Source organism: Eulemur rufifrons, chromosome 4, assembly GCF_041146395.1.
Source record: "Eulemur rufifrons isolate Redbay chromosome 4, OSU_ERuf_1, whole genome shotgun sequence".
Lineage (NCBI taxonomy): Eukaryota > Metazoa > Chordata > Mammalia > Primates > Lemuridae > Eulemur > Eulemur rufifrons.
The window spans coordinates 20,309,526-20,857,990 of NC_090986.1; the positions used below are offsets into that span (position 1 = coordinate 20,309,526).

The 548,465-nt window shown below is 42.9% G+C and overlaps 4 protein-coding genes across 7 annotated transcripts; 3 read left to right on the top strand and 1 right to left on the bottom strand.

Annotated features, from left to right (window-relative positions):
* Positions 1–81,647: 81,647 nt before the first annotated feature.
* On the top strand, positions 81,648–140,738 carry TM9SF2 (transmembrane 9 superfamily member 2). The gene is made up of 17 exons (XM_069467058.1): positions 81,648–81,955; positions 97,119–97,186; positions 98,902–98,995; positions 106,679–106,806; positions 110,412–110,541; positions 111,729–111,853; positions 112,777–112,888; positions 114,528–114,607; positions 115,393–115,501; positions 119,485–119,617; positions 121,897–122,016; positions 124,203–124,260; positions 127,595–127,754; positions 129,402–129,553; positions 130,967–131,078; positions 135,844–136,015; positions 139,373–140,738. Exons 1-17 carry the CDS (start codon positions 81,785–81,787, stop codon positions 139,438–139,440), a joined length of 1,992 nt encoding a protein of 663 aa, XP_069323159.1. The 5' UTR covers positions 81,648–81,784; the 3' UTR covers positions 139,441–140,738.
* A 35,538-nt stretch (positions 140,739–176,276) lies between these two features.
* CLYBL (citramalyl-CoA lyase) lies at positions 176,277–412,204 on the top strand. Of its 3 annotated transcripts, none has more exons than XM_069467062.1 (9): positions 176,277–176,349; positions 315,206–315,392; positions 380,655–380,843; positions 384,781–384,882; positions 386,625–386,718; positions 388,012–388,179; positions 392,769–392,893; positions 410,954–411,073; positions 412,058–412,204. In XM_069467062.1, the coding sequence occupies exons 1-8, from the start codon at positions 176,285–176,287 to the stop codon at positions 411,047–411,049; spliced, it is 1,026 nt and encodes a 341-aa protein (XP_069323163.1). In that variant the 5' UTR covers positions 176,277–176,284; the 3' UTR covers positions 411,050–411,073; positions 412,058–412,204. The 3 variants fall into 3 exon arrangements, with proteins under 3 accessions (XP_069323163.1, XP_069323162.1, XP_069323161.1); XM_069467061.1 differs by having other exon boundaries at positions 412,078–412,204; XM_069467060.1 differs by having other exon boundaries at positions 410,954–411,053; positions 412,078–412,198.
* Positions 412,205–469,464: 57,260 nt separating this feature from the next.
* Positions 469,465–478,197, bottom strand: ZIC5 (Zic family member 5). Its single transcript, XM_069467063.1, has 2 exons — positions 476,554–478,197; positions 469,465–472,304 (listed from the first exon to the last, which is right to left on the bottom strand). Exons 1-2 carry the CDS (start codon positions 478,103–478,105, stop codon positions 471,862–471,864), a joined length of 1,995 nt encoding a protein of 664 aa, XP_069323164.1. The 5' UTR covers positions 478,106–478,197; the 3' UTR covers positions 469,465–471,861.
* A 10,055-nt stretch (positions 478,198–488,252) lies between these two features.
* On the top strand, positions 488,253–493,188 carry ZIC2 (Zic family member 2). 2 transcript variants are annotated; one of them, XM_069467065.1, is made up of 4 exons: positions 488,543–489,614; positions 491,398–491,561; positions 491,773–491,897; positions 492,054–492,129. In XM_069467065.1, the coding sequence occupies exons 1-4, from the start codon at positions 488,543–488,545 to the stop codon at positions 492,127–492,129; spliced, it is 1,437 nt and encodes a 478-aa protein (XP_069323166.1). The 2 variants fall into 2 exon arrangements, with proteins under 2 accessions (XP_069323165.1, XP_069323166.1); XM_069467064.1 differs by having other exon boundaries at positions 488,253–489,614; positions 491,773–493,188.
* Positions 493,189–548,465: the final 55,277 nt, after the last annotated feature.

Below are 548,465 nucleotides of genomic sequence, written 5' to 3' on the forward strand. Positions count from 1 at the left end.
CCCGTGCTGGTGATGCATGCCAGAGGAGGGCATCAGCGAGCCATTTGATTTGGTTTCCTGAGGTTCAGAAAAGGTCGTTCAGGCTTTTGATTTCGTGCAAACGGTAACAGATTGGACTTAATTTTCAAGCAAGCAGAATTCTGGATTGTGAAATGAGAAAAGATGGAAAAAACTTGTCTATAGTGAACCCTCCTTCTGAAACTAGGGAAACCCTGCCTTTAAAGTCCTGATTCATAAACCTAGGCTGAGTTTGGGATTAGAAAGGTAAAAATTTTAGGGAAATTGAGCACAAAATTGTGCATGCATTCCAGTGTCACTTAGAATGTTTTCTGGGTCCCTGAGTTTATGTTCCTACAATTGTTCTTGAATGGAAAAGGAAGTATCTAAAACTATAAACTTGAGTTTTATCTTAACCAAAGTTTGTGATATTTAACTTGTAAGAATCAGAAGAAGGTTATTTTCCTCACAGTTCCTCTAACTGATAGTGTGTTTTCATAAAGGAATGGGTCAAGAAGACCAAAATCGGCTTTCTGGCTCAGACTAAAATTTCATTTCTGAAACTCAAATCTTACACGTGAGAAAAATTGCCACAGTCCTGCAGATTTACTAACCTGCTTGATACAGCCCTGTCTCATAGAGAAACAACCCTAATAGCTGGATTTTGATGGTGCCACTAATGGAGTGGGGACGTCAGGCAGAGGGGGGAGCTAGGGAGAGGTGTCACTAGATGTTGGAAATCAGTCTGAACAGAGGCAGGGGTTAGACAGCCAGGTTGGGGGTCCTGCTACGTGATAACAGAGAAAGTCGGATGACTGGGAACGTGGACGGAGGAGAGAGGAGGGCTAAGGATGGAAGCTTGTGGAATTCCAGCATCACGTGGAGAAAGGCAGAGCCGAGCAGGAGACCTAGGAGCGCACCAGGGAGGCGTGGGTGCTGTGGGGCTCCAGGGGACAACAGCGGGAACGTGAGGCCCAGTGAGGAAGCAGAGGTGGGAGGAAGAAGAGTGCCCAGAACAGCCTGAGACCCAGGCCCAGAAAGGGGGCACTCAGGGGTCCAGAAGAGGGGTCGACACTTCAGTCCTTTAGAACTAGAGGAAGGACAAGATGAGGGTGAAACAGGAGGGAAGAGGAATAAGCGCATGTCTTAGAGTTTCCAGCTTCTCACTAGAGAAGGAAGGAGGAGGAATCTAGGTATGGCTGGGAACCTAGGGCGCGTGGATGAAGGTCTCCAAACAGGAGGAAGACGCAAGGGATATATGTGAGCCAGAAAAGGCTTTGGCTGCAGTATTGTGGTCTGGTGAGCCCCTGCCCGGTGGGAATGATACTGAACGGAACTTGGGCTCGCTTGCCCAGCTCCACAAAGCCAAGCACTGACACCAGGATTTGCAGCAAGAGAGAGAAAGGCATTTATCGCATGGCACCAAGCAAGGAGAACCAGCAGCTAATGCTTAAGACCCAAACTCCCCAGTGGCTTAGAAGCAGGGGTTTTTTAATTCAGGGGTATATTTCAGGAAAGCAGAAGTTACAGGCAAAATCATAAATCAGTGTGTGGAGGTTATACATTGGTTTGACCCAAAAAGGTGCGATATATTGAGGCAGGGGCGTAGAGGTCATAGGTAGATTAAGAGAGTCTTTGATTAGCAGTTGGTTGTGGAAGCAAGGCCTGGTCTAAACACTTGAGGTCAGCAGAAAGGCATGTTAAGGTTTGGCCTGTGGGCAGGACTCTCCAGGCCCTTGGGAAGAAATTTAGAACAAAGAATGGTGGTCAGAGTTCAGTCCTCAGTTCCTCCTATCTGAGGCCTACATGATAGTGGTTGGCATTTTCCATCAGTTGGGGGGCTGGGTTTCTGAAATACAGCTCAAGAACATATTTTAAGATGTTATCTTTTAGTTTCTGTAGGGAACCAAAACACCTTTTAACTCCGGCTTGCTTGGGAGACTATTGATTTAAGTTACTGCTGTCTTCTGCCGGTCAGGTTGCTCACCCACTGTGTCAAGGCTAGCTAAGTACCTGGAGTTTCCCTCAAAAGGACTCAAGATTTTTCCATTATTTCCATGCTTGGGGTTGTGGGTGCCTGGCAGGCCCCTAAGAGGGGTCCCTGCTCTGTCTCAGGGATGTCAAAGATCCTAGAGATTTAGACAGGAATTAGACGTCCCAAGAACCTATTAATAGCTGGAGCGCACAGGTCCTTCGTGATGTTCTCAGGCCAGCCCACACCTTCCAGGGAAGCCAGTTGGTTCTGTGACCTTTCTAGAATATTCTATCTGCGCTAACCTGGGAGTTTGTGTAGGCTTGAAGTGGGAGGGAAGAAAGAGAAACCCAGGTCCCTGGGGGAGGAGTGAGGGAGAGAGATCTTCAGTAGAAATCTACCCGGGCTGAAGCCAGCACGTCTACTTACCTGCAGACCCACTCTGGTTCCCACCCAAACACAGAAGGACCTTAGGGACCCTGGGAGGCTGTCCCTGAATGGCCAGACCCAGACATTCCAGGGTCTCTGTCCACAGCAAAATGAAAGAAGCAGCAAACATATGTGACCTACAGTCAGTGAAACTGGAGAAAACCCCAGAATCCCACTCGGCCCCGGCGGTGGAGAACTCTCTTCAGTCTGACCTCTGTCTTGCACACTGTGTAGTGTCCCTGCTGACACGCTTCTACAGGCCAAGCTGAGACCCTGTGCCCTGAGTGTTCTATCTGGTCTTAAATTTACGTGGCTCGCAGGGTCGTAGAGCGTTGGAACTAGAAAAGAACATTCATCTGGTCCGAGCCCACATTTTCAGGTAAGGAGACAGGGTCAGAGAGAGCCGAGGGGACTTGGCAGGAGCCACAGCGGGGACGAGAGCCGAGGGGACTTGGCAGGAGCCACAGCGGGGACGTGACAGGCTTGAGGGCCTCCCTGCAACAGGGCAGTGGGAGAAGAGAAGGCAAGTCCCCCAGGGGCAACCTTCAGACTCCCCTTGGGATTGTCCTGGTTCCTTACTCCTGCCCACGCCATGCCGGGGGCACCATGCCCAGGCTGCTCCCCGCTGTGTGCAGGAAGAGCACAGCCCCCTGGGATGCTGCGGGGGAAACAGGACAGGGTTCCTGCCGTGGGGCCAGAGTTTTATTCCAAACCCACTACAGCTGCTGAAGCCATGTCCAACCGGCTGTCCCCAGTGCTGCTGTCACTCACACGTGCTCATGAGCCACCGCACACAGGTGGAAAACTAGGAGCCTCGAAATCCAAGGTGCTCTCCCAGCACTGAGGATGGTGTCCGGGAAAACTTTCTTAACTGGGTTGGTGATGATACGGTGTCTCCTCCTGAGATTAAATTGGCATTAAGAACAATTAAGGTGGCCAGTTGGAACCTGAACAGAAGACTGATTTGATGTCAGGGTCTTTAACTGGACAACGTACAGCCCATGGGGACTTTGTGAAGCCCTTGTTCATTGGCCAAAGACAGACCCCAGGCTCGGTGACCTACAGAAGACCGCAGATGTCAGGGAAGCCCTGGGTAATTTCCCCTAGCTTCCACCCAGTGTGTTTGCTGTCCCAGCTGCAGAGAGGGGAGCGTCCCTGGAGGGGGTGGCTCCTTTTTCCTTGGGGTCCGGCAAAGCCACTTCCTTTTCTTCTGATCTGCTCTGCGCCATAGAGACGGCCCAATCCCAGGCGGGAGAAGCTCCGGCCATCCCCCGGCCCGAAGCGGTCAGATCAGAGCCCACGTGACAGAGTTTTCTGTTTGACAAGATTTTCATGTCATTTCTTCACAGGGGCCCATGGCCAGTGTTGCTCTTTTGCTGTCTTGACAGTTCTGTGTACGGAGATTTTATTGTAAGGTTATAATATGATGTTAAACAGAAGTACCATATTGTTATCTGAAAGTTGAGTAACCCAGAACTATCTGTGCAGATTTTATAAAACCCACATTTGTGTAACCTGGGGCTGACCCCAGCGTTTCATGTGAATAAAGCTGTCAGTACCACAGAGTCGCTTGTGAAACAGACAAAGCCTCTTTGGTGGTAAGTTCTTGCCTCCTTGCGCAGGCGGAGCCCTGTCATCTCCAACACGCACAAATATGACTGATATTAACACTGTTAGGCCTGTTTAAGGGAGGGGGGTGCAATTATTTTGTTTAAGCACAAAAAAGTCAAGCAAATAAATGAAAAAGCCAAGCCCCTTGGAAAAGCAGAGTGTGAACAGCCAAGACCTGGCCCTTCTCCTACCTGGGAGATATGATGATGCTCCTGCTTAGAAACAACCCAGTGTGAACAGAACAATGGTTTGGCTGTTAAAGACAATTTTTTTTTTTTTTTTTTTTTTTTGAGACAGAATCTCGCTCTGTTGCCCGGGCTAGAGTGCTGTGGCGTCAGCCTAGCTCACAGCAACCTCAAACTCCTGGGTTCAAGCGATCTTCCTGCCTCAGCCTCCCAAGTAGCTGGGACTACAGGCATGCACCACCATGCCCGGCTAATTTTTTCTATATATATTTTTAGTTGTCCAGCTAATTTCTTTCTATTTTTAGTAGAGACGGGGTCTTGCTCTTGCTCAGGCTGGTCTCAAACTCCTGACCTTGAGCGATCCTCCCACCTCGGCCTCCCAGAGTGCTAGGATTACAGGCGAGAGCCACCGTACCCGCCCCAAAGACAAAATTTAAAAAGAATAAAGTCAAATACCGATTCCCAGACTTGTCTTATGCAATATTCAGTCAGAAGTTGAAACTCTCCAAAGAAATATCACTTCCCCTCTTTTGGGCATTTGCAGGCTTCTTCCAGAGATTCGTTGGGACCCCCCACACACCTTTGCCTTGAAAAAGCTGCAGAAACCCACCAGGCAGCCCGGGCAGCATGTCAGGACAAGCCTGAGCAGCTAGGGGATGCTCCGGAGCCTTGGCGAGGCGATGGTGACCCTGAGGCCTGGCAGGCAGCTGGCACTGCCACTAACGCCTGCAGCAAGCTCTGCGTGGCCGGCGCTGATGCTGCCGTTCCCCAGCTCCCAGCACCGGCCGAACCCCTGGGGCCTGGAGAGTGTTTGGCAGTGAGCGAGCGAGCGAGGCACAGACGGTAACAAAATGTGGCCCCGCCCTCCAGGGGGAACTGCCACTATTTTAATACACATGGTACCTGCCAGAAGCTCTCTTGTCCAGAGCTGGAGACTGGTCGTTAGTCAATATTTTAAAAGTAAAGTGTGGATACATCCATATGTACACATACACATATTAAATACTTTAATTTAAAACATGTCAATGTAATTCATTCAATCTTCTGGTGTTGATGTGGCTAAGGCCTTTTCAAAAAAATATACAGTTCTACTGATTAGAAATTATCTAATATAATAGTTTAGTTTATAATAATTTATAACAGGTTTCACAATAGTTAAATGATTCAATTTCAATAGCACTTGACACAGGAGGTCTGGGAACAAGCACCTCTTCCTCGTGGGAGATGAGGCGTGTGCCCCGGTGGCCTGAGCCTGCAGAGCGGGGCTCAGGGAATGTCCGTAGCCGAGAGAATCTCTCCACGAGCAGAGTGGAGAAGGTCACTCAGACTGGGAGAATCAGGAGAGAGGCCTACAAAAGGGCAGCATCTAGAAAGTGGAGGGGCCTCTGCCCTCATTTCTTATTCTGCTTCCCAGATGGGCCCCCAGACCTCACTGAGCTTGACCAGATGAACTCCGGCACTTCACTGGCTCCCGGGCCGCCAGCTGGGGGTCAAGGGGGAGCTTCCTGCTCTGCGCCCACCAGTGGGAGCCTCTCGCCACCCCCACCCCTGCCGTCTGCACACAGCCAGGGTCAGGGAAGGGCACTGGCATTTGATGTTTAGCACCTAACCCAGGTATCCTCAGTCTTGCTCTCCCTGGCTCTAACCCCCACCCTTTTTCGGAGGGGTTCTACAGGGCCCACCACCAGCCACTGTCGTCCTACGTGACAGTGTGGACACCAGCAAGAGGCCACCCCCAAAGAATACAGAAAGAAAACCACTAGGATGGACTGCAACACACACATGGCCAAACCCACGAACTCACTCAGGCTACAGACACGCTGGTCTGCAGTTCTCAGAGCTGGAAGGGACATCCATAGAGGTCTTCCTGACTAACGTCCTTGCTCGCTGAGGAAGGCAGCTTCCGGGGCTGCCATCACTCACCGAGGCCACCCGGGCCCAAGCAGGCCTAGACCCCACATTGTGGGAGGTCCCAGCCAGAGGAGTCCCCTCTGCCGACCCTCGGGGTGGACTTACTTGGTGAGGGTGGGCGGTGAGGGCAGAACTCTCAAGCCGGTTCTTCCCGGGAAGGCGTTTTCAGGACCTTCACCCCAGTGGACACGCGTCGGAGTCTGCAGTTCGCGCCGGCCTTCTCCGTAACACCCCTCACACACACCAGAACTCTCTGTATAAAACACGAACATATGGATGAAACAAGAGATAAGATAACAGGTTTTTGCAGAAGTGCTTAACAGAGCAGGCCAGGTGAGCAAGCAAGAAACATAATCTTTCAGTTGCGGCACAAGCTCTACAAGAAAGTTGGTCGATCTGTGCGCATCATCAGCTTAATCTAGGAAGCACAGCACAGCCAGGCGGTACCACGTGTGTGGCCCCATGGCCGTGGAACACCCCGGGGTGCCGCCTGCCCCTCCTGGCAGTCCAACGCCACCACTGTTAGCCTTCCACTGGGGTCACTGGGAAGTCTAGAGGACAGGCCACAGGCCCTTACTCCACTCACTGTGGATGGGACAGTTTTAGCTCTTGGAGATGCCTAAGGGGAAAAAGTGGAAAACATTGGCTTTATTCTGGTTTCTATAGTCTTTCAACAGCTGGCAGGAGGTGCAAAGTTTGAAAGACGAGAGCAAGATCCATTTATTTTCCTTAAATAGGGTAGAAAGATTAAGAGTACCGTGTCAGCTCGGGCCACCTAGCAAAGCACCACGGAGCGAGGGGCCTAAGGATAGAAAGGTATTTCCTCAGCGCTCTGGAGGCTGCACGTCACCCACCAAGGTGTCAGGAGGGCCGGTTTCTGCGTAAGCCTCTCTCCTTGGCGCGTAGGTGGCCACCTTCTCCCTGTGTCCTCACACGGTCTCCCCTCTGTGCAGCGTCTGTGTCCAAATCTCTTCTTTATTATGGACGCCAGTCACACTGGACCAAGGCCCACCCCAATAACCTGTCTCCAAACACAGCCACACTCTGAGGGACTGGTGGTTAGGACTTCAACATGTGAATTTGAGGGGACACAACTCAGGCCGTAGTGAATGCCGTGGGCATAGAAGTAAGGACACTGACACTGACAAAGTGACCCAACACTCCACGATGACCAGCGATCGCTGGAACAGAAAGGAGGCAGCTTTTGCTTTCCAGGCTGCTTGTAACCGGGGCATCACACAGCCGGGACTCCGGGCAGAGCCCCTCACGTCCCACCCGCTGTGGGACTCGGGGTGTCAGGGGCTTCCCTGTGACATGAGAAGACTTCCTGCCCAGGAAGAGGGCTCCCCTGGGGAGGGGGACGGGTGCGTGACTGTGTTTCCTAAACTGCTGGGCGCTGGCTCATGGCACGTCCTTAATACTATTGAACATCCAGCTAATAACCCATGACGTGACTTTGAAAATGAATAATAAAGATTTCAAAATATCGTCATCGTGCGGCTGCACTGCGTGGCCTTAGGAAACGCTCCCACCTCACTGGGGAAGCGTCAGGGGAGGACGGAGGTGCCCCCTGGGGTGCTGGGCCCCCACGGCCTCCTGCCCCTGAAAAAATGTTCGTTTTTAAAAGGGGTGCTCACCAGAGACCTGCCTCCGTCCTCCCCTCCGTCCTCTTCCGAATCCTCACCTCTGCCCTCTTCATCCACCCTTCCCTTCCGGCTCTAAACCGCCACAATTTCTCTCTAGTGAAACAAGCGAAGGCCCCGGCTCCAGCCTCCCCTCTGATTCCTCCTTAAAGACGAATTTCGTGAAACGAGTTCTGACCCTGCTGTCCCCAGCCCCCCGGCTCCCTGGCACCTGGCCCCTTTGCCCCATGCTGTGGTCCCTCGGGGCTGCCAGCCACGTCTTCAGGGCCCGTGGCTGTCGCAGCAGAGCCTGTTCTGCCTCTTCTCAGCTTCTCCCGGAGGGGGTTTCTCAGCCTCTTCCTGCCACCTAAATGTTGGTGCGACTCGAGGGTCCCACCCGGGCACCTGTGAACCAGGCCTTCCTGTCCTCTGCGCTCCGATGCTTTGCCATCCTGGGCTCTCCATCTGGCCCTGGAGAGACCGCCGCCCAACCCCAGGGTTAGCCAGTTCCTCCAGGCAGGAAAAGTCACCCAGGGCCGGGTCCCAGACAATCAGGGGCAGCCCCCCTATGCCAGACCTGCTGAGATGACCCAAACTAGCCAACCACTAGCCTGCGCCAGGCCCGCTGGTTCCTTCCCACGGAAACCACAGCAAAGGCCCACGCTCTGCCTGGCCCTGGTGCCACCTGGTGGCCCTGCGGGGGTGGCGGGGGGGCCCCCCCCTTGGGAACTGTGAGTAACAGCCTACCTTAAAGCCTACATCTCCAAACAGCCTCCCTCACCTCTCCCCAGGAAATCTATTATCTCAGGGCTCTCCCATCTGTACCCCACCCCCAGTCTGTCTTCTAGGCTTGCAGCCTCATGTGTCTTGCTTTACACTGGACACCTCCACACGCCCGTCCCAGGGGCACCCAAGCCCGCTTCTTCCACCCCCAAACTACATCTGACCCTGTATTCCCTGTCTCAGGAAATGACACCATCAATCCAGTCACCCAGTCCCAAACTGGGAGGGGACCCACCCTAGATTTTCCCTAACCTCTTCTACGTCAATCGATCAGCACTTACACACTTTGCACGGTACATCGTGACTGTCCGATTACAATTCCGTGTGTCCCTCGCTGGTCTACGTGAGCCACAAGGCTAAAGGGGATGCCTGCCTGACTCCCACCGTATCCCCCACACCCAGGACCACACCTGGAGAAGGTACGCGTGCGTGTGGAAGGTGAGGATTGGCCCAGAGACAAAATTGTACGTTATTGGAGACAAGAAGTGTCCCCAGCCCACCCTTTCCGCATGTGTCCTGTCCCTTCTTTCTGAGCCACCTCCTGTTTCAGGGAGAGCAGCCCTGTGCACGTGGGGACTGAGCTGACAAGTGGGGCCGGGACTGAATCTCTCGCCACGTCCTGCCTCATCAGTTTCCAGCATTTTACACCTAATGTGCCACCTACCAAAGGGAATCGTGTCAGGCACCGGCAAGCACACAGGCACACGCACCAGGGCTCCTCGCTCCCCTGGGACCACCCACGCCTGCTGCCTGTGCCCACACAGGGCTGCAAGAGGCAACAGGGCATGTGCCGGGGCACCTTGGGATCCAGGGATCTGAGCCCCTGAAGGTGTAGTAGGCCTTCGGCATTAGGAAGTGGAACTTCCCAGATTTCGACAGTTACGGAGGAACCCGGGCATCCGCGTCAGGAGGTACTGGCGCTGCCTGCAGTGTGACCTGACCCGTGCACGTGGGCTGCCTGAGGGCGTGAGGTCTGTCCCCCCGCCTGGCTGCCCACAGCCATCACACGCCAGAGGAACTGCTTGGTCTCCGTGCCTGTCCAGTACGCCGTCACCTGGTGAAGTGAGAAAAATAACCGTAGTGAAAGCTGGACAGTGGTTAGCCCGTGGTTTCCAGCAGTGTCCAGGAAACGGTGACTCTCGGTGCAAATGTGCTTTCTGGAGAAAGCCAAGAGCCCGTAGAAACATCTGTGTGACTATGAACTTGATTTATGAAACTCTCTGTTCTTCCTCCTTAAAATGTCAAATGATTAAAATTCTTAGATGTCATCATGCGACCCTCCAGCCAAGCAAAACCCCCAGGCACCTCTGCTGGTCGGGGGCCATTGTCCACCCCAGGGAAGGGGATTCAGGGCTTACTGCTGGGGGGCCCTGCCCTTCGGGGGCGCCCCTTGGCCTCCACCCTCTCTCTGCACTGAGCTCGCACAGGCAGGATGAGCAGACCCTTAGAAGTGGTCACTCTGACGCCTCCATTTTGACATGGGATTGTTTTTATCGGGCCTGAAAAACAAACCATGCAAGTTAAACTTTTTTCAAACCAGTGTGTTCAAAACACACTCTCTTACTTCTCTTCCCAGCCTCACTTTTGCAGTGTGCCCGAGGCAGTGTGGGGGCTTGGAGCTTGGTCTGGGATCAGAAGAGACTCAGAGGAGGATGCCTAGAAAGAGGGGGTGTTTTTCATAAATGAATGACCAGTTTTAGTTATTCTATGCTAATCCTAAGAAGGTCAGGTTGCCATAATCTACAAACAAAAAAAATTTCATTGAAAAGTAATTTTCCAAGGAAGCATGCAGATAACTAATTAATTTGAGTAATTAGGTGCAATATGATGAATGTTTGAAGTGAGCAAAGGAAAACTCACCACCCCACGCCACACTGTTCTTGTTAATTGTGGCATCTCCCCCACTCCCCAGCCCCCAAAACCAAGCTCACTGACAGTCTCCCCCGAGCCCACTTCCCTGCTGATAATTCCTATTTCTATCATGTTCCCATAGACGGTTGACCTTGAAGTCACCTGTGATGATGAATTTTATCTGCCCATTTGGCTGGGCTGTGGTGCCCTGTTGTTTGGTCAGACACCAGTGTAGACATCGTGGTGAGGGTGTTCTTTAAATGAATGTAACATTTAGATCAGTAGCCTTTGAGTACAGCACCCTCCATAAGTGGGGAAAGGGGGGGGCCTCATCCCATTGGTTAAATTTAGGCACTAAGAGCAAAGACTGAGGTTTCCCGAGGAAGAATCAATCCTGCCTGCAACATGGAAATCCCGCCCAGGTTTCCAGAGAGCTTTGCCAGTAGCCAGTAATGTGGTCACTACCCAGTGCTGGATATAATCCCTCACTTCAGTTTCCCTAAACAACCCCACAACTCTTAATTTCACCTTCAAAATGTCTCTTAAGGCCAGGTGCAGTGGCTCACGCCTGTAATCCCAACACTTTGGGAGGCCTAGGTGGGAGGATCGCATGAGGCCAGGAGTTGGAGACCAGCCTGAGCAACATAGCGAGACCCCATCTCTACTAAAAATAGAAAAAGTAGCCGGGCATCGTGGCACACACCTGTAGTCCCAGCTACTCGGGAGGCTGAGGCAGGAGGATAGCTTGAGCCCGAGTTGGAGGTTGCAGTGAGCTACGATGATGCCACTGCACTCCAGCCATTATTTTCTCTAGAAAATATCTCGAATCTCCTCCTTTTTTTAGCGCTATGGTTCTCAAAATGTGCTGCACATCAGAATCTCTGGGGACTTTTGGGAAATCCCCATGCCCAGGCCACACCACAGACCAATTACATTGAAACTTCTGGGATTCAGCCTAGGCAGGCGTTGGGATTTTAGAAAGTTCCCCAGATGACTCCAATGTGCAACCAAATTCGAGGCCGAGAGGTTTAACGGGACGATGAAGCCAGGAAGGACACGAGCCTGCCACACCTGGCCTTCGTGTTTCCCGCAGCCTGGCTCCTGGCCAGGGGCCAGCGGCCAGCGGCGTCGGCATCCCTGGCGCCTCTTACAAATGCAGACCCTCAGGCCCCACCCCAGACCACCTGGAGTGGACTCTGCCTGGAGTAGACCCCAGGAGAAGCCTGCGTGTGCACATGACAGCCGAGAGATTTTCAAGGGCAAACCACGAATGACAAATGCCCCAAGGTGAGCGAGCTCTGTGGAAACCAGGGGGCCAGTGAGTGGGCTGGCCCTGGGTCACACTGCCCAGCTCTGCTGTCTCCTCCCTGGGTGACTTTGGTGTCTCAGTTTCATCATCTGTTGAGTAGCAATAATAGTGGTGCCTACACACGAGACATACAGAAATGTATTCCTGCGAATGGCTCAGCACGGGGCCTGGAAAATCGAAAGCGCTCGTCGGTAAACGGGCGTGCTGTCCCCAGCAGCAGCTGCAGCAGACCCGTGCGACCAGGCACATGGTAGGTTCTCCTCAGACAGGGGCATCGGGACGTCCTGACGGGCTTAGTTCAGCCAAACCTTCCCCTCAGCCTGACGAAGCTTCAGACAGGCGTAGCCCTGACTCTCGGCCCTCACCTCCCGTTTCTTGACGCATTTGCTTTGGGAAACCTGCAATTGTAAACTCTTTCTTTGCCACTTTGAGACCTAAATCTTCTCCCAGCTTCCTACCCGTTGTACAAAACAGGAGTGTCCTTCTCAAGCACCTGGGGAGCCACCCCTTTGAAATGTACTCAGCACGGAAGACAGCACCCCAAAATCCGGCCGCTGCAGCAGGGTAGGCACCTGGCTCCACGCTGCAAAACTACCTCATGTCATAAAGATTTGGGAAGTTCATTTCGCCAGTTGGCAAACACAGACGGCCTCGGCCTTCCCTCGCATCACCCAGGACGTTCCCACTGGCCCACTCGCAGCACTTAGAGACCCCCGCCTGCTTCGGCAGAAGTGAGTTCCCACTGAGTTCTGGCCCCTCACCCCTTCGCCCCTCCTGCTGACCCCGCCCAGCGGCTGCAGCCACCCCTGTGCGAGCACAGCCAGGGACCTGGGACCACGCCCAGGGCCACCCCTGCCCCACCTGTGCCGACCAGCCCCTTCTGTGATGGGGCCGGCCCTGAGCCCGTCTCCAGCGCTGTGGACTTACAGGGAAGATTTAGGGGTGACAGTGGGAGGGGGCACAGCCACCTCATTCGAGGAAAAGCTACAATTCGTCTTTGACGAGCCTCTTCACAGTTTCTGCCAGCTGGTTCCAGCCCCTCTCCCTGCTCCCCAGCGACTCCCCCAAACCCTGCTGCTTCCGGCAGAGAGACGCAGCCCCCCGGCCGGCCCCCACGCCCCAGCTCAACCAGCCCCCTCTGCACACCTCGGCCTCCCTGAGACCTTCTCAGACCTTCTCCCTCAGCCCCACGGTCGGCCCCACAGGCACCGGTCCCCACCTCGCTGCTCCGTGGGAGTCTGTGAGGAGCTTTCAAACATGCCTGCTCCCGAGTCCCTCTCCTAGAGACTCTGATGGAATCAGCCTCTGCCAGCGGCTCTCAAACTTAAGCACAAAGCTGGATCCCGCAGAGGGCTTGTCAGAGCCCCCGGCTGGCTGAGCAGGCCTGGGGGGGCCTCAAAGTCTGTGTTCCTCACAAGCCCCCAGGGCGCTGCTCCAGGCCTGGGAGTGGCCTGGGCTTTGGCACCTTCTAGCCCTAGTAATAAAAATAATGTGCAGTCTCCCCACGGTGTGAGCTGGGCCAGCTCCCTGGAAACATCAGTGGCCACAGTCTGTTTTGTTTTCAATGATTTCTTTGGTTATAAATGATTATGCCACACACAGGGATCTCCACAATAATCCCACGCATGATGGTCCCCCGTACAGATAAGGTGGTTTCCTTTTGCAGGTAAGGAGTGAGGCATGGGTGTGGGTGCAAGTCCCCAGTGAGGCAGGTGTCCACCCAGGCCGAGCCCTGAGTCCTCGCTCAGAGCCAGCCTCGGAGCCTCCCTGATGGATGGTCATCCCCCGGACCCGCCTGCCCTTCCTGCAGGCCCGGCCGACACCCCCGCCTGACAGGAAAGCCGCCCCTCCGCCTGGGCTGTGCTCTCTCTTCCGGCCAGACCTCAGCTCTCAGGCCTCCTTCCTGCTCCTGTTTTCTTCCCTAATGCCCTCCGGATACAACTCCCTCCTTCCTGCTTCCCCACCTCCTAACACCAGCCGGAGCTGCAGAGCAGCTTTGCAGCTGGGCTGCTGTGAGAAATGCTTGAGAGGTTGGTCCAGAAGGGTCTGTAACCTCCCGAGGTAGCCAGAGCTGGTGGCCCTGCTGGTGGCACTGGCTGGGAAAGCAGCATCTGGGCCCCTCCTCCTCCTCTCGCCTTCCTGCCCTTTGTAAGTGCTCGGCTAGTGCAAGTGTGTTAGGAGCGTGACCTCTGCCTTTAACCCCAGTCAGGTGTGGAAAGCAACTGTCGGGCACCTGTAAGATTTGCTCAACATGGCCCCCACAGGGACCTTCCAGCTGAGGTCCTTCACACTTGAATTCACAAGGCCCCAAAAGCAGGGTTCCAAATTCTTTGAGCCTTCCACCCGCTGACCTCCAAGCAGGAAGTGCCGCCACAGTGGGCTCTGCGCATCGCATCCCTGGGCCCGAAGTTCAAGGTTAGGACCTGTTCGACCACAGGGACCCACGGCCATGGGTCTGTAGGTAACTTTGAGGCTGCGTGTCCTCTCCCACCCTGAGCCCAGTGAAGCCAGAGACCAGAGGCCACATGGCGGAGAAGTGTGCCCAGACCTCAATGCGAGGTCCTAAAGGTTTTCTGTAGGATGCAGCAGATCTGACTTCATGGGAGAAACCAGCCCCATCAGTTCAAACCAGCGAGAGCACCTTCAGCAGCAACTCCCTGCCTGGGAAGTGCAAGATGTCGAGGGGGGCCAAGAAGAGGCAGACCTCCCTTTAGAACCTGCAGTCTAGTTGTTGGGATGTAAGTGGAAAAAAAACTGTTCTTTATACACCAACAACCAATTCTATGTGGACACCAACTGGGTGTCCTATAATTTAATTCAGTTCTCACACTAACTACCGAGAGTTAGCACAGACCCCACAGGGTTGGGGGTCTGACTGTCCCCATTCAGATGGGTCCCCTGGTTACCCATGACTTCTGTCCAAAGTGGCTACACGTCGAGGGTTCCCACCATCCCCCCTCGGGTCCGATGATTTGCGGTAACAGCTCACAGAGCTCAGGGAACGCTTTACTTCCTGTTGCCAATTTATTATAAGGGACATTATAAAGGATGCAGATGAACAACAAGATGAAGAGGCAGGTAGGTCCGGAAGGTCCCAATCACAGGGGCTTCTGTCCCCGCGGAGTTTGGGGTGCGTCATCACCCAGGCACATAGAGCTCACCAATCCAGAAGCCTTTAGAACTGCATCATTTAGGGTTCTTGTGGCGGTTCCATCGCAGAGGCATGACTGATCAAATCACTGGCCACTGGTGACAGAACTCTGTCCTCAGCCCATCTCCCCTCCCCAGAAATCAGGGAGTTGGGCCAAAAGTTCCAACCCTCTAATCACAGGGCTGGGTCCTCCACCAAGGTCCGGGCAAGAGTCACCTCGTTGGCATAAACTCAGGTATGGCTGGAGGGGCTTATGATGAATAACAGCTGCTCCTCTCACCCCTGACACGCGGAGAATCCCAAGGGTTTAGGAGCTCTCTGCCAGGCCTGGGGACAAAGACCAAACATCTCTCTCTTATTATATCACAACATCACAGGATGAGACGTTCCCCACTCAAAAGAGTGTAATGTGGAGTTTTACCCTGCAGAGAATCAAATGTCCAAAATGCAGCCAGAAATTTCGAGATGCAAGAAGCAGACCATGAAGGCTGGGACCAGGACCAGAAGGGGGTCACCGTGGGACAGTGGCCAGAGAAGTTGGAGGGAAGAGTGAAGGATGTTCCGAGGAGGGGACTCTATGCTGGAGGGCCGGGACATGTGGCCAAGAGAGACATTGGCACCGGCCAGGGTGTCTCCTGCTCTTTGATGGGGGAGGCACACTTGTTATTTCACAAAACACATCACCCAAGTCAAAATGCTCCATAAATTGCTTCAGACTCAAGACGTTCTAGCACTCTGGGAGGCTGAGGAGGGAGGATTGCTCTAGATCAGGAGTTTGAGACCAGCCTGAACAAGAGCAAGACCCCGTCTCTACTAAAAATAGAAAAAATTAGCCAGGCATGGTGGCGCATGCCTGTAGTCCCAGCTACTCAGGAGCCTGAGGCAGGAGGATCACTGGAGCCCAGGAGTTTGAGGTTGCTGTGAGCTAGGCTGATGCCACGGCACTGTAGCCTGGGTGACAGAGACTCTGTCTCAAAACAAAAACAAGAAGTTTCCATGAAAAGTTTGTTTCGATCTAATGTGAATGACACTTAAATGGACATGCCCTTTCTGACAGGCACAAAACAAATGAAAACAATATTGACTGCTTTTCTGCCTTTTTCCCTTTCCCCTCGCACCTGAGTGAATGCTTCCTGCCGCATGGGGTCTGAACTACATTCCTAAACGAGGGGTGACACAGCGGCCCTTCCCGCCACCATCACTGCCTCTGCAGAGGTGTCAGGGCACCAATTCGATGTGCAAACTCCCCATGTTTTCTGACCTTTTCAGAGAAACCTTGGCATTTTAGTCCATGTTAACTCGAAGAATTTACAAGTTATTTGGGCAGAGAGAAGTGTATTTGCTTTTTGCAACATTTCACCTTCCCAAATTTGAAACACACTCTAAATTGTTGAGCTAGTGTTCAGCCAATTCTTTCAGTCTTGTCTGCAGTCACTGTGGAAATATTCTTGTCCTAGGAAAAACCGCCCCGTGCCCCTTCAGGGGCCGAGGAGCACCACTGCTGTTTGTCATGAAACATCAGAGGTGCTCGGTCACGAACCCAAGGCCCTCTCTCTAACTTTCTTAGAGTGTTTCCTAGTTTGTGTTGTTTCCTAAGAGAGCCCACATCCCCAAAACTGTATAAGCTTCAGGTCCCCCACGCCGGCCCCCTCCCTGCATACAGTCGTCAGACAAGTGACACATCAGACTGCGTTCTCCACCAAGGACGCACAGCCTCTGGCCTGGGTGATACTTGGCATTCCCGAGGAAGCTCTTCCTGAGGAGGAGGAGGCGGCTCTGGGTTTTAAAACACTGAGGAGCAATTTCCTGTAACGTGTGGACGCAAAGAAGTAAATGACGGGGTCAATGCCTCAGTTCATGTTCATGAGGGACACCGTGACCTGAAGGGACAGCTCGAAAGCCCTCTGCTCGGCACAGGACGGCCGGCGGGGCGCCTCTCTCGCCATGAACTGGATGGGGCTGAGATGGCAGGGGCCGAAGCACGCCACCCCGGCCGCCAGCACCGCCAGCGTGAGCAGGCAGGCCCTCGGGGAAGGCCTTTGTCGCCCGTCAGAGGGTTTTCCCGGCCCGTCCGGCACAGCTTCAGGGTGATCGGCACGTAGCAAAACAGTGTGGTCCCCACGGGCCCACAGAAGCTCATGGCACAGGCCACCAGGACCGCAAGGGGCAGCCCAAGGATGGGCCGGACGCTGACGTACTCCATGCAGGTCACCCTGCCCGCCGTGGCCGTGGTCATGGGGGCCCAGAGCAAGGGCGCCGTCTGCGGCAGCGCCAGGCTCAGACGGCCGCGCAGACCAGCCGCGCTCGGCCAGCGCTCGGGGCTGGCGGCCCCGGTGGGCGCGGACCACCGCCAGGCAGCGGTCCACGCTCACGCAGGCCATGAGGTAGGGCCCCCCGTACGTGTTCGTGCAGAACGTGAGCGCCGTGAGCCGGCAGGCGCCCTCCCCGACAGGCCAGCCGGAGTCCGGGGCGTAATAGACGATCCTTCCAGGCAAGGCCACGGTGAACAGCAGGTCGGACACGGCCAGGTGGACCAGGGAGACAGCCGCTGAGTTCACCTTCCTGCCCTTTTGACAGGCGAGGCGAAGGGCGAGGCTGTTCCCCAGGGCGCTGACGACCAGGAGGGCCCCCTAGAAGACGGCGAGTGCCACGCTGGCCGCGGGCCGGGAGCTGTGGGGGCAGGAGCTGGCGTTGCAGGGGGCGCTGCTCGGGTCAGCCGAGCCCGACGCCACCTCACGCAGGCCCGAGGGGAGACAAAACACAACGGTGTGATATTGCATCTGTGGGGTTACGCCTCTGCCATGGCAATAATCAATAATGCTGCTGAGGCAACATGCACAGGAAAACCATCTCTCTTTTAAAAAGCAAGCTTTTTGTTGAAGTGTAACATACTATACCCGTTACTATTGCTGTGTAACAAATTACCCCAAAACGAAGCAACTTAAAACCCATTTGATTATGTTCGTGGATTCTGTGGGTCGGGATATGGAAGAGGGCAAGTGGGAATGGCTTTGCGCTGCTCCCTGCTGCTGGGGCCTCAGCCGGGAGGAATCGACAGCCAGGGCTACCCGGGGGCAGAGGCTGGAATCGTCTGGAAGTGTAGACGTCACCCACATGTGTGGTGGTTGATTCCAACTGTGGGCTGGAACCTCGGCTGGGGCTGGTGACTGGATGTGGCTTTTCCAGTGACCTGGGCTTCCTCCCAGCATGGCTGCCTCGGAGTAATTAGGCTTCTTACCTGGCAGCTTGAGGCACCAAAGGAAAGCGTCCCAGCCAGCAAGACAGAAGCCTCATGTATTAACCATGTCTTTTTATTTTCTATATTCTTTTTTACTTTTCTTTTCTTTTTTTCTTTCTTTCCTTTTTTTTTTTTTTTTTTTTTTTTTTTTTTGGTACAAGATCATGCTCTGTCACCCAGGTTGGAGTGCAGTGGCTCAATCATAGCTTACTGCAACCTTGAACTCTTGGGCTCAAGCAATCCTACCACCTCATCCTCCCGAGGAGCTGGGAGTGCCACCACACCCGGATGATTTTTCTGTAGAGGCAGGATCTCACTGTGTTGCTCAGGCTGTTCTCAAACTCCTGGCCTCAAATGATCCTTCCACCTCAGCTTCCCAAAGTGCTGGGATTACAGGTGTGAGCCACTACGCCCAGCCTAGTTGCCATGTTCTGATGCTTTGATATCTTGGGGCCTTGCTGACAGAAGTGGCTACTCCCTCTACTGGCCCAGCCTACAGATGGAAGGGGCTGGTGAAGAAAGGTGGGCACAGGCCAGCTCGCTCCTCCGTCTGGGCCGGCCCCACACTTCAATGTCTCTCTCTCTCTCTCACACACACACACACTCTTGCACGTACACAGACAAAGACATTCTTTCTGACATACTTGAGTCAGGCTCCTCCCAGCCCTCTCCCCAGCTGGGCCCCGCACTGTCCTCACAGGGCCTGCTTCACCCAGCCTCGGAGAGAGGCCCCTGCCGTGGACATCTGATCTCCCCTAATATCTGGTCAAACTACATCTGATCCCCCCCGGCCTGCCTTCCACAGGAAACCTGGTGGGCCATTTTAACAAGAAACCACACTCCATGTTTCCTTGCTGTAATTTTCCATCCACCCAACACCTGTCCGTGGCCATAAATCCCAGCTTTTCCTTGTATTCAGAATGGAGCCAGTTCTAGCCTGAGGTCTCCTCCCAGGTGGCAATAACTGCCGAATAAAATCTGTTTTTACACTGTAACTGCTGTGCAGCTCTGGTTTTCTTTAGCAACATTCACACTCACACTCACACATACAAACTCGGACACTCTCAGACTCGCATTCGCCCACAGGCACCCGTGCAGATGTGCACGTGGAGCCCCCGTGGAAGGGACCACCCTTTGGAGGAAGCTCTTCCCAGGAAGAGAGTTGCACCAGCTCCAAACCGAGACAGAGGCTCTTCTCTTCCCTTCCTTCCCTGAACAATTTGGTGGCTGAGCAAGGCTGGGGGCTGTGGGGAGGGGGCTTCAGGGCTGAGCAGGGCGAGGAGAACCGCCTCAAGGGGCAAGGTTAGCTCAGGAGGGTTCCAGCCCCAGGTCAGTGCACCTTCTAGAACCAGCTTGACCGGTCACAGAGCCACTATCTGGCGCCTGTTGGAAAGTTGTTTGTCTGTTTCTCAATTGGTTCAGGACTCACAGGACAAAGGGATGGGATTGGTACCTAAAGCACCCCCAGCCCTTGGCAATGGTCCTCGCTTCCTGAATTCCAGAACACATCACCTCCCAGCCTCAGCTCTGCCGGACCCTCAGGAACGCTGAGCGGGGGGCTCGCTCTGCACATCGCTGGCTTTGTCAGCCTGTGGTGCCTCGTGCCCCTGCGCTGCCGGGACACTGCACCCCCCTCGAGGCCCAGCTAAGGGCCCCTCTCTCTGAAGCCCCCCAGCCTCTGCAGAAATTGTGAGTCCCTTCCCCTTGGCACTTGCTGAGCACTTGGGACTGGCAGCCACAGTGACTCACATGCCATTCACACTCTGTGTCTTCAGCAAACCATGGCCCCTGAGGCCTCTTCCTTGGTAGCTGGCACAAAGCAAATGCTCAGGATATTGTGACCTGCAGGGAGCCACAAAAATATCACATCCATACCTGAAGGGGGTGGCAGGTGCTGTCACAGCAGCTGTGCTGTCTAGGAAGGTCAGCATGGGTTGGACAGCCACAAGGACCCAGACAGGAGCTGCTGAGAGAGCGTCCAGCCCTTGGGCCCTGGAGCTCTCACACCTTGGACCTGGGCCACCCACCCTCCCAGCTGCTGTGTCCCATCCCCTTGCTTCTGAAATTTCTCCCCAGAGATGACCCAGCGATGCCAGCCCTGTCCTACCAGGGACTGGAGGCTGACTCTTGGCTTTGGTCCTCTGCCCAGGCAGGAATGGCTGGGGTCCTGGAGGAGGCTGGGGGCTCCCCCCACCCCACAGCAGGAGCAGAGCAGTGGGAAAGGGCAGCTGCAGCCTGAGCCGTCCCCACGCCCTGAGAAGCTCCCCTGGCCCACCTACCTCGCTTCCCCAGGGAGGAGGCCTGTCAGCAGCCAGCTGCCTTCCAGCACCCGAGCATCGAGCATCAGTGCCCTCCTCTGCAGCAGCTGAATCCGTTCACGGCACTAACACTCTTCCTCCCTTTACCCCCTGCTCAAAAAAAAAAAAAAAGAAAACACCCGGGGTATCAGCCAAGGTGATCTCCCCGACACAGGATGCCCGTGCACGGCGGCCCCCACGGCCCCCACTGAGGGGAGGAGCAGGAGAGTCGCTCCAGGAGGCCAGTTTCCTGCGGGCTCCATTTCTGGGCCCCCCACAGGCTGCGACTCAGACCAGAAATATGACAGTCAAGCCCCCACCAGAGTCAGGACATTCAAAAGCAGCCACCAAGCTTCCCTGGTGGTCTAGTGGCTAGGATTCGGCGTGCTCTCTCTCTCTCAAAAGCAGCCACCATTCTGCCCCTGGCTGGGAGCGATGAGCTGGGGAAGCACGAAGTGCCACCTGGGGACCCAGACGTGCTCGGCTCCCCGCACGCAGGTGGAGGGGAGACTTGCCCTGGCCCAGAGTCTCCCGGGTTTTGTAATCTGCGCAAGGTGGCTTAATGGAGCCTGAAAGGCGCTTTGCAGCCCAGATAGGCAGCGCTCCTGCTCCGCGCCCGCTCCCGAGGTTAAACCCGGCTGGTCTCCAGCAGAGACGGGCCAGGGACGAGGCCACCCCTGGCCACTGCTCCTTTCCTCCTTCATTCCCCAGGGGCTGGTTTTCCCTACCACACCCCGCCTGCTAGTAAATGTGGCATCAGACACGTCCTTTGGTTAAGGTCACACTACTGTAAGTGGCCGTCACTGGAAGGGTGAGTGCGCCTGTTCTTCCTGAGGCTTTCTCTGAACCCCACATGAAGCCCACTTCAGTCAGCAACCGGCTGTCCAGCCTGGCCGGGACATTTGCCCGCAGTGCCCTGTGTCTCTGCATGTCACCCCTTGTTCATCGGGCTCCCCCAGGCTAGAACGTGGTCAGCACCCTCGCCTATCTGGCCTCCCGCTGACACGGGCTATGGGACTCAATTTTTCCTGTATGTAAATTGGGCCCTCAAAGATGTCCCCCAAAACTCCAGGTCTGTTGGAGATAACTTAGATAAAAAAGCCCTATCTTACCATGAACTTTTACCAAAAACTTCCCCTCCTGCCGCCCCCAGAAGGAAGAGCTGACGCCATTCCCAGAAGTGCCTGACTTACACACAGACCACAAGCCCCAGAAGAAATGTCCTGCGTGTCCTGAAGACATATAGGACTCTCCTGTTAAAAGGAAAGCTCTAGAAGGACCCAAAAGGGCAAGTAATTATAGAATTTCCTCCCACACCATGTTTACTCCTGAGTCATTCAATACGCATTTACTGAGCCGGCCACACACTCCTAGTTCCCGTGCGTGCATGTGACTGGCACATGTACAGGCCAATCCTAGCCACAAGCTGGCCTGGCGTCTGACCCGACCCACGTCAAGACACCGTCCCTCCTGCCCATCAGTAACTTTGTCACTTAGACGAGGCCGCAGACCCCACGGGCTGAGCCAACGTCAGAGCAAGCCCCTGCCCCAAGCTCGGGAGCTCCCCCCCGACCCCCGCCCCCGCCACTCCTTTGTGTCCTTCATCCTGTGCTCATCGCCTGTTATCTTGGGTTATTCTCTACTTGTTCTGTGCAGAGAGGGTTCATTTCAATCGGGTGGTGAGTTCCTCGGGGGTAGGAACTACAGCAGGTTCTTCTAGATAAATGGATGCTGGGGTGGAAGGGATCGGAGAGATTAGCCAGCCCATGGGGGGCCGGAATTTAGGAGGTCTGTGAGCCTGGATGGGAAAACAATGCCATCTTTCTTGTCACTGGGCTCCAACTAAAATGCGACATTTCAATTACGGAAGGGCGCGGGCAGCCGGCCACAGTGGTGTGGAGAGTCCCCGTGACTTTGACGCTGTTGGAAACCACAGACCTTTTCACAGCCCACTGCAGGTGACACAGGCACCTTCACATACTACTTACGCTCGTTGCCACTTTGAAATTACAGTCATTATTAGACATGTCAGTAGTGAATAAAGACGCATATAGAATGTTACAGCAAAAGTCTGCTTTTTAACATTTTGATAACTGTAATTTAATAGGAGACATTTTCTGGTTATCTTTTGTGTTTTACTTTATGCATTTAAAAACCATTACTGGCCGGGCATGGTGGCTCATCCCTGTAATTCTAACACTCTGGGAGGCTGAGGCGGGTGGATCGTTTGAGCTCAAGAGTTCGAGACCAGCCTGAGCAAGAGCAAGACCCCATCTCTACTAAAAATAGAAAGAAATTAGCTGGACAACTAAAAATATATAGAAAAAATTGGCTGGGCATGATGGTGAATGCCTGTAGTCCCAGCTACTCAGGAGGCTGAGGCAGAAGGATCACTTGAGCCCAGGAGTTTGAGGCTGCTGTGAGCTAGGCTGACGCCACAACACTCTAGCCCAGGCAACAGAGTGAGACTCTGTCTCAAAAAATAAAAAATAAAAAAATAAAAGCCATTACTCTGGGAAAGGGTCCACAGGTTTCAGCTGAGGTGTCTGTGCCACAAGAAAAAGTGGAGGATCCTTGATCTAGTCTAAAAATGCTGTCGTATAAGTGGGGAAACTGAGGCACAAGATGTTCCCAAAGGCTCCCAGCTTATCCATCAGACAGAATGGGAGCCTTGGCTGCCTGAAACTCTCCTCCATGTCAGGGCTCCCCTGGCATGCAGCAGCCCCTAATGCCCCTCCCCACCTCCTTGCAGCACTGAACTCACGGTGATGACAAAGCAAATACTGTTCCTCAAACACTGGGATTTGGCCAGTGTGTGACTTCCTGACCCACTGATGGTGCTGCCTCCTCTCCCAGTGGCTTCATAAGCCTCCTTCATCTCGATCCATCTGCCATCTTCCCCCGGCCCTGAAAAAGTGTCAATAGAGCCAGAGGTTCCCTATTCACTCAGGCCCAAGAAACCAATAGCAATGACAGTAACAATGATGACACCGTAACCGAGGACCTACTCTGTGTCAGACACTCCTAGCTATACTTACTTACACCTACTTCCTCCACAAAGAGGCATTAATGTCCCCATTTTATAGATGAGTAAAATGAGGCTCAGAGAAGTTATGTGATCTATCCAAGACCACACAGCATCAAAGACCCAGGTACTTCTGATGGGTTCGATTACAATGAAGTAGCAGCGGGGGCTGCAGGTAGAGAGGTGGCCAAGAAATATTGTCTCCCAGATCTGAAGGACATGAAGACTCTGGGCTGCTGGTCTGGGGGACGAGTGGAGCCCTGACTTGTGCTGACGGTGCAGCCGCAGCTGGCGATGTCTGAGCCTGGCACCCCCCAGCTGTTGCACTTGCAGCAGCCTCACAGGCACTGATTTCTGCCTCGATCTGTGCCAGCCCCGGAGAAGCAGAGACGGCAGCTCTATCTCGTCTGTGTGGTTTGCACGTCTCTGTTCCGTGAGCCGCCCCGGCCCCGCCCAGGAGCAGAGCAGCACGGTGTGGGCGCGCTCAGGCAGAGCTGCTGTCCTGCAGGGCCAGGAAAGGTGTCCTGTTTTGTTTTCTTCCTTTCCTTTTTAATGATGAGGGGGAAGAGGATGGGATGTGGGTGCTGATGTGTTTGTTTCTCTGGTTTTCCATTTAATCATTGATAGGACTTCTGAGGGCGTGAATAACATCCTTATTCACTCACCCCTTTAACACTCTCCGAGTGTCTGTGCTCAGCACTGAGCTTCCAGCACCCGCCAGTGACAAGCCCTTCCTTGTGGTGAGCAGGCAGGTGAGATCTCTGTGGAGAGACAGGCCCGCGGCACAGACAGTGACTTCGGGGTGCTCAGGGACACACAGAAGGAGGCTCTTCCTGGGCCTGGGCAGTCGGGGAGGCTTCCCAGAGATCAAGCATGAGGATGAGACAATTGGCCAAACACTTCCAGTGATGAAGCAGATGGAGAGAGACAGTGGTGAACTAGATCTTTAACCGCCCCCCAGAAGTGTCCACGTCACTTTGTCTCATATTTCATCGACCAACACAAGTCATGTGGCCACACCTAACTTCAAGAGATGGACTCCCGCCACGTGCTGGGGAGACACTGGAACCCAGCCAGTGGCCACCACACTCCCAACGCTGTCTCTCTCCAGCCCAGGACTCGGGTCTCGCTGGACACGCTGGGATCAGAGCAGCACGACCCTAGCTGTGGCATCCTCCCCGCCGCCCCCCAGGCCCTCTCTACCTCCTGGGCTAGCCTGTCCCCACAAGCGCCTCTCCATGGCCACCCCGCACGCCTTCCTCCTCCCCCTCAGTGTGCCATGTTTCTCCTCCCCCTCCATGTGCCATCCCCCCACCCCCCGGCCACCTCGTCACCTTGATTTTGCATTCCCATCCATCTCCCCGCTGCATTCTATGGCTGTGGCCTTAACCAGAGGGACAGCCCTGGCTTCTGGCTTCCCAGTCTCCCCAGTCTTGACTCTCCCACCCAGCTTTCATTCTACATTCCGAGGAGCATTGCAAAATCAGTCTGCTAAATGCACATCTGCTTGTGTTATTCGCTACCTAAAATCCTTTGACAGCACCAATTCTTCTTTAGGACGAGACCCTAATTCCATGACCCGGCGTTTGCTGCTCTCTCTGCCTGGAACACTTTTCCCCTTCCTGTGAATCCCGATCAACTCTGTTTACCTCCCGCTTACTCCAGACTCACCCCTTCTCCAGGCAGTCTTCCTGACTGCCTCCCACCTAATTTAGATCCCTTACACTTCTCTGTAGTAGTGTGCACTGTACATGACGAGGGGCTGTCAGCGTAGGGGCTGTTTAGGGAAGTGATGGGCTCTCACTCATCTCTGTCTTCCAGGGCCTGGCACAGGGCTCGGTACGGGAGACGCCTGGGCATTGACCACTGAATGCAGGAGCAGTGGTGGCTGCTGTTCCGCACCCGCCTTCCACGGCTCCTGCTGGCTTGTCTGCCCACCTCATCCAAAGCCACCCTCCTGCAAGGTTCATCGACATCTGCTTCGTGCCCCGTGCTGGCCTCTGGGGAGGGACGGGATGTGGTCTAAGACACGTCCACGGCCTGCAAGGAGCTTTCGGGTTGAGAGGGAAGTTGAGAGACCCCCAAGTCACTGAGCACCACGTGGCGCCCTCCATGGTGACGACAGCTGGGGGTGAGGATCCAAGTCTCACGTCTGCCTTGGTATTCCGGAGTCACCGCAGAGAGGAAGCAGCCTGAGGCGCCTGCCCAGCCCTCTCGGGTTGCAGATGAGGAAGCTGAGGCCCAGAGGGGCGAAGGAGTCACCCGCAGTCGCCCACGTGGCTCCCAGCATCACTGAAACCTGGAGCTGCCCAAGACCTCCGAAGCGAATGCTCTTCAGGAAAAATAAAATAAATAAATCTTCCACTTCCACACAGCACGCCGAGAGCATAAGAAAACCTTCGAACAGTTACAACCAACTGTATTTTTTCTTCCTTCAAGAGAAAGTTGCCATTTAGTTATGTCTTCTTCCTCTCTTTTAGTCCGCAATGGTGACTGAAGCGCCGTTCATGTTCAAGGCACCTGGTGGGCGCCGGCTGACGATCCAAGAAAAAAACCCACCCTGGCTTCGGGCTGTGGGGACAAGACCATGTGCCCGTCAGTTAACCGAGAACTCGGGGGAAATGCCAAAGGAGGGGTTCAGGCCATGAAGACAGCCGGCAAACATTTCACAAGAAAATGCCCCAAGGAGAGACTTAGTCAGAACAGCAGCTGGTGAGAGCCCTGGCTCAGCTCAGGCCTCAGCCGCGATCCCGCCTGGCCTGTCATCCCGCTGTGAGGTGCCACTTCAGGTGCTGGGCCCACAGTCCTGAAAGGTGCAGAACCGGCAAAATTAGATGCAACGATCACCGCTGGGCCAGACTCTCTGTGAGGCCCACACTCCTCCATCAGGAAGGGGACGCTGGCCTTCCCCAGGGCTCACACAGCTCCCGACTCAGTCACCAGGCCCCAACGTGCATGTGGGATGAACACACCCACTGTTTTCTCTGAAGTTTTCCCACTACAAGGGTTCAAGACCAAAGGAATGCATGATGGGGTTCAAGCCACACTACCCCAAAATACAGCGCCTCAGCATTTGGAAAACAGCCCAAGCAGGAAGGTCGCTCTCACCTTCCCCTCACCCCTTCGCCCCGGAAGCAGATCGTAAGACCCTCATTTGAGAGGTGCCCTCCCTGTACCCGGAGGAAAGGAACAGCCTTATCTCTGAAGACACGGGGACACAGAGAGGAACCTGAGCGAACAAGCCTTGCTAAATTCCCTGCAGTTTATTACCCTTAGATCAGACCCTTTTGTCCTCCAATCATGTTTCTCCAGACCGTCCACTCTGCATCAAACCAGGCATAAAAATACACGCTTCCTTGTTTCTTTGGGTCTTCATTTCTTTGTGAAGACTCTCCACAAACTTATATTAACTGCATTTGCATACTTTTCTCTTGTTCATCCATCTTTTGTTACCGGAGCCTCAGCCATAAGCCCAGCGAAGGGTGAGGAAAGATGTTTCTCTTTCCCTGTTCAAGTATCTCCTTAACTGTAGCTGCTCTTTTGGCAAGCTTTTTTATTGACGTGTAACGTACTGCAAGGGAGAAAAAGTAACATCTTTCCCTCGCCCACTGAAAAGTTCATGCTGACACTCCCATAACTAAAGACAGATTAACAAGAGAAAAGCACAATAAACCTATTTAACGTAAGTTTTACATGATACTGGAGCCTTCAGAAATGAAGACCCAGAGAAACAGGAAAAACCATGTATTTTCAAGCTCAGTTTTGATGCAGAGGAAACAGTCGTGCAAAAGCAATCTGTCCAGGTTCTTCTTGGCCTCCGGGCATAGGGCAGGCTGGCTGCAGAACAAGGGTCTTGTGACCTACTTTCCGGGGCAGGTGGGTCAGAGAATTCCTTTCTGGCCACGCTTCAGGGGAGAAACGAGGGAGAAGACCCGAGAGTGACCTTGCTTCTGCTTTTCTCAGTTTCTTTAAGCATAAATTACTCAGTATGCCAAGGTGTGTGTTCTGGAGAATCGAGTTCTGAGCCCCAGCGATATTTACAGAAAGGGCACTAATGTGGTTTGACTGTTCCCTCCAAACCTCACGTTGAAACTTAGTACCCAATGAGGCAGTATTGAGAGGTGGGGCCTTAAAGAGCTGATTGGATTGAATGGATGAATCCCTTCGTGGATTAATGGGTTATCTTGGGAATGGCACTGGTGGCTTTGTAAGAAGAGGAAGAGCCACCTGAGCAGGCGTGTTAGCACGCTTAGCCCTCACCATGTGATGCCCTGTGCCACCTCCAGACTCTGCAGAGAATCCCCACCAGCTAGAAGACTCTCACTAGATGTGGCCACTTGACGTTGGACTTCCCAGCCTTCATAAGAAATAAATTCCTTTTCTTCATAAATTACCCAGTTTCAGGAATTGTTACAAGCAACTGAAAACAGACTAAGATAAGCACAAATTATAAATTTGATGAATTTTCAGAAAGTCAACCTACGCATGTAACTAGCACCCTAATCAAAGAGCAGAACATTTTCCTACAAGCCCTTCCCATCTCCACCCCAAGGTCAGCACTAGCCCAGGTGAGTTTTGCCCGGGTTTGAACTTTAAATAAATGGAGTCACACAGGGCATGTTCTTCCAACTCTGGCTTCTTTTGCTCAACATCGTCGAGCAACATTATTGCTTAACATTATCATTGAGGAGGGAAAAAATAACACCTTTTCCTCAGCTGTAGAAAGGGTCACAGCTGACACCTCTATAATGAAAGACAGATTAACAACAGAAAAGCCTAACAAATGTATTTAATCGAAGTGTTATGTGACCCAAAACTCCAGGGAAAACTGTATTGTTTTGCTTAGGTTTGATGAAGAACAGACAGTGTGTAGAAGTGCGATCGGACAGAAAAGGTATGATCTCATGGTGATAACTGGGTGGGCATGGGAAAACCCAGCAAGGCGTGTCCAGATTTTTCTTGGCCTCTGGGTATAGGGCAGGACCCCTCTGGAATGAGGGTTTTATGACTACTTTCAGGGGAGGCAGGTCAGAGGATTCCTTTACGGCCACTGTGACACTGAAAGACAGGAGGAAGGTGAGAGTGACCTTGCTTCTATGGTTTAATACAAGGCCAAGGTGCTATATTTTGGGGATATGGGGCTCTGAGCCCCTACGGGTGCAACTGGTCCATATTGTTAACAGTTATGGTCCGTTTGCTCTGACCACTATATCATATTCATCTGTTTGGATGCACCAGCTCTTATTTATCCATTCATTCTCCTTTTGATAAACATCTGAGTTGTATCTCACCCAGGTTATTACAAATAATGCTGCTGGGAACATCTCTGAAGATACAAGACACAGAGAACTTCACGTTTGGTGAACTTACATACTCATTTTCACTGGGATGTGCCCAGAGTGGGAATTGCTGGGCCACAGGGTAAGTCCACGGTCAGCTTTGGTTGATACTGACCTTGTTTGATTTTTAAAAGATAAAGGAAGAGCAAGAGAGAAAACATTTTTGAAAAAACTGAAAATAAAATGTAAACTTAATGCTTTGTCCAAGAGGTACTTTTCCTCTGTGATTGAACAATTGGAATTTTTAAATTAATTGGAGGAGCACTTAAGCATGTGTAGTCAGCATTTTTTCAACGTTTGTGTTGAAATCCACAATGAGTTGGTTTTATTAAAACAATTTTTATTGTGCTAAAATATACATAACAAAATTTACCATTTTAGCCATTTATAGGGGGTTGTGAGATCGTTTTAGTGGGCCATGATCAGAATTTTTAATGAAACAGAATGGAACATGCATCACAGAACATGCACCACAATACGCACAAATACTGTTTATGGAACTTCTGTCTCGGTTGTGTGTGCTTTGGGTTAAAAACGCTTGCAAAACACCGGTCTAGTCCACCTCGATTCACAGAGCGGGAAATAGACTCTGACGGGTGAAGTTCCCACGCAGAGAACTAGAACTAGAACGTGGCATCCGGCTTCCAATTCAGGGCACAGCGGTTCCCAGCTCCATCCCACTGTCTTCGCTGTTGACCTCGTCACACCGACGGGCCAGCCGGGTGCGCGTCTTCGCTGCCCCCTATTTCATCGGTGACCGGGGGTCTCCTCTCCCGGCCGAGTCGGTCCCCACGGGCGGCCGAGGGGACTCACACCGGCACCTGCTTCCCCTGCGCTGCGACACCCGAGGGCGCCCCGGTTGACCTTGTGTGCCTTGGGGTCAACCAGGAACAGTACAAACCTAGAAACTTAAAAGCAGAGTGGGGAAAGGACCTGTGGTTTGACATCTTTCAGAAGCTTGTTCTCTGCGTGCGTTTCCAGAGCGCGGAGCGGGGGAGGAAGCGCCGTAAATAGCAGCGGGCGGGAGGGCGGCACCTGCGGGGGTCGCGGGCCCAGTTCCCGGGCGGATCCCGCCGCGGCGCGGCCCGAACTTTCCCGGGCTCTGCTCGGGCCCCGCCCAGGCCTCGGGCCGGTCCCAGGTCCGCCCACGGGCACCGCAGGCGACCTCGCCGCCGGGGACTGCCCGAGCCGGGTCAGCGCGCGGCCACCTCGGACCTCGGCGCCGCAGACCTCGCACCCGAGAGTGACAGCCCGGCCGCCCGCCCACCCGTCACCTGCCGACCCGGAGCACACCGGTCCCACTGGGAGCGCACGTTCCTTGGGTCTGGCTTCCGTGGGACCAGGAGCAACGGCCGTGGACCCTGTGGGGGAGGGGCCAGGACCCCCCTGCTCCCCGCCCCCCCACCCTCCTCACCGAGCGCCAGCGCCCCTCGTGGGGGGGTCCTTTCGTGGCTCCGCTGCCTTCTCCCTGCTCCTCTCTCTTCTCACTCGGTGGCTCCTCTCACCTCCAAGGCTCCACCTCGCTATCACCTTGGCCGAGAGGGATTCAAGGACCCCACCCAAATTAGAACACCCTGTTACATGACACACCTCCTGTGCCTTCAGTCCGGTTTTGTTTGTATATTTACTAAGTTAGTAGCTCTCTCCCGCAACCGTGAACTCTGAAGACAGGTCCCAGTTGGTTCTGCTCCGTGCTGTCCACCCACCTCCCCAAATCCCTGTCTGCTGGGAGGGTGCACAGCACATTCTTCCGCCAGCAGGAGGGGACAGGGAAGGGAGGAGAAAAGGGGGATGCAGGGCAGAAGGGAGGAGGGGGGTGTGGGGGGAGCCAGTTAGCAGGGACAGAGCTGCTCTCTCCCTCCTGGTCACTCCATGGGAGCTGGTTTCAGAGTTTTCCCCTGTTCTAACGCATCAAGTAGCTGCTTTAGCATGGTCCCCGTTTCCTTCTAGCGCACACCCCTTCTTCTTGTAGGCAGCAGGGAGCTAGTGTGCCTCCTGCTCCCGGGTTCTCTGCAGGGAGTCAGTGTCACAGGTTCCACAGCCACCCCTCACCCTGCGCAGCCTTGGGGGAGGTGGACCCCTCAGGCAGAGTCCTGTCCAGGTGACAAGGAGCCCCTGCCGAGGTGATGGGTGCAGAGAGACACCCAGCCTGAATGTAAATAGATGGGGGTGGGGTTACTACCGACCCCGGGCTTTGGTTCTGCTGAGTAAATGTGCAGTTTGGGGGCCAAAGCTGAGTTGTTTGCGACTATCAACTGCACTCCTCACCTTCGCCCAAGCTGCATTCAACCCCATTTTTCTAATATTCTGAAAGAATATCTGACAGAGGGCCCAATCCTAGTCTGCCTGGTGCACTTTATGTTGGTATAATTTACATACATAGCAGTCACCCTTTCCAAGTACGATTCAAGGATTTTTAGTCAATTTTGTGCGATATCACCACAATCCAATTCTAGAACATTTCCAGTCACCCCAGAAAGATCCCTTGTGTCCATGTAAGTTACTCCCTGTTCCATCCCAGCCCCAAACAACCTCTGAGCCACCTTCTCTATACATTTGCCCTTTGGGGCATTTCATGTACATGGGATCATCCAGTCCTTGGTGTCTGGCTCCTTTCACTGAGCGTAATGTTTTCGAGGTTCATTTTGTAGCATGCACGTATCAGTAGTTCATTTCTTTTTATTGCTGAATAGTATTCCCAGGCCTTGGTTTTTCATCAACAGAAGGGGAAAGTAGTTTTAGTCATGTAGAAACCATTTCTTCCTTCAAGGACACGGCTGAATGGGAGCTTGGCCCCAGGGGAGGCTTCCGTGTCTGGGAGACCAAGAGATGGCGCCCCACAGCAGATGGGAAACTACATCAGAAAGCGTACTGTCCTAGCCCAAATACACTGGATAGCAAAAGTTCAAAAAGATCTCAATGGGATAGCATGATGAGCAGAAACCAGTTAGGTCAAATGTAAAAAAACCTCTTATTTAGTTTCAAATATCATTCACATAAGTTGGGAGTGGCTAGACGGGACAGCACTTTGGGATGGGCAATGAAGTAACAGAAGAACCTGAATTCAGGAGAGATGTCCTTAGAGCTATATGACAGCATCACCCAGGGAAGTTTTAAGAATTCCAATGCCAGGGCCACCCCTGGAGCAAATAAATGAGAATCTCCATGGGCAGATTAAGTATTAGTAGTTTTTAATCCTCCCAGGTGATTCTAGTGTGCAGCCAAAGTCAAAGTCTACGACGACTGCCCCAAATGTTTACAAGGCTCCCACAGTGACTGGACTCTACCAAGAGGGAGATTCTGTGCCTTCTTTTCTGAGGAGTGGAATCTCTTGTCCTCCCCCAACAGCCCCATGCAGACCTCCTGTTCCAGAAGGTCACCTGGGAGATCACAGCTATTGTCCCTCACCCTAAAGCTGATCCCATGGAGAAGGGCTGGAGCAAACACCACGGTGCTGCCCCACCTGAGGCCCTGAGCCAACAACCACACCTTCCCTGATGGAGACATAGACAAAGCTTGTCACAGCACTAAGAAGCCTGGGTCTTTTTATTTCATTTAAAAAGAAAATAATTGACAAGAACTGTAATCTCACCAGACTGATCTGACTCAATGTTTATGTTACAAAATTGTGAGCTGCTTTTCAGTTGCCATGGACCCCCAGATTGGGCATGTAACCCGTGTGTGCCCAGATGAACCAAGCATGCAACCACGGGTGGAACCTAAGTGCTTAGCCCGAGGAGCGGGCACTAAATTAGAAGTGGACATTGCATGGCAGGATCTGGGAGCCAGTCATATTGAGCCCTAGTGTTACCCTGTTGCAGGATCCAATCAGACTATGATTCCTGGCATCAACCCAACTAAAGACCCTGTCATTACCCTCATTACCCTGTGACTGAAAAACCATCCCAACCCCTTGTTCTGGGACGCACTGCTTTGGGAACCATCCCCAGGGTGCTCCTTACTGTGCCAAGTATTAACACCCCCTGCACCCCCCCCACACCCAACTTGGCTGATACCTGCCAAGTGAACGAACCCTTGCATTTGGGAGGTAACAGGACTACATGAAAACATTCTCACAGAAAATCATGTTTTAAAATGTCCCTCAGAACTAATCACAGTAATGATTTGATGTGTCCACTTCATTCACCTCTGTACATAAATGAGTACATATAGTTTTGTTTTGTTTATAAATAAATGAGATATTTGAGGAATTACGTCAGAACTTGCTTTTCAATGTATAACCAAGATCACTCCATGTCAGAACTCACAGCTCTGCTTTCTTCCTTAGACAACTGCAAAATGTGCTCTAACGTTATTCATTTAACCATTCACCTACTGATGAAAACGTTGGTCTTACATTTTTTGCTCTTGTAAATATTATTTCTATGAGCCTCCTTGTACATAAACCTTTGTGCACATGTCCATTTTTTTGTCAATAGAGTTGATTTGATTCTTAGAAGTGGAATGGCTGGGAATTCTGGACCCTGAATCAGCTTTGTTCATTTATTTGCCTGCTCCTGTGTCTGTTATAATCACTTAAACGCTATAGTCTGGTTTCATTCTTGGTTATATTATTGATTTTGTTGCTCTTGTGTGTAGCTTCCTTTTCCCCTTATATTTTCTAATTGGTTATAGTGAGTGATTTAAAAAAAAAACACATTGATTTTTTGATTGTGGTAAAATACACATAACATAAACTTTACCATTTTTAAATCATTTTAAAATGACTAAATGGCATTAAGTACATTTACACGATTGTGTAACCATCGCCACTAGCCATCTCCAGAGCTTTTTCATCTTCCCAAATGGAAACCGTACTCATTAAACAACTCCTCATTTCCCCTCTCCCCTGGCCTCTGGCAACCACCATTCCACTTTCTCTATGAATTTGACTGCTCTAGCTTTTCATATAAGTGGAAGCACACAGTATTTGTCCTTTCATAATGGCTTATTTCACTTAGTATAATGTCTTCAAGGTTCATCCTATTGCAGCAAAAGATAGGATTTCCTCCCCACCCTTTCTTTGTTTTTTTTTTTGTTTGTTTGTTTTGTTTTGTTTTGTTTTGAGACAGAGTCTCACTCTGTTGCTCAGGCTAGAGTGAGTGCCGTGGCGTCAGCCTAGCTCACAGCAACCTCAAACTCCTGAGCTCAAGCGATCCTCCTGTCTCAGCCTCCCGAGTAGCTGGGACTACAGGCATGCACCACCATGCCCGGCTAATTTTTTCTATATATATTTTTAGCTGTCCATATAATTTCTTTCTATTTTTGGTAGAGATGGGGTCTCGCTCTTGCTCAGGCTGGTCTCGAACTCCTGAGCTCAAACGATCCGCCCACCTCGGCCTCCCAGAGTGCTAGGATTACAGGCGTGAGCCACCGTGCCCGGCCTCTTTGTTTTCTTTTTTAAAGATAGGGTCTTGCTCAGTTGCCCAGACTAGAGTGCAGTGGTGTCATCATAGCTCACTGCAACCTTCTCAAACCCCTGATCTCCAGTGATCCTCCTGCCTTGGCCTCCCAAAGTGCTAGGATTACAGGCATGAGCCACAAGCCCAGCCAGATTTCTCTCTTTTTAAATGCTTGCTGAATAATATTTTGTTGTATGTATATACCATATTTTGTTTATCCATTTATCTGTCAATGAACACATGGGTTGCTTCCACCTTTGGCTGTTATGACTAATGCCACTATAAACATGTATACAAATGTATACAAATACCTCTCCAAGTCCTTGCTTTTAGTTCTTTTTATGTAGGATTGCTGGATCATATGGTAATTCTCTGTTTAATTTTCTGAGGAACCACCACATTGTTTTTCACAGTGGCTGCACCATTTTGCATTCCCACTGACAATGTGGAAGGGTTCCAATTCCTCCATATCTTTTCTGTTTTGTTTTGTTTTATAACAGCCATCCTAAAGGGTATGAAAGCCATTGATTTTTATGGTCATCTTGTATCCAACCACCTTACCAAACTCTCACATTAGGTTTTCATTTGATGTCTTGGATTTTCTAGGTATATCATCACACCATCTGCAATGGTGACAATTTTGTCTTTTCTCACTTTAGTATCCATGCCATTTTTTTCTTATTTTACTATATTGGCCAGGACTCACAAGGTGGGAGAGAAGCAGTGATGTCAGGTATCTCTGCTCCCTTATGTTTTACAATTATAGCCATGATTTGGACAAGTCTCTGCAGACACCCTTACCAAGTTAGAAATGTCACCTTCTGTGCCTGCATTGCTAGGAGTTTTATCAACAAGATTCAATTCTGTCAAGTGCTTTTTTTTAGGTGTCTATTCCCATGACTACAGCTCAATGCAGTGAATTACACTGGTAGATTCTGTAAGAATAACTCGTTCTTGCATTTGCTGGATAAACCTACTTGTCATGAAGTACTTGTGCCCAGCCCAGAGTCCAGATGAGATAAGGACCCCACAGGGACTCTGAGCTGCACCGGATTTCCCCAAATGAACAAGTAGCCAGTGATTGAGGAAAAAGAGGAGATAATGACAGATATGGATCCTTGCCCCCAAAGAGGGGCACATCAATGGGGAAAAGTCCCAAAGGAGCAAGATTCTTCAACGAACCATTGACCCTGTTGTAATAAGATGGAGAAAATTGTGTTCATCACAGTTAACCTTGAGAAGAGTTCTGGGTGTGTCTGGAAGAAATACTTTGATAAATAGCTTGAAATGACTGAGCTGGCTACTCAAGGCTGGGGACGGGAGGAGCTGGGGGGCCCGGTTGTCTGTGCAGTGGGCAGGAGAGGGAGGAAGGAGGAAGGCGGGAAGCCCGAGAGGCCAGCAGTGTTTGAGAGAAGGGAGAAAGGAGAAAAAGAAGAGAGAGAAACGGGGGCATCAGGCTGCCAAGGAGGACCTCTGGGGGGGATGGGAAGTCTCTGCAGGTGGTAGGTTGCTTGCTCTGGTCTGTGCCACCAACTCCCTGCTTGCTGACGCTTGTGCACGGTGTCCCCTGGGGTACCAGTGGAAAGGGCCCAGTTCTGTCCCCAGAGGGAGGACACCGGGCAGGCAGAGGGGAGGAGCTGAGGGCACATGACTTGCGGTTACACCAAGGCTAAGGTGTGACCCGAGGCCCCTTACACCTGAGCCACCTGGGGTTGAAAGATGACAGGCCAACTTGGGAGATGACCAGTCTAGTTCAGAGATTCTAAACGGGGCATGAGTGGACCCTGGAGAGATCCATAAATAGAACTCAAGGAGTTTGTCAACTTAAAGGGGAAAAAAATTACATCTACTTTCCATAACCTCTGACTGAGCGGTTCCTTGCGTTATGAACAGAGGCTACATCACTTAGTATTAGCCGGCAGAAATAACAGATTTTCATTCCACACTTTAATCGTTGCCAATATCTCAAAGTATTGTTTATGATCATTGCTGCTTCAAAGTGCCTTGGTCAGAGACCCTGCCGTGGTCAGAGACCCCTCCTGCCGGATGTGCGGGTGGGGAGGAGCGTGGCCGTGTGGGACCCAGATGAGCAGGCTGAAGGCAGGGTGGAGATGGCCCCGCGGGGCCCTCAGTTTTGTCATTCGATCTAGCAAACATTTGTCGAGCACAGTCTCTGTGCTGGATGTCGGTGGCCCTAGGGCATGTCCAAGGATGAACAAGGCAGAGCCCTCAGCTGGGGGGTCCTCAGGGCACGGGGGAGCCGCTGGGCGAGACAACGCAAGGCCATGTGATTCGTGCGGGGAGTACACCCAGGGCTGGAAGGCAGGACAGGGTTTCTCACGGGAAGTGACATTTGAACTGACTTTTTCACACTTTCGAAAGTGTACCGAAGGACATAGGACTTTCCTTTAACCAGAAAAATCCCTCGTCAAGAGTGTGCGCATCTCAGCTTAGAGTTCAGAGCAGCCACGGCAGAAACTTCCCCCGCTGTGGGGCTGAAACAGGAAACCACCCGGGAGCCCCTGCCGGGGATTCCCAGCTCCCGCCACACCAGGCGGCCACGTGGCCCTTCTTGCCGGGAGGCCTGGGCGTCCATGCCCCTCCCCCTTGGAAGGGAAGCTCCGTGAGCTCCTGGCCTGCTGTCTGTTCTGTTTGCTAAAGAATCCCAAGCACCTGTGCCTGGCACAAATTTGCCTCCTACAAATATGTGTTAAGTGGATAAAGAAATGCAACTGGATCCTTTCAAAATTGATAGGGGCAGCGGGATGGGACAGGCCGTGGCTCTGTCTCTCTGCATGGCATTTTTATCTCCAAACTGCTATGGTGTCCTGCGTTCTAGGTGACCTGGAAAGACCCCCGCCCCCACAAATGCCCCCAATTCCAGTAGACACAGAACTGCTTCACAGCACTGAGCAGGTGGAGCACCAACACCTGGGCTGTTCAGGTGTAATTCTGCTCTCTCCCAAGAGTTCAAGCTGTTGTCACACAGATCTGGAGGGTCCCAGCAGGTGTCTGTGCTGCCTGGAATTAGGGATCCCTTTCCTCAGAGTGTGATCCGAGCTGGAAGGATGAATCCCAGGTGAGTGGGGGTGCAGGGCTGGGATCATCCTCCCGGGAACCTCCAGCCCCCAGTGGGTGGGGATGGTCCCTGGTCAGTAAGGAGTAAGGGAGAGTATTTCTACAGCATCACCTCTGTTATTTCCAGCAAAGTTATGAGCTGAACTGTGTCTCCCCAAAATTTATATGTTGAAACTTAACCCCCAGTACCTCAAATGTGGTTGTATTCAGGGCTAGGGCCTTTAAAGAGGTGATTAAGGTTAAACAAAGTCAGCTGGGCATGGTGGCTCACGCCTGTAATCCTAGCACTCTGGGAGGCTGAGGCGAGTGGACCTTTTGAGCTCAGGAGTTCGAGACCAGCCTGAGCAAGAGTGAGACGCCCCCCGCCCCCCGCCCCCAACCGCCCCGTCCCCATCTCTACTAAAAAAAAAAAATAGAAAGAAACTAGCTGGACAACTAAAAATATATAGAAAAAATTAGCCGGGCATGGTGGCAGATGCTTGTAGTCCCAGCTACTCGGGAGGCTGAGGCAGTAGGATTACTTGAGCCCAGGAGTTTGAGGTTGTTGTGAGCTAGGCTGACACTATGGCTCTCTAGCCTGGGCGACAGAGTGAGACTCTGTCTCAAAAAAAAAAACAAAGTTAAACAAAGTCATATGGGTGGGCCCTAATCCCATATGACTAGTGTCCTCTAAGCGGAGAAGAATACACAGACACCCACAGAGGGAAGACCAGAGAGAAGCCAAGGAGCCTCAGAAGAAACCAACCCTGCTGACATCTTGACCGGGGACTCCCAGCCTCCAGAACCGAGAGGAAGCACGTGTTGGTTGTTGAAGCCCCCCGGTCTGTGTACTTTGTCACGGCAGCCCGAGCAGCTCGTACAAGCCGTTGCACTCAATGAACTTTTTCAATGGGCTCCCTGAGGTATTAATGACACCCACACTCTGTCACCACAAAGAAGAAATAAACAGAAATGATCTCCAAAGACTCATAGGTCAGAAAGGCCTCGTGACTCAAGGATGGCTTGTTCGGTTATTGGGTGGCCCTTCTGCTTACTCAATTAAAAAAAAAAGAAAAGCAGGTTTCCGAGCTTGACTTTCCCAGCAGCACGACCTGCTCCTCGCTGACGTCGGAGGGCCCTAATTGCAGTAAGCCGACGTTTGCTAACGTCGTTTTACCTACGGAGAACCACAGGCCCTGAGCCAGGTTAAACGGCTGGTGTCTGCAGGGAGGTTAGTGAGGTTTTGATGTTTAAAAAAAGCCTCTCGTGCCATGCCTTCGTCTTCCTCCAGACTCATTAGAAATGCACCCGACTTTGTGGCACAAAGAGAATAATAAAAGTCAGTCCGACTTTGAAGTTCCATAAGGTACTTGGCAGCCGGCCTTTAAATTTTAAATGCATTTTACTTATTAACTGGAAACGCCTCAAAGTCAGAGGACTTTGGCAACACGTGCAGAGAGACCCCAACTCTCTCTCTGTCCCCTTCCTCTGCTCGCTCTGCCTTCGTTGCTGTGCACAGAACTGCCCCCCGCTGGGCCCCACTTTCCTAAGTCCCACCTCCCTCGGCCTCTGGAGAAAGTCCTGGCAATTTGTTGATTTCCAAAATAAGAATGACTAATGGCCAGAACTCCTTATGAACTTATGCTGGTTATCAACCGAGTCCTTGCTGTTGGGGTACAACACCCACCGCTGTCCACACTGCCTGACTTGTTCATTAACTCTTTGTGGGCCTGAGCTGGGCAGGGCAGGGCAGAGCTATCAGGAGGTGCAGGCTTTGCTGTCACCCAGCCAAGTTTCTTCTGTATCTGGGCTTCAGTTTCCTCCTCTGTAAGATGACGATGATGATAACAGTGCCCTTGGTGGACCTTTGTGGGAATTAGGAGAGTAAGGTACGTATGGACTGTGTCTGGGGTACAGTAAATACTAAAGGTTCCCTCCCTTTCTTCCCATCCCTCCTCTTGCTGTAGGACCACGGCTTCTCTTCTGTGTCCCCAACACCCGGACCCTGCTGGGAACTCACCGAGATCTGGATGAAAACGTGCTGATAGCCTGATTCCCTGGTCTCACCATGTCCACGTCACTCATCTGGATCTGTCTCAGTTGGGACTGTCCTTGGTGAATGTGAATTTTAAAACTAGTGTTTCTGATTATAAAAATAATTCATGCTCCTTTTAGAAAGCATGCAACATGTCTGAAAGCATAAAGCGGGATATAAATATTATAACCAATCCCAACATCCAGAGATAATCCTTGGTTAAAATTTCGCGATATTTCCTTCCAGTCTACTTTCTCCGTATATATGGACCCAACTCTGTTTCACTCAGCTGCCTGAGCATTCCGTGGTATTTGCCCCAGAGCAGCTTAGAGCAATCGTTCAGCTTCTGAGGCCTCCAAGAAAAAAGACCTTCCTTATAACAGAGCTAACTTTAATAGCTTTTTCTCTCTCAGTGGATGAAGTACCTGTCTAGACCAGTCCTGTCTCATGCTCCTGCCTTGCAGACAGTGCAAATCTCCTCATATATTAAAAGCACAATTGAGAAAGCTGCCCGGATACTTCAGGCTTCTCAGTCGGTAAATGAGTAGCTGTTCAACCCAGGTAAATACTTCAGAGGAAAAAATTGCTCTGGATTTCTTGACATCTTGTTCTATACTCTGCTGTTTGGATGAAGAAATATAGTAATACTGGTTTTAGAAAAAATAATGCCACATGTTCTCACTTATACGTGGGAGCTAAACTACGGCCACACAAGGGCGCTCAAGAGTGGTGTAATGGACGTGGGAGGCTCAAACGGGGGAAGGGTTGGGGTGGGGGATGAAAAATTTCCTGTGGGGCACGTTGTACAGACTTCACCACTATACAAGTTACACATGTAATGGAATTCAACTTGTAACCCCTAAATCTATAACATTTTTTAAAAATCAATATAGTAATATAAGCTGGGTCCTTTCCACATGTCCAGGTTCCACAGAGGAAATCTAAGGGCAGCCCGTCTGTGCCGGGCACCCATGCGCCTTGCAGTCCGGTAGCTGCTCGGCCCCCAGCCAGGAGGTTAAGTGGGTTTGCAAGGCTGGGCAAATCAACCTGGTCCAAAGCATTTTTAGAAAATAACAATGCAAAGATTGTTTTGATCAAGTATAAGACAGGTATGGAGCCCAGCAGGGCTAGAGGGCACCTTTTCTGATTTGGGGCAGTGTCTACAATTTTCACACCAGAAGTATAAACGAAGCCACAGCTCTGGTGAGTGGTTCCCTACCTACGGCTGCAGCTTTGCGTCACACGGTGGGTGCCCTTTGGAGTCCCGAAATCTCCCCTTGACAATTGTGCCCCTCCACCTCTGTGCCGATGAGCTCAGCTGTCCTGCAGAAATATTTAGAGGGTGTGTAGGTGTGTGTTTGTATATGGGTGTAATATGTGTGATTGTGCGTGCGTGTGTGTGTGTGTGTGTGTGTGTATAAAGGAAGGGAGAGGGAAACACTCCAATCTCAGACTTACACAATTGCTTTTGCTGTGGTCTAACTTTTAAAAATATTTTGGTCCTGAGAATATCCGCCTCTCTGTACAAATTTGCTTCATAGTTTTTATACTCTGCCCTTCACCCTGAAATATACTAAATACCTAGATATATTTATATGGGTGTGTACACACACACACACACACACACACCCCGCTTCACTCAGGGCCCAATAGGTATGCAGATAAGTTGCAGCTATTTTTAATACTGTTGCTTCAGATGAGAGTCTGGCCTTTCGAATCCAGTGTGAGCAAAATTGGGGTCTCCAGGAATACAGACCCTGCGACACCCAGGAGAGCAGCCTGCCTTTGTGTGCAAACCCGCCGCCCCAGGAGAGGAAAGCGCCTGTTCGCCTTCCTATAAAACTGCTTAAGCTCATGAGCGCCCTCTCGTGGTGGAAGAGCAGCATGACAGGGTGACTGGCTCGTGGCGCTGTGCCTTGGTGTCCAAGTCAGTTATCCCTAGTATTGTTGATGTTGTTACCACTACACTTTCTGCTGGCTGACTGTTTCTCATGAGGATAATATAATATTAGCCATATATCCTGGCACTGTGCTAAGGAAGCCCTTTACAACCTTATCTCATGAAATATTTATGACAACTCTATTGGGTAATTACTGTTAGCATTGCCATGTTTACAGCAGGAAGCTACAGCTCAGAGGGCTTGAGTCACCTGCCCAGAGTCACACAATTCTGAGGAAATGGGTCTAGGACTTCACCCCAGGCTACCCCGTGCTCTTCACGCTTACCCACTGCACGAGCCCCGCCAGGTGTGGTTAGAGTAGTGGGTCTTGATCACTCCATGCAGGGCTCTTTAAAAGAAAATGCTTTCTTGTGGATTAAAAAAAAAAAAAAAAGAGGAGACTTGAGTTTGAGAAACTGTATTAAAAGTAAAACCCTGTAAGGACAGGAGATCCCCAGGTGTGTCAAACCATCAACAAAGCACAAGGCAGGCCCTGCAAGGAGCCTGGGCCTTCCCTAGAGGGCACCACTCAGTTGGTCCGGGATAAACCTATTCATTTTTTTGGATTGTCACTGAAATGAAAACATAACTAAATTTCATTCTCAAGGGGCATGTGATAAGGCACCACCTTCCTCCATTAGCTCTGCCAAGCATTTTTAATGGATCCCAGTCTGAGAAGTACTGGTCTAGAACATCAGTAAAGAATGAAGCTGTTGAGCCCAGGAGTTTGAAGCCGTAGTGAGCTATGATCATGCCACTGCACTCTAACCTGGAAGACAGAGTGAGGCCCCATCTCTAAAAAAATAAAATAAAATAAAATTTTTTAAAAACAATAAAGCTATTCGTATCACTTTATCTGGTTAATAGTGATCATAATTGTGTTTCTAGTTGGCTGGCCCTTTCATATTCTATTTTTAAAAGTTCCCTAAATATCTACATGCAGAAGAATGAAATCAGACCCTTATCTCACACCGTATACAAAAGTCAACTCAAAATGAATGAAAACTTAAACATAAGACCTGGAAACTGTAAAAGTACTTGAAGAAAACATAGGGGAAAAGCTCCATGACAGTGGTCGGGCAATGATTTCTTGAACATGACGACAAAAGCACAGGCAACAAAAGTAAAAATAGACAAATGAAATTTCATCAAACTAAAAAGCTTCTGCACAGAAAACACAATCAACTGAGTAAAGAGACACCCTACAGAATGGGAAAAAATATTTACAAACCGTACGTCTGATAAGAGGCTAATATCCAAAATATATAAGGGACTCAAACAAGTCAATAGGAAGAAAACAAATAATCTGATTTAAAAATGGACAAAGGACCTGAATAGACATTTCTCAAAAGAAGACATAAATATGGCCAACAGGTACATGAAAGATGTTCAGTATCACTCATCATAAGGGAAATGCAAATCAAAACCACAGTGAGATATCACCTCACACCTGTTAGAATGGCCATTATCGAAAAGATAAGTGTTAGTAAGGATGTGGAATAAAAAGGAAACCTTGCATACTGTTGGTGGGAATGTAAATTAGTCCAGCTGTTATGGAAAACAGTATGGAGGTTCCTCAAAAAATTAAAAATAGAACTGCTGATATGATCCAGCAATCCCACTACTGGATATAAATCCAAAGGAAATGAAATCGGTATCTTAAAGAGATGTCTGCACTCCCGTGTTCACTGCAGCACTATTCACAACAGCCAAGACGTGAATCAACCTAAGTCCCTCAATGGATGAATGGATAAAGAAAATATGGTACATACATACAATGGAATATTATTGATATTTGACCTTGAAAAAGATAGAAATCCTGTCATTTGTGACAACATGGATGAACCTGGAGGACATTATGTTAAGTGAAATAAGCCAGACACAGAAAGACAAGTGCCACATGACCTCACTTCTATGTGGAATCTGAAAAGAACTCACAGAAGCAGGGAGTAGAATGGGGGGTCCCAGGTGCTGGGTTTGGGGAAATGTTGGTCAAAAGATACAAAATTTCAGTTAGAGAAGAGGAGTACGTTCAAGAGATCTGTTGTACAACATGGTGACTATGGTTCATAACCATGTATTCTTGGGAATTGCTGAGAGTAGATTTTGTGTCCTCACCACAAATACTGATAAGGATGTGAGGTGACATATATGTTAATTAGCTCAATTTAGCCATTCCACAAAGTATACATATTTCAAAACATCATGTCATACATGATAAATATATACAATTTTTGTCAATTTTAAAATAATTTTTTTAAAATTCCCTAAGTCTTCTCTTGGAAGGCACGTGGTTCTGAGCCTTGGAGATGCAGCGCTGTCTGAAGCAGTGCCCGAAGGCAAACAGGGGCGCAGGCTGGGGAAGAGACCCATGGGGGCTGGACAGGGGGACTGGGGGAGAGAGAGTAAGAAGGGAGAGAGAGCTCTGCAAGGGGCACCGTCAGGGTGACGGCCTTCTGCATTGAGTGCGCAATGACCTCAAGGCCACCTGCCTGCTCCGGAGGAACAGGAAAGCCTTCCCCTCTTGGCCCGTTACCCACCCCCAGTGGCTGAGGGCTCGGAGCCCCCTGCTGAGCACCAGGCTCTGAGAAGCCCTGGGGCACACTGCTCCTTCCCCGCGCAGCCGCTGTAGCAGATCCACACAAACCAGGTGCCTTGAACAGCAGCGACGTGTTCTCTCACAGTTCTGGAGGCCAGAAGCCAACACCGGTTCCCCTGGGGCCGTGCTCCCTCCCGGGGCTCCAGGGGAGAATCCTTCGTGGCCTATTCCCGGTGCCTGGGCTGTGGCCGCAGCACTCTAACCCAGCCTCATCTCCACCTGGCTGCTGCTCTGAGTCTACTCAGTCTCTCTCTTAAGCGGACACTGTGATGACATTCAGGGCCCATCTCCTCATCTGAAGAGCCTTAATCACATCTGCAAAGACCCTCCTCCCAGATAAGGTCACATTCACAGGCTCCAGGCAGTGTGACGTAGACACATCTTTGGGAGGGCCCAGTTTTCAGCCTCCCACAGGTGGGACACATCAGACGAGCTGCTCCCACCTGAGCTGAGACTTGTTGCAGCTCCTCCTCCTCCCCTGGGCTGGAATCGGAGGTGAGGCTGAGAGCGCGAGGACAAGAGGCGTCTGATGGAAGGACACCGTGGGACAGCCTGCCCACCGCTGGCCGGCAGACCAGGGCAGAGTGGCGACCGTGCAGGCAAGTCTCTGCAGTGCTTAAGAAGTGTGCAGTTATATATCTACTCAAGTGAGTATTTGCTGGGTATGGTGGCATTGACTTGATTTATTTCTGCAGGAGAGACGTGGGGACCACCTACCAGTTCTGTCCAGGGATGTGTAATAACAGAACTTGGGGACAATGCCTGGGATAAATTTTTCAGCACAGGTTTGCTTTTCCCTCACCTGCGATGTTACTGGAATCATTGCAGCAGGTGCCTGCCTGATCGTCCTGCCTCCATGTTCTCCATGCGAGGGAATCACACCTCCAAAGTGCAATCTGCCCGTGCTCCACGGCCCAAGGAGCTGCAGGGTGGCCCTGCTTTGCCCTGGCAACCCCTTGGGTTCTCGGTGCCCTGCTTATGGAGAGGAGGTGTTTGAAGACATGAGGGGCAGAGAGAGAGACTTTGATAGCACCATCACTCACTGAAGTGACGCTGCTGGGAGTCGGGCCGTATTAAAGGCAGAGAAGGGTTCATTGGTGGCAGCTTCTCCTCTCTGGGACTCCCAAGGCTCTGAGACTTCATACAGGAGCAGCCCTTCTGGGACAGCACCATGCTTGCCACTGGCTGAGTGAATACATGAATCAAAAATAAGTTAATAACAACATTCGTAATTCAAAAATACTACCAAATTGTGGTCGGCGTTTTGCATAGGTTATGCATTGATGTGGTTCAAAACTCAGAAGGTGCAGAAGGAGGCACGCCCCTCCCACCAGGTCTTGGTGGTGGCAACCGGTGTCATCAGCATTGTGTGTGTCCTTGCAGGCTATTTTATGCGTATATGAGCAAAAATGTGCGTGCACAACTGCTTTTTCCATTTTGCAGTATCTTAGAAATCATTCCATAGTAGCAATAGGGTTGAGGATGCTATTCCAAAATACACACCCTGGTATATTGAATATTTTCAGCTGAGGTAATTTGAGGAATGGCAGGTGCAGAAAGGACTCTGGCTTCCTCCTGAAGCAGGTCAGGAGACCCTCATGTGAGGGAAAGGGACACCTTATCTCCAAAGATGGGGGGACACGCAGAGGCTTCTGAGTGCACAGGCCTTGCTAACCTTCCCCAGGTTCCTACTCTGAGCTCACACCCCTTTTTGTCCTATCACATTTTTCTATAACTCTCCACTCTTCATCAAATCTATACAAAACCACTCCGGTTTAACCATTTCTTCGATTCTTCGTTTTCTTATAAAAGCTCCCACATCAGATAAAACTTACATTAAATACATTTGTATGTTCTTCTCTTATTCATCTCTCTTTGACAAGAGCCCCAGTCATGAACCTAGAAGGGTAGAAGGAAAATATCTTTCTCCTCCTTTACAGAAGTTTTTAGGGAATTCCTTCATCTTTCTTCTTTTACAGTTGCCTAGTGTTCCATTGTATAAATGTGCCGTGGGGACATTTCAATTGTTTCCAATCTTTTGCAAGCAATACAGTAATTAATTATGCCTCAAAAGTAATTTCCACGTGCGCAAGTATATCTGTAACAGAAAAAAGTGGATTTTCAAAAGGTTTCAAAAGGCATATGTTCTTGCAATTTTGATAAATATTGTCAAAATGACCTCCAAGGAGGTTATACCAATTTACACTCCCCCCAAGAATATATGAGTTGCCACACAGTATATTATAAAATCTTTTGATCTTTACCAATCTGAGAGATGAAAATGGCATCTCGGTATAATTTTAATTTGTACTTTTCATATGGGAGTAAGAGTGAACACTCTTTATATGTTTCAGAGCCTTTTCGTATTTCCTGTCTGTGAACAGTTAAGCCATCTCCTTTGACCATTTTGTTCTTTTTTTACTTACTAGTTTGTAGAGCTATTTATCTATTAGGGAAATTAGGCCTTTGCATGGGATAGTTGCATAAAGAAATAGAAATTACATATTATTTAAGCAGCACTTTTTTTCTTTCATTTTGTGAATAATTAATTGTAATTTTAAAGTACAATTGATTATGCAAGGCAATTTTCTTATTTATTTCTGGGAATTAGATTAATCCATTGATTTTAAATGTGGTTAGCTTTCCCAAGTATAATTTTTAGATTAGTTAAATAGTAAATCTTTTTGTGGTGCTTAACTTTCTTTCTCTTAGATTTTATTTCTGCTAATACTGTTTCCATCCCCTGAGGTCTGTCCTGATGGTTCACAAACTCCTGACAACCTAAACCCAAACGAAGCCCCACGTCTTCCACAAAGCATGGCCTACTGTCCCCAGCCACGTGGCCTCACCCTTCCCTCAGTCTCTGGAGGGGAAAAGAGTCTGAAATTCATCCCACAAGGTCTCACACTGCCTGGCAGTGTTCCTGGGTTGTTTTGCTCAGGTAGGTCTTATCTGCCTAAGATGGAAAACGCCTGCAAAGTAAGGGTGTCTTTTGTATCCTTCACACCGCTTAAGGGTCTCCTGGGAACCAAGTATGCACGTGATACTCATGAACTTGAAATAATCTTCAGAGGTTCTGAATCTATGTTCTATGGATAGAATTCGGGGTGTCCTGAATTATTTTATATATGTTGTATTATAATTTATATTACTATATTATATATTATATTTATTATATTATATTATATGATTGCTAGTGTCCTTATAAAAAGAGAGAGACGCACAGGCACAGAGAGAAGCTGATGGTGGGAAGACGAAGATTGGAGTGATGCAGCCTCAAGCCAAGGACCGTCTGGGGCCACCACAGGCTGGAAAAGGCAAGGAAGGACCCTCTTCTAGAAGGTTCGGAGGAAGAATGGCACTGCTGACACCTTGAGTTCAGACTTCAGCTTCCAGAACTGTGATAAAATAAATTTCTGTTATTTTAAGCCACCCAGTTTGTGGTACTATGTTATAGCAGCCTTAGGAAACTTATAGACACACTGTCTGTAACTTTGTCACCAATTGAAATCCCAGGTATTTTCATGCGAGATTATGGTTACTACAGATATCTGAAAACATTGTTCAACCTCTTCACTATTTGGAAATTATAATAGTTATACCCAAAGCTAGATCTTTTTATTTAATGAGGTAATAAATAACTTATAAATTTGTTTTAAAAATATTTTGATGTTATAATTGTATTTAAATATGACTATTTTCCTTATTATTCTTTTTATTTTATTTTGTGCATTTAAAAACCTTATTCTGGGAGGGAGTCCACAGGCTTCACAGGAATGCCAAGGGAGTCCAGTCAAGTTCTGCCCGAGCTGCAGTACTCAAACATGTCCAGAAGAGGGCACTAGAGCACCTAGGCAAAGTTTCATAGACATTAATACTGTACATTTTACCGAATCTCCCTCTGTTGCATATACAGAAATGTCCTTGAAATTCATATTATTTTTAGAATATTAATATTGTATGCACTGTGATAAGAATGTGGAAATACTTTCAGGCCTGTTTTACTATGTATTTGTTGACTTAAAATGTCCATACCGTTTTTTAAATGCTGACAAGAACAGCAGGTGCTGAAGTTATTTTAAGCTGTATCTTTTAGCTGGAATTACTTTGTCATTTCTATGTCCTATATGAAAGTATGAAATGAGCATAAAGTGGAAATTAATATAAAGAGAATAGCCTGACCACGTTACAAATAGACACAAAATACCGGATGGTGTAGTGATAGCGGCGGTGTGGGTGCCCGGCAGGAGAGAAAGACCATCCCAAATACGGCATTTCCCAAGGGCTCCTTTAGTGTATAATGTACTGTAGGCCTTTTTTTCTCTGCAAGAGAGACACTTTTAAATTGCATTTTCTGAGAGAGTCTGATCACTTTGATATTTGTCGAGTTATCTAAAAGAACCAGGAGCTAGGTCGTTCAACTGCCTGTTGTACGCAACAATTTTAACCTGGAGGCCAGTTTGAAGGCAAAACATTCTTTATCCTTCTCTTTCTCCCATCTACCCCACAGCCCGTGGCCCTCCACAGAGGCAAACTCACAGCTTTCTGCCTGACTTTTCTGGAAGAACAGGATCGGGAGCAGGAGGAAAATGCAATAATGGGTGAGTCCCACCTAATTCTTTTGAGATTGGGAACTTGCATTTATCTTGATGGGCAACACCTCTGAATTAACAACGTAACAGAAGTCTCCTAAGCGTCCCAGGCCTGTGTCTCAGCCCCATGTGCCCCCTGTGGCTCAGGACACAGGCGAGAAATAGTCCCCAAACCTGTACACTCTACATAGAGCAGGGCCACCTCGTCACCAAACTGGATGGCACCTGTACAGCATAATTTGAGTTTAGGTGGATTTGACTTCTAATGCCAGCTGCAAATCCTAAACGATGTTGGTGTTGCAGCTCAGAGAACCATTTGCCAAAGTCTGGTGCTTCGGTGTGCTGAGCACTTTGAAATAGAGGAGATTCGAAGGCCTCAGAAACAAAGTCTCTCTGTGTCCTTCTCCTGCCCTCCTGTCTCCTGCCCTCTCTTTCTCCCCCAAAGTGAGTCACAGAAACCAGAATTCCTCTTCCCCAAGGCAGGTCAAAGAAACTAGAGCCCTCTCCCCTAAAGGAAGCCATAAAATCTAGAAAGTTCACTCTCTCCTTTCCCTCTTCTCTCTTGAAGACCCTCATTCCAGAAGCGTCCTGCCCCACCCCCGGGAGGAAGGATACACAGAGAGGCCAAGAAGGATCTGAACACGCAGGCCCTGCGGGTTCCCCCCAGCGTGTTAGTGTCAGCGCACACGCTTGTGTCCAGTCACATTCCTACACGGCTGTCTACTCTTCATCAAACCTAAGCGTAAAAGCAGTTTCCCCCGGGTCTTGGGTCTGCATTTCTGAAGGCTGCTATGTCACGTAAAACTGATTAAATAAATCTGTAATGTTTTTCTCCCATTAACCTGTCTTGCTATAGGCACCTTGGCCATGACCTTCGTGATGGGATGGAGAGGGGTCACACTTTCCCACCCCTACAGTTGCTGGCACCCAACATGGGGCAGCCGAGACACCCGACTCGCTCCACGGCCTGCAGATGAGATCCTGGGACAACTGAAAAGAGGCCGGAAAAGAAACTGTAAGAACTTTTTACCAAGGTCAGCTCTCCCAGATTTCTGCCTGTAGTGCCCGGTCAAGAATGGAGGGTAAAAATTTCTCTTTACTCCTTCCTTCTCAGATTCAGCTTAGCAGGAGAAAAATCATTTGCATTGACTGGTTCTTAGGTAGAGCAATGCTGGTAATTTTATTAGTGTTATTATTTTTGGTATGAGTGTCCTTGTTTTTTGATGCCTTCCCTCCCAGAGATGGTCTTTGTTTTCCTTCATCTCTGTCTCTCGTGTCTTTGTCATCAGGAGGAATCGCAGGGCAAGAACGCAGCCCTAGGACCCCATGAGCCTGTTGTCTGATCAGCCTCACACACTGGTGAGTCCCACTTCTCACCACAGCGGCATCTGTGTAGATAAACTTTGCTGTGGTCCCTAAGACAAAACCCGGATGAGGTTCTCCTTTCATCTGGTTTTGTGTCCTGAGAGCTTGGCTTTGTGACCAGTGAGAATATTCTCTCTGGTCTCCGCCAGCCAGGCTGGGGGTGGGAGGAGGGACGAGTGTTGGCCGCCAGCTGCGAGCTGGGAGCCCAACATTCCCTGCGTCCCACGATGCCAGCTCTCAGGGGAGGTTGACTTTTAAGACGTCCCAGCCCATGAAGGGCTTTCGTTGTCTCTACCTGTGCTGCTTGGATTGGGGCTGGGAAACTCCCATTGCAGTACTGCTGGCGCAGTGTCACAGATTAGTAGATCTGTGACTGGCGGCATCCCACGTTCCGTGGGAGACCAGAGACACCCTTTACACAAACGCTATCTGTCCTTAACCGCCCGCAGCAATGAAGGTCTTTGCCTTCTTAGTCTATTCCTGGGAGTGAACGTTTTGGATCATGGGGGCTGAATCTCCTGTGCCCACTTTGAGAATGCCACTTGCACCCATGCTATCAAACGTGGGAAGTTACCTCTGGGTCTTTCCATGAAGAGGCCTTATTCGTTTGAATCACCTTTTGGAATAAATAAGAATTTTTAGAGAGCTCTCATCCTAAACAACTGCCTTAACATTTGTAAGAAGAAGAAGTTTGCGCTGTGACTCTTGGTCTTGGGGTACCTGTTTGTTATGACCCTTTCTTCCCTATGGATAGTTGTTGCTTTCCTGTTTGTCTTGTGTTGTGTCCTGAGAACTTGGCAGAGCTTTCCACCTGTTGGGGACACACAGTCAGGCCTGAGAATGTAGGCAGCCAGCCAAAAGGTTGGGGCCCCAAAGAAAATGGTCGGACAGAAATGTAGGGTGGACCCCATTTTCAGCTGGTACACCAACCCTTGCCAGCTCCCAGGGAGTCGTGTAAGTCTTTCTTCTTCCGGCTGTCTTTGCCAGTGGCTGTGGGTCTTGACAGGGCTGCATCTTTTTGCACCTCTTTGGAAACAATTTGTGTATCCTTGGTTAAGTCATAAAAGGCTATTGGCCAGGCACGGTGGCTCATGGCTGTAATCTCAACACTTTGGGAGGCTGAGGCAGGAGGATTGCTTGAGGCCAGGAGTTCCAGTCCAGCCCAGGCAACATAGTGAGACCCTGCCTCTACAAAAAATTTAAAAAACAATTATCCAGGCATGGTGGTGAGCACCTGTAGTCCCAGCTACTTGCTTGAGCCCAGGAGTTCCTCACCACACACAGAGGCTGGCACCACACTCCTTGTACAATCTGCAGAGCCATGAGCCAAATAAACTTCTTGTCCTTATGAATTACCCAACCTTAGGTATTTCCTTTGTAGCAATGCAAAATGGACTAACACACTGCCCAAAGCAATCTACAGATTCAATGCAATTTCTATCAAAATAGCAATGATATTCTTCACAGAAATAGAAGAAATAATCCTAAAATTTATATGGAACCACAAAGGACTCAGAATAGCCGATCTTGAGCAAAAAGAACAAAGCTGGAGACATCACACTACCTGGCTTCAAATTATACTACAAAACTACAGTAACCAAAACAGCATGACACTGGCCTAAAAACAGAGACCAGTGGAGACCAATGAAACAGAATAGAGAACAGAGAATCCAGAAATAAATCCACACACTTACAGTCAACTCATTTTTGATAAAGACACCAAGAATATACATTGAGGAAAGGGCAATCTCTTAGAGAAATGGTTCTGGGAAAATTGGACAACCATATGCAGAAGAATGAACCTAGACCCCTACCTCTCATCATACACAAAAATCAAATCAAAATAGATTAAAAGCTTAAATCTAAGGCCTGAAACCATGAAACTACTACAAGAAAACATTGGGGAAACCCTTCAGGACATTGGTCTGGGCAAAGATTTCTTGAGTAAGACCTCAAAAGCACCAGGAAACCAAAGCAAAAATGGACAAATAGAATCACATCAAGCTAAAAAGCTTCTGCAGCAAAGGAAACAATCCACGAAGGGAAGAAACAGCCTACAGAATGGGAGGAAATATTTGCAAACTACCCATCTGACAAGGGATTAATAACCAGAATTTATAAGGAGCTCAAACAACTCAATAGGGGAAAAAAATCCAATCTGATTAAAAGCATTAGCAAAAGATTTGAATGAATATTTCTCAAAAGAAGACATACAAATGGCCAACAGGTATATGGAAAAATGCTCAACATCACTAATCATCAGAGAAATGCAAATCAAAACCACATGCAGTAACATCTCACCCCAGTTATAATAACATGGCTTTTTTCCAAAAGACAGGCAATAACAAATGCTGGCAAGGATGTGGAGAAAGGAACTCTCACATGCTGTTGGTGGGAATGTACATTAGTACAGCCACTATGAAGAGCAGTATGGAGGCTCCTCAGAAAACTAAAAATAGAACTACCGTACGGTCCAGCAATCCCACTACTGGGTATATATCCAAAAGAAAGGAAATCAGTATATTGAAGAGATAACTGTACTCCCATGTTTACTGCAGCACTGGTCACAACAGCCAAAATATGGAATCAACCTAAGTGTCCATCAACGGGTGAATAAGGAAAATGTGATACGTATACACAATGGAATATTATTCAGCCATAAAAAAGAATGAAATCCTATCACTTGCAACAATGTGGATGGAACTGGAGGACATTAGGTTAAGTGAAATAAGCCAAGCACAGAAAGATAACTATCCCATGTTCTCACTCCTATATAGGAGCTAAGAGGAAACTGAACTCATGGAGATGGAGAGTAGAATGGTGGTTACCACGGGCTGGGAAGAGCAGTGGGGAGCAGGGGACAAAGAGGGGATGGGTAATGGGTACAAAAATGTAGTTAGATAGAAGCAGTGAGATCTAGTGTTCCTGTAGCACAATAGGGCAACTATAGTTAACTATAATTTATTGTATATTACAAAATAACTAAAAGAATGGAATTAGAATGCTCCAAACACAAAGGTATGATAAATGCTTGAGGGGATGGATACCCCAATTAACCTTATTTGATCATTAAAAATGTTTAATGTATACCTGAACCAAAATATTATCTGTATTCCATAAATATGTATAACTATTATGTATCTATAATAATTAAAAACAAAACATTTAAGAGATTAAATGAATAAATATTTTATCTAGCTCATTTGTTGATGAAATCAGTGATTTTATACGGGTTTGATATGGTTTGGATGTTTGTCCCCTCCAAATCGCATGTTGAAATCTGATCCCCAGTGTTGGGGGGTGGGACCTGGTGGGAGGTGTTTTGGCCATGGGGGTGGATCCCTCTAGAATGGTCTGGTGCCCTCCCCGTGTCCCTCTAAAAGTTCCCGCTGAGAGCTGGATGTTTAGAGGAGTCTGGCACCTCCTCCTCCCCATCCTGCTCCTTCTCCGGCCTGTGCCACGCCTCTCCCCCTTCGCCCTCTGCCTTGACTGGAAGCTCCCTGAAGCCGTCAGCTGGAGCGCGTGCTGGCGCCATGCTTGTACGGTCTGCAGAACCGTGAGCCAAACCAGCCTCTTTTCTTTGTACATTACCCAGCCTCGGGGATGCCTGTATAGCAAGGCAAAAAGGACTAGACATGTTTCAGAAAAGAAGCCAAGAAGCATAAATTTATGTGGAGTCATAGAACTATAGATATGAATTTTAAACGAGGCAAAACTGTTTTTTTCCACAAGTTGGGGAGGGACGTCTGCAGGACCTCTATCAGACAGGACAGAATTTCACATGGCTGTTCTCTTATCTACAGTTTGCTGAGTTGTAAAATAGCTCAGAATCTGACTCAGAATCAGAAGGGAAAAAAATCCAACTCTGATAAGGCAGCAGAGTGTGTTGTAGATGATGCACAGTTCTCTACTGAAATTACTTTTTTTTCCCCCCTATTACTGAAGGCATGTGCAGCAGTAATTTTCTGCTTTTTTATTTCCTACTTCCTAGAGTTAGATCACACGGAAACCACCCTGCTGCGGCCCAGGCCTGTTGTGAGTTCACTAAAAATTAAGGTCCTGGGTTCTGCAAAAAAGCTCCAGGCTCCAGAGACAAGCAAAGCTGTTCGCTAAGAGTCAATGTATCTCGCATCAAAGAAAGCCCCAGCCGTGCAGCCCGCTCTCCTCCTCCTGCCTCTGGAGCTCATTTTCCCAGGTCCAGGTTCACTGTCCCTGGCTTGGGCTGGCTTTAGGTCTGCAGCCCTGGACCTGCTGGGAGGGAAATTGGCCAGGGCAGTGGATCCGACTCAATTTCAGTCCCAGCAGGCTGCTCACGTAACACTCCCCGAACAGCAGAGCCGCGCCACCAGCTCCCGGTATCGAGCCCCGGTGCTCTGCTCAGTAACAAAGAACAAATTCTTTCCACAACATCTTCTCCAATTCTTGAGACTCACCAGAAGGCCGTGCACCCTAATTTGGGACCCCTCACCCTCACCCACTCCTGAGCTCATAAAGATGTTAGTCCTAAATGTTGCGCCTTCGTGTGGACCGTGGATGGGCATTTTGCCTGTGACGGTAATTGCCAGATAGCGTCTTGCTTCTCATTGAGGATCAGCAATTCAGTACACAAGGAAAGTAATTGGGAATCGTGATTTTTATTGACTGAACTGCCTGGCTTCCGTGGATTAGCGAGTGGATTCAGCTGCTCTTGTTGCTGCCTTCCAGCCTTTTGGAGGGGATCAGAATATGCTACCAAAAAATATGCCATTATGGCATAAGGATTATATTGTTCTGAGGCAATTAAGAAAGAGCAGACACTGGAGGAACTCTCTGCCCTCCCCCTGTCTAAAAGTAGGGCATAAATTTCCCTTTGTAAAGGTGGCCTCCTCTCCAGATGTCTCCCATACGGGGAGGAGACCAACTCCAGATGACCTCTGTCCGCAGAGCAAAGCCTATCTGCTCTACATTCCTAGTCACCTGCCCACAGTTTACCACCCCTAGAAGCCCAAAGCCTGCTCCCCTTTCTCTTTTGTCTAGTTACTTCTCCACAATTTATTTTCTCGTGTTAAAAATGGTATGTAAGCCCCTGGATTAAACTACTTCTTCGGGTTTTCACTTCATTTCTGTGTAGCCCCTGTGCATATAAAGTTAAAAATATCACACTTGTGTGCCTTTTTCTCCTGTTAATCTGTCTTTTGTCAGTTTAATTCACAGGCTCCAACCACAGAACCTAAGAGAGTACAGAAGTTGTTTTCTTCCCCTACACTTTACCTGTTCCAAATCAGTCCCCACCTTGGACTTCCTACTTAGCAGGGCCGAGGCAAGTGAAGCATTCTCACCCCTGCTACAAAATTTAAGTGGCACCAGGGAGCCAAAAAAAAAAAAAAATTCTATAATTAAAATACATAATATTTTAATATATTTTTAAAAATAAAAATCAATGCAAAAATTCACAATGAACAAAATACTAAAAATTTAAATAAAAAGAGGACCCATCCCTGCACATGCAGGACCCTGAGAGTGAGTCCCTCCCTGCCTCACCCGGGCCCTGGCCCTGCCGTGCAGCTCTGGTGAAAGCAGATCAGGCAGGTAGCACCTCCACCCTCACCCCATCAGTGCTGTTAGATAAAGTTTATGGGAGCCATTGTTTTGGACTAGCCTCCCGCACTAGGCCCCAGCAGACCAGACCAAACCAGAATGGAGTCACTCGTGCTAAGTGCCACATATTCAAGCTAAACTTTGAGATGGGCTTGTCTTCCAAAAAACCCCTGGAGTCAGTGTAATAACGAAGTCCCCTCTGTTTGATCCATGTGTTTGTGGATAGATATTTGGGTTGTTTCCACTCTTTGGCTACTATGAATACTGCTGCTAGGAACGTAGGTCTAGAAGTTTTTGTGCGGATGTGTGCTCTCAGTTCTCTTGGGTATATACCCTGCAGTGGAATGGCTGGGCCACGTGGGAACACTGCCTTTGACCTTTTCAGGATCTGCCAGACTGTTCTCCGGAACTGCCGAGATTGTAAATGGCTGCGCCGTTTTACGGTTCCACCAATGATGTACGAGCGTTCCAATTTCTCTACCTCCTCACCAGCTGTCTTTGTTTTACTCTAGCCACCCTACTGCTTTTGCGTGTCGGGGATGAACTGGTGAAAGCGGCAGGTTGCGAAGGTCGCAGGTGGGACCGACGGCTGCGTTAGGTTCACTGCGTACTGAGACCGTGGTGGGAGCGACTTCCTTAGGGTTCCCGCAGGTTCAGACCCCGAGACAAGGATTCCAGTGTAAGTCGTTTATCTTACAGATTGAAGGAAGCTACAAATGAGCACGAGGGATCTTTTGAGGCGATGGAAATGTTCTGAAATGTAGTAACAGCTACACAGCTCTGTAAGGGTAGTAAAAATCATTGAATTATACACTTAAAATGAGTGAATTTTATGACATGTAAATTATAGCTGAATAAAGCTGTTTTTAAAAAATGGCACAGAGAGACCTAAAACTGCCCCCAGGCAGGGATTCAGAGCCAGCCTCCCTCTTGGTCTAGTTGCATAACAGGCATTTATTGCCCCTAAATCAGAATCCACTCCGGTGCCGAGGGGAAATAACACCCACCCCCACTGCCAACCATGTTGCCCAGGCTGGCCTCAAGCTCCTGGGCTCAAGGGATCCTCCTCCCTCAGCCTCCCGAGTAGCTGAGATTCTAGACGGGGGCTGCACTCAGCTGAGAAACAGCCTTTGCTGTTGGAAATCCATCAGGCGTTGATGGCTATGAGCTGGACAAGTTACCTAACTGCCTTGGGCTTCTTTTCTCCATGTGGACAGCGCTGGGTGTTTTCTAAAGGTCACGGGAGAACCCAGCACCTCTAAATCTGATAGCATTATATTTGTTACATGGCGCCGTTGAGGAAGATTGCTTGGCACTATGAAGCATAAATGCAGTAATGAGATAGTCATCCAAACAACGGCGGATTGAAAAAGCCTTCTAGTCCCAGGACACTTTATAAAATGAATGTGACTTTTAAAATGAATAATATAACAGAGCTAATAAACAAGAGTGCAGCAGAGGGTGTGCGTAAGGAAAAGTGCATCAGGGAAGAAAGTGGCTTTCTGGGGGTGAGGCTTTTAACAATTTATATGGTTGGTACAAATTCTGGCTTCGGGAAACCTCTAACTCAGTTTGATAAAGAATGAAAGGAATTTCCATTAGTTATTCCAGCTCTCATTCAGTGCTTCTGATGACAAAAGAAAATGGAAACCATCGAAGCATGCTTTATATAACCAAGATTATTGATTTGACTTGAGCTGGTAATAAACTGCTGGAATGCCCCACGTGATTGGTTGAGTTAGGCCATACAGAGTCATCAGCTTTAGTCCAACTCTCTTTTAAACACCAGTCCAGAAATTTATCTTGCATTAAACACTTTTAGCAGCTCCATTTTCTATCATAATACTTTTGAAATCAGTTGCATTTACTATCAGTGTTTTGAGATGGTACTATATTGCTAATAATGTTAAGTTAACTTATTCAAGCTATTTAGTGATGAGTTTCATAAAATACCATCTTATGAGTACCTAATTTTCAGAATGAAGCTTATCAAAACAAGAATCCTGCCCACAATCAATCTTTCAAATGATTTTGCTTTAAGAATGTAATGACTCTACTGGAGAATTTTATGATCTTCTTTATTTTTCTGAATTTTACAAATATTCTAAAATAAATTGGTATTATTTTAGTTTAATTATGGCAAATTAATACCTGAATATATTCTAGGCACAAAAGATTCAGACAACCTGGAAGTATCTGGAGTAAAAAGTGAAGTCCTGCACCACTGTCACCACCAATCCCAACTTTCCTTGTGCTGAAGTTGTAACAACTCTAACAGTTTAACGTGCATCCTACTAGTACTTTATTTACACTCACAGGTAGTTTTCACTCCCAGAGTGCTAGGATTACAGGCATGAGCCACCATGCCTGTCCCCCCCCCCCCATGACTTTCATTGTAGTTTATATCATTTACTAAGTCAGACCGAAATCTTTCACTCTCAACAGACAAATCGGTTAACTTTTCCTTTATGACCTTTAAGTTTTTTGTTGTTTTTTTTTTTTTTCATCTCTGCCCTTGGGAGCTCACCATTTATTCAGGAGGAGACAGTGACAAGCCACACAGGCAGGAAACGACACAGAGAGGCCCGTGTGGAATGCCCACGCCCAGGGGCAGAGCCGCCCGGGAGGGTTAACAGAACACGGAGGTCTTGCAGAGCAGAGGCCCCGGAGAAGCCCCAGGCAGGAGGGAGACCCGGCGGCGACAGCTCTGCCCCAGCAGGAGGAGCGAGAAAAGCCGCGTGGAGACAGAGGGGCAGGATCAGACCAGGATAGCTGGTGACAGCGGTGCTGGGAGCAGAGAGCCCACGCGGGGAGACAGACCCAGGAACTCAGGGCCGTGGTAGGAAGCAAACACAAAGAGGGTCCTACTTGAGGTGCACACGGCTCCCGACCGGGATTTGGGCTGCGTGTGGAGGGTGGGAGTCGGATCGTTGGTTAGAACCCTCGGAGCGTACTGGGGAACCTGGGCCGGGTAGTACTGAGCCGGATACGCTGGGTAGATACTGGGAGCCACGGGGGGCTGGGGGGGCGTAGAGGTTTTCCGGTTGGTAGCCATGGTTTTCGTAGTAAGGTCCAGCACCTGGTGGTGACCCTGAGTTCAAAGCCATCCTGATTTTATCAACAGCATCGAGTAATGGGAGGTATTTGGAACGTTCAAGATGACCTGCGGCGCTCACGCTCCTCGCTTCGGCTTCGCCTCCAGCCACCCACGCCCGGAGCGGGGCCGGGACTTGGGTCGTTCCCAGTCGCCCAGGTCCACCTCCCAAGCCCGGAACCGCGCCCCGACCTTTAAGTTTTGATTCATGTTTAGAAAGTTCTTTCCCATACAATATCACAATACTATTTCTTGAATTTATTTCTAATTCTTTTATACTTTTATAAAATTAAAACTTTATTTCACTTGAGAATTTTTGTTTTATGTGTAGTGCCAGGTAGGGCTCTAACTTTACTTTTTTCCAAATAGCCACCTGCTCCAATCCCATTGTGGAATAATAAATCATCTCCCCATCGATTTGATATACCACTTTTTATCAAATCAGGACCTTTTTCCGTTGCATTTTCTACTTGATTATTGTTGATGTATAGGAAATATAACATTTGTTTGATTTATAATTTTAAAACATTTGCTATGGTTTGCATATTTGTCCAAAATTCATGTTGAAATTTAATCCTCAGTGTGGCAGAATTGAGAGGTTGGGCCTTTAGGAGGTGATTGGGTAATGAGGGTTCTGCTTCATGAACGGATTAATATAGCAATGGATTAATGGGTTGATGGATTAATGGAATATCATAGGAGTGGGACTGGTAGCTTTGTAAGGAAGAGAGACCTGAGGTTGCACGCTTGCCCCCTCACCACCGGAGGCTCTGTGCCACCTTGAGACTCTGCAGAGAGTCCCCACCAGCAACAAGGCTCTCACCAGATGCAGCCCCTGGACCTTGGACATCTCAGCCTGCATAACTATAACAAATAACTTCCTCTTCTTTATATATGACCCAGTTTGAGATATTCTGTTATAAGCAACAGAAAGCGAACTAAGACAACATTTTAAGAAAAAAGTCACTCCATTTTTGTGTGTGTATGAGATAAAAGAAAACTCTTTTCACAGTGTGGTCTTGGAATGACAGAAATTGTTTTCAGCAAAGTGCACACCATCTGAATGTACCAACAAAAAGAACGAGGTATGAGATGGTTGAAAGGCATTTTTCTTAAAGGAAAATGACGTGGTGCCTTGCTACTCAGAGTGTGGTAGCACTTCTGAGAAAACTATCACTTTTTGGAAACAGAAATGGGTTTTCGGGAGAACAGACAGGAGATAAGAGAGTTTGTGGTAATGTTTTTCTACATGGTTATGAGTGGTCTTTATGTCTCCTTCAGGGCCATAAAACTTCCCTGGGGAAAGGATTTGGTGTAAATTTATCCATGTTCTTCCTTCTTGAAGTAGATTTGCCTGAAGAGGAATTTATGCAGCCTGTATTCCAGAAAGTGCTGCCTTCAGTCAGATAAGAAAAGCTCTAAGACTTCAGCTTACAATAATCTTTATACCATCTCCAGGGTTCTGAGTGGGTTTCTACATTGCCAAATCTCAGTAGTTTATAACAATAACGATGTATTTCTCAATCATGTTACATGTCAGCTCTATACTGGTTACAACTCTGCTCCCTGTATCGTCTTCATTCCAGGATCCAGTCTGAAAGAGCAGCTCCTATCTGGGACATGCCGTTTTGTTGTGGCAGAAGGCAAAGAAGTGGCTGGGCCATGCACTGTTTCTGAGAGCGTCCATTTGGATGTGGAGTTTGTCACTTCTACTCACATTCCAATGGCCAAAGCAAGTCACATGGACACGCCTGATATTAATGGTGGCAGAGAAGTATACTCCTCCTACAGAGAGCTCACTGCAAGTCTCAGGGCAACTGGATTCTTACTGGTAAGGGCAACAAATAATTGGGAACAATTCCATTAATCTAATTTATCCGTTTCCAAAGATTTGCTCTTTCCACTCCACTCTGCTTAGAAAAGTTTCAAAGAGGAAGTAAGACTTGAGTTGGCTTTTCAAGGATGATTCTAGGCAGGGGTGAAGGACATGCTAATGCAGGAATATTTAGAACATGAGGAGGAATCCCAAGAATCCAGGTTACATGACATGTGCCTTTCTTCCCCTCCCCTATACCTACCAACATGGGGTATAAACCCCAAATTCTATCCACTCCTTTGATTTACTCATCACTGATTTCTGCATGTATAAATAAACTCTTGTTTTTTTCCTCTTTTTAATCTACCTTTGTCAGTTTAATTCACAGGTCTCAGGTACAGAACATAAGAGGATAGAGGAAAAGTTTTTCCTCCCCTACCAGGGCCACTGGTTACTACAGCAAAGCTGACTAATACAGAGACAAGTGGGCCTGAATTTCCAATTGCACCTGCCCCATTTGCTTGCTGAGAAGAAGGTTATGTTCTGGAAGACATTTGGTCAAATGCTCCTTTGTAGCTTATAAATTAAATATGGTTAATGATCTTTCCTTTCTGACCAGAAGAGGGAAGGCCCAAAGGCCATCTCGGCAGCACAGCCCACGGGCATCTGCATTGCTACATTGAAACTGCCGAGATCCACTGTTCAAGGCACTGTTCCTCTGCTGACCAGAGCAGGACAGATACGGGTTCCTTGAGGACTCTCCATCCCTCTCCACCGCCTGCATGCAGACAGACTTTTGCTATGATAATTAGTAGATGTAACCTTTTACTGCTGCCTTCGGCTAGAGATGAATTCTTCCCATTCTTTCCCACTGGGTCTTGGAAGGATGAAAGGCAATTTAGAGGGAAAAGAACCTGCTTCTAATTACACTTTGGAACTAGAAATGCATTTCTTAACTCAGACTAATGCAGATAAATTGGGAAAGAACCTGATGTTCCCAATCAATAATATTAGTTTTATTTCTCACTAAGTTTCCTCAGGTCTTTTGTTTAAGCATTTAGAATATGTAATATAACATTTATTTTCCCTATTTGACAGTGAATTCTTCTGTCATATGATAGATGGTCAATAAATACACATTTATTGGCTGGATGGCTGGCTGGATGGATGGATGGAAGGATGAGTATGTGGGTGAGTGAATGACCATATGAACCAATGGAAAGAGGGTGGATTGATGGATAAATGGTTAGAATCCGCTTGTTCTGTGTAGCTATCCCTCTATGATTTCTGCATAAGATCTGTGTTATGGGCTGAATGTTTGTGCCCCCCCAAAATTCATATGTTGATCCCCTAACCCCCAATGTGATGGTTTTTGGAGGTGGGGCTTTGGGAGGTGATTAGGTTTAGATTAGGTCATGAGGATGAGAGCCAGGTGATGGGATTAATGCCCTTGTAAGAAGAGGAGAAGGCGCCACAGGTTTCTCTCCCTCCATTTGCCTGCACTGTGGACAGACTCTGTGAGCCCCCAGCAAGAAGGCAGCTGTCTACAAGCCAGAAAAGAGCCCTCACAAAGAGCCAAATCTGCCGGCACCTTGATCTTGGACCTCCCAGGCTACAGAACTGTGAGAAGTAAATGTCTGTTGTTTAAGCCACCCAGTCTATGTTGTTACAGCAGCCCAAACTGACTGAGGCAATCTGCTTCTGCCTATAAGTACATTTCTGTGTCCAGCTATAAATCCACGTGTGTTTGCCTCTGTCCTTTGTGCATGGGTATCTACATGTGTTTCTCCTTCTGGATGTGGTCTCATTGAAAGATCCAGTAGTGCTTTAGGCATTTCTGTAAAGCAGAGATGATAATGGCACATATATTTTAAGATTGTTATAAATGTTTGGTATCATTATTATTATTTTACATTTATCACTTTTGATCCCTAGACTTGAATTAAAGAAGTCTGGATTTGTCTTGTTTTACAGTATTATTCATAAAAGTGGTTTTAATGGTTAAGACTGAATTTGGATCTCAGCTTTATGCACTATCCATCCATCCATTCATCCACTGATAGCCTCAGTTTCCTCATCTGCAAAATGGACACAATGAAAATGAAGTCATCCGAGTAATCTCCTTAGTACAATGTCTAGCACACAGTAAACACACACTGCATGTCAGCCGATAGAAATAGCACGGAGTTCTGGGGGAAATTACAGTCCTTGTAGGGAGGAATCTATAGATGCAGGTCATGATGAGGCTGCAGTGGTGACACCTCTGCAGGTACCTTCACAAGGCTCCTTTCTGTGGGAAGAGGGAAGACAGGCCCCACTGAGTCTGTAGTGGAAGACGTCCCCACCCTCCACCCCTGATTCATGAGATCAGTGGTCACAGATGACAAGTGTGGCCGTCTTCACCGAGGAACAACGTTGGCTGTAGCTGAGTCTGGGTTGCGTCCCTGTGTTGAACATTTCCCTCCAGAACTGGTTTGAACGCTATTCATTCTGTGATGACAGACCTCTGTGGATCCTTTTTTGTGCTTTTCAACTGAGTTCCTTAAAGCATTCTTAACCAAACTGCAGGCAGGTGTCTGTGTTTATAAAGTAAGACAAACTCGACACAGAAAACGTATTTACAAGAAAAGCTAACATCAAGTTGAGGAAGGTCCTTGTTCTCTTAGAGCTGAAGATTGCCTGTTTGTAAAAGGAGAAGGTTAGATCCGCTGTGGCACTGTGTATGGTTTTCTGGGGCGTACTTGGCACTCGTGTTGGGGTTCCCTGATTCCTGGATCCTGTTTCTAATTGTGCATGGACACGCATTTCTGTGAGTGTTACGTGGAAGAAAAGGCTGTTATTAAAAGGCAATTTGGCACCATCTCTCAGGTTCATGTACTTCCATTTTCCTTCTCTGTCCCCATTTCCACACCAAGGACCAGAAGGCTCCAGCTGATAGGCAGAAGTGGGGAGAAGGGTGAGGGAAACTAAGTGATACACAGCTGGGTCAGAATAAAGACGTGAAGCCTCTGTTTGGACAAACTCTTCCCACCACTGGGGCTGATGGCTACCCCCCATGTCCACCCTCCCCTCTAGGAATCTCAAGGAATCTCTAGGCTGCATACTGTTTGCTTATCAACAAGGCTAAAAGCGTAAGCAGGAATGCAACAGTATTGCAACCGCCAGCATTCATGGAGTATTTCCCACGTGCTAGGCATTATAGTAACTAAGACCGTACTAACTAAGCATTCTCTCATTGCCTGTCTTTCAAGATTGTTCTTAATCAGGGTTTCCTGTCAGCTCACTGGCACTGTTGCAGCTGGAGCACTTGTTAAAATATGAAAATGCTATAGCACTAGCTGGGGACTAGGTGATGCCCGATGGCACCAAGAGCTTCCCACCCACCCACTGCTCTGGCCCCAGGCAGGGTGTCCTGAGCAACCTGCTGAGATTCCAGCAGCTCCCTTCCCCCGCAAACAGATGGGGCCTGGACCCTGGAAGGGGAGATGTTACTCTGGAGCCCCAGTGGGAAAACACCCAGTGCCCACCTGACTGTCTAAGGCTGTATTTACCTGCCACCATCTGGTACCCTCTGTGTTTATTGCAGCTGCTTATTAGAGCAACCTCCACAGTATAGAACACAGCTTATTAAATATTTTGAATGCCACCCTGCCTCTTTTTTCCTTCTTTTTGCACCAACTACAAAAAGATTAAAGCAAAATCAACTGAAAGATTTTTTTAAATCTCACCTGAGCTCCAGGAGTGGTGGCTCATGCCTGTAATCCTAGCATTTTAGGAGGCCAAGGCAGGAGGATCTCTTGAGCCCAGGAGTTCAAGACCAGCCTGAGCAAGGGTGAGACCCTGTCACTATAAAAAATAGAAAAATTAGCCGAGCCTCGTGTTATATGCCTGTAGACCCAGCTACTTGGGAAGCTGAGGTGAGAGGATCACTTAAGCTTAGGAGTTCAAGGTTGCAGGGAGCTATGATCATGCCACTGCACTGTGGCCTGGAAGCAAAGCAAGACTCTGTCTCAAAAACAAAAAGAAAAAAAAATCTCACCACAAATCAAATATTTTTCATTTTCAGCTGTTGTCTTGGAGACCTTGTTTGTACATACCCATAATTATTTAATATCACAGCGATGTATCCCAGCAAATTTCATCTTTTTATCCTGCTTCTTTTGTGTAACATCATAAGTATTTTCTCAAATTATTATATGGTTCTCAAAATAATTATCTTAATGACTTACCAGATCCCACTCTGGCCACAAAAAACAATGGGATCTAGCATCTCTTGTATTATCCTGGATAAAGCTGGAACCCATTCTATTAAGTGAAGTATCCCAAGAATGGAAAAACAAGCACCACAGGTACTCACCATCAAATTGGTTTTAACTGATCAACACTTAAGTGCACATATAGTAGTAACATTCATCAGGTGTCGGGCAGGTGGGCAGGGGGAGGAAGGGATGGGTATATTCACACCTAGTGGGTGTGGTACGCACTGTCTGGGGAATGGACACCCTTGAAGCTCTGACTTGGGTGGGGCAAGGGCAATATACATAACCTAAACATTCGTACCCCCATAATATGCTGAAATTTTAAAAAATTTAAAAAAAAAGATCTCATTTTGATGGGATCTGATCCCATAAATGTCCCCAGCAGGTGTCAGATAGCTAGGCAAAGTTCTCCTAATGGGCTGAACTCACAGCCCTGAAGAAGAAATTCCTGTAGAACTTCACAAACAGCTGTAATGACAACATTGCCGAGATACCTGGGGCTTTGGTTCTACATTCCTTGCTTTACTGCCCTTTTCTTGGGGAAGTTCACTACCCATGATACCTCCAGAGCTTTGTGTGGAAGTACTAAGACTACAGTTAAAGTAGAGCAACTAGAACAAATGTTTAGTTTTAAAAACACAGTCTGTCCATTAGGCTCTAGAATAAGATCGCTAATTTTTCAAAATAATTTAATGATCTCAAAGTGACTACTTTGCTTGTTGATGAGAACTTTTTTTAAAAAACTGGATCACTCTTTCCCACATCCTAAATCGTCTCTATACTTTGCCATGTCTTCTTTCAAGCTGGAAAAGTAATAAAGAAAAATAAGAGAAGGCTTGAAAACACTAGGAATTCAGCACACTTTCCTGTTGCTAAGGTTTGAAGTTTTTCTTTCCCCCCAGTAGAACACTGTATTATCCCTTGCTTAGCTCGCTGGAGGCAATTTAGCAACAGGATTTACCTAACAGAGCAGTTTGGGCTTGATCTAAGTTTAGGTAATTACCTCTCTTTTCAATGCTTGTTTCTGTCCTGCTTCTGCGGGTCCTGGTTTGTCATGCAGCCACATTTATCCCCAGGATCTGCTGCTCATAAGGCAATAGAAAAAACAGCTCAATTTCCTTCATCAAATATCAAGCATGAAATATAAGTCAATGTGTATAATAAGGAATTCGACACCAGTCATAAAAATCTACCCACGAACAGATGGAGAATGAAAAAAAAAAAACAAAAAAAAAAACACCGAACCAGAATGCCCACGTCAATAAAAGATTTCATAAACCCAAGAAACACTAACATTACTGACAGCTGGGTATCTAATCTGAGTCATTATCCAAATAGGGCAACCCACGCTATGTTCACCCAATCCTGGGTATTTTCATTTGAAAGGCTATGCTCTCCTGGAACTGGGTTTGCTAATGCCTTTATAAAGTTAGTCACTGCAAGGGGAGAAGTCTGCCAGCCCCTCAGGAGCCTCTCTCATTTTTTGGATAAACACTTTTTTTTTTTCTGATAGAGCCTTTGATCTTTTTGCTTGAGCACATTTTAAAATGCTTTACTTCAAATAAGGGGGTGTGTTTTCAAATATCCATTGCAGGGAGAAAGGGAAAAATATCAATTTTTTTCAGGACTTCCTTTGTGCCAGGGGCTGAGATGGTATCTTTGGGGTGTTGTCTCATAGAAACTGACCAAGCCACGCCTGAGAACAGCTCCCAGAGGCTCCACAGCACTTAACCAAGACGCCCTTATGTTCTCTTGGCCCAGGAGTGGGCACACGGCCTTACACGGGCCAATCACATCCTCTCTCCCTGGAATTTGACTCTTGAGTAGAGCCTCGAAAACACTGGAAATGATGGCAGTGCCCTGAAGAGATTCTCCACTAGATCCCTGAAGTAGCTCTGATTCCTTTTAAGTGTTTTCTTGTCCTTTCAATTCTCTGGAGTTACCCCCATCCTTCTGACACATTTCTTTTTTCCTCCTCGAGTTAATCAGAGGCAGCTTCTGTGACTTGCGATCAAAGAACCCTACTTGCTCCCTCTACCACGCCGTCTCTGGCATCTCCACTCTCAGGGCCTGCCCACCGCACCGTCCCAGAAGGCACCGTTTGTACTGTATTCTGTCAAGTTGTGAATGGTGTCACTGTGCAAGCCATGGCTCTGTCACAACAGTCTGTTCTCTACACTGCTGCTAGAATTTTAAGAACACATCCGAATGTGTCGCTTCTTTCCTTGCAAACCTTCAGTGGCTCTCCATTACCATAAATAATAAAATCCAAAGGGGCTTCAGGACTCTCCATAATCTGGCTCCGCTGGTCTTGTCAACATTACCACCCACTACACGCCCCTCCCCTTCACACCATCTTGCACCGAGGCTGGGCCGATTAGACAAGCCATGTTTCAACACACCCTGCATTCTTCAGTTTCCTTGCCTGAGCCAGTGTGGGAATCTGTTCCCCCTTTTCTCTCAATACTTCGCCAGTCAACATTCCAACCACGTTTAAAGGCCCTGCCGCCACGCGACTGCCATTGACTTCCTTGGCCTTCCCAGTCAAAATGCACCGTAGTTCTTAATCATTGGTGGGTAAGTCATGCTTTGTTTGGGCCTCTGATTACCACACTACTCACAAAAGTCTCTTTTCCTCTGCTTTACTGTGAGCCCCCAGAGGACAAGGACCATATTACCTGCTTGCTGTCTCCCATAGCTCCCCCCGCAGAGCAACCGCACTCAGCGCACGTTTTCCATTCAGCAGAATGGAAACCTTTAAAATTGCACGGACAGCAGCTCGGGGGGCTGGAGAGAGTCAACCTGGGAAATCCTAGGGGAGTGATTTTTCTGAGCTGGCTTTGTCCTCTTATGTCCCCCCAACACACAAGTCTCTCTCGCACGCTGTGCCCACGGCTCCACTGGAGGCTCTGGGTCTCCGTTCGGTTTTGTCACGACCATGTCACTAGCAAGAAGCATCTTAATGTTCAGCTAAATTTCCTTCACTTTATTACTAGAGAGAACTATTCAAAAAACCTGAAAAAAATGAGTGGATTCAATCAATAAATGCATTCAGGGAAGAAAATTTTCTTAAAAACAGGTAAAACAGATGTGGTTTTTCAAACGTAGAATGACTCATCATCATTCTTGGAATTCTATTTTCTGAGAGACACTGAGGATGCATATCACTTTAATAATGTCTTTGACAATAATATGTTGCATTTTAATAAAGGGGAAATGCAATGAAGTATACAAAAAGAGGGTCACATGAATTATCTTATTACTTTTTTACTTATTAAAATATGTCAGATTGTACCTAGATAAAAACAATAATAGAATTTAAGGGCATCATCGAGGGATCTACATTTCTTACTTGGTAATTCTCCACAGTTAAAAGTTGGCTATATTTAAGAACAGTGGTGTTTTAGTGACTTGTTCCCTTCCTGTTGGAACATTAATCCCTGTGACTTTTGCAAGCTTCTATTAGCCTAACATGGTGACTCATTTTCCTGCACTGAATCACTGACTGTAACTTCCTAATAAAAGGTCATTATACTACCTGTCACGGCCTCTTTGAAACTTCCTCCTTCTTTTTTTTTTTTTTTTTTTTTTTTTTCCGAGACAGAGTCTGGCTCTGTTGCCTGGGCTAGAGTGCCGTGGTGTCAGCCTAGCTCACAGCAACCTCAAACTCCTGGGCTCAAGCAATCCTCCTGCTTCAGCCTCCCGAATAGCTGGGACTACAGGCATGTGCCACCATGCTCAGCTAATTTTTTTCTATATATATTTTTAGTTGTCCAGATAATTTCTTTCTATTTTTAGTAGAGACGGGGTCTCGCTCTTGCTCAGGTTGGTCTCGAACTCCTGAGCTTGAGCAATCCTCCCTCCTCAGCCTCCCAGAGTGCTGGCATTACAGGTGTGAGCCGCCGCGCATGGCAGAAACTTCCTCATTCTTGATTCTCCAGAAAAAGAATTCCTTAATGATGAAAAAACAAAGGAAAGAAGGAAAAAAGGAAGGAAGGGAGGGAGGGAGGGAGGGAAGAAGGAAAGAAAGAAGGAAGAAAGGAAGGAAAGAAAGAAGGGAGGGAGGAAGGAAGGAGAGAGAAAGCCTTTGGCTGCCTGTTTACTGTTACCTATCACCAAACCAGGGTCAGAAGCCCCAGCTTCTCAAAAAAACTTAAAGAACCCATGAGCTTTTTATTGAGATGAACTCTTTAATTCATTGTACTCTTTCCTATGGGCATTATTTATTTATTTATTTTTTTTTGAGACAGGGTCTCACTCTGTTGCCCAGGCTCGAGTGAGTGCCGTGGCATCAGCCTAGCTCACAGCAACCTCAAACTCCTGAGCTCAAGGGATCCTCCTGTCTCAGCCTCCCGAGTAGCTGGGACTACAGGCATGCGCCACCATGCCCGTCCTATGGGCATTACTAACATCATATACAACATTTCTTACCATGTTCTTCTTGGCATACTTCAGGCTGTTCTTTGCCTTAAAGTTCTTTGCAATTCTGTTTGCCTTCATCCTGCTGGACCTCTGACACCTTCTCTGCTACCAGACCTGAGTTTCTGGTCCCCTGTGGTCCTGGCTCTTCTCCTGCTCCAGCTGCATCTTCGCTGCCCACAGCCACTCTCATCCTTCAGGTATAGCCCAGTTATCCAGTCCTCTAAGACACTTCCCAGACACACCCAGATCATTTTGTCACAAGCTCCCCTCTGCTCACTTTGCACTTCTTTATCAACTTTGTCACCTACATCATTTGTCATTCTTTTTTCTGGCTTCCTCACCAAATAGTGAGCTCCTCGAGGACAGGAGCCCTGGCTTCACTTTTGTGAGTCACCACTCAGTGGGGAGTGAGCGCAGGCCTGACTGTGTCTTTGTTTTCTACTTTCTAACAGGGAAAATGCTGCCACCTTCTTTTGGAGCTGACATACAAATTGAGCCCTGTTCTTTCCCAAGAGGCCTCTCATGGTCCTTTGCATGAAATCTCAACTGTGGTAGGGAAGGTTCTGAACCTACCCACTACGGTGGCCACATGCTTGCCTACCTGTCCCTATCAACTGCCCTGCACATGCTCCTCCTAGGTCTCCTCCCTTTCCTTTCCCCTGTGCTCACGCTTTGCTTCTGGACATTCTTCCTCCTCACGTTCACTCAGCAGGAAGAACAGAGATAATCCCACCTGAGAACTCTTTTAGTATTGCTAGAGCATCAGCTGCTATTGCATCATTTCTCCAAGGTTCTTTCCCCAACTATCAAGCTACCTTCCCTGTTCAGTGCTATTGAAACCCCAATTTCTTCTTTAGCTGCTGTGTACCCCTCAAGACTGCCATAATTAAGGAAAGAATGGAAGACCCTTACTCTTCTCAATTCGTCTGTCTTTAACTCCTTCAGAACACTTAGGACAAAATGGTGGATTTAGCCATCTTTTCTTTAAAAAAAATCTTAAGATTTAAGTTAACTTCAAATTACATAAATAATATAAATTATATTTAAAAAGTTTATAGTTAAATTTAAAGTCTTTTCCAATCTTAAAAATATTTTTACGAAACTGGTATGTATCCTTCCAGAGCATTTTCTATGTGTGGACGTATACATTTGGGTAGCTGTGGAAATATATAGAATTATTTGGTTTTGTTTTGAATTCCAGAACTATTAATGGGAGTCAAGGCCAAACCTTCAAGAAATTAGAAATGTCTGTCATAGCCTTTTGTAATATCCTTGTCCTGTGTCGTGTAGTTATCAAAGGCAGACAAATTGCTCTACCAAACGGCCAAACTGAAGCATGTCTGATAATAGCTGTGGCTTTTTGAGAAATAGCATCAGCCTATAGGATGCCTGTGGCCTCACTTCCTTCTGTATTCACAGCAGGAATAGATGAGGGAGGCTGAAACCCCCAAAAGAGGGGTTGGAAGTGTTGACTGCATGTTCTAGCAGGGGTCTGCTTCTCAGGGCCGACCTTGCTATCAGAATCTCAGACTTCTGTCATGGATGCTGCAAATAATGACCAAGAAGGCCAAAATGCACTTGATTTCAGTCCTTCTCTCTGGATCGCTGGATAAAACAGTTTTAAAAGTTCACCTAACATAACTTTGGCTACTTTTGGAAAAGAAAATCAAATAAGCCAAGTGCCATTGGAGCCCCTGGCAGCTTCCTGATACTTAATACTTGAAGAGAGTCCTGATCTGTTTGTAAGACAAGCTAGAATCGTGGAGAAAGGGATGCCGATACTTAGTCTATGATTGCACCATCATTCCTGTGCTTTCTCGTTTCAGAAGGAATTCTGGCTGCATATCAAGAAACAAAAGTTGTTGGTTAATGGATGCTAATGGGAACCCTAATGGCGCAGCAAAAGGCCAGGACACTTTGCACTAGGGTCCCTGACAAAGCACAAAATTTATGGAGAGGTGATAGTACCGCCAGTTCTTTCATAAGCAAAAGAAGCATCTTATCTGAAAGATGTTTTTCCAGTAATTCGGTGAAGCCTCTTTACCCCCAGGAGGCTGAACCAATATGACATAATGCCAGGTGTCACTCAAGTTTTCCTAGAGCAAAATATATCTACATATGTAAATAAATATGTGCGTTACCTATCTATATAACATCTCTTTACAAAGGAAACATATGTTTATTATTTTTAAAAATAGGAATATTACATAATCAAAAATGGAGAATCACCTTTATTCAACTGAACAGAAATAATATACTGTTAGGATTTTCATGTGTGTCCTTCCATTCTTTTTAATGTTTATATATATATCAATTTTTAAAAACTTCTTTCTATGAATTTTAACATATGTATAGATCCATGTTACCCCCACCAAAATCAAGATACACAACAGTTCTATCACACCCTTAAAATTTCTTCTTGGATCCCTTGTAATCACACTCTTCCTTACCTCTGATCCCTGACACCTGTCAATCTGTTCCCAGTCACTATCATTTTGAGTTGTTGTAATGTCATATAAATGGAATTACAGAGTATATAACCTCCTGAGACTAGCTTCTTTCACTCAGCGTATCTGACATTCATGTAAGATATGGGTATCAATGGCTCATTCCTTTTGATTGCTGAGTAGTCTTCCATTGTGTGGATGTTGCATAGTTTGCTTATCCATTTACCAGTTGAAAGGCATTTGAGTTGTTTCCAATTTTGGTGATTGTAAATAAAGTTACTATAAATATTTGTGTACAAATTTTTCTGTGAACATGTTTTCATCTCTCCAGGGTTTAAATACCTAGGAGTAGGATTACTAGGTCATATGGTAAGTGTATGTTTAACTTTGGAAGAAACTGCCCAACTCTTTTCCAGAGTGGCTGTACTATTCTGTTAATACCTTCCCAACAGCAGTGTATGAGAGTTCCAGCTGTTGCACATCCTTGCCAGCACTTAGTATTTTCAGTATATTTAATCTTAGCCATTCTAATAGACACATAGAAGTACCTTATTGTGGTTTTAATTTGCATTGTCCAAATGGCTAATAACGTTGGACATCCCCTGTACTTATTTGCCATCCATATAGCCTCTTTGGTAAAGTGTCTGTTCTAGTCTTTGACCATTTTTTAAATTATTTGTTTTCTTACTCTGGAGTTTTGAGAGTTCTTTATATATTGGAATCAAGTCCTTTGTTGCCTAAGAAATTTACAAATATTTTCTCCCAGACAGTGGTTTCTCTTTTTATTCTCTTTACAGTGTGTATACATTTTTAAAAAACAAAACTGGAATCAGAATGTGCATGCTATTTTATAATGTGATGTTTTTCATTTAGCAACATTATCTTAAAAATCTTTCTATGTCATTAGTTCTTCTTCTTCTTTTTTTTTTTTTTTGAGGAAGACACAGAGTCTTGCTCTGTCGTCACCCAGGCTAGAGTGCAGTGGCACTAACATAGCTCACTGTAACCCCTAATTCCTGGGCTCAAGAAATCCTCCTGCTCAGCCTCCCAAGTAACTGGGACTACAGGCACATGCCACCATGCCCAGTTAATTCTTTAATTTTTTGTAGAGATGGGGTCTTGCTATGTTGCCCAGGTTGGTCTCAAACTCCTGGCCTCAAGCAATCGTCCCACCTCGGCCTCCCAAAGTGCTGGGAATATAGGAACGAGCCACTGCATTCCACCTCAACATACTTTTAATCGCTGCAGAGTATTCTATTGCATGGAAGTAGTACCATAATTCATTTAATAAATTCCTCTGTTGAACATTTAAGTTGTTTTCTAATTTTTACTGTTAAAAACCTTATATTGATAAGCATACTCACAGCTAATGTTTTTCAGATATTCTAAATATTTCCCTAGGAAAGATGCTGAGAAGTATAATTGTTCTTCCAGATTACACATTTTTAAGGCTTTTTAAAACTACATAATGCCAAATTCTCCTTCAGAAAGGCTTTTAAATACTCATCATCAGAGTATGAAATAAATTGGGTATTATTATTGCTTTCTAACTTTGTTTCCTTGGTAGCTTAAAAAAAGTATTTTATTGGGTCTTTTAAAAAATATGCCATTCTTTTAATACAATAAGGCTAAATATTTATTCAAATGCTTTTTATCGTTTGTATATCTTTTTTGTGTGTGTCAATTGTCTCTTTATGTCCTTTGTGCATTTTTATAGAGGCGTAGCTCATCTTTTCCTTATTGTCCTGTAACTGTTTTATTGCAAATGTTTTCCTGCTGGAGTTTTATTTCAGTACACCTAAATGGTGCAGGGGTCTGGATATATTGCCCAGACTGGTCTCAAACTCCTGGCCTCGAGCAGTTCCCCCACCTTGTCCTCCCAAAGCTCTGGGATTACAGGTATGAGCCACTGTGCCCAGCCTGAAATTTAAATGTAACTGAGAATGCTGTATTTTATCTGGCAACCCCAGCTAGGGACCACAAATACAGTGGAGTGTGCATGAATTGGGTATTAGGTTCTAAAGTCAGCACATCTGGCAAAAACTGTAAAGACCAAACGTCCCTTAGTTTTTAGTATTCATTCAGTATGCATGGAGATCTGCCTTCCATTCCATGTGGTAATTCTTATGCACAATGAAGAACCTCTCAAGGAATAAAAGTTCACTCAAACCATCTCATTCTTGTGACCACAGGTATGAGGAGGGAAAAAAACGGGGAAGTCAAAATGTTCTTGCTTACCTGCAGGCTTTATTCTGTTTTATATCAGGTGTCTAAAGTGTTTAAACAAGTATGTATTGGCAGTTGCAGTGGTTACACAAGTTAAAATAGTGAAATTCATCTCACATGTAAGTATATTCTACAATCAACTCTCAAGAAAAACATGACCACGTTGTGACTCCACCAAATTATTTTTATATAGTTACCCTTCAATCCATGCTCCCCAAATCCCTCAGTCTAAATTTTACTTTCGATAAACATCCCACCCCAAAATGACTCTTAAATATTTTGCTTTTGGGCCGGGCGCGGTGGCTCACGCCTGTAATCCTAGCACTCTGGGAGGCCGAGGTGGGCGGATCGTTTGAGCTCAGGAGTTCGAGACCAGCCTGAGCAAGAGCGAGACCCCACCTCTACCAAAAATAGAAAGAAATTATATGGACAGCTAAAAATATATATAGAAAAAATTAGCCGGGCATGGTGGCGCATGCCTGTAGTCCCAGCTACTCGGGAGGCTGAGACAGGAGGATCGCTTGAGCTCAGGAGTTTGAGGTTGCTGTGAGCTAGGCTGACGCCACGGCACTCACTCTAGCCTGGGCAACAGAGTGAGACTCTGTCTCAAAAAAAAAAAAAAAAAAAAAATATTTTGCTTTTGGAAGAACGTGTGTATTTTGGATCATTCAGCAGCTACTTAAGAGCAATCATGGTGAAGGGCCTCATATCTCTTGTTGTGCAACAATGTCCTGTTTCATGCACCCTTTGTTTCTTTTCATGGATGCTTTTCTAAAAACTGCCCAACATTTTATTTTGGTGAAATATATCTAGCAATACTCAGAAATTTCAAAGCAATCATTAGCCAGCGGTCCAAAGCAAAATGTACAGAATGATGTATTCATTTCTCTCAAACACAGTTCATGAATGATATTTAAATCCCATTTATTTCTATCATATTCAAAACATTTTCATGAAATAAAAAAGTTGTAATCCTAGCCAAAGTTCATTTTAATAGGATTTGGACTGTAGAAAAAGATACTTTTTCTTCAATATATTTATATCTATAGTATACATATAATATAAATTCAATATATTCGTATTAATACATGCATGAAAACATTCAGATTGTCATTTTACATATTAGATATATGGCTTTTGTTGCTTAATACTATCTAAGCACATTGACTTTACATGTTTATTTCCAAATCAACATGGTATAAAAGAATCACATGGCTCTATGGGTATTGCTATGATCTCTGAGAAATCTTGTTCACTTTCGAATAGATTGGGAGGACAAGGAGCAACTCAAACATTTACAAATAAATATACATATATATACTCATACCTACATATGTACACATATATGCATACAGATATACACAAACATATGTGTGTATATGTATTTAAAGTTTTTATTTATGATAGAAAATTTCAAATGCATGAAAGTAGAGATAATGGTATAAGCAACCTCCACGTATCCAACACCTAATTTCAATGATTATCAACCTGTTCACCATAATGATATATATTTTAAGAAATATTTTTGAAGTATAACATACAAATGGAAAAGTATGTGGATCAATCATAAGTGTACAGCTGTATGAATTGTTACACAGTGACTGCACCCAGATAACCACCACCCAGATCAAGATGCCAACATGCTAGCACTGCAGAAGCCACACCCTACGTCCTCCTAACTCCCACAAGGTAACTACTCTCTTGACTTCTCACATCCCAGGTTAGTTTTGCCTGTTTTTGAACTTTATATAAATGGAGTCATACATGTGTTCTTGTTGTGTAACTTCTTTTACTTAATATCATATTTGTGAGATTGATACATGTTGTGTTTAATAGTAATTTGTTTCCTTACTGTGTGGTGTTCTATTATAGTACTATACTCTAATTTCTTTATCCATTTTACTATAGATGGACATTGGAGTGCTGTTTTGGTTAACACATATTTTGGTGAATGTATGTTGGCATTTTGAGCTAGAAGTGAAATTTCTAGGTTACAGAATATGCATGCCAAACAATTTTCCACAAATTTACACTCCCTGGTTGTTCCACATCCTTGTCAGCACTTGGTATTGTCAGTTTTTAAAATGTTAGCCCTTCTGCTGCTTCTACAGATATATCTCATTGAGGTTTTAATTTTTAACTTCTTTATGAGTAATGAGATTGGACGTGTTTTCAATTTTTTTGATCACTGACCATCTACAGAGGGAGAATATTTGCCCACTGGATTCAAGCAACTGGTCTCCACTGGGATTATCATTGCAGTTTTAACAACTTTATTGAGGTATATGCCATGCAATTCACTCATTTTAAATGTTCATATCAGTGAGTTTAGTATATTTACTGAGTTGTGCAGCCATCACCACAGTTTTAGAACATTCCCATCAACCCAATAAGATCTCTCATGCCCTTTAACGTTTAATTCCCTTTTCCACACCCACACTCCAGAAAACCACTAATCTATTTTCTGGTTCTCTACATTTAGCCTTTCTGACTCTTTTGGGGTTTTCTTTCTTTTTATAAATTAATAAATTAGTAATTTTACTTTTCCATCAGTTTCTGTGTTAATATAAATTCACCACAGAGAAACAGGTCTAATTTAAGTGTCCTGACAAGTGAGTTGTGTCCAGCTGTTGATTTGTCCTGGATTCTCCAATGTCAATGCCCTTTAGCCAAAGACCAACAGGAACACACTTGTGGTTGGGTTTATTACTGGTTACAGCAAGGAAGAATGCATACCATAGGGAGCCATGGGGCGTCTTAGTAAGAGGGTATTAGAAAGGGATTTGCAGGATATGAGCTTGTGTTTCGTGGTTTGGGGGAGTGTTTTAAGGAAGGAGAGTTTTGCTCTGGATTGGATGCTGTCAGAAAGCAGGGGTGATTCTTAAAATTAGATATCTTAATAAGTCTTATTTAGAAGGAGGGCAGAGTAGACTGAGGCTAAAGCTGTAATCAGTAAAGAAGCAGCAGTCACTATTCTCAGCCAAAATGGGTGATGTTTAGTCGTTTTGTGGTTTGGACAACGTTCAGGTTTTTCTCAGCCAAGATCGGGGATGTTTGGTTGTTTTGTGGTTTGGACAATGTTCAGGTTTTTCTGTTGTTTAGACGTGATTACAGAGTGTTGTGCTTTTGTCTGGATCCATCAAGATCACAGTGGCCTTGTCTGATGTCCAAGTTCTGTGAAACTGTTTCTATTCAACAGGAGAAAGCCAAGTTCTACCTGTAAGGACCAGGCCAGCTCCTCGAATGAAGCGCTGCTTTTCTCATTCTCCCCAAGATAGTGCCGTCTGGTGGGTACCTTGCCTAAGTAGTCAGCCATTCACTCCTCTGTACCACTGTATAATTTTGCCTTTTTTGGACACTTTTACAAAAATATTAGACCACCGGGTAAATTCTAACATTCAACCTCAGATTGTAGGTTTTTATAGATTTTTAAATGGTACCTCCTTCATCTTATAAGTGAGGTAGTGAACGACAATATTAGCACTCTGTTTGCTTTTCTCCATGATCCTAGGAATCTTTTAAATGTAGCTTAGCAATATTTGCAGTACATAGAGCTAACAAAGAATTCCTATCCGGGATATAAAAACTCTTACAAATAAAAACTTTTTAAAAAGATAACTAGAAAAATGCATGAGAAAGTTAAAGTTATGCAAAAAGTGGACGGTGGGCATAAATTCAGAGCAAGAACTAGTTTTACATATCCAGCTACATCATAGAGTGACACCATTGTCTTTCCCGAGTACAGTTTGGTGTTTTCCTCTGTGGCTTTCATTTTTCCAGCTTCTGGCCAAAAAATCCCTCTCTGGTTGCAACTTCTATTAGCTTATAAATAGCTTTTATGTTAGGTAAGTTATGTCCTGGGACCCATTCTTTATCTTAAAATTTAATACGATTTCTCATTCCTCAGCTCTGATCTACCATGAGTTGCATTTGTAGCATATTGTTCAGGATGAGTTTTATTTTCAAGTTGCAGTACCTAGCCTAGAAAAGGGGATGTGGGAGAGGAAAAATTTTTCCTCTACTCTCTTATCTATGTACCTGGAGTCTGCAAATGAAACTGACAAAAGACATACAATTAATAGGAGAAAAGGCATATCAATTTTAATATTTTTACTTGCATAGGGGCTTCACAGAAAAGATGAAAAAACTCAAAAGAAGCAGATAGACTTGGGGGCTTATATATGATTTTAACAAAGGATGATAAATTGTGGAGAAGTGATTAGACAAGGAAAGGGACTTGGGCTCCTAAGGGCAGTACATTATGGGAAGGTGAATATGAAATGTATGGTAGATAAAGAGTTGTTTAGTAAGGTTTGCTATGCACATTTATCTTGGTTTCATCTCAGGTCTTCCTGGAACAGGAGCAGGGTACACCTTTATAAAGGGAAATTTATTCTTTGCTTTTAGGCAGAAAGGGGGAAGGCAGAAAGCTCTTCCTGTGTCTGCTGTTTCTCAATTGTCTTCACCTTGAAATAAAATAATCCTTATGCCAAAGTGGTATACTTTGATCCCCTCCAGGGGTTATCAGTGACTCACTTTTTGTCTCTTGGGCTGTCACAGTTTTATATCAGAAAATGAAAGACAACGAGGCGACCTTTTTCTTCTGGAATATCTGCAAAGCTCATTCATTTACAGGCATACAACTAGTACAGTACGCACTTTCTGCAAATGGAAGCAAATTTCAACTTGGCACAAAAGTAGAGTGGCCAGATAAAATACACATATGTCCCATGGAATACCGGGAACATACTTATACTAAAAAATTATTGATTATATGAAGTTAAAATTTACCTGGGCATCCTGTACTTTTTATATGTTCGCTCTGAAAATCTTATACAGAAGTTGTGGGAAACTTAGAAAAACAAGCTGTCCAAATTATTTTGGCAGAGGAGTGGAAGAAACAAATTCCAATTGTTTTTAATGGTGGTAAAATATACATAATATAAAATTTACCATTTAACTGTTTTTAAGTGTACAGTTCTGTGATATTAGTACATTCACTTTGTTGTGCAACCGTCACCACCATCCACCTCCAGAACTTTTTTGTCATACCATACTGAACCTCTGTACCCGTTAGACACTGACTACCCAATCCTTCCCCGGCCTCTCTGTACCACTGTTCTTCCGTCTCCATGAATATGATAACGCCATATTATCAGCCATAAATTGGAGTTGGTAAATGCAATCTGTAGCAGAGGAAAGGAGAAAATCATATCCCTCAAGTTTTACAGTCCGTCAGAGTATTAGTACTTCGAGAAAAGGAGCGTCACCCTCATGGGGAGAACGAAAGAAGAAATTCATTTCTACCCAGTTAGGAACTTGAATCGCCATTCTTCCTTTTGCCTTTCTGCACAGCAGCACGTACGGCACAACGGCCATCAGGCAGGGACTCCGTTTTGCGGCCGGCGTGAGGGGCGGGGAGATTTCTCTCGGTCACGCCCGGGCACCCCTCAGACACCACCAGCAGGTAAGCAGAGAAACCCCAGAGCCGGCGTTGCCCAAGAGAAGCCGGATGCGGAAGTAAGGGGTCCGCCCCGCCCCGCCCCGCGGCCGAGCCCCGCCCCGGCCCCTCCCACCGGGCCCTAGCCCAGCTGGATGACGTGTCCGAATGAGAGTTGGCGAGGTGCGGCCGGCTGGCCTTACGCATGCGCGCCTCGGTGTGCCGGTTGTGTTTAGAGTCCGGAGGTCGTTTTGATTGAGAAAAACTCCACTTCTCCGGGTTTTTGTTGATGCTGAGCTCGGGTTATTGAGGAGACAGCTGGGTTTGGCGGGAAGAAGGTTACGGACCTCTTAGACACACCTCTGCCCCTCACCTCCGATCGCTGCGGGCTCGGCCTCTAGGAGTAGCCGGGTCACTGCAGGAAGGTTATTCCCTTTAATTAGTGTTATCTTCGTTTGTGAAGTACCTCTGGAAAATCCCAGGTTTAGTTCAGAGCTGAAAGTCTGCGATTCTAAATTCAGATCTGGAACTTGTGTGGTCTGTCCAGTACCGGTCATGTAGCGCTTATTCGCTCCTCGTGTCTCTAGGCTCTGGATGGAGAGGTGTAGGATGTAGAGACCAGAAACTTTAGTGAATTTACATATAAGTAGGAGAATGAGTAAACAAATAAACGTGATCGGTCCAGATTGTAGTAAATACCATGCCGGGGTTTAAGCAGAGAAGTGTTATTAAGGGATTTCAAGATTTTATAACATCGCTCTTGGCAAGAGTGAAAGCTGAGAGATTATTGCGGTACAGAGTCCAGGGAAACTGAGATTTTATAATAGTTTAGGGTAGCTGTGGACATGGAAAGTACTGAAAGGATTTAATCCATAGTTCCACTGCCCAGCCAACAGGACTTGCTGAAGGACTGGAGGTAGGGAGTGAGGGAAGGAGAAATTTAGGTTATCTCTCAGGTTGGGGCCTGAGAAGCAGGTGAGCAGCGATGCTGCTTCCTGGAAAACTAGGGAGGAAAAGATTGGGGTGAGGGCAGTGAGATAATGAAGCACAAGTTTTAGTTGTGCCGGAAAAAGAAGATCGTGAACAAGTGTTAATTTTTCTCCTTTTTCCTTTTTATTTGGACAGAATGTCTGCTTCCTCTAGTTACATTAGAAGTCTCCATGACTTCCAAGTGCAGAATATAATAAGAAATTTTCCCTAGCCCAAAGTTCAACAAATACGTTGATTTATTTGAGAGAGAGGATGTGAAGGGGGAAGCCACCTAGACAGTTTTCTGCTCAGGCCCTACTAGATTGGCTTTTGATATAAAAATGGCTGCCATTCTTCTGGGCCAAGCAGATGTGCTCAGCACTTTCCATACATTTTTTAATCTTCACAACAACGTTAAGAAGATGAAACTGTTTTCTACTTCCCAGTTCTCTCTTGATTAATGCTTGATTTCACATAACTAGATAGTGGTGTTCCAAAGCAGGAGCTCTTAATCAGTGCAAAGTACCTTTGTAAGTAAGAATGTTACCTTTCATTGTTCTGGTTACCCCACAACATAGATCAGTTTGTAGGGTTCTAGGTCCCTTTGAAAATTTGATGAAAGTTGTAAACCTTACTGGGGAAAATGTGCAAACACCCACAAGAATTTAGATAGTTCATGCATTTCCAAACTTATCTGGACTTGCCTATTTTCCGAACTTGCCCATTCTTGAACTCTGAGCAGGAGGTATTCCGGGTTATGATTCCTTATTATGTATTCTTAAGATGATGCACTCTTCCGAAGAATTCGATTGAAGTGTAAAGCTCAGTAGAATTGACTTTTTCATGTCACTAAAAAGTAAGTTTCTCCTTGAAAAATACTCAGAAAATGCAACACACACAAATGTGCACACCATATCACATTATCAATGGGAAAAACGACAGGAATTTGCTCAAGGATAATCATACCATACTAATTCACTTCGCCAGAACTTTCTTTACTGAGCTTTCAGGTGTGCCCGTGTCTTCCTTTGCAAGGAAATGACACCACCACCTTCTATTCACCTACTCCCATTTTTCTCCCTGACTCATTGCCATTGCCACTAGTTTAAAGAGGTCTTAGTGTGTGTACACAATCACTACCCACGCAAGAACGCACCACCGCATGCAGTGCTTGGAAACTGTCCGTGCATATGCCTTGGAAGAGCCATTTGAGAATTTATGGCTAGTTCCTCCCCACTTTTTTTCCTTATCCTGCTCCCAACTAGGCGTCTCCCGAGCTTTTCCTCCCGTCAACAACTCCGCCTCCAACAGCAAGTGCTTTCTGGGGCACTAACTCTGTAATAGGGGTTGGCGTGCGGCTGGCATTGTGGCAAGGAAACCGTATGATGTTTATCATAAATTAATAAAACACAGCAGCAAACGAGTAGCGCCTGGTAAGCGCAACGCTCCACGGCGCCCCAAGGGGCTCTGGATTGGAATTTGGAATCGGAACGTGAGCGCTGGACCAGCCCTCCCAGCAATCACCCCAGCCCGCGCGCCGAAAACCCGGAAAGTGGATTTCCCCGCGCTTCCTCCCGGAAACTCCTCGGGGCGCTTGCGGTCGCTCTCACTGAGCATGTGCAGACAGCGTTGCGCATGCTCTGTCGCGGTCTGGTTCGGTTTCTGTTGCGGGACTGGCGGTGTCTCGTAGCGTAACCGGAACTAGCCGTCGCGGGGCCGGCCTCCCTCATCTCCGGCGGCCTTGTCGTCGTCTCCGAGCCTCCCCGTCCCGCCTTCCCTCTTCACCCCCTAGGCTCGGTAGCCCTTTTTCCTGAAACAGCCGTCATGAGCGCGAGGTTGCCGGCGTCGTCTCCGCTTAGGTGGCAGCGGCTGTTGCTGCTGTCGCTACTCCTACTGGGGGCGGCCCCTGGCCCGCGCCGGGGCGGCGCTTTCTACCTGCCCGGCCTGGCGCCCGTCAACTTTTGCGACGAAGAAAAAAAGAGCGACGAGTGCAAGGTGGGTGAGGCCTGGCGGGCCCCCAGGTGCACTATCTGAAGGGGAAGTCGCCCCTGTTGGGGGAAGCTGGGGTCCCCGGGTCAGAGCGAGGGGAAGGGGGCGTAGCAGTAGGTGGGGTCGAGTTTCTCCACAAGCGCCTGGGGTTGGCTCGGCTTTGGGTTGTAGCCTGTGGAACGGCCCTTCCTGGGATAGATTTTGGAGGACTCAGTGGGCCACAGACAGGCCCCCCGTCTTGCGGGCCGAGTAGCACGAGCAGCTGTACTCAGTATTCCTGGAACAGGGATCATGTGTGGAGCGCCCTTGGAGTTGGCTGTATGCAGGTCCGTGAGCGTTCCACGAGTGAATTAATGTTCACTCACAGCCCTGTGTCACGCACGCTAAGGAAGTGGGCGACCAGGTCCCTGCTTGTGGGCAACTCCCAGCGTAGTTTCAACTTACAGTAGCTTTGAACTATATTGCTTCCTGTTTTATTGCATTTTGCTGGAACTGCAGGTTGATTATGAGCGCTTGTTCTTTCTAGGACTTTGATATCTAACTTTACGGTTAGTAATTGGTTCCTTATTTGTAGAATACAACACCCAGAGTCGCATAAACTACGATAATAAAGAGTTGCTGTAATGGTTGAGATGTTTAATTTACGACTTTTAAGTGTAAAAAACATTTTTATATACTAAAAATATATAAGATCCCGCTATTTAGTTTCTCTAAGATTGTTTTAAACACGTAAAAGGGGCAAACGGTAGGAGAAAGTGGGCAGGTCTTGAAAACTTTGATCTTATACTCAAGGTTTTCAGTTTAACTGCTAGTAAAAGGCGTAAGTGAAGTAACCCGCTTTTAGGTTGTTCAGTGTAGGGCTATTCATGCACTACCATTTGGGGGATGAGGATCTCTTTGAAACTGTTAGTAATTTTAACAATTCAAATAATTGTTCAACAAACTTTTACAATCTGTAGTTTTCCTTTTTTTTTTTTTAAGCTAGTGTTTATTACTACTAGCTTTGCTGTAGCTGTGAATTTTGAGGTTATTTTAGGACATTAGAGAAGCTATTAAATTTTTCATAACGTTTTGCAGTTTCTGTTTAGGTTTGTCAGCTGCCCTGAATGACATGTGGATGTATCTGTTCAAAAATTGTATCTATCTAAAGATCTTTAAGGTTTAATCAAGTCAACAGCACTTTAGTACTTAACTCTCCTATTTTGCAGTGCAAGCAGCTTTCACTCCTTTTTGAAGGTCCTGAATGAAAGAATATAGTGCTTCCAAGGGAAAAGGAGAGCTAGTCTTGCAAGTACACTGGTTTTCCAGTAAATATTTTAGTAACCAGCCTTTGAAACTTAGTATTTGATCTTTAATTTAAATAGCAATTGTGTATTGTATTCCTAGTGCCTCAAAGATGATAAATATATTCTTTGCCCTCCAGAAGGGACAAGCTTATGAATAGATTATCAAAATCTGATATATTATATAAAATGTATGTCCAAAGTGCTCTAAAACACAACTGAGGAATATCTGTGGATTGGAGTCTTCAGGGAAAGCTACAGAGAGGAAGTGACATTTGATATGGACTTCAGAAAATGAATATGAGTGAAATTTCCAGGTGGTCTGCCAGTAGATTTTTTTCTCAACACGTCCTTCAAGTAGCTATGTTTTAGTTATTTTCTAGTTAATCTTGGGGGGGGGATGGGGCTTTTGGATTTTTAATTTTCGTAGGTATGGGGATAAAACAGTCAAGGCAGATCATTTTTCTGATATGTTTGGATTTTCATCTTTGTTGCCAGCTACTCTCACATCTTGGTAAATGGAAATAACTCTTCGAAGAGCAGGAGCATGTACTTTCAGCACTTTCTTGTACAATTTGGCTAACTGGTGTAGAGAATTTGAATTAAACTCTAATATTCTCTTTGCTTTTCAAAGGAAATGCTGTAAATAACAGTAAACAATTTAAGTTTTTATTATTTAATCAGCATGTTAGTAATAATTTATTCTCATCCATTCTGTATTTGTTAAGGAGGACAGTCTTGTATACATTATTCAGAAAAGTGGAAGGGATTTCTTTTAAAAATTAGAAATGAGAGTTGTAAAATTGAAATATTTCCAAAAGATCCTAGTAGGATAGTGAATCCAGAGTTGGATGAATTGGGCAGGTCCTGGATGGTTTCCATCAGTTTTTCCATCTGTAAAATAGGCATAGTCATTTTTGCTTTTATTATATATTTCCCTTGAAAGGTATTTTGCATTAGGGGAAAAGTATAATATTTATCATTGTTGTGATAGTGTAAAGATGAAACCGATATATTTTCAGCATAAGTATAATTTACATATAGTATAGTTTGGTTTGGGTGTTTTTTTTTTTTTTTTTTTTTGAGTCAGAGTCTTGCTCTGTGGCCCCGGTTAGAGTGCCATGATATCAGCCTAGCTCACAGCAATCTCAAACTCCTGGGCTACAGCGGTCCTCCTACCTCAGCCTCCTGAGTAGCTGGGACTACCAGCACGTACCACCATGCCTGGCTAATTTTTTCTATTTTTAATAGAGATGGGGTCTCGCTCTTGCTCAATCTGGTCTGGAACTCCTGACCTCAAGCAATCCTCTCACCTCAGCCTCCCAGAGTGCTAGGATTACAGGCATGAGCCACCATGCCCAGCCTTTGATAGTAGTATAGTCTTTCCATGTAATATAAAGTTCATGTCCTTCATTTAGCTCAGTATGTATGTTGAGAGAGAATTAGAAGAACCCTGACACTTTGGTCATTTTCTCCTTTTTTTTTTTTTGAGGCAGAGTCACGTTCTGTCACCCTGGCTAGAGTGCCGTGGTGTCAGCCTAGCTCACAGCAACCTCAAACTCCTGGGCTCGAGCAATCCTCCTGCCTCAGCCTCCCAAGTAGCTGGGACTACAGGCATGCGCCACCATGCCCAGCTAATTTTTTCTATATATTTTTAGTTGTCCAGCTAATTTCTTTCTATTTTTTAGTAGAGATGGGGTCTCGCTCTTGCTCAGGCTGGTTTCGAACTCTGGAGCTCAAACTATTCTCCTGCCTCGGCCTCCCAGAGTGCTAGGATTACAGGCGTGAGCCACCGCACCCAGCCCATTTTCTCCCTTTCAAAGTATTTTATGTTTAACTCACTGGTGGAGAAACAGTTCAGTGAACAAAAAATTCTATTTATATTGCTCTAACTTCTGATATATGATCTTAGACTTCATAGATACTGTGACTGTGTTTCTGTGGCTTACTTTTTTTTTTTCTTTTTTTGGCTTACTGTCATTACATGTGCATACATCTGAATATCTACATAGTGTACATTCTTACTGCTTTTTATAGACTATATAGTATTTCATTCTGTTACTATGCTACCTATGGTTTGTGTAAACATTTCTTTCTTGTAGAGTATTTAGGTTGGGCCCAGTTTTTCTCTATTATGAGTAGCTTTTCTAGAATGTATTTCACAGGAATTTGCATATTCCCAAATATAAAATTACTAGGTCAAAGACAAGAAGCAGTTTTACAGTTCTATTTAATGTTGCCAGATTTCTTCCAAGAAAGAGGTTTGATTTACAGTTCCCTTAGTGAAACGATTCCTTGTGTCTCTACAATATTTTAATTATGATTTAATAGCTATGTGATAGTACATAAAACAGTTTTTAATGCATTAGTTTTCATTGCTTTAGAGGTTTTTGTGTCTTTTTATTTTGTATTTGGCTTGTTTTGTTAGGTTTTAAAACCATAGTAATAACAGATTGAGCTATGATATTTCTTTCCTGTAGAATCTGCTTTACTTTCTTAAAATCAAGGGATGTCTGCAATAAGTAGAATAAAGCCCTGCTCATAAGTGGATAGATCTTCCAGGGTAGAATGTGCAGCTTTAATTTAATTTGTCACTTTTTGACTATTTCAGTTAGCTGCTACATGCTGTTTAGCTTTAGATCTGTGGTCCCCAGCCCCTGGGCCACAGACGGGTACCAATCTGTGGCCTGGTGGGAACTGGGCCGCACATAGCAGGAGGTGAACGAGTGAAGCTTCATCTGTATTTACAGCCACTCCCCATCACTCACATCACTGCATAAGCTCCGCCTCCTGTCAGATCAGCAGTGGCATTAGATTCTCATAGGAGTGTGAACCGTACTGTAAACTGCACACGTGATAGATCTAGATTGTGCACTCCTTATGAAAATGTAATGCCTGATGATCTGAGATGGAGCTGAGGCAGTGATGCTAGCACTGGGGAGCAGCTGCAAATACAGATTATCATTAGCAGAGAGGTTTGACTGCACAATAAATGTAATGTGCTTGATTCATCCCGAAACCATCCCAGCCCAATATCTGTGGAAAAATTGTCTTCCATGAAACTGGCCCCTGGTGCCAAAAAGTTTAGGACTGCTGCTTTAGATCAAGTCATAAGTGTGCTGAGTGGCATTTTGATGGCCAAGAGTTGAGGATTAGTAAGCAATTCACCTCTGCTGCTTTGAACTTTCAAGTAATTATTGGCTTGTCAACATGAATTCAGATCTAAGGACTAAAAGTAGTGTTAACTCTCCAAAGCATGTGCCACGTTTTTGCCATTTGATGTATAGATCGTGTTCTTAGATGAGCGATTAAGATTTTCTTTCCAGTGCTGTGTGGAAAAATGACCAGACCCCCTAGTGGTTAAAAAAAAGAATGTTTAAATGAATTAGTTTTAACAACTTTTTCAAAAAAGGGAAACTTAGAGTTATACTCTTAACTTTCCTTATTCAGTAGTTATTTTTAGAAACTTTTTATAAATTATGTTTGTTATTTTGGGGACAGTTGCCTATAAATATGGAATGAGTCAGATTTAAGAAAATAACCCAGGCCGGGCATGGTGGCTCAGGCCTGTAATCCTAGCACTCTAGCAGGCCGAGGCGGGTGGATCATTTGAGCCAGGAGTTCGAGACCAGCCTGAGCAAGAGCGAGACCCTGTCTCTACTAAAAAAATAGAAAGAAATTAACCCAACAACTAAAAATATAGAAAAAATTAGCTGGTCATGTTGGCGCATGCCTGTAGTCCCAGCTACTTGGGGGGCTGAGGCAGTAGGATTACTTGAGCCCAGGAGTTTGAGGTTGCTGTGAGGTAGGCTGACGCCACGGCACTCTAGCCCGGGCAACAGAGTGAGACTCTGTCTCAAAAAAAAAAAAAGAAAGAAAAAGAAAATAACCCATGTGTACTTGTTGGTATAAGTGATGACTGTTGATATTTAGTTTCACTTTTTCATAGTTCTCTTTGGGATAAGAGTATTCATTCTTATTATAGCTTTTGGGAATTAGTGTGTGGATGTTACTGATACTGTTTCAAATCTAAAATCTGGCATTGGAAACAGTCACTTTGACTATGATAAATGCACGTTCCAACAGTTGTTCTTTCTTCCTGTGAAAAAGTATGTGAAACTCAGAAAGTTTGTCTTTTGATTAAAATTATTTAAAACCAATGTTATTTCTCATTATGGTGGATCCGAGAGCTAGAATCAGGAAAGCAAGAAAAGTCAATATAAATAAAATAGTGTCCTGCCTTTGGCCCCTCACAGAAGGAAGCCCCTTCCAAAGGTGTAAACTTGAACATCTGAAACAAAATCACAGACATGCTCCACACTTCATATCCTCAGCACAAACACATAAGTGCTGCAGAGACGTAGAACCCAGTTCCCCAAACTTCTGCAATTTTCTGTCACCATGGTCTCTCAAGTTTTGTAATTAACTATAGCTATTTTATATGTGCTAAACAAGGTCATTCTATGTTGCCATTAGGATAAAGTATTTGGAGGAAATTTGTGATTTTTTTTCTCTTATTATTACTTTTAAAACCTACTTCTTATCCTTTACTAATAGTAATGATAAAAACTACAATTTTTATGTTTTGTTTGTGTGCCAGGTATACAGTACCTTAGCTAAACTTCATAATAACCATGTGAATTTTAGATGGGGAAATGGAAGCTCAGTAAGATTTAGTAACTGTCTCAAGCATACATAGCTAGTAAGTAGTGAAGCCAGGATGCAAACAAACCAACTGTTTGATTCCAAAGCCTGGGCTGTTCACATTGGGGTGCTGCTGTGTCTTCTACTCTGAACACTCTTCTACTTCTCTGCCTTCCCCCTGGGGAACTCTGACTGCATATAACCCTGGACTTCCACAGTTAATGCACTGATCAACAAAAGATTCTGTTATCTATGTAATTAATTTTTAAGTAGTTATGTTTTATGTGTATTCCTTTCTTTGATGCAGTCTAAAATTGAAATTTTATTTTTCGGGGCTGTGGGGAATCTCCTGGTTACCTAGGAGATCAACTTCTGGGCATTGCCTGTCAGATAACTCAGAGGTCATGAACATCCCTTTGTGAGTCCCAGCATTCTCTGTTGGGACTTTTTACTGTGTCCAAGTTAAGATTTCCGTTCTTCAGAATTTTCCTGCTGTGGACTTCTCTGATATTAAGCAGTTGGAGTTGCCATGGCTTTCCTTTTTTATGGCTGTGCTTCTGTATCTCAGACTCTTCTGTTACTTGTCATTTGCTTTGATCCTGCACAGTCACAATTCTTCATGGAGATCTCTTTCTCCCTTGAAAATCCAGTTGCAGGCGTAGGGTGGGACAGATGTGACGGCAGCCAGATAAGGTGGAGTAAAAGCAGAAACAAAGGAACTGGGAACCGGGAAAAAAATGCAGTCCTGTGGCATGGCCCATGTGCCTCAAAGCAGTGACATAGACTATAGTTGGGACCACAGCTGGAATCAGGCAAATTTGGATTAGAAATAAAATTATACATTTGGGAGAAGGATTTAGAAGGGAGACCATAGAACTCTAAATAAAACCATTTCCATTGTTAACTTAAAAATCACGAGACCTATAAATTTGTAAAGGAAACTTTCTTATGAAGTGTTACAGCTTGCAAGGTGGCCATTCACTCTTACCTGCTAGGAAGCGCAGCCTCAGCGAAGGCCAGCAGTTGGCGCTTCGAGGGAGGGAGGGGTTAGACAGGAATTGAAGCTGAGCCAGTTTGGCTAAGTACACGTATTCAACAGGTTACGGGAGGAGCTGTGAATATTCCTGAACAGTTTCCTGTTGCATGCAAATTGAACAAACATGCATGTTACATGCATACCGTGTTCACCTTGGAGTGGAGACTTAACATTTAAATGTATTACAGTTAGGTTCCATACAACAAAAGGTAGAGCAGGGATCCAAAGGCACTCAAGTGCTCAGCCTCTGTAAAGTGGCCAGAACCAGCACATGTCAGTGCTCACCTTATTAGGAGAAAGTGATTGAAATCTGTCTCTTTGATTGAAGTCAATCAAAGCTGTATTTGTGGCTTGTGAAACAGGGAATCAGTTAGTCAGCTTTTGGTGGTGAACTGTAATTCTTTTAATATTGTTTATGTCAAGGCCAGTGCTTGTTTGGCTGCTAGAGAAAAAGAAAATCCTGTGGCAGTTAGAACATAGTTTATTCTTTAATTGTAGGGGTACATGACTTAACTCTTGCCTGGCATGGCCTTAGGTCCTGTTTATAATTTGGTATCTTAATGCCATAAAGAGTCTATTCTGCCAGTCTTATGATCTCTATTTTAACACTAATGCTGGTCAGTTGTGTCTAGACCACAAAATGGTGGAGATATAATGAGGTGTGTCTGACCTCCTGTCCCATCACAGCCAATAACTTGGTTTTTAAGGTTTCTCTGGGGTCCCCTTGGGCAAGATGGGATCTATTCAGTCAGTTGAGGGACTTAGGATTTTATTTTTATTTTACACTATGAAAACTTTCTTAGTGTAAGATTTATAGTCAGTTTTGCTTTGTTTAAGTGATTAGGATTCTGTAACTTCTTTAAAATGCTTAATATTTTCAAAACTTTTCATGTTTGTACTAACCTAGGTAGGAACAGTTTGAAAGTAGGAATGTGAAGTAAGTGATCTTTAAGGCTCTTCTGGTCACATCGATGATAATTTAGAGTTGACTATCTCTATTTAAGACAAATTTCCAGAAGGAGAGGGGCTTGATTAACTTTTGGATGGAGAATAAAGCTGTTTAGAGTAGAAAATGACCTTAAATAAATCACATATTGCCCTCTTATAGCACATGCTATTTTACTTATGAGAAAACTAAATCTCATAGAGATTCAGTTGCTACTCCAAGAACGTACAAATAGTTCTGTCACTTTTTTCTTCTACATTCTTGAATCTCTCCATCTCGATTATAATTTTTTTTTTTTTAACAGAGTCTCACTCTGTTACCCAGGCTAGAGTGCAGTGGCGTGATCATAGCTCCCTGCAGCCTTGAACTCCTGGGCTGAAACTATCCTCCTGCCTCAGCCTCCCGAGCAGCGGGGACTACAGGCGAGCGCCACTGTGCCTGGCTGATTTTTCTATTTTTTGTAGAGATGGAGTCTCACTCTTGCTCAGGCTGGTTTTGAACTCCCCAGCTCAAGCAGTCTTCCCACCTCAGCCTCCCAGGGTGCTAGGATTACAGGTGTGAGCCACCAACCTCGCCTGGCCTCAATTATAATTCTTTGAAGGCTAAGTGTTCATGAATTTGTGTTACTTTATCACCCACAATGCCTAGTATAGGACATTGTGGGTATTAAATATATGTGTTGGCTGAATGAATTTCTCATGGTCTTCAGGATTTGTTGTTGTGAATGTTCTTCAGGTTTCACATTTATTGCAAATTCTACTATTTTGCCCTGTTTAGTAAACTGACTTCTGAGGTCATCATTCCTGCTTCTGAATATCTTTCCATCCTAAATTTTACTCTTTTATCTTTATTCCTTATTTTTTTCATTTGGATTCTATTGTTTCACAGTATGACTTAGGTCTACTTTCAACTTTAAAGACCTTTTTCCAACTTGTGACAATTTTCAAAATCAAAAAAGTTGAAAGAATAGTGCAATGATTACCATTTACTCACCTAGACCCCCTGGAGTCAATAATTGTTTACATTTTCCCATATTTATTGTATCTGTGTGTGTATTTATGTGTTTTAGGGATGGATGTCATGATGCCTGTGGCAAACTGTCACATGATTCAGGTTGAAGTCCTTTATTAAACTACATAAATTCTCCAGTAGTCTCATTTCCTTTCTTCCAGTTTTTAACACTTGTTCTACTGCCATATTGGGAGGATCTCAATCCTGTAATACTTTTGAAATTTCCTTGTCTTGCTGCAAGGGTCAATATTTAGAGTTACTGCAAATGTAGCATATTTACAAATGTACTGTAAATGGCTCTAATCCATCTTAAAGGTGTCTTTAATTTACGTTCATTAGTATGTTTTAAATGAGGCAATAATTCTTAAATTTTCAGATTCTCACAATTTAAAAAAGAAAGTGAATGAAAGTGCTATAAAAATAGCCACAGTGAACTGAGTACTCAAGGTGTGTTTGATTACTGCATTGAACAAGAGAAATAGGTCCATAATAGTGGTGGTAACTGTGATAGACTAACCTTCCTATGAAAGTGTCAGAAGAGACAAGAAGGAAAAAAAGTGGAGGAAGGAAAGCAGCAGAAATCAAAAGCTATGGTAGCAACAGTAGAGTTTACTCACTTTTTTTGTTTCTGCAGTCCAGTTTTTTAACTTGTTTCCTTATCTTAAAGTGGAGTGAGTAATCCCTGACCCATAAGGCTCTTGGGAGAATCGTGCTTGGTAATTGCTATGTTCCCCTTGCTTAGACTAGTAGCCAAGATGAGAATAATGGCGAAGCATAAACAGTGGCTCAGAAAACTTACCATCTTAGTGACCTTTGAAAACATTGGTATAGCATACTTGCACTACTTTGATGGGAGGGGAATGGAAGGGTCTCTCACAGAGGCCTTCAAAGTTATCCTTATACTCGTAAATCTTTATTCAGATTCAGGAATGTCCAGTTTCTTTAAGATAATAGATTATAACAGCTATGCTTATTTATTCATTTAACTTGTAGTTATTGTGTGCCAATTACGGACCAGCTTCTGCATGCAGTGTTTCCTATTTTATTATTACCTCATTCAGTCTTCACATTCAAAATTATTACTTGCCCAAGAGCACATATTTATTGAGAGTAGACCTAAGATTTGAATTGAACCCAGCAGTCTGATGCTATCCTGTCTCCAAACTGAAGTCATGTTCCCTATTTATGTGCTGTGTGTTAAAATTAACTTCGTGTTTAGGCGAAAGATTTGTGAGTAGTATTGTATTTTTGGATTTTGCTATCTTGGAAAAATTTGTGGACAGCCCTTGATAATTGTAGATATCCTTATAAACTACAAAACAAGGCTAAAACATATGCCTGTTAAATGGCATTGTTAACACCTTTATTATTTATTAGGAGGAGAATTCAAAGCTGCCTCACCAGATCAGGAAAAGTTGATAGATAAGATAAATTTAATGGGGATTAGATATTAGATGAAATGCCAAATGTAAGATGGATAAAAACAAATAAAGTACGAATTAAGAAAATTGGGAAGGAAGTGAAAACCCCCATTGGGCCATAGACTGAAATGGAATAAGTATGGTAAAAATTGGTTTAAATGACACTAGGTTATATAAACGGAAGATTAACATGGTTTCTGGAAGAGAAGTATTTCTAGCTTCTCGAGTTAGTCAAAGACTTACTGGAGCTTTAGAGGGAGCCAGTTAATTTGATTTCTAAGGTTTTGACAAGATTGTTTTTTAAAAAGGCTAAACTGGAATTTAAAGGAAGTGGTATGGGTCAGCTTAAGGCTGAGTGGGGTGGGGATGAAGCCATGGGGAGTGGTAACAGTGAAGACTTCCAGGAATGGTGCTTGAAGCTAATTTGGGTTTTAAATTTAGCGGAGTGTGCACACAAAATGTTTTAATTTGCCAGTAGTATCAATCTCTGTATGTAACACAGTGTAAAACTATTGGGAATATATTTTCAGAAGCTCTCTTGCTCATGGACAAGTTAAGAAAATATATTTGAGGAGAAGCAATTAATGTTGTGTTTTTGAGATGATGAGCTCTAAGCTATCAGTTGTAGAACATAGGAAAGAGGTGAAGAGTGTCCTTGAAGAATTTATGCTTATAGATAGAAAGGCTGGTGAAAAGCAACAGTATAATTTTATCCTTACATGAAACTTAGATGTCTAAGCCTTGAATTCTGCCATCATTCTCAATTACATACCTTTTTTAAGAAGGAAATGAGAATAGGGCAAGGCCCTGGGAAAAGCAGCTGACATGATCCAGGAGATGGGCAATTCAAAAGATTAAGATTCACAGGAGATATGAGAGAGGGCAGAAAGCAAGAATAGGGTTTTCCCTTGATCTTCAAATTCAAGAGCCAAAAGATGGACCGTGAAACTTCAGGGAGGACATCATAAACTAAGCAAAAACTCTTGCCTCATCAATTGGGTAGAAATGAAAGAAACTTCTACCTTAAATTTATATGCCTTTGAACGGTGTCTTAAAATTTTCACACAGCATCAGACTCTTGAACCTTGTACCTTGTGTTGGGCCCTCTGAGATTTGAATTTAAATAACTTTTAAAAATACCTAGAAAACAATGCTCAAGGATGGACTGACTAGGAGTCCAGTGCAGCTCACTCACTGACTTTTTGTAGGGCCCTTGAGCTAAGAATTGTTTTTACACTGTTAAGTGGTTGGAGAAAAAAAAATCAAGAATAATATTTAGTGATGAGTGAAAATTACAGGAAAATAAAATTTCAGTGCCCATTAATAAAGTTTTATTGGACTACAGCTATACTTGTTCATTTATGTATTATCTGTGGCTGATATCTCACACTTTCACACTCAGCAGAAGAGACTGAATATCTTGCAAAGCCTAAAATATTTATTCTGGCCCTTCATAGAAAACGCTTACCAACCCCTGGGGTAGACTAAAAAAATTAGACTTGATTTTCCAGGAAGAGAAAAGATTGTAGCAACTAGAGTAAAAATGTTAAATATATGAAGGGATTTTATATATATAGACATGTGCTGCATATTTAGATCAACAACAGAGTAGTGGTCCCATAAGGTTATAACGGAGCTGAAAGAAAATTTATATCACCTAGTGACATCATAACATCATGGTGCAATTACCTTATTTTTTTATAAATGTATTGTAGCCTAAGTGTACAGTATTTATAAAGTCTACAGTGATATACAGTAATGTCCTAGGCCTTCACATTCACTCACCAGTCACTCACTGTGACCCACCCATAGCAACTTCTAGTCCTGCAAGCTACATTCATGATAAGTGCTCTATGCAGGTATACCATTTTTTATCTTTCATACTATATTTTTACTGTACCTTTTTGATGTTTAGATATATTCAGATACACAATACTTACCACTGTGTTACAGTTCAGTCACATGGTATACAGGTTTATAGCCCAGGAGCAATAGGCTGTACCATGTAGCATAGATGTGTAGTTGTCTGTGCCGTGTAGGTTTGTGTAAATTCCCTCTATCATGTTCACTTTGTGGCAAACTCACCTAATGATGTATTTTTCAGAACATATCCTTATTATTGAAGCATGCCTATAAATGGTGCTAAGCAGCTTGATGTTTGTTCTGTTGCTATTCTTTCTATTGCTGTGCTAATACAGAAGTCATTAACTTCCTGTGACTAAATTTAATTAAAATGAAATAAAATTAAAAATTCAGTTCTTCAGCCACATTAACCACATTCTAAAGTGCCCAGTAGCCACGTGTGGCTAGTGGCTACCATATTTGACAGTGTAGATGAAGAACATTTCCATCATTGCTTAAAGTTCTGTTGGACATTGCTGCATAATAGTAAACACTAACAGTACTTTGTGCCAGGCACTGCTCTTGAATCTCCTCAAAAAACTCTTAAGGCAGATATTGTTATTAATCTGAGGCACCGGGAAGCGATAAAACCTGCCTGTGATCATGCAGCTAGTAAATGTCAGAGTCAGGACTTAAGCCCAGGCAGCCTAGCTTCAGAGTCCTGGTTCTTAATCATTTTGTGCTGAACAAAGTAAGAGTGAGGAATATGCTTAATTGTAGCCAGAGGGACTTAGCTTACGTGATGACAATGTGACTACAGATTTTGAAACTCAAAACTTAGTTGTGTAGAATATAATTGCTACATTCCTTCCTAGAAAGAAATCTAGAGATGTGAACTGGATTTGCTTTTTAGAGGCCTTTCAGTCTTCATTAAGATATTTTAAGTAGATTGTTTGAATTCTGATGTATCTTCATAGCAATGTTGACCCCTTCTAATTAGTGAATTTTGGCAGAGTAAGCCATCAAGTGGGAATTATGCCTTCAAAACAGTTGTATATATTGGCACTAATTATTCGAGTATGTCGTAATGCTGCAGCGTCATGTCCCATTATCTTTTTAGCTAAAATGACTGTTACAGCTTGACTATGTAGTGTTGACTATTTTGTGCAAAAAAACACAGTTCAATTTTTTTTTTTTTTTTTTTTTGAGACAGAGTCTCACTCTGTTGCCCAGGCTAGAGTGAGTGCCGTGGCGTCAGCTTAGCTCACAGCAACCTCAAACTCCTGGGCTCAAGCGATCCTACTGCCTCAGCCTCCCGAGTAGCTGGGACTACAGGCATGCGCCACTATGCCTGGCTAATTTTTTTTCTATATATATATTTAGCTGTCTATATAATTTCTTTCTATTTTTAGTAGAGATGGGGTCTCGCTCTTGCTCAGGCTGGTCTCGAACTTCTGAGCTCAAACGATCCGCCCACCTCGGCTTCCCAGAGTGCTAGGATTACAGGCGTGAGCCACCGCGCCCGGCCTGAGTTCAATTTTTTGTGTGTGTCAGAGGCAGGGTTGCTGCCGAGTTAACATTTCACTTGAATAGTGGTTACATACGGTACTGTTTTCAGTACCATTGAATATCCTGTTCTGAATATTATTAAATTTATTTGGTTTCACTTTAACAAATACATAGTATTTCATGTGTCAGATACTGTTTGAAGTACTTTATAGATAAATGTTAACTCATTTACTCTTCATATCCTCATGAGATAAATACTATTATCCCCATTTTGCAGGTAAGGAAACTGAAGCACCCATGAGGAAAGTGACATGTTAAATAATTTGACCAAAGTCACACAATTAGTACACTGGGATTTCAACCCAGGCGATCTGGCCCCAGAGTCTATACCCTTGTCTGCTGTGTTGCACTGCTTTCCCAGTGGCAGTGTACTACGAGTTTGTTTTAATTGTACACCAAACATCTCATCTTGTTTTTTTGGGATGCTAGCAAGGGTAGAGGACTATTGACAGCACTACTAGTAAGTGGCATCAAAACAAGTGTGGCTATATGCCATTCCAGGAAGCCTCATGATTGAAGTCCAAAGGCAGCCAGCCATAGGGGTCTGACTCTGTAAAAATACTTGTCCCAGGTAAATAGCTCTTAATGGTTTTTTGATTAGCACTAAAAGTACTTCAAGGCACAATTAACATGCTGGCTGCTTCAGCTAATGAATTCTGTCATGAATAACAGTGAGCTCATTTTGAGAGAGTGGGTAGGGGTCATGGGTCCTGTGACACTTCAGCTACACCTGGGAGAAATTTTGGAAGCTTCAGTAGGAAGGTGTGCCTTTAAGTTAGCCTATATTTCCTAGCTAGTTGGTATAGCTTTTCTCTCTCTTTCCCCATTGTTGAACTTGATCTGGTCATTGTGAACTTCTTTACTGTTACTACCTTGTAATTCAGTATTCTCAAGTTGACCAAAGCAGCCCTCCAAAGTTAGACAATATGGTCATTGTCTATCCCCTGTCTACTTAAGAGTATACCACATGCATGGAATTGTATTTCTAGTATAGTTGATCTACAAATTTCTAACCAACTTAGCATTTCTTGGTTGCTATGAGAACGTTTAAAAATAAAAATTATTTTTGTACTGCAGAATGAAATAGTGAATTCGGAAACCAGGTTTTTAAAATGACATCTAAATTGATGTGATGAATGCTTTTAGTTAAAATATTTTATTTAAGTCTTTAGAAAATTTAGGACTTAAAAGGCATTTTTTAAATATTGGAGACATTTCCAACTCTGAAAGTTATTTTGATGTATTTTAAATGCGTATAAATCTCAGTGAATGGATTTATAAGATAGTTGTTAAAAGTAGGTTGGATATTATAAGATTTCACATTTCAAACATGCCAAATTCTTTTTCAATACTAAGCATGACTCAAGTCTTTATGTCCAGTTGTTTATATTCTAATTCTGTGTTTCCTTATTTTCAGGCTGAAATAGAACTATTTGTGAACAGGCTTGACTCAGTGGAATCTGTTCTTCCTTATGAATATACAGCGTAAGTTTTTCGGCTTGGTTTTTAGATAAAATTTTATGTGACTCATAAGAATTTTGTGTATTTAGAATTTGTTTTCTCACATTTAGGACAAATTTATAGGCATTTAAAAAATGTATAGGGCCTGAAAATATTTTTTAAGGTGTACCCTTTACTTCCAGGATTTAGGGTTAAAATGTGATCTTCATTTTATGTTGCTTTGTAATACAGCAGAAGCACCAACTGAAACAGCAGATTTCCTTTTTTATCTGACTAGACAAAAAGCTATTTTATTTTCTCAAAATATTTTAATTATAAATAACCTCACACATTTTTAAGCAAAATTTTGTCCCACATAATCAGTCCCCCAAAATCACTACTTTGATGTCTACTCCACATTTTTTCTCTGAATATTTTAATGTATATAATCACACTTGCACATTTTTATTTTAAACAGAAGTAGGCTTATTCTTTTACATTTGATTTGTATCTTTTTTCTCACTGAATATATTGTGGGCGTCTTTCCATGTCAGTATATAGTTACCCAGTATTTTTAGTAGCTGTTTATTATTTCCATTGTAGTGATTGTAGAGATACCATGTAATGATTTGTTTCGCTGATTCCCTACTTATCAACATTTGATTATTTCTAGTTTTTTTATTGTGAAAATTGCTGCATGGATATCCTTTATTCATTTGTATACCATATAGAGTCTAAAATAGTTCCTAAATTTTAGTTGGCCTCTAATTCCTCTGCTACTTAAGAGTTTTGAAAGAAAATGTGTATTTGCTGTGGAGAAAAACATCCATAAAAAAGTAAGACTAAGAAGGAAGTAAAAAATTAATCATTGGATGGACCATATGTATATAACTCTTAGAGACTTAACAACTTTTTCCAGTTTTTGTTTTGTTAAGTAAACAAACATCTCTATTTAACTCTTCATGAATATTCTTAGGAAAACAGTGGATCTGTTATATCCAGTAGATGGAAAATGGTCATTTGGGACTTTGCAGCCCGTTTTTTAATCACCTGAGATTCATTCACCTTCCTTGGGAATCTCATTAATCTGTTGTCATTACTGTTCTGGTCTCAGGTACTCCTCATATCATTCTAGGGTAAACACAGAACTGCTCTTTAATTTTCTGTGGCAAAGCTGAAATTGTTTAAACAGAACTTTATTAAAGTTAGTAATACAAGAGAATTACCACAGAGAGAATCTTACAGATGACTGAATATGGCTTCTCCACATCTCTCTGTTCTCAGAGAGTTCGTTCAGCCGTGCTTCTTATACTGGGTTATGTTGTCCAGTGTATTGAGATGAGGTGGAACCCCGACTACACTTAACACATAATCCTGAAATGTCATTTTTAATTAAAGATTTGGATTAGAAGATTATTTAAAAAAAGGTGATAAGTTATGCAAAATTAGCTTGAAGAATAAGGATGTAAACAATTTTATCACTGGAATGAACAAAAATAAAATATGTGTCAATATAAAAATTCTGTAATTTACATTTTAATAAAAGTATTTAGAAAACAAACTATTCTAAGGCATAATTTTCAGGTGTCTTACTTTTGTTTGGGGGGATGTGGTACATAGGACTTGGAGTGTGAATATATTTCTTATTCATCTCTAGAGCTGCTTGAGTGAAAAGTACCTAATCTACTCTCAAGATTGGCTAGGCATTTGATATTTCATTGTTTCTTTTATGTTTGAAAACTTAAATACTTTTCCCCCAGATTTGATTTTTGCCAAGCGTCAGAAGGAAAACGCCCATCTGAAAATCTTGGTCAGGTATTATTCGGGGAAAGAATTGAACCTTCACCATATAAGGTTTGTATTTAGTGTTATATAAAAATTATTTAGTTACAGGTTTTGGTTGGTGGGGGGTTTTTTTTTGGTTCTTTTTGTTTATTTGTTTGTTTGAGAAAAGGTTGAGATAGCTCGGCTTTCATAGCTAAGAATTCATTTCTCTTTTGCATCCAGGAATCATTTCTTGAAATCACAGTTTAAAAGGATCCTCTCCTTCTCATAATATGTCATTGATAAGTCTGTCTTAATGAACATTCATGCAACTAGTATTTTAAAATGATGAGTCTGTGACCTAAAGGGCAGTGCTCAGACCCTCTGTCCTACAGAAGGACCTGAAACCCAGCCTCCAGACATGAAAAGTTGTCCCAGCAGCTCTGTGTCTCTTTCCCCCTCCTTTTGAGCAGTATCTACAGGCTTTCTCTGTTAGCAAATATAACGCTGGCTGGGCTCCCCCATTGGGTCTTTTGGAAGCTAACCTTTCTATTTTGATCATTGAAAGTGTATTTGGAACATCTTTGATACATTTTTAGTACACCAGTTAAACCTAACTAAGCACAATATAAGGTATTCTTTTCAATATATGTACTTCATCATCTTCCAGAATTACTTGAACTTTTAAGTCTATTATCTTTTCAGCCTATTATCCTTCCACATTGCACAGTCCCCTGATTTATATCTGCTCTCCTCCTGTACAAAGATCAATGGTCTTTCTCTTTTAGAAAAATTAAAGTTTATGATAATGTATCACCATATAAAAAGTTAAATGGTACAAAAGAATATAAAATGAAGTCTCTCCTCTCAGTTCCACTTCAGTTTCTTGTTAATCTCCCCTGAAAATTTTCATATACCAATAAGCTTATATAAGTAAATTACATCTACTTATTTATCTTTTAACATATTATTCTGCACTTTGCATTTTTCCTTTAGCTCTTTGTCATGGGCATTTGTCTTTATGAGAACTCTCATTCCAGTGGCTGTAACTTGATCCCAGGTTTTATTCCCCAGCCTGACAGCTGCGTTTCCTGGCTTCACATCCTTCTCTCATGGCTAGACCCCATGTTTAGCCACCATCCCTACTTTATCACTAACCACCCGTACCTCCCTTGGCACTTTATTAAGGTGGAGCATCTGTCCAGCAAGTTCCCAAGCCTAGGTTAGTCCCACCAGCCCTCTCACTCCCTCTAGCACATGGGCCTACACTGCAAAGCCCTGCCGGAAAAGACACATTGTACAAGCTTAATCCACTACAAGTTTATAGTTTTTAACCATAGATATATCTCTTCAAATATTCTACTCTGAAATTTTCTACCCTAAAAGTGCCAGTAATTTTAAAAGTTTTTCATAGACAATAGATTTGAAGGCCCAGTGGGGTGAATCCATTGGGGAAGAAGGAACTCAAAGTGTATGGACATGAGTAGCATTGAGCAGCGCAAGCGTGTCAATTGTAGAACATCTCCATGTTTTGATATTTTGGAAGATTACTTTGAAGTTATTGCTTTTTATAGCAATGGGTGATTCTCAGGCATATTTATTAAATTCTATAATCGGCTTAAATACTCCAGCGGACTCTCAGCCCCGTCTTTCTATTTACTTATGCCTTGGCCTTGAGAAATGATGGGCAGGAAGAACATCAGTAACTCTTTCAGTGAACTTGGACAGCAGAAATCCCTAGCAGTAAAGAGGGAAAGCCAGCAAAATACTCAAACCCACAGAGAGGTGTTACCCTTTTGCAGCAGACTTTAAAAGCACATTACTTCCCTTAGTATGATGTCATTCAGGTACATTCTATTTATGTATAAAGACAGTTCCTTGCTTATGCAGAGTTCTCTTCTTTTGGGTGTAGTACTTTTCAAATTTAATCCTTTGTCCTAAGAGTTGAGGTAAAATAGAACAGAAGGAATGGTTTAAAATGGAGAAAGATATGCACCTAACACGCCTTTCCCTGAGTCTCACAGAATTTTTTAGAATCAGGATTTGTGCTAAAACAAATTCTTTATACCCCAAGCTTAAAGGGAGAGCAGGCACTTTTTAAGACCAAGGCATAGGTAAACAGAAATATGAGGCTGAGAGATCAGACTTTTTCCAAGCCAGCCATAACTGTATTGGCCAATATTTTTAATTTAACCGTTGATGCTTACATCCTTTAATTTCAAAGATTTTTATCTTGTTTTAGATGTGCAATAAAAACAGTGGTAACAACCAGCAACAAAATAAAACCCCAGACATACTTTGCCATCTTTTATCTGTGACTTCTGTTTAGGTCAAGAAAACAATAGTGCAAGACATGTGTATTGAAGCTAGAGCCACATTTTGTAGGATCACATAACCTCATCTCAGGTCTAACCACTCATATTCATTCATTCACTTGATTAACACATTAGTCAAGTACCTTTTCTGTGCCAAGCATTATGGTAGGATACAGCAGTGAACAAGACAGAAATCTCTGCTCTTGTGGATCTTCTATGCTGATAGGGAGAGGGAGACAAAATAATATATAGTGTGTTAAGTTGCTAATGAAAGAACTATTGAAAACAAATCTGGGGAGGTGGATGGGGAATTTGTAATTTTAAATAGGCTTACTGAGAAGGTGAATTTAAAATTTTAAACTTAAAAATTTCTCTGAGGATGTGATACTTGAGTAAAAGACCTGAAACAAGTAAAGCAGTGAGCCATGTGAATATCTGGGGGAGATGTTCTAGGTGAAGAGAGCGGCAAATGCCAAGGTCCCGAGGTATGCAGTTCAAGCAGGTGAGCAGGATAGAGAATGGTAGGAAATGAGGGCAAAGAAGTAATGGGACCACATCCTAGAGTAACTCATAGGCCACTGTAAGGACTTCGGCCTTTACATCTGAGCAAAATGGTTAATGTTTTGGAGGGTTTTGAGTAGGCTTACCAGGATCATTGGCTGCCACACTGAGAATGGACCATGGGAGGGCAAAGAGAGAAGCCAGGAGACCAGTTAGGAGGCTTTTTGTAGTCATCAGATATGATCTGATGGTGGCTTAGAACATGAGGGTAGAGAGGAAGGGCTTGTGAAATTTTTGGGATCTCCAAATCTGGCTACATTTTAAAGGGTGGAGCCAAAAATATGCTGAGGAATGTGGTGTGGAGTGTGGAATTTCTGTTTTCTTAGGTGGGAAAGTCTGTGGTAAGAAAAAGCTTGGGGGAATGGGGAAGAGTTGGTTTGGGGCACGGTAATTATGTGATGTCTATTAGGCATCCAAGCAGAGATGTTGAGTAAACAGTTAAAATATAGGTGGAGTTTGGAGGAGGGCTTCAGCCTAGAGATATGCAGTATATATTTGAGAACCATCAGTGTAGAGATGGTATTTAAAGCCATGGAACTGATGAGATCCCCAAGGGGAGGGGTATAGATAAGACAAGAATTCCAGGGTCTGAGGGGCACTCGGTGTTCTAGGTCAGGAGAATGAGGAGGATCTAGTAAAGGAGACTGAGAAGGAGCCAGTAGCAAAAAAGAAAGATTACAAGAGAGTGTGGTTCCTGGAGCCAAGACAAGAAAGTGTTTCTGGGAGGAGGGACTGGCCACTCTGTCACTGATAGGTCAGGTAAGGTGAGAACAGAGGATTGACCTTGGGTTTAGCCTTCAATGTGGAGATCATTGAGAAAGCAGCTGTGGGCCAGGTGGCTCATGCCTATAATCCTAGCACTCTGAAAGGCTGAGGTAGGAGGTTCACTTGAGCTTAGGAGTTCGAGACCAGCCTGAGCAAGAGCAAGACCCCATCTCTACTAAAAATAGAAAAAAAATTAGCCGGGCATGGTGGCGCATGCCTGTAGTCCCAGCTACTCGGGAGGCTGAGGCAGGAGGATCGCTTGAGCCCAGGAGTGTGAGGTTGCTGTGAGCTAGGCTGATACCATGGCATTCTAGCCCAGGCGACAGAGTGAGACTCTGTCTCAAAAATAAAATAAAATAAAAAAGAGAAGGCAGCTGTGGTAGAATAGCCAGGTGGAGAGAGAATGGAAAGACTAATTGCAGATGGACATTATACAGCTCTCTCAAGGACTTTATTTTACAGGGAATGACATAAAAAGTAGTACTAGAGGGTGGCATGGTGTCAAAAAGGACTTGTATATCTTTAAACAAGGTGTGTCCATGAATAAGAATGATCCAGTAGAGATAGGAAAAGTGATGATTCAAGAGAGAGGGAAGAATTGCTGAGTGTGTCCTTGTATAGACAAGAATGGGTGGGATCTGGTATACCAGTGGAGAGAGGGTTGGCTTCAGTGTCATTCACCCATAGTAACTGGAGGGAAGGCAGAGAATTGGGACATGATGCTGGCAGGTAAATGTGGCACTTGTTTCTAATTTCTCAGTGAAATAGCACGGTCATAACCTTTGAGGAGGAAAGAGAGTGGATCAGAGGAGTGTGGAGTGATTGTTAGCATTAAGGACCCTCTATGGCTAGATGGTAATTTGAAGTAAGAGCAGCCAGTGTGCTTATTTGTGTTTCTCTGGCTATTTTTAGCTGTGCTGCTACAGAGTTGTGTTTAACCACGTTTGTGTTTTGACAAGTTAGTACAAAAAAGTGAAAGGAAAGCAAAGGATATGAGGACATATGAACGGTGGTGAGACCATTGACCTAGGAGCTTGCAAGGAGGGAAGCGAGGCCATGAAAGGAGTAAGGGATAGTAAAAAGACTGAAGGATCCATAGATGGTCAATTCAGGTGGCCTCCAGGGCTTATTGAGTTGAGCGTTTGAGCCAGGGAGCTGGAAGGATGAGAGGAGGTTCTTTGACCCTGGGACGCTTGAAGATAACAGCGGGATTGTTGTGATCAATGAGGCCAAGGCAGAGTGAGTACTTAAAGATATGATGAAGGCCAGAATTGCTGGAAAAGAGGTCAGAGAACCAAGAGGACGGTGTATGGGGAAGATCATTTATGTAAATGTGGCAGTCGCCAAAAATCAGGATTGAAAAAGAGCTAATATTTTCAAGAGATGAGGGCCAGTGACCTGGGGTTGGTAGTGACAGCAACAAGGAGTAGGGGGCAGGGTAGTCTGATCATAAGGGAGTCAACACTGGAGGTTTCAGGGTGAGGGAGAACAATCTGCCCATGGTGAGGGCCTGTGAAAGAAAACAGCCACCACTGGGGACGACTGCAGAGAGACAGCATCCCTCAAGGAGGGCCAGCTTTCCAGGTTTCTGTTAGAACAGGTTTTGGAGAACATACCAAGAAGAGGTTGAAGATAGAGAGGGTGTTCTGCTGGTGACATGAGTTCTCAAGAGCATAGTGGAAAGTCTGAGGAGTTGGGGAGGGGCGTGTATCCATCTTGGGATTCGAATGTGGGAAAGGGAGGATGACGTGGAAATCCTGGACTTCTGGTGGTGACTCACATTCAGAGGAGTAAGATGCAAATTGGGAATAGTCCTGATGGTGTCGAGGCAGCAAAGGCTGCATTGGTGAGAGGTCTTGCCAGGAAAGCACAACCTTACAGGTTTCCCTCAGATGTGAAGGACTTTGATGTAGTTTTTCTACCATTTGCTAAAAGCTGGTGGTGGGATACATAACCGTAACTGTCATTTGGGGAATACCTATTTTTGTCAGTCAACATGCTAGGCATTTTGCGCATACATTGCTACATTTAATCCAGCAGCCTTGCAAGGCAGATCTTATTAAACCCATTTCACACATAAGTTAATTGAAGCTAAGGTCGGCTTAAGCAGCTTTCCCTGATCTCACAACAAGATAGAGCTGATTTATACCAAGGTCTTACTGAAAGTATTTGATTTAATGACTTCCGCAGAATTATTCCAAAGAGAAAGTGAAATCCTCACTGAAATAATTCAAGAAAATTTATAATAGTGCATTTTCCTGAATAAAAAAATAGAACAATGATAAGCTTGAATAAGAAAGATTTAATTCCTTTGGGGGCCAAGAATATTTTAAAATCCTTAAAAAAACATAAATAAAATACTTTTAAATCCATAACCAAACATAGTTTAAAATATTATAAAATCCCCAACTAAACATATTACAGAGAGGCCGGACGTGGTGGCTAGCACTCTGGGAGGCCGAGGCAGGAGGATTGTTTGAGCTCAGGAGTTCAAGACCAGCCTGAGCAAGAGTGAGACCCCGTTTCTACTAAAAATAGAAAGAAATTAGCTGGACAACTAAAAATATATAGAAAAATGTAGCCAGGCATGGTGGTGCATGCCTGTAGTCCCAGCTACTCAGGAGGCTGAGGCAGAAGGATTGCTTGAGCCCACGAGTTTGAGGTTGCTGTGAGGCTGACGCCACGGCACTCTAGCCCAGGCAACAGAGCGAGACTCTGTCTCAAAAATAAATAAATAAATAAATAAAACCCCATATTCCAGAGAGAAGCAGTAAAGTTTAAGAGCATTTTTTCTAAAGCCCAACTCGCTTGGCTTAAATCCTGGCTCTGCCATTTGTTAATTGCATGACTTTTTGTGCTTCAGTTTTCTAATCTGTAAAATGTGGGTAAGAATACCTACCTCATACGGCTGTTGGAAGGATTACATGAGGCTTACTACATATAAAAAGATCATAAAAATAGCACTAAATAAGCATTAACTATTATTTAATGTCACCTTTAGATTTCCTATTTCCTTCACATACAAATTGACTCACCTAAACCCAATGAGCATTGGATAAGGTGTAAGATTTGCCATTTTAGTGTAACGAATTATGTCTCTCTGCTTAATTCATTTTAAGTTTGTCACCTATGCTTCTGATTCTTTAGTGTGTATACTTTTTCCATTTTCCATTTTTTAACAGTGAATCTTTAGGGTTCATATAAGGTTCAAAATATCACATAATGGTGCAAATATTGCTGTATTGACAGAAGTAGCCGTGTGGCCAAAATTAAACTGTTGGCTGACAGGTGGCAGCAGTGGGCTACACTTAAACTTTCACTTGTCAGCTGATGTACAGCAACTGGTTTAGGGAAGTTAGTAAGTAATATACAAAAAAGTGTAGTGCTTAGAAGTGAAACATCCAATTTTTTTAGCACCTGTAATAAAGTTTGAATTTATTAAAAGATATCTAATTGTGACTGTCATTGTTTTTATGCACATGGAATAAGTCCTAGACTTTAAAATTGGAGGAATCCTTAATTTTGAACTCAGTTTTTTAAAATTACCAATTGTCGTTTCAACTTTATTATTAAATAAGATCCTGAAAATTGAGAATATTTTCAAACATGAGTAAAAAGTTATGTCTACCCTGATTTTAGATATCCAAATTTGAGTTTTTCTTTTATCATCACATTCTGTCTTATTCACTGCTGAATCTCCATCACCTGGCATTTAAGAGGGGGCACTTAATAATGTCTGTTGAATGTTTGAACATAAAAATTTGCTTATTACTAGAAAGCCATCAACTCCAGAGCTTCTAAAACATGGCCATGGGATATTATCATGGAGAGACTGATGTTCCATTTGTTCTACATGTGGGTTGTTTTTTTTCTCTTCTAGGGCTCATTTACATTTAAAAGGTAGATAGATTGAAATTATCAAAAAGAAAAACTTAATAAAGGAAAAATTGATGACTTAATTATCGAGAAACAATGATTAAAATTTAAATCTGAGCTATGAGGAATTTTATAATACCAATATTAATGCACTTAAGTAATTTAATGAGACTAGTACTTTTACTCTATTTATGGTGTTGGTATGAAGGACGTGGATATATTTTCATAATTTCCTTTCCACTTTCTTTTGGTACAGTTTACGTTTAATAAGGAGGAGACCTGTAAGCTTGTTTGTACAAAAACATACCATACAGAGAAAGCTGAAGACAAACAAAAGTTAGAATTCTTGAAAAAAAGCATGTTGTTGAATTATCAACATCACTGGTAAGACATGGAGATTTTGGATTTTGGGCATTATCCTTTTCAAGATGAAACCTCTGTTTCACTGACTGTATAAATTATTTGATTGACTGTATAAAATATAGCAAATTAATTTGTTTCCTTTTTTTGTTACTCATGGAAGTAGTGTGAAGTAGTAACTTTTACTTGCCAGAGGATTATTAATTAAAGTTGGCAGCATCATTTAAAATATGTTTTAGCTGTATATAGAGTACTTCTTTCATTCACATACAAGCATACCTTGGAGATACTGCAGATTCAGTTCCAGACCACCACAGTAAAGGGAATATCACAGTAAAGCGAGTCACACAAATTTTTTGGTTTCCCAGTACATACAAAAGTTATGGTTACACTATACTGTAGTCCATTAAGTGTGCAATAGAATTATACCTGGAAAAAAATGTACATACCTTAATTAAAAAATACATTATTGCTAAAAAACGCTGACACAGAGACACGAAACGAGCACATCCTGTTGGAAAAATGGTGCTGATAGACTTGCTCAATGCAGGGTTGCCGTTAGCTTTCCATTTGTAAAAAAAAAAAAAAAAACAAAAAAACACAGTGTCTGTGAAACGCAATGGAGTGGCGCACAATAAAATGAGGTATAGTTAACAGTAGCATGTTTATGCTTTGGAGAAAGGACCTGGATCAGTCTTCTAGAGAAATACTGTTATTTTATACTTGGGAGCCATGAAAAAAATCACAGGAAAACAAAATTTAACTTTTCTTTGATGTTTGATAAATAGCATCTACTTCAAATAAAACAGTTTTTGCTTAACCTTTTTTTTTTTTTTTTTGTAAACATGATGTAACATTAACAAGCTCTGTACCAGTTTGTATCAAAATCAAAAAGCATTTAAAACTGTTTTGTTTTTGTTTCTGAAGTATTATATACTTATATAATATTCAAACATAGAATATTTTAGAATACTCCCCATATCCAGCCTTTGAAGTATAACTATTCTAAGTAATTTTGCTTGCAAATGCTACATTCTGTGTGGGGTCATAGTTCACATATGTTTTGACCTCTTCTAGAAAGTATAAGATGCTGGAGGTGGTGAATGGGAAGATTGCCTTCGTGTGTTTCCTTTTGGATGTTCATTCTATCAGTATATCAAATTGAACTCTTTGCCCGTCCCCAGTGAGGTTAAGAGCCATGGATTTCAGCTGAGACCTGACCAGGTTCTGTGGCCTCCTGTTGCCCCCTGCTCCTTATTTCAAATCTTTATGACATTTTATTTATAAAATTATAATTAGTTACCAAAATACTTAAAATTTTTTAGTATCATAGAACCACTGGACTGTAGCTTATTGGACAGAAAGGGATCTTGAAGATACTTCAGGCTAGTGAGTCCCAATCCTAGATCCCACCAATTTAGCAAAGGGGAATGATGTGCTATTTTCAAAAATTCAGAATTCTGGCTGAGTGTGGTAGCTTACACCTGGAATCCGAGCATATTGGGAGGCCAAGGCTAGAGGATCACTGGAGGCCAGGAGTTTGAGACCAGCCTGGGCAACATAGCAAGACCCCATCTCTAAAAAAATAAATAAATAAATAAATGAGAAACCTAATGAATGGTATAAATTTACTCATGTTAAAACTACACACGATGACGTAAATGCCAAGTTTCGTTGCTTTTGGCTGCAATTTTCTGAGTGTATTATGACAACATGGGTTATTGTATTCTGATCAGAAACTTTGGGAATGAATTTATTGGGAAAATCAGTTATTAATAAACGAAACATTTGTGGAAGTGTTTCACATGGAGTCCTTGGAGGGGGATAATAATGGAAAGGAGTTCCTTTTTTTTTTTTTTTAAATAAATTCATGGGGTACATGTATAACTTTGTTACATGGATATATTGCATATTGATGAAGTCAAGGCCTTTAGGGTATCCATCATTTGAATAATGTACATTGTATCTATTAAGTAATTCCTCTGAACAAAGTTCTTCATGGTAAAAAGTTGGGACTAGTCATTCAGCCTTTATCCTTTTGAGTCATCTTCTCTATCAGATTGGAAATATGATTTTTAAATTCTTTGGTGTTAGAAATTCAAATAAATACTACTGCTAACTTAGGAAGGCAGTAATTGAAAATGATACTTGAAATTTTCTTAAGTGTATTTAGAAGGGTTTGTTGGGTTTTTTTTTTTTTAATGCTTTCTACTACCAGAAAAAGGCAACTTTGTGAATGTAAATCATTATATAAATGACACATTTAGGATATTGGCTTTTAAAAAACCTAAATTGCCCCTTCATTCCTCATTTTGGTACTAGCACTATAATTTTTATGTAGTACTTTCTCTGAATGATAGCATAAAGGTACTATATATTGCCAGTATATATTCATTAATTGAACTTCATTCTCTAGCTAAAAAATTAAAGCAATTAACTGATTCTTTAGGCCTCTAGAAAATCTGAATTATTTATTTTATATTGCATTGTCTTTATGCCTCTAATATTTTATAGTCTTTTCATTGGAACTACTAGCCTGCTGGTTATAATAATAAAGTGGCTTAACAGTATAGGTGATTCTAAAACTTCGTACATTGGGTACTATTAAACAGCATTTAAATGTGACGAGGCATGTTTTATTGGGTCATTAATGTACACCTTGGGTGAATATAGAATCATAGTTTTACTTCCTAAGGCATACATTAATTAACAAATAAAACATGCCCTGGAGTGTTGTCTTATGACTGTAATATAGCCAGTATATTTTGAGTAATTTTTTTTATTTGTATCCTGCAGTGTGCTCTGGGCGTAGGGGACCACATACTTGGACTTTAATGTAGTTATACAATGCCACAGAACTTTTTTAGTTTTTTTTTTTTTCTTTTTTTTTTTTTAAAAAAAAGGGTTTTTCCACTGTAGAAATTGAAAGATTTGGCTCTCCAGCTTTATAGCAGTATTTCTTTTACAAATAACGTGGATTTACAATTTTTACAGATTTTTTGTACTACAATTTTCACTTTTTTGCTTGGCCCTGTATTTGAATATTTCCCTATATCTTGCAATTATATCCATTTGCTTTTTATTGAATTACCTGGGTAATAAAAGACATTTGTTTCTATATTCTTCAATAAACTGTTCCTGAGGAACTAGGCATATTGCTTTGTACCTGTTTAGAGCTTTGAGTGTTCTGCTAAAAGTAAATTATACTGAAGTGTCTAGATAATGTTGTTAAATTAGCAATTGCAGTAATTTAATTTATAAAACTCCCTTTTCCTGCATACATTTATAGTTTTAAAAAAGCTATACAGTTTTGTTGTTAAGGCTAATCAAATGAAGCAGTCGGAGTGGAGAAGGAACAAAGAAATCTGTAACTGGTTGTGATCAGCTGGTTGTAAACACTACTGCACTTGGACCAGCCTGTAAAGTGTTTTCCTCACTATAGTGGATCAGATACTAGCATAATGTCATTGCTTATGAAATGCCACATTTCATTAAATTCTTTGTGGTTTTTGGAATCTTAAAGCATTTATACATTTAAATTTTATAAAGTGATGACACTGATTTGGGCAGTAATTCTTAGACATGTTTGCTGGGTTCTCTTCTAACTTGGCTGTCATTTCTGTGCATAGGATTGTGGATAATATGCCTGTAACATGGTGTTACGATGTTGAAGATGGTCAAAGGTTTTGTAATCCTGGATTTCCTATTGGTTGTTACATTACAGATAAAGGCCATGCAAAAGATGCTTGTGTTATTAATGTAAGTTCACAATAAATTCTGTTGCTTTTTGAGACGACTTTTTGGTAGAATTCAGTTTTTTACATGGACAAAAATTATTATGTTTATTGAGTTAGTACAGGTCAGATGTTCTGAATACAACTAACTACTTGGATCTTAAACTTAAGCCAGATTAATAATGTTTAAATCAAACTCTAGAATTGAAAAATAAATCAGATTTGGTTCAACATTTACTGAGAGTGTCTGCTGTATGTTAAGTGCTATGCTAAGGGTTAGGACTTTGTTCTAACTCTACTAAGATAGATTCAGGCCAGGCGCCGTGACTTGTACCTGTAATCCTAGCACTGTGGGAGGCAGAGGCAGGAGGATTGTTTGAGCCCAGGAGTTTGAGGTTGCAATAAATTATGATGATGCCACTGCATTCTACCCAGGACGACAGAGCTAGGCTCTTGTCTCAAAAAAAAAAAAAAGTTAGATTCATAAATCTTATATGTAAAAAAATGTAGATAGTGGAGTGTCAGAAAGACTTCATCATAAGTTAATGAAATTTGTATTGCAAAAGTTCGGTATTATACCCTTTTTAAGTTCTATCTGTCTTTGAGCCAGTCTTTTATACTTAAAAATAGATTAATCAAATGGAGACATTAACATAGAAGGTAATTAGAAACTAAGTAGGGATAAAAATTTTGTGTAATCAGGTCAACCTGATTTAATCTCTTAGTGGGTATGTGGTCTGACAAAAGTTAGCATGAGCTTCTTCATGAAACTGATTCTATCAGTTGTTAATGCTTTTGTGAAAGTTGATCAGAGATACTTGAATAATTTAGGCTATTGGTTTAGTCCCACATTACAAACTTCCAGGGAAAAGAAAAACCTTTAAATGTATAAGATTTAGCATGTTCATAACACAATAACATAATATTTTAAATTTTATTTTATTTTAAGTGAAAAGCTAGAAAATATTATTAATGGTCTTTTGAAGGGGTACTTAATAAAATTTTATGTAAAAATTAAAACTTTTAGAAGTATATACCTTCTGCAATTAATTTTTGGCTTAAAGAGTTTAAGTTTAAAACTTAAACATGTTAATGGGGAAGGGTTAAAATTCAAATTTAAATTTTCTTATTTGTCGTAGCTCATTTAAAGTTTCATGTTTTGACTCTCTTATAGCCAGTTTTCTACCTTTAACTTTAAGTTCTGTTCCACAGTCAGAATTCCATGAAAGAGATACATTTTATATCTTCAACCATGTTGACATCAAAATACACTATCATGTTGTTGAAACTGGGTCCATGGGAGCAAGATTAGTGGCTGCTAAACTTGAACCAAAAAGGTAATCAATATTACTAGATAAAAAGTAAATAGATATAACTGAAGTTTGGGTCCAAAGCATAAGTGTTTGGAGCCCAGTTAACTTATTACTTAATCAGTATTCTGACATTTCAGGATTGATTTTACTAAAACTACCGTTAGCATGATTTGTTATTGAGTTATGGTTGTCCAGAGAAACCCTACAGATAATTATTTTCCTGTGATGGTAAGCAGTCAAGCCAAGGTGCCTTTTTGTTTTGTTTTTCAGTCAGGAAGTTTTGACAGCTTTTCCATTTGTCAGCGGGGAATGGAGAAGACGAGTGGTTGGGATAGTGGTCCTCTTCACAGTGGAGAGAGCATTGCCTCAGATGTTTGCAGCTTTCCTCTGCTCCAAGGCCCAAATGAGCTGATTAGTGCTGTAATTTCTAAAGCCTCCGTGCAGGGTTAGAAGCCAATATGTGGCAGGCCATTGAAAGAATGGCTCTTCAAGTTGTCTAGTTTTTTTTTTTTTAGCATGAAAGTACATATCAGTTATTAGTGAGATCTTTTTTTAATTGAATATTCCATTTTTTCCATGACTTTTCCTACCATTTGAATTAGCCATTTTCTGATGCACTGGTGGTAAAGAAATGCATGCCGTGATAAGATGGCAGTTAATTTAAACCCCCTCAGTGGTTTTTTCCCTTAAGATTATTTAAATGCTCTTCAAGTATAATGTTTTCAAAAGTTTGTTTATGATTGTAGTAATAACTTTGTATACATACTCATCACTAAGCCCATTATATTAAGTAAATATTTATGCTATTAAATGTGGCACGAATAATTTCACCTTTGTCGGCAGCATTGTGAAATATGTACAAAATCTCTATCTAACCTTTACTTCACCCCATTTTTTTTTTTAAACTGTACTTTATCAGCATCTTGCCAAAATGTTTCTTCCCACAGCTTCAAACATACCCATATAGATAAACCAGACTGCTCTGGACCTCCCATGGATATAAGTAACAAGGCTTCTGGGGAGATCAAAATTGCATATACTTACTCTGTTAGTTTCGAGGTGAGTTTGCTTTTATCTTTAGTATAACTTAGAAATTTATTTTAAATTTGTACTACTTAAACTAAAAATATTAATGATTAAGCTTGTCAAATAAATAAGTTATTAATGAGCTGAGTTTTAGAATTGTCAGTGTACCAAGCAACATAATCAGTTTCAAGACTAAGTCTTAGTTTAAATGAGAAGATACAGGAAATTGGAGACGTGAGCCTGATTTAGTGTTAAACATAAAAGATACATATAAAACAAAAGGTAGAAAATAGGCATAAAGGATACTATGGAAACTTCAGAGATATATTCAAAAAGCATTTGGGAAAACATCATTTTAAAAATCAGGATTTGAGTATGACTTAAATAGGGAGTTTTCTGTTGGTAGATTATCGTAGGAAGTTAAAGAGAATGTTTTTATTAGCAAAGGAGTTTCTTAGGAGGAAATTAAAAGTTCATTGTTCAGCCTGAGCAAGAGTGAGACCCCGTCTCTACTAAAAATAGAAAGAAATTATATGGACAACTAAAATATATATATACAAAAAATTAGCCGGGCATGGTGGCACATGCTTGTAGTCCCAGCCACTCGGGAGGCTGAGGCAGGAGGATCGCTTAAGCCCAGGAGTTTGAGGTTGCTGTGAGCTAGGCTGATGCCACGGCACTCACTCTAGCCCGGGCAACAGAGTGAGACTCTGTCTCAAAAAAAAAAAAAAAAAAATTCATTGTTAGAATCTTAGGCAGTTTTCCACCTCTATTTTTTAAAAACTCCTTTGGCAATCCAATATAGTTGTAATGTTTAATATCCCCATATGATGTTTCCTTTTGCAATCCTAGCACAGTAAACAGTATATATTTCTAGATATTAAGAGCTCAGTATGGGTGACAACTGCCAGATGCTCAGTGTACCTTGTATGACTTTGTGATCTGGCTAGCTGTCCCTAGGCATAAAGAGTAAACTATTCCATTCAATTATTTTCTAAAAAAAAAATTTAATATAGCTCTAAATTTTGACATCTAAAATAAACATTTACTAGTTAAAATTTAAAGACTTTTAAAAACATATGTGGGCATTATTGGGAATTCTTACGGGTTTTTTTTTTTTTATTTGTTGCTTAATCTCATTCTGATTTTCCCTAGACTTGAGTAAATCTGAAACTCCTGATTCTCAGGACTAACCAAAGTTATGATAATTAGAAATTGCAGGCCGGGCGCGGTGGCTCACGCCTGTAATCCTAGCACTCTGGGAGGCCGAGGCGGGTGGATCGCTCGAGGTCAGGAGTTTAAGACCAGCCTGAGCAAGAGTGAGACCCCGTCTCTACTAAAAATAGAAAGAAATTATATGGACAACTAAAATATATATATAGAAAAAATTAGCCGGGCATGGTGGTGCATGCCTGTAGTCCCAGCTACTCGGGAGGCTGAGGCAGGAGGATCGCTTAAGCCCAGGAGTTTGAGGTTGCTGTGAGCTAGACTGACGCCACGGCACTCACTCTAGCCCGGGCAACAGAGTGAGACTCTGTCTCAAAAAAAAAAAAAAAGAAATTGCAGTTGTTGACTGAATGTGGAGACAAGCTATGAATGAGAATTTTTGGATTTTTAATGTGTTTTGTCAGCAAATGCTTAAAGAGATTTTTTTTTCTCCCCTTCCCCCCAGGAAGATAAAAATATCAGATGGGCATCTAGATGGGACTATATTCTGGAGTCTATGCCTCATACTCACATTCAGTGGTTTAGGTAAGAGGGCAGAGTTAGTCTGCTTTTTGCTTTCTACTTTTTCTACCCTTTGTCCCTTTGAACATCTCATTTATTCTTCAGTCTTCTCTAGTTTATTCAAAAGTCTGAACTTGAGTTCAAATCCTGGCTTTAAGTTACTGGTTTTGAGTCAGGGCAGGTCACTCAATTTCTCACAGTCCATCTCTTGATCTAGAAATACTCACCTCATGGGATTGTTCTGAGCATTACAGGGCATAATGGAACAGAGCATTTGAGGACATTACCTGGCATGTAAGAGTGCTCGATAAATAGAAGCTTCTGTTGTTGTTATGACTATTTATTTATTATTTTCCTCTTCAAACCATGATTCAAAACTTTTATCTAGAAAGCTGTTCATGGTGCCATAACTCTCCTTTTCCTATTTTACTGACTAATGTTTTTGACACTCACTAATTTACTGAGTAAATTTGTTCTTCAGTAAATATCTTGAGGGTACAAGCCAGTTCTTCGTTGGTTCGTTACAGGTTGTGCTGCAATGTTTTGGACATAGTAGTTATTTAATAATGTTGACCATGGACAAAAAATTCTAGTTCTAAACAGACTATAAAATGATAAGTATATAAAATTATATATCTACTAGAATGAAACTTGAAAGAAATACAGTTCATTGAATTTGTTGGATTTCAGGTAGTTTTGATTTTGATTTTGATTAACAATGTGTTAATGTTTAATAAACAGTTTAAAAAAGAGTTGCACTGTTCCTAATATTAAGCTACAGATTAATCATGACATGCTTATTTTTACAGCATAATGAATTCTCTGGTCATTGTCCTCTTCTTATCTGGAATGGTAGCTATGATTATGTTACGGACACTGCACAAAGATATTGCCAGATATAATCAGATGGATTCTACGGTGAGTGGAAACATTTCAGCTAGTCTTTGGTCTGCCAAGGATAGTCGTTAAAGTTTCATCACAACATTCAAAGCTGAACTGTTCACAGCTACACCTGTCAGTAGACTGGTGCCGGTGGGTGATGGGCACACAGCTACAGCTTGTTGTCTTTCCTCACCATGTGCTGTCCCCCCTGCCAGATTCCGTAGCCTCAATGTATACCCACTTTGTGAAACAGAAAAACAGAATGGAAAACTCCCACACAATTTTTGTGTATGTGTGTTGATGTTTTTAAATTAATCCTAACTGAATTTTTATCATTTCAACCTTTTGTTGTATTCAAAGTAATTTAATGTCCCACCCTTATTTATTCTCAAGCATTTTAAGTTGCCTAATGTTATACATTTTCATTTCAGCAGCACAATGACAAAATTTTCATAAGAGTCACAGTAATTTGTATTAAATGCAAAAAATTCAGATTTTCATTGTTTTCTCTTCCCTAGCTTCTTCAGCCCTCCTCTCCACTGCCACCTTTCTATCTTGTTCTAATTGCAAAAAGAATATATCAATATTTATAAGCTCTTAACATTTCTACTCTACAGTCTTTTTTTAAAGTAATTTCAAAATACTCTGTTCATAATTGGCTTTTCCAAATAATTGCTTGTAGTGGAGTTTTTTCTTAACTTGCACAGTGTCACTGTATGGCATATGGGCCAGTGGCACCTCTGCCTCCACTCCTGCTCCTGGTCTTGTCCTCTCCTCAGTCTTTAGCACAGCAGTCAGAGTGAATCTGCTCAAACAGAAGTCAGATCATCTCACACCTCAGCACGGCCCTCCAGGGACTTCTCTTTCCCTCGGAGTGAAAGTTGGAGTCTTTACAATGGCCCGTAAGGCCCTGCATTGCCTCAGTGCTCTGCTCCAGCATGCACGCGTTCCCACATCGGAGCTTTCACGCTCACTGTTCTCTCTGCTTGGAGTGTTCATGCCTCAGAGGTTTACATGGCCAGCTCCTGTACCTCCTTCAGCTTTATTGAAATGTGAGCTTCCCGTTGAGAGCTTCCCCACCAGCCCACATAAAATTACATCCTCTCCTACACACACATTCATGCTTCCTATTTTTTCTCTATAGCACTTACTACTGTCTAACTTACTATAACTTTTCTCACTTATTTTAGTTTGCCTTCCCAATGAGAACATGTACTCATGAGAGCAGGGATTTTTTTGGTCACCCTCACTGTAGTATCTCTGGTGTTTTAAACATTGCCGAGCTTATGGCAATAAATGTTTGTTGAATGAATGAATAAGTCAGTCAGTTCTTAATGTACCAGACTTGGTGATACGTTGCTGGGTTTGCAGTAGGTAACAGAGGTATCCAAGGACTCCCCTGCTCTAACTCACCACCCAAAACAGTGAGCCAAGGCCAGAGCAGGAAATAGATGCAAGCCTGAAAGGTTGAGGTTCCCTGTGGGTCAATGCTGTTTTCAAGTCCTTAACCAGTTGGAACGCCAACCCTTGGGTCAGCAGCAAGGAGCTGAGCCTCAGTCTCGTCCTGAAGTAAGCCTGGCTTCTGAAAGTATGGCCAGAATGGTTCCAGGTTAGTGAGTGCTGCTTATTCTTGGCAGAATCAAGTAGAAATCCAATGAAAGGAAGTCTAGCACATTTAGATTCACAGGATTCTTCCAATTAAAGATCAATAAAATGTGAGCTATTAGAAATTTATAATAAACAACAGATTTAGGACTCCAAAGATTTGAGATACTGGAATTATTAGTCTCAGAGTATAAAATATATGAAAAAGTAACAGCTGAGAATTTTTCAGAACAGATGAAAGATAAGAATCCGTAGATAAAAGAAGCACAATATATCCCGAGCAGAATAAATAAGAAGAAATCCACATCTAGATCATTCATGGCAAAACCATAGAACCTGAGAGAAAGGAGAAGATCTTAGAATCACCCAGAGGAAAAAAAAAAGACTGAGCAACTGCAGAGGAAAAACAGTTAGACTGACAGTGTGGTCTCAAAGATGAAATATTATTAAATTGGTGAGAGAAATTAACTATTTACATAGAATTGGGTACCCAGAGAAGCTGTCTCTTGAAGGTGAAATACTTTTTACAGGTAGATAAAAACAGTTGATCACAAACAGATCTTCACTGAAGGAATTTATAGAAATATGTTAGCAGAAAATAGTCTTGATTTGCCCATGGGAACAAGACTGGGTGGTAGATGTGGGGCCGCTTAGTAAAATTAAAAAAAGAAATACTTTAGCAGAAAACACATTAAATAAGTGAAGCCAATCCTAAAGGGAAATTTAGAAGGATTGGTGAACTAAGAAATTCCAAGTAAACATTTTCCAAATGTAACAATGAGTCTAAATTTGGAAGTTAACAAAGGTATATCAATAGGGAAAAAACGAAAGCCAGGTGTGGTGGCCTGTAGTCGCAGCTACTATAAGGTAAAAAAGACAAATGTCAACCAGGGAAAAATATTAAAATCCTAAAATCAAGAAAACAGGCAACAGCCTAGTAAGAAACTGAGTAAAGTACATGAAAAGAGAGTCCATAAAAAAAAATACAAATGGTTCTTAAATATATAAAAAGGGACATCATTCATAATAAGAGAAATGCAAGTTAAAACTGCAGTGCAATATTATTTGCTCATCTGGTACTTTGGCAGAAATGAAAATGTTGGAGATAAGGCTGTTGGGAGATTGAGGACATGAGCACTTTGATGCCTAGTGTATGACACTGTAAAGTGCTATAACCTGTGGGGAGCAGTTTGGCTTTGGAGATTGTAGAAACTGAAGAGAAGTCAGTGAGTGACCCCAGGTTTCTGCTCCAAGCTGCCTGGCTGGTTAAAAGGATCCCTTTGGCTGCTGCTGTATTGAGGATCAGCTGAATGGGGCACAGATAGGAACAGACCCATTCAGTGCATACTGCAGTAGTCAGGTAAGGTGTGATGGTGGGTGGGTGCCCTGTGGATATGTTTTGGTGGTAGAGTATGTCTCTGTATAGAGTATAGATCTGTTAAAGGGTCGTATGTGAGGTATGAAAAGGGAAGAATCATGAGTGGCTCCAGGTTTTGGGGACTAAGCAGCTAAAAGGATGGAGTTCTTATCTACCGGCGGAGTCTGTAGGAAGAGCAGATTTAGGTGGGGAGAGAGAATCAAGAATTCAGTTGTGGATGATTCTGTTCAAGATGTCTGTTAAACAACCAAGTAGAGGTATTGATTGGGTACTTTGTATATATGTCTGGAGATCAGGGGTGCGATTTGGGCTGATGATGCAACTTTATTACTATGTTTACAGCTATGCTTACTGTACTAGCAAAGTAAGTATAATACCATTTGCTTATTTTGGAGATTGATAAATATAGATTGAAAGGAATGGCATGTGATAAAAATAGGTCATCAAGTTGTTTCACAAAATTTGACTTGGAGTAGAACTGTGTAGGGATCACATTATCTTTGTAGTTGCTCAGTAACTATATTTATAGACCTTAATACAATATTTTAAAAACAGTTCAAGAAAGCTGTAGAAAACTCTGTGAGTCAAGCTCTATTCTTCAAAATTGAAATATATATTAACATTTATAAGTTTTTTGGGTTTTGTTGTTTCTGAAAGAGGGTCTCACTCTGTCACCCGGGGCTGGAGTGCAGTGCAGCTCACTGCGGCCTCAAACTCCTGGGCTTTAGCGATCCTCCTGCCTCAGCCTCCTGAGTAGCTGGGGCTACAGGCATGCACCACCATGCCTGGCTGATTTTTCTATTTTTAGTAGAGATGGGGTCTTGCTCTTGCTCAGGCTGATCTCAAACTCCTAAACTCAAGCAGTCCGTCCACCTTGGCCTCCCAGAGTGCTAAGATTACAAGCGTGAGCCACTGCACCCAGCCTATGAGTTTTTTTTAATGTTTTTTCAAAAACTGCCAGCACATTCAACAGTGAACAAACTGGTTGTCTCGATGATGCCATATGACAACTGAATTAATTTCATTCTTTTTCTAGGAGGATGCCCAGGAAGAATTTGGCTGGAAACTAGTTCATGGTGATATATTCCGTCCTCCAAGAAAAGGGATGCTGCTGTCAGTCTTTCTAGGATCTGGGACGCAGATTTTAATTATGACTTTTGTGACATTATGTAAGTATTAAGGAAAATTGAAAAGTAGAAAATACTTTTTCTAAATATAGTAATTATTTGAAAACCAGTTTTCACAAGTGGGTAGCTAGGTAAGATCATTTCCAGGAGTCCTTTTGGCTCTCAGAATCTGGATGCTTTGGCCCTAACTGCCTTGGGGAAGGGTTAGCTGCACCCAAAGGCTGAAGCTTGGTCTCTCCTTTTGTCTCTGTGGAGACCAGGCTTTTCTTGTGGTGGCACTGGGCCAGAGGTGAGTAGGTCACTCAGGTTGACTCCTCTACCCAGCCTTCAGGGGAAGGAGCAGTCTGGTTAGGATTTGTAGACATTTTTGGCTTCTGCTGAGGGAGGAGAGAAGGGGAAGGGGGTAGGGCAGGAAGCTCTCTGTAGACCTTTCTCTTCTGGGGAGGATTCTAGCAGTGTTTAGGAAAGATCTTCCTAGACAAAAAGTGTCTCTTCTTTGTGCCACCTGAACATCTTCAGAAATTTTATTATGTAAGTTTTTGTCAGTTAGGACAATCTGGTTTTTTTGTTTTTTTTAAATTGACATTCCTTAGAGATACTGATCAGCCACAGGGGTGGTTCTAAGGCTACTCTCTAGGGATACATTAATTCCATAGTGTTCCAGTTTGCCTCATTGTAAGAGAAAAAAAAGTTTGTAAATAGAATTTGATAAATTTTATGTTTATTTTTCATATTTTCTTTTATTGATGTTTGCTACTGATAAGTGGTAGCAAATGAATATTATGGGAAAAATTCAGAAATAGCTGGCTGCCTTTTAATAATTTCCTTAGTGAACATTTGGTCTTATGTTTGATTGCACATTAAATACGTAACACTATAGTCAGGTACTGTTAGTAAAATTCTTCCAGATTTTTATGATAAAATTAACTATATAAATGCCTTGCAAAGAGCATTATTACTTCTAAACATCTAGCACCTGAATAAACTTGGGAACCACTGATTCACACATTTGGGCTCAATTTAAAGACTAATTAGAACATCTTTTTTCAATCTACTAATAAGGAGATACAGCTTTGATAGGTAGGGCTAGAATTTGTAAGTATGTCATACAGAGAGGGTAGGTCAGGAGAAGGTCTTATAGAAGAGGTTTGGGCAGAGGATAGTGTGAAGGCACTAGATGCTATAGAGCCATAGTGGACTCAGAGCAGGATGGAGACTTAAAGATAAATTTCTGCTTCAAAATTTTATCAGGAGCTGCTTTCTGCCTAAGTCTGGTTTTTGTTGGGGTCAGCTAGAAAGTGAACTTGTAAAGAGGGAAGTTTGAGAGAGCCTAGGACAGGAGATGATAGGAATGATTTTCCTTAAGTCCTCAAATATGAACTTCCTACTTAAGGGCAGTCCATTTCTCAGGCTGGGGGAGAAGGGGGTTGCATCTTAGCTGAAGTCCTGGTAGGTCTTGTAAAGCTACCGTGATGTGTTTCCTGCTGATCATGGTGCTAGTCAGAGGTGTGCGTCATGGGTGTGCTTGGTTGTGTGCGCTTTGGGGGAAACAATGGAGATTTTCTTGCTGCTGGGATTAGAAAGCCACTTGAAACTCTTCTTGGCACTGTCTTGCTTGCCTTGAGATTCTGAGCATGTCATAACTCTTGAGCCCCCAGCTGAAAGCTGGGAGTCTCTATAAACATAAGATGACATTTTTATTGTCATTAGTAGGAAGAGTTATATAGGGAAGAGCAAACAAAGCTAACCAACTGAATAAGGGTTGGGGCCAGAGTTACCCTGAGTCATTGACCAGGCCCTTCAGTAATTTGTTTTTGAAAAGCTAATGGTACTATGGATCTTTTCCCCCCTGTTTTGCTCTTTGATTAGATTCTGTCTTATTTCTTATGTTTGAGTGTTGTGAGTGTTTGGTTTTTTTTTTCAACCCCCAGAACCAGAGAACTCAGTATTTTAAAATGAAACAAAGGCAGGAATATTTCATAATGGGAATATTTTTATTTTTGTTCATTTTAAAAGCTGTACTTGAATCTCAGAAATGCTGAGTGCACTCTTGAGCATCCAGACAGCCTCCCTGATCATGGGAAAGATGAGGTCTTATGGATTCTAACAAGAAACTTCCAAAGTGGATTTTGCCTTATGTATGATCAATCATATTGATGCAGTATATCAAATATTACAAAGACACAGTATAGCTGCATGATAGGATAGTGCATGTTTTTTCAGGAAGTTATATTTGTCATCTTGTTTAAAAAACGAGAGTTCTTCTATCATTTCACAACAAAGGAAATAGGTAATAATATTTATAACCTTTCATGTTCTAGTTTTTGCTTGCCTGGGATTTTTGTCACCTGCCAACCGAGGAGCGCTAATGACATGTGCTGTGGTCCTGTGGGTGCTGCTGGGCACCCCTGCAGGCTATGTTGCTGCCAGATTCTATAAGTGTAAGTAAGGGCCACTGTGTCGGGGCATCAGATCACGAATCAACTGCCGCAGCAGTGGGTTTGAGCTGGGTGTCCGATAGGCTGCTCTGTGAGCAGCATGTCTTTAGGGTTCTGTGCCTAGTTAAAAGGAGCCTGGCTGGTGATTTCTTTTGTGATGTGAACGACTATCCCTAGGTTTATTTGCTCAAAAATGCGTAGACAGTGAAATAAGCAAATGAAGAGCCTCACCCACCACTCTCTCATTACTTTGTCTTTTAAGCTTTGTCTTAACAGATTGGGCTGAACAGCTTAGATTTGCTGCACTCAAAAAGCATATTCAGACTAATAAAGGGAAAAAGTATACAAATCTGGGTGTCCCTTTTCCTACATATGTTGTATCATATGTTGCCATACTTATGTTGTATCAATTTAATATTTATAAAAATAAAAAAAACTGTAAACTAAGATCTCACTATTTTAGAGAGCCCTGAAGTAAGTTACTTTTGTAATATCATTGGTATCAAAGTAATGTCTTGCTTTCTAGAAGTAAGATAAAGTTCAATGAAAGAATGGGTCAGGGCCACAGCATAAGGCTGAGATGTGACTAGATGACCTAGAAAGGAGCTCAGCAGAGTCAGCGAGTGCCAGAGTTGGCCTGCGTAGGAATGCTGAAGCCCTTCTGGGATTTACAGTGACTCTCCGATTCTATCTTCTGATAGGAAGGTTTGAGGTGAAACGCGGGCGGGTTACATGGGCAATGTTAAGGTGGGATTAGGTTGTCTCAACCCCGAGTAGAATATTAGCTGGACTTTGCCAGACACAATTCTCTTCTGAGTATGTGAAGTCCCATATGTCTATGTGTTTAAATGTGTTTTAATTTCTGTGAATTTTGTCAAGTTCTTTTTTTTCTTTCATCCTTTACTAAAGGGCATAGGTTTAGGGTGTCATATGTATTGTAATGCATATGGGATACCAGTCAGACCCTTGTCTGCCACGCCCGTCTTCCTCCAGATTTCAGCCACACTGGCTTTCTGTCAGTTCTTCAGCCAGGGTGTGTTCCTTCCCACCTGCCTCCCACGCCCCACGCCCTGTGCCCATACGCGCCCTGGGCCTCCTCCAGGTCACACCTCCCCATGCTTCAGGTCTTCCAGGCACAGATCAAGTAACGTGATCATTAGCTGAACATTACTGAGAGATGCTGCCACATGGCCCCATCACAAAAATATTTCATTTTGCAGAGTCATTTCTAATGTTTCAAAAAGTATTTTAATTTTGATTACAGTTGTATTAAACCCAGAATGAATCATTTCATAACAGTCACTTCATGAATAACACTGTGAAATCAAATCACATGTGTATAATTTTATATAAAATTTTGTCATTTTGTTTTAGGGCACGTGGCACTTAAACTTGCTTATAAAACTATGTTAAAATTTTTTTAAAAATCAAAGCTGTTCTCAGATCTCAGCCAGTTTTTTCTCCGACTTTTAAACTAGGAGCACAGGAATACTTTCATTTTTTACTCTAGATACTTCAGTATTTGATTTTTTTAAGTGAAAAAAAAAAAAAGCCAAATTGGAGAGGGGCAAAGGAGAGTGAAAGAACTATAAGCAAATATGTTCTGTCAAATGGCCATAATCCTTCTACTCTTCTTAGTTGCCTGATCTGACCACCTATCTTCCCAGTTCCCACCAGAAACCACAATGTTAGAGAAACCCTGAAGATTCAGGCTACCATAGTGGACATTTAAATGTGTTGCATGTCAGGCTTGAGGGTTCCCCATTTTATGACAAATTCTGAAACTGACCGAAAGGTAAACAAGAATCCTTAGTGTGCCCTTTCTCTATCCAGTCCCACTGATGGATACTGGCCTAGGATTTAAGGGTTTTGTTTTGTTTTGTGGTTAAAAAAGAAAAAAAAAAATAGAAAAGAAGAACTGGTGTGGATGACTCTCTTTGGTGTTGAACTTATTTTACGCTACAGCAAAAATCTTTAGAGCAGGACTTATCTAGGGCGATCCCATGCTGTATACCTTGGATTTGGTTCATTTGATGAGGACATGTCCTATCATATTTACTAGTACCATTTTCTAGGAATGGGCACCCAGAGCTCTCTGACAATTTGGCAGTACCAGACTTAGGGTATGTATATTTGATTTGCTTTAAAGAAAAGGTCTGTATTTGTACTACTTTTGTTTTCTTCTGTAGCCTTTGGAGGTGAGAAGTGGAAAACAAATGTTTTATTGACATCATTTCTTTGTCCTGGGTAAGTAATTTTTCAGTAATTATTTTCTTAATGTGGTTATATTTTAGTCCCAAATTTTCAGTCCCTTAAGTCTTTAATCCTCTCTGACTCTAAATCATGTGCCTAAGAAAACATTTAATTTTTGAAAAAGAGTAAAAAGTAAGTATTTAATAAACATTTGCCAAATAATTACTACCTGTCTTATTTAAGGAAAAGCACCTTTGACATGAGAAATGTTTTAATCCTTACTTAAAAGTCTTTTTATGTCTTAGTAATCAGTTTGACATGTTGTCATGAAAGGCTGCAATTAAAGCTTTGACCTAATCACAGGAAAGTATCCTCACCTGAAGATAGTTCAGGCAAGCATACATTTTCCGATTTTTATGCAAAGTATTGCCACTTTTTAAGAATTTATTCCATTAAGTGTAGAGTAACACATACCAAAAATAAAAAGTAAACAACCACCAAAAATCAAAACAAAACACAAAACCTTGACTTTCTGGAGGACCACTTCTGATCTCAAGTATCTGATATGCTTCTGGTCTTAGAAATAGAGGCTGCATCCTCCCCAACCCACAAATTTCTGGTGGGAAAGAACAGGCCAGTGAACAGGCAGCAGTGATAAAGAAAGCCAAAGATGACGAAGTCTAGAAACCAGGACTGTTTCATTTGTAGGCCGGAAATGAAAGTGTGATAGCAGTGCTATCTTTATACCTGTTTAGGATAAATATTCTCTCTATCACCTCCATTGAAGATTCACATCCTTCTCAGCCATTCATGTTCCATTCAGATTTTTGTGCTTTTCTCAAGCCATGTCCTTTCTCTTCTTTCCCTCTGTCAACTCAAGAAGTGCCTCTCTTTACCAAGACTCACCTGTGGTTTCCTTCAGAATCTTGCCTTTCAACCACCCCTCGCAGTCTCTCACATCTTCCCCTGCTCTCTTCCCATATGTTCTGTTCATGTGGTTCTTCTCTTACTCCCACAAATATGCTTAGATGTCCCCACATCCTACAAAGCGCTTCCCATAAGCATCTTCCTCTCATTTCTGTCTTCTTTTCCATTCCCAACAAAATGCCTTAAAAACATAGTCTGCACTCTTATTCTTATTTTCTCAGCATACATTTGCAGTGTAAACCCATGTAATTCATATTTTTCCCCGTCATTTTACTGAAACTTCTAAGTTTACCAATAATGTTCCCATTTTTAAATCTGGAGACCATGTTCTATGTCTCAGAGGCCTCTGTATATTGTCTAACATTAGATTACCTTCTCCTTGAAACATATTCCTTTTTTGGCTTCATAGAAATTATCCTATGCTGCTGCTTTTTACGTTTCTGATCAACCCTTCTGTGATTTATAGTCTTCATCCCACCCTTAAAAGTAGTTGTTTACCAGCAGGATGGTGAGGTACACAGCTCCAGAGCAAGTGCGTGTGTGCTAAGAACACAAGTATTCCTGGGACTAGGGGACTTGGTGTTCACCTGAGAATAGAAGGATCATTTAATAACAGGAAATCTAGTCATATAATTTTACATAACTAAACACCTGCATATAATTATTGCAACAGATGCAATAAAATGGCATTTGATAATATTGAGCATTGTTTCCAGGTTTTAAATTTCCTTACGTTAAAAAAATCTTATCTCCAATTCAAACCAACATCATTTAATGATAATAAAACACTAGAGACATTCCCATTAAATCACTTTTATGGCTTGTTACTTAAGTTCTACCCACAGTAAGGCAGGAAATAGAAATGAAAAGATATATTCCAAAAAGGTAGATTCATATTATTTATAGGTGACATGATTTGTATACAAAGAACACCAACAAATTTTAACTGTAAAAATTGTATAATGAAAAGATTTTGGCAAAATGGCTAGATATCAACTAATATTCCAAGATGATAAATACCAACAATAACCAATTAAATATTTTAATGATAGTGGTAGTTGTGTGGGAACGGGACTCTTATACACAATACCTGAAATAACCTCTCAAAGTTTGCACGGTACATATGATAAGTCTATAAGATTATTAACTAGTAAGAGACATAAATTCTTCACCTTGTCACTTGATGAAAAGATCAAATATTATGAAGGTATTTGAGGATGTCCGTGGCTGCTGGGACAGAGAATATAGAAACAGACCATATATACATGGAAGCATGCTAGACATGACATCAAAAGCCAGAGCTGTTAGGTAAATGATGCTGGGACAACTGGTTATCTTTATGAAGGGAGAAAAGCCTATTCTTAACTCATATACACAGAATCAGTTCTAGGCAAAGTTTAAAATGTAACAGGCATAACTCTTGAACAAAAATACAGAAGAACATCTTGATCCCAGGTTAAGAAAGACTTTCTTCTCTTAAAGTACACAAAAGATAAAGGGAAAACATTGATGCATTTAAAAACTGTGGAGGGGCTGGGCGCAGTGGCTCACGCCTGTAATCCTAGCACTCTGGGAAGCCGAGGCGGGCGGATTGTTTGAGCTCAGGAGTTCGAGACCAGCCTGAGCAAGAGCGAGACCCTGTCTTTACTAAAAAAAAATGGAAAGAAATTATATAGACAGCTAAAAATATATATAGAAAAAATTAGCCGGGCATGGTGGCACTGCCTGTAGTCCCAGCTACTTGGGAGGCTGAGACAGAAGGATTGCTTGAGTCCAGGAGTTTGAGGTTACTGTGAGCTAGGATGATGCCACGGCACTCACTCTAGCCCCCGGGCAACGGAGAGAGACTCTGTCTCAAAAAAATAAATAAATAAAAACTGTAGGGTAAGTAGAATGATTATTGTACAATTACAGCCAAGGTTTTTAAAATGTAATCAGAAGAAAGACTGAAAGGAAATTAGTTACACACGTTCAGACGTTTCAGTTCTGAAGAAGCTACAAACTGGGAGAACAAGATATTTAACAAGGAATTAGTAATACTAGAGTATATAAATAACTCATATATATGACTTGGCAAGACACACAACTCAAGTGAAAAATGAACAGTAAATGTAACCAGCACATCATAGAAGGTAAAACCTAAAAGCCAACAAACGTAAGATGCTCACTGCAGTTTTTGGTAGGAAATACAAGTTAAAACAACAGTTCTAAATATATTGAAAATATATGAGGAGCTAACTTTCGTAAACTGCTAGTATGAGTTTAAGTCAGGCAAAACCAATCTAAACAACAATCTGGCAGTTTCTAGTAAAGTTTTAAATTCACATATCCTGTGACTCAGCAATTCCACTTCTTTTTATATATCTTAGGAACATAGAAGTTGTAATATTAATTACATATTGTTAATATATGATTTTGCTTCTAACTCTGGTTTTACCCAAAAGCCTGTTCTGTCTTTCAGAATTGTATTTGCTGACTTCTTTATAATGAATCTGATCCTTTGGGGAGAAGGATCTTCAGCAGCTATTCCTTTTGGAACATTGGTTGCCATATTGGCCCTTTGGTTCTGCATATCTGTGCCTCTGACATTTATTGGTGCATACTTTGGTTTTAAGAAGAATGTAAGTTTATAGTTGTTAACTTATTCACATGAATTTTAGCTGTGGAAATTGGCTACCTTGAAATATATCATAAAAGTGTATAAAAGATACAGACTTGTCCTGTGGATCCATATTTCATAGAAAAATTCTTAAAATAATATTTAGAAATGTAGTAGAAAGGTGGTTACAGATGTAAACTTAGATTTCAAATTTTTGACATTAAATATAAATTATTTTATTACTTTTTTTTAACCTAAAAAAGTCTACATTTTTTTTCCTTAGCCATAAGTGTTTCTAGTACACAATGCTTAAGTAAGTAAGCAAAGAGGATGGGTTAGGAAATGAAGCTGTAAGAAAATCGAGTGCAGAGTAAGAGTAGCAAATGTTTTTGATACATAGCTTTGAAATAAATTTTATATGCTTCCCTGCTAATATTTGATTTCAGGGAAGATTATAATGAAGGTTCAGTCCTTCCTCCCTTTTTCTCTCCCACCCTCCAGTCTTTCTCCACTTCTGCCCCCAGGCTAAGAGGAAAATGAGAATTTATTCTTCTATCTCAACAGCATGCTTCTCTAACTCCACTTCGTAGCCCTGCTGCTCTGTGGAAGTGTCAAGTCCTCGGGGTTAAAAGAAATGCCATGTGCTAGCACACTGGTGAGCGGGACCTGGCATGCCCTGGCAGAGCTGGCACTGCGTCATTGTCACCTCTGTAATTTTGTATTCATGCCATGCTACGAAAGAATTTTTCACTTCTTTGGCATTTTGTTTAATTTATGATTTAAAATCTATTATGTCATAAATAGTAAGCTGACAGGGTTTGAGTTTTTTAATTACATAGATTAAATAAGTACTTAAAATTCCAAAAACATACTGGTTAAAAATATAAATATTGAAGAATGATATAATGATTATCTGCCTGTGTGCATATATATCAACATGTAAAATAATCTAGACCACAGAAATATGATCTAAATGAAAATACCAAGTTTTAAATTTTGATTTATTACAGAAATTATAGAAGGATGTTTTTGAATTTTTGTTGCAAGAAAATGAATTTCTACATCTGTACCCTTTTCCCCCTCATGAAGGTGTGTTTGGGGGCTTTAGGTTCCAGTTATTTTTATACCACCATGTAGTGTGTCATGAAAGGGAGAATTGAGGACATCACCAGCTCCTATGGTCATAAAGCTTTATATGGCCATTCATTGTCATCTTCGTGTTCTTAAATCTTAGTAAAATTGAGCAATTTTAATAAAAATGATATTGCCCACCTCCGAGTCAAAATACATAGGCAAAAATTTCAGAACCAGCTGATTTCTTACAGGAAGTATATAATTAGAATGAAGAGCCTAACTCTACCATTTTATTAACTGTTATTTTCCAAGTACTGTATTATCTCCTGTGTATTTCTTGGTTTGTCTAAAGCCATTAGTCAATGGATAGCTGCTGGAGGCAGTGTTGACTCATTCCAGTAGACAAACTGAGTATTGTACCTATAATATCTGTTTCATTGCCTCTAAATACAAATTTCAGTTTGATGACTTAAGTAGACTTTTGTTGCCATTAGTGTCAGCATGGAAGCTAAAAAAAGCAGGCTAATCTTGTGCAGAGAAGAATTTTAAAAATAGATAGATAATTATGAATCCTTTCTTTCTTTCTTTCCTAAAGGCCATTGAACACCCAGTTCGAACCAATCAGATTCCACGTCAGATTCCGGAACAGTCATTCTATACAAAGCCCTTGCCTGGTATTATCATGGGAGGGATTTTGCCCTTTGGCTGCATCTTTATACAGCTTTTCTTCATTCTGAATAGTATTTGGTAAGCTAAAGACAAAGTCCTCTTATTCTCATTACCACTCTATGTAATACTTGATTTATGTTTGTTGATATGGATTACTATGTATATCTTAAAAAATGTAAGCAGTTGTCCAGTAGCCAGAAATCTTAAGAGCCAAAGGTTATTTTATTTTTTTCTATGTGGGAAAAAGAATAATAGTGATAACCACAAATATTAAATGAAGGCTTATTCTTACTTTTACTCAATTCTCAGAACTTTATGAGGTGAGTATTATCCCCATTTTACAGAGACAAAGATGAGACTTTGGAGATTGAATAGTGTGCCTGAATTACACAGCTGCCATGCAACAGAAAGTAAACCTAAGTCTCTCCAACTCTATGTTCTTAACTAATTAATCTGAACTACTCCAGAGAGATTCTCTGATCACTTGTTGGAAAGGGGATTAGTTGGGGGTTGATCTAGATGACTTTTCAAAGTCCTTGCCGATCCCCAGATACCTTCATTATCTAATTTCTTGTTCTCGTATAAAAACTTTTAGTAATCATAATTTTGAGCCACACTGTAATAGTGTAATAGTAATAATAGCATATTATGATTGCTATTTGATCACATTGACATATGTCACAGAAGGTACCAAGATTAGAACTAAATATGAGCGTTTTAGTGATTAGAACATCTTTCCTTCCTGATTGTTATAGTAATTTTCCAAATTCATCTGATTTTATCATATGTGATAAGGACCCTTATGTACCAAATGTAATCTTTTCTTAGTTTGGCTCTGCCTTTTCATTAAGGTTTTTTGTTGTTTTTTTTTTTTGTGAGACAGAGTCTCACCCTGTTGCCCAGGCTAGAGTGAGTGCCATGGCGTCAGCCTAGCTCACAGCAACCTCAAACTCCTGGGCTTAAGCGATCCTACTGCCTCAGCCACCCGAGTAGCTGGGACTACAGGCATGCCACCATGCCCGGCTAATTTTTTCTATATATATTTTTAGTTGTCCATATAATTTCTTTCTATTTTTAGTAGAGACGAGGTCTCGCTCTTGCTCAGGCTGGTCTCGAACTCCTGACCTCGAGCGATCCACCCGCCTCGGCCTCCCAGAGTGCTAGGATTACAGGTGTGAGCCACCACGCCCGGCCTTCATTAAGTTTTTATCAAATATGTCTGGCTCACCTGTAGACAAGTAGCCTAACCATATTTGATTAAATAGAAGTTTCGGGTTTTGCTGAGCAGGAAGGTAATGCCCAATGACATTGCCATGTCCTTTCAGTCCTGTCCCCCACAACCACATCACCATCCACACCTCTGAAGTTTTGTCATTTGGTTAGTCGAGAGGAAAAACAAGCCTTTCAGTAAGAGAAAAATGAAAAGATTGTGTCATGTGTTGTGTCAAAGAGAAAATATTTACAGTTTCCTCTTGACATGTTTGATTATAGGTCACACCAGATGTATTACATGTTTGGCTTCCTATTTCTGGTATTTATAATTTTGGTTATTACATGTTCTGAAGCAACTATACTTCTTTGCTATTTCCACCTATGTGCGGAGGTATGTATTAATGTTCATTTATATTAATTTGTAGACAGTATTTATAACTTTGGCATATTGCAATTTAAATACTTTTAATTGAAATAATTTCTGTAGATATGTGTTTATTATGATAGAAATTGACCTGATTTCCTAAATCAAATGTAGCCCTCTTTAGGTTTGAATTAAGATATGGTCACTATTCATTATCTTTAGTTAGAGCTTACTGTCAGAAACTTTAAAATGTTAATTTCCCAAGAACAGCATATTGTGCTAAATTTTCACTGTTGAGTTTAACTGTCTGACTTAAAAATTAGTATTCTTTTTACAATATATTTCTAGACTGAAAATTTAATAAACTGATGAGAAAATTCATTTTTTGAAAGTTTCTGTAATTACATTGTGATGAGTTAATATTCATGACAGTGCCAAAATGATAGCCATCCTATGTGATAACTAGAATTGATCTTTAAAGATTTAGGTTGGCCGGGCGCGGTGGCTCACGCCTGTAATCCTAGCACTCTGGGAGGCCGAGGCGGGTGGATCGCTCGAGGTCAGGAGTTCGAGACCAGCCTGAGCAAGAGTGAGACCCCGTCTCTACTAAAAATAGAAAGAAATTATCTGGCCAACTAAAATATATATATACAAAAAATTAGCCGGGCATGGTGGCACATGCCTGTAGTCCCAGCTACTCGGGAGGCTGAGGCAGGAGGATCGCTTGAGCCCAGGAGTCTGAGGTTGCTGTGAGCTAGACTGACGCCACGGCACTCACTCTAGCCCGGGCAACAGAGCGAGACTCTGTCTCAAAAAAAAAAAAAAAAAAAAAAAAAAAAAGATTTAGGTTGTGTCATATGCTTTCTTTTATATTATTTTCTTCTGTATAGGAGATAAAATCTAACTATTAAACTTTGTATGATTTTTTTTTTAATTGAGTATAAATTTACAGAGCATAAAATGAACCATTTTAAAGTGAACAATTCAGTGGCACTTGGTACATTTGCAACGTTGTACTAACACCACTTCTGTCTAGTTCCAAAATATTTTCATCACCCTTAATTAAAACTCCATACTCATTAAGTAGTTACTCCCTATTTCGCTCTTCTCCCAGATTCTAGCAACCACCGCTCTGCTTTCTGTCTCTACAGATTTGCCTGTTTTGGACATTTTGTATAAATGGAATGCTGTAATATGTGACGTTTGTCTCTGGCTTCTTTCACTTAGCATAATGTTTTCAAGATTCATCCACGTTGTAACATGTATTAGTACTTCATTCCTTTTTATGGCAGAATAATATTCCATTGTATGGATATATCACAATTTATTTATTCATTTATCCATTGATGGACATTTGGGTTGTTTCCACTTTTTGGCTGTTGTGAACATTTGTGTACAAGTATTTTAGTACATGTTTTCAGTTCTTTTGGGTATACACCTAGGAGTGGAATCGCTGGATCATATGGTAGTTCTGTTTCATTTTTTGAGGAACCATCAAACTGTTTTCCACAGTGGCTGCGCCATTTTACATTTCCACCAGAAATATACAGAGGTTCCAGTTTCTCTACATCCTTGCCAACTCTTATTTTCCATTTTGTAAAATTATAGCTGTCTTGGTGGGTGTGAAGTGGTATCTTACTCTGATTTTGGTTTGCTTTCCCCAGTGACTAATGTTGAGCATCTTTATTTGTGTTTCTTGGCCATTTGCATATCTTCTTTAGAGAAATGTCTATTCAGGTCCTTTACCATTTTTAAATTAGGTTGTTTGTCTCTTTGTTGAGTTACAAGTTTTTTATATATTCTAGATACTAGACCTTTATCAGATTATGATGTGCAAGATATTTTCTCCTATTCTGTAAGTTCTTTTCACTTTCTTGATAATGTCCTTTGCACAAAGGTTTTAAATTTTGATGAAGTCAAATTTATCCATTTTTCTTCTTCTGTTACTTATGCTTTTGGTATCATATCTAAGAATCATTGCCAAATTCAAGGTTATGAAGATTTGCCCCTATTTTATTTTATTTTATTTATTTTATTTTTTTTTTTTGAGACAGAATCTCACCCTGTTGCCTGGGCTAGAGTGCTGTGGCGTCAGCCTAGCTCACAGCAACCTCAAACTCCTGGGCTCAAGCAATCCTTCTGCCTCAGCCTCCTGAGTAGCTGGGACTATAGGCATGCGCCACCATGCCCAGTTTTTTCTATATATGTTTTTAGTTGTCCAGCTAATTTCTTTCTATTTTTTTAGTAGAGACGGGGTCTCGCTCTTGCTCAGGCTGATCTCAAACTTCTGAGCTCAAACGATCCACCTGCCTCGGCCTCCTAGAGTGCTAGGATTACAGGCATGTGCCACTGTACCCGGCCTGCCCCACCGCACCCGGCCTGTCCCTATGTTTTCTTCTAAGTTTTATAGTTTTAGCTCATATTTTTAGGTTGTTGACAACATTTCGAGTTAATTTTTGTATATTGTGTGAGGTAGTGGTCCAGCTTTATTCTTTTACATATGAATATCCAGTTGTTCCAGCACCATTTGTTGAAGAAGCTATTCTTTCCTCACTTAATGGTCTTGGCAACCTTGTCAAAAATTAATTGACGGCTGGACACAGTGGCCCATGCCTGTAATCCTAGCACTCTGGGAGGCTGAGGCGAGAGGATTACTTGAGGTCAGGAGTTTGAGACCAGCCTGAGCAAGAGCAAGACCCTGTCTCTACCAAAAAAGAAAAAAAAATTAGTCAGGTGCGATGGCGCACACCTGTAGTCCCAGCTACTTGGGAGGCTGACACAGGAGGATTACTGGAGCCCAGGATTTGAGGTTGCAGTGAGCTATGATGACACTATTGCAGTCGATCCCAGGCAACAAAGCAAGACCCTGTCTCCAAAAAAAAATCAATTGACCATAGATGTGTGGGTATATTTCTGGATTCTCAATTCTGTTCCAGTGATCTGTATGCTACACTGTGCAATACCACGCTATTTTGATTACTGTAGCTTTGTAGTAAATTTTGAACTCAAGAAGTATGAGTCCTTCATTTTTGTTCTTTTTTTTTTTAAGATTGTTTTAGCGGCCGGGCGCGGTGGCTCACGCCTGTAATCCTAGCACTCTGGGAGGCCGAGGTGGGCGGATTGTTTGAGCTCAGGAGTTCGAGACCAGCCTGAGCAAGAGCGAGACCCCATCTCTACTAAAAATAGAAAGAAATTATATGGACAGCTAAAAATATATATAGAAAAAATTAGCCGGGCATGGTGGCACCTGCCTGTAGTCCCAGCTACTCGGGAGGCTGAGACAGGAGGATCGCTTGAGCTCAGGAGTTTGAGGTTGCTGTGAGCTAGGCTGACGCCACGGCACTCACTCTAGCCTGGGCAACAGAGTGAGACTCTGTCTCAAAAAAAAAAAAAAAAAAAAAAAAGATTGTTTTAGCTATTTGTGGCCCCTTGCACTTCCATGTAAATTTGTGGATTAACTTTTCCATTTCTGCAAAAGCCATCATTGGAATTTTTATACAGATTACACTGAATTTGTAAATCACTTTGAAGACTATTGCCATCTTAAGAGTATTAAGTTTTCCAATACATGAACATGGGGTATCTTTCCATTTGGTTAGGTCTTTTGTCATTTCTTTCAGCAACGTTTTATACTTTCCATTGTGTAAGTCTTCCATGAACTACTTGGTTGAATTTATTTTTAAGTATTTTATTCTTTTGGATGCTATTGTAAATGAAATTGTTTTTTAATTTCCTTCTCAGATTATTCATTGCTGGTGTGTAAACATACAACAGATTTTCTTTTTTTTTTTTTTTTTTTTTTTTTTTGTTGAGACAGAGTCTCACTTTGCTGCCCAGGCTAGAGTGAGTGCCGTGGCGTCAGCTTAGCTCACAGCAACCTCAGACTCCTGGGCTCAAGCGATCCTACTGCCTCAGCCTCCCGAGTAGCTGGGACTACAGGCATGCGCCACTATGCCCGGCTAATTTTTTCTATATATAGATTTTTAGTTGTCCATATAATGTCTTTCTATTTTTAGTAGAGACGGGGTCTCGCTCAGGCTGGTCTCGAACTCCTGACCTTGAGCGATCCACCCGCCTCGGCCTCCCAGAGTGCTAGGATTACAGGCGTGAGCCACCGCGCCCGGCCAACAACAGATTTTCTATGTTGATCTTGTACCCTGCAACTTCACTGAATTCACTGATTGGCTATTGTAGTTTTGTGTGTATGTGTGTGTGTATTCTAGAAGATTTTCTAATCTTGGTTTGTTTTTTAAATATATTTATTTTTCACATATTCCAAAGCGGAAGAGAAATAGTGAAATCTTTAAAACCTCTTTTCAATGATCTTTTGCTAAGCTATAAGCCACTTTACTTAAAAGAAAGAAGAGCTGCTTTAATAACCTGCCTTGTTTAAATTATGTTAGTAATAACTGAAAATGGATTTCAGCCAGGCCTTAATAGAATAATCTTCCTAATTTAGAGTTGACTGGACTTTAATATAAGTAATATTAATGTTGAACCATGTAAGTAAGGAGTAAGCCATTTGTACATTGCTTTTCTTTGGAAAGCATAAATTTTGAAATACAGTCTAATACTTTATTATTCATAAACAGTTTAAGCTTTCTCCACAACATTTTTAGCTAGTCTTTTAGTAGCTCTACCAAAGATAGAGGGTGCTTCTTAGCACTTTTAGTAAGGAGGGAAATGGGCAAAGGCTGTTTCACTTAATTATGTTTGCTTTGTAACTTTATTCAGCTATATGTTAACTATCAATTGGAAAGTAATTCTTGTTCTTTTTTTCTTTTCTGTGTAGGATTATCATTGGCAATGGCGTTCATTCCTTACCAGCGGCTTTACTGCAGTTTATTTCTTAATATATGCAATACATTATTTCTTTTCAAAACTGCAAATCACAGGAACAGCAAGTACAATTCTATACTTTGGTTATACCATGATAATGGTTTTGATCTTCTTTCTTTTTACAGGTAAAAATGGAATTAAAATGATTATTTTTAGTTAGTATGTCTTTAGACAAATAATGTATAAATATTTGCCTTTTGCTAACCCACAAAGCCTTCTACTGTTCAGTGCTCCTGTATTTAGTCCTCAGCATATCTAGGCATAGTTTGGTCTGCCCACCTGTGAGTTGCGTAAGGGTGATAAAACAGAAGCTAAGAGAACAAGCGTAAACAGGGTTCATGTTGTGCTAAAAGTACAGGTTCTTCTAGGCCAGTACATCTCATGGCTTTCCTCTGTTAACCTCTTAGAGGGAACATAGTCTTTCTTTCACCCACTTCAGAAATAGGGTAAAAAGCTATAGCTATGTAAGTTTAGGAGAAAGTAGAGATTCGGGAGGTAAAATCAAGATGAGGCTGAGGGTAGTTGATATCGAGAAAAGATAATAATAGGACACTTCTTATTCTGGAAGTTTTAAATTAGAAGTTTCTTTCTCTGCTTTAAAATCCAAATACCTAATGGAATATAGTATATATTGTATTGGTATTTATTTTATATATGTATGTATATCTTCTGCGTCAAACTAGATAAAAGTTTTCTGTATCTCAGAGCCCTGAGGGTGCTTGGTAAACATTTGTGGAGTGAGTGATTTAACTAAAAAAAGAAAATAGTGGGACCTTTCTTTGTCAAAAAAGTAATATTGCACAAAATATGCATCTAAAATTTTATCTGATTGTCCTGCATGTTATATGAGAAAATACAGGATCCAAAATGGAAAAAAAATTTTTTTGTAAATTAAAACTATTCTACTTTTTACTCATCTGTTAACATTTCAGAGTGTAAGCTAGGGTTTTGGAGTGCCCCTGCTGCTATCTCAGGGTATATATAGCAGGCTTCAGGCACTTACTTCAATCCTGTATTCCAGGTCATTGATCAGACATAGGGTGCATATCCTAGTACCATATGATAGATTTAGGGCCACAGCCATAAATCTTAATAAATGGTCTGTAAAACAACAGTGGCCTATGAGACAGGAACTGCTGTTTTTGTGCCTCCGTATCTGTGTCCATAAATGCATATGTAGAATAATTTATCCTGTGCTTACACACAAAAAATGATCATAATGAATATCTGTTGTTTTTCCAGACATATGATAAAATGATAGCTTAACCATCACCTAAATTTTATTGTTTTTGATTTTTAAAGTATTATATTTTCATTTATCCAGAGTTAAACAAATTTGCAGTCTGAATTCTGGAGCCGTATCAAATTGAATCAGCCAGTTAAGCCAATAACTTTTAGTGTATTTCACTTTGTGGATGGGATTCTGTATGAGGAAGTAGCGAGCCCTTTAAATGCCTTGCATTTTGCTAATATGGAGTATGTCTGTATGTGCTTCAGAACTCTGAACCAACACCATTTTATTTAAGTCAATCCATTTTACAAAACAAAAATAATTACTCTGTCACAGAAGAAAAGATGCCCTAATCCTATATTAACACCAACATAAAGTAATAAAGTTAGAGTTGCTGCCTGGATAGTGATAAAATGTTTTTCTAATCTTAAAATATTTCCTGTTATCTTGACATTCTTGCTAATAAGCAGGTTATTTAAATATACTTTTGTTTTTGTTATTGCTTTTCTGGAATTAACCCCAACCTCTTCCCAAGCCTTAAAAATGACCCCAGGCCAGGCGCAGTGGCTCACTTCTGTAATCCTAGCACTCTGGGAGGCTGAGGCGGGCGGATTGTTTGAGCTCAGGAGTTCGAGACCAGCCTGAGCAAGAGCGAGAGCAAGAGTGAGACCCCGTCTCTACTAAAAATAGAAAGAAATTATATGGATAGCTAAAAATATATATAGAAAAATTAGCTGGGCATGGTGGCGCTGGGTATAAAATTAGCTGGGTATAGTCCCAGCTACTCGGGAGGCTGAGGCAGGAGGATCGCTTGAGTCCAGGAGTTTGAGGTTGCTGTGAGCTAGGCTGACACCATGGCACTCTAGCCCAGGCAACAGAGTAAGACTCTGTCTCAAAAAAAAAAGACCCTTTTGAATATCTAAAAGGTGTATTTTTATGCCTTCCAGAATACACATAGTGCCTTGCTTGTAGTAGGTCCTCAGTACATGCGTTATAATACAAGAATAAATATAATAATGTTTATAACTTCTTATGATAATGTTGTACATATAGTCTCTGGATTTAAAAAAATCTCTTTTCATGCTTTTTCTGTCTATTGCATTTAAAACAATGGTGAAAACTGTTGGTACTTTAAACATAAAACTTATACAAGGGTATGTATATCCCCTTCTGTATGCATCTGCACCCCTACCCATTGAATATTTCTCAGGGGATAATCCTGAAAAAATGACATACCTCAATTTAAATATGTTAGGCAATTTCACAACTTAGTATATATTCTTTTGCAAAATAGCATCTCTGAATTTATGTTTAGTAAATCCTAAGCATGGTATAGTTTAAAGGAGTACTACATTGAAGTCAAAAAATGAATTTGAGTTCTGGCCTTACTTACCAGCTGTGTGACCATGAGATAGTCACTTAACCCCTTTGAGTGTCATTTTTGTCACATTGAAATAGTGTCCCCCATCTAGCATTCAAATTCTTTGGAATCTGGACTGGTGAAGATACCTGAAAATCAAGGGATACATTTTTTTTAATGAATTATTTCATTTACTGTACAAAACAGTTTATGGAGGCAACTAGGGCAGATAAATTTATTCCCGTGTAATAAGATAAAGGAATGGACTTGGAGATGTCAGCCTGTCCAAGGGTGATATGTAGACAGTTCGTGACAGAGCTGCTCTGTTCTCTGGTACTGTGCTGCCTCATTTTTAGCTGGGATGCATTTTTGTTATTATCCTAATTATGTCACTTTTAACATTTTGTAAAAATCTTGAATTATTTTGTTATAATTCTTTGAAAACTGATAACTTTCAATAACTCTACTTTAAAAAAATCCCCATTTAATTATTCTGCGTCTGATACTCAATTTAAAGTATTCATATCATACCTTGAAAAAATTTTAGTAGGCGTTTCCCATTTTGTTATAAAATACTGTTCAATAGGAAAGGACTATTGGCATCCTTTTCATTTTTTAATTTCAGTCTTTCCTATGTAGCAAGGAAAATATGTGTTACAAAAAGCTTAGGCTCATCCTATAGTATAAAAAAATTCTATCAGTTTCTGAAAAAACTTGATTTGAGGTGGTTGTGTATTTTTCAGAAGAGCTCATGGATCTCTAGTATATTCCTGGTAGATAATAGTTTATAATTCTGTGACTTTTTTAAGGAACCAGTCATTTTAAGTCTGTATTTTTGTGTAAATTATGAAACTTCCTTTGAAAAAGTGTTTTTTGTTTTTTCTTTTATAGGAACAATTGGCTTCTTTGCATGCTTTTGGTTTGTTACCAAAATATACAGTGTGGTGAAGGTTGACTGAAGAAGCCCAGTGTGTCCAGTTAAAACAGAAATAAATTAAATTCTTCATCAACAAAGACCTGTTTTTGTGACTACCTTGAGTTTTATGAGACTTATTGGCCTAGTAATCCTTCAGAAACAACATAATTCTAAATACACCTCTTCCCATGCACCTTTCCCCACAAAATGTCTTCAACACTATAAAGCATTTGTATTGTGATTTGATTAAGTATATATTCAGTTGTGCTCAGTGAAGAGCAAATTTAAATATTATGTGCATTTGTAAATACAATAGCTATAAAATTTTCCATACTTCTAATGGCAGAGTAGAAGAGGCCATGTTAAATAATACAGATGAAATGCAGGACAGTTCATTGTAAATAGGATTTTCTAGGCTCGGTAGGTGGAAAGAATTATTTTTCTTTGAAGGAAATAACTTTTTATCATGGTAATTTTGAAGGATGATTCCTATGATGTGTTCACTGGGGGAATGTGGCTTTTCAAAAAGATCTTGTATTGGTTGTAACTGTTCATATCTTCTTACTTTTCTGTGTTGACTTCATTATTCCCATGGTATTGGCCTTTTAAACTATGTGCCTCTGAGTCTTTCAATTTATAAATTTGTTATCTTAATAAATATTGTAAAAACGTCTTCATTGCATCATTACCTGTTATATATTCATGGAGATTCTGTAAATAGAAATCTATTTACCAAGGGTGTTTTCAAATGATTTATACTATTTTATCAGATTTTACTGAATTTTGTTAATGTAACACTTTCTGAGTTTCGATCTAAATGAAATTTCACTCTTTGGGATTTTGTCTAAAATGTTCACTGTGAGGCAATAATGAAAATTGTGGTCATGCATATCTAGTCAGATGAATCATGTATAAGTCTAGTATTTAAGGTGGGCCTTACTACATTGTCATTAAGAAGCTTCTATTTTTGACTTGTTTTTCAAAATATAGTATTTTTAATTTTTTTAAAAATCGAGTTTTATGATCTATACCTTAGCAGTGACTATCAAGTCATCTTTATGATTTCATTGTTTTAACTTAAGATTCACAAACAATTTTACTTCTTAGAGTTGAGAAATGCACTTTCTCCTTCACATTCATCTGACTAATGGAAATTCATTTATGTGGAATATAGAAATGTGGGATGATTTCAGAGGCGTCAATCTGTTTATGAGAATATTCATTTGTATTTTAGGGGCTCACTGCTTGCTGCTTATGAGAGCAAATCAGATACTGTCATTAAACTTACAACTAAAATTACTAGTTGTCACTTACATGATGTTGCTGGCTTCTTACTGAATAATTTCATGTTGTAATCCCTTTTTTAAAAAACTAGCCTATCGGTTTTGAAGAATGAAGGGGAGGAGCTGTAGTCATTTTTAACCCCTCAGAGCACTTATAGTAGATTTACTTCATATATCTCTTGTAGTGTATTTCGTTTTTATAGGTACAGTCATCCCTCGGTATCCATGGGAGATTGTTGGTTCCAGGACCCCTGCGGATACCAAAATCCATGGATGCCCAATTCCCTGACATAAAGTGGCAAAGTATTTGCGTATATCCCTCATGCATCTTCCCATATACATTTCTCTAGATGACTTATAATACCTAATACAATATGAATGCTATGTAAATAGTTATACTATACTTTTATTTGTATTATTTTTATTTACTTCTGAATATTTTTGGTGCGCTGTTGGTGAACTCTGCAGACGCAGAACCTGCAGTTGTGGAGGGCCGACTAATTCTCTGAAGGTGCTGTTGAAATAGGTGGTTAACTAAACAAAGAGGTTCGGTTTTTTTAATTCCTGCTTCAGACACCAGATTAGTTTTGTCGTCAAAGTTAAGTTTCTTTGATTTTATTTTCCCTTCAGTGAACAATTAGCTTAGTGATTGAAAACAGTCAACTAATTGTTTTGGTGTAACTTTTTCTTTGTACTTTGAAGTAACTATTTCACACTTAATGGAGACAAGAGGGAGGAAAGCAGAGGTAGGAGACAGGTGGCAAGGAGGGCAGTGGGGAAACAGCCCCCCTCCACGACTTTGATCACGACTGTCCCGAGGGCTCAGCTGCCGTGATTTGCTTAGGAGCCTCCGGGAAAGCAGCGCCCTGCTTACGGAACGTGCAGGTGCTTGATTAGAACCCAGGGATCCTTCTCCTTAGCTCGAGTGTAGCCCAGGACAAAAACAGTCTTGTTTCCTTGTGAAACCTGAGTGACCACGAGTCCCAGGGGGAAGCCTTGCTTGAGCTGTAATAGCTGGAAGCAGTCGTGAGGAAGGGAGCATGGAGCCGGTACCTGGAACAAGATAACTGCAGTATTTCCCCGCTGGAGAGATGTTAGATTCATTCCTTTTGTCCACCTGGGTCATTTCTAGAGATCTGGCCATGTTGCAGGACTGTCCTGAGCACTGTTTAAAGAGGGCGTTTTGTCTGAGCCCGTTTGCTTGCCTAGCGCGTCAGCAAGGTCACCCAGCTTCCGGGCAGCACCTGGCTGCCCTGGTCTCCCTTGCTCTCTCCGGCTGTGCCGTCATCTCAGACTTGGTTACGTCCTCACCCCCCTTCTCCCTGTCTGTTCAAGAATGGTTTCTCCGTGTTCCCTTCTCTGTGTTGAAACCTGCCTCTCCTTGCTTTGTGTGTAAATATATCCCAGCTCTCTGCTAGGTTTCAAAAACAAAACCTCTGACCCATTTCTGCCCCTTTTCCTCCTTCCCTCTGCCCAGCTTTGCCATCCTGGGTTCTCACTTGCCTCTCAGTCTACTGGAAATGTTGCTGACGTCTCCAGTGCCCACCTCACTAATCACCTTTTCCAGCCCTGATTTCACCAGGTCTTTGTTGACATGACACTCTGTCTCTTGGAAACCTTGTCCTGAAAGCAGTTCTCAAAGTCTGGGCTTGAACCCACCTGCATAAATCTCAAGGAGACTGTCGCAAACATGTGCCGGCCCTACACATAGTCTGGAGAGGTACATTGAAATAGGAGACACTGAACTTGTCCAGTTCTCTTCCTCCTAATTCTGCCCCTGTCCATCTGCTTTGGGGGCTTCCCTTCTGCCCACCCAAGAGTTGATGTATGTTCTGCCCTGTTCTCACTTGGTGTCCAGTTGCACTGTCGTCTCCAGCTGCAGCCCTGCTTGCTGGGCAACCGCTGTGTTCCTCAGGAAGCCCCAGCTCGCTAGGTACAAAAGTGAACTTCCCTCCATTCCCCAAACCTGCTGCTCAAGGTGTCAGCAGGGTTGGTTTCCCCTGAGGCCTGTCTCCTTGGCTTGTGGACGGCCACCTTCTCCCCGTGTCCTCACACAGCCCATCATCTGTGCGTCCACATCCCTCGTGTCTCTGTGTGTGTCCAAATTTCCTTCTCTGACAAGAATGCCAGTCAGACTAGATTAGGATCCACCCGCTTCATTTAACCTTAATCACCTCTTTAAAGCCCTGTCTTCAAACTCAATCCCATTTGGAAGTACTGGGAGTTAGGGCTCCAACATGTGAATTTTGGAGGGACACAATTCAGCCCACAAAACTACACTTCCTTTTAATGATGTTTCTAGTAAAAAAATGATCACTCTTTTTTTCTTTACCAGAATCCTTTCAGCACTAAAGTCAAAACCATCCATTGAACAAAATGTCACAGTGATCCCTTTGGGAAGAAAGTCAGTGTCTGGCGCCTGGGGTGGCAGTCCTCTGGCCAAGGCTCCCACACCCGCCAGAAGCCTGGGGATCAGCAAGGCAAGAAGGGAATCAGCACTGTGTCCAGGCTTCCCTGAGAACAACTGGGAAGAATTATACCCCACAGAGGATAAAGGGCTTTTTCTGGGCTGGGTTTGTATTCTATAGCCAGATAATTGTTTTGTTTCTGAAGTCCTGCTTTTGGTATAACCAAAATTGCTCAGAAAATGACAAATGACCCTCAGCTGTTTGTTCGGAAAGATATTTTTAAACCCCTCATTAATAAAGATCTCACTGTCTCTCTCTTTTTTTTTTTTTTTTTTTTTTTTGAGACAGTCTTGCTCTGTCGCCCAGGCTAGAGTGCAGTGGTGTCATAGCTCACTGCAACCTCAAGCTTCTGAGCTCAAGCAATCCTCCTGCGTCAGCCTCCTAAGTAGCTGGGACTACAGGTGCACACCGCCACACTCAGCTAAGTTTTCTATTTTTTGGTAGAGACGGGCTCTTGTTCTTGCTCAGGCTGGTCTCAAACTCCTGACCTCAAGCAATCCTCCTGCCTCAGCCTCTCAGAGTGCTAGGATCACAGGAGTGAGCCACCGTGCCTGGCCAAAACCGTCAATAAGGATCTTTTCTTTCGTACTCTACAATGCAGTATTTATTAGATATATCTCTCTTCAGTAAAATTACAAGTAAGCTCTTTGGGGCCAGGGGCCCTGTCTTACTCATCTTGGTTACTGTGGTGCCATGAACACAGCAGGCAGCCACGTGTTTTCTGAATTAAGAAATGAGTGCTTCTGATTCTTTTTTCCTTTTCCTGTCACTTCAGAATTTAGTTATGTCATTTTCTCCCAACTCTTGGCTATTTTGATAATCTAGGCAATGCCAATATATAGCATGGTCTTAATGTTATTTAGCTTTTGCATTTTATGTTGTGTAGTATGTTAGTCAGTACTTTAATTGAAAGGAGTGACTCTAAAAGAGTGACATTTAGGCTGAGTGCAGTGGCTTACACCTGTAATCCTAGCACTTTGGGAGGCTGAGGTGGGAGGATCATTTGAGGTCATGAGTTTAAAACCAGCCTGAGCAACATAGCAAGACCCCATCTCTCAGAAAAATAGAAAAATTAGCCAGGTGTGGTGGCACGAGTTTAAAACCAGCCTGGGCAACATAGCAAGACCCCATCTCTCAAAAAAAAAATAGAAAAATTAGCCAGGTGTGGTGGTGCACACCTGTAGACCTGTAGTCCCAGCTTGAGGCCAGGAGTTCAAGATCAGTCTCAGCAAGAACCAGACCCTGTCTCTACAAAAAATAGAAAAATTGGCTGGGTGAAATTAGCCAGCTATGGTGGCACGTCCCAGTTACTCGGGAGGCTGAGGCAGGAGGATCACATGAGCCCAGGAGTTTGAGGTTGCTGTGAGCTATGATGACATCCATTTCCTGGGCAACAGAGCAAAACTCTGTCTCAAAAAATAAATAAAAACAAAGAGTGATGCTTAAGTAATGGGACAATTTGGGGGAATAGGTGAACACGGATGTTTCTGTGCCCATCACCCCTTGTAAGGTGCAAAGCTTGGGCATAGATGTTGCTAAAATGGCCATAAATGGGTATCTAGTTACTTTGTTCAATTTTGTTTGACTTGAAAATTACCAATATCTTTAACATGTACAGTCAGTATCTTATACTTCTCGAAAACCTTTATGTATACTATCTAAGATTATATAATGCCAGAAATCACAAAACACTTTACAAAGCATTACAGGTCTTAAAGATTTTTTTTTAAATGATCAACTTTAGAAGGCTGTATAAAGGGCTGCTTTTTGTTTTTGGTGAACAGAATAAACAACTTCTGCTAACAGAAGGAATCCCTCACCTTCTGCCTACGGATAGCAGAACATGCTGGTACTTCACTATTATGTAAATTTATGTCATTAAGAAAATGTTTTTCCATATTCATACTTTTTCTCCTATAGCCTAAATAGATGGTGACCATATTTCTTTGCCTACAATAAGAGCTAGATGTAGGAAAAAATGCTTTTCTTTCTCAGATATTTCTCAGATACTTTGATGAAATCAAACATATTTCCTACTACTGATTTGTTCTCTCCTTAGCTATGTAGTTTGAAGACTAAACACTAAAAATCATTGTTTCTGTGCATTCCTCTAGCTTTGGGAATTACTGGGTTTCTTTAGCGTGCTCACTCGAACGTCATATCTGCTTTCTTGCCTTTGATTATCTTTTTTCCCCCTTCATTCCTGGACCCAGTGATTTGACATTCTCATTAATAATGAATTATTTTATTTTGTGAAAAAGAAAACATGGCTCTAAAAAGTCCTATTATTTCCTTTGGATATTTTTAGCAAAAAACAGTCTAGGCCACATGAATCATGTTGACCATGATAAATAAGTAGCACTATAATAGAACATAGTCATTAATTTCTCTGAAAAGAGTTAAAAATAACAGATGTAAGTTGAAAATGATATATTTAAGGATTAGTGTTCGCTTTTTAAAAGGTTTTTACTGATACCTTACAATCAATGACATTGTATACCTTAGAATTCAAATCTGATTTTCTACTGAAGGAGCTCAGGAAATTTCACCCCAAAATATGACCCCTTAGTATGAAGAATATTTTGAATTAAAGGCCTTTCAAAATAAGAAAGCACTGGAAGGGGCTTTCCCTCTATCTGCATAAACCTGACTGACCTGATCAAAAGATTAAAGGGGACAATTGACTTCTCTTTTTCTCCCTGTTATCTTTATATTGCAGAATGCAACCAGCCCTAGCGCAAATCAGTTAAAACGTAATACCGATCTCTCAGGTTAATTTACAAGTCAATCTGTTTGCCCCATCCATTCATCTTCGCTAGCAGCCATTTATAGCCCCTAAGCAGGACCACCTATACTCCTCACTTCCCCCCTCTCCTCTAAAAGGCATGTATAAAAATATCTGAATTTCACCGGGGATATTGGGTAATCACTATGTGATTCTTCCCATGTGCCTGGTATTGATAAATAAAACTTCCTCTTATTAATCTGCCTCAGTTTGTGAGTTGATCTTTTAGCAAACTTTTGGGAGAAAGGGCAAGTTTCCCCTCTCCCCTACACTACCTAAATATAATCTAAATGTTTTTTGGTTAGCATTATTATCAAAGAAAATCATAGTTCAGCAAGGTCAAGGTGACCAAGACTCTTCTGGCTAATGCTGAATAAAGCCAGGCAAAGTGTGCTGCAACATGTTGACTGGGACCGTCTCATAGACGGCAGAGGACTGAGTAATGCCAGGGTAGAAGGAGCTAGGGACTCGGAACCCATCCCATGACGCAGCCACTGGGCCACGGCCACACCCCAGGGTCCCCTTGTTACCAAAAGCTCAGCACTTGCATCAGAAGAATGAGGACAAGTGGTTGAGGAGAAGGAAAGAGAAGTTTATTACTTTATTGGCAATGGAGGAAAATGGCAGACTAACATCTCAAAGTCCAAATTCCTCTACATAAGTAGAAATACAGAGCTTTTAAAGGGAGGGCCCTCAGTCCTAGGCTGTTGTTTAACTACAGTTAATGATACTAATTGTCCCATCTCTGCCAAAGATAAAGCCGTGACCTCTGCCCACCTGGAAGGCCCACCCAGACCTCCCCGGCCAGGCTAGGGCCTGGGATGGAGCCAACAGTTCAGCTGAGCGATCTCCTGCAGCACAAATAACAAAAGACATCCCCCTGCCTCTCCTGACCACCTGCCCAAGGCAGGGATGCAGGTCTCAGTTCCCAAAAAGACTGGGGGAAGTTTTTAAAGAGACAGAAAACATCTTTTGCCCTTTTTTTTTTTTTTTTTTCCAGGCCTTTCCCTCTGTTACACCCTCTTGGGTGGCCACCACCACCACGACTCAGAGTCACCTTCCAGACTTACTACTGCTCTACACTGGATGATGTGACTTTGAAGAACTGTGCCAACCCCTTGAGGAGAGGGGACATGCTGGAAAACTGATGAAGCTACAGAATTAGGGTGGTAGAATCTTCTCTTCTTTCAGAACATCAACAAAACCAATGGTGAGGACTGGGAACACCTGAGTGCAATGGCCTTTGCTTTACTCTTGGGGGAAATACGAATCAGTTGTTACTGTTGTGCAAAGTAGTCACCATTAAAAATGACCCCTCACTTTGACAAACACAGGGAGACAGTGACAGCTAGTTGCAGGGATGCACATTTGGGTTACCTTTAATCATTCCAGACACTATCCACCCACCTTTGTAAACCACCTGTCCAATATGTGTGATGTGCGTGTGTGTATGTGCGTGTGTGTGTGTGTGTGTGTGTGTGTGTGTAAAATGTGAGTAGAGGTGATGTGAAAGAGACGCAGGCTGTAGAGTCACATGAGGATGTATTTCGGTCCTGCCTTAGCACTACTGAGCAAATTCCTCCCAATGGAAAGCCTTGGACCGGAGTAACCCGTTTCCATCCTCAGAACTCCATAATAATTAATAACAGGCTGACATTTGACAGCACTCCTATTATTGTCTTAAATATTATTCCTTACAGGGTGCATCTGTAGTCCCACCTACATGGGAGGCTGAGGCAGGAGGATCACTTGAGCCCAGGATTGGAGGTTGCAGGGAGCTACAGTGACACCACTGCACTCTACCCAGGGCCACAGAATAAGACTCTGTCTCAAAAAAAAAAAAAAAAAAAAAAACTATTCATATTATTTTTCTAACTTTGCAGGCTTATCCTCCAAAACAGATCACAAACTTCTCAAGGGCAGGAACTATCCATTCTATTCATCTTTGTTTCACGCCCAGGGCATAACAGTATTTTGCACACAGTAGGTGTGTATTTGACTGAAACTAGGAATTTAGATGATAAGTGGTATCCACTCTAAATATTTAAATTGTTTAATATAATGACTTAAAGACACCATTTCGATGTTTTGTTTAGCTCTCAGATTCCAGAACGTGCTATTTTGATTCTGTAAAATGATGCATTCTCATGTGCATCCAGCAACATTGTCTTGTACACTTGTTCCATGTTCGTTGACAGTTGTTACAACAAATCAGCACTGGCAGAACTTGGCCAGCTCCTCTCCGCACTTAGCTGAACTGTTACCCGTGGAACCAGCCCAAACAGAAAGCTACAAAGAGGCTAATTGAAATCAGAATGCTGGGTCACTTCTCATTCAAACAAAACAGATGGCCCTTCCTGCCACACTTCTGTCAAACTTGGGGGGGAAGTGATTAAAAGCATTCGTAACTCCCACACATGCTTACTGGGCTCCTTAAAGGAACTATACATAGCTATGGAAATGCGGGGGGAGGGAGTGGGAGGGCTCCTTTAAACAGCTCTTTCCCTTTATTTTGAAGGGTTAAGGAAAAGCGCTGTAACGGTGATATTCAGTATTCACAGTTTCAGCTTAGATTCTGAAAACTTATTTTAATTTTTATTTGTTGAAATTCGATTTTTCCTTGGGATAGGCAATTCATGCACATGGGACACAATTCGAAACGTACAAAAGAATATAGAGCAAAGTAAGACTCCGGGCATCCCCCGGTCACCGGGGCCTCTCCTCTGGAGACAACCACTGTTACCCATCTCCTGGGCATCCTTCTAGAAATTGAACCTTCCATTTTTAACTTAGGTACTTGAAACCTCTTATTTGGATACCTATCTAATGATAATATTAATGATATTTGGGTTCAAAATTGGTGTGAAGGTTTTAAAAAATATAACTATAGAGATTGTGGTTTTGTTGTGCAATGTGTTCAGTGTACTGATACAAAGCATCACTGAGGGTATTATTAAGTGACACCTTTTTGATATTTATTAAATATGTAAAGTCCTCGTAGGACTTATAGGAAATGAGTGTATTCAGAAATTTGAAGAAGAAACAATTGCTGCATATCTCAGCCACCCAGAGTCGGTACATGGTGACAAAATCACTAATAAAAGCGTTGCCAGATCCCAACTAATCGATGATGCGTTGTCTAATTCCACACATGGCTTCCCAGAAATGTGGCCCCTTATAAATGGTATCTGAAAAGCAGTGTAAAAGCAGCCTGGTGTCTGCCTGTAATGTGCAGGCGATGGTTTCGTTGGAGCTGCAGCCTCAGGTTTGGCTCCATTGTGGCACTGTCCTTGGCCATCCTCCCTGGTATAAACTAAAATAAAATCTTAAGCCCCCCAGCCAATTGAATGAACCCCCTCTTGGCCAAGGGACCCCAGAAAAACCTTAAAGCTGAGTTGCAAGCCATGGGAAGAAGGGAGGTCAGACATGCCTAGTTATCCTTGTCCCTTTTGGAGTTACTCTTTGTAACAATAAGACACTAAATCATTAACAGGCCTAAGGCTGTGCAAGACAAAGCCTGAATCACACCTGCAGGTCATCAATTTACCCAACAAATTACTTGAGTTTCAGTAAATGTCCAGTGGCTTGTCCGTGATTAGCAGATATCCTTATTGTAACTTAAAACATTCTAAGCCTTTAGACAAAGCTTCATTTCTTTAACCAGTTACAAATCAAAGAATTTTTAAACCTACCTGTAACCTGTAAGCCCCTGCTTCAAGATGTCCTGCCTTTTCAGGCCAAACCAATGTATGCCTTCCATGTATTGATTTATGGCTTTATGTGTGATTCTTGTCTCCCTAAAATGTATAAAACCAAACTATAACCCAACCAGGGTGGGACCCTTTGCTCAAGATTTCTTGGGTGTGGCTCTCTGGGCCATGGTCACACACATTCAGCTCAGAAGAAAACCTCTTTAAATTATTTTAAGGAGCTTGGGTTCTTTTGCATTGACACCAGTCTTATCAAAGCTCCATTTCGGGAGAAGTCACCCTGTGGTTTATTTCTACCTCTGTGAATTTTGTTTTTTTTCCCCAATCTCTGTCAGGGTGGTTTCATTTTTTAACTATGAGTAAGAGTGGAATGAGAAGCTTTGCTTCATGTAAAAAAAGAGCAATCCAAGAATCAGTGTGGGCAGGTGGGAGTACAGTTCCCTGTCGGCAGCCCTGACGTCGCTGCCCAGAGGTGGCTGCTTCCTCTCTGCCCCGGCTGTGGGCTGTGGGCTGGTCTGAGGGGCACCCCCGTCACTGTCTCCCTCACCTGCGCCCAGGTGTGGAGGGGCCAGGTGATCTGCAGTTTCAGCAGTTCCCCCAACGCATGCCCACCGGTGCCTCCCAGGATGGCCCAGGGTAGTGGGGAGCAGTGGCCCCCAATTCCTGGCTCCCATGTGGTGCGCGTGCAGGGTCCCCAGCGCGGGGTGCCCTCTGACACCGGGAGATGTAGCCACCTTTCAAAGCTCTGAAAAATCCACAAAGTCTACTTTTATCCTTTCTTACATTTACATTCAGATATTTAATCTTTGGGTTGCTATAGTTACATGTGAATAAATATATGTGAAATTCTCTCAGCAAGTGACAAGCGGCTGAAAGGGAATTGGGTAAAGATGCCATCTGACAGTCAGCCGTGACTACCACTGTCCCTCACAATGTTCTGGTTACACAGACACAGTGCTTTGGCATTTACAATATTTACCCTGATTTTACCAGATTTTCTAAAATGTTTCTGTTGTCTACACATTATATACATTATAAAGAGTAACATATTGTTCTTTATTTTCCGCAAAATCATAATGTGACCACTACGAGAAGGAGAGCAATTATTAGGGGATGTGACTCTGGCAGAGACCGGAGTGTCTTCGCCCTAATCCTGCTCCCAGCACCTCGGAGGGAACCGACCTGTAGTGCATTTTGAGGGTGCGAGTTGCTCACTGGGGGTTGGGCGGGGGACAAGCCTGAATCCCTTCCAGTCAGGAGAAGGGATGGTGGCAGAAACCAGTGTGGAGGTTGGCCAAGCAATCCCCGTAGCGTGGGACCTGCTGGTTGAGGAGCCCGAATCTAGTAGTTTTCTAGTGAGCAGAAAACACCAGTCAGACACAGGAGAGGATGTGGCAGTTGAATGGCAACCTGAGCCGGGGTGTGGAGTGGTCGGGGCGGCCAATGAGTCGGGCTCTGTTTATGGCGCCATCTGTCTGACTCCCTGCCACCATGCCACTTGCTCCCTGAAAAAGCCAGGTGGCCTCTTGATTGAAACGGATGGAGCTCAAGGCATGGCCCTCAGTTCATGCCATTGTTTCCATGTCTGCCCTGGGCAGGGTGGGAAGCCAAAGCTACCAAGGTCTGTGACTGCCTCGGGATCGCCGCAGGGCAGGGCTTCCAGGTGGGCAGGATGCTCAGTCGGTGCGAGCAGCCGTCCCTGGGGAGACAAGCTGTCTCTAGCAGGTCCCCACCAACTCCTTTCTGTCTCCAAATGGAGTTTGATGGGCTCCTCTGGCAAAGGCAGGTTTTAGAAGCTGCTTAGGGCCGGGGGTGCAAGGGGGACCTGAGCCAGGCCACGCCTCCTGGGGAAACATGGCTGAACAGACACCCCCACAGACATCTCCCACATGTGGAAACTGCAGATCTGAGCCTCTGCGTGGCCGAGGAGGAGGACATCCTGCTGACAACATAGACTTCAGACTTGGTGACCCCTTCGAGGGCAGGAGACTAACTGTAATTTCTTAAGTTTTCTGGAAGGTTCTGAGGGATTGCTCTCGGGCTTTGGTGACCAGTTAATTTCCTGAGGAATGAGGGTGCAGGTGGTTGTCTAGTTCACATAGAACTAGACGAGGACGGAGGGGAGGTGCCCGGGCTTTCTTTGGCACATTCTGCAGCACGGTGCCCTGGAGGGTGGCCATCGTTCGGCAGCAGGGGCCCTGGTTGCAGATTCTAGTTTCTGAGAAGATGAGGGAAGGACAAAGTAGAATTCTTTTTCTCCAAATTGTGCATGTTTTGGAGAACTATTTTTAAGCTCCTTCAAAAAGAAGAGAAAAAAATTCATAGCAGCATAGTCAAAAGGTGGAAATGGCCTAACAACCTGTGTGTCCATCAATGAATGAATGGATAAACAAAATATGGTGTATACACCTAGAAGGGAATATTGTTCAGCCATAAAAAGGAAGGATATTCTTTTTTTTTTTTTTTTTTTTTGAGACAGAGTCTCACTCTGTTGCCCCAGCTAGAGTGCCATGGCATCATCATAGTTCACAGCAACCTCAAATTCCTGGGCTCAAGCGATCCTCCTGCCTTAGTCTCCCGAATAGCTGGGACTATAGGCATGTGCCACCATGCTTGGCTAATTTTTTCTATTGTTAGTAGAGACAGGGTCTCGCTCTTGCTCAGGCTGGTCTTGAACTCCTACGCTCAAGCAGTCCTCCTGCCTCAGCCTCCCAGATTTCTAGGATAAAAGGCATGAGCCACCATGCTCAGCCTTGGAAGGAAATTCTGATACGTGCTACAACATGGATGAACCTTGAGGACATTATGTTAAATGAAATAAGCCGGACACAGAAGGACAAATACTGTATGATTCCACTTGTACGAGGTACCTAAAGTAGTCACATTCATAGAGATACAAAGTAGAATGGTGGTTGCCAGAAGTTAGGAAGAGGGGATATTGGGAAGTTCCTGTTTTATGGGTACAGAGTTTCAGTTTGGGATGATGGAAAAGTTGTGGGTACAGATAGTGGTTATGGTTACACAACATTGTGAACACATTTAATGCCACTGAACTGTGAAAGATTTTATTTAACTCATTCATTAATGAGAGAACCAGCAAGATGTTAAAACCAGGTCAAATGAGGTTTAGACTTATAGAGATTGATATTCTCTACTGGGCAAAATTCTTTTGCATTACTATGAACAAGATCATTTGCATTGCTGTGAACAGGAAATCTTTGCATGACTGTCAGTTTTCTACAAGTTTACTTTTATCTCTACAGTATTCTAAACTAGTTCAATTAAAGACCATCATGGGTGCACATGCAGCCCTATGGGAGCCAGTAATCCCAAAGTGTCTCAGGGAAACCCCCAGCATTTCAGTGAAAGGACACTAATAATCTCTTTTGCTCATATTTGGCTATTTTTCCCAGCATATCTATTTTGCAATATGTAAGTGAGTCCACGGAGCCCTCCTTGATTTCACACCCAACTTTGTGGGTCAGGAACGGATGGGAAGGAACTTGTCACTAAATCCCTGAACTATACAGGTCTTATTCAGCTCAGGCTGCCATAACAAAACATAGTCCGGATGGCTCAAACAACGGACATTTATTTCTCCCAGTTCTGGCAGCCAGAAGTCCAAGATCAAGGTGCCGGCAGACCTGGTGTCCGGCGAGCTTCTGCTTCCTGGTTCACAGACAGCTGTCTTCTCGGTGTTTCTTCAGGTGGCAAGGAGTGGGGAGAGATCATCTCTCTTGTGTCCTTTCTTGTAAGGGCTCTAATCCCATTCGCGAGGGCTCCACCTGCAAGACCTAACTGCCCTAACTCCTCCCCAAGGCCCCAACTTTAAATACCCTCACATTAGGGAGTTTGGCTTCAAAATGTAAATTTGTGGAGACACAAACATTCAGCCCAGAGCAGTAGCTGAACTCAAATCCCTGTGGGTCTGGTCCAGCCTGTCCTCCTCGGCTGAGCTGAAGTTGTGCCTTTAGCCCCATCCAAGCCACTCAAACCTCACCTGGTCCCCATTTGCATTCCTGGGGACTCACTGTCACTTGGTGCCCCAAGGGGAACACAGACCCTCTGCCAACAGTCTGGGATTCCCAGCTGGGTCACCCACGGCTGTCCGCCAAGCTCTGTATCCACTTCCTCAATACCCAGTTGGGGAAACTGGGTACAGCATAATCCTTCCCTGCTGGTCATTGTCTTAGTGCTTGTTCTATTGCAAGGGCAGATAACAGCTCAAGGGGTAGAAAACGGATTTAGCAAGATAAACATTATAAAAATGTTTGAAACATGTTTACTCAAGTGCCTGTTCTATGTTTCCTTACCGTGAGAGCTGAGATGGATAGATAGGCCAGTCTCACCCTAATGTGGAGAATAGGCGGGAACACAGGTGATTAGCATAGTAATTATCTGAGCAATGTCGTGGCTGTACGTGGCCTTCTGATAGCCCCAGCTTTTAAATGCTTGTTGCTTTGCCTGGATTCCCCATTGCTAGAAGCTCTTCAAGAAAGAGCACCTTCTGTGGGTTACCCAAGTACCTATTGTCATGCACAAGAATTTGACTTGTTGTACACAACAAGCTGTTGCCACATGGGCAGGGTCTTCCCAGTCTCTGTCTGGATATTTTTATTCACAGATGTATCAGTTAATATGCTTTTGGGAAAATCTGGGTTCTATTAGAAAAGAGAAAATGATAAAAGGTCTGGGGGTAGATGTTAACTGTGGGTTGTGTCCCCTCCAAAAAAGGTAGTAGGTAACCCCCTAGTACCTCAGCATGTGACCTCATTTGGGAATAGGGTGTTTGCAATGTAGTTGGTTAAGATGAGGCCCTGCTGGAGCCGGATGGGCCCCTGATGCAGTATGACTATGCCCCTGTAAGTACAGGACGTGCCACATGCAGACACAGAGACACACAGGACAAGGCCAGATGAGGACGGAGACAGAGATGGGCGCCACGGAGCTGCGAGCCAAGCCAGGCCGAGGGTCGCCAGCAAACCGTGAGAAGCTGGAAGGGGCTAGGAAGGACCCTCCCTGACGGATTTCACAGACAGCATGGCCTTTGATGTCACAACCTTGATTTCAGACGTGTGGCCCCCAGAAATGTGACAGAATCGATTTCTGTTGTTTAAGCTATCCAGTGCCTGTACTTTATATAGCAGCCCTAGGAAACGCATACAGCAGGCAACCAATAATGTCCCATAGCTAGTAAGTAATGAAATATGCTCTGAGGTGGGGACACAATTGAAATAAAAATGTCCATCTGAGGGAGCTCCAGAGCTTTCACTGCCTCAGTCCTAATTTGACGCTAACCTAGATGACTGGCAAAGAATAGCTGTGTTCAGGACATAACTCTCTCCACCTCCTTTCAAAGTGATTTCGATTATTTTTAGTTTCTGCTCCATTGAAATTCGGATTCCAAGCACACATGCCTCTATTGCATTGAACACCTTTGACCTGAGGTGGGTTGTAGCTGAAAGTGCAGGATTCTGAGGAAGACAGACACTCAATGACCCATTAACCAGCACAGACTGTCCTCCTAGTCGGGGCCCGGTGCTGGGGACAATGTGACAACAGCTTCAATGAAGAGGACTCACCCTCCCTACGGGCCAAGTTTGACAATGGGACAGGAATACCTATTTTGGTATTTTTTCAGGAGGCTGGAAACAGTGAAACCTGCTATCCTCTGGAAGTCACTCTCTGGACTGACAACACAGAAATCCCCTCAATCCGTTCATTACTTCCAGCCAGGCCTGTGAGGCGTTTGGCTTTCTTAGATATTCATTTCTTTTGGAAACACTGGCGTCTCTCAGTGGGGTTCCCAGACCAGCAGTGTCAGCTTCACCTGAGAACTTGTTAGAAATGCAGATTCTCAGGCCGGAACCAGACCTACTAGGTCAGAAGCTCCCAGGTGGGGCCCGGCAATCTGGGTTTTAAGAAGCCTTTGAGATCATTCTGCTGCTCTCTGATGTTTGAGAACCAAAGCTTGAATCTATTGCCATCTGCAGCAATGCATTGCCTTAATTCCTCTTATTTACTTAAGAGACAGGGTCTCGCTCTGTTGCCCAGGCTGGAGTGCACTGGCACGGTCACGGCTCACTGCAGCCCCCAACTTCTGGGCTCAAGTGATCCTCCTGCCTCAGCCTCCTGAGTAGCTGGGACCACAAGTGCATGCCACTGCGCTTGTGCACTGTCTTAATTTTTCCCTGCCTTTCCATCTGTTTCCTCACTATGTCGCGTCCTTGTTCATTCCTCCTTTAATCCCCCGCTTTTATGTGTGTATTATCCATTCATGCATTCACTCATTCACTCATTCATCAAGAAAAGGATATCTTTAGTCACCTATCTATAGTCAGTTTGGTGGATGAATCTAGATGGATCTGAAGCTCTGAAGGTGTGTTGGTTAAACTCCCTCAGGTTGTAAGGAGCAAAGACTCTTTCAGCTTTTCCAGATGACAGCATTTATTACAGAGAAACAATGGGCACGAGAATTTTTTACTGCAGGAAAAAAACGTATACAGGAAAATGTATAATTTTACTTTCTTCTTTTTTTTTTTTTGAGACAGAGTCTCACTCTGTCACCTGCGGTAGAGTGCGGTGACATCATTGTAACTCACCGCAACCTCAAACTCCTGGGCTTAAGCAATCCTCCTGCCTCATCCTCCCAACTAGCTGGGACTACAGGAGCGCACCACCACGCCCGGCTAATTTTTCTGTTTTTGGTAGAGACAGGGTCTCACTCTTGCTCAGGCTGGTCTCAAACTCCTGCACTCAAGCTATCCTCCCACCTCGGCCGCCCAGAGTGCTAGGATTACAGGCGTGAGCCACCGCGCCCAGCTAGGAAAATGTGTATTTTATATATATATATATATATATTTTTTTTTTTTTTTTCCTATGAAAGAGAGAAGAGAACCAAGGAGAAGTAAAAAGACAGGAAATTATCTCAACATCTAGGCTCCATGGCATCTTGGAATGTTCTCCATGACAAGCAGTAACTCCCAGGAACTCCCGCAGTCCAGTATCAGGTGTGCTTTGCTACTGGCTGTAGGACGCCAGCACGCGTGTCACGGAGCTTGGCTACATCTCTGCTTCTACTGTGCCTATTTGTTTCTCATCACTGCTACGCTTACCCCTAGGTTTCATTGCCACGAGGGACCTACGTACTGGATTTTCTTGTTTTCCTTCCGATCTGGCTGCCAATACCGAGTTCCTCTCCCGCTCACAGTCACAGGGGGGATCTGACCAGGTCTGCCGTGTCCTGTGTCAGCACAGCCCCCGTGTGGGCGGAGCCTCGGCGCGAGGCCTAAGATGGCGGCTCCCGCCCGCGCGCCGGCGCCTGGTCCCGTCGGCTGTGGCCGAAATACCCGGAGACACAGGCAAGGAACCCCTGAAGGTTCACAAGGGAGTTCTGGGGTACGATAGGCGCTCAGGCGACATTAGATCCCAATCTGGGTTAGACACAAGGTCTAGGAGGACGGTATAGACTCGAGAGTCATGCCTGGTGGTAGTTAAAGCCTCAGGTGTGGTAAGGTCGCTCAGGAAAGTGAGTCGAGAGAGGGAGAAGAGGGAGCCTAGCGTCACCGACACCTGCTAAGGGGTGGACCAGGGTCCTCAGGAGAACACAGCAGCTAACCTTTATTGAGCACCTACTATTTGCCCGGCGCTAGGCTTTGATGCTTTACATAAATTACCTTAATTATTCTTTAAAACAGCCCTGCAAGCTAGATGTTATTGTTACTACCCCAAATTTACAGATGAAAAGCCAGACCAAGGCTCACGAAGATCAAGGTAACGCCGCATGTGAATGTCAGAGTAAGGGTTTCCCTATGGTTTGCCCTAACTCCAGCGTTCTTGCTCTTGCTTCTGTGTAGGAACGATATTGGCTTCCGAAGGCATGGTCTGAAACGTGGTGGGGAAACCAGGGAGAAGGATGTTTTCAGAAGGAGGTGAGTAACAGAGAAAATTCTCTAAGGTGCCTCTTTGGACGATTAGGAATTTGCCGATGAAATGTCAAATTCAATGGGGAGAGTCGATGCAGTGAGTTGAGAAGATGACACAAGGGAGGCGATGCGTGTCAGCAGTGAAGGGTAAGAAAGAGGGAAGTTTTGCTCTGTGCTGTTGCTTGTTGTTTTACTGTGAGGATGGTGTGGCAGTCAGGGCCCAGTCAGGAGAAGAAACCACACCAGCAATTTCAACAGGGAAAATTTAATATAAAGAGTTATTAAATTAGTGGAAAGAGAATTAACCACTGTGTTAGTCTGGGTTCTCCAGAGAAACAGAACCAATAGGCTATATCTACATGTTACATATAACCATATATTTATGAAGGGTTATCTGTATATATACATAATATTATGTATTATATGTAGATTAGAAAGAGACTTATTACAAGAAATTGGCTCATGAGATAATGGAGGCCGGCAAGTCCCAATCTGGTGATAGATGCGGTGGTATAGTTCCAGTCTAAAGGCCAGTAGGCTCAAGAGACCCAGGAAGAGCCGATGTTTTGATGTTTCCATTTGAGTCTAAAGGCAGGAAGAATTCCCCCTTAATTGGGGGGAAGGTCAGACTTTTTGTTTTCTTCAGGCCTCTAGCTAATTGGAAGAGGCCCACCCACATTAGGGAGGGTGATCCCAGAAACACCCTCAAAAATGCACCAGAAAAACATTTGGCCAAATATCTGGGCACCCTGTCGAACTCAAGCTGACACGTAAAATGAACCATCACAACTACTAAGAGGAGTAAAGAGAACCCTAAAAATGCAGGAATAGAGGATCCAGTGGCAGCTGCAGTGGCTCACGTCTCCCTTTCACATCCAGAAACGTGGCCTCTGGTGCAGCTGTCTCCGATGGCAACGTGAAGGTGTCTGATGACACGAAGGTGCACAAATGGTTGATGTCAGAGGAGGTGAAGAAGTGGGAGAAGATGGTGCTCAAGAAGAACATCATCCTGGAAAGGGCACAGAGATCCCGGCAAGCAGTGCAGGCCAGACTGTCGATGACCCTATGCCACCTTTGTTAAGATGCTGCCAGACAAAGCCACCCTCTGTGACCAGCCTTTGTGACCAAGGACAGCAAGGAGGCAGACCTGCTGTTTACCTTCTGGGCCCCTGAGTCTATACCCCTTAAGAGCAAAATGACCTCTGCCAGCTGTAAAGACATCATCAAGGAGAAGCTGAAGAGGCTCAAGCATGAGTCACAAGCAAACTGCTACAAGGAGATCCAGGACCGCCTCGCCCTGGCAGAGAAGCTGCCTCATTCCCCGAGGGCAGGCCTTTGTGAGCCCCTTTGGCCCCCTGCCTGGAGCATTTGGCAGCCCCAGGCATGTCTGGGGGAATGCAAGCCGCCCCTTTCCTCCCAGACTGAAGGGCCTGGGGGGTCCCAGTGGGGGAGGGCAACCCCTTCACCCAGTTGCCAAATAGGTCCCACACCCTGGACCTTCCTTCTCCCTCCATCCCCAACTGTCTGGCCTTCCCAAACTGCTTTTTTTTTTTTTTTTTTTGAGACAGAGTCTCACTCTGTTGCCCGGGCTAGAGTGAGTGCCATGGCGTCAGTCTAGCTCACAGCAACCTCAAACTCCTGGGCTTAAGCGATCCTCCTGCCTCAGCCTCCCGAGTAGCTGGGACTACAGGCATGCGCCACCATGCCCAGCTAATTTTTTGTATATATATATTTTAGTTGTCCATATAATTTCTTTCTATTTTTAGTAGAGACGGGATCTCACTCTTGCTCAGGCTGGTCTCGAACTCCTGACCTCGAGCAATCCACCCGCCTCGGCCTCCCAGAGTGCTAGGATTACAGGCGTGAGCCACCGCGCCCGGCCCCCAAACTGCTTTTGATCTTTTGATTCCTCTTGGAGTGAAGCAGACCAAGTTGCCACCAGGCACCCCAGTTTGGGGGGGACTATTTTTTAGTGACATCCCAATTCCTCCCCATTCCTCCTTATCCCATGATGCCAACTTCTAACCACAACCATAACTCTATGCTTGTTCAGTTGTGTGTGTAAAAATGGAGTGTTGTGAAGTTGAGCCCACCCCATGCCACTGGTCCCTCTCCCTTTTTCCCCCTCCACCCCCGCCCCCGGTCACAGGCACTCATGGGAGCAGGACCAGTAAGAGACCTTCAATTAAAAACAAAACACAGGCCAGGCGTGGTGGCTCACGCCTGTAATCCTAGCACTCTGGGAGGCCAAGACTGGAGGATCGCTCGAGGTCAGGAGTTTGAGACCAGCCTGAGCAAGAGCGAGACCCCGTCTCTACTAAAAATAGAAAGAAATTATCTGGCCAACTAAAAATATATATAGAAAAAATTAGCCGGGCATGGTGGTGCATGCCTGTAGTCCCAGCTACTTGGGAGGCTGAGGCAGGAGGATCGCTTGAGCCCAGGAGTTTGAGGTTGCTGTGAGCTAGGCTGATGCCATGGCACTCTAGCCTGGGCGACAGAGTGAGACTCTGTCTAAAAAAAAAAAAAAAAAAAAAAAACCACAATACAGGAATAGCAGACGTAGGGAGAAACTGCCACCTCTAGGGCTAAGGCCAAACACTCAAGGAAGACAAACGTGGAAGACGGCGCCTCCAAGGCTGTGAGGAAGGATGCACTGATTAAGTGAAGTGGCCACAGGCCACACGGGCAAGCGGAAAACCACCCACTGGGTGCTGGTGAAACTTCCCGGAGCATTTGCGTCCCTGGGTCTCCCCCTGGCTGCTGTGCTGCAGCATCAAGAGGAAAAACACGGGGACCAAGGAGAAAGCCCCCGCCACCTGCAGGGGCTCTCCAGGGCCTGCTGCTGACAAAACCTAACACTGTGGCAGGTGGCACAAGAGGCACATTTACCGGATCCAGCTCCAGTGTCACATAGCAGGGCAAGGAAGGGTGATCTGGGGCTCAGAGGCCATAAAACAGTACCTGGTGCAAACGGGATCCCCTGCAATGGGAGAGCCAGTCAAGCTACACTCGTACCTGCGAACGTGCACTCACGTGCGGGCTCCAGTGACAGCACTCTGCAGCGAACGCTCAGATCTTCATCTCTAGTCAGTCCCATCTATTTGCCAAGTTCAATTCCAGTCTGGAAGCTACCGCCACTTCCTCTGATCCTCTGGCTCACAGCCACACGTGTGGACCTCAGGTTCACAGAGTTTAGCTCATTCCATTATCATCTGTGTATGGAAGGCCCTTCTCTTCTTTTACTTTAATTTTCTCTTAATTTCTAAACCCCACTCCCATTTCCACTATACCACGTCCCCTGTAATGTCTTTGGTGTGTGTTCTTGGACACGTACAGAATTTTGAAAAGCACATAGAATTGTTTGGTTGTATGTATTGTGTGTGTGTGTGTGTGTGTGTGTGTGTGCATCTCTGTATAGATAGATACATAGACAGACACACACACAGTGTCGGGCTATGGATCTCTTTGTCTGTCTTTTCTCCTCCACCGTATGTTTTCAGGTCTACCCACACAGCAGTATGTACCTCTTGTTCGTCGTTGCTAACTGCTGCCTGGCCCTGTCCGTGAGCACCAGGGATGCTTTATTTATCCTTTGCTCCACCTCACCTTGCTGGGCTGGCGCCAACTGGCTGCCGCAGACTGCAGGGACAAACATGCTTGTTCATGTTCTCTTACAGACCTGGGTATAAGTTTCTCATTGTTATACCCAGGGGTGGGCTTGCTGGGTCATGGGGTAACACACATGAATTTTACTGAGACCTTCTAGGCTGTTCTCCAGAAGACTACAGAGTCTGCACTCCCACTTGTAGCGTATAAAAATATCCATTTCCCTACAACCTTGTTAATAATTGCTATCATCTGACGTTCTAATTTTTCCTATGTCGAGGGTGTAAGGTGATATTTCATTGTTTTATATAATTTTAATTTCTCTTACTAATGTGAGGTTGAACATTTCTTCATATTTTTCTTTTTATATCCTTGGCCCATTTTTCTACTGGGCCTCAGACATTTTCCTTGTATTCTAGGGTTTCCTTGTATAGTCTAGATAAGGTACTGATAAGCTTTTCCTGTAAGGGCCCAGATAGTGGATATTTTAGGCCTTGCACACCAGATATTTTCTGCTGCACCAACTCAGCTCTGTAGCATGAAAATGGTCATAGACAATACAGAATGAATGGGTGGGGCTGTGAGCCAATAGAACTTTGGTTTTACTTACAAATGCAGACAGCAGAGCTGGCTTGGCCCCGTGGGGCATGATTTGCTGGCGTCTGTTCTAGATAGAATTCCTTATTGGATTTTGACATACAGCTACCTTCTCCCACTCTGTCTATGGTGTCCTTTGTTGACCAAAACAACTTAACTTTGATAGGTTCAAATACGTCAAATTTTTGCCTCATAGCTTATGCCTTTAGAATGTATGTAAGGAATTCTTCACAAACTCAAGATGACAAAGTTATTGGACATTTTTTTCTTATTGGTTTTATATTTTTACATTCACATTTAAATTTTGGATTATCCAAAATTGACCTTTGTATCTAGTGTTTATTTTCCTCGATAGAGTAAACCAGTTTTCCTAGCACCACCTAGTATATAATCTATCCTTCCCTTCAGGTTGGTGGTGTTGCCCACAACATGTCAACGGATCTGTGTTTGATCTCTTCATTCTGCTCCTCTGGTTTATTTGCTGATTCTTCTGCCAACAGCACACTGTTCTTATTACTACAGCTTTGTGCTATGTCTTCATATCTGGTGGTGTGAATCTCTTCACCTCACTTTCAAAGTCCCATGAATCCATGTCTGTTCCAAGGCTGCAGACTTCTCCGTACCTGTTCTGTTGCCATTTGGCTTCAAGCCACTTATAGGAAGGAAGCAGAAGGGGATAAAAAGTCAGGCAAGCTGTAAGTGGGCCATTCCCCACTGGATGTTGTTTAGCTACTGTTTCTGGAATACCTGCTGAATTAGGACTCTTGGTTTTAAGAGCCAAAACCCAACACAAACTACCTTAATTTAAAAATATATGCATATTAGTTCACGTAGTTGCAAAGTCCAATGAATGTCACTGTTCAGTCTAAGGGCTCAAACAATATCAATAAGGCACTCTCTCTTGGTTTCTATCTGTCTCCATCTCTCATCTTTGCTTTTCTCTGTGTAAGCTTCATTCCCAGGCAACCTCTCTCCCCAAAGCAGCCTAGATCGGCTGTCCCCAACCTTTTTGCCACCAGGGACTGGTTTCATGGAAGATAATTTTTCCACGGACCGGGGATGGGGTGTCGTGGGGTGGTAGTGGTGCGGAACTCAGGCAGTAATGCATGGCCCATTTCCTAACAGATCACGGACTGGTACCAGGCCACGGCCTGGGGGCTGGGGACCACAAGTCTAGATGATAATACTACCAGGCCTGCAGTGTCCTTACTGCTTTTGATATCAGAAGAAGAGACCTCTTTTCCCCCAAATATTTATATCATCCCCATAACGCAGACTCCGATTGCCTGGTTGGGTCATGTACCCATGCTGGCATCCCTCATGGTGGCAGAGGAGGTGGTCATGTGAATGACAGTCCCACCAGCCAGTGGAGGGCTGTTCCCAAAGGCAGAGATGCTGAGCAGATCAAACACCCAACGAGGTCCCCCTCACTGTCCACCTGCACAGTTGTCACCCTCAACAGTTGTTCCAGGAGAGGATGCTGAGGCTCAGAGACTAAGTTATTTGGAAAAGCCCCACACCCTGCAAGATGCCAAGCCAGAACCAGCAGCCCGGGCTATTTAAAGCCAGTGCTCTCTCCACTACGCCACACTGCCATCCGATTATATGCTGTCACTTCAAACCCACCATCTCCTGAGTAAGCTCAGTATTTTTCCTAAAATTGTTTCCAAATTTCAACATCTCTAGAAGTTATCACCATTTTCTTGGTCTCCCAAGTGTGAAAATTTAGCATTATCTTCCATTGACTCAGGCTTTTCTCTCATCGTTGCAGCCGGTCCTTTGTTGTTCTCCTTACTCTTCCTGTTCCTTCTCATCTCCACAGTGTCTGCACTTGTTCATGGGCTCATCGCCTGACATCTGGACCACTGCACTATCTGCCCCCGACCTCAGTGTATCCTATACGCAGCCACACGTTAAACTCCATACAGTATTTTTTTTTTTTTTTTTTGAGACAGAGTCTTGCTCTGTCACCTCAGCTAGAGTACAGTGGCACCATCATAGCTCACTGCAACCTCAAACTCCTGGGCTCAAGAGATCCTCTTTCGGCCGGGCGCGGTGGCTCACGCCTGTAATCCTAGCACTCTGGGAGGCCGAGGCGGGTGGATCGCTCAAGGTCAGGAGTTCGAGACCAGCCTGAGCAAGAGTGAGACCCCGTCTCTACTAAAAATAGAAAGAAATTATCTGGCCAACTAAAATATATATAGAAAAAATTAGCCGGGCATGGTGGCGCATGCCTGTAATCCCAGCTACTTGGGAGGCTGAGGCAGTAGGATTGCTTAAGCCCAGGAGTTTGAGGTTGCTGTGAGCTAGGCTGACGCCACGGCACTCACTCTAGCCCAGGCAACAAAGCGAGACTCTGTCTCAAAAAAAAAAAAAAAAAGAGATCCTCTTTCCTCAGCCTCCTTAACAGCTGGGACTACAGGCATGCACCACCATGTCTGGCTAATTTTTCTATTTTTTGTAGAGATGGGGTCTTGCTCTTGCTCAGGCTGGTCTTGAACTCCTGAGCTCAAGAGATCCTCCTGCCTCAGCCTCCCAGAGTGCTAGGATTATAGGCGTGAGCCACCGCGCCCGGCCCATACAGCATTTTTTTAATTGGTTCTTTTTGCTTAACAGTATGTATCAATTTGTATTACTGCACAGTGCAGCACAACGGAGTATTCCAAAACTCAAGGTCTTAACACTGTGGATATTTATTATTGTCGATGCATTCGTGTGTCTGGTGAGGTTCGGCCAATCTGGCTGGGCTGGGCGGCGGGCTCTGCTACAGGTGGGGCAGCTGGCAGCTCTGCTTCACAGTGGGGCCACCTCCTTGCCATAATGGGCTTTGCTAGGACATGCTCTTCTCATAGCGATGGCAGCAACACAGCACGGCAAAGCCTACAGCTGGAGCTGACACACAGTCATTGGCCAAGCTCAAAGGCAAGGGATGAGGAGGTATGCTCTACCCACACTGAGCCTAAGACAAAGGTGTGGATGCAGCAAAGAGGGAAGAATTGGCATCATCAACTCAATCCACCACAGAGAGAGAGTGAAGTCTAAACTCCCCTGCCTGGACCTCAAAGTCCTCCATTGTCTGGTCTCACCCCATGCATCCAACCCAACCTCTCACTTTGGGACTTTGAGTTATTCATATGGGACATAGTTCATGGACCTTGAGAATCCTACAGAAGTCGGACAAGATCGGGCAATTCCAGACAGCAAACTATTCCAACTGCAGGCCCAGCCTAGCCTGGCTCCTGCTTTCCCACCACACAAAGCGGAGGAGGAATTTTCTGGGCCCACTTGTTATTGGTATTTTTTACAAAACAAACAAATGTTAAACAATTTCTTCTCTAGGAAATAAACTGAGCCAGGGATTTCTTTGTGATTTTTTTTTTTTTTTTTTTTTTTTGGCTCTTTGGGGGAAAATATCTCCAGGAATTATTTTCTCAGTAAACAATGGCAACAGTTTATTTTTGTTGGCTTGACTTGGATCCTCCCCCACTTCCTTTTTTTGGATTGAGAGGTTGACTACAGAAATGAGAAAGAAATACTTTTTTATTCTTTTTTTGTGTGTGGTTTCTCTGGCTGGAAAAATAAAAGCTCTGCATTCTTTCTGTATTCAGTGCACTTCAAAGTTATAAAAATTTGGATAAAGTACATCAGGGTTATGGGTGTTCTAGATTTCAGTCTTTTTATAACTTCCTCATATTTCACATTCGTTTGACCTCAGGTTAAAGGAACGCTTTTGAAAAGTATAATGATTTGATCCTAGCAATGGATGTAGCAAAAATACTGGGGTCAATAAGTTAAATTAAAAGGCTTTTTAAAAAGAAGAAGAAGAAGAAAAAGAAGAAGCAAAAACTAGATTTTGCAAACTTTAAGCTTAAGACTGCATGGCAGTAGGAGAATTTCCCAGCTATATTCTTATGAAGAATTTATGGTATAACATATTTTTCAAAGTTTACCAAAGTAAAAAAGTTTGAATTAAAGGAAAGTAACTTCATAATACTCTGAACTTATTTTCTCAGCTTACATGGGCACATTCTCTGGATTTGTCTTTAGTATTTTTACATATGTATTTTGTTTCTTTTCTTTCCCACAAAAATCTGAATATTCTCATGTGTATTGGGGTTTTATCATATTACCTAAAATATATGTTTCAGTGGTTTATTGTGGGGAGAAAAATAAGTTTCAAAACAGTATATATTGGGGGGGGCGAGGGCAATATACGTAACCTAAGCTTTTGTACCCCCATAATATGCTGAAATAAAAAAAAAAACCAGTATATATTTGTGATGTTATTTTTGTTAAGGACTGACTATATGTGTGTATCTTCTATCTGTCATCTATCTATCTAGAGAGATATACACACGTGTTAAAAATACATAAGATGTGTGGCATCAGAATGGTAACAGTTACCTTTAGGTGTGTCTTAGTCCATTTTCTGTTGCTATAAGAGATTTCCACAGACTGGGTAATTTAAAAGAAAAGAAATCTATTTCTCACAGTTCTGGAGGCTGAGAAGTCCAAGAGCACAGCTCTGGCTTCTGGCAAGAGACTTAGAGCTGCAACATAACATGGCAGAAGGTGAGTGAGTACAAGCCACTCACTCGTGAGGGAATGGGGCTGGACTTCATCCTCTATCAGGAGCCCACTCCCACAATAGTGGCATTAATCCATCACCTCTTCAAGTTCCCACCTCTTAATACAATGGCAATTAAATTTCAACATGACTTTTGGAGGGGACATTCAAACCATAGCACATGTTAACTTTCTACCCACGCCCCTACTTACTTATTTTTGCATGTTTCAATTTGTCTATAATAAACATATATTATTACCTATGTAATACTAAATGGGTTTTTTTTAAAAAGGGAGAAACAGATGCTTAACAGTTTGTCCTTTTCACCTGAGAAATCCTAAAACTTTTTTAATTCTAAGGAAACTAATAACAAAACCTCCATTTGGGGCTTTGTTTGAATGCTGGAAATCATGTGGCTAGTGATATTGTTTCACTTGGTAGAAAATTAGAACAAAGAAGGAGGAGGTGAAAAAGGATGAGCTTAGATGCCAATAACTGGTCTTGTTCCTTATGCTAGTACTAATGGGCCCCAGAGGAGCAGGAGCAGTATAGGCACCTAGAGTTACCTGAGTTTGGGGCTTCTGTATCGAATTTCATCTGCAACTTACATATGGAAGTAGTCAAAAGACCTTTAAGGGTCAGGCAGATCCTGCTCAGGGAGACATTAACTTATGCTTAGAAATTTTTTCTTATGCAGACACTTTAAAAAATTATCACATTCATTGCAATATTATGGATAAATAGGATTAAATATTAGCAACATGCATAGGTTTAGAATTTGGCATACGACATTTTGTTTCTTATAAATCAAAAGGAATTACAGATCTAATTTAAATTAATTGTTATTCTGTTTCCCAAATATTGTCTACCAAAATTCAGATATTTGAAAACATTTCACTGGAGCAATTTATGATAGTTTATGAACAAGGCAATCCCATAAACATTTTTGAGAACATAGTATGTTGTTGACTAAGGAAAAAAAGTCAAGCTTCTATAGAATTAAAGTTAGTTTTATTTAGAAGTCTGCCTGAGGACTATAGACTGAGGCCTACAGCCCAGGAGCAGCCCTTTGGAGAGGTGCTATCGACTGCTCTGCACAGTACGTCAGTCTGCTGCTTATATACATGGGGTGGGGGTTCAGTATGCACAAAAGCACATCAGACTTGCTCAGAAGTTATATTAAAGTAGAATGACATCAAGGTTTGGGTGTAAGGGTACTTCTGGTTATAGACTATAGGGGTATCATCACTAACCCCAACATTATCTTACGTGTAGGAAAAGGCAGGGAGTGGGGTCATTTATCTTTTAAGGACCATAGTGACTCAGGCAAGGGACGTGGGGACCGTGTGCTCTGTCCTGTTTTGTCTTCAAAGCATCTTTCTGGAGAGCTACATATCATCATCACAGAGTCAGGGGCTTTGTGAGATTATATTGGCAAGCAGAAATGAGCAGACATGGCTTCATGTGTTTACTTTAAAAAAATAAACACACAGTGTTTGCCACTGTACCTGTTGCTATGAACACAAATGAATGCAGAAATGGACTTTGACTCCAGAGAGTTCACCTTATCACAGTGACAGGTTTAAGATTTGCTTTGCTCTTTTATTTAGATAGTTCTTAGAACAACAAACAAAAACAAGGAAGAGTACACTAGAGAATCTCAGGCAGATGAACAATTATGAGGCTCCTTTTTTGGATGGGCCAGTTTGCAATTCTGGATGGGGGAAGTTTATGCTGTTGTGGGCAGCAGTGCAAAGGGTTAGCAAATGGGGATTAAGGAATAGCTCAGAGCAATTAGATTATATAAAGTTCCAAATGTCTAGTTTATCAGGACGAATTCAAGTTTGACTCCTGTTGCTAACAAAAAAATAAATAAATAAAAAAAGCAACGTGCATATGCCTTACAAGCAAACCTGCGGGCATGCCATCTATTATCAGCAATAAACAGATTTGATTCTTTTCTAAATGAGATTGTCAGGCCCAGGGGATTTGTCAGCGTCTGGATAATCCTCAAATCATCTGCCTGCCCTACCGTGGTAATAGGAAATTGTTGGTAATAAGGCTGGTTAACAATCTTCTTGTCTGGCGCATTAAAGATAATTCCACACAACCCAGAGGGTCTTAACCAAACAGCCCTCGTTATATGGTTCAACATTACATATCTTACCAAGCGTCACCTCCTCAGAGGCTGCCGGTTCTCTTGGTCAATGGTGCAAGTCACTGGGCCCACGCTCTGTGTGAAACACAGGCTGGACTTCAGGAGTTCTTGATCTTGTATGGGATGTACAAACAACACAAAACTCAGCAGCCACAAAGATGCAAACATGGTATCACACTCATATACAAAGATGCTGCCTAGGGGGGCCCTGGGTCAGGTCTAGTTAGTGACCCACAGCTTCGGGAAGGTGAGACTGCAGTTTCTCTTTTCTTATTTTCACTTTATTGTTCAAATTGTTCAAAATTTAGCATTTTGAGCAAGTTAATTCAGTAGCTCAAAAATTTAAAAATTGCAAAAAGGAATATAGTGAAAACCTTTTCTATCCCTTATCTTTTCTTGCTCTATTCCGGCCTCCCCTGACAGGTAATTCCTGTCATAAGCACTATTTTATCCTTTCAGAGTTAAAAAAAAATGAATACAAGAAAATATAAATGAGCCTTGAAGACATTATGCTAAGTAAAATATATCAGTTACAAAAGAATATTCTCCACTTACATGAGCTCCCTACAGTAGTCACATTCGCAGGGACAGCATGAAGGATGGTGGTTGCCATTTAGATATTTTCCCAATATTTTGCTATGACAAATAATGATGCAATGAATCACCTTGCACACACAGTCTCTCCTGTGTTATGATTATTTATTTTTCAAAGGGTTGCCTGGTAGTGGCCAAGACAGGGGACTGTCCTACTGATTCTGTAAGCTAAAAACCAAAATTCTTGATAGATTCTTGTAGTAAGCCAATATCCTGTTTTATTTTCCCAGTACTTGAATTGCAGAGAGAGAGCCCAGGGATTATTTCTGAAGTTGGACGTAACTCCTGGGCCTCCACTGCCCTTGCATGTCTCCTTTGCAATTGCCCCCTCATACTTACGACTAACCTGGGACATCTGCGTTGTTTTTTCTGTTTATCTCATCATTTAAAACTGCATTTGGATTGCTATCCCTTCTTTCTTCTGAGAGGTAGGCCAAAGTGCTGCTGAACACTTTCTTGCATTTTCTTAGTCAACTTCTCAGTCATTCATTCAACGAACATCATTTTAGGCATTGAAAATAGAGCAGCAAACAAAGTAAACTCAGTTCCCACCCTCATGGAAAGTACCAAACCATAAACAAAGAAAAGACACTAAAGGCAGGCAATACATAAACGTAGAGTATAATTTCAGGCAGCGACATGTGCTTACGCACGTTAAATACATCTGTATGCCTTTTCCCCTATTACTCTGTCTGCTGTCGGTTCATTTTCAGTGAACCTTCAGAGGATGGAGGGAAAGCCTCCCCTTGGTCCCTACAAATACATTCTCACAAACTTAGTGGCTTAAAACAACATAACTTTCCTATTTACTGTTCTGAAGGCCAGAAGTCTGAAGTAGCCCTCACGAGGATAAAACCAAGGTGCTGCCAGGGCTGTGTTCTCTCTGGAGGCTCAAGGGAACAAGCCCTTGTCTTGCCTTTTCCAGCCTCTAGAGGCCACCTGCTTTCATTGGCTCGGGCCTTTTATCACTCTGACCTCTGCTCCCGCATGGCACATCTGTCCCTCTAACTGGACTCTCTTGCTTCCTTCTTGTGAGGAACCTGTGATCACGTTGGGCCCACTCAGATAATCCGGATAATCCCCTTCTCAAGATCCTTAATTTAATCACATCTACAAAGTGACATATTCACAGGTTCCAGGGAGTAGGACGTGGAGATCTTTGGGGACCATTATTTAGTCAATCACACTAGAATTAAATGTGGTTGGGAATTAAGAAGCAACAACTGGGGAACAGATAATGATCAACCTACAAAGTGATAACAGGGGAAGTTACAGAAGGACTAAGTGTGGCAAGAGATGCCACAAGATTCAACACTTCGAATTCAGCAAATACGTTTCAGGCGTCTGTCAGGTGCCAGGCACTGCTCCAGCTGCTTGAGATACACTGGTGAACGACATAGGCCCAAGCCCCTCCTCTCACGGGCTTGCATTCAACAATCATACACGAGTGCATTCTCTAGTAATTAGAAGTGAATAAGTTCTCCCGGGGAAAAAAAGAGGGGACCAGGGGAGGAGGGCTCTGGAGAGCCCCAAGGGTTTCAGGGCACCCTCTGCCTGTTGACAGTAGGGGGCGCTGCAGCGCAGTTGTGGCGGCTGAGATTAGAAAAGGCTTTAGAGGTCATCTAGTCTAACTGCCTCAGTTTATAGAGGGGAAGCTATGACCCTGGAAGACCCACAGTGCGGTCGTTAGTTATTCTGCATTTGGCCTAAATTTGAGAGACAGTCCCCTCCTCTCTCCCCAAGGAGGCCAGACAGAGTCATCACCGTTATCAAAGGCAGCTCTGCCAGGAGGTGAGGCTGGGAGGGTTTTGTATCATAGCAGCAGGAGGGATGGATGTTCTCAGAGTGTAGTTCTATCTGTGACACTGTTTAAAAATCATTCCACAGAACTTCTAATATGCCTCTTTCTAAGTGCAGTATTCTGAAGTCTTAAATCAGTGACACCGGCCCCGCTCAGCCTTTGAGACTCAACTTTGGTGAAAATAACCTACATTGGCCAGACACCAAAAGGAAGGAAAAAATGGATTCTGATAAAGAGCCTTTGGTGTTCATAACGAAAGAATAATGCGGCTTCATTTTCCTAATGGTTCCTGTTCTTTATGACTTGAAAGTTAAATGTTACAGTAAACTACGGATTGATTAGAGATTTTTATCTAATATCTTTTTGGGTGGAGCCAATACAAAAGCCAAATATTTCTAAGATTAACAGTGAGAGTTAAATTTCATTACAATTACAAGACCACGTGGTGAAAACATAACTCACTTCCATTCAGGAGACCTGATTTGTTGAGAGCAACACTAGCTAAGACTTGAGCATTCAGGTCATTTACAGTCTGGCCCTGGACTATCCCTCAGAGCCCCACTGTGTCCTCTCTGCCCGCTCTCTTCTTACCCTAAACGCTTTCACCGATTCAGTCTCCACGTTCCAGGTCGCTGTCCCCTTCTCTGTGAAGCCCCCGGTTCCCTGCCCCTCTCACGCAGAAGGGATTGCAGCATCCTTTCTGCTTCTGCACCCCTGTCTCCATATCACCAGCAAAACACAGACCCCATCATTTTCCCATTTACTGTCTGCCTCTTTCACTAGGCAGATGGCTTCTTTTAAAAGAAAAATTTTTTATTGTAGTTGGTAGGGTTCAGGACATACTTCCCCAAAACATAGCACCTTGGCATTTGAGAAAACTGCAGAAGCAGGAAAGTGTCTCTGACCTTCCTCTTGCCCTTCTTTTCTTAAGTAGGTTAAAAGATTCTCATTCAAGAAGTGCCCTCCCTGTCCCTGGAGGATAGGAACATTGTCTGTGAAGACACAGTGAAGCAATGGAGCAAAGAGGACTTGTTAAATTCCCCGTTTTTTACCCTTAGATCAGACCATTTTGTCCTCCAATCACTTTTCTCCAGACTATCCACTCTTCATCAAACCTAAATGTAAAAATACACAGGTTCCCTGTTTCTTTGGTTTGTCATTTTCTTGTGAAGGCTCCCATGCCAGGTAAAATTTATATTAGATAAATGTGTATGCTTTTCTTTTGTTAATCTGTCTTTTATGGCAGGGGTCCCAGCCATGAACCTAGGGATAGGTGAAGAAAAGAAATCTCTTCTCCTTTACGTGGTAAAATACATATAGCATATAATTACCATTTTTAGCTGTTCAGTTCAATGGCATTAGTACATTCACATTGTTGTGCAACCATCACCACCGTCCATCTCCTGAACTTTTCTTATCATCCCCAACTGACACTTTGTCCCCATTAAACACTAACTTCCTATTCCCCCTCCTGCCAGCCCCTAGCAAACCCCATTCTACTTTCTGCCTCTATGAGTGTGACTACTCTAGGTTCCTCATATAAGTGGAATCATACAGTATTTGTCCTGTGGTGTCTGGCTATTTCACTCAGCATAATGTCCTCAAGATTCATTCATGTTGCCACATGGGTCAGAATTTCTTTAAAATGCCTTCTAAGGTTAGGAATCATGTCAACAGATGTTAGTTTGAGTTGAAAAAAATGGGTAGATGTGAATGTAAAGTAGTGAGATCTGTAAACAGTCCTACAAGGGAGGAAGTTAATGTTGATTGCCTGGTGCCAACAGGGTGAGCCCACTGACCCCCAGTGGCTCACGTGGCCACAGTGCCTGGTGACCCACGTCAACCTGCACGACATCATGGCTGCTGCTTCATCTCCACCTTCCAGATCACAAGCAAATGTCCCTTGTGAACAACCCCAACCTGGAACCACACAGGCAAGGAAATCTGGGGAGATGTGGTTCCAGCTGAGCTAAGTTGACACTGTGTGAGCCACCACAATGCTATTGGAGTTTATTCCTCATGGGAGGGAACTTCCATGCTGACCAGACATAGACAAGAACCAAATTTGCTGTTCATGATTTTGTAACTGCATCAGATCAATCTGGTTTAACTTTTATGTAACGAAGTTGTGAGTTTTCCAGTTGCCATGGACTCCCAGGTTGAAGGTCACATTGTTATTGAACCAAAGGGGCTCAGTCAGAGCCTAGTTGTTCACTGCACAGAAAGCCAATCACTGAGACAACAAGTGTTTCCTGGGAAGAAGAGCAGATGATGTCAGCCTGGAGATGGGCGTTAAGTCTCAAATCCACCTCCTCAACTAACCGGGGATGGAGGTTTGTATAGAGGGGTAGAGAATGTGGCCATGTGCTGCAGCAGGGATTGTGCATAGGCTGTGTGTAGGTACAGGTCATGGGATCAGTAGGTGAACTAATTCAGATGTCAAATGCGTATGATGGATGGAGTGTCTTGGTGTCATGGAGTCTGTGGCCAAAGATCTGGAAATTTTTAACTCCTTGATGTTATCTTGAGAGACAGTAACTGTTTCCTAGGAAAGGAACTCAAAGATCATAGAGTTAGTAAAGTTTAATGGTCATTTGCAACATCTGGCCTCTAGCATGTCCTGTAACATATAATGTTGTCAGCATTGTGAAAGCACAAAGCCTAGTTTTTGCTATTTCAACATACTGCTCAGGGGTCAGATACCTAGGTGCTAGTTAGTCATTAAAGGGGCAAAAATTATCAAGTACAAAAAGAAGGGCTGTTGGTAGCATTGATATCAACATAACCTAAGCATGCCCAGATGAACCAGGCATGTGATCACAGACAGAACCTAAGTACTTGGACCAAGGAGTGGGGACTGAATTAAGAAGCAGACACCATATGGCAGGACCCAGGATCCAATAAGCCCTGACATCACCCCATGGCAGCATCCAGTCAGATCATGCCTCATTACCCTCTGACTATAAAACCTGCCCCAACCTCCCAGCTCAAGGAGACAGCTTTGAGTCTGACTCATGTCTCCTGTTTTAGCTGCCTGACAGTAAACTCAATGCTTCTGCAAAAACTCAGTGCTTCAGTGTTTGGCTTTCCATTATGCATGAGCAAATGAACCCAGTTTGGTTCAGTTACAATTTTACCTATCTGATGACTAGAAGTTTGCTACAAATGGTCTCTGGCTCCATACTTTTCAAACTTTGTTTCTCCTCCACTACCTGGCTTCTGGTGCAAGGTGCCCTAGGGGCACATTCTTATTGGGCTATGCCCACTGACCTTGCACTTTTATGCAGATGAGTCAACACAGTGGATAGTAGGCATATTCCTGGAAGCCATTCCTAACACAGGACTTGGAAGTGATTGCAAATCACATAAACAAATTCTACAAAATCTAAACCAGAGATATCCCACTCAACTTCCCTTTAGCTGGACCCCAAAAATGCCTGCAGCCACTACAACACCACTCAACACAAGAGAAGTCCCAGAGAGGGAAAGCCAGAGTAGACAGAGACAGCATCTTAACCAATTGTAGTTAAAATAGCTTACTTTTGTACATTTTTTAATATTTTTGATATGTCATAGTTGTATATTACTTTTGTACATTTTGCCAAACAAATGGCCTTGTGAACACACTGCTGGGGACTTGGAAAGGGTCTGTACAAGTCACCGGCCCATGAGGCTTAACCTCCATTGACTACAGGTAAATTCATCTTCTGGCTCTTTCTATGCAAAGCATTAGTTGAATTGACTTTTGTCCTTAACTTTTTATTAAGAAATTTTCCAACATACACAAAGTAGAGGAACGTATAATAAACTCCACTCCCACTCCGTGTACCTGTAGGGGCGGAAAGGTGGAAGACACTTCCTTGCCCATCATAAGGTTCACGGGCCGACACTCCTATAACAATAGACAAGTTAACAAGAGAAAAATATAACAAATTTATTATTTAATCAAAGTTTTACATGACACGGGAGCCTTCAAAAATGAAGACCCAAAGACCCAGGGAAGAATATCTGTTTTAATGGTTAGCTTTGATGAGGGATAGACAGCCATGTAGAAATGTGATTGAACCAAAAGGTATGATCTAATGGTAATAGGCCGGGGGGAGAAACCCAGCAAGGACTGTCTGTCCAGATTCTTCTTAGCCTCTCCGTGTAACATTCCTTCCTCCTGGGTATGGAGCAGGACCCCTCTGAAATGAGTGTCAAGAGAGAAGGGAGAAAGAAGATGGCTTGCTTTGGGGAAGAAGAATTCTGGTTTCTATGAATCACTTCAGAGGCAGAAAGAGGAGCAGGAGACAGGAGGGCAAAAGTACAGAAAGACTTGGCTTCTGAGGTCATTCCAATCTCCTTCAGTTCAAAGTACTCAGAATGCTCCTGTTGGTATCAGACATAATAATACTTCTGTCCAGCAAAAGTTCAGCATCCATGTTCCCAGTCATCTGGACTTTTCCAAAGATCTTGGAACCCACTCTGGCTGAACAGGTTTTTCTTTGTTTAAACTGTCACTTCTTGCAACCAAAAGCACAATTCACCTTCCACCAGAAGGTTCTGAGAAATGTTTTCAGGTGTAAATTCAGAACATGAACTGAACAAGTCACAGGTGAGAAAGAAAAATGCAGAGCGAGAAGGAAAAGACATGGTTAGGGGTAGTTGGGTAAGGCACTGGGCGGTAGGTGGGGGCAGAGTTGGATCAGGGAGGGAGGAGAAGGAAAGGCAGGTGATGTTCATCCAGGCAGGGCCCGGGCCCTGCTTCAATCCCTTGGCGTTCTCATCACTGTGGAACGACCGCAGGGGGCAGAGGAAACAGCCGCTTTTGCTGTCAGTCTCTTCAGCAAGACTTTCTCTGCCCAGAAAAGGGCCAACAGCTGTTCTGATCTATTCCAGGCATATTTGTTCCAGAATGGACTCTTCTGCATTTTCTTGGATCACTCCTGGATGAATTGTTAACCAAGATATGCACACGGTGAGGCTCACAAACTTTGTTAGGAGGTATTTTGACAGCAAAACAGCATAAACAAATCCCTAGAAAATTTGGCATCTCTGGCTGGGAAAACACAGTCTCCCAACAGTAGCCTCAACAAACTGAGAAGCTCAGGGAGGCTGGATTCGGTCACCAGAGAAACCGCTCAAAGAGGAGCCATCCATTCGGACCCTCTGCTCTGCCCCGCATGACAGCAGGCTGGAATGTCCTCGGTGCCTGGACAGCGTTGGCCGGCTAGGGCGGGTGACTTTGGCCTTGCAGACCAGGCCAGAGGCGACTCGCGCAGGGCGGGGCAAGTGCTCGGAGAATGGGGGGGAAGGGGGGGCGCGGCCACGTGGGGGCGTGGCTGGGGCGTGGCAAAGCGGGGCGGGCGTGGCTAAATGGGACGGGGCGGGGCACGCGCGGCGGGAAGATGGCGTTGCGTCTGCTGCGGAGGGCGGTGCACGGAGCGGCGGCGGCGGCGGCGCTGCTGAGGCTGTGAGTGCAGGTCCCCATTCCCCGCCGGCCGGGCCTGGCTCCTGGAGTAGCCTCGCGGGTCGGGCGCGGCGTCCCCGAGCCCTCGCGGGAACCAGGCCAGCCTGGAGCCCCGTGCGCCTTCCGCGCGCCGGCTTGACCGCTTTCCAAGGTCGCCTGCGGCCGGTGCCTCCCTGTGGGAGGGCGCTTGCTTGACCCGGAAAGTGGGTACACACGCTAGACCGAGTTACCCGCCCCTGAGAGGCGGCTCCCTCCCACTCGTTCGTTCAGCACAGCGCGTCCCCAACGGTTTGGTCTCAGCACCGCTTTACACGCTTAGAAATTATTGAGGACCCCAAAAGGTTTTACTTATATCTATTTTTATAGTGTTAGTGGTTAAAACAAATATTAAAAATATTTACTCATTTGAAAATAACAAATCCATTACATTTTAATACAAATGACATTTTTAATGAAAAATAACCATATTGTCCAGGAAAAAAAAGGAGGTGAGAAGAGTGGTGTGGTTTTAAATTTTTGGAAATTTCCTTGTTTAATAACGGTTAACTGGAGTCTCACATCAGCTGTTTTGGAGAAAGTATTTGAAAGAAATTCTAGGCTCTTGCAGATACGAGTTGGGAAAAGGGGGACGGAGCATTACCGTCCCAAAGGGTCCCAGGGACCCCCAGGTGGCCTTGGACCACACTTTGAGAACCCTAGTAGGGGTGGGGAACCTGCCGCCTGAGAGCCACATGTGGCTCTCCACATCCCCAAGTGCAGCCCCTCGACTGAATCCAAACTTCACAGAGCAAATCACTGTATTAAAAGGATTTGTTCTGTAAAATTTGGATTCAGTCAAAAGGCTGCACTCAAGGATCCAGAAGGCCACATGTGGCCCCAAGGCTACAGGTTCCCCACCCTCTAGCCCTTGCCCATTTGCTAGGTACATGCACATACGTGATGTCATTTGGTTCCCCTGACCACCATGTGAAGAAGTCCAGTGTCATGTTTATAACGATGAGGAAACTGAGGCTCAGTTTAAGTGATCCCCAAAGCCCTATAACCATTAGTGGCAGAGTTGGTTCAAAAACCAAATGCATGGCTCCTGGTCCTGAACTTTTTATATCTTCTTACTCTGTGCTTCTTCAATTACCTATGTCCCATGGGAGACCAACCTGGTCGTATGCATCCCTTTCCATTTCTTCCCCCACCCCTGGCACAGGGCCCTAGCCCCTGGCACAGGGCCCTAGCTCAGGGGATCACCCCTGGAACAACAGGAGTTGCTGAAGCAGTGTAGTCCATCTTGTCCAGAAGGTATCTTTTCTGACCTGTGAAGGGGTCAGTCTCTGTTCAGTGTTCAGTGACCACACACAGTCACCCACTTCCAACATGCTTGGGGCTTAACTCACGATGCTTTATACCTCTCTTAGCACGCTGGTTTGTTCTCAGCATGCCTCCACGCTTTCATCCGTGGGGCTTTAAGGAGCCTAACCAGGGGTTAAATATGTACAGGTGTTTTCAGAACACACCAGAATGGGAGAAGTAAAGGAGCCAAATGTCAATTTAGAAAACTCTACTTAACAATGCCTTGATTTCTACCTCAGTTGGGTTGCGCTTCAGGCCAGTGGGCTATTTTTGGTGGCTTTTTTCTTTTGTTTTTAGAGTGTCAGCACCATTGCTGGATAGGCAGGAGTCATTCTGGACTCCTCAACCTTCTGATATTTGCTTCTGTTGCAGTGCTGCCCCTGCTGCTTCCCTGCCTGTCTTGTCTGTCTGGTCTCATGTAAATGCCCTGCCCTCAAGGAGGGGGAGCATAACTCCTCAGCTGAGAGAACAAAGAAATAGATGTGTGAATACTAACCCATGTGTGTGTGTATATATATATATATGCATATCTATAAATATTTCTATATTTAACCATCTGTAGCTATATTAAATTAAACATGAATTTGTACTGATGTCTTCAACCAATCCATTACCAAGTAGATCATTCTATCCTCCTCCCTGTGCTTGTTTGTAAATACTCCAAGTGAGAAACCTGGCTCCCTCCATCTGCCATCATTTTACTTAATTGCTCAGTTCAGCATGCATATGTAGCAGTACCAGAATTGTTAACCTGTACTCCCATGCGAAAGAACTTTATCAACTAGCATACAGTGCTTATGTGCACTTCCTTTCCCTTTAGTCTTGCAGGCTGTACTCATTTCCAAAGTTACTTAAGTTAGCACCTTTTTCTGCCATCCCCTTCAGTGAGCTTGCTTCATACATTCATAATACGGTTAGATTGTCTTGTCACAGTCTGTATTCTTTCCTGGATTCCCCTACCTCTCAAATGATTTTTTTTTAAATTGCATATATTAAAGTTCACTCTTGGTGCTGTAAAGTTCTATCGGTTTTGATAAATGTATGATGTCACGTATCTATAATTACAGCATTACAGTATCATACAGAATAGTTTTCATTCCTAAAAATCCCCTGTCCTTAACCTGTGTATTCATCCCCCCTCCTCCTAAACTCTTGGCATGCACCTATCATTTTACCATCCCTATAGCTTTGCCTTTTCCAGAATGTCATTGGTATCACACAGTAAATAGTCTTTTTAGACTGGATTCTTTCACTTAGCAATATGCATTTAAAGTTCCTCCATGTCTTCTTGTGGCTTGACAACTCATTTCTTTTTATTGCTGAATAATATTCCATTGTGTAGATGTGCCACAGTTTGTTTATCCATTCACCTATTGAAGGACATTTTGGTTGCTTCCAGTTTTTGTTGATTATGAATAAAACTGCTGTAAAGGTGCAGGTTTTATATGGACCCAAGTCTTTAAATCAATTAGGTAAATACCTAGGAGTATGATTGTCGAATCATGTGGTAAGCTTATGTTTAGTTTTATAAGAAACTACCAAGCTGTGTTCTAAAGTGGCTTTGCCAGACATGGTGGCTTGTGCCTGTAGTCCCAGCTACTTGAAAGGCTGAGGCAGGAGGATTGCTTGAGCCCAGAAGTTCAGAGCTGCAGTGAGCTATCATGAGGCCCCTTCACTCTAACCTAGGTGATAGAGCGAGACCTCGTCTTTGAAAAGAATTAATAAAATGGCTGTACCATTTCACATTCCCACTGTCAGTGAATTTGAGAATTGCTGTTGCTCTGCATCCTCATCAGCATTTGGTATTGTCAGTGTTTAACAAAATTTCAGCCATTCTAATAGGTATGTAGTGGTATCTTGTTGTTTTGATAATTTGTTTTCTTTTTTTTTTTTTTTTTTTTTTTTTGAGACAGAGTCTCACTCTGTTGCCCAGGCTAGAGTGAGTGCCGTGGCATCAGCCTAGCTCACAGCAACCTCAAACTCCTGAGCTCAAGTGATCCTCCTGTCTCAGCCTCCCGAGTAGCTGGGACTACAGGCATGCACCACCATGCCCGGCTAATTTTTTTTAATATATATTTTTAGCTGTCCATATCATTTCTTTCTATTTTTTGTAGAGATGGGGTCTCGCTCTTGCTCAGGCTGGTCTCGAACTCCTGAGCTCAAACGATCCGCCCACCTCGGCCTCCCAGAGTGCTAGGATTACAGGCGTGAGCCACCGCGCCCGGCCTGATAATTTGTTTTAACTTGAAATTCCTTGATGACAAATGATGTTGAGCATCTTTTCATATGCTATTTGCCATCTATATATCTTCTTTGATGACTTGTCTGTGCAGATCTTCTGGCCATTTCTTAATTGGGTTGTATGATATTGTAATATAATGAGAAATATATATTTGGTCTCTGTCCCTTTTTCCTAGCACACAGCTCGTAAAACCCTTAGGATCTCTGGAGTAATAAGAATGTCTTGGCCGGGCGCGGTGGCTCACGCCTGTAATCCTAGCACTCTGGGAGGCCGAGGTGGGCGGATCGTTTGAGCTCAGGAGTTCGAGACCAGCCTGAGCAAGAGCGAGACCCCATCTCTACTAAAAATAGAAAGAAATTATATAGAAAGCTAAATATATATATAGAAAAAATTAGCCGGGCATGGTGGTGCATGCCTGTAGTCCCAGCTACTCGGGAGGCTGAGACAGGAGGATCGCTTGAGCTCAGGAGTTTGAGGTTGCTGTGAGCTAGGCTGACGCCACGGCACTCACGCTAGCCTGGGCAACAGAGTGAGACTCTGTCTCAAAAAAGAATGTCTTTTGTAAGCTAATGACATGACTGGTGACTGGGGCTGGGGCTGTTGCACTCTGGCCTGGACAAGAGAGTGAAACCTCCTCTCTAAAAAAATAATTAATTAAAAAAAAAAAAGGAAGCTTAGAGAAGAAAAGAGGTGCAAACACATATACATATATTTTATAATTTCTGTTATATTACCTTCTTATTTACCATTCTGGTTCTCTTCATTAGTTCCTGTGGATTTGAGTTATTGTCTGTTGCCATTTCTTTAGCTTGGTACATCTTTGCTCCCACATACTTTCTTTGTGCTGTTAATAGCAAATAAATTACATATGTTATGGGCCTATCAGTACAATTATATAACATTCTTTTATACAATTGCTGCTTTTTTCTTTTTTTTTAAGAGAAGGGGTCTTGCTCTGTCGCCCAGGCTGGAACACAGTGGCAAGATCATAGCTCACTGCAACCTCAAACTCCTGGACTCAAGCGATCCTCCCACCTCAGCCTCCCAAAGTGCTGGGATTACAGGCAACAGCCATCATGCCTGGCCACAACTGCTTTTTAAATTAGTTAAGAGAAGAAAGGAGAAGAAATATGTATTTACATTTTCTTTTATAATTACATAATTACCTTTATTATTGCCCTGTGTGTGTGTGTGTGTGTGTGTATGTGTGTGTGAATTTGAATTACTTTCTAGGGTCACTTGCTTTCAGCCTGATGAACTCCCTTAGTATTTCTCGTAAGTTGGGTCTGCTAGCAATATATTTTTTCAGTTTTTGTGTACCTGGGAGTGTCTTTATTTTGCCTTATTCTTTGAAAGTTTTGCCATATATATTTTTCTTGGTTGACAGGTGTTTTCTTTTTTTCTTTGAGCATTTTGAATGTGTTAATCTTCTCACCTCTTATTTCTGCTAAGTCAGTTGTTAATCTTATTAGGATCACATGTAAGTGATGAGCCGTTTTTCTCTTTCTGCCTGCAAGATTTTCTCTGTCTTTCAACAGTTTTATTTAATGTGTGTGAATCTCTTTGAGTTGATCCTGCTTGGAGTTTGCTGAGCTTCTTGGATGTATACATCAAATTTGGGAAGTTTTCAGCTATTGTTTCTTCAAAAAGTCTTTTTGTTCCTTATCTCCTTTGTCTCCTTCTGAGATTCCCATTATGCAGTAATATATATTGGTATAGTTGATGGTTCACACAGGTCTTTGAGACTGTTCATTTTTTTTTTTTCATTCATTTTTCTTTCTGTTCCTTAGGTTGGATAATCTCAATTGACTTGTCTTTAGGTTTGCTGATTCCTCGCTCCATCTAACCAACTCAATATTAATAAATTTGATTTCAGTTATTGCACTTTACAGTCCAGAATTTCTATTTGTTTCTTTTCCATACTTTTTATGTCTTTATTGATATTCTCTCTCTTTTTTTTTTTTTTTTGAGACAGAGTTTTGCTTTGTTGCCTGGGCTAGAGTGAGTGCCATGGCGTCAGCCTAGCTCACAGCAACCTCAAACTCCTGGGCTTAAGCGATCCTACTGTCTCAGCCTCCCGAGTAGCTGGGACTACAGGCATGCGCCACCATGCCCAGCTAATTTTTTCTGTATATATTTTAGTTGGCCAGATAATTTCTTTCTATTTTTAGTAGAGACGGGGTCTCGCTCTTGCTCAGGCTGGTCTCGAACTCCTGACCTTGAGCGATCCACCCGCCTCGGCCTCCCAGAGTGCTAGGATTACAGGCGTGAGCCACCGAGCCCGGCCTGATATTCTCTATTAACTGAGAAATTATTCTCATACTTTCTCTTAGTTCTTTATACATGGTTTCCTTTAGCTTATTTAACTAGTAAGTCCAACATCTGGACTTCCTCAGGGACAACTTGTATTGACTGCTTTTTTTCCTCTGTGTATGGCCCATACTTTCTTGTTGCTTTGCATGTCTTATACATTTTTGTTGAAAACCAGACATTTTATTATTACACAATAATATAATAGGGCAACTCTGGAAATCAGACTCTCGCCTTTCCCAGGGTTTATTGTTGTTGCTGTTCATAGTTGTTTGCTTAGTGACTTTAATGAACTAATTCTGCGTTGTCGTCTTTGTCATGCGTGACTACTGGAGTCTCTGCCTAGTTATCTTAATAGTCAGCTAATGATTGGGTAGAGATTTCCTTAATGCCTAGAACCAGTAAGTCTTCTAGTCTTTGCTGAGGGACTTTGTGTGTGTTGGGGCATGTCTTCAACATTTAGCCTGCAGTTTACTACTCTGCCTTTGCCTTCACTTCCTGCTTGCACAAAGACTGAAGGTTAGCTAGACATGAGAGCTTAAGGTCTTCTCAGGTCTTTCCTAAGCATGTATGCAGCCCCGTGTATGCACACAGTTCTACACATGTGCATGGCTTCTAGAGTCCCAGGAATATCTCATGACTTTTCAAAGCCTCCTTTTAATATCTTATTCTCCAGTTTTTCCTTTTAAGCTTTTTGGTTAACCTGTTGTTTGCCCCAACTCTTATCTTCCATCTCAGGTAGCTGCAATGTTAAATAATTGCTTCTGATTGTTTTGACAGATAGCCTCAAAGAAAATGCTGTTCCCACCATGCAAGCTCTGAGTTAGGTCAAATATAGACAGCCTTGCAAGTAAGGTCTTCCAAGGAACCACCAGACAGGTGTGAAATGGTGACATTCTCCAGGAATGGGGATTTGAAAGAGCTCTAATCCTGTTCTGCCCCCTCTCTAGTAACTGCTGACTGCTGTTTTCACTGTGATGTGAGCTATTGATTTTCAAGGCTATCTACCACAGAGCTGGGGAGGAGGGATTGGGTAAGCTAAAACCCCATAAAAATTGCTGTTCTTACTAAGATTCATCAATTTTTCTTGGACAGATGCTCCCCATATTGCTGCAAGCCTTTGGTCAATTCTAGAATTCTGAAAAGGTTGATTCTGACAATTTTTGCCAAGATTCTCATTGCTTTGATGAAGGACGGTATTTTTAAAGGTCCTTTCTCTGTAGTTTTTGCTGAAGTCACACTGCTTAGAGTCTTGATCAAGAATGGATTTGAATTTATAAAATGTTTTTTAACATTTATTGTGATGATCATATGGCATTTCTTCTTTAGTGTGTTATGGTGAATTACAGGGATTGACTTTCTTAAAGTTAAGCTTACCTTGCATTCCTGGAATAAACTTCACTGATGTATTGTTTTTATATATTATTGGATTTAATGTGCTAAAATTTTGTTGAAATTATTTGCATCTGTGCTTAGAAGGAATATTAGCCTATAGCTTTCTTATACTGTCTTGATCTGGATTTGGTATTGGGATAATGATGGCCACACAAAATGAGTTGGAGAATGTTCCGTCCTCTTCTATTTTCTGGAACAGTTTATATAGAATTGGTAATATTTTTCCTTAAATGTTTGCACCTGGAGTTTTCTTTATGGAAAAAAAAGTCAAACTAAAAATTTAATTTCTTTCATAATGATAATGCTATTCAGGTTATCTAGTTTCTTCTTACATGAGCTGTAGTAGTTTGTATCTTTTAAGGAATGTGTCCATTTCATCTCAGTTGTCAAGTTCACCAGCATAAAGTTGTTCATGATAATTTCTTACCCTTTTTCTTACAGCTCTATGGAGGTATAATTTATATACCATAAATTTGCCCTTTGTGAGTATATGATTAAATTAACTTCTAATAAATTTATAGGGTTGTGCAACCATCCCCACAGTACAGTTTTAGATCCCCTCAAATTTCTGTCATCCCAGAAAATTCCCTTGAGCCCATTTGCAATTAATCCTTACCCCTACCTCCAGCCTTTCATCTCATTAGTGTTCATGTCATCAGTAGTGATGTGCCCTCTCTCATCCCTTATATTTGTAATTCTTTTTTCACTCTTTTTTATTTGATCAGTCTGGCTAGAGTTTTATGTTTTATTAGTCTTCTTAAAGCATCATCTTTTGGTTTTATTGATTTTTTTTTCTTATTATTTTTCTGTTTTCTATTTCATTGATTTCTGTTCTATCTTTATTATTTCCTACCTTCGGCTTACTTTAGGTTTAATTTGCCCTTTTGTTTTAGTTTCTTTAGGTGAAAATTTAGGTAATTGATTTTAGACCTTTCTACTTTTTAAAGATAAGCACTTAATAACAAAATTTCTTCTAAAGATTGTTTTAGCTGCCTCTAGCAAATTTTGCAAGATTTCTGGTACCTATAATCTCTTTTCATTTCTTATCTTGATACTCTGTTTTCTAAAGTAACTAGTACTAGAACTCTGGAGAAAAAGAGCTCACTAACTGTATATGTTCAGAGGTAGCAGCAGAAGGACTGTGCTGGGAAGAAGGTAGCTCATCCTTTGCAGTGCCAGGGTAGAGAGGAATCTGGTAAGGAAAAAAACCACGTGAAGACAGTTTATAGAGGTGACAACTATAAGCTAAGTACCTGACACTGGGTAAACAGGAGGGAGACAGTATGTCCACAGGAGGGCTGTGGGAAGTGGCCTGACGGGGCCTGGGTGGGGTCACCTGTCGGGGGTCCCAGTAGGCCTTTCTGTAGAGTGGGCCTCACCTTTGAAGCCTTCTGAGGTTACCGTGACAGCCACTGCTGTGCCTCTGTAGTACTGTGAGGCCATTAAGGAAAGAAGGGAGGACAGAGATCTAAAGGGAGGATGGAAATGGGAGAAGAGAGAGCACGGGGGAGGGAAAGGCAGAGAAGAATGGAAACTGTGAGCGAGACAGGGGCGATACCTCACTCAGGGGGAGTCGGGAATAATGACTGAGACATTTAAAATGATCATTTTGAAAACAGAACTAACTCAGAACAAGAATGAATATGTGTTTTTTTGCTACTTGAACTGGTACAAAAAAGGTCAGTGTGATGTGCTGGATATTTTAAAATGTGTATTGGCATCATTAGACATTGACTTCAGTTGCCCAAGTGCATGATGGAAAGGGGGATGCTGTAAACAAAAATGATGTTTTGAGTTGTGGGGCAGGAAGTAACTTTAAGTGGTTCAGAGAGATAGGAGGACCAGTCTTCTCAATTTTCCAGGGTCTGTCCTGGTTTTATCACAGAAAGTCTCACATGCCAGGAGACCTGCAGTTCCAGGCAAACCAGGATGGCTATTCACCCTAGAGAAGTGAAGAGTGAAGACGGATGCTTATTATGAACAGAGAGGAGGGTGGGGTTGGAGATGGATGAGTAGAGGGCTGCATACAGAGCCCAGAAGGGAGGCAATTGCCAGAAGCTAAGGGAAAGAATGAAAAGACAGAAGATCTAAGATGATAGACCGTAGGCTCAGGAATTGGAGCTAGAGCCTTCTAGAATGGAGAGAGAGTATTCAGAACGCTTTAATGGAGAAAGAAGGGCCACTGCCGAGAGTAGGGCTGAAGAGAAAAAAAAGGAGGAGCCTGAGGGAACAGGCAACACCAAGAAGGCAGGTGCACGTACAGTACGTAGACCAGGAGTAGCCTGGGGGAAGGCGACATGACTGGGCTGGACAGATGAGTTGGTGGGAAATGAGATTTCCCTTGTACAAACTAGCGGGCAGCAGCCCAACTGGTGAGCAGGAACGGATGGTGCTAGCTGGGCCTGAACTAGAAGACACACATGTGCACGGGCTGCCTCCTGGAGCAGGTGTAGCTGCAGGGGGAGGTTTGCTGATGCTCAGCTGTGCCACGCCTACTGAACAGTAGCACCTGGCCTGTGGCTCTGCTTCAGCTGAGTAGGACTCATGCTACTACTGAACTGTTATGCTGTCGCAGGGTTTTGCTATGGGCGAGAGGCATCTGTGTGCATGTCGGCATAGCGGACACCAGGCAGCCCAAATGCTTTCCGTGGGAGAGGCCAGGGAGCCAGAAGGAGACGCTGGGACCTGAAAATGAACTCTTGACTGCACAGACCCCTCCCTGTCTCTCTTCGTCCCTTGGATCCAGAGGGGAGTTGAGGACAGTTTCATTCCACATGCTTGACTCAATTCTGAATAACCGTGGCTACTGCAAAGACTCTGTCTTCATAAGGAACTCTCCTAAATGTCTCTGTTTTGCAGATTTTTGGGGGGTGGAGGGGTGGCATAAGCATTTCATTCTTTTTTTTTTTTTTTTTTTTTTTTTTTGTTGAGACAGAGTCTCACTTTGTTGCCCAGGCTAGAGTGAGTGCCGTGGCGTCAGCTTAGCTCACAGCAACCTCAGACTCCTCGGCTTAAGCGATCCTACTGCCTCAGCCTCCCGAGTAGCTGGGACTACAGGCATGCGCCACTATGCCCGGCTAATTTTTTCTATATAGATTTTTAGTTGTCCATATAATGTCTTTCTATTTTTAGTAGAGACGGGGTCTCGCTCACGCTGGTCTCGAACTCCTGACCTTGAGCAATCCACCCGCCTCGGCCTCCCAGAGTGCTAGGATTACAGGCGTGAGCCACCGCGCCCGGCCAGCATTTCATTCTTGTAGAAATACTCCATGGTGGTGAGTTGCTAAAAACAGGATATCTGCAGGTGGCGTATTCTCAGAAGTTAATCTAATGCTTAGAAGGTGAGCACATAGGCTTGGTTGTGGATGAGCCTGACCGAAGGCGAAAGTGTCAGTGAAGTAGTGTCCACAGAGCTGCCGACACAGCGCAGCATTGGCGGTTTCCTGGATGACGATTTTCTCCGTTGATGGCTTTGGAACAGCCAAGCTCTGATTGATGTAATTTCTGAAAACAGCCTTTGGTCACACAGTTGCCTTAACTAAATGTTGTGGTGGCCCCTCAGTGGGAGCTGCCATTTCATGCGTGACTCCCTGTGGGGAAGCCTGCAGGTGCCTGTGGCTGAAATTTTAGGAATGCAGGTTTCTAAGAAGGGAGAAAGCTGGGCTCCTTGGGGAGGGGCTCTTTCTAGGTTTGATGAATTTTTTTAAGATTTGAAGGGCTGTTAATTATAAAAACAATATTTTTTTCCTGCAAATACAACTGGAGCTGTGTTCTGTTGATACACATTGCTCATTAATGCTGCACATTGCTCATGATCTCAACAGGTGAAGTTTAGAATTTTATTAGGCAATAAAGAAGATATCAAGGAAGTAGTATTTGTGTTTTCATATAGGTCACTTGGGTGTGAATTTAAATCCACAGTAATTCAAACAGATTTAACACATTGACTGCCACACTAGGAAAAAAAACCTTTTTCAATGGGGCCACAGTGCTTTATTATGAAAATAGAATAAAAACTTTGAAAACAAAACAATCCTTTCTAATTTAATATAAAATTTATCTTTTTATTGTTTTCTGTTCATGAGTTATATGCAGCCTGAAAAATAGTTCTCGCAGCTCCCAAGGTAAAGAGGCATGTGAGTTACATATGCTCCATGATGTCCCAGGCTCAAAACTAGCGTGAGTTAAATACAACTCACATGGCAGTTAATGTTTTGTTAATTTATTTCATGTTGTTATTTGAAGGTTTTATAGCTTATCAATTAAATAACTCACTTGAATGATGTAGACAATAAGTGAGCCCCAGAATTCAGATTCCTTCCTTCTTTCCTTCCTCCCTTTCTTTTTTCCCCCCACTATAAATGGGGTTTAGAATAGCTTTTAATTTAGCTGCTCTGATTTTATGTTTTTTTTTTTTTTGAGACAGAGTCTCACTCTGTTGCCCGGGCTAGAGTGAGTGCCGTGGCGTCAGTCTAGCTCACAGCAACCTCAAACTCCTGGGCTTAAGCGATCCTACTGCCTCAGCCTCCCGAGTAGCTGGGACTACAGGCATGCGCCACCATGCCCGGCTAATTTTTTGTATATATATATTTTAGTTGTCCATATAATTTCTTTCTATTTTTAGTAGAGACGGGGTCTCACTCTTGCTCAGGCTGGTCTCGAACTCCTGACCTCGAGCGATCCACCCGCCTCGGCCTCCCAGAGTGCTAGGATTACAGGCGTGAGCCACCGCGCCCGGCCTGATTTTATGTTTTGTTTACATTTTAGGACGTTAACCTGGTCTAGGAGCATTGATGATGATCACTGTTGTTCCACATGACTCTCGCACGTATATGTTTGTATGTGTATAACCATAGTTGTTTATTTCCAAGTTTTCTTTCTTGAAATGTCCCTGTCCCCAAATATCCATGGATACCTTTACTTACGTACTTGGAGGTAAATTTCTATATATGACCTTGCTGGGCCAAAGACTGTGGACATTTGAAGCCTTTTGATGCTTGCTGTCAAGTCACCCTCCAGAAAAGGGTGTGTCAGTCGGCCCCCCTGGCAGTATGGCTTTTGGAGGCTCATGTGTCCCTTTTCCTTGGCATTAGTAGGCTCATGCACAGTAAAGTAAGTACAAGCTGTCTTGTAGGCCACACGGCTGGCAGCACCAGGCCTAGAAAGAACCCTGTCCCCTGCCTGTCAGCCACTGGGCAGCTCTGCCCTGGGTAGCCTGAGCTGTCACACTGGCCTAGCCTGTGGGCATTTCTGTAAATGGCCATGATGAACTTTACCTCTCCTGCAGGTTCTCTTCTGAACTACACCACATGTAATGTCTTTCTCTTAGTTAGGCTTTTGAGATTGGCAGAGGTGCCCGAGTTAATAATAAAGGAATGAAAGTCAATTTCCTGAGAAAGTAAGGATTCTGTTTTAGCAGAGTATTTGGCATGGGCAAGTCTGTCTTAACTTTCCCCTCAGTATGTTCTGATTGAGAAGGAAGAGTGACTCTAGTACTCTGTAAGTATTTGCAAGACACCTCTCCAATATTAATGTTCAGAACCTCCAAATATTGAAAAATTTAAAAGATAACACTTTCTACTTTATTGTCCTATTTGCCTCCCCTAGTAAAATGAGGGCCACAGTTTGGTGGAAGACTATGTTCACTCTTTAAATCATGGTTCTACATTGCTAAAAAAATGGTATTTTTTTTTTTCTAATAAAGGCCTCTCTGTGGACCTTTTTAAAGTTTATATGGTCATTAAAAGCATCACTGCACATGTATACTTCAGACCACTTTGGTTTGGAAATAGTGCAGGCTTGTTGGCAAGCAATTACACTTGCCTTGTCTTCTTATTTAATCTCATAGTGTTCTTTGTGAGAAGGGAGATACACCCACATTATTTTCTGGCCAAAAACAAAAGTTTAGGAAATAAAAAAACAAACAGAAAAACCCCATGCCAAGTGCTGTTTTTGTGCTGAGGCACTGGAGGGCGCTCTAGCGATGGGAGATGTAAATGGTCTCTGAGGTCCACAGGCTTCCCTTACAAACATGCCTCTTTTACAAGATAGGAGAGTTGGTTTTCCTGTTCATTTTTAAGACAAATGAAAGATGCATGGATGGTGGAGGAAATATTTCTATACCGACCTAGAAAGGTTTCCTTTTAAAAGTTTATAAGACACTGAAGAAGTAGCTCTGTACTCCAGCTCTCCTTATTACCTCCACTCTCCCTGGCCTGCTGTAGCCACTCTGGCCGCCTCTTCTGGGCTGTGTCCTTGGCCATCTGTCCCTTCAAAGCTCAGCTGTCACCAAAGAGGTCTTTCCTGACCACCCTGTACAACGTAGCATCACCTGGCCCTGCCTCTGCATTCTCTTCCCCCCACCCCGATTAATGTTTCTCCATTGCCTCATTTTCACCAGACATATCATGTGCTTATTTATTATCTGCCTGGACCCCACCCCAACCCCCAAATATTCATGAGAGCAGGGACTTGGTTTATTCCATTTCTATTATATACCCAGAGCCTAAAAGACTACTTAGCAGTGTCCGATATAAATTTGCAGAATGAAAAAAAGAAGAGATATTGGAAATGAAGTATTTTTTTTTTTTTTTGAGACAGGGTCTCACTTTGTCACCCAGACTGATGAGGCCTGGCCCAATCATAGCTCAGTGGCCCAGTCATAGCTCACCATAACCTTGAATTTCTGGGCTCAAGTGATCCTCTTGCCTCAGCCTCCTGGGTGCTGAAACTACAGGCATGTGCCACCACTCCTGGCTTTTTTTTTTTTTTAGAGACAGGGTCTTACTATGTTTGAGACCAGGCTGGTCTTAAACTCCTGGCCCCCCCCAAGTGCGATCCTTTTGCCTCGTTCTCCCAAAGTGCTGGGATTACAGACGTGAGCCACCAAGCCTGGCCTAGCAATGAAGTATTTAAAGACATCTCTGCACATGTGTGCTTTGGACCACTTTGGTTTGGAAGTAGTGCAAGCTTGTTGGAGAGCACTTACGCTTGACTTGTCTTCTTATTTAGTCTCATAGTGTTCTTTGTGAGAAGGGAGATACACCCACATTATTTTTTGGCCAAAAACAAAAGTCTAGGAAATAAAAAAACAAACAGAAAACCCCATCATATTTCTAGAGATTAGTGTATGTTTTTTTCTTTATTGTGGTAAAATACAAATAATGCGATTACCGTTACAACCATTGTAAGTGTACAGTTCAGTGGCATGAAGTAGAGTCACCTTGTTGTACAGCCATCATCACCATCCATCTGCAGAACTTTTTAATCATCCCAGACTGAAATTCTGTACCCATTAAACAATGACTCTCCTTTATCCTTCCCCCTAGCTCTTGTAATAACTATTCCACTTTCTGTTTCTGTGAATTTAGATACCTCATATAAGTGGAATCATGCAATATTTGTCCTTCTGTGGCTGGTTTCGCACTTAGGATAATGCCCTCGGTGTTCATCCATGTTACAGCATGGGTCAGAATTTTTTTTCAGGCTACATCATATTTCATTGTGTGTATATGCCACATTTTACTTGTCCATTCATCGGTTGATGGACATATGGGTTGTTGCCACATTTTGGCTATTAGTGCATGTTTTATGTGAAGCACAGAAATGTGATCTTAAGGTTTAAGTCTAAAGTGAATTTCCTTGAAACAGTGATGATATCTTTGAATTATACCAGTAAGTCACAGATCACTCTCAGGTGGAGCTATGGTTTGGAATGTGGTAACCCCGGGGCCGAAATTCACGTTGAAACTGAATCCCCATTGTGAGGGTATCAAGAGGTGGGGCATTTTAGGAAGTGATTAAGTTATGAGGGCTCTGCCTTATAAAGGGGCTTCAGAGGGAGTTTGCCCCTCGTGCTCTTACGACTTCTGCCACGTGAAGACACAGTGACAAGGTGCCATCTCGGAAGCAGAGAGCAGCCCTCAGCAGACACCCATGTCAGCACCTTGATCTTTGACTTCCCAGCCTCCAGAACTGTGAGAAATAAGTTTCTGCTGTTTACGAGTTACCCAGTCTGTGGTACTTTTTAATAGCAGCACACGCTAAGACAGGTGGTTTCTGCCTTCAGAAAAATACTTTTACTTCAGATTAAAGTAGAATCTTATTCTAGCTCCTAAAAATCAGAATTGGCATAATATTCCTATTGGTGCTATTCAGGTTTTTCTTACAAATATCAAAAACAAATGCAAATTGATAACTCTCTGCTATGAGCAGGAAGGTCCTGGGTAGATACCCTGGGGTTCAGGTACAGTGCTGGCCTGCATTTAGCCCTTGTCTAGGCTGTGCCTTATTTTTCTCACCATTAGAACAAGGGGAATGGACTAGATGCCTCCTGTCAGTTGACATTCCATAGTATAGGAAGGAATTATTGCTCTCATGTAAGAAAACCTTGGAGAATTCAGAAATATAAAATATATAGCTTTTTGAGCTCCAAGTTATTTTGGTCCATTTGAGCTCAATTAGACCAGAGATTGAAGATAATAAAAGCTCTGCCTCAGCCGGGCGCGGTGGCTCACACCTGTAATCCTAGCACTCTGGGAGGCCGAGGCGGGTGGATCGCTCAAGGTCAGGAGTTCGAGACCAGCCTGAGCAAGAGTGAGACCCCGTCTCTACTAAAAATAGAAAGAAATTATATGGACAACTAAAATATATATATACAAAAAAATTAGCCGGGCATGGTGGCGCATGCCTGTAGTCCCAGCTACTCGGGAGGCTGAGGCAGGAGGATCGCTTGAGCCCAGGAGTTTGAGGTTGCTGTGAGCTAGGCTGATGCCACGGCACTCACGCTAGCCTGGGCAACAGAGTGAGACTCTGTCTCAAAAAAAAAAAAAAAAAAGCTTTGCCTCCCCCAAACTTATGGGTACAGTCTGCACTCAATTGGTTTTATCACCTTCCTCCATCAAGGGAGACTTGGTCATGTGTTGTTGATCCTCTCCCTTTAGGTGCTCAGGAGGAGGTGGTGTCTTCACCGTGTCTCTCCCTGCAGCAGGGACTACTGCCAGGTGCTCAACGCAGGCCTGTAGCTCCAGTGGACATAATAATTCAGGTGTACGGGGATGCAGAGCCTAAAAGAACTCAGGAGTAAGAAGAGATAGATGTCCTAAATTTTAGTTTGATTCAAAAGATTTTGACTCAGTGGATTTTGACTCAGTGGATACCTGATTTTTGCCTAGATCCTACCCTTCTCAGTTTTTTCCTGCCCCTTCTTTGTGTCCCCTGCCCTCCTGGTGCCCTCAGGCTGGCCCACAAATGGCCTGAGCCCGGACCATAGTGCTGTCATATGGGCCACCTGCTCTAGGTCCCATAAGCCAGCAGTCCCCCAGAGATGCCCGGTGTGCCTGAGGAAACGAACATGTGCTAGTGTCCAACATGTAGCCTTCTGGAAATACCTGCACTGCAAAGAAGTCGGCCATTCTCCTCTACCAGGCAGGAAAATACGGATGTGGGAGAGGCTGGAGTACCCTTTCCACCCCACAGCATCCTCTGGACAAAGATCCTAGCTGTGCGTTTGCATCAGTGTCTACCTGTACTGCAGAATACCAGGGATTTAGCAGGTGATGTGGTGACATTCCTGCAGCTGAGGACTGGAAGAAGTCTTACCCTCAAACCTCCCCTCCCCAGCCCCTGACTCATACACACACATCTTACCTTAAGCTTCTTAAAGCAGGGCTCTGATCACAGTGCCCACCCACCTACACAGCTTAAATTCCCTGAGGACCTCCAAGTACCTGCTGCATAAAGTCCAGACCTCTTAGCATGGCCTGCAGATGCCACTGTCCATCTTTCTGATGTTTTCCCCAGTGCCACTCACCTGTGGCCTATGTCCACCCCACTGCTCCTCACACTCGCTCAGCCCTCTCCCCTCTTTGCTTTGCTCACATTCTCCCTCCCACACTCATCCTTCAAATTCTGCTCATCCTCCAGGGCCTGTTATCAATACCACTTCCTCCTAGAAGCCGTCCTTCCCTGAATGCCTCACACCAGCCATCTGTCTCCTCCCAGAGCTCTCCAGTCTGCTCTGATGGCTCTTGCACCCTTTCCCTCATTAAGGCCAGCCAGGCTCAAAACTCCCAGTCACCTTTGACGCCCCATCTGTTGCCAGGACTGTTCATTTTCCCCTTCAGTTGCCAACTCCTATTTCCCATTGTATTCATTTCCTATTGCTGTTGTAACAGATTACCACAAACATCGTGACTTAAAACAACAGAAATTTGTTAACTTATGCTTCTGCAGGTCAGATGTCTGATGTGGATCTTGATGGGCTGAAGCCAGGGTGTCTACAGGGCTGGTTCCTTCTGGAGGCTCTAGGGAAGAATTTGTTTCCTTGCTTTTTCTAGCTTCTAGAGGCTGACCACATTCTTGGGCTCGTGGCCCCTTCTCCATCTTCAAAGCCAGCGCAATTGGTTGAATCCTTCTCACTACTTGCTGCCATCTCTCCGGTTCTCTCTCTTCTGCCTCCCTCTTCCACTTATAGGGACCCTTGTGATTATAGTGGGCCCACCTGGATGACCAGGCTAATCTCCCCAACTCAAGGTCAGCTGATTAGCAACCTTAATTCCACTTTGCCATGTAATCTAATGCATTGGTAGGTTCTGGAGATTAGAATGCGGATGTTTTGGGATCTTCTGGGTCCTACCCCACTGTCCTACATTCAGGTTTGAGCTCTTAGATGGCCGTCTGATTGGCTGCCTGCCTCATCTCCCTCATCGCCTCCCCTGTCACATGCTGCCTACATGGATGTTAAGATATATATTCTAGCATCTAGACCTGTTGGTTCTGCCTCCAAAGTATCTCTTGGGTCTGTCTCTTTCTCTTTGTCTCTTCACTGCCACCACCCTGGTTGTCTGTCATCTCTCATCTGGACCACTGCAAAAAGGATATTTTGTATCTACTGGCATCTCTCCAAGCCATATTTTTTAAAAATTGAGGTAAAATTTACATAACATAAAATTAACCACTTTAAAGTGTACTATCCAGGGATATTTTAGCACATTCACAATGTTGTATGACTGTCACCTCCATCTAGTTCCAAAACATTTTCATCACGATAAAGGAAAACTCCATACTGATTAAGCAGTCACTCCCCATCCCTCCTCTCCTCAACCCCTGGCAACCACCAATCTGCTTTCTGTCTCTATGCATTTACCTAGTCTGGATATTTCGTATAAATGGACTATAACACATGACCTTTTGTGATTGGCTTTTTTTCATGTAGCATAATATTTTCAAGGTTCATCCATGCTGTAGTATGCATCAGCACGTCATTCCTTTTTATGGCTGAATGGTATTCCATCATATGGATATAGTGCTACATTTTTGTTTATCTGTGCATCAGTTGATGGACATTTGGGCTGTTTCTACCTTTTAGTGATTGGAATAGTACTGTTATGAACATTTGTGTACAAGTATTTGTTTGAGTACCTGCTTTCAGTTCTTAGAGGTATATACCTAGGAGTGGAATTGCTGGGTCATATGGTAATTCTGTGTTTCACTTTTTGAGGGACCACCAAACTGTTCTCCACAGCGGCTGTACCATTTTACATTCCACCAGCAATGCATGAGTGTTCTGATTTCTCCGTACTCTTGCCAACACTTGTTATCTTCCATTGTTTTCATAGTAGCCATCCTAGTGGGTGTGAAATGGTATCTCATTGATGTTTCCTTCAAATCATTTTTAAATGCATAAATTGATTCATTTTACTTCCCTGTTTAACATCCTTCCCCTTGCATTTATAATAACCCCAGACCTTCCCCTCAGTGCCTTCCATTCTCCTCACACACTCCACTCACCAAGCACTATGAGCCTTCTCCTGTTTCCTCAATCCGGGAAGGCAAAGATCACTGGCTTTGCGGCTCAGGGGGTTCAGATCCAAGGCCCATTTAGAAGTAAGTGATAAGAAGAGGCACTAAGGTATGGCGCCTGGTTCCCAAGAACACTAGTAAACAGTGCATGTGAAAGAGAAAATCAGATGGATACCTAAAAGCCACCTCCTTGGTGGGGGTGACCACCTAAAGCATGTCCTCCCTCCCACCGCCATTTTCTTCTCTCAGAGCATCCTGTTCTTCGTTGAGCATCACGGCTCATCATGAACTATGTATTAATGGGTGCATTTCCCTGTTATGTTTGGTCTCCCCCACTAGACTGGAAACTCCATATTCACCTCTTTATGCCTGTGCCCAGCTCAGTGCCTGACACATAATAGCCACTGATTAAATAATTCTTGAATGAATACATCATCATATGATCACAGAAAACAGAATTCATTACTAATTATGCATTTGACATGACAGGGTGGAAAGGCATACTTTGAGTGTGGGTGTATGTATGTTTTCCTAGATTATAGATTTGTCTAAACATTCCTCCTAATTTAAGATGTCAAATCTGAAGGTTCTTTCTTGGCTTGAAGTTTTGAACACAGGCCAGGGCTGTTTTCAGATTCCTCAGTATTCTTTCTTTTGCAAAACAGTTATCAAAATTATAAATGGGGCATCTTCTGTACACACTAGTTTACATTGTTGGTTTATGCAGTTGAGTTGTGGGTGGGGAAGCCTTAATGTCTACATGTGTCTTTACCCCAGCACTGTGGTGCCCTGGGGAGAGCCTGGCTCATGTGAGTCAGGATGGTCTAAAGCTCCTCTGCAGCCAGTGTCTCTGTCCCAGCTACATTCTGTTTATTTCAGAATTTCTTGCTTGTTGAACACATTTCTGTTCTTCAACTCAGCATGTGGAAGGTATATTAAAAAGTCAGTGGAGGCCGGGCGCAGTGGCTCACGCCTGTAATCCTAGCACTCTGGGAGGCCGAAGGCGGGTGGATCACTCGAGATCAGGAGTTTGAGACCAGACTGAGCAAGAGCGAGACCCCGTCTCTACTAAAAATAGAAAGAAATTATCTGGCCAACTAAAAATATATATAGAAAAAATTATCTGGGCATGGTGGCGCATGCCTGTAGTTCCAGCTACTCGGGAGGCTGAGGCAGAAGGATTGCTTAAGCCCAGGAGTTTGAGGTTGCTGTGAGCCAGGCTGACACCATGGCACTCAGTCTAGCCCGGGCAACAAAGGGAGACTCTGTCTCAAAAAAAAAAAAAAGTCAGTGGAGACATCTTAGCGTTAGCAAGATCCATAACAACATTCACTTTCATCCTAAAATTTTCTCTTGTTTTTGTTTTTTCCCCAACCCTCATCATTCTCTCACCTTTATCTTAAATACTCCTGGTAATTACTGGAATGAGGTGTATTAAAAAGCATGGACTTCACGCAGTTGGTTCTGTCAACTCTGTGTGGCCAATATGTGGAAGAGCTGCTCTTCACCCAGGCCTTCTCCATCTGGTTAATAAACCCACGGGCCTGTTTTGGGCCGAGTCACCCACTTGGAAGTTAAGCTGTTCATCTGATGCTCATTCGGCTGAAAGCTCCTTGAGGACAAGGCACCATGTTGACTCATTTCTGTCCTCCTCAGCACCTGGGTGGAGTGCACTAGCATGATTCTGAGACCAGCCGGATGGTGCCACATATTCTGTTTTGTGTGGGAACCACTAAGCATTAGCAACTAACCAGTGACCAGCAGGGATTAGCAGTTCTTAGGCTCTACAAATATTTAATGTGCTAAATGAGGATCCCGTGCATCAGCCAACGAAATAAATTATAAAGATGGAAATGGGCCTGTTGACACAGGTGCATTTTATTAATTAGTATACTGTTTGGGGGATTAGTAAAAATGTTAGTATTTCCAGAATTATTGTTAACGAGGGATAAGAAACTTATCTTTTTATCTTCACAACCATATGGTTTACTGCTTGATGTATTTTTTTCTGTTTTTGAATTTGGTTTTTAGTAAGTACAAAACTTTTCTTGCAGAACTCTATTGATTTTATTATGCAGGTAAATGGAAAAAGTATTTACTTCATGTAACAATTTTTTTGTAACAAAAAAATCTACAACATATCAGTGGTATTATTTTTAAGTAAGAGGTGCCTATGATGCATTTCTTTTTATTATTCAATCCCTCATTTATACATTCTTCTGAAAAGAATGAGAATTATGCCCCTACTAAGTCCCAGGCTCCAATCATGACTGGAGCAGCAGCTAAGAAGGGAAGAAAATTTCTCGAGGATCTTTTCTGGACCAGGCACCAAAAAGTGCTTTATTTTGTACATCTCATGTAAGCTACAGCCTTCTTCCTAAGAAGTGTGCAGTCTGAGGTGGCTGTCTGCTTGGAAGAGACCCTTGAAGGAGTAATTCTCCCACTCTTGTATCTTAGTCTTCAAGTATCTGGCCCATGGTGGATACTCAGTAAGTGCTGACTGACCCGAGTATATGGTGGCAGGTGATGAAGCAGGGATGAGTACAAGATGCTGTGGGATTGCAGAGGCGGGGGTGACTTTCAGAGGGCCTCTCCACTATACCCAGGAAAGCTGACCTCTGAGCAGACTTTAAAGGATGACAGGAGGGAGAAGAGTGTTCCTGGCAGAGGGAACTGTGTGTGCAAAGGCCTGACAGGGGAGTTATGAGCAGGTCATGGTGGAGCATGGGGTGCCCAGGGGCTGGGCATGAAGCTGAGCTGTGAAGGGCTTCTCTGGCCAGCCCAGGACTTCAGATGTACATCCTGTTGGCAGCAGGGAGCCAGTGGAGATGTTTCATCTCTTTCAACCTCCATCAAGTTAGCCCTTCACTCTATAACCTGGCCTAAGTGGTAGTCCCATGTCAATTCAGCTCCTTGCCTTTCTCTTTTACTTTAATTACATTCAGAATATGCTGTGAAACCTAATGGAATAGAGAAAATGTGATGGAACTGTGCAGCCTATGCGGCAGGCCAGTCGATCCTCACCTTATGATGTACTTACTATTATACATTTAAATAGTTCCAGTTATTTGGAGCTTTCAGGTGACTTCATTTCTCTGAGTACTAAATACTTAGCTTCCCTACATCTGCAGTTAATTTGTTAAGAGACCTTAATGAGAAACTTCAAACAGTTTAAATGTCAATTACCAAAAAAGTGAGGTTTTCAAGTTCCAGTAATCTACCCATATTGGGCATTGGAACGTTAATCCCAGGTGGATGTAATTTAAGACAGACGACATTCCAGAGCTTCAGTTACAAAGAATTTATATATTTCAGGACTAATAAGCTGGCTACAGTTGAGGCTACACTTGGAGGATTGTCTGTAGTTATGACTTATGTAGCACCCGCTTTATGCTCAGAGCTGTCTATTCACCGAGTTCACACTGGTTCTGTGTTTGGGCTGCTGCTTTTGAATCTGAAGAGATCCAGAAGCTACTATCTACATAAAAATATATTGAGAATGTAGTAAATATTGTATTAGTTCTAATTTTTAATCCTATATTTTTGAAAGGAAAAAGGTATTAATGATTCACTCTTTATCATAGATGTAATCAATGGCATAATCTTAAATTTCTGAGTCAGAAATCCTGTTTTCTTTCTTGCCACTCCCTCTTTTCTGTGTTCCTTCTTTTGTCTCTATGATTAAGATAAAATGTGTGAAGAAAGGGTTGAACATGGTAGTGAGTATTATTTTGACAGAAAGTAAAACAAAAAGCATGCAGAATAGATTAACTTTGCATTTTCTCTGCAGGTCAGTTAGTGGGTTTGTTACATCCTTAGTTGTTTGTGCTACCAAGTAAATAATTTTTGGCAGCTGGTTTAGTTTTCACCACTTCTAAGTCTATGACAAATGATCTTGGAAGATCTCTGGTCTTAAAAAGAAAAACTGTGAGTTTGAAGTTCAGTTTTGTTGGGTTTTGAAAGCTTTTTTATGTAAGCCATTTATGTGGAATTTTGTTTTATTTGAATTTGAAATTCTTATGTTTTCAAACTAGTTAAGAGTCTGCCATATTGAACTGGTTTTCACATCTTTAGCATTTAAAAGTTAATTTGCTTTTTCTATTTTTAAAAGATACTGAAAAACTAAGATTCCCCCCTAAGTATTTAATATTTATTAGTCAACTGCTTTTGAAAATTGAAAAATTATTTTTAGTTGTATGATTTTAGGCTAAGGAGAAATAAAGTTGCTAAATAATCTTAGACCTACATTCATCTATGTAGCCTGCCATAAGTTACTTCCAGAGTGAAGAAAATGGTCATAAAAAGTTAGATATACCTGAACATGAGAATTTCATGTATTTTCTGGTAGCTGTGTTTAAGGCGTCTAGGAATTGTTTTCTTTCAAAAACAGCCCATCACTGCTGTATTTGACATGTTGTGTGCTGTTAAAACTTTACATAAATGCAGGAGTACTAAAACGTGAAGTTTACAGAACCCGTCGGAACATTTTTATGTGTGTTGCTAACATGATCACTTTGCCAAGTACAATAATCTTTGTGTTGTGAGCTTGTGTACAAACTGATGTCTGGCATATCTGGTTGGAATGTGAAATTTAATATTTTCCACTAGTTATTTCCCAACATGCAAGATCAAAACCCATTAAATGTATGTATGTAAGTAAAAATATAAAGGATCAGTTGCTTAATTAGCTACACAGTTGTGAAATTTAGGAAGTGAATTCACATCACACCTCCCTTCAGGGAGAAGACTTGATGACTTACTCCTAGTTTCTCTAAGTGACATAGTAGAGCCTATTTGGATTAATCAGTGGCCTTGGGAGTTGGAACAATCATTTGAAATACTGAGTGGGAAAGTTCCCTGAACTTGGAAAAGTCAGAAGGCTGGGAGTGAGAGACATGTCCTCATCCTTTCCCTGGTGGCTCCTCACCTGTGAAGTTGCACCAGGGTGGTAATAAAATTGTAGGAGCTCACTTTATGTGTAACCATTAGCAGCCTGAGAATTCAGGACTAGCTGCCTCTCATACTTTAAGACACTGGAAGGTGCCATTTATAAGCATAGAGGGCCTGCAGGAAGGCAGAACAGGCTTGTAAACTGGAGCCTGAGGCTCTGGGCAGCAATCAGTTTGTAATATAGTTTAAAGTCTTAGGTTATCAGAATCACAAATGGGCCTTTAAGTGTTGCCGGCAAATCCCATGAAACATCTGTCTATAAAAGGCGAATACAATGGCCAGTTATTTCCTTCTTATTATTGTGATAATGTTATTTTCTGTTTCTTCCTTTGTGGCGTGGAGGAGGAGAGAAGGGGAGGGGCTAGTGCTGCAAGATTAAGAAGAAAAATTATAAATATTTTTGTTAGTTGAAAAGTTTACCATGAGGAAGGTTCTAAGTGTCACAGCTAATATGGTGGTTTTTACCTCCAGAGTGCTAGTGCCACACACTTCCTGCCGCTTTGTGCTGCTGACTCTGAATTCCAAGGCTGGGGCAGGTGTGTGTGACAGAGCCCTTGGGTCAGGGGAATAGGGGAGCATTTCCGGCTTCCATTTGGCTCATGTGTTGGAGGGTACAGATTCTTGGCCGTCTGTGGGAATAACAGCTGTCCCTGACGGTGGGCCATCCCGGCTTCAGTATTTCTGTTGACAATCCTAAGAGTGGTTCTTTAACTGAAGCCATGAAGAAAACTGAAGATTAGGTGAGAATTCAGGAACCTGTTCTGTAGACTGAGGACAGTCTGCAGAATCTACCTGGACATAGTGATCTGTGTATCCAGGGTGATCCAGGCTTTGTCTCCTGACAAGTACAAGTGTGTCTATTTAAATCTCAGTGTCCAAGTCCCCACCTGTCTGCCCATCCTGCCTCCTCCAGGTGTTAGATGTGTTACCTGAATTGCCCCTGGTTGGCCCCTGTCCCCTCCCTCATTTGGTCAGAGCTGTCCCTGATGAGGGGTGTGGTCCTCCTGCTTGTGGGTCCTGTTGTAACAGATGGAATGGCCTTAAAAAGGGTAATATGTTTTATGAGCTGTCTGTTTAAAACCCCCTTAACCTTTTTGGGTATTAAAACCTGTATTCCTGCCCAAGGCCAGTAATCAGAGGGGCAGGGGAGAGTCCTTTGTTTTTTTGTACCACAGGAGATGGCTCAGTGCAATTGTCCAGGCAGAGGGTCAGGAGGCTGTCTTCACCAGAGATGCTATAGCTAAACAGCAATAGCCTGAAGCTGAAAACTCCTATTAAAAGCCATGTATTTCTGCTTATAGATAGGATGATGGTACTTTAAGATGAGAGTCTGCCATCTTGCTCTTTACTAGCAAATTAATAAACTTCTCTTTCCTTTCCCTCAAACCACTTGTCCTCATTCTTGGTTTGGCCATGAGGCCAAGTACCAAACTTGCCTTGAGAGACACTGGTTCCATCTGCATCCTCTTCTCTGTACTGGAAACTTTACTGCTTTTCTCTTTCTCTGGCCAATAGGAAGCATTTCTTCTGATTCTCAAGGGCAGCTCAGAAGGGCTCCCACAGAGTAAAGTATAGGCCTTCAGTAATATTTCGGTCCTTCATCTCAAAATCCATTTCTTTCCAAAGGACACAGATGGAGTTGGGCTGGAGAGAGGTGGCCACACCCCAAGAGATCAACATCATCTAGGTGAAGCCACTGCACCTTCTGGGCTGTCAACGGAAAAGAACCCAAACTCTCTAAAATAATTTAAAGAGGTTTATTTTGAGCCAAGTTTGAGGACCGTGGCCTGGAGCCACACCAAAAAACCCTTAAGCAAGTAGACTTGCCATGGTTGGGTTACAGTTTGGTTTTCTACATTTTAGGGAGATAGAAAGTACATGTAAAGTTGTAAATCAATACATGGAAGGTGTACATTGGTTTGGCCAAAAGAGGTGAGAAATCTGGGGGGGGGGGGGACTTACAGATTATAGGTGGGTTTAAAGACTCTTTGATTTGTAATTGGTTAAAGAAATGAAGCTTTGCCTAAAGGTTTGGAATGTTTTTTTTTTTTTTTTTCCTCGAGACAGAGTCTCACTCTGTTGCCCAGGCTAGCGTGAGTGCCGTGGCATCAGCCTAGCTCACAGCAACCTCAAACTCCTGGGCTCAAGCAATCCTCCTGCCTCAGCCTCCCAAGTAGCTGGGACTACAGGCATGCGCCACCATGCCCGGCTAATTTTTTCTATATATATATTTAGCTGTCTATATAATTTCTTTCTATTTTTAGTAGAGATGGGGTCTCGCTCTTGCTCAGGCTGGTCTCGAACTCCTGAGCTCAAACGATCCGCCCACCTCGGCCTCCCAGAGTGCTAGGATTACAGGCGTGAGCCACCACGCCCGGCCTGGAATGTTTTAAATTAGGATAAAGAAGTCTATTAATCAGAGATAAGCCAATGGCCTTATACCCAGACCCAAGTGATTTGTTATGTAAATTGAGGACCTGCAGGTGTGGTTTAAGCTTTGTCTTGCATAGCCTTAGGCCTATTAATGAGTTACAAAGGATATCTCCAAGAGAGGAGGGGGGACATGATGAGGGGGGATGTCTGACCTTCCTTCTCATGGCCTACAAGCGTATTTCCGAGTCCTCTTGGCCAAGAGGGGGTTTATTCAATCAGCTTGGGGAGGGCTTAATATTTTATTTTAGTTCACAGGGCCCTGGGCTCCTTTTGCTCAGGGTTCCTATTTTAAGCCTGGTTCCTTGTTAAGCCTTCTTCCTTTACCAAGGAGATTTTATACTGGTCCTCTCTTAAGGATCTCAAAACGTTCTAGCACCTCTCTGCTTGCTGACTGTGTTTATTGATTTGAGTGTAACTCCTACTAATGAACCTATTCAGAGTCACCAGGTACAGAGTCCTCTCTAGTTGTGTTGTCAGAAAGGCTCTGCTCACCGCCACTGGCTCTGAGAAGTGCCCAGCGTTGGTTGGATGTGGCTTTTCTACTTAAGTAGTCTTGCACCCCTGTGAATGTTACCAAAAGTTTGTCATTTGTCCTCAAGGCCACATCAGAAGAACAAGGGCAAGTGGTTTGACGAAAAGGAAAGAGAAGTTTATTAATTTGCCAGCAAATGGAAAGGATGGGAGACTCTTGTCTTAAAATTCCATTGTCCCATCCATAAGCAGAAATACAGAGCTTTTAAAAGGAGTTTTGGGGCTTGAGGCTATTGCTGTTTAACTATAGCTGATGGTCCTGATGGACCCTATCTCCAGCGAACACAGTCTTGTGACCTCTGCCCAGACAATTCCATTGGGCCATCTCCTGTGGTACAAAGGACACTCCCCTGCCCCTCTGATTACTGGCCTCAGGCAGGGATGCAGATTTTAATTCCCCAAAAGAGCTGGGGAGAGTTTTAAAGAGACACCACATAAAACATTTTACCCTTTTTTCGGGCCATTCTCTCTATTACATGAGGATGGAGGCCCAAGCAGGAAGTAGATTGTACCCATCTAGCAGAAGCATGTTTCGATGCTGGGTATAAATCCTCATCTTCTGCTTCAGATGCAGCTTGGGGCATTACTTGTTTAACTGTCCTGTAAACCATTTAAGCAATGCTTTTCTGAAAGGGATATTAACCTGTTAAATTGTAAAATGCCTCTTTCAAATCCATCCTTTTTAAAAAATTTATTCTTCTTCCTCTTTCTTTACTCTGGAATCACTCATCATGCAAACATTAATGTATTTGGGAGAAGTGGCCTTCCTGGAGTTGAGGGAGGCTTTAGTAGGGCTGCTGGTTAGTACAGTCCCTGAAAAAAAACCCGACTATTTATAACACAGGCACCAGGCTGGTAGGAACACAGAGGGTGCAGAGAAGTGCTAAAAGTGGAGAGGTTGGGGGCAGGGGAGTGCTGGCAAGGATGAACTTTGCCTATTTCACAAGTTTTGACTAAAGTAGTTCTGAATAAGAAAAGCGTTTGATGGAATCTTACCTAGTACAAAGACATATTATTTTTGGCCTCTCTTTTTACTTCCCTCCTTTTGTTCTTTCACCTTTCCCCTGTGACCTACCCTTCCAGCTGAGCCCTCTTGTTCCCATTTGCCCTGTACTGTTGATCTTAAACCCCAGCTCTGCCGTCTCTTAAATCCTGTTCTGGTTTCTTGGGGAAGACTACAGTCCCTTGAGCTCTTTCTACATGCCAAGCACTGTACTTTATATACATTAGTATTATCATGAGGAAAGTATTCTTTTGCCTATTTTACAGATGAGGAAAGTGAGATTCCGGGAAGTTAAGTGACTTATCTAAATTTATGTACCTACTAAGAGATCGCGCGGGAGCCAAACCCCTATTTCTGAAGCCTGTTTGCTGAACCACTATGTTTCAGCTATCTAATTTGGACACCTTTTGGATAGGAGGAATTTTTACTGTTACCAAAAAACAAAGATACTAATATAAAATGCCCATAAATTGAGAATTCATTAAATAAATTATGGGGTAGTCATACCTTAGTAATGATGTAGCAGTTAAAAGAATAAGGTAGTTCTCATGAATGGTAAAGTAGCTTGATTGCACTAATCCCCTTGTGTTTTGTGAGGATTTATAAGATCTGCACAAAATATTTTTAAAAACTGACTATTGTAAGGTACCAGAGAGCAAGCAAAATCAGGCAGAAACTGGAGGGGAATCTACCTTGAAAGACAAGCTGCAGTGGATAAGGTTTGCAAGATCCTGGCTTTTAACCTGAACGTACTCCCAAAACCATCTAACCGTGGCCACAGCCTTACTGTATTTGAGGTGTTATAGGGCAGAGGTAGAGACTGGCAGAGCAGTCAGAAAGTTAGGAGGGAAATCCCAGAGAGGAGGGAGCTACAGAGGAGGTGAACACCAAAATCTGCATATAAAATGACACAAATCCTTGGCTGGCCACTAAACTATGTGTGTGCAGAGGAGACCCCAAGGGGCCTGGTGAAAAAGTTAGTAGCTGTAAGCCGAAAGAACCGAACAAAGATCTTAGCTACTGACCACCATAAAGGAGACGGAGTTTGTTGTTTGTGTTCAGCCACATTAGCTGTCTACAAGAACAAACATCACTCTTCAGAGGAATGTACAGAATCCAGTGTCTCTACAGCATATCATTCAGAATGTCCAGTGTCCTAACAAAAACCACTAGAGGAGGAAACGGGGTTGGGGGGCAGATAATAGAAGCCAACTTCTAAATGATACAGATGTTTCAGTTAACAGATAAGGACTTTAAAGCATCTATCATAAATATGTTCTAGGACTTAATAGAAAATATATACACAATGAATGAACAGATAGGGAATATCAGCTTAGAAATAGAAGCTATGAAAAAGAGCTGAAAGATTACTGGTTGCCAGGGGCTGCAGGGAGGAAGGAATAAGGAATTACTGCTTAATGGTTATAGGGTTTCCTTTTGGGGTGATGAAAATATTCTAGAACTGGTGATGCATGCACAACATTGTGAAATGTACTATATGCCACTGAATTGTACACTTTAAAATGGTGAAAACTGTGAATTTTATGAAGTGAAAGAACTGAGAAATATATTAACTAAATTGAAATTTTTACCACTGAGCTTAATAGCAGACTTCAGACATTAAAATAGTCAGGGAACTAAAAAATAGATCAATACTAAGTACTCACTTTCAGGAACAGAGAAAAAGATTGAAGAAAAGTGAATAGAGCCTCCGAGACCTGTGGGACAATTTCAAGCAGTCTAATGTTTATAGTTGGAGTTTCAGAAGGAAAGAAGAGAGAGAATTGGGTAGAAAAATATTTGAAGGAGTAATGGCCAGAAACTTTCCAAATTTGATAAAATACATAGATGTACAGATCATTCAACAAACCCCGACCAAGATAAATTTAAAACTCACACATGCACATGAGAGCCACATGGCTGAAATCCAAAAATAAAGTATTGAAAGCTACCTGAGAAAAAAACGGTACATATAAGGGAAAAGGATATGAATTACAGCAGACTTCTTATCAGAAACAATGGCGAGTAGAAGGTAAATGTAATGAAAGAAAAAAAATGTCAATGCAGAAATTTATGTCCAGCAAAACTATCCTTCAAAAATGAAGCCAAAAAAAAAAAAAGACCTTTCAATTAAACAAAAGCTTAATTTGTTGCAAAGAATCTTCACTACAAGAAATGCTAAAGGAATTTCTTTAAACTGAGGGGAAATAACCCCCAGTGATAACTTGCATCTACAGGAAGGAATGATGATTTACCAGAATGATGACAGAAATAATCAGGGAGACCTATATGTGTTGCTGTGAGCATGTAATAGTAATAATAATAGCTATATAGCAGTTAGTATTCTGAATGCTTTAGATACATTAACTCATAACCCTTAGAACAATCCTGTGGAATGGGTACCACTATTAACCTCATTTTACAGAGATGAAAACAGGCACAGAGTAACTTGCCCATTGTCAGACAACCAGTCAGTGGCAGGGGCAGGATTCAAACCCAGCATTTGGACTCCAGAAGCTGTTCTCTCAACCACTATGCCAAACTGCCTCTCAAGATATATTATTCCATGAACAGATAATAAGATATATCATTATATGTACAAAACAGTGTGCATATAGTGCAATCCCATTTGTGTAATTAAAAGCACATGTAAAGGTATTCAATTTTTTTCAGGAAGGCTGCACAAAAGAAGCCTTTAACAGTGGTAATCTTCCCCATGGAAAGGGGGAAGAGATGGAGAACTTACGGTAAGGAAAGGGAGACTAAATTATTATTTTGTGCTCTTCTAGATCATTTGAATATTTTTTAATATGCATGTATCACTTTTGTTTTTTAAATAAAAATTTAAATGTCATGAAGTAGCTGGGAAAAATAGAGATACTTGATACAAGGTAGAAAAATAATATTCTTTCTCCATCTTATAAGGAATATGACAGAAGTGAAGAAAATGTAGACTGGGAGTCCGGACACTAGGTTTGTCTCCTACCTTGTCAATAAGACAGTGCCATGTGACAAAGGCTGTGAAGGAGGTATCTGATATTGTTTTCTGGCCCCCACACTTTTCTTCCTTTCCTGCTGCTGCTTTCCCATCTCCAGACCTCCTGACTCATTCAGGGAACAGCTCCAGGGAAGCACCTCAACACTCTCATTCCCATGTGCAGTGTGGCTTAGTCTCACTCTGATGCGAGTGGCTGCTGAGGGCATCAGAGCTGGTTCTGCTCCTGGGGTCCTCATCTCCTGAGATGATGGCACCATCTCTTGCTCTCTCACCCAAGCTGGCCCCCTGAGAGTCCTCCTTGACTCACCTTTTTAACAATCCCCAGGGTTTTTTCCACTGTATATTCTTGGCACCTTTGTCAAAGATAAGTTCACTATAGACATGTGGATTTATTTCTGGGTTCTCTGTTGTGTTCCATTGGTCTGTGTATCTGTTTTTATGTCAGTACCGTGCTGTTTTGGTTACTACAGCTCTGTAGTATAATTTGAAGTCAGGTAACATGATTCCTCCAGTTTTGTTCTTTTTGCTCAGGAAGGCTTTGGCTATTCTGGGTCTTTTATGGTTTCATAAAAATTTTAAGATTATTTTTTCTATTTCTGTGAAGAATGTCATTGATATTTTGGATGGGGATTGCATTGAATCTGTAGATTGCTTTGGGTAGTATGGACATTTTAATAATATTGATTCTTCTAATCCGCAAGTATGGAATATATTTCCATTTTTTGTGTGTCCTCTTCAATTTCTTTCATCAATGTTTTATAGGTTTTGTTACAGAGATCTTTACTTCTTTAGTTAAGTTTATTCCTAAGTATTTTATTTGTAGCTATTGTAAATAAGATTACTTTATTGGTTTCTTTTTTAGATTGCTTACTGTTTTTTTTTTTTTTTTTTTGAGACAGAGTCTCACTCTGTTGCCCGGGCTAGAGTGAGTGCCGTGGCGTCAGCCTAGCTCACAGCAACCTCAAACTCCTGGGCTTAAGCGATCCTACTGCCTCAGCCTCCCGAGTAGCTGGGACTACAGGCATGCGCCACCATGCCCGGCTAATTTTTTGTATATATATATTTTAGTTGTCCATATAATTTCTTTCTATTTTTAGTAGAGACGGGGTCTCACTCTTGCTCAGGCTGGTCTTGAACTCCTGACCTCGAGCGATCCACCCGCCTCGGCCTCCCAGAGTGCTAGGATTACAGACGTGAGCCACCGCGCCCGGCCTTAGATTGCTTACTGTTGACATATAGAAATACTACTGATTTTTGTTTGTTGATTTTGTATTCTGCAACTTTACTGAATTTGTTTTATCTTTCTGATAGGGTTTTTTTGGTGGTGTCTTTAGGTTTCTCTAGATGCAAGATCATATAATGTGCAAGCAAGGATAATTTGACTTCTTCCTTTCTCATTTGGATGCCCTTTATGTCTTTCTCTTATCTGATTGCTCTAGCTAGAACTTCCAGTACTATGTTGAATAACAGTGGTCAAAGTGGGTATCCTTATCTTGTTCCAGGTTTTAGAGAAAGGCTTTCAGTTTTTCCCCATTCAGTACAATACTCACTGTGGGTCTGTCATATATGGCTTTTATCATGTTGCAGTAAGGTCCTTCTATACCCAGTTCTTTTGAGAGTTTTTATCAGGAAGGCATGTTGAATTTTATTGAATGCTTTTTCAGCATCAATTAAATGATAATATGGTTTTTGTCCTTCATTCTGTTGATATAATGTATCACATTGATTGATTTGCATATGTTGAGCCTTTCTTGCATCCCTGGAATGAATCCCACTTGATCATGATAAATAATCTTTTTAATTTGGTGTTGAATTCGGTTTGCTAGAATTTTGTTGAGGATTTTTGCACCTATATTCATCAGAGATACTGGCCTATAGTTTTCTTTTTTGTTGTTGTTGTGTCTTTGTCAGGTTTTGGTGTCAGGCCTCATAGAATGAGTTTGGGAGTATTCCCTCCTCCTCGATTTTTTGCAATAATTTAAGTGGGATTGGTATTAATTCTTCTTTGAATGGTTGATAGAATTCAGCAGTGAAATCATTAGGTCCTGGGCTTTTCTTTGATGGGAGACTTTTATTACTGCTTCTATTACTTGTTATTGGTTTATTCAGGTTTTGGATTTCTTCCTGGTTCAATATGGGTAGGTTGTATGTGTCTAGGAATTTATCCATTTCTTCTAGGTTTTCCAATTTATTGGCATATAGTTTCTCATAGTAATCTCTAATGATCCTTTGGATTTCTGCAGTATCAGTTGTAATGTCCCCTTTTTCATCTCTGATTTTATTTATTTGGATCCTCTCTTTTTTTTTTCTTAGTCTGGCTGAAGGTGTGTCAACTCTGTTTATCTTTTCAAAAAACCAACTTTTTGTTTCATTGATCTTTTGTATTGGTTTTTTGTTTTCAATTTCAATTATTTCTGCTGTGATCTTTGTTATTTCTTTTCTTCTAATTTTGAGTTTGGTTTGTTCTTTCTTGTTTTTATAGTTCTTTGAGATGCACAGTTAGGTTGTTTATTTGAAGCTTTTTTACTTTTTTGTTGTAGGCATTTATTGCTATAAGTTTTCCTCCTAGTACTGCTTTTGCTATATTCCATAGGTTTTGGTATGTTGTATTTTCATTTTCATTTGTTTCAAGAATTTTTTTTTTATTTCCTTAACCTATTCATTGACCCACTGGTCATTCGGGAGCAATTATTTAATTTCCATGTGTTTGTATAATCTCTTGTTACTGATTTCTAGTTTTATTCCATTGTGGTCAGAGAAAACACTTGGTATGATTTCAATTTTTTTTTAAATTTTTTAAAGACTTGTTTTGTGTCCTAACATATGGTCTGTCCTTGAGAATGATCCATGAGCTGAGGAGAAGAATGTGTATTCTACAGCCGTTGGATGAAACATTTTGTAAATATCTATCAAGTCCATTTGTTGGGTAGTGCAGATTAAGTCCAATATTTCTTTGTTGATTTCTGTCTGGATGATCTGCCCAATGCTGAAAGTGGAGTGTTGAGGTCTCCAATGGTTATTATATTGGGATCTGTCTCTCTCTTTAACTCTGATAATATTTGGTTTATATATCTGGGTGCTCCAGTATTGGGTGCATATATATTTAGAATTGTTATATCCTCTTGCTGAATTGACCCCTTTATCATTATATTATGACCTTCTTTGTCTCTTTTTACAGTTTTTGTCTTGAAATCTATATGATAGAAGTATAGCTACTTCTCTTTTTTTGGTTTCCATTTGCATGGCATATCTTTTTTATGCATGGCATCCCTTTATTTTCAATCTATATGTGTCTTTATAGGAGAAATGTGTTTCTTGCAGATAGCATATAGTTGGCTCTCTCTCTTTTTTTTTTTTTTTTTTTTTAATCCATTCAGCCACTCTGTGTTTTTTGATTGGAGATTTTAGTCCATTCACATTTAATGTTGTTATTGATAGGTACGGACTTCCTACTGCCATGTTATTATTTGATTTCTGGTTGTTTTGTGGTCCTTTCTTTCTTTTTTCTGTCTTCCTTTGTTAAAAAGTGATTTTCTCTGGTAGTGTGTTTTCTTGCTTTTTATTTTTTGTGTATCTGTTGTACATTTTTTGATTTGAGGATACAATGAGGCTTGCAAAAAAAACACTTTATAACCAATTATTGTAAACATATGAAAACTGTGCTTATAAACAAGCGAAGAGAAATCTGACAGAAATTCTACCCTTTAACCCCATCTCCCTTCCCCTGCTTTTAACTTTTTGTTGTTTCCATCCATATCTTTTTATACTATCTCTCAAAAAGTTGTAGTTAGTTTTGATAGATTTGTCTTTTAGTCTTCCTATTCAAGATATAAGTGGTTTATATCCATACATAAAGCAATTGAGTATATTTGTGTACTTACTGTTTCCAGTGAGTTGTATACCTTTAGGTGATTTCTTATGGTTCATTAATGTCCTTTTCTTTCAGATTGAAGAACACCTTTTAGCATTTCTTGTAGGACAGGTTTGGCGTTGATGAAATCCCTCAGCTTTTGTTTGTCTGGGAACGTCTTTACTTCTTCATGTTTGAAGGATATTTTTGCAGGATATAATAATTTAAGGTTAAGGTTTTTTCCTTCAGCACTTTGAATATGTCATGCCACTGTCTCCTGGCCTATAAGATTTCCACTGAGAAGTCTGCTGCTAGATGTATTGGAGCTCCTTCATATGTTATTTTTTTCTTTTTTCTTGCTCTCCTTAGAACCTTTTCTTTATCCATGACCTTTGGCGGCTTGATTATTAATGCCTTAGGGTAGTCTTGTTTGGGTTAAATCTGCTTGGTGTTCTATGACCTTCTTGTGTCTGAATATTGATATCTTTCTCTAGATTTGGAAAGTTCTGTGTTGTTATTTCTTTGAACAAACCTTCTATTTAAGCTTCAGAATTTCTGCTTGACTATTTTTTAATTTCAATCTCCTTGTTAAATTTCTCAGACTTCTGCATTCCTTCTTGAAGTTCATTAAGCTTATTCAGATCAGCTGTTTTAAATTCTTTGTCTGAAAGGTTACATATCTCCATGGCTCCAGGATTGGTCACTGAGACCTTACTTAGTTCATTTGGTGAGGTCATGTTTTCCTGGCTGTTCTTGATGCTCATGGATGTTCATTGATGTCTGGGCATTGAAGAGTTAGATATTTCTTTTAATCTTCACAGTCTGGACTTGTTTGAACCTGTCCTTCTTGAGAAGAGTTTCCAGATATGCAAAGGGAATTGAGTGTTGTGATCTAATAAGTCTTTGGTCACTTCAGCATATTAACACTGGGGGTGTTCCAAGCCCAGTAATGCCGTGACTCTTGTAGACTCCTGGTGGTGCTGCCTTGGTGGACTTGGGTAAGATACAAGAGAATGCCCTGTATTACCTGGCAAAGTCTCTCACTATCTTCCCTCAGTCTCCGTGCTGGGCTGCTAGAGTTAGGGGAGGAGTGATGTGGGCACTCCCTCATGGCCACGAGCACCAGGTCACAGCTGAAGCCAGCCCAATCTCACCCCAAGCCCGTGGTGACTGTTGTCTGGCTACCTCTGATGTTTATTCAGAGGCCAGGGGCTCTTTAGTCAGTACGTGGTGAGTCCTGCGAGGACTGGGTCCTTCCCTTCAAGGCAGCATGTTTCCTTCCGGCCCAGGGTGGGTCCAGAAATGCCTTCCAGGGACTAAGGCCTGGACTTAGGGGCTTTAGGAGTCTGCTTGGTACTTTATTTTACTGTGGCTTAGCTGGTACTTAAGTTACAAAACAGTCCTCTGAACTTTTCCCTTTCCTTTGCCAAGTGGAAGAAGACTCCCTGAGCCACACTGCCTATAGTTGGAGGAGGGGGGTGACACAGACACTGGCTTGGCCACCACTGCTGGTGTCTCACTGGGTCACCTGCACACCAAGTCCACTGGCTCTGAGCCAGTACAACTGCAGCAGTCGCCCAAAGACTGCAGACTTTGTGACCCGACTGCCTTTTGAATTGAGTCCAGGCCCCAGGCTGTTTTATGTCAGCTGGTGGTGGGGCTAGCAGGAACTAGGGTTTCAGGGTGGAGGATTTCTCTCTAGCTGGGCTGGTCTAAATGCTCCTTCTGTGGGCACCAGCAGAATGCTGCCCTGTGCTGTGTTCCCCTGTGCCAGGGCTGCCCTGAGTTTCAGTGCAAAGTCCCACAATCGCTTCACTCTCCCTCCCCTGGGCACACAGATCCTCTCTCCACTCGAGTACAGGCACAGCACTGCCTGAGGATGGGGGTGGGGTGGCATAGGCAATGCAAGCTTGTCAGTTCTGCACTCTTCAGGGCCTCTTTCCTTGATATAATGTTAAAATCAGGTGGTATGATTGCTCACCTGATTTTTGTTCTTCTGAAGGTGCCTGCTTACATGGATAGTTGTTGAATTTGGAGTTTGTGTAGAGAGAGAATTGCTCAAGAGTTATACTCAGCCATCTTGCTCCACCCCCTGCCCCTAATCTCTCTTGATACTATACAAGTAAGTTTTGAATTTGTTCATTTATTTTATTTTTTCACACAAAAGCAATCTAATAGACTGGACAATTGAATACTTAACTATTTAATATTTTTGCTCATCTCATGGGTTTTAAAAATCATTTATCTTGGAGACAAGTATATTTCACTATGGTTTTTCTATGTTAATCGTCATAAAATGTGATCTTTAATGTTTTACTATGTTAGGCTGCAGGTATTTTTGTTCTAACAAATACCCTTTTGTGTTTTATTTAAATCTGTATTTACTTGTTTTAAATAGTTTGCCTTATTGCTAAGGCTAGTGGAAAATATTTAAAGTGTGAATATGTGTTTTTTTCCCCACAGTGTTCTTTTGAGTAGCTGATAGGTGTGAAAACATTTAGCAGGCTACCCTCCTTTTCACTCTCGGTTGAGCTTTGCTTCTGAAGAAATATTCCTAGCAGAACATGCTGCAGTATGTCAGAAACAATGCTGCATTACAGATGCAACATCGACTAAAAGGAAAAATTGAGTGTGAGCTTCAAGTTGACACGTGATGAAAGTAGCCCTGAAGTTGTCAATTAGAAAGTGAAGGCCTGGAACTGATAACTTAATGGGCAGTGCCCCTGCTATTTTGTCTTATGGCCAGTAAGATTTTTACTGCTCAGGAAATCCGTATGCACATACCCAGATATAGACATGTGTACATAAATACACACGTGGATGTATGAGTATGTGGTGGTCAGTGCAAATCCAGACTACTCAGTTCCAAAAAAATGTTCCCTTTATGGAGGGACTTAAAAAAATCAGTGGCTAGTTTTACTTTGCTTCACATTTATTGTTTTTCTAACACAGATTTTCATTAGTTGGTTTTATGTATCATACTGCCAAATGACAAATGTGAAAGATACGTAATTGTTTTCTATTGAGTGTGCTCTGCAAATTCTTACCTTTAGTCTCCCTGGGAGTCTTTTCTCAGATCACCAGTGTGAGCCTGCAGTCACACATTGTTTGTAGTTTATACAACCCCAGTTGATACAGTATGTTTTTTGCTGATTTTAAAATATGAGTGATTAATCATTTATAACCTATAGGTTAAAATGAATTGTTAAGTAGATGAAAGTAGGAACCCAAATGAATCAAAGCTATATATATTTTGGTATTGATACTGTATGCATCTTCCTATTATTTATTATATCAAAAAACCCACTTTATTTCTTAAAAATAGTCCAACAAAAGAAGAAGGAAAGAAACTACAGAAGTAAAAATAGCAAAGATGAACTCAGTTGAGTAAAATATTTCTGAGATTGGTACATTTTCCTTTTTGAAATGTCATCAAACCTTTTAAAATTAAATTTGAAAATGTTCTTCAGTCTCTTGAGTGGAATCTTAAAATGTGACAGAATGCAAAAAACAAACACATATGGGGATGAAAACCCATAGGACAGGTGTCAAGGACAAACTGTCCCTGCAGAAGAGCACGTGTGATGGTCCCAGTGAAAGATGTGAAAGAGGGACACAGTGAAAGGTGGTTCTGAGAGATTGCTGGGAAGAATCCCTGTTTTATGAACGCCAACCGCGGGTAGGTTTGGTCGGGAAGCCCATACTCATTGGGTAGGTGAGGCCTCAGCCCGCTGCAACCACTGACCCTTCCGTACTGTGCTTTGACTAATGCAGACCTCTTATGAGGAAGGCCCTGGCCACGGGGTATATCTGGTCACCATCAGCCAAAGCCAGTTGTGGGAGGACTGGCAATGGTGTTGGGAATGTTGTTTGCATCCATCTCAGGGATAAAAACCAGAGTATTGGCTCATTTCTAATATACTGAGCTCAAATGCCTACCGGGCATGGCCTTCATGAGGAGTTTATGCATGGGCTTATGGTTTTTGACATATTTATTGTCTCTGGAGTCACCGTAGTCACCCTTCCACCCAGAATCTTTAGACATTCCTCTGGAGAGAAATGCAGTAGGTCTGTACCGAGAGGCTGGAAGGTGTTGGGTACCCTGTTTCCACCTGCTTCTGGAACGACTCAAAGGAGCGCCCTGGTTCTCACTACCAGCTGGTTTGCCTCACTGCTCTGGTGCCCAAGCCCGTTTTGATTGGAATGATATCCATGTATTCTGAATGACAAGGAAAAAAATTTTTTTGAAGTTTACAGATCTTCAGGGTTTTCATCAGCATGATTTGCAGTCTCTGTCTTTGTCGCCTAGTATCTATGATCTGTATCCTGAGATTTTCTGCCAACAGCTACATCTTCAACCAGAGAGAAAAGGGGGAGAAAGTAATTCTTAAAATAGGTGGAAGCCTGAACCAAGGGACACATGCATTTTTGAGACATTTGCAGGAAACTGCCTCAATTTTACACTTTTGTCCATAATTACATTACGATTTCAACGTCTGGTTAAGGAAGTTGTGGGGACTCAACGTCAGTAGCCACCACTCACTGCCCTTGCTCCTCAAGTCAGACCGGTCAGGGCAATGGTGTTTTAGACTGTGGATTCCAACCCAGGAGTGAACTGTGAAATTAATTTATTGGATCATGATGAGCATTTTAAAAAATGAACTGTAACAGAATAGAAACTCTTCTATTCAGAGTCCATCACATATTTTGCCTTATGAATCTTTTGTTTCTTTTATATGTGGGGAGTATGTGTTTGTGTTTATGGACTCTTAATATAAAATGTGGGTTGCAGTAAAAAAAAAAAATTTGAAAACTGCTACTTTAGGGGACTTTCTGATCCAGAGAGATGGCTTTCCTTAAGGAGTGCGGGCCATTAATAAGCCACTAGCAATGTCCAGAATATCTTCTTTCCTGCAGTTGACGAATTCCCTCATTTAAACTTAGGATTCTCTTTCCCATGAACATGCTATTACAAATAGTGGCACCCTGGGACATTGTAGGGTTCACTGGGCTTTTACGAGCTGTCCTGGGGGCCTAAGTGTCATTTTTGACATTTTTTTCCTTTGGGAAAAATTCATTTTTAGTTCCAAAGTAGCAACTTTTTGGTGAGTTATTTTGAGCAGGACCCTGTGCCAATGGGGCGCTGCTTTTATACATTTTCTGTATCTAATAGTAAATCTATTAGTGCCTTGAGCAGTCTGTTGCACTCCTTTAGCCCCTTTTAATTTCTAATGAAGAGTGATGCGTTATAGGAGCTCAGGGTGGCCTTGGCGAAGAAGTGTCACTGAAGGATGGAGCTTCTGAGAGGGAGGTTTAGGGAGGCCCCACATCCCGAGGCCCTCGCAGTTGGCCAGGTGTCTGTGCCCCTCACCAGGCTTGCGGGGAAGGGCATCCTTCTGCATTTATGACTATAATTCACCCAGTCAGGTTCCTCTGACCATGGAAGCCAATGTGGTCACAGAGCTCTTAATATAAGGCGCTGTTTACAAAGGTGAGCTCACCCCGGATCTGCCTGCTAGTCCTTTGATAAATATTTCAGAGCACCTGTCTGTGCCAGGGATTCTTCCAGCCCCAGGGATGTAGCGGGGAGCAAGGTGGGCAGGGTCCCTTCTGCCCTGGAGAGGCTGCTGTTGGACCCTCTGCGCACTCCGGTCTTTGGTCCCTTGGGCAGGCCTGCTGGCACGGTGCTGTGCAGTAGATTGAGCCTTCCAAAGTGCACATAGGGCCTGAGGACCACTCTGCTCGTACTTAAGTGGGGCCAGATAGCCAGTGTTTGAAAGGCTTATTTATAAGAGGACCAGGCTTATAAGAGGACCGGGAGGAGTTCCTTCTTGAGAAATGCTAAGATTCTTTAAAAAATAAACAAACAAAAAGCCTCAGATTTTTAAGTGCCCCAGCTCAACAAAACAATAGGTAGGACACAATCTTGTCATAAACAGCAGTCCGAGAAGATAACAACAGTGTGCATCAAACCAAGATTTATTGCTTTGAAAAACCTTCTTACGGAAGCCGCCCCACCCCCACCTATAGCTCCCCAGCTATAGCTTCCCTTGCAAAATCCGTCCATGTCACACACACCCCCAAACACAACTCCATAATAGGAAGAACTTATTTTCATGCCTATTTTTCTTGAGGTTTATAAAACAAAATGTGTGAAGGAAATGTATGTTGATTCTCTTGGGACTAATTAAACAAACAGATTCAGAGAGAGAAAGCAGAGAAGATTTAGGATAGTTAAGATATAAAAAATGTAATTTTGGGGATAACAGCTGTCAATTTTTCCACTCGAATGTTTTTCCAAAGGGCAGAGGGCAAGAAGCATCTTACGTCCTCTCAAAGCTGAGACACATTTCAACATGGAGATATTAGAAGCAAATTTGGTGCCCAAGACAGGTGCCAGATTTTAATTACAGTTGGCATTTCTGAGCATGCTTTTGGCAGAGGTGGCCATCTTGTTGGAAAAGCCATAGATTTTGACACTAGCAGTATGGGTGCCCAGTTGAGAACGATTGCAAATAATTTGCCTCCTATTTTCATCTTGTCGGTTGTGAGAGAAAACTTCAGTGGTTAATATTTAAACAAGATATTCTCTGTTCAGAGAAAACAGTTGTTCACTGGAATTATCTTGGTAGTTTGGTGTGTTGGCTCTGGGGGTAATAATTTCTATCTCAGAGCCTTTAAAACAAACCAGTTAAAACAGTAAAATAAGATGTTTCATTACAAGAAATGAAGTTGGCATGCACCAGGTTTTCCATTAAGTTCCAGGTCACAGACAAATAAAGAAAGTATGTTAGGGGGAAAAAAATCCTTTTTAAAAATAATTAGGGAGCTGTCTGTTTTGTTCACCAGATGGAAAATCCGTAGTTGTGGGTGGTCTGTGTTGGAGAGGGCATCTCACAATTGGCAGGACCATGCCTTTAACTTTTCAAGTCCTAGGACAAAAATCTCAACGCCACTGTTCAGAAGGCTCTGAATATGCGTCAGCCCTCTAGGCTCTGCTTTCCTGAATTTTACCAGTTTTCTAGAAAGAGTATGTAGGTAAAATGATTATGGAATGCCTAAGTAAACAGTCCATTGTTCATTGAATTCTGAAACAATGTTCTGTCAGCCCTGGTTTCTGTAACTTTTCTTGCTGTCAGTACCTTGTGATAATCATCTGATTAGTGGAACTGCCTGTGATATTATTTAGAAGCCCCTTTTTTATTATTAATACATTTCTGTATTCCAGAGCAGAAAGGACAGCCAGATGTGCCTAAAGCTTAAGAAATTGTCATAAGATTGTCATTTAGTGAAGGATATTGCATCATCATTGATGTTTAGGGTCTTTTTTCTGAAAATGTTTTGATTCTGGTCAAATTACTTCAGTAAAAAGACATGGTTTTCTTACTGGTTTCTTGAACTGATAATAGAAAATTAGCCATCTATCTTCACTAATAGTTTTTAAAAACTAGTAGTTTTTTTTACATGCACCAACGTAACATTTTTCTCTAGCCCAGTCTTATGCGTTTCATGGCTTCACATCTGCAAATCAGACTTTGAAATGAATGTGTTTTATGTTTAAACATTAGGATGTATATATGCTTAATATTTCATTCATAAATTTAATTTACCCCCCCATAAAACTATTGGTAAGTACAGGAGTGTTAAGTTAATGAAATCATCTAAGATGCCTAAATGCATAAACTTTCAAATTGAGTGCAAAAAAGCCCTGGATCATAAATCGTTTTTCTCGGACAGCAAATGTGTTTGGCTTTGGATGTACATGAAATTCTGCCTGTGCATAGTAAAAATGGCGATGATTTATTAGTTCCAGATCCCCCCAGCACAGACGCTGTACAGTCTGTCCTTGTTCTGGGCACTAAACAGTAGGTTTTAGAAACATAATTTCACTCAAGTTTTCCACTTGTGTTTCTGTGTTGTGCTATTAATAGCAACCCTTTGTTGTTCATGCCAGCTCACTTCTAGAGTAAGACAATGATATCGGGGAAACCAGTTTAACTAAAATACTACTAATTGGTATTTTATATGTGATAATCCAGGTGCAGTTCTGTGAAGAATAGAAGGACCCTTAAAAATTATCATGAAGGTGAAAAAGCTAAACAGTCGGGCAGTTCAGTAGATGTGCCTTCACAATGCCGGTGTCGCTGACAGATCTTACTTATTTGCTGTTAAAGGGGGACGGGATGGGAAATTTGAAACAGTGATAAAGGACTTTCATGTTAAATGTTTTGTGATCCTTCATAAAAAAACAAAACAAAACAGGTTTTAAGAGACTCAATAAGAATAGTGTTAGGCACCTTGGGTGTCCATCCACCTTTGCTGTCACTGCCCAGGAAGACATAAACTGTCACTAAATTCTTAGGGGGGTGGGGTTGAGTCTTGATTTGGCCAAAGGTAAATGTGCTTTTCTGAACAGTATGGTAAGTGGGGAGGCTCCTGTGTTAGCTGTGTTCTGGTCACTGCACTAAGCAAGGCCGTGGACTCCGAGGCTACCTTTCCACATCCTGTAGCTGAAAGCCCTGGTGCTGTGTGTCTCAGCATGGCTCCAGCCACCCCGGGCCTCCTCCGCTCCTCCTCTCCTCTCCATCCATCTTCCAGAAGGAGCTCTCTGAACACAGACCTCATTGCCCTCCTCTCCAAAAGCATCACTAGCTCTCAACACTGAGGAATGAAGACCTCCCATGGCCATGCAGTGCTCTTTACACTCTGATCCTAGGTTACCTTTCCAGAATCACCTCACTCCCAGCCCACGTCCCTGACCTCCTAGTCACATTAAAATCTTCCCTGTGATGGGCCACCCCAGCTCTTTCCTGTCTGTCCCGGGGCTTACCTGCTCTTTCTCCTGCAGAGCCACCTCCCATCCCCCACGTGGCAAGATCCTGCCAATCACAGCGTGGGTGGCAGACACCCTTCCGCTGCATTCTGGTAGCTTTGCTTATATGTGATCTTTGCTCTTTGCACCCTATGCTGTCTCCCATATTAGATTCAACCTCCTGGAGTGTAGGGCTACTTCTTGTACCTGTTTGAAAGCCTAGCACCTGTTCTGGTGCTGAGCACATGGCAAAAATTGAATAAATATTTTTTGAATGAAATGGAATTCTGGGTTGTGGCTTTCCGTCAGGCAAGAGTCTTGGTTGAAAGCAACAGGCATCACATCTGGCTCTCTTGGGCAAGCGGGGTGTCTCCTGGAAGGATATGGGCACACTCAGAGTCGGTGGGAAGGCAGCTCCAGCCCCTCCAGCATGTCCCCGCACAGCCACCAGAGAGAGGTGCTGCCAGAGGGCTCGGCCCTAACTGCTCAGGGTGCAGGCTCCAGGGAAGGAGGTGTCTGGTCTAACCGGGCCCACCTTTTGGCTGTGGGAGAGCTGGGCAGCTTGATGATAATCCCCACAGACTGTAAGCTTTGGGTAGGATGAGGCAGTTTCTGAAAGTGGTGGAGTGGATCTTGGGGCAGTCAGTAACCAGTGAATGTTCACCACGGTACTGACCCTTCGTTTCTAGCACTCGAGCACCCTGGCTGGCCTGTCTGGTGTGCCTTGCCAGGGATTCTGAGCAAGAAAGGAAGTCATTTATTAAAATGCAGATCCCCCTGGGAAGGGATGAAACATAGCCCCTGCTTGCCAGCATTGATTAGCCAAAAATAGGACCTGTGGGTGCAGGGAACAGAGACGACATGGGGCGGATGAGGTGTGAAAGTGTCGCCAGTGTCCCAGCAATGCCACCTAAACCACAAATGGCATAGTGTCCTCTTTTACCTCCACCCTCATGGGCGAAGCCACTCAGAACAGGCAGGATCTTGGCTGGGTCTTGGGGGTGAGTATACCCCTAGAGCTTATTTCTCTTTTTAAATCAATCAAATCAAAATAATGGATACCCCTCTACCAAGTGGAAGACTGTGCTGGCCACTTTGTGTGACTGATAATAAAGGTGAGAGGAGTTACAGTCATGAGCTGGGGGAAACACAGCCTAGAAGATGGTGAGCAGGTGGCAGGAAATAACACTTGACTATGGCGGGCCTTGCACATGTGTGATAGCAGGGCCTGCCCCTGGGGAGGCGGAACTACATGTGCAAAATCATGGGAGGTGGGAATGTGTGCAATGTTTTAGGAAAAGGCAAAGAAGCTGATTTGAAGGGAAGGGTTTGTATCGAGGAGCAGTGGAGAATGATGTTGGAAGGTTGCATTTGGACCACATTGTGGAGAGCCTTGAATTCTAGGTGAAGGATTTTAGATGTTGCTTCGTAGGCTGCTCAGAGTGTCTGTGGATGCTTCAGATGGGAGTATCATGATAGATGTGCTGTTTTTAAATGACCAGGATTGGCCAGGCTCAGTTGCTCACACTGCAATCCTAGCATTCTGGCAGGCCAAGATGCAAGGATTGCTTGAGGTCAGGAGTTCGAGACCAGCCTGATCAAGAGCCAGACCCCATCTCTACTAAAAATAAAAAAGTTAGTGGGGCGTGGTGGCATGCACCTGTAGTCCCAGAGGTTGGGAGGCAGAGGCAGGAGGATCGCTTGAGCCCAGGAGTGTGAGGTTGCTGTGAGCTATGATCACACCACTGCACTCTAGTGAGGGCAGCAGAACAGACTCTGTCTCCAAATAAATAAATAAAACAAAAGAGCAAGATTAAGTTGCTGGCCACTGCTGAGTAGTCTGTGTCATGAGGCTGTTAACCTGGGGAAAAAGAGGACTGGCTGGAAAAAAGATCCCATGTAGAAGAGAACACCTGAGATGCTTAGGTTCCAGAACTGCAGGTCCCACCAACTCCCTCGGGGCTCATGGGCAGGTGTCTGTGCCTCTGTCTACTTACCTGAAGGTAATGGTCTTTATTCATCAGTATTGTTACAATCAAATGAAATAATGTTTAATTTTAATATAAATCTACTTAATCATGTGTATCTATTTGAAAATTCAAAAAAACCACGAGAAACTGTTGTGATTATTTTTTTATTTTCTCCTTTTCTTGGCTTCCTATTTGTTCTCCAGTTTTTTTTTTTCTTGTTTTTTTTTTTTCCTTGCTAGTTTTTATTAATCTTCCCTTCTACTTTGGAATCTCATAGCAGTCCAGATCTCCTAGCAGAACAGCTAGGAGTAGTAGTTTTTGTTCATTTGTTCCTTCTGTTCAAATTTAGATCGATTCAAGGATGATACGCCAGGCACAGTGGGCTGGAGGTGCCTGTTTTGTTCAACTCATCCAATAACTAGGGTATAATTGAGGATACAGGTTTGAGTGTGGTCATCAAAAAAGCCCCAAATTCAAGGATAATGTTATCAAAGATAACTTCTTTCTCTCTCACTTAAATGTGGGTAGGTGGTGCAAGGCTGATACATCTCAGTGAGGACCCAGGCTCCTTTACCTGCGGCTCTGCCATCCTCAGACACCATACGCATCTTCCCTGAGATGGCTGTTCAGGCCTCCCCCCTCACACGGGACAGGGGAACATGCTCCTTCCTTCTTAGGCATGCCGTACTTCTGCTCACCCTGACCACGTCCCACCAACCAGAACTTTGTGCTGTGAATGCACCCAGATGCAGAAGAGGCTGGGAAATGTTTCCTTAGCTGGGCATCCATAGGTCTCTCCCTGGGTCCATCCTAGAGAGCAGACAGTGTCAGTGGCAGTGCTTGTGCCCCAGACCTGAGGGGTAGCTAAGGGGTGTGCTGGGGGTGGGGAGTGAGGCAGGAGCTTGGATGTGCAGGCTGACGTGTCACACATGTGTGGTATGAAGAGGAGGGGCCGGCGGGGACTTGGGGCCTCTGCTGTACCCTTGTCCCAAACCTTGCATGTGGTGGGGAGCCTGGCTGACCCTAATCCTCTGCTCCCAAGTGTTCTTTTTCCTGCTATATTGGGCTGCTTCCATGTCATCACAGTGGGTGAAATGGAAGCGGACAGAGCACATACCCTACAGCCTCAAGGCCAGTAATGAGCCGAATGGAGGCACAAGTTGGGTTTTAGAATAAGTAGCATTTTAACAAAATTAAAATATGCAAGGGTCCTCCTTGCCATAATCCAACAGGTGACACTGGAATATAGGAAGCTTGTCTTGTTAGTAACAATGGGAAATACGAGTGCTGATATTAACCCTACCCGGACAAATGCAGAGGCTGATAGCTCAAACCTCACACTGCCACGTGCTCCAGGCTGCACTCAGGGCTTTACCTATTTCTCTGCTTCTGCATGGTCCTGTAAGCTTGGTCCTATCATAAGCTTCATTTTACAGATAAGGAAGCAGATTGACCAAGGTCACAGAGCCAGTAGGTGAGAAGCTAGTCCTGTGTGCCTGGATCTGCCTCCCTTGAGAACCTAGATTCTAGGGCATAAGTGGTGCCCACGTGCCCCATTCAGCATGGGCAGGGGAAACATGAACAATGCTGTGGGTTCATCAAGGTGTACTCCCCATGGCTGTTCACGCCTCTGTCATCCCTTGGCCATTTCTCTTCTTTCTGTCAGTCAATGAATATGCGTTGAGTGTCCTACCCCTAGGTTGGCTCTGAGCTGGGTACTTGCCGAGTACATCATTTCATTTAACTCTGTTGTGAGCCCTGTCAGATAGGTGTTAGCATCCCTCGTTCATATTGGATGAGCACAAGACCCAGAGAGTTAAGTATCTTGCTGAGATCTTATGTTGATGCTTGGCAGAACCAGGATTCTGGCCCAGACCTGCTCCAAAGCCCATTCTTTCTATGCAATGGCTGACCTACAGGAAGAACCCTGCCAGGCCTAAGAACCCACGGGAGAGACGGCCCAGTGCTACAGTGTTGCATTTCGTTACTGTCAGGATAGCATATGCTCTTCCAGGTGTCTGCACACAAAAGTGTGACTCAGAATGAAGGCAGCTCAGCGGCCACTAGTAGCTGGGAAGAATGCAGGTCAGTGGGCTCTGATGCCTCCACGGGGGCTGGAGGTGTGCTTGGAAGAGCCAGGGTGGTGTCCTCTCTCATCCCAGTGAACAGTGTGTCGCTGGGTTGGTCAGCATGGAGTGTACAAATTGGGCAAGTATTTGAAGCCTCGGAAGTTATGTTGGCCTTGCTTCTGGGGCCTGTTGTCAGTCGGCAACACAGCCCTCCCTGATGCCTCACATCACCAACACCAGTGCCACTTGCGTCCTGTTGGACTTGACTTTTTACAGAGTACCTAAGAGGGTATATTTATGAGCGCCCAGTTGTAGAATTAATTATTTTCCCCCAGGAAGGTTAATATACTGACTCCAGAGAGTAGGCATGTGTGGACGGCAGAACTCCCTGTTTGTTCATTTAGTCTAGTCCTCAGGTGTGGCCAAGACAATTCCTTACGTAGAAACAGCCCCTTTGAGCTTCCCTGTATAGCTCTGAGACAGCACTCAGCAGGGAAACCTCTGATACCACACTTTTGCTTTTGCCAGACCCACCCCCACCTTTGGATCATCCTTCTTCCTGCTTTAAGTTTCCTGAGGCTTTTTGGCTTTCTAGTTTATTTTGTAATTAGGGCAGAAAAGCTACAGTGTTGGGCAGCAGGGTTGGGATTGCTGGAGTTGAGGCAGAATGGGGTGGGGAAGTGGGAGCTGGACTTTAGGATGGAGTGTTTGTAGGTGAATAGACCCGGATGCAGTTCTAGGCGGACCACTAGATGGCACTCGCACACCAGCGTTCAGACCCGTCCGTGACACTTTCCACTTTGGGCATCTGTAAAATCTCACGAGGGACTAGCCAAAGCTTTGTATCTGTCATCTCTCCATCCATCCATTCATCGCTCTAGCCTCTCTTGATCCTCTACAAATAGGTAGATAGGCATATATACGTCTCTCTCTAGCTTGTTTTTCTCTCAATATTCAGTGACTTTTAAAACCTGGCGAAAACACCTTTAGAGCCTCCCACCCTGTTAGCTACGTTGGTACATTTTTACTGTTCTCCTAAGTAAATGTTTACATGGCAGTAAATCCATTTTTAGAGTAGGTAGCAGAGGGAAATGTGCTTCTTTTTTCAGTCATTTTGAAGGTATATTTAATAAAAGGATGGAAATTGATGGGGCAAGAGTTTTTAAAAAGGATTATAGGTAACAGAAATGTTTTAAAAATATTTCCATTCAAAATTATGGGTTGGTAAATTGTAATGTAATATATTTAAGATTAATGAGTTTTTTGTTTTTTTTTTTAAATCAAATCCTTTTCTATTGTGAGGGAATTTTCAGCAAACTGAAATTCCAATGCAAGATGTTTTATTGCAGGGCCAGGAGGGAGAAGAGATGGGGAAGCCCAGTCGATGTTACTCTCCGTACCAAGGTCCATGTGGTGTAAAAGCAAAACCCCATCTTAAATTCATCGTCTGTTCTGATGCTGCACAGAAATAAAAATTAATTTCTGTATGTCACCTAAAATGGATTCTGCTCCTGCCTGGTCAGTTTTCTTGTAGCTGTGTGGACATCTCGGGGAGCTGTTCTGATGGTTCATGCAGACGTGCTTCATCTGTGTGCTTCTTAGCTGAGATAACAGTGCTCCGAGCCCCACTGCTAAGGTTAACCTGTACACTGCAGAAGGACAACAGATGGAAATTCTGGTTTGCAGCCACTGCAGAAAAATAAAAACATGTTCCAGAGGGAAAAGGATCTTGTATTTCTGCGTTTGAACCTTTGATCTGCATTCACATCTGAAGGGAGGGCTAAACCTTTTGGTGGAGACACATGGCTTTGCATCTGTGAAAACACAGCTGTATAGAGCAAAACAAAACTAGTGGAAAGTACAATGGTTTTGCTGTGTCAGGCTCACTGCTAATGCTGGAATTCTATGCAAATATTGTCTTTTGATAGCTCTTTAAAAAATCTTTCTTGACTTTCCCTATAATTGTTTAGTAATGTTATGCTTTTAAATTCAGATTTGGGGCTTTGTAGGATTAAGACACAGACATCTCTTTCTCATCTTTTCTTATAAAAAGGCAGTAAAATAACCGGATTGTAGTTAGATCTTCATAACATTATCTAAATTCTGACCTAATTGGAGGGGGGAGGTGAAAAAATTAAACCCTTTAAAAGAAGATTAAGGTAGTTCTAACTTGATCCTCGATCCTGACTTTTTTTTTTTAAAGGAAATATTGCATGCACTTTGTACTGCACGTGTTCCTGTGTGAAGGGCCTTTAAGCACTCTCTAAACTTAGCTGCTTTGTTTTAAATTAAGATTTGTTGTGGAGTGAATTAAGCAGCTGTGCTTTCGTTAGCCTGTAAATAGTCATCTTCAGCTAGTTTCTCGATCTGCGTTTCCCGGGAACCGAAGCCAAGGTGGTTTCGTCGGGAGGCACTGGCTTAGTCTCCACATTTCCTTGGTCCCAGGCAGAACCCAGGCCCGTGCCCTCCTTGCATCCTGCCCTCCTTGCATCCTGCCCTCTCGGCTTCCCACTATGAAGCCGCGCAGGGCCCTGGCCCTCCCGGCGCCGCCGCGGACAGGAGGGGGACGCGCAGGGTGGCCCGCCCCGCTGCTGCGCTGGGGGCTCGCGCCCCTCTTCGGGGCCACGGTGCTGTCGCCCTCCCCGCCCGGGTAGTCGCAGCCGCCGGCCGCTGGAGATGAAAAGTGTTGTGGGGTTCTAAAAGAGGGAACTTTAGACTTCTCAATGATAATAACCCCCTTCAGTGTTCCTCGAGCTGCTGGGAAGAACGGGAACTAGATAACAAGTCCTTCCACGCACCCAGAAAGTGTCCCCTTTGAAGTGCTGGGTCCCGCCTCCCCCTTCCAGGAGGGAAGAAGGGAAAGAAAACAAGGGTGAAGCTCTGCAGCCGCTGAGGAATGCTGACTTGAGGTCTTTCCTACACGGCATCCCTTTCCCTCGCTCGGTCCTCCCCTGCTTTCAACTCCCTGCCCTTTGAAAGTGCGAGTTGGGGTGGCCAGGCCTTGGGGCGGGGCGCCGAGGGTAGGAAGGAGAGGGAGAGGAGGCCGGAGGAAGGTGGGAAGGAGGTAACATCGTGCGTGCAGGCCCTCCGAGTTTTGGCTGAAGGGTGTAGCCATTTTGATTAAAGGAAACAAACAAACAAAAAATACCCCAAAAAACAAACAACAGAAACCTTCCCCCAACCCCAAACCCACCACCACAGCTGCATTTTGTTCCCGGGACTGTTGGTGTCACCAGAGCCTCTTGTTTTGCAAGTCTAGGCTATATTGCAAAGGACTTGTAAAAGCCTATTAATTTTTCAGGCAAAACAGATCAAGCCTGCCTTTGATGCTGCTGTTCCCTAATTTAGTATTCAAAGGTAAAGAATCCTACTACCTTCTCTTCACTTTTTGCATAATTAAAAGAGATTTTTTCCCCCAGTGGCTAAGAATTAGTCGCTCAGTATTTTTTGAAGTAAAAGGTCTAACTTTTTATGTCACATTTGTTTTTGTGCTCTTTCCTAAATATAACCAATATTTACTCTTTGCTGGTTCTTAGTTGCATGCCATTCACCCTGCATTTTAATTTCCGACAGATGGGGGTTATGAACAGTATTTTCCTCCTCTAACTCATCCCCTATGCTTAAATATATATATATATATATTTTTTTTTTTTCCTAACAAACTCATAGTGCAATTTAAAAATAAAACTGTTTAGAATTGTTGATCGCCCTGACTTGTGGCTGACTCTCGATTTGATTTTACACTGAAGCCATTCTAAAGTTCAGTTAAGTGGACTTTCACAGGTTTCCATCTGCTGGTTTAATAGCAAATTGGGACCCTCCAAACCACTTCAAGGCCTTTTGTGTTCTTATCTGTGCATTTCAATACTAGCTGGGGAAGTGCCTTCGGTTTCACTACATATGCAAAAAAGCTGGGCTTGAATTTTTTGACACCCCCTTCTCCATTTGTTGGTGGCATCCTGTTTTCTATTGTTTGGTTGTTGATGTTGGCAGAAGTCATTTATTTAACGATGCCAGGGATACTATGCCTTATTCTTTATTGGCATGAAATCGTAAAGCATCCCAGAGTAGTTTAAAAATTAATGTATGCCGTTGAAACTGTTATACATTAGCATAGTTTTATTTTCCTTTCATAAGGTAGATGATATTTTAAAGGTAGTGTGTAGTAATAGTCGCCAGAAGCCAATTAAAACCACTAGGATTCTATCACAAACCTGTTTGGCAGCATAAATAATTGATATCTGGAAATAAAGCAGCACTGTCTGGGTAGGGGCCTGCTTACAGACCTGGGTGGCGTTAACAGTCTCTCTTCTGTGAACCAGGGGACGCTTTCTGGGCATTACATCACCTTGGTTTTAAAATCTTGATAATAAGGACACACATAAACACATCTTTTAAAAATCTCCTTTGCCTATGGAGAGAGAGAGAGAGAGAGAGAAGATAGTGACGTTACTTTCAGGTGTTTGAACTTCTTAGAGAAAAAGAAACAAATACCAGGCCCCTCACAAGCTAGGTGTGAATGGAATAAATTGAGGCACTCTACCGACACATCCAGTTTGTCTTAAATGATGTGATTAAAAAGGACATTTGAGAACAAATTTATGAAGTTGTTATGGCAACTGAAATACTTGGATTGAAATGTGTGTATCTGAAACATGAAAGATTGTAGGAAGCCAGAGAAACAAGCACGGCATTGTGTCTGGGAAAGGCAATTGAACAGTGGTAGCCAAATATTATTCCTCCAGCGGTCATCCTTCAGGGTAACTGCCTCGGTTTCCACTTTTAAAAACGTGCGGTGATTGATGCTTTCACCGACTGTGTCACCCGAAGTCGCCATGCCTCGTACCAGCGTTTGCTCATTGGTTGTTTGACCTGTTGAGAACACAATCTCTGTATTGTGTTCAGTGTGGAAATGCATTTAGAGTTGCCTCTGCACTTACCCATAAGTTTATACTCTTGTGTTCTCATATTAATATCCTTGTTTGTGAATAGTCTCTCTAGTCTTTTCATTCACTGTCTCCCCCTATTCTAACCCACCAATGGCTACCAACAGACAGAAATATTTAAATATTCCCTAGAATTCTTTGCTTTCTTCTAAAAGCTGTATATCCCTTCTACATAATTTGATTGCATTTTAATTTCTCGTTGGTTTTTTTTTTTTGTGTGCTCATCAGTGCCAGTAAGTGTATTAAATAATTGTTCCTTTAAATCACAGGCAAGGATATTTAAAATTAACATGTACAAATGTGCATTATAGTGTGTTGGAAAGTCAACACTTCAAGCCACATCCGGAGTGCTTCAGATTTTTTCAGTCATTAAGATTTCAGATGCACAGTGTCCAAAAAATTGTTTTCAAAAGCGTTACTGAAAATTCCTTGCCATATATTTTGAGTTTTTTACTTTAAATGAAAAGATGGTTAAATGTCAATTATAATAATTTCAATAGACCATCCTGTAAGAAATAAGCTCTTATAATTGAAAAAAAGTTTGACAAAACATATTTACAATGAACAATTCAAATGAAATAATTTCTTCTTTAACAATAGATTGTTGAATGTTGATTACTGAGTTATTTGGTTTCCTTAATTTTAAGCATAATGCTTTTTATGTTGAATAGTCTTAATCCCTAAAGTTAAGCAAAGTAAAGCAAAAGAGGGAAAAAAAACAGTAAAAGAATTTCCAGAAATTTGTATTTCCCTTAAACCATGAATTAGAACTTTTTACTGTTACTAAAATTACTCAACAGTTTTTTAGTTGGACATGAGAGTTGGACAAAAACTTCCCTTCTGTAACGGATTGTTTTCTTAATTCTTTCAAGACTGAGATTAAAACATTTCTCTATTCTATTGCAAAATTAATTGCTGTTAAATCTCTTATTAAACCTGTACATTGTATCTTTACATTCCTTTTTACATATGCACATGGAAATGATTCCATTTTGGTATAACATTTTATTTGGTATAACATATTTATTTGGTATAACATTAGATTGAAGTGATATAATCAAAATAATAAAAAGGATGTTCCAAGTGTATGAAACATAAGAATTTGGAGACTTTGCACACGATTTGCAGAAATAGATTTCCTTTTTCTTTTCTTTACTCTTTGTATTTTAAGGACTTAAAAAAAAAAAAAAGTATGATTTTGATGCTTCCAAAGTGGATACTGTTTTATTTCAGGTGGGTCGTTTGAGAGTTTGTTGATGTTTTCAAGGTCTCTAAACAAAGTCTGAAGTGTTAACAGTCTTATTAACGACGTTAAAATAGAATTAACAGCTTGTGGATGCCTCCAGAGCACAATGGCCTGTCAGCCTCCCCTGCCCCCTTATAAATTGTGCCCCTGCTGTCTTCCCTTTGTTTCAGGCCCAATCAGCAAACTAAACTTTTGTGGAGAGAGAAGGCAGTTCAAGTGTTTCTGTTTCTGCCGCAGCTGAAGGGAGGGGCTGATGTGGAATTTATTGGGAGACCAATCAGTGCTGGAGGGAAGAATGACCCCAAATTGGGAAGGACTTTGTTGACCCGCTTGGCTCCCTGACCTTTCCTTGCTATTTTGTCCCTTTAAAGAGGTTTACCCTGGTTGTCGTTTACTTTGTGATGCTTTTACTAAAAGCCACAGAAGTTTAAAAAGTTTTGGATTGTTTAAGATCCATCTCATCGCAGATTTAATTGTGCTCTGTGATTTTTAGTAACTTGACTAGATGTTAGCACTCAAAATCCTTTTTTAAAAATCTGACAAAAGCTATTTATAGTTTTTTTTTAAGGGAGTGGAATTTTATCAATACTTTTGATCCAAAATAGATTCTAAATCTCTTCTAGTATCTCTTCCTTATAGCTACTTTCGTAGAGAATCAGATTAGCTACCGATGTTAGACCATGGGTTCTATTTTGTTGAATTTATGCTTTAAGAAATAGATTTATGTAGTCTTTAAAACTTTTTTTGTCAGACAATGTTATAGTCGAAAATAAAGATTTTTTAGGAGAAGACTTACATTTTTCATTAGTATTGCTAGTAACAAATTTGACAAATTGTCACATTTAAAGATACAGATTTATGGGATAACCTGACAAATGGGTAATAAATACCACTTTATCCTTTGCCACTGTCCAATTTAATGATTTATAAAATACAACACATTTATAAAATATTTCCCCATTCTCACAGAGCATTATACCAGTTTTGATAAGGGATAATGAGACATTAAGAATTAAGTATTTTTCAGATTGCACGAGAACTTGTTCCTTTATTGATGTTGTTATTTCTTGTAATGTGATTTGTTGCTTATATTTACTTTTTAACTGGCCACTATTCAAGGACTTCAAATATGGTATGTGATATGAGAGAGTCACTGCTGATACAAAGGAAAAACATCTCAGGCTGGATGCCGTACACTGAATATTTTCTTTAAGAGAAAGTTAAATAAAATTACTCAAACACATCCAAATACAGGGAATGAGATACAGTTAATGAACTGTGGCTTCAAAATATGATTATTTGACAAGGAATATGCTATAATGGAAACAGAGCAGTGCAAGCTTATCACTTCTCTTGGCTCACGTTGTGCTACTTAAATAAACCCCAAAGGAAATATTTTCTCTTACTTTATAAACCCTAAAGATATGCATCCATTGATTGAACAATGCCTGAAACTGGAGCAAATGGTGTTGTTTGATACTAGCCCCATGTGTGGATATAAATAATAACGTTTTCTGGTTGGCATCCTTGGGTGTGTGCTGCTTGATTAGGGCCATTTTACCTGGCCAAGAAAGAATGTCTCTGTGGTAGTTCTCGCTCAACCATCTCTGCCGTCACCCTCACCTGCAGCATCACTGCTGCCCACCCCCATCCCACGGCCTAGTGTGTCCTCACATTCCACTGCTGGGCAGCAGAACTGGCTCATAAGGAAGTGTAACCAACCTATTTTTTGGTGTGCCCGCTTGAATGAGTGCTCCGGGCCGTAGAGTTGGGGACACACCTAGGGACCTGGGCACCACAACCACCTAGCATCGAGACCAGGCATCAATGCTGTGTCTACCTGATGGAAATGTCTGGTGCATTTCTACGTGACTTGGGAACACTAAGAAAGCCAAAGGGATTAGCAACAAACAAAGGAAGCTTGTCACCTTTGTGCAGAAGCCAGCTGGCATCTCACAGGGACAACCTGAGCTGCTCCATTTTCACTAAAGCTGGGCTCGGAGGGATCCCGTGTTGCTACTGCCTCTTCCAGAGCACATTGCAGGCTTGGTTTCCAAAGGGAAGGGGGGAAAAATAAACCAGGATCCTGAGGCTGGAACTCATTTCTTTTGTTTCAGGTGATACAGGGAGGGATAAAACTGCAAATTTAATGAAACTTTAATAATCAATACAATTTTTCTCCTTAAGGACTTTGTAAATAGCATTTATCCTTCAAAAGTTCTTTCTCTCTTTCTGTGCTTTATTTTACAAACTTAAAGGAAAAAGAGAAAAAGTCAGTGGTGCCGGCATTTGCTTTGTCCAGTGATCTAAATGGATTATAACTCTTGACCACTGACGTTTACCAAGATAAATCAATGTCATAGATATCAAGTTTGATGCCGATTTGGCTCTGGGACCCATCCCCTTGGACAAAAGTTTTTCTGTCCTCTTAGGATTCTGAACTGGCTACAGTAACTTTTAGGAAGATAAAGGCTACAAATAAAGTTTCTGAAATTGTTTGCTTTTGTATTTTAAAACTTGTCAAATGTAGAAGTAATTTTTCTCTGGAATCTGTAATCTCCTGAAGTGGGTACCTTAAAGAAAATTGTGAAACGCTGTTTAGAAATAATCCATATAAATGTGCTTCTTTATTTAATCATAAGGGAGATTGGGAGAGTGGATGTTTTATTTTTCAGTAGTTTTTGTTCCATAGACTATGAAATTATGATTGCTAAAAATATCTTACCTTTGCATAGCACTTTATAATTTTTAATGCACTTTTGCAAACATTACGTATAATGTTTGAATGAGTTCTACAGGATGATACTATTATCCTGGTTTTATAGATGAAGAAACAATAAAAGACAAATAATTCATAACATGCCACATACTACCAGCTTTGTATTACCAGAGAATACTGCTTAACAAATATATTTGGTATGTAAAATGGCTAGAAAACACAAACCTGGGACGGAAGAAGTTATTTTGATTCCACATGATATCTATAAAAGATGACAAAAAACAGGAGAATAAAATTATGTGACAATATACAATTCCCTTTTTAGCGCACAATTGTGTGAATCTTGGTTTTATGATTGCTTAGTTTTTGTGTGTTTATAAAATACCATAACAAATAATAACTCTCTCCTTATTTTTAAAGACAAATTATAGTCAAAATATCATAGCAGAGGAATGTTTTCCAATTAAAAGGCGGTCTGGTTAAAATATGATTTTTTTTTCCTTATAAAATCTCAAAATACCCAAAATATATTTAGTCTTAAAAATAATAATTTTTTTCTTCTACTTGTTAAAGACTAAGCGGCCAAGGGATTTGTTCTGGAGCAATTCACTGCCAACATTCACGAACAGAACTATATTATTGGGTACAGGAAAATCTGATTAGTGTTTCTAAGAATTATTATAGCACAGCAAGACAGGGAAGTAGTCCAAAGTGCTAAAGGTTAAGAGCTATCTACAGAAACTAAGAAAAGACCTTACTTGTTTAAAAAAGAAAGAAAGAAATACATGTGTTTTAAGAATAATTGAAATTGTCTAAGTGATATTCTTGGATACTTTTTATAATATTTTCATATTATCTTCATAAAAATACTTTGGTTGAGGGAAGCAGAGAAGGAAGAATTAAAATGATAAAGAAAATAAAAAATGTTCCTATTTTACAAGATCCAAAAATCTTACCAATATAGTTTTCAGTGAAGAAAACCATTGAAGTAAACTTTCACACTATAACCCTAAGAAAAGTCCCCACATATGGTCCCAAAGGTTTAAAAAAAAAATAAAACTCCTCTGGGGAAATAATCATTTTATGAAAAGAAGTCTATTTGGAATTTCACTGGGGCCACTCTTACTCTTAGAATCAAATGGTGCTTAATTTCTGTCTTTAATTGGGATAATCAAGTATACATTTTGCATTCTAGAAGTTTAGAGGCAGCATTATATGTCCATGGTTTTCTTTAAACAACTCTAACATCAAAATGGCCAAACTGTTGGACTGATTCATGTTAGATAAAACAGATGGGATTCTCAGATCGTGCACCGTTCAGCCGTTTGATGGAATTCGCGCCACCCTGACCAGCGAGCCCAGATGGCGCTTAAATCTGTCACTCTTTAACGACCCTACTGTTTTTTAAAAATATTTTTATATTTGAGCCCATTCAGTTAATATGAGAGATTAATCTTTTCCAAGATATGTCTGGGGAGGGATTCACTGAGGGTTTCCACTTGGAGGAACTGAGGAAGAGAAGAATGACAAGGCCTCCTGGACGCAGGTCTGCCTGCTAGAGAGACCTGGGCAGGGAGGGCCTGGTGGACCGTAGACTTTGGGATGTTTTATGGGCAGCAAGGCCGAAAAGCCCACATGGAGTGTAGTAGTGATGGGGGATAAGGGAAGAAGAGATGGACATTTGGGGAGGGCTGGGGTGGAGATAAATACTCATATTGTCCGGAGAAGCTATTGCCATTGCCAAGCTTAGATCCCAGCAAGGGTCTGAGTGCCGGCTGTGACCACACTGTGGTGCTCTGAGTAGCCTGCCCCTCACTGCATGGGGAGGACTCAGTGGGTGCCACCTGGAGCAGACCCCCAAGATGGGGTCCAATGTGATAAGCCTCTCTGAGATGGTTCTGGAAAGAACCTGTTCTGCACCAGAACTATCACAAATCTTAAGGGGTTTTTCCCTGAAGGTTTTTTTTTTTTTCCCTCCTCCTTTCTTAAATTATCATTTAGAGTTAGTCTGCTGAAATGCTTCAGTGATTTGGGGTAGGAGATGTTGGACAGCCCCTTCCTCCAAAATCTCTGTCCTTAGATACATTTGCAGAGTGGCTTGGAATTGCTTTCTGTTCCTGCTGGGATGGGAAAGGGAAAAAATGAATGGTTTTTCATTATGCACACATGGTTTTTTTTTTCTCTGAATTTGAATCAAATGTAGCAGGTGTCAAAATATGGTGCAGAATTTACAATATTAATGTGAAAATTTCCACTGCCCCAAAGAGCCACCAGAGATGGACAAACCCACCTACATTAACAAAAGTAAAAATGCCCAGCTGTCTTTAAAAACATTCTTGGTGATATTGGGGTAGCCCTATGATAGTTTTTCTGGAGGTCATGTGATGCTGCCTATTTTGGGGGGTCTCATGGAAGGTTTGCTGATGCATTTCTCCCTGCATGTGACATGGGTTTGAATGTCCTGTGCCCCACCTAAATGTCTGCACACTAAGGACATGTTAGAATTCTGCTTTACAGGGGTTTTCCTCCTAAATTAAATGACCTTCACATAGACCCAAAAGTGAGCAGAGAAGCAAGTTGTGTTGGGAGTTTCTTTTGGAAGATGTAGGGTTTGGGGGGTTTGAGGACTCGGTCTGTGAGCTGACACTTGTAACAAAAACCTCTCCACAGAAATGCCACATGTAACCATCCCATGGGGATGGAGCTGGGTGTGTTGAAAACAGAATGGAAGAACATCAAACATGTAATATATCATTTTCATCTTACATTTTCTATAAGCATGCAATAACCGGGGTTCCACACCCTCCCATTTACCCCCCTCAGCCAGATTATGGAAAGGATTGCAGTATAGTCCTGCTTAAAGAATATTGATTTTTTTTGCTGGGTGCTGTGGCTCATGCCTGTAGTCCCAGCTACTTGGGAAGCTGAGGCTGGAGGATTGCTTGAGACCAGGAGTTTTAAACTAACCTGAGCAAGTTATGGAGGCCCCATCTCTAAAAAATTGTTTTAAAAATTAACCGAGCACAGTGGCTTGAACCTGTATTCCCAGCTATTCAGGGAGACTGAGGCAGGAGGGTCACTTGAGCCCAGGCTGCAGTGAACTATGATTGCATCACTGTGCTCTAGCCTGGGCAACAGAGTGAGACACTGTCACTAAAAAAAATTTTTAATTTTTATAAAAGAATATTGGGTTTTTTAATAGATAGTAAACTATTGGTGGAAGAGTGGAAAGATCACCTGTATATAACTTTTTAACAGTTTTAGGATTCAATGGTAATCAGTAAGACATAAGAATATGTGTGTGTGTGTGTACAGACTGGCTTCAATTTCCTAGGTGGTTTTTGGTAATGTTTACAAAGTATAATTGATCATTTTAGAGGAAGCAACTTGTGCCTGCATTAAAAATTACCTTGATGAATTGATGAAGTAACATAATGTATTTGATATTATCTAAAAAACTAATTTCTTATTTTTTTTGACATAATTGGTATTCCTGATAGTCAAAATAAACATTCTCTCTTAAATTTTACTGGTTAATACATTTCACACTCACCTGATTTCCTCTAAAAACTGAAAACTTTCTGATACTCCAATTGGCAAATGGTCTGTTTTGGAGCAAAAGGGTGTATGTATTTGAAGAATCCTGTGGCCACCTGAGAAATAAAGCTTTTGCCTGTCATTTTTCATTAATACTTGCCAAATAAGTATGAAAAGATGAGGGGGAAAAATAAATCTTCACATTTAATAAAATGTGGGCTATTTGAACAAGATAAATGTGTTTTGGCAGATAGAGAAAAGAGGAGAACTAACGTTCTCCATTGCCATGTCTGAGCTCCCTCCCTGGGCATGGAGATGGTGTAACACCCCTAGCCTGCCTGGATTCTGTGATGCCAGTGCCGAGCTGGGGGTGGCCTGGCCAAGTCCAAGTTGCTAGAGCCAACACAGGAAATAGGATTAAGGGATCTCTTGAAGACTATGGTATGGCTGAATCAAGGTGTTAATCTAGATGAAGAGTTGCGGGGCGGGAAGCCAGGTTCAAAGCCACCAGGGCCCCAGTACATGAAGAAGTGGTTCAGTGCTGGGGTGGGGGGGGGGGGGAGGCAGGAGGCAGATCTCCAAGAGGTGCTAGGTGGAACCAGGGGTGCTTTTATAGGGCCTCAGCTTTGAATGGGGAGAGGCATTAGGGGCACTGAGATACTATGAAGAACAGGTGGGGTGTCCTCTCTTCCTTCTAGAGCCTTCTCTAGCCATTTGCAAAAATTCTACAGGCTCTTTGCAGAGTAATTCTTTGAGAGGGGGCTAGGGGAGAGGCATAAACCTTGAAAAATTTGGATATTCCAAGGAACCCTAGTTTTCCAAATAGGAAATAGAGAGTTAGGTGGTAGTCTCAAAACATTGTTTCATTTTCTTTACCTCTGAAAAGATTTCCTAATTTACTGAGAGCCTACCTTCAATTGCACAGTTATTGTAAAGTTACTTTTTCATCCCCCATGAAGATCCCCATTTTTAGCTTTTAAGAGCTGTTACAACTGAGATATAATCAGTATCTGCACCCTACACAGCACACATCTCATGGTTAGAGACAGAGTTCCTGGAACTGCAAGACATGTTTGGGCTTAGTCAATCTGCTAAGTTTCCTTATGCATATTTTTTATTTTATTATTATTATTATTATTTGAGACAGAGTCTTGCTCTGTCACCCAGGCTAGAGTGCCATGGCATCAGCCTAGCTCACAGCAACCTCAAACTCCTGGGCTCAAGAGCACAGGCGCACAGGCGCACGCCACCACACCCAGCTGATTTTTTCTATTTTTAGTAGAGATGGGAGTCTCACTCTTGCTCAGGCTGGTCTTGAACTCCTGAGCGCAAGTGATCCTCCTGCCTCAGCCTCCCAGAGTGTTAGGATTACAGGCCTGAGGCACCAGCCTGGCCTATTCTATTATTTTAGTGAGAGGCCTGTTAGAAATTTCCATGCATATGAATGATGCTTTAAGAGCCAGGTACAGGGGTGAGCACCTGTAGTCCCATCTGCTTGGGAGGCTGAGGCAGGAGGATCACTTGAGCCCCGCAGTTTGAGGCTGCTGTGAGCTATGACTATACTCCAGCCTGGGAAACATAGCCAGACTCCATTTTGGGGCGGGGGGAGGGAAATGTTCTTACTATCCAAGTTATCTTATTTGGAATTTTCCATGGCAGTTTCCTGAAACATAGCTATGTTTCCTGAAACAAAGCTTGTCTGCAATTTCTAGGCACGTGCTCTATAAACAGGCGTCCACCACCCCACCCTTAATGGGATTTAGGAATCTGTGCCCTGTCTGCATCTTCTTTCAACTATTTAAATAAAAAACAAGAATGTTTGAACATTTGTGAAAATCTGTGAAAATTTCCTCTATTACTGGATTTTTGGAATTGTACAGTTTGTTTTTGGCCAGAATAATAGTAATAACAAAAACAAACATTGATTAATTGCAAAATCGACCCAACGATCTAAGCTAGACCATGGTCCCTTTCTACCGTTCAACCCTACCCTCTACCCATGGAGTGTAGCAGGTCTCTGCTGATTGGGGATACTGAGCCATGAAAAATCTCAATTTTTTCGGTGTTTGTTCACCTAGTGCTTACTTCCCTTATTCCATCCTTTAAACTGCAAGCCAGGGAATCAGATCACGTCACTGCCCTCCTTATAATCTTTCAAAAGCTTCCCATTGAACTTAGAATAAAATAAAATCCCCACTCTTTACCATGGCCACCAAGGCCCTGCATTTTTGGCTCTTGCAACTTCTCCAATACCATCTTATGTCACTCTCCCTGCTCTTGTTCACTGCCCCTGAGACACACTGGTCTCCCTTCAGCACCTCCACTATGCAGAGAGCTGTTCCCTATGTCAGGATCTTTGCGCTAGCTGGTTCTGCTGCCGGATTCTCCCTGGAGCTGGCTCCATTTCATCTTGAGGCCCTAAAGCCTTCCCCACTATCCTACACCCCCTGGCATGATTCTCTATCACAGCATCTGGTTTCTTTCCTTCATAGCATTTATCACAGTCTGTCGATTTTTTGTTGGTCTTTTGTTTTCTCGTATAATATTTTGTCTTCCCCACTGCAGCCCAAGGAGTTTGAACTGAACAGGGAGGAGCTGCTGAAAGTGTTTGATCAGGGCAAGGGATATGACTATTTTTAGGGGGATTAATCTGTAGCAGTAGGCAAGATAGGTTTAAGGGCTTGGTGGAGGCAAAGGAAAGACTGAAACAGAAAAGCTGGACATAGAAAATTACTGCACAGGTCCTTCTGAGAGGTGACAGGGACCCAAACTTGTAGGTGGGAAGGGATGTGTGAGAGGCTCCTCTTGTGGCTGGACTCCTTGCCCCAATGTGTACACTGAAGCCCCAAGCACACAGCCCCTGTGCTTTCCTGTCCTTCTCCTTCAGGGGTGGCACGATGCTTCTCCTTGGAGTTGTCACCTCTGAGGCAGGCACTACAGGCCTCCTGGGTGACTCCTGAGTGATGGATACATCTCATGTCTTTTGGAAGACGATACGTTCCTTTATACAGAGCTACATTATTATTAGCTGCAGTCCTTATCAGAGCCCTTCTTGAGGAAAAACAAATACACTGTGACAACTGAGATCTCTTTCTTTAGGAATTTCTTTAGTCTTAGTTAGAAAACTCCATAGCAAAAAGTTTTTGAGTATATAATATTTTGATTTAAAATCTGACAATGCTTCAACAGTCTCATTGGAAAATGTCATAAAACATTATTAACACTGCAAACTGTGAATAAGATAAATGTGTTCTCATTTCAAAACTCGGTTCTGCATTTTGCTTACAAGAAGACCAGTTTTACAAACAAGATAGGCAAGTCACTTTGAGTTTTCTCCTTTTATAGAACCTTGAACATCTTGAAGATCACTTGAGGCTGACAGACATCTCCAATGATCTCCTCTTTCCTCTCCACTCCCAATGTTGGGACTTAAGCTCTTGGGAAATCTTGAGCACATCTCCTCCTTTACCTGTGAATTTTTGTTTGCTAGGTGAGTCTAAGTGTCTAAACATCCACAGCTTCCTTATAAGACTTGTGGATTTGATTGAAATACAGAGTCTGCTCTGTATTTCAGGGCTATGATAAATATTAAACAGCAGCAGCAACTTTTTACGTCATTTTTCTCTGCTGTTCATTTGGTTTAAAAATCTGTGTGGCAAAACTTTATGCTCTAAACCCATAAAGTCACCATTAACCATATATTGGCAAGTGATGAGTCCAGGGGGGTTTTCAGCAGTCTTTCATTCATGTAGCGACTTTGTATTTGCTACCACATTCTAGGCTCTGAAAATCCGTCAGCGCACAGAACCAAGATCTGTCCTCCAGCTTATATTTTAGCTGGCTGACAGTAAACAGAGATAAATAAGTAGATCACAATTTTGGAAAATATTCGATGTCATGGTGACAGAAAAGGTGCAACAGGGCTGAGGAAATGGGGGGTGAGGGCAGGTTGCAATTTTAAATAGGTGGTGAGGATGAGCCCCGTTGAGAAGGTGAAATTTGTGCAGGTGTTTGAGGGAGAGGAGGGACTTGGCCTTGCATGTATCTGGGAGAAGAGGGCTCCAGGCTCCAGGCGGGAGAATAGCCCTGTGTGTCCAGGGTTAGCAAGGAGGCCCGTGGGCTAGAGTGGAGTGAGGGGTCCGCAGCAGTAAGAGGTAAGACCAGACTGGTAGCCAGGGGCCAATTGCTAGAAGAGTTTTGGCCTTTACTCCAAGTGAAATGGGGGTCATTGCAGAGTTTTTGAGCAAAGGAGAGACATGACAAGACTCATATTTTAAATGGATCCCTACAGAAGCCGTGTTGAGACTACCGTATAGGAGACAAGGGTACAAGTGGGGAGACTAGTCAGGAGGTGGCTGCTGTAAGCCAAGTGAGAGCTGATGGTGGCTCAAACCAGAGTGAGAAGTGGCTGGAGGTACTGCGGATATATTTTGAAGCAGAATCAAGGAGATATCCTGGTAGATTGAATGTTTCTCAGTTGGAAATGAAAGAGGAGTCAAGGATGACTGTCAAGGTTTTTGGCTTGCGTGACTGGGAAGGAAAAGGTTCCCCTCAGTTGAGATGGGTTTGGTGATAGATGGAGAACTGCTTTCCTTGGGCGGAGGGAGCGTGGAGGTCAAGAGTTCAGCTTTGGACATGGTGAATTTTAAGATCGCTTAGAATGCTAAGTGGAGGTGTGAAGTAGGCAGTTTGGGGGAGAGTGGTCAACACTAGAGATGGTATTTAGAGCAAAGAGGCTGGGTGCACCTAGGAATGGACCCAGGCCTGACAGTGGAGCACTCAGACATCAAGGGGTGGGGAGGGGGAAGTGGGCGGGGGTGGAAACCAGCAAAGGAGAAGAGTAAGCAGTGAGATGGGATGAAACCAAGGAATGTGTGTCCTGGGAAGCAAGTGAAGCAGTATAGCAAGGTGGGAAGGGTGATTAACTGTGCCAATGCTGCTGCTGTTGGGTCAAATAATTTGGGGACCAAGAATTGGCTATTGAAAACTGGGCGTGGTGGTGTGTGCCTGTCGTCCCAGCTGCCAGGGAGCTTGGGGCAGAAGGATCCCTTGAGCCCAGGAGTCTCAAGGCTGCAGTGTGCAATGATTGTACCTGTAAATAGCCACTGAACTCCAGCCTGGGAAACATAGGAAGACCCTGTCTCTAAAAAAAAAAAAAAAAAAAAGAAAGAAAAGAGGAAAAAAGAGAAAGAATTGGCTATTGGATTTAGCAACATGGGGGTCACTGGTGACCTTGACAAGAGCAGATTTGGTAGAGGTATGGAATAGGTTTGTGCTAATAGTCTTCCTCCTCAGGGGCAGGCAATATTTAAATAAAATCATATTTGGAGCACTCATTAATCTTTACTGATGACCCTGCATCTTCCCCTGTCACACATTAAGGGGACCAGTAACTGTTTCTACCTTACATATGTATACTCTATATGTCCATATATTTTATGTGTGTGTCAGCTTTATTGAGAGATCATTTACACCCCATACAGTTCACCCATTTCAAGTATACAATTCAATTAATGTAAAGGTTTTTAGTCTATTCACAGTGTTGTGCAACCATGATCAGTTTTATTTATATCACTGTTTCATCAGCCCAGAAGGAAACCCTGTTCCCATTAGTAGTTGCTCCCCATTTCCCTCAAAACCCCCAGCCCTATGCAACCACTGATCCACTCCCTGTCTTTATGGATTTGCCAATTCTGGACACTTTATATACATGAAATCGTATAATATGTGGTCCTTTTGTGACTGGCGGCTTTCACTTAGCATAATGTTTTCAATGTTTATCAATGTTGTAGCATATGTCAGTAGTTCATTCCTTTTTATGGCTAAATAATATTCTACTTTCTGCATATACCACATTTTATCCATTGATCAGTTGATGGAAATTTAGGTTGTTTCTACTTTTTAGCTATTATGAATAATGCTACTGTGAACATTTGTGTACAGGTTTTTGTGTGGGCATATTTTTACTGGGGTTAGACTTAGGAGTGGAATTAGATTTGATTTCTCCTTTGTTGATAACACTCTTAAATAATCTATATTAATATTGCCAAAATTTTAGGACTAGAGCTCAAAAATATGAGACAAAATTGAAAAGTAGGACAGAGAGGACAAGTTGTCTCCTTTTCTTTCCCAGGTCTTTAAGTTCCTAGAGCTATTTTAGCCATAGTCACTGTTGAGTGGGACTCCAATATAAATGGTCATTTTTCTTTATTCTGTTTCTGGAGATAATGCAATAAGTCACATCAAAAAGGGCAAAGAGTGAGGGAGAGAATCCACCTGCATTGGCTTATTAAAAAGATCAGGTTATTTCAGAATCCAGGTCATTGTTTACTTTTAGCTGCATAAAAATCTTCAAGTAGATTTTTCTTACAGCCTCTCCAAGATAAAGATGCCAGGAACGGCAGCCAAATACATTGACTTTGAGAGGGGGAAGAAAAGGCTTGTAATTGCCTATCACTCCCTGGACTTACTTCTGGGGAGCACCAATTAAAAATCTCAAACACGTGGGTTTTTCATTGACATTATATTAATATGGAAGAGTTTTTATCAAATATGAGTGCATGTGTGCCCTTGTGTGTACGTGTGTGTATGTGTGTGCATGTGTGTGTGTGTTTAAACGTTTCCATAATGAGTTCCCAAGTGCTTTTTTGGCAGTGGTTATTAAAGCTTGTGTGTTTGCGATTTATTTGGCAAAATGCCTTTAGTGAAGAAAGGATATAGTGTTCTCTTGGTTCTTTGCCCAAAGTAATTTTGGAGAAGTCTGTGACTGTATTTAGTTCATGTCATTCATTGGAGACAAGTCATTGTAATTACATTTGATCACAATCAGTTTACAGTTGTTTTATCATGTTTTCATGCTGAATATCTACTCAGACATCATAGCAAAACTTAATGGCTACTGTTTTATTTGGACATAAAATGTTTTATAGCCTTTTTTTTTTTTTTGCAGTACACATCGGGTTTCAATCATCACTGCTGCATGGTGAGAGGAAAGCTATGGATAAAGAACTATCAAAAATCCTTGACTACATAAAATTTTATTTCAGGTCACCTTGCCATAAAAGATATTGAATGTATTTTGTGGCTTTTATTCCTGACATGTTAACCGTTGTAGAAGAGTTGCAATATTTGGAGGAAACCATATGAAATGTGGAACTTAATTCACCTAAGATGGATTACGTTTGCATGCGTTTTCCACTGGAAATGGGCATGGCAGTGTTTTGAACAGCCCCGAGGTGATGCAGGGTGAAGGGCAGCAAGCAGCATATCCATATTCTTGGGATTTGAAAGTGGGTTATCTTGTTAACCATAAGGCTAAACATTTTGTCATTGTTGTTTCAGAAGCCCTACTCTAACATCTGCACCGTGTCAGAGTTATGTTACAGGGTGTTATTTACAGCTACCAAATGCTGGAGGCTCTCACGTGTCAGACAGTTCCTGATTTGCTAATTGTGGAAGCCTTGATTTACCAGTGAATTTGGGTGAATTCACTCATTATCTCCCAAGTGTCAATTCTCACCATACCTTATTTTCCTCAAAAGGTTGGTCCCAAGCTCTTCTGAAATCTGCCCTTGGTCTATATGTTTGAGTCTTACATTGTTGAAGAAGCTCCCTTTAGAAAAGTGTAATTAATGGGAAACTTTGACATCCAGCTGAGAAAATTAGTTTGCATCAAAAAAGGCAAGATAGAGGATTAAAGAAATTTTAGTCCTAATCTAATTAACACCAATTAAAAGATGCAGATGAATTTGCACCAACAAATTGTTAATTATGCACCAATTTGCCTTTTTCTGTGACCAAACTAAAATCAGGAAAGTATTATTATCTTTTGTGTTTGAGGAGATTTACATTGTGGGTTTGTTACAATTGTCTTTTATATAATTAAAGAAAAGGTAGGCAGTAAGAGTAAGTGTAAAATATTTCACTTTCATGATATTTTAATTTAGGTTAACTCTTTAAAAACTAATAGTGCAAACAAACAAAAACGGAAAGTACAGGATAATTCTGTAGCATTCATTCACCTACCAGACATTTATTGAGGACCTAGTTACTTGAGTATAGCCTTTTAACTGAATCCACATTTTACAGAAGAAATCCTTTTAATAAATGAGATCTGGAGGGCCACATGTGGCCCTGAAGGTACAGGTTCCCCACTCCTGACCTAGTATGTGCTGGACATGTGCTCCATGCAATGAAAAACCAAGCATTTATGCAACAATTGTTTTTTTCTCACCCAAAATATTTTAATTTGTTTGTATTTCTTATATATTGCTCATTAGAAGAGCCTTTTGACCAAAATTGCATAGCTAATTAAACTCTGCCCTGGATGCATGTTATAAAAGGAGACTAGAACTTTTAGGCTTCAAGAAGTGCTCTTAATGTCCCAGAAATGCTCTTTAACAATGCGACCTTTTAGGATATTCAGCTTTAGTCTTCCTCACTTGACAGATCTGTGTTTCTGTTTACCAGTGTTACTCAGATGTCCACTGTGAATCACTCTTATTGCTCCTCAGATGGTGATCTGAGTAATTATGCAGGGGGTGGTGAAGCACAGACCCGTTATATCTGCAAATGACACATCTGTCCAAATGTTATGTAATGAGTAACCACAGTCCACTTTATATAAACCATATTTCTTCTGTTTCCAAAATGGGAACGGGATGGTGGGAGGGAAACGTCTGGTAGAAATGGGAAGAAAAGCATTTCTATGGATTCCTCTAGCCATTAATTATATAGAAAATTCCACAGCTGCCCTCAGATTTCCAGGTGCACGTTATTAAACGTCATTCAAAGAAAATGTTTAGCCAGCTAGGTCCTGATGTGAGAAACAGCATCCTAAAGAGCTATGTATATTACTGTCTAATGTGTGTGCTTGGGCATTAAGTAATATTAAACGACTATGATATCTTCTTGGGGTAATAGTTAATATAAAAATTTAGGATGCTCAGTTTGTATTTTTTTAATATTTGTGCTAGAAACGCCTATATTTCAACATTGGCTGAAAACAAACAAACTGGCCGGTATTTTCATGGATAATGTCAATTTGAAGTTGGCCTACTAATGGGGGAATTTCAGTATTACAGTGCCTGTGACAGCAAATAGCAAGCATTCTTTACGAACACTCTTTTCTTCCACACACTCACAAGATAATATCTGATACCCATCTTTGACTTCTAGAGTACCCTCTACACTTCTCTGTGATAATGCCTACAGGTCTTTGATGAGGCACTGCACCCTGCCATAAAAGCACACTCCCACTTTCAATGTTTTGTGAATCAAGTTAGAAGGTGAATAACTTAGCCTGATGAGATAGCATTAGTAGGGCTAGGATGGCAGGGTTGTCTGACTGATCTTCCTGTTACATGGAAATCAAAGAATGATTCTTAAGTTGACCAACCTTATAAAAGGTAATTTATATGAGACTTCCAAACATAGTTGACAAGAGCTGGTCAGTGAACAGAACAAACCCCTGCCCTCAATCCAAAACCCAGAGTTTGTCACCATTAGGAGAAAAACTTGTTTGTTTTATACCTAAGTAAGACCTTGAGTTATCCAATGTGCTTCCATCATAGAATGCGCACCTGGGTAGCACAGGGATTCTGGTGCCATTGCCACCCGTGCAGTGCCTGTGCTCCATATCTAGCCAGCCCTCTGACCAGTGGCACAGACGTGGATGGCTGCTGAAACTAGGCCCGGTCTTTGGCCTTAGGACAGACCACTTGGGTTTCTCTCACTAGCCTGAAACCTTCGTTGCATTAGCACCAGGCTTGGACTAAATAAACAAACTGCCTCGTTGATAGGCATCACATTTTTTATAATGTTTTACTGTGGTCTATCCTACATGCTCTTCCTATACTATGAAAGGAAGAAAAAGATAATTTGAGTAGTTCTGTACATTTTAATTTTTCCTTTGTGATTATTTTGGACCAGAGCCATAACATCAGAAGATTATGAGAGAGATCATTTGTCTATGAACAAAGTCCTTAAGAAGGAGCTAGTACTAGAATTTACTGCATCTAAAGAGGCATGAACACCAAATGTGGTGACTGATTCTGGATTGGATCTTGAGCCAGAAAAAAGTAGACATGAATCACATTGGGACAATTGGTGAAATCTGAGTGAAGCTTATAGAATAGATAATAGTATTATATCCCCGTTACACTTCCTGATTGTAATAGTTGTAGTGCAGTTGTGTAGGAGAGTGTCCTTGGTTTGGGGAAGTATTTAGGGGTAAAGGGGCACAAAGAATATAACTTACAAATGGTTCAGGAAAAAATACCTATACATAATATATAAAAATAAATGTGTGTATATATTACATATCTATATCTATTTATAATGGAGAGAGAGAGAGAGACCAAGAGAGACAGAGAGAACAATAATGATAAAGCAGATGTAGGAGAATGTTAACACTTGGTAAATCTGGGTAAAGGGTGTTCAGGAATTTTTGTGCTATCCTTGTAGCTTTTCTGTTAGTTTGAAATTACAGTCATGCGTCACTGAATGACAGGAATATGTTCTGAGAAATGTGTCCTTAGGCGATTTCATCATTGTGCAAACATCATAGAGTGTACTTACTGCATGCCTAGGCTGTATGGTATAGCCCGTTGCTTCTGGGCTACAGACCTGTACAGCACGTGACTGTACTGAATACTGTAGGCAGTTATGACACAATGGTAAGTATTTGGCTTCTAAACATAGAAAAGGTACAGTGAAAATATGGTATAAAAGATAAAAACTGGCACACCTGTATAGGGCACTTATCATGAATGGAGCTTGCAGGAGTGGAAGTTGCTCTGGGTGAGTCAATGAGTGGTGAGTGAATGTGAAGGCCTAGGACATTCCTGTACACTACTGTAGACTTAATAAACGCTGTACACTTAGGCTACACTAATTTATTAAAAAACATTTTTCTTTCTTCAATAATAAATTAACCCTAGTGTACTAGAAATTTTTATTTTATAAACTTTTAAATTTTTTAACTTTTGAACTCTTTTGTAATAACACTTGGCTTAAAACAAATACACTGTACAGTTGTACAAAAATGTTTTCTTTATATTCTTATTCTTTAAGCTTTTTCCTATTTAAAAAAATTTTTTTTTTTTACTTTTTAAACTTTTTTGTTAAAAACTAAGACACAAACACACACATTAGCCTAGGCCTACACAGGGTCAGGCTCATCAATATCACTGTCCACATCTTGTCCCACAGGCTGATCTTCAGGGGCAGTAGTGCACATGGAGCTGTCATCTGTGATTACAATGCCTCCTTCCAGAATGCCTCCTGAAGGACCCACCTGAGGCTATTTTGCAGTCAACTTTTTTTATAAGTAGGAATACACTCCAAAATAACAATAGAAAGTGTAGTATAGTAAGTACATAAACCAGTAACATAGTTGTTCATTATAATTATCAAGTATTACGTACTGTACATAATTGTATGTGCTATGCTTTTATATGACTGGCAGCTCAGTAGGTTTGTTTACACCAGTGTCACCACAAACACATGAGGAATGTGTTGTACTATGACGTTAGGATGGGTAGGACGTCACTCGGCAATAGGAATCTTTCAGCTTCAGTATAATCTTATGGGACCACTGTTAAATATGCAGTTCAAAGCTGACCAGAATGTGATCATGTGGTGCATGATTGTATTTAAAAATGAAAAAAATTTAAAATACAAAAGCTGGATTCCCCCCAGATTAACAAACCTTCTTGCACATGATTCTGGAAAGAAGACAGAGGTTCTTCTAGGACAAGGATTCTCAGGGTGATGCTACCACTGCTTCACCCCAGAGGATCAGTCTTCCTAACTGAGCCAATCACGGGGAATTCTAGGGATGAACGTTCACCAGGGCAGATTGATTATGTTCAACAGTTTCATGTATTTCTGCAAAATCTACCAGTCTGATGATGTAGTGAACTAAATGATCCCCTCCAAAATGATAAATAATAAGATAAAATGTTCTGAAGCCCATTTATTTTTCATACATATACCCCTATAAGACTGAGCCATGGGTTTAAGTGAACACTTAAGTTCACTGTATTGTGTATATTCCTATTCAGACAGGACTTCACACAGACCTTCTATAAAGAAAACAACTAGCCAATAAAACAGTATTAGAGTACATTATATATGTGACCAATCATTTTGTGAAATCTGATGTAAGCCTTCAGGCATAATTGGAGTTCTTAGCAAAATACTTTGGTTTTTAATATTTCTATGACCCTCTAAGGGGGACTTAGCAATTACTCTTAAATTTTCAAAGTGGTGCATGGAGTTTTAGCTGTGTGACTTCCATTAAAGCCCATAGGAGTCTTGTTGCTAAAACATCACACGACTCATGAAAAATGTGCTCCTTCTTGTGAAATTGTTAGAAGTAATGGGTATGGAAGCATAGCACAGCATTTCTGGTACATTTATGGGCTTTCTGCACTTGTTTTAAATTTTATACTTCTGTGGAAACTCAACAGTTGTATAAGAATTGAAGGGGGAAAAAGCCTATTATGTGTATTCCAAAAATGAAGGTTAAAAAAAATACAGTAGAACTGGAAAAAAAAATTTAAGTAATTCTTCAAGAAAAGCCAAATGTTTAAACATATTTATCCTCTTTATTTCAAAATTAATATATCAGCTCCCAGATTTTTAAAGTAAGTCTTAAAATCAAACTTTAAAAAAAATGAACTTTAATGACAAATTTTCACTATAATCACATACAATGATTTGGGGTTTTCAGCAACTTCCTCTACTAAAACCTACATAATTTAAGCATCATCTGAGCAAAATTTCACTCCTTAAGATGGTTGGGGGCAGGGGGTTGTTCCCAGTGGATAAGAGTATGGCCTTGAGGTTTATTGAGTCCCCTCTCTGTCGGGAACCTCATAGACGTTACTCTTCTGGCATCCCTGTGATAAAGGTGCTGTTATTCCTATTAAACAGTCAAGAAAACGGAGATTCAGAGCCTGCGTCTGTCTGACTCAAGAGACCAGATATCCCCCATCATTCTATGTTGTGCTACATGTATGAACACAGTGCAGCAGCTTTCAGAAACTTGTGTGGAGCTGTAGGCATACTCAGCCAAGAAGAGGGTGGGGGCCCTGGGAGGAGACCTTCTTCCAATCCACACTGTACCCCACTCGGAATTCTTCCCTAGCATGCAGCTGCTCAACTTGAACTGCGCTCCCAGACCGACACAGGCCTGACTTGCGCAAGCCAGCAGCTCCTGGTGCCCAGCTCAGCAGGTTGGCCCAGCGTCAGCGCTACCTCCCCTCCAAGCATCTGGTGGCCTTGCTGGCCACACAGCCAAGGACTTTGGGGATGCAGCCCAGTTCCTCTTAGAGCAGAACTATCTTTGGAGTTCTGTTTCCATGGTCCTTTGGGGGACATTCGAGGCCAGGAGCTGGCCTCAGACATAGATGTATTTGTTTCAACACATTCAGAGAGCGAGAAAGAGAGAGAGAGACTGACTGACTCAATGAGTACTTCTTGAGTTGAGTTAATTATTGTTGGCTCCGATTCAGTGGAGCAGTGTTTTGCTGTCGATTCATTTACTAAGCAGTACTGAATTGTCATTTTTATACATTATTTATTGAATCTCAGGAATATCCTATAAGCATTATTTTTTCCTAGAATCTGGATAGTAGATTTTAGGATAGGTTTTAAAAATGGAGAACTTGACGTAGAACCAATTTTTAGCATCTCTTGGGAATAAGCTGTGCCACTGATTCAAAGTGTCCCAGCTGGGGTCAGAATTAGGGACTGCTTAAATAAGGAAATTTCAGAAGGGCTGGGGAGAATATCGAGGTACGAAATGGGAGGAAATAAGCCATTGTTCCTTTAAAAAGCTTAGTAACCTCGATAATGAGAGGCTATGAACTAATTCTTTTTATAACAGTAACTTCTTAACTTCCCAGCCCTAAAAGCTCCAAGGGTTACTTGCAGAGAGCCCCGGGGCGACACCTGCCTTGCATAGATTAGGGCCCGGTGCAGCTGTCTTCATTTGCAAGACTAAGGTGTAGCTCCAAGAGTCTGTGGGTCTCAGCATGGAGCACTCCTCCTCAATCTCAACAGGCTGGCCTTGCGGATTAAGATGGCCCTTGGAAGCCAGGCTCAGAAATTGCAAGATAAGGCAGGTAACGATTTCCTGAGTTTTATGTATCAGACCTTACGAGGTATGCAGCGGGAACCCTTTTATATGCCTGCCTTGAATTAGCCATACCTTTTACAATGGGCTCTGCTGAAGAGCAGCTGCCTGAACTATCTAGCATATCCACGGGCCAAGCATGCCTTTGGCACACAAACATGTTTATAAAGAGCTTGTGAATGTATAGGATGATCTCTTGAGGAAGACAAAAGGGAATGCCCTTTGGAACCTATAGTTAGTCAGTGTCGGTCTGGATTGGATATGCTTTTTCCTGCAGTGTGCATTTGTTTCACAGAAAATACAATTAGGATAATTCTTGTGTGTTCTCTACAGGAAGGAAGTAGTATTACTGCTTGTGAGTGGTGGGCTAAATGAGGGAACCATTAAAGGGTTTTTAATAGACTTTTGAACCAAAAGACATAAGGGACTATACTTATGTTGCCTTAATTGAGAAATATTTTGCAGTGTGAGGAGACTTAATCAAATTTTCATTACATACTTGTTCAGGGACCAGGCTGAATGTTTCTTTAAGCAATTGGATAAAATGCACATTGAAGACTTGTTAGTTATGTGAGAATGTGTCTGACGTGCTTATCATCTCTCCTGCGGGTGCCTGAGTATCAGATACTTGGTTTACTGTGTTGGGTTGAATGCTTCTGTTCTAATTTCTAATGAACTTTACCACCAGACTACTTGATCATGACTAAGCCCAGGAACAATGCAAATGGAATTGCCCCCTGATGGGGAGGAATGGGCCCAGATGGCCCTTAAAAGGTGATAATTAGGAAATATAGCATATCTGAGTAGCTAGAAAGAGAAACTTGTTAAAGACAGTCAATCTGTTTGAAGCAATGGTCTTTCCCTTAATTATATGCATTTTCATTTAGTGTTGCTTTAAAGTGAAATTTTCCTAGGAAAAATTTTTATTAGTAGCTAAAACCTAGAAACCACCACATATTTTGCTACTGTGTTTCAGATTATTTTGAAAATTCTTTCCTTCATACATTTTTTGCTTTCCAGATCTGTGTAACAGACTTGCTGTGTGTGTTTTAGGGGGCTGGTTTAGGTTATTTTAGCTCTTATGCTAAAACAGTGGGGGAGTGATTAAAAGTGAGAAAAATATTGGTATATATTTGTAAACTGAGCTTTTAAAATTAAAATAGTTACAGGATATTACAGTCTGTGATTTCACATACTTTGTAAGATTGCCTTAAATGTATTGCCGTCTTGGCAGCATAATGCCAGATTCTTCTCGAATATGTCATTAAAATAATTTTACATATGACCAGTTGGGTTTTTTAAGAATTATATTTTTATCTGAATTAGCTTATTTGCATTTGCTAATGATATCTCCCATTTGGCTTTTCTTTAGTTAGGGTTTCGCGTGTGTGTGTGTGTGTGTGTGTGTGTGTGTTACAAACTTGGCATTACTTTAAGAATAACAAGTGAACTGGGAATGAGAAAGTGGTGACATGAAGATGAGAGAAGAAATATGCTCCTTATCTCTCTTCCAGCTACTGTATGGAATGGAGGAGGGTGAAAATAGCTGTTCCTGGAAATTAAAGCATAAATCCAAAAGCTGAAAGAGTGTCTAAAAAGCAACTTTTTCCTTATTTGCAAATTCATAAAACAGAATTACATTGAAGTGCTAAATTATATTATTCTGAATATTTTGGCAGTCATATTTTGGCAGATGAGTTACTTTCCTGAAATTACTCAACACCATCATTCATACTGACAAAAGCCAGTGGTACAGATGCACCTTTGGGATTGAGGCCAAGGTGAAACCTGCATCTTCCAGGTCTGCCCACTCAGGTTTGGAAGGACTCTCAGGGAAATCAGCCTCACACCCTGGGCATTTGCCCCTCCCATCCTCAGCAGCTACACTCTGGCTGGAATGTAGGGTCCCATGATCTAGTACTTGGGACTCAAAACAAATTCATAAAGTATCTTCCTTCACTCAAAAATCTCTTACAGAATCTGTGCCATTTTAAGTTTCATTATTGAACAATGGATATGGTTCATTCTCAGTTTCAGGATTCCAGAAGCATGTGTACCAAGACTGGGTGGAGAGGCATCATGCCCTCCTTCAACAAGCTGCAGGGGGAGATAGGACCCAGGGCAAGCCGTGAGTACACCATTTGCAAGATGTTCTGAACTATATCCTTACCTTTATTGACAGGTTGTCCCAAACAAAACAGTCTGGCTCGAACTTCTCTTGTTATCAGTGAAAAACAAAAATCATGTAGTGCAGGTATGCTTATGGGAAGAAAAAGTTGAGAGGAAAACTGGAGATAAAAATCATTGATATCTTTAATTCCATGATTCACAGCAGTGAAGGAGCTTGGTTTAAATCCCATGTGCCCAACCATATCTGTATGATTTTTGAAGATTGTATTCAATTATTTCAACTGGAGTGACTGAAAATAAAATGTTTACTGAACAGTTACATTTATTTACTATTCTAGACATGACCTGACTTGAAACCTTTATAGTTAAAATTTTTATCCATCACAGAACAAGCTCTGAAGAGAACAACAGCTTCAACTTTTTCAAGTGTTTCTAAAAAGGGATTTAAATAACTGATTGCTATAACGACATTTGGAATTTTGTTTAACGGCAAATGTAAAGAACCAAGTTGGAATAGCCCAGGAGATAGATGGTGATTAACTCTGCATTCTTTTTAGACTGTTTTATTAATTAGCTCTCTTAGACTCAAATAGGTTGCATCCTCTGAGCAGTAAATTGCATTCATTTGCAAGTGCTGTGGATGAAATTTGCATGTGGCCTAAATGCTAGCCACATTGTTGTGTTAAGTAGCATTTTATCTCTCTGGACCGACCGGTCCCCTGCCTCCTCCTTCACCCCCAGTGGAAAGTTTTAGCCACTCTTTTTGCTGGAAGGGAAGGTTGCATGTAGTTTGGTCATTTGGCGCCATCTTCTTTTTTTATTGTTAAATCCACTAAAGCTGGTCAGGCCTGGCGGTACCAGCCGGGCTCCTTCCGTCCGGTGTTCTGGTTGGCCAAGCATTCAGACTTCTTTGCTCTTTACTTACATGGAATGTTTTCAGCTTCTGTCTTTGCTTTAAGACCTGATTAAAAGGAACCTTAAAAAAGGAGGAGGAGGAGGAGGTAGTTTTTGGTGTGGGTTTTTCCTGCCTTGAATCTTCCCTGGTTTCTCTCTCCTCTCTATCTCCAGCCCAGTCACCAACTTCCCCCATCCCCAGCAGCTTGGGCTTTTTGTTTGTTTCTTTGTTTAACTTTGAAAGTATTTTAGGAAGCACATTAATACTGCACAGCTTGGAGGGTAAGACAGAATTGGATGACTCCCTCACCAGCAATTGATGGAATCATCAGTGTTCCAGTTCTATTTATCATTACGATTGAAGAATGTTTCTGAACAGCTGCCCTTCCGAGGATGCTGGTATTTAGACAGACCTTCCTGTCATTTATCTGACTTGCAAGCACAACTCTTTTGAAAGAATTAATATCAAACTTACATATGAAAATCTACCATTTGATGGGATGGATTCCTTTTCAATACATAACTTTTCAATTCAACCAGGGAGATCCCATCCATTTTAAAAAATCATTAATCACATACTTCTGACATTTTTCCTTTCAATTTCCTCAGGGGGAAAAAGTTATTTGAATAACAAACAAACAAACAAAAACCCCTCATCACAAATAGCTGTCAACCTCCTACTTGAACAAAAGCTTTCTCTCATTCTGAGACCTACAGTGTTTTGTTTAGTTAGAGGCAGCAGGGTGGTAGAAACACTATGCAGAAAGGCTTGGGTTAATGAGCACTTTCTGGATTGAGTGTCTCTCCTGATTAACTCTTGGGTTACTTGCTTTGAGTAGCTAACCCTCTCTCACTGCCCACTCCAGAATTTCCAACATGGTAGCCTCTCATCCAGAGATGCCCCTCCCTGGACGCACAGACAGAAGACAGCGTGAAAATTTGCAAGTACTGTGATTTTCAAATGAATGGAATGAAAAAAAGCTTAAGCAGAGAGCTTACTTCTTGTTTCCTTGACCTAAGGAACTATTTCGCGTGGGGAAGACATTTTCTTAATATCTAAATTGATCTAGAGTGGTAAATAAGCTGTACAAACTAATTTTTAGACACAAGTCTTTTGTTCAACTCAACTGTTACATAGAAACTAAAAATTTGGGGAGGGAGGGAGCAGCCATTGAGTAGAGTCACTCTCTTTACCGCTCTGTTGGTGCTGCCCAAACGGAGCTTCGGGACTCCAAGTTTAAAATCATTTTGTGTAATGAAATAGGATCCAAAAGATACTCTTTCTTGTGACTTTGAATTGGGTTAAGCCATATAAAATTGTCACTATTTGACCAATTTTGACTGAAACCACCCCCCAAAACAGCACTAGAGTACCAAAATACTTTCAGTGTAATCAGGCTACCTCAGCAGTCCTCAACGTTTTTGGCACCAGGAACTGTTTTCATGGAAGACAATTTTTCCACGGACTGGGGCGGGCATGGTTTTGGGATGATTCAAGCGCATTACATTTATTGTGAACTTTATTTCTATTATTATTACATTGTAATATATAATGAAATAATTACACAACTCACCTGTGGGTTGGGGACCCCTGCACTACCCGATAAGAAATGGAGAAATGAGAAAGCTTGAGATTTGGACCATAAGTTCCTCATATGAACTAGTGACTCCCTCCCTCCTTGCTCCCTCCCTCCCTCCCTTCCTTCCACAGTCACCTGGTGAGTCCCTTCTGTGTGCTGCAGGTCCTAGGGATGTAGAGATAAAAGCCATAGTCACTGCCCCCAAACTGCTCACAGTGTAAAGGACGAATACAAGATGACCCACACGATGAACACAGAGCAAGAGTTTCCAGAATCCTGAAAGCATGAAAACTGTGCTGCCCAGAGCTCCAAGTCCCTGAGTTTTTACGATGTTGTTTCTATGGATTGTATCTAAATAATAGTTTCAGAAAGTAGCAACTTTCAGTATCCATCCTTCACAGACAGGAGATAGGGAAGGAAGCAACCAACCCAGTGACTGACTTGTTTTCTTCCCTGGTTCCTCTTTGATTTTAAGAAAGTGCTTAGAATCCACATATTTTCAATGCCAGCCCTGCCCCCTGAGTCACAATTGTCCCACTCTAAGCTCCCATCCCATTTAAAAACCATGGCCTTATTTAGATATGGTTCAAATACCATAAAATTCACATTTTTAAAAACACGCAATTCAGTGGTTTATAGTCTGTGCACACAGTTGTGCAATGATCATCACTATCTAATTCCAGAACATCTTCCTCACTCCGAAAGAAACCCCATACCTGTTGGCCACCATTCCCCATGACCCCTCTTCCCTTTTCCTGACAGCCACTAATCTGCTCTCTGAATCTGTAGATTTGCCTGTTCTGGACATTTCATATAAATGGTGTTATATAATTATGCCTTTTTGTGTCTGGCTTTCACTTGGCATAATATTTTCAAGGCATGGCCAGGCACAGTGGCTCACGCCTGTAATCCTAGCACTCTGGGAGGCCGAGGCGGGAGGACTGCTTGAGCTCAGGAGTTCGAGACAAGCCTGAGCAAGAGTGAGACCCCTGTCTCTAGTAAAAATAGTAAAAATTAGCCAGGTGTGGTGGTACACACCTGTAGTCCCAGCTACTCAGGAGGCTGAGTCAAGAGGATCACTTCAGCCCAGGAGTTTGAGGTTGCTGTGAGCCAGGCTGACGCCACAGCACTGTAGCCTGGGCAACAGAGTGAGACTCTGTCTCAAAAAAAAAAAAAAAAAAAAAAAATATATATATATATATATAAATATATATATTTTTTCAAGGCTTATCCATGTTGTAGTATATATCAGTACCTCATTCCTTTTTATGGCTGAGTAACATTCCATTGTAAGAACATACCACGTTTCGTTTATCCATTCATCCAAAGATGGCTATTTAGTCTGTTTCCACTTTTTAGCTATTGTGAATGATGCTGCTGTGAACATTTGTGTACAAGTTTTTGGTTGGACATGTTTTCATTTTTCTTGGATCTATACCTAAGGGTGGAATTGCCAGGTCATATGGTATTATAACTCTGTGTTTAACCTTTGAAGGAACTGGGATGCATAGCATTTTGTACCCGTATTATGAAATTAATTATGAAGCAACTTATGTTCATCATTATTAGACCTGTCTCTTCCACCAGGTTTTAAGTTTCTTGAGACTGGGCTTGTCCTTGTTCATCTCTGTATCTGTTCATCACAGTCCAGCACCTAGTAGGTGCTCAGGAAACTGTAGAGACTGGAACTGAATGCAATGTCTTCCTGACCTTGAAATCACCAGCACACATGATACCGACTCTCTTTCTCTCTCCCTCCCTCCGTCTCCCCCCTCCCCTCCCTGTAACAAGAGACAGCTTATCAGCAATAGAAGCAGCTCAGTATTACCCATCAAGCCTTCCAGCTGGGAGCAGACCCTCCTTATCTGCTGTTGGGCCTTCTCCAGGATCCTGGGATTTCTCTAGGCTGCCTCATCCCCACAGCAGCAGTGATGCGACCTGCTCTGGTTTATGCAGATACTTTGAGGGAGATTATTTTAAGTACCACTGAAACCGAAGCAGAGGCAGGGCTGGTGGAAACCCCAGTATTTGGGGGCACACTCCCTGTTTGACATGGTTCAGTAATGACTCATACATCTACTTTACGGGGGATTTGGACAAGGAGGCACTAAAATACCTATCCGGGCTTTGACTTGGAAGCATTGTGCAGGAGGTTTAAGAAAGATTATTTTAAGACTTTCTCAGAAGGCCAGAGCAGCATCTTTCTGATTTATTCTGCTACCTTTCACTCAGAGCTTGTGATTTCTAACACGTATTTCAGGTTGGATTTAAGAGGCAGAGCTAGCCTCTGCTGAATTGGCCACCTTTGATGTTACAGTACTGAGGAGGGGAGGGACAGATGGAACAAAAGTTGTAATTGCCCAAATTTACAATAGGTTCCCAGCAGCAGCCAGCACAAAAGAAACGTTAATGCAATAAACTGTAAATGGAAGGAAGCTAAGCAGGATTTATGGCTGGCACAAACTCCATCAAGGCACTGGAACCTCCTTCCTTCTTCTGTGAGGCATTTCAGTGGTCACAGTAGAGTTGAGCTCATTTGAAAGTCAGTGGCCACTCTGTGTCCTCCCTCCCTCACATGTCCGGCACTCCCTGCACAAACCAATGCCTGTAAAAACCTGGGAATTCTGATAGAACAAGTGAGGGAAAATATAAGTCATCAAGGGTGGAGCCTAAAAGCTAAGAGCAAAACACACATCAGCTGTGAGCATGTATGTGTTACAGCTGCAACCAAAGCATGCATTTTCCTTCTGTAGGTCTGCGTTGGGGACCTTGGCAAACACAGCAGATGGCTGTAGTGTTTCCATGTTTCAGCCTAGAAGCGAGAGGGCAACGTGTCATTCGCCAGCCAGGCACTTACCCATCCGTCAGGGCCACTGCTATAAATGGCTGTTTTCACATTTGGTTCCTGCAGGTTCCATTTCCATTCATGCTCACACGTACCTTTACCTGTGTTGTAACATGGGGAGTGTTCTTGTCTCCTTGTCCAGATTGCTGGCCAGTTTGGTTTGTTAATTAGCTGAGGGGCACAGTCTAAATGGAAAATTGCTTTCTGAGATCTTTGAGCCCCAGTTCCACGCTGTGAGGGGCTCCCTGTAATTAAACACGTTTGAAGAGTTGTTCTCTTGCGGATATGCCGTGGACACTGGTGCCTTGCCCATTAGCTGGGGAGCTCTGTTTCAGGCCTTACACTCAGATATATATGTTTTAAGCCAAATTTTTAGCAGTGGGGGTTGTATACCAACTTCAGTGACGCTAATGTTAATAAGTTCTGATAACCACTACCATTAGACCAGCCTTACACACAAATATTAATAATGGGTCAAAATAAAAGGAAACTTGTATATGAATTGATTAAGTGTGGGGGATTTTTCTCCCCTTTGGAAGTTGGAGGAAAGAATTCCTCAGTGGGAAAGTAATTTTTCCTCCTTTTAAGGACAGGAAAGTGGTTAAGCATTGTAGAGCCTAAGAGGAGAGGCCGTGGGGCAGGCAGCCAGGAGATCAGGAAACGGGAATTTCAGCAACTTCTGAGCCCTCAGTCTCAATTGTCTCAGAACTCCCACCAGGAGAGCAGTGTGGCCCTAGAATTATTCTGTAATTCTAACTTCAAAAATAAGGTATCCATATTTAAAAGTCTCTGCTGTAGCTTCAAATAGTACACAAGAAGCTCTTAGGAGCTAGGGCATGGAGGGTCCTTTGTCATTGGGTCCCTTTTTCTGGGAAGTCAATTTATTTTGTAAGTAAGAAAAGGTTTCTTTTCTTTACCTATTGCAAGATTTATGGCTGACACCCATATAACAAAAAAAAGATTAACAAGAGAAAAGCATATAAACTTATTTAATGGAAGTTGGGTTTTTTTTGTTTTTTTTTTTTGAAGACACTCTCAGTCTGTTGCTCCAGCTCAAGTGCAGTGGCATCATCGTAGCTCACAGCAATCTCAAACTCCTGGGCTCAAGCCATCCTGCCTCAGCCCCCCCAGTAGCTGGGACTACAGGTGCACACTACCACACCTGGCTCATTTTTTCTGTTTTTAGTAGAGATGGGGTCTCACTCTTGCTCAGGCTGGTCTTGAACTCCTGACCTCAAGCAGTCCTCCTGCCTTGGCCTCCCAGAGTGCTAGGATTACAGGCCTGAGGCACTGCACCTGGCCATTATTTAATGTAAATTTTACATGACATGGGAGCTTTCAGATATGAAGACCCAGAGACCCAAGGAAAAGTATATTTTTATGGACAGTCAGGCAGAAGTATGATTAGAGGACAAAAAGTATGATCTAATGGTGATAAACTGGTGGAACTTAGCAAGGCATGTTTGCTCAGATTCTTCTTGGTGTCCCCATGTGACATTTCTTCCCTCTGAGTACAGGGCAGGACACCTGTCACATGAGGGTTTTCAGGAGAGGAGAGAGAAAGTCAGAGGGTGACCTTCCTGTTTCTGCAATTTTCTTAATTTCTTTTAGCTTAAAAGATAGTATGACAAGGTGAATATTTGGGGCTATCATGATCTGAGCCCTGACAGTTCAAATGTTGAAAAAAGCCTTTATGAAATTTTTGCTGAGAGGCTTAAATAGAAATTTACAGTAATGATCCCTAAGTCAGAGTGGCCACCAAAGAAAGTCCAAAGAAAGTAGAATGGCAGACTGACTTCTGGCAAATCTTTTCTGGAAAAGGCTCTATAATTTGTTGCCCATAATGTGTGTATAAAGTTATGGGGCATACAGAAGTCTGACACCAAAACCATGTATCAAAGATCATTAGTAAAAATTATTGAACTTTAAATCCACTATTCAGGTCCCAATACATAAGACATATGACACACCATAAAAATCAATTTGATCCTAAGAGACGTAGCCTTGGGAAAGAAGGAAAAAGAAAAGGATGAGAAAAGAAGGAAATATCTGTAGACAAAGAGCTTAAATCTCTATTTTTTACCACAAATGTACACGCCTGTATTTTATAACTTACTGCCTCCTTTGACCCTATCTTCTCTACATTTCATAGTTGAGCTAATCTTTTTCTATAAATTTCTGCTGCTGGTACTTTTCCAAATTATGGGCCATTGTACTCTAATGCCCTAACCCATTTGGCCACGCTCTTTTAGTGTCCTTATTATTTTGAGGTCTTAGTTGATGTTTAGCGTGTGTGACAGTAGAAAACACATGGTATTTGGACTTGGAGAACCTCTGAGTTGCAGCACTCTGGTTTCCTTATCTGTGAAATGGGTACAGTCAAAGTCTTGGAAGGGTAAGTTGTAAAGTGGTGTGCAGACAGCTCGACTCTGATTGTTTGCAACAGACTTCCCATTCAGTTTTATCTGCAAATGTCACCAGCTTTTGATTTAGTCTCACATGCATCCTCCTTGGCGCTGATGCTGGCTCTGTTTTGCCTCACAGGCCTTTACAGCCCCAGGGCAGCAGGGCCCCAGGGCAGCAGGGCACCAGGTCAGCAGGTGTATTTGGCAACATGCATTGGGTTTCATGTGTAATAGGAAAGAGATTAATTAAGGATGTTAATGTGGTCTAACACTAAATCTCAGGAAATCTCACAGGACACATGAAGGAAATTCTTATAACACATATGTATTCACATGCTCCTGAGCATTTTCAAGACATTTTGCCTTGCTGGTTTTTTTTTTTAATTGTTAAATCAGATAGGCTCGGTATTGCTGTGCCTTGATGGAGTGTATAGTTGAGGGATCAGTGTCATGTCTGGGCCCCCACCAGGATTACGTTCAAGCTATAAGTAGTTATGCAAAGTCGTAGGTTAAATGATTTGGGAATAAAATGTCATTTGACGTGACAGAAATGAACCCTCTGAGGCCCGCATTTCCTCTGGGACTTGCTCTCACTTCCAGTTCTTGTGTTAAGTAATTTTATTAACTGAGGAAAGGAGGGGCATGCGGTGACAAGGGAAATATTTTTTTGCTAACATTTTAATCCTAATCACAAAATTTATTGTGTGTGGCTTTATATGCATTTGTAGCTATAAAGCCCTGGAAGATGATGAAAGTAAAAATTAGAATGTGTTGTTTTTCTTCCCAGGTGTTATTTAAAGCATTGTATGAATTGTCAAAAAGATTAATTGTTGTCGCTTGCAGCTAAACAGATGATAAATTTTAAAATTATATTATTACTGTGTGTCAGCATAAAAGCTCCGTGTCCCAAGTGTGTCACCTTTTTCTGTTGCTGTTGACAAGGTTCACATTTTATAGCACACCGCCAGAAGGTGTTGACATATATTCAGATTACTGATTAAATGTTTTTAAAACGTGCCACTCAGAAACTAACCCTGATGTTCTATGAAAGAGTCATTTTTAGGAGTAAGATTTTTTTTCTTCATCATTGACACAGAAGAAATTTTAAACATTGCCATTTAAAAAACAAGCTAATGTTAGTACGTTTTCCTGTTTTAAACTGCAACACACAAAAGAAAACGGGCTTCAGCATTCTCATTTCTTCTCTTCTTCACAGGAAAGGCAACAACATGGTGTAAAAATATGGCCAGGCAAGGTGCTAAATGGCTACTTGTAAACACCCCTGGTTAGGCACTGGACCCATGATGTAGGGAGGTGAGGACCATCCTGAGGTGGTATTTGTACCGAGAAGTCTGGTGCTTTGACTCCTTCAAGTTTCAAGGCTGACACAGACCTCATGCTACAAAGTCTAACAGCAAACAACTTGTACACAACAGCTGAGTGGCCCAGGAACCTTGATATTCCTGTCACACTGTAGTGCTGAAAGGCCTCTCTGGTCATTTTGCATTTTGTGGGTGGAATGAGCTGGCCTGCAGTCAGCCTCAAGAACCAACATTCGAATGCTTCTCTTTTTGATATCAGGTATATGTGGGACTGCCAATATACTCCCTGTCTCTCTGAACACAGCATGAAAGCACTTTAAAACGAATGATTCAGTATTCGTTATGGAAAAGTTGGATTTTTTTTCCATCTCATTGTCAAGATTCCTTTGTGGATGTCAGTTTTGGAGTGTGAATTTTTCCTCTCAGTACAGAGGAAGTCAGCACTGTCTCAGTGATGTTACAGAGGATGATGTAAGACAGCCAGGAGCCCCTGGCAGTTGTCGCTTCACCCCAGTATAGTACAAGGTTAGAGATGAGAATTGATGGCCTTGGGTGTCCTGGATCGAGGCGGGGGGCGGGGGAGGCCCACAAAAATCTCCAAATAATCTCTGTGACCAAAAGTATGTAGGAGGTTCCAGATAGCCCACAGTGACAGTAATGATAACTGCCATGTACCAGCACTCAATGCATATCAGGACCTCTAACCATTTTATATATATCATCTCATTTAAGTCCAACAAGAGTAACAAAAACACTTGTACCCCCTATATCTATTGAAATAAAAAAAAATTTAAAAACAGGGTCTTAAGAACAACATCAACAAAAATAACTCTAGCAGGATAACAGCGTTTGTGTGAGGATGTGGTTTTATCGCCATTTTACAAAGGAGTGGAGTGAGACTCACGTGTCCCTGCCCCCACCCAAGTCAGTGGCAGCAGCATTTGAACCCAGGCACGTCAGGTTTCAGAGCCACACTCGCTTTCATTCAGCGGCTACTTCCTGATTATCCACTATGTGTTAGGCACTGTTTGTACTGTTTTCATCACATCTGTCTCTTAAGTCTGTTTTTTAACTTAATTTACTTACTTGAGGCTTTAAAAAAAAACCGACTTACCATTGAAACACCAAGCCTCATGCAGAATTCCTTGCAAGTTCAGGATAGTTCAGGATAAAACTGTTCTGAGAGCCTGAGGCCTTTTGCCTTTAAAGAAGGGATGAAGAGGAAAAAGATTAAGCTGCTCCCTGGAAAATAACCGATCCTGGGTCCCTCTTCTTTACTGTGGTCACCTGCAGTATTCCTTCTGGATTTATGTACGAGCACTTGTGTGTTACACAAGAAGCTGACGGCATCAGTTGCCTTCCTGGAGGTGAACCAGGGACCAAGGGGTGGGTGAGAGGAAGACTTTTCACTGTGAACTCTTTGGCACCTTTCTGGAACTATGTGAATATGGTGTTTTTTCAAAAGAAAAAGATACTATATTCGTTGTCTTAAAATATTAGCTTTTTTTTAATTAACAAAACAAAAAACAAACACTTCAGGTAATCTAGTTGAAATGAAAATTTGACTGGACCCAGACTGTCAAGCAGACATGATTAGTTCTATATTCATTCTTTTATTTTGTGGGTTGCTGTGCCACCCCGGTTGTGTTTCCATTTGTTCCTTCACCCTTTACTTCCTGGGCCACCATCTCCACAGTGCCTTCATTTCATTGGCCATGGCCTTTAGTATGATATCAGAGTTGTTTTCTTCCCACATTCTCTTTGGTTTTTTTGTTTGTTTGTTTTTGAGAGACAGTTTAGCTCTGTCAGCTGGGCTAGAGTGCAGTAGCATCATCATAGCTCACTGCAACCTCAAACTCCTGGGCTCAGGCAATTCTCCTGCCTCTCCTGAGTAGCCGGGACTACAGGTGTGTGCCACCACATTGGCTAATTTTTCTATTTTTTGTAGAGACAGGGTCTCGCTCTTGCTCAGGCTGGTCATGAACTCCTGGCCTCAAGTGTTCCTCCTGCCTCAGCTCTCTTTATTTTCTAATGTGTGTGTGTCTCTGGAAGGTGTTTATTTTTAACATATGTTTTTTTCTCTATACAGGAGATACATTCAGAAAGATTATTTATATTTTTCTTTTATTTTTTTTTTACTTGGTTTCTTTTTCAGATTGTTATATTTTATACGAAACATTTCTTGTATTTGAAAGTTCATTTCTAGGCTTAGGGTAAAATGAAAAATTGGCCTTAATCTTTTCTCATCACAGGTTGGAAACTTTCCTACTTTTATGTCAACAGGCATAAAAAAAATTGTATACAAATAATAATGTGTAGGATGCATAAAGATATATATAATGCTTATGTTTCATAAATTTGACAGTGATAAAACCTAAGCTTAGGCATGCAGAAATAGTCCTGTGTTTGCACTTGTCAGTGACTTCTAGAGAAAGCAGTTGCTGCAAGTAGAAAAGCACCTGTGGAGGTTATTTATGTAAAAGTTATTTATGTAAATGCTCAAGCCCTCAATGAGAGAGTAAGACTTCTTTATATTGTTAATGAAATTCAGAGCTTTCCTCTGAATGAAGGTTGTCACTCTGAATGAGTGTTGTCATTCATTTCTGTCAGGCCTTCAGATGTCTTTTTCCTTTCTCTGACACATTTCAGGGAAGAGTAAGGGAAAGGTTTATTTATATTACTTTGATGGTTTCATTCTCTTTATGGAAGTCCAGTGACCCAGTTACAGAGATGTTCTCAGAATATGTTACTTTGATAGTTTCATTCTCTTTTTGGAAGTCCAATGACCCAGTTATAGGGATGTTCTGAGAACATTTGAAGTCCAGTTCTGAATTATAAAATAGCCTGGTTTCCATAGGTTGATTTCCTGTAAACCTAAATAATGATGGCAAACTAATTTGGATGTTAATTAGGACTCAAATAATTGTGGACGGAAAAATCCAAACTCTGAAATATTTGAAAGAAGTTTATTCTGAGCCACATTTGAGGACCATGAGCCGGAGCCACGCCCAAGAGGCCTTGAGCAAGTGGACTCGCTGTGGCTGGGTTACAGTTTGGTTTTATACATTTCAGGGAGACAGGGGTTACAGGTAAAGTCATAAATCAATACGTGAGAATTACACATTGGTTTGGCCCTAAAAGGTGGGACATCTCAAATTGGGGGGGAGCGCTTACAGCTTATAAGTGCATTTGAAAATTCTTTGGCTGACAATTGGCTGAGAGAGTTAGGCTTTAACTAAAAGACCAGAAAGGAAATGCTTAATTTAAGATTAAGGTGTGAGCACTCTAGGAGGTCCAGACAGGAGAATCTCTCAAGTTAAGATAAGGATTTGCTGGGATGCTTGAGTTAAGATGGGGGCTTTCTGTCTTTTAGGTGATGCTAATGCTATACCGGAATCAGGTTGGGAAGTAAACCACACTATGTTTGGTTAACAAAAACCTGCTTAGTGGGATTTTACCATTTGTGAGCCTGACTCATATGGCCCCCTTAGGAAGGAATTTGAGTAAAAGGAAAAAATCCGAGTTCAGTCCTCATAATGATCATAGCAATTTATTAAGTTGTTTGTCTAACAGCAATGCATTTTTTTCTTTGATAGGTTACCTTACGTATTCACATTATGACCTGTGAACAGGGAACCTGACCAATGTGTTGAGTACTTTCTATGAGCCAGGCAGTCAACTGTGTACAAACTTAGAAGGGCCAGGTCTGCACCCCAGGATTGGGGGCTTTTTGGCAGTCAGCATTCAATAAATGTCAGTTGTTTAAATTTATGAAGTTAATTTAAAGGAAGTAGCTTACTAAGGTAGTACGGTTCATTGTCCTAGAATATTACACGCTTTGTTGTCAATAGACTGGCTTCTTTCATATGCACAGTTCATCCTATGCAGGAATTCTAAGCATAGCCTTTAATCTTTCCTAGCATGGTACACACAGCCAAACTCAGAAAAAAACAAGGTGACTCTTAGTAATGTAAGGAAATTTGAAACCTCATCCACCTCCACTATACCCAGCATACTGCAAGCATGCATCTGTTTACAACGTTGTGTTTATAACATGTACAATGTTTACAACATTATGTGTATGTAAGCAAAACACAATGAAGGCATTAGACATAGAGTTACCATGTGATCCAGCAATTTCATTTCCAGGTAGATACCCAAAAGAGTTGAGGGCAAGGACTCAAACAGATGCTGGTACACCTGTGTTCATAGCAGCATTATTCAGGACAGCCAAAAAATGGAAGCAACCTAAATGTCCATTAACAGATAAATGGATAACTACAATGTGTTATATACATACAATGGAATGTTATTCAGCCTCAAAAAAAAGAATGAAATTCTGATACTTGCTATAACATGGATAAACCTTGAAGCTATTATGCCGAGTGAAATAAGCCAGACACAAAAGGAGAAATGTATGATTCTACTTATATAAGGTACCTAGAGTAGTCAAATTCATAGCAACAGAAATTAGAGTGGTGGTTACCAGGGCCTCGGGGAAGGGAGACTTAGTGTTTCATGGGTAGAGAGTTTTAGTTTGGGATAACAAAAATGTTCTTGAGATAGATAGTGGTGATGGTTGCACAACATTGTGACAGTTTAAAACTGTATACCTAAAAATGGTTAAAATGGTAAAACTTATATGCATTTTACCATAATTAAAAAAAAAACATAATAAAAGCAAAGCCACTGGGAAAAATACAATGTACCCCTGAGCCAAATATTTTATACCCGAAGGGGCAAAAATATAAAAACTATGTCAGACGTTTTTGTAAATTCGGTCTCCTACCCTCAGGGTACTCTTGCCTGGTTTGCCTCCTGACAGTCAGTCTCTTCTTTGACGGAGCTCCAGGAATTGCAGGGTTGCAGGCAGGTAGGCATGGTGGCTGTGCCATGGCAGAGATGACTTATAGATTCTTAGTCATTTTGGATTATCTGTGCCATGTTTTTCTGAAACCAAAGCTTCTTGATAGGGCATTATTGTGTGGAGGAATTGCTTTCTTGGGCATTTGGTCTAAAGTCAGTAGTAACAGGAAAATCACGTGTAGTCAAGTTCACATCTCTCAGGATACTGTTAGACCCACATGTCGCTGAGTTGATCAGGAGCAGATCTCCACTCGTTCAGCTGAGTGTCCAAAAGAGAAGAGGGCTACATTTAGAGTCAAACTCAAGGAAGAAGAGTATTTTGAAATTTGATTCTAAACACAGGCCTCACACTTAGCCCCCGAGACGGGTTAAAGACTCCCAAAAGCTTGACTATATGGAGGGAATTTCATAAACGGGTTACGTCTTTCTTCTTACCTTTAGTGGGTAAAGTGGCAGGCTGATCCAGACATATTGTTCAAATTATTTCACTTTCTCTTTAGACTTTTTTCTTCCAGGCACCGGTAGTTGAATTTGAACTTAAGTAGATGTGCAATATGATTTTTCAAAGAGGTTTGGCTTTGATTTTTGGATGAGTGATTTTGTTTTTATTTTTTATTTTATTTTATTTTATTTTTTTTTGAGACAGAGTGTCGCTTTGTTGCCCTGGCTAGAGTGAGTGCCGTGGCGTCAGCCTAGCTCACAGCAACCTCAAACTCCTGGGCTTAAGCGATCCTACTGCCTCAGCCTCCCGGGTAGCTGGGACTACAGGCTACTGGCCAGATCATTTCTTTCTATTTTTAGTAGAGACGGGGGTCTCACGGGGGTCTCACTCTTGCTCAGGCTGGTCTCGAACTCCTGAGCTCAAGCGATCTACCTGCCTCGGCCTCCCAGAGTGCTAGGATTACAGGCGTGAGCCACCGCGCCCGGCCTGGATGAGTGATTTTGAATTATTCATTTACAAATGATATGTTTTATAATAAAATACATTAAAAAATTTGAAACACTAATTGCTAAAAACAAGTTTCAGGCTGGGCACAGTGGCTCACACCTGTAATCCTAGCACTTTGGGAAGCTGAGGTGGGAGAATTGCTTCAGGCCAGGAGTTTAAGACCAGCCTGAACAACATGACAAGACCCCATCTGTACAAAAAAATAGAAAAATTAGCTAGGCATGGTGGCATGTGCCTATAGTCCCAGCTACTTGGGAGGCTGAGGCAGGAGGATCGCTTGAGCCCAGGAGTTTGAGGTTGCAGTGAGCTATGATGATGCCACCGCACTCCAGCCCACGCAGCAGAGTGAGACCTTGTCTGAAAAAACAAAACAAAACAAAACCAAAAAAACCGAAAACAAACAAACAGGTTTCTCTGTAATGGCAGTTAATCATGCTGCTGCTGCTGCAGTGACAGTTCACTTGGCATGAGGGTGTTGATAGAGCCTGGTGATTTGTATAGTTGCTCAAATCATGCTTTTCTCAGGCTCTTCATTCCCCTTACATGTGAAAATCATTTCAGAACTGTGTCATTAGAATTGAGGCAAACACAAATCATGAATACATGTGTCCACACGTTCTAGCAGACTCCAGAGCCTATATGTTTCCTGCTAGGTGCCGTTAGCTTTCACCTTGGACTTAAAGACTCTACAAGAAACGTGCTGCGTGTTTTGGACAATGGTCCTGCTTCACTGTGTAGAAATTCTCAATCATCCCCCAAGTTTATTAATTCCCCATTCATATACTTCATGAATAGCTCCGCTGGTGTAGTGGTATCATGCAAGATTCCCATATACTTCGTTCATTCATTCACTTACCTGGCCATTTATTTATTGATTCTGCTACAAAGATATCTGAGTGTGTGGAACACTGGGATTTTTACACTATCTTATACAGAGTGAAGGACAGATAGTAGTTAGCTCTTTGGACCCATAAGGACCAGGTTCTGAAATCCTAGCTCTGTTAATTGCCAGCTATTTGATCTTGGGCAAATTACCTAGCTTCTCTGTGCCTAATTTTCCTCATTTATAAAATTGGGATAATAGGCAAAGTCAGAGGATTACATGAAACATTCATTCATGGTACCTGGCACACAGTAAGAGCCCAATACATACTAGCTGTTGTTATGGGCTGAATTGTGTCTCCCCTTGCCCCCAATTCATATGTTGAAGTCCTAACCACCAGTACTCAGAATGTGGCCATATTTGGAAATAGGGTCATTGCAGATGGAATTAGTTAATATGAGGTGATTAGGATGGGCCCTCATCCAATCCAAAAGGGGGAAATTTGGATACAGAGACAGATATGCATAGAGGGAAGATGATGTGAAGAGACACAGGGAGAAGAAGGGGACTGGAACAAGATCCTTCCCTCCCAGCCCTCAGAAGGACCTAACCCTGCTGACATCTCTATTTCAGACTTCCTGTCTCCAAAACTGTGAGACAATAAATATCTGTTGAGTAAGCCACTCAGTTTGGGGAACTCTGTCACAGCTAATGAGCAAACCAACACAGCCAACATTATCATCCTCAAGCCTACTGTGTTTCTCATTGACCCAAGAACCTGCCTTTGTCCTTTGTCCCTGTCCTGGCCAAGGGGAAATAAATTTGCTCCTTCTCAGCTTGTATTCCTGTCCTTTTTGTTTCTTTTTTTGTGAAATAGCATGCAAAAAAGTTCCTAGCAAAAACAGGTGCTCAAGAAATATCCCTGCCCTTTCACTCCTGTGTCTCTTCCTAAAAAACCTGTAGTTGAAAAGAGAGTTTGTTTTTTCTTACCGCATTCCTCTCACTTTCTCAGCTTGATTTTTCTTCTTTGAAAGATCGAGAAAGCCTTTATAAATTATTGACTCCTAGAAATTGCTCACTCCCCTCCCAAACTCTTGATGAGAAGTGAGAGTTTATTTTGCCGACTTTTATGTGTGAATTCTTTCAATACAAAGGAAATGCAGATAAGCAGACTTAGGAAACAAAGCCAGAAAAAAGCTCTTGTCAAGGAGAGAGCCTTGTCACTGCATTCAGTAGCTGACTTCACTCTTACCTATTTTTATATTGGTGGCTTGGGTGTTTGTTTGTTTGTTTATTTGTTTTTCAAGTAACTTGAGATTGGACAGCACTTCTCCTTCCCCTCCAGAGGCCCAGAGCAACATAGCAGGGTTGCATTCTGCACTGGGCGGTCATGGCGGCAGCACATGGCATTTGTTCTTCCCAGGGACCGTCTGCTGTGTTTCTCTGCCCCAGTGGAGCTGGGGGAATAATAAAGCTGTTATTATTTATACTGCAGAGCATTTTTTTCAGCATCATTGTCATTGAGACTTACAGAGACAACGTAGGACATGAGAGAACTTGTGCGTTTTTATCCAGGCAGGGAGAGAGGTGAAAGAGAAGGGTATTTTTCCAGTGATTGTTGCATTCCCAAACCCCTTCAGTTCTCCCAGTTCTTTTCTTTGCCTGTCTTTCTCCAATGAGAGGTGGCCTTCCTCCTCTCCAATGTCAACCCCTCTTTTCTTCCTTCTCCTCTGGGAATCTTGGTATACCATCTCGTTTCTCCCTCTCTCTTGGCTTTTGACTCCTTGCCCCTTTGTGGAATTCTTCCCCACAGCCTACAAAAATATTTTACATACAGCTCTGTCAAAAATGAAGTAAAAAATAAACTTTCCTTTGTATGCACATCTTCTCCAGGCTATTGAAAGATCTCCCAACTTCTCTTGGTGCCTAAGTTCTTAAAGAGAGGTCTCCATCTACCTACCCTCCCTACTTCCTGCTAAGTCCTATTGAATTCTCAGCCCATTAGGAAAATATCCATCCCCTCTGACTCTGAAACTGTTCCTGAAGGTCTCAGATGCCTTCATAATAGCCCAATCCGAGGCCCCATGTTTAGTCCTCAGACTAGCTGACTCTAGCTCTTGGAGCTGGATCATCCTCTGTGTCTCAAAACTCCCTCCTCACTCTCCCGCTCACTTTAAGGATACTAGGTAGGTTCCCTGGATTTTTGTCCTTCTGAACAGGCCTTCTTAGTTTCCTAAAAGAGTTTTTCATTCTTTATTGGACCCCAAAATCCTGATACTTCCCAGGGTGGCTTTTTTTTCCCTGGCAGATCATTTCCCTCAACAATTACACCTTTTTCATTTATGATGGTTTCGGAAGCTTATTTCACCCTGGATGTTTGAATGGCTGCTCAAATTTGTATGTACCAAACTGAATTTATTAGCTTGCTTGAAACCGTCCTTTTCTTCTGATTTTGGTTCTAAATAATGGCTCGGTTTTAGCACTTACATGTTGTGTTACTATTTATGACACATCTGTCAGTCCAACTAAAATTTGAGAATCAAGAAGGTAGGAATTGTGTCTTTTTCACAAAAACCTGTGCTTGATTGTTGCTGGTATATGGGAATGTTGCTTGATTTTTAAAAATGCAAACTTAAATTTTTATGAAATAATATAGTTAACAGAGTTACAGATGTCAATTCTATAAGACATGCAAAATTCTAAGTCTGATTGCCCTAAGGCAACCACTTTGAACTCTTGGCTGTTTCATCTGCATATAGAGCCATGCTTCTAAATAATGTACTGTTATTCTTGATTTTTATTTCAATTTTAGGCATTGCCCGTTTTTTCTTAGTCTGTTTGAGCTGCTATAACAAAATAGCATAAACTGGGTGGCTAATAAACAATGGAAATTTACTTCTCACAGTTCTGGAGACTGAGAAGTCCAAGATGAAGGCAGTGGCATATTCAGGGTCTGATGAGGGTGTGCTTGCTGGTTCACAGACGCAGGGATTCTCTCTGTGTCCTCAGATGGTGGAGTGGGTGAGGGAGTCTCTTTCCGGCCTCTTTTATAAGGGTGCTGATCCCATTTATGAGAGCCCTGCCTTCATGATCTAATCACCTACAAAAGGCTGTACCTCCAAATACCATCACATTGGGGGTGAGGAGTCCAACATATTTTGGGGGGACAGAAACATTCAGTCTATAGTACTGTTGACTTCCTACTGTGAAAGATGAAGAGATAGTTCTTTTTTGTCATATTGTACCCCTGATGCACACTTCAGTGTTTATGCTATGCCAATGAAAATACTGTTCACAGCTGAGCCACATAGTGTGCTATATTATTTAAGTTTCCTTTCTTGTATAACTTTTTATTCCTCTGAAGTTAGTAATTGATTCTTTAGCTAAAACTATTTTTTCCTTCAAACTCTCTGACAAAGTTGTCAATATTAAGCAATCTACTTTTTCTACTTTTGAATTCTATTTTTTTTTTTTGTTGTTGTTGAGACAGAGTCTCACTTTGTTGCCCAGGCTAGAGTGAGTGCCGTGGCGTCAGCTTAGCTCACAGCAACCTCAAACTCCTGGGCTCAAGCGATCCTACTGCCTCAGCCTCCCGAGTAGCTGGGACTACAGGCATGCGCCACTATGCCCGGCTAATTTTTTCTATATAGATTTTTAGGTGTCCATATAATGTCTTTCTATTTTTTGTAGAGACGGGGTCTCGCTCAGGCTGGTCTCGAACTCCTGACCTTGAGCAATCCACCCGCCTCGGCCTCCCAGAGTGCTAGGATTACAGGCGTGAGCCACCGCGCCCGGCCTGAATTCTATTTTTTTTTTAAGGAATTCCTTCTGAAGCCTTCTGTCCTAGGCCAGATGCATTTCTGTGTTTCTAGGACGTCCCTTGACCATAATCCTGGTGTTTGCCCCTTTCTACTCTGAATTTCTAGTATCTGGAAACCATGTCTTCTTCCTTGGCGTATTTCTTCATTTGGGCTTTGTGTATCTTCTAGTAGTTATGTGAAAAGAGGGTTCATGAAGGGTAAATGTTTTGAGACTGTATGTCTGAAAATGTGTTTAGCATTCTTCATACTTCATGGAGAAGATTTTCCCTAATAATGTTAAAGGCATTGCTCCCTTATCTTTTTGCTTCTAATGACGTCATTGCTTCAAAATGGTGCCATTTTGATTCTTGATCTTTTTTATGTGAATTTTTTCCCTTCTTAAAAATTCTAAGATCTCTTTATTCCTCGTACTCTCAAGCTTTGCATTGATGTACTTTGATGGGGTCATTTTTCCTTAATTATGTAGGTGCTCAATATGCTTTTCAGTCTGAAAACTCAGTGTCTTTTAGTTCTAGGAGCTTTCTTTATATTTCTTTGATAAATTCCTTTTCTCTCCTTTCTTGGAGTTCCTCTTTTTGGAACCCTCACTGCTTGAATGTTGAACCTGTTTTATTATCTGATTTTTAAAATCTTTTCTATTTTCTGTATATTTATTCAACTTTCTGGAAGATTTCCTCAACTTTATCTTCCATTACTTTTTAAAGAAAACTATTTTGTTTTCATATTTTTATTTCCAGTGGCTTTTCCATGGTCTCTAATGTTTCTTTAATAAGTGATTCCTGTTTTTTATATGTATAATGGTCTTATTTCTCAGAGTATTAAGTATTTTGTTTTGGTCTTTTTCTTCTCCTCTCTGCATTGTCTCTGTTCCTCTTGAGTGTTCTTCCTGGTTGTTTGTTTTGGTCTTTATCTTTCATGTTAGTAGCTTTTCTCAAATGTCTGGTGATCTTTGAGAATGAAGAACTTAAAAATCAATGGAGAGTTCTTTGTATGTGCTAATTGATGGGCTTCATTGTAAGGTTATCAGACCGGGGGCAAGGGCTGCCAGCTTCCCCAGGGGATCAGCACGCAGGGTTGTTCTCTTGGCGCTTCCATTTCTCAGGAGCCCTGCTCTCTCAGCTTCAGGGATTAAGGCCTGGCTGCCAGCTTCTGGGGAATTCGCACCCTTCCATATGTCAATTTCCACTTACTTTGCATCTGCAAGTTAGAGGCTGTTTTGGTTCTTCAGGAAGTTACTTCCTTTGCCCTGTTGGAATGGGGGAGGTTTGAGGAGGGAGGGTCTAAGTGCTCTTTATACAGATTTTCAAACAATCCTTTTGTTCAAACCCACAGTCCTGCCTTCAGAGGTACCATGAACCTCCAGTTCCTAAGCTTTTCCAGAGTGCTGCTGTGGAAATCAGCTTGATTGTCTGGGGCCTGTCATCTCTCTCAGCCCCATGCTGTGGGCTAGCTTTTTCCCCAGTTGATCCACTCTCCATTTTCCAGTAGTTTGTTGACATCTCTCATAAGGGGTTTCTTCTTCTATTATATCTGTTTCTGTGAACTTACACTCCTGCCCCCTTTAATGTGGGTTTTAGAAAGGAAGCAGAGACAAACAGTGGTCTGCCATGTTTCTGTCATGTTATCTAGCAAAGTTTATGAGCTTTTTAATTCAATGTTTTAAAAAATTGTGAATGGGTATTAACTTTTATCAAATGCTTTTCCTGCATCTTTTGAGATGTTCAAAAGGCTTTTCTTCTCTATCTCTTAATGAAGCGAACAATGGTAGTATACTTTATAGGCAGGCGCTGTGGCATGCACCTCTAGTCCCAGCTACTTGGGAGGCTGAGGAAGGAGGATCGCTTAAGCCCAGAAGTTCAAGTCTGCCTGGGCAACATAGCAAGATCAAAGATACAGAGTTGTGTAAAAATTAAATGAGGTAAAACCTATGAAGTCCTTAGAGTAATGTGTAGCCCAAAATAAATATAGTTTTTTTGTTTTTGTAGGAATTGTTTATCCTCCACTATCCAGGAGGTGAGGAAAATTAAATCTGTCACACAAGTGGGTCAGAGACAGTGCATAGATATTTTTCTTTGCTTAGATGACATGTTCTCAAGTTGAGTTGCCTTTCCCTGCTACAGTTCCACACTCAGCAAGCAACCTTCTGTTTACAAATTCAATTTTAGAGTAACAAAAGCAACAATAATAATATCATTAGCTAAAATGGAAGGCTCCTTGTATTCTAGACAATGTTCTAAACTCTTCAGTTATAATTCTTACCAGGCCGGGCGTGGTGGCTCACGCCTGTAATCCTAGCACTTGGGAGGCCGAGGTGGGTGGATCGTTTGAGCTCAGGAGTTTGAGGCCAGCCTGAGCAAGAGTGAGGCCCTGTCTCTACTAAAAATAGAAAGAAATTATCTGGCCAACTAAAAATATTTAGAAAAAATTAGCCGGGCATGGTGGCGCATGCCTGTAGTCCCAGCTACTTGAGAGGCTGAGGCACAAGGATTGCTTGAGCCCAGGAGTTTGAGGTTGCTGTGAGCTAGGAGGACGCCACGGCACTCTAGCCCGGGCAACAGATTGAGACTCTGTCTCAAAAAAAAAAAAATAATAATAATAATACTTCTTATCAGAAAGTTTGAGAACAGGTATTCCTCCCTCGATATTTTAAACTTGATTTTCTTTAGTATAAGTTTCAAAGGGATTTCATATGTGCCATGTAGAAACTACTACCATCCCTCTCATAAAATGTAGAGTGACTTACCTTATCTTGACAGAAATAAAACCAGTATATTTTATTCCTCTTCAAACTTGGCCAGAATTGTAAGAATATAATTTTATTTGTCTCTAAATAATAATATACTTTGTTATGTTAAATCATCCTTGCATTACTGATGTAAGACTTTTTTTTTTTTTTTTTAAGAGCCAGGATCTCACTATGTTGCCCAGGCTGGCCTGGAACTCTTCGGCTCATGCAGTCATCCCATGTCAGCTCCCAAGTAGTTGGGACTATATGTGCCACTGCACCCAGCTAAGACATCACTTTTTTTTTTTTTTCAATTTCTGGATTTAGTTTGCTAAAATTCAGATATTTTACATTTCTGCTTCTAAGTGAGACTGGCCTATTCTTTTCTTGTGTTCACCTTCTTTGTTTCTTTATGTTCTCTTCAAAAATGAATTGGAAAAAATTATTTGGGGAACTTTCCCTCTTACTCTAGTCTCTGGAACAGCTTGTATAGGATATGGATTATCTGTTTCTTAAAGGCTTGTTAAAACTTGTTAGAAATATCTGTATAATAAATAATATTGTATGTATCTTGACTACTAAGTCAATATATTTAATAACATGATCTCTTCAGATTTCCTAGTTCTAATTGAATTATCATACTTTTGGTTACTTTATTTAGAAAACTGTTCCCATTATAAAGTTGTTTTTAGCATTCTCTGATTATTTTTAATCTCTTCTGCATTTTCTTTTTTATTCCTAATATTATTTGTGCTGTGTTTTTCTAGATCTTGCCAGAAGTTTGTCTATTTTATGTCTTTTCAAAGTATCAGTTTTTAAATTTGATAATCTTCCTTACCTTTTGTTAACTTTTTCATTAATTTTCACTCTTATTTTTTCTTCTTTCTACTTTTTAGGGGGTAAGTCTTTGTTTTGTTTTTTTAATGTCCTGAGTAGAAAAGTTAGATTTTTTTTTTTTTTTTTTTTTTTTGAGACAGAATCTTGCTCTGTTGCCTGGGCTAGAGTGCCGTGGTGTCAGCCTGGCTCACAGCAACCTCAAACTCCTGGGCTCAAGCAATCCTCCTGCCTTAGCCACCACATCCCGCCCCCCCACCTGATGTTTTAGGAATATCTCTTATAAACAGTATTTAAGTGGATCATTTTTGTTTTTCTTTAAATTTAATCTCTGCTGTTTAGCAGGGATATTTAATCTGCCTATATTTGTTGTGATCACTAATGTAATCAAATTTATTTTTGCCACCTTATTTTACTATTTTTATGTGCTATGCTTTTTATTTGCTGTATTTTCCCTCTTTTCCTGCTTTTCATTGTATTTACTTGATTTTATTTATTCTTTCATTTATTCCTCCTATTTTAATTATTTCTTCATATTGATTTGGAAGTAATATATTCTATTTTTTTCTTTCAGTGATTACGTTTATAATTTTAATATGCATGTTTGATTTAACAAAGTCTAAAGTTAACTGATATATCTCTCTCCTCCTTCTGACCAAAATGTCTTAGAATATTCTAGCCCCGATATCCAACCCCAGTCTTTCATGTTGTCTGTCTCGTATGTTATCAGAGTCTAGCACTTAATTCTTTTTGTTGTTTTTTTTTAGTGCTTTGTTTTAAATGAGACAATATCGTCATTGCTGCTGCTTTTTTACAGTAAAGGCTTATATAGAGAGATTTATTTACATGTTTTCAACCTCTCTGCTCACCATTGCTCCTTGCATCCCATTCCTTTCTTCTGGATTTAGTTTCTTTTATCTTGAAATATATCTTTGGTCACTTCTCTCAGTAAAGGTCTGACAGTAGTAACTTCTTTCAGCCTTTGTCTGGAAGATGTATTTATTTTGCCTCTTCTCTTGAGTGATAACTTAGTTGAATTCAAGGCTAAAGGCTATTTTCTCTCAATACTTTGAAAATATTATTCTATTATTTTTTAGTTTATTTTGCCTTAGGAACATTGTACTGTGCAACAAATTTTTTTTTTTTTTTTTGGTATGGGTAATCTGTATTTTCTCTCTGGTTGCTTTTTTTTGTTTGTTTTAATGATGTGTTCTGTAGCTTCACTATTGTATCTTTAGGCGTTGATTTGATTATTTATCCAGCTCATGACTGTGCTTCGATCTGAGAACTTAAATGTTTCTTTTAGTTCTGAAAAAGCCCCAGTTATCAATCCTCCCTCTTCCTATTCTGCCCTTGACTTTGTCGTATCATAACATCTCATGTTGCCCTTCCTGTTTATCTTCACGTCTTTTGTCTCCTGTCCCTCTGTGCCATGTTCTGTGTGATTTCCCTGCATCCATCCTGTAGATCCCTAAGTCTTTTATTGGCCATGTCTAATCTGCTGGTTTACTTACTAATTTCAGTGACTTTGTGTTTTCTTTCTAAAACTGCTCTTTGGTTCTCTTTCAAATGAGTTTTTATTTTCAACAATGTCCTATTCATCCAATGGTTGCTAGTCCTTCTTCTATCACTTTAGTAACTCTAAACATCTATATATCAGATTCTTTTTTAGATTTTCACCTATTCCTAGTTCCTGGTACCCACTGGTCCTTAGGTTGTTTGTAGTCGCTGACACTTAGGCATGGTGGTTTCTTTCCTCACATGGTTGGAACTCTTTATTTTGAGCTCATCTTTAACAGGGGTTGTTTTTGCCTCTAGGAGTCCACGTATCTTGGATTGTGGATACATTTTTGGAGCACTGCTTTGCAGTTTCTTTCTGCTGACCAAGGCTTAGTTGTTTTAGGATCTTGAGTGAGTTCTTAATTTTAATTTCTCTATTTGTAACTTCCAAACTATTCAGGAGGTATAAACTTAATCCCTGCACTTGCTTTTAGCACAGGCTCATTGTTTTGATCACTTGCACAAAAGGTTTTAGTTATTTTCACAGAGCCCAAGCCAGACCTCAGGCTACCTTGCTGTTTCTTTGGTGAGCATAGTTCCTCCAGTCCCCTTTCCGTGGCCTGGGCAGCTTCTTATAGGGTCCAGTTTGGTTCACTTCCCTCCTCACCTTGCATAGGCCCAAGTGGTGTCTTCTGTCCCAGGTGGGTGTTGATAGTCCGACCCCTAGTTATTATTTCAAGGGCTGACAGCCCTCAGTGGACACAGCAACATCAGCTGGAGGTTTCTTCCCAGCCCTGGAGATTCTGCTTTGTTTCTGGCACTTGGGGGTTTCCCTTTCCTCGTCCTGTCAAGCTCAGCTATGCATGAAACCTTTTTAAAAATGTTTTGCTTTAGATTATTCCATCTTTGTGTGTCTTGTAAACAGGAGCGGGTCTGCATCAACTCAGCCTGCTACAACCTTTATTCTGTACTCTCCAGCCCAGAATAGTAACTGGTCCATACCAGATGCTGGATGGATGAATGAATGAATGAATGAATGTTTCATTTCCACAAGCAGATAGAAGCCTCCTATCCCTTTGGGAGCAAGTAGAATTTCCTTTTCTATGGGGACACACGTGAAGAGAGTTCCCACTGAAAAAAATGAAGAGAGAATAAGGCTTCTTATGTGCTTTTTCTTTAAGTCCTGGAACAATAGAAACAGTTAGCTGCCATGCACCGCTTAATATACCAAGGGCTTGATATACGGAAGGTGGACTGACAACTGAGTTCCCATACTGTTTGCTGGTGGCTTCATGTACCATCATTACCAAGAGGAAAGATTAAAGGGTTGCAGAAAACAGGACACTAGGCCTGTTTACTTCCCCCTTTCTTCCCTGTTTTAAGAAAAGCGTGCCTTTGATGAGATATAGCCGCAGGCTCTTGTTTTACATTTTACGTCAACTGCTGTTGTCAGAGGCTGGTTATTGATGCCATGCCCTGTTTTAATTCACACCTCTCTGCTAATCAATTACAGCGTTTATCCATTAATCAGGCGTTCTGACAGGGTCAATAACTGCTTTTTGGCTCTCGTGCAGGGCTGCACGTTATCAAGCAAGGAGCAAGGCACAGGAGCTTACTTTAAAACACAGTGTGACTTTCCCAGGCTGGTGGACTTCCGGAGCAATAAACATCTAGTGGGGATTTCATATGGTGGGTTTTTAATATATTTGGTCGATGGGGTTTTCTCACTGAACACTTCATTAGCAGGGCTCAATGTTAGTGAAGTGTGGACAGGTGTGCCTGTGTTTAAGAAAAACAGAAACATCAAAAGGTAATTATTCCCATCACATACCAATGACTGCATTTACCTAAAAGTAACATTAAATCATGAGCTTCCTTCATTCCTATTAAACGTTTACAAATAATATCTTCTTGGCAGTAGGGTTCAAGAACAAAGAAACTTAAAGCCAAAATGTTTGGAGCTGCTGCTAGATGAAAATCTGAAATTTAGATTAAATATCTCTGTAATGTGAGTCAAGAGGAAAATATTTTATAAGCAAAAGCTGAGTTTCTCTCTATAAATTTCTTTAGGCCCATCTTTGACATAGAGTGTTTTAACGCTTCATGTTTGTGTTCCCATACACACATATAATTGGTTACAACAGATGTTGTAAATTGTCACAGAAATGAAAACTTTTCATTTTAGAAAGGTAAGGAAGTAACAGAGGTGACGAGGTTTAATTGGAGAGATACAGTTTGGGTAGTTAAATTACCATATATAATGATGGTTACAGGTTTCAGTGATCTTTTTTATGACAGATGTACCAACATTTAATTGTTTTTCATCAAGGCTGGAGAGAAAAGACACTTGTGTAGATTTTTCAATTCTGCTACGTGTCACTTAGCTGTCCTCGCCATTGTCTGAGCTCCTTTCTCTTATCCTTTTCGCCGCAATGAGTTGTGTCATTCCCTCATGGTCAGCACTTTTGTTGTCTTTGTTTTTTGCTGTACCTCAGAAGTCCATCTTTTCTTTCATCTCCTTCCCATTCATGCATGAGGGAACAGTTGTGCCCTGTTGTGGGGATGTTCCGCTGGGTTTCAAACAGTAGGGTTTCTTTTTATTCTCTTCTAAGTAGTACAATGGGGCTGAATGTCTGTTGCAGAATGCACACACTAATATGCCAGGTTATTTGGTTTCTAAGAAGTCAATAAAAATACTACATTTAGGCTCGGTCCTTGGCTTGCTTTTTCTCTGCTTGCCCTTCAAGTCTTCGGTTATAAATCTGTTTGTTTGTTTCTGATTGTAAAATACAATCTTCCATATTAAATCGAAGCATGGAATCAACAAACACTTTGAGAAAAATATTCCTGGCGGTGGAGTATTTTCACACCAGGCAGGGTTGGCAGCCGGCACCCTCCCTTGCTAGGAGTCTGGAAGCAGCCCCCAGGACTAATTAATGGCAGCTACTACTCAGAGAAGATAAAAAAAGAACGGATCCCAAGTTGGTCTTGGCAAAACTTTCCAGTGTAAGAAACTAGCACATCTCTGCATTTACAGGGGTGCAGCTGTGATTGTTTTCGTTCAGACCATCTCACCTGATGCCTGTTGTGGGGGAGAGGCAAATGTGAGTAGAGCATAACCGAGTTATACACACAGACTCAAAGGCCATCGCAGCAGCAAATGGCTAAAGACATAAAAAGTTAGAGATGTCTTAGGACACTTCGTTCTCATATTCAGGAACAGTCTTCAAAATCCTCCTTAATGAGGTCATAAAAGAAAAAAAATGGAACAAGTGTTCCTTGTGTACCTTGCTGGGACATGTCGTCAGGGTCACTTGCCACCAGTATCCTATTTAAAAAGGGATTGGGGTAGTTCAATCAAGCATTGCATTAAGAGAGAGACTTTGATTAATTCCTTCTCTTTTCTTTTGTGCTACCAATAATTTCAGTAAATTTGTGATACTTTCTTCTTAGCCATTGCTGAGGCTTTAAGTTCTTGATGCGTCCTGCTGAGTATTAGCATTTATCGGGCCTACTTGGTTATGGGGAAGAGGAGCGTATGTTGCAGACAGCTCTGTAATCCTTGACAAGCCAGGCTGGTCTCTAAACATGACCGTCATCTGGGATCTTGCCTTGGAAAGAATCTGCTTTCACGTTGGTGGCAGAAACAAAATCTTGCTGTAAAAGAAGGAAAGACCTAACAGTAAGTAAGATGGTGATTTTCCGTGGTTAACTTCTTTGAGATCCTGGACCTGCCTGTTACTCAGAAACTCAAAGCCTGGGCAAGTTTCAGGGATGGCTGTCAAGGGGAACAAAAGCAAGAAAAGGAAAAGTGAGGGCCAACAGTGTGAACTTTCCCTCGGGCTGTTGTGGGAAAGTTGAAGATCCTGGTCAGGATCAGGTAGGAAATCGGATTCCATTGTCATTTGTTTTCTTTTATTTACCAGCTTTTCTTGTTTGTGAGAGGCCTTCAGAGCCATGAAGGGACATTTTAGTACCAAGCTGAAGAAACCCAGTGGGGAATGTTAATTCTTTTGGTTGCTTTGATTTAGAGGCAGGTTAGGGTATATTTAAAATCTGTAGTTTAAAAAGTCAGTCATATACTGTTGTATTTTATAAGCTGATTTTGGAAATGTATGTAATATTTATTTATTATAAATGCAAGATGTATTCGGTATCTGTACATGTCAGTGCCATCAAAAAGTTGGATTTGGGTTCTGATGGACTGGAACGGCTCCCAGCGAGGCATTGTGGTGGTTGTATAAATCCTCCTTCATTTTTGGATTACTTACTTGATACACTGGGTCGGTTCTTAGGGCTATTGCTTTCTGTCCTGTTAATCCAGCCACTGCACATGCGCATGGAGGCAACAGGTTGATAATCCTGACTTAAGAAGATAGTTTTGGGTATGGATAGACAGAATCTCTTCTTTTGGAGTCGAAGCATCTGTTTTTCAGTTGACAGTAGTGTAGTTGGGTTTATTTTATGAATTTATACATCAGATAGGTTTATGTAAACAAGACAAGATATCAGAATTAATTTTAGAGTATGTTTCCTGATAATTACTACTAAAAGTTTAATAGCCAATCATAAGAGTTTTCTTAAAGTATTGTTTTGAAGTTAATAAGATGTTATAATAGATTTCTCGTTGATTCTTTTTTGGTAGTGTTTCCAAATTAAGAACCCATTCGTTCATTGACTATTATTTGTTAAACTCCTACTTTATGCCTGGCTCATAGTATTATAACACCATTGTTATAATTGTCAATGTAATTTGTTTTTAACTTAATTTATAATGATTATTGTAAGTGAAACCCCTAAGTATCCTAGTTTTTGATAATCAGCTTGAATTCTCCGTGGGGGTAAACATGTTCTTTCTGATGCATATCTTTGAATGGATTACTCGGGCCTTAACCTAGTTCTTGGAATGCTAACTGAAGTTGTGTGATTGATAGATTTCTCAAGATTTAAAACTGGAGAAGTCCATAGAGGCAGAAAGGGTGTCATGGAAAGGACACAGGCTGTCATGTACTTTTCCTGCCCTGAAAAGGGAAGAGCCAGCAGCTCAGGACTTGGTGTGAGAATTAAATTCAGAATATGGTAAAGCCACAGCAGCGCAGGCCTGGCCCAGGTGCATTCCCCATGGATGCCCCTCGCCCACCCCAGTTCCTAAGAAATTGGTATCAGTGGGGCATCAGGCAGTTCTCATTTGCATTTCGCATGCTAGGGGCAGGGAAGTTATCTGGTCCTTCCTTTCTCTCTGCCACAGAAAAGGAGTATATTCATAACCTCATCCCTGTAGAAAATACCTCAAAGACTTTTTAGGTCTGGGGATATACCTGCCTCATTTGCTTGTTTGCAGGCTAACTGCAGATGTTTTTAATACTTCCTACGGTAGAGTTCCCTCCTCTTCTGAATGCTGCATTTTTACAAAACCAGCATGGTAAGTGCTGAGAAGAAAGAACTTCCTTAACAAAATCAAGCCTGCCTCCACATTTCTTCCAGGATTGCAGGTTCTTTTTCAAAGGTCTCAGCAGGCAGGCAGGGTGGAAATACTTTTCATAAAAATCTGAGGATCGTGGTCCTCTGGGCACCTCATCTCCTGAAACCAAGTAGAAAAAAGGAATAAACACAAACCCATCTCACCCTCCCTCAAACAAACCTCCTTTGGGTCATATCTAGGATCCAGGAAGTGGCAAAAGAGGCTACCTAGCAAGTGAGCCGTTTCCTCTGAAAGATAGGCAGGCAAGAGATCTAGGTTTGTGCTCTCCCATGCCCAACTTGTAGTAGACATGAGCTGAAGAAAATTGTCCTTTTTATCTTAGGATAGATCTCACAAGGAATGATGCCTTTGGTCTTCTCTACTTAAAGAGGACATTAGTATTAATATTACAGATTCCATTATACCATTATACTTTTAATGAGTTTTGTGATGGATATTCCCCAAAGCCTAATCAATATAAATTGGGTCCTTTGGAATATTTAATTTAAGCACACTAGTTTTCGAAATATTCAAGACAGTTGTTGTTCTGCTTTGGAATGCTGAGGACTTCTTTCTACATAACTGTGCTCCGGAAGTTTGACAGGGCCCTGCCACGAGAGCCAGCGAAAGCAGAATGTTAAGGGCCATCGAATTGTCGTCTTCCCGTAGATCTGGATGAAGGGCTGCATTAAAAGGCCTCTGTCATCTTAAGCTGGAAACAAATAGCACTGAAAAGAATGCTCTGGACTGTTTTGTCTTTTAAAAGTGTGAACCCTAAAGGGGGAAGAGGGCTTCTTTGTATGCTGTGGTATGCCTGACACATTGTTGGTGACCAGCAAATGTACTCGGCCATTTATATGGAGATAATGTACATCTGATCTTAGCCAAAAGGCCCTCCGCTTATAGGTCAATTACTAAACCTTTCTTCAACAGCCTTTTAGATGGGGCTCCTTTGTCAGCCATCTGCTTGAGTATCAGTTATGCGTAAGGAAAAGACGCAGGGAGTGGTGGTTGGTAGTGGTGGCAACAGGAGATAAACGTATCTCTGAGGTGTGGTTTCCTCTGCTGAGTAAGACGTGTGCCTTTGGAACTTGGATCTGTTTGGGGCTGAATATCTTCAGCGTTTGATGGGCTTTACAAATGCATGTAAGTGGGAGGAGGGGCAAGAGAGGCCAGAAGAAACATCCTCTGCGTCCCTTACCCTCCAGAGTGGATGACGGAGGCAGGGACAGCCTTGGGCTCACTGGTGAGGAACTCAAGAGTCATTGAGAGGACTCTTTTCCTTTCTGTGTCAATTAGAGAAGCGTGATTTTCTTCTGCTGCTAAAGTTTAGGAAGAAGGGAGAAAAAGGAGCAGAGAATCCTGGACCACTTTAGCCTGTCCTTGAGTAATCCCCGCTCCCACCCCCATCCCCACCGTGTTCTTCCCCAACTCCCGGTGCCACCTCCCCAGCCGCTGGCTGTTCTTGCTGCATCACCATGGTCAGTATCGCCCCCCAACTGTTTGTACTGTGTCAGTGTGGTCAGTGTCCCCTCCACTGTTCATACTGTGACAGTGTGGTCAGTGCACCAGACCTTGTACTCTTAGTGTGGTCACTGCAGTGGCCAGACCAGCCGTTGGCTGATAGCCAAGCGCTGTTGGAGCCCATCCTGCCAAAGGCTGTCACTGCAGCTGTGGTCTCCAGGAGCATCCCAAGGTGCTCAGGAAACCTGCCCCTTTGACGCACTGCTCAGGCTTTACTTTCCTGGGTTGATGTATTCCATTCTCTTTCTGGTCTCATTTTTGAAACTTGACTTGCACTTGCGGTAGAACCTATCTCCACCACAGCCTGCAAGTACGCAGTGCACCTGGGACAGGCCCAGCACCAGGCAGGAGCCTGGCCAGGAAGCTCTTGGCTGCCTCGCTGGCTGGACTCTTTGTTAGTGACAACCTGGGACTGCCATTGCAGCACTGTCCCCTTCCATCTTCCTTCAGGACAGACAGGGCATGCTAGGCCAAGAGGAGGGGCAGGCTGTTCCCTCCCTGTGTGGAGATGGGGCAAGACTGGGGGACAGCGGAGCCTCTGAGCCCAGCATCTCAGAGGCTCAGGGAGCAGCAAAGCAGCACCAGATGATTCTGCACCAAAGCCAGCGGGCAGTCCCAGTGGGGAGCCTGCACACCAGGACTGTGGAGGGAGGTGGCCGCCTGGGTTCTCCTAAAGAAGGGGGCTTTGGGGAGGAGATGAGGGCGTCCAGGCTTTGTTATACTTTGTTAATACAGGCCAGATACTGGCAGGTTGCACTATAGAAAGAAAAATAAACATGGACAGAAAAGTTACGTGGATTGGTGTAGTCAGAATAGAGCTAGCAAAGCCTTGTTTAAAAGTTAAGATGACTTTCATTCCTTTATGTAAATCAAACGCCTAGCAGCAGAATAAATGACTATGTAGCCCACTTTAAAAAAAAAAAAGAATAATTCCTCAAAACAGTGAAGTAAAACTTACTGATGGTTTCACTGAAAGACCAGCAGCATTGGCAACTGGTTAAACTGTGCTAGGTGATGCAGAAGGCCGTAGGCTAGTTTCAGGGTGTGGGCACATGCAGGAGGAGGCTGAGCAGGTGGTAGCAGGATGGTCTGATGGACAGGTTCGGGAAACACGGTCAATGGGCCTCCTGGATGGGGGGCAGGCAGGGTGGGACTCAAGATGTGAGGAAGGCCTGTGTTGTCATTTCTGTCCTCTTTGTTTCCGGCTAAGAAGTAAACTGCATAACACACTCCACACTAAAAAGGTTTGACTTTGCTTATAGCATATCAGGACCTGGCACTTCAGTTCTTTAGTGAAAACTGCCATGTAACTGCTTCTCCCCTGGAGGCTAATGCGATGACATATTTTGAAACACAGGATGTGTAGATATCCTTGCACGAATAGTGCCAGAGGCTTTGGATTTTTGCAGCATATTCTGTTCGGGCTTTGTTTTTGTTGGGGGTGTGTTTGTTTTTTCTTTTTCTTTTCTTTCTTCCTGTTTCCTTTTTTTCTGGATGCAATATGCTCTATAAAGACCCCTGCATCTTCCACACCAAATTGTTTTTAAGGATTTCAGCATTATATGGCAGCATTTAAAGGTGTTTTTTCTTTCTTTGTGTTCAGAGAGAAATCGGTTTTCTGTGTGTCTTAAGCTATGTGGACAGGAGGATTAGGATAATGAGTCACTGTTTTGTAATTTTGCTGTTTTAAATGAGTTTTACAACTTGTAGCTGGTTTCTGTTCTCAGGGAACATATGCATAAACTTAAGGTGTCATGAATATCTTGACAGCTTAAAAATAGAGCTAAAATATGAGAATATAGTCCTGTAATATAAGAGGCATTCCTTACCTTTTCCGTACCCATCAGTCTCAACAGGACAACTTTATACTTGACCCAAAGATATTTAAAAATACATTAACTTTCTTTAAAACTTCTGACAGTATCACTGTTTTTCCATTTGAATGATTAAAAGAAGCACATTGGTTAGTAGGTAAGTAGTGTAATTCTACTTGCTCTTCTAACTTATTAAGTGCTTTATAAATTATTATTAATATCATATGGTTAAGGAAAGGAAATTTGTATAAAGCTAATTTAAGATATTTGGCTTTCGTGATCATTTATATATTTAATTAGAATCTATCATATGCCAATTATAGCATCAGAGTCGGCAAAAAAAAGTTCTTCCTGAAGTCCTGGCTTTTTTTTTTTTTTTTTTTTTTTCCAAATAACTCCTTTGTTTCCTTTATTCATCTAACAGTTGTTTATCTACATTCCTGTCATAGCATCTTTTTGTTTCAAATCTGAGTAATCATTTTATTATTTTTACAGTCCTGGCTCTTGAAATCAGTTGTCTCTATTTTTGCCCCCTCAAAGATTACCTCCTGTTCTGCCTGGTTATTGTGATCAGAGATTTATATTAATATTTAAGATCTCGATTTCCCGATGATACAATACGCAGTAGGGATGGCTAGAGAAGAGAAACTCTTTAAGAAACTGCAATTACTGGGAAGTTGACTACAAGGGAAATTAACAGACTTGTCCAAAATTGTTCCTGAAGACACAGAGGGCTGCTAAGGCTGGACTGAACCCCTGTCGTAATTTGAGCGCTTAAAACTCTTTCCACTTTATTGTCAAAATTACTGCCTGAACTTCCTCTTTCTCCTCATTTGCCTATTTCCCTTGCTTTTTATCTTGTGCACGGCCAGTGTACAACATAGTGGTGTTTTAACTACTTCCTGAAGGCATTATTAGTCATCAAGCGCACCAGTTCATTATCGATGTAGATAAATGGGCATTCAGCCCATCAACTACCAGTTGGACTAATTTGGAAAATATGGTTCCTTCCCTCACAAGAAACAGCTCATGCACCTTTGGACATTTATAAGATAGCCGTGCGAATTTCTGTATTCATTCTAAACTAGAATTGGTGTGTCCTGCTTGATGCTGGAACTGGAATTTAATTCACAAGGGCAAGGAAGCTTCACCTAGAATATCTGTCCACATAAAAAGGGGAGGGGAAACTGCAATGGGCTTTCGCCTTTTCTTCCCTGTGATTGTCGTTGACTGGAACGCAACCCTGACTCTTTCACCAGATGTTGTCGCACCATCTTAAACAGAAGAAGAAAGTTCTAATGGATGTTTTGAATGTGCTCAACTTTTATTTTTTTCAGACCCAAACTGAATGAGGCAAAGAGGTTAAAATCTTTTCTTGTTCCATCTGAGTAAGCATGAAAACCTACAATCCTTAATCTGTTAAAGGAAAAATAACTCTCCTCTGTTTGTGGGATTTCTGATTCATTTCTTCCACCCTGCTTCCCGGCTCTGCATTTTTTTAGTCAAATACTGTCTGGACTTTTGTGAGCCAATAACCTCCCTCCTCACCTCTTCCCCTCTCCTCCCCCTCCCCTCCCCTGGGATCACACAAAGAGCAGGGAGCCCACAAAAGGCTGAGTTCCTGGGTTTTGTATTTTAAAAGGAAGACGATAATGCTTGCTGGACTTCAAAACTGATCTGTTAAAACTTTCCCCAAAGGGAAGTGTGTTGGCATCAGGATAGGAGGAATAAGGAAAGTGAAGGAAATTGAGATTTTCAAAAATGCAACAAAACAGGAGACTATAACAGTTGGCTTTTGTGATTTGCACTAAACTGACTTCCCTTTGGTGCAGTGCAAAATAGTAGGTGTGGCAGCCACTTCAAACCTCCCAAATTAACAAGTTGAGAGCCAGGGAGCCCTGAAAGCTTTCTACTTGCTGATGTCTCTGAATAATAACCCAGGCTGGGATTGAAAGCAGAGGCCTTCAGACCCAACCATTTTGCCCTGTGACTTACATCGTCTCTGTGGAACTCTGGGTCTCCATGATGCCCATTTGTCCATGGCTAAACCTAGACAAATATTTGAAACCAGGGTCCATGGGCCAAATCCAGTCTGCCACGTGTTTTTGTATAGCTCTCTACCTAAGAATGGTTTTTCTAGACGAATGATTTGTTGATAGCGAAAATGTTCACTTTGAACCCCAATTATGCAAAATGCTATTCTCTCACAAAGGAATTCCATTCTTCTCATGAGTAGAACTATATTACCAAAAAATTGTACTCAATTTTATTTTGAATTTCATTAATAAAAAATCTGTAGAAATTTACATTCTTTTTTTTTTTTTTTTAGACAGAGTCTCGCTCTGTTGCCCGGGCTAGAGTGAGTGCCGTGGCGTCAGCCTAGCTCACAGCAACCTCAAACTCCTGGGCTCAAGCAATCCTCCTGCCTCAGCCTCCTGAGTAGCTGGGACTACATGCATGTGCCACCATGCCCAGCTAATTTTTTTCTATGTATATTTTTAGCTGTCCAGATCCAGATCATTGCTTTCTATTTTTTTTTTTTTTTTTTCAGTAGGGACGGGTGTCTCGCTCTTGCTCAGGCTGGTCTCGAACTCCTGACCGTGAGTGATTCCTCCCCACCCCACCTTGGCCTCCCAGAGTGCTAGGATTACAGGTGTGAGCCACCATGCCCGGCCTACATTCTGTCTTGCTATACCAGTACCAATATATGTCTGTCTCTCAGCCCAAAGTCTGAAATATTTGCTATCTGGCCTTTTCAGACAAAGGTTTGCTGAGCCCTGTTCTACTTATTTATTTATTTTTTAAAAACATATTATGGGTATTTAATAGTTATATATCTTTATAGGGTACTTGTGATGTTTTGATACACACATACAATGTGAATAAATCAAATCAGGGTAAATGATGTGTCCATCACCTCAGGCATTTATCATTTCTTTCTGTGAGGAATATTCTAATTCTACTCCTTTAGTTATTTTAAAGTGTACCCTAACTTATTGATTATAGTCACTTTGTTGTACTATCAAATATTGTTTATCTATCTACAATAACTATATTTTTACACCCATTAACCATCCACACTTTAACCATCATTCTACTCATGAGATCAATTGTTTTTAATATTTAGCTCCCACATATGTGTGAGAACATGTGAGATGATCCCTGTTCTAAACTATCACAAATAGAGACAATTTTGAAGGGGAAAAAAAGACATTCTCACTGTCATTCTTGGTCTGAATTTCTATTTTGACTTTTTTTTTTTTTTAAGAGGGAAGTTTTTCTGGTCCATGTGAATGTGAGTGAGTTGCTTTGGCTTATGCAGTACCCTGAGAAAACTGCTATCAATTGTGAAATACGGCATGATATTGTCAGCAGCTGCCTGTTTGAAAATTTAAATTACAGAATAAAATAGACCTGTATTTCCATATATGATACAGGTAGCAATAATAGGACCTACTTCATAGGACTGTTGAAAGGATTAAGTGAGATACTGCAAAGAAGGGAACTCAATAAATGTTAAAAAGAAAAAAAAGAAAAAAATCTACCATTGAGAATTTAGGTTTGTTTGTCTTAGTATAAGTCCTGGTACCTTTTATCTTAACATACTATATCTGTGTACAGATACACTGTCCCTAGTAAACTGTAGGTACCTAAATATGCTTCTCATAAGCTTCAGTTAATACAAAGTATAATCTGGTTGTATCTCTTTTGAAATTTTCTTTTAAATTCTGATTTTAAAGGAAGGGTCTTCTTAAAAGAAGACCATATCTGTTTGAAACAGAATTATTACTTAAGTCCTGTACATTTCTAAGATAATTTTTAAAGCATAAATAAATCTCATCAGCAAAAAATGGAGCTTTTTTGTTCAGAAAATTTTAGGATATTGGGGGTCTAACCATCTGTCACAGGCTACAGCATCAGAAAAGGACACCGTCTTGGTATTTTATTATGTTTCCTAGATGTGGCAATGGTGTTTATGCCATGAAATCAGCAAATAAGAAGTACACATGGCATTTGCAAGGGGAAAAAAAAAATCTGTGGTGCTAATTGCAGAGATGAAACATGGGTCCACCTGTGTTCCTCACTCTGTTGCTCCCACGATGCACTTTTTGACTCTGGAGTTTGTCCTTCCCCCTCCAAGGCCTGATTCCTTGTCACCTCCTCTGAGAAGCCATCTCTGAGTCAGCACTCCCCCATCACCCCCTCCTACCCTTGGGCTTTAGGCCACTGTTTTCTACCCCATGTAATTAGCATTTTGAGTGTGTCTCCCCAGATGGACCTCAACTTCCCCAAAAGCCGAATTCTCTCCTCATTTTGATATCCTCAGAGCCTGACTTAGGTGCCCAATATCTATTTGCTGAATGAATGAAATACTGAATAAAAATTGTCTAACATTAAAATAAAATGAAAGGGGAAAAAAACCCTTCTGATTTTCCTCTCTTTTTAGAAGCAGACTAATGTCTACATTTAGGTAGTCATGAAACATTATTTTAGAGCTGATTAAAAATTCACAGATAAGCGCAAGTTTTTATGTGCCTCTTCCAATGGTTAGGTTCTGAAGAATGTGGAGGGCATGAAAGAGTAGGTACAAAACTATCTTTATTTTCTTCAGGCCCAGCCCCTTAGCATAGAAGCAGCTCCCTGGTCTCCTTGCAGATGTGTTTCCTAGATGTGGCAAAGTGCCTGCACCATCTGTTTCTGTCCTAGGCGACACAATGTTCCAGACCCAAGTGTTCGAGCTCATGGAGGTCAGAGAGGGGAAAGGAGAGTGTCTTCTCAGTAATAGTTGCTGTTATCGATCAGACTTCATACGCATGCGGTGCATCATTTCATTGACCTCTTACAACAACACTATTATATCCAACTCCTAATATGCAGATTTAGTGAGGTTAGGTAACGTGCAAAACTGAACTCTCAGAGTTTGGAATTGCATCCTGGTCACAAAGTCCCTTGTTCCTCCCATAACCCAGAGTAGAGTCATCACAACTCGGTATGGTGAGGGTTTCTGCTGAAGGTGACAAGGCAGGCAAACCGGAGTACGGTTAACTCCTCCAGCTTTTAGAAAGGGCTGGCTTATGTGTGCTTCAATTCTTTCTAACCTTTTTTGGTAGCTTATATGGAATTACATATGAGTTGAATCCATTGAGTACCATGTGCTGGAAGTTCCAGGCAATGAGAAATGAGCTTCATGGTAATTGAGAATGAAGTTAAGGAAGAAATTTTATTGTTAATCAAGGGCTTAATTGCCTCTGGGACATTTTAAATAAATGCCATGCAGTACTTAAGGAGCGATGTTCTGTAAGTGAGATGCAAAAATTCTTTAATTAAACCATCGTGGGTATTCCCTGATTGAAATCTCTGCCTTTATCTTAATATTTAAAGCTTTGTAATTCATGTAACAACTCAATCAGGGATGGAGTAAATTAAAGGCTCCTTGAAAGAACAAACCAATTGTATAAAATTGATTAAAATTATTTCTGAGATAATCTTCCTTATTGTATTGGTGAAAGCATATATTTGGTGCATTTTACATTTAGCTGTCTTGTAGAGCAAGCCTTGTTTCTGCCTGTAGGGGACAGATTGTGGCTATGGCATTGTATAGGGCAGACAGTTATTAGAAGAATTTGTCTGAGAAATGGAACAAATGGAAGGGTTTCTTGGCCATTGAGAAAGCAGACATTTTCCCAGATGCTGACTTGGATGGTCCCTACAATAAACTCGGCTAGTCGGTTAGTCAGTCAACAAACCTGAGTGCAGCCTTGTGCAAAGCCTTGTGCTAGATGTTGACAAGCTTTGGTCATAGTCAAACAAATTAAACTGACCTGGAGATTCAAGGGGCCTTGCCAGGCTGTCATTGTACATGGAAAAACAACAAAACCAAAAAGCCCAAAACTTTAGTATTCAAAAGTTTTGACTTACTATTATAGATCACTCAGTTTATTAGTGGCTGAGGTGCCTGGCGTGGAGCTCAGTAGATTCTTGTGAAAAGAAGGAAGGAGAAGAGCAGAGCTGGGATAGTTGTGTGTGGGGAGGAGAACGGATTGTGCATCTGTCACCACACTACACGACGTGCTCTGACTAGTTAGACACTCACCTGTGACTTCGTGCCATTAACAGAAGTTGTCACGAGAAATCAAAAAATACATCAGTGGCATTTTCAAATTCAGTCATAGTTTATTTTGCCAAACTAGCATTGTGACTAATTCTTAAAAAGAGAAAACTTGTTCTCTGAAGTTATCGAAATCTTAAAACACAGGATCACTCCTGTTTTTAAAAATTTATTTAGGTCAAATAGCAATCTACAATAAGCTGAAAATAGTCATCAAATAATGGTGTTTTGTAAAGGGGGTTCGTACTGAAATTTTTACCTTCTACTTTCAGCATTCACGACATAAAACAAGCGGAGCCCTTTAAAAGGGGTTGCATTTTCAAATAAACACCCTTAGATACACCTTGTGAACTGAGTACTTGAGAAAAGGAAATGAGAGAGGAAAGGAAAATATTTGAAGTCATATTTTCACGAAGGGCTCTGTGGTGTTCAACACGTGTTGGCAGACTTGGGGCAGGCTCAGAAATCACGCTTTGGATTCTGCCTCCTCTCTTAGGACCACACTGGCCAGTGTGTCCCCTGAAGAGCCCTTCTTCCTCCAGAGTCCCTGTTATGGGCACACAGAAAGCCCGGGTGATGCCCGTCAGCTGCTAAAGGGTCCTTGTGATGGTTTAGATGTGAAATCACACACAGTCCTTTGGCCATGTTCTGGAAGCCTAGTACTATTACGTCACTGAGGGTAAAGAAATCCCTTTAGAATTCTATGTGATTGATAAGGAAAACCCCCATCCCATCTATTACTTAGCACAGCAGACACCTGAGACCCCCACCCCTCATGGAAGACCTGCATTAGCATATTACTGACCTAACATCCGGCAAATCAGCATAACACTAAACCTATTACCTGGTGCACACACTAAACCTATTACCTGGTGCACACACTAACCTAACCTATTACCTGGTGGGCATTAGTCACCTGAGACCCCTCCCCTTGGATCACCCCAACTTAATAAAAATGGGAAAAATTGGGTAGACGGGGCTCAGAATTTGGTGGCGAGACCCCTCTGAGCCCGCCAGCGAATAAACCTTGATTCTCTGACTCTCCGTGTGCCGCTCGGTTTGTCCTCAGGACCACTCGCTGTAACTCATGCTGTAACATGATGATTCAGGGTGCTTAATTCCATTCTAATTTTCATGCCCTGAAACAATTGTATTTGTATAAACCTGTACAAGGACAAGTTTATCTGCACATAGTCTATGAAGAAAGGAAAAAGAGCCCTGTGTACTCCAGAACAAAACTAGATGCTTTCTCAGTCACCAGAAACATGTCTGGCTCCTCAACCTATTTCCAAGTGATTGAAACTTATTTTAAAAAATTTTAATGTGCCAGGAAAACAAAACTCTCTTAGTATTCTCTAGCTTCAATTTTTTTATGATTCTTAAATTTCATAGAAGATATATTTATGAAATCATTCTCTCTGACTCTAGTGAATCTGTCCTTGACAGCTAAATGGCAAATACACAATTAGTATGTGTATTTAGAGGCTCAAAATTCTCATGACAGGTTCTCCCCTGTACTTTGCAGAGCAGTGAAGTCTATAAGAATCTTTCCTTAGGCCCCCACTCAGTCACTGGCTTGGATGTAGAGGGTCTCAAGACATCTCAAGAAAATCCCCATCTGAGCATCATGTCGCAGGGCTCTGGTGTTAGACGTTTTTGCAGCTGCATGGGTTCTATTTGATCATTTCCCCTTCTATCTGCCTTGTCCATGCTATGTGCTGGTCTTGCCTTAAATCATATACATTTGGGGAAGGTATCATTATTAGCAACTTGACCACCCGTATTATGACTGAATGAGCTAGAAAGTCGGCATGTATAGATTCTACGTCTCTCAAACTAAGATTTTGATTCCTAAACAGGTCACCTATAGACTCTTCCCTGAGGTTTTGGCTGCTTGGGACACAGATTGTAATCACAGTAATTAGCACTGAATTTTCAAGTCTTGCTCTCCAGTTTGACCTGGCAGCATTTAACCAGCATGCACACAGCTGGATCAATGGCAGGAATCGAAGGGCACAGTTGTGGGGCTGCTTCTGGCAGCCTATGGTTGGCACCATCCCTGGGGAATTTCAGGAGAACATCAGGGACACAAAACAGGGCAGAGACCTGGGCACTAGAAGAAAGAAATATGGTATCGATAAAGCACCTGTTGTCGATGGGAATGACATTAAAGATTGTTACTGGAGACAGATTGAAGTACAGACTTCTGCCTGAAATTTATCATCAATGAATTCAGTTTTTTCGCTCTTGTTTAATGGAGTTTGGGGTATTCCTAAAATGTCCTGTGTTGAAAGTTTACACTTCCTTTCCCTAAGAGAAAGTATCTACAGATTAATCCTAAAGCTAGTGAAAAAACCATAGGACACAAAACAAGAAAGTTTGATGGCACAATTGAGGCAAAGAAGCACCAATGCCCGTTTATGAAATGAATTACCTGGAAAGTGTGGTGGTTTTGGAGAGACAGGGAATCCAACTCAGCTAAGCCACAAGGCACTCCTCTGCCATGTGGCATTTTCAAATTCAATCATAGTTTATTTTGCCAAACTAGCATTGTGACTAATTCTCTTTTCTTTTCTTTTCTTTTCTTTTTTTTTTTGAGACAGAGTCTCACTCTGTTGCGTGGGCTAGAGTGCCGTGGCGTCAGCCTAGCTCACAGCAACGTCTAACTCCTGGGCTTAAGCGATCTTCCTGCCTCAGCCTCCCGAGTAGCTGTGACTACAGGCATGCACCACCATCCCCGGCTAATTTTTCTCTATATATTTTTATCTGTCCATATAATGTCTTTCTATTTTTAGTAGAGACGAGTCTCGCTCTTGCTCAGGCTGGTCTCGAACTCCTGATCTCAAGCGATCCACCCACCTCGGCCTCCCAGAGTGCTAGGATTACAGGTGTGAGCCACCGCGCCCGGCCGTGACTAACTCTTAAAAAGAGAAAACTCACAGTCCCAGACAGTGTGTCACCTCGCCAGGCTGCGAGGAAGGGTGGTAAGAACATGGCAGTCAGGGAATGTTGGACCCTCACCCCCAACCCAGCAAGGGCCAGTGATTTTGTAGGAATGCTTGAAGACTGACTGCTGAATAATAAATAGGTTTAAACTTAACAGGAAATACTTACCTACTTCTCAACAAAGAACCATTTGAGCATATGTAGTATCTCTAACTATATGACCCATTTGGTTGAAAAAGCATGGTAGGCTTATAAAAAAAATGAGATTTTTTTTAAGTTTGGTTCTCCTAGAGACAGGAAACATCATTCATTCAATTTTATCATTTTGCATCAGTAGTTCATGTAAAGTTAAACTTTTGAGGGAGAACTTTTGCATTTTTCAATTGTCAGCATTTGCACTGACTTAAGTTGCTAGAACATTTATGTGCAAAATGAAGTCAATTTAAAATGAACTGTTGTTGGATGTCTCACGTGGCAATCATTTTATGATTTGAATGTTCCCCTGAAATTGGACCCTTACTTTTCACACATAGTTTTCAGGCCTCAATTACATTTGCCACTAATTTGTGGCTTGGAACGTATTTATCAATGCCGCTATGAAGTACTCTGTTCCAGTGACGTGGAGTAGAGCCTCTCCACCACTCTTCATCTGTTTCCAGATGCACCTTATGCTGGGAGTAACTTGGTGTCCTTCTGGAAAAGTTCCTTACTGTCTGACAGCTCATTTAGGCATGCAATTAGCATTTTTTCCTGAAATTCTTTTGTAAATCAACAGGAAGCCCTCTCCCATTTTTTATTATAAAAGGAGAAATGAGGGTAAAACTTAAACACACATATTTTTATTTTAACATCTACTCTTACATCTGTTGAGGAGTTGTGTTTTTACTTAAAAATATTCTACCCAGCATCAAAACCAGAGAATGATGCCTGTTGTCAACCTCTGTCAACAATGACTCTTTATTGTTTTGAAAGCACACAGCAGCAAACACTATGTTAAACAAGTCTTGGTTTTAAAAGCCAAATAAGACACTTAAAAGTCTCCGCACTTTAATTTCTATTAAAAAAATGACTTAAGTCGCTTTAGAAATCTATGCCAAACTATTAAAAAGTACTTCTCCCATCTTGCCTTTATAAGTAACTGTGGAATTAGACACACCATAATTTACTCTGTATTTTCTTAATAAGTTCAAATTTTCAGAATGCCTCTATTTTTATGTTCTGGATTCTACAGGGCTGTTTCATGTTGAAGAGACCGAGCCAACATTATCACACGTTTTTCTTAAGTGCCAGAAATTGGGACAGGGACTGTTTGATTTGGAAACCATCATTTGTTTTCCTTTTTCTCCTTCCTTTCCTTCTGTGTTTATTTCATTCTGTGGCTGGGAGTTGTGGGTTTTTTTTCACCTAAGACTTTTGCTCTCCCTCCTCTTTTCTTTCACTTTACAATTTGCATTAGAAGAGGGTGGTGGGCTTTTTGTTTTGGTTTGGTTTTTTCTTTTCTTTTCCTTTGCATATCCCTTCCTTTCCATGGAGAGATTGTTGCTGACCAAATTTAAAACACTACAGTATTTAGGATCCCTGCAGGGCCATTTTAAGTATTTGGACCCGTAAAGGGCCCCAAGCAATAACTACCTGAATTGCTTTTAATTACACAATATAGCTGCATCATTTTACTTTAGATTCTTTTTGATTGATGCTGCAAGGCAATTGTAACCACGGATGATGGGATTAAGTGCCTCTTGAAGTGACTTTAGCTTCTTGTGGGAACAAAGGGAAAGAGGAGAACACTTAGTCCCTTTTTGCCTGAGCTGCCTTTTTCTTCACTTGCTATAAAGAAATACAATTAACAAACATTATCCCCAGAGGTAAATTGAAATGTACATGCAGACAAGAACTGCTCTTGACTGCAATTAGACATATATGATCCAAGATATTCTGGCCATTCATTAGTGCTAATTGTTTGAGAAACAAGCCCAGAACAAATGATTAAAATGTAGGCACCATAACCGGGATTATTAGCATGTGTGATGAAATGCATACTCTGTGGCTGTACCCATGAAACGCTTTGCAAAGTAGCTCTAATTTGATGAATGCTTGGTTCAGCTCTGTGGTGAGCTCCTGGTGTTTGCTCAAGACTTGGTAATGTTTATAACAAACAACTTATATCTTTCTTTCTTAATTGGTGGGAATTATAATGCAAATGTTAGTATTTTGTAATTTAATATCCTGTGGCTTTCCTGTGCATTTGGGTTGTTGTTGCAGTCTATTGGTATTGCTGGGAATCAGGGTAAACTGGGTTCCTCAGTTTTGCTTCTTTGCTCCACTTTCTTTAAAACGGATGCCAGGGAGAACCACTTGCTCCCTTATTTGGTTTTTGAATAGACACTTGTCACATCTACACCACAGTTAGGAAAGTTCTGCTAGATCCTCTGGCATTCAGAACTTGGATTACAGTCACAGAATCTGGCAAGGGTCACCTGATCAGACAAAAACTAACTGGGAGTTGGTAAGCGCTTACGAGCAGAGCAGTCAGCATTCTGCAGGCTTCTTAAGGCTGAAAGGACTTGGGTTTGGGATCTGTTAGTACCAGCCCTACAGGAACTAAGCCTTCCAGGAGCTATATGAGTGGAAAATGCCTAACCCAAGTTAGTTAAAATGACTAAGGGCCAATTCTGAAAGGTAGATGGCAATTAAATTCCCTCTGGAAATGCATATAGGGGATTGGGGTTAGCAAGTCAGCCAGAGACATGGAAGCCACAAAGGGGAAAGGAAAGAAAAGATGAGATGGAAGAGTACAACAAGGAAACTAAAGAGGACTCATTGGGATTGTGTCAGGAGGGCGAGGCTGATGCCCAAGGTAGTCTGTCTAATAATGGATGTTTCAGACCTCCCCATTTGTAGCTCAGTGTTCCTCTGTCCTCTGCTCACATTTCTGCAACCAGGGCCACAAGAGGGACCATTTGGAGATTGTCCATTTGGTGCCACAAAAACTTGCAACAATTTTTCAGTTTCCAGTAGTCTGTCCTTGCCACCTGGCATACTTCTGAGCCACCTACCTCTCAGCATATCATGAGCACATTCCAAAGGAAGACAAATAAATATCAGTGTTAGTCTAGATAGAATGTAAAATTAAACTAGCTTTCAGTTACCATATTCCAAAGACAATCACAAAAAATTTTCAGGTTATCTAGATCTCTGAATGACCTATTCCATCTTTTTTACCATTATCACAAAAAACTGAATTAAGTCACAAATAAACCACAACATATATTATTATAGACATTGTTTGCAGAAAAGATTAACCTCTTAATTTTTGATTTTATTCCCTTTGTATTTACAATAAAAGTGTGTTACTTTCTGAATTTGGCCATTTCATTCCACTGAAAACTAACAATATATATTCAGTAAGAGTAGTTTTTTTTTTTTTTGAAACTAAATATAAAGGGGAAAGAAACTGTTTTGCACTTTGAGCTGGTGCATTGCTAAGTGTGGCACTGAATTAAGAAAAAAATCCTAACCTCCCCTAAAATTAGAGCAAGTTCTAGGAAGTCTTGTCTTAAACAGATATTTAAAAGCATTGGTGCTGATAGCACATTAAACATACTTAAAAAAAAAAAAGCTATGTTAGAAAAATCTTCATGATCATATCCATATGTTTGGTTTTAATTTTCATCACACTTAGCTCTGAATAATTAAGAAGGAAAAAACAATCTTAATCTTATTGTGGGTCCCACACAATCAAAGCCACATGCACGTGATGCATGATCACAGCTTGTATTCACAGCTTTCGTGTGTGTGGTATGGGCCTGGCAATTAGACTCAGACTGTGTTTTTTCTAAAAATTGTTCAGTGCTAGAGAGTGATCAATATTAAACCCTCCCAAAATCTACAAATTGGAATAATTAAGGGACTGTGGCTAAAAAAATCAAAATTCTAAGCTGTGTAACATTTCGGCCTCATTTCATTGAGATTGACACTTGAAAGAAATTTTTGAGAGAATCTAAGAAGAAAATGGAGATTCCATTAACCCAGATCATTTTCATGACAGTTACCAAAAAAAAAAAAAAAAAATTAAGATATGGGAAAAACTATCTTCTCAAAATTGCAGAGCCATTTTCTGTAGTAAAAAAAAAAAAATTCTCCCATGATTACTTTTATATCAGAGAACCCAGGCATGGGGAGATGCATTAATGTGACACATTTAGCAGCCTTTGGCTTTTTGAAAAATGCTGTAAAAGAATCCGTGGTTTCATCTGTCAGGTTGACGGTCTTCTTTTGTGACCTTTAAAAAAAAGTTAAGGAGAAATTGATTTTTCTAGTTCACATTTGCTCAGTTACCTCTAAAGCTCTGAACAAGCCAGGAAATAATCATCTTACCTTTAAATACTGTTTTTGACATAGAGCCACTCAGTATTAATGGAATCTCCAAATGGAAAAGTTTGGTGGATGTTTCTGGTGATCATCTGGTAATAATATGTCTTAAACTCTCCACTGGCTGTTTTAATACATTAGCTACTAAGTATTGTCTTTTCTGCAACTGGTTTTAAAATCAGATCTTCTCGTAGTCAGGAACAACAAGGAGCAACCTAACCAGAAGCCTCTGCTCTGCATGTTCACCGACAGGTTTCCTCTTTATTCCTTACACACACAGTTTCAGGATCCCAAATTATAAATCTCTACAGAGGCAAAGGGAAGTGGGGCTGGCATGTCCTTTAGGTTTTAGTTACAATTTACCAAACACTCCCACATCACGTGCTTGAAGGTGCCGTGCCTTATAGTTCCTGATGCTGGGATTATACTTGGAAATCCGTCCATTACCGCTTCCTGGGTCCAGTCCTGAGCAGTCATTCCTGGACCAAGTTTTCAGCGACATTAACAGTTAACTATTAATGAACAACATCTTTGGCTCCTTTGTGTTTCCGGGAGCCCAGGCTAGAAGCAGCCCAGAAACAGAAGAGATGCTAATCGCATTGTGTACCTAAACGTGTTCAATGAATGAGTGCAGGTTTCCCTCTTGACCTCGGAGTCAGGAAAAAAAGTCCCTCCAGTTTTCCCTTCAGATAAAACTCTGCTCATCCTTCTCTCTCCAAAAGTCGAGCAAGAGGGTGGGATTAAGGTGAATACCCACTACCAGGCACATGCTCTATTGTCATTCCCTCTTCAACACAAAACAAGGAGCTTTGCAGAAAAACAAAAAGCCCCTCTCCTCCCTCCCTCTCCTCTCCTCCTCCCCCGCCCCGCCCCCACACTCCTTTCTTTTATCTCACCCCCCCCTCCAGCTTTCCCTCCGTGACCCATCTCTTACCCTCCTTCCTTGTCCTTTGCCTGGTTCTCTCCCTCTCTTACTCTCAAACACCCTCCCCCCAACCCTGCTGATCTGACTTAGGCTTAGTTCCTGTCAAACCCTTTCCTTATCCTCATCTTCCTTTCAGAAAAATGTCAGAAGTGCTACCAAGTGCCCAAGTGCCATGAGGCAGAGCCACTATGAAAGCTGCCACTGCCACATTTATTAATAAGATGGGCCCATACGGGATAGAAACTTGGGTGGTTTTCGCAGAAAACCCTTCTTTGGGATCCCTAAATGGTCATCACAATTATACAGGGCTTCTGTGTTCCTGTGACCTACCCCCACACAAGTCACGCTCCTGTCTGGAGGACTGGAGTTCTGCGGCTGTACCAGGTGGATTCAGTGAGTGGCCACGAGGGGGGATACAGGACAATTAGCTTCTCGCCCTTGTTTGTACAGCCCACCACCTGCCCTCAGCAAGGGCTGGCTTGTGGTGGACTCAGTGTTTATTGAATGCATGTTCAATCCTGAATTTGAGCAGTACATTTTTGTTTATGAAATGATGGCATAGATGTGTCAAGGCAAACAGATTGGGTAACTGTAATTTTTTTTATTGTGGTAAAATATAATATAAAATTTACTGTTTTAACCATTTTCAAGCGTACAGTTCAGTGGCATTAAGTACATTCTCATTGTTGTGTAGCCACTACCACCGTCCATCTCCAGAACATTTTCATCTTCCCAAGCTGAAACTCTGTACCCTTAGACAGTAACTCCTGTTCTCCCCTCCCCCAGCCCCTGGCAACCACCGTCCTACTTTGTATCTGCGTGAATTTGATGAATCTAGGTTCCTCCTGTAAGTGGGAATCATACAATATTTGTCTCTTGTGTCTGGCTTATTTCAGCAAAATGGGTAACTTCAGTTTTCAAAACGGATGTTTGTTTGTTTTCTCATTCTATGTGAAAAAAGAGTTCTGTCATTGAGGTCACTTGCAGGAACTTGCTTTGCCCCCTGGTACCCTGAGGGTCTCGGGAGCAGTGCTCTACACTGACGCAGCATGACACAAACTACCGAACCAGACAAGAATAAGGATTCTGCTCTTTGTTCTCCTGCTGCCAAGTCTGTCCTTTAGCTGGTGCCCACTGCTTTTCCTGGGGTTTCTGTGGCAAAGGGAGTGGCAAGAGTAGACCAGGAGGGAAGGTCTTCCCCAGCACCCCTGCTTTGTACGTGGCACCCCACAAGGGTGCCCCATGGCCTGTGGGTTGCCCCCATCTTGTGCCTGGGTCCTTCCTTAGAAGTGAGCCCGCTGCGGACCACAAACTACTATCCTATGTGTGTCCGCTTTGGACACAAAAGACCATTTCTTCATTTCAGCACAAAATGGAGCACTTGATTGAGGTGTGATATAATTGCTTCATGAGTGAGTTTACCCTGAAAATGTCTTCTCAGCTTTCTTGAAACAGGCTGCACGCTTATTTGTATTTGCACCACATGCTAATCTCATGAATGGCCCTGTTCCGCCAATGGGAGGACAAATAGCTGTTCTTTTGCTCTCGTGTCCATGGAAAGCTCCCCCTTCTCCATGCACTGTTGCCATAGTAACCAAAAAAATAGTTCTTCAAAATAGGGAAGGAATCTCTCAGTGTACTTGGGAACTTAGCAAAGTGAAAACATAAGTAGGCCTCAATTATTATAGACGCTAGCGTAAATACCTAGTTATTAATGGTCAAAGCATGGTTGAAATTGGTAGGTGACTTTTGCTGTCTCTTGGAGGGTAGAAAAACAATGGGTGGAGGGTCTCTTATCTTCTCTCAGTGTTACAGATTTCTTTGTAATCACTGGCATTGCCAGGTGAGGTCAGAACCAGGGGCCTTGCAACATAGAACTTGGTTTTTCCTAGTATATAACCAAGGAAGAGGCAATGACAGAGGGAAGTTATGCTCTTTCAGCCCCCTCAAGGGGTTGAAAGTACAGCCCTGAATAGAGGAATCCATTGGGAATCTGTTGTATCACCGTGGATGTGTACAAAGTTTTCTCTAAGAAATTTTTATTTTCAACCTTCATTAGCTCTTCAAGTATAAATCTCTTTAAAGGAGCTTAAAGAGACATAGCATTCCTGTGTTGTATACTAAATGGGAATTTGTTGATGTATTATTATTATTATGATGATTTTTTTTTTTTTTGAAACAGAGTCTTGCTCTGTCGCCGCAGGTAGAATGCAGTGGCGTCCTCGTAGCTCACTGCAACCTCAAACTCCTGGCCTCAAGCAATCCTCCTTCCTCAGCCTCCTGAGTAGCTGGGACTACAGGCTCACACCACCACTCCAGGATAATTTTTCTATTTTTAGTAGAGATGGGGTCTCACTGTTGCTCAGGCTGGTCTCAAACCTCTGAGCTCAAGTAATCCTCCTGCCTCCGAGAGTGCTAGGATTACAGGCATGAGCCACCACACCCAACTGGAAAGGTTATTATTGATTTGCTTAGAAGATCAGAATAAGCATAACATTTCTATTAGCCTAGCATTGATGCAACATTTGGTGAATGTTAACCTTTAATATTCTTTTTTGAAATTTCCCCTATCTCCTATCTAAACTTTTTTTATGAATTTATTTTTACGTTGTGTTTGTTTGAATTAAAAGAAAGAGTACAATAGTTTTTGTACCTTATTACAGTACAGTGGTGTTATTACAGTATTACACTGTTTTATTATTACTACATAGGAGCCATTCTAGTGTTGTTATTATTACCATACATGCGCTGTTCACTAGGGATCTGAGTTACATACACATCTGACCTAAAGATGTTCTCAGGAATGTATCTTGTCCATAACATGGGGACCACCTGTATAATATTAAAATTCAACTGCTATTTTTTAAAAATCCAATTGTAGCAAGACCTTGTCTCTGCAAAAAGTAGAAAAATGAGCTGGGCATAGTGGTGCATGGCTATAGTCCCAGCTACTTGGGAGGCTGAGACAGGAGGTTTTCTTGAACCCAGGAGTTTGAGGTTGCTGTGAGCTATGATGAAACCACTGCACTCTGGCCCGGCAACAAGAACGAGAGTAAGACTGTATCAAAAAAAAAAAAAAAAAAAAATCCACCTGCTAGATAAACATTTCACCTAAATAAAAATTCATTAGTTAATTGGCCAATAGTGAGTTGGCACCGTACATGTGAAAAGTGTCTGAGCCCAGGAAGGGTTCTTTCTGGCTAGGAGTTTATGAGAACTCTAAAAGCAAAACATCATGAGGTTGGCTCTTGGCTGGAGCACTGATGAGTTCTCAGCAAAGGAAAGGCCAGATTGGTAGTTGTTAACTTGGGATTCTGTCTGTACCATCTTTAGTTTTGTCCTTCTTAAGATTTCAAAGTTTCCCTTCAAATCTAGTTTGTTGGGTGTTCTTATCATAAAACATTTTGCCAAATGCTTTTTCTGCATTAATTGGGATGACCATGTAATTTTTGTGAAAGCTATAAATTTGAGTTAAATTAGCTCCAAATAAGGGAAATGTGACTTTTTAGAAAATACATAGTCCATAAAATTCAGCAGTATCCCCAAATTGGAGGCACCAGTCTTGGCAGCAGCAAAATTCAACTTATGCAATTATTTGGGAACCTCAGAGCTCATGGGTCATGAGAAGGTACTAAGTCGAGGTAAATTTACAGTCTTTCTCCTTTGGAGCTCTATTCATCACTGCATTGCACTGAAGCCAAATGGAAAGTTCTCAGAATAAACAGTTGGAGAGAAGAAAGGAGGGAGGAGCAGACAGAGGCAGGGAAGGTTGTGGCAGAAGGGGGCTCTGTTGGGGAGACAGGGAGCCTGCTTTAGACCACTCCTAGGCTAGATTTCAAGAGTTAAGTAGTGGGGTCTACACAGATATCCTTCATATGCTGGGTTGCAAATGTACACACTATAATTTTCTATAATTTCATTTTGGTCTGAAATTCCTATTCCTACTTATTGGTAAGAAAAAAATACCGATAAATTTGCCTATTCAAGATGACTCTGTTTCTTCTGGTTTAAGGTTTTTTGTTATAAATAGTCCCCTTTTCTTTCTTTCTTTCTTTTTTTTTTTTAAAGATGGGGTCTCACTATGTTGCCCAGGCTGGCCTCAAACTTGTGGGCTCCAGCAATCTTCCGGCCTCAGAACTCCCAAGTAGGTGGGACTATAGGCATGTGCCACCACACCTGGCTTTTCTAAACACGGTCTCTTTTAAGTAAATATTCAGTGTTAGGATTTCTGCTCTCCCCTTCTTTCTGGGTAGCAGGAGGTCCAGGAGGAAGCCTGTATAACCATGTCATGGCAGCCCTCTTTGCTCATGTCTCTTGGCCCTTGGCCTCTGGTCCCTGATGCAGTGCTAATGGTCAGGGGACTCGTGGGCTGTCCTTTGGGTACAGGAGATGCATGGGGCATGTCCCCACGAGATACGACCATGGCCGTCCTGACTGGGCGGGCTCCCTGCTTCTGCATTCCCAGATGTTGCTCATCCAGCGCCAGCCCTGCCTTCAACCCACTGCCTCTGTTATATCTGCCCTCACACCTGTACTCTGATGACTCCCTTGCAGGCACACTACAGGAGGGTCAGGCAGAAACTTCTGGATTCCTCCTCACCTTAGGGAATTAGTAGCATGCTGCTCTAGCTCCTTCTCTGCCCGAGCAATCCATGTTGTGTCTGCTGTCCTCCAGTGTCCATGTTGATGCAGAACTCCCATGTAGTATTCTTCCAGAGTTTGAATGGGAAGTCGGCACAATCTTTTCCAGCCTCAGCTTATCTTGGACGTTTCCATCACCTCACTAGCCACCTTCACTACCCTGCAGGTTCCTGGGATGGGGAGTAAACCAGGCAGAATTTTCACCCCATCTCATCACTTGGACTTTCCCCCTCTCAACGGTGCTCAGTATCTCAAAGGCTTTGGCCCAGCCAGTGACAAGGACTTTCTTCTAATCTGCCATTCCTTTCTCACTCTGCCTCCGAGGAGCTCTAGTTCAGACCCTTAAACTGTTGCAAATCAAAAGACTTCCTTCTCCATTAACAAAGGCAAGTTTATTATCTCACTGTGGACTTGAGATAAGAATCTAGTTTGAAGCTGTTAGCAAGGACTCTTAGTACTCACACCAACCCCCCCCCCCCCACCTCCAAACGTCTGCTGTGAGGGCCTCTGATTCAGTGGTTGGGGAAGATAGAGCAATGTGATTTGCAAACAAGGAAAACTACCTCTTATCTCACTATTGTTCCCATCACTTGATTAGTGGAAAGTTGTGTAATTGATACCCAACACCTCTGCCTAAATACAGTAAGATTGAATTCTGGTAACTGTTTTTTGTTTTTTTTTTTAAGTTTCAGAATATTACAGGGGGTCTGGTAACTGTTAATACCCATCACCTCCAAGTCCTTCCTAGGATCTGTAAGACACTGGTTGTACTTACAGCCTCTGGTGCAGAGAGTCTCATCTTTGGCTGTACTTGGGAGTCTCTCTGGAGGCCTTGAAGCCATACTAATGCCTGGGACTCACAAGGAGACTGATTTAATTGATTGGGTATATGGCCTGGATTTTTTTCCCTCAAAGCTTCCCAAATGATTGTAATGTGTACCCAAAGTAGAGACCTCTGTACTAGCTATCAGCTAAGTAAAGAAATCATTAACTTGGGTTTGGAAGTCAAATTGCTGACCCTCAAAGGGACATTAGCTTATTTGATTATTACTGCATTTTGAATATAGTTAGCAGTTTGAGTGTTAATTTTTTTATAAGAAAGACTTTTATTTAAATGGACTTTTTTCAAGTTTGCTGAATCTTGATTGATTTTCATTACTTTCATAGCATCTACTTGTACATAATATAGTAACATACGACTCATTAAGAGAAATTTTTATTGAAACAAAATTTCTTGCATTAAGGCATTGAGTACATTGGAATCACCTAATGCAGCGGTCCTCCAGCTAGGCTGCACATTAGAATCACATAGCCAACTTTTAAAAGTCCCAAAGCCTAGGTCTTACCCCAGGCCAATTACATCAAACTTTCTGCAGCTGAGGCTCTGGCAGCAGCAGCAGCTTTGAAAACTCTCCAGGTGATTCCAATACATGCCAAGTTTGAGAACCGATAGCCTAGACTATCTTCTCTCAAACTCATGTGATACTTATCACCTAGGTATCTTGTTAATATGCAGATTCTGATTAGGAAGGACTGGAATGGGACCCAGATTCTGCATTTCTAACAAGATCCCACATAATAGATTCTCCTCCAAAAGATAGGATTCTTATGTGAGAACAGATAAGAGACCAATGGTGTTTGCTGCAGAATCACCTCACTTAAGTGGCAAGGATCTAGAGAGCTTAAAAAAAAATACCCAAGCCTGGGCCCTATTATCAGTGCATTTAATTTAATTGCACTGGGTGGGGTCCAGAATTTGCCACTTTTTAAAGGCTCCCCAGGTGATTGTGATATTGAATCTTAGGCTGAGAATCCCTGTTGTGCTAGGAACTAGCTATGCCTCTAGTTATAGAAATGGTTAATTGATGGCATCAGGTGAAGGAGGAAAGGGAGGAGACAAAAACAAGCAGAAGTGGGCCCCCCTCTGGGATGGCATATCTAAAAAAGGTCCCTCTGTAGAGAAAACTCACCATAAGGCTACCAGATTTTTTTCAACTCATCTTAAGCTCCTGCTTTGCATATTGTTTGAATACATTTACATGTTGACAATCAAGAGGCTCTAACTCCAAATATGTAAGATAAAATAAGTTCAATCTTGTCACCTACTGCAATTGTATTTGTACACAGTAGTTAGTGCTGAACAGAGCTCAAGTGCAGAACAGATTTTGGAACAGCCGGGGATGGGGGAAGGAGAGGACTCCCCAGCAGGAAGGGAGGAGGAAGTGGGCTCCTGCCACCTGCCCGGTGACAGTCCCCTCCAGACCTCAGAGTCTGCAACAGAACCAGAAGCCTGAATTCCCCCTACACCTTCCTTCTTTTTGTTATTTCAGTTCTGTTGCCTTTGATCTTTTCCCCTCAAGCTTCCTTAGTGCTGGCCTTGAGCCTTCCTGCCTCCAGTTAACAGGCCATTCTTCTGGGTGTCCCTCCCTGGACCTTCCTGGGCATTTGTTCTGTGCCAACCCCCTACTGTGTTTAGTGCAGCGCAGCTCAGCGCCACTGCATACAGTTGTGCAGGGTGTGCCCTAAGAGGGCACCCAGTGAGGGGCATGGGAGGGGCTGGGCCTCAGCCTGTCTCCTCGCCCGGAGGCTTGCTGCCCAGGAGAGGGGGTGCCTTCCTGCTCTTCCATCCACAGGAAGGCACCAACAGGCACCTTTTTCCAGTTTGTACATAGGTGCTGCCATGTGTGCTAGTGGGGGCCTGGAGCAGGTCACCCACTGGGTGCTAAGTGCTCACTGAATGAATGAATGAACAAAACAACAAAGTGAAGGCAATGCGGATAAATAAGAGGCTTTCACAGTCATCTAGGTAAAGGTTAAGAAGGCCCTAAACTAGGGTGCAATATGTTATGGAAAGGAGGGGATGAATAGAGGAAAGAAGCCACAGGCCATGGATTGGATTAAAGGTTCAGGGATGACAACGAGAGAAGGAATAAAAATTACCTCCTACTTGTTGTCACCGCTAACACTTGTCTGTAGTCGGGTTGCAGATGAGTCCTACATACCTACTTATGGAGAGCTGGCTTTGGTGAGGTACTAAGTGACCAGGAATGGCAACCTCTGGTGTATCGGCCCTGTGCTCGGCAGCATGGGGGAGATGAGACTGCCCCCTCGCCCCGGAGGGCTTATGATCTAGTTGAGGATACTAGACACAAAATTCCTGGTGCTGGGCTATGTTGACCAGCAGCACACAGGGGTGACAAGTGACAGATAATAATATTAATAGAAGCTATACCTGCAAGCTACTTTTTTTATGTTTATGGTGCACTCCCCCCCCCCCCGTGTGAGGTAGCTATTATGTTGCTTCTTATTGAAGAAACTGATACTTGCTTCTTATCCCATCTTCTGACTGCCTGTTAAAATATCAAGTTGACCATATAAAATTAACATTTTGTAGGTCAAAAATGGTTAAATGTCAGCATTTCATACAGTTCAGCCTAATACTTTCCCCTATATTATGCTGCCATTTGAGATCTTTTAAGTGCTTTTATTGGTTTGTTTTCAGCCAATTAAAAAAGATTTTTGATTACTGATTTAGTCTCTCACTAGTTACAGGTCTACTCAGATTTTTTTATTCTTTTTAAGTTTTAATTTAAAGCTAATTTTTTGAGACAGAGTCTCACTCTGTTGCCTTGGATAGAGGTGTCATCATAGCTCACTGTGACTTCAAGCTCCTGGGCTCAAGTGATCCTCCTGCCTCAGCCTCCTGAGTAGCTGGGACTACAGGCGTGTACCACCATGCCTGGCTAATTTTTTCTTATATATTTTTAGCCGTCCAAATAATTTCTTTCTATTTTTTAGTAGAGACAGGGTCTCGTTCTTGCTCAGGCTGGTCTCGAACTTCTGACCTCAAGCGATCCTCCCGCCTTGGCCTCCCAGAGTGCTAGCATTACAGGTGTGAGCCACCGCACCCGGCCGGATCCTCCTGTCTTAATCTTCCAAGTAGCTGGGACTATAGGTGTGCACCCCCACACCCAGCTAAGTTTTTCTATTTTTCATAGAGATGGGGTCTTGCTCAGGCTGGCCTTGAACTCCTGACCTCAAGCAATCCTCTTGCCTCAGCCTCCCAGAGTGCTAGTATTTCAGGTGTGAGTCACCATGCCTGGCCAGATTTTTTATTTTTTAATTAAATTTCTTTCTAACAGATGAGGTCTTGCTTGTCACCCAGGTTGAAGTGCAATGGGACAATCATAGCACCCTTCAGCCTTGAGTTCCTGGGCTCAAGTGATCCTCCCACCTCAGCCTCCCAAGTAGCTGGGACTAAAAACATGCACCACTACATCCAGCTAATTTATGTTTATTTTTTGAGAGATGGGGGGTCTCACTGTGTTGCCCAGACTGATCTCAAACTCATGGCCTCAAGCAATCCTCCCACCTCAGCCTCCTGAATAGCTGGGATTATAGGCTTGAGCCACTGTGCCTAGCCGTACATTTTTTATTTTTTATTTTTATGATTTAGTCTTGGTAGGTTTGGGGTTTCCAGGGATGTGTCCATCTCATCTAGGTTATTCAATTTGTTGGCATATAATTGTTCATAGTAGTGTCATGATCTTTTTTATTTCTGTAGAATCGGTAGTAATGTTCCCATTTTTATGTCTGATTTTAGTAATTTGAGTTTTCTCTGTTTTTTTCTTAGCCCATCTAGCTAAAAGTTTGTCAATTGTATTGAACTTTTCAAAGAACCAACTTTTGGTTTCATTAATTTTCTCAATTTTTTTTACTTCTCTATTTCATTTCTCTCTGCTATTATCTTTATCATTTCCTTCTGCTAGCTTTGGGTTTAATTCGTTTTCTAGTTCCTCAAATTATAAAGTTAGGTTGTTGATTTGAGACTTTTCTTGTTTTTTAATAGAAGCATTTTTAGCTATAAATTTCCCCCTTAGCACTTCTTTTCCCTGCATCCTGTAAGTTTTGATATGTTGTGTTTTCATTTTCATTTGTTTCTAAGTATTTTTTTCTAAGTATTTTTTAATTTCCTTTGTGATTTATTCTTTAATCCAGTGGTTAAGAGTGTGTTGTTTAATTTCCACAAATTTGTTAATTTTTCAGTTTTACTTCTGCTATTGATTTCCAACTTTATCCCATTGTGCTCAGAGAAAAGATTTTGTATGATACCTATCTTTAAAAATCTACTGAAGGCCAGGTGCAGTGGCATGCATCTGTAGTTCCAGCTACTTGGGAGACTGAGGCAGGAGGATCACGGGAGCCTGGGAGTTCAAGGCCAACCTGGGTAATAGCAAAACCCTGTCATTAAAAAAAAAAAAAAATATCTATTGAGACTTAATGTGGACTAACATATGGTCTATCCTGGAATATATCCCATGTGCACTTTAGAAGAATTTGTATACTTTTGTTGTTGAGTCGAGTGTTCTGTGTATGTTAGATCTAGTTGTTTTATTTTAAGTCCTCTATTTCCTTATCTTCTGGCTGGTTGTTCTGCCCTTACTTGAGAGTGGGTTATTGCAATCTCCAACTATGTTATTGTAGAACTATCTATTTCTCCCTTAAATTCTGTCAGTTTTTCTTCATATATTTTGGTGGTCTGTCATTAGGTACATAAATGTTTATAATTATTATATCTTCTTACTGTGTTGAGCCTCTTATTAATATAGAATGCCCATCTTTGTCTCTTATGACCTTTTTTGATTTAAAGTCTGTTTTCTCTGATATTAGCATAGCCACGCTTGCTCTCTTTTGATCACTATGTGCATGGAATATCTTTTCCCATTCTTTGCCTCTCAATCTATTTGTGTCTTTGGATCTAAAGTGAGTCTTGTGTAGATGCATATAGTTGGACTGTGAGTTTTTATCCTTTCTTTCTTTTGATTGGAGAGTTTAATCTAGACTGGGGAGATTAATCTATTTACATTTAAAGTAATTACTGATAAGGATGGACTTATTTCTGTCATTTTGCTATTTGTTTTCTATATGCCTGATAGCCTTTTTTGTCTTTCATTTCCTACATTACTGTCTTCTTTTGTGTTTAGTTGATTTTTTGTAGCAAAATGTTTTAATTTCATTCTCACTTCCTTTTGTGTATACTCTATAGCTATTTTCTTTGTGATTACCATGGGTTTAACATTTAATATCCTAAAGTTATAACACTTTAATTTGAATTTATATCATCTTAACTTTAATAGTATACAAAAATTCTATGCCTTTCCAGCTCTGTCCTCACCTCTTTTGGTTGTTAATGTCACAGAATTACATCTGTATATATTGTGTCCCAAAACATAAACTACTCATTCTTTTAAATGCCTTAGTCTCTCAAATTATGTAGAAAATAAAATGTAGGGTTACAAACCAAAACTACAGTAATATATTAACTAGCCTTTAGACTAATAGTTTTTAAAAATGCAATAATCTCTTAAATCACATAGAAAACAAAAAACGTAATTATATGCCATCATTATAATAATACTAGCTTTTATAATTGCGCACGATTTTATCTTACAGCTTTATTTCCTTATATGGATTCAAGTTACTATCCAATGTTCTTTCATTTCACCTTGCAGGATTGCTTTGAGCATTTCTTGCAGGGCAGGTCTAGTGGTAACAAACTCCTTCAGCTTTTTTTAAAGATATCTAGGGATTTCTTATTTTCTTCCTCACTTTTGAAGGACAGTTTTGCTGGATATAGGATTCTTGGTTGACAGGTTTTGTTTTGTTTTTTTCCTTTTTAGTACTTTGAATATATTGGCCTATTACCTTTTGGCCTCCAAAGTTTCAGAAATCTGCTGATAATCTTATTGAAGATAACTTGTATGTGATGATTTGCTTCGCTCTTGCTGTTTTCAAGATTCTCTATTTGTCTTTCACTTTTGCAAGTTCAATTTTAATGTATTCCAGTGTGGGCCTCTTTGAGTTCATCTTACTTGGAGTTCATTAAACTTCTTGCATGTTTATATTCATGTCTTTCATCAAATTTGGATAGTTTTCAGCTATTATTTTTTCAAATACTCTTTCTGTCCTTTTCTCTCTTTCTCCTTCAGTACATATATTGGTGTGCTTGATGGGATCCCGCAGTTCCTTTAGGCTCTGTTCACTTTTCTTCACTCTTTTTTCTGTTTCTCAGACTTGATAATTTCCACTGCCCTATCTTCAAGTTTGCTAATTTTCTTCTTCTGCCTGCTCAAATCTGCCTTTGAATCTCTCTAGTGAAAGTTTTCATTTCAGTTAATTGTACTTTCTCAGCTCTGGAATTTCTTTTTTTTTTTTCCTTTTTATTTATATTTCCATTTTGTTCATAACTTGTTACCTTGACTTTCTTAAAATATTCCTGTAGTTCTAGTTGTTTTAAAGTCTTTGCCATCAGATCTTTTTCAGAAACAGTTTCTATTGATTTATTTTTTCCCTTTGGGGGAAACACAGCAATATTTTCCCATTTCTTTGTATACCTTGGGATTTTTTTGTTGTTGAAAAATGGACATTTGAACCTAAAAATGTAGTAACTCTGGAAATCAGATTCTCCCCCTTCCTTAGGGTTTGCTGGATTTCTTTTATTGCTTTTGTTTTTGTTTTTGATGGTTGTATGCTGTGTCTCTGTGCTAAGGATCAGCCTGAGGGGTAAATATAAGGTTTTCTCAGGTCTTTTCTGAGCCTTTCCCTGGGCATGCATGGTCATTTTCTGATTTTCCCCATATATGTAGTTGTTTTTGGATGTCCTAGTCTTTAATATCTGATTTCTAAAAGGGAAAAAAGAAAATCTGGGGGGCAAGAGGCTAGCTGTTTAAATCACTTGGAAGTCACTTCAGCCCAAGGGAGAGGGGCTTGCAGCAGTGGAGGGAGATGCAATGACAGTGGCTCTCAGCCTCTTTGTCTGCACATCTGTGATCAGAATCAGTGATCAGAGCACAGATTCCACAAATTCCTAATATTTGGAGGACACGGTTCCCCCCCCCCCTTTTTTTTTTTGCCCGCTCTGGCTCCCTCAAACTATGTGCAGGTTACTTCAGGAACATATACACCGCTGCCTACTATGAGACTGAGGGGTGGGGACTGGGTAGCTGTAGCTGTGCCAAGAGCTGAAATTGACCAAAATTAGCCACCATTTAACATCCAAGCCTTTCCCTGGAAGTTTCAAGTCTTTGGTAGATACAGAGTTCCAAAATAGTTACAACAGATGGGTTTTTAGTGCAATTATCTGAGTGAGGAGACAGAGTTTTAGGGCTACTACTCCATCATCTTCCCCCGTTTTTAGGTTTTTACATGTGTGGTTACACTAAATTTTGATGAGCAGAGATTTCGCCCCAAGGATTTCTTGGTATTTTTAGGGAAACACATATGTTGCAAATTTTGGACTCCAGTGTGAGTGATAACTAAAATGTAGTTGTTGCTGTTACATCATTATATTTTCTCCCTGTTTTTAGATAAACCAGATATTTTCAATCAATGAAAAATGATGGCAGATATTTCAGGCATTCTTTAATTAGCTGGCCATAATATGTTTTATATTAAATGAAATGTTTTGTAAGACGTGCACTTTTAAAATCCAAATATATTTCACTATACCTTGCATAACACAGTGCTTATGTTGTAGAAAAATAAGACGCAGAGTCAAGTTTTAGAGTTTATTAAGGTAAGGTCTGCAAGAAGGAATGAGGGGGCAGCCCATACAAACTTGTTAGGCACCCCTGCCCCCCCCCAAACAAAACAAAACAAAACAGTGATTTTTCTTGAGATACATTAAGTCACAAGGAACACTAATCATGGTGAAATGTTACAACTGTTCAGAATGTCTGGTTGTGTTAACTGATAACTACTGATGTCAACAGCTTTCATGAAAGTACAGCTGACATATTTTGGAAAAAGATCATGCTATTTATTTACAGGGGAAGTAAAATATTACAATGTTTCTAGTTTTCTGGGGCTTTAACCTTTGCTTAACTAGCAGTTTTCATGACATATAGCTTCATCTCTTATGGGCAGGGCTGGCTTCACAGATGTGCAACTTACGCTCTTAGAAGGGCCTGACACTTGCTTTAACATTCTTCTGTTGCCATCATGATTCCTAATAAATTTTAAACAAAGAGCTCTGCACTTTCATTTTGTACTGGGCCCCACAAATTATGTAGCTGGTCCTGATTATGATAGCTGATTTCATCTTTCTTCATCATATCTTACGGGATAAAACATCATTTTCATAGGATAAACTATGGACCAGGTTAAGGGTAAGGGCTATGGTAAGCTGAAGAAGCTTCTGGCCAACTCCTTTTATTTCAGGAGGCTAAACTTAGTATGACAGGAAAGGGAAAGAAAGCGCATAGTTTAGGAGCAGGCAGGGGCTACTGACAGCTAGTGTTTCTCCATTAGTAACAACAGCTGCTACTACTACTCCTGCTACGCCCACCACTATATCAAGCAGCTAATATCTGCCAGGCTCTGGCTAAGCACTTTATGTTCATTATTTCCTTTAACTTAATCTTCTCAACAACCTGCAAAATGAGTATTATTTTTATAGATGAAGAATCTGAAGTTTCTAGTAATTAAGTTGCCTACAATTACAGAGCTAGTAATGGTCTTTTCCCATTCTCTGTCCTTTCTACTCACTTAGGAAGTAGCCAGCCTATCTGGTCTGTTGTTGAAATTGAACTTGAATCACTGATTTACCTACTTAAACAGATGTATTAGCAGGGAGAGGGCCATAGACTAATGCTTATAATTTTTTAAAAAAATTCTACTTTTGTACTTATATACAACATGGTAGACAGTATTGTTCAATACTTTTTAGATATACATCTTTTTTCCTTTTTTCCCATCTATGAATGCTATCTGGACAGTATACCAATACTGGAAGTGTTTTCCTAGGAGAAACAGGTACACCCTCCTCCTCCTCTCAGAAGACTGTATCAACAAACAGTCCTATCTATTTTTTAAACCTCAGCCAAAATGACATTTTGTTCATTGTTGATTTCACCTATTATTGTTTTCCTAGCTTTTATGTGTAATTGTGTTCTGCCACAATTAAAAAAGATTATCCATGTGTTCTGTTTTAATCTTGCATTAAAATAAGGTTTTTCACAAGTTTGTAAATATAGAAATTCTATTCTGGAATAACCCCAATTATGTCTCCTGCAGGAAAGCATCTCCAGCAGCTCACGTCTCCAGGCTTGGATATAGTTCCTTGTGGAATCACAAGTACATTCCCCGGAGGGCAGTGCTCTACGTACCTGGAAATGATGAGAAGAAAATAAAGAAGATTCCATCCTTGAATGTAGATTGTGCAGTGCTCGACTGTGAGGATGGTGTGGCTGCAAACAAAAAGGTAATGACATGATTTTAGGACGGGAAAAAGGAATGGATTGAAATTTGGTTCTCTTGCCTTGGCATTGCTCCTGTTTGGAAAGATTCTACTGTACTCATCTTTTGCTGATTACTAAGTTTTTTGACCTAGCCCTTACATGGGTTTCAAATGTGTGTCTCTGTTCTCAGAGAGAAAGGAAGAATTTGACCAAAATATATTTTAAAATTATGAACTTCAGTAGATGTGACTATGTGTGTGTATAGATAAAAAGATAGGCAATCAATTTTGGCCATGATGCTGGCTGCTGTAGGTAAATGAGTTATAGAATGCTAGAATTGTGGTGCAAATTTTTCAGACCAATAAAATGCAACTAGGAATTTATTTCTTCTTTTTTGCCACTAGGTATATTAAGTAGTGGTCTTATCTCTTCTGGGACAAGTGCCAAGAAAATAAAAGGTAGTCTTCTACGGATAAATCACCATTTTCCCTACTTAACTATAGGGAAACTACACACAGAACCTTAGGGTTGGTTGTGGCTTCTGGCTGATTTCCTCATGGCCTGACCAGGGAAATGAGCCTTAGAAAATATCCAATTTGTAAACAGGTACAAAAGGTTCTTACTGAGTGGTTGCATAGTGGGTGCTTTTTGTTTCATTTTGTTGTGCTTAACTTTGTTTTCTGTGTTTTTATAATGAGCGTGGATTTGTTCAATAATTAGGTGAAATATATAAATTATTATTACAATAACTTATGATCGTATGGAACTTTTTTTAGTTAAAAACATGCATTCACTCAACCTTTATCCACGAGGCCCTAGACAGTGAGTTGGGCTGGGAATGGACTGTGGAGCCAGCCATCTGGATTGATGCCTATTTGGATAGTTTCTTGCCCCAGGTGATCTGAAACACCATGGCTGTACTATACAACTTTCTGAATTAATTGCTTTCCTTGGAGATTCTAGCAAACAAATATTTGCCTTAATTAAAAAAAAAAGTTCATTTCCAGCATCTTCGTAATGGTAAACCAAAGCTTTCCAAGTATTTGGAAAAGGATTAGAATAAGCATGTGGAATCTAAAGCGTCTACTCAACATCTTTGGCAGGTTCCAAGGAAAATACAATTAATCTTTTTTCTCCCAGAGGTTAAGGTAAATAAGCCTTTTTCTGAAGGATATAATGTGATTCCAGTATACCCCTTCCCACAACCCATGTAGTACACTCTAAGATTAGATACTAAATTGTAATTCCAGTTCTGTGTGACTTAGGGCAATTCAGTTTACTTCTTTGCCTCAATTTCTTATCTGTACCTCAGGGATGACAATATCTTCTTTTGTCAGGGACAGGGATTATTATGAGAAAAAAGTTGATAAAGTGCCTGGGAGTAACTTGATTTCTTATAGGAAGTAGATTAGATAAATCCTGTAGTAATCATGATTAGAGGGCAATTTATGTTAGAATTGTAGCACAGTGAGCCATTAGGTGCCCTGATAAACTTAATTATATTTCTTCACAAATCTTGAGGCTGTCCTCCCATACCCACCTGAGGATGTTTCCTGCCACCCAGATCAGTTGGAAATATGGTCCATTCTTTCCTTCCTGTTTATCTGTGTTCTGAAGCCATCCTTATACCCAGAGTAGTAGCAGCTGAGCTACTTAGGAGAAACCTAAGGAAGAGAAGGGGAGAGAAGAGTTACTGGCCAGTGGTGCCTGCCATATCTTGGAGTGTATGTCCACACAGGGTCTTTATTAGGACACGCCAATTCTCTAAACACAACTGAACTTGCATTAGTTATTAGACACACTCTTTTATGCATGCTGAGCTTGGAGTCAACTAAAATTTCCTTCTTTATCCACAGAAAGTTCTGGAAAGCCAGGCTGGTAATTGTAAAAAAAAAAAAAAAAAAAATTTCTATCCAGGACTTAATGTTCATTTCATATATTTCATTTCATAGCCCTGTGAAAGTCTTTTTGGATTTTGATTTCATCATCCAACCTTTATATCACCTGAGAATTTGACAAGCACACTATATAAAAATTTAACAAGTTTCTGATAGAAATAGTGAAGAGATTGGAGCCATATGCTGTACAAGCATGTCACTAAAAATTTCTGTTCAAGTTTATTGAACAAACATTTACATATGGCTGACTAAATGTCAGGTGCTGTAATTTGCTTGACAACCCAATGAGGTACTAATAATATTATTACATTCTTTTTACAAATAAGGAAACTGAGGCACAGAACAGTCAAGTTTATTAGTAATACTAGGAATGTGATTATTCAGTCACCTATTCTCTTAAATCTTTTCACGAGGATATTATGAGATTTTTATCAAATGCCTTTTCAAAATGAAGATACATTCCTGATTTACCTGTCTAGAAATATTTTCTCACCCCATACCTCCGCCTAACCAGAAAAATGAGATCAGGTAGATGAGCTTTGTTCTCAAGGAGCCCCATGTCAGCACCGAGTAGTTACCACCTCTTTTTGAAATGCTAGAAATACCAAAATGGTTTGCTGAGAATTTTCTATGTAGTAGGTGCTATATTACATATATTATTATTTACTTTATCTCATTTACATATATTTACCTATATTAGTTCCATATATTATCTAGTGTATATTATTTATATCTTATTTACGTATATTATCTCATTTAATCCTGATAGCAAAGTTTTAAAATTTGTTCAAGCGTCACATTGCTATTAAATGGCAGAACCAAGATTCAGATCTCCTAGAATTTTTGCCAGGAATCAGCCTCCAGCTCACCTATTGGCATATTCCATCATTCCCTTTTCCCCACTTCCTTGCAAAGCTATTGACTTGGCTTTTCTTTATCTTTTGTCAACTTCCCGTTCTCCATGATTTCTCAGAGGTTAAGGGAGCTCTGTGTTTACATCTGCAAATTCTTTCAGTGTCCTGGGCTTGTAATTCATTTAGACCTAGGGACCTCAATTCATTTGAAAGTCCAGATAAGCCTGAAACGCCTCACATATCTCATATTCTTTTTTCTTTATTGAAGTCACTTCTTAAAGTTTCTTATTTGAACATTATTCTTGATGCAGGAGATAGAAACCATTTTTAGAGAGCGTATTTTTTAGTAAGAAGAAATCCATATTAAAATTCTCATTTCAGATTATTTAGTTGTGTAATAGTTTTGCCAGATTGAACTATCATTGCCTAATTCAGCTTTCTTGAATTATTAAAACCTAGTCACTTCATTTTATATCTCTTTATTTTTTTATTAATAGACTAATTCCATATTTCATTTGATTGACTCTGTGGAGTGTGGGCTTATAATGAAAACAATAGGAGTTTCCACAAAGCAGTTTATAAGCATATAATATGTTCCAGCAGGCTCTAATCCTGTCCTGCTAATCCAATTTGTGTTTAAGTAGCTCCTTCATGTCAAGGATGGCACCACCAGCTCACCTTCCCAAGCATGGATGATGGAAAGACTGTCTTCACTCTCCTCTTATCTTCTCCTTTTCATTGTTAAATGAATGAGGAGGTATGGGGCTGTCTAAGCCACTCTTTGCTGGGCTATGGTAAAAATATGCCAAGTAATGCACAGATTGCTAGCGAATCACGATGACACTGGGCAAGCCCAAGAAAGGAGTGGAGGAGGTAGAGGCAAAGCTGCTATTTCAATTCAGTAAATATTTAAATAATCATTTAAGTGTACATAATATTTACGTTTAAATAAATACTCAATATTTAATTAAATACTGAGTACCTACTCAACTGGACACCATGGCAGGCAGGAGGGATACAAAGATGGTTGCAGATCCCCAGCCTGGAGGAGTCAAAAGTTGGTGGAGACAGACAAAAAAGTAAAGTTATAATCCAACAAGATAGGTCTGTAAGAACATTCTTTTTTTAATCATTTGGTTCTAAGTGGCTTTTAGTTGCCATTTTGATCTCTTGCTTGAAACATGAGATACAAAAGAGTGCTTCCCAAACTCTATGGTGAGGAAGCAATTTGGTTATTTTTATTTGTTTCCTTTCCTTTCTTCCTCCCTTCATTTCTCCCTCCCTCCCTTTCTTTCATGTCCAGCACATTGTCGACCAATACTTCTTTCTGTAAAATACAACAAAAATTAATTGCTATTTAATAGAAAAATTAAATGCTACCTGGGTGTCATAGCAATGTAAGTGCTGTAGAAATTTCTAAACTCTTACTCTCCAACATTGTACTTACCACATAGTGGTGTGGTAAGATTCGTGGACCGAGAGTGGGCCACAGACCACACTTGGAGTTGCAGGGACTTAGCTGCGTTAGGAGTTTATGGTCACGAGAGTCTTACACAGACCCTTCAGGAAGCCAGAGGACTGACTCTTATAGGGTAATGTATTGGGACAGCAGGGTTTCTCTATGAATGTCATGAAGTTTGCTAATTTTGCTATTTTTTTAACCTTCCCCCTCAACTATAGTAGACAAATAAAAGACTGTAGAGACAGAAAAATACCACTTTTTCCCTTAAGCTCCTTTATAAATTTCTTAACATGAGGGGGCAAGATACAGCCATCTTAGAAAGATCTTATTTATTGTTCCCTCAGGAAACTAGAGAGACAATTATCTTTCTTAAGCTGCTAAGCAGTAGATTTTTACTTTGCTTCCCTGTGCTGGGGACTTCAGCAGTTCTCCCTCAAGCACCTCAACCAAAAATGGAGTAAGAAAAAGGCCAAGGAAGGCAGCAAAATCCGCCTGTGAGGGTGGGAGCCTGGGAACAGTGCAGAGCAGGTGGGCGCTGGGCTGGGGTCTGGGCACTGAGCAAGACGCACTTACAGTGAGCTTTCCCCACTGTGGGGAACTGGGAGTAGGGGGAGGTGGGGGTGTCTGGGGAGAGCCGGACCACCCTCAGTAGAGGGCTGGAGGGAAGCGGCTGGCCGGGTAGGAATTAGAGTGGTGGCTTTCTTGCCAGCCACCTGCTCCATGTGGCAGAGGACCCAGGGCTGCCAGGAGGCCTTCTTGTCGCAGCTGCCCTCTACCATGAAAAGCAAGAGGAAGCCATTTGTTTTTTAAGCGGCCGTCAGAGCTTCAGCAGCCCCCAGCCACCCCTCTGGGCCGTGTTCTTTGAATGCTTCTGCTCCCTCCATCAGTCTTGGATATCAGGAGAGCCCCAAGGTCTAATGTGGAGGAGACAATTGGAGGCCACATTGCCGCCATGTTGCCGAAGTGCCTCTTCCCCAAACAATAATTCCCACAAGGACGCCTCTGCAGAACCAGGAAGTCATTCCGTTTTCAAGTGTGAGTTGCTTGTTAAGAAACACCAAATATCAATCAAGATTATCGGCCTATTACTACTCTTTGGTTAATATAAATATGACTTCCTTGTACTTACTGTTTTAAGCCAGTTAACTTTTGGGTTACTCCATAATGCCTTTAATTGCCATACAGATGGAAGGTCCGTTTCCACCTGAGTATATGTATTTTTTCTAATTTGTGCCCTCTCATTTACACTTTTCTTGTGCACATGCACACACATACACATGCACACGCACATGCACACACAAGCATATAGACACTAAAGCCCCATCTGTACTTACATATATATACCATACACATATACAAATCCATTTGGCTAAATTTTAAATTCCTCAGTGCTGTCACTTTTGTTGAAATGAATCAGTAGAGTGGCTAGGTGTATTCTCCCCACAGGGAGAAAGCTAACTGATGTGCAGTGAATGATTAAATGTGCACAGGGGCGTGGGGAGCTAACTCCTCTTCAATAGGGGTGTGAAATTAGGATTGGAAGGCTCCTCTCCCAGGTGCCTTGCCTTTATTAAAAGACTTAAGAGCTTGGGAGATTTCTTCAATAGGAATTGGGGTATCTGTGAGTCTTTCTGGAACAGTATGGAAAGCTGAACTGTGCTTGGGAACTCTGCAAGGTCTTTTTGATCCTTAAAGGTTCTGATATAAAAACCTATCCAGGCTTTTACAAAAGTAGTAAAGTGTTTTCAGTCTTTTTTTTAATCTCTTCATACCCTTGTATAACCTTTCCCCTTTTGAAGGGTAATTGTTAAAAAACAGAAAACAAAAACCAAAAAACCTTCCCCCCTTCACTGTTTTATTTTTCAAACCAGGCATCTTCTTAAGGCAAGGATTCAAATATCTCTATTAGGGTCCTAATAGTCAGCAATTTCCACTTAATGAGCTCAACAAAGTCTCGCTACAAAGAGATGCAGGCTTTAAATTGCCAGTTATTTCTTTTCCTGCAATTCCTAGGAATCCAATTAAGTAAGACTGAGTATGATCTATAATATGGTATATCTGACTACAGAAAGCCCAGGCCTAGGCAATAAAACAGATCTTTGAGCTCCAGCTCAAAATTAAGATTTAAAAAAAAGAAAGAAAAGAGCCCAGCTTAAATGATTTGAGGCTTTATAAATGTGGAAACTGTAGCCATTTTCTCTAAAGTGAAGTAAGAAAGAACTTGGAGACTATAGTGAAAATCATTAAACTTACTCCAAATTTAGCTACTAATTAAAATTTCTTCTCTTTTATTATGGGACCAAGACCACAGGTGATTTTCAGAAAATAAATCTAAGAGATTTCAGTTTGCTAAATCTCTGTAACTAAAGAACCAAGTGTGTATAGCCACTAGTAAAATAAAGGGGATCTAGCATGAAATCATGCAGAGAAACGTGCTTTATATTAAAAAACAGTATATTTTTCAAGTTTTCTTATTTCAGTGGCCACAGTTCATAAGAAAGTATTAAATACCACTGTGGGTTTTATTTTTGTTTGTTTGTTTGAGACAGGGTCTGGCTCTGTTGCCTGGGCTAGAGTGCAGTGGTGTCATCATAGCTCACTGCGGCCTCAAACTCCTGGGCTGAAGCAGTCCTTCTGCCTCAGCCTCCTTAGTAGCTGGGATTACAGATGAGTGCTGCCATGCCTAGCTAATTTTTTTATTTTTGTAGGAACGGGGTCTCACTCTGTTGCTCAGGCTGGTCTTGAACTCCTGACTGCAAGTAATCCTCCCACCTCAGCATCCCAGAGTGCCAGGATTACAGGCATGAGCCATGGAGCCCAGCCCCACTATGGTTTTAGTGATAAATCAGTGGATATATTTTATAGTTGTGGTCCCGAACCTGTGGACTGTGGCCTGGCCTGTGGACTGGTACTGGGCTGTGGCCTGTTAGGAACAGGGCCGCACACCAGGAGGTGAGCAGCAGGTGAGTTAGGGAAGCTTCATCTGTATTTACAATTGCTCCCCATCGCTCCCCATCCTCCCTCCTCCTACCCCCACTCAGTCTGTGGAAAAATTGTCTCCATGAAACTGGTCCCTGGTACCAAAAAGGTTGAGGACTGCTATTTTATGGCATAATTTAATATTCTGATTTAGAGAGACAATTAAGAAATAATATCATACTTTTGCCATGTGTTTTTAAATACATCAGCACTTCTCAGGGTGGTGGTGATGGTGGTGGTGGTTTGCTTCTTATTCTATACCTGTTATGGAGGCTGAGGAAGATAGTGTTTTATTGATAAAAGAAGAAGAAAGTATGGCTTGTCAGGGGCAAATGTCAAGTCAAGAATTAACCCAAGACATAGCCTGCCTTTCTACCAAAAATACTCTATCTGTATCAAATATGTTTTTGTAATTTTCTTCATGTGATGCAATTGTGCTAGTCATTTATTGGTCAGAAATTAACCTCCCAAAGTTAGCAGTTGGGCCCTGAATTCCCAGCCAAGTCTAATCTAAGAAACAGCATATTCTTAGACAAGTTATTGATTAACTCCAGATAATTAGACCAAAAAGACCTCCCTTTGTCAGAAGAGCTCAAAAGCCTCGAAAGATGAGCCAGGGAGCTGGCCTAACATAAAAGGACACTTTTGTCTTTGGTTTTCCAAAGACTGCTCAAGTTTTCCCATTGGAGGGTGAATTTTTGGATTCTCCCAAGGTAGGAGTACAAAGCTAAAGTTGAACACTCAGGCATTCCGAGAAGCATTTCATCTAATTCCCCTTCCACAGTGTCATGGAGAGGCTAATGATCCAGCCCAACTGGGGCAGATCTGCAGGGCAAAATGTCAAGAGTGTCTCTTTCCTAGAGCTGTGGATGGACAGACACACTGGGGAAGGCAAAGTAGAGAGTTAGGGCCAATAAATAGGAAAAAAACTGTTCCCCATAGTCAGAGCAAAGGGAGCCTGAAGGGGGTATGGAGAGCCCAAGCTTGGAGTTAAGATATGAGAGGCTTAGGGAGAACTGGATCAAGTGAACTTCCTCTGATCAGGTCCCTAGGATGGGAGCTAGGACTAGGCCCTTTTCATATTTTTGCTGGAGACATGCCGTGCACATCACCCTTCAACTTTGAGGGTCAGAAGGGGTCTGAGGATTAACACACCTCCTTCCTGAGTTTGGCTAAAGATGGTGGTCTTCTTGAATTTTGGCCCATTTCTAAGCCAAAGGCAGTTTCCCACAATTATTCTTTCCAGCACTGCCTCTTTCTAAGGGGGCCAGGCCAGGCCTTGGAGCTGACCGTGGTGCTGAAGGTGGCCTGAGAATAATGATTATAGAGAAAATTTAGCAAGTATTTCCTGGGTGCCAGCACTGTTTCTGAGTGCTCTGTGCGTTAACTCGTTACGTGCTCACAGCAACTCTATGAAAGAGGTGCTGTTATTATCCCCATTGACAGCTAAGGAAAGTGGATTACACAGAGGTTAACAAACTGGCCCCAAGATCACACAGTTAAGAAGCAGGGAAGCCAGGCAGTCCACACCCCAGAGGTGCATTTTTGATCACTACATTTGCTAATAAGAATTATTAACAGAGCCATATAGAACCTGCCGAAATTTCCCTTGTCCAATATCATCCTAGCAGAGAAGTGAGCCAAGGTTCCCCATCTCAAGTTGCCAGGCAGGTTGTTGTGGGTTGGCATTTTGGAGAGCCAGACACAGTAGTGAAGACTACTTGGGTACAAGCAAAAGTGGGCAGCCCACCTACTCCATCAGAACAGTCATCACACCTTAATGTAATGACTTGTTCCACATCTGCTTCCCTGGTAGAATCTTGGCTTTGCGAAGAGGGTACCATTGTATCTCTCACAGCTAGCTTGCCAGAACTGCTGGTACATAGTAGATACTCAGCAAATATTTAATGAATAAAGTAGTTGCATCTGATCAACATATGATAACTGTTATTAACTTACATATTTCAACATTAATAGAAGCACCATGTTGTGAAAATTTTAGTCCCTTTGTATTTTATATTTGTCATGCTCCATTTGGGGGGTTATATAAAGTTCAGGATACATCTTAATTTCTTATAGATGCATCTAAGAGATAAAAATGAAAGAAAGAACTAAAGACATGACCTGGACAATTTAAATGCTTGAAACAGTTATGACGGAATTTTTGTTGTATGTTAGGTTTAGAATTCTGTGCTATATTTTAGATTTGAGATCTTACAGTATCTCAGAAAGGTAGCTCCACCAACACGAAAGTCACTCCGAACTGTCTCGTTTTTAGAGGGTATATAAGCATTCTGTGTTAACAGAGCTTGTGGTGGCAGTTAGAGCATATTCCAATCAAATTTCCCATTTCAGAGCTGAGTTTATTGCTATTTGGTATTTGATTTTAGTCAAACCATGTTTTTGTTATGCTGTATTAACACGTAAAAGGTTTCTGTGTCTGCCATGTTAACTATTTTCCAGTGTGTGTTTTTAAACAACACTCCACAGCTGAGCTCTTGGAGGACCAGGCCTATTTTGACAGCTCCCCTTAGTCCATGTATCACCAAGCTCATTCACTGCCAATATGTTTCACATGATTTTGTGGACATGTGTAGCGCGCCTGTGCAACTTGCAAACACCCATACATTATTACAATAATAATTGGGTTTTGATGCAACTGGAACTCAGTACTACCAAGCTGCCAGCATTTCCTTTTGGCTACCAGTACTAGGCAAGAAAATTATAGTCTAACTGTCTTCCTGTTTATTGATAAACAAAGTGGCCAGCCCAGCAATGGAGCCTGATTAGCAGTTTGCACCCTTTGTGAAAGGATAAACAGAACCCTACTGTTTCTGTGTTTGACTGCAATTTGCATCTTTAAAGAGGTTGGACTGCCCTGAAATTCATGTTCTACTTCCGAGTGCCTGAATATTCTTTGATATGTTACATGTCAGCCTCCTTGTTTTCTTCTCCTTCATCTTGAAACAATATTTGCCAGTGTTTCTCTATTCCCATCTGGCTTACCATAAGCTTCCCCATAGTCACCTGTCGGAAGGAGAGGAGAAGGGGGGAGGGGTGGGAGAAGAAATATGTCTCTCTTTCACTGCACTCAAATTTTACATTCCCGAAAGGCCCTTTAATGTCATCTCTATTCCCTTTTTGAAAACAGAGTGATACAGAAACGAAAACCCAAAGACCAAAGAGAATCTGCTTACCACTCTCTTTGGCCCACAGGGTCATTTTTGGGCTCCTTCTCCCTCCCTCATCTTCACCCACCCACCAAAAATTGCCTTTCACCTTTGTAAAGTGAATGTGATATTAGCCTTCTACCCCAAGTTTGGTGTAGTGTTCTATTCTGAAATTTATTCTAACCTAATTAGGTTCTTAACCTAAATGGTAACAGACCAAATAGTTGCCTCCTTCTATAATTATTTTCCAATGAAAGAAATGAAGATCATTTAAACTTGAATTTTCATGATGTAAAAGAGAGCATTAATACACATAAACATGCATTAATCTGTTTAAACAAACTTTCCCCGTAATCCTTATCGTATGTAAACAACATTTGTTCTGCCTTAGAGATATTGCGTGATTGGACCCACGAGACTCCAGTTATCCCACTGAACAGTTTCTTTTTATAACTTCAAAAGAAATGTTATATATTTATTGAAGGTTGTAGGGTGTTAAGTGTAGTTAGACATAAATTGTACCTCAGCTATTTCGTTAATGCCAATAGGGATTAAATTAGATTTTACAGCCGTTGTAGAAGTCTATTTGGTAGTTAACAAGTGGTATTTTTAAATCCTGGAAAACATAATCCTATTATAAAACAGGCAGCTGAATTAACATAACCCAGGAAAGGACTCTTCATGGATTAGCATTTTTTTGACAATGACAAAGAAAATCATCAAATTCTATGTGGTTGTTACATGCTTTTTTCAAAAGTAAGAACAGCCAGTTGGGAAAAGGGAGCAAGATAAATGGCCAAACATGCTATTACTTGGAGACTGTGTCTTTTTAAAGGGAAGGGCAATAGAGGCTGGGAAGTAAAGCTCAGTGTGACCTTGTCTACATTATCTGCACATGTACTAGTGTTTGAAATGGGGCCTTGCCATTTACATGTGGGCACCTCACCTTCGGTTGAATATAGTTATTTGTATTCAGTAATTCCGTACTCCTGGTTTTCTTCTATAGTCACCAAAGAGCAAAAACGTCACTAATAACCAAGGTCTATGAACAAAAACACAAATTGATGTGTGAATAAATTTCTGAACTTTCTATGAAATCAGTAATTCTTTTTCAGTTATTGTTAGACTCTAGAAACTGAGAATTTTAGAGCTTTTGGAAAGGCCCTTGACATTTATTTAATTTTTATAGTCCTATTCCAAGTTTTTATACACACATACACACACATACACCAGTATATGAGTGGCCTTTTTATTTTTAAAAAAGAGCCTTCCTTAAGTCTTAGCTATTGGTTTTCATTTGTTGGTGAGGGTGATTATTAGAGCTTGCAGGACTTGCCAATTTTCATTTGCACGGGTATCATCTTAGCAGATAATCACATGGGTATCAATCACTGGCATATCATTGTGTTAGATAATTGCACGGACATCAATCACGTGTGTATCTGGAGCAAGTCATCACGTGGGCATCAATTTCATCTATCTGGAGGGAAGGTAATTGCATTGGAAACAGGGAAGGGTGTGTCTGCATGGCAGATAATCACACGGGGATCAATCACATAGGTATAGAGGTAGATAATCCTGTGCATATCCATCACGTGTACCAGACTGGCTAATTAGATGGGTATCAGTCACGTCAATGCCCTGGTTTTCTGGTACAGGTTTACATGTGAAGCAAATGTGTGTTTGCTTATGTGCCCACGCCAAGTCAGGGGCCCACTGGTGGCTTGGCCTGCGGTCCATAGCGTGGCCTTCCTTAGCAGAGTGCTGGAAATGCCATGTTTACAGATCCACTTGATACTCTTTTGTTTTAAGGCTTGGCTTCTACTAAATTGGAAATGTTCCTGGGAAGAATGTGAATGAGTGTGGAAGACAATTGTGGTTTGTTCCCCTGCCCTGCTCACATCCATTTTTCCTTCTTCAGACTTCGGCCCCTGATTTCATTCTCAGCCCATGTGGTTTGGGTGTGGCTTCAGCCCCAGTGGAGTCTGGGACCCAGGGCCAACCAATCAGTGAGCTACATTCCACTGGCTACAGTGATTGGCTCAGGCCAGAACACGTGATAGCTAGTCCAATCAGAGTGAATATCAGACTTCTGCAGGAGAAACAGGAGGGAGAGCGAGTTCTTTTATCCCTGGATCTCACAAGGAAGGTGGTGAGCCTGGTGCTGCCACAGCAGCCATCAGTGCTTGGGGGACCCAGGTGTGTCCAGGGGCTTACACATGCAGCCAGAAATGAAGCCTCCTGGAGAAGTTAGGACCGAGAGGTGAAGAGAAACCTGTCCTGAGGATGTTGCTTGTACCTGATTCCAGCAGTGCTGAAGTGAGGTCTGTGGCCTGAAATGTTCACCTGAGCCAGTAAAGTCCCGTTTGGGTTAAGCTAGTCAAAATTGGTTTTTTGCACCCTTGCTTCATTAAGAGTCCTAACTGATAGGATAATTTCATCTGTGCCTTTCCTGAGAAGAAGGCTTAATAGGAGTGGGTCCAGAAGAAGGAGCAGCTCTGAGGGCAGAAGTGAGGGCAAAAGGGGAAGCTGAAGCTTTAAGAACAGTCACCATCGCCCTCAGTCTGGGCCTGGAGCTGCACTTGGCAACCATCACCAGGCCTCCCCCTTCACCTCCCTGTTGGAGTGCCCCAGTCTCCTGGCCTCTAAGCATCTGAGCTCAAGCTGTGAGGAACAGTTATTAAAGACTTTTAAATGCAGGCTTAATGTTTTCCCTTTTCCACCTGCCTATTCTTATTACTTTGATATTTATCAAATACAATGTACTAATTACACATTAATGTTCAAGTGCCTTTTCCACCACCAAAATAAATGAAAAAAATAGGTGTCCTTATGGCAAGAAGCGTATTGTTCTAAGGCATTCTTTTTATTGACATTTTAGTAGCCAGGTAGATTTTTTCTTTTTTAATCAGCCTGAATGCTACATCTGATGATTATTGATTTGGGAAAGAGCCAAAAGTTTTGGAAAAGAAAATAATAGAAACAAAAAAAAAAAAGAATTCTCCTTGAAGTAAAATGTACCATTCTCCTAATTAAAATGTTTCTTAGAAGAACAAAATGGAATTTATATGTTTTGTTTACAAAATTGTATGTGACAAACAGCTTGTGCCTTTTCTCCATCAGTTTGTATTCTTATTGATACCATCACTTTCTGCATATGCTCAAGTTTGAAATCAGAAGATAGCATGACAATTCATAGAAACACCTAATAAGAGAACAGAAATCACTGAAATTTATTTAGTATCTTTAGTCAATTTGGGCTACTCTAACAAAATACCATAGATTGGGTGGCTTAAACAACAAACATTTATCTCTCACAGTTCTGGAGTCTGAGATCAAGGTGCTGGCCAGTTACTGGTGAGGACTCCTTTCCTGGTTTGCAGTTGGCCACCTTCTTGCTGTATCCTCATGTGGCTGAGAGCGAAATTATTCCTCTTGGGTCCTTCCTTATAAAGGCACTATTCCCACTTGTAAGGGCACCACTCTCACTTATGTGGGGCTCTACCCCATGACCTAATTAACTCTTGAAGGCCCCTCCTCCTAATACCATCACATTGGAGATTAGGGGTCCAATATAAGAATTGGGAAAGGGGAGATATATTCAGTCCCTAGCAATCTTAAAACCTCATTTTAATTTAATAATGCCAAACTCTTTTTTGTTGTTATTGTTTAGAGATAGCAGAATGTACCATCTCTGGTTGAAATTCACCTGTTTTGGGGGGTTCAGACTCCAGTTGAAGTTCACATAAACAATAGGATGGCTAATGGTAAAAAGGGGGAAGTGTAAATCTTGACTCATTCACAGACTAATCATTTCCTAAGTCCCTTTCACCAGTGAGGTACACATGTTCTCACTTGCTACAGATAAATATTTGTGAAATGAATGTATGTATGAATGAATAACTGAATAAACTGTTGGTCTCTGGCTGGAAGGCATCCCAAGAACTTAAGATGTAATATGAGAGTTGTACAATTTATTCTCCACTGCAAGCTTCACATGTGCTCCTCCCTGTGCCCAGCATCCTCGAGTCTCATGGGGAACATCCTTCCTCGGGAGGCCTTCCAGGACCCCTGAGACTGAGTTATTTCCGCAGCTCTATGTGCTGCATGTGCTATGTGTACTTTCTCTTCTGTAACATGCATCACAGCTCCAGTGTTTGCACAGTGCTTATCTTTCACACTAGACCAGAAGCTCCACAAGGGCAGGGCTTGAGTCTATATTGACAGCACCCAGTACTGTGCCCAGCATGAGCCACTTTTGTGCTCTAAGTGGAGGTGGCAGTGGTATGATCATGGTGGACTCTCAAGATCTATTCCACTTCTCTGCAATCAAACATCAGATAATGCAGTTTGGGCAACTCATCCCAACTCCAGGGCTAAGTCTGACTAGGGCTAGCCAATGAAGGGTTATTTAGTCCTCCTTGCCAGCGATTACTTTTCATCACCAGTGAGATACATGGAATGGCTTGCTGAAGGTTTCTAGTAAACCTTACTCTTAAAAGAGAACCATGGAGAATCAGTCTTCTTTTTCTGCTAACAATGACAAAGGGGAATGTTGCCACATTCACTACTAAGGACAGCTTGCCCTAGAGCAAAGGTAACATTGTGGATGGCCAAATGAGTAGAGATTTAACTGGCATCCTTGTTAACATTGTTAAGTTGCCGGCTTTACTATCCCATCACTGTACATTGTCACATAGATGTCCTTAGTGTTTAATTAAGCCAGTCTGAATTGGGTTTTCCAATCTTTGCAGCCTAACGTATTCTAACTGAAATAGAACTGCCATGGAAAGCATATGGGCTTTGGTGTCTGACAGATTGGATTTGACTCTTCATATCAATGTGTACTTACCTGACTTTCCTAATAGGTGCAGTGGAGAAAGTAATACTTCTCACATGGGGCTGATGTGTGGATTAAATGAAAATACGTATGTAAAACACTTACTGGAGTGCCTAAAGTACTCAACAAATATTATTTCTTTTCCATTAGGAGATATTTCACTTGTTGATTTTGGGGCTCCAGTGGGTTGAATTGATCAACAATGAAACGAATAAATTCCCAGGTCCTTTGCACATGAACTGTCAAGTAGTTTTCAATCTAGTATGGGAATCAGACAGACATTCACAGGCATAACTGCAGTGGGGTTTGATAGTAGCCCCAACTGGAGAACAGTGTCTGGCTAAAGGAAGGGAAGAGTACTGCTCAGATCACATCTGAAGGCTGGAGTTCAGGTCTTGAAGCCATAGACTAGAGGACAGGAAGAAGTTGAAGATGCTGAGGATGTTGTTAATCCTGAAGAAAAGACTTGAAGCCAGAGAAGAGGGAGTCGAATTGTTATACACTGCTTCAGGGGGCAGAATGAGGACAGATCCCATCAACAAAGGACTCGGATATAAATTTTCGCTCAACAGAAGAAAGTACTGTCTGAGAATTAGCAGTGCGTAAATGGGAGAGCGTGAGTAGAGCAAAGTAGAGCCTCCCCCTTCCCCGGCAGCCACTCATAATCAGCAAGTGGCCCTGGGAGGAGTTTGGGCCATGGGACCCCCAAGGGCTCTTACAAAGATCTGGATTTGACATTGAACTACTAACAGACTCTTGTTTGGACCACTGCAGGTGGATTTAGAGAGCTTCTCTGTTGGTTGTGCTATTGCTATTGTTTTTCTGATTTCCACCCATCCTTTTTCTGACTTCCTCTCCTGTTGCCACCATGACTACCACCCCACCCCATCCCCCAAACTGACCTTTCACCTCTGTTATTTCCATGCTCCCTTGATTACCACAGTGATCATACACACACACACACACACACACACACACACACACGGACAGAGTAATGGGATTTGTGCGGCTGCAGTGCAGTTTTTAGGGAACTGAAAAGCTACCTGCCTTACAGTCTTTCTGTCTGGGCTGCCATGTTACCTAAAGAGTCTCCATTTTCCTCATCTATCTAGAAAATACTTGATAAGATGTCAATATAGTACTTGGTAAGTTGTTAATACATTACCTGGCAGGGATACCATATTAATGCCATATGCTTTTTAAAAAAAATTATGATAAAATATGCATAACATTTTTAACCATTTTTAAGTGTACAGTTCAGTGGCATTAAGTATATTCACGTTGTGTGATCATCACCACCATCCATCTGCAGAACTTTTTCCTCTTCCCCAATGGAAACTCTGTCCCCATGAAACACTAACTCCTCCTCCCCCAAACCCCTGGCAATCACCATTCTACAATCTGTCCCTATGAATTTGCCTACTCTAGATACCTCATAAAAGTGGAATCATATACTATTTGTCCTTTTGTGAACTGGCTGATTTCACTTAGCATGATGTCCTCAAGGTTCCTGTATATTGTAGCATGTCTCAGAATTTCCTTCCTGTTTAAGGCTGAATGATACTCCATTGAATGTGTACACCACATTTTGTTTATCTGTTGATGCATACTTGGGTTGCTTCTACCTTTTGGCTACTGTGAATAGTGTTGCTATGAACATGAGTATACAAATATCTGTTTGAATCCCTGCTTTAATTTCTTTTGGCATATACCCAGAAGTGGAATTGCTGGATCATCTGGTAATTTTATGTTTAACTTTTTGATGAACTGGCATACTGTTAATACCATGTAGCTTTTTAAACTATATGTTAACCAAGGAGAAAAAAACGAAGTTAATTTTGATAAGAGAATCAGAAAATATAAGTATCCAGGGCCTGTTGAGCCATGTAAGTCATGGATAAAAACAATAAAAAGTGAAATAAACACTCCTGGTGAGAAAGGGAGAGGTAGGGACAGGAACCTTCTACCACACCAAAGTGCCCCATGTTGCTCATGCACCCTCAGGGCACTAGCGCTGGGAGGAAGGAAGGGTAAAGAGGAGGGGGCCTCAGAGGGAGACTCTACTGAGTGCCTGCGGGGATTATTTCTAGGTGCTTTTGCATCCATTAACTTATTTAATCATCAAAACACCCCAGCAGGTGCCCTTATTTTTATGGACAAGTCTTGTCAAGTACTTAACATTTTTAATTTTTATTGCTTTTAACAGCAATGAAGAATATCTTCAAAAGGGAAGAAATCATTCTGAATCCACCCAATCTCACATAAAATTCATTTCAGTACTACCCTATTCTTTTCCAGTCTTTATCCATTTGCAGCCATAATTTTTACATGGTTGCATTGTTATAATTTTATATTCTGCTTTGTAAATTGCTATAAAAATCTTTGTATTTATTATTTTAACAGATGTGTAATATGTATCAAATGATTTCAATTCAGTTAATGATTCCCCTGTTGCTAAATATTTAGACTATCTCCATTTTTCACTATAATTTTATATTATGTAACTTAAAATTTTATAATTTTAGCAATAAAGAACTTCACGTATATAGCTATTTTCTTTCTTTCTTCTTTTTTTTGAGACACAGTCTCGCTCTGTTGCCTGGGCTAGAGTGCCGTGGTGTCTGCCTAGCTCACAGCAACCTCAATCTGGGCTTAAGCAATCCTTCTGCCTCAGCCTCCGGAGTAGCTGGGACTACAGGCATGCGCCACCATGCCCGGCTAATTGTTTTCTATATATATTTTTAGTTGTCCAGATAATTTCTTTCTATTTTTAGTAGAGACAGGGTCTTGCTCTTGCTCAGGCTGGTCTCGAACTCCTGACCTTGAGCGATCTTCCCGCCTGGGCTTCCCAGAGTGCTAGGATTACAGGCGTGAACCACCATGCCCAACCAACTTTTTTCTTTTAAAAAATTTTTTTTTTCCTTTTCATTTTCTTTTTTTTTTTAGAAAACATTTCTGGCACTGAGATTACCAGATCAATGGGTAGAAATATTTTTTTGACTGTTATATATTACCAAAATGTTTTACAAAAAGGATATTTAAAAAATTATTTTTTGAAGATGGATGATACATTTTCAGTAGCAATATTGGGGCATACCAGTGTCTCCATGTTAAGTATTACTTTTAACTTTGTTTTACTGTTTATTATATGTAAAATTATACACTATTATTGCTTTAATTTGTTTTTTTTTTTAATTAATTGCATGGTTTTCATGTGCTTAGTAAGTGTGTTTCCACATATATTTTGTCTCTTTACACTGTTTGCCCAGTTATCTATTGGATGACTTTAGAAGTATTGTATTGTAATCAAAACCCGAGGCACCAGAAGCAAAGGTGGATTCTGGTCCTACCTTTGTTTGTTTTTCTTTGATCTTGGGGACATTGTATTTCATTTCATTAAGCCTCAGATTTTTTTTTTTTTTTTTTTTTTTTTTTTTTTTTTTTTTTTTTTTAGAGATAGAGTCTCTCTCTGTTGCCTAGGCTGGAGCGCAGTGACACATTCATAGCTCACCGCAGCCTCAAACTCTTGGGCTCAAGTGATCCTTCTGAGTAGCTAGGACTACAGGCATGTACCACCATGCCCAGCTAATTTTTAAAAATTTTTTTAGAGATGGGGAAGCCTCAGGTTTCTGATCATGAAAAACAGAAACAATAATACCTACCTCATTGGATTATTGCAAAGATCAAATGAGATAGTGTGTATGAACCGCTTTAGCACAGTGCCTGGCACATAGAATATGCTCAATAAATATTGGATATCTTCACTGTTATTACTTAGAGGCATGATCTACCTAATTTCTCCTCTTCTCCTTTATCATATTCTAAATCTTCTGTTGTATTACCTCTCACCATTGGGTGGTTGAGTTGCTGTGAGTTGGACATAAGGGTGATGGGGTTTTTGCAGGGCAAGCCCTGCCATCTGGTTTGCACATGGGATTGACCTGGTCAGACTAAACAGCACTTTCACTACAGATGGCTATGTCTGCATCCTTGTGTATGTGGACGATGGTCCACAGTGGAATTGCAGGCTTGGAAGGGTGTACAGAGACCCCATTTTAGCCACCCCAGTGCTTCCAGTTAGCACTGGTGTTCACACAGGATTGTGGAGGTAGAGTTTACCCCATTTGCAGTGATATTCAAGGAGGAAAGTAGTCTCCTCATCTCCAGCCAGTTCAGCCTCCACAGCTAATTCCTGTGACTGATCTGCTACTGCAGTTGCAAACCACATTCTATTGATTTCTCCTTAGATAGAACAAGAAGGGCCGGAAAGTCCAGTCCACATCTAGTCAGCGCTTAGCAGTTGATAGATGCTTTCTGTGTGCTTTCTTACTGAGACTGGGCCCCTGGCATGGGCATGATGACTAATCCATGAAGGTCTGATTTAATGCAAAGTCTGTTAGGTAACATTAAACTATCTATAAGCATGGGGACCCAGCACACCTATGTTCCTAGCAGCCAACAATCACAGCAGCCAGAAGGTGGAAGTAATACAAGTGCCCGTTGACAGATGAATGGATAAACAAAATGTGGTATATATGTCCCTATAAAGGAAGGAAATTTTGACACATGGCTACAACATGGAAGAAACTTGAGGACATTATGCTAAGTGAAATAAGTCAGACACAAAAGGACAAATACTGCACGAATCTACTTATGTGAGATAACTAGAGTCGTCAAATTCATACAGAAAGTAGATTGGTGGTTTTCAGGGGCTGGGGGGAGGGAAGAATGAGGAGTTGTTTAATGGGTACAGAGAAACAGTGGTGATATAGCACCTCTTGTATTTTCCTGGAAAGAGTTGGAACCCATTCTAGTAAGTGAAGTATCCCAAGAATGGAAAAATAAGCACCACATGTACTCACCATCAAATTGGTTTCACTGATCACCTACGAGCACATTTAGGAATAACATTGATCGGGTGTCGGGCAGATGTGGGTGGGGGAGGGGATGGGTGTATACATACATAATGAGTGCGATGCGCACCGTCTAGGGGATGGACACGTTTCAGGCTCTGACTCTGGTGGATGGGGGGGGGCAAGGGCAATACACGTAACCTAAACTTTTGTACCCCCACAATATGCTGAAATAAGAATAAAAATAAAAAAAAAAATAAGAAAAATGGGTACAGAGTTTCAGTTTGGGAACATGAAAAATGTTCTGGAGTTGGATGGTAGTGATGCCATTGAACTGTACACTTAAAAATGGTCAAAACAGTAAATTGTTAGGTCTGTTTTACCTATTATATAACATATGACAAATATTATACCTAATATATTTAATAAGATATTTTTTTAAAAAGGAAAAGAAAAATAACTGGGACCTAATCAAGAATTTAAAAAACAGTTAAAAAAAAAAAAAAGCAGTAACTTACGTGAGAAGGTTACAACTCAAAGCAGAGGAATGAATTAGGTTAGACTGTAGTTTAGACCCAAGAAAACCAACTCTATCTGAAGCGTAGGAACTTGAAGTTCCCTATGGTTGTGGCAGACTCGAGAGGGGCTTAATATCCACTCTCTTGGCAGAGGAACAGTATCCTGGGCCTGTGTGTGCCGGTAGAACATCTCTGGCATATAAGCGGCTTCAGTTCCAGAGGTGATATCAGCAATTTATAGACGAACAAGCACTGTTGAAGTATTTGAGAAGGTTTTGTTTGTTAGGTCAAGATTTTGAAGGACTTAAAAAGAAAATGAATGTGTTAAATTCATAAATACAGTTTTGAACATTTAAGGGAATTTAATAAAGTTGTAAATGGTGCTGGTTGAGCTTTTAGCTTATTTAAATCTATTCAACATGGCATAATCAATTTTATTTATAAATAGAATAATAAGATTGTAGGCTGAGCACAAAGGCCTAGGGAAGATGGATTTTTGAATGGGTAGCAATTGGTGGTAGCATTAATAAATTTAATATTAATTTTAATACTAAATTAAAAGTAACCTACATGATCTTTTCTGTGTACAAAAGCTGCCCTGGCACATAAAAAAAAAACATATTGACAGCTCCAATCCTAGTCCTTACTACTCCGAAGCAGGGTTGCTGACTTATTTGTGGGTTTAGTCCACTATTACATAAACTCCTAAAGGCCACACGCATGTTCTTCAAATCCTATGTACTAGCACAGCCGGAGGCACACAAAAGACACTGGATAGGTGGGTTGGGGAAAAAGAAATGCTTGAGGTTATGCAGGTGCTATGCTTGTTAATTTTGTACACACGCGCTTTCCACGTACCGGCAATAACATCTATTTTGATATCTATTTGGACATTTGCTAGATGAAACCATCCATTTATTTTAATGAATTACTATAAATATATTTATTATATGATAAACATAATTCAACAAAGAAATTATGAGGACCATTTAATTTATTTAAATTAAATATTTTTTTATTTTCACCTTCCTTTAGGGACCTTATTTAGTAGTGTGTACACAGCAGGTGTTCAGTCCACATTTGTCCATATACTCTCCTGAAAGCAAATGTTTCTTTGGTGAGCCTTCCTTCCCGAATGGCCAATGCCATGTGGAAGACCATCCTCCACCGCACTCAAGATCGTATTGTCCAGAGATACTTCATCTGGATGGAAGCATCAAGATTTCAAGCTTGGTAACAAATAAAGAGAGGGTTCCCAGAGTATGTTGGAAAGGTTGGGTGAAGAAGTTCCCTCTCTGTGAGACAGAGCTGTGTCTTCATGCCTGGCTTCCTCTTTTGGCACCTTTCCCCTTGTGGTGGGACGGACCCTGAAGTGAAGAAAGGGACGGCTGCAGGCCCTTGGCTATCGCACTGTTAGTGATTGGCTGTTCTCAGCAATTCCGCCCTTCCATCAAGGGTGCAATGGCTGGCGCCTCCGGCAATGAGCTGGCTGCCCCGGCCCCATCTTGGCCTTTCCTTGCTGCCCTCCTTACTGGCCTCAGAGTCTGCTGACATTATTACCAATGTGACATGTTCCTTTTGACCATGATGAAAACTCAGGAAGACGTGCCAGTCTGGCATTGAGAGGACCTGAAGGAGCTTTAGGAGACAAACATGAAGTTTCATGAAGCCAGGGAGTGGGGGCTTTGGCTTATTCATAGAGACTAGTGAGCTCAAAACTCTCAAGAATAACTTGTGCCCAAGTTTTGCTGGTCAGTGGAAATGTCTATTCTATGTTGGAGTAACATAGGAGATTTTTTAAATTATAGGCATAACATTGTTGGTGAAGTCATACTAGCTAGATAAATGACTTACTTAGGAATTGATCACACAGTGATGAGGAACCACCATCTGACAACACAAGGCTATCATTAGAGGTGACAAAGGTGGGCAGAGTTAAGTGCAGTCTCTCTTCTCACAGGGCTTATGGCTGGTGAGACAGACGTCAGTCCATTGATCATCCAAATCAATGCATGGTTGTGAACTGATGGGAAGACAAAGTACAGGATGCTATGAGAGTATAAGAAAGGACTCCAGGCTGGAGAGAAGGAAGCCTTATGGAAAGGACATTTGAACTAGGGTCTGAAGTATGGGCAGGAGATAACTAGACTAAGTGTCAGGTACAGGGGGAAATGGAGCAGAGAGAGAGCTTCTGGGTGGAGGGAGAGGTGTGTGCAAAGGCCCAGTGGCAGCAAGAAGTTGGCACTTCCAAGGAACTGGGGGAAGAGCAGTTTGGCTGGAGCACCCAGAGCCCAGGGTCAATGAGTCTAGAGAGGCAGGTAGCGCTAGATGATGCAGGATGTGGATGAGAGTAAGGATTTTAGATGTATTCTAAGAGTGATGGAAGGCTACCATGGGTTTTAAGCAGCAGAGATACGTGTCTTACAGAGTACCATTCTGGATGCGACAGAATGGATTCGATGGAGCTGGGCAAGAATGGATGTGGAGGCCATCTGCAGGCTGCTATGAAGTTAGTGAGAAGAGAGGAGTGTGATGAGGAAGACAGATGATGTCAGAGACAGAACTCCCCTTCCTTCTCCTCCCTCCCTTCTTCCCTTCTTCCCTCTCCTATCTTGCCTCTCCTATCTTCCCTCTCCTTTCTTCCTTCCTTCTCCTCTAAACATAGACACCCTGTCTGCTCTAAAAGGCAGAAATGGATTCTTTTTCTTAGAAGACCTTTCCAGTTTTCTAAGTACAATTCCTTTCTCCTACCCTTATCAGGCAATTCCTCAAAGAAACAGGAGCCTACAATTCTATGCCAGATAAAAAATTTTAGGAGAGCTGTGTTCCAGTTCTGAAGGAGCAAGGGGCCTTGACAAAGGCGTAGACCCTCTGTGCCACTCTAAAACCCCTACATCCAGGCCCATTAGAACCCCCAAAGTGACCTGATTTCCATCAATCCCAAAGCCAGCCAAGCAAGGTCACGTTTATAGGACTCCCTCCTGGCGACAGTCCGGAAAACAATAAAAACAGATGCAAACCCCGCTGTGGCACAGAAGCCCACTTTGGAAACCAGGGGGTCAAGTGCCCATTATCCAGGTAAGCAGGCTCTCCCTGGGAGACCAAAAATGCATGTCAACATGCCAAGTGGAGAGGGGTTGGAAATCACACGGGCCACCTGGGAAGGGAGGCCTCAGCCAGGCAGTAATAATAAAACCGGACAATGCCACAGCGCTGGCGTGGCTCAGCCAGGAGCCAGGGAAGGACGGGGGTGGGAGGAAGGGCCTCCCTTCCTCCAAAATCAATGTCCCTGTTAACTTGGGCAGAAGAAAATCTGACAGCTCTGGAAACCTGCCCATCTGATGAGAAAGAGGAAGCTGAGAAGCGGTTGGAGCCGGAGAAAGCCTAGAAATGGCAGGCGGGATCAGTTGCCCATTGGGGACCTGGTGGCAAGAGCTCTCTGCTCTGCTTTTACTGGTGCCCAGGAGGACAGGTGACATTGCCAGCCCCCACACGACCTCCAGCTGCCTCCCAAAGCAGCCCGCACCTCTGGTGATCCTGGCTGGATCTGTTTTATAAAGAGTCCAGGAAACAAGCAAGCACTCAGCTTCTGAACCCAGCTCTCTGGGGGCTATTCCGTTTTGTTATCTGGGATATACCTAACCGAGAGGCACCCGGAGTAACTGAAATCCACAGAGAAATAATAGTCTTGACAAGACGATTTCAGTGAAAAAACGCCGTTTGTATTGATAAAGCGATACCAGCCAACTGGTCCGTGACATTTATTTAAGGTCTCTTGTATGAAGAGAGTAGCATGAATCCACAGACCTTTATCCACAATTCCAAAATCCAAAAAGCTCTGAGAACCAGAAGTTTTATCATAAGTTTGTAGCCAACTCATTGGGCAGCAAAACCTGACCTAAACTGATCTGAGACTATTTATAGACATCATTCCCCTCAGTGTGACTATTCCTATTAATACATTTTGCTCCAGGTTTTTTTGGGGGGGGGGTGCGGGAAGAGGCGGGTAGAATATTAAATAGACTGTCTAGTACCATTTTACCTCTCTAAAGTCCAAAAAATTCTTAATTGCAAAATACATTTTTCTCTAGGGTTTTCTAGTAAGGGATTGTAAACTTGTTATGGTTTTGAGGACTTACCGTCCAGTGGAAAAACAAGAAATTCCATAGAACCCTTTGCACTATAAATATTTCGTAGATGTATACATGTTTGGGGTTATGGAATTTCAGAAATTCCTTTTTATATAGTCTGAGTACAGATATCAATGGAGATAGCCTATGGTGAAAAAAGCATGAGTTTGGGAATCAGAAGGTGCCTGGGTCGTTAATTGCCCATGTGGACTTGGGCAAGACTTTTCTTGTCTTTGGACCTCATCCATAAAATGAAAGACTTGGACAAGATTTCTGTAGACACTTCTGGTTTTCAGATTCTATGTTCTATGACCTATCTGTGGGGAGGGGTAAGGGACCAGGTAGCAAGAAGCTCAGAAAAGTTCTCTTTTCCCCATGAAGTGAGAAAAGGAAGAACATAATCATATGCTTTGGCCCCTTACTGGGGATAGAAATAACACAAGCTGGTTAACTAGGGTTCGGTGACTCATGCCACCGGTTAGGGAACTACTCACTGGGTGCTGGGCAGTCAATACATGAGGACTCTGGATGGTAACAGCCCTGGTGACGAGTGAGGCCGACCTGTCGTGCCATGACTATGACATCGCATTCTGCTGAAATCGATTTGGCTCCATTTCGTGCATACCTAGCAGATTTACCAGATTGTGAAAATGAATGTTTTCTATGCGTGTGGCTGATTTTTGCATGCATCTGTTCACTCATCTAAACCTTAGTTACATCCTGCTGAAGAATGAAAGGCTATAATTTCTTCTTTTTTTAATCTGGAGTGGAACAAGCACCATGATTTCTGCTTTAAAATTCTGCGCCAAAGTGGTGAACCACTTTTATTATTGTCTCAGGAAGAAAAAAATGATGTGATATGGTCATATTTTCTTGCGGATTTGCGAACGATTCTGACCTTAATGGGGGTTTCATGCCTAAGAACATGGTCCTCAGAATAGAAATATCCAGTGGAATGCACAGAGAGTATTTAACCATATTATTTGCATCTGACACCAATTAAGCTCTTGCTGGCTTGTCACGTTTCCATTTTAGATGACAGTGCTGTCTTCACATGTCAGTGGTCAAGAGCAAGAACAGTAATACTAGTATTTATTCAGTATTTTGCATTTCTGGGACATTTTTATTGTGCTTAATTAGTAAACCACAAATAATCTCTGCTTAATAGCTTGGTACTACAATCTTTAGTGTTCATGGGGACAAATATGCTCTAGTAACTAATGGGATGGATTTTGGACTTAATCCAACTCAAATTTGGGCTATGCCTTTGCTGCTGACTTACTGTGTGTCTGATTTCAGCAAGCCTCCGTGTCTTCATGTGTAAAATGGGGATAGTGATGGGCTTGTCTACACGGTGGGTATGAGGATTAAATCAGAATATGCATAGCACGGTGCCTGGCACATAGTAAGTGCTCAATATACCTTACCCGTAAACCAGATGTCAGCTACTTTGCTGTCCCCAAGTCCTTCAGCCTCTGGGAGTTACATTATAGCACAATAAACTTTTTAAAATGGAAAAGTCTGTAGGCCATCTCCATGGACCAAGATCCTACTGCCTTTTTGGACTCTGAACTCCTTCTCTCCTTCCTTCTCAAACTGCCAGAACCTCTCCATTCTTCCTGCTTTATTTTGCAGAGAAATTTGGTTTTCTTTATCTCACTCCTAGTCTGTCGCAGCCCGAGCCTGAGGGCTAACTTTCCAGTAGCAAATGGCCCAGCCAGGTTTTGTTTGTTTTAACTGAACAGAAGATAGTTCTTTCTGCGCTTAACTTTTCTATGTTAACTACAGTGAAGGTGATTATTAAAATAACATTTTTTAAAAGGCAGTTTTCTCCCTGAAGAATTCTGATGCCAGCTGTTAAATTGCCATTTCCCCTCTCCTCATCATAGATATTATCAGTTACTACAAACCCAGGTTCAAGGGCCGGTAAATCCATTGGAAAATGAAGGAATTTACCCAAGATCGTATAGTCGGACACAGCCTGAACTCAGAGCATAAGAACTGAGCCTCCTAGGGTTTTCTTCATTCCAAAGGCAATGTTCCTCCTTTTGAACATTGAAATAAAAAGTAGGGAGAGAGTTAGCCAGGGTGGACCTTATAAAACATACATTTCTTGAGTGGCCCCAGGGGTAGGACACCCCACATGGATTGCCACACTCTGCCTCTGGGGGGGCACTTCAGACTCCGACTGCTCATCAAGACAGTTAGATTCACTCCATGGAACAGTTCTGGGGAGCTGCTTTCCCAAGAACAGCAGATTAGAACCAGCAGTCTTGGAAGGGAGATAGAACCCTGCAAGCAGCACAATACGACTCGTGTGTGTGTGTGTGTGTGTGTGTGTGTGTGTGTGAGAATGATGTACAGGGCTGACACGTGGGGATGGTGTAGATGAGGGAATGGGTAGACCTATAAAAAGTCCAGAGAAGACCTATCTGAGCAGAGTGGCCTGACTGCATTTCATGTAGGTACAATTCCCCATACTTCAGTAGTTTCTGAATTCCAGTTAAACAGCATAACATAGTAATTATCACAGTAAATATCACAGTGATTAACATGGTATTTACCAAGTACCCGAATGTTCGAGACATTGCCCTGGTTAGTCTTGGCAGAGGACAGAGAAATGCAAAATAGCCATTTTATTGTTCACATTGTCCAATCTGAGCTCTGGTTGTAACTTAGATATTTGGCATAAACAATACTCATCAAGGACCAGTAAGATTTGGTGATTTTGATCTGAGTTGAACTGTTTGTTTACCAAATAGGAACATTTGATATCAAAATGCCAAATTTGGGACAGATGCCTGTTTTCCCAGATGCTGAGGCCTACCCCCAAATAGTACTTTAATGCACTATTTAGGACAGTTTTTTTTTTTTTTTTTTTTTTTTTTTGAGACATAGTCTCTTTCTGTTGCCAGACTAGAGTGCAGCGGTGTCATCATAGCTCACTGCAACCTCAAACTCCTGGGTTCAAGGGATCCTCCTGCTTTAGCCTCCCAAGTAGCTGGGACTACAGGTGTGCATCCACCAAGCCCAGCTAATTTTTCTATCTTTTGTAGAGACGGGGGTGTCACTCTTGCTCAGGCTGGTCTTAAACTCCTGAGCTCAAGTAATCCTCCTGCCTCAGCATACAGAGTGATTACCTGGCCTACTTTTTGCTTGAAAATTGCTCCCAATGATTGTGGCCTTACTTTGCTGGTATGACCACAGTGGAATTGCTCTGAAAATATGCAAGCATCTTAGAATCCCAGAAGTTGGGTAGGGCCTATAAAACAGGCCCTGCTATGGCCTGAATGTTCTTTCCCCCCAAAATCCACATGTTGAAATCTAATCCCCAATGTGATGATATTTGGAAGTAGGGCCTTTGAGAGGTAGGTAGGTCATTAGGGTGTTACTCACATGAATAGGATTAGTGCCCTTATATTAAAAGGGCTCCTGTGAGCACCCTCACCCCTTCCACCCTGTGAGAACACAGCTAGAAGGTGCCGTCTATGAACCGGGAAGTGAGTCCTCACCAAACAACAAATTTGTCAGCGCCTTGATATTGGACTTCCCAGCCTCCAGAACTATGAGGAGTAAATTTTTATTGTTTAGAAGCCACCCAGTTTATGCTAATTTGTTATAGAATCACAAATAGACTAAGGCAGGCCCCAAAGAAAATAAACACACCAGTTTTTTCTAGCGCCTTCTGGCTGGGATTTCATGGGAAGTGGGAGGGAGTCTGAATGTATGCTACTGGCAGGATTTTCATTTCCTCTTGTGCATCAATAATGGAATAATGCCTAAGCAAAGATTCGAGTGACACTGGAAATATGAATAAGGGCCATGTGATTATGTAGGCATTTGCTCATTCTTCTCAGCCAAGTCCACCCATAGCCAGATGCTCTCGTTTCCTCACCTGGATTCATCCCTGGTAACTGTTTCCTTCCCCGGTGGTGATTTTCATTGAGATGGTAGTGTGTTTCCTACAAAGGATCATAGATTGTGTATTGTGTGTCCTTAGATATAGAACGACTCTCTTGTGTTTATACTTCAACACATATGTCTTTATCTTTAATGTACGTGTGTGTGAGAGAGAGAGAGAGAGAGACAGAGAGAGAAAGAAACAGCACAATGGAGAGAGAGAAGATATGAAAAGCTAAGCACTGAGCTAAATTTGAAAGATCTGGATTCCAATTCTTGCCCTATTTCTGGTCAGATGTGGGAACTTTATTTAGGTGGCAGAGGTCAGCAAGCTGGTCACCAAAACCCACTTTTTCTTCCTCTGGGCACACAGATTATATTTCCCAGCCTCCTTTGCAGTTATATAGCACCTTGTGATTATATTTTGGCTGACAGAATGCGGTGGAAGGGATGTACTACTTCCAGCCCTTGCCCATAAAAACTTTCCACTCTCTATGTTCTTCCTCCATCCTCATGCTGATTGTTGGAGAGAGACCTTGGGAATTGTGGGTTAAAGATAATAGTGCCACTGGCAGCCTGGGTCCCTGAAGACTGCATGGAACAGAACACACACACACACACACTCACACACACACACACACACTCTCTCTCTCTCAGACACACACACACACTCACACACACACACACACACTCTCTCTCTCTCAGACACACACACACACACACACACACACACTCATACTCTTCCACTGATCAGATTCGATGTGAACAGGAAAGGCATTACCATTGGGTTAATCCTGTATAATTGTGAGGTTTCTCTGTTACAGCAACCCACATGCTGTAGCTAAAACACGTTGCAAAGTCATTTTTAACCTCTTCTTTTCTAAAGCTGTAAGGTAAGGTTTGCTTCTTACAAAGCTTCACTTAATCCACTTGAGATTGAAATGTGACGTGTGTAAAAATGCTTTCCTTATTGCATGTTCTTTTCTAGCCCTTCCCCGGGCATTTTTACTTAGTTGCAGTAATAATTTAAGCATAATTTTATATTTTAGCTCTTTTTTACTTAACACACAACAAGTATTTTTTCACATTGCCACAGTCTCCATAATTATAAATGTTAATGAGTGCCTAATATTCCACAAAGCTGATGTACCATGATTATCTTTAAAAAGTGTGAGATGTTACTGGTACATCCTTTTTTGAGAAAATCCAACTTATAAAACAAAAAAATTCTCTACAAGGGGACTTTTAAATACTGAATTCTCCTTGTGTGTCTAAAGTATAATTTAGGCCGGGCGCAGTGGCTCACGCCTGTAATCCTAGCACTCTGGGAGGCCAAGGTGGGCGGATCGTTTGAGCTCAGGAGTTCGAGACCAGCCTGAGCAAGAGCGAGACCCCATCTCTACTAAAAATAGAAAGAAATTATATGGGCAGCTAAAAATATATATATAGAAAAAATTAGCCGGGCATGGTGGTGCATGCCTGTAGTCCCAGCTACTCGGGAGGCTGAGACAGGAGCATCGCTTAAGCTCAGGAGTTTGAGGTTGCTGTGAGCTAGGGTGACACCACGGCACTCACTCTAGCCTGGGCAACAGAGTGAGACTCTGTCTCAGAAAAAAAAAAAAAATGTATAATTTAAATTACAAAAATGTAGTAGACTCTCAGTTACCTACTATACAAAGCAAAGTACCTGTATTATTACTGCAAAAAATATACATATATAATATTAGAGTTCTCTGGAGAAGCAGAACCAATAGGATATACAGATATATAAAAGAGGATTTATTATGGGAATTGGCTTACATGATTATGAAGGCTGGAAAGTTCCACGATCTGCTGTCTGCAAACTGGAGAACCAGAAAAGCTGGTGGTATAGTTCAGTCTGAGTCCAAAGGCCTGAGGACGAGGGGGACCACCAGTGTAAGTCCCTGAGTTTGAAGGCCCAGGAACCAGGAGCTCTGATATCCAAGGACAGAAGATGAGGATCCCAGTTTCAAGAAGAGAGAGAATTTGTCCTTTTTGTTCAGGTCACCTTTTTGTTCTATTCTGACCTTCAACAGGTTAGGTGATGCCTGCCCACATTGGTGATCTTTTTTACTCAGTCTATTGATTCAAATGCTAATCTCTTCTGAAAGCACGCTCACAAACACACCTAGAAATAACGTTTTACCAGTTACCTGGGCATTCCTTAGCCAGTCAAGTTGACACATAAAATTAAGCATCACAGATACACACCTATAAAGGTGGACATTTGCACTCAGTGGCTGCTGGCTACAGAGAATCCCAGATTCCCTAAAGCAGGTCTCACTCAGGTGATCTTTCCCAAGTGTCCGACCCTCTCCATCTGTTCTCCCATCTATGCTGTATCTCACATAGGTTTCTGGGTCTGTTTCTTAGCACAGGATGAGGGAGCTGACACTTCTGCATGACTCAGAGGCTAAAGGGTGGGTTGCCTTGTCAGGTGGCAAAGCACCTGAGCTTTAAGGTGACCGACCATTGCACGTAGGCCAACCAGGCACTGCAGATTATTCAGTGGGGGGTAGGGATGGGGGTTTTGCATTCACGTGTACTCATATTTACATACATTGTATTTGTACATTCCCATATTTTTAAAATCTTCACAAACAAGAACAACAACGATAACAGAAATGGAAAAAAAATCCACTCAAAAACTTATCACAGTAACAGTTCATGTACTGCTTTCATATGCTTTGTTCGCCTCCTCCCTTGTCGGAATGTGTACCTAGCTGTATTCATGTGAGTACAGTTTTGTTTCCTCCTTTGGTTGTGTAACCCTCTACAGGGATCACTGTCATGTTATTTCATAGTCTCAATCTTCCTACAAGGTTAATATTGCACTATCTAAATTCTCGCTGTTGGAGTAGTCATTGTAACAACTTGCAGAAACCTTTAACTCAGAATTCACCATCTGTTTCAAAATTCCTGTAAGATTTGCATGTGTGTGCTGGTGAAAACATTGAGGTTTCGTGTGAATTCAGATTAGAGGAGCGGAGGGTGCTCAGCTGTTCTCTGGCCGGGATGGCACCATGTGTTGTTTAAATGTGTGCATTATCGCTAATGTCCGTCCTGTGTTATTAAGTGAAAATGTCTTCCAAGAAGGATCCTTAGCATTTTTTTTCATTGTTTATGTATATTACCATACATGTTTAATATGGCATAGAAAGAAAATGTAAATTGTATCTGCTACTGTACAGTATCATGTACTGTACAAAACAAACCCGTGAGTGCCCATTCATTGTGAAATAATTAGTTGATTCATGTTTTAAATGCCATATATGATGTAGAAAATACTTGGGTTGTAATGAGGCATTTAAACTTTCTTTTAATGTTATTGGAGGGAATCGATTGGGGTTTTGGAATGGGCTGGGAACATAGTACCATTAGTTCCATATATAATAATGAAATATAGGGTTCCCACTACCCAAAGACTTGCTATCTGGGCATTTTCAGGCGTGGATTAGATTTTGGATATTTAGAGGTGTCCCTAAACATATTTATCTGTATCCCTTACTTGGCTCTGAGCATCTTGAGGTCAGGAACCATAATATATTCAGTTCTGTATGTGCAGCACCTAACATGGTGCCTGGCATTTAGTTGGTTTGATTCACATTATTGTGTGAATAGATAAATAAACAGATGTATCATAATTTATCCAAAATTGCTGCTATTATTGGATAAGTATATCTTTAATTTTCTTTTCTTTCCATTTTTCTTTTTTTTTTTTTTGTGGAAAACTAGGCTTCTTGCTCTCTGTAAAGGGCATAGCCAAGAAATTCTGGCTCTACATGTATGTGGTTGACGCCCCTCTTCCCCCTCCCCAGCTCTCGCAGGTCTGGCCTAGCCCAGTGGTATTGAGTCCAGACTCCGCAGGACCTGGTTCCCTTCGTAAAAGGCACATCACCTTTGTTTTCTTTTTTGCATAGACAATGAAGTAGTGAAAAATAAATCCCCAGTGAGCTTACATTCTACTTGGGAACAGAATAGCACATCCATTTCCTAGAGAGCCGTCCAGTCGCCCGTTTGAGGACTGCAGGCCAGCAATGAAGCAGGAACCCGGAGTATAACCAGGAAGGTATCTGTGGTAAACCCCAGTGAGTCATGCCTCCCGTATCCAACCTGCTAGGCCTTGTGTCTTGCCCTGGCCAGTGAAACACACGAGGGCTTGCACATCTGGAACTCTGCGCCCTCTCGAAGGACCCCAGGCTCTCCTGTTAGAGACACAGGGCTGTAGTGACAGCCTGCACCAACATTCCAACAGGCGAGTGGGGCTGTCTTAGGTCACCCAGCCCTGGTCAGACCTCCATGTAACTCTATCCACATCAGTGACCGCTGGTGAGACCAGCAGAAAACCACAGAGATGAGCCAGTCTGACTTCTAACCCACAGAATCATGATAAAATAAAATGGTCACGGTTCTAAGCCACTAAGTTTTGGGGTGGTTTGTGGCACAGCAATAAATAACTAATATAGTAGCCACACCAATTCCATATGGGTAGGTAAGAATGAAAATAGGAGAGCAGAGAGGCAGGACTGGTAGCTGGGAGGCTTAAAACTGGGCTAGGATCAGAGTCATGAAAGGAGTCAAGTACATGGTACAGAAGGAAGGTGTGGTGACTTGAGCGAGCCATGGCCAGCAGGGCCAAGCACAACACAACCACAGGTCATCCCAGAGGACTTGAGTAAGTCTGGCCATTTCTTTGGTGGTGGCCGCAGATTTGTGCTGATCCCTCCACATGCTCCAGCCCCATCTCCACTTGGACAAATGGTACACGTTTTCAGTGAGACGAGGAGTAAGGTACAGTGCGTGGGAAGAGAGAGCGATCACAGGTCTGACCTTATTAATACGGTGCTCTGCCCACCAAACAACCGTGCCCCAGAGTGATGAGGAATTGGCGAAACCTAGCTGTTCTAGGAGTCTTCTCTCTGTTGTAGCCCTCCTTGCCCCGCCCCACATCTTACTCCCTAGAAGAAACTACTTTTAACTATTTTAACTTTCTGGCTATTTACCTCCATGTTTCTAGGTAGTGTGGTTACACTGTTATTTCTTGATTTTTAAATATATCATCTGTTGACTTCCTTCTATGTAAGATGAAGATCGAGGTCTCTTGCCCTTCTCCCTGACCCTCATCCTCCCAATATATTTTGGGATTATATCAATATTCAGTGTTTATATAACATGACTATGTAAATATGTTCACAATAAGCCATATGATTTATATAATTATTTTTATTTTCTTGTTTTTCCTAAAGTCAATAATTGCCTTGAATTTATTTATTTCTTTAAAAAATTTTTTATTAACGCAAGTCCATAGTTTACATTAGGATTCACACTTTGTGTTGTACAGTTTATGGGTTTTAACAAATGCATACTGCCATGATGATACTACAGTATCATACAGGATAGTTCCATTACCCTAAAAATTCCCCTCCCTTCCGCCTATTCCCCCTGCTCCCAGTGATCCCCTGGCAACCACTGACCTTTATAGTTTGCCTTTTCCAAAATGTCATATGGTTGGAATCATATACTATGCAGGTAGCATTTTTAGGCTGGCTTTTTTCACTTAGCAATGTGCACATAAGGTTCGTGCATGTCTTCGGCCTGATTTCTCAGTTGGATCTTTTGTTTATTGGACCTTGTGTCTTTTTCTTTCTTGGTTTATTCCCTCATTTTAGTGGAGTACATCCTCTAGTCACGTCCTCAGAAAGGATATATGGGAAGTAATTTTTTAAACAAGATTTGGCACATCTGCAAAAATATTTATTCTATCCTCACAGATCAGACTTTTCTAGACTTAAATCCCAAGGGAAAAACTAGCTGGATTGCTGGTGGCTTGGCATAAGCATGCTCTTGAGAGATTTCCAGAATGGCTAGGATTCTATTATTTCTTAAATCTTTGGTCTAACTTTTCTTTTCTACTGGGTTGAAAGCTTTCTGACTAATAGTCCCCCCACCGAATCCTTTTGTAATTTGGTTTGAATTGGCCTCACTTCATTAGTTGAGCAAGGGAAATATTAGCCTCTGTGCAGAGATAATATGTTATAGCATAAAAAATAATTATGTCCACTTATTAGTATTTTCCTCCCCACTTTTGGATTGAAACAATTATAGAATAATTAGAGAAGAGACTATTTCTGGCAAATGAAACAGTTAATAGTTGGAAAGGTATGTTTTAGTGAAGGTTGTTTATAAACACACGTCTTATTGCCAAGATCTTAAAGTTTAATTAATGAGTATCACTCCAGCCCTGCCTTTCTTCTTCTACCCTTTTCTTTCTTCTTCCTCATTTATACACACACACTTCCCCCACCACACACACACACACACACACACACACACACGCACGCACAGACACGCACATGCCCCTCGTGTTGCTTTCTCTTTTCCTCTTTATCTCGGTCTGCACAAGTCTGTGCATGGAATTGGCTTGCCTTCTAGCTGTTTTGTCCCCACACTCCATCAAAAAATATTTTCTGCATCTCTAATTTCATCAAGATATGCCTGACTGAGAATGTCAAAACCACTGAGCAGAAGTGTTTAATCCAAAGTTGGCTCCGCCGGTGATGATCAGCTGAGGAAACAACCTTGAATTTTTTCCTAATTATTTGTTAGGACGTAAGTTTTCACTTTATGGAAGAGATTCACATCCTGCTTCTCTCCCGCCGCCCCCGCTCTTTATTGGGCAGAGGCCTCCCACTGATTTCCAATAGAGCTCTCTGCACCCAAGACAGACACACGGAGAGGAAAGCTACCTGCTCATCTGTGGGAACTACCTTCAGCAACGGCTTTCCGTAAGCCGATAGTTGCTTCATGGCTTATCGAACAGGCAGATTCTGGCCACGTTTACGTAACTTCATAAATTAAGGTTTGGTAGGTTGAGCTGGTCACCAACAACAAGCTTGGGAGTAGTCTGGGCAGAAAGAAGCTGGGGGCGGAAGATCATAGTTCCAGTCCCAGCTCAGCAGTCTGATGGCTGTGTGATATCAGGAAATTCTGTTAACCCCTCTGAGCCTTAGTGCCATCGTCTGTAAAATGGAGATAATACCAGCTACCTCCCAGGGTTGCTGCAAGGATTAAAATAAAATAAGTGCCTGGGAAAGCACTTTGTAATAAATGATAAGGTACCATGTAAAGTTTCCTTCTTATTAGCTGAGCTTAGAAGTAGGAATCCAAATGATACATTTTTGTTCCAAGTTTTTTTCCTATTGGTTTAGTCTTCTTTTATATGAGAGATGATTTGTTGTTTAAAGTATTTATTCATAGAAAGATTATGAAAGGAAATATTTGGAATATAATTAGTGGGGAAGGAAGCTTATGTTTCTCTGGGATGAGAACACGATGACTTGTTGGCCCAGCATAATACGCTCGTAATCTTGTGTCATGAGGCTCACCCACACGCTGAGAGCACATCATACTCAAAGGCACGCTTAGTGAATATTTGAGAACACTGGTGAGGGAGAGCATGTGCCAGGAACTGGTCAGGTGGGTTGCACAGATAGCAATTCCTAAGTGGGCTGTGGTTGGAGTAAGTGCCGCAGAAACACTGGTAGAACACAAATGGAAATCAGAAAATAGGTGGGTCTTCCTGCCCATTTTGGCTTGTTTACCAGCCCCCGTTCTGCCCGCCAGCTACCCAAGGTGCAGGGTTTGCAGCCCTATGCCGGTGGACAAAGGGCTGCCGCTCACCAGTATATCATGACTTATGATGATGGGCAGTGGCTTGCAAGATCTTTCCAAAAGGGAGAAGGCTGGACTCTTCATAGATCAAAGACCTTTATTATTTCTTTACAGTTTGGAAGAAAGCTACTGTGTTGGTCAATTTTATGTGTCACTTAGCTAGTTATTTAATCAAACACTAATCTAGATGTTGCTGGGAGGATATTTTGTAGGCGTGGTTAACAATACAATTGGTTGATTTACGGATTGGGGATGACCCCCCATAACATGAGTGCACTCCCCCCGATCAGCTGAAGGCTATACAAACAAAACTGGGGTCTCCTGGAGAAGCAATTCTGCCTTAGCGCAATAACATAACTCCTGCCTGAATTTCCACCCTGCTGGCTTGCCCTGCAGATTTTAGACTTGTTGGTCCACAATCTCATGACCAGTTTCTTAAGATAAATCTATCTGTGTATCTCTTCCTGTTCCTATTTCTCTGGACAGCCTCTATTGATATAGCTGCTCTGTATCCAAGATTGCCTTTTCTTTGACTGTTACAACCCAGCTCTTAGCAGTCTAGGGTCCAAAATACTTTCTTTTCACTAGGAAAATCAACTCTATTACTGGAACAGCAAATCATGTACTTGAATCCCAAATTATAATCCAACTCTGATCTTCTTGAAATCGACTAAATGTTGATAAAACTGAAGTACGTATTTTATCATTTTAAAAATCGTTATCAGTTTTACCTCGTCAGAAACCAGGAGTTTAAAACATCAGCATTCTAATCCCATATCTCCTCTAAACTCCTCTAAACCAGGAGTTTAAAACATTAGCATTCTAATCCCATTATCTGTCTTGGTTCTCAGAACCGCACACTCTCTAGTTGTCCCTCTGATGGTCTCCCTGTTCGAACACATGCCCATCAGTAAGGAACCTCAGTACCTCAGCTAGCTGGCGGTCGTCTGGGGCGTCCAGGCAGCGAAACTCAGGTCACAAGCTTTGTTTCAGTGACGTCGTTCCTTCGATACTCAACTTGAAAAAGTTGTTATTTCATAATTCCAGGTTCCAAGAATTTCTCCCCGTTTAAGTAGTTGTTTTTATTTTCAGGGCCAGCCCTGGAATCCTTTCTGTACATTCTAGTCACTTTAACTCTGAGTCACAAGTGTTCTGAGCCTCACCGTTGGCCGTGCCCAGGCAGCTGAGTCAGGGCCTGGGTTCCGTGAGTCATTTGCCACAGACTTCAGTTTGAAGCAGTTCCCAGTGGGGTTACGTGTGAGCCTTTTCAATTGTCCGTGACTGTGTTCCGTATACACATATCGATTCCCATCTCTAATTCCCAGAGCTAGTGCCCTGCCCTTCTGTCTGGCTTGGGTGGAGCCCCTGAGGGGTGGGGAAAGGACCTGGCGCCACTGAGCAGACGTCCCTTAATGGTAATCCTCTAGCGAGTCAACGGCCTCCAAAGAGACCATGAGCGTGGCCTTGTTGATGAGGAATGTAGTCACAGTCACACAAAAAAGTCCCCAGTCTCTGCTTCAAGACCCCATGCCTGGCCCATCATCCCTGCTGCAGAAAGAAACTGGACAGGACCTCCCCTCAGGAGCCTGTCAGCCCTTGTCACTAATCAGCCCAGGGGCTACTCAGAATGACTGGAGGCACTCACGGCCACCCCCTACCAACCGCACTGCCCGCTCTCAGCCCCTGCCACCTGGGGAGCCCCACACCAGGGCAGGGCAATCAAGCCTGGCTTCTGCATGCCGTGCAAAGCTTGCCAGCAGCCAAGCTCCTGAAATATTTATATTTATACATGCGAGGCTCAGACTCGTGCTTTCTACCACCAGAAGCCATAGGATGTGAGGATCGGTATGGTTTGGGAGGGTTCGTTCAGCCCGTGCTAGCATACCCATCAGCCATGGCTCACCTGGGCGCGGAAGCAGACATGTCACTCACCAAAATAGCCGACAAGTTGGCCATCGTGTGACAAATCCATGCGTTGGAAGAAGAAATATACATCAGAAAATTGCATAGACTCCTCCTCCCTTTTATGCGGAGATTTTATTTTATTCGTGTACAGGGAAAACTCAAAATGCCCGCCTGATGGCTGCCCTCTGGGGACTCAGGACCAGCAGATTGCAGGGTGGCTGACAACAATCTATGTATTTATTTTCAAAGATAGCATGAAATAACACCATAGAGCTTTTGTGGCTACCTATTCTCTTTTGAAGAACTGTTTGAAAACTAGATGATTGACAAAAAAAAATCTATAGAAGGGAGGAAAACAGGAAGCTCCACATTTTCAGCTGAGATAGATGAGCACACTAGAGACTCAATTAGCAATTGTTCCCAAATATTTCAACAAACACACCTTAAACAAGGGTTCTCTGAGTGAAGACAATAATAAAAGCCTGCAGGTTAAGGAAATTTTCTCATGGTAGTGACAGCTGTCGCCACAGAAACAGCTCAATTGATCTCAAAACTGAAGGTTTCACTAGCCTGGGCCTCTCATCAAAATTGGTTTTGCATGCATGGGAATTATTTTTAAGTACTCTAAAATGGTATCATTTCCTAGTTGCAAATTATTTGGGTGTATTTTGAAGCTAATTAAAAGGGAAATGTCCTATTTTGTAAAGAGCTACATTTTAAAAATCAGATGTTCTCAGTGGGGAGCAGGGTTTTATCTTTGTCAGTGTTGGCTATTGCTAAGTGCATCCCAGATTGAAAATCTAAATGAAATAACTACAAGGAAAGGCATGGGGTAAGTTTATGTTGGAAAAGCAGGAGGGAGACACATACACATATATAATACATAGATGATTTATCTGTGAATTTAGAAAGCCTTTTCATGTCATATTTTTTTTTTATCTTGCTAGCTACTTATTTCACTGTGCGTATTGCAAATATGGAGGGCTGCAGAGGTGCCAGGCTCCATCATGGTGTCCAAAAATTGGCTTTGTACATATGCTAAATTAGAGATTGGCTGGGAGAAGCAGTTTGCAGATCCTAGATTGGCAGGGATTCCTCATGAAAGAAGACAGGGCCGTGAGCCCACGGGACTTACACTGAAGCCAGCAGTAATGCAACATGCTCTATCCTACGTGCCAAAACCTGTTTTAAAATAAATTCTGAATCTATACCAGGCATCAGGTTTGGCCCAGGTAACATGCTCCCAAAAGTCTAGTCCTTTTTCCTTTTTCAGGAGGAAGGGATTATGTTGAATCTTTCATGAGACAGAGCTTTGAGATTCTTTACCAAAGGATCTGGGTCATTTTTGTTGCCTCCTCTAGTGCATAGGCCACCTGGACATCAAAGGAGGAAGGTAGACGAAAACCTTTCTGTCTTTGTCTTTCTTGGAAATAAGGAAACTGCCAAGGTAGTTCTGATGCAAGAAGAATGAACGCAGTGAAGAAACATATCAGACAGCCGGAGCAGAGAAGTCTATGCCAAAAGGATCTGCCATCTGGGTCTTTTTTTCTCGCTGTATCAACCAGAAAATGCCTCTCTCATTTATGAGTAGCTAGTTGGTGGCTTTACTCTTCTATCTATAAGAAATATATATCTTATTTTATGGACAGTGATGAGTTTTTATAGAAACAGCTTTGTCGTAGTTGTTGTTATCATTGTTAATCTTGGTTTCCTGCTTAATCTTAGAGTTGAGCACTAGCAAGGAAGTGAGGAAACTTATTTTCTAGACCAGCAGGTGCATTTGACTCAAATGATGACATTGGACACTTCTATGAGCCTTTAAAGTAGGCACAGTAGCTCCAGTTACTTTACCTTTCCTCTAAGGATATAGTGAAGAATTAAGAGCCGAACACGTTGACCTTAGTCCCAATCAGCTACCAAACGTGAGAGCTGATCAGAGCCTTGCAGCCTTTCAGATAGTGTTTAATCATTCACTCGCTTGAGTGTGCGAGCTCTGTGAGAGCAGAGAGCTTGTCTGCCCATAGCACACAGTCAGTAAATATCAGTGAATATATTCATTGGGCTGATGATCTCACTGCAGGGCACCAAGAAGGCCAACATGCCAAGCATAATTCACAAAGGAGCAAACTCTGTGTCACATTCTGTATCACATGTGATGTAGTGAACAAGTGCTTGGATGGGCTTCAGCAGACTTTCCTTCTAGTCCTGGCTCTGCACCCAGTGTCAATGTCAGAGTGACCTTCAGTCGTTTGTCGATCTCTCTAGGATACTAGATAATTATGGAGCTTTTTTCATCCCTAAAATTGTCTGATTTTGTGATTCTGTACCTTAGCCAACCATCTAAAGATGCATTCTCTGGATGATGAAAGGTATGTACTAGACCTGATTGGAAGAGCCAGCATTCTTGGTGGAAAAAATTATGCCAAGCACACGTCCTGAAGACAGTGGTTCAGAAGTGTCCTCTTCCCCTTCCCCTTGGGAGGTGGTCTCCCAGGAGAGATGAACAGCAAGGTGGGAAAGGACAGGTGCTGGTGCACAGAAAGAATGGGGAGGCTGACTGTGGCTCCAGGCAACACTACGGCATGTAATATAGTATTTAGAGCTAGCCAAGAACTAAATGATGGACTTGGAGGCATTCAAGCAGTTGTGGGTGCCTGCCACTTGGGCCAGGAATGTAGCAGAGGAGAGTCATTCGTGAGGTTAGGGTTGTCCCAAGTCACCTTGGGTCTGGAAGTCCCAAGCCTTGTCTCCTAGGACACAATGACACCCCTAGAGATCTTGCCAAAGATCTCAAATAGTCTAGGCACTGTTCTTCTAAACAGAGGTAAGTAGGAGAGGGAGAGATGGAGAGATGTTTTCTAGTAGCTCTTTTAAGCACCATTTATTCATTCATTCCACTATTCATGGAATATGCTTCCTGTAGTGGACTAAATGGTGGCTTCCAAAAGATACGTCCATGTCCTGATCCCTGGAACCTGTGAATATGACCTTATTTGGAAAAAAGCGTCTTTGCAGTGTAGTTAAGGATCTCAAGATAAGATCATCATGGATTATCTGGGTGTGCCCTAAATCCAATGACAAGTGTAAGAGACGTCAAAGACACACAGAGAAGACAGACATAGGGGAGAAAGGCACATGAATACAGAGGCACAGGTTGGAGTGATGAAGCCACAGGACTGCTGGCAGCCAGCAGAAGCTGGAGGCGGCAAGGGAGGATTCTCTAGAGAGGGACTGCAGCCCTGCAGACACCTTGATTTCAACTTTCTGAGCTCCAGAACTGTGAGAGAGTAAATTTCTGTTGTTTTAAGCAGTCAAGTTTGTGGTAATTTGTTACGGCAGCCCTCGGAAACTAATATACTTCAGATGAATTATCATTAATGGCTATCATTAATCAGGAGCTCCAATATCTCTTTTCCTATTAACATCATGGTTGGTCTTACTACTAATAAAAATAAAAGAATTCTAACTTAAAACATATAAGCAATATTAAATAGGAATATTAGATCTATTTTGAAGCAAGTTTTTTTTTTTAACTCACATAATACTTGTCAATAAATACAAACCTCTGAGTGAACCACCATTAAGTTTTTTGGTAGAAGGAAACACCCCACTATCAGAGAAAATGGCTTCATTTTGGTATTCCTCCATCCCTGGCTTCATTTTGGTAACTGTTAATGTTCCAGATCCATACTCTTTATCTCTCCATTTTGGGGTTTTTCAGCTTCATAGAGCAATAGTATCAATAAAATTATGCTATTTTATTATACATTTATCAAACAGTTGACTGTCTGGTCTTTTGGCCAGAATTTGTTGGCTTGTTCTCAGAGCTCTGTTACAACACATCTTTTGATAACTGTTTTCCAACATAGACTTCATTTTAATTTTAGAATATGATGTTAATCAATTTACTAGCTCACAATCAAGGATGAACAGCTTACATTGTTTGTAGCAATATTGGATTTATTTATTTCCAAGTGGGTGATTTTTAAATAACAGCACATTGTTTTCTTGTTTATTTTTCACAATCCAATTCCAGCAGCTGAGCAACTTTGCTTTCATGATTGACTCCCATTAGGAAAACTATGAAAGCAGTTACCTTGTACTGGTCTTGATTCTTCGTGGCAGTTCTACATTTCCATGGTGCAGGACCATTGGGTTGTGCCACTTGTTTCTCCTTCTACATATTCAAATGATCTCTTGGAAGAACCCATTTTAGGCCCCACTGTTGCCTTGCTTCTACTTCTTTTTCTTATTATTCAATTCGATACAATGAACATTTATTAAATACCTACAACATGCTGGCTAGGTAGGAGAAACCAACATATAGATGGGTCATGTCAGTAGATGGTGATAAGGATCGGCAGTGGTAAATACCTAGAGAATACACACTTAGATTGGGTGTGGGGTTGAGCCAGTGTGTTCAGATTTATATAAACACTGAGAAATACCCTGTAAAGGACTTCTGTTGTCAAATAGACTTGTTTAATCCTAAGGTTATCTTCCAACAGAACTGAAGAACTTATCCCTGGAACCTGTAAATGTGTATTCACACATTTGTTACTTGCCACAATCAGAATTAGGAGCTGGGGTTTCATAATAACCTTTGGTTTCTGGTGTCATAGAGTAGGAGCAAAATGTCAATAATGGCACCATGTGACTACTGATGGAGGACAACTGAATTTGGGATATGTCATATCAAATCTATTTAAAAAAGAAAAGAAAGAAAAGGAGGTAGGAAGTGTAGGAAAGAAGAGGAAAAAAAAAAAAACTATTACATAACCATTACGTGTTAATGGAAAAGTTTAACAGATCTTGAAATATTGTCATATGTTATTTCATTAAGTAGTTAATATTTTTTCTTCCACCAGTTCTTATTGTTTAGAGGGAAATATGGATTAAATAAGGCCTAAATGTTTCATTAGATTAGAATCTTTGAATTGCTACCATAGCTACATAATGGTGTAGAAAGTGGTAAGCCCATTTTCTCCCAACTTATGAGAAAGAACAAACTAAAAATGAGTGAATGAATGAATGAGTTAATAAATAAATAAGTCATTAGAGTCACCAGCAAGTCCTGTAATCAACTCCCCCAACACATACAGACAAAATCATCCCTGAGCATGTAGGTATCTGGCACTGCCAGAGCCCCTGATCATCAGGCAGGTGTGTAACAAGAAAGGGCCGCCTGCTGCTTATTATGAGACACCTGGCTGCTTTGAGCCCTGCCTCCCTGGGAGGGGCGATGCCTGGGAAGCGGGGCGAGTGTGGCTGAGTGTGCAGTGGGAGGCAGAACCAAGCCTGAGAGTCCTGCAGGGGGAGAGCTTCTGGCCAGTGTCTAGCTCACGCAGCTTAAGGTGGTCCAAGAGGATTGGGAGACCCTTCAGGCCCACAAGAGCCTTGGGAGGAAACAGGCTGATCCTTGCTGGGGCTGCCATCTCCGCAGAAAGCAGGAGAGCCTGGAAGGTAACCCCATCTCACAGAGGGGGTGGCTATGCCAGGACTCCTGATGAACCCACAACCTGGGAGGTCATGAGAGTATGTCCCATTCCTGAAAAGATGACTCAGTTCTGACCCATCCGAGGGCTTATGACAGAGAGACAGACCCATCAGGTTATCCCAGGTGGCCCGCAGGAGCCTCAAAGTCATCATTGCAGGGAATGCTCGCTCATTCCCCATTCCTGAAGTGTGGCCCTCAGGAGGGAGCTCCTCCCCATGCCCCTCACATCTCCTCTGAGCCAAGGTGACGCACTCAGTGGCGATCCTGGTGGGTGCATCTCTGCCACCTCTTTTCTCCTTCCTCAAGGCCCTTGCTCCCCAGGGACACCTCTAGGGACAGGGTGCTGCATCAGTCCTGTGCAGCCAGATGGGTAAGTCAGGCTGACTCCAAGGTTGTATGGCTCTTTCACTCAATCCAGCTTTTATCAGAAATGAAGGGGACATTCTGAGGTTCTTCCTGCTGACTCTTTTGTTGTGTTTATTAATTGGTTGAGAATTTTGATAGTTAAGAGATAGTATTTATTGAGACCCTAAACAAACACATCTAAACTGAACCAATCATCTACACACACCCCAAAATTCCAACTGTTGTACGTCCCTCCATGGTTGGAACATGGCTCCCACCTCCTCACATACACACACACAGAGGAATGAGAAAGGGAAATTTCCAGGATCAGTAAAAAGGTCACCAGGCAATGGCCAGGTTCAGAGCCTGCCTCTCTACTGTGACATCTTTCCAGGCACTCTTCTTGCCCCTCATGCGCTCTCTGTCTCACCATCGCCCCGTCCCACCCGCCGTGTGCGCTTGCTTAGTCTCTCCCTTTGTGTCAGTGTACAGGTTAAGCTGCTCCAACAAAAAGACCCAACGCTGCAGTAGCTCAAACCAAATGAAGTTTATTTCTCTCTCACCCAACAGTCTGGAGGTGGGTGAGTGGTCTGAGGCAGGTGGGAAGTGCTCCTCCTGTAGAACATCCAGAGACCCACGTTGCTTCTCCGTCGTTGCTCTGACATCTGTATCTGCGTGGCTGAAACTGGCTTGCCGTACCATGTTTGAATTCGAGCCTGTGAGACAGAGGAAGAGAGAGTAGAGGGCAGGTGGCTTCCTTTCAAGGGATTAAACATTGCCTGTACCACTTCTGTTCCATTCGTATGCTAGCTACAAGTAGGCTGGGACGTGCAGGCCTCAAGGGTAGACCACATGCCCAGCTAAAACTCAAGGGAGCAGGGAGAGTGGGTGCTGGGGCTGTCAGCAGTCTCTGCCACGCCCCTGTGCAACTACCATGTGAGGTCTCTGCTGCTATATGTACATCACCCTGTGTTGCATTTCTGTTCATTGCAAGAAGGGTGCATTTTTATATCCCCAGGACCTAGTACTGTGCCTAATATAGTTGAGTAGTTGAACAAATGCGTCAATGAGGAAGGCACTTTTCCCCCAGCAAACCAAACCCTGGACCCAGGCAAGAGTAAAAGAGAATTAAAGGGGACAAGACTTGAGGGTGCTTGTGAAGGTGTCACTGGGAACAGTTAACCATGAAGTGCCCGTGGTAGACTGGCAAAAAAACCTGAGAGTCAGCTGACCGCCTGGGGGCCAGGACTCAAAGACATGTGAAGGCAAACCAGAGGACAAGGACAGGGGCCAGGTGAGGTACTGTCATCAGATAGGAGAGTTTCAGGGATTGAGAATTAGGGAGGAGGCAATTTTGAGAAAGGTGAGACCAAAATGTGACTAAGTCATCAGGGTGGAGTTGGAGAACTCCCAGGGTCACGAGAGGGGATTTCACTTGGAGCTATTTGGAGAAGCTTCCATTTATGAGCGCGGTGGAGATTTGAAAGGGTGACACAACTGGATGGCATGGACCCCCATGGCAGGGGGAGTGTCTGTTGGACAAGGGTTGTGGGGAACTGTGGAGTGGATGAGAGTGAGACTTTCCTTCTCTTCAAGAGAGTGGTGAGACAGAGTCAGCGGGGCAAAGCCAAGTGGTTGGTTTTCCAGGGAATGGTTGGTAATGTAAGGGTACTTGTAACATTCGAGAAGCTACAGCACAGTAAGGTAGGAGGTTGTGCCAGGAAAAAACAGGCCTAAGCCAAATGAGGTTCATAAAGAAGGGACTCAGCCAATGTTGAGTGACAGTTGATTAAGAGGACAAAAGAAGCAGGTGGTTGGGACTTAGGAGTGATAGCCTGGGTCATGTATGGCCAGCTTCAGTGCTCTAGGAGGTGATGCCGTGGTACAATGGTGCCGTGGGTTACAGGTCTCTCTCTCTCTCTTTTTTTTTTTTTCTTGTTTTTTGGAGACAGAATCTCTCTCTGTTGCTCAGGCTAGAGTGCCGTGGCATTAGCCTAGCTCACAGCAACCTCAAACTCCTGGGCTTAAGCAATTTTTCTGCCTCAGCCTCCGGAGTAGCTGGGATTCCAGGCATGTGCCACCACGCCCGGCTAATTTTTTCTATATATTTTTAGCTGTCCAGCTAATTTCTTTCCATTTTTTAGTAGGGACAGGGTCTCGCTCTTGCTCAGGCTGGTCTCGAACTCCTGACCTTAAGCCATCCTCCCGTCTCGGCCTCCCAGAGTGCTAGGATTACAGGCGTGAGCCACCGTGCCTGGCCTCTATTAAAATACATATATGCATTTCACTATTTTTAATTTTTTCCCATAAAGAGTATATATTCTTTTTATAGTCAGAAAACAATGCCGTTTAAGTAATTAAAGTCTTTCATTATTGGTGCTGGGGAGATCATTTCATTTCTGCAGTCCTTAAATTGCTTAGCTGTAAAATGAGGGGTTGGCCTCAGTGGTCCCCCATGCTGATGCACATCATTGTCTTCCTGCTCAACTCACGGATTCTTCCCTTCACCTTTGGCGCACAGATGGGAACAGGAAAATAAAGGTCAGGATATAAGTCGCCAACCGGAAGCAGAACTTACCACGATTGCAAGTGGCTTCAGCAACAATATTCAACAATAGTGTCACAAATAGAATGTCACATACTAAAACAGATCTAACTTGTGAAGATTTATATGATGTGAAAAATGCTATTTAAGGATTTATGGGGAGTGCTCAGGGGGCTGCTGGGTTCCTCTTCCCAAGCAGGCCTTTCTGCCCCTGAGCCATGGGTGCTGCCTGTGCAACAGGCAAGGCGTTTACTCGTGTGCCTGTGGACAGGTCCTCAACCCTTGCTGTCCATCAGAGTCACAAGGGGAGCCTTAAAAGTGCCCACGTCCAAGTCCCACCCAAACCCATCCACTCAGGTAAACCAGTTATCCCCAGGAAGAGCAAAGACAAAATTGCTACCTATCAAAAAAGGTCTATTACACAGCTTCTTAACTGTAATGAGAACTATATTTGTTAAATTACAAATATTATTTTTTACTTGATATTTCCGATTTGTCCTCTCCGTCCGCTGCTTTTAAGTTCTCAAAATCCCAGTGCTTTTCCATCCATTAATGCTTCTTTAATAGTTTAAAAATGGTAGACATTATCTGTTCTTTGAATATGCATAAATAATTATATAACAGATGTACTTATAAAGGTAAATATTAAGTTTCAGCTAACTTTTGAAAAATATCATTTTCATCTAAAGTAACAAAGATAGCAAGTTTTAAAACTTAAGAATAGTCAAAATATTAGATATTTTGCATTTTCTACCATCAAATACATACATACTAAGTTGAAATATTAGGCCAGAAATCTGTTATTTCTATTCAAAAAGAAGTAACAAAGGTGAGTATTTCTACTATTTGGAAGAGCGGATTCTCTTAGGACAACTGACCAGAGGAGGGTTATGCAGAGAATGTTAAATGTTTAAGCCAGAAAGAACCTCAGAGTTCATCTTGCAGGTTTAGGAATTGAGGCCCCAAACACTTCAAATTCTTATTTCAGGAATGCCACCATTTGTGGTATATGTTTTCATGGCAGATAAAAATGGTTTGCTAAAAAAAAAAAAAAAAAAAAATCCTGACTATATGTATTATTTTTTTAGCTTTGGAAGATTGCTAACGCTGACTTTTGCTAAATATGTTAATCTTCCCATATTACTATAAATTTACTGTAAATTGTTAAACATTTAACATTCTTAAAACTCTTTGGAAACTGAGCAATTGGTATTAAGAATGGTTAGATTTAAGAAGACTACACTAAAAGCCATATTGTTAAGCATATTGAGTGGATGAAAGGTTAGTCTATCATTGTAATCAACTACACCTTTTTTCCAACCTCCATATGGGGTCAGCCATGTAGCCAGCCAGCCAGGAGTAATGCACTCACAGGCAGGGTACAATGTCTGGGAGAACAGCAGGAACTCCTGCTTAGGGCTTAGAAAGGGCATTGCTCAGGCTGGGCATGGTGACTCGTGCCTGTAATCCCAACACTTTGGGAGGCCGAGGCAGAAGGATCACTTGAGGCCAAGAGTTTGAGACTAGCCTGGGCAACACAGCAAGACCCTGTCTCTATAAAAAATTTTTAAAAATTTGCCGGGTTTAGTGGTATGTGCCTGTAGTCCTAGCTACTTGGGATGCTGAGGCAGAAGGATCTCTTGAGCATGGGAGTTGGAGGTTGCAATGAGCTATGATCGCACCACTGCGTGCTAGCCTGGGCAACGTGGTGAAACCCTGTCTCATACACAAAAAAAGGGGAGGCATTGCCAAACCTGGGTATATCAGTAGGAGGGCAACTCAGAGGTGGGAGGATGTTGAGTCTGTGTCAGAGGGTTTCAGAGACACAAGTATTAGAACAAGGTGTGTTAGAAGACAGAAGACTTGGGGAAACGTAGTGACCATCTTCAGATATCTGAAGGTCTGTCCAATGGCCATGTTTACGCACTTGCCCAGAGGATTGAAGGGACTCTTGCCCTGGGCAGAGCTTCTGTGGGTAACTTCAGGGACCCCTCCCAACTCCAAGACTCTGGTTCTCTGCAATTCTTACCTAAGTTACTGATCATGTTTATAAAATATAAGAAAGAATCCACCATATTTGGCTACAAGAACCTGACACACATGGAGAAAATAATGCTTCCTCCATGTGTGTGCTTGTGTGTATATGTGTGTGTGAGAGAGAGAGAGAGAACCAGGCTATTGTGTGTGTGTGTGCATGTGTGTGTGCATGTGTAGGTATGTGTAAGAGAGACAGACAATGGGGAGTATGTGTGTATGAGAGAGAGAAACAGACCATGAGGAGGTGGGCAGAGTCCCCATCTGACTTTCCAGCTAATGGCACAAGCACACAGTTCCCAGGTTGGGCAGCTGCTCTGTGCTTTGCCCCGTGCTAGGAACTCTGAGGGCTTCCAATCGCAGTCGCGACCTCAGTGTGTATGTCTCATCTATCAGGTTATAGGACGAGAATAACAACCCTGAGATGATTAGAGACACCAGGAGGCCTCATGGAACTCTTTCTTGCAGTCCTCATGTCTTTGTTCTCCTCCCTATCCCTTGCTCTCCTTTCTTAAAAAAAAAAAAAAAATTAATTAAACTCACTGTGTATTAATATAATTGACCCATCTTAATCACAGCCACCTCCATATCAAAAAGAATGGAGAATACATATGCATACAACCTGAAAAAAGGCAGAAAAACTGGTTCCCTACTACCTTCTTAGTTAGCAGCAAGGTAGTGTTTGTTGCCAAAACGTTAAATATGGCTTGAGAAATAAGCTTACACACAGTCCAAATTGACATTCTTCAAAATCATCCTCACTCCTAAACAATAACAGCAGCAGATGGACAGAGAAAGAAATGGAATGTGGTCACATTTCATACCGTGGTATAGACGCTTTCAGATTGCAATAAGTAAATGGCCATCTGCAACCCATAGCCTTCCGTTTCTGCAGAGACACTGACTCAGGATTTAGGGATTTAGGTTTCTAAGTTGGAACAAAAGCATTATGAAGCAGGTTGCTCTTTGTAATTTTTTATTGAGAGATGGAGAGCACACTAGGCCTACCTGGATTCCTGAAGAATGCAGCAACCCGAAGGCCGTGGTGTCCAGAGGAAAGTAGACTTTGTAGATATTTAAGATCTGATTTCATGCAAAAATGAGAGGTCTGAGACTAGATGTTGTAGGAGAGGAAAAGTAGTATCTTTTCCTCACCCATCTTAAGGTTCATGACGGAGGCACCAGTAACAAAAGACAGATGAACAAGAGAGAAGCGCCCACATTTATTTAATATAAGTTTTATATGACAACACAGGAGCCTTCAGAAATGAAGACCCAAAGGAACAGAGAAACCTCAGTGTTTATGCGCAGGTTTGATGCAGAGCGGACAGTCATGCAGAAGTGTAATCAGACAAAGGGGGTCTGATTTAGTGGTGAGAAACTAGGGGGAACTTAGCAAGGCCTGTTTGTTCAAGATTCTTCTTGAGGTCTCTGTGTCTTCAAGGATAAGGGATGTCCCTTTCCTTCGGGTATAGGGAGGGCACCTCTGGAGTGAAAGCTTTATGTATGACCTGCTTCAGGGTAGAAGGGTGGGGGCAGGCGAGACTGACTTTCCTGCTCCCGCTATTTTCTCAAGGACCAGGGTGCCACATTTTAGGGTAATGTGTCTTGAACCCCATCGGTGAACAGGCTAGTTCCCATTATATGGGAGTAGCCTGGCCCCTTCAGGGACCCCTCCTCAGTGCCAAGAGGACCAGGCACTGGGGATGTAAGAGCTATGAGCCACAGCCCCCATCCTGGTGTGAGGACACTGGGCCAGTGAAGGCAGGGCCACGCTAGTATAAGCTCAGAACCAACCCCAAGTGGGTGGGCACGAGGAAATGGGAGTTTAAATGTACATGGCCCTTTTTTCAAAAGAAGTTTTAGTATACATGTTAAAATAAGTATGTCTTTTCTTTTTTTAATCTAAAATTTATTAACTGCTTATGTTAAACCTTTTCAATCCTCACCAATCCCTGTGTCGGGCACTGTTACTGTCCTCATCTTGCAGATGAGGAAACCGAGGCACAGTCTGGTTAAGAGACTGTCCTGTCTCTTACACAGGCAGTCAGCAGGCACAGTGGGGACTTGAGGCAAGACTTGCCAGCTCCAGGGCCGGTTTGGAGGAGGCGATGAGATTGGAGCTTCGTGGCCATTCCTTTGGAGCCTAAGTGAGCAGGTCATCTGGCCCAGCATTTGCACTTCTAGGATTTATCCTAAGGGAATGTTCAGACAAGACTCTATGGTGAATGTTCTGGGATACCTGTTACAGCTTTGCTGATATAATCTTTCAGGTATCAGGGCAAATGTCACGTCCTCAAAGATGCTATTTTGCTACCCTGTCTCAAGCATCCACCATCACTCCTATCCCATTACTTAATTCTGTTCTCTTAATAGGTCTTTCCACAGCCTGCAACTGTTCATTGGTTTACTTGTTTATTAGCTGTTTTCCTGACTAGAATGTAAGTTCCCCGTAGGCAGGGAGCTGTTCTCTCCATTACCAAAAATAGTACCTGGCACCTAAAGCATAGTCAATAAATATCTCTTGAATGAAATGAATGAATTAATGGCAAACAACTGGGGAAAATTTAAATCTTAATCATTAGAGGATTGCTGAGATAGATGGTGGCATATCCATGCAATAGAATACTTGCAGTCATTACCAAGGATTATGCACAGCATGCCCTACGTAAAGAGGTACCCTTCCTGTTGTGGAACAAAAAAGACAGGTGACAGAATGCCTGTGTAATGTGATCCCTGTATTGGCCAGGGCTCCTGGTAGCCAACCACAGAATCTACTCTACTGAATTTAAGCAGAAAAAAATAGTTTATTGTACCTAATCGGGCAACTCATCAATGCTCTAGGGTACCAGGAGTTCTGCAGACAAAACACAAGATTGGGAGCCCAACACATGAGTTCTTCCTCACCTCGATGGCTGACTAGTTGTGTGGCCTTCAGAGAAGTCTCTTAACTGCTCTGTTCTCCATGCAGATGTGGATAATGAAATGTACACTGTCCACACCTTAGAACAGTTGTGAGAGCAAATGAGATTGCAGGTTTGAAAGCCTTTGAAAAGTTTAAAAAGGACTGTGTATACATTTACATCATCATCAGGTGATTTTGAACATCTGAGGACATGAATCTTATTCCAAAGCCATTGGCATTGCTACCCCATTGGGATGCCATTGGTCCTCTCCTTAGCTAACTGGGCATCACTAAGTGTTGAGTTGCCCCTGGGAGTAGTCTGGGTAAAAAGGCTGGTAATTCCGGCAGTTGTATTTGCTAAGCTTGTTCGGAAATCATCTTCTGTGTCCTCTTGTGACTTTAGTCGCTCTCCCTGTGGTCTGACCTGTGTCTCAGCTTCAGGCCTGCCCTTTTCTCGAGGCTCACTAATCTTGCCATCTTCAGGAACAGGCCGCTCTCATCCTGGGACCTACACTGTGTTACCACAAAACTTGGCTTCTTCCCTGAAAGTCCTCCCCAAGCAGCATCCTCATAGCCATGAGAGCTGACATCTAGAACATCAGCGTTCAGTGTCACCGTCATGATTTCACGCATGGTTCAAGCAATTGACTAGTTATATATCAAAGGCCAGATTCAATGATAAAATGAATATATTTGGGTAAAACTGGATAATATATTTGGATAAAATTTCCAAATAATTCCATTTTTTGTATATCCTCTTTGTATATTTAAAAAAAAAAAAAAAAAAACCTTGGTTTTCATTGCCGACCTATTGTTCGAGTAAAACAGTATTGTGACATGACAAAGGATTTTAACAAGGTACTGACATCGTTAAGGAGAACTTAAATGTTCCCGAAACCAGGTGTGTGTTGCAAGGCGGGGTGATTTTCCCATTTCCTATGTGTCCAGAGGCCTTTCCTGGCAGAACTTCTAGCCCAGGAGACTTTCATCTTCATCTTGCACGAAGGATACAATTTCGTTTTGACGCACGGTTTATAGAAGCCGTTGAGCGTCCACACAATCTGTTATGCTAAATCACACCTGGTGTCTGCACAGGGAAGGCTCTGGCAAGAGTCCTTGCCACTGGGACCGAGGCCTCTGACTCAGAAGCCAAAACATGGCAGTGTTGCAGGGCGCCTGGCTCACCAGCACAGTAAATTAACCTGCTTGTTTTCACGTTAAATGCTTTATGAAAATTTACTGGGAGCAAAAAGAGGGAAGAAAACCCAAGTGGTTGCGCAGTGCGCCTGCCTGGCACCAGTAAAGGAATGAAGCTGCCGAGAAAGTCGACGTGAAGAGCTGGCAAGAGGAAAAGGTGGAAAGCGGCGGTGAAGATCAAGTGTGGTGCCAGCCACGGCATTGTTGTATTAGCATTGCTCGAGAAAAACATTTAATTATAGAAGATCCGGAGCTCCCGGTGTTCGTGAGCTAGGTCACATGACACGGGCTCTGCCACCATCTCTGCAGTGAGTGTCTCCAGAGGCATGTACGTGACACACCATAACAGACTGCAAAGAGAGACCTCCTCGAGGCCATGCGGCTGGACCCTTGATGAGGGCCCTGTGCTGTTACCAAACCTCAGTTCACAAGCAACTCTCAATCTGCCTTTTCCCCCAGAATACAGTGTCCTGGTAGCCATCATCACCTCCATTCTTCAGTTTTTCCACATTCTATTTTTCTTTTCTTTTCCTTGTTGATTTTAGAAGAAAATAAAATTGACAAAGAAGCCAGGTACAGTGGCTCACACCTGTAATCCCAGCCCTTTGGGGGGCAAGGTGGGAGGATCGCTTGAGGCCAGGAGTTCGAGATCAGCCTGGACAACATAGCAAGACCTCATCTCTATAAAAAATAAAAAATTAGCCAGGGACCGTGGCGCACACCTGTAGTCTTAAGTACTCTGGTGGCTGAGGTGGGAGGATCACTAGATCTTGGGAGTTCAAGGCTGCAGTGAGCTATGATGATGCCACCACACTCCTGCCTGCACAACAGAACGAGAAAAAAAGAAAAAAAAAAATAGACAAAGAATAGAATGGAAAAGTACTACCCTTTAAAATATTAATACCCATAAATTTGTCACCTAAGAGAAACAAAGCCTTTTTTAGTTATGATTTTCTTTGGGAAATAATTAGGAAGCAAAACAAACAAAACCAAAAATAAATGGGCCAGCCATGGTGGTTTGCACCTGTAGTCCCAGCTACTCGGGAGGCTGAGGCGGGAGGGTGGCTTGATCCTAGGGGTTTAAGGCTGCAGAGAGCTATGATCAGCCTGTGGACAGCCACTGCACTCTGGCCTGGCAACATAGCGAGACCACATCTCTAAAAAATAAATAAATGCTCTGTGGAGCCCACCCCCTCAGGGGTACCCCTCTTCAGGGGCACGCCGGTAAAAAAAAAATGTAAAATTAAAAAAATAAAAAATGAATAAATGACTAGCTGCTATAAAATAAGGCCATGAGTGTATATTTGAGCTACAGATATAAAAACATACAGAGGTAGAATCAACTGGTAATATTGCACGGAGAGGTTTTTTATTCCTTTTAGTTTTAAAGCCTCACCTACTTAAAAGTAGTTTGTGAGAGTAATGATCCAGTTTCATGTACCTGCAAGAAATATTTCTTCGTGTTCTATTTCTGCCAACACATAGCTTATTGTGTTACCGACTTCTTCATTCGTGGCTGCCGGGAGGACTAATTAACATGCTACGACTCTAAAGCATCCTCGTTTGGGAGGCTGCTCTGCCACACAGGGTAATGCTTCCTCAGGAGGACAGGTCACAGACTTGGACCTGCAGCGAGCTGACATTAGCGTTAGCTCCGTGTGTTTAATTGCAAGGCTGTGTGTGCCTTGTCGTTAGACATTTATACTTCTGTCTGTAAACTTTTATAGCCACCTACTTATGAAGACAAGATTCTTTGTGTCAGCACCTTGGAGAAGTGTTGTAGAAGCAGTTGGCACACAGATAGGAATCTCCCATAGCAACGTGGGCGCAGCCGAGCGTGTTCATCGGCCACGTTAGGGCAGCCTCAGGGACAAGCAGGCCCAACGCACCTCCAAGATTTGGTGATGGCCAGGGAAACGAGCGCTTTCCTCCATAGAAGTCAAGAAACCTTTTGCTTTTTAAAAAATTGGTTCTTGATATTTAGGTTAAGGGGACAATTTGGATCAGGTTTGGGCAAACATATCTCAGGTCGGCTTGAGAACTAGAGGAAGTCGTCAGTCAGAATAGGTTGTGAGCATCACTCTAAAACTGCTCGGGCCGGGGGCAGGGGACACGTCTGTCATCTGACTCCTATCTGGAACCATGGCAAGTCTGCCTCATTAAATCATGAGCGGATCGCTCTTGATTTACCATTCAAAAGAGTGAAAGGCCCGCAGACCCTGCCCTGCATGGGTGATCGGTGGCACCTGTGGCAAATGGCACGTTTTCATCCTCATAATGAAGAAAGGTAGGTGCAAGGTCCTTTGATGACACTGTTCCCTTTTGCTTGTTTACTTTTATTCTCCCACGCAGACTGCAACCCAGCAGGAGGGCTTTTAAACCAAAACAGTTAATTACCTCCTCTAACCCAGAGAAGTCGGGAAACATAAATATAGCGAGTTGAGAGGGAGAGGGCAGCTTTGCTCGGGGCTGTACTTTGTACCAGTCGGGGAAGGGAGCCACCTTCTCCGTCCTCACCCGGGCTGGGCAGAGCAAGACCAATTAGAAGGTGTGCTTGAGGGGGGTCCTGAGTGCCACTGTGCTGTGGGGTTTCCAGGGCTCTCAGTGTCCTTGACTGAGTCCCCCAGATCAGAAACCCATGTGCAAACACCCATTGCAAAGACAAAATCAGGTAGCTTTGGAGCTAGAGGCCCTCCCACCATCAAAGGAAGGAGCTCTTGGGCAGGTGGGATTGAGCAGGGACCTTCTCCACTTTGTGGGGAGGGGCGGGGTGGATCCCCCCCAAATGCAGTCAGGGGCTCAGGGCTGCCTCTTAGGAGATAACTTCTGAAGTGAGCGGCGAATCCCAGCCTGCCCCACCATCACCTTTGCTTCCCACTGGAATGGAACCTCTGCCCTCGTATTGCTCCCTCATGGGCTCGCCCCTGCCCCTTGGGAATCCCCTTGCCTTTCTGTCACCCTAGGCTTAAGCACCCTCCTGACCTAGACTCACACGTGGGACTGTCTGCCTTTCATTCCCTCACTATTCCTGCCTCTGCACTCTTCCTGCTCCCCACTACTGAAATCCCCCCAGCCCATCTCGGCCTGCAGTGCGGCCTCCCACCTCTGCATCCCAGGGTCCCTGGTAACTGTTCCACTGCCTCCACCTGTCACCTTCTTCTCCTTCTATGGGCCTTTCATCACCACAACTAGATGACAAAGGAGTACAACAGGGAGTGATTTATAGCTCGTTTCCCTCCCCCCACACCTGTCCCCAGCACCTGGTGTGGTGGATAGCATTTGATTAATCCCTCTGGTTAAAACATTTTAACTGTACCAGACCAGGGTCATCAGGCAGAATCTGGCCACAGTATTCAGGAAGTTTTCTCTTCAGAATCACAAACATTCTTAAAGAAAAGGATACATTCCCTTAATTATCTAAATGTTTTCAAGTATTTGGCCTTAAATACAGACGACAACTAGATGAGTGATTGTGTTTTCAGGTTTTCCTCTGGATCCTTCCCGTCATGTGGGCGTGGCCAGGGCCCGCTCAGGAGAGAGCCTCTAAAGCACGTGGTTCTTCTACTCCCAGATTGTCCTGCCTGGAGCAAACCTCCCGGCTGCCTGTGCCTCCACCGCCCTGCTAGAAACCAGAAGTTATAACACTGCCCCTCTAAGGCTGTGAAAACAAAGAAAATAAAATAATAAGAGAGGGAAGAGCCGTGAGCTAACAGATAACATAACTATAGACAAATCTGAGCATGGCTGTTATGGGTATTGAGAAAGGCAATGCAAGTTTTTAGTAGATAGATTCATCTTTTTAAAAAGTTGTGTACCAAGTGTCCTTCAGAGCCACACTGAATCATAAAGCTAACCAGAAATGTAAAGAGCACAGCTAGCACATACCTACCAGGGCATCTTCTCAGCACTAGCTCCGCCTTGCCCCATGGGCTTGGGTTTGTAGCACCTTGGAGGCCAAGGGGGACACCTGTCGGGGACACCTGTCAGGGCCCCCCCAAAGACAGACCAAGTCCAAGGAGGTAGGGAGAGGGCAAGGGAAAGAGGAGAAGGGGGACAGTGGTGGACAGGCTGTGGCAGCAGGGAAGCCAGCACTGGTCAGCACTGGCCAGCACTGGTCAGGGGCCAGGGCAGGGCTGGGTGATGAGGCAGATGGAAGTAAGCCCCTTCCTTCCCCTCGAGTTTTCTCTTCCTAGGGAATTTTCATTGTATTCTGCCAAAGAATAAAAGAATGAAAATACAAAATAAAAATATCACAAGCTTCCCTACCTCATACCATATACAAAAATATAGACTCAAAATATGTAAAGGACCTAAATGTTAGAGCTAGAACTCTTAAACTCCTAGAGGAAGACATAAGCATAAATCTTGTGGCCTTGCATTAGACATATGTTCTTAAAATGATCACAAAAGCACAAGTAACAAAAGAGAAAAATAGATAAATTGGACGTTAGTAAAATGATAACTTAGGTGCTTCACAGGACACTATCAAGAAAGTGAAAAGACAACTACAGAATGGGAGAAAATGTTTGCAAATCATATATCTGATAAGGAGTTAATATCCAGAATATATAAGGAACCCTCAGAACTCAATGACAAAAAGACAAACAACCCTGTTTAAAACTGGGCAAAGGACTTGAATAGACATTTCTGCAATGAAGATATACAGATGGCCAATAAGCACACAAAAAGATGCTCAGCATCATTAGTCATCAGGGAAATGCAAAACAAAACCACAGTGAGATGCCATCTCACAGAGCACTAGGATGGCTGTTATCAAGAACAAGCACATAAATAAATAAAACACAAAATAACAAGTGTTTTTGAGGATGTCGAGAAATCTAAACCCTGGTGCCTTACTAGTGGGAAGGTAAAATGGTGCAGCCATTGTAGACAGCAGTTTGGCAGTTCCTCAAAAAACTAAACATAGAATTACCATATGACCCAGCAAGTCTACTCCTAGGTATATACCCAAAAGAATTGAAAAGAGGGACTCAAAGAGAAACGGTATGCCATATTAACAGCAGCAATAACCCCAGTGTGGAAACAATTCAAGTGTCCAAGATTAGATGTGTGGATAAACAAAATGAGGTCCATACATACAATGGAATATTATTCAGCCTTGAAAAAGGAATGAAGTTTGGATACATGCTGCAACATAAATGAAACTTAAAATGTTGTTATCCTTAGTGAAATAAGCCAGAGCCAAAGGACAAATATTATATGATTTCACCCAGAGGAAATGTCTGGGATAGACAAATTCATAAATACAGAAAGTAAATTACAGGTTGCCACAAGCTGCGGGCATGGGAGAAGAGAGAGTCTTTGCTTAATGTTATCGAGTTTCTGTTTGGGGTGATAAAACATTTTGGAAATAGTAGTGATGGTTGCACAAACTGTGAAAGTAATCAATGCCACTGAATTGTATACTTAAGAATGGTTAAGATGGAAACTTTTATGTTATATTTTACTCTAATTTTTTTAAAATGGGCAAATGATTTGAATAGATAGTTCACCAAAGAAGATACAAAACCGGCCAATAAGCACACGAAAAGATGCTCAACATCATTAGTCATCAGGGAAATGCAAACCAAAACCACAATGAGAGACCACTTCACACACACTGGGATGACCATAATCGAGAAGGCAGATGGTGATCAAGTGTGGATGAGGACGTGGAGCAAGTTAACCCGCACACACTGCTGGTGGAACTGTAAACTGGCTCAGCTGCTTTGGAAAACAGTGGACAGTTCCTCAGAAGGTTAAACACATAGTTACCATATGACTCAGGAATTCCACTTTCTCTTAAGTGTATACCCAAGAGATATGAAAACATATATATCATATGTCCACACAGAAACTTGTACATGGATGTCATAGTAGCCAAAAAGTGGAAACAAGCCAAATGTCCATTAACTGATAGTAAACAAAATGTGATATATCCATACAGTGGAATATTATATGGCAATAAAAAGGAAGTAAGTACAGATACATGCTACAACGTGAATGAACCCTGAAACATTATCCTAAGTGAAAGAAGCCAGGCACAGAAAACTACGTATTGCATGGTTCCATTTATAAATTCCAGAATAAGCGACTAGTGATTGTCTAGGGCTGGGGGGGGTTGGGAGGAATTGGGAGTGACTGCTAAGAAACATAGGGTTTCTTTTGGGAGTGATAAATGTATTCTAAAATGGATTGTGGTGATGGTTGTACATCTGTAAGGATGTGCTAACAGGCCGTTGAATTGTACACTTTAAATGGGTGAATCATATGTCATGTGAATTTTATCTCATTACAGCTGTTACCAAAAAAAAAAATCACAAACCTAACAATGATCTTCCTCCAAATTATTTTCCACAAATAACAAGTAAAGTGAAGTTTAAGTCACTAACTAGTTTTTAACTTTTTATTGTGGAAATATTTGAACACATACAAATGAAAAGAGAATAGTATAAAGACCCACCCCATATACTCATCAATCCGCTCCAAAAATTATCAACAATTTAGAGATAACTTTCTTAAAATTTTTTCCCAAATTTCATTACAAAAATTTCAAACATCAGAAAAGTCAAAAGATTGTACAGTGAATACACATTTACTGACCTCCTGTATTCTCCCATTAATGTTTACTCTGCCTGCCTTAATGCATGCCTATTCATCCAACTGTCCCTGTGTCCATCTATCCATTCATCTTACTTTTGGTATTCATTGCAAAGTAAGTTGCAGACAGCAGTGCGCTTCCCCTTAAACACTTCTGCATGCGTATAATTGACTAGAATTCAGTATTTGTTTACAGTTCTCTTCATGCTTTTAAGGTGCAATTTATACAGTGAAATGTACAAATTTAAAGTGTGCATTTCATGAATTCTGACAAATGTATAGGCTTTTGTGACTCAAAGCCATTGCCCTAGTGTCTTTTAAAAATATTTTTAATTGTTCAGAGACCTTCAAAATAAATTCTTTCCCTAGATTTATTGTATTTTAAAGTTGGTTTTTTGGTTTTCTCTTTTGCACTTAAATCTCTGAAGGTCAGAAATACCAATTATATATTATAAACTACCCATCCATATACATCTTGAGTCTTCTTAGTCCTTTGAATGAAAGCCAATTTAGCATTTTACTATAAACCTGTGTTTTAATGTATCTTTCATGGTTAATACATCAAAAACTTTGCTCTCCCAAAACCTACACTTTCAGAGTAAACAGGAGGCCTGGCATGTAATAATTTGTGAGATGAAATCAACACATGAAATTTTAAGCCAGTTAACACATGGTATGTTCAATATTGTTATAGATTTTCTTTTTTTCAAAAACAGGCAAACTAAGACTTCTTTTTCATGTGGAAAAAATAATGGGCTAGAACACTCAACGCTATCACCTTGCCTAATGAAACACACTACCAGGTTGTAATAATCAGTGAGAATTCATTTGCTTTTTTTCCCAATGCAGTCACTACAACAGTCTCTGTGATCATTATTATAGTGAATTTTTACACATTTATAAGAAAATCAAATATAATTGACTAGCGATGATGTTTTATGTCAAAATCACTGCTTTTTTTAATATAAATGTATAAAAAGTTATATAAAAAAGGAGATCCTTAAATGGAACAATTCATTCCGTTTTTTATTTTAAACCAAACTTGATCTTGAAATTTTCAAAAAGATTTTAGAGATGCTGATCTCGGGACCTTCTCCAAATTTGGACCCCTCCACACCTGTGACATCATTTTACAAATCAGAGAAAATGGAAATGAGATGAGAGGGACAAATTCAGAAAAGATAGACTTTACTAGTGTTTTTGACTATGTGGCATGTCTATTTGCCTTTTGTAGGATGAAAATATTAATTGTACTTTTTTAAAATCACAAATGTTTTGCATGTCCCTGGAGTCTAGAAAGTCTTTCCTATTTCTTAATTACCAAATCTCGGGGTGGCCGCATAGCTTGCTCCTGTTGCACCCAGGGTTGCCTGCGATTTCCTCTGAAAACAACTATACATTAACATTCAAGGTTTGGGGGAGGGTGGAAGGCGAAGGGGAAGGTGATAATTCAGATGTTATGAAACTGTGATAATGCTATTATTTAAGGCACTTATTTGGGTATGTTTATACTTTGTGGTTTTATAAATAAGCCCAAGGGGCTCCTCTTGGTTGTCACAATCCTCCTTGAATCTCGTATCCTGTCTGTCTCATCCTATCCGACAGTAGAATTGATGCCGCTCTAATCCCTGGAAGTTTGGAACTAATGAACTGACTGCTGAGCTGCCGCCACGGAGCGTGGTCCCAAACTATACTGTACTTCACACTCGATTTATTCTCCAGATGGCGAGACTGTGCCGCCCTGCCGCGAGGGACCACCTCTTCCACTGGAGTGTAAAAGTGGACGGATGTTGTTTTCTTTGCAGATTTGATCATTCTGAGCTAGAAACTTGCGAGGATGATTAGTTATTAGCTTTAATGGGTGCCAATTGAACCAACTGCACGCATATTTTCTCCTTTAATTTCGGAGTCTGCAGGTCTCGGTGATGGTTGATTTATCCGCTTTCTTACGTCACCAGAGCATGTCTCTTCCCCAGGTGATAGGAATCCAGTCTCTGAAATCATAGCACGCCTTGGTTCCTGGCCCAGACAGAGTCACATAATACGCTGGCTTATGGATAAGGACAAGTTTATTAGCCCCTGGTCCACTGCACTGAGCAGCCCATGGCACGAAATATCGATTGAACGCAGGAACTTTGGGAACACCATTTTTTAGAACAGGGGCCTGCAAAGATTCCAATATGTGCCAACTTTCTCCATGACCTCTGCAGAGCCCACCTCTGGAATCAAACACGACACAGAGCACAACTGTGGTAGTCAGTCTCCAAAGATCTAACTGTTGATAAGGGACTTAATTCCATTATTCAGTCTTTTCCAGCTTGTCAGATGTTAGAGGGACAAGTTCATTCTGCAGTGAGAATGGCTCACCAAGGCTGTCCTGTGCCATTAACACACTTAGAATACGGTCCCTTTTAAACTTCATTTTGAACAATCTGTATTGCTCCCAGGATGTAAGAGCCCTCAAAAAGCTCTTTTTTGAATGGCCTCTTTTACTTTAATTTCCTTTTTCTTTCTCCAGGAAGCACTTACCTCCCAATAACCACAGCAGCTCACTCTGAGGGCCCTTGCAAGAGACCGGTGTCTGCCAGGCCGCCTCTTGCGAATCCACCTAGGGTGGAGATTGGAGGATGGTCAGGGCCAGCCAGGAGCCAAAGAGAAAGAGAGAAAAAAAGAAGGAAAGCATGAAGGGGACCAGCCGACAGAGGTGAGGGAGAGGTGAGAGAGGGATGGTAGCAGGCAGTAAGATGTGTGTTGCACAGAGAGAGAGAGAACAGAATTTGTTTCTTTTCACAACTGGGTGGACTGTGACTCTTTCTAACTTAACACCCAGAACTAAACTTAATTGTTCTTAGAAACTGCCTTCCTCCCAACCCAACAGATGGCATGGGTGTGTTTGCTAGCACAGTAACATATTTCACCCTTAAAATACCAAAAAGAAAAAAAAAATCAGCATGGTTGTTGGTTAGTGTAAATTCAGCGAAGTTGTTGGATATTTTGGGATACATACCAGAGGGATGCACACTTAGTTTATGTAAATTATAACAAGCAACAGCCTGTTAATAAGAGTGCTGTGTGGCAATATACCTCCAAAGCCATCATCTTTTTTTGGAAAGGTACAGAATGATGAAGTGGAAAGAGCTTGGTTTTCATTCTGAGCCAAAAAAAAAAAAAAAAAAAGTCTAATATAATGCGGAGTGTTCACTGCTCATTATTATAATATGAAAAGTACTAATCAGATTATGCCTAAAATTGGAATTAGGTACTTCATTTGCAGCCAATTTCACAAGGGCTGAATTTTACTAAGTAAACCGGAATGTGCTGAAACCATGGCAATCTGACTTTAGATAAAAATCACAAACAGGTTTAGAACATGAGCTTTGAACAAACAGTCCCCTTCAAATCCAAGGGAAACAACCAAACAGCTTAGAGGTCAGATTTTGTTTAACACCAAAATTAACGTTAGGTGGGGAACCTGCGGCCTTCGGGCCACATGTGGCCTTGTAGATCCTTGAGTGCGACCTTTTTGACTGCATCCAAATTTTACAGAACAAATCCTTTTATTAAAAGGAGTGCAGGAGAGAAAGACAAAGCTTTTCTTGCCTCCATTGGTGCTTAAAAAAAGAACAATCTTGCAATCCGAAGGCCGCAGGTCCCCCAGGAAGTCGATATTGCCAGGGATCTTGTGTCGGTGAGCACATGCAGATTAAAGTGGAGGATGGAGATGATGATTCAAAGAATTTCAGTTTTAAAATGCAGTTCGGGCCGGGCGCGGTGGCTCACGCCTGTAATCCTAGCACTCTGGGAGGCCGAGGTGGGCGGATCATTTGAGCTCAGGAGTTCGAGACCAGCCTGAGCAAGAGCGAGACCCCATCTCTACTAAAAATAGAAAGAAATTATATGGACAGCTAAAAATATATATAGAAAAAATTAGCCGGGCATGGTGGCACATGCCTGTAGTCCCAGCTACTCAGGAGGCTGAGACAGGAGGATCGCTTGAGCTCAGGAGTTTGAGGTTGCTGTGAGCTAGGCTAACGCCACGGCACTCACTCTAGCCTGGGCAACAGAGTGAGACTCTTGTCTCAAAAAAAGAAATAAATAAATAAATAAAATAAATAAAATAAAATGCAGTTCAGCCTAAAAGATCTAGTGAGTTCCTTTCATTTTCCATTCACTCTGTTCCAGCAGACGCTTTGCAAGGCTGACTTGTTATTGAAAGGTAACCTAGAAGTTGAAATGTTTACAAACTGGAGCAGTCCCCAGGTTTTTGTAGCTGTAGAGGCTACCCGGAGCCTAACACAATTTAGGCTCTCACGGCCATGGCTCTAAATGCACACACTGCCCAAGGCCTGGAAGCAATTCTCCTGGCAACTCCAGACAACCTTAGAACCATGATCTGGAGCTAACTTCTGCCCTTCACCTTCAGGACTTTCACATTTAGTAGCTGTAACAAGAGCGCAGATAGAGTAAGTAGCTGTATTTTACATCTGTGGAATAACCAAAGGGATGATTTGAAACCAAGGCATTTTTGGCTGTATCCTCTCTGACTTGAGCTAGTATAAGCTCTCTCTTGCTTTTGTCCAAGCTTGGCCTAATTATTGGCAGTTGAAGCTCTGTAAATCAGGGCTCCACAGAGCTGTCCTAAACTGTCCTAGGTACTGTTTCCATCTGGCCTGACAGCTCTAAGCTACCGTTTCACCACTGTTTAACTCAGACCACATTTGGGGGCCTTCCTTCCACTCCGTCTTAGACCTACATCCGTCTGGTTTAAATCTACTGTCCTGGGTTGTCCTGTTGATTGGATTTAGACTCAGTATTGGCTTAAATAATTCTTTTTTGTCTCTGCTTTGGTTTGCTATTTTCCTAGATAAGTATTGTCTTTCTAATGGCTGTATATGGCTAAGACTTTTTTTTTTTTTAACTACATTCATCAGCACTGAAAAGCTTTAAAGTTTTATTAGTATCATAAAAACCCTTCCCAAATGAAACTACTTTTGATAAGTGTTCATTCTGACAATGAGAATTTGTTGAGGGCTGTTGGCAAGTTGGAGGAATTTTTTTGGAAACTAAAATTGGCAGGAAGTAATGACCCCAAGTGCTTTCTTTCTCTGGACTCCAGCCTCACCCCCTCAGTGTTCTCGTTTCTTGCACCCACCCCAGTTCATCACCCCCAACCCAAAGCCAATAAATAACAGATCTGGCCTCATACAGTTTTCCTGGGGACAAATTCAAATACTGAAGCAGACTTTCAACCTTCCCGCTTTTCTTAACTGTGGAGCAAAGACTGTCAAATCAAAGAAAAAAATAGATTTGTCAGCCACTTCATGACGGGATTTCGGGGTGATGTTATTACCTTCTACCTAAATAAGTTGGAGCTTTTTTGTAGTATGCAGTGTCAGATGGCTGTGAGCATCTTCTTAATTGAATGTCAAGATTCAACTCAGTTGCAAAAAATAAAGTAAAAAAAGGAGTAAAAAAAGCATGATGTGTGGCAAAAGAAAAACAAAACCTTATTTTTTCTATGATGCGAATATGCTGACAGACAAGACTGCCATGATCCAGATGTTATACAGTTTCTTATGTTTATTAAATGAGAAAATGCAGACAGAGGACAAAGAACCATGCTTAGCTAATGCTCAATTCAATGAAAAACTGCCAATTAATTATTTTATAATTCCTTGGATATAATGCTAACGAGCAAGATGACACTACTGTTTAGAAGTTCACCAGTATGCATTATAGCAGATCTCGGCTATGTTATAGCCATCTCGAATGAAGTCTAGAACTCAACCACCTATCAGATTTGATGAGTTCTTTCAAATATTTATTTGGTGGACAGGAAATATGTAAATATATTGGTGCTCGGACTCTGAATCCACATAACAGTTCCATTAGACCATTCGATTGTGTTCCCCTCAGTGATAAAAATAAACTCAGGAGATACATTTTTATGGACACTTATAGAATGAAGCTCGACTGAGAATTGTAAAAACTCTTGAAGACTTCGATCTGGGCCCAACTGAAAAGTGTGTGAGAGTCAACTCAGTGTCCAGTGGTCTGGCCGAAGAAGACCTAGAGACCCTTCTGCAATCCCGGGTCCTTCCTTCCAGCCTCATGCTGCCAAAGGTGGAAAGTCCTGAAGAAATCCAGTGGGTGAGTAGTGAATGCTTTGCTTTAAGGCTCAGGACCGCCTAAGGGGTAGCAAAAAGAAGGGATTTGGGTGCCACAGGTTTTGAAAATGCATACACAGCAGAAAGGAGAGGAACTGAGAAAAAGGAATTGAGTGCAAGAGACCGTTCCCTTCAACAAGGAGGATCTGGCTTTGCCCAGACTGTTCTATGGAACAACTCCACTTCTGAAATGATGCGTCTGCTTCCTAATTGGATTTGTGGTTTGGACAGAATAGCCTCCTCAATAGCCCTCCCATAGCAATCCCTAGAAACTAGATTGCCTGAGAATTTCATCCCTCCTTCTGCCCTGCCAGGTCCTAAGCCAGGGCCTCTGCCTGGAAGAGCCGTGACGTAAGGGGGTCTTACTGCTGTTCATTTGAAATCATCACAGGCAGTGAGAGCATGTTAGCTGCATATGAAAAAATGAACCCAAAGAAGGGGAGGAAAAGGTCACTCCTAAGGGCGACTAGAGGAATAAACAGGAAGCTTTTAACTAGTGGTTTTAATTAGCACAGATATTATTTCCTGAACAGTTCTCTAGTGCATCCTTTTTAAATTGCTGACAGGTGTGTTTGTGTTTCATGACGGACTTTTCAGCCAATAAAAACCTGAAATGTAAAGTGGTTGGCATGTAAAATTACTTAAGAAAACTTCTGAAAGGAGCCTAATTATACTATGATTGTTTTAATTGTGAAGGAGGGGGCTAGATTTTATTTGGGGGTTGCTATTATCCTGTAGATCTCTTGAATAAAATAGCGTTTCCTTGTACTATTCCCGGGCAGAGAGGCTGTAAATATGAATGCTGGAAGTATCTGTGGTCAGGGTGAGCGGGCGGTGGTGGTTTTGAAGCCACTTCTAGAATTATCTCAAAGGCTGTGGGTGCAACCACGGCGATACGCTAAGAGGTTGTAACACCTGAAGAAACTGCTCACCTTTTTAATGCATCCGGATATGATGGGTCGGTGCAGCCCGGTGCCATGGCCACTGCCATGTGTGGCTACTGAGCATTTGAAATGTGGCCAGTGCAAATTGAGATGTGCTGCAAATACCAAATACATACCTGATCTTGAAGACTTGGAACCCCTACACCCAGAAAAAAAAAAAAAAAACAATGTAAAATATCTCAATAATTTTTATATTGATTACACATTGCAACGATAATAATTTGGATCTATTGGGTTGAATACAAGAGATTATTAAAATTAAATTCACCTGTCTCATTTCACTCTTTTAATGTAGCTACTAAAAATTTTAAGATTATATATGTAGCTGCCATTCTATTTCTTTGAGACAGCTCTGTGTTGGATTCTTCTTTAAGGCCCGGATTCAAGGCCCAATATTTACTTACTAAACTGGAGTTCTTCTCTCCAAGGTTACCCTGAGAAGCTGGGAGATACTGGTTAGATTATGTTAATATCCTGGAGGGCTTTGACCCCATTCAGATATGTCTTAAGTTGATTGAAATGGACTCTGGAGTCACTGTTCTCTTTTGGTTTCATAGTTAATGCCTATTTATCACCGTTATTACCCTGAATTTAAGATGGGGGCTAGGGGGACCCACCCAACCCTCCGCTACGGCTTCTGTTTGCTGTTTGAAATCCCTGGATGTGAGAAACCTACTGAAATCTAAATAGGACTTCTAGTTAACAGAAGTCTTTTTGGCTGTTTATTTTTCCCTCTCCGTTTGTATTTATGCGAAGCATAAAGCCCAGAGCCCGATGCACAACTGAAAGATGGGCTTACTTGTTTTCTTTTGTGTGAGAATCTCTTGCTCGCCTTTTGTCGCTAGTGTGGGTTCTTGTTTGACTGGCACGGCTTATTGGACTATAACAAGCGTAACTCTGCCTCCTTTGTCATGGGACAATTCTCCCACAAATCCCGAACAGTGTGCATTCTTCCAGCACACTATCGGGTGTGCACTGGAATTGAAGGCATTGCTGAGCCCTGCGACTTTGTCTCCTCCCCACTCTCTTTGTGATTTCCCCCCCTTCTCTCCTCCCCCCACACCCCAGCCCCTCCACCTCGCTGAAATGAACACTTTACCAGGCCGGAAACATTTAATCGTCTCCTTTTGAAAAAATTAATTGAAACTTCTCCACTAGTTACCTTTTGTGTTAGTACTTAATGCAATTTTTTAAGAAAGAGGGGGAGGAGGAGGAGGAGGAGGAGGATGGGCTAGAATATTTAATTTTTAAATGCCTCTATTGGCTTAAAAACAAAAGGCATCAGAGGTTTTTCTCACTAAGAACAGAGACTCTATTGTATGGCGTTTACCTAGTTTTAAACTTTTTGATTTTTGTAGTTATAACTATTATTGCAAAGAATGGGGCAAGTAACTTCACAAGTTTTCTTTTTTTTTTTAAATGAGGGGAAAAAATGCCCTACTACACATTTGACAACGAAATCACTAATATTTCACTGCCGTTTTTCTAACTTACATGAGGCAAAATCATGTTTTATTTTCATTTACATCAAATACTGTGCATTTTGTCCCCTTATACCATAGCCTCCTCATTCCTGCTATTTTGGTGGAGTTATTTCTCCCCCTGAAAAGTTGCTGAGGAGGTGATGATGATGCTGTACGGGGTGGGGGGGGGCAGTGGGAGCAACTGGGAATAATTCTTCATTACTGAAAGCTGTGATTTATTTTAGCCTAATTGTAAAGTTACTGCAAATTGCTCAAAAGCTTTTTAAAGATCCCAGTGATTAGATTTTTTTTTGGGGGGGGGGCGTGCACAGGCGAGGAGGGGCAGCTAAAAGGGGAAATAACACCTCTAATCCCGCTTCTGGTAAATAGGCTGCCAGCTTTTCAAATGAGTTTCCTTTCTATTAGTCAGAATATTATGCTAAGCCTTAAGCATTAGTTTTTTTATGTTGCCATAGCAGCCTTATTCCTGCAGGGTGGTGACCTGTGATGATTACAGTACAAAGCTTATAGGGTCTTGAAACCCCCTTTGAAGATGAAAAGTCTTTGATGGTTTATATTTATGCAAATCTCTTAGATATGATTTACCCAACTGAGACTGAATGGAGAGATGATTAAAATTCCCTTTTCCTTTGATATCCATTAATAGCTGAGTATTCCTTAAATTTAAAATGGATATATATGTTTTCATCTTTATTTACAAAAATATCTTTATCATACCTGTATTTCTTTTCTGTCTCCCCACATCTTATTAGATCTAGATAGACATAATAGATTTACAATTTAGAGTGTGTTTTTCCCCCTTTTGAAAGGTGGGGGTGGGGGGGAATCTGTGCAAGAGCTTTTGTATGTTTCCAGATGATAGATTTTGGAATTTGGGCTACCCCACTGGCAGCACAGAGCTAGCTGTGAACTGGTCTCATGGAAAAAATTGGCGAGCTTTGGTCTTCAAAGAATTAAACTTCCTTTTTAAGGTCTTCCTAGGTAAGCTAAAAAATTATGAAGAAAAGCCTTCTGAACAAAGGGTAATGGTGCTATAATAAATAATATGGATTCAGCATAGAAGGCCGCTGAACACTGATGTCAGCGCTGGGCACAAAACAAAAACAGGATGGCAGGTAGAGCAAGACTGCATTGTTTTAAGGGCCTGCCATTTGCATTTAAGGAAGTGAGGCTGAGAGGTCTTGAGTAAATACGTTTTCAGGGAAGCATTTAAACTGGAGAATTTCTCCTTCCAGTTCCAACTCCGAGGCCTCAAACTGCTCCTTTGGGGAACAAAATTGTAATGCTTGAGGTTTTACTGTTTAGTTTGGTGGGAACTTTGTTACCTTTTTTCTTTGGTCTGTCTTTTTTTTTTTTTTTAATTCTTTTGTGGGACGAAAGAGGCTAGGGTATTACTTCCTCAGGTCAAAGACTTAAATACTACTTAAATGTCTACATTTCAGTGATTGTACATTTTTTCCCTACTAATCACCTATGACACTTTTGGTTTTAGTTTTCAGACAAATTTTCACTATACTTAAAAGGCCGAAAACTTCAACAACCAATGAACTTAATCCCTTTTGTGGAAACTGCAATGGGTTTGCTTAATTTTAAGGTAAGAAAACTGTGATATGGTTAATAAGTTTTATCACCTCAAGAGAACATTTGTTTTCAATTTTAACATCTACCTAAAATATTTTTCTAGAAATATTTATAAGCAAAGGAAATGTACAACACTACTTGTTCTCTGTAATAGTCCAAAAACCAGGTTGTCAGCATCTTAGAAAACAAAGAAATTGGTTAAGTAGAAAGGGAAAGCTTCCCAGTCCAAAATAGTTAAATGAAATATTTTAATTAAATAATCACTGTGTAAATATATGCTTTGAATTATTACATTTATAGACTAAATGTACACAAAAATTTATTTTGTCACCCTTGTGAATTAAATTTGAGTTGTTCTTTTCTATCAATTGCTTTTTCATTAGGAAATCTTCTGGCCTCTCTGTAACAACATTATCCATAATGTCTAGCAGATAAAATTATTATTTGTAAGTTCATGTACACAAATAATTTGTAGTATATTATTTCAATTTGCCCCATTACAACATAAAATATTTTCCAATATACATTCTGGAAGAGTTAGCTGAGCCAAGTGTTTTCAACCATTGTGTGGCTGCATTAAACTACGTGCCTTAAATTCTTAAATTCATAGCTAGCTCATATTTTATCCCCTTTATCAGTGGGCATTTATAGTGTTTTCTAAAATAAAGCCCCTCATTCCACCTGACCTGTAACGTCAACCTAGCACCCCCTTCTCAGAGTTCCTAGCCTATCTTTTTTTTCCCCCCCCAAAGGGCAAGCGAAAAGAAATCACTCAAAACAAAGAAAAAAAAAGGTGGCTGAACTGTACTGGAGAGAGAATGTGTGAGGAAACTGAGATGTGTGGGGCTGTGCAGGAGGACCGGGTGCAGCTGTTTGGGGAGCTGCTTCTGCCCTGGCCTCCTGAGCAGCTTGTTTACACAACTAACCACAAGTTCTTCCAGCCCACCCTAGAATCCTCAGAAAATAATCAAAAGCACATCCCTTAGATGCAACTAGATGCATACAGTGATTTAATTTTAAGTGCCGTTTCGTCATTTTATTCCATAATGTACTTAGAAGCACTCACGATGCCTGAAATTAATCAACAGGGTCCCCACCGGTTCCTCATTTCTATCCCACCCACATATATTAAAAGGTTACATCTCCACCTTTCAAGATGCACAGTTATGTCTACAACAAGTATCATTAATCTTGACTTTCATATATAAATGTCAAAGTTGCTTTATTAACACATCTTGGATGACTTGTTGCATTTTTATTTTCCCCTCTGGAGTTGTAAGTTTTTGTATTATATGTCTTTAATCCTGAGACCATTTACTTGATCCTAATGCAAATAATCCAATTAGTTTGATTTTATAATTCCATGCTTCTCTCTGAATGGTTTTATGTTTATTGAGAGTCTCTTAAAGCAAAAACAAATTTTGGAAAAATATAAATAAGGTAGTACAATCAAAATGAGTTTATTCAAAGTTTCTCTAGAAATTGGATAAGCTACAATTTGAACATTATAACTATATTAATAAATCATGATAACCATATGAATATAATCCATTAAGCAAAGCATATATGTACAATATACTTATCTTGGATGATATTAAGTACCTTTCAAAAGGGATAAATTTGGGCTGCGCTTTCAGGACTGCTTTCAGCTAAACTGTGTTAAGAGTCAGGTGATTCTGTTTCTGACATACACCATGCTTCACTCTCTCATGAATGCATTTCTGTGAGACTTGGTTCTGTTCTGCCCTTTTACAGGCTGTGTGTGAAGAAACACTAAAGACTGGGCCTCAAGTGGGTCTTTTTCTAGATGCCGTCGTTTTTGGAGGAGAAGACTTTCGAGCAAGCATAGGTATCAAAGAACTGTGTGTGTGTGTGTGTATTTTTTTCTGCCCCTCAGGAATGGACATTTACATGACAATGTATATTTGCCAACCATGATAATGGTTTTTCATGACAATGGAATGGACAATACTTCCTGATAATTTATGGCCCCTGTAGCTGTCCTGCTTCCAGAACACCATATTATTACTTCTGTTCATTTATAAAATACATAACTAAAAAAAGCCTGTTGCAGCCTCAGGCATGCTCAGGAATATACGGCACCTACTTTGCTCCTAATAAATATGTGAACAGCCCCACTGTTGCTTAAATATTTTGTTTTCACATCAGTCTGAGGGCTGTCTGACTGTAATTGAAGGCAATTTCACATTTGCCTTAGTGGATTGTTTTCTATATTATATGTAGTATGTAAATGTTATTTAAAATAGACCTTAAATTTCTCTTAAAATATATTTCAGAACTCTTATCCCTGAGTCTTTACTGAGACACTGTGCTGGTTTTCACTGATTCTCACCGTCCCTGGAGCACTGCACTCGAGGTGTCGGGTGTTTGTCTAACTAGAGACTCAGGCATTTAGAAAAGAGGCCAAGGCCACAGAAAGCGTTTTCAGAACCACAGCCACAGTGACCTGCAGACAGGCACTTTCCCTGAGCAGTGAGTGTCATGGTCCAAATATAAACAGTGACACCCCCCCCAACCCCAACAGGATGAAAAAAAGGAATTTGTTGTAATACCAGCCTTTCCAGGAGACTTTTGTGTATCCAACAGTTCAGACACACTTTTTGCCTCCCTTAAAATGAGATCCCTTCCGTTTCTGCAAGTTCTCCATCCAAACTCTGAAGCAGAAGTATTTGGCTCAGAACCTCGACAGGGCATTGCAACCACAGCACACGCGATTCTGTGCTCAATGTGAGAAGTTAACTGTTTCCCTGCACAGCTGCTTGGCCGCCTTTCGTGGTGCTATCTTTGCACTGACATTTTCGGGCGATGGTAAGAAGGAAAAAAAAAATATCAGGAGTCACTTGTGACCCTGAATCTACCTCCTGAGGTGGGGGAGGGGCCTTTTCCTAATGCTTGTAGAAGCCAGTATATTGAAAGGTGCCTTGCCAGTTAAACAGACACGTATGACATTTACCTTTGCCTCCACAAATCCCTCTCTTCGTTTATATTTGAATAATGATTTTGCTCAGGAACAATTCCCAGGGAGACATAGATCTCTTTACAAACTGAGTTTTTATAATAACTGTCTGGGTTTGGTTTCCCAACCAAAAGCCTCCTTTTTCTGTCAACATCCCATTTTCAGGTGCAACAAGTAGTAAAGACACCCAGGATATTCTCTACGCCCGACAAAAGATCGTTGTCATAGCGAAGGCCTTTGGTCTACAAGCCATAGATCTGGTGTACATTGACTTTCGAGATGGAGATGGGCTTCTTAGACAGTCGAGAGAAGGAGCTGCAATGGGCTTCACTGGTATGATTCTTAATGATGTTTCAGAAAACAGTGGCTAGATTAGCAAGCATTCCAGAAAAACCGAAATTTAACCAGAAACTACTATTTCTAATGTCATCAGATATCTCATACACTTATTTCACTATTTGAGATACGAAAAAGCCATGCAGGGCAAAAACCTGCCAATCACACTGTCATGTTTTTCTTTGGCTCTGCAAGTCAAAAACAAATCCCTCATTTTAATTCCTCTTTATATTAGTTACCATCTTTTCTCTGTCCTCTAAATTTTGTTGTTGCAGTTTTGGCTGTTCCGAGGGGGGAGGGATGAGGCTGTTACAGAAGTGGTTTTGAGTGAATTGCCATAAAAATTTCAGTTGCTAGATAGAAGAAAAATTTCCTAAAATATTAACTCATTTCTGAAAAATGTTGGTGATACTGTCTTTGATTTGTTGTTTTACTCACGACTAGTTTTTGTTTTTCTGCCACTTCCAGCCCCTCCCACCTCTCAGTAAGTATCTATGCACCTGGCACCACCTGCGGGCGGCGGCTGGCACTAGGGTCAGCGAGTCCCTTGCAGTTCGGTCTCGGGCACAGGCAGACATCTGGTGATTGGTGTGCCCGATTACGCAGAACCCATGAGCCAGGAAGCAACCACAAATTGTGTTTTTCCAACACAAATATATTTTTTGAAAAACACAATAGGATTCCATGCACAAACACATGTGCAGTTACATACACACATACACGTACTGGCAACCATGGAAAAAAACACCGTAGGCTCTTATTCTTGTTTGTTTTTGTGATGAACGTTCTAAGGATATTAGTATCAGAAATGTACCCAAGTAATAAGGAATAGAGACAAGCATCCTGATATCCCTTTTATAAATATTTTTGAAATGTACCTAGTAAGGGGTTACTGATAGAAATATTTCATAAAGTGGCCTTAAATGTAAAAACATCTTATGGGATGATGCCTTAACCTGAAATAAAAATGGAAAGACTTAAGCAATTTTAGTTATATTAACAAGTTATATTAGAATTAAAGCTCTGACATTTGTTTTTGTGTTTTTAACATAAAAGAGCTAAAATATCTCCTCCAATTTTTAAATGAATAAATAAATAAATGTGATCCCTTCTAGAGAAATATTTTTCAATGATCTGGACTATTAGTAAATGAATCCCCCCTATGTTTTGCAGTGATTGAGAAAGAAAGGAGTTCCTCTACCACATCCATGGGCTGTGCTTGTCGCTGGCTCTTTCCAACGACTGGTTAGGATGTGGCCCAAATGGAAAAGTTGGAGAAAAACTCCATGAAATTTATCTAATAGACCCTGATGTTGTTGGCCCAAAATGTGTGGCATTGGCTGCCAGGCAGCCAGATGTTGCTCTCAAATGGGAACTAATTCAATAAAAAAGAGAAAGCATTGACTTGACACTGGCCTCTCTCCCCATCACTCAGTACAAGCGGGGTTTCCCCAGCCTCCTCTGGGGTAAATGTTTGCTCCAGAACTTCTAAGGGAGCTTGAGAGTCTCTCCACGATACAGCACTGAATTAAACTGGTCCCTAATTCAATCGCAGAAGACAAGCTATTTCAAATCAGGTTTAAATTTCTAGACTGTGCCCAGCTCAGCACGAGGAGCTTATGGACCTGGCACTATTGTTTCTCCACAACAGGGAGTATTAAATAGCAAAAAAAAAAAAAAAAAAGAAAAAGAAAAAGAAAAGAAAAAAAAAGAGAAAATGGAAGCGGGGACAATGGGAGCAGGGAGGGCACAGGCCCATTGTACACGCACGTGAACGAGGCGGTGAACCAGGGAGCCACCTCCACGGCCCTGCTGCAATTTTTAGAGGGAAGGTCTTTGTTGCCCTAATTATATTTCTACAAACCAATAAAAGGTAATCAATCTGATAATGAGATGGGAGATTATTTGTAGTAGTTTTTTTTTTAAAAAATGCTTTTAAATGAGTATTTTAGACCACTCATGATCTGTTTGTCCTAGTTGTTTGGCATTTAATTGCCATACCTTGGGCTTTGCATAAGAAGAGAGGAACAGAAGGAATAAAAAGCAAAGGAAAAAAGGAAGAGAGGGAAGAAGGGAGGGAGGGAGGAAGGGAAGAAGGAAGGAACGAAGGAAGGAACGAAGGAAGGAACGAACGAAAGAACACATGCCCTCTCTGAAGCAGGTAGTTGAAAGGTTTAAAATCCAATCAAAGTATTGTGTTATACATATGACACTGATAAGGAAGACTAAGGATTTCCTGTACTTTTAAAAATTATGTATTTTTTTAATGAGTTGTAGTTTTTAAAAGTTAGCTATAGTTTCTTTTCTGTAGTCATTGTTTCACAGGGTCACAATCATGTAGACTGATTTTAAATCAATGCATTGGATGTGTAATGGCCATTAACTTTAGGAATTTTTTAATAAAAAGAAACCAAAACTAAATCTTGGAATAAAGCTTTAACAGCTGACTTATTCCAGTTACTCCAGTACTACATGCTGAGAAGAAAGATTATAAATATGAAGCACTATGGGTTTTCTTCTTTTTTGCAGTCTATTGTAGAAGACAAAAACGACACCATCATACAGTTACCTAAAAGACTTGGCAGGTATTGATTTAAAGCACGATATATCAAGTGGTACTGTAACAAGGATTTCATGGTCATCAATTTTAATGTCTTCCAATTTTGCACCCTCTCAGTAACTTGTCAATAACAACTCTTCTGTATAAAATATTTGCTCCGTTCCCACATGGCATTAAAGTCTGTGATACAGTTGTTGGAATATATGAGATGCAACAAAAGAGAGCATCGCATATGAATGTTCATAAATTTCTAAAACCTAACACATATCTTAAAATTAGCCTCATTACCAAAATGTAGGTCCTTGAGAGCTATCAGTAATTTCACAGTATTTTAGGTAGTTTATGTTTGCTCCTCAAATTATAATGCCTGTACCAAGAAGTTCCCATGAAATCTGGGTTTTTACACATCAGTGTAAATTATGCACATAAATTATGAAATTCAGGGCTAACAATTAGTAGGAAATGACTACCAGAACTGACATCCTTTATTAATAATATTGTAACAACTATTAGATTACTTAAAGATAATCTCAATGTCTACTATTGAAAACAGCTCTCATTTGTCATCACTCATGTTATCTGGTGGTCCCAGAAATTATTCCTCAAATAATTTAAAGAATCTGTATTTATATAGGTTTTTAATGTTTTATTAGTATGCCGACAGATAAGAATGAAATAGTAAATGTGAGGATGTTTTAATTATGCCATTGTAAAGAAAAATATTGTTATATTATCTACTTAAACTCTTTTTCATGAAACATTTAAAAAATTTTATAAACATTGTCCTTTTTTCTATTTGATAGAATAATGATAGTAACAGGAATTGACATTTTATAAAACATCAAGAATATAATTTGTATTGGCTAAATGTTAAAACGACTATTTCAAAAGCAAAGCCAACTGATATACTAACAAATATATTTAGCAGAGTAAATGATCATTACGTGTACATTCATTTTTAAAGAGCCAAATGTCTATAACTTTATCATGTAATAAAATATAATCTCATCATTATTATAACATTAAATTATGTTGCATTTTATTAATGACCTAATTAGATTCCACACTTCCCTGATTGTTAAATTGTTTTTTTTAACAACTGCCTGATTTCACAGAATCCTGTGACTCTTATCTTTTGTATGATGTTTTTATTTAAAATCCTTCAACTTCAGAAAGAATCATAAATCTTTTTGGAAGATATTTCTGCAGAAATAAGATTTCCTGTGGGCTATTTAAGACACTACAAAGGGGGAAGTACCCAGTCTTCATTCTAGAAGCCAAAAGGGAAAATCTGGATTTATTTTTAGACAAACTTTCTGTAATTTTCTATTTAAAAAATTTTAAATGGATTAATCTAGAGACCACAGTGTTCAAATCTGCCATCTAGCTTACTATACTGAATAAAATATTTTCATTGAAATCCAATTTTCTATTAGGAGTTAGAAATGATGAATTATGTTCACCTAAAAGAAAATTAAATATATTATTATAAGACAGCATTTGCTATTAGTATGGTTGTAACATCTGCTTCTGTAAGCTTTATGAAAACTGACAACTTCTAAAAGAAATAACGAAGGTGGCATAATCTTACAAAGTAAGCAAAAGACAACTTATACAATTTAAGAGAATTCTCATTTAACTTTTTCTACTTCAGTTCAAAATAATCACTCTGATTTGCAGACATTACCCTTTAAAGTCCCAGCCAAAGCAGTTAGTCAACAAGCTGCTTAGTCAATCCACCTGTAACTAAAAATTAGAGATTATCTGCACTAAAGTGGCATTTCTATAGGATCGGAAACACAGTTACTTCCGTGGTTGTATTTGTTATGTGGTATTCTGGAAAAGCCCGTCTGAGTGCAGTTTTTGTTTTGTTTTTTTGTTTTGTTTTCTAAAACCAAAGAAAATTCTAATTTTGCTATTTAACATACAGTCTGTGAGGCATTCAGAAACCTCACTTGGTAGAAACATTTCGTTTGAACATCTGCTTGTTGTTTTGGTGGTTCTGGTGTTATTAATCTTCTTGTAGGTAAGCAGGTGATCCACCCTAACCAAATTGCCGTGGTCCAGGAGCAGTTTTCTCCTTCCCCTGAAAAAATTAAGTGGGCTGAAGAACTGATTGCTGCCTTTAAAGAACATCAGCAATTAGGAAAGGTAAATGTTTTGTTAATGCCTTCGGTGAAAATGGTGTTTAAAATACCATGGGGAAGAATGAAAAAATATATATTGTTTGAATGGGTTAAGAAAACTCATTGTATTTGGGGAGAGCTGGAAGAGGGGGAGGGAACAACATTCATCAGTGAGAAAATTGCTTAAGGTAGACTTGCCCTGCCCATGTTCCTAAATATTTCACTAACTGGCTATCACGTCTCTCATTTTATTCTTTTCATAAAACGTATTGACAGCCTTAGAGAAAATAGAAGTCTGTTTAGTTTTTCTCTATAGGCTTCGATGCAGCATTCATATGAAAATAATTTTAGATCAAAGTGAGAACAAGCTGTAATGAAATAAACACAGTTTGACCAAATGGTTCTTGTGGAGGAAAGAAATAAATTTCAAGTTATTTTAACTTGGGGGAAAAAAGTACAAAAAATCTCCTCCGGTTTAGTCATTTAAGAGTGGGAGGTTGTATATGTGTTTGTACCAATTTCTGGACCTGAGATTTGGATGGAATGGGAAGCAAATTAACACTGGAGTATGGTTGTTCCTAATTTAGTGCATCATTGAGCCTCGCGTTTCCTGCTCTGTGGGTTTCTGCTATGTAAATATTGCAGTGGTAATGCACAATCTGTCTCCACTTTGTGCCAGTAACACTTAAATTAGGTGTCGCCTGAAGGAAGATTTTATGCTAGTTGCAGCATTGTCAGTTAATTATCTTAAAGGTTATTTGCAATAATACTGTTTGCCTCTTTTTAAGAGGCTAGGAGGGAAAAGTTGCATTTATAAATGTATCCTAGAGGTAATCTCTGAACTCAGCCTTGTGACTTCCAGAAGGAGTGAAGTTTTGATACCTACGATGCAAAATTACTCAGGAGAGAAAGAATATTGAAAAATTATTAAGGTTCTAAATGTTAAACATTTTCCCCTACAAAAAAAAAAAAAAAAAAGAAGAAGAAAGAAAAAAATTGGCCTTCAGTGGTGAACCTGTGACATCCATACATCCATGTGAGAAGTGTCCCTTGCACTTTTCACTGGCAGCAAGAACACCTGAAAATCCCAGGACTTGCCAAAGTGGGTAACAGTATTAAATGGGTCACTCCCTAAGGATGTCTGCCTTCAACCCCGACCATGCACACATGCTCACACTCACAAACTGGCAAGGTTGATCTTTGCACAAATTCACACTTAATATCCAAAGGCAGAATATGTGACATTGGAAACATCCAATTTGGACTTATACCAATTTCATGATAAATAGCATCCTTTCATTTCACATCAGCAGTAACCATCAAAAAATAATGCATTTTATAGAAAAATATTTTTAAGTCAACATTTGTGTTTTATGTCCATTTCTATATCTTAACCCAAAAATCAAGACACACACATCCCCCATGAATAAACACAGATATTTACCTAGGGAGAAGAGCCATGGACTCTCTCATTCACACATGCAAATAACTCCATCCACAAACACACTAAATGCTCTACGTCTCTGCTGTGTACCTTATGCCAGCTGAGGATATACACGTGATAAACACTTCCTAGTGAAATAGTAAACTGAGGCAGCATATGGACCATTAAAACAACAGAGTTCCAGGCTGGACTAGCACTGCCTCCATGACATGTCCAAACTAGGTTTTACATTGGGTAGCAGCATCGAAGGAGGCCACTTGGCATTATAGCAGATAGGAGTATGGGAGAGGTTACCCTAAATTTCAGTAGCCAGCAAACAAAAGACAAACCAGAAACACATGCTTTTCTGGCATTTAAGTTCTTGAATGAGGAAAACTACCCTTTTCCCATTGTATCTTGAAAAGTGTTGTTCCTGGGGAAAATTGTCCCAAAGTTTTGATGATGGCAACTTAAATGTTAAATTCTGAACTGGGTTTTTTTTTTGTTTTTTAAAAATAAGAAATACCCTCTTGTTGGGGTATAAGCTTGTACAAACAGTGTGGCAGGACGGCTTTTCTTAACACAGAACCATAGAAATTAGAGCAGAGGGGAGACTAACTATTAGGTAATTTCTTCCCTGCCCCATTCATGGAGGTTTGTTTCCTACAGCAAATTCTCCTGGTGCTTTGTCCAGCAAGGTTGAAATGATTCAAGTAATGGGGCTTCCAGTAGGGACATATGGTTATTTTATCCAGTTAGCATGTTTCTTTCACTTTGCCTATAAACTGGCTGGTCACAAAAATTGGATCTGCAGGTAGGTGACTCTGGGTCTTGAGGGGATCTTGGGGTTTAAATAATGTGGGTTCTGTTTGTAAAGATTTCATATAAATAGGTTGCTCAGTTGTATAAAGTATTGCGTCCGACAAACATCTAATCTGTTTTATTTCAAATGTGAATCACTAATGAAAACATGAACCTTCACATACTTGTCCAAAGCACAGATGACTCTCTCAAAGATGGGAAACTGATGGTTTGTGTCCTAGTGAGGCACTCGTAAATTTCTAAAAGACCTTTTTTTACCCTCTGATGAAATTTTCATTCAAGTAATGCTTTTAAGTAGAAATGACCCAAGAAGACAAAGTTACGTATCTTTGCCTTTCTCTAGTTCTTCCTGCTCCTATCTTAAATCTTATTCTGTCTGCCCAAAGACCAAAGGTATAGCTGAAGTTCACAGCTAATGCTGGCTCATTTGTGTTGTCTATAGTAGTAATGATAATTATTATTGTTCAAAAATAAAAGTTCTACCTTTTCTTTCTGTCCTCTCCAAATGGCAAAATTCAGGGGATTACTTAGATCATGAGCAGATAGATTACTGGGGGTCTGGTCTTTGGTGTCACAGAATTTTTTTTTGTTTCATTTTAATTAAAAGTCCTAAGGAAATTAAAAAGTTTAAAGTCCTTAGTGTCATGTTGGGTGAAAAACACTTTACATAAAAACAAATAATCATCAGTTCATATAATCTATCACTATTTGGCAGGTAGTGATACGTGTGGCTGCTTTGTGTCAGGAAACTGAAAGATATTTTCAGGCTAAAGAATTTTGCCTGGCACAGCACTCCCCACTAGTAAGAATCAGGGCTGTAGACTCATATTAGGGACTCCAGGTTATCTTCTCTTACTAAAATTTGTTGGAAATTTTATTAAATATTCCACAAATCTATGCTATGGTAATTCCCATAAACTATTTTTAATTTAGCTGACATCAGTTGTGAGGTCCACATGCACAATATTAACGAAACTGACTCTTTCTTCCATCCTTCCAGGAAAATGTGTTTTGAGATACAACCTGCTTGCCATTATTTTAGTTTGAAATTATTTGGTAAAATACTTTAGACAGGATTAATCATTTCCGTATGATTTGTTTTAAATTTATAAAGGATTTTCTTAAAAGTTAATTCCATTTTTTATGTCATTTTTTTATAATGTGATTCCAATAATATTTGAAAGTTCTTTTTTGGGGAGATCTTTTGCTATTTTTTTATTGCTAAATGTTTTCTTAATTTCAGAAGATTACAGAGATACAAATGTTTTAGTTACATGGATTGCTTTTTTACTGCTTGAATCAAAATGAAAATTGTTAATTCAAAACTGAATTTAGTATTCCTTATTAAAGATATATGATTTTATCAGTTTTTTATCAACTAAGAATTTTATATAGTATGAAAATTGGTTAGTTAAAATGAAAACATCTCAAGTAAATAGTTAATATTAACTGATATCAATAGAATTTATAATTTGTGTGTAAATACATACAGCATACAGATTTTTACAACATATATACATTCAAGTATTATGATCTCACATCTGTCTTATGAACTTAGTGCTAATTTTTTCTCTTTCCAAATTCACTTCTTAGGCAAAAATGATAGCTAAAGGAAACAGTTGCCTTTTTTCAATGATCACTAATCACAGGAAATCTTAATATAAGCATTTACCATTTCTTTCCAAATGGGGACTCTGACAGAAAAATGTGAAGGAATAGCAAAATGTATAATGTGTGATAGAATTTTAATGGTACTTTGCTAGAATATTCATATTTCTGCACTATCTGGCTACACATACAGCTTTGCTTAATTTTTCAGTTTTCCAAACACTCTGTTTTATTCATGACTATATAAGTGCTTTATTTGGTTTTGGAAGGATTTCACTTTTTCAATATTTTTCATTCATTATAGCTTCACAAGCTGGCCAAAGACCAAAGAAGGGGAAGTGTTCATCTTTGAATCCTAGGTTCAGTTAACAATTATAAAGGTCAAAAACGAGGTCACTACCTGCCATAACAACTGTAAATATCACACATAACTGAAACATTCTAATTTCACTCATGACAGAACAATAGTGCAAATTAATAAGTTTGCTAAGCACATCCTCTACTGGAGTATAAGTTTGGAATTTATAAAAGAAAGAAAAAAGAGTTTTTTCCCTTTACATAAGACTTTTCACTTAGAAAATTTACGAACAGTTAATAAATCCCTCCCCCCTATTGAAAGCAAATAATTTTCATAGGTATCTGATTTCGGCTCGCACACCTTTCATTTGTGTTTCCAAACGCAGAGGCTTTACAAAAGAAATACTGTTTGTTCCAGATGGCCTTCTAGAAGTCTCCCTGAGAGAACTCAGGAGAAGTCTCTGTAGCCAAAAATATTGTTTCCGCTTATTCAAGTGCCAGAAATCCCACTGCCACTCTTTCACGCAGATCACATAAACCATCTAAAGATTTGGTTGTTGTCTTTGTCAACTGAAAGGGTTGATTTCCACTAATAGACGGCAATGTATCCTCACACACCCATCAGCCCCCACCCGCAGCCTTCCCCCTGGATTTGTAAGCAGGAACACTAAAATCAGAACCCAGCCATGTCTGGTAAAAGTGAAAGATGAAGGGATATAACTCTATTTTTGAGATTCTTAGTAACTGCATTTCTGCCTTTATTTTCTTGTTCATTTAATATTTTCAGAATTATATGCCATAATTTTGACTTTAAAAAGTCCAGTTCTTAGAAAAACTGAGAGTCTGCCAGTGGTGACTTTAAGATTGGTTTGATTAACACCAAATTGCAAATTTTTAAACATTTAAAGCAAAGTAATGAAATTCTAGTGCTGATCATATCCTATTTCACGTTTTTATAGTGGCAAGTGACTGGTTCACAGTATTAGAGGATAAGAGTTTTTTAAAAGTAGGTTAAATCTGATATCTTTTAAAATTGCTTGCCTTGGCCTTAATTTATAACACATTCTTAAGGATATTTTTATGAAAATATGTTTTATTCTGGTTTATATTTCTCAGGATTTTCCCCCTCAATTTCAGTTTTTAAAAATGCCATTCTTTTAGCTGGACGAAATCTCAGAAATCTTCTAGTCAAATCCCTTCAGTTTATAAAACCCAGCAAGGGTTCAGAAATTGCCCAATGTCACTCCTGGCCAAGGTGGTGATAGAACTGTGACCAGAACCAGGGCTCAGTTTGTAAATAAAGATATGACCATAGTTAGCATTAATGTGGTTTTAATTGGGTTTCAACGAATACCCACACTAATGACCGAAACGAGATAGCGCCTTAAAAGTATTCAGTAACAAAGTATGAATCTGGGTATTTCCGATGAATGTCTTTTGTTGAGCATGAGCAGAAACTGACAAGGAAGGAAAGAACCCGGAGTGTCCGTGTGCCTTCCCAGCATTCCCCGCTGTCATGCTGTCATTCCCCACGCCGCTCCCTCCTGAGCAGTGCTGCCCTGTCCGTGTCCCCCAGGAAGGCTTCTTGGCTCTGTTCACTGCAAACCCCATTCCATGTTATTCGTTATTCGTTCAGTCTCCCAAAGTGGACTGGATGCTCCCAGGGGAGGATGGGGGAGCCGCTGGCAAAGAGGACAGATATAGCCCAGAGCTCAGTTTCCCCTCGCTCAGAGGATGGGTAACCAAGGTCATGTTCTCAGTGCCGTCTGTGCCAGCACAAACACGCATGGCTCGCAGTGTCTGTGACGGCAAGATCCAAGTGAGGGCCGAGAAAGAATCGTTTTGCACCTTGAACGTCTTTCTCTCTTTCCCTCTTCCTCTGTTTCCCCCTCTGACGTACAGGGCTGTGTGTATGTTTTTCCTGTTCCTCCCTCATTCTCCTTTCCCCGAATTCTTTAAAGGTCTCCTCTTTTTCTGTACATCTTTCTTTCTCACCACCTCATCTCCCCACCCTCCCTCCATCCCTTGCCTGCTCTCCTTTAACTGATTATAATTGAAAAGTTCAGAGCATCCTTTTAATTTGTTTGTTGTATTTATTAAAGAATTGTGTCATTCTTTTTTATATTAAAGTTAGGTAAATGGAATTTTTATTTTATTAAAAATGTAAGTCAAGCGTTTCTATAATTCTCTAGTTTTTTCCACTTTTGGATAGTGGGCCTCAGAAAAAAGTGAAGCACTTTCTCACCACTCCCCTAGAGAATAAAGAATTCTCTCTGCTGTACCAGATACCTCCCTGCAGTGGCTCGGACAGAAATAGGTACACAACACATTGTGTAGAAACTACTTAGCAAACTGATTCCCACATTCCTGACAGTGCTAAAAAGAAATATTCTATATGCTTTTAACAGTATATATAAATACTTTTGCTGCCTTCCAGAAAAATTGAAGGAAATTTTTTTTCATCAGTTACTTCGTCCGTTTTTATTCATCAGTTGTACTATGAAAAATGTATCAGTATTTTAGTTAATCTTTCAAAGTGTCTTCTAGTTAGCGTCGGCTCATTTAGATTTGTTTTCCAAAGAAAGAATAAGCATACAGTGTCTAAGATAGAGGAATTTTAGTATTCTTGGTCTTAGCTGTAAACTGCTATAAATGACATTCATTGTCTACTTTTCTCACAGGCAATAGCAGCTTAAATTTGAAGTGAAATATTTAAAATTAAATAAAAGTATTTAAACATTTGGCCTGTTACACATTTATCTGGGCTTTAAAAATAAAAAAAAAAACACAAGATTTCTAGTTTCAAAAAGAACTCTGAGATGGAGGTGATAGTTACAGAAGTCTATATAATTACTAAAAAATCAACAAATTATTCACTTACAATGGGGGGATTTTATGGTATGCAAATTATACCTCAATAAAGCCATTTAAAAAAACTGAGAAAATTAAGCACAAAATTAATTTGCTGGCAAATGTGATAATTCTTTAGATTTTAATATGCTTATAAATCCAATTGTTTTCACCTCACTAGATAGCTTTCTACATGGCAGACTTGGCTTGATTTTTCCAGATTTTCTTATCAAAAAGTATTTAAAATAAAGACTTGTCTATTCCTGTCTGATCATTCTGCCTAAATATTTTTTTAAAATAAATCTTGCTCCCTACATGTTGTAGGCTCTGAAAAGAGTTTTAAAAATGAAGGCACCCTTGGTCTCCTCAATTAGTTTTTAAAGTAAGGATGGGATGGGTGAGGTGGCTCACACCTGTAATCCTAGCACTTTGGGAGGCTGAGGCAAGAGGATTGCTTGAGGCCAGGAGTTCAAAACCAGCCTGAGCAAAAGTGAGACCCTGTCTCTATTAAAAATAGAAAGATTAGCCAGACATGGTGGCATACAACTGTAGTGCCAGCTTCTTGGGAGGCTGAGGCAGGAGGATCACTTGAGCCCAGGAGTTGGAGGTTGCAGTGAGCTATGATGATGCCACTGTACTCTAGCCCAGGCGACAAAGTGAGACTCTGTATCAAAAATAAGTAAATAAAATAAAGTAAGGTTGGCTCTGGTCCACTGAGACCCTCCATCTGGGCAAGTAGGTGACTCAGTGCTGGTCCTGTATTAAAATAATTGGCCCAAACATTCCCCTCAGATCTCCTTCCTTCTGTTCGGTGCTTCAACCTTTATTGCCTCACTCTTACCAAACCCATCTTCCAATCCTGCTAGTCTTGTCTTTCATGTCCTGAAACTCTTGCTAAAGGCCCCAAATTAATCTTACCAAGTATAACACACAAATCCTTCCATTTTCCATGTAGGGCTAAAGCTAAATAATTTCATGCTTTCTTTTTATTTTATTTAGTTTTTTGAGACAGGGTCTCGCTCTGTCACCTGGGCCTAGAGTGCCGTGGCATCAGCCTAGCTCACAGCAACCTCAAACTCGGGGGCTCAAGCAATCCTTCTGCCTCAGGCTCCTGAGTAGCTGGGACTACAGGCACACGCCACCATGCCTGGCTAATTTTTTCTGTTTTTAGTTGTTTGGCTAATTTCTTTCTGTTTTTTTAGTAGAGACGGGGTTTCGCTCTTGCTCAGGCTAGTCTCGAACTCCTGAGCTCAAGCGATCCTCCCCCGCCCTCCCAGAGTACTAGGATTACAGGCGTGAGCCACTGTGCCTGGCCCGGCCCATGCTTTCTTTTTAAAAAGCAAAATGTTAATGCCGTCTATTCATTTTACATCCACTCAATTCACACATTCCAAGGAATTTCCTCCTTTTTAACAAACACATCTGGCCATTCCTCTTCCCTACACTTCTTCCTTTTCCTGTCCGCCACCTGCTAAAAAGATTCTGTCCTCTGTTCATTACCGCCTTCACTGTAAAGCAGATCACCTACGTTTCATTATATCTCCTCCAGCTGATATTCTAAATTTTTAAATTCTTTAAAATGTATTTGTTTTCCTACTGATGTTCTGCCAAATATATAGCACACCTGAGTCTAGCTTCTTAAAAAGACGACTATATCTGTGATTTATAAGAGTTTAAGGCCGGGCGCGGTGGCTCACGCCTGTAATCCTAGCACTCTGGGAGGCCGAGGTGGGCGGATCGTTTGAGCTCAGGAGTTCGAGACCAGCCTGAGCAAGAGCGAGACCCCATCTCTACTAAAAATAGAAAGAAATTATATGGACAGCTAAAAATATATATAGAAAAAAAATTAGCCAGGCATGGTGGCGCATGCCTGTAGTCCCAGCTACTCGGGAGGCTGAGACAGGAGGATCGCTTGAGCTCAAGAGTTTGAGGTTGCTGTGAGCTAGGCTGACGCCACGGCACTCACTCTAGCCTGGGCAACAGAGTGAGACTCTGTCTCAAAAAAAAAAAAAAAAAAAAAAAAAAAAAAAAAAAAGAGTTTAGAGGTGGTAGGAAGCTTCAGGCATGAGTCTGCCTCTACTCATTGTATTTTCAGAAAGACTGATGTCTCTGAAACTCTTGCAGCTCTCAAAGCTACTCTGAAATCATAAAATCTGGCTATAATTCCAACGCTCTGCTTCTTACTAGGCCTTTCTGGGATAAGTGGAATGAAATAATCTAACAATAACGGTAGTACTAGTGGCACTGGTGGCAGTGATCATGGTCGTGGTAATAGTAATCAGAGGAGAAATTACAGTACTGGTAACGGCAGTGGTGGCAGTCATGACTGGTATGTCACGGCAGTGGTGACAACAGTTGTGGCGGCAGCAGTAACACCTTCCATTTGCTGAGAGCCACTGTGTGGCAGGCCATTACTTACGTTATTCAATCCTCACAAGAACCCTGCAAGAGAGGCATCGCCACCCCCATTTTACAGATAAAGAAACTGAGGCTGAGCAGTGTAACTTTACTGGCTGTGGATTGCACAGCTCGGAGAAGGCATCCCTGGATTCAAATTCAGGTGTGGCTGAGCCCAAAGCCCACGTTCCTAACCTCGGCATCAAGCCGCCTCAAAGGGTAAAACCCAGAAAAAAGCAAAGACCCTTTTCCTCTGGGTGGCTTTGTTACGCTTTCATTCCGGCTGCGGATACTGAATGCCGCCCCAGAACGTGCCCATCCCGGAAAGTTTCCTATCTTTGTTTGGCGGAAAGTCACAGAGGGGCTGCGTGCAGCAGATGGTCCCCAGTGTCCTCAGAGGCCAGCACTGGCCTGGCAGGTGGCACTGCACCTGGAGCACGGGCGGCCCTGTCCCGCGCCCCACTGACGGCTCTCTGCTCCGGACAGATACGGGACGGCAGGGCAGGCTGGAAGGGAGAAGGAGCTTCTCCAGGCTTTTCCACCTTTCGGAATTGGAAGAAAACTCCACTAAGCTGCCCAGGGAACAGGATCCCCCGCACCCCACACTCCACACCCTCCCTGGGCCTGTGCTCCGAGGGGCTTCCCGAGCAGCTCAACGTGCTGCTCCTGCCCAGTCTTACCCCACCTCCCCAGTCAGGTGCAAAACGAACCCCTTCAGATACTCCGACTGTTACATTCTTATGAATCATTTAAAGGGCTTCCCCACCAAAGGCCACGGAATGTCATCTGTCTGAATTCCAGTGATAGTGGTAACCATAGATTAGCACAATGTGAATTGTCCCTGTTGAATGACTTCAGTTGAACTTTCAGAAATTTCACATAGAGATACATTAGCATCTGTAAATTATCTGGCAATAGGAGTAAATGGCTGCTGAATTTTAATTCAAAATATTATTAAAATATCTAGCAAATTATCACTACAATTTAAAGTGTTAAAAAAAGAAAAATATATTCTCTATTTCCCAAGTCTTCAGTAATATTCTTTTACTATCTGCATGACAATTCTTAAAGATGTTTATCCATCGAAGGGTTACTGATCTTGAGAAGCATATACAAGGATCAAATGTCACTGCCTTTAATCTTTCTAACGAATGCTTCGAGTGTTCTGAAGACTTAAAATGTCACTCACATTGTATCATTGAATTTTAGTATTTCTGCTATCATAATAATTATAGTAAGAGCTTTCCAGTGGAAACTCAGGCTGAAATTGTTACATTTCAGTTTTTCCCAAATTCAGTTGTTAAAATTGCATTTTCACATGTTTGCTTATCTGGACATTACCTATGTATTGTTATTTTTTTCAGCCTCATCCTAAGTAGTGTCTCTGAAATAACAGTTTATATAACATTAATTATTTTTATAAATAACATCAAAATACAATTAAAAACACATGGTATATGTGTATAACTGTACTAAAATTGTTTTCTATAAGCATCTCAAATGCCACAGTTATCAGCCCTACTTGGGGTACACTGATTAGTGGCAAGAGTTTAAGATTTGGTGTGAAAAGCCTTAGATCCTAGTCCTGGTCTCCTCCTAAATTCCTTTAAAAGGTTAACTGATACCAAACCCCAGTTTTTGCTTCTGTGAGACCGAGATAATCATGCCTTCCCTACTGCAAGTGAGTAAAGGTCTTTGAAAGTATATTGTAATAGTATAAAGTACTATCAAATGAAACCTCTCTTTTTTTGGTAAGGGGTCTTCCTAATTAACATCACCCTCCTCCAATATTCCAGGGTTACTGAGGGATAAGTTACCTAGAGTATAGGCTGTAGTTGCTACAGGGATCTGCATATTTCCTCATCAAGGGAAAATTACATCCTTTTCCCCACCTCTACCTGCTCCACTGGTACCCAGAAGGCCAGTGCTGGGCAAGGCCAGGCCACTGCATGCATCATGGTCCCACTTGGAAATATGGCTGGGCTGGGCCTGGCCAGCTCATTGCTTTCCCATTGTTGGATCCTCGGCCACCTCTGGACAGAGGAAAAATGCCGAGAATGGCAGAAAGGAAACAAGTGGTTCAGCTTCCTCCCCTGGGGATCCAGGTAGGAGCAAGTCTGGGTCCACCAGGGCAGGCAGCAAGAACAGAGGAATGCCACTGGGTTTCAGTCCCGCTTCATCTAGCAGGGATTAGGTCTTTACGTGCTTTGTCATAAGGAAAGTTGAGCACCTAATGAGTAGCAGAATCAATATTTTTAAATGTTGTCTCTCTTCCAGATTGCTTTAATTTAGACTAGATTAGGCTCCTTTTCCTCAGGCTCTAGAGAAACCCTTTCAGCCATAGACAGAGCCTCAGAAAGATCCTGTGTCTCACACTGTGCTCTCCGTCATTTGGCCTGTGTGTTGAGTCACTGGCAACCAGAGACACAGGACTCCTGCACAGCAGAGAAGGCCAACCCCATGCACGCTTCTCTACGTGCATCCCTGACCTTCTAAACCTGGCTTCCCGATATCTGTTCCTGGAAGCCGTTCCCTGGCCTAACCAACACCATTTTCATGGCTCCTTCTCTCTGTAGCTCCTTGGCCCTTAAGCACCACAAATGTGACATACTTGCTTGCACTTTAACTGTTAGTCATTTGCACTCGTTAACCTGACCCTAACCCAACATTATAATTTCTGGGGTCAGCCACTGTGTCCTCCTGGAGGCTCAACAAGTGTTGGCCATCTGACCATGAATATTACCAGGCCAGGGGCATAGAAAGACATGCAGATGAGGGGGAGGTGAGGGTGAGATAGCAGCTGGAAAGGCTGGTGGAGACCAGGGGTGATCCTGTCTTCATCACTCGCACCTTGGTCACCCAGCTCAGGCCCCACAAAAGAGCCAAACTCCACTTAGAGCCATCCTGTGCTGTCTCTCTTTCTGTCCCCTCCCCCAGTCAGCTGCTCCTGCCCTGTCACATCTCAGTTTAAACATCATGTCCTTCAGGAAGCCACCTCTGACCAGGTCAGGTCCCCTGTGGAATGCTCTTATACCACCATTGCTTTGTGAGCATATACACTCACTCATAAGTATATGATCCTTTCTATAGTTGTCTGTGTAATGTCTCTCCCCGCAACCCCATTAGACCAGAAGCTCCACCTGGTCAGGGACCATGTCTGCCTTGCTCCCTGCTGGGGTAGGTCCCAGGGCCTAATGTGTGCTAGGTACACAGCAGGCCCTGAGTCCGTGTTGGATGGGAAATGAGCTAATGGTCACGGGTGTGAAGCCGGGGGTCCTGCACAGCTTGGTGGGGTGAGGAGGCAAAGCACTAGGTCCCTGGGACCCATCAGGATGGAACTCACTGCACATATCCAGGTGACTTAGGGACCTAGCAGCCCTGTGCAGTAGCAAAGCTGTGCCCAAACACAGTCCCTTCCTAAGGTCCAAAATGGAAGAGAAAAATGACCCAAATCACTAACTATGGAACCTCTGTCTCCCTGTCTGGGCAAGCTGGTGTTGCTGCTCTTTGCTTTGTTTTCTTTAGTCATTTTCATCATCATCGGGTCAGTGGTCACAGAGCATCTCCTACATACCTGGCATGTACAGGGTGCTGGGTCCCGGGGGTTCAAAGGCATGTAGGGCCTGGCTGCTGCCCAGAGGGGCCTCAGCGCACAGTGAGAAAGACAGCAATGTAAACAAGAAATTATAATAGTGGGGCAAGGGCTGTACAGGAGGCTGTATACGGAAAGGCAGGCGAGAGATCAGCTCTACCGGGGAGGCCCAGAAACACTTCCCAGAGGTGGCATCTTCTGGCATCTTGAAGCATCAGGAGTTTGCCAGGCAGACAGGGAAAAGGCCTTCAGAGAAGAGCAGAGCACGGGGCAGTGGGGCAGGGGGTGTGTGTGTGTTGGGGGACAGGAGCCGACCTCGCCATGTGGAGCCTTGGGGTCTCCACCAAGGAGACTGCACTTGGTTATGTCAGTCCAAAGAAAGCCAAGGCAGAGTTAAAGCAAATGACTGATCCCTTGTAGAAAGTTAACAGCAAGACCCCAGTCAAGAAAGAGCAACTCCCAGACAGACACCCCACACTCTCCCTGTGACACTGTGTCAGCCAGCCTTGGAGCCGGGCAGCCTCCTCACTGAGCAACCAAACTTACATCCCTAGAATGAATGTCACAACCAAACTATGAGGGAACCAAGGCCACATCAGGGCCTGTCCAAGGATCTTCCACGTGGGACAGGTTGAAAATAGGAAAGAACAATGAAACAGTGCCCATGCCGGGGTCTCTGGGAGCACCATCCTCGCCCTCCTCTGAGGAGTGTCAAGAGACAGCTGGCTTTGTTAGTGGAAGAGCCACATCACAGGGGGTCACAGCGGGGGCCGAGACATTTAGTGAGTATAGGGCGCAACCAAGATCTTGAAGAGAAATTTGATAACGGCCAACCCTAAGGAGTTCAGGAATTCACTGGGAACTGTGGCGAGGTAAATCATTCATTGAGGAAAGGAGTTAGTTAGCACCACATAGGAAAAGGGTATCACCCTAAAAATAAGGACTGTCACAACTGTACCCAAATATTGTCATTAATACTGACAAATCTCTCTCTTAGGGAGTCACAGCAACACCATCATCAGAACATGCCAGAGAGAACTCCCTGAATGCCCAAAGAAGTTATTTGAAAGCAAAGTGAGTAGGGAAAGAATAGGATCAATTTGTGATTTATAGAAAATTACTCTTTTAGGTCTATGTGGAAAAAAATTAAGTACTAAGTACCAGAAATGGAAAATGTATGAATATTCCCTATGGATGTGATTAGTGTTGCCATCATTGCCATCATCATCATCACCATTTTTGCCATCAGATAGTAAGTCAGGTTCTCCTCATGAAGAACTTCAGGGTCTCACAAAGCCCATGTTATTTCAATGCATATCTCATCACCAGGCGCTGACCGAGGTGTTACAGAAACTACACCCCAGTCGTCATTATTGTCCTTCCTCTGCAAAGAGTGCGTGTGCTATGGTGATCCTGCTCCTCTCCGCCAGGAGTCTGAAATCACAGACGTGTGCATAGTAAAATGTGCCAAAGGGATTGACCAGGGACTGGATACAACAGATGACCCAACAGAAAATTGCTGAATAAAGCGCATTGCGTACGGAGCTCCGAGGCAACTCTGACACTGTGCTAGATACCAACACCAGCCTGTGTGTACAGCGCACAGAGATGATCCTCATTGGGAAAGAGGCCTTAGATCTTTTCTGTGCTCACCACCCTGGCCTTTTCTCTAATTCTTGTTGCATTTTGTGGCTCTCTGCTGCTTTTCTTCCCTGTCCCCTCCAGCGAACTGTAAGCTCCTGAGGGCAGGTCAAGTCTTACCCTCTTACTATTGCAAGTGACTCACCGAGGTCGTGAGGACCCAGAGGAGCTGCTCAGTCCACACGAGGACTCTTTACTTTATACACCTGCATATCAAAGCTGGCCTAGCCATTTCTACCCAGAGGAGCTAAAACAGAGGTTCTCAAACTTGAATGCACACTAGAATCAGCCAGAGGATTCCTGGTCAACCTCCAGGCTTTCTGCATAAACCATGTAGAATTAGGCTCAGGGATCTGCTTTTTTTCTTTTTCTTTTTTTTGAGACAGAATCTCACTCTTGTTGCCTGGGCTAGAGCACAGTGGCATAACCATCATAGCTTACTGCAACCTCCAACTCCTGGGCTCAAGCGATCCTCCCGCTTTAGCTTCCCGAGTAGCTGGGACTACAGGCATATGCCACCATGCCAGGCTAATTTTTCTACTTTTTGTAGAGACAGGATCTCACCCTTGCCCAGGCTGGTCTTGAACTCCTGGCCTCAAGCAATCCTCATGCCTTGGCCTCCCAAAGTGTTAAGATTACAGGCGTGAGCCACGGCGCCTGACCTTTACCCACATTCTATTCTTACTAGCTACAGGGCAGACTTGCACAAGTTTCTTAAGCTCGCCATGCCTCAGTTTCCTCAATTATAGAAGTGGGGATGGACACAAACTCATAGAGACAGAAAGTAGAGGCAGAAATGGGGAGTTTTTGTTCAGTGGGTACAGAGTTTTAGTTTTGCAAGATGGAAAAGTTCTGGAGATGTGTTGCAAAACAAGGGGAACATATTTAACACTACTGAACTGTACACTTAAAAATGGCTAATAGGAAAAAAAACTGGCTAATAGGTTAAAGTTTTTGTTATGTTTTTACCACAATTAAAAGAAGAAAAAAATGTTAATGGGGATGGGTAATAGCATCTACATCAAAGTGCTGTTGTGAGCATTCCATGAAATCAAGCATGTGAAGTGCCAGGGACAGGCCCTGGACCAGTAACTGCTGAAGAAATTACAGTTATTATTATTGTAGTAGTCATGTTAAAGAATTTAACCATGAATAAGTTACTATTTAAAGGCATTTTAAACAAAATTATAGTCTGAATCTTCAAGCTGATGGGAGTTCCTTGTGCTTTTTGAAATGGTATGCCAAAATGGTGTGCTTTTCAGGAAAGCACTGGGCTGTGAAGCTGAAACTTATCTATCATCACTCAGTAAGGAATATTTCAAACCTTTCTTTTTGACAAACTACATTTTTCCAAATCCTGACAAATAGACCGTTCACCTTTCACACATAGATCCATATGTGAAGAAGCCAACCATATCATAGGTTGACATGTGAAAGCCTGAGGATGTTCATATCAGACAATCTAATTCGTAACACCAAATCCTCAATTCGAGATGAAGGAAACATAGAACAGAAATGTTAAATTTTGTTTTCCACCTTAAGCTTAATAAAGGAAATCAAGCAAAAGGTGCCACCATAGAAGAAAGAAATGATCTCTCTGTCTTGAAAAACTACATGAAGCATTTTTCATCTTTGATGTGCATGTGGAACCCAGCGCAGACTTGGGAACATGGCATAGACCCAAAGCCATCATTTGGATTCTCTGCGCATCATTTTGATTTCATGTGCATCTATGCTAATTTTGTCTCCCCAGCCTATTATTTAAGCCTTAGCAGGACAGATGTGCTGTTTTACAAGGCCATAATCCACTTGGTGGGCGGATAACCAAGAGGCCTTTGGTCTTCATCATTTATTCCAGTAAGGAAACTAGACGATTGCCTTTGTAAACAGCATGTGACCCACGCACGCCGTGTAACACCAACCTACAGGACCCCCTCGGAACTTCTAACCAAATTCATAAAATTCATCCTGGTCACAGAGATGACCAAAATCACCTCTAGGCTAAGTGGAATTAGGCAAAGGCCAGTATGGGAGTACGAACAGTAAAAATGACACAGCTGGGAAGTGACTTACAGTACAGGATTTTAGGCCACACCAGTGTTCACATGAATCAAACTCATTCTAAGGCTGAGGTTAGGCACTACTGATAGAAATTCCAATCCTAGGGGGCTTTTAGATCTCTCTTGATTGAAAGATAAATTCCAGAGTCATTGCTAAGAATCCCCCGCCCACATTTTTTCCCCTCCATCCTACGTATAACGATAAGGGACCACCCCACAGCCCTATCCCAGAAGCCCTGAATACGGACAGCACCGACTGTTGAGACGATACTTGTGAAATCCAGACATGGGCTGCGGTATCTGCAAAGGGACTGTCATCAGCAGGGATTAAGACTGCTCCAGCCCACCTCCAGATCTCAAAAGACTGCCTGCTCCCCACTCACACCAGCATCCCTGCCAACAGGTAGAAGGAAGGAGAATTAAGATGATTGTATGCAGCAAAAAGAAGTGATCAAAAGGATCTAAATAACCAGACATTAACTTCGGGTTCTGAGCATGCTGCCTTCTGTCCATTTAATTTTTCTTTTTCTGATGCACTGAAGAAACTACCTTATTGTCTTAACATGGGGGAGGAGGCTCTGAGGAAGGCTCGAAGTTCTGAGACCCAAGTATTAGCCCCAGCTCTAACTTTTCCTAATCACGTGACCTTGGAAGCTCACTTAACTATTCTGGGCCTCAGTTTCCTCATCTAGAGCAGGGATTAGGTCACATGACACAATCAATAAGCATTCACAGAAGGTTACAAAATGAATCTGTAAAATAGGGATGTATCAGGAGATTTCAGAAATGCTTTCCAGTGTTAACATTCAACTGACCTATAATTTCTTTGTGACAGGCTCACATGCCTGGTAATTCTAATCCTCTTCTGCCAGTGTGCACCAACAGATTCACCTCTGTACTCATGCAATCCGACCTTGCACTTTCTCATCACCTTATAGTGTTACCCCTCAATTATGTTACAGCAAGGAGCAAGCATTTTGCTATTAGCCTGATCATACAATTATTTTTTTAAGCAATAATCAGTTGCCAGCATATATAGTCCTGCATTTAAAGTTCTATGCAGTATTTCAAAAACCTATACGAGGAAGTATTTAAATTTTCCCTCCATAGTTGTTTTCTGCTTGATTTCAAGAGTTAAATGAACAGTTTCCCATATCTTGTGTCTGATGTGTTTTTCTTCTCCATTAAAATGCTGAAGGTTTTTTTTTTTTCCTCTTTAAGAGGAAAAAAGAAATCTTTCCCCTGCAATTTACTTTGGCTTTCTCAAAAGTTGGGTAGGAAAGTCAGTATAATTCAGGTGGAATCTAAAATGTTCTTGTTGTACAAGCGTGCACAGAAAGGAAGCCTATAATTGCTGCGCTTTCTTTCAGGAAGTTTGTATTCTCTGTTTTCCAGGGAGCCTTTACTTTCCAAGGGAGTATGATCGACATGCCATTACTGAAGCAGGCCCAGAACATTGTTACGCTTGCCACATCCATCAAGGAAAAATGATCTGGTAAATGAAGCTCTCATCAGGTGGGCTGAACATATACAGTGGGTTTCTTAAAGACAAACCATAATACGCAAGGCAACTTGTTAGTATGCTGGATTGGGACCTGACTCCATTTACAGTTCATGGTAATCATGATTTTTTTTGTTGTTGTCTTACTGGCCAGTTACTCCTCTAAAAGTGAACTTTTCCCTTTTTGGATCCAAGCTTATGATTTTGTTGTTTATTAATGCATTACAAATGCGGACGTGTGATTTCACAGAGAGAGAAAATGACAGGGAAAGATGCGCTGTGAGGGGAAGTTAGGTCTTTAATGAAACAGACCTTTCCTGAATATACATAGTCCCTGTCCCCTTCTTATGTGAGTTAATGTCTCCCACGTTGTTCATTTGTACAGTAACACCACAAATAATTTTAAGAAAGGCAAGGTCTTTAAAAAATAACAACAGAATTAAGGGGTCATGTCTGTTTCACTAGTAATCTGATAAAACAACAGAGATGACACAGAAAAAGTTACGAAGTATTATATTGGTTCATGACGCTGTCTTCTAAAAATAAGCTTTCAAAACTGATCACTCTTAACCTCCACCCCCAAGATGAAACATCCACATCCTGGAACCGCTGGATGATAAATACCAAAGCTCTCATCCTGGGCAAATGCTCTGGGTCAACAGTTAGCCGGCAGTTAAAAAATAAATGTGCAGAAACACAAGACCGTCCATTCTCCCCCTTTCTTTTCCCGTTTAACTGTTTGCCACTGAGGCCATTTCCCCCTATAAATGTATGGCCCGGACAGGACTCCCTCAGCCATAAACTTGTAGCGTCTAAGAAGACACAATGCCACGAGCTGTCGCATGTGGCCCCTGCGAGATTTGCATCACATTAGAGATGCTGCTGCAGGTCAGATGGGTGGTGTGGTTAACGGGCTTAGTAAAGCTGTTTTGAAGAGGTTAACCCAGCTTGTAGTAAGGGTAAATAAACATAACAACCAGCCATTGTTCCCTATTCAGCATGTACTCTTATATTGAAGGCTAAAGGGTATTGAAGCTGCGGAGGATCAACTTGTGCTTGCCAGAGGACGCCAATGAAGTTTGAAACACCAACAATCAGAGATTTTGTTTCTGTTCCTCATTAAATCATGAGCTTTTGTGCCGAGACTCTGGACGACTGTTCTTTAAGAAATTAACAGAATGGGAAGTTTTAAACTCTACACCAACCTTTTCATGACCTACACAGCAGCAACGCTGCTACTCTTAGACAAACACCGCGGGGAAGGCTGTTCTGTTTATTTAAATTTGTAAATAGAAAACAGTTGTTTTTTATTTTCATTTTTTTTACCTCCTCCTACGCCCTTTTTGATTATTCCCTGCATGGCCCCTAGTGTGTGCCCCAACCAGGGGTCTACTTTTCCCCACTTCTCCCAATTCCTACAGGAAACCCAAGAGGTGAGTAGAGTTGAGAGTTAGATTCAAGGAGAGGCACCATCACCTCAAGGCGAAGTCCAGAGTCCCACCACCATCATGCACCCCTGCCCACCCCAGTGCACGGCAGGGAGGGCAGGAAGGGGAAGATCCAGTTCCCACAGGCATGGGGAGGGAACCGGATCCAGACTGGATGGTTCTGGGGAGACACATTCTTGGGACACCAACTAATGTTCCCAAACGTGGGCTCCCAGGAGACAGCCCTTCAACTGAGATGGCACACGTTCTGCTAGGGTCCCACCTTGCCCTCCTTGGTGCAGCCTCCTCAACCCCTCATTAGAGCATCATCATCTTCACCTTGGTGGCCCTGGACTGCCCCAGAGTTGCTGGAAGGGAAGGTGGGGACTGGCCCCATTCTCACTCTGAGGGCCGGAAGGAGGAAGATGGCATCTCGCCAACCTCAGAGACGACTGGCCTCCAGCCACACTGTGCTTCAGGACTCCGGACAGGGGCAGCAGGCAGCAGTTGCGGGGAAGCACCCCCAGGGCCCACTGTGGCAGCTGTGCCCCGCCTAGGCTGGAACCCCGGAGTCAGGCTGCTCGCTCAGTCAGCCCTCTGCTTAGAAGGCAGAGATGGGAGACACAAGGAAGGCCTCTTCTCCTTTCCCCTGCCCTACACACCCCCCCTCAGGGTGTCAGAAGCAGCACCGGCTGGCCTGGCGCAAGCTAAGGAGGAACATAAAAGCCGCCTTCGCGCTTGCCTACAGGCAGCCCTCACTTGAACTTAACCGTCCTTCCCATCCTCTGTACAGATCCAGAGGAGCCCTTGATTTGAGAGGATGAAAGGACACACGTTCTAGTCTCCACCCCAGCTGCACAGCCAGCCCCCCAACCCACGCCCGTGGGCCTCCACAAGCCTGGGCTCCCCGAGAGCCACCCCGACTCTGAGCGAGCCCACATGCCTGCTGAAGGCACCCCTCAGCCAGGTCCGCTGGGCAGTGCTGAGAGCCACACCGGCCAGGTCTCCCGACACCCAGCGCCAACAGGCCCACGGGTTCCTAGGTCCCCAGCCATATTCACCACGCCCTGGCCCTTATCCCAAACTGCATGTTGTTCCAACAAAACCACTTTGCTGTTTAAGTCTCCCCAGATGTCAGACTTAACCATCTTACCCATAACCCGGTGGTCTCAATTATGGTAGGATCAAGAGACTGGGACCCACCGGAGCCAAAAATCTGGACCAAGCTCTCACTATCTAAACACAGACCCTAACGAGGGCCCCTGAAGAGAGTTCAGTCATGGTTAGGGGCCCACTGTGCTTCATTCCTTGAAGAACAAAACTCCAGGACAGAGATGCTGGCAAACAAAATGTATTCCCGCTCTTCTCCCACCCGCATCTCTGGTGCCACGGGTAGCGGTGGACAGGTGGGGCAGCATGCTGGGATGCCCACCAGGGGGCCAGGGGGACAAGGAGGTCTGCCCGCTCCCCTGAGCTAGGAATGGACTACAGGAAGAGGACCTTGCAGCTAATCTGATTAATTAGAAACCATACCTGCTTATATTTTGTGTAGCTCATCACAAGCCGCTTGGCCGTATCAGCCCCCTGTTATTAATTCTTGGGGGCTAAATTATGGGTAACACTATTAAAACATTATCAGAACTAATGAGAAACAATTACTTAGAAAATGAGCCGGGACAAGATTGAGTTGAGAACATCAGTGGTGATCACCGTAGATTAGTTTAATAAATCATCAGGTGCTAGGCAAGACTGACTGTATGTATGCAAAGCCCCGTCACGGGAAAATGAAATTGAGATTTTTTTTTTGCATAATTTTTTCATTAATCTCAATAGGACCCGTGTGGTGTAGATTGCTTTATTCCCCTAATACCTTGCCTGAGGGGGGGTGCCCAATAATGTCTTCATTGTTTTACTGAGGTCTTAATGACATTCTGTGACAACCTCATTTTAATGTATAGAGGATTATATCATAGTCATGTTTTATTGAAATGGTGAGGGGAACTCCAGTCGGAGTCCCGCACTGTCCCTGAGCGCAAGTTAGGAAGTTCCCGGGCATCTGAGGCTTTCCTTTCCCATGTCCAAGTGTTGAACCCGCCTCGCCTCCATGGAGGGGCTGGGAAAACAGTTTCCTGCCGGAAGAAGACTTCACCGCCTCCGATTTGAATGTGAAAGCAACTCTTTGCCTGGTATATTTCGCCGGGTAAATAGAACAAACTATATCGGTTTTTTCCCTCCTCTCTAAAATAGACGTGCCGTTATCATCATTAACACTTTTGCACCCAACAGTTTTGCGGGAGTTCGGGAAACTGACTTTCTTTCTGGGGGACACTGTCATTTTCTAACGATGCCATGAAGGGCAAAAAGAATTCAGGTTTTTTTTTTTTTTTTAATTTGAAGGACATTCTGCTTTTATAGTTTCAGTTTACCTTGGAAAGCTGAATCTTCCGTTCTTATTTTTATTTTTTCCTCTAGTACTGGGAAGGCAATTGATGGTACGAAACAGGTTCTAAGATTACCAGAAGGACCTCGTGCATATAAATGCTGTAAGTGCAGAGCTTGTGCCACGCGGGGCTCGGGGACAGGGACCTCCCAGCGCAGAGCCTCCCCGCCCCCGCCCCCAGCGAAGTTTTCACATTACATCTTTGGGGAAAAGTGGCGGGAAAGTAATTACCAGACCCCAATACTTAAAGCCTTAGTCTTTCTTGCCGCGCTTTATTTTAAACTGGGGAGGGACGGAGCAGCTGAGCGAGCGAACAAAATGGAAAATAAATTACTTTCAAATACCTTGGTACCTGCAAGCTCGCGCGGTGGGACCAGGCAGCTCTTTGCTGTTCTGGACGGGTGACTGTTGTTGTTGTTAGTTTGTTTAAATTCCAGTTATAATTTGGCAGCATATCGCCTTCCGAATGAGTACGAATTGCCAACGACATAAAGCGAGTGATCTGCAGGAAGGAACCGAAACCATCGTTAGCGCCTTTTGGCGGTGGCAGTTTGCTGCTGCTGCGACTCAGTTTCAGCCGAGCCCGCGAAGCCTGCAGGGTACACTTATTTCGACAGACCCTTTCGGGATTTGTCACTCGCACCTTCCCTTTTAAAATTATCTTTACTTTCTACATCGTCTGTGACCCGCTGGCTTTTACTTTGGCTTCTTCCGACAAGAAGGGGACAGCGAGCCTGGGGCTGGTGCGCCCGTGCGGCGGGGACCCTCGGTGTCCGCGTCCCCTTCTCCAAAGCCTGCAATCGGCGGGAGCAGAGACCTGGGGGCCCGGGCGGCACCGCCCGCGCTCTGTCGGGAGGCCACGGCCCCTTCCCGGCCAGGCGCAGCCCCTGCGAGGTGCAGGGGTGGAGCCGGCGCTCGGGGCGCAGCAGCCGATGGCGGGGCCGGGGGAGCCCGGCGGCCCAGTGGGCCGGGACTGCGGGACCTGCTCGCCCGCCCGCCCGCCGTGGGCCGGCCGGAGCCTGCGAGCTTGTCGCGCAGCCCGGCTGTAATGGTGGCAGATCAAAGGCCGCCCCGTGTTCCCGCGGAGCCGGGGACAATCCTGCGCCTTTGTGCGCTGTTGCTAGGAGCCCACGAAACTAAGAGAAAGTGTCAGGAGCATGTTAATCAGACTCGTTACAGTGTAACAATAACGTCTCTCTCGGGTCTCCCAGGCCCGTAGCACCCTGACGCACCCCACGAACAGGCCGGACACCTGCACCAGGCCCGTGTCCCTCCAGCCCCGAAGTCGGCTCCTTGGCCTTGCGCAACAAGGAGGCCCAGGAGTTCCTGCAAGTGCCAGGCACATCTCCGGGGTCATGATCTCCTTGACCGGACTCTCCTAGCTTTTCAGTCCTTGAGTCGAATTGCCCACGTCATTTAATCTTGGTATTCCAATCAAGAGAAAAATGAACATTCCCTTTCAGATAGCTTTTTGGTGAAGTTTTTTCAAAACTATTAAATCAACTTTTCCAGTTTCCCTTTGACATCCTTAGAGGATACTGTGAGTGGTAATCCCCAGTTTAAGAAAGAAAGAAGGAAAAACAACTTTGCAGAGAGTAAAGCTTTCTCCAAACTTTTTCGAGGAAATAACTTCATTCATTCATTTAGTCATGCAACAAACACTTGTTGAACTCCACTGGGTGCCAGACAGCTAGTCTGAAAGTCATAGAACTTGTTCCAGATGAACTTTTTTTTTTTAAATTAAAATGCTCTTGTGGAAGTCAAAGCAGAAGCAAAGGTGTAAAATAATGTCAAGTGTTAAAACAAAAAGAAGTGTCACTGGCTACAGTAGTGATAATATCAAGAGAGGTGCGAATTAAGAATTAAAGAACGTTTAAAAAACTACAGGCCATATGCTTTGAAACCAGCCACTTTTTTCACCTCTTTCATCTCCTTCCCCACCCCTCTTGATGGGTAGGAGCTCTGCCAGGCTGCAGTCTTGAAGCCCTTCAGAGTCCTGCCTGAGGTCTGAGGAGGGAGGCCCACCCTTCTGCGTGTTTGTACACAGCCTCTCAACTTGGGAAGGAACACATTCCGCCCTGGCCCCATTCCCCCCTTGGCCATACACAGGGAATTGGAAAGCTGTCCTCAGGCTTAGGGCAGAATTTGGCCAACTCGAGGTGCTTTTCTTCCATATGAGTTCTTATTCGAGAACCAACCCATTCAGGAAGGGTAGGACAGAGCCAGATTTCTGGAGTCTAACTGTTGCACTCCAAGTCACCAGGATAAGTAGAAGACTGCTTTGCAAATCACCTGTACCTACCTACGCTGGAGGAGGAGTCCCGTAAGTATACAAGAGTTCCCCATTGGTCAAATCAGTTTCTCTCATGGTTGTGTGCACCATATAAACATATGGAAAACTGGACATGCTCCCCAGAGATTGGAATCTTAGGCATGAAAAGAACTTTAGAGATTTCTTTCATTACATAACTAAAAGATTTGATATACTGAAAACACCATCTTATGAAAAATAAGGGGGAACCAAACACTATGTCACAAATCTCCTTCATAATCAGACTCACTAATTGGATCAAGAGAAAGATGAACATTCCATTTCAGATAGCTCTGTAGTGGAGACTTGCTTCAGAAGACTCTACATGCCAGACATCTGGCTTAATGTTAGAGGGGGGCCTTTTGAGTTCCGTGAAAGGAAGAGTATAAAAACCGACATGAACTTCTGGCTGAGATTTTTTGGGAGAACTGTGTTCTTAACCCAGACTCCCAAATGAGGAGAGCAGCACGTCGTTTTCCCCAGCTCATTTCCAGGGCCTGGAATCCGTGCAGCGGCTCTCAGGGGAGCTTCGAGATCCTTCTCTCAGGCTGGCCTGAGGGAGCTCCGGCCACTGGGTGCCCCACCAATGTTCCCACATCCGTGACAGCACCATTCTCTCAAGGGGCCCTGGCCACTATCCACGCTGATCTTTGCAAAGCCTTTGCACAAGGTGTAACCCCTCCCTCTCCATCATAGCCAGCAAACTCCTAGCTGTTCTTCAAGACACCACTTCAAGGCCACACCCCCAGAGACAACTTGCTGGTCTTCCCTCTGTTCTTCCATTGCACTGGATCAGATTTCCACTGTAGTACTCTTTTAGGGGTGTGTGTCCCCAAAAATAGTGTGGGTGCCCAGAATGTTGAACATTGTCACACATTTTGGATCCCTCTCCTGCTCTCATCTGTCACCCCCAGCACGAGCTTGCTAAAAATGTGTTCATTAATCAGGAACTGAAGTCTTTTCCCCAGCACATTCAGGTTCTGATGCTCACCTTCCAACTAATGGGTTATGTTACATTCACACACAACAGTAAGTCATTTATTCTCTCTGAGCATCGGTTTCCTCAACTATATGAGTAAATGTTCCTACCTGCAACAGTTGCTGTGAGGATGTGGTGGTCACAGAGATGCACGACCCAGATCACCCTTTGTGGCCTTACCTGATGGCTCGGGGGTACAGCCTCCAGTTGCCTTGCCCAAGGCCCCACCTTCAGGGAACCCAGCCATTCTGGCCAGAGGTGGGATATCGGACAGGCCATTATGCCCCAGAGCTCCCAGTAGGGATGACCAAGATGTTACTGGGTTTGCCTGGCAGTTCAACTTCTGCTTCACCCCAATCCTCATTCCTTCTTCCTTTATGGGGCGTTGCTCTGTAATAGCTTGCACCCTAATGTCTGTCTGAGCATCTGCTTCCAGAGAGCCCACCCTGTGACAGAGCATGGAACGAACGGCTGTATTTAAAAGCACATGGTACTTGCCAGGGAGCTGGGGAGCGTTGTGGTGGGGGAGTTATCGTTTAATGGGCACGGAGTTTCAGTTTTGCAAGATGAAAAAAGTTCTAGAGAAGGAGCGTGGTGACGGTTGCACAACAGTGTGAATGTACTTAATGCCACTGAATTATATGCTTAAAAATGGTTAAAATGGTAAATTTTGTTATGCATATTTTACAGCAATTTTAAAAAATGATTTTTTAAAAAAGAATGAATTTAAGATAAATATAAATAAAAACAAATAATAAATAGAGTATTTTTTTTGAAGCATCATGCTTGGTACATAGTAGGCATTCACTGAAGACCAAAGGGTTTCTACCAAGGGAGTACACCTACAGTGCAGCAGAGGATGGGAAGTGCATTCCTATTAAGCGAACCCCATTTTCTCATTTACTTTCATTGGTAGAGAAAGGATAGGTTCTCACAGGAAAAGAGACCGGTGGGGCAAATTCCTGGGCATGCTGGGTGTGGCCAGGATGAGTGGCCGCACACTCCGGCAGCCCTGTGGATTCTGCGTTCCGGGAGCTCTGTTGCTCTTTTGGTGTTAAAAATCTCCTAACTCCACTGCTAGCCTACGTTAGTTTCTCTCAGCGCTGGAGATGTTCAGACTGTAAACTCCTATCTCGTCATTTTGTCCACCCCCCCCCCCCCCGAGTCTGTAGACACTGAAGCTCTGGGGGATTGTTCAGTACCGACTCCTGGCTGAAGGGCGTACCATTCACATAGAAAAAATACGTTGCTAGTGGCACCTCTGGGAGTCGTGTAACTATTGGCCCCAGCAGGGGACTTGCTCAAGGTCACACTGCTGGCAAAACCAAGACTACAACAAAATCTCCAAACTGCCTCCACTAAACCGCACGGCTCCAGCCCCACCTGCAGAACCCCTCAGATTCACGGTTCCCCATTTCATCAATACCGGAGAGGAAGCACCAGGTACTTTTTGAAACAACGAGGGAAATAGAAAAAGCCTCTTTTTCAACAACTGCTTCCCTCAGAGAGTACCTGACCCCAGCAAAGATACTGGAATTCATCACAATTCAAACAATGAGTCCTCTGCCACCAGGCCGATGTCACCTCCCAGTAGGCCCCGACTTCCCCACAGCCTGCAGGGCCCTGAGCGCCTCCCGGACCACACAGCCCGTGGCACATGTTGCAGGATTTTCCACCGGGGGCTGGTCTGAGTGGCTGGGGAACGTCTCGGGTTGTCAAAGGAAAGAAGCGCCGGTGGAGGAGCGAAGAGGCGGGTGCAGGCCTTGTAGACAGAGGGTGCGCCCAGGCTGGGCTGGCTCCGGCCGCCTCTGGGCTGCAGGGTGTCTCCTGTGCCATCCCGCACGGCCTTCGCCATGCTGCCTGTCATCCCTCATCCCATCTTGTCCCTCCGTCCCTGTCCTTCTGCTTCCTCTTCCCTCTGCCTTGTAATTCTACCCTCTCTTCCTTCCTTCCCCACAACAAATGTAGGAAAGAAAACAACAAAATCAGGCACAAAATATTTTTCTAACTCTTTGTCCATGTTCTGGAGGTAAATCGAGGGTGTTACCTCGTGAGCTGCTTTCAGGACATTCCACAATCCCTCATTCACTGTGAACTTGGCACAGGACGATCGCGATGCCCATTGTACTGTAGAGACCCCGAGCGCAGACGACGGCTAATATTGTACTTTGGGAATCAAAGTAGATATGCCAATGAGGCTGCTAATTATTCAGAAAATTAAATTTCGCTGCCAAAGCTGCTGCTCCTAATGTCCTACATTTGATCATGCTGTCTTAACGCAAAGCCAACACTCAGATTGTATTTAACTGGTGAAGAAGATGAGAATCTAGAAATTGGCTCTCAGTTCTTTCTGTTTCAGAAGTTATTCAAGCATGCAGCCTGAAAACTCGTATGAGATCCTAGAATGATGCTTATAAATTACAAAGTTTTACTTTATATAAAGTGTATATATACATATAATCTCATAAAATATAAACTTTATAATTGTATAAACTTAGAAATTTTGATTTCAATCCTATTCTTAACCTTATTCCTTTTGAGGATGATATTACCAGAAAGGTAACAACTAAATTATTATAAAAAAAGATATATTTTTAATATTTATAGGTTCTATTTTAGATTGCCAGAATGTGACCCAAAATGATTTTTATAACTTTTCCTCATAAAGCCTTTTTAAAAAATGATCAGTCTTTTTGTTATCTAAGGAATTTTACATTGCAAAATATATTTATGAGACCATGTGAGGTAAATATTTTCAAGATAAGTAGCCAGTGAGCGGGTTGTGAGTTTGCACGCGCTGCCTCTGCAAATGCGCGCGTTTGAGAACGGTTTGTTCAGGAGGCGCCACTGGCCTTGTCCCTTCCTTCTCGAAGAGCGTATGTGTTAGATTAGTGCTCAGAAAAGAGAACGTGTTTTCACAGCCTCCGGTGCAGCATTTATAAAAATTGTGATGATTTTAGGACTGCACCTTCATTTCTTAAATTTTCAAAACATGTCCCTTTTTACTTTTATTTTCTTTCAGCAAAACAAAGACTGAAGGACCCCTTTAGGAAATTTTATACATTTCCACAGAGTCCCTGTTTGTTGACCTTAGGGCCACAGAGTAAAACCTTTCTTTTAAGTCAAGCATTCCCCATTGGGAAGCACTCCAGCTTTTTCTTTTTATGAGGAATTTTAACTGCTGGACTTAATTTAATTATTGGATTTTGTACATACTCCCAGAAGCCCCAGGGCATGAGCTTTATTTTTGCAAAACTTTCAAATAAATGTCCTTTTAGAATTGCACATTTCTGATGGCAATGTTACTTTTTTGACTTGTATTTCTAATTCAAATGCCAAATGTGGATCTTGCTATTTCCTGACTTATTCATGGATAGGTTTCAACCTTAGCGTCACTCAGCCTCACAGACAGCCTTCATGAGCAGACACAGTCCTGTAGTCGTTTGAGTTCTTATTGTGGGAGCCTAGGTTTCATAACAAGAAAATAAAAACCATCTCCAAGTTGAACTACATCTTAAAGACAGGCTGGTTCTGGGGACATAGGCTTCAATAAGGAGGGTTGCTAGGCAGACACTGCCATGAAATCAGGAGCCTGCCGGCCCCATGGCTGCGGTCTGCCACCATCTGTCCTTATAGGTCCTGTAAGATGCTCCCGCTAACACGGACTGCTCCTCCCCATCTTAGCAGAGGCTCCCTGCAAACACACACACACATACACACACACACACACACACGGAGTTGTCATCCCAAGCTAATGGCAAAGATTCAATATCTTTATTTCTCATCTATCTTTATCCATAACAATTTCTATTCAATCCTTTTGATCTCCGTGATCCCCACCTACCTGGAGATAAAACTTTGACCACATTTTGATTCTCAAAAGTGAAAAATAAATTTGTTTTTGCTAATTGACTTAGAACTCATTTCACAATATTGAAATGTGGAACAAACATAACTTTTCTAAATTCACAAGATCTGCCCAAAATACTTTGTGGGGGTTGAGTCCCTTATGAAGTCGGTTTCATTTTAGGACTTCTTTGAATTCTGAATTTAGTAAGATGTTTTTAAGCAGAATTATCTAAAAAGTGGATCTGATTTCCTTATTTACTTCAATTTAAAATTTTAAATTATAGCAGTTATAGCATTGGGGGGCAAAAGGAGGACTTTAGAGATCACGTAGGCCAATAGATTGGACCACGGCTGCACATCAGGTTTATCTGGTGGCGTTTAAGTGTAAATACCAATGTCTGGGCCTCCCCCACACTCATTCACTCAGACTCTAGTCTGATCCATCATTTTGCAGATTAAAAAGAGAAGCAACCAAACAAAACCAAACGGCTTTGAGAGGTGAAACGTGGCTTTTACATCAGAAGCCTACAGCACAGTACTGTAACATGATTTGGGAACTCCTGGTCATGCTAAACTTTAAAAAGCAAACTCAGTTCCAACAAGTTTTCATAATTACATTTGGGGCCTCATGAATTGATTTTACAAGTAGGAGAGTTGATTGATTCCTCCCACATGACCTAATTTCTAATTTAATACACATTCACATCCCTGACTGATCGCAGAAGAGGAGGGAATAGCCATCATTTTGAAACATCTCACGTTGAATTTTCAAAATCAGGCACACTTGTACGGATGGCTGTCTTCCTGTAACTTTCACATAAAAGCAAAGTTTGGGCCGGGTGCCGTGGCTCACGCCTGTAGTCCCAGCTACTCAAGAGGCTGAGGCAGGAGGATCCCTTGAGCCCAGAAGCTCAAGGCTGCAGTGAGCCTTCATCATGCCACTGCACTCTAGCTCAGGCAACGGAGTAAAGAAAAAGACAGAAATTTGGCCTTCTACAGTGGCAGTGTTATGCATCATAACGAATACTCTGGCAAATGTATTATTCTTATATATCCTTAAAATATATAAATAAAAAGCAGTATTTGTTCTAGTGTCAGCCAAAACTGTACAGTTTTTATAAAACCAGAGGCAAAGACGTCAAATAACAGCTCAGAGGAGTGAGTCCTGAAGTCCTCCCAAAAGCAGAGGGAGCTCAGCTATCCTGAGTCTCGAGAGGGCAAGAGCCCTGAGCTCAGCAGGATTTGGAGCCACCTCTGCAAGCACAGCTCACCCCGCCCATGGCCCCCCAAGAACAGCACACCTCCCCACCGCGCCTGCTCCCCTCCTCGCACTGCCTTCTGTGCCCTTTCCCCACCAGGGCTGGCTCGCCTGCAGGTCACGAAGGGAAGGGGGGTGCTTCAGTCTTTTTGACTGGAGAGCCTGGTGCTGGGCTGTCCTCTCAGGCCAAGACCTCCCTGGAGAAATCCAGAAAGCTTTGATGGCAATTATTTGCCTTGGGCTAAAAGATCTCTGGTTAGCCACTCCTCTGCGATTCTAATAAGGCCAGGACCTAGGATAACAGATGCAAACCTTGCAAATCTTTTTCTTTTTTTTTTTAAATAAAGGGAACGCTGAGACGCAATGATGGAAAGAGGGTAAGGTAATACGTGGCAGACCTGCACAGAGTCCGTCCACTGATTTGCTCCTCTAGCAGATATTTACTGAGCTTTTATTATGTGCCTGTGGTGACAGGACATCATTGTGTTAGGGACAAGCCAAGAGGGCATCCTGGAGCCACCCTAGGGCCCCTCTGTCCCTAGTTCTACAGTAAGTGAAAGCAGGTGGGCAGTGGAGCCCTTTCTTATTCTGTCCACGCCCATTCCATTCTAATTACTCTTCGTTATCTTCACAACACACATGCAGATTAGCCAAGAACCTAGCTCCAGTCCTGAGACCAAAACAAGGGGAAAGAAAGGAAAAATTCCAAATGTATTTTAGAGGTTGATTCTCACGCTGCCATTAACAATAACAACAAAAAGAATGTTTATTCAAAGATTACTGTTTTTTATTAAGAGATGGGGTCTCACCCTGTTACCCAGGCTGGAGTGCAGTGGCGGGATCAGAGCTCACTGCAGCTTCAAGCTCTCGGGCTCAAGAGATCTTCCTGCCTCAGCCTCCCAAGTAGCCAGGACTACAGGTCCATGCCACCTGTACGTAGCTCACGCCTATAATCTCAGCAATTTGGGAGGCTGAGGCAGGAGGATCACTTGAGGCCAGAAGTTTGAGACCAGCCTGGGCAAGAGCGAGACCCCATCTCTACAAAGAATTTAAAAATTAGCTGGGCATGGTGGCATGCACCTGTAGTCCCAGCTATTGGGGAAGCTGAGGCAGGAGGATCACTTGAGCTCAGGAGTTGGAGGTTGCAGTGAGCTGTCATGATGCCACTGAACTTCAGCCTGAGTGACAGTGAGACCCTATTTCAAAAAAAAAAAAAAGCACAAATGAAAGAAAGAAAGAAGATAAACAATAAAATAAGTAAATGTAACTAGATGTGATCTTGCAGTTTCCCTATTTTCTAAAACGGACATTGTTAAGTTTTAAAATAAAAAATATACATTAAAATATCATTTTATTGTTGTTTTAAATAAGAATAAATTTGAGGAAAATAAGTCTGGGTGAAAATCAGAATTTGAATGAGAGCTGACTCCAGCCAGAGCTTTTGTGATGATGATGATTATTATTACAAGAGGAGTCAGAATTGGGCTGGAGACAATTTAAAGCAATAATATAAAATTTGTTGCCTATCCAATTAGTCATTTTTTGAGTGAGACCCTACAGGACGAGCACTCCCGTGGCTATAGCATAACTGCTACAATCATTTTGGAAAATATTTGACGACAGGTATCAACAGACTTACTGTCATTTTCTTTTACCCTTTGCATCCAGATCTGGGATTTATCCTCAGGAAATTCTGTAATCCTGAATATAGAAAAAGCCTCATGGACAAGCCCTACTTTATTCACAGTTGTATCGTTTAACTTACAGCGGTGTGGTCAAATAAACCATGGGACGGTTACTCGACGGAATATTAGGCAGCCACTAAAACTGGTGCTTCTGAAGATAATAAGAAAATGCTTTTCACATAAAGTTCAGAAAGAGATGCTAAGCTGCAGATGCAGAGTCTGGAGCTGCACTGCCTGGCTCTACCATTTCTCACGTTTTTCCCTGAATGACCCTGAACAAGGTCCTAGTGTCTGTTTGCCTCAGTTTTATTATCTGTGAAATGGGGATAATAATAGTACCTACCTCCTAGGGTTGTATTGAGACTGAAATGAGTATGAGGACTGAACTCTGATTTTTTCCTTTTGCTCAAATTCCTTCCTAAGGAGGCCAGATGAGTCTGGCTCACAAATGGTAAAATCCCACTAAGCAGGTTTTTGTTAACCAAATATAGTGTGGTTTACTTCCCAACCTGATTCAGGTATAGCATTAGCATCACCTAAAAGACAGAAAGCCCCCATCTTAACTCAAGCATCCCAGTAGATCCTTATCTTAACTTGAGAGAGTCTCCTGTCTGGACCTCCTAGAGTGCTCGCACCTTTATCTTAAATTAAGCATTTCCTTTCTGGTCTTTTAGTTAAAGCCTAACTCTCTCAGCCAACTGTCAGCCAAAGAATTTTCAAACCCACTTATAAGCTGTAAGTGCCCCCCTTTGAGAGATGTCCCACCTTTTCAGGCCAAACCAATGTGTAATTCCCACGTATTGATTTATGACTTTACCTGTAACCCCTGTCTCCCTGAAATATATAAAACCAAACTGTTAACCCAGCCACAGCGAGCCCACTTGCTCAAGGTCTCTTGGGCGTGGCTCCGGCTCATGGTCCTCAAATGTGGCTCAGAATAAACTTCTTTAAAATATTTCAGAGTTTGGATTTTTCCGTCCACAATTTAGTACATATAAAGAATAGTGCCTGGCATGTAGTAGACCCTCTACAAATGTGGGCTACTATTATTATTACAGTGTGATTACAACCATGTTAAAAAGAAATCAGGACACTGGAAAAAAATACACCAAAATGTTATCGATTACTGGGTTTGAATGATGAGACCACTGGTGATTTCAATTTTTTCTACTTTTTACAATTTTATGTTTCTAAATTTTTCATAAAATATATCTCAATGTTTGAGAAACCAAGTTAGAGCTCATTACAAATAAAAATCTATTGCAACACTACTTTTGCTCATTACGTGGTTATGCCTAAAAGACCCTGAATAGAGAGCCCCAGGGGGTAGTTTTCATATGATCGGACCCATGCAGCTGCCACTCTGGGCGTGGGCTTCCAAGGGGCTCCTTCCAATGACTGTGCCAGAGGCACCTCTTGTCCCAGGAAGGGCGGTTTGGCCATGTTGCCACGTTGGGTAGCAGAGAGCACCAGACTGGCAAGAAAGTAACCTGCGTTCCAGTCCCCAGTCTGCCACCCATTCCCTGGAGGTTCCTGGAGAGAGCTTTATCCTTCTCTACAAGGAGGAATCAGTGATGCAACTGACGTCTTCAGCAGAGACAGAGAATTAGAAAAGTGAAGCAAATGTTTGAGGCACAGCCTCAACACATGCAGAAAAGTGGTAGAAAAAGAAACCCTGAGGTTTGGTGCTGGCCCCAGCTCTCCACTCTCAGAACGCTGTCCCCCAGGCGGAGGACCCTCGAGCTCTGTTTACACACCTGGACCTGGCCTGGGGGGCGGGGGGGCTCCTTGACCATTTGGGGAATCATCTCTGCTTCTCTGCAGCCGCTACAGGCACGCAAGCCTTCAAAGACACGCCAGAAGCTTAGTGTACTCTGTCGTCCCTTAACGCTCCAAGCTTTTCATACCAAGAAAGGGGACAAAGCAGCCTTGCCTTGTAGTGTGGGAGCCCAATAATTCTGCAATTGGCTCTACACTAAAAGAGCTTGCCCTTAACTTTAAATATTAGATCAATTAATATAGGCACCCAATGCCCTTGGTCAGTAAAATAGGAATAAAATAACTGTTTGCAACTTTATTTCATCATACAGTGTGGGAGGGAGGGAATTGATAGGTAATCAATACAAGTAATTAGTATTATTGTTTGTAGAATAGAAAAGTGTGTCCAGTTTAAAGAAAATCAACACCATTTTTCTAGATCATACTCCTGTGAGGTTGGAATTAAACCACAGAGGCAGAAAGTTTATCTACTTTGCTCATTCCTGGCATCTAGCATGGTGCCTGCCCCTTAATACATTTTCATTGAATGAATGAACAAATGAGTTAATGAATTAATGAACAAACGGAAGATATTTTCCTTTATGTTGTGTTAGATGCTGGGGATATAGAAATATAGAACTCAGAGTCGCACTCTTACAAGCTCATTCTAGTGAGCTAACACAAATACAACTCAACTACAATGAGATTAATTCCTAAAATCATACCACTAATTGTCAGTACTCATGGTTGAGCTCGTCTTTGGTTGATTGATTGAGACAGGGTCTTACTCTGTTGCCTCGGCTAGTAGTGCAGTGGCATCATCATAGCTCACTACAACCTCCAATTCCTGGGCTCAGGTGATCCTCAGCCTCCCAAGTAGCTGGGACTACAGGGTGAGCCACCACACCTGGCTAATTTTTCTATTTTTTGTAGAGACGGGGTCTCACTCATTGCTCAGGCTGGTCTCGAATTCCTGACCTCAAGCAATCCTCCTGCCTTGGCCTCCCAAAGGAGCTCCTCTTTTAGATCAGGTACTTACACATGGTAAAACATAATCCTTTCCTCACAAGTTCACAGTCTAGTCTGGAAACAAACATAAAGCAAAGAAAGCACAACACCACGTGGAAAAGCAAGATAGAAGTATTATGTGGTAGAGCAGCATGTGTAATTTAATCATGCAGCGTGTTATCAGACTGCATGACTTCACAAAGCTGTGCGACCTTGAACAAGTGACTTAACCTTTCTGGGCTTCAGCTGTCCCATCTGTAAAATGGTGATAATACTAGGACCTATCTCCTAGAATTAAGAGGAATAAATGAGTAAATATTTGTAAAAACTCAGGATAGTGCCCAGACGTACTAAGTAACAAATATAAATATTCCTGTGTTCTCTGAATTTTAAACTGTCATGAAGAACTCCCTGGCCTTGCTTCTGTGTGTGCCTCGTTATTCTCTCCAATAGGCTCCTGACCAAACAGAACTCCAAAGCCATGGACTCAGGCTGACAAGGGAAGGAACAGTGAGACTCCTGTTTGTGGAAAATAAGCATTTGTCAGAAGAAAAAAAAATCTCAAAGCTCAGAAATACCTAAACGAGGGATAGCCAATACATTCTGAACAACTGCTACTCCCTTCTCCCGGGTCCAGGGCAGACACTGCTAGTCAACGTAGGGCCCTTTCCGAACAGCCCAGGCAGCGACTGGCAGTCAGGACCTGCTGGTGTCTCCGACTCAGCCCTACCTTCCTGGCCGGCCCCTGGCTCGTTTTCTCCGCTGGCCACACTGGGTGCCTTCTAAGCCCTTCTCCCATGGATGCCGGCTCCCCAAGTGCCCTCCCAGCGCCCTCTCCTGAGAGAACACCAGTAGTGGGTTCTACTTGGCCCTTCCTTGTGGGTTCTTCAGTTTGCAGAAGAAAGAGCACTGGCTTTGGAGACGGGTCTGCGGGCACCGTCTGACTCTGCGACTCAGCCAAGCAAGTCGCCTAACCTGCGAGCCTCGGACTGCCCCTGGGTGAGTATTAATAAGCCCTGCCTCGGGACTGCTGCAAGGATCAAACGTGGTGAGGCGGGCAAAGGGCCCCGGCTGGAGTAGGCTCTCAAGAAACAGACGCCATCATTGCAAACCCAGCTCTGCTTCCCGCCCGCTGGGCCAGGGCCTTGGTGACTTCATCCCCAGGTCCTGGCAGAATAGGAACGTGGCCGAGAGCGGGCTGGGTGCTCCTAGTGAAGCCACTGTTGCCTCCACTTGAACATGGCATTAACTGTAGTTGCAGACGGAGGGCCCAGACACCCGAGAACGGGGGTGGGTTGGGGGACGCAGGGACTCCCTCCCACATGCTATTAGGAAACGATGGTGGGGGGCATTTTCCTCCCGTAGGTGGGGAGGGTGCCTTTTCCTGGCACGGGCCGGGCAAGACTGGGCGGACAGGGCCTCTCCTGCTGCCCCCTCCAGCTCCTCCTGCTGCAGGGCGGCGCTCCCTGGGACGCTGTCATCACCGCTGCCCAGCTGCACCTTGGTTCCCAGCCCCTCTTCAGCCGGGATGGTTGTTCCCTGAGAAGCTCAGACTTGGCCTCTCCCCTCGGACTCTGCCTCCCTCCTCTGACTCTGTCTTGACCTCCTCTCACCGGGTGTGTGCCTGAGACCCCCAGCACATCCTCTTGCTCCCTTTCTGGAGAAATCAGCCCTGCGCCCTCCATAGCCAGCCAGTGCTCAAGCACAGCAACTTAGCCAAGGGCTGGCATCTCCCTGTCATCCAGGGCCAGCCGTGCCACCCTCCTCTCCTCCCCACCTGAGCCGATGTGGGAGCAGCCTGGGCAAGCAGCAGCCCCGCCCGGGCCCAGCCAGCCAGCAACCGCAGCCCAGCGCCCTGCGTGTAAAAGGCTCTGTCAACATTTCCATTATAGGCTTCTCTTCTGAGAGTTTACAAGCCAACTGGGAAAACACAATGAGCCCAGGCGGAAAGCCGCCTTGCAAGGCAGCAAATCCGTGCAAAGAGAGCACAGTGCAGCCGCGCTGGGAGCCAGAGCGACTCCACGTTGAAATCTTGGCCGATTTAACGTCTACATTAAAAACGGATTTGTGTGAAATGCAGCCACTTCTTTTAATTGCTCCAAATAAATATCCAGGGTAATTTTAAGAAAGACTTCAGCAGTGGCTTCCCGAGCAACACAAGCCATATATTACCAGGAATTGCTTTGGGGTATTGTTTGCTGAGAAAGGTGTTACATAAATTGAAACTCCTTTTGCTCAGAGCTGAGTCCTGAAAGTTCATGCAGGGAGAAACATTTCTCACCATGCATAAACTGTGAATTGTATATAAAATTAAATTTTCTGATTAAAATCTGCATTGTTGGCCCTCCTGCTGGTTGCCACCATTTTGCTGAAATAAGATACTATTTGCAGTAATGGCAGCGAGGGAAACCTGTTATCATTGATTGTAAACTGGCTTCACTCCTGCCGCTTAAAAATCTGGAGAGCTACATTGTGCAAACATTGCATTCTCCACACAAATATTGCAGAGCAAAGTTCTACTACTGATTCATCAGCCGGGGTGCAAGCACTCCGACAATCTGACCCCAGCAGCCCTTCCATGCTCTGCACCCCAACACCGAGCTGCGGGAGGATTCCGAGAGGGGGCAGATCCAACAGGAGAATGAGACAAGCATATATGATCATCTGCTGGTTTTTAATTCAAAAATATTTTTCTTCACAAAGGCATTATCATGTGAGAGAGGAAGGGAGATAGAGGAAAAGATGAGGCTTAGGAGGCGTTCGAACTCGCCAGCCCCTCCTAAGGACTTGCCTGCCCCCCACCGCTGTCCCCTGGTCACCTGCCCCCATGCCCTAGTGCTGAGGGCCAGGCTTAGGGCAGGCACCTAGCAGCTCCGGCTCCGCATGGCGCTGCTGACCCGAGGGCTCCAAGCTAACAACTTTTACAAATGCAGGATCTGAAACCACCACCACCACCACCCAAAAAAATGAAGATGATTTTTGGCCCAAGAAGATGCACACTCAGAACGCCCAGTGCTGGCTTTTCATCGTTCATTTCTGCCAGCTTTCAGTTTACCAGGGAGTGTTCTCCCAAAGTCAGCATCGGCCTGGCGCACACAGATATTTTTTACTGCCATCTAACCATTAGAATAGATTGTCCCTCTCTTTCATTTTGTAAATCACTGTGTTGCTCGGGTAATACAAAATAGCTTTGATTGACAAAGAAAGATTAGGGGGAGGGTAGAGAAATATTTAGCAAAATGATTGATCCTTAGCGGTATATCTCATATTTCCACAAATGAAAGGAAGCCAAAACGAACCAATTTCCTAAGGAACAACCTAGTGTGAATACAATGAATGTCACCAAATCTTTTTCTAGCAAAGAGCACTAAAGGTTACAGGCAGAGCCAGCACTATAGTAAAATAAACTCTACCCTTCCTCTGAGGGAGCAAGTTCCTGGGAAAACGGGTGGAGGTGGCCAGGGGGATGGGTACTCAAAGCCCAACAGTTCAAAGGCAAAGACCTTTGTCAGGCACATACCTGGGCAAAATGTGTGGGATCACACCCACACCCACATAGGGCTCAAGATGTCTTTCTGCAGCGAATTTTCCTTAAAAGCCAGCCCTAGGTATTCACAGTCATTAGCCTAAACTGGTCTCACCTGTGGGCGGAAACAGGACGTGCCCAGTGGGGTTCCTGACCCAATCAGCCAGTGTGGCCTTGCCTATAGAATAGAGCTCCGAAAACTACCATTATTATGCCTATTTCCGTTTCAGTTGCATAAAGATTAAGTAAATTAAAGTAATTTACAAATCCATGAATTGGCTCTCTTTGAAAATTATTCTACTGGCTTTCTTTTCTCCCTCTAAACTCTTACATCTTCTAGTCTTGCATAGTTTCCACAACTCTAACCCTCACCTATGTGGTCAGAGGGTGAAAAATAAATAATCTGTTTTCCCTTTCCGCCTTCTTTCTTCCCATCCATATACATGCCCTCTAGTCAAAAACCAATAACAGAATCAGCTGCAATGTTTCATCCATTCAATACATACGTTTTAAATTTACTGGGTGATAAGTCCTAGACTATTATCCCTCTTTCACTTAAGAGTTCTGCCAGCCTGGGAAATGTATGAGAATCCCAGCATTACTAGCTTTTGAACTAGGGTTTGAAAAACCCAAGAGAATCTACAAAAGGAACTTGTTTCTGAAGGGGCTTCCTCCTCCCAACTCCCTTCCCTCCCCCTCCTGACTCCCAGCTCCCAGGTAACCATGGCAACCCTGGTCCTCTCCCTGGCCCCACAGGGCTGAGCTGCCCAAAGGATTCCTTTCCACAGCTCCATCACCTCCCCTAGTCTTGACCAAAGAGGGAGTGCTATACCCACCCATGCCACTGCCCAAACTTTGCCCACATATTTGCTCTAGGCTGCCACTGGTTTCTTTGAATGGTCATTGTTTCTATAAGAAAAGTCATCACAATATTCCACTGACTTTCCACAGTTTGTGGCAAGAAGACTTAATGCCTACCCTTGTGTAAGGCACCAAAAGTCAATGACAGGACAGATGCATCCAAAAATGATTCCGGATTTAATAGGCTGGCTGAGCCAACCATGCCCTGCTCATGCACTGTGGCAAACACAGCCCGAGAGCGGGCAGAGCCCAGCAATATGGCCAGAAGGGAAGAACCTGGGTGAGGAGGAGCTTGGGGAAGCTGTATGGCCTCCATGCTCTAGGCTAGACAGGGATCCCCTGCCCCCATTTGGGGGTGTTGGTGGAAATCCCTACAGAGGGCGGAAATCCTGGTCTCCATTCTAGGAAGAAGCAGGTCCTCATATAGTACCTGCAATTCTGAGGCAAGAGGGCTGGGTTAAATCAGCTGGAGGGAAGAGATTCTCTCCCCATCTCTTCCTCTCTGGGTCACCCCTCCGGTAGTCTGTGGTTGCCTGGATGTTCTCCAGGGAGCTCTGAGGGACACAGTCTAAAACGGCCACTGCTCCTAGGTGTGAAGACCTCCCTATGGTGGACAACCAACGAATTCCCCTTTGCTATCCCTGAATTTTTAACAGTGTCATAATCACTAAGAGATTCCCCCAAGGATAAAGGATTGCCCCCAAGCCCCAGACCCAGGGACATTGCCCTATTTGGACAAACCCGAAGAATGGGAATATGGTGGCCACCACCAGCTCTCTTCCCCAGTGGTTCCCCAAAGAGAAAAGCCAAGTCCCACCACTTGGTGAACATGCTCTTTCCCATCACATGTCACGGAGGCCCCAGATTTATTGGGTAAGTAGATCTGGAGGAATCACTGTCCTCCTCAGCCAGCATAGGGTAGCTGGACTCTGTCACTCACCAGAGAAGAGGACCCAATGGGTGCAGCACGCCAAGCACATGCCCTTCCCTCCCTCTTCCTTCCCTGACCTCTCCACCTCTCCATCTTTCTCTCAATATGGAGTATCTTCCATCTTCCTTCTACATCTCATCTTCCCAAGTCTTCCTCCAGGTTGGCAAACACCAGAGGGCAACATAGTGTCACCTACTTGCCAGTTCTCCCACGTCACCAGTAGAGGGAAGAGTCTGAGAGAACCTACATACACTAGGAGTAAGCAGAAATTATTTCAAAATATGGAATTAGCCAGTGCAACAGGACAGCTCTCTCAAAGTCTTCCCGTGCCAAGGCATTCTGTTCCCGTCGGTAAATAATCTGTTATAAAACTGTCTACATGCATATTAACTCACCAGAGCAAGACACTGGCAAAATTTCCCTCCAGGCTGTATTTTGCAAAGAGACAGAACTTTCACAGGATGTGAGACCTGAGATTAAACTAACAGAAGTCACACATTTTTCAAGGTAGTACTGATGTTCCATCCCTTACTCAGCATTTAGTCTTTTGAGATCTGGTTTTTTATTTTGGTTCAGAAATAATTGGTAAGGCATTTAGCTCTGAACATATTGTGGTTTGAGATACATGTCATTTCAGCAATCTAGGTGCTTCGAGGGTGCATGTGGGCTTATTTGGGCAAGTGAAAATAAGTCCATCAGAACCGATCATGAACCGAGCAGCAGAGCCCTTGGGATGACAAGTGGCCAAGCACCCTGTCAAACTAGCAAGTCCCCACAAGAGCAGACATCACCACGCACGCCCACCCCACCACACATATGGAGAAAAGTAGAGAAGGTTCCCTTTGAAAAATGTTTGCAAAGAAGGGATTAAGAAATTAAACTTGTGCCATTGAATTGACTATTTACCAAATAATTACCCCAAGTTCATATTAGGACTTTTTTTTTTTGTTGTTGAGACAGAGTCTCACTTTGTTGCCCTGGCTAGAGTGAGTGCCGTGGCGTCAGCTTTAGCTCACAGCAACCTCAGACTCCTGGGCTTAAGCGATCCTACTGCCTCACCCTCCCGAGTAGCTGGGACTACAGGCATGCGCCACTATGCCCGGCTAATTTTTTCTATATAGATTTTTAGTTGTCCATATAATTTCTTTCTATTTTTAGTAGAGACGGGTTCTCGCTCTTGCTCAGGCTGGTCTCGAACTCCTGACCTCGAGTGATCCACCCGCCTCGGCCTCCCAGAGTGCTAGGATTACAGGTGTGAGCCACCGCGCCCGGCCCATATTAAGACTTTTAAAAAGCAGACAACACGGAGCTAAGCCATCTGCTCAACCACTCAATTTGCTCGACTGGATCTAATCACCTGGCCGGGATATTTCCTGCTTGGTAGCTCTAGCATCCCAACCACTTCCAAAGCCAGAGCTTTATCGAAAGGGTCTTTGGAAACCCTAAGAGTCTGTGACTCTGTCCTTCTTTAGATAACTTTTTTAGCCTAGTTGCTGAATTTATTCATATGACTCTGCCTTCATTTCTTCATCAATCCCCTTTCTTTGATTAATGATCTCAAATAGCAGTTTGTATCCTGAGACCCAGAAGTAGACCTAGGAGCATGATTTCCATGAATCCCTTGAAACTGTGGGCAAAACTATGTGTGTATGTCACCTTTGTGGTCTCTCCAGGGAGAAGGCCCATAACTCCCATCAGCTTCTCAAAGGGCTCCATGACTGCCATCTTTTCACTGTGTATTCATGACGTGGACTGGCCCAGAGTTTCCCAGTGTGCAGGGATGGTTACAAGTACACGCTGGAGCCTCCGACCCCCACCTTGGGTGGCTGGACAAGGCCAGGAATGGCTGGAGCTTCCAAGCTGGTCATGGCCTCCAAGAGCTGCCCAGTTGCCATAAAATATTATTTTCTCAGTGTGCCACAGGTTGGGAAGCACTGCAGTAAATTCTTTTTTTGTGTGTGTGTGTGTGTGTGTGTGTGAGACAGGGTCTTGTTCTGTTGTCCAGGATAGAGTGCAGTGGGATCATCATAGCTCACTGCAACCTCACACTCCTGGGTTCAAACGATGCTCCTGTCTCAGCCTCCCGAGTAGCTGGGACTACAGGCCCACACCACTGGACCTGGCTAATTTTTCTGTTTTTTGTAGGGATAGGTCTCACTCTTGCTCAGGCTGGTCTCAAACTCCTGCGCTCAAGCGATTCTCCTGCCTCAGCCTCCCAGAGTGCTAGGATTACAGACATGAACCACCATGCCCAGCCCTGCAGTAAACTCTTTCCTTCCATCCCTCCCATATCTTTGCTCTCTGCATCTCTCTCCTCATCTCCGTGGCCTGAGTCATCCAGACGGAAGCTGGGCATCGGCCTGGTCACCTCTCATACAATCTGCACTTGGCATATTTTGCCAAGAAGGGACAGTGGTGCCATAGTCTCCCCTGGAGACTCCCCATCATGGGAACCTGCCTCACCCACCTCATGGTGGTAAATGAGACCATGGCGTGTCCCCATTTCCGGGATTATCCCTTTACTCTGCTGACACCCTTTTCCTGAAGTACCTGTCTTTGTCCATGTGTCTACGAGAATTTCTATGCCAGTTCCCTAAATGGCTCCCAGCTTCATTAAAATATTCCTCAGAGTGCTTTCATGCAGAGATTCTTTCCAAACAAGAAAGACATATAAATCTTACACAGATCCACGTAGAGTCAATTCAAACACGAATCTAACAGACGGAGCAGGCAAATCCCTATGGCTTCCTGGCTAACAGAGGGCACCCCTAACAGTATCACCTTCCAGGCCCCCTGCCCAACCTCCAAAACACACAAGAGTCTTCATGTTCCATGACCAGACAGACCACTCAGGGTTAGTCCAATTATTGAATGCTCAGATTACACCATGTTACTATCAACAATTTCTTAATTTTTGCAAACTAAGAAGTACATCATTCATTTAGAATTAGTCTATGATTCAGATTTGTATATGAATGACTTCAAGAAAACTTTGACAATTGTCTGCTGCACTTCACCTGTCCATTTCAAAGGCCTGATCACCTAATTTTTAAATATTCTTCTAACCAATATCACCATTCTGTGAGAAAATGAAACTATCTTTCTTCCATTTTCCCAAGCTGACGGCCCCAAATGTCAAAGACGGTTTCTAACATCGTCAAAATTTTCCTCCTTCCTTCTCATCTGAACAACCTGATCCCAGACACGGCCCTGAACTATGACTTCCTAGTCCATACTGTCTTTCAAAAATATCTCATTTCGGAGAGAAAATAAACCACGAGGAACTATAAGTGCGTGTTTCTCACATGTGTAAGAATAGTGTGACTAATCAGGAGGCCGTGGGAGATAAAACAAGGAACGTGAGGGTGGGAAGGTCGAGAATATGGGTCGAGAATAGAGCCCCAAGGTTTGCAGATTTCACTTTGCTACTCAAGAAAATCACAAGCCCACAAAGAAGTTCTCTCTTAAAACCTATCACCACTGACTCTAAAATAACACATTAATTTTTCTTAGATTATTTCCAACTGCAGTTAGAAAGGTTCACTGAATTCACAGGGTCACTTTACTTGAAGGGTATAATCTCTGGTAAGTCCTTTAAGAAAGCAGTCATATCATTTTTTTATGTATTTTAGAAATAGAAGGAAATATTTGAACAAATACCTGAAAATCACTGTCCTTTAAACTTTTTTTTTTTTACCCAGTATCTGGTGTTGCAAAACACTATGTGATAGGCTCCCCCCAAATTAAAAAATATATAAAATATTCTCATTTTATTTTTAGAACAAAATGATGTACAAGCTTATAAGTTGCAAAAAAATTTAAATCTTGTTTTAAAAATGTTTGCTGAGTTGACCAAAAATGAAAGGCTGAGCTCCCACCTGCAGCCAGTGAAACAGCACATTTACTAGTTATTATTCACTAACAGCTGTCAAGGGAGGGAGGGGTACATTTAGGGGGGAAACTACGCACAGTAGAGATTTGCAGGATAACCATAAATAAATGAAACACTTCTCTAAGCACAGCTCAAAATCATTGTCTTACTCAAATCACAGACAATACATACCATACTGTTTTAAATTGATTTGGATATCCAGACCCCAGTTCTCAAGGGCCTGAAATATTATGTAGTACTGATGACTAACAACATTCCATATTTTGTCAATGGGAACCGCTTGAATTGAGATACTGGTATGTTTGTTTCCATCTCCTATCATTTTAACTACGCTTTTTTTTTTTTGAAACAGGGTCTCACTCTGTTGCCAGGGCTAGAGTGCAGTGGTGTCATCATAGCTCACAGCAACCTCAAACTCCTGGGCTCAAGCCATCCTCCTGCCTCAGGCTCTTGAGTAGCTGGGACTATAGGCACGCACCACCACACCTGGCTAATTTTTCTATTTTTTGTAGAGACAGCATCTCACTCTTGCTCAGGCTGGTCTCAGACTCTTGGCTTCAAGTGATTCTCCTGCCTCGACCCCCCAGAGTGCTAGGATTACAGGTGTGAGCCCGAATATGTTTTTCAACACAGGGTTTTCAAAGCTTCATAAGCATAAATTTGCAACCTCTCCCCACCCTCCACCCCAACAATCCTGAGAGGAAGAAGCAACAGGGAAACATGCAGGGCAACTGCTCTAGCAGGATTTCCGGGACAATGGAGGTCTGTGGGAACCCCTGCTGATGGCCTTTCATTCTCCAATACGTTTTCTCTCTTAAAACATAAATGCACAATAGAGAAATTAAGTGGAGAAATAATTCTGTGGTTCCTGAACTCTGGCACAGCCCAAACCCCAATGAGCCGTGTGTCTGAAGCCTTCCCTTCCCTGCCTGCCCCCAGCTACCCCGCTGCACTCCCCTCGGACCCTGTCACACCTCCCATCACAACTCCCACGCACTCCAGACGTCCACGCTCGCTCGCTAGCTTCTGCACTCAAGTCCCTGGTTGTACAACAGACTCATCAAGAGTGGAAGTGAGTGTCTCTGTCACCTGCCAATGGCTTCTCCCCACCACGGGCCACTCATAGTCACTCTTACAGAGAATGTGCCCAATAAATGTTAAATGAATAAATACTTGGATTCTCCAGAATCCCTGTTTTGTCCTCTAAATCCCGTTTAGCACATTTAGCCTGGAGCTACTTGCCATATAGAACAAGGATGAATCAAGCCTCCTGGATTTTCTAACAAAGCCCCGCGTGGCGAGATAGAGCTACTAATACCCAAAAGCCGGGGGAAGCTAGGAAGCAGAGGCGTGTGGGGGCGCCTTCGGGGAAGCGTGGAGAGATGGTGAGTGGGAGCAGGGACTCCAGAGCGCTCAACTGTGCAAAGGGATGGAGAAGCCACACAGGGAGTGGGGGGACATTTCCCCTGTTGCGGCTGATGCTCCAGGAATCCAAGTGTTGGTTCTGAACAACCCACAGCCCAGCTGTCTCTGGAGCCCTCCCTTTGCTCCCGGCTGCCTGGCCTCGTGCACAGAACAAGGTCTCCAGCCTCAGATCTTCTCTTGCCTTCCCCAAACAGGTGTGCCCCGGACCGCCTTCCCAGGGCTCTGTGCCAGGTGACAGCCAGCCACCGTGCTCACACTGATGTGTCGTGTTGCTCCTTCCAGGTAACTTGTTTCCATGTTAACAGGTAACCTTCCTGCTGGGATGTCAGGCACCACGCCAACCTGGTAAAGACCACCTTTGGGGCCAGATGGACATTTTGGTGCCCATAAAATCCCACTGCCAAAGTTGCCACCTGTCTCCGAATAGTGCCGACCCTAGAGAGACCTAAGAATCTAGTGAGCTGAAACCACGTGGTCTTACACACTCATATTGTGAGCTCACCATGTGCCAAGCCCTGTGCTTCTGAACCTTTTGTTTAAAGACAGACTCTTTAATGATGCCCTTAAAACCAATCCCCCTCGGTGAGATACCACTTCACACCCATTAGGATGGCTATTACTGAAAAAAACAGGAAATAAATGTTGGTGAGGATGGGGCACAATTGGAACCCTTGTGCACTGCTGGCAGGACTGTGGAGTGGTGCAGCCACTGTGGAAAACAGTATGGCGATTCCTAAAAAAAATTAAACATAGAACTGCCGTATGATCCCGAAATTCCACCTGTGGGTGTATATCCAGAAAGAATGGAGAACAGGGACTCAAACAGATGTGTGCACACCTGTGCCCACAGCAGCATCGTTCACAGTAGCCAAAGGGCAGGCACGACCCAAGCGTCCACTGATGGATAAACGGGTAAACAAAATAATGACTAAGCATGCAATGGAGTATTACTCAGCATTCAACAGGAGGGAAATTCTGACACACGTGCTACATGGATGAACCTTGAGGACGTTATGCTGAGTGAAACAAGCAGACCCAAACGGACAAATGCTGCGTGATCCCACTTACGTGAGGTCCCTACGGCAGGCAAATTCACAGCCACAGAAGGTAGGACGGTGGGTGCAGGGCTGGGGACGGGGGTGGGGAGTGCTCACCAGTGGGCCAGTGAAAAAGTTCTGGAAATGGACAGTGGTGGTGGTTGCACAATAATGCGAATATACTTCACGTCACTGAACTGTATTCTTCAAAATGGTTAAAATGGTGAATTTTATGTTTATTTTACCATAATAAAATGTTCTAAAAAAGAAACATCAATCCCCCCTCTTGCCAGCCCCAAACCTGACTTGCCCCATCCATGTGCCCCCCCCCCCGAGCAATCTGGGGGGCCTGGGGCCTGACCCCCTCCCATCGCCCACACCCCGCAGCGCGTGCCTGGCCTGCCCTGGCCCCGAGCAGAACTCTCACTCCTGGCCCTGGCAGCGGAGCCGGGGTCGGCGCCTCGTCTCCCGAGTGTCCAAACCTCAGCTTCCCCAGGGGGCCTCACCACGGCTGGGCCCCCTGCCTCTCTGCAGCCTGTGCGTGTGCTCCAACTCCAGCCCCCAAACCCAGGAATATAAGAGAGCTGGACAAAAAGAGACAAGGAAAAATAATTTCCATCTTCATCTTGAGGCAATGCTCTGGGCACATATCACGTGCTTACCACGTGCCAGGTCCCGTGCTAAGCATTTTGCTAATCAAATCATCTAATTCCCACAACAATCCAACAAGTTAGTTGTCACTGCTACCATTCTTCCCATTTCACAGATGAAAAAGCTAAGGCTTGCTGACGCTAAGTAATTTGCCCAAGACCCAAAGCCAGGAAGGTGCCGGTTCAGGATGGGAAACCAGCATTCTGATTCACAGCCCGTGTTCAGCTACGGTGACACCATGCCACGAGAACTCTCTTAAACAATCCTAACTCCTGGGTGACACCATCTTGATGCTTTTCCTCATTGATGCTAAAGTTAATATTTAGGGGAGAAAAGAAAATGTTTGCCACACTCTAGCCGGTGCTCATCTCTGAAAAAGAGGTCACAAAAAACCCGATGTAAACTAGAGGTCCCAATCTGTGTAGAAATAGAAAGTCCCCACACGACCAGATCACAATAGCCCACTCTAGGGAAGCCTGAAGCCAGAGGCTCGAAGCAGACTATTTCCGAGTTTTGAACAACAGCTCCGTTGGTCTGGTAGCTTTAAACCCCAGCATTTAATTTGTGATCTTGGGAAAGCTTGTTAGGAGGCTTCCATTGGATAGCAGCAAGTACAATCAAATTCTGGTCTCTCCACACACAGACCAGTGTGACCGGGCTGCCTCTCCAGCAAGCAGGCAGCACACAGGTGTTTAATTTGGAATTTGATAGCTGCCTAAATTTCAAGATCTCCCGTAGGTGCACAAAGAGTCCTCAATGGCCACTGGCAGAAATTCTTAGAAAAACAATCCTCCCGGTTGTTGGAATCATAACTACCACTTTGGCTCCCCGCCTCCCTGTCACCGAAGAGGCTGTTTTGACTTGAATTACAGGGGCCCATGTGGACTACCTGTGGTACAAATGTGCATGTGACAATGGACACTCCTTTGCTGGCTGGCCGGTGTTATTTCAGACACTGTTGGACAGATGGGCTCTGTTCCGAGTGGGGAAGAGAGGAAATTTTTTATAGGGCTGTCATCTTACTGCACACAAAATGTCCTCCACCGCCTTGCCAGGGCGGGGGCTGAACAGACACTGGACCAACAGTTCCTCCGGCAGCATCCTCTCTGCGGAACTGGGGCCTGGGCCTCCTTGCAGGGGTCCTGGTTGTCTGCTGGGTCTCCTGCGCAGCCCATGTTGCTGCCATGTACGGGACATGTGCTTGCAGCCTGGCCGCTGTCAGAACACAGTAAATCCATTCACTACTGACACAGCCCGGTGACTAATGCGGGCTTAGCGAGGAAACGGACACGTTTGACAAGAGAAACAACTGAATTCCTTTTGGAGGGGTGAGGAAATGACACCCCCAATGGGCTTGATCTCACCATTTGGTTTGGATGGGGGAGCCCTGGTGAGCTCACCATGGGAGGCCACCCAGATGTCATCCCAGCCAGCCACTGTCATTAATTCTGAGCAGAAGAGGGGCCAGGCAGGTGTTCAGGGAGCGGCAGGAAGAAGTATAAGGAGATGGCTGTTTTGAGACCATGCTGGACATGGAGAAAATAAATCATTCAAACCCAAAGACCTGAAGAGAGAGGCAGTCTTGTTGTAGCCAGGAGTGTGGGCTTTGAACTCAGAACTGGGTTCAGATCCTGGCTCTGCCACTTATACTACAAGCAAATTACATAACCTAAGCCTCCGTTTCCTGTCTGCAGAATGGGGGCTGTAACAGATTCCTATCTAAGGGGGCTGTCTCAGGAATGAATGAGACTACTAAGCACTTAGCACATGTGTGTATAAAGCCTGGCATACAACAATTAACGACCGGTATTCATCATAAAAGTACATTTTTTTTTTTTTTTTTTTTTTTTGAGACAGGGTCTTGCTCACTATGTTGCACAGGCTGGATTTGAACTCCTGAGCTCAAGTGATCCTCCTGCCTCAGCCTCCCGAGTAGCTGGCACTACAGGCGTGTAACATTGTGCCCAGTAATTTTCTTCTAGTTCAAATCCAGCCTAGCAACATAGCAAGACCCTGTCCCTAAAAATATTTTTTAATTAAATAAATTTATGAACAAATAGAAGAAAATGAACTTTCTGCTTGTCTCCTGTGCAGACAGTAACAGAATTCACGCTGCACTAACCGTCCTAGCCCTAGAGTGTGGAATCAAAGCCTCGGAGGAAGAAGCGCAAGAGCTCGAAGGCACAGCACTGGGAGGACAGTGAGTAACGCTGTACTGTGTTCTTGAAAATCACTGGCAGTGGATGTTAAGTGTCCTCACTACAAAAACTGGTAAGTATGTGAGGTAATGCTTATGTTAATTAGCTCGACTTAGCTATTCTATAATGCATACATATTTCAAAACATCATTTTGTACATAATAAATAGATACAATTTTTGCCTGAAATGACCAATTTTGTTTAAGTACTAAGTTTGACAGTTGATATCTCTAACATTTCACTTTGACACTTCTTGTTTTATTTTCATTGTGAAGGTACATCCTCAGTCTTGCAAACACACGGTTTGCCTTGTGATTATCTTTCAAATTTTTTTAGAGCAATTTTTGTGAAACCATGGATAAGTCAAAAAATTCCTGTTATTTTCAAATATGAGTTCTGTTGTACAGCACAGACAGCTCAAAATGTCAACGAAGTGTTTGGGAAGGATGTGGCTAATGAACGCATAGTACATCGATGGTTTGAAAAGTTCTGTTCTGGTGATTTTAATCTTGAAGATGAGCCACATGGGCAACCTGAGACCAAGGTGGATAATGATGAGCTGAAAGCTGTAGTGGAAGCGAATCCATCTCAACCTATGCATGAATTAGCAGCAAAGTTTGATGATAATATTCCAACAATGTTGGACCATTTGAAACAAATGGGAAAGGGAAAGAAGCTGGATAGATGGGTTCCACATGAATTAAACGAGTGTCAGAAGAGAAATCGTCTTGAAGCCTGCCTTTCTTTGCTGTCATGACACAAAGGTGAACCATTTCTACACCGTATTGTTACGTGTGATGACAAATGGATTCTTTTTGACAATCACAAGCATTTAGCACAATGGTTAGATAAAGAAGTGCCAAAACACAGGCCAAAACCGAATATTCATCAAAAAAAGCTAATAGTGTCTGTTTGGTGGTCCAGCGCTGGTATTATCCACTACAGCTTCATGAAACCTGGTCAGTTGATTACAGAAGATGTCTACTGCAACCAGTTGGATAAAACGATGAGGATGCATGCAATTAAGCAGCCAAGATTGGTCAATAGAGTCAGGCCAATCCTCTTGCAAGACAACAGTCAACCACATGTCACACAAACAACGCTGCTCAAACTACAGCAGCTGGACTTGGAAACTCTCTGTCACCCACCATATTCACCAGACCTTGCACCAACGCACTACCACTTCCTCCAGGCTTTGGACACTTCCTGCAAGGAAAAATATTCAATTCTCAACAAGTTGTGGAAAACGCCTTTTGTGATTTCATTGCCACTTGCTCTCCAGGCTTCTTCACTGCTGGCACAAACAAGCTACCGAGCTACTATCAAGATAGAAAAACTGTGTTGATAGTTTAGGCGCACACTTTGATTAATTGTATCACTTCTTGTTTGAGATATAATAAACTGCACTTTTGATTCAAAATCAGACATTTCATATTTAATGACCTAATAATTAGTTTTTTGAAAAAACAAAGCTCAACACTTACTGCCTCAAAACTTACTCTCAGCAAGACCCCCATCCCTGCCCACATCAGAACAGAGGTACCTGCAACAAGGTGAGCTGGAAAACCATCGAGGGCTAGAAGGTGCCAGGTCCCCACCAGACCTCAGCAAACACTCCCCTAACATGGAACATTACTAAGAAAGAACATGTCCCCGTGTCATTCTCCTAAACCACAGAGCATCGATATGCCTTATGCCTGGGTCTCCAGCCACTGTGTTTGGGACGTTTCATCCCAAGAACCTATTGGATTGGATATTGTAAAATATTCACTTGGAACAAATAACAAGTATTATTCGCCACAGCAAATACAAGGTGCACTCGGTTTTCCCCCCAGCAATAGTGACTCCCGAGATCTCCACTTATGACACGCGCCCTTCGATGACGTGCAGTTCCATCTGGACACCTAAGGTCCACAAAAGGCCCTTCCTCCCGCCAGGAGGACAGGGCAGAATGGCTTGTTCACACCAACTATCTCACCCAGTACGTCAGCCTTGGAGTCACGGATGTGCCACCTCGTAGGCAACGTGGATGAAATGAAAATGTGAAGTGCTCATGACTAATAACTAGTAACAAGCCAGAAAGAAAAGCTCCAGGAGAGAAACATGGATCTGATTATGCAAAACAGGGAAAGTAGAAAACTGGGGAAGAATTCAACTTGCTCTGTGGACGCCAGGCCAGGGCGGCTTGTGCCCAGCTGTCTACACAGGTGCCCTCACCCCTCCCCGCTGCCTTTAGCTGACTCTTGTCCTTTCTGGCCTTTCCTTGGACCTAAGTCTTGCTTTGGTTCTTCCCGTGAAGCTCATTAATAAAGAGGCATCTCATTTCCTGTGTCATGTTTTGGGTGAAGCCTACATTTTTTTCTTAATGACAAAAAATATGTATGGAAGCTGATGTGCTTTTTCTCAGGGTGTCCCAGCAGATCTCAGCACTTGCTTTCTTTAGCGGCTCATGTCCACCCTGACATTCCTCATCTGCTCCGGCGGCTGCACACCCAGGGAGTACCTGAACCTCGCACCCAACCAGGCAATGAGGAATACACTGAAGCCGGGGCCCCCAGACTTCCTTCCAGATGCCCTTCCCTTAGTCACAACCCCATTGACTATTTATAGACACCAGCCAACGCCAAGCTGTTTGAAGATGCAGGACAGAGCAATTCTGAGTGCTGCTGCTTCCCCACATCTTCCCAAGAGCTGCCTTCAAGAATTTAAAGCAAGAGAATTATTGAAACACATTGCACTGATTTATTATTCATTGTCCCCTGGGTGGGCCCAGGAAGTACCAAGCAGAGGAAGGCGTGCATCACTTCGTGGTCACTGGAAAATTTTCAAGTGTCTGTCCAGGTCCCAAATTTATGCCATGAACAGGGGAACCAAGATGAGAAAACAAGCATTCGTAGCTTAGAGGGGCGTTCAAGGGCAGGGAAGCCAGCAAGGGCAGGGGCTGAGGAGGAAGCTTGTCAGAGGGAGGCAGGGTGCTGGCCCAGAGAAGGAGGATGAGGCCTTCTTGGGAAGGAAGCCAAAGTCCCCTGTCAGGGTATGGGGGTGGAAAACTCCCCTGGTGATTGAGGGGCCACCAGTGGAAAGACAAACACTGCTCCTGGCCCAGAAAACCAGGAAGAGCAGATTCTCATCTTGTGGGCAGGGGCCGGTGACACCCCTGTGCAGACTCATGTCACCAGAGAAAGGGACACCAGGCAGCCAGAAGGTTGCCCCTGCCAGCAAAGCACATCAGAACCACCCATCCGTGGAAGGAAACAAGACATCTGGGGAAGGGCAGTCACACGCACCTCGCCATACGCACACACACCACGAGAAAAGAGTCATGGCAACTTGCTGCCTGACACCCCCAGTGAAGGCCGAGACAGTGACTACTGCCACCAGTCAGAGAGGCCTCTGCCCCAGACTCATCTGTCGTGGGTTTACTTCTATTTCCTGGCACGATTTATTTGGGAAAAGGGGCCTATCACTGTTGATGTTCTATGAATTGGCCAGACCCTCACAGACAATAATGAGCAATACAAACTTGATTTAGCAGAATCTGGAGAGTGCCCCTGGGCTGTCCCCTGTTAGGATTTTCCTGTCTGCTCACCCAGAGTCATTCCATCTTTTGTTGATTAGCATGCATGAGCCCCTTCTCAGGACAAGGGATTAAATCCCACAAGAGACCCGGAGTGGTTCTGATGCCTCAAGGACCGCACAGGTGTTTGGGCACAGCGTTCCCTCCACGTGTATTGGGCGGGGGGACGTTGATTTCTTCCGTGGCAGAGACCATCCAGATGCTCGTGTTTTCCTACTAACTCTGACTCTTTCATCACGAATGCGGCATTCACTCACTCATACTTGGCCTGATCTGTATATCAAAGGCAGTAACATTCCTCTCAGGGAACTTGTAAAAACCTAGGGTACTTTTAGACCACTACATGAACATGGATTAATCAACTAGTAGGGAATAAAAAAAGATTGGGATGTTCTGTGAGATCTGTCTTCAAGTACCAATCTTCATCTCTCCTGAGTATTAACATTTTTAAAAAGACACAGAGTTCAGCCATAAGAAAAAAAATCCTGCCATTTGCAACAACATAAATGAACCTAGAGGGCATCAGGTTAAGTGAAATGAGCCAGACACAGAAAGACAGATACTGTGTGATCTCACTCATATGTAAAACCTAAGGAAGTGGAACTCACAGAAGCAGAGAGTAGAACAGGGGCTGCCAGAGACTGGGGCATGGGGAAATGGGAGAAATGGGAGATATTGGTCAAGGGTACAAAATTTCAGTTATAAAAGTTCCTGAAAAAATTCTGAGGCCCTAATGAACTGCATGGTTGGTGATGAATGTGTTAGTTAATTTGATTGTGGTAATCTTTATACCATGAATACACATATCAAATCATCACATTGTACACCTTAAATATATGCAAACTTTGACAATCAAATATTTTTAAATTAAAATTTTTTTTTAAAGATCTAGAGTAATTCTAACACAGGAGTATTTAACTTAGTCATAATTTCAAAAGTAACTTGCTAGACTAGCAGGGGAGAATGTTCCTCTTATTAGGAAACTGAATTGTCTTCTGAAAAATTAAATGATGAAGGTAGTTACCAGGGGCCAGGGAGGAAAGCAGATCCATTGTTGTTCAATGGAAATAGAGTTTCAGATCTGTAAGATGAAAAAGTTCTAGAGATGTTTCACAGAAACATGAATATGCTTACCACTAGTGAAATGTACACTTAAAAATGGTTAAGATGGTAAATTTAATGTTGTTTTTTACCACAATAAAAATATATTATAATTATATTATAATAATATAATAAATGATGATGATAACCACATGAGAACAATTGTGGGAAGATGTCAAAACTGTTGGAAATAATTTTGCTTATTTGTTTCCATGGACGCTTTTGACACCAATAAATATTTGCCAACCAAACTCAAGGGTACTTTCACAAGAAGTGAGTTCTAAAGAAACGGTGTTGTCACTAGCTATGACCTCATAAATAAAGATAAGTGGTTCTGCCGATGGATAGTTGTTGCCCGGCTCTCACCAAACCACTGGCCTCCAGCACAGAACTGGCGGGGCTCTTTCTGATCAGAAACGCTGAGGCGGAGGCAGGAAGGAAGTAGAGAAAGAGGCTAACTGCAACTGAAGGCTCAGGGGTGGCGCCAGCTGCTTTACATAAACTACTGCATTTAACACATCAAACCTAGGAAGCGGCTGTTTACTATAGCCTTTTCATTAAACAATGAAGAAACTGAGGGTCAGAGATAGCAAACACCTTGTCCAAGGTCATGTGACAAAGCCCTGATTTGTCTGTCTCCAGAGCCCATGCTTTGTGCACAACTAATTTACCCATCAACCTGTAAAACCCACAAAGCCAAGAGCCCACACTCCAGAACCCTAAAGTAAATAGGATTTTTTCCTACACTCCATTTGAGAGCTTCACTATAGTATAACCAGAATTTGGTTGGAAAAGCGACCTCAAATGTATTCTCTTGAGCTGGGATCCACCCACCACCTGGGAGTGCTGTGGAAATGGGTCACGCGTGTGCCAGGACCCTAAGCAGCCCCTGGCCCTCAAGATGGCCAGGGTATAGGAGTCCTTGGGCAAGGCCCCTCGGATTATTTGACATTTTTCCATTGTGCCATAAAGCATCATTTCCTGTGAGTGCTTATATGACAAAGTTGGGAAGCACACCGCCTTGGGCTCCGAAAGCAAACTGCCTGCATTAAAATCCCAATGACACCACTTCGTAGCCACACAAGTACCTTTGTGCGCCTCAGTTTTCTCATCTAGAAAATGGGAATGAAAATAGAACTTACCTCATGGGGTAGCTGTGAGAATTAAATAAGATAAAATACAAGGAGCTCTCAGTGTACAGTACTGTACTGTACTCAGTAAGCTCCAACTTACTGCTCCTGCCCCTGGCTCCCGTCCTCTACACCCCGTGTCTTACGCTGCGCTCCAGCACAACCACGCGCGACACCCCTTAGGTGTTTCATTCGTGCTCCTTCTGCTTGGCGTGTTCCTCCGCCTGTTGCCTGGTGCCCTTCTTACTCATCCTTTAAGGCCCAGCCAAAAAGACCCCAGCTCTTTGAAGCTTTCTCCCAAGCACAGCTGCTCCCTCCTCACTGTTCCCGGAGCACTTTGTGAACATTAGAAAAATCAGCACTGAACCGCGTGGTTCGGCTGTGCACAGCGTCCTTAGCTTTGTGGGAGGACGCGGTCTTGTTCCCTTGGCATGAGCTTGAGCTACTTGTGCTGGAATCACATGGGCACAGGACAAGTGTGAGTAGGACTCAATATTGTCAAAGCAAGTGTGGATTCGCAGGCAAACGGTGCAACTTCAGGATACAGAAAATACCCTCGACCCCTTCTGAGAAAGGCGAAGTTTCCCTGAGCGTGACACTAAACACACCAAAAGCGTCGGGGGCCTCCGGAGGGTTCAGGGTTAACGTTCATTCCCTCGCCTAACCAAGACAACAGACTGCTAACAATTATCTAAGTTGGGCTTTGTTTGATACGTGAGAGTAAAAAAGCCAGGAAACGTGGCCCCATTTCTCTCTTGAAATTCTTCCTGTCATTCGATTCCAATCCCCTGTCTCTATGCTTTGTTTCAAACTAAATATCAAAAGTCTTTGCCTGGTATCTCCCTAACAGTTCTTCAATATAATGTATTAAAAACTCTCTGAGGACAAAAAATGCGCTTTCAAGTGGATGTTTAGGAGCTTGCCACCCTTTGACTTTCTTCATTTCTTCAATCTCTTGGATGTTTCATAAAACAAAGGAGAAACATACCAAAATGTGTTGCTTTTGTGTTAAATATTTAGAAAAGATTCCTCTGTCCTAGAGAGAAAATAGAGACCCAGATGTCTGACAACAGTCTCATAATTCATACCTAATGCCAACGGGCCGCTCAACATACTTGCGCAAACCGTCACACACAGTGCATGTAATTGCCACACACAGTAACTAAGGAAAATTACATTTCTTTCTCTTTGCCAAATACCCTCTCCTTACCTGCCCACACCACCAAACTGGGTAGCTACAGGACATGAATTGAATGGATCCTGCTTCCCTTTGCTCTTCTTTGCGTTATGTAGACTTAAGATACAGCTCAGCAGTAGTCTGTCCGCGTTATTCAAATGCTTCTCTTACAAACATTCATTCATTTATTTAATTAATATTTATTCAGTATCTGCTATGCATCCTACATAGTCATCAATCAAAGAAATTCCTGCTTAGCCTCTGTATCAGGGTTTCTCAACCCTGGCTGTGTTGATATTTTGGGCCAAATCATTCTTTGCAGGAGGGAAGGGATATGCCAGTGTAGGATGTTTAGCAGCATCTCTCCTGGCCTCTACCTACTAGAGATGCCAGCAGCACCTCCACCCCCAGTTGTGGCAACCAAAAATGTCTCCAGAAGACAGTAAAAAGATCAGTGGTTACCAAGGGTTGGGGGCAGGGAGGGATGAATAGGCAGAGTTTTTAGGGCAGTGAAACTACTCTAATACTGTTATGGTGGATACACGTGGTTTTATAATCATCAAACCATAGAATGTACAACATGAAGAGGGAGCCCCAATGCCAACTATGGACTTTGGGTGACGGTGATGTGTCAGTGCAGGTTCATCACCTATAACAAACGCACCATTCTGGTGGGGGACATTGATAGTGGGGTAGGCTGGGAAGGTAGGGTAGGGGGCAGATGGAAATTCTCTGTACTTTCTGCTCAACTTTGCTGAGAACCTAAAACTGCTCTAAATAAAGTCTATTCTTTAAAATTATTAATTTTACGTGGGGAAAAAAGTCTCTGGACATTGCCAAATGTTCCTGGGGGCAAGAGGGCTAAATTATTTTTTATCCTGTGATCGATGTTATTCTGCTTACAAAAAATACATTTTGTAAATGTAAAATACACATAACATAAAGCTTACCACGTAAACCATATTCAGGTGTACAGCCCAGTAGCATTAGGTACATTCACAATGTTGTGCAACCATCGCCGCCATCCATCTCCAGAACTCTCTCGTAATCCCAAACTGAAATTCCATCCCCATTAAACAGCAGTTTCCCATTCCCTCACCCCCAGCCCTTGGCCATTCTTTCTGTCTCTATAAATTTGCCTCCTCTAAGTACCTTATATAAGCAGAATCATAAAAGTATTTGTCCTTTTGTGACTGGCTTATCTCACTCAGCATAATGTTCTCAAAGTTCATCCACATTGTATCATGTGTCAGAATTTCCTTCCTGGCTAAGGCTGAACAATATTCTGTTATATGGGTGGACCACATTTCGTTCATCCATTTTTCCGTCCATGGCTCTTGGGGTTTTTCCACCTCTTCGCTATTGTGAATAATGTTGCTAGGAACATGGGTGTGCAACTATCTGTTCCAGTTCCTGCTTTCAATTCTTGTGAGTATCTACCCAGAAGTGGAATTGCTAAATACTTTGAAACGTGATCATTTTCAGATCACTTTTTATAAGAGAACACAGGACATCGGGTGAATTATTGGGCCAGTGTAGGCAGAAGGTAGCTGCTCCACTCGGGCTGCAGGGGCAGACCCACTGGGGCTCACATCTGCCCTTTGCCACACACTGCCTGGAGCAAGTTACTAAATCTCCCTAACTTTGGGTTTCCTACCTTACACAAAGAGGATGAGGAGACAGCAGTTGTAAGCAAGCAACAAGGCAGCACCTGTGGTGCCAAGAGCACAGCTCCTGCCCGCCATGCCTGGTCCATCGGTGCCAGCTCTCCCTCGTCCTAAAGCAGCCAGGAACATCCCAGGCCTGGCCATCCTCTCCACACACACATGGGGGCAACGGCAAACCCTGTGTGATGCCCACCTGGTGTCTGGTCCCTCCCCTGTGTGTGCAGTGGTCACACGCCAGGAAAATACCCACCTCCCCACCGCCCTCACAACTAGGCGTGGCCACATCACCCAATTCTAGCCAAGAATCCAAAGGGGAAAATGGCTGGGTGAAGCTGCTTTCTTCAAACACCTTGTCATTTCAGTTTTGGGATAGGAAAACATTTACATGATTTCAAAGTCCAAAGCCTGAAGTGAGGACTGTGCACAGTTGTCTCACTTCCCTCCCTGTCCTCGCCTGCCTCCGTCGTCCTCCCACTTCATTTAAAGGTCATGTTTTCTTTCATTTCTGCTTGTTTCTCTTGCAAATACAACCAATGTGCATTTCCTTTCTTCCTTATATACAAGGACATGTATCGATGCAGCTATATAATCTATACCTATATATGTTGTTCTTGTTCTTTTTTATTTAACATTCTTGAATCTTGGAGATCACTCCATGGCTCCATACGCTATGGAGCTGCACACTGCTTCCTCGTGTCCTCTTTACTGCATAATATTTGAGTGTGTGGCTATACTATAGATTATCTAAACAGTCTCTTAGTGATGAATACTTGGGTTATTTCCAGTTTTTTATTACCATGAATACCACAGTGAATCATTTTGTGCATGAGCCATTTTGTATTTATGCCTGATACCATTTGGGATAGATTTCTGGAAGTGGGATCATTGGGTTGAAGGGCGGTGATATACATATTGGGCTATTGGTTGCCAAAGTCTCTGCCATTGGAGTTGTACCATTTGCCTTTGGGAAGCCTTCGGTTTGCCCTTTGCTCTTTCAATCTCCTTTTTTCCTGCCTTTCCCCCAGAAGTTCATTCTAGAAAGTACAGCAGCCACCTCACAACTGTAAGGATGAATGCCACCCCCACCGATGTCAGAGCTGGAAACCAAAAGAACTCCCAAGGCCTCTCCCAAGGTAGTCCTCCACTGCCTACCACCGAGCTTCTTGTTATGCGAGAACAATAAACCCCTCACCTGTACGGCCCTGGTTATTCAGTTACCTATTACTCAGAGCCAAACACAACATAATGATTTAAATACTGAGTAAGTTTAATTGAAATTATGTGAATTGAAAAGCTTGTAGCTCATTAGTAAATTGGTATCTGCTACTGCAAACTATGCCGTCCAATATGGTAGCCACTAACCACAGGTGGCCATTTAAACTCAAGTTAAATACAATTATACAATTAACAATTCAAGGTTGGGCGTGGTGGCTCACATCTGTAATCCTAGCACTCTGGGAGGCCGAGGCCGGTGGATTGTTTGAGCTCAGGAGTTCGAGACCAGCCTGAGCAAGGGTGAGACCCACCCCCCCCCGCCCCCATCTCTACTAAAAATAGAAAGAAATTATATGGACAACTGAAAAAAAAAAATAGATATATATACATACATATAAAATTAGCCGGGCATGGTGGTACATGCCTGTAGTCCCAGCTACTTGGGAGGCTGAGGCAGAAGGATCGCTTGAGCCCAGGAGTTTGAGGTTGCTGTGAGCTGGGCTAATGCCATGGCACTCTAGCCCGGGCAACAGAGTCAGACTCTGTCTAAAAAAAAAAAAAAAACAACAACAACAACAAACCAACCAACCAACCAACAATTTAGTGCCTCCGTGGCACTCACTACATTTCAGGAGTTCAATGGGCACAGGATTCTAGTGGTTGCCACAGTGGACAGCTAATGTGTTAGGGAACATTATGACAATTCAGGGTAGCACTGAGGGATCACACTAGTTATAAACATTTAAGAAACTGTCATTCTGATGACCTCCTATCTCTTCTAGAGTATATGAGAAACATAACACTATGCGAGATGAGGCTTATCTATCAATCAGTAAATCTAATATTACAATACGAGATGTGACCTGCCTCAGCTTCTCCCATTATAGAAACACCAACCCCCCTGTCTCATCATTAAGGGCATCTGCACTGCAGAAAATAGTTCCACCAACATTCCTCTCAAAGCTGTGGCCCTGTAGCCCAGTGCAACTGCATTTCCAGGAAGAGCGTTCATAGGCCAAAAAGAAAAATACGTGTAGGCAGAAACACAATCACCAGAAAGGAAAGGAGTGCATTGAGAAGAAGAGATGTTTTCATCAATAACGCAGAAGATAGCTCAGGATCATGAAAACCGTAAGAGGAAATTTCAGGGTAGAAAACCCATGGTGGTCGAGAAAGGCCCTCCCACTTCCACTTCAGTTTTGCAGGGAAAAGCAAAGACTGAGACGCAGAAAGCAAGGAGGACATTCGCAAGTTTCCGAAGCTTTGGGGGTTTTCACACAGCAAGGATGCCCATATTGTGTGATCAGATAAAGTGAAATCATCTGTCAGCCTGTCTGTTCCCATAGCTGTGCTATTCATAGACGACGTACCTCCTTCCCCATATAAAACACCATATGCCTCTTCTCTTACCTAATTAGGTGCGGGGTGTGTGGGTATCCTAGGGACCTATAACGTTTTCTCAGGTCTGTGGCACGGAGGGGGAGGAGTAATGCTGGTGACTCAAGTGGCCATTTGGGGCCCTTCTGTAGAACATTCTTCAGAGATGTCAAGAGCAATGGGGAACCATACTAATTAATACATTTGAAATGAGTTTTCACTCTTGCCATCTACAGCATCATAAAAAAGGAAAGAAGATGTCAACATCCTTTGGATTCCAAGACACCCATGGACTCCTCTTCCTGCCTCCAGTTGCTCACGGAGCCCGAGTCACACGATCTACATGGTAATCATTCCTCACCACCACCGTACCTACCTCGGCCCCTCCCGCATATATAACTCACCTGTCCCCGACTCCATATCTACGCCTGGACATCAGTGGGGAAAACACTCTACCTGTGGTTGTCAGAAGCTGGGGGAGGGGAGGATAGGACTTACACTGTCTCCTGGGGAGAAACTTCAGTCTGGGGTGATGAACAAATTCTGGAGATGGGTAGTGGTGGTGATGGTGACTACACAACAATGTGAATGTACTAATGCCACTAAACTGTACACTTAGAAATGGTGAAAATGGTCCATTTTATGTAATGTATATTTTAGCACAATTTTTTAAAAAACAAAACACCAGCCTAGGCAACGTTACTGAGACCCCGTTTCTACAAAAAATTTAAAAATTAGCCGGGCGTGGTGATGCACACCTGTAGTCCTAGCTACTGGGGAGGCTGAGGCGGGAGGATCCCTTGAGCCCAGGAGTTGGAGGCTGCAGTGAGCTACGACTGCACCACTGTGCTGCAGCCTCAATGACAGAGCAAGACCCTATCTCTAAAAAAAAAAACCCAAAACAAAACAAAATGACAACAAAAACCACTCAATATCTCTGGCTGGTATCATTTTAATTTCAAGTGTACAAACAGCAACTGGACATTTGGCCCTCCTGGCCATCAATCCTAACATGTTTCTCCACTTTCCTGTTCTCCAAGTGACTATTTCACCCTTTCTCCTCTCTCCCTCTTACACCTTCATCCCTTTCCTCATCCTAGGCTTCACTGAGAAAACTCGAGCAATTGGACAGAACCTCCTTCGAGCCTTGGGCTGTGCCCTCCCTCCTGCTATTAGAGACTAAGCATCCTGCTCTTATCAAAAGCAGGCCCCTCAAGGAGGGGACAAGAGAATAGGCAATGACAGCCTAACAGTTACAGAGTGTCTTGCTTTAGGGTAATGAAAAAGTTTAGAAAATAGTACAGTGTGGGTCATACAATATTGTGAATGCAATTAATGCCACTGAATTGCGCACTTAAAAGGAGTTCAAATGCAAATTTCATGTTACATACATTTTACCACAACAGCAAAAAATGTTTTAAACCCCTGCCCCTCAATGTGGGCTCTGACCCCACGGTGCTGCAGGCCTGTGTGCCTGTGCTATTCTCTCCTGCCCCAGCACCAGCAACCTCGTGCATCTCTTCTCTGCTTCCTCTGGCTCCCCTGCCCCGCCAGGCCGCTGGGACCAGCGCACAAACACTCCTGTGCCCCTGCGCCCCACCTGCTCCTACCTGGGCTCTGCCCCTTCCCACTCTCCTGGGCACAGCCTGAAGGTTTGTCCCTCTTGCCTCCCAGCCAGCCTTCCACCCCACCCATCCACAGAGAGCGTCCCTACAGACCTCATCCCTGAGCCCCGTGTTCCCCAATCAAGTGACCACTCAGCCTTCTTGATACACTTTTGACTCTCATGACACCATCCTTTCTTAGCTTACCTCCTGCCTCACCGAGAGCTCCTTCCGAGTCTTCCTCTGGCCCTCCTCCACCTGCTAAAATGTCTCCGGGACACTTATGGAATCCTGCTCTTGTCACACAGTCCCCTAGGTGATCTCATGCAGTCTTGTGGTTTTAAACACCAATAAAGACCAATATGCCCCAAAGCTTCCAAACTTACATCTCCAGCCCTCACCTCTCCCTGGGTCCCCAGGATTTTATATCCTCCTGTCTACCTGGCACCTCCACCTGACTTTCTGTCCCAAACCGGCTCCTGCCCTTCCTCATGGCACCTCTACCCGCCGAGTGGCTGAAGTCAAATCACCAGTCATTTCCTCAGACCTTCCCTCCTCAGCTCTCGCTGTGGACAGAGCAGGTGCCATCAGCTAGTCACCTGAAACTCGGCCTGCATCTGTGCGCCTTCCCCGTCCCTGTATCGCCTGGACCACTGCAGTGGCTTGTTCCCAGGACTTCCAGTTCCCATTCTTGCCCCACATGACAGCCAGACACCCCCTCCCCACCCCGGAAAAAACACAAATGACATAATTCCACGCCCCAGCTTAAATCCCTGCAGTGGCTTTCCCTGGCCCTACAAGCACATCAGAACTCCCAACAGGGTCCGCGTCCAGCCTCCACACTGGCCATCCTTGTGGACCTCTCACTCAGGGATGTTCATCACAGGTGATTTTGCCTCTCACAGGACATCTGGCAATGTCTGGAGACATTTCTGATTGGCACAGTTTGGAGGCGAGGGAGTTGCTAGCAGCATCTAGCAGGTAGAGGCCGAGGATGCTGCTAAACATCCTACACGGCAGAGGGAAGCCCCCCTTAAAGCGTTAGGTAGGTATGACACAGACATTATTACTATACTACGATTCTTTTTCTAAAAGTCATCCAAGCCTTTACTCAGAAACATTATATGCATTTTAATGTAGACGAAAAGAATGAGAGAAATATGAAAGCTTTTTCCTACCTGCACGTTTCAGAGAAGAGAAGAGAAGCAGAGGAGCGGCTGGAGGTGGGGCTCAGGCCTGGCAGAGCCAGGACTGTTGCTGCCGCACATGAGGAGGAGCAGACCTTGCTTCGACTCCACACCACTTCATGGGATCTGGATCTACCCTTTTAAAAAGCAAAGGCAGACACAGGATCCATCCCCAAAAGGAAATGCCAACAAAACAGCCTCTCCTTACTTCTCCAAAGGAAAAAATGATTTCCTTTTACTGTTTAGTCTAATAAGCAGGAACCTGGGAACCTCTGGCTCCATCCTCTGCATTGTGATGTTGGGGAAAATTCTGCAGGACTTTCAAGCCATCAACAGTTTTTTAAAAAAAAAAAAAAAAAAAGGAAAGGAAAGGAAAGAAAATCCCAGAAAGGCAAGACTGGGGCAAGCTGTTACTAAGAATTTCTTTAATTTATGGCCATTTCAACATATGTCATTCCACATTTTTCTAGTCTCATCCCGACTTTCTTTTTTTTTTTCCTCCCAATTATAAGACTAAACAGCAAGAATGATACTCTCCTAAAAGAAATTTAAAAAGGGAAACTGAATGAACTGAGCAACTCTCATAGCAAGAACCCTGCCCAACCATGGCCTGGCCTTTCATTCCTCCTGGGGGATCTGGCCCTAGCAGAACTGAGGTCGGGGCAGGTTCCTGCCTGAGCTAAGACAGCTTCTCTCTCCCTCACATTTATTGAGTTTTACTCCTGGCAGGTGCCCCAGGATCGAGTTCCTATATAAAGGTCATCGCCCACAACAATGGCTGAGCCCCAAGACCCAAGGCAGGTGGCCTCCATGTAAGGACTGGCACAGCCAGGGCTGGGAAGGACTGAATTTGGAACTCAGAGTGGAATCAAGCTGAGGGAAGCCAAAGCTTCTGGTATCTTCTGGTCAAGAACAAGCTAAGAGCCAAGGAGAAAAAGAAAGAAGGCCCCACTCACTCAGCTCTGAGAGGTAAGGCACTAGAACACAGGTAGGCAAGAGCCAGAGGTAGCTAGAGAACATGTCCCAAAAAAGCCAGTGTAGGGAGGAGACAAAAGAGAGAAACTGGGATGAAAGGAAAGGGGGACTGAAAAGATCCTGTGGGGGAGGGGAAGCGACTGGGGGAGAAGAAAACAAGGCTCTGGGCTGGCAGGAGGGGAGAGCTGGCTGTGGGCTCCTGGCCTCCTGGCCCCAGCCCAGAAAACTCCAGCTCAAAGGAGTCGTTTGAGTTTAATACTCCCCTGGGACTGTGGAAGAGGAAAAAAGGAAGGGGGGGGGGAGTCAAAAGTCTCAAGAGGAGGGAACTTTTTGTTTTAAAGGACTACCTCTTGGGCCTGTCCCTAATTTTCTGGGTTTTGTTCCTGATTTAAAAGGAGAAGTTTTATGTCACCCATGAGAGTCTGCATTTTTGTGGGATTCAAATATTCCTTAATTAGGTGTTGTCTCTTTACAGAAAGAAAAGACGCCTTTTATTTCATTTTACTTTGCCATTTTAATTTACTCCCTTTCGTGTCTAATAACTAGGTAGGGAAATGTGAAACAGCTGCTGTAAAATATTACAAACCCTGCTCGCTGGGGATGTTGACAAGGAACTTTCGAGCACTATCTCTCATCCCAGAGAGGAGGGCCTGGGGGCCCCACAAATCCCAGGCCTGGTAAGCTAAGGTTGCGAGGTGCTCTCCCCTCCACGCTACCAAGGTCCAGCGGCTGGGAATCACATATCCACCTTCCCCAAGTGGCCTGCCTGTCCCTTCCCTTAGGCACCACTGTTCCCAAGAGGACTGAGGCTACTTTATGCAGAACCAGAGAATTTGCCTCTGTGAAACTCTGGGAAATTGGGGGGGGGGGGACCACAACAAAAAAGCAGAAATGGCCAGGAAATGTTTGGCCTTGATCTAGTGGGTACTGGCATTCTTACTGTGCTCTCAGTTTGAGAAAAATGACAGAAAAGGGAAAGGAGCTATAGTTTTTTGTCTTTTTTTTCCCACTGCTAAAAATGAAAGGGGGGCATACTCCCTGTCTAGTTCGGGGGTGACCCTTCAGCAAAGGGTCAGTAGTTGTCTGCAAATTGCAGAAGCTTCCCAAGGGATCCAGAACACAAATTTGCAGGGCAGCGCAGGGCACCAGTTTCCGTCTACTGAGCTGTGCATGATGCTTATGTGCTCATTTTGCTGGCAAAAGAGCCTGTCATAAAATGTAATACTGACTATAAAACAAATCAGCGCTTTGAAACGACTTGCTTCAGATGTTTTCATAAATCCCTAATGGCTCAGGCACTGCCTGCTATTGATAATATTAATGTGTTAATAGTTCCTCCGAAGTGGGAGCATTGGGTAGGTCTGAACACACACACACATACACACACACACAGGCAAAGATACGAATACTATGGAACTGGAAGATAATGGTGTGGCTCTCATTTGAATTCCAGCTGCACTTTGCTGACCTCCAGAAAGCCAGATCCAAGTCAGAAATCTGATAGTCTAAATTCTTGGCTGAAACTCCTCTTTAAAGTGTTTTAAATGGGTTCATAAAAAGTATATTATATAGGTACACATGTACATATAAAAGCATGTAAGCACACTGATGTTCATAGCAGCCCTAGTCACAGTAGCCAAAAGGTAGAAACTACCCAAGTGTCCATCAATAGAAGAAAAGATAAACAAAATATGGTCTGTCCACACATGGGAATATTATTCAGCCATAAAAAGGAATGAAGTGCTAACCATCCTTTTCTTGCGGTTACATGTACTGTCCAAAAGAAAAAAAGAAAGGAACGGAGTTCTGGTACACACTACAGCATGGATGCACCTGGAGGGCATGATGCTAAGTGAAGTGAGCAGGCACAAGAGGACCAATATTGTATGATCCCACTTATATGAGGCACCTAGACTAGTTGCATTCAGAGAGACAGAAAACAGAACGGTGGTTGCCAGGGGGTGGGGGAGAAGGAATGGGGAACTGTTGTTTCATGGGTACAGAGATTCAGTTTGGGAGGATGAAATGTTCTGGAGATAGATGGCAGTGATGGTTGCACAGCCATGTGAATGTACCCAATGCCACTGAATTGTACACTTAAAATTGGTTAAAGCCAGGCACAGTGGTGTGAGCCTACAGGCCAAGCTACTTAGGAGGCTGAGGCAAAAGGATCGCTTGAGCCCAGGAGTTTGAGGTCAGCCTGGGCAACATAGCGAGACTCCATGGATAAACAAACAAACAAACAAAAAGGTTGAAATGGTAAATTTTACGTTATACATACTTCACCACAGTTTTTTAAGTGGTAGGAAAGAACCCGTAAGCAGTGGGTATTGGGCTTCTCTACAACTTCCCATGCCCTCTCCTACTGTGTCCCTGGCATAGGGCCCACAGCTCTGCCCCCGCGGCCTTGGAGCTGACACTCAGCTCAGCCCAGGACCCAAGAAGTTTTGTCCTATCCTTCCCCAGACACCCATGAACCCTTCCTATTAAAACTTTCTTCCAATCTTAATAAGGAACTTAAAAAACCAAGAACGATACTTTTCATGACACAACTTCTCTGCTTCCTTCCGGACAGGCATCATTCAGCTTGGAAAAGTCTGAGAAAATAAATACTCTGATCTCCTTGCCAGGGGCCAAGGACACTAAAGTTCTTTGAAGGCACATTTCTGTCTCTGGACTACTCCAGCTCTCTGCTTTATGGTTGGATCTCTAAAGCATCTAGACAGTCACAGGCTAGAAATCGCAGGGGGAAGGGAGGGTGGTCCCGGCTAAATTGCAGCGGTTTTCCTGGACTCACCTCTCTGCCTCTAAGAGTTCTTCCTCCCTGTGGACAGCTTGCCTAGAATCACTTCATGATTTTATCCCTCACAGGGATAAGCGGGGACCAAGCAATGCTGTTGGGTCTGAGGACACAGACGGGTGGCCCAGCAGAGCCCAGCACTCACCCAGAAGTTTGTCTCAGGAATACAACAGACACTTACCCTACGCCACAGGTTTTTATGATGCTTGCTCTTGGTCAGTTTATTTAAGAAGTGGCCAGAGGACTCAAACCTCTTGCCCTCACCCCTAAAAGGGGACAAACATTGGCACAGTCCCTTTCATTCCAAGTCTCCCCTGGGCCATCCCTTAAATTTCGCTTATCCAAGTCATTATCCAAGACCAGGTTGTTGACAACTCTGGAGTCCCGTCACATGGGTTTCTGCCCAGCTTTGAGTCTGGAGTATGTCACTGGCAGACTTTCTTCTCCGTGCCAGGTCAGGAGGATGAAACCCACAGCTGGTGACAGGAGAAGCCCAGTCAGAGTCGTATAGAGAGGAGGACAATCTGTAAGCATGAAGCCTACTAGTTTTCAGACAGGTGGGCCCAGTGGCAAGGACTCCTGTCAGTGAGGATGGGGCTGGAAGGATCCCACCCACCCTGAAGGGGGAGCTCCACTGAGGGGAGGTGGGGAGCAGAGCACAGGGCTCCCCTGATGCTGGGAGGGCCTCTGGTGAGGGTGCTCTGGGATGTGCAGCCCAATGAGGTGGAATCAGAACAGGGTCTGATTAATGATCAGGACAGAAACGGGTAATAGGTTAAAAGCTGTTAGGACTTAGATTGTGGAGAGATCCGCATAATCTGAATTTCACTAAGCAAACTTAACGGTCAGCATCCAGATTTTCTAAATCAACCACTTCAACAAATTCCCTACAAGCCCATAAAATGCTTCCTTGACTTCCCTGCTTTCTCCAAAGGTTGTTATTTTATTAAATGGTGTAGGAGGTGGGGGAGAGGGGGAGGAGTGGAGAAAGAAGTCAGGGGTGAATCACACTTCGAAGTTATTTTAAATGTAGTCTTTCTTAGTCCTGCTCCCTTCAAGGCTGTCCTAAATTTGGTTAGCTCCAGGATTTGCAGGCCTTGATAATTTGTAAAGTAGGATTTAGAATGTGCTATAATTGTGTGTGTGTAGACCTGTTTGATCAATATATATTTAACATGCATATGTATTCCATATATGGGAGCAGAAATGTGTACAACAGACTCTAAGGAATACTTGTGTTTACAGTGTTTGGGTCCCAAGTATTTTTAAGAAAATCATATTTGCTTTATGCACATAGATTTTATTTCCCTGGTAATTCTTCTGGAAGCCTGACCATTTTAACTATTTCAGCTGGACTCACTGGGAATGGGGGTTGAGGGCTGCAAAGTTAACAGGTGTTTTTTATATTTTTAAAAGGTGCTTCTCCCAGATTGTTGACCGGCTGGTTGATGGTCCTTGCTGGATCCATTTGCTATTCTTCAGGCTAATCCTAGTCCTCAGACCACGGGGTGGGCTGGCAGCAGCGGGCATCTCAGTCAGATCTCTGCAATTCAAGGGCACTAGAGGGAAGCCTATTTTGAAATAGGATCCCAGCTACCCCCTGCCTCCTTCTTATCCTAATGTCCCACAGGCAAAGGACACCTAAGACATTGGGGCAGAGGGCCAAGTGAGCTGGGAGTCAGCTCTGAAGAAAAACAGGATTAACAGAGGAACAGAATAAGTGTAGGATGGTGAGACCTGAGGAAAAGGAGAAACAGGGAGGACTGGGTGATGGAGGAAGCTGGAGGCTCAGGACACCCTCCTGGGAGCCCAAAGCATTGTCACAGCATTGGCTCCCAGACCCAAGGCCTCAGCACAGCCCCTATCAGGGTCCCTAAAGCTAAGCTACCACTCCCAGGAGCACAACCACCCTCACCCTCGTCTGCACCCAGACGCAGCAACAGACGCCTGGGGGCCACACCTCGGCCTTCTCCCTGCCACCGCTCAGGCACCCACAGCAGTGCCAGGCCCTCCTCGGGCCCACTGGAGTACAAACGCTCCGAACACTGATTCAGTCTGCACTGAAACCACTGGTCAGAAAATCAACACGCCCACTGCAAGGATTATCCCAAATCAGCCAGGCCTGGCCATAAAAAAACAGAAATTCAGGACCCGGTCCCTCCAACACCCATCCAGAGAGTCTAAGAGACTGACCTCAAGGATCCCTTGGGACCTTTCTTCCGGAAGCCCACTCTCGGAGTGTATGTCCCCTTGGCCTTTTTATAACCTCACAGTTTTTCCCACTCGCCTGCTCCTGAGGGAATCGGATCGGATCACCAAGGACCCCTCTCCTTCCTCGACCCCCTCCATTTCCTGAGCTGGGATAGCCCGCAGAAGTTGCGCGTTTCCTGTGCTGGAAGGACTTTCCAACTTGGAGCGGAAATTAGGGCTGGGGCAAGGACGCAGGGGCGTGTCGCCCACGTTTCTGGCTCGGGGAACCAAAACTCTTTGGATCTGCACGGTATTTGGCAGGCGCTGCAACGTGTGGGGAAAGATGATTGCACTCGAAAGGAATCACGACTCCTCGCGGAGCCATTACTCGCGTAGCTCTGCACGCGCAAGGTCTGGCCCGGATTGCAGCAACTACCCCCTCCTCGCTAACCACTCGCTAGTAATTTGTGGGCCGCAGTGGAGCTGCGCCCGGGGCTGCAGCCCCCATATTAAAGCACTTTTGCAGCCCGGACACCCAGCGAGCTGCCTCCGCGCACGCCCGGCCCGCACCTCTGGCTCCCCTCTCTCCGCCCAGCCCCTGGGCAGCTGAAATGGATGTGATTTCACGCACTTCCTGCGCGCGCGCGCACACACACACACACACACACACACACACGCATTCCCCCTCCAACGCCGCCCGACACGTGCACGAGCCTGGACGTTTTCCTTTTGTGCTCGCTTTTCAGGCCGGGCGTTCCTGCTCCTGGTTTCCTCCTTTCGTTCCTTCTCCTCTTCCTTCGCCACTTCCCTTCAGGGTGTCCCTGGCTCCTGCCCCTCTGCCCGGTGGCGCCCTCGCCCATTCCGCCTGGGAGGAGCGGGGACAGCGTAGATATGTTCTGCGCGCCCGGCCAGGGCCGAGTTCTGGGGCGGCTGCGAGCACAGAGCTGGCCTCCGGCCTGCGCCCTGTTTGTTTTCCTTTCACCCCCTGAATGCTAGATTGAGACGTAAAGATTACCCTGCCCGAATAATGCCGGGAGTCAACACTCGAGCAAACAAAAGTGCTTGCACAACTCGTCAACCCTGCTGGGACCCAGGCCGCGGGCTGGGGAAGAGAACGCGCTCCTCGCCGCTAATTACAAATAAATGATGATGTGCTCACTAAGTAATTGATTTAATGAAGTTCCTATGAAACTATTAAACCCGGTGGAGGTCAGGCTGGAGGCGCCCCAGAGCGCCCATTGTGGGCTGTTTAACTCCACCAGGCTCCTCGGAAAGACATCGGGGCTAATAGGTGAAGTCACAGCTGCTCGCGCTGACTTCTCAGAGCGCCCAGTCGGCCGCGGGCACCCTCGAGCCCTCCTCCTGTCGCGCCCTTGTGCCCCGCCGCCCGCGCCCCGCGCCGGCAAGCTTACCCACGCCACTCCCAGCCCCGCCGCCAGCTCCCGAGGGCCTCTCCAAAGGGATCCCGGGTCTCGTTAAGAGCGGGAAGTTGAGCACTGAACTTGTGCGCACCGCCAGCAGTCGGCGGCGTGCACAGCCGCCCACCCCTCCCTCCTCACTCCACCCCCGCCACTTGGTGCAGGAACTTCAGCCAGTGTGCCACGCAGGGTGCTCGCGCGCTCTTGGCAAGGTGCCTGGAGCCCGAGCGTGTGCCCAGTGCGCTGGCTGGGGAGGGGCCGAGGGGGCTGAGTTGTGCATGAGTGTGTGTATGCACGCGCAAGCGTGCGTTCAAGGCCAAAAAGCCATCTTTCTGCATCCCTTACCTGCGGCCAGTGCATGCAAAAAAGTATAGAGGTAGGGAAAACAGAGAAGAGGAATGAGGAAAGATGAGCGAAAGAGATCATTCAGATAGGCGGTTGGGCCTGGGAACTCCAGTGCTAGGTTTTGCGGCAGTGAGCTGTTCTGGCGCGACCCTCTTTAGCTCTCCCCACCGCCCACCTCGTGCTGCGTCTTTACCCGGCCTAGGCGTTCCTTGGCCCTGGAGCTGCCGCCAGCTGCCAATGGGGAGTAGGGGCCCCAGGCCTGCATCTCAAGGCCGACTGGATCCGAGTTCTCCTGCCACCCATAGCGCACAGATCCCAAATCTGCAGGAGGAGTAGGGACTACTTCTCCTGCAGCTTGGCTCTTGGTGGGAAACATGACCGCCCTTATTCAAAAGTCTGGAGGAAGCCCTAAGGAGACACATCCCAAGATGGAGAAACAGACATTACAAATGGATCTAGAGTCAAGGGGCTAAACCCTGTACCTGTGACAGCAAGGGTCCCAGTCACTTTCTCACACACACACACAAACACATGGGGAGGAGAAAGAGTATTTGACTGCATCTCCCCCCACCTACCAGGGGCCTTGTGGCAAGAGAGAAGGCCCGTGTCCAGCTGGAACTCCACACCGGGAGACAGGGGCGCCTGTGGGGCTTCTGGCTGCAAAAATGAATCTGCCAGGATGCCCTGCCCCCTCTGCCCAGCCAAATCTTGTCTCTCTTCATCAAGAATTGATAGTTAACAGAGTTTCTTAAAGCATGCGTTTCGTTTTAGTTGGCAGTAAGATTCATTCCTTTTTCATGTGAGGAATTTTCGACTGCTGAAACCAATTTCCATTTGATTTTGAATCAAACACTTGCAACTGGGGGAGGAGGAGGGGGAGGGGATATTTTGGCGTGCTTGTTGGCGACTTTAAACAGAACTGTAGTCCTGCCTCAGTCTTTGGTCTCAGTGAAGATCTCAACCTCTGACTCCTCAGGAAATGTTGACAAAAATCTTTTTTTTTTTTTTTTTAAGTCTTGCTTGAGGTCTCAGTTTCGCCGTCTGTAAAATTGGATCTGTAGATCCTTGGCTGAGGTCCTTTGGGCTTTATTTGTTTGTGATCTGTGAAGGGAACCTTAGGGGGGAGGAGGAAGTCAGTTAAGACGCCTGTTTGCACCAAGCTTTTGTCTGTCTTTGTAGAAGCGAGTCTCTTTGTAAAATAACGCCCCACTAGACTGCCTAATGGATTTTTGCAGGGCTGGAGTTTTCATTTTCCCCACGCAGGAACGACGAAAGAGGTGGGTATTCAAACCCAGCGAGTCTCGCGTGGCCCTTGCCTGCTAGCGGCGCTCTCCAAAACGTGCCAAAAGCGGTGCACGCGGGCACACACTCCTACCCAGCCCCGGCAGCTGTTCCCATTTTGTTCCCGCCTCCCCTGCCCTCACCCCAGTCCCTCGTATTCCTTTAACGCCTGCTGCTGACTGCATCCCTGCTGCCCTTAATGTAGGATGTGCACTTCTCTTCAGCCTCCAAATGAGAAGTGACATTTGCACTCGGCTCAGCCAACGCGTGAGCAGAACGCGGGGGCACAGGCCCATTGACCGAGTGCGGCCAAGGGGCCGGCCGACTCGGCGGCATCCGAAGCTGCCTTAATTAATACCATCTTAAATAGTCCAGCAGCCACCGAAGACAGTTGAAGAAAGACTTTAAGGCTGAGTGCCCCTCGACAAGCTCTTTTTCCCGTGTCATTCAATATTTAATGCGCCCGCTTGTAATGCTACTACTGGTGTTCCTTTCTCAGCAAGGACATTATTTTTTCACGGTGCCCATAGCCAGGGAAAGCCCTTTAGGCAAAGAAAATCAAAATGTTTGTTGTTTTGGATGACTTATAACTCTTGTTTAACACAAGCACTTTCAGGAAAGTATAACAGGCGCAGCCTCCAAAGCAAACAACACAATCCTTGTGACAGAGTCGGACACAAAAAGCACATTGTCTTGCGGACTACCCCTTTTCTCTGGTGCTAGATGGGGGCCTGTCTCCGAGTGAACACCACGATTCCATTTCACTTTTGAACTATTGTTTTTGAGTTATGCCATGTGGTCAAAAGGAGCGAGAAGGGGGTTGTTTCCAGGCTCATAAGACAAACGAGTTGCCTTTTCAATGAAATCCCCCCGCGATCCTTGAAAACGGAGTTTAAATGTCACCTCCGCCTTTCTAATGGGCACAGGGCTGGAGGCTACCCTTCAAAGAGCCTGGGTGATAAACGACCCTTATTAAATATGGCCCGGACTGCTGGGAAAGTCCTGCGCCGCGCCGGCGCGCTGCAGAGCGCCCCTCGCTGGAGGGCCCTGGAGGAGCCGGGGCCGCCCCTGCAGGCGGGAGAGGACCCGGCGGCAGAGGCCCCAGCCCGCACTGGAGGGGTCTGGGGGACGCCCCGGGGAGGGGGGGCTGTTGTAATACAACTTCTTATCTGCCGCCCCCAACACGCCCGTGCGCTCCCATCCCCAGAGACCCGGCGTGAAAGGTTGGTGCGTTTCCCCCCTGACTTCTTTTTGTCCGTTGCCGAGTGGCGTCTGCAAGTCTGAGCTGCAAAGTTACTGATTTGCAGGCTGCATGTTAAGGCAGCCCATGTAAGTAATTTCTCCGGGCACCCCAGCAAAGGAGAACAAATCGCTGACAAAGGCGAGCGCTTTCGATTCAGCGGCGTCGTTAAGGCAACCCCAAAGTATTCCTCCTATAATAAGTTCCACTTCAAAGGGTTTCTCATTCAGCGGTGACTGCTTCGCACTTTTATTAAGTCCGGGCTTTTTCACTCGGAGGAATCATCTGTTTGGTTATTTTTCATCGTGTTTATTTTTCACCATTCACACAGTACTTGTATTAAATAAACAAAGAACAATCGCTCTGCAAATAAAAGTACTTAGGTGGGGAGAGAAGGAAGAGGAACTGGGGCACTGGCGCCCCTCTCTCCCCACCCTTCAGACATCACCCACTCCCCACCCGACTGGCTTTCTCTCCCTCTTTCTTCATTCTCTCTCTCTGTCTCTCCTTTCTCTCAAGCCCGGAGGTTCTATGGGGGAATCCTAGCAAAAAAGTGAGAAAAAAAGTGTGTGTGTGTGTGTATACATATATAAATACACACAAATACATATATATATATATATATATATTTCTGATGAGGTGAAAACTGACAGAACTAACTTGGCATGAAAGTAAAAGGTCACTGCAACTGTATCTTAATGAGTGTCTCCAATCGCAGTGGACCCTCTGCCAGCGACCCGCCTGGCCCTGCCCATTGCCATAGCAATCCTGACGCTCTGCGTGGAAATACCGTAAAAGCAGTAGTTTGAATTTCCAAAAACAGGCCTTTGAACTTCTCCCTGCCTGATGAGGCACTTGCGTGGTGTGTGAACCTGTGTTCGGCAGTGTTTGTTCATGGGAGTGGGGGGTGAGTTTCTGTGTGTTTTTGTTCCTGCAGGCAAAGTGTGCTGGCAACACCAGGGACAGGGTGGTTTCACCATGGGTCTGCTTTGGCGTCCCTCCAGACCTGGGAGGTTTCCGTGGTCATGAATCCTGTTTTGGTACAAGTGGTAGGGCTGTGCCGCGATGAAAGTACTAGTAAGCACCTGGATTGTTTTGTTTGCCTTATGATCAGTGGTCCTTTCCTCTGTCTGACTGAAGGTGATCACTTGAGAAAACAGACTGTCTCCCCTGCCTCCTTCCCAAGAGTTGTGTTTCCTAACCAAACTGGAATTAAAACACACTGATGGGGAGCATCTCTTGTCCCATTTCATAGATAGATAGGTGATAGATAAAACCACAATGGTCTCCAAAAACGTCTCTAAAATGAAAGATGTCATTTATGAGACTGCAATACAAATATGCCTGCAGATAGTGGGGCCCAGCTTTCAAGGCAACTGGGCCCCCTCTTTTCCCGTTCCCCAATACTATGACACTGTGTGGCCATCTCCAACTCCTTAAGAGAATATAATTCCCACCCTCAAGCTCTAAGTACTTTAGATTTTTGAGCATTAGCTTTACCAAAGAGCATCCTGAATGGGGAAAACTATATACATAAACTACAAATAATTGTGTGTTTAAAGATTCTCCTAGCCTGGAAAACAAAGGCAGATGATTTAAACAGTATTTGCAAGGGCCACATTTTGCCTAGGGAAGATGAAGTCTTTGATGATAGCCAACTTAGTGTCAATAAGTGGCTTTCTTTGAGACATATTCAGATGGGAACGTCTTGCTTGCCAATTGCCATAGAAATCTTAACACACCATGAAGATTGTCCAAGCGCCAAGCCTTCCGTTCTGGACTAAATTACTTTGAAGTGGCGCAGGACGAGCAGTGGTCAATTTTAACTCTATAGACTGGACAGAGAACGCTGGGAGTGGGAGATTGTGCGTTTTAAAGCAGAAAATAAGAAGGGGAAACTTGTTTTATACACTCTATACAAGGTTCTGTTCATTGTCAGATATCTTTTATCTTTTATATTTCCCATGAATGATTCATGTCTTGGTGGCTTTGTGTCACCCTTCTTTTCACAAGAAACTTCATTAGAGAGCTATAAGTTTTCCCATTGATTGGGGCCCTCATTTATGAGTGTTTTTCTCCTTCGTGTGCTGGTTATTGTCATCTGGCTTAAAACAACTCTTTGCAACCTGTTTCACCTTTACTACATTTAACAAACCTGACTTTTAAAAGCCACTATAACCTTTTGGAGAAATGCTTATTGACATTACTACCAATTGCTTTTAACTATTTGCCTTTTATCAGTTTTGTATCTGCTAACAAAAAAAAAAAAAAACAAGCAAAGGTCCAGCCTTGTACATGTTCATAGCCAAATACATCAAGCCACTTGAATATTTTGTTGCCATGAAAAAATCTAATTTCTCCTTAACACCTGCCCTCAAATGCTGAGCTTAAATTATTAATAAGCGCTCAACTTCCAAAATAAACTACAGTAAAATCGCCATCTTTACCACTGCACCCCCATACCTGCTATGAGGCATTTGATGCCCACTACTTGATTTCATTCAATACCCATCTCAGCTCCTGAGCAATTTTGCTTTCACCTTCTTTGTGTCTGGAAGCCTCTCACTGTCCCTCCCTCTACCTTTTCTACATTCCTTTTTTCCTGTTGGAGACTAGGCACCAAAGAAATGCAAAAATTCACTTTTCAGCTTTTCACTGATTAGAATCACTCAGGATATTACTCATTCTAACAAATGAATGCCATAACCTTTAAGATTTATTCTACTGTAAGTGCAGCCTGCAAGGCTTAGTCTTCATGAATATCTCAGTATTATCTAGATAAAACTCTAAGCTGTAAGTTAAACCAAGCTATAAAAACATTTTATTGCTTGGGGACAGGCTAAGAAATCAAGAGATCAAGGGAAGACAGACAACCTAACGTTCACTCCATTAGCAACCTGTTCTTTTTGTAAGAGAATGACAGATATGCCCTTAGGTAAAACGTAAGTGATACATAGGAAGAATACCTTTATTAAATTTGTTACTTCATAATCATTCTTGCTTTCTATCAGAGGTACACATTTTAAGTTTTTATTTTAGGCGTATCAGGAACCAATAAATCTGTGGCAAAGAGTTAACCTATGCATGGTAAGATACATAAAATACATATTCCTTTGTTTCATAATAAATAAACCTGTAGCATAATAAAGAATAGTGCAAACTACCATTGAAAAAGTTGTATAAATAAAACAACTCATTATACATCAGGAATATTTTGTTCTAATAAGTTTACGATACATAAATTATCCCCCCAAAGTTCATACCTTATCTTTTCGATTTGAAAGGGCTTTGAAAGTGAATAATATGAAAATCAAACTTTAAAAATGTAGAATTATTTTATATTCAAGTTTTATGGTCTTTTTCTTTATAAAGAAGGGTCTGCATGTTTCATATTCACCATAACAATCTGAAGATAACATTGAAAGGCTCTCCAAGTGACAGCACCATGCACTGTACTAGTAATATATCTATAAACTATATATAATCTCATCAACACAATGCAAAAAAGACATGCAGGAAGAGTCTTGGTTTTCACATTACGTTGTTCATTCAAGTAAGCTTAAAAATATATTTTTCCATTTTCTTTCCTTTTTTTTTTTTAAATAAACCATGGATCATAAATGATAATCTTTCACCAAAATGTATAATATAATTCTTTGGTGTGTCTGAACTCTTCCAGGAAAAAAAAAAAGGGATAACGTCTGAAAATAAATTAATTCAACTGTACAAATAATAGTGTTCACATACAAGTTATTAACAATGACAAGACTACATCAACCACTCACAGCACACAAAACAAATTTCTACAAACCCTGGGGAGGGGGTGTTTTCAGGGTCTCTGAGGATAAATTAGTGCTCTTTAGTATATTTGTATGATTTTTCTGATGGACTACATTTTGCACAGGAGATGTGTTGTACCAACTGAAAATAAACTGACTAAGAGTTATTGTCCCAGGTTCTTGACCTTTTTTATCCTAGTTTGACAGCTCTGGCAAAGGTCACACATTCATCAGTGTTTGGTGGTAACTATAAACCTTTTAAAAATTTTTAATATTTATAGCAACTCCCTCCCCTCTTTTAATGTAAATCATACACTTCACACTGTCATTTTCAAATGGAATAGAGTTTGGTGTGTTCAATGCTCAGGAAGAAAATGCACTAAAATGCAGTTTCAGGCATTGAAAAATAGACTTTTTAAAAGGTTGATACAACAGTATACAAGAGGGATTGGCCTGTTTTAAAAACAACAGCTTTCCCCCAAAATAGGCATGATGCCATCATCACACCTCCTCAGACTTGACTGTGAATGTTGGCATCCCAAAGAACTTATAATCGAAAACGTAATCTCTTTATTACACAAGAAGTTTGGACACAGTAAGGAGGCAGCATCTGAGATTTCAGATTAAAAAAAAAACCCACTATAGAGGAAAAAGAAAGCACTTGAATTCTTCTACTTTATAAAATATCACAGTTTCACAGTTGTCTATCGCAGCAGCTTTTTTTCTCTCCACTTTTGCTTGAACAATCACAGTAGCACAATATATGGAGATATATGAAGGTTGCTGCACCTTTTTTTTAAATTACACAGTAGGGTACTGAAGAAATAATCCTGTATAAAAATATTGTGTTAAGGTGAGATCAGTAATAAAAGAGTGGAAATTTAAAATTACAAATATTAGAACTTAAAGGGTTTTTACAAATATTTTTGGACACAGGTACAGTCCAGGATCTGTTGGCAATGCAGCAAGTGTGTGGTTTACAATCAAGAGGCCTTTGCAGAATTAGGGCCCAACAAGGAGGGTCAAAAGCAGCCCACGTTATGGTGTCAAAGGCATTCAAGAGGCACTCTGGACAGGCAGAGGGCCTTGTTGCTGTGTTGAGTTCTGACTTAATGCTCTTTTTCTCCCCCTTAAAAAAAAAAAAATATATATATATATATATATATATATTGTATCGGCAGTGTGTATCTTGATTCACTAATCTCCATTCACTAATCTCCATTCATTTTCCTTGGTACAATTTGCCCCCAGCCCTGTCCCCCTGCAATGTACAAGTCCAGCTTGGTTGTTTTTTGTTTGTTTAAGGAAAAAAAAAAAAAGCCCAAATATCTTAATTAAATTAATTAAATGTACAAACACCATAGGGTTTCATACTGAATAAATAGGGCTAATTAGACCCGGTGGCAAGTCTGAGTCACGGGCCTGTCTCAGGCTCTGCATTGTCTCAGGTTAGGATGTGGTCCAAGGACTCCCACTTAATATTTCACTTATTAATAAAAAATCCTAATGTATCGTCCGCACAACTTCAGGGTTTCCATAAATTTCCTCATCTTCAGACTCGGAGGTGGTTCCGTTGCTGGAAGGTGTATGGAGGTGGCTGGGTGCCCCGCTGGCCTGGCAAACGTACCACTCGTTGAGGTTGGTCACCTGAGGGGACAGAGTGCTGGAGCGACTCCTGGCTGGGTCCAGCACAGGGGACAAGGGGGCACCCACTGGAGTCCCCACTGATGAGTAACCAAGGGTTCCTGGGGAAGGTGGTGGGGACTTGCAGTGGATCTTCATGTGCTTCCGCAGAGAGCTCGGGTGAGTGTAGGATTTGTCACAGCCTCGGATCTTGCAGTAGTAGGGCTTGTCACTGGTGTGGACATGCGAGTGTTTCTTTCGATCACTGCTATTGGCAAACTTCCTGTCACAGCCATCAAATTCACATTTGAAAGGCTTTTCCCCTGCAACAAAACACAGGAAGGTTAACAATGGCTTTCCAGAGACCTCTCACTTGAGAGAAATCTTGGAGCAGGACCAAGGATGTATTTTTCTCATTCTCCCGAAGACCAAATCCCAGCCTAATTCTTATTCCTAACTCCGATGTTCCAGAATGCAGAGGGAAAGGATACTTCAAGGATGGGCCTGGAGTCCACTGGCCTAGAGGCTCTGCTTGGAACTGGGCTTGAATGAGGCTGGATGTCAGCCCCTGCAGGACCAGAGGGTCAGGGTGAAATCCCCAGGGCTGGAACAAAGTCCAGGATGTAACACTGAAATCCACCTGGGACCTGCTGCAGACCCCCCCCACCTGCCCCCAGGGTCTGTACACTCAAAAAAACAAGTAGGAGATCCTCCTGTGCTGATGAACACTGTCCTGATGAACGCTGATAAAATGATATTTCCAAAGCCACAGGTGAGGATAGAAATATAAGAAAAAGTGAAAAAAATAAACACATACACTAAATAAAGTAAAAGCAAACTGGGGATGCAGCAATATTATAATAATGGCATTTCCCAGGATTTCATTGATAGAAAGGGGCCAGCAGGAGAGAATGGGGGGTTGGGAAAGGAAGGAGGTAAAACAAAACAATCCTTTTCTCTTTAGAAAGAAAGGCACCTGTGAAACACACACTCCCACCACTAGATTTTTACAAGGCTTGCTAGGCAGAGGAGACGCTGTTGGCCTCTGTATTCTACAGCTTTCCTTCCAACTCGTAGGCCGATTAAGAGCACAGCGCAACAAACCTTAACGAACATTAATAAAGACCATAAGCCTTAGCCTTATGCCACAGGTAAACTTAACTCTAACAGCTTTCTACATTGCTTAATAGCCCAAAAGGACTTTTTTTTTAAACCAGGGTCTTTGGCCTATCACCCCTTTAAGCTGGTCTAACCACCCCCCAAACACAATGCCTTTAAACACAAGGCCTCTAGTCCAGGAAATGGAAATGCTTAATAAGACAACTAGAGAAATTCAGCCACACTACATCTCAGTATTAAAAAGCAAATAAAGGAAAACAGCAGGTAACAGTATAACTGAATTTTCCCTCACCTTAGTACCTATGAATTTGATGTATTGGAGTCCAAAATTGAACAAGTCATCTCATACATATTATTGGATAAGATTTTCCTCTTATATTTACATGATTTAAAAAATAAAGTTGAATTTCTCCACATTTCAGCAGCTACTCTGGTGACACACTAGGTATAGCACTTTCCTTTGTTTTGGATAAGTTATCTTTAAAAAGAAACTACTAAGACTCAGCTTAGTGTACTTAAATTTCTGTCGTGAATTTTCTCAATCCCTCTGTAGAGATAGTTCAGTGTGGTGGATTTATTTAAAGATTTCACCAATGATAACTGCTTCAGTGCCAGAGTATGCTAGCACATCTGAAAGTACTCAGCTGCCTGGAATATAACTTTCCCTACCTGGAAATAGTGTTTAAAAATGAAATTAGACATTATTCAAATACACCTTCTATATTGATCTATTAAGTATAGGGGAAACACAATGATAATCACAATCTTTAAAAATTCTCTGTACATGAGCTGTAACAAAAACAAAGTTAATCCCTTTTTATGAAAACATCAGTGACTTGTCTTGATTTCTGTATTAGTATTATCTCTAGCTTAAAGCATAGTACAGAAATCAGGACAAGTCACTGATGTTTTGATAAGCATAAGTTAACATAGTATTCTTTTAAAAAAATTATAATCAGACCTTCTTCAATATGGAGGCTTAAGTGGTTTTACTTGTTCACCCTATGCAAATGTGCAATGTTGTTTTTTAGAATCCTCATGTTTCTGTACAACCTACATATCCAGACTGCAAAGAACAAATAGCTTCTCCACTACCCATGAGAAAGGGAGGTAGTCAGACCCAGTAACTGCAGAAAGAAGGGTAGGAAATTAGGGATAAAGGAAAGGTTGAGGGAGAAAGTAAAAAAAAAGAAAGGGTGATAGAATGGCCTGAGTTCTTCAGGAGGCCTAAGGGGGCAGTAAGCAACTTCCACCTAACCAGAAAGGCTGAGAGAGCCCAGTGTTTACGTTTAAGATTCTGACAGAGGAGTCACGTCAGAATTTTAGCTATTTCCAGAGTTATACAGAAGTGGTGCCTGTGGGAAAGTCAGGGAAACTCTGTGTGGATAACTCCAGGTCCCTCTCTCGGATAGTCCGCCTGGGCCCAGGGAAGGTTACAGACGGAACTGGGGCACGTGGGTCAGCAAATGGGCCTTCGGGAATGGCCAGGGATTAGTCCCTTTGATCAATCCGTTCCCGGGATCCCGGATAACCCCAAAGGGAGAGCTGCATGGCAGGGAGGGAAGGCCGGGATGGTCCCTTTCAGGACACAAGGCCCAATGGCTAAGAGGCCCCGGAATCGCCCAAATCACCAGGCACTAGTTTGGGTTTCAACTGGAGGCGCCTGGCGAGGCCCACGCAACCATCCACGCAACGTGGGGCCCGAAAACCGAACAGCCCAAACAGCCGCGGGTCCCCTAGGCGCTCCCCGCCCCCATGCCCACGCCTGTCCCCGCCGCTTTTGGGGGCAGGGTGGCAGCCCGTGCTGCAGGGGCCAGAGAGGAACCTGGATCCGACTCGGCTTTCACCGCTGTCACCTCAGGGCAGCTGCGAAGGGACGGTCATTCCCCTCCCGAGGCTGCACGCACGGCGTTTACAGGTTCCATTTGGGGGCCAGGTCGCGGGACGACTCCACCACCCCTGGACCCTGCCTGGTTGGAAGTACCGGGCACTGGAGTTAGCAGCTGGCTTAGCAGGCCGGGCGTTTTTATGAGAGCCTCCTGGGAAGTCTCCTTCTGGAAAAATCATTAAGGCAGACTGATCCCGATTAGAAAAAAACGGGGCTCCTGGGAAGCCGTGCTCCCAGCCCGTAATCAGCCGGTGGGGGGAGGCCTGTGAGGTGTCGGCAGACGGAGGGCAAGGCCTGGGCACCTTGGGCCACCCAGACGCGGCTGCTCCTGCAGAGCCCCCAGCGCCCTGGCCGGACCACTGGCCTGGAGCTGGGGCCCACGCCCCCGCGGCTACCTCCTCGCCGCCACAGAGCCGATAAATCAGCCGAGTGATTACTGAATGTAAACTCCAGTTACTTAAGTGTCCTCCGAGGGGTAATCTTGTCTGCCTCTATAAATCCCGACTGCGCTCGCGCTCATCAGCGCTTCCGCCCGACAAGATTGGCCGTTCAGTGGGGGCTCAAGACCCACAGGAGCCAAACCCACCGCCCCCCGCCGCAACCGCCCTACTCGGGGCTGTGGGACCCCCTAAAGGCAGGGCTCAGGATGGTGGGGGTCCCCACGGCGCCGTGGGTTCCTCTCCAGTCCTACGGCAGGGTAGGCCTCACCGATCACAGGAAGCCATCCTCCTCCAACTAGAACCTTCTTTAAGAGGACAGAAACCAACTTCTCCAGCATCTTCTAGGGCGAGTGAGATTGTGTGTGGGTGTGTAACTGAAGTGTGAGTGAGGGGTGTATGTGGAAGGTGAGTGAGGGTGAGAACATAAGGGTGTCGCTGGAATGGGGTGTTGTGTGCGCGCGACAGGGCGCGCGCGCGCGCGTGTGAAGTGTGGGACATGCACGTGAAGATGTGTGTGGAATGTGTAACAGTGGGCGAGTGTGAGTGCGTGTGTGTGGGGGGGGAGCTCGGGGGCCTGAAAGCGCGCTCCTCTCCTCCCCGAGGTGCCGCACTAAGCGAACTCGAAGCCCGCTCTTTGGAGCACGGCGGACCGCGCGGGGCCTGCGACCGGGTGGGAAGGGAGGCGCTGCCGGGCCAGCCCTGGGCCCCCCTTCCCATCGCCCTCCCCGACTTCCCGGGGTCAGGCGGATGGGGGCTGCCGACCGTCCTGGGCGCCTTCCTGCTCCCGATGCTGATGCGTCTGCTCCGAGGCGGCGGTGGCGGCGGCTGGAGCGCGTTGCCGGTCCCGGCTGACGGGCTGCGGGCGCGCTGGAGACTCCGCAGTGTGGGAAACCAACGCGGGGCCTGTGTGTGCTATCGAATTACTTATTCATAGAAAAAAAAAAGGGGGGGAGAAAAAAAAAGAAGTCACATGTCCGGGTTATACGTATGCGAAGAGAAGCAGCAGAAGGACGGAAAAAATTAAGGCGAGCAGGAGGAGGAGGAGAAGCAGCGGCGGAAGCGGCGGCGGCGCAGGAGGAGGCGGCGGCGGCGGCGGCGGCGGCGCGGACGGGGACAGACACCCACCTGTATGAGTGCGCTTGTGGATCTTGAGATTTTCCGAGCGCGCGAAGACCTTGCCGCAGCCCGGGAAGGGGCAGGGGAAGGGCTTCTCGCCGGTGTGCACGCGGATGTGGTTGATGAGCTTGTATTTGGCCTTGAAGGGCTTGCCCTCGCGCGGACAGTCCTCCCAGAAGCAGACGTGGCTGCTCTGCTCGGGGCCGCCCACGTGCTCCACCGTGACGTGGTTCACCAGCTCGTGCATGGTGCCGAAAGTTTTGGAGCAGGGCTTGGCGCTGCCGGCCGGGGGCGGTGGCGGCGGTGGCGGCGGCGGCGGCGGCGGCAGCCCGGCCAGCTCTTCGGGGTCGATCCACTTGCAGATGAGCTCCTGCTTGATTGGCTGCCGCATGTAGCGCAGGAAGGCCCCGGCCGCCCCTGGGAGGTGGGGGTGGTGCTGGTGCGGGTGCTGCGCGGGCGCCGGCGGCGGCGGCGGCGGCGCCGGGGGCGGTGCGTGGTGCTGCAGGTGGGGCCCAGGCCCGGCTGCTGCTGCGGCGGCCGCCGCCGCCAGGTTCAGGTTTAAGTTCACGGCTCCGTAGCCGTGCAGGGCGGCGGCTGCAGCAGCCGCCACCGCCCCGTAGTGCGCGTCCCCAGAGCGCGGCGCGAAGGGCGGCTCCGCGCGGCCGTAGAGCTCGGCCGCCGCGGCCGCCGCCGCCGCTGCCAGCCCCAGGCGCATCTGGCCGTTGAGCGGGTGCGGGTGGCCGCCAGGGGCCCCCGGCGTGTCGTGCAGCGCGGGGAAGAGCGCTGGGCCGCCGCCGCTGTCCGGGCCCGCGTAGGTGCCGCTGGCCGAGATGAACATGCCGGCCGAGTGGGGAGGCGGGGCCGGGTGCTGGGGGGAGCTGGTGGCGGACCGCTGCTCCCCTCCGAGCGGGGCCCCGTGCATGGCCGCCGCGGGGGCCGTGGCGGAAAGGTCCCTCCGGAGGACGAAGTCCCTGCTGTGGCCTTTGCCGCTGCTGCCGCCGCCGCCACTGTTGGTGGTGGTGTAGCCCGAGAGGGCAGGAGGAGGAGGAGGAGGAGGCAGGGGCGGGGGAGGGGGTGAAGGGGAGGGAGGAAGAGGAGGGGCTGGGGGCGGGGGCGCGGAGGGCTGCGCGCCACTGCCGCCCCCTCCACCGGGGTAGGTTCCCGCGCCGGGGTGCGCGACCGAGATTGCAGCACGGGCGGCAGCCGCCGGAGCCTCGGGGTGTGCCAGGAGCGCCTGGGAGGGAGGGCTGAGGCCCAGCGCGCTCGTCTGGGCCATGTGCTCGGGTCCGAGCGGAGTGATGGCCACGCCGGGGTCAGCGCCCAGGTCCCGCGGGCGGAGGTGCGCGGCAGCGGCGCGGAGTTGGGAGTGGGCGGGCGGGCTGGCCAGCGCCGGGAAGCCTGTCATATTCTGAAGCGGCTGGGCCTGAGCTGTTGCCAAATCCGCTAATCTCAGCGCTGGCGGGTTCCTCTTGCTCAAAGGGGGCTCCATCAGAACTACACAATCAGGCCCATAGACCCTCACTGGGGGGACTTTTTTCCCTCTGCCCGCCTTCAAAAACATGTATATATTAGGCGCTCTTTAACTGCTTTTGTCCTGGCCCCCTAACTCTCCTTATTCCTGTTCCCACTCTATCCTCCAGCGATTGGCAGAGTGAACACCACATTTGAGCTGCACAGTGGGACCGAGATTTTGGAAATGGCACGGGTGGGATTGGAGGGAGCTGCGTGATTGGCAGCAGCCTCGGCTGCCCGATTGGCTTCCGTTCAGGCCCTCGGCCCAGCGGGGATCCGCCCCTGTGTTTGCAGCCGCCTGCGCTTTCGCTTCGCGCCTCCTCCTCCGCCGGAGCCCAGCGTCCCCGCCTCCCCGGGGATGTCCAAGTTGCACTTGGAGAAAGTTTGAGACGGGCCTGCGCGCAGCGCCCAGCGCTCTCTTGACGCACCTAGCGGAGACCGTGCGCCTGCACGCGGTTAGAGGGCACAGGGCAGCGAGGGGCTGGGGACCCCCGAGGGGCAAAGGGCGTGGGGGGAACCTCCACCTCACCGCAGCCTGTGTCCCCTCCAGCACCCAAATACTTTGTATTCCCACCTCCCTTGGAAGAGTCCTGGGCTGCTCTCTAGGGGGGGAGGGTGAACCTATAGTGGTGATGCTAGAAACTTACGAGGACACCCAACCTGCTCAGCGCTCACGTAGGGCACACAGACAGTAAACGGTGTGAGGAAGATTATTAAAGTCTATTGGTTGCAAAACACCAGGTGAACTCTAAATCTTTCCCCAAAGGAACCATTTTACTTCGACTTTTTAGCTCATGGAGTCCTTTTCAACATGGTTCAAAGGAGTTGGCTCGAAGTGTAATCTCACTACTCATCGGTTCTAGATCTGCCACTTCCAATTAGATCTACCAGAGGGGCGGGGGAGAGGATATCGGGCAGCGATTCTAACTTTTGCCTTTTGGAGGTACAGTGGCAGGGCAGGCCAAACGGCATCTCTCCAGAGGGAAACCGCTAAATAAACAATGTCCTTTAAGCAGAATTTCTCCTTCTGGACCAGAACACACTCCGTATGTGTGCCTCAGCTTCTTTGACCAGTCGACAAAATAAAGTTAATCCAATAAAACATTATATTAAATCAAGAAATATCTTTGCTATTTATTTACTAATAGAATCAACTTTCACCTTCTTATCGTTTTCTAATAAACTGGTCTCCCTGTGAGAGATAGATGTCTTATTTGAAATCCATGAAAACGGGTTTTTAAAAATAATTTTATTTTTAGCGAACCCCATGCCTTTCCAATGGTTTGGTATCAAATCAATTTTTTCAAAATAGAAATCGGTCCCTGCATCACTTTTCGGTGAGCAGATAAATGCGCCCCCCTCCCCAAATTAGGCATTTTACTGACCCAAGATGTAACTTCAGATTTTAAAAGAAAGCACCTTTGAAATTTGTGATGCTCCAAATGCTCAAGAATTAAAGTCAGGGTTTTTAAATTTTTATTTTGCTGCCCTCCATAAAATTACTTGTAAAAAAGTGATAATGATTAGAATGTGATTTTTTTTTCTTTGAGGACACGATAAAACATGTTTCCAGCTTAATACGTTCCCAGTTCAAGTAAAAATAGACCACGCAAAGCCTTTATCTGGGAGATGGCCCTGGGAAGTAATAAGAAATATCTTCAAACGAGTTGTTTGGATAGTACCATTTACATTGGTATGAACAATGTTTAACAGGGGGCTTCGGTATGAGACTTGGGAATGTCATTTCTCTTATAAAACTGACAAGCAAACAAAGACAATACTACCATCAAATTTTAAATGGAGTTTTTCTTCAAGCTTCAGTGAAGTTCAAATATGGGGAAATAAAGGCAGGTGTGGAAACAATGAAAAAAATTTAATAAACAGCAATGACAAAATCCACATCTCTATTTGGAAAGGAGGAATCCTTTCACAATTTCGTTTCAAAGACTTAAAACATTTCAAGCCAACCAGGCAAAGTGTGATCAAGAACTGTGCCATCTCTGTGGATGGTTTATGAAGGAAGCATCATATTTGGAATTATCACCACTATCTCTTCTCAGTGCATTTCAAATGAGTTTCCTTTATTTGAATTCCTTGGCAGTAAGGATCAGTGCTTACAGTAATGGCAGCTTTGAGTTCAATCTTGCAGGTTATAAGTAAAACCAAAAAAAAAAAAAAAAGATGAATTAAGAAAGAAGAAAATAAACACAACCTAGCCTTAATATGGACTGTTGAGCATTTTTATTGTGCAATAAAATGGGTACCTCCACTCCCTTCAAAATAGCTTTTCGTCAAAATTATAACTGCTTTGTTTTATTGAATTGCTGAAATTTAATGGTTTAATGGGTGAAGGCATGAAGGAAAGGCTGTAAAAATGTGAATAATGGTGAAGCAGAGCCGTGCGGAATCTGGAACCCGCCTCCTTGTACAACTCTTGTTAAACACAGCATGATATGTATCTGTCATCGATTTAATATGTCTTAATTCAAATATAGCTCCCTGATCAATTTCTTTTTATGGAAGCCTTAAAAAAGAAGACTTTCTTCGGAAATAATAGAGATTTGGGTAGCGATTGGAAAGAGGGATATTTACAAAGTGGGTTTAATGAATATTCGCAAATTTATGACCAAACCTAGACCCTAAAAAGATAATTGAGTCAGGTAAATCGACTTGAGATGCTAATTCTTAAAAGAAAGGACTGGGAGCAAAATTTCAATCAACACCAATAAGGCGCCAATAAACCGCCTGCCAATTAAACCTGAGAATAGGCCTAGCTAGATGGTACTCAGGAAGGCTCGCAGTGGATTTCCGGGATTGCCTTTCTTTATGAAAGAGCTTTTTATTTTGTAGAAGCGCTTTTTGTTATTGTGATGACCCGCCTGACCCCAGGTGCGCTGTTTCTCTTTCAAGCTATTTGGGAGCCAAATCAAACCCCCTTAACATTCCGAGATTCTAAGGACCCAATAACTGTGTCACACTTCCTAAATAAACACCAACAAATTCCTGGGAGTTGAAGAAAATAATAATACTAGTTTTAAAAGCAGGAGGCTATAGAAGGCGTTATGCCAATTCTCCTTCTGTGGATTTAGCCCCGTATTTCGACGGCGGCGCTGGTCGTTAGGGCCAATCCTCCAAACTCGTGCTCCTATCTGCGTTTTGCAGCGGAGGTGCTTGTGTAGAGGCGGCAACTTGGCAAGCCATGGAAATGCCCTTTCTGGAGTTAGCAGGCGCTCTTGGGGGCATCGGTTTCCAGACCTCTTGGTTGCTCCCGGAACCCCAACCTCCTTCCAGCCCCAAACAAAGGCGTGAGGAGGCTGGGGAGGTGAGAGGCACAGTGGATCCCAGCTGGCCGGAAGCCGGCGGCCACGCCGCGCCCAGCTGCCTAGTGGCCTCAGGACCCAGTCTCTGGGGACGTTCCGGCTGGCGCTCACTGCTCCCCGCTGCGCGGAGAGGGGACACGGCTCCATCGCTCCCCGGAGCCCTCCGTTCCTCACCAAACACAGCCAAGTTTCCTGCGATGGGTGTGGGCAATTAATAAACTCTAAGGGAAGTGAATTGGGCATTTCTTGGCTATTGAGCCTTTGTTTGATTGTTTCTGCAGGTGGAGGGATGGGGGAACTAGGGGACAGTAGGGTGGACAAGAAAGGGGCTGGGGGACCCACCAAGCCGCCTTTTATTGCCCCTGCAATTGCTATACAACTCTCTGGTCCCGCGTGGTTTCTGCGAGAGCGGCCTCCTTGCAGAAGGGCAGGGTGCCGGTGGGTTTGGAGCGTCTAGTGCCGTGCCCGAGGCGGGTTCAAGGATGAAAGGGGCCTCCAGAATTACTGGAGGAATCGAAGGACCTTCGAAGCCCAGCCCAGGGGCGCCATTGGGTGCTTAACGAGAGCGAGAGTGGAGAGTTGCTCCAAGACACTCGGAGGAGGGTGATGGTTCGCTCAGACCTCTCTGAAAGCCGGGGCTAGTGGGCAAAGGAGCTGGCAAAGCTGCGTTTTAGTAGAGCTTTGTCACCGCCGGAAGTGATAAGGACTTTGGGGACTTTGGGTTCAAGGGCTTTTCCCAAATCAGGTTCGCCAGGCGTCTAGGCAGCAAGGTCCTGGGCCGCCTCTCCTGGCCGCCCGCCCTGTTTGCACGGGGCAGAGACCGGATGTCCCCCTCCAGCCTTCGTCACGCGCGACCCGATTTGCGTGAGGGCTGCGACCCGCCCAGGTGCCTTGGGTGTTCCTAATCGCCCCGCAATTCGCGACCCTGTCAGCCCCTCTCCGAAGGTTATCGCCATTCTGAGTTCATGCCGAATCCTCAGGCTCCACGGATACGTGTGAGGCTAAGAGTAACTAAAAAAGGGCTTCTTGTTAATACCACTACCACACATACATGGACTTAATGAGGATAAAAAAGCAGAAGATTGGGGCTGTGGGGCCGTGCCCGAGAAGTTGAATTCCGTGTAGGGTTTTATTTTTTTTGTTGTTGTTTTTTGGCTAGCCAAGAATTGGACCCATCCCACATCCACATCTCCTTTGGGGCTAAAAGCCACTGAAAAAGTATGACTTTCTCTATTTCCCCTCTAGGAAAGAATAAGTTGAGTAAAATTTCCTTCTCATCAACTACTCCCATTTGGTTATCAATCATTTTTACCCTCAGAGATGGAGGTTGTTGGAGAAAGGCCTTTGACCCACATTTAACCATTAGGGTTGGTAATTTCTTGGGAAACACAACATTGTTCTATTTATGCTCAGAAGGTCAAAACAAGAACCGCAAAACTCCCCTACATGTTCACGGTTCACATTACCACCCAATATTTATTTACATTGGCCCCAAGATGAGCTTCTCCTCCTCTTCATCCCTTAGCCTTTAGGATGTTTTTGGACAGAACATAAAGGAGTAGAGGTTGTACAGTTAAAAATAAAATCTCAAATTTCTTGGGACATTCCTCCCACTCCACATTCCTTCCAATATCTATACTTCAATATTTGAAGAAGCTGTTGAGATAAATCAAATAGTGACACGTTGATGGATTTACTTGTGTAAGCAATATGGTTGACATATGGCATTGTTATTTATGAATGACAGCATAAATTGTATTACAATGTCTATTGCAATAATACTGCAGTTTATTGGAAAGCTGCTTGCCTGTCATCAGTATTCAACCTCCTTGGATATAGTTCACCTGAGAGCCCAAAAGATAGGTCTTCAGTATAATTAAACACATTCATGTAAGCTAATGCCTCCTAATTTTTTGTTGTTGTTGTTGTTGTTGATGTTGTTTGTTTTTGTTTTGTTTTGCAGCAATAGAAACACTCCCATCAGGAAAGAGGAGACAAAATAAGGACAGTTAGTTCTCTTCCTTTTGCAAAACCACAACCACTGTCACCAATGCAAGGGTAAATGCAGCGGTGGCTGATGGCTTCTATTTTTTCTGAGTCCCTTTTGACAAACACACAAATATTTACATCCCTATCACTAAACTGCTGGTGAACATATATTTTATATAGAGACTTTTTATAAGCCCAGTTAGAGAACAGTAAATTTTAAGTGTAGGAAGAAAGACATTCATTTAGCAGACTATAGAAGGCCTTATCCTATGACAACTCTGCTCAACCTCCCCCAGCTTCTTAAAAATGGTATTTAAAAGTTACAACATTGGCTGAGATTTTCACAATTTCCCCTTCTTTTACATTACATTTCTTTAAAGCCCTGACAAAGAACTTTTGTTCTAGGTGGGTTTTACAGAGGGGTCTTCCCCACCACACATGTGGTCCTTCATGGGTCAGGGGTCACCCAGACCAGGGGTGGCTGAGAAGACTGAATCAAAGGTGACCCGCAACTTAATATCCTGTTGATGATCTTGTTGAATTTATGAGTCTGTGATATAAAAGATGGTGCTGGAATCTTGTGAAATCTTTTTTTTTTTTTTTTTTTTTTTGGTCCAGGTTATACAGACAGCTTATTCCACACTTGTTTGCCCCAACCCATCTCTCAACTCCCCCCACCACCATTTCCACCCTCTTCTATGAGAGGAAAATGCAAAGTTTGAATGGTATGGCCACCAAGTTCTTCTGCTTCCCAATTAAAGGTAGGTTTTGTTTGCTTGTTGGTTTTTTGGCTTCTCCGGTCTAGCAACATATACCTATGTGTGTGTGAGAGTATGCTATGTGTGTAGAAGCTGTGTTTATGTATAGGTACACAAAATACACATCACACTACAAAAAGAACTTAGTCAACACCATTTACAGAGGCCGGCAAATGGGAACAAGGTGCTCGGTTGATGAGTGCTTGGATGTTTGTGGAGATTGTCTGTTTTTTCAAGATAGCCAGAATTCTCCATCTTGCAGTCATTCCCTCCACTTGGGGGGCAACAGTACACCGGATGCGCGCCCTGGGGCCAGATGCTCATCAGCCCCAGGCTCTGGCCCAGCACAACGCGGGCCCCCTAAGACTTCCAAAGAACAATTTTGGGAAACTTACAATTTTGGGGACACGTTTGCAGGATGGAGACAGTTGCAGGTCCTGCGGGCCTGACACCGCAGCAGACAGGCCCTTCCAGAAACCTGTTGAAAAACTGAATTCACTCACACCGTGCAGAACGCAAAAGCAGCTTGGCCGCTTTTTTTTTTTTTTCTCCAGCCAAGGAACCCGAGTCTACTTTTGAGGCAATAACTCTGAAAGCCTTTGCAGGTCCCCCCCACCCCTTGTCCCCTTGCTCTCTCTCGCTCGCTCTTCCCTTTCCTTCCTTAAAAAAAAAAATACTGTGTCACGAAGGAAAGGGGTCTTGCAGTTTGTAGAGAAATAAAGCACTTCTGAGAGTGGACGGCAACGTGACTTTGAACTTGGCTCAGCTTCTCTGTGCCCTGCAGAGAGAGGAGAACTGGAGCCAGTAAAGAATAGCCAGGAGGGCCCAGCCCGCGGGGTCTCCGGCGGGAATTAAGGCGTCCGCCCCACCGACCGGCGGCGAGCGGCCCCCGGAATCCAGCGCAAGCGAGCGCCCAGCCGCGCCAGCCCCAAACGCGGGCGCAGCAAAGCAGGAATCAAAGTGAAAGAAAAGAATGGGTCAGAGAGGAGAGGGAGGGAGGACCGGGGAGGGGGTGAGAAAGTGGGAAAGGAGGAAGACTTGCAAGTCTGATGGCTTGAAAGAAGGAAAGGAAGTGAAGTCTTTGGATTTACAGGTCTGCTAGTCTCACAACCAATCTCTAACGAAAAAAAATTTTTTTGGAAATGTTTTTGGAGTAAGCCTTTCCAAGTACTCTCGTCTTGCTCGCCCATATAAATTGATGAATAAAGTAAACAAGTGTGAAAGACTATGCACTGGGCCATTTTTAATATATTCAGCATAGCAAAGCAGCCTGTCTGCCTAGAGATTTTCTTTTCTCTCTCGGTCTCTGTCTCTCTCTCTCAGGTCCCTTTCAGTCTAGGAGGCCAGTGTGGCATCTGCTCTCCGCCCCCTTTTATATACAGAGACAGGGGTGTGGAAAAGAGGACCATTTCCTCCTTTTAGCGAAGGCGAGTATCTCCAGCTTCCAGGCAAACTCCCTCCCGTGCTATCAGACAAGCTACCACAGGCTCTCTCCTTCTTGCTCCCCCCAAATGGCAGGGAAGGAGGGGACAGAGGGAGGGCACAGGGCCCCTTATGCAAGGGACTGCCTTCAGACACTAGTTTAAGCCTGGAGAAGCTGCCTGAGCGCGCGCAAGAGAGCCCGGGTTCTGCCACCAATAGTGAGCTAGAGGAATTCTTCCCGCGTTTTTGATTTCATGTCAACATACAATTTTGAAATCATGCTGATAATTTTCTCTTACTTGAGTTTTGTTTCAACTCCCAGAGATTTGTAAATAAAAGCAGTTCTGCGGGCTAGGCAGGAGAAGACGCCTGAGGCGCTGGCCTCCAGGAGTCCCTTCACACCTCTGCAACCTTCGGCCCGCCATTCCCACTCCGGTTACCTCGAGAGCGCGACCTTTGGGCGGCGGGACAGGAAATGTCCGCAGCAGCCAGCCTGGGGCCCGGGACACGGCCGGAGCCGCGGGGCTGGCCAGGCGCGGCGCAGGGAGCAGCCTCGCCTCCTGGCCACCAGCCCCAGAGGCACTCCCCGCTCCTGGAGAAAAACTGATATATACCTTCTGGAAGGTTTAAGCCCTGCCAGTCTGGCAGTTTCTTCTCTGGAGGCCCTGGGCCTGACCTGCAGCCAAACTCCGGCCAAAGCCTTGCTTGGCCGCGGGTGTCCCCACACTTCCCAGCCCATCGTGGCAGCGGCCCCGGCTTCTGGGCATTTACCCCGAGGGTGACACTGTCTTTAAACGACTTCCAAACAACCTCCTCCCTCGCGGGGGCCGCTGCCCAGTGTTTACTGCTGTAATCGGAGCAGGACGCGAGCGGCGCGGGGCGGGGGGGGGGGAGCTGAGAGCGCTCGGGGCGGATGGGGGCCACGGCGGGCGGGGGCAGTGTCTGGGTGGGCGTCCCCAGAGTGGGAGGAAAGGGCACGCCTGGCTTTATCTATGCCCACCGTTCTGCACCTGTGATTTCAAAACCACCAAGCAAGTTTACAAAGGTGCGGGGAGAGCAGGGAGTGTGCCAACTCGGCAGGAGATCGCCCACCCCCTGCCGCTTCCCGCAGCGCGCTCCCGGTGGGGCCCCGGGCCCGAAACCTCCCCACGCGTAGAGCCTCCTGCCAGGCGACCCGGCTGAAGGCTATCTCAAGCAGTCAGGGGTGCTTGGGCCCAGCGTCCCGGGGGTTTTCGGTGTCTGCCGGGAGCGAATCGGATCCCCGGCGAGTCGGTGGCCTCTGCAGAAAGACCAGAACTCAGGGGGCCGTCCCGCTCCTGACCAAGCCCGAGGGCCCTTGACCCCGGGGCCCCGGCCCGCTCGACGCCTGCTGGCGGGTTCCCGGGAGCCCTATGGCCGGCCGGTACTAAGAGCAGCAGCGCCGAGCGCGCGGGCGAAGCGCTGCAGGACTGCAGCCCCAGCCAGCGGGCCCGTTCGGCTGCTGCCGGGGCAAGCTAGGAGCTCCGGGGTCCGGAGGAATAGGGGCGGGCCGGCCCGGGGCGGGGGCGCCAGATTGACGGGGCCGCGGCGGCCAATAGCGGCGCCGGCAGGGCGGGCGGGGCGGGAGCCGCTGTTAAAGGGGCGGTTTGACCAGGAGGCCGGCCAGGAGCCGGAGTGGGGGAGGGAGGCCGGGGCGGGCGGCGAGGGGACGCAGGGGGAGGGGAGAGGAAAAGGAGCAGACAAAAAATAAAAAATACAAAGCTGCTGCTGCGGCGGCGGCACCCACCGAAATAAACACAGGCGGTGGCGAACGCAGCCCACCATAGCCGGGACGGGGGAGGCCGCTCTGGCCTCCTAACACTTGCTCGGGCCGCGGACTCCTCTCTGTCCTCGCGGTGCGGCTGCCCGTTCCGGGTTCAGCGCCCAGGCCCAACTGGCGTGACGGAGGAGGCGAGCGAGAGATCACTTTTTTATTGTTGTTATTGTTTTTCAGCCCAGCCTCCCCTCCTCCCCTCCGCCCGCCTGCCTTCTCCCCTCCCACAGCCCCCTCCCTCCTCCTTCCCCCCCTCCTTCTCCGGCACAACTTAAAGAAAGGGGGAGCGGCGCGGCTGCTTCCTTCATCTGGGGGAATTCGTGGCCGCTGCAAGTTTACTACGCGAGGCGCAGCCAATGCCAAGCGCGGAGGACGAGGAGGGCTAAACACCGCGGCCGCAGCGCCGAACAATACCCGCCGCGCGGGGCGGCGCGAGCAGGGCCGCGGGGGAGGGAGCTGCCATCCGAGCGCGCCGGTGTGAGGGCGCCTGGCCTTCGCCTTCGCGTGGCCCCTGCCGCGGTCAGGTGGAGCCGCTGGTGCGCCGGACCCGGGAGCTGAGCGCGGAGCTCGCCTCCGTCCTCTCCTTGCCTGCCTGCCTGGCCTGCGCACTGCCGCCGCGCTCCGGCACCGCGGCTCCGCCGCCGCCGCCGCTGTGATTTCATTCCGCGGGCGCTGCGCTGCGCTGCCGGGCCCGGGGTCCGCGGAGCGTGCGAGCGAGTGAGTGAGTGTGTGCGTGCGCGCGAGTGCGCGCAGGGGTGGGGGCCGCGGCGCTGCGCTCGCCCCCCGGTGGCCCCCCTTCTCGGCTCTGCTCCCCACACCTCCCTCCCGCTCCCTCCTCTCGCCCGCCCTCCCCTGCCCTGCCTGCCCGCCCCCGCCGCAGCTCCTTTAATACACTTTGGTTCTCCGCCTGGCTTTGGACTCTTCTCCTCCTCCACCTCCTCCTCCTCCCGCGCCTCCTCTACCGCCGCCGCCTCCTCCTCTTCCTCTCCGCGCCTTCGCTCAGCGCCCGGCCGCCCGAGGCAGATCCAGGCGGCGGCGGAGGCGGCAGGCGCAGGAGCGCGGCTCCCGGGACTGAAGCCACCGCTACCACCGCCGCCTGAACCCGGAGCTCGGTGGCCGCCGGACGCACCGCGCGGCGCGGGAGCCGAGGCGGCGCGGAGGCTTGGGGCTCGCCGGGGCAGGCGGGGCGGGCAGGCGCGCTGGCCATGCTCCTGGACGCGGGTCCGCAATTCCCGGCCATCGGGGTGGGCAGCTTCGCGCGCCACCATCACCAGTCGGCGGCGGCGGCGGCGGCGGCGGCCGCCGAGATGCAGGACCGTGAACTGAGCCTGGCGGCGGCGCAGAACGGCTTCGTAGACTCAGCCGCCGCACATATGGGAGCCTTCAAGCTGAACCCGGGTGCGCACGAGCTGTCCCCGGGCCAGAGCTCCGCGTTCACGTCGCAGGGCCCCGGCGCTTATCCCGGTTCGGCTGCGGCTGCGGCTGCAGCCGCCGCGCTCGGGCCCCACGCCGCGCATGTTGGCTCCTACTCTGGGCCGCCCTTCAACTCCACCCGGGACTTTCTGTTCCGTAGCCGCGGCTTCGGGGACTCTGCGCCGGGCGGCGGGCAGCATGGGCTGTTCGGGCCCGGCGCGGGCGGCCTGCACCATGCGCACTCGGACGCGCAGGGCCACCTTCTCTTCCCCGGCCTCCCGGAGCAGCACGGGCCGCATGGTTCACAGAATGTGCTCAATGGGCAGATGCGCCTCGGGCTGCCCGGTGAGGTGTTCGGGCGCTCGGAGCAATACCGCCAGGTGGCCAGCCCGCGGACCGACCCCTACTCTGCGGCGCAACTCCACAACCAGTACGGCCCCATGAATATGAACATGGGTATGAACATGGCAGCGGCCGCGGCCCACCATCACCACCACCACCACCACCCCGGTGCCTTTTTCCGCTACATGCGGCAGCAGTGCATCAAGCAGGAGCTCATCTGCAAGTGGATCGACCCCGAGCAGCTGAGCAATCCCAAGAAGAGTTGCAACAAAACTTTCAGCACCATGCACGAGCTGGTGACCCACGTCTCGGTGGAGCACGTCGGTGGCCCGGAGCAGAGCAACCACGTCTGCTTCTGGGAGGAGTGTCCGCGCGAAGGCAAGCCCTTCAAGGCCAAATACAAACTGGTCAACCACATCCGCGTGCACACAGGCGAGAAACCCTTCCCTTGCCCCTTCCCGGGCTGCGGCAAGGTCTTCGCGCGCTCCGAGAACCTCAAGATCCACAAAAGAACGCACACAGGTAACCGCGGGCCGGGACAGGGACCGGGCGCGGAGGGCAGAGACCTGTAGGGTGAGGGACTGGGGGTGCCGATGCTGGGCACAGATCGCCAGCCGAGGCCCTGGGATGGGAGATGTTTTTGTGTGTGCGAGAGAGCCAGCAGCTTGTTTTTGTTGGAGGGTGAAAGAATATTGGGCTGGATTTTTCCATGTGCGGAAATTAGAGTTTTAAATGATCAGCGAAACATCAAATGTATGCTTTGGATCATGCAATTGGTTCGTTTGCTCAGCCTCGGTTAATAATTTCCGTTCTAAATAGAACGCACAAAATAAAACTGCTCTCTAACTTGGTGCCCGGGAATCGAGCCTAGAGAGGATTTTGCCAGCTTGTCTGAATGTGCTTTTCTGCTCCGGGGGTCTGTGTTTGAGTGGCTTGTGTGTTTTCCCACTTCTTTTACTCGGGGTCCAAACGCCCTTCCCGGGACTGTTTCCCATTAAATGAGTCTGGTGTGAGCCGAAGCTGTAAAGCATTTCTCATTTTTAAAGTGTTTTTAAAGCCCGTCTCGGGGTGGGTCGCGGGGTTTTTACGGTGGTTTCACAGCAGTTTGTGAAATTCTCTAATGGGCACCAGAGGGTTTGCGATTCCCAACTTGGACCCACAACCCGGTCAGCTAGAGCCCCAGGCGGCGCGGCCCTGCGGGGGGATCGCGTGAGAAGAGAGAGCCGCAAAAGAACGCGCCTCCCGCCTCATAGATTATTCATCTATGACCAGGTCCCAGCCAAAATCGTGCCAGACGATTTCCTAAAAGAAAGCCAAATGTTTTAGCAACTTCCCTCGTCAATATTTACTCCGAAGTGGGGATGCGCCAGCGGCCTATTGTTCTCTTCCGGGAAGGGAGGGAGCCGAGGTGCGAGACAAGCTTTTAACAAGGTTTAAAAATTGAGAAATTTATTTGCATGAAATGCTTGCTTTCGAGTCCTGTGTCTGAGCGGATGTCTTTAAGAAACAATTTAGGTGCTAATGGAATTTAACGTTAAACGATCCCCTTTCCAAGTGGAAAGACGTTTGAGTTCTCACACCTCTAAATGACTCCAAGCATTTGGAATTCTGGCAACAGGATGCAGGGACCGCCAGAAAATTAAATGGGGTGATTTTGAAAGGCTTTGTTGACTCTCCCACTCTCACCTCCCAGCTTGTGCCCCTCCACAATCACTACCTGCTGCCTTATCTCTAACATTTATATTTTTCCCTCAAGTTATTTGTAAAAGACTGGCGGTGAGACTGTGGCTAATTCAATTTGCAGAATTTTGGATGAAAAATACTGGCTCAGTCACTAGCCACAGCCCGGGCCCCAAACAACACACAGCAACTCCAAATGTAATTGCCTACTGGCCGGGGAGAGAAACCGACAGCAGCCCAGCAGCCTGTGTGATTTTGATAATGCCCCAAATATTTTGTCATAATAACAGCTTCTCCATGGCGAGACCAACTTGTTAGAAGCTGCGTATCCAAGAAGGTCTATAGAAAGGCAGGCAGGGCCAGGAGCTACCCCAATCTTTAGAAATTTGAGGAGATGGGCGTCAGCCTGGAAGAAAGTAAAATATGAAATGAACGAGCAGGACTGTCAGGTGGGAAAGAAGGCTGTTAATTTCAACTAGGTTCTGCCACAAAGGGGATTTGACCTGTTTAAGGGACCCAGCCCCTTCGCCCTTCTCTGTGGCTGCAGCCCTGCTCTCTCCAAAGTCAGGGTGGAGGTTCCGGGCTCCAGGTGTCCAAAGCAAGCCCTGGTGTTTGCTGTCCACAGGGGAGAAGCCGTTCCAGTGTGAGTTTGAGGGCTGCGACCGGCGCTTTGCCAACAGCAGCGACAGGAAGAAGCACATGCACGTCCACACCTCCGATAAGCCCTATCTCTGCAAGATGTGCGACAAGTCCTACACGCACCCCAGCTCGCTGCGGAAGCACATGAAGGTACCACCGCGGAGGCCGGGAGGAGGGCGAGGCCGGCCGGAGGCGCCGGTTCACAACCGGCCTGGACATCCTCAGCCGGCCCGGGAGGGTCCCCAGGGCCTGGGGCGGCCAGGGGCATTTCTGGGGGTGCTCCCCCCCGGGGGCCGGCCTCACAGCAGCTGCACTCACACCCAGTCCCCTCTGGTCCCCCCTCCTGCCTTTTGTCTTGCAGGTCCATGAGTCCTCCCCGCAGGGCTCTGAGTCCTCTCCGGCTGCCAGCTCAGGCTACGAGTCGTCCACGCCCCCGGGGTTGGTGTCCCCCAGCGCTGAGCCCCAGAGCAGCTCCAACTTGTCCCCAGTGGCGGCAGCAGCAGCAGCAGCGGCCGCAGCAGCGGCGGCCGCAGTGTCCGCTGTGCACCGGGGCGGAGGCTCGGGCAGCGGCGGCGCGGGTGGCAGCTCCGGCAGCAGCGGCACTAGCGGGGGCGGCGGCGGGGCGGGTGGTGGGGGTGGCGGCAGCTCTGGCGGGGGCAGCGGGACAGCCGGGGGCCACAGCGGCCTCTCCTCCAACTTCAATGAATGGTACGTGTGAGGGGTCCGGCCTCTCTCCCTCTTCCCATCCCCATCCTGGCGCAGCAGCCCTCCCCGCAGCTAGCGCTGAGGGCACCTTATGATCATGTTAAAATTATGAATCTGATTTTTACAATGATGAAAATGATTTTACCAGCAGAAGGATTTTTTAAAAGTTTTTTTTTTTTTTTTTTTAAATAAGCTAGGCATGAAAAGCAAAAATATCCCTTCTGGAGTCTTTGAAGCTGAAAATATAAAATAAATAAAAAATTAAAAAATGAAAACCCACAAAAATAATGAACCAAACCTTCCCGCTAACGCCCATGCCCACTTTCCTTTCCACCCTCTTCCCAGTCTTATGACAAACTGTGTACATAGCATACTCCTCCTTCCTTCTCTGAGGTGGTTTTAATGGCTTCTTGGTGTATAGAAGTTTGTCCATTTGTAAAACTCCGGATTGCGTTCCTCCCTGCCTTCCTCCCGTTCCCTTCTCCCTTTTTAGTTTACCCGGTTTCTTTTTAAGTAATGTGGAAGAAAATGGTTTATTTTGTGTTGTGGTATTGAATATTGTGTTCCTTTTTATGAGGCAACTTGATTGTAAACTTCATGCAACTATAGACTGGAAAAAAACGAGCCGTGCCAAAGTCTCCCTTCTGTTTCTTCAACACACTGATCCATAGCACACATACACACCACCACCACCAACGCTTGTGAATGTATTTTTCTGTTAGCTGGGTTTACATGTGATGTTTTAGTGCTTTTGCAAGTTCAATTTGTTAGTTCCTGTATGAAAGATTGTGGGGGGAAAATAAACGTCGTGCCGTTAGCTTTTTCCGTAATAACACCCTTCCTTCTGTAAATACCCGTTACCATATTTATCCATTTGTAATTAAATTATGGTATTAACTTGCTACAGAGGAAACAATATTTATAAAGAATGTTTCTTAACTATAAATATGTACACTTGTGGGCATAAACTGTTTCAGATTTTTTATTTGAAGGTTTTAAGTGGTTTGATCATTTCTTGTGATGTTTTGAGAGTAATGCATACAGAAATATAATAAAATGTGTTGAAACTGCATGAACATACTATTTTTTCTAGCAAAGTTATTAAAGCAAACTGGGAAGGAGGCAGCTGAGGGTTGGATCAGTGTGCCTGAGTGAATGGGAGGCACCACCACGCATTCTGGGGAGGAAGGTGTATGTATGCATAAAAAACGAGGCCAAACTGCCCCTTTGGCAGAAAGTCTCAAAATTATTTTCACCGTCCTTTGTTTAGTAGCTGAGAGTGAATTAAATTTTTGGAAAGCCTCTGTGAGGAATGCGGCAGGAACCTTCAGAGTTTCTAATGGCTCCATTATCTGAGGGAATGCCTTTCTTTCTTTCAGCTATTTGGGCTGGATTTAAGAGCACTAAATATTTCCTTATTCTTTGTTTTCCCTCTTCCCTCCCGCCTTTCCACTCCCTCCCTCTGAAAAGCTGAGGTACAGTTATTTTTAATTGCATGTTTAAAAGTGAGCTGAGTACTTTGTTTTTGAACTTGGCCCAATGATTATAGTTTAAGGGCCCATTTTTACCAAGTTTTTTCTTGAAATTTTAAGCAGAGAGCGTGTTCAAGAAATCCTGCTTAAGCAAAGCAGCTGGGAACCAATCAGCAGGATGTTCTAGAAAAGGTGGTAAATACACTACATTTTAATTTTCTTTTGGGAAGATAGGTAGGAAAGCAAAAAACTTGGCCCCAAACGAAAGAGAACCTCTTCAAGAATTCAGTAGAATAAAATAGAAGATACAAAAACTAAAATTGCCAGGTGGAAGTGAATCCAGCCAGCAGCTTCTCTCCTGGGCTTGCGGCCTCACTACCCTCTCCCTTGGGAGTTGATCAATTTTCAAACAAGGTACTCTAAAGAAGAAGGCAAAAAAAAAAAAAAAAAAAATTAATAACAAAAGGGTGGGGATGGGGAAAAAATATTTTTCAATCCCTGAGCCATCCAAACTTATCAATCTATGTCTCCGTCTCCCAAAGGCCCCTGGCGGTCGCGCAGCTAACCCCCTCCCTCCCAGCGGTGCAACGACGGGCGGCAGCGACGACACCTCCATGGGATAGCCCAGCGCCGTGCAGTGCTGGGCCGGTGGAGGCCGAGAGCGCGGGTGGCTGCGATAGCGACCGCTGCTTCACTCTCCTTCCCCTCTGGCCCTCGAATGAGCCGCAAGGCTAGGCAGGCCAGGCCCGAGGGGCGCTTGGGGAAAGGAGGGCAACCCTGACCTCTTGGAGGCCACACTACCTGTTCAATGGGGAAAGAGTCCAGCCTGGGGTGGGTGTGTGTGCGTGTGTGTGTGTGTGTGTGTGTGTGTGTTCAGAGGGTGACAGACGGTAGGCTCGCCCTCCCCAGCGGCCCTGCGAGCTGCCCAAGCGCCAAATCCTGAAGCAATCAACCCCCTATTAAAATCAAATTTATAACCCCTAATAATATTAAGCGAAATTATTAAAATAATGGACATGTGTTACCGATCCTTGGGAGAGTTCATTGAACACATTATAAGCTGTGAGAAAAATCGTTTAGGGTTTTCTAAAGCCCCCCACCCCCGTGGGGGGGGGCGTCGAAGGAGTCAGATTAAATATTTGTCATGACTTGTGCAAGAATGAAACGTTCTATCTATTCTCAATGTTTTAAACTTTTAAAATTTTTTGGTGGAAATTGTTGATTTTGAGACGCTTCTCAAATCTAAAAAGAAGGATGGAATGGGGGACAACTTTAGCATCAACTCAAAGCCTTGGGGCTTTTCTTATTTGGGGGAAGAAGGAAAAGAGCAAGAAGAGGTCCACGATATCTCAGCGTTGAGTTGGTTGGATCACTTAGATCTGAAAGTTGGAGAGCTACCAGAGGCCCCTTTAGTTCCAGGGCCACTCATCCTGGTTTTCAGCAAGAAAATAAAATGTGAAGGAGGAATATCGCGGCCTGGGAGTGGCCTCCTAGTCCACCCTACGATGTGTGGAGCGGGCGGCAGCAGCTTTCTCGCAAAATGGTTCCCAGTTCCCCGGCCCTCGCGTCCCAGGGCTTTGTCCAAACAAGTCACTGACCCGGCGGTGTGGCCCCTTCTTCCCCTTTTGCCTTTCTCTTCCGCCCTTTGAATCCCGGAGACTGGGTGGGGGGCGGGGGGAGATGGCAGAAGCGTAAGAGCATCAAAGATTGCTCAGCTTAGAACGCTCGCGGGGGCTTGCGGCCCAAGAGCCTGCACCGCTACCAAGCGCCTGGACCTGGGCCGGGGGTTGGGGGGGGGGGCGTGCAGTCGTCTTCCCTCCGCCATCCTTGCCCCCACTGTCTAAACGGACCTTAATGCTAACCTGCCCTTGCCTTGACTCCAGAGACTCAAAACTGAAGCCAGTCCTCGCCCCCTCTTCTGGAACCCAGAGCTGCGCTGCGGTTCGCTGCCTGCAGGGAGGCCCGACTGCCGCGGCGGAGGACGGATTCTGCCCGCCACAGCCGTCAACTTGAACTTTAGAGCGCCGAAGCTCTCTCCTTTCGCGCTCCGCTCCATCAGCCACCGAATAACTCCCCTCAACGCGAGAGTCGCTTTATCCGGCGGCAGCTGGAGCCCCCTCGGGAGGCCCATCATTATTATTATTAATCATCGTGACCCTCACTGCATTATTAATAACCACAATGATAACTGGCATCAGTATCAGCTTCTCCCAGCTCAGGGATCTCCCACTAAGTCCCGAGCCGGGAGGAGGTCACTGGAGCAGAGGCCGCGGCGGTTCTGCTCGCGGCGTGGGCAAGGGGAGGCTGCTAGGGCCAAGGCCCGGCTGGGCGAGAGTGAAGGAAACAGGTCCCAGGCCACGCACACCCATCCCGCGCTGTGGCGGCTCCTTTCCTTTCTGCTGGCACCTTCTCTCTTCCTCCTCCCCACCCCTTAGCCCCTTTGTCTCTTTTTCAGACGGATGTTTTCAGTCTCAAGTGGTTTTATTTTCCCCGCACAAAACCCTGAGATCAAGAGCAGATCACAGGATGGACTGAAGGCTCGGGTTTCCCTAGATCCCGTGCTGTACTACCGCATCCCAGGGTTGGCTAGGAAGACCTTGGCCCTCCAGGTGATGAGTCGCCTGCCTGGGTTGGCAGGACTGAGGGAGGTGTGTCCCAGCAGGTCCCTGGTGAGCACATCGGTAGCATCGGGGACACCTGAGGACCCACCAGATACCGACTAGGGACTCAGATCTTACCCTCCCCCACACCAACCACCGAAATAATCCAAAGGGCACGCTAGGCCTCTTTCCAAGGGCTAACAAATAAGGGCCTCAAAATAACACCCCTTAATATTTGGTTGAACCTTTAGATGCGTTTTTTAAAAATTTTAACAGACATGTGCCCCGGAAAGAGGCCCTAGGGATCTAAAGCAGGGGTTCAATAAATACTTGCAGATTGATTGATTATAGTCTGATATCTCTCTGGTTCCACAGAAACTTGGAGCTCCTCGGCCCACTGTTACCCCCAGCAGACCGCAATGAACGATTTCTATTTTTAACTGGCAGATCGGAACAGGGCTTCCACTTCCCCTCTCTTGCGCCCCTCCCTCCCCGCGCCACCTTCTGCCCCCAGCTAATTGTTGCTGGGTTTTTATTTTAGTGAAAAATCTAGATCCTTCCAGACTGGGTCGGTGATCAGGCATAAACCCTCAGACCCATCCTGCTGGGCGCCTGAGAACGAAAAGGCCGCCGTGGCCGTTTGAACCGAGTGTTACAAATGAGAACTTCTGTAAACCATAACCAGGGCAGCCCGAGGGTCCCAGTTCATGGTCAAGGCTGTGGAGCGACTAGGGCCAGCATGTCCAGGCCCCGCCCCGCCCCTGAGCTGCCACCACCAAGATCTCCCGCGGGGAACTCGGGACCAGGGTCTTCCCACTCTCGCCCCGCCCTTACAGCGCACACTCCCGGGGCCCTCGGTGCTGCGGGCCACCTCGTCGCCCTCCCACGTTTCCCTTTTGTTCCCAGGGGCCAGAGCTTTTGAAGATGTGACACCTCGCTTCGCCTTCTCCGGCTCTAGGCCCTGCCCTCGTCCGGCATCCTCCTGCCCCACCAAGCGGAAAGAGGTTCAGCGCAGCTGCCAGGCAGGCGGTGGGGGTGCCCCTTGCCTTGGGCGCGCGCGCACAGACACACACACACACACACAGACACACTCCCTCTCTCCACACCCCAACAGACACACCACACGCTCACACATGCTCACTTCCTTCGGCTTCTGCATCTCCCAGCCACCGGCTCGCATGGGTGGGAAGGACCTGCGGCCGCAGAGATAGGGGTGGGGTGGCGGGAGGACCCAGCTCAAGATGCTCCCCTCACCCCCCATCCCCTGCTCATTTCTACCTCCCCCATCCCTTTCTAGAATCACTCCGAGCGGGACGTGCCTGCCCTGTGCTCTCCACCCAACGGGGCTTTCTTTAGAGGGGCCATGGCCGGGGCGACACTGCGGAGGCCCGAACTTCGATCCATCAGCGTGCGACGGGCCGGGTGGGGGCTACCTGCAATTAGGGTCCCCCAGGCCGACTGCCGAGGACTGCTAGGGTCCAGGTGGCCCGGCGTGACCGCACTGGTCCACCCCTGGGGTGTGTGCCGGGTGGGGGGGGCGGTGCCCCTCACCTCCGCGTAAAAATCTGGAGTGAGGGAAGAGCGGACTCTCCCCTCCTCCTCCGCAACCCTGGCCTCAACCTCTTCCTTTCCCAACCTCCCGGAGCCCGGCTTTCTCTGTCCCAGAGGCCAAGCCAGTGGCCCTGAGGAGCAGAACGCAGCTCAGGGGGGCCAGAGAAGGTGGGGGGTAGAAATAATAAAAATGTTAATAATGTCAAAGATAATCATCGTAGTTAACCCTCCGCCACTGGGCTGCTCCTCTGAGGCCGGCGGAGGCCTGGGGAGGCTCCTGACCAGGCAGAATTGGGGGTGGGCATGAGGTTCCCTTCTCGGGGGCGGGTGGGGGGGGCTCTTATTTTGTCCCTTCAAAACCACCCCAAAATCTCGTGTCTGGAACCAGGCAGAGCCAGCGTGGGCCTGCCAGGAGCCTCGCTGGAGCCCCTTGCTGCAGACAGGGCTGGTTCTTTTTCTTTTCTTTCTCTTGCCCCACTGGGTCCACAGTGGTTTGTGTGGCCGAGCGTGGTTTCCCGAAACTCTTTGGAGTCGGTTGGTTCTGCGTGGCCCGCCCCCCGCCCCCACCTACCGCGCCTATCCCCCGGCCTCTCTCGGCCCGCCTGGGCGCGGTAGCTTTAATGAGCGCCCGTGCGGCGCTGGCCCCGCGGTTCTGAAGATGCGCTGACCTGTGCGGAGGGCGCGAGAGATCAGGCGCGCGCCGACTCGCCTTGGGCTCCTCCCAGGCCCACGCTGCTCCGATATTGATCCTGGGCGAAAGATAAACAGTAAAGCTGGACATTCAGTCATGAATACTAATGAGCCGGGGCAGGGGTTTTAATTGCTGTGGACTTCCTTTTTCCAGTTAATCCTTATCGCAAACTTCGCTGGAGTCAGCTTTCTCCAGCTTCGTTTTGTCTCTTTTCTCCCCTCCCTCCTTATATTTTCATGTGAAATGCCCAGGCGAAAGAGACCGGTGTCAACTTGACTTTCTCTCCTTTGCAGTGTCCGTGCGAGCGCGAGAGCCCACAGCCCCGCGTTCCCAGCGTGGCTCACCTCACTAATTCTGGAAATAGAGGGGATCCTATAAAATAAATTGTTTCAATGTGGCTTTGGCAAGTCTGCTTCTTGACTTCCTCACCCTTATTGTTCCAAAGACTTCGTGTCCTTGGCCTTTAAACTTCCTCTTGACAATTTTATCTTTTCTCCTGGCACCGAGCTCCTTTCTACTCCAAACGGTGCATTCTATCCCAAAACGTTCACATTTCTCAAGTCTCCAGGATTTGGCACTGGCTCTGCCAACTGCAGTGTCTAAGTATTTCAACCTAACGGTGAATTCTTAGGCAAGCTAATTCACCAGTTTACATAAATTTAGTGGTTTCTTTGGTATCTACAAGCAATACTGAAATATGAGGCTAGAACCAAAGGGAATTCTCAGAAAGATTTCTGCCTCCCTTCTTGATATGCATTTGATAACCTAGCTATAACTATTTTCTTAAAGCCATTCTTGAATTGAGTTTTTTTCTTGAAACTGTATAAATTGACTGTAAATCCTATAAAGCAGTTTTGGCTGTATGATCAGGAGAGAAAAACAATGCAAGCCCATGTCTGTGACACACTGTGTAGAAATGTGTTGAAATCCAAGCCAGAAAAAAAAAAAAATCAGCTGTGCTAGAATAATTTCCAGTATTATACTGATCCTTAAAGTTTTGGAGAAAATAAGCCCATATTTCACATCATTGCCAATAGGTCCCAGCATTGAAGTCTCCTGAGGATTCTGTTTCACTTACACTTTTCAGTCCAAACTTTTTTTTCTTCCCACAATGATTTATTATGTAAGTAATTTTAGGGGATACAGTTTACAGCTTGAATTATTAGACTGAACACCTCTGGCTGACACCACGACGCCTTTTTTTTCTGCCTGCAGCTGTGAGTCACAACCCCATTTTCATACCCAACCGCTGCACATTCCTTCACAATGTATACTTCCTTCTTGCAAAGATCAAACATGCTTTGGTCAAAGTGTTTATTTTAAAATACAGGAAAATTAAAACTAAACACAGCTCTACTGAAAAATCCCCAAATGTATCATATTTTCCTCCTCCTGTGCCCACAAAAAAGTAACAAATTGCACCACTTTCTGGAATAAAATTTTGAATTGAAGGAGAACACACAGGCACATAAAGACACAGTTTTCATTTTATTATGGAAACACACCAGAAAACCTCCCACTTCTGTTCATACTTGGATTCCTGTTTGGGTGGCTTTAGTTTTTACCATAAAAACATCACAAGCCAAAACAATAACAACAACAACAACATCATCATCATCATCATCATCATTAAAAAGATGCTGACAGGCATCTGTTTTATTCACCAACCTATCCTTGTTCCTAGTTCATTTTTCTATCTCAGTCTTTTTATTTTAATTATACCTTCCAGAATGGAACTTTAAGAGGAGCAGGATATTTTGAAATATTTTCCAGATAGAAAACAAAAGGACTCAGTGGCTCAGAAATAAGTTAACAATTCAAGCATCTCTGTAGGTCTTTGGTGTGTGTGTGTGCTTACTTTTTCATTTCAAATTAAGGTGAAAAATTATAAGGTAGAATCACTCCTTCTTAGCACCTAAATCCTGGAAAGTGGATTTTAACTGAGGATTTTAGTGGACAAGCTGCCCTTTTGCAGCACAACGCCTGACTGCATATTTCAGCTTCTCCCTGCTCTCATGTGAAAGACACATAGACCTCAGCCACCTCCTCTCTGAGGCAATTTACTCAGCTTCTCTAGCCACATAGTTCTTTAACCGGGCAGAAATTGTTGGGCTGTTTTTAATCAAGTTTGGAAGCTGAATCTTTTCCCCCTGACGACTGTGCCCAGGGGTGGATCCAGCTGAATGTCTGGCGCTGCGGGCAGCGGGCTCAGTCACCGGTTTTTCAGACACAACACTAGAGAATGGCATTGAAATAATCGCGTGTGGCAGAAATGTTTAAAAAATATTAACTTCCCATACTTCTGAGTTAAAAGGCAAAAGAAGCCAAAAGGAAATCTGAAATGATACTCATTTACCTACTAAAGGCAGACCAAGGAACTGTAAAGTTACTCGATGCTTTGAAAATGTCCTCTACAAAATCTTTCAAATTAGATGCCACTTAGGGTCAATGGCAGTAAAGATGTTTTTATGATTTGATTGGTTAAAACTTTTCTAGACATTAGTAATAAATTAAGAGACCAGAAGTTTCTTTCTAGGAAAAATTTGGGGGGCATATAGAAAATAATCTGTATGTGTACTCCTCCTCCTATTCTCTAAGGAAAGAGAAATTACAGTACATACTATTTGGATTTTTTTTTTTTTACTTTAGAGAAATAAATAAAAATACTCAGCTTTCATATACTATTGAAAATTCTTTGCAAGAGTGGAGAATTAAGGATTTTCAATACCAAGAACAAAACAAAGAATCAGATTACAGTCTTCCTCTAAAATACATTTCTTCCTTTGCTGGGTTTCCAAATGATAGCTTTGGTGATTTTTTGTTTATTTGAATAATCTCTTCAAATTAAAATGCATTGAATATTTCCCCCTAGATAGCTTAACTTCAGACACACAAACATTTCTAAAAATTCTAAATAGAAGTCAAAGTGTTTTTATAAAGCCTGAGCATCAACATTTCATACCATGGACAAACCAATTTATTGTGACTTTCCTTTCATATTTGGTAGATTATCAGATATATCAAAAATTCTCACCTTGAAAATGTCAACTCTTTCATCAATCTTATAAATTTGAGAAACTATTTTTACAATATATATTTCTGGGTTTATGATTTCATTTCCATTCATTAAATCCAAGTAAATTCATTTAAAAAATAGATTTAGACTAAGGGGGAGACATCAGTGGAAAGTCTAAAAGTATTAATCAAATACATCTCAAGTACCTTGCAAACACACACACACACACACACACACGCACACACACTCCTTGAGCAGAAAAAAAATGTTTCAACTGAAGACAGCCATCATATCAACCATCTGACTTCAAATGCTTCCTACAAAAGTATAACATAGTATGGCAAAAATATCATCTGAAGTTTCAGGGTGACATTTTCTAAATCTTCATGTGATAGTTTACCAGTTCAGACATGTAATAAATTATTGACTTTATTGAGTAAAATACTGCTTCAGCTATTTGTTAATGTAGATGTCTCACATAGGGTGCTATTGTAACATATGTAAGTTCTGTTTTTTATACAATTGTATTCATTTGTAGACAATATACTATTCTCATATGCCCCTAACATTCTTACACTTGAAAGCTGAATGTTGGGTACTCAGGTTGGAAACCAAATTGAGTGCCTTGTGAAAAAGCAAAAGATGTCTCCCTCTGACAGATGCTACCTTGGGTGTCTTTTCTGCTAAGCAGATCTCAGAGCTAAATTAGCCTCATCATTTGCCTTTCTGTTTTTGCCTAAGGTTTTGGTCCAAGTGGCAGCCCTCAATGAAATAGACCATAGGTTCTGTTAAATAGTTGTAAAGTCACCTATTTCTTTGCTTCAAGTTTTACTTTGTGTTTAAACTACAATAAAATAGGTTTTAAAATCATTTTTAAGAGAGCACTTTCAAAAAACACTTCCTTTCCTACTGCCAAACAGCACAGCTCCCCAACCTCTTGGCTGGAACCCTTGCTTTCGATTTGTTTGTTTCACGCATTTCCCTAAAGAGCCCGGCTCTTTGCGCTGTTTAATTCTGCTTTTAAAATGCATCGCTTCTGCCCTGAATCCTTCTCTGAAACAAATTGCTATCGAAAGTGTATCAGATTCGTTCCAAATATGGGATTTGGATCAATATTCTCATGCTATAAATATTTTAAAAATTGTTTTTGTCGCAGGATTCCACACTTTTGCAATATATTTTCAGTTGAGGTAGCCTGTATTTCTCAGGATAAACAAAAAGTAGCAATTACCGACTGCTTAGACTTTCCTTTATTATTATTTCTAGTCCGTGTATCATTACCTAACTGGTATGTGTTCTTCTGTCCAGCTCTTGATGATCTAGTTGAATTCTAGACATTGTGCCAAGAAGTGTATTTGAAGCAGATAAGTACGTATAATACAAATGCGTTTTGTTAGACCTGATGGATGCTATTTTTCTTTTAATAGGTTTGTAGCAAACTAACACAATAACACAATGTATTCCTTTTCAAGGTACATTGTTGAAACAGGTCTATTAAGAGCGCGTTGAGCTATTTCTCGCTTCTATTGAACAGTCTGTTGCTCAAACACAACAGCCAACAAACGCCAGCTGCCTCAACAAAAGTAGAAACCTAACCCTTTTATGTAATGTTTTAACAGAAAGGGTAGCTCTGTTTAATTAAAAACATTGATGATTCAGTGAAACAATGGAAACTCAAGTTCAAGTGGTGCTCTATTGATTTAAGATGATTTTTTACTAGCAATGGGTATAATTCATTTTTTTCCCAGCTCTCTCTTGTGTAAAGGGGTTCCTTCTAGGGGCATTATTTCATTATTTGGGTGAATAAGAAAAGACAGAGATGGCTATTGCCTTAGAAACCTGATTAACGCATGTTGCTTTGAGGGTAAGGTGTTTAATTTATAAGTGCACCCCATATTTTTTGTCAGTTTATTCGCGGCGGGGAAGCTTTGAAAGTAGCTCCTCTCAGCAGGTTAAAAAGTGAAGTCTGCGTCCTGGCATTTAAATGTCTTTGTTATTGTGTCAAGCAAGTTGTTGAAAACTGCATGCCTGGAATACTAAGGTTGGGCAGCTAGAGGAAGCAAGTTGTGTGTGTGTGTGTGTGTGTGTGTGTGTGGTGTGTACGCGCCCCTGGGCGCAGGGCTGTGTTGCGAGGACAATTATTTTCATCAGCTGCTTGCTAGCCCGCGCCCGACTGCTCCTCTTTGCAGAACCGACGGCCTCCCTGCTTTTAACTCTGGAAGTGAAGCAGGACGAATTCCTCCACGGAGCCTCCCTCTTTGGGAGCATCGAACTCTCTCTGTCCTGGGGAGTGGGGCTCGATAAAGGGCACCCGGGTCGCCCCCTGTCAGGGGAGCACTCGAGGGCCGCGAGGTTCCGGGTTTCAACATCCTGAAACCCCCGTGCGGATGGCTCGGGAGAGGCACGAGGGCTCCGCGCCAGCCAGGAGGGCGGCGGCCTCGGGGTCAAGGTGGGCGGGGGCAGGTGCTTCCATCCGCCGCCGCGGCCGTGGCGGGCGCCATCCTGCCGCCCGACCTAGCCAGGGGCCGGCCTGGTTTTGGGTTCCTTCCTCCCACCCGGGCCCGCAGGCCGGGCTTCTCAATTCCCAGACCCCCGGGAATGTGAGGAACTTGAGAGGACGCAGCTCCCCTCAAATCACTCCCGCGAAACAACGGCAAGGAGAGCACGAAGTCTGAGAACCCGGCCTCCAGGCCGCCTCTAGCGCCTGGTCGCGGACTCCTTCACTGTAGGGCACCCTTCTGCGCCCGCCCAGGGAGGGGAGGAGCAATAGGCGAAGGGCAGGGGTCTCTTCTGGATCCTTTCCAGTGGCCGGTCCCTAGGTGGGCCAAGGACAGAGAGCCTCAGGCATCGCCCGCTTGCCACCGCTGCGGCCCACGCCCGGGCCCCCTCGGCCTTGGAGTCGCCTTCCCCAGGCTGCTGCAGGCCGCAACCAGCCTCGAGGGAGGGCCGCACTTCCGCCTGCTCCAGAGGTCCTGCGCACCCAGGGGTCAAAGGGCGCGGCCTGCCTGGGTCGGCTTCCCGGGTTCGATCTCTCCAAACCCGACTCGCCTCCACACGGTCACTGGCCACTATGGGCCCCAAAGGCCCGCGGACCGGCAGGGGTGAGGCCTGGAGCCCGTTCCTTGCGGCCCAGTCGTCCGTCGGGCCACCGTCGCGGATGAAACCCGGCGAGACCGCGGCTAGAAAAGGTACCTGAGAGGGAATGGTCCACGTGGGCCCCTCAGGCCCACAGTGAATTATTTAAGCTGTTCCTGGTGTTTAAAGAGGTTTTTCAGTTTTTAAAGAATGTTGTAAAAAAATATCAGCCCTTGTTAACTCCCTCATTACATGCTTTTTTCCCCCTCAGCTGAACAAACCCTGTTTCCTGAGACTGAGGAGCTATGTAAGTGTTTAAACATGTGTCAAGTGTCTTATAAATAATACAAATTCATAGAGAAGAGGAAATTTAACTGATACCCGAAGTACTTGGCATAGCTACATTTTGCTTGTGAGGTTATTTTTGGCTGTGAAGTCGTAGTAGGGGAACTACCCTGAGATGTGGCACTTGATGGAGCTCTTTTCTTTCCTTAGCTCATCCACCTTGAGTCTGTACTCTCCCCCATCTGGAAATGACTGGTAGGAGCCTGTGTCCAGTCCATGAAAGAAGTTCAAGTGATCTGCAGAGTCCGTATAGTATAGGGTTAATACTCTACTCAGCATTTTGGAGTTGCCTTTCTGCCTTTTCCTCTCAACCTCCTCTCCTTTCCCCATCTGACATCTCCCACTCCTCGTTTATGGGGATTGTTAGTGCTGCTTCTGGCAAAAAAAGACAGTAGGAGACATGAGGTGTGGGCTTTAATTTGAGATGTGGGCTACCAAACCATTTAACTTTTTGTATTCATTCTCTCACCTAGAAAAGCTCAAAAAAAAAAAAAAAAAAGAAAAATCCAGGCACGGTGGCTCACGCCTGTAATTCTAGCATACTGGGAGGCCAAGGTGGCAGGATGGCTTGAGCTGAGGAGTTTAAGACCAGCCTCAGCAAGAGCAAGACCCCATCTCTACTAAAAATAGAAAAATTAGTCAGTCATGGTAGCACAGGCCAGTAGTCCCGGCTATGAGGCAGGAGGATCAATCGCTTGCTTGATTGAGCCCAGAAGTTTGAGGTTGCAGTGAGCTATGATGACACCACGGCACTCTAGCCCAGGCAACAGAGAGAGACACTGTATCAAAAAAAAAAAAGACAAAGATGTTTTCCTAACACATTTTGAGAACTTCTCAGGAAGTAAGTATAAAGTATTATTTTATAGTAAAATGACATTTCGTGTGGAAATTAAACTTTAGCATTGTTCTCATACTTTAGTTCCTTGGATAACATTTTTCATTCTGAGAAAGATTTGTCTGGGTATTCTATTTCTAGATATTTTTCAGTGTGTAAACTAGAGGGAAACGTAGGAATTTTCAGTTATTAAAATAAATGTTTTTTTAATGTCAGAAATATCTTGATTTTAAAGCATCGTACTCATAGTGCATATAATTATCTTCAGTTTAGTAGATTAACAAAAATTGACTGCAGTCCTCTCTTTCATACCTTGACCATGTTGTTAAATTAGTCCTGATCCTTGTGCTGTCTACATCAACAGTGTTCTTGGCCCATTCCTTGAAATGGCAGCCCAGGCTTCCATGAAACTCCATCCAGATATTTCTAGTGTACTCAGGAGATGTCTTAGGTATTTTCAATAACAAGTCTGATAGATTATGAGACTTAGTATGTTATAGCATATTATATTTTTAATGTCTTTTCCAACTATTTGCCTTCTTCGATAGGTTTTGCTATGTCTTATGGTTGCCTCATCTGCATGTACTGTTGGTAGGTCTGCTGGGTGTGGCCTCTCTTGTCAGACATCTCTTCTGTGTGGATTGTTGCTGCTTCTGGATACAACTGGTGATAACTGTGCTAGTGATACAGAGATGCCAAAGCTCTGCATTGTTTATTTTTGATTATCTTTGGTATACTCTCTTACAGGGCTGAAAATGGTCTGTGATGTACTCTGCCATTGGTCTTAATATAAATAGGTATTTCCGTTTTTATTTATAGCCTTTCTGTCCTTAGAACCCAGATTTGAACCCAAGGTGGTCTGAGCTAGAGATAATTTCCAGCATCTGTAACTATACTACATTCAAAATTACTCCTCTCCTATAAGCACCCTTTGGTGCTTTGTTTCTAAATCAAGCTACCTAATTTTCTCTTTGCTTAAGATAATAAGTTAACTCCTAGGAGGCTTTTCAGTCTCTCATGTAAATACATTTCAGGCAGTTGTCTTCCTATCCTTTCAGAATTGCTTAGATATGTATGAATCCTCGTGATGGAAACAAGTTAGACTATATGGTTGGGAATAGTTAGGACTATCCTCTTCCCATTACTGTCACTTAGACATAGATCTGTATACACAGTGATCAATTCCCAAATTGGCAGATGAAAACTTTGCTGATCTTAACAAATACCTTTTTGATGTGTAAATAATTCCTAATAAGAATGCCAACCATCTGCTGAAAGCCATACAACAAATTGTGAACAGAATAGTCAATGCATACATACTTTACTAATTTGTTATTTTTTTTAAATATTAGCCAGTTGTCAGTAAACTGACATATCTAGGCATTCTATGAGATAAACCTCCAATGCTAAACTCAGGGCATTTTGATCTTTTTCTTTATGTACCACTTTCCATTCCATGAAAGAATATAGTGGCTTTTTATGGGAAGAGATGTATAGCACATAGTATAGTGTCACGTAGCTTGTTCTGTAATAGTGGGGTTAAGGCAACTATGGAAAATGACTAAGTAATACAAGATAAGTAATACTAAAGTATGGAAAGTGGCTAAATAATACAAAGTATCATAATTGCCTTAAAGAAATATCAGTAAATTATTATTGAATGTTCAAAGGTAGATAAGATAACATCAGAAACTATAGAAAGATTACATACAAAGAAACAACATTTATGCTGGCAGCATGCTTCTCTAAATTAACAAGACGTGTCTGAAGACCAAGGAATAATATCTTGAAAGGGCTGAGAGAAAATAACTGTAACCCCAAATGCCATACCCAGCTAAACTATTATTAAAAAACGAGAGCTAAGCAAAATATTTTCAGACAAAAAAATGGGAATTTACTACTTACAGACCTTTCATAATTATTATAGGAGGTTTAGGGTGTACAGGGGGAAGAAGCCTATTAAACTCAGAAGGAGAGAGTGGTCCACAAGAAGGAATGGTATGCAAAGTAGTTGTTCATCAACATATAGAAATATTGAAACAATTACTGCATATATAAAATCATAATAATGACAGATTTGGGGGTCTTTAAAAACATGGTGAGGATACAACTTACCAAAACTGAGAGAAGATGATATAGAAAATAAGTATGATACAGAAAATATATGTATATATTATATATTTATATGTAATTAATATAAAATGAATATAAGTTACCAATTGATAAACATTTTTATCTGTAAATATATAAATTATGTACAGGAGGTCCCTGGGTCACAGATGCGATACATACCTGAGAATGTCTTTAGGTCAGATTTGTATATAACTCAGATCCCTAATGAACAGTGCATATACAGTAATAATAATAATAACAATACTATAATGACTCATATATGGTAATAGTAACACAGTGTAATACTGTAATAATACCCCTGTATTGTAATAATAAATTATAGAAACTATTGTGCTCTTTTAATTCAAACAAACAGAACATAAAAGTAAACTCATACAAAAAATTTAGATGAGAGATAGGAGAAATTTCAAGAAAGAGTATTGGCCAGGTGCGGTGGCTCATGCCTGTAATCCTAGCACTCTGGGAGGCTGAGGCAGGCCGATCTTTTGAGCTCAGGAGTTCGAGACCAGCCTGAGCAAAAGTGAGACCCTGTCTCTACTAAAATAATAGAAAGAAATTAGATGGACAACTAAAAATATATAGAAAAAATTAGCCAGGCATGGTGGTGCATGCCTGTAGTCCCAGCTACTCGGGAGGCTGAGGCAGTAGGATTGCTTGAGCCCAGGAGTTTGAGGTTGCTGTGAGCTAAGCTGACGCCACGGCACTCTAGCCCAGGCAAGAGAATGAGACTCTGTCTCAAAAAAAAAAATAAATAAATAAAAAAAATAAAATAAATATAATAATAATAAGAAAGTATTAAAGGTTAACATATAATGTTGCATCAATGTCTTGCTTACTGTAGGGGGCATTTTTGAGGAAAGAAGGTAGCTAACATTAAATCAAAAGATGATGATGGAGAGAATAGAGTGGGTACTGGAGAATCATAATTTGATTCTGTTGCTGGAGGAGGGGAGCTCACCATTGAAGTCAGTTTCTTGAAAAAGGTATTTAGGGTTGTTTGCAGATCCTTTTTCTTTTTTTCATAGAGATGGCCTTGTAGCAGCTGATGTTTTCACAAAGTACAGAGTAAACCTTTGTAAACCGCTCAGTGTTAGGATCTTGCCCCTTAAGCTTAGCAAATCCTGCTTCAAATGAGAGGAAAGGCTTCAGCTAATCCTTTTGTTGGAAACTTTCTTGGCTCTAGATCTGATTCTTCATGTTCTTATGTTTCTATCAGCTGCTTCTCTATCTCCATAAGGTCTTCATTGCTTAATTCTTGTGAATGGGACTCTGGTAAGTCAATGATGTTATTATCATTGCTGTCCAGTTGCAGTGCATTGCCACTATCCACCACAGCTTTTCTGGCTTCAGCAATGTCGTCTTCTGTGAAGCCACAAAAATCATCACAGAAATGAGGGCACAGTTTGTTCCACACCCCTTTCATTGTTGAATGCTTCATTTCTTCCCAAAAATCAGCAGTATTTTTGAGGGCTTTCACACTTGGTATAATTCTTCCAGGACTCTCTCAAGGTCATCACATCATCTTCCCTAGGCCTGACTGCTTGTCAGAATGTCCACCTTAAGGAACAGGCCTTAAATGCAGAGATGACTCCCTGGTCCATTTGCTGTAGTAACGATGTAGTGTTGGGTGGTAAAAATATGACCTTTACATTAGGGTGAAGGTCATCTGAAGATGTTGGATGTCCAGGAGCATTGTCCAGCACAAGCAGAAATTTAAAGGGAATTTTCTTTTCCAAACAATAAGGCTCCATAGCAGGAATAAAAACAGTTCAAGAACCAGTCTTCAAACATGGAGAGTGTGACCCAGCCCCTTAAATTTGACTTCCAAATAATGGAAGAGCTGCTTTAATAATGCCGTGAAGTGCTCTTGGATTTTCGGAACTATAAACAGGCAAAGGCTTGAGCTTAAAATCTGTGGATGCATTACTCCCAAGCAATAAGATTAGTAGTCTGTCCCTTGCTGCTTTATGCCCTGGTGCACTTTTTTCTTCTTTTGAGATACAAGTTATTTCAGGCATTTTTTTCCCCCAGAACAATTCACTTTCATCTATGTTAAATATTTGTTTTGGCAAATAAGCCCCCTCCTTAATAATTTCCTTCAACATTTGAGGAAATTCAGTTGTATCTACGTTGGCACTGGCTTATTAATATAATAATATTATATATATTTGTCCTATTTTTAAAATGATTAATCCAACCTTTACTTGAAACCAGTTCTTCATCACAACTGACTTCACTTTCTATGCTTGCAGCTTTTAAACCGTTGAAAATGTTTTGGGCCTTTTCATGCACTAACGCTAGGCTAATAGGAATATTACGCTTATTTTGATCTCCTAACCAAATCAATGATAACCTTTCCATTTCGAGAATTAATCCACCGCTTAGTAATAATTGATGGTTTCACTGGTGTACTGCCTTTCACAAGTTCCATTCTCACTTTATCCTTTATAATTGTTCTAATAGTTGAGTAACTGAAGGCTAATGCTTTCCCAGTGAATGATGGTATCTGGCCTTTCTCTGAATGCTTAATTATTTTTACTTTCATTTCCATTGTAATCACCTTTCTCTTCTCTGCAAGCTCACCTGGACTTGCAGTGGACTTTTGCTTTGGAGGTATGATCATAAGGGTAAACACAGGCTGGGTGTGGTGGCTCACACCCGTAATCCTAGCACTTTGGGAGACCCAGGTGAGAGGATTGCTTGAGTTCAGGAGTTCAAGACCAGCCTGAGCAACAGCGAGACCAGTCTCTACTAAAAATATAAAAAATTAGCTGGGTGTGGTGGCATATGCCTGTAGTCTCAGCTACTAGGGAGGCTGAGGCAGGAGGATTGCTTGAGCCCAGGAGTTAGAGCCTGCAGTGAGCTATGATGATGCCACTACACTACAACTTGGGTGACAGAGTGAGACCCTGTCCAAAAAAAAAAAAAAAAGTCATTTACAAAGAATGCACAGCTAACATGATACTTGGTGGTAAAGGACTGAATATTTTCCCTCTAAGATTGGGAACAAAGTAAGGATGTCAACTCTCACTACTTCTCTTCAACATTGTGCTAGCGGTCCTAGCATCATAGTCACTACAGTAAGTCAAGAACAAAGAAAGAGGCCGGGCGTGGTGGCTTACGCCTGTAATCCTAGCACTCTAGGAGGCCGAGGCGGGTGGATTGTTTGAGCTCAGGAGTTCGAGACCAGCCTGAGCAAGAGCGAGACCCCGTCTCTACTAAAAATAGAAAGAAATGATCTGGACAGCTGGTGCATGCCTGTAGTCCCAGCTACTCGGGAGGCTGAGGCAGGAGGATTGCTTGAGCCCAGGAGTTTGAGGTTGCTGTGAGCTAAGCTGACGCCACGGCACTCTAGCCTGGGCAACAGAGTGAGACTCTGTCTCAAAAAAAAAAAAAAAAAAAAAGAAAGAACAGAAAGAAAAGGCATAAAAATTGGCAAAGAATAAATAAAACATTTGCAGAGGACATGACTTAGTGTAGGTAGACAATGTAAAGGAATCTACAAACTATTAATATAAAAGTTAATCAATGAAACAAAAAGTTGGTTCTTTGAAAAGATAAACAAAATTGATAGACCTCTTTCTAGATTAACCAGGAGTAGAAGAGAAAGGACCCAAATAAGTTCAATCAGAAATGAAAAAGGAGGTGTTACAACTGATACCACAGAAATACAAAATATAATCTATAAATATTGTGAAAATCTCTATGCACATACACTTGAAAACGTAGAGGAAATGGCTGTGTGAGGTGGCTCATGCCTGTAATCCTAGCACTGTGGGAGGCCAAGGTGGGAGGATCACTTGAGGTTAGGAGTTCGAGACCAGCCTGAGCAAGTGCGAGACCTCATCCCTACTAAAAATATAAAAAATTAGCTGGGCGTGGTGGTACATGCCTGTAATCCCACTTAATTGGGGGTCTGAGACAAAAAGATCACTTGAACCCAGGAGTTTGAGGTGGCTATGAGTTAGGCGGATGCCACAGCACTGTAGCCCAGGCAACAAAGCAAGACTCTGTCTCAAAAAAAAAAAAAAAAAAAAAAGAAAGAAAGAAAAAGAAAATGTACAGGAAATGTACAAATTCCAAATTCCTGGAAACACAACCTCCCAAGCCAGTATCACCTTGATACCAAAGTCAGAAAAGGACACCAAAAAAAAAAAAAAAAAAATACAGACCAATATCTCTTATTAATATAGATGTGAAAATCCTCAATCAAATACTAGCAAACCATATTCAACAGCACATCAAAAAAATAATCCACCGTGACCAACTGGGCTTCATTCCAGGGATGCAAGGATGATTCAACATATGGAAATCAATAAATGTGATTCACCACATAAACAGAAGCAAAAGCAAAGACCAAATGATCATCTCAAAAAGCATTTGACAAATTTCAGCACCCTTTCATGATAAAAACCCTCAACAACTAGGCATAGATGGAACATATTTCAAGATTATAAAAGCCATATATGACAAACCCTCAGCCAACATCATACTGAATGGGGAAAAGTTGAAAGCATTCCCACTAAGAATTGGAACAAGACAAGGGTGCCTACTTTCACCACTGCTATTCAACATAGTGCTGGAAGTCCTAGCCAGAGCAGTCAGGCAAGACAAAGCAATAAAGGGTATCCAAATCAGGAAAGAGGAGGTCAAGCTATCACTTTTTGCTGATGATATGATCTTATATCTAGAAAACCCAAAGGACTCCACCAACTGGAACTGATAAGTTCAGCAAAGTCTCAGGTTTCGAAATGAATGTACTCAAATTGATACACCAATACCAATTCCTGTACACCAATAACAGTCAAAAGACTTAATACCATTCACAATAGCTACAAGGAAAATAAAATACTAAGGAGTATACTTAACCAAGGAGGTGAAAGATCTCTACAAAGAGACCTATGAGACACCGAGAAAAGAAATTGCAGATGACACAGACAAATGGGAAAACATAATATGCTCATGGATCAGTAGAATCAACATTGTAAATATGTCCATACTGCCCAAAATGATTTACAGATTCATTGCAGTCCCCATCGAGACACCAACGTCTTATCTTGCAGATCTAGAAAAAAAAAATTCTATGCTTTGTTTGGAACCAGAAAAGAGCCTGAATAGCCAAAGCCATCTTAAGCAAAAGGAATAAATCTGGAGGCCTCACATTACCAGACTTCAAACCATACTACAAGCCTATAGTAACCAAAACAGCACAGTATTTGGCACAAAAATAGAGACATAGAGCAATGGAACAGAACAGAGAACCCAGATATAAAGCCATTTGATAAATAGTGCTGGGAAAATTGGATAGCTATATGCAGAAGAATGAAACAGGATCCATATCTGTCAGTACTCACAAAAATTACTTCCAGATGGATAAAAAACTTAACTGTAAGGCATGAAACCATAAGAATTCTAGAAGAAATGTTGGAAAAACTCTTCTAGATATCAGCCTAAGCAAAGAATTTATGAAGAAGAACCCAGTGGCAATCACAGCAACAACAAACATAAATAAATGGGATTTGATTAAATTAAAAAGGTTCTGATGGGCGTGGTGGCTCACACCTGTAGTCCTCACACTCTGGGAGGCCAAAATCGGAGGATTGCTTGAACTCATGAGTTTGAGACCAGCCTGAGCAAGAGTGAGACCCCATTTCTACAAAAAATAGAAAAATTAGCCAGGCACGGTGGTGTGTGCCTGTAGTCTTAGCTACTGGGGAGGCTGAGGCAAGAGGATCACTTGAGGCTAGGAGGGTTGAGGTTGCAGTGGGATATGATGATGCCACTGCACTCTACCCAGGGCAACAGATCAAGACTCTGTCTCAAACAAACAAACAAACAAAAACCTTCAGCGTAGCTAAGGAAATAATCAACAGAGCAAAGAGCCTTCAGAATGGGAGAAATTATTTGCAACCTGTACATCTGATAAAAGGCTAATATCCAGCATTTACAAGGAACTCAAATTGGCAAGGAAAAATAACTACATTAAAAAGTGGGCAAAAGACATGAACAGAAGCTTTTCAAAAGAAGATAGACAGATGGCCAGTACACATATGAAAAAATACTCAATGTCACTGATTATCAGGAAAATGCAAAGTAAAACCACAATGAGATATCACCTTACCCCAGTTAGAATGGTTTTAATTTTAAAGTCCAAAAACAATAGATGCTGGCTTAGATGCAGAGAGAAAGGAATACCCTGTTACACGATACACTGTTGGTGGGACTGCAAATTAGTACAACCTTTATGGAAAACAGTATGGAGATTCCTCAACGAACTAAAAGTAGATCTAGCATTTGATCCAGCAATCCCACTACTGGGTATTTACCCAAAGGAAAAGAAGTCATTTTATCAAAAAGACACCTGCACTCGAATGCTCATTGCAGCACAATTCACAATTGCAAAGATGTGGAATCAACCCAAGTGCCCATCAATTCATGAGTGGATTAACACAATGTTATGCTATGGAATACTACTCCGCCATGAAGAAGGATGAATTAAGGCCTTTTGCAGAAATTTGGGTGGAACTGGAGACCATTATCCTAAGTGACAGATCTAAAGAATGGAAAAAACACCACTACATGTACTCGCTATTAAGTTGGAACTAACCGATGAGCATGCATGTGCACAGAGGGAAGTAAAACTCAGTGGAAATCAGGGGCGGGGAAGGGGATGGGTGAAAACCTATGTAACAGGTACAGTGAACACTATCCAGGTGATGGGCACACTTAAAACCCTGACTCAAGCATAACAAAATTGATACGTGTAACCAAAAACATTTGTACCCCTGTAATATTTTGAAATAATAATAACAATAAATAAATTAAAAAGACTGAGAAACAAGAAAAGAACCCACCTGGGCCATGTACCAAATACCTAGCTAAATTCTCACAACCACCCTGCAGGGTCCCATTAGTTCAATTTTACAGAAATGTGAACAGTATTCCCTGGGATACAGAAAAGATAGAACAGAGAACAGCCCTAAGTTGATCTGAATCAATGGCTTATAATAATCCAGCAAATGGATTGTATCATTTACTTAATGATTCTTCCTCTTGTTACACACTTACATTTACATTCTTCTTTTCACTATTGTAAATAAACACCACAATGGAGGTTTTGTTTTATTGTGTGTGGTTTTTTTTTTTTTTTATATAAAACACTTGGGCTGCATTTAGGATTGCTGCCTTGGAGGTAGAATTGTTGAATTAAGAAGCATGGATATTTTTAAGGCTTTTACATACATTGCCAAATTTCTTTCCAAAAGGGCTGTACAAACTCACACTGCCTCCAGCAGTGCATGGAAGTATCAGTTTTACCACACTCCCATCAATTTGGGTGTTCTCATCTTTTGGAGCTGTTGCACATTTGCCAGCTGAAAACAGTATTGCCATTTTTATTTGCATTTCTTTGATTACTAGTAAGGTTGAACATTTCCTCCTCTCCCACCCTTTTTTTTTTTTTTTTTTTTTTGAGACAGAGTCTCGCTCTAATGCCCTCAGTAGAGTGCAGTGGCATCATGGTAGCTCACTGCAAACTCAAACTCCTGGGCTCAAGTGATCCTCTTGCCTCAGCCTCCCTAGTAGCTGGGACTACAGGTGCTCCATGACACCTAGCTAATTTTTCTATTTTTAGCAGAGACAGGGTCTTGCTCTTGCTCAGGCTTGTCTTGAACTCCTGAGCTCAGGCAATCCTCCCACTTTGGCCTCCCAGAGTGCTAGGATTACAGGTGTGAGCCATTGTGCTGGCCTCCCGTATGTTTTTAAAGCCATTTTGTTTCCTCTGTGTGATTTTTATTTTCCTGTCTATTTTAGCTTTGAGGATCTTGGTGATTTTTTGTAATGATTTTATAAGCTCTTTATATTAAAAATATCAAGCCTTGGTTTGTTATCTTTGCTTAGAATATTGTCCCATTTTGCTTCTATTTAACATTTTTTAAGCTGAAAATTTCTTTAAAAAGATGATTAAATATAGAAAAACATAGTCTTCCCAGGCTCAACCAGGAAGAAATAGAGTACCTGAACAGACCAATATCAAGAACTGAAATCGAAACAGCAATAAAAAACCTTCCCAAAAAGAAAAGCCCTGGTCCAGATGGGTTCACACCTGAATTTTACCATATATACAAAGAAGAACTGGTGCCCATCCTACATAAACTATTCTCCAATATTGAGAAGGATGGAATTCTCCCCAACACGTTCTACCAAGCCAATATAACATTGATACCAAAACCTGGAAAGGACGCAACAAAAATAGAGAACTACAGACCAATTTCCCTCATGAATATAGATGCAAAAATTTTCAATAAAATACTAGGAAATCGAATCCAAGTACTTATCAAAAAAGTAATCCACCACGACCAAGTGGGCTTCATCCCCGAGATGCAGGGGTGGTTCAACATACGTAAATCTATAAATGTAATTCACCACATAAATAGAAGCAAAAACAAAAACCATATGATACTCTCATTAGATGCAGAAAAAGCATTTGACAAAATTCAACACCCTTTTATGATAAAAACGCTTAACAAAATAGGCATTGATGGAACCTACCTAAAAATGATACAAGCCATATATGACAAACCCACAGCCAACATCATACTGAATGGGGAAAAACTGAAAGCACTCCCACTTAGAACTGGAACCAGACAGGGCTGCCCATTGTCTCCATTACTTTTCAACATAGTATTGGAAGTCCTTGCGAGAGCTATCAGGCAAGAGAGCAGAATCAAGGGAGTCCAAATAGGGAAGGAAGAGATCAAACTCTCACTTTTTGCTGATGATATGATGTTATATCTGGAAAACCCCCAGGATTCAACCATGAGACTCCTGGAATTGATTAACGAATATAGCAAAGTCTCAGGCTACAAAATTAATATACACAAATCAGAGGCATTTATATATGCCAATAACAGTCAATCGGAAAACCAAATTAAAGACTCAATACCCTTCAAAATAGCAACAAAGAAAATAAAATATCTAGGTATATATCTAACTAAAGAGGTAAAGGACCTCTATAAGGAAAACTATGAAACACTGAGAAAAGAAATAGCAGAACTTGCAAATAGATGGAAAAATATACCATGCTCGTGGATCGGAAGAATCAACATTGTTAAAATGTCTATACTACCCAAAGTGATCTACAGATTCAATGCAATCCCTATTAAATTACCAACATCATTCTTTACAGACATAGAGAAAATAATTATACACTTTGTGTGGAATCAAAGAAGACCCCGTATAGCAAAAGCAATTTTAAGCAACAAAAACAAAATGGGAGATATTAATTTGCCAGACCTCAAACTATACTACAAGGCCATGGTTCTTAAAACAGCCTGGTATTGGCACAAGTGCAGGGACACAGACCAGTGGAACACAACAGAAAATCCAAATATAGAACCATCCTCATATAGTCACCTAATTTTTGACAAAGCGGGAAAGAATATACTCTGGGGACAAGAATCCCTATTCAATAAATGGTGCTGGGAGAATTGGTTAGCCACTTGTAGAAGACTGAAACAGGACCCACAGCTTTCACCTCTCACAAAAATCAAATCACGGTGGATAACAGACTTAAACCTTAGGCGTGATACAATCAGAATTCTAGAAGAAAATGTAGGAAAGACTCTTACAGACATTGGCCTAGGCAAAGAATTTATGAAGAAGACCCCCAAGGCAATCACAGCAGCAACAAAAATAAATGAATGGGACATGATTAAATTAAAAAGCTTCTGCACAGCCAAAGAAACAGTCAAGAGAATAAACAGACCACCTACAGAATGGGAAAAAATGTTTGCATACTACACATCAGATAAAGGACTGATAACAAGAATCTATTTAGAACTCAGGAAAATCAGCAAGAAAAAATCAAGCAACCCTATCAAAAAGTGGGCAAATGACATGAATAGAAACTTCTCGAAAGAAGATATAAGAATGGCTAACAAACATATGAAAAAATGCTCAACATCCCTAATCATCAGAGAAATGCAAATCAAAACCACAATGAGATATCACTTAACTCCAATGAGAATGGCCTTTATCAAAAAAACCCAAAACAACACATGTTGGCATGGGTGTGGAGAGACAGGAACACTAATACACTGCTGGTGGGACTGCAAACTAGTGCAACCCCTGTGGAAAGCATTATGGAGGTATCTTAAACAGATTCAAGTAGACCTGCCATTTGACCCAGCAATCCCATTACTGGGCATATACCCAAAGGAAAAAAGGTCATTCTGTAACAAAGACACATGTACCTGAATGTTTATAGCAGCACAATTCACAATAGCAAAGATGTGGAAACAACCCAAATGCCCATCAATACATGATTGGATTAGTAAGCTGTGGTATATGTATACCATGGAATATTACTCAGGTATAAGGAATGATGAAGATACTACATCTCTATGGTTCTCCTGGAGAGAGTTGGAACCCACTATATTAAGTGAAGTATCCCAAGAATGGAAAAACAAGCATCACATGTACTCACCAGAAAATTGGTTTCCCTGAACATCACCTAAATACACATCTGGGAACGACACCAATGGGATATCAGACTGAGGTGGGGGGTGGGGGAGGGGATGGGGGTATGCCTACACAATGAGTGCATTGCGCACCGTTTGGGGAGTGGTAACACTTGAAGGTGCTGACTCAGGAAGGGGGGGTGGGGAAGGGAGGGATATATACCTCATGATGGGTGCAATGCGCACGACCTGGGGAACAGACACGCCTGGAGCTCTGACTTGGGGGGAAAGGCGGTACAGGAGCAACGTATGTAACCTGCAATTCTGTATCCCCCATAAGAAGATAAAATAAAAAAGAAAAAAAAAAAAGATGATTAAATACATTAATCTTTTATTTAGTGATTTTATTCACTCAAAGTCTTCTGTTTCAGCAACTTGATAAAAACGTTCAATTTATTTTATCGTGGTGATTATTTTTATTAAAAAATTTAAGTCTTTTTTATAAAATTAATAAGTATATTTGGTAGGATTAACTAGATACAAGGTGAATATACAAAAATCAATTTTATTTTTGTATGTCAGCAAGACACAAATGGCAAATGAAATTTTTAAAATGCTACTTGCAATAACATAAATAAAAAGCTAGGGGAAGAAACCTAACAAAGATGTGAAGGAGGAAGGAGAGACAATAATGAGCATAGGGATGAATAACTAGAAATCAAGCAATTGGAGGCTCAAGAAAACTAAAGCTCATTCTTTGAAAAGATTAATACAATAGACAAGTTTTTGGCAACAAATAATTTTATTTTTATTTATTTAAAAAAAAATTTTTTTGAGACAGAGTCTCACTCTGTTGCCCAGACTAGAGTGCCGTGGTGTCAGCCTAGTTCACAGCAGCCTCAAACTCCTGGGCTCAAGCGATCCTTCTGCCTCAGCCTCCCGAGTAGCTGAGACTACAGGTATGTGCCACCATGCCTGGCTAATCGTTTTCTATATATTTTTAGTTGTCCAGCTAATTTCTTTCTATTTTTTTTTTTTAGTAGAGACAGGGTCTCGCTCTTGCTCAGGCTGGTCTCAAACTCCCAAGCTCAAAACAATCCGCCCGCCTCGGCCTCCGAGAGTGCTAGGATTACAGGTGTGAGCCACCACGCCTGGCCCAACAAATAATTTTAAATGGCACAAAAGCATACTTCAGAATTTTTAAAAGGGGCAAAACTATAGATATAGTAGAGATTCTTAAAAATTATAAGAGAAGTTAGGACATTAAGTGAAATGAACAATTTACTAGAAAAATATAACTTAACCAAAGTGACTATAGTTGACAATTCAAAATCCAACCTTCCTCCTCCTTTTCTAATAGAACTCTGACTTTGTTTGGAGTTATAATGTGCCAAGATAAAAATATTTCACCAATTTCCTTTATTGCTAGGTGGGCTGTGAAACACAGTTTGGATGATGAGGTGCAAGCTTTGTCCAAAAACCTTTTTCCTGATACAGGTGCCACCCTTTTCTGCTTCATTTTCTTTCTTACCTAAAAAATTGGTTGTGAGGGCTCATGCAGCTATTTTGACTCCAAATGGTCCAAGCATAAGATGGAGTCCTCTAAGCTAAGGATAGTGGAATGGAAAGATAGAAAGAGCCTGTAACCCGGACAGCATCATTAAGCAGTTGTATCTTTTCTGAACTGCCTATGTCTAGTCTTTTTGTTATGTAAGGAAAAAAGTTAAACTCTTTCTAAGTCAGAGGGAGTCCGTTTTTCTGTTATTTCCAGCCTGATATATTCTTTACCTGATACCTGATATACCGCTTGAAGAACAAATCGAGGCCAGGCGCGGTGGCTCAGGCCTATAATTCTAGCACTCTGGGAGCACAAACAGGAGGATTGTTCAAGGTCAGGAGTTCAAGACCAGCCTGAGCAAGAGCGAGACCCCATCTCTACTAAAAATAGAAAGAAATTATCTGGGCAACTAAAAAATATATAGAAAAAATTAGCCGGGCATAGTGGCGCATGCCTGTAGTCCCAGCTACTTGGGAGGCTGAGGCAGAAGGATTGCTTGAACCCAGGAGTTTGAGGTTGCTGTGAGCTAGGCTGACGCCATGGCACTCTAGTCCGGGCAACAGAGCCAGACTCTGTCTCAAAAAAAAAAAAAAAAAGTAAAAAGAAAAAAAAAAAAAGTAAAAAGAAAAAAAAAAAAAGTAAAAAAAAAAAAAAAAAGAACAAATAGAAAACCTGTACGGACATACAACCATTAAACAAATGGGATTATTTATTTTAAAACTTTTTTTTTTTTTTTTTTTGAGACAGAGTCTCACTCTGTTGCCTGGGCTAGATAGCCATGGCGTCAGCCTAGCTCACAGCAACCTCAAACTCCTGGGCTCAAGCAGTCCTTCTGCCTCAGCCTCCCGAGTAGCTGAGACTACAGGCATGCGCCACCATGCCTGGCTAATTTTTTCTATATATTTTTTTAGTTGCCCAGATAATTTCTTTCTATTTTTTTTTTTTTTTTTTTTAGTAGAGATGGGGTCTCGCTCTTGTTCAGGCTGGTCTTGAACTCCTGACCTCAAGCCATCCTCCTGCTTCAGCCTCCCAGAGTGCTAGGATTATAGGCGGGAACCACTGCGCTCGGCCTGTTTTAAAACTTTTTACAATGTGTAGTCCCAGCTACTCAGTAGGCTGAGGTGGGAGGATTGCTTGGGCCCAGGAGTTCCAGTTCATTCTGGGCAACATAGCAAGATCCTGTCTCAAAAAACAAAAAAACACACCATACGCATAATGCATTTAAATCTTTAAGGCTCATAATGACTTTCAGCCTTCAAGGAACAATTGTATAAAATTCCCGTTTTATTTTTCTTTATTTATTTTTGAGACAGAGTCTCGCTTTGTTGCCTGAGAAGAGTGCCATGGCATCAGCCTAGCTCACAGCAACCTCAACATCCTGGGCTCAAATGATCCTCCTGGCTCAGCCTCCCAAGTAGCTGGGACTACAGGTGCGCACTATGACACCTGGGTAATTTTTCTATTTTTAGTAGAGAGGAGGTTTCACTGTTGCTCAGGCTGGTTTCAAACTCCTGACCTCAAGCGATTCTCCTGCCTTGGCCTCCCAGAGTGCTCAGATTACAGGCATGAGCCCCCGAGCCCGGCCTAAAACTCCTGTTTTATATAAACAGTTCCATAGCATGAAAAAGGAAGGAAAGTTTCCCATCTCAATTGATCAGTGTGGTAAAATTGAATAAGAATAGTAAGAAAAAAGACCAGAAAAAGAAAAATTGTAGTCCTATTTCACTTATTAACATAAACGTAGAATTCTTAAAGAAAGCGTGAGGAATCAACTATAATATGTATAAAAAATACAATTTTGGCTAAGGAAGATTTATCCGAAGAATTCAAGGAGGATCTAACAGAGAACTTACTGATGTCATTGATTACATTTACAGATTTAAGGACTAAAATGACAAAATCACCTCAAATGATTCAGAAAAAAGTTTTCATAACATTCAACACACTTATAGTACAAACTTGTCTAGGTAGAAACAATAAGAGAATTCTCTTAACACAATAAATAATATCCCATAAAACTCTGAGTAAGCGTCAGAAAGTATTTTCTTTTAAGTCAGGAACAAGACAGAGATGGCAGTCCCACAATGCACGTTCCACATCTTACTGAAGGTTCTATCTGGGGCAGTAAGAAAGAAGCCAAATGCATAAGGATGAAAAATAAAAATCTAAATTATCATTCACCAAGATTACCTATGTAGAAAATCTAAACTATTAAAATTTACAAGAGAATTCAAAATTTAATTGCAGGATCAGTATACAAAAGACCAACAACATTTCTGCATAAAACAAGTTGATAAATGCAATGAAAAAAATGATACCATATGAAATGGTGAAAGAACTATAAGGAACCTTGAAATATACCTAACAAAAGATATTGAAGATCTTTATGGAGAAAATCATAAACATTTATTTAAGTACATGATATAGAGACATAACATGCTCATAAATGGAAACACTCAATTTTCTAAAGATGTCCTTATATTAATTTATTCATTTAATCCAGTTCCACTATAAATCATGATGCAGTTGTGTGTATGTAGGTGTGTGTGTGTTATTTGATAGGTGAACATTAAAATTTAAATGGAAGAGTAAATGTCAAGAATTTCCAAGATAAATTTGAAAAATATTGAGAGATTTGTCCTGAGAAACATCAAAATTTAGTATGAAGTTTTAGTAATTATAGCTGTGTGACATTGGTGCAAATTTATAAGCATGGACTGATGAAACGAGATTCATCCATCTATCACAATTTGGTGTATAACAGATATGGCATAAATCAGTGGGATGGAATATTCAATAAACAATATTCAAACAATTGGCTAACTGCATATAAAAACTATAAATCCTTACTTCAACTGTACACAAAGCACATTTCAGGATTAAAGCCTGCATTTGAGAAGCAAAACTTAAAAATTTTTAGAAAAAAAATAGGAAAATATCTTTTTGATCTCAGGAGGGATTTCTTATACTAAACACAAAGAACAATCACCCTAAAATAACGTACACCAGTCCCCCCAATCCACTGGGATACCATTCAAGACCCCCAGTGGATGCCTGAACCATGGATAGTACTCAACCATATTAATACTTTTTTTTTAATCTGATAACCAAGGCAGCTACTAAGTGACTAATGGGTGAGTAGCATAAATAGCATGGATATACTGGACAAAAGGGTGATTTATTTCCTGAGCAGCACGGTGCAGGATGGTGAGAGATTTTATTGTGCTACTCAAAATGGTATGCAACGTAAAACTTATGAAATTGTTTATTTTTGGAATTTTCCATTTAATATTTTTGGACTGCATGTAACTGAAACCATGGAAAACAAAAATCACAAATAACAGCGGACTATTGTAATTGCTATTTGTGTGTTATGTAAGAAATCCCATCTTAGTCTGTTTTGCTGAGACTGAGAGACAATACCTGAGACTGGGTAATATATAAAGAAAGGTTTGTTTGGCTCACAGTTCTGCAGGTTATGTAAGAAGCATGGGTCCAGCACCTGCTTCTAGTGAGGGCTTCAGGCTGCCTCCATTCACAGTGGAAGGTAAAGGGGAGCCGGCATGTGCAGATCACATGGCAAGAGAGGAGGCAAGAAGGAGGGAGAAGTGCCAGGCTCTTTTTTAACAACCAGCTCTCCAGGGAACTCTCTGGGAAACTACAGAGCTAGAAGTCACCTCACTACTGCCAGGACAGCACCAAGCCATTCATGAGCAATCCATCCTCATGACCCAAACACTCATCAGGCCTAACCTCCAACACTGAGAATCAAATTTCAACATGAGACTTGGCCAGGCCAAACAAATCTTGTCCAAACCATATCACCTTCTTAAACATATCTGGCATATTTTGCCAAGTATCTTTTTTAAAAGATACTCAAAAGCAGTGGCTAATATGATAGAAGTTTATTTCTCTTATGTAATAAATAGTTCAGGGCAGGTAGATGGAGTTTGCTCCATGAAGCCATCCTAGAAACCCAGACAGGCTGGATAGTTTGTTATCCTCAATATGTAGCTTGCAAGACTGCTCTAGATTATAACATTTAACATGCCATTGTGCAGGAAGTCAAAGAGTGAGTGATGAAATATATATTTAATATCTTAAGGCCCATACTCAGAAGTGGTACCCATTACTTCCATGTTGTACATTTCATTGTTGGCAACTTTGAAGCAGAATACCATGTCTAGGTCTAAATATTATCCTGGAGTTTGGTGGACAATTAGTAGTCTCTGCAATGACTACATTAAAATTAAATTTTTTTCACAATAAAAGACACCATTAAAAGTTAAATGCTCAAACCAAAAACTGGAGAAATTATTTCAAAGGCATATTGGAATCAAGAATATATACATACTCCTATAATCAAGTAATCAGACAATCAAATAGAAAAATGATTAGTCATTGCAAAGAAGAGGAAACAGTTATACTTGGTAGTAATCAGGGAAATGCAAATTAAAAACAGGAGATACTATTTCACACCCATCAGATCGGTAAAAATTGATATATTTGATAGCCTGAGTTACTGGAGGACATGTGGGGAAATTGGAACTCTTCTTCAATGTTGATGGGAATATGGTTAAGTTGGAATAACCACTTTGGAATTTTCAAAGAAATTTGGAAATACATAAAATGGCAGCAACTGCTAGTTGCTAGTTGCTTACCATAATACCTGTATTGCTGTCGTATCTGCAGCAGATGAATTCCCAGTTCTGTGTATTTCTCATACTGTAATTTTCCTCCATTTGAATTCTCTTTGTAGAAATAAGAAAAGAAAACAAGTCAGCTACTACACTTGGCCTTGAAGATATTGCTTGAGATTAAAGAGCAATCTTACTGAATTATTGATATACTAAAACAGGCCACAGTGAAGTCTTCCGAATATGCAAAACCTATATGAGGAGAACTTTAAAATTTAAGTAAAAAAATAATAAAAACTTACACAAGGCAATCAATACCACAAGTAATGTAAAGAGACAAATGATTAAGTGGGAAAAATATTTTCAACTCACTTTACAAAGAGGTAAGTGTTCTAAAATATAGAGAGCTTTTAGAAATAAATGAAGAAGAAATAGAGCAACAACCCAGTAGAAAATGTAGAAAGTATTTTGACAGTTTCAGAAAAAGAAGTCCTTTAAATACATGAAAAGATGTTCAACTTTACTCATGAATTAAAACCATATGGAGATGAACCATTTATCACCTATCATATGGGCAAAAATGCAAAAGTTTAATAACACACTTTATTGGAGAGATGGTGGTAAAATACGCATATTGCTGGTAGAAGTATAAAAAGGTACAAATTTTATGGAGGGGAATTTGGTAATATACAGATACTTTACATTTGCATTTACCCTTTGTATTGGTTTCTTGCTGCTATAACAAATTGCCACACATTTAGTAGCTTAAAACAACACAAATTATCTTATAGTTCTAGAGGTCTGAAGTCTAAAATGGCTCTCCACCCCAAAAGCAAATTTGACAAAAATAAAAATAAACAAATTGGACTTAACTAAACTAAAAAGCTTCTGCACAGCAAAAGAAATAATCCAAAGGGTAAATAGGCAATCCTACAGAATGAGAGAAAATATTTACAAACTATGTATCCAACAAAGGACTAAGATACAAAATCTACAAGGAACTCAAACAACTCAGCAAGAAATAACCTCCATTAAAAAGTGGGCAAATGACATGAACAGGCATTTTTCAAAAGAAGATACACAAATGGCCAAGAAATGTATGAAAAAATGCTCAACATCACTAATCATCAGAGAAATGCTAATTAAAACCACAATGAGATACCATCTTGCTCTAATTAGAAAGAACATTATTAAAAAGTCAAAAAACAATAGATTCTGGTGAGGAAGATGCAGTGAAAAGGGAACAATTATACACTGTTGGCAGGAATATAAATTTACACAACCTCTATAGAAATCAGTATGGAGATTTCTCAAAGAACTAAAAGTAGATCTACCACTGGTTCCTGCAGTCCCACCACTGGGTATCTACCCAAAAGAAAAATCATTACATCAAAAAGATATACTGGGTGGGGTGCAGTGGCTCACGCCTATAATCCTGACACTCTGGGAGGCCGAGGGGGAGGATGATCTCTTGAGGTCAGGAGTTTGAGACCAGCCTGAGCAAGAGCGAAATCCCTGTCTCTACTAAAAATAGAAAAAATTAGCTGGGTATGGTGGTGGGAGCCTGTAATTCTAGCTACTCAGAAGACTAAGGCAGGAGAATCTCTTGAGCCCAGGAGTTTGAGGTTGCTGTGACCTAGGCTGACGCCATGGCACTCTAGCCCAGGTGACAGAGCGAGACTCCATCTCAAAAAACAAACAAACAAATAAAAAAACATACACAATTCACAACCACAAAGATATGGAGTTAACCTAAGTGCCCATTAACCAATGAGTAAAGAAAATGTAGCATATATGTACAATGGAGTCCAACTCAGCCACGAGAAAGAATTAAATCATGTCTTTTGCAGCAACATGAATGTAACTGGAAGCTGTTATCCTAAGTGAGGTAACTCAGGAACAGAAAAATAAAAGCCAAATGCTATCACTTAAAATTAGGAGCTAAGCTATGTCTACACAAGGACACACGGGGTGGCATAATGAACATTGGAGACTCAGAAAGGGGGAGACAAGAAGGGGATGAGGAGTGAAAAATTACCTGTTGGGTACAATGCACACTATCTGGATGATGGGTATACTAAAAGCCCAGACGTCACCACCATATGATACATACATGTAACAGAATTCAACTTGTACTCCCTAAATCTATTGAAATAAAATAATAAAATAAAATAGGTCTCCAGGAATGCATTCCTTTTGGAGACTCTAGGGAGGATCTATTTTTTTCTTGTCATTTCCAGTTTCTGGAGGGTGCCTGCATTCCTTGGCTCATGGCCTCTTCTTCCATTTTCAAAGGCAGTAGTGTAGCATCTTCTCTCCTCTCTGACCTGCCTCCCTTTTATAAGCGCCCTTGTGATTATACTCACATTCAGGGTGGAAGTAAGGAGGTCCTTAACTTAATTACTTCTGCACAGTTCCTTTTGAATGAAAGGTAACATATTTGCAGGTTCCTGGATTAGGACATAGACATCTTTGGGGAGAGTACACTCTTTGACCTAGCATTTCCACTTCTAGGAACCTATCCCACTGATATATCTGCCACATACAAAGATAATCATTGTGGCATTGCTTTTTTCTTTCTTTCTTTCTTTCTTTTTGAGACAGGATCTTGCTCTTTTGCCTGGGCTAAAGTGCAATGGTGTCATCATAGCTCACTGCAACCTCAAACTCCTGAGCTCAGGCAATCCTCCTGCCTCAGCCTCCCACGTAGCTGAGACTATAGCCATGCACTACTATGCCCAGCTAATTTTTCTAATTTTTGTAGAGATGGGGTCTTGCTATGGCCTCAAGCCATCCTTCTACCTCAGCCTCCCAAAGTGCTAGGAGTACTGAACCAGCATGTGCCTAGCATTGCTTATAATAGCAAATAATTGGAAACAATACAAGTGGCCAGCAATAGGGGGCTGGTTAAATAAGCAATGGAACATCTACAAAATACAATATGCAGCTGTAAAAGATAATGAGGAAGATCTTGAGGTGCTATTATATAGAGATGTCTCTAGGATATATTGAAAACTGAAAAAAGCAAAGAGGTGAGTGGTTTATTTATTCTCCTACCTTTTGTGTAAGAGGAATATACATTTTGCTTGTGTTCCATAAAGAAATATTGAATTGACAAACAAAAAATAAATAAAAATGCTTATCTCTGCAAGTTGAGAGGGACTAGAGAGGTAGTTGAGGCTCCTTAGTAAATATTATTTGATTTTTTAATCATGAAAATATATTACATAGTAAAAATAAAAGCTTGTATAGAAATGCAAATTCTTGTTAAAAAAAAAAAGACCTCATGAAGCACACAGCTTTTGGTTTTTTTGTTTTTTCAGACAGCTTTTTATAAGGTTTAATTTGAACAGGGCTCTGTGTCACTAGCCTGTCACCATAGTGCCTGGATGTTCAAATTTGAGTCCTTGACTTGAATTAAGGTGCTGTATTCAGTGAGTCCCAGTTAAAATACAAATGTGGGCTAAGTGTGGTGGCACATGCCTGTAATCCCAGCACGTTGGGAGGCCAAGGTGGGAGGATTACTCGAGGCCAGGAGTTTGAGACCAGCCTGGGCAACATAGTGAGACCCTGCCTATATAAAAAATAGAAAAATTAACCAGGTGGGATGTGCCTGTAGTCCTAGCTACTCGGGAGGCTGGGGCAGGAGGATCACTCGATTGCAGGAGTTCAAGGCTGCAATGAACTATGATCGTGCCACTACATTCTAGCCTGACAGAGTCTCTAAAAAAAAAAAAAAAAAGCAAATGTGTAACATGCAAACACAGATGATCATCTATGTATAATTTAATCTGCTTTAGAATCTGAAGTTTAAGTCATCAGTTTCATGGAATACTCAGGAAAAGTTCTGATAGAAGTTGGGAGATTGGGAAATATCACAATAATAGGCCACTATGTACTAGGGGTGGCAACCAGGGGGCTTTTCGAAGGCACTTGAGTGCTTGGGGGTTGGTAGTAGTGGGAGGAGCTTTTAATGCAAACCTCATCTAAGACAGATTTAAACTCTTAACTGTAACTACTTCTTAAATTGTAGTTTTATCTTTAATTTAGTTTTTAGTTTAGCTCTGCCTGGAAAACCATGCCTTCTACCCCCCATGCCACATCACTTTCATTTCACCTTCTTAGGCAATACATTTAGACAGATCTACACAAGGCTTGGATTTGAGTCCTAGCTGTGATGTTTACTAGCCAGGTAAAATTGGACAAGTTACAAACCTCTCTGTGCCTCATTTTTCTCATTTATGAAATGGGGCTAAAAATATCAGAGTAATTGTGAATTAAAACAACTACCAAATTAAAACAAACTACATGACAATATGGGCTAAGCCCTGGACGATAGAAGTTGTTACTGTCTTTTTGAAGATGTAAACAATCAAGTCATCTTTGAGCTGTTGAGTCAGGAAGGGTACAGGTCCTAGAAAGGAAACCTTGAAGCAGAAATAGAGCAGGGATGAGTATCAAATTGGCAGAGACAGAGTGAGGCGTAGTTATGGGATAGGCTTGATTCAGGATAAATACAGCACACACCGGATGGACATAAGTTGTTAACAGTTTTCTCAATAATGGTTATTTATTCAGATCAAATTCCAGTCTATGTAGTTATGCTATATTTTTCAGAGCCTTCTTTATTAATTTTGAAAAAGGAGTGAATGTTTTTTTCCTGCATGGCCACAGATTGTGTATTGATATATGTTTGAATTATTCATACTACTTTACACACAGTAGTTATTATTGGTGATGATATAAATACTAGTGATCCTTTTAATTAGATTATAGGTTAAACAATTTTCTTTTTTATTCTTGCCTAATTTTTTATTTTGAAAATTTTCAAACATACAGAAAAGCTAAAACATGGGTACAATGAACAATTCCATCTAAATTCAACAGTTGTTAACATTTTGCCACATTTGCTTTATTCTTCTCTCTCTATATAAAACAATTTATGGATATAATATACAATAACTATAATATATATGGGCATGTGTGTATGTATATATATAGCATATATACAGTCGTACATTGCTTGACGACAGAATACCTTCTGAGAAATTCTTCCATAGGCAATTTCATCATTGTGCAAATGTCATGGAGTGTATTGACACAAACCTATGTGGTATTGCCTTCTGCACACCTAGGCTACAAACCTATACAGCATATGCATGTACTAAATACTGGATGCACATGTGACAAAATGGTAAGTATTTGTGTATCTAAACATACCTAAACATAGAAAAAATAATGCATTGTGTTGTGATAATACGATGACTACAACATTACAAGATGATAGGAATGTTTCAGCTCCATTGTAATCCTATGGGACCACTGTCCCATATGTGTTCTGTGGTTGACCAAAACATAATTGTGTGGTGCATGATTGTATATTATATATTTCATATATATGTATATAAACTATTTGGTACCATGACACTTAATCCGTAAACCCTTCAGCATACACCTGCTAAGATTAAGGATCTCCAATATAACTATTAATGTATTACTGTTATCACAACTTTTAGTATCTAGCTGATAGTCAAATTTCTCTTACTTTTTCACCAATTGTCTTTTATAGCTTTTTTTTAAAAAAAGATCTAGTCAAAGTTTCCACATCGTTTTATCTCTTTCATCTTTTTTGATCTAGAATCGTCCCTCACCTTTTATTTTCTTTTATTACATTAACTCTTTTTAGAAGAGTCCGGGCTACTTTTTGTATAGTGTGTCCCACATTCTTTGTTTGTCTGTTTCTTCATGGTGTCATTTAACTTGCTCTATCCTTCCTCTTCTATAAATTTGATGTTAGTTTAGAGATTTGATTAGGCACACGTTAAATAATAAAGTTATCTTGTCCCATTATTAGCAATGCTACATTTGGTCACTTGGTTAAGGTAGTGACTGCCAGTTCTCTCTCTCATAAAGGTACATTTTCCCCTTTGTGATTACAGGTAATCTATGGAGCGATACTTCGTGGGTTTTTTTTTGTTTTTCTTTTAGAGACAAGGTTTTGCTCTGTCACCCTGGCTGGAGTGTAGTGGCATTCATCATAGCCCTCTATCTCCTGGGTTCAAGGGATCTTCCTGCCTCAGCCTCCCAAGTAGCTGGGACTACAGGTCTGTGCCACCACATGCAGCTCATTTTTAATTTTTTAATTTTTTTTTTTTGATATGGGTTCTTGCTATGCTGCCCAGGTTGGTCTCAAACTCCTGGCCTCAAGCAATCCTCCTGAGTCACTGGGATTATAGGCATGAGCCACAGCACCCAGCTATGGAGTGATACTTTGGCATTGCACAAATATCATCACCCAGTGATTAAACATGCATTGAGCTATCTTATTTGGCTTGCCCTGCTGTGGTGTTGATTCCTATTCATAGGCTCCAGATCAGAAGACACCTTCATCTAGATTAGTGGTTCTCAACTAGTGGTGATTATGCCCCTCAGTGAGCATTTGCCAATGTCTGGAGACATTTTTGGTTCTCACAGAACCTGGGGGCAGGTGTGATACTAGAATCTAGTGGGTAGAGCCCAGGGATGTTGCAACACATCCTACAGCACACAGGGCAGCCCCCCACAGCAAAGAATTATCCAGCCCAGAATGTCAATAGTTCCACTGTTGAGAAACCTTAATCTAGATATTAAATTAAGTTTCTCTCTTACACACAGTTCTTTGGCCTTTTTGAAGATGCTTGTAAAGTTTTAGAGACTGTTGTCAGCAGTGGTAGCAACCAAGCAGATGTTAGAGTCCATCAAAATTTTCCTATGATTCAAACCAGGCCGATTTTTTACTAGCCACCTGTTCTATCTTTCTATTTCCTTTGTAGGTATATGAAAAGGATTTAAGTTACTTTCCTTTACTCTCAATAAACTAATAAATAACAAAGATTTTTTTAAAAACCAGAATTAATACATCGAAGCATTTTGGTCAGCTATTGTGTTTCCTAGAAGATTTTGGAATGTCATTTTAAAAGCCCCAGAGCCAGGGAAGAGAAAAATGGGGAAGGAGAAATACCAAGTTAAGAATTCACTGTTAAAAAATGGCCCGGAGAGAGTGACCAGAGTTCAAGAAGGGGCAGGGGAGTGCAGAGGGCATTTCCATTCTCACACCTGTAAGTTATTAATGACCTTTGAAGTGATTGTTGATGGAAGCACTTGTACATTTGAGCTGCTTCATATGTATACTTAGTGTATTCAGAGAACTGCCTGGTTTCTGGAGCCCTGAAATATCTTCAAGCTGAATCAGAGATCAAACAGCAAAATCTATGACTTGGGAATATCATGTGGCCATGTGACATGTGGAAGGATCCAAAGTAGGAGAACCAATGCCTAAATAACTACACTTTATATTTTTAAGTCTGAGAGATTTAGCATTGCTTTCATAACTTTTAAAATAGCAACCTCAGAAAATAATGTCCCAGAGTTTCAAGATAATATAGTAAGAGATAACATTTTTATATATTCTTTTTGGGTTCAAGTGCCTATTCTTAGAAGATAAGAACCTAATTACCTTATTTTCTTTCAAATTGTCATGAGATAGCATGTATAGTATTTGCTTGTTTTGTGTTTTGAACTCTCGGGACAAGGACATTGCCTTTCCTGTTGAGAGCTGAGTCCATTTTGTTTGCATTTAACAAAGATGGAATCACTACAAGTCTAATTTTCTCTCTATACTAGGGAGTTAGCAAATGACTACCTTCAACAACTACAGTTTCACTTTTAGAGGAAGTAGCAAAATACATAAGTCTCTGACTTCATTTTTATTTTTCCCTATCAATGTTTCTTAAAATTATTTTTCATGCTTTTTTACTGACATAGCTTTCTAACTAGAATAACAGCAACTATTGACATGACATGGTGTTAGGAACCAATCTCAAAGAAATCAGTGGAAAATTATAGAACATGATTTATTTCCAAAGTATAATTTTTACTTCTTATTGAGCAAGTGTTTCAGGTGAATCATTTGATTAGAAATCAGGAATTAGAACTCAAGTATATAATTCTATTGATCATCATTTATATTATTTCCTGTATTTTCTCAATTTCTACAAAATACGAAAAAGTGAAGAAAAAGATGTGACATGATATATGTCATTTAAAAAAATATTATTCTTGGCCGGGAGCCGAGGCTCATGCCTGTAATCCTAGCACTTAGGGAGGCTGAGGTGGTAGGATCACTTGAGGTCAGGTGTTTGAGACCATCCTGAATAACAGAGTGAGACCGTTACCTCTACAAAGAAAAAAAAAAAAAATAGAAAAATTAGCTAGACAGGGTGGTGTGCAACTGTAGTCCCAGCTACTTGGGAGGCTGAGATAGGAGGATCACTTGAACCTCGGAGTTTGAGGTTGCAGTGAGCTATGAGCATGCGATGGCCCTCATGTCTGAGCAACAAAGCAAGACCCTATCTCCAAAAAGAAAAAAAAAATATATATATATATATATATATTATTCTCTATAAATGGGAGGATAAAGGGGAATGGGAAGATGATGGGAACAATTATTCTAATATCTGGGGTCCTATCTATTGTCACTGTTAGCAATTTTTTTTTTATCTTTGAAATTCTTATTATTCTATATGAAAGAGATTCATGTAGAGAACACCAAAAATTAACAAAGATAGTACAAGAAAAGAAATGTATGGGCCCATTTCGTTTATAAATCCTAAGTAAAATCTAAGCAAACTGAATCCAGTGATGAATAAAAATGATAAATACGTCATGATTGGCCAGGCACAGTGGCTCACTCCCATAATCCTAGAATTCTAGGAGGCTGTGGTTGGAGGACTGCTTGAGGCCAGGAGTTTGAGACCAGCCTGAGCAAGAGTGAGACCTCATCGCTGCAACAAGTAGGAAAATTAGCCAGGCACAGTGGCTGTGGTTCCAGCTACTGGGGAGGCTGAGGCAGGAGGATAGCTTGTGCCCAGGAGTTTGAGGTTGCAGTCAGCTATTATGACACCACTGCACTCTAGCTAGGGTGACAGAGTAGGATTCTGTCTCAAAAACAAAACAAAAACATCATGACCAAATTTGATTCATCCAAGGAATGCAAGGTAACTTTAACATTCAAAATAAGCTTTATTACAATTAATATATGCAATTTACTAGGTTAAGAGGATAAAGGATTAAAAACCATATGATCTAGGCCAGGCGCGGTGGCTCACGCCTGTAATCCTAGCACTCTGGGAGGCCAAGGCGGGTGGATCACTCGAGGTCAGGAGTTCGAGACCAGCCTGAGCAAGAGCGAGACCCCGTCTCTACTAAAAATAGAAAGAAATTATCTGGCCAACTAAAATATATATAGAAAAAATTAGCCGGGCATGGTGGCACATGCCTGTAGTCCCAGCTACTCGGGAGGCTGAGGCAGTAGGCTCACTTAAGCCCAGGAGTTTGAGGTTGCTGTGAGCTAGGCTGATGCCACGGCACTCACTCTAGCCAGGGCAACAAAGCGACACTGTGTCTCAAAAAAAAAAGCAAAAAAACAAACAAAAAAATACCATATGATCATCTTAATAAATGGAGAAAGAAAAAAGGAGCCCACTTAAGCTACGAAGCAACTTCCATAATCTCATAAAGCCCATCTCCAGGAAAACCCATAGTAAATATACTTAATGGTTAAATGTTTGGTAACATTTCTTTAATATTAGAAACAAGATAAGAATGTCCAAATTCATCGTTTCTATTCAAGTTTTTAATTGAGAGTTATCAAGTAATATGAGAAGAAAAAGAAGGCATAGTATTTGCAAAGAATAAACCAACCTTGTTTATAGATGACATGATTGTCAGTGTAGAAAAGCTTAATAATCAACATATGAATTATTAGGATGAATAAGAATATTTAGGAAGGTTGCTGACTACAAAAAAAGTACTAAAGGCGCAATTAAATTTAAATACCAGGAACAATCTTTTAGAAATATAATTTTATAAAAGATTCCATTTATTATAGCACCCAAAATTATGAAACACCTTAGAAAATGTCACCAAAAAAGTTTGTTCAAGAGACTTAAACAAATGTAGAGCTATTCTATGTGGATAGGAAAGACTCAATCTTGCAAGAATGCTAATTCTGCCCAGAGAGTCACTGACATTCCAATGTCCTTAAAAGAATCTTTTTTTTTAATTCGGGAAGCTCAACCTATAATTGATATGGAGGAGCAAAGGTCTAAGAATATCCAAGAGACTCCTGAAGAAAAAGAGAACGGTTGTACCAGATCTTAAAATTTACTCTACAGATGTAGTAATTGAGACAGTGTTGAACTGGCACAGAAATAGAGAAACAGACCAGTAGTACAAAATAGAGAACCCAGAACCAGACCTCCACACATATAGGGACAGTATGAGCACTGTTAATCAGTGGGTGTAAAAGATGATTATTCAAAAAATGGTCCAAGTACAACTGATTATCCAATTGAAAGGCAGTCAGGTCTCTACCTTGAACCACCTATAAAAAGCAATTCCCAGTAGGTTAAAGATTAAACCATGAAAGTTAAAGCCATAAAACTTTTAAAAGAATATTTTTATAACTTCAGGATAGGGAAGGATTCTGTTAACAAAACACAAAAAGTTTAAACCAAAAATAAAGATTAATCAATCTGATTATATTAAAATGAAAATTTTCTGTTTGAAAAAAGATATCAAAAAGAATGAAAATATAAGCTACAAACTGGGAGAATTGTAACACACATAACTGACAAAGGATTAATATCCAGAATGTATATAAAAGTCTTATAGATCAATAAGGAAAAGAAAAGTCAATAAAAAAGAGCAAAAGACATGAACAGGCATTTCGTAAAAGAGAAATACAAACAACCCATATATACACAAAGTGGTCAAACTCATTAGTAGTGAGTATTGTGCACATTAAACCATAATATAATACCAACCATATTTACCAGAATGGAAAAATCAACCATATTTACCAGAATGGAAAAATTTTAAAGTTGCATAGTAGTAAATGGTAACAAGGGTTGTGGACTAAAGGAATTTTTCATGTACAGCTGGTGGGAAAAAGTTGCTACAATCAATTTGAAAAACATTTTGTCATTATCTGGTAATAGTTGGCAATACTAGTCAGTAGTAAAGTTGAGCATTGGTGCATACCAACTATTCTCTTCCTAGGAATGTATCCTAGAGAAAGCTCATGCATATGTTGAGCAAGAGCCAAGTGCAAGAATGTTAACAGCATCATTATTTAATAGTGACAAAAACCCAGAAGCAACACAAATGTTCATCAATAGTAAGCTGGTAAAAATAACTGTAGTATAGTCATACATTGATCTATTTTCTAGCAATGAAATTTAATGAACCTTAGCTGTACTCATTTGTATGAACAAATCTCAAAAAGTGTAGTATTGAGTGAAAAAAATAAGTTACAGAAAAGTAAATAACATTCTATTTGTATAAAATGCAAAATAGGCACATTTAAATTATACATTGTTAAAGTCTACATATGTATGTGATAAAACCATGAAAAAAGATTGAACAATTGTCCCAAATTCAGGATAGTAATTACCTGGGATGGAATCATGAGGATGTGTTGAGGGGAGGGTGTCATTAAGTACTGAGGATGTTCTCTTTGTAAGCTACATCCTGGGTACAGAGGTAGTCACATCATTATTTTCTAAGCCGTGTGTTCATAATATATACTCTTTTCTTTATATGTTATTTTGTCCACATTAAAATGACTAAAAAGAATAAGAATTCACAAAAATTAGATATATGACTCGTAGTCCCTTTACCTTTATCAGGGATACTAATAAGTCATGTTTTGGAGATTTAAGAGAGAGTGTAGACTTTTTCTTTTTCAAATAAAAAACTTGTTATTTGGAACTAATTTCAAACTTACAGAAAAGTTGTGAGAATGGTATCAAAACACCTGTTTACCCTTCATCCAGATTCATTTATTGTTAACTTTTTATCATATTTGCTTTATTATTGAAGAGAGATTTTTTTTCTCTCTCTCTCAACATATATGTATTTTTTTCCAAACTGTTTAAGAATAAACTGCATACATCATGCCCTTACCTTTGCCTCCAGATACTTCATTGTTATTTTTGTAAGAAAAAAAGACATCTGTTATATAGCCACAGTACAGTTATCATTGTCAAGGAATTTAACATTGAAACAATACTTTAAAAAAATCTACCATCCACATTCCAATTTGTCAACTGCCCGTATAATGTCCTTTGAAATAGCATTTGTTTTTTCCTCCACTAGAGGTTGCAGTATCTGTATCACATTTAGTTATGTTTCTTTAGTCTCTTGTCTGGAACAGTTCCTGAGCTTTTCTTTGTCCTTTATGACAATGATATTTTTGAAGAATACTGATTTTTTTTTCTTTAAAGAGAATGATTCTCATTTTGAGTAGACATTTTCTCATGATTATATTCAGGTTATGGATTCTTAATCAAAATGCTACATAAATGATGTATACTCAGAGTATCACATCTTGAGGTGCACAATATCTATCTGCCTCTCATTGGTGATATTCATTTTCATAATTTGGCCAAGGTGTGTAATTTCTCCACTATAAGGGTGAGAAATTTTTCAAAGGATTTCTTTGATGAGAGCTGCTACTAGGTTTTGTAGCTTGCTCCCCTCTAATGGAGAAAAGTGGACACGTTATTTCCCCCTTGTCTCAAGTCAAAAGAGAGGCGTCAGTGACACCACTTAGAAAGCTTAATAATATGTGTCCTCTGAATTTATCAGGTCACAGTTCACTGATGTCCAATTCCTCCTTTTCAGGAAGTCTTGAGATCAAGAGAAGGACTGGTTTGCAGCTTGGAGGTGAAGCAAAGGAGAGCTACTAGTAGATTGGAATCAGGGTGTTCTTCAGTTTGTCAGGCAATGAGTTCATCAGTGTTTCTCACAAACCAGATATGAAAGAGAGCCTGTTTGGAGGCATTTCACAATCTGACTCAAAGGCCACTGAAAGGGTGAACAGGCCTAGCAAGGGAGAAGCTGGCAGAAACTCATTGAATTCTAGTGGTTAGAAGTGATTAAGGTCCCAGGAATAGGGTACATTCCTTCAGGTCTAGGGAACCTTAGGTAAGTCCAACAATGATTTGTGGGCGGTATCTCCTAAGAACCTTTAACCATTCCAAAAGGGGAAGACTTAGCTTTCAACACCTGCAAGCACAGAAAGCATGAAACCATCTCACGACATTACAGGTAGAATAAGAACATTACTCTCCTCTGTGTAGAGAGGCCAGGTCAGAAAGGGAGGTTAGTAAAATCACAGATGGCAGAAGAGCAGCTTGAGGGGAAAAAGGACCATGCTCTCCTCTGCCATTAATGGGGTTAACCCACTGCAGACCCTATCTGTGGGAGAAGACAAAATCTAACATTCAATTAACTTTGAAGCCCATTATTTTATGGGAGCAAATATTTTCATTTAAAATGGAATTGAGGCCAGGTGCGGTGACTCATTCTTGTAATCCCAGAACTTTGGGAAGCAGAAGCAGGAGGATCACTTGAGGTCAGGAGTTCAAGGCCAGCCTGGGCAACATAGTAAGGATTCATTTCTGAAACAACAACAACAAAAAAAAGTTGGGTGTGGTGGCATGTGCCTGTAGTCCCAGCTACTTAGGAGGCTGAGGCAGGAGGATTGCTTGAGCCCAGGAGTTCAAGGCTGCAGGTGAGCTATGATCATGCCACTGCACTCCAGCCTGGGTGACAGATCGAGACCCTGTCTCTGAAAAAAAAATTTTTTTTAAAGTGGCATTGAGGCCGGGTGCCGGTGGCTCACGCCTGTAATCCTAGCACTCTGGGAGGCCGAGGTGGGCGGATCGTTTGAGCTCAGGAGTTCGAGACCAGCCTGAGCAAGAGCGAGACCCCACCTCTACTAAAAATAGAAAGAAATTATATGGACAGCTAAAAATATATATAGAAAAAATTAGCCGGGCATGGTAGCGCATGCCTGTAGTCCCAGCTACTCGGGAGGCTGAGGCAGGAGGATCGCTTGAGCTCAGGAGTTTGAGGTTGCTGTGAGCTAGGCTGACGCCACGGCACTCACTCTAGCCTGGGCAACAGAGTGAGACTCTGTCTCAAAAAAAAAAAAAAAAAATAAAGTGGCATTGAGACTATGTTTGTGATTTAAAGTAACTATAGGACTTTTTATTAAGAATGATCAGAAACGTCTTGTCACTGATTGAGTTTTCATTGAATGGCAGGGGACAACATAGCTGAATAAATTTTATTTATTTACTTGTTTGAAAATCTATTCATTTAAAAATAGGTAATACATTACATGATCCAAAATGAAAATATGAAAAGTACACACCGAGAAATCTCCTTCTCACATCTGTGCTTATCTACCCAATTGTCCTTTTCTTTTCTTTCTTTTTTTTTTTTTTTTTGAGACAGAGTCTCCCTCTATTGCCTGGGCTAGAGTGCCGTGGCGTCAGCCTAGCTCACAGCAACCTCAAACTCCTGGCTCAAGCAATCCTTCTGTCTCAGCCTCCCAAGTAGCTGGGACTATAGGCACGTGCCACCATGCCTGGCTAATTTTTTGTATATATATATTTTTTTAGTTGTCCATATAATTTCTTTTCTATTCTTAGTAGAGATGGGGTCTCGCTCTTGCTCAGGCTGGTCTCGAACTCCTGACCTCCAGTGATCCTCCCACCTCGGTCTCCCAGAGTGTTAGGATTACAGCCACGAGCCACCGCGCCCAGCCCCAATTGTCCTTTTCTTACAGGTAAACATTTTTATATGTTTATTATTCTAATATTTCTTTATGCAAATATAAGCAAATATGAATGTATAATCTTTTTTTTTTTTTTTTTTTTTTGAGACAGAGTCTCACTTTGTTGCCCAGGCTAGAGTGAGTGCCATGGCGTCAGCCTAGCTCACAGCAACCTCAAACTCCTGAGCTCAAGGGATCCTCCTGTCTCAGCCTCCCGAGTAGTTGGGACTACAGGCATGCACCACCATGCCTGGCTAATTTTTTCTATATATATTTTTAGCTGTCCATATAATTTCTTTCTATTTTTAGTAGAGATGGGGTCTCGCTCTTGCTCAGGCTGGTCTCGAACTCCTGAGCTCAAACGATCCGCCCACCTCGGCCTCCCAGAGTGCTAGGATTACAGGCGTGAGCCACCGCGCCCGGCCTGAATGTATAATCTTATGCTCCTGTTTCTTACGCAAAAGGTAGCATACTGTTTAGAACCTTGCTTTTTTATTGTGATGAAATATATATAACATAAAATTTACCATTTTAACCTAGTAGTGGAATTGTTGAAGGATATGGTAATTCTTTTTACCTTTTTGAGGAACTGCCAAGCTGTTTTTTACTGTAGCAGGACCATTTTGCATCCCCACGAGCAATGTACAAGGGTTATAATTTCTTCACATCATTGCCAAAACTTATTTTCTTTTTTTTTTATTTTTTTTTATTTTTATTTTTATTTTTTTTTGACAGAGTCTCACTCTGTTGCCCAGGCTAGAGTGAGTGCCGTGGCGTCAGCCTAGCTCACAGCAACCTCAAACTCCTGAGCTCAAGCGATCCTCCTGTCTCAGCCTCCCGAGTAGCTGGGACTACAGGCATGCGCCACCATGCCCGGCTAATTTTTTCTATATATATTTTTAGCTGTCCATATAATTTCTTTCTATTTTTAGTAGAGATGGGGTCTCGCTCTTGCTCAGGCTGGTCTCGAACTCCTGAGCTCAAACGATCCGCCCACCTCGGCCTCCCAGAGTGCTAGGATTACAGGCGTGAGCCACCGTGCCCGGCCTTATTTTCTTTTTTAAAAGTTAAAAAGGTTATAATAACCATCCTAATGGGTATGAAGTGGTATTTCATTGTGGTTTAGATTTGCAGTTCTCTAATGAAATGATGTTGAGCATCTTTTCATGTGCTTATTGGCCGTATGTCTTCTTTGGAAAAATGTCTATTCAAGTCCTTTGCCCATTTTTGAATTAACCCCTTATCAGATGTTTGATTTGCAAATATTTTCTTTCATTCTATGGGTTATCTTTTCACTCTCTTGGTAGTGTGCTTTGATACACAAAAGTTTTAAATTTTGATGTAGTTCTATTTTTTGTTGTTGTTGTTTTTTCCTGAACTTTTGGGTATCATATCCAAGAAGTCATTGCCATATTTAAGGTCATGAAGATTTTCTATGGTGCTGTCCCTAGACTGCTATGGGGCTGGGGAACAGTATCCACTATGCCAAAGGCTGCAATTTACCAACCTCTTTGTCAGGCTCTGCCCTGGATGTTGTAACTGTTTGACTAGACTCTAGTGTTCAACAACTTCAGACAGTTCCTGCCAGTTCAATTGTTATTTAGGTGGAAGGATGGAATCCTGGAGCTTCCTGGAGGGATGGATCCTTGTATATCTTCTGTGACATCCTTGCTTTTCTTTTCTTTTTTAACTTGAGAATATATCCCAGAGATGTTTCTATTTATCATTTCATTGAAATCTTGCTCATTCTCCCTAATAGCTACATATATTCTGTAGTGTGGATATATCGTTATATCATGTTTTATTTAATCTGTCTCCTATTGCTGGACATTTGGGTTTTCTGCAATGTTTTATTATTACAAATAGTGTTATAATGAAAAACCTTGTGTGTGTATACATATGTGTGTATAAACATATTACATATACAGGTATATGTGTAGGACTCATTCCTAAAAGCAGAATTGCTAGATCAAGGGTAAATGCATTTGCAGTTTTGGTATATTGCTAAAAGACACTCCACAGGAGTTGCATTCTTAAAATCTCACCAGGAATGTATGAGCGTGCCTGTTTCCCCAAAGATTCAATTAAAAGTTTTCAATTTTAAACTTTTGGACTTTTGCCAGTTTGGTGGGTGATAAAAGGCATCTCAATGTAATTTTAATCTGCATCTTTCTTATTATGAGTGAGGGTATGCATCTTTTCATATGTTGAAGGGATATTTCTCAAAAAAATTTAAAAGGACACAAGGGACACAAATAAAATTACCTTCTCATTACATTCCTTGACTCTTGCTTGTTCAATTGTAGTGGTTAGAGTTCTAACTGGGGAAGTTGTCACTGGGAGTGGAAATTGTTTCTGCTTCAGAGTAGAAGACAGACAAAGCAGGGGGTGAGAGAAAGGAGAGCCAGTTGAGGTGGGGTGAGAGAAACAGGGTTTTCTTTTTCTTTTTTTTCACACAGAGTGAATATTGTAGAATGTATGTGTGGGTGCTGCAGGACTCGAATTGGATGGTGTTTCTTGGTTTCCCCCATCCTTTTAATGGCTTTGAGGGAAGGCCCAGTGTGATTATTCTAGCATAAAATTATAACAGGTTTTAACTGGGCACAAACTACACAGAGTATTCAGAACTCTTCAACTGGCCACTTACCTAGGGTATTCTGTTTTAGCCTGGATTGTAGCTACTATCCTATTTTCAGCTGTTTTGAAAGTATATGTGTGCGTGTGGGGAAAATCCTATTCTTAAAATAACCATTACTAAGGGTAAATAGCTTCATTTGCCTACTTTTCTGATAGCATGAATATCACAGGAGCTTAGTTAACAAGAATCTGAAAGGATTCATAACAGATGGGAGTGAGGGCACTAGGAAGATGAGAGTTAGAAGGAGGGTGTAAAACAAACACAGGGGACTCACATCTATGGCTGTTTCCATGGGGAGGAGCTGACCCAAATCTGAGTCTGTACAGTGTGGATCAGTAGTTTAGGGCCATTCTAGGAGAAAAACGGGTCCTAATCAAGGAACATTCTCTGCCACCTCGCAACATTTGCCTAGATGAATTAAAAAATTGCCATGGCTACGTGGCTGTCATGAGTTTCCCATTCTTTCCCTTTATGGTGGGCATCTTTATTATGGTCATCCTTTCCATGTCCCACTATTGTATGTTAAATGTGTTCAGGGCAGATAATTTTAGTTCATAGGTTATGAGCAGCCATACCAAAGGAGCTGCATCTGGATCTGATACAGATTACAAACCGTGGCCAACCTATATGTGGATTTTTTTGATAAATATATTGGACAATTTTTTGGAGATTTGTGACAATTTGAAAAAACAGACTGTGTAGCTTAGACATATCAAAAAAATTAAGAAAAATTTGGTATGTCATGAATGCATAAAATATGTATTAATCAACTATTTACATTATTGGTAAAGCTTCTGGTCAACATAGGCTATTAGTAGTTACATTTTGGATGATTGATTGATTTAAATTAATTCATGCAGGCCAGGCAAGGTGGCTTATGCCTGTAATTACAGTACTTTGGGAGACTGAGGCTGGAGGATTGCTTGAGATTAGGAGTATGAGACCAGCCTGGGCAACATAGTGATACCCTATCTCTACAAAAAATAAAAAAACAATCAGCCAAGCATGGTGGCCTATAGCCCCAGCTACTTGGGAGGCTGAGATGGAAGGATCTCTTGAGCCCAGGAGTTTGAGGCTACAGTGAGCTGTGATTGCCCCATTGGACTCTAGCCTGGGCAACAGAGTGAGACCTTGTTTCTTAAAAACAAATTAATAGGTGCTAAAACTATTAATTGAAAGGTTTGGAAAAGCAAGAAAATATTTGAACAATGCTAAAGATTCACCCCATAGATTTCTTACTAATTGCAGTGGGGGAAGACTTATCTTTAAATAGAGAGATCTGATAGTCACCATCTTAACTAGTTGGTCAAATTTAGCATTCCAGTAAGAGTGGAACAACCTGACATTGTATTTCTCCAGACGTGATGCAATATGAATACACAATAGCACCTGTGAGATATCCTTGCCACAGTAATTAACATGAATCCAATTGAGCCTAATCTAGACTGAAGTTTCAGTTTATAGCATGGCTTCTCAACCTCAAAATTTGGGGCAGATAATTCTCTGTTGAGGTGGCTGTCCTGTGCACATCCCTAGCCTCTACCCACTAGATCCCAGTAGCACCTCCTTTTTTTCTCCCCTACCCCCAGTGTTGACAACTTAAAACGTCTCCAGACATTGCCAAGTATCCCCCAGGGGCAAATACTCCCCTGGTTGAGATCACTGGGTTATAGGAAATACAGGGCATAGAATAAAAAGTTACATAGTGCCATGAGGAAACAATCAGACAAATTCAGAATGTGGGACATTCTACAAGACAACTGGCCTGGAGTCTTCAAAAGATTAATGTAATAGAAAAAAAAAAGGGTTGGTACTGTTATGTATTTGTATTTGCAGTGAATAAAGATATATGACAAATAAATAACAATGTAAGAATCCTGACTGGATCCTGGTTAAAAATAAAACAGCTATCAAAGACGTTCCTGGGACAAGTAGAGAAAATTGAATGTGGACTAAATATTAGATGGTATATGGAATTATTATTAATTTTCTGAAGTGTGAAAATGGTACTGTGAGTATTTGGGACAGGGCTTGTCAAGTCTGTCTCAGTGTTCCCTGGTCCTTGGTTCCCAGTGCTGAAGAATAGGTACTGGTACCAAATTGATGACGTGTCAGTCACATCCACACACAAGGAACTCACACAAGCAGCTTTACTGTAGAAAAGAAGGAAGCTTTACAAAGTGAACATTGGGGAGAGGAACGGGTCTGCTCTGAGCGTGGAGAAGATGCAAAGTTCCTAGCACACCTTCCATTTTATGCCAGTGCTACTGTAGCATGCTAAGTAGTAGGCAGAATATTCATATTTGGGGAAGCGGGCGGAGAGTTCCTGTAATAGGAGCCCTCCCATTTCTTGTCCTTGTTTGGTCTTGCCTGGAACTGTCGTAGTGCACGAGGGTGTGATTTTTACTATTTAATGAGGGAAAGTTCATTCTAGGTCATGATTTTCCTCTTCTGTACATGTCTCGTTTTTTGGGGAAATAAAAAAATTTAACAAGGCACCCAGTTAATTTTTTAATTTGTTGTAGAGACAGGGTCTTGCTATGTTGCTCAAGCTGATCTGGTACTCCTGGCCTCAAGTGATCCTCCTGCCAGCCTCCCAAAACCCTGGGATTATAGGCCTGAGTCATCATACCTGGCCCCTGTTCATTCTTAATCCAGGAAGTAATACATTTGCATTTTATAAAGTATTTTGCATCATTCTGGACCAGAATTAACTGGATGTGGTGGCATTCGCCTGTAGTCCTAGCTACTCAGGAGACTGAGTCAGGAGGATCACTTGAGCGCAGGAGCTTGAGGTCACAGTGAGGTATGATCAGGCCACTGCATTCTAGCCTGTGTGACAGAGCAATACCTTGTCTCTTAAAAAAGAAAAATGAACAGGTATAAAACATACAAGCATCTAAATTGGAGTAAAGCACCAGGTGTGGCAAGCTGAGCTGCTGTCAGATGTTTCCAGGTGAGCATCCCTGCCTTGTTAAATCTTTTGATTTCTTTTTTTCTTTCTCTTTTACTGATACTTTACGTATTAATATTTATGGAGTACACACATTTGTTACATGCACAGAATGTGTAATGATCAAGTCAGGGTATTGGGGAATTCATCACCTTCAGTGTTTATCATTTTTATGTGTTAGCATATTTCAAGTCCTCTTTTCTAGTTACTTTGAAATATACGTAATGTTAAGTATAGTCACACTAGTCTGCCATCAAACATTAGAATTTATTTCTTCTATTTAACTGTATGTTTGTAACTAGAACCAACCCTTTTTATCCCCTCTTGCCTTTCAGCTACAATTCCCACTCTCTGGTATCTATCATTCTATTCTCCATGTCCATGAGATCAAGTTTTTTAGCTGTCACATGAGTATTTGTCTCATGCAGTATTTGTTTATCTTTGCCTGGCTTATTTCATTTAACATAATGACCTCCAGTTCCAGCCATGTTGCTGCAAATGACAGGATTCCATTCTTTTTTATGGATGAAGAGTATTCCATTGTGTATATATGCCACATTTTTTTTATCCATTCATCCACTGATGGGCCCTTAGGTTGATTCCATATCTTTGCTACTGTGAACAGTGCTGCAATAAACATTTGTGTGCCAGTATCCCTTTAACATATGATTTCTTTTCCTTTGGATAGATACGTAGTAGTGGGATTGCTGGATTGTACAGTTCTATTTTTAGTTTTTTGAGAATTCTCCATACTGTTTTCCATAGAGGTTGTACTAATTTACATTCCCACCAACAGTGTATAAGAGTTCTCTTTTCTTTGCATCCTTGCCAGCATCTGTTATTTTTTGTCTTTTTAATAATAGCCATTCTAACTGGGTTAAGGTGATGTCTCATTGTGATTTTGATTTGCATTCCCCTGATAATTAGTGATGTTGAACAGTTTTTCAAATAGTGTTAGCCATTTGTATGTCTTCTTTTGAGAAATGTCTATCCTGTCTTTTGCTCATTTTTTAAATGGGATTATTTGGTTTTTTTACTATTGAAATGTTTGAGTTCCTTGTATATTCTGGATATTAGTCCCTTGTTGGATGAGTAATTTGGAAATATTTTCTCCCATTCAAGAGGTTGTCTCTTTACTCTGTTGATTGTGTCTTTTGCTGTGCAGAAGCCTTTTAGTATAGTTCTTTTTAATGTAGTCCATTTGTCTCTTTTTGTTTTTGTTACCTGTGCTTTTGAAGTCTTTGCCATAAAATCTTTTTTTTTTTTTTTGAGACAAGAGTCTTGCTCTGTTGTCCCGGCTAGAGTGCTGTGGCATCAGCCTAGCTCACAGCAACCTCAAACTCCCGGCCTCAAGTGATCCTCCTACCTTAGCCTCTTGAGTAGCTGGGACTACAGGTGCATGCCACCACACTCAGCTAATGTTTTTTTTTATTTTTAGTTGCCCAGCTAATTTTTTCTTTTTCCTTTCCTTTTCTTTCTTTCTTTCTTTCTTTTTGGGGGGGTTTCACTCTTGCTCAGGCTGGCTGGTCTTGAACTCCTGACCTCAAGGGATCCTCTTGCCTCGGCCTCCCAGAGTGCTAGGATTATAGGTGTGAGGCACTGCGCCCGGCCGCCATAAAATCTGTTTAGATCAATGTGCTGAAGAGTTTTCCCTATGTTTTCTTCTAGTAGTTTTATAGTTTTGGGTCTTGTTTAAGTCTTTAATCTATCTCGAGTTGGCTTTTGTATATGATAAGAGATAGGAGTCAAGTTTCATTCTTCTGTATATGGTCATCCAGTTCTCCCAGCACCACTTATTGAAGAGGATGTCTTCTCCACTGTAGGTTCTTGGCAGCTTTTTCAAACATCAGTTAGCTGTAAATATGTGGATTTATTTCTGGGTTATCCATTCTGTTCCATTGGTCTATGTGTCTAATTTTATGCCAATACTGGGCTCTTTTGGTTACTATATCTTTGTAATATATTTTGAAGTCAGGTAGTATGATGCCTCCAGCTTTGTTCTTTTTGCTCAGGATTGCTTTGGCTATTTGGGCTCTCTTTTGGTTCCATATGAATTTTTAGGATTTTCTATTTCTGTGAAAAATGATGTTGGCGTTTTGATAGGGATTGCATTGACTCTAGATTGCTTTGGGTAGTATGGTCATTTTAATGACATTAATTCTCCTGATCCATGAGCATGGGTTGTTTTTTCATTTGTTTATGTCCTCTGCAATTTAGTTCATTAGTGTTTTATAGTTTTCCTTGTAGATATCTTTCATCTTCTTGATTAAATGTATTCCTAGGTATTTTATTTTTTCTGTAGCTATTGTAAATGGTATTGTTTTCTTTATTTCTTTTATCTATTTCACTATAGATTTATAAAAATGCTACTGATTTTTGTATGTTGATTTTGTATCCTGTAACTTTACTGTATTTGTTTAGCAGTTCTAAGAGATCTTTAGATTTCTTAAAAGAAGTAGAAAGTTTGGAATTTTACGTGAAAATTTTGAATATACATGTAGTTAACTAATTCAGATTTGCTTTCTCTCTCTCTCTTACACACACACTCATATACAGGGAGATTACCAAACACAGCCTCATGCCACATGTGGCCCACTTTTTGACTCCATGTGATCTTTGGCCTCCAAGATAAAAACCCCACATTCTTTTTTTTTAATTTATTTCAGATGGTTTAATAAGGAAGCATCACTATCCAGTAATCTTTCAGGAACTTGTTGACAAAGGCCACTTTGTCATGTTGAATCTTTTTTTTTATTTCATCTTGTTATGGGGGATACAGAATTGCAGGTTACATACGTTGCTCCTGTACCGCCTTTCCCCCCAAGTCAGAGCTCCAGGCGTGTCTGTTCCCCAGGTCGTGCGCATTGCACCCATCATGTAGGTATATATCCCTCCCTTCCCCACCCCTCCTTCCTGAGTCAGCACCTTCAAGCGTTACCATTCCCCAAACGGTGCGCAATGCACTCATTGTGTAGGCATACCCCCAGCCCCTCCCTCACCCCCCACCTCAGTCTGATATCCAGTTGGTGTCGTTCCCAGATTTGTATTTAGGTGATGATCAGGGAAACCAATTTTCTGGTGAGTACATGTGATGCTTGTTTTTCCATTCTTGGGATACTTCACTTAATATAATGGGTTCCAACTCTCTCCAGGAGAACCATAGAGATGTCGTATCTTCATCATTCCTTAGAGCTGAGTAATATTCCATGGTATACATATACCACAGCTTACTAATCCAATCATGTATTGATGGGCATTTGAAAACCCCACATTCTTTAGTATAATATTTGCTTTCTTCAGGATCTGGCTGTTGCCTATTCCTGAAGACTTGTCTCTAATCATTTACTTTGTTCAAGTTGTACCATTTGTAATTTGGGAAAGCATGCTGCTAAAATTCGTGCCGCACTATTATGACACATGGTATTCTCTCTGCTTGGAAATCCTTTACCCAGAATGTCTACTTATCTATATTTTAATTACCTTTTAAAACCCAGCACAAGTTTCTCCTATTTTGTAAAAATCTTCCCTGATCTACATATGCAGACTTGTCATTTTATTTATTTTGCTGCTGCGAAGCAGAGCACAATTTTTGTTTTCACTTAAATTGTGTAAATCTTATGAAATATATAAACAGAGAAAACTAGAATAATATAGGTAACTGTGTACCTACCAATGAGCTCTATTAATTGCTGACACTTTTCCATTCTAACCTCAGTC

Bases quoted from the DNA above. Each gene is read 5' to 3' on its own strand.
- ZIC5 (XM_069467063.1), bottom strand. From the start codon at position 478,105: ATGTTTTTGAAGGCGGGCAGAGGGAAAAAAGTCCCCCCAGTGAGGGTC. The intron at 472,305-476,553 runs GTGGGTGTCTGT...GTTTTGTTGCAG, and splicing joins CCACAAGCGCACTCATACAG to GGGAAAAGCCTTTCAAATGT.
- ZIC2 (XM_069467064.1), top strand. From the start codon at position 488,543: ATGCTCCTGGACGCGGGTCCGCAATTCCCGGCCATCGGGGTGGGCAGC. The intron at 489,615-491,397 runs GTAACCGCGGGC...TGCTGTCCACAG, and splicing joins CCACAAAAGAACGCACACAG to GGGAGAAGCCGTTCCAGTGT. The intron at 491,562-491,772 runs GTACCACCGCGG...TTTGTCTTGCAG, and splicing joins CGCTGCGGAAGCACATGAAG to GTCCATGAGTCCTCCCCGCA.
- CLYBL (XM_069467062.1), top strand. From the start codon at position 176,285: ATGGCGTTGCGTCTGCTGCGGAGGGCGGTGCACGGAGCGGCGGCGGCG. The intron at 315,393-380,654 runs GTAATGACATGA...GGACACTTATAG, and splicing joins GTGTGGCTGCAAACAAAAAG to AATGAAGCTCGACTGAGAAT. The intron at 384,883-386,624 runs GTAAGAAAACTG...GCCCTTTTACAG, and splicing joins TGGGTTTGCTTAATTTTAAG to GCTGTGTGTGAAGAAACACT.
- TM9SF2 (XM_069467058.1), top strand. From the start codon at position 81,785: ATGAGCGCGAGGTTGCCGGCGTCGTCTCCGCTTAGGTGGCAGCGGCTG. The intron at 129,554-130,966 runs GTAAGCTAAAGA...GTTTGATTATAG, and splicing joins TTCATTCTGAATAGTATTTG to GTCACACCAGATGTATTACA. The intron at 136,016-139,372 runs GTAAAAATGGAA...TTTCTTTTATAG, and splicing joins GATCTTCTTTCTTTTTACAG to GAACAATTGGCTTCTTTGCA.